Below are 453,786 nucleotides of genomic sequence, written 5' to 3' on the forward strand. Positions count from 1 at the left end.
TCTACAGCTATATTTTCATTTATATTAGGGAAATTTTGCAGCCCATAAAGGTCCCACTCTGACCTCAGACTCACCCCACACTGAACTAGGCACAAAGTGCTGCTGGCTGAATTGGACTCAGTGTTGTTTCAGAGCTGGGTGGCATCAGCCAACTGCAAATCTTTCAGACTCTGCCTCCTAATTAAAGGCTTCACTAGACTGGGAAATTTACCAGCACAGTTATAGTGGCTTAATTATAACTGTTATAATTGAGATAGAAATATAACTCTCTGCATTCATACAAGGATTATGCGTGCTTATCTCTGGTTTAGTTTGTATCACTATGAAAGCTGTGTAAGGAGAAAAAGATATCTTGACTTCATACTAAACAGATCCAAAAGGGGAGTTATATTGGGCAGGCTGATGTAATTAAAACTGATACAATTATAACCAAGCCAACGAGCATCCCCTACACACAGCCCTTCCCAGCAGACTCAGGCACAGGTTAACAGGACAAGAAAGCAGAAGGAACCTTCTGGAGTCCCACCTGACAGTCAGCTTGGTGAGGAAATGCCCTTCAGACTTACTGAGATTGTGCAGCAGGGCTGATGGCTGGGAATGCAGATGATATTGAAAATTACAGTGGGTGATGCAGGGAGCACCAGCTACAAATATTTCGAGTTGGCAAAATTATACTTGTGCAAAGTGCCAGCTTTCAATGAGAAGTGATCAAGAGCTCTACTCACTCCTCAGTGAAACAGCAGCACTGGTAAGGCTGCCCAGCACTGGCTCAGGGCACAGAAAATTGCAGCTGCCCAGTGCTCCCTGAGGAAAATCATGGGAAAATAGGAACTTATAGGGTTTGTGTAGGAAGCAGCTCTAATATTTGACTTCTTCAAATTAGGAAGCCTCTACAGTGTGAACCTGGCATCTCTAATATTTGTTTCTTTCACTAATAAGTCCCTGATGTTTCAGATCCTTATGCAATGACAGTACCTCCAGGTACAATTAGTGTTGCTCTTCATTTTGGCAGAGGTGCACAGAAACTGGAATCTTTTCGAATTCATTGAATACTGAGAAATTTATGAGACTATTCATCTTATTTTTAAAAGAAATCTTGTTTAAACTAACATTTCACTGGGCAATAGCTATTATTTTTTTTCTCAGCAGAAAAACAATTAGAAATAATTGATATACTTTTGCAAGAATTTTGAAGACTATACATTTCTCTTTACAGCAAACTGATAAAGCAAGCAGTATGCAATACCGTCTAAGACTTTCGTGATAAAGAAAAAAAAAGATACGATTTGCTGCCAAATAGTTTAAACTCTGGAGGTTTCACTGTATTCCACTGGATCAAACAGATCTCACTGGATAGAGAGCTGCATCCTACAGACAGAAAATTAGCCAGACTATGTTTTCTCAGCAGTGAGTTTTCTGAATCACTTTAACAGCTTTGTTCAAAAGCCATTTGCTTATATTTGCATGATCTCAGTTGCTCTTGATTGCTAAAATTTAAGAACTTCAACTTAGAGCAAATTAATTTCAACCAGACAGAAACCAATTCCACCTGGAACAGGGATACAGGGCCCATGGCATGGGTGAAGATAGAATGACATACTGCTAACTTTGGAAATCCAGGAAATAATCTCCTGAAAACTCAGGAAGATTTACGCCTTTCTAATCCAATCATAATTCACTTCTACAAAACATGGAATGAAATCCACAGAGAATCATCCGAGGAAATTCTTTGAGCAGACATATGGGGAAATTCCTCAGTAAAGGTAAAAGGTCATTTATTAACCTCAGACAACTGAATAAAAAAAAGAATAATGATGGTCTCCGATCCTTTTAAGAACTGTCAGTTTCTGTGAACAGTGTAGGTGAAAAATGGTGAAAACAAGGCAGCAGCACAGATACTCACAGCATTTCTTCTTGCAATTGTGTCAACCAAGAGGTTAAATTCACTGCAGTTGAAGAAGTTAGCACAGGACTGCAGATTTTAAGAACAGCCAAGAGGGTAACACATGATTCAAAACCCTACTAAAAACCCCCAAACCATAAGCTGCAGAAGCCCAGAAACTATGAAGTTCCAGTCTTTAGTGGCCACTTCAAATACCCAGTGCTTGCAGTGGATTACAGAATCAGGCCCATCTGTACTTTTATTTCCTTCTCAGATTGCTCTAAGTAGGTGTCATTGGTCCTTTCCAATCCAGCTTCCAGCAAACTCCGGAGAAACAGAAGGAAAAATAGCATTTTGTTAAAGTCAAGCCTCCAGATAAAACCAATGTCTTTTCTGTCTCTGAAACTAAAGGAAAGATGAATTGACAGATAAAACTTAGAGTACTATACTCATGGAATTCAGTTACTCTTGAATGGTCCTGCCAAGCCACTGTCAAGTAGGGCCCAAGTGCTAAAAAGCACATTATATAATGTATAAACAGGAACTGCAGCTAATTCTTCCCAACAAATCCTTGAGAAACACCAAGTGAAAGCAAAGAGAACTGGGAAACAATTCTGTCATTTGAGGCTTCTCAATAGATCTCCTTTCCTAATTCTCCCCCCAGCCCATCCATGAGACACTTCAGAGGCAGGAGGGAGGAGAGATGGGATGAAATGCAGGGAGCCTTGTTGTGCAGTGCATGGACAAGAGGGAATGCTGCCACACTCCTCAGATTCGTCAGGAGACAAGGATTTACATCCTCTGCTGCACACTGGACCAGGAGATTCAAAAGAGTTATGCTGTCACTTGAGAAGCCAGCTTGAAATATATGTGGCCCATAATATTCCCTGAATTATGGCACTCCAGTGCATAGGTACAGACTGGGTTAAGAGGGTGTAATCAGAACCAGAAAGTGAGGATGTTCTTGGATGACATGTTGCTTATCAATACCTGCATGAGGAAAATAATGCTCTTTACAGCATGACTATTTTCCAGAACTATAATGTATACAAATACATATATACACACACACCCCCTACAGCAGTGTTAAACTGATCTTTCTGCTTCTAATGGCAGCAGGCTATATGCAAACCCGAAAAAGATTCACTGAGCTCCTTTTCTTCTGCAGGATGCTAGGGTTTGGTGGTTTGTTAGGTGTTTTTGCATTGTTTTTCAAAACTCATGGAAAAAAGTAAGTAGGAATAGAAACACAAAATGGAAGGATTTAAAAGGACCTAGAGCCCTATAAGCAGAAAAGATCCATCATGATAAAACTATGGAGAAGAAACAGATGTGGAGTCCAGCAGTCTCTAAAGACTGAAACAAAGAATGATAGATCAATTTTATATCCATTTGCTTTCTCTTTTCTTCTTCATGAATACTGTGATTGTGCTTCTTCAGTGATTATTCAGCCATTAAAAAAACCCCAAACCTGATCTACTGATATGTTAAAGCATTGTCTGTTTGATAAGCGCCTGTTTTTTCATTTATATGACTTGCAAATGTCTTCCAGAAGACAGTGCTGGTAATAGAAATTTATGTTTCTAGAAGTCCAGTAACAAATGGGCCAAAAGGCTTTTGGGGAGTATTTTGCAATGTTTCACAGTTACTTAGTTATGTTAAGGCTTTAAGATTAGTTTAATACCCTCTTCTTCAGAAAGCAGACTTTTTAGGATATTGCACTTCAGCTCTTACAGGCACCATTCAAGATTTCTCTCTTAGAGAGAAAATGGGACTTCTGATAAGCATGATAAATGCACATACTTTAAGAACTATTTTTCAAATCAGGTTCTTTACTTATAGCACTGACTTTAAAATAACAGATATTTCAGGTGAAGGACTTTGTATGCTCCAGCTAAAACACACTAAAGATTTGGAAAAGATACCTGCACCTACAGTGCTGTTATTTCCATTACAAAATGGATAAGACTCTACCAGCACTTGCGAGATACAGGAGATTTTATATTTGATTTCTTATTCTGTATTGATTTAAATTATCTTCTCTCAGGACACTGCAGTTTAATAGGTTGAACATGCAGCTGATAGGTGAGATCCTTTGGAGCCAGATCGTCACCTTGCTTCCACACTGGCTGAAAGCTGAGCTCCTCAGTTTTATTTCCTGATTTGATCAATGTAGCAGTTCAGGGGCAAAGTATTTACAGCCCAGTCAGGTCAAGCACCAGACTACTCTTACTTCCTGATTGAAACACAAATGCAGAATCTCAAAGGATTCACATCCCCAGCTCTCTGCATTTTCATCTCCCAAACTATAAAAAGAGGACAATACTGTAGAAAAATTCCAGAGGAAATCTCTGTTGAATCAAGACCAAACCAAGCTCAGTGGGTAACTTGTCTTTTTGTTTTCCTGATTTCTAGAACTCACTTGGTATTGACTTTCCTCCCTGTTCCCTCGTCTTCAGCTGCTGCAGCTTTCAGTCTGTGCTCACTCTGAAACAGCAAACCTGAGCAGCTGCCTTGTCACAAACACCAGAATGCACCAAGTTGCCTTTTCTGCAAGTTAGTTCTGAGGCACTGCCTCTAAAAATGAATGGTTGTATCTTTTTTTCATAAAAACTGCTTTATACTGAAGCCATGAAAATGCTGCCCAAAAACAAAAAAATCATTTCACTCTCTAAAACATAAAAAAGCTGAATCTTGTATGCCCTCCCTCTTCATAGCTAGCTTTACCAGTAGGACTACATGAAAGGAGGAATATTTCCAAGAATGTGGCATGAATATTTCAATTGATAGCTACAACAGGACAGGGGGAAAAATGTGTCAGTCTTTGCTTTCAAGAGGCCATAATCTTTCCTCTCTATGCCTGCCACACTACAAGGCATTTTTCTTCTTGTGTGAGACTGAGGCAAAAGATGGAAAGGCAAGGGAAGCAGTAAAAAACATAGAGGGGGTTTTCCTGTTTATTTTACTCAGAGTATTTCATTTTTTTGAATTAGGGTATCCTCCACTAATCTTAAATCTGTCAGATGCTAATGAAGATAGGGTTGCTGTGTTTGGAAAGGAATGGGCAGGACAAATTTCCAGGTTTTCTGCCATGAATATCAGAACGATAAAACCTTCTTCTCTCAAGTGAAACAGTTAAGAAATTCATGGTTTATCCTAATCTGAAACAGCATTGCCTAGAGGTCCCAAATGCAGGGCTGAAAATATGCAACAATCTTGGTGTATTAGAACTTGTAGATCATTTACATGCTTGGCAAGGCAGTTTAAGATCATTGTTTACTGTTAAGAAGTTCTCAAGTGTTTATTGAAAAATATGTTAAATGTGAAACTTTTAAGTATCTTCTATTAGAAAAAAATCCTCCAAGATAGACAGATGCAAATACATAATGACTGCCATATGTCAAAAAGATTTCATGGTTAAAAACCGGACTTAAACAATGCCCCTCTGAGCTCTCATAAACCCAAGTTTTTAAAGCTTTTTTTCTTTTAAATAAAATCTGGAGGTTTTCTGCCAAGAAAACTTTTATCAGTGGAAAATAAAAATTCTTGACCTTCCTATATCTTACAAAGTATTTATCTTCCTATAGAGATCTCTGCCTATATCATTACTAGTGGACCTAAAGGATATTAACTAGATATCTCTTATTGAGTCCATACTTGTATGAATTCAAGTGTATCACATTAACTCCAGGTTTTAAGCAGAATTCAAAATATTCTTTGTTTACTGTTTCTCCAGAGGACAAATTTCCTGGGAGTTCTTGACATTCTCTGTGTTTAGACTTTGAAAGACTGAAGAAGAAAAGGCAGGAAGAATGTCTACTTTAAAGGAAAATGCCTTTCTGAAACCCACAAAGATCTGATGATGGGAAATCACAAGTCTCCATTAGAGCCTTTATGACCAGGTTTCATGTCCTGGTTTTTAAAGTCTGTTAGAGATAATAGAATTACAAATTAATTGTGGCTCTGTTTTGTTTTTGATGCTTAGAAACTAGCAATGTAAATAGATTACTTTTTTCCCTAATTATTTCACTCACATCTGTAGACATGAAACAGATGTACCTAAACAGCTTCATTAACTATAACAGATAAAAAATACTGTCAGAAACTTGGGATTATCTCTTAACTATTGCACATATCACAGTAATGTCTCAGAGGAAGCATTAGAAGATCCAGGAATGCATCTGACTGCTTCTAAATTAATTCTTCCCCCTTCCCCACACCCCAAACAACATGGGCAAATGAAAAATAATCTTTCATTTTTCCAGTTAAACCCAACTGACCAGTGCCAAATGACAAACAAAGAAAAAACCAAAACAATTCTGTATTTCCTCTTTCAGGATTCATGTGCACATTTAAATTTGTGCCCAAAGCACTCTCGATTAGCTCAGCTATCCCAGCTAGTCCCAGCTAGCTTCCCCTATTAAACATTTAGCACTCTGCCTAAGACATTTAAATAGCTGATTCAAAACACTTCTTGCTAGGAACTGAAATCTGATCTTCCCTTTCTCCTGGAAGTGAAAGACCCAACATGTTAAAGCTGCAAACTAAATCCTAACACAGTCAAACAAACCCAGCATTAACCACTTGAACTTCTAGTGTTAAGGTTCAAACTTGGCTCAGAATTGTCAAGTGTAACCTTTTCTCACAAGGCTGCTTTAAACACATATAAGTGCAGTTCAAGACCACATCTGGAATGAAAAAAACAGCTTTCCAGCTTGATCTTACAGAGGCCCTACTAGCTGTCAACTCCTTATAACCTCTTGATAAAAGAATTTGAGTAAGAGATAACCAAACTCTGCACTACTTGAATGAACCAGAGCTCAACTCTTTAAAAGCATCTTGGATTTTAAAGCACTGTGACATGACAAACTGGAAATTCAGCTTCAATTCCATTTAAAGATAACAAAGGACTTGCTATTAATAATGAAAATATCACAGGCAACACAGTTGCTTTCATGCCACTTATTTTGATGCTGCATTGATTTTTTTCAATATTATTTTGTCAATTTTGTGTGAATTACCTACAAATTTCTACACAGTCAACACACCCCATTTGCTGCCAGAAACTGTTAACAGCAGAGCAGAGCACAAATATGAGCTTTTGACACCTGGTGAGGTGTTAGAGGATAGTGTGACACAAACTCAATTACCTGGTTATTCTTGCCACAATGATGAGCAATCAAATCTGCTAAAACTGTTGAAAGGAAAATTGTCTTCTTCAGGTTTCAGCCTCTCATCACTTGGATGGCTGGATCAATCCACAGTTTGGCTGGCTACTCTTAATTAAGACACCATCAGACTCAGGAGAAAATAATTAAAAATGTCTTATGCAAGGAAAATCAATAAGTCCTTCCTAAATTAACACTGTGCTTTGAAATTCTACAAAGCATCTGCTTGGCAGAACTGTGGATTTCAAAAATAATTTGTACTGAAGTGCAAACAATAAAATAACATTTTCTTATTACCCAGAGTTACCATGGGAAGAAGGAGAAAAAAGTCTGGAAGAGCTAGAGACATATCCTTCCACTCAGAGCATCACAAGAACAGACCATGTCTTGGTATATCCAAGTTATAACATCCAATTCCAGAAACTGGGCTTGGTAAGAAACAAAACACTGAATCTTGAAGAGGACATAAATCCTCCCAAGGAATTACAGCAAGAATATTATTATATTGGAAGAAATATGATCTGAACCTACGGGCCAAAGGCTGAACACAAGAGAGAAGGAAATTGTCTTGAGACTGGATTGTGATAAACTCCAGTGAGATCTTCTGGCCTCCATGCATGGGAACCATTTCTGTCTCAGCAGACACATGGGAGCTGGACCTGTCTCAGGGAATGCACTGCTGTGCACCAGATAAATAACATGTCAGCTAAATGCACAGGGAAGGATTTGAACGAGTAAAAAAAAAAAAAAAAAAAAAGCCACATATTATTGGGAGTATCTGAGGCAGTTCAGGGAAAAGAATAATCAAATGGGAAAATTAAATAAAAATATTTTCCATGGGTGAAAGGTTTTGATGCACTCTTCCACAGAAAACTTTCCAATTGTGTCTATTTATATTAAATCTGCACGAGTTGGAATTTCTGAGGCACAGAAAGTCCCAAGATATAAAAGTCCTTGGAGGCCATAAAGAGCTCAGGAAACACATGGAAATAACTGGAGGCTTCTAGCCACAAACCTTCTGAGCCAAACTTCTATTTTGCCTTGTGAACCCAAAGGGCTGAACAGGCCAGTGCCTTGTTCTGGGGCTCCTGCTATCAGAAGAAAACTGAAAGAGTCTCTTGAAGCCATTTAGGCAATGAAACAATTACTGCTGCTTTTAATATCTTCTTGCCCTGGGCAGCCACCTGTGTCGCCGAACACACATATTGCAGAGTTGGCTCTGGCAGCAAAACACAGTGGGTCAGGCAGGCTCAGTGTCACAAAAACAATGAGAGGAGATAGCACAGCTGTGGAAACCTGCCTGAGGCTCTCTGGCTTACAGGATTTTAAAGGAGTGTTTGCAGCACTGACAGTTATGGACAGTTTTCCCACACAAAACCATCAGACAATGGTGTGTCCATGGCCAGCCCCAGCCCCCAGACAGCTTTTACGTTATCAAGATTAAAGGAAGATGAGGCAGCTGGGGCTAATAAGTTGCAAATCAATGCCATTAGCAAAGAGAGTAAAGAAGAAAAAAAATCCAAGCCCTGCAAAAGCAAAAGCTTTCAGCTCTGCCTCTTGCTGTGCAGAAGCTGATTGTACAGTTGTCCCAGTTCTCCTTGGATTTGTCCTCAGATTCAGGGAGATAAAAGATACAGAAGACGTCTGAATTTCCTGTTTATTAAAAATGTATGTAGCTTACACATATACAGCTGTATATATACACATGCACACACACTTGTTTTGCTATTTACTGCAATGGACTTTGCATCAGACCTTGCGCAATAATTTTAGGATTTAAGAGGAATAGCATCTCAGATTAGTGAGATAATGTAATTAAATTCCATAACCTTCTGTGACCTGCCACAGGTTATGGTATGACAGCACAGAGCCACTCCACAGCATGATATCTTCACACCTCCAGAGCTAAAAACGCAGAGCAGCAAACTCAAAGGCAGTCAGGAACATTCCTCTGCATTAGCATGAGATCAGCTTTTCTGGGAATGTTTCAACCAGCCCCTGTCAGAGAGCTGTCCCTGGAACTCACAACCATCATTTCTGTGCTCAGACCAGGCTGTTCCTGTCACAGCCATTCCCTCTGGACAAGAGACTCACTGGTGTCACACACACCTCAGAGTCACTTGGCCTCGAGTCCATGTGTCCTGACTGCATTCACACTGCAGCAGAAAGTTCTAAAGATACAAAATTAAAAAGATGGCTTCAACAGCAGAGAAATGGCAACTCATAAAAATGTTTTTACACTTAGCAATTGACTTTGATGACTCTGTTTCACTTGTTTGTGTATACCAATGCATTCTGCCTTCATGACTTTGTCTTAGTGTGTGAAAATGAAGTCACATTTTCTGAGCAATATTCATTTGTATATCCCATATTTTAATCTCCATCTCAATATTAATTCAGACTGACATATCTCTTGTAACTCTCCAGCTCCTTTCCAATTACAAAGCTGCCTGCCCCTTTCCAGAATTAACTATGAATTATTATTACACATTTTCGTCTAGCTTTTGTAGAAATAAACTTTCTCCATTAATGTATTTCCTTTTTGTAAGCAATGATGATTAACACATCAGACAGTTGTATGCATAGCTTTTCAACAGCTCTAATGAGAAAAATGCTTTTTTCCACTTTCTACTAACATGGAAAATCACCTGTATTGTATTGGCAATAAACATTAAATAGCATTACAAAAGAACAAGCATCAGACATACAAGAGAATTATGAGGCTGCAATGTTGTGAATTCTGGGAACTCGGAGAATCAGACACTAAAACACTTTATTTATAAAGTATTAACATTAATTTTTGAGAGAATGATGAAGGGTAAGGACAAATAGAGCTCAGAGAAAAACCAAGCAAAGAATGGCAGGGTATCTGTGTCAGCCCAAGTGCAGAAAATGTCTTGAGTTTCCAAATTTGCTTAGCAAACAGAGCATGTCACTAGGACAACAGTTTGACTGAATGTCAGCTGGAAAATTATTCCCTAGTGAGTGATTTTGAGACCAACAAGCAAAACCAGAGAAGTCTGTAGGAAAACACTCCAAAAAAAAAATAAAGAAGAGGTGAGGAACAGAAAACTGTGAGTCCAGACAAAGACCTGTATGGGTTCAGAATCAGAGGAATTACCAGTGCATTTGAACCCATTAAAGCACTGAAGTGGAAATTTTATTTTACTCATTCTTCCTCTTACAAGCTGGACAGTATTCCTTAAAACAAAGCCCTAGTGGCCTAGCTCCCTATTCCCGACCAAGACACACAGCAAATCTGCTTAGCCTTTATCCAAGGCTGAAAAAAACTTACACCCAAGCAGGAAACTGCACCCACCACCAGATTCAGACCAGTAGAATTTTATTTTGCATTTAATGTATTATACTGTTAGGTGGACATGTTATCTTTTGATAGCATTATATTTTGTTTAAGTAGATTAACTGAGACCACCATAGTTCAGAGATCAAGATCTTCAGCAAACCTATCCACAGCAGGGACTTTGCAGCCCATTGCAAAAGGAATATATTCATCTTTGTGATCTCATTTCCCTCACAAAGGAGAATGCAAAGTCTGGAATAAAACCACACTGGTCTAGATCTGTGCCTGCTGACAGGGACACTCAGTGAAAACCAAAAATGGGTTCTGCTGACACTGATGTGTTGCAAGTCAAACCTTCTCTGTTTCTGAGTTCCCTCATAAAGCGCTTCTCCTGTCTGACATGAGATCTGGAGAGCGGAACACCAACAAACAGTGTCACTCTTCTGTTCCACACATCTTGCTACTCCTTTGGATGAAAAGTGTTTCATGTTGCCATCTGCAACCAAAGCAACCAATTTGATCTAATGCTTGCCCAAGTCAGAACCAAGGTTTTACTAAGGCTTTGACTCACTGTCTAATGCAGATAAGATGTTTTATAGCTATTCCCAGAAAGCAAACCTTCACTATAATTCAGTACCACATATTACCTGCTCAGCTTCATTCACACACAGGTGTTTCCTTGTTTATAAAAGCTATTCTGCCTTATTGTAAAGGCCAACTCCACATTTTCTTTGAATCTTTTCAGAAAGAGGCTAAAAGCATAATAAAATATCATCCATTTACTTTATTTTCTTCCCATCATTCATTATTTGAACAAATATAGTAGCATACTTAAAATACACTCTGAAACTGTGATTTTAATATACTTTATTGAAAAAAGTACACAGTTTAAATTGTTTTCAATGGGACAAAGCAATGGTCACCTCTATCTACCAAGTCCTTTTTTGATGAATCATGACTACCATATGCCAAATTCACATCTGCATGACTTGCAAAGTAAAAAGATAAATCTTTTTTCAACATATCTTTAAGAATTTATATCACCAACAGTTTAAAATCATGAAATGCTGATGCTCTGACTATATTTCATGTCCTCTATGTTGCACCATTTCCCAGTTCACAGTTTATCCATGTTTTAGCATGCCAGTTGAACATTTCAGTCAATGTCACCTGGAGAAAATCATCAATAGCAGAGGAAGAAGAACAAGAGAAGGTTTAGCAGTAAGGCCTGAGACACCTCCACATTCTCTTGCATTTTCCTAAAGAAAATAAAACAACAACAAAGGAAGATAAATACAAGCCATTACACTCAATTAGGACACATGATAATTCAGCAGACATAGGCATTATAACAGTGGTGCAAGCAACAAAGCCCATGAACTGAATAGACTCAGGAAGTAGCACAGGTAAAGGGATTGATCTGAACAAGTTGAGGTTGTAGAGTGGGTAAGAATGATCAACAAGCACTGCACCATCCCTTCTTTATCCACTTTATACTTCAGGTCTTATTTTACACTGCATTGCACCACCAGAGGCATGAAATAAAGTTACAAGAGAGGAAAGAGGATGTCTGTGAACATATGATGTACAAACCACTGCAATCACCTTCCAGTCTCTATCAGATCTCCTTGGCACTGTGCAAAAGGGTTATGCAGAACACAGAGCAGTAAATACATGTAGAGAAGGAGTCTCTATCTCTCCCAAGCAATATTATGTGTACACATAGTGACTACAGCATGATAATTGTGATACTGAAGCTAATTACTGAAACAATCATTAACAGCACAAAGTTCCCAACCATTTCTAACAGGGAATCCTGTGGTCAGTGCTTGAGCCAGTGTGAATTTTCAGATATTCCTGGCTGCCAGCTGGTGCTCACATCCTACCATGTTCCCTTGCATGACACAAACAGTCTGCAAAAGCAGCAACTCAAGACATCGTCCACATAAGTACAACAAAAGTCTTGTAGCACTTAAAATATCACTCACTTCCCTTATTACTGAGTCTTCTTAATACTTCCCAACATATCATCTTGGAAGATAGTTTTCCTGTTTATTATTTTTCAAGCAATAAAACATTTACCAGAGCCCAAAAGAAAGGCAAAGTAGATAGAAACTTACTTCAGGGTGAAATCCATGACAAGATTCTGGGCGTCTTCTTATCTTCTGTGATTTTAGCCGTTCACACTTCAGGGATTCATTATGTACGAGGCAGTTAAGGAGAGACCTTCTGAGCATTGCATGTGCATGGGAGTGTTTTGAAATGAGTACAGAGAGAATCTTTCAGCTCCATTCTTCCTCTCCATCAAAACCCCAAGCTGATATGTGTGGTCACCATCAGAAAAAGAAAGTGATTCTAGTGCTTTCCTCTCCGTGTTCTGTATTTTCAACAGCATATTGCACTTTCACTGCTGACCTGTCTTTCCATAAGTCTGCAATAAAAGCACACTGCAGGCTGCTTTTGACAAATTCCAACTTATGGGAAAAGACTAATCTTGAACTACCTGAACTAAAGGGCAGCTAAATAAAATGGAAGTGGGGCAGCTAAAAATCAAGTGATATATTTATTTTGCTACATTTTTTATGTTTTTGGAAAGCAGGATTCTGAAACATTTTCAATGCTCCAGTCCAGCTCTACAACAAAGAGATCTCCATATTTCAAGGAGTTTTATAAGTTCCAATATCATGAGGTCCATTCTTATAAGAAAATTACATAGCTAGTGCCTAATTTGAAAGATATTCAGCTATCTAAAGATGACCATGACCTTATGCTACTTAAAGATCCACATAAGCTTGTTTGCTTAATTCATATTGGCTGCTCAAAAGAAAAACCAAAAACAAAGTGAACTCTCATTGGAAAAATAGTAAGAACACATTCCCAGCTGGCTTAATTTCAAACAGCACTTAGAATGGGTGATGATGTCACACAATGCAGTTTTTAAATTACAAGAAATTTTTCTACATTTGCATTTTGGATCTCTTTCTGACCATTTTGTAAATAAAAGGATATACCTTATTTCTATAGGTGCCATGGTAATTGGTGGGATAGAATCACAGAAGCATTCATTATCTACTACCACCATGAAGAGGTTGCTACTTGGAATCTGCTGGATAACAAAAGACCTGAAAATTAAAAAGAAAACAAAAAATGGTTATTTTATCAGCATTTCTATGCCACTGGTTCTTGTTGGGAATTTATCAGATTTTTCCTTTTCAGACTTTAGTACTGAATTCTGCTCCATTCTGACTGCCCAGCTCAGTATTTATCATCTGGAATGAAACAGATCCTCAGCACTGATGGAGGTTCTCCTGCAGCCACACACTGATAGCTCACAGTCCCAAACTTGAGCCTCTACCCTCATATTAGGGTCTTGAAGCAACAGCAGCTACTGATCCCAGCTTCCATCTGTCCTCTTGAGAGCCATTCTATTACTGAGCCAACAAAACAGAGATTCAACCTCAAAATCTTCCTAAGAGAAGAGATTTATTTTAGAATAATAAAGACTATCTGGGACAAATATGGTGATAATTCAGCACCACATTCAAATGAAGACAAAATAGGCAACTCAAAGGGAGAGAAAAAATTAAGACTTTTTTCTGAGAAGGAAAGCACCCAGGGGAGACCAGGGAAGGATGCTGTGGGCACCAGTCAGTGATGCACAGAGTTTCAAGGAGCTGAACTATAAGCACACACCAAAGAGAAAAGGGGCAGAAGGCAGAGCCAAATAGGCACCATTTAGCTTTTTCTTTGAAATTCAGGACACAATACAAAGAATGGCTTTAAGGCTCAGACCCAATTCTTAATGAAATTTTAAAACAATCTGTTAGAATTTTTATATCCTATCAGCAGAGTATTGGCCATATCGAATCTCACTGAAATCTGGCAATTCCAAGAATTAGGTGTTTTTCAGCATGGTTTGCTGGTAAATGTACAGAACGTTAAGTGAGGGTTTGAGCACCAAGAAGATGTGGAGAGAAACATATTTTTCCTCAGACATCTTTCTTTAAAATACATATTATCTTACTATAATAACTCCCTGCTTTTTCCAAAGATCACAGAAGATGAAATAGCAGAGAGGGCAGGGAATATTTAAACCTAGCCTAAGAAAAAAAATTTGGAAAACTTACTATAAAAATGTTGCCAACGGAAAGATTAAATGCTTTTCAGTATTTTTTAAACTTACTGAACCTCCATTAAAATTACACTTAGAGTGATCTGCAATATGTTAACTTTATGTTTATACATGAAATATACATTTATGGCATAATGTAAAAGGCTGAACTTTATAAATGTACCTACCAAACAGCTGGAGCATGTAGCAAGACTGACATCATTGTAATGGAGCATCTGTGGCTTTGTGGATTTGTGTGTGGGAGAAATGGGGCCAATAAAAGGAAAGGAGGGAAAATCTTTAGCAGGCAATAGCACCGAAATTGTACTGCATTAATTTCTCAAAACAGCTATGAATAAATCAAACAGTAAAGGATAGAAAAAACATTATTTTTATTCCCAGAAATTGGCACAATTTGGATTTTGTGCTGTCTAAAACTTATATTTATTTTACCTTTAAAACTAGCTGAGAAAATACCCTGATCATAAAGTGCTGTAACAATTAATTGGATGCTAAATGATCAATTTCTTTTTGCTGAGAAGGGAGTAATTATTCTTGTTTTACCTATGGTGTGCCCAACTTCAAACCCTTGTGTGACACCCATTTTTGTGACCCCCAGGTGAACGCTGAAGCCTGTGGAAAGCAGGTAGCATAGAGCCAAGCTTAAAGGTGCTCCTGAAAGCTGGGCACATTTCCCATTTTTGTTCTTCACCCACTTCTTTGAGGTGCCATGAGGGCTGTGCAGTACAAGGTTATTCCTTCCTCAAACTAGAAAAGGAAAAAGTTCCTATCACTTCACCTAGCTGGGATGGAAAGGGAAAGCACTTGACTGAGCAGAATGTTTCAGCTACAGAACTAGGATGCTGAATAAAGTATTACACAGCCACACTACAAAGTCTAGCAAAATTTTCTGTATCACTTTATTACTCTAAGCCTTTATAGTTTTTGACTTCATCAGTTTGGGAAATGCAGTACATGCACTGATTGGTGGAAATTATGAATTAAAGGAAGTTCAAGGAGCAATGTATTAGTTCAATGAAAAACCCTCTTTGCTACCCTAGGAATTATATCATAGGTATCAACTAATTACACTGACTCTGTTTACCAAACAGTGAATATTTTTACAAATCCACACTCTGTTTAACTAGTGCAGAAGTTTGTGAAGTGTCTAACTGTATGGTGGCTGTAACAGAACATGGGATTACTATTAAGAACTCTAAAACAATAAAATGTTTGGCTCACTGCAGCAATTTTTTCCATAGTGCACCATAATAACTAGTATCTTGCAAAGTGAAACTCCCAGTAGAAGTGAATTAAAATGTTCTCTTCCATCAAGCAGTATATGGATGTTCTCCCTTGCACAATTCTCAAACATAATCTGGAAATGAAGTTGTAAAGCCCACATATCACCAAGTAAAGACAGAGGACTGAAGACCGAGATTGAGCTGAGCAAATAAATAAGGGCAAAAAATGTCCATTTTAGCTTTCTTTTCTATTAATAGCTTGCACAAACAAATCATACTTCTTTCAGCTGCTGTAATTTAATATCATTTCACAGTCATGAGATACTCTTACCCTCACCAGCTCAGTGGCAAAGCAGTTTGTGGCAGTCGTGACCACCACAGCTGCTGTGACTATTCAGACCATTCCCATGGCACTGCTTCCATGCCCAAACTGGATAAAGCACACAATCATCCCAGCAGCAGCTCTGCTGCTTGAGATCAGCCTGCAGTTCCCATGGTGACATGCATATGCATCTTTGAAATTCATTTTGAGCCTTCATGCCAGTAAGTCCCAGGAACCAAACATTCAGAGGAAACAAAAGGTGCATGAACACAGTCAGACCAAAGCCTTTCAGAAAGTGAGACATTCCACCAAAATACCTCACTGTGCTCGCCAAGGCTCGGTTGCAAGGGAGAAAAAACTCCAGCAAAGAGCTTCCATGGCTGCAGTGAGAAATAAAGTTGCTGACAAAGTAAGGAAAATGGTCTTATCTTCTTGTGAGATCCACTGTGAGTCTCTAAAGTTTCTCTCACAATAACCATTTCTGAACACCTGCTGGCTTAAGCTGGCATTTGTGTCCCTGGCAATATGGAAACCAACTCTCAAGGACTGAGTAAAGGCTTTGGCTGAACTTCATTGGTGTTTTAACAATCAAAAGAAAGTCTATGTTTAATCGCCTCAGTATCATGGAGAATGTTCCACATTTAAAGGGTAAAGCCCTTTTTGTGTTAAGTACTGTAAATCTATTGATTTGAATCCTTTTCCTTTGCAGCAGCATCATCACTGGTGGTCATTTGCTGGGCCAGCACAGAAATAGGTTTGCATATATCTCCAAATATAAAACCACAATAAACTGTTGGGGTTCCTGTTGAAGCCGCTTTGAGTCAATAAGACGCTTATTAATAATTTCCCCTCCATCTTTCATCCACTGAGGAACTGGCTTGGTTTATTTGATGTGCAGGTTCAGAGGCTTAAAGCAGACCTGAAAACAAACTGTTTCTTGACTTTGTGGGGAAGGTGAGGAAGGAAGAAATTTAATACTTGAAAGGCGTAGACAGAGAGGGGGAAAAAAATCCAGTTATGCCAAACTATTTTGTTAGTGAATAAAAAATAACAACAGAGAGTAAGTCTGCAAGGAAATCTGTAGTTTAAGTCACAGCATTAAAAATATTTTGTCACATTGCACACACAGTATCTGTTTCTTTTTAACCTGTTTTGGTATTAGTCCATATAAAAATATCTGCACAAATAAAATACAAATTGATTTGGGGAAAAAAAAAAACCAGCTTCATGTTTTAATTGAAAATAGTAAATATTTGCTCAAAATGCAATTCTTATTGATCTGCTCCCTGAAAATTAATTTTTCATTGTGGAATTAAATAGGAAGAGACTTGGAACTCAAGTACTGCTGCATTCATAATTATGTTTTGTAGTCATGCTTCTAAAGGCATGAAAGAAAGTACACCTTTAATGTGTGTCTGGTGGTAAAATGACTCTTCCCACAAATAATCAGTTCTTTCTAACTCCTTCAGATAACCTATAACTTGAAAAGCATCATAACATCACTGCAGTGCAAATGCTGGAGTGCAATCACAGCAGCTGAACTCAGGTTATTGCATTAGAAGGGTGATCACCTCCAGCTCTGGACATGCAGAGACACAGAGAATTCAAGAATAATTCAGGGCAGGAGCTTGGCTCTGGGCATCTGAGTCATCCTCTGCAGGAGGGTCCTTCTCTCTAATGGATGAACAGTGATTCTTCAGAGAAATACACTCTGAACAGGATGAAACACGAGACCTAAACAAAGTGTGGGCTACAACATCTGTTCTAAGAGAGCCAGAACACCACATTCAAGTCTGGTTGGTTGGGGGCTTTTTTGGTTTGTTTGTTGGTTGTTGGGGTTTTTTTTAATTTTAATTTGGAATCTCTCCCTTTTATTTGTGTATGTAAAAGTTTTTAAAGAGTTATAATATATATTCTGTTGTTATGATAACTTTTTCCTCACACTATGTTTAAGTAAAACCAATCAAACAAACAGAAACCCCCAACCTAATTCCTGAAATGTCACTTCTTTTTCATACTATAAGAATCACTTTTTACTGTGAGGAGAAATAATTAGAATATACACAGTATAGGAGCAGGGACTGAGCTGACACTACCCTTGCTGCACTGCCTGTGCTCCTGTCTCTTCCTTTCATCTTTCCCTCTCCAAACCTCTGGGGTGGCAAACTATTAGTGAGGCACCTGGGAGAGGGACAAACCTGTCTGGAAAAGGAGGGAGATGTTCCAAGGGGGAGGAAAGGACAGGGGTGACAGGACAAGCAGTGCCCTGTGGGACAGGGATCCAGGGCAACTGGTTAGCAGCTGCTGCAGGAGGCTTTGCCATGAGGCCTCTGTCTCCTTTGAGATTTTGGAGCATTTCTTATCTTGATGGAAACAGGCACAGCAGGAACAAGGCAGAGCTCTGCCCTTTTTCCCTCCTTACTGCTGTATCTCTGGAGCACCCAGCCCAGCTTGCTGGCCAATGTGAAGATCACACAGTTCTGTAAGTCACTGCTTTCCCTTCTTAATGCAGCTCATTGCTTCACTACAAACACCTCAATCACAAGGTGCAAAATGTATATCTGGTAGGCTTAACACCTTGTCTCTGAAATGCCGTTGGCTTCACCTCTCCTTTCCTGGCATAGCTGGATCAATAACAGGCAAAGCTAAGGGAATTCTATTTCAGACACACCAGAGATGTCTCTTGTCCAGCTAAGCAAACCTAACCTTTAAGCTGTTTACTCTCCACTATTTGACTACAGCATCTGCCATTAAAGGAAATCGATATTACTGTTAAGCAGCTTAGTCTCTGTATTTCCGTGCAGGAGAGCTAATCCATTGCCTTGTCCACTGGTGTTAAATTTTGGAGAGGATATAAACTGAACACAGATGGGAGGTTTCCCTGCTAGTAAGCAGCCACTTACACAGCCCCAGACTCAGTGAATCTTAAGGAAACTTGTTCAGCACAGCATATTTGTATGGGCTGAGGGTGGCCAGGCAGCTGTAAGAGAGGACAGAGTCATTTTGGGTTGCTCAGGCCGAGGATCCCAAACATCATTTCTTGGAACTATTTTCCTTTTCCTGGCTTGCAGCCCTGCTGCCATTAGCTGGTGACTCCTGACACTGCTTCAAGACTTGTTCCAGCAGCAAAGAATGGCAGGGAACCTCCTGAGAGCATGCAGAAATCTCTGATTGTCAGACCCGGGGTTCCCTGTTTCCTTCAAACAGCTGCAAAGGCTGGAAAGTGTTAGAGGGAACAGAACTAATGTCAAGCAGCATGGAACTCAGAAGAAACTTACAGGATAAAACTATGCTTGTGGAAAAAAACATTTAGAGAAAAGATCTGCTCATTATACTGAAGAATGGAAGATATTTCTTTGTAATTTGGGGAGGATTTGAACTCAGCAACAAGATTAAAAGCAATTTAACTTGTTGAAAAACAATGCTGTGTGTTTCTTGTTAAAAAGTAATTCTTGTTTTCTCACAGAAATAGTTCATTATTGCCCTTTGCTTTAAAAGAACCTTGTTCATAAGTAATAATTGCTGATCTACATGCTGTATTTTACAATCAATATTCCCTTTAAACTTACAAAAATACCCTGCTGCTATATCTGTGCTCATAACGACAGATTCTCTGCAGTAGAGTATGTGGTCTCGACAAACACACGGCTTAGGCAGGATTTTAGTCATATAAATATTTAAATGACTGTTTGGATTCACTTTTAATTCCATGCTCAGGAGCTTTAGCAGCCTGATTTAAGGGCAAAAAAATCCATATATGTTTTTTCCATTTGTTTCCTGAATGACCATAGGAACACTATTACTGTAGTTTAATGCCACAGTGATGACTGTAGGACTTAAAATCAAATTATGAGTAGAATATCAGAGCATTGTGTTAGCATGTGTCATTCCTGCACATACATAACCATATCAACCATTTTTAGGTGACAGTAGAAAAGATCTTTTAAACACCACTTGTTTAGCTCAGGCAGAGAAATCCTACAAAGCATGGAAGAATTTCACTGTGAGTAGTTTGAACTGAAATAAATGTAGGGAAATATTTTCAAATTGGCAACGTAACCACATGCACAAAGATGGGAGAAAGTAGTCTGAATTTCCATGGTGCTCAGATAGCCCTCACTGGCCACTCTGCGTCTTGAGCATCACTGTAAACTCAGCCATTTCCCTCTGGGCCTTTCAGTGGATTTTTTGCATGCATAGTTAATGAACTTGGAGTATTTTGGATTAAGATGAGTTGTAACTTTGGGATTACATTTCATATCTGTCAAATGTGATCTTTCCTATTTTTTAGAGGAAAAAAAAATCCTACCAGCAGCAGGGTAGAGTAAATGGAAAATATTGTGCACACTGCACTCAAATATGTGTTACTCACATAACTGTTGGTTGCAAATGTTAAGCCCTAATGGTCTGGAACAAACTTTAAGCATTCAACTGAAATGCAGATATCCACTTTGCCGTTTCCCAACTCCTATCATGTGCTTTCCAGGCTGCTGGCCGCAATTCCAACCCACATTTCTCTCACTTATCACATTTTTGCAATGAATGAATGAAATGTTTATATCACAGTCAAGTTGGGCTACTTGTTTTTTGTTTTCTCGGGTTTTTTTTTCCCCCAAATAAACGATGATAGAGAATGAAATATCTTCAATGCAATTTATAAAAACAACATATATGCCAATAACAACATTTCTGAGAGCTAGAGCAGTACATAAAAAATCAGCTAGTGGTTCTCTCACATGAAGAGAGGCAGATAAACTCCCAGCCTCAGGCTTGTAATCGGACCCTGACCTCATGCTAGCAAAATATTGCCTCCACATCCAGCCTGACTAACTGTAGGACAATTTGGTATCAGTGCAAACAGGCTCAGAGCAAAGTTTAGAGCTGAGGATTTAGGTGAGCAGCGTCATCCTCGCCATTCCTGTGCCTGCTGAATGCTCAGAGCCCCACAGAGCTGAGCCATGGCTGGAAACCCCTGGGCTTCAGGCAGGATCTCCCAGAAGTGTCCATCCTCTCCCAGTGCCCACCAGGAGATGCTCAGACAAGAGTAGCTGACCAACAGCATGTGAGGAATGCTGCAAACATCCCAAAACTGAGAGTGTACAGCCTTTAGGATGAAAAAAATCCTTTGTGTAATGAGGAAGTGGACTGTTTGTAACTTTTTAGTGCTGCCACCCTTCTGTATGAGGATGTAGGATAATGGAGAGTTTCAGACCTCCAGGTTTAAAATACTGACAATTTTTTTTCAAAGAAAACAAAACCAGAAATTCCACAAATTTTATATAAGAGCCAACATTCATACCCCTGAACAAACCCAAGCTGAGTGTGGCACAAGTGGGTCTCTGCAAGCAGAGTGGGTATCTGGTTCTGTGCTCACTATGACCAACAGAGGAGATACTGTAATTGGCACAAAGCAAATCATCTCAGAGGTCTCTTATAGACTTTGTCTTTTGACAGTGACACCTGGTTAACAGGACAACAGAAAAGTCAGAGAAGTTATCCAGGCTGAAAAATGCATTTCTACTACAGCATTCAAGCAAATATGTGTTTTTTAGCAGAGTTCTTTAGTCTACTCACGTAGTTGTGGTTTGTATCAAGAGACATCTCAGATCATGTTTTTTTAAAATGCTATATGATTTCTAAGCTGGGTTCTAAATATAATTTAAATATTAAAAAACCAGTTGATATACTCTGGTTTAAGAAGGCTCACAGATGTCATATGACATTGTAAAAGTAACTTGTGAATTGCAAGAATTAGTAAGTATTCTTTTCCACAACTTCAGGTCAAGTTTCATCTACAATATGATTCTAGCAAGGAGCTGCACAACAGAAACTGAAGTACAAAAAGCAGAAACAACCAGGAGATTCACATTAAAACTGTAATAAATCCTAGAACTAAACTGCTCATTGGACATGTCCACAGTGTTTTGCAAGGGTGTTGTTAATTTATTTCTGTTAACATAACTTTAGCATTGGTTCAGAAGGCCACATCTGAAAGAACTAGGCACACTAAATGCCATCTTTCCCATAGCCAGCTAAAGCTATATATTTAATGTAATATACAAATGTTCCTTGCATGGCTCTCAAATCTTAAGATTCATGTTGTTTTTTCTAAGTTAAAGGCTTTTTGATATCCATTTAGCTCTCTCAAACTCTTTAAAAAGGAAAGTTCTCCATGTACAGATGTCTAAGCCATGTTTGCATTGTTTTTCATCTATGATATAATATGAATATATTAGAAACTAAAATTAATGTTCTAGTATTAACAATTCTTCACAAGCATGCCTGGCTTTAAAAATTCATTGCATAATTTCTCAATTTCAATATTTTTTTCTATTCCATTGTTAATAAAATAATATATATTGCTACTGAGCTCAATATATTAGGGCATTCACACAACTTTTTAAATCCCCTGTCATTAAAAAGCATCCTTTCATTGCATCAGCTACTATCTATCATTTGGTTAATATTTATCGATGCTTGTTCAAAATGGGAAATTAAGCTAACTTTAAAGTAGATTATTATTTACATTTTAATGGAGTACTGATTTTAACTGAGAACAGTGAATGGGTGCAGATCATCACCTTCCCACACAGAGGTTTTATTGGAGGTGGGGAGCTAAGAGAAAAAGTGTACAACTCATCCTACTCATGAGAAAAATCTAAAATGCTCCAGAATTCACGAAGCATAGCAAAATAATTCTGATACAAAAAAAAAAGCCACACCCAAAACCCAACCAAACAAAAAAAAACTAAAAAAAGGCAAAGGAAAAAAAAAGCAGTATTGAAAATCTTTGTCTAAAAACCCCAAGCAGAAAGCAGACAGAAATTCCCCAGCCTTGAAAACTGCCCAAGGGATTGTTAAACTAATGACTGGCAGGCACAGACCTGCCTGGTAACTTAGATATGTCTAGCCCTATTATTTTATATACCTTTTTTCTTAAATGAAAATAGTAATTTACAGTGTTTCCTGAACTGGTCATTCAAAATATACATTATCAAAGGGTAAAGTTAAATTGCCCATACAGTGACTTTAAATTGCACCTGCATGACAAACATTATAATCACTTGTGCCTTTGAAGTGAAGAGAAAGTTACTCAGCCTGCAAGTGGAGTAGAGTGGGTAACACACAATATAACATTTTAAGCTAAGTATAAAGACCTTTAATAAACAATTCTAGCAGTTTAAATGGCATAATTTGATACTTTTTACAAGGAAAGAACAGGGAAAAAATATTTTTGGATCTTCTAGAGCTTTGGGGTTTTGGCTACAGTAAGTTTCTAGAAATACCGCTGTTGCCTCAAATTTAAAGACATTTTAACAGCCATAAGTATTCTGCAAGTCTGGAAGATCTGCTTTTCAAAACAGAGGTGCAAGATAATTCTATATACTTAGATTGGGATCCTTGAGGCTTCAAAAATGAACCACTGAGGCACGCAAAATGCAGTTTCTGCTGAAGATATTCCCTTCCTTCCATGCACATCTAAGGAAATGAAGGTCTGCTCAGCACTGTAAAAGCAGTCCTGAGCAGTGTGAGTGCAGCACACCTGTGACCCAACAGGGCAAGGGGCAAAATCCTCCTTGTGCTCATTGTCCCACTTGGCATGGCTGCTGGGAAAGCCAAACAGGCTAAACAAAGGATGCTGAAATGGGGAGAGCACTTCCTTCAGGATCATAAAAGGCAGATACAGCAAAAAAAATACAAAAATATAGAAGACTGACTATAATTTACTTCCCTAACAGCTCCAGGACGTAGACAGGGACATTGTGATACACATCGAGAGAGCTCCAAGGGAGAAGAAATTGGCTCTTGATGCTTTGGCTGTTTTATGTGGCAAGCTGATTTGTTTAGAAGTAAACTAACTACATCTGAAAAGGCAAATGATTATTTATTTCATGGGAAATTGAACTGTGTATTTATTTACACATTTTAAACGTGATCAAGTACAGCAGTTTGGCAAGCTTCTACTGCGAATGAAATGCGGAAATATTTTAGCAAATGGTGGTATGTCTCCAGATTAAGTGGGTTTTAAAAACCATTACCATTTTAATGTCTGCAGATTGCACTATTCCTGACACTAATACACTCATGCCCTGAACAATCTGCATCTAATTTGTGTTGCTATTTATCCGTTACTGCCAAATCTGTGCATTTAGTGGACAAGTCTGAAATTTGCCATTATAAATCCAAGCGAAGGGTTCAGTATCATCCTGAACTACACTTCCATTGCCATTTACCTCTTTTATTGACAATAAACAGCACTCAATGCCCAGTCTATGAGAAAGCAAGAGAAGCAATTTGGTTTATTGATGTTTTTCTGTCCTTTATTCCTGATTTTCCTGCTCACTAACACTCTATTGGGACAAATTCATAATACATGGGACAGTGTTTATTCGAAGAAGTTCCTATTCATTTTAACAAGCAATTTACATGTGATACCCAACAAGGTAAACACATTCATCTTTCATATCTTGCATAATTAAACACACATAAATCTTTCCCAGGGTTAGGATGATTGTACCTACATACTTCCTTGCATGCCCAGTGGGAATATGGCTTTCTTATATTTACTTTTCTCTTTATTTTGTGTCTCAAATCATGAACAAAGAATCAACTGGAAACAAAACAGTTTCTTTGGGGTTTTGGTATTGACCTTGTGGACCCATGAGTGCTGCAATTAAAAGAGAAGGGGGATTTTTTGGAAGTAAGGCCAGATTTTTGATCTTCATCCAAGTCCAATATGTCATCACACATGAACAGGAGAGGTTAAGAGGGCAGATTTTTAAGCATTTGACTGTGCAACTGCTGCCTGGTCTGGATAGCCACAGTTCTTGCAGTGAACACACAAATTTGGCAACTGTGCACTCAACTGGCTCCTTGCAACTTCGAAATTTTAACATATATGCTTAAAGTATAAATAGTCAGATGACTAAATTGCTATACTCACATTCATAGCAACCTGTGTTATAGTTGAAATTAACGATATTTTTCTAAATGAAGCTTAATGAAAACATTTGAATTTTCATGCATATATGAGATTTGCAATTAGACAAACCAGTTTTTTTTTTGTTTGTTTCTACAAAGAGAGGATATACTGAAAAGATTGGCAAACAATTTCTGGTGCAATATCATAACATCCATCATCTTTTCTAATTTATAACAGCTTTGACATTCTAAGGATGCTTTCCTCAGATGCTTTTAGTGCAATTAAAATTTGTTATGATGAGATCACCAGAGGGCAGAAACTGGTGATGTACCCAGCGAGCACTGCTGAAGAGCATTGGTTGGCAAACTTATATTTAAAAGTGGCTAAAATGTCGGGGCAATGCCTCATAAAACTACAAGCAGCATTGAGATGTTTATTTAGCCTAAAAGTTCAAACTTGATGTCTAATCAAAAACTCACCTCTGAGTAGCAAAACACCTTAAAAGCACATACCAAGTACATTTTCCATTAGTGGAGTTCCGACTCCACAGAAAGAGTGCCAGTTGAGATTGAAAAAGAAAAAAATATTTCTCTTTACCGATTAATTACTTCCAACATTGAAGCTGTGATAGAACAGTCTATCATATGAGTTTTCAGAAGTAATGGGGTTTAATTTTTTTAGGGTTTTTTTTTCCTATAAAAGGGAACAGCTTACTGGAAAATATGAAACCATTTCAGATTTTTTAAAAAATCCCAGTTTTTCTCTCTTGTTGACAGTGCTTAGAAAATGTGGGTTGACTTGTTTTTGATTGCTGTTTAAATAACAGATTAATTTAATAATCATTGGGATATTGAATAACAAAAAATTATGGGGTGGGACAGCCAAACCCTGACCCTAATGACATTCTTATGTTAATTCTTATTTTCTTTTAGGCTCCTGCTTTCTTAATAAAACCTATATTTTTGAAAATCGTTCTTAAACATTGCAATTTATCTCAAAGTAGCATTTATTTTTTGCTAGTGGAAGATAACTTTACATATAGGGAGTGCATTTTATATGTCTGTATATATTTAGTGCCTGACTCAAAGCCTGTTTAAGTAGAAAGGTGTCCTTCCAGTGACTGAGTTCCCAGAGATGGCAGAAGGCAGGAGCCAGCTATTAAAAAAGTGATTAGCAGCTAGTCCTTGCTACTGCGTGATTTATTTGAGGAAATTTCAACTTCAATCCAAGCACCCATGGTTAAATTTATGATTGGAAATGTTTGTGAATTTTCATTATTGTAGTTGGTAACTGGCACAGAGCATTTCTGTAAGATCACTAAGAGCACATCCAGGACAGAATAAAGCTGAGCCTTTGCCTCTCACTGTGACCTTGCTGACTCTGACTCTGTTAGCAAAAAACACAGTATTTGTGCCTCAAAATGTCTTATCTAAGTAATGTTATATGGTTTCAATTAACATCAGTCATCATTTTAACTTCACCAAGAGACTTTTTAGTCTCCTTTTCCAGACAAGGGCTCTATGGTAGTGCCTGACACTGTAGGAACAAAAGTCAGTGACTTGAGTAACTTTTGACACAAACTTGCTTAAAGCAGAGTATTTGCACAACTTTTGTTTGCAAATCTGTTTACAATATACTGTTTTTTTGAGAGTCTTTCAAATAGGTTTTAAATATTCCACAGGGTGCACAATCAGGCAAATATTTACAAGTACCTTTTTCTACTTGCAATAAATATTTGCAGTTACATATCACAGATTAATCTATAACATAATCCAGGGAGGACACAGAAAATAATCCCACTGGCTCAAAGTGATGCTGCACAGGTTAAGCACTAGACACAGTGTCAGTTCCAGACTGGCTGTATAAAACATTGAATCTAAATTCTGACTGACTGAGCCCATCATTCTTAAATTACAAATATTAAGCAATACACTTGCTTGTAAAAATATTTATTGGTACTGAGGCCATGAAACAGAAAACTGGGTCAGAAGATGTAGGTCTACAAAGGACTTTGGGTCAAATTCCTTAGCTGTTCTGCGGGAAAGTGTCCTGGGTTATAACAAAAACATTTGGAATCCAATGCAGTCTGCAATCTTCGATGCAATTTGTAGATTGTTAATGACAGTGGGTAAACGGTATAACGAACAGCTTTCCCATGAGAATCTAATAGTTCTTCTGGATTATTTCTTTAGGTTTTGCCGTTGCTTGTGGAGAAAAATAATGGGTGCCTTGAGATCAGTTTGCAACTTACAGGGTTTTCTTTTATTTTTTTTTCCACTGTGGAACACAAAATGTTTTTCTATGAAAAAGATCTTAGTGCATTATTTTTGAAATACTATAATTTTCACTAAACTCAGTTTCCAACTTGGTGCTTTCCAAGTATTGCAGAATTGTATTATTTTTGAAACTTATTTCCTTTGACCCGAAGTTACCTAGGAACACAGTCTAAAATCTGCATTCCTCTGAGAAAACCTAGTCCTGTTAAATTAATCTTCTTTTCATGGAATCATGTCTGTTTGCAGTATTTAAACAGTCATACAATGGTTAGGGTTTGAAGGGATCTTAAAGACCATCTGGTCCTACCATGGCAGGGACACCTTCCACTAGATCAGGGTGCTGAAATCCCCGTCCAACCTGGCCTGGAACACCTCCAGGGATGCAGGATAATTTGTTACACAACTTCTCAGTAACCTTCTGTAAAATTATCTCAAAATAAGGCTGCTTAAATTCTACAATGCTGGCACAAAGCACTCACAGCAGTGTAACCTTCATTGTATTTGATATGTCAAGCAGAAAAATCACGGCTTGATTTTGTTGAGTTTGTACTTTTCAGGCAGTGGGACCTATTGTTGCACTGAAAGGGTTCCAGAGCATCAATTTACAAAGCACTCTCATACTTCTATTCCACAAAGCCATATAAAACCAATTATTCATACTAGACATTAACAATTTCCTTCTACTCAAAAGTTGGTCAGTGGCAAATGAAACGTGAATATTAGCACTTAAAATTTATCTCCAGTGTACTTCCTCCCATTTCCTGTTTTAAAGTAATGAAAATATCAAGGAGAAAATTTAGGAGTAAGTCCAGAAGCACACCTATTGACTTCAGACTGAGGTTTTCACCTTTATTTGCTAATTGCATATTGATTTAGCCCTAGAAAGGAAGAGCTGTAACAATTTTTGTTTAACTTATAAATTCTTCCTGACATTTATATTGATAGACAAATTATTGCAGTAAATACTAGTCTCCCTGGTGATGACAACCTCTCAGCATAAAGGAAATCCAATTAAGAGACTTATCAAAGTACAGAAATTTGCATAAACAATACCTATGCAATTCCACAGTTAAATTGTACCAGAACTACAGTCAAAATGTCACAGCACATGGGCACCAAATGCAGAGAAAATACATTTTCAGTGTGAAAGAGGAAAGCTAAACTGAAGTCTTCCTCTTCTTTTAGCTCTATAAGGGACAATTTTACAGCAGCACTGGTAGAACTGACATTACAGCACTGTCATGTGAGATTTGTTATTATTAACTCAGCTTCCCAGCACTGAAAGTTTGGAGAATAGATTTAATCCTCTCCCACTCTTTCAGACTAACAATTCTAAGAAGGAAACTCTGTTTGGCATTCCAGTAAAACAACCAGATCTCACTGTACCACAAGGGAATTCCTAACCTATCCAGCAGGGTTTCACTCCTGCACAGGAGACTGAACAGCACTTACCTTTTGGAATCTAAATCCTACAGACTATGCCTGCATTTAGGAAAAGAATTAAAACATTCACTATTTGAAATTAATGTAAACCTCTAAATCTTTTACATTTTTGGGTAGAAAATAACAGGCACAGCTTTAATTTAAGAGCATCAAACTTTTAAGCAGCCCCTGTAACAGGAGAATTGACACCCTGACAGAGGTCAGCACATAGGATAAAACACAACAGACTCGTCCGTTCTTCAACACAGCCTTGAATAATTCAGTTTTATTGCTTTGTCACTAACAGTTGTATAAAAAAAAAAATTGAAAGGGCTTACTTGAAACAGTCATCGCAAGCAATATTCCCCGTGGTCTCCTTTATAGTGCGCTCGGAAACAAAGGCTGGATATTCAGTGTCACAGGGCTCTAGGGTTTGTTTCAGCCTCTGCGCTATAGGCACAGCAAAAAACATCTTGATGTTAACATGGGAAGAACAGCACACAAAATTGTGAACAACATGAGATGCTGTATTACAGAGCTCGCAGAGAATGGAAATGTTACTCAGCTTCTGCCACCCTGTGAGATTTCCTAGGCAGTGCATAACGCTATTTTTTCAATTAAATAAAAAAAAAAGGAAAAGTTTATCCGTGGAATGTAATTTTGCAAGACGCCACTGTTAAAGTAGTTATTAATGGTTTTGCCATTGCTAACCTACTTTAAATTTATGCTCGAGTTTTTATTCTCACTGTGTAGATTGAAGCTGGATTTACTGTAATTTTTATCTCAGTGGTGCTATGCATCACTAACCTTTATCCATAGGCGTTTACATTTATTTGATATGTAAATTGTGGTAGATTTTACTGAAGCCAAAACGTCTATTTTGTATTACAGCTTAGGAATCCTTGGATGGTTTCATCAGTTAAAATAAGTCTGTGGGTGGGAGAGGCAGAAGAGTTACTTTACCCAAGGGCAAAGCTTGTTATCTGCTTCCCAAAATAGCAATTATTAAGACTCCATAACACCTTTAATATGAAGTCCTTGCAGCACAAGGAAAAAGAGTCACTCTTTCCATTTTAAAGACTGGGAAACAGAGGTACCAGGAAGCAGTGAGGCTGCTTCAAGGTCAAACTTCAGGAGAACAAAAAGCTGGGAACTGAATGCAGCTCTTCTGACTCTCACACCAAAGTATCTGTCAGACAATGACTCTCCCTCATTCCCTTTCTTTTTCCTCCCCAGCCCTTCATTGTTCCCCAACACAGAGATATACTTTGCACATCAGCACAAATGTTAACCCTATCTGAAACTAATTGCTAAGTGAGAAAACAAGATGAGGTATGACAGAAATAGATTACACTGAACAGGCATGTGGGCTTGACAGATCTTCCACTGGAGATGATCTGTCTCAGAGTGAGTGGTGCATCCACTGAGCAGTGCCAGGGGAATGACCACATCTGCATTTGCAATCACACACCAGGACATGCATTTCTGAACTGTTCCCAGTTTTTGTATATAATAAAAAAAAATTATTCCACCAAATGTGCAGATCTCAGAAGAGGTACTAAATTTGGTCCAAAAAGTTTTGTTATTTCTGATGTTTTCACTAATGTCTTGACATATTTAATAATCCAATATTTTTCAGAAAATTGTCTGATAAGCTCTACGGCACCACTTCTCTTTCTCTTCTGTTCTCCTTATCTGTTGTCAAGAATGACTGGAATTTATCACCTGTGTTTTGAGTCTACCCTCACTTGTATCAGCACATGGCTTGTGTAACAAAGAGACTGACAGAGATCCATTGGTCTCAGATTTCCTACACCTCGCTAGAGTCCAGAAGACGATCGGGTTGTCCAAGGTTTAGGGTTTCTTCTCTTTCATTTACAAATGTGACTGAGATTACAAGATCTTGTGCAGAAATATTGTCCATGGTAGGGTAAAAGGGCAGGTGTGTGTGGACCCTCCAGCATGTTCAGAGTATGTCATGTTCTATTCATGCCACAATTGGAATGGAAAGCAATTTCCCTGCTGGAGGAACTGATTTTTTTTCTGAGTTTTATTAAGCACTGGTAAATAAAAATATGCAAGTTTATTAATTTTAATTTCACTAAATGCCATCATAAATATTACAACTCTTACTGATAAAACAACATCTACAGAAGTATAAATCTAAGTATGTGCTTTTCTTTACTTCTCTCTTGTGAAATATCTCCTGCTTTTGCTTCCTAAAACATGCTGGTTCCAAAAAGCCAACCCTTGCTACCTAACCAAACATGAGCTGGGCAAGCACTACTGTAAGACATGACATTCCAAAGAGCATGGTGAGGGAGTACTTCCAGAGTTCTTAACTCATGAAAGAAATGGAGCAAGTGACTTGTGTAATTAAAACTTCACTGTCAACTAAAACATGAATGGAAATTCCTCTATCACTCTTGCCCAAAGTGCCGCACTAATAATTTTGTTTTTAAGAAAAAGAAGTTTACAAGCTATTATTGCCACTCCTACAGTTAGAGCATGCTTAAAATACAAAACAGACATTCATTTTCATGAGGTGAATTGGGATGTTGTGTTTGAAAGATATTTTCTCTAACATATAATACAAGTGCCATTGGATGTTTTGTGTCAGGTTATATTAAGGCATATTTGTACAGTATACTTGAAAAAAAATTCTTTATTTCCTACACTGGCTGCTTTGGCTGCTCTGCAAACACCAAGGACTCAGACTGGCACACCTGCAAGTCCTCAAAGAGCACTTTTACATTTTCTGGGTCTAGCAGAACAAACTTGACTGTTCCTCACAGCCTCAGAGACTTTTCATGCTTAGGGAAATCACGGGACAGTTGGTTTTTAGGAGCCTGACTAATTCTTTACCTTCAGACAAGATATTTTGGCACAAAGACAGCCTAGTACCCAGGCAATGCAAATATCAACTGAAGCCTAAACCAGCGATTTTATCCCCTGCTTTGCTAAGGAATATGCAAATGTGAAGATGAAGAATTCAGTTTCAATCCTTACACCAGTCAATGACTCACAGCACAATTTGCCTATTAAATTGTCACTTGAAGAGCACTGCTCTTGTAAAACCTCCCCTTACTTTTGAGCAACACTTCTGAAAAAACCATAAAAAGTCTGATAAAATATAAACAGACAGCTTACACTAAAATCTTCCTGTTCTTAGTGGAGCCATTAAAAATTTCCATTATTTCAAATGAAGCTTTCACATTTTAAAAAAATATTTTGAGTAAATTGGATTTTAATTAATTTAAATCTCAATTTTGAATGGAATGATAAAACAAAATCAGGTTTTAATCAGCCTTGTTTAGCATAAAATCAATCTTAAGCTTTAAAAATTATTTTTGTATGAAATTATATTGAGATGGTCGTATTTCTGTACTTTTTTTTTTAAATTACATTTTCCAGCACAATAATCCCACTACATTTTATAGCAGCTCTAGGAAAAAAAAAGTTGTACAACAGGAAAAGGTCGGTGCAATTGCTTTATTCCCAAAGATTGTATTGGAATGAAGGGAAATGTTTTTAAAAAACATATTTTATTATTATCTACTATTTTAACTTTTTCAATTTAGTAGTACACTGTGTTCCTAGAGTACACACAAGCATTTTGTGGTTATTCATAGAAGATCTTAATTCTCCTGTGTTTTAGGAAACATTAACAAAGAAAAGGATGCTTACATGGCAGGAAAACTATTATCAGATGTTTATTATTTAATCTAAAACAGTGTACACACATCTGAATTTCAAAAGTCCAATTTACTCTAGACATTTCTGCCATTATGCCAGGAAAAAAAATTACACTTACCTTTAGCTGTTAGATCAGAGTGCCACCAACTGCATAGATTAAATTCCACAAGGAACCTAGAGAAATTATTAAAGTTTTTGAAAACCCCACAGAATGTTTTCAAAACACAAACCTGGCAGTGGCTTGATTATGTTAATCCCATTTTAAATAAAAGCTAACATAGAACTAAAATTCAAGTTACTGGCATAACTCTAGGATTAGAAACTACTGCTATTCTCATATTTTCATGGGGTTTTTCTACTTCTGAACACTTATCCTGAAATTAACCCCATCAAGAAATCATAGATTTACCTATTTCTAATTTAAAATATTGATTGTATTTGAAGTATCCATTAAAATTCTCTATTTTTGCTGTTGAACATTATCTCTTCTTTATGTGGGTATTTCAACCCTAGTAAAATGCAATGGGATTATAGTTGTCCTCGCTACAATACAGGACATAAAATACTTCCTTTCATTAATTCTCAAACTGAAATAATAAAGACAGTTTATTCCCAAGAGCAGAAAAGATAAACCACTGTCTAATCTCTAACTAAATTGTAAAGAAGACATTTTCCCACTAAAATACACCTTGATTTACTTGGAAGAATGGACTGAAAAGTGTCAGTTGTTTTAAGTGTAAAGAATGTGAAATGTTCATTGTATGCCCATGAATCTACAACTTATAAATACAGAAGGTTTCTTGACATTTTCAAAACTGTTATATGTAGTATAAGTCTCATTTTAACACAATTTCTTTTCCTTGTATTCACTTTGAAAGCTGCATTTCAGATCAGTCTCTGCCCTCTGGCAGTAACCGTTCTGTTAATTCTCCTTAACTCTAATTCTGAACTCTGAAAAAAGTTCATACGATTTACAAATAAACAAAATGACTAAAAGAAAAAAATCAATTCTATGTCAGGAAAGATAAAATTCACTTAAATCTGCAGCCCTGCTTTCTGATAAGAATGATAATAAAAAAGCATGTATGTTAATAACACACATTTTAAGAGCTTTCTCATCTCCACATGATATTCTTATTTCTTAGGCACCTTCTCTTAAAGGTAACGATCATTGTGAATGAACTGGGAATTTTAGAAGAATTAATGAAGACAGAAAAATTCAGCAACATCCAGAATACACCTTATCTGGCATGTACTGTAAAAGGTCCATTTTACAGAATTTTATGAAGTGACAAACAATACAGTGAGTCAGAGTGAGAAGTTTCTCTGCTGACAGTAGCCCACCCAAGCAGCATCACAAACAGCCAGCCATGAATCCAAAATTTAACAGTAACCAGGAAAAGAAATTTAGGTTGTATATTGTGATCTGCTAAACAAAGACATGCAGATATAAGTGAAGACCATGAATGACACAATAAAAGTGAAACTGCATTTATACAGCCAAAATTTGCTCCGATTTTAACAATTCAATATTGGAAAAAAAATTACAAATTTTACTATATTTTAAATCATGTACTAAAATCAGCACAATGCATGTAAAATGCAAAAGGTGCAAATATTAATATTCAAAAGTACAAATATTCAGTACTTCATAGAAATACTCATTAAATTCTTGATAAAAATCTACTTACAAGACAAGTTCAGTCATAATCCACTTTACTGCAGCAAAGAAGGCATTATAAGGCTGAAGAGAAGCAACTCATTTAATAAAAAGGCAAAACATGCAGCATTTATATCTTAACTGAATTCTTCACATAAAAACAATGCTATGGATATTCAAATGCATGGGGAGCATGAAAAAAGACCTTTTTTATGAACAAGAAATATTATACTGATTATTAAAATGCATAGTAACGAAATTTCCTTTTTATCATACTTGGTCACATACACAGATAATCAGTGGGAAAAGGAAAGTTTTTGCAAATGATTCTTAAATTTTTAACCTCTAGGGGTTCCTATTTCCCAGGCTATTGCTGGAGGAGCAGCTTGTACATCATATGAGCTTTTCTTAGGCTGCAATTCACAGGCTTGCCTCTCTATAATGCAAATCTCTATTCATTACCTCAGCCTCATTAGGCACAGAAAAGCCTCTGAAGTCTGAATTTACCTAAATGTTTATCTGTGTCATTTGACAGTCCAGTTATAAGCCCTTTAAGTAGTTTTTTTCCCTCCTCCCTCTGTTTTTCTGGATCATAACAAATATAGCAAATCCTTTGAAAATCCTCTGTTTACAGTACTTCTAATACATTCTGAATATTTCATTTTTGAAAAGACTATTAATAGGATTAATCTTTTATGAAAGGAAGTTGGGCAGAAAAGTCAGTTTCCAGAAATTTTCAATTTCTCCTCATCTCCCTCATCTTTGTTAGGATGCCCCAGTTGCATATAATTCTGCAGACTCTTTTAGATGCAAGCAGAGTATTTTAACACATAGAAGTCATACTGACAGAACTCCTCAGATATCTAAACCCATGCTTAACCACCCCAAATCAGCACTCACTGAAGCAGTAATTGTACATTTAAAATGTTCAGGGTCCACAGAGAAAGTTTCTGAGCAGGGCTGAGAACTCTCAGACCCAAAGAACTCAGTCAGTGCCATGGAAGGCACCATCCTTTGGCTGCTGTGGCACAAACACGAGAGCTGCAGACATTCCAAATCCAAATAACAGGCTTGCAATGGCCATGAGATATTTGCAACGATTTTCTTTGATGATTGCATGGAAAGGAGTTGATAAAATGTGCTGTACTTACGTCCAGTAAGCTATGGGCACTGTCGCTACTCTCTTTGTTTGTCCTACACATGGCCTGGTAGTCATAAAGTGTAATTCTACAGGGAAGAACAGAAAACTGCTTGACTAAAAGAAGAAAACACAGTGGAATAAGAATGGTGATATGGAACAGTGTGCTCACAAAGTGGACAGGAAAATAAAAATTGTAACAGCAGGAGGGGGAGAGGGAATGGGACCATTAAAATATAGGTTACATGAAAGAGTATAAGAAATACTGGGAAAACTTTGTAAGAATTTCAGCAGACTACAGAACAAAACAAAAGCATAACTGGAGGAACCAGGGAAGATACACACAGAGTGAACACACAATGGCATAAACAGTGTGAGGAGGAGAATACACACCCAACACAATGCTTAAACAATTGGTTCTGGACTAAGATAGGCACAGTCAGCCCCAGAAAGTGAAAGAGCCTATGCATTTGAGAGGCTTCTCACAACAGACCACTCAAACTTGAGTAAAACAGAAACACATTTTTACAGTCCCAGCATGTCTGTGCACACCTCATTTGTGATATGGCATTGCTTCTGGAGGAGAGAGAGGTGGCATTTCAGTGCATTGACAGTACTCATAATTGAAGAGAGATGGGTTTACCTTTGCTTCTTTTCATGAAGGCAAAATATTCCAGATACCTGCTGTAATCAACTTATGCTAGAAGCCTCTTCAGATGCATAATAAATGTGGAAATTTACTTATGCTTGCAATTTTACTCATCATTGAAACACTTCAGAGATCTAAATATAAAATCCAGAACTCACAGCTAGTTGATATGGAATTATTGTGATTATTTCTCTAAATCTGTCTGTCCATAGAACAATCAATCAACTATATCCATCCACATAAAAAACCCACATTTAAAATCAATAGCAGATGTAAAGAATCATTAGCTGATAATTTGCAAGAAGTGTAAATATATAAAAGTCCTTAGTGTTATTTGAACATTTCCATTTGACTTTTGCACCGTCAGAAGGACAAAGGAACCCAACTGGACAGAGATGGTTAATAGAGGTGTGAGACGGGACTTCAATGTTTTTCAAAGTGTGCCTTGCTTCTAAGTGAAGAGGAAAGGAGAGCACACAAATTCAGCTATGGAAGGATGCTCCAGAAGCTGCCAAAACCAGGTCATGAAATGCATTCAGCATCACCACGAGGCATTCTGCACTGCATGCCATGAAATCTTGCCACCTGAATCAATGAAATGCTGTATTCCATTGTGGTAGAAACTATATTTTTTTAATCTAATTTTGTAAAAACAATCATCACTAAAAACTTCTTTATTGGGTATACTTTGTTTCTGGCTTACAGGCAAAATCCCTACTACACTGGATGTCGCAGCTTCACCTAAACATTTAGCTCAAGGTCATACTGCTTACATCACTGTTTTCCTCTTGTATTGAGAATAGCAATGCCTAGGAAGCCATTGTTTTGTGGACTGGCAGAGAGAGGCACATGGGAGACAAACGCATAACTAGAGAGCTAAACAAGGTGTGAGTGGAGCACTGACCATCCTCGGCAGATTGCCGCCCACAGCCCGATCCGCGCACCCACATCTGCCAAGACAAACAGAGCAGTACATGGTGTAAGCCGTGCTGCCTCTGTGCCATGCACTAACACACCACTTCCCCTAGCTCCTTCTGTTCCTTCTTTCTCAGCCTTTAACCATGGGTCAGAATCCAGCCCCTGGGAAGGAATCTCTAGAGCTCAGCCTTTCCAGCTTCGACTCTTGTATTCCTCAGGATCCAAGCAGGGTGTTGTGTGTGCATTTGGACCACCAGTGATGGAGGCAAGAGAGAAATGCACAGACAAGGGCATTTCTTTCATTTTTGCACATTTATAGATTGCACATTTACAGATGTTAACATGCTCCCTGCAGAGTATCAAGAAATTCTATATGGATGAAAGAGTCATATCCTGCTTCATTTAATATCTAGAGTTAGAATACATTGTTTTGCCTGTATTCATTGTTAATGTTCTTTTCAATATCAAGTTTGGTGACTGTTTTGTGTTTGAAAGTGTAATCAATGTCTAAGTTTTCAGTTTCATACAGCAGAACTTCCTGGTCAATCAGTGGACTTCCTTATTCTGCTAAGCAGTCTTAATCAAATACTATTATAATATTGTTATATATATATTATATATATGCTATTATACTATACTATATTTGACATTATATACTATTATAATGTCATGTAAAAGATCCATTATAATTTGAACGTAATTTTAAATATTGATCAAAACCTTTTCCCCCGTCAGGATTTGGATTCATATTGCATTCCTTATGTAATTATTGCATTCTAAAAGGTTCAATAGTTTCTTTAAATGCTCTAAGATAAGAATGTATTAAAACACTGAAATATGTACTCACACAAATAATCAGAAATATAATTAATATTGCACCCCAACATGCTAAGTCATATCTTTGGAAGATTATCTTATTTTATTGTAGGGAGTATACAGCAATCTAAGATTGTATTATGATTAAGAGAAACAAAGCCAATAAATGTATGTAGTTAAAACACCCTTCCTTTAACAGGGAAAGGAATATTAAACTTTGGAGTGATGGCAAAAGGGAAGAGTTTTAACAAACAACCTCAAAATCACGTACAGAACTGTTATTTGGAAGGGCTTGGATATCATCCTTAGGAAGGTATATAGCAGACAAATTTCTGTACAATAGTCTGGTGTGAGTTTTGGGTTTAGAACAATGTATTGCCATCTCAGTAACTTTCAAAGTGGGCAATTCAACACCTAGCTCAAATTTTATAAAGATGATTCAAAGAATTATAACACAGGATGTGCAAAATATATCAGTGAAAGGATTTACTGCAGAATGATCTTAAAAGACCTGATTGCTACAAACAAATAGGAATTTTGTAACACACTTCAAAGATCAGTGGATGAAGCTGATAACCACACTGAAATCTGAACACTGCAACATATTGAACCAATTCTTTTTACTCTGTCATTATGAATGCTATTGTATGGGTTCCAAGGCATTCACAATTTCAAATCCAGTCGTTTTGGTTCTATTCTTATAAATGTAATAGGAAAGCAAAAGCCTTCCAGCCCTATTCCTTATACAAGGCACTAGAGCATTTGCAGTCAAAGCAGTGGCCTAAGACACTGTAGTGCTTCTGTGCTCAGGTGTCATTTCCAGAGTGTTGTTTTATTGCTAAAGTCCTTCTGAGATTTTAGGAAACAGGCTTTCTTCTCTCTAGGAAAGACTTAACTCAGTGTTGCAGAAGAAAGGCTTCCATTTCCCCCTTTCTGAAGGGATTGCATTTCAGCTTTTAGTAGCAGTTTGCAGCTGAGCATCTCCTGTCCGACTGAGCAACCAGGGAACACAACCTCCTCAGCCCAGTGAGATGCCCAAGCCCATGCTCTGCATTACAGCACCTCCCAGGGGAGCTTTGTTCTTGCTACAGATGATATTCCTGAGGCTTTCTGACACTACCATGCTGTCAGCTTTTATGCCTGAGTTCCACAGAGCAACTGTGTTCAGCATCAGCTGTGGGACAAACTCCATGAGCAATCACCTCAAACGGATGGAAAACAACTTAGCACCATGAAAATGTGCATTGTCAGTTTATGTAACTTCAGGGGCCAAACACATCTTACTGAAAACCCTTTTATTGTCAATTTCCTGATACAGTAAATTCCACTCTCCTACTTTTGCAATGTACTTACAATTGAGTATGAAACTGGTTCAAGAAAATTAAACATCCAAGACCTACCAGCAGCACAGGATATATTGGCAATGTACTCTATTGTTTTCAGCCAAGTTTTCATCACACCCATGGATTTCTACTTGGTAGAATAAAATACCATCACTGACAATTGTAGCTGCTGAAAGATCTTCAATGCATAAAATTTCAAACGTTTTGTCACCAGTTCAAGATTTGGTGGTTTTCAAATAATGTGTAGGAATAATAATCTTTTCACCATAGAAGTAAACATCGAGTCTATAGGAAAAGAAGAAATGCTCTAAAGAGCTGATCAAAGGAAGTCAATAACACAGAAGTCCTAATTATTGACACTATGCTTTACTCACTAGTCTGTGTAAAAATCAGTGGTGACCACAGCTGGCTTGAGGTGGAAAGGTGTTCATTAACTCAGCCATGGGATGTGCAGCTGCCTGGAATTCCCAAAGGAGGGCAAAGAGGGACAGGGTTGAATGGCATGGAGAGCAAATGAGTTTCTGGGTCTAGAGAGGTTCCTATGGGGAGGTAGCAGGACACTGTAAGAAACATTGTAGGAAAGAAATAACCTATCTGTCAGTGTATCTGCACTGACAGGTAGGTTATTAGTGTCCAGAAGCTGCCAGGATAATACCTTTCAGCAAAATCAATGGAAAGAATAAAAAAATTATGGGATTTTGACAAAACAAACTTGTCATCACATATTTTTGCTTTTTTTTTTGCTCGGGTATTCCCAATTGCCAAGGTTCTCAAGGAATTAGATGTATAAAAACTAAAACTCAACCAGTACTTACAGAATATGAAATGAGAACTCATTGATATAGCAGACATGCCTGTGTTTCTCCTTAAGTGTACAAACTGATTCTGTATATTAATACACTGAATTAAAGTTAAAATTTACAGAGACATAAACTCTAACAATGCCCAAAACTCAGACTTAAGACATTCATTTTAGATATCACATGAACAAAATATGAGAAAAAAACATACCCCACAGCAAAGTGGGAATTTCAGTGTGCAGGTACCAGATGCACATCTGGTAAATGCAAAAAAAAAAAAAAACAAATCTTGATCATAATGATAATTTGTCCAATACCAAGTCCAATAACTGCAGTTTTGGAACGTTCCTTCAGTCTGTCACTGATCTTCTCCAAAGCATATATCTACAATTTGCCTAGTCAATAAGCAGCCCAATCAGTGACCGAAAATCCACATGAAAACAAACAAAAATTTTAAATCTAAGTGTCCATTTAGCACCAAAAAAAACCCCAAAAAACCCAAAAAAAACCCCAACCAAACAAAAAAAACCCTAATAAAATGCTTAAATAAGACTGGCCAAAATAGAAAAATATCCTTCATTTGGAGGCTGTGCTGCCTCAGTGAAAACTGTGTCCTGTTGCTGAGCAGCTACTTACTGCCCTTGGGATTTTGCTTTAAGAATATTCTGCTCCTTGCAAGCTGCTTAGCAATTAGTGATTTTTTTGTTATACTCTTATAACCTTGCTAGGCTTTGCTCACAAAGCAAATCAAGACAGAGAGATGAAAGTCTGCCTCTGTGTGGACGTGGAGAGCACAGGTGAAGGATCTGCACTGCAAGAAAAATTGAGAAACAAGAGAAGATCTCAGAGCAACAAGAACTTGACAGAACGAGCCTGAGCACCTGGGAAAGGTGGATTTCAGAGTGTGCCACTGCAGTCATACACCCTGAAAACGTGATCAAGCACCAATATTGCTAAACATCAAAACTACAGAATTACTAAATACCAAGTAGCAATGCATAGGCTCTTCTATGCAAGAGGAGGCCTGGTGGAAAGAGAACTGTAAGAGGAAATGATGCTGCTTCCATATTTGTCATACAGAATTGCTTCGTTTTCCTTCTACTGGAAGGAGTGAAAGTGTTTTGAAGTCAAGAGATGTTTCATTTTCTCTTACAGATTTACTATGTTTATTTCTTTAGGGATCTCATTGCTTTGATAGCCCTTAATTTTCCTGACGTTAGTGTTGGTTTTTTAGATTTTCATGGTTTGAGCTGTTGATTTTTTTTTCAGTGTTTTTATATAAACAAAGTGCTGAGAAAACCATAAAGGAACTTTTCAAAGTCATGTGAAGCAGATACTTTTCCATAAGCACATCCTAATTTATTTAATAATGCATTTAAATTATATTTAAATTATTTAACTGTGTGCAATACTTAAGGTATAGGATAAACATAATTTTGCTAAATGAAATCATAGAGCATGTCACGTTGCAGTGCAGGCACTGATATAATTTTTCTCCCTAATTATAAACCCCATAAACTAAGAAAATATACATGCATACATATGCACACATTATTCAAAAGAAGTACTGAGTTTAAAGAAATTGAGGAGGGAAGGAGGTATTTAAGTTCACTTTAAAAAATAAACAGCCAACACAAAAATTTAATTTCATCCTGCTGCAGGTTGAAAAGAAATATGGTCAGCAGCAAACAACCCCCTTTTGTTTAGCACTTCCATCTCAATCCCACAACGCACTTCTATATCACTCCAAATTTGTGGTAGTTGGGGGAACAGACAAAGGGTTATTTCATTCCTTTTGTGGATGCAGAGCCTCAAAGCTGGCAGGAATCATGAGGTGAAAGCCCAGATTGCCACTCAGATCATCGGGGCCAAAGCAAGAGGGAATTTCCATCCCCACAGCTACAAGAGCTGTCAGCAAACTCTTCTGCAGGGAAGATCAGACACCACAGAACCTTCTAAACTCACCCAAAAGTGAGCACAACCAGCTCAGACAGGGCAGGACTGTAAAATTCACCTGCAGGACAGGACAAGCCATGTAAGAAGCAAACTGCAAAAAAAATTGTCCTGGATTTTATCACAATGAAATGCAATGAACAGAGCTTGCTCTCTGCTTTTGTCTCCATGTTAAGAGCAGCAAAGACAAATATAATCTATGCAATGCCCATATTGTGCTCTCAGGGAAATGGTGCTAGTGACAGAACTTGCCACCACAGCAAGCACTCTTTTTCTTTTCTTCCTATTTCACAGAAATAAATTTTGGGAAAGCAAAACACAATCCCCACCCAGAAAAATTAATAATCTTAAAAATATGGTAAATGCATCTGTTTTTCATGAGAACCAGCAAAGATTTTTTATTCATATTGCTGGCATAACTTATTGAAAGGCCTCTTCAAAGACAGGGCTTTTGCTGCTGGTCTCTGCTGTACATCATCTTGCTCACTTAGTGCAATTATTCCACTTTGATTCTCTCCCATCTTTAACTGATTGGCGATGACCAATTTATTATGTTTGAATAATCGGCTCATTGTGTTTGCATTTTCCTTAGTATGCAGCTCAGTTGCACTGAGCTTATGGCTTCATTATCTCTAACAATGAAGTCCAAGACCAGCAAAATCCCAGCCTATGAACCACTCCAAAGAGCCACCCACTGCATTTTAGATGGAACTCTCAAGCCCTGCCTGTTTCCTCAGTGGTGGTGCCCAGCACCACTAATCATTGAGCAGATGTTCTGTTTGAAATGCTTTCCTGGGCAGGACAAAACAAACTGGGACAAATTAAAGCATTATCCCTTAATTTTGACAGTATGTTTTCCTTTGCATTAAATAAAATACCTCATCTCTCGTACAAACAGATTTTCCATTGTCAAACCCAGTCTAAAAACAGGTATTACTTCACTTCCTTCTACAGCATATGCTAAAAATGTGGTGCTAAACAAAAACAAGTTGCCACCCTCATACTGGTAATGCACAGGAAAATAGAAAGTATAAAATATATTATCAGCACTCTCCTTGTGCTGTAGGAGGACAAAGGGGAACAGAACAGTTCTTAGACCACATTAAAACCATGAGGACTCCAGTGGAGAGTTACAGGTTAAAGGGAAAAGGTTTTTTGTAATTCCCCAGAATGCATAAGTTATTTCAAAGGACAACACATAAAATCACTGTTAGTTTTTAATGTCATCATGATAGTAAGACCAGGCCAATAGTCACAACCATGTTCAAAGGTAAGCTGGCATGTGAATGAAGATGGATTACTGGCAGAACACACTTTACAGCAGGGCGTTTTGCACTAGCTTGAGCAATCACCAACTTTTCACAGGTCAAAATGATAATGTGGCATCAATGATTTGCTGTAGAGCTGTTTAAAACTGCTCAGAGAGGATAAAGCCCAATCCCTTTTCCATCTGAGCCCAGTAGGAAGAGGAGAGGGATGCAGTTTTGGCACTGCAGTCAAATAAACTTAATAAGAAACTCACTGTAGGCTGACTCCAGTACTCTCAATATTTGATGTGCATGGCATCAAGTTATGGTCAGATTATGCAGAAAAGAGGTGTAGATGAAAATCCAGCCACACCACCTGTCTTGGCTTTCTTTTATATGACTTTGATTTTTTTTTTTTGTTAAAGCATTTTTTAACAGATAAAAAGTTAGTTCTTACCTCTTAAAAGAGCCCATTGTTAGTAACTTGTTCATCACAGCCCCTTCAACCTCCCCAAAAAAGTAACCAGTCTGTAAGGAGAAAATGCAAGGAATTACCAGAAGTGCAGATAAATGCAAAACAACACTGGATGCAATTTAAACTGGCATATTCTAGGATCTGACAGGAGTGGCTTTGACAGATACATAGACAGGTTTTCAGGACTGCTGCTGTATAAAATCTGAAGAGGACTTCCCAGTCAGGGCAAGTGGCTGGGATTATATTATTACCCCTGAGCAGATGTGAGAGCTTAAACAATATATTGACGTACATTATATAACATCTAATATCAGAAATAAAAGCCATCCAAACCTAAAGCTTGCAAAGAAAACACAGTAATCTGATCACAAACTCTTGTGATTAAAATGTTACTCAAAAAAGATATAAACAGGTTGTGAGAGGATTTCATAAACAGTCATTAAAAAGCATTGTTTATAATTCCTGCATGACCTGTTTAAGGAGCTGGAACAGCACATTTCATCAATCCTATAAATTTTAACTCCATTCAGAGTCATTTCATACTTAAAACCACTCAGCCTGATGAATTACTCATTTTGTCCCTATTCAGTACTTGTGGACTAATAAAAATAAATCTCTGTTGAGAAAACAAACATTCATGTCATGAATTTGGTACGCAGGGTGGAAGTGGCTCCGTCATCTGCAGCATTCATGTGACAGTGGAAAATCTTGCATGTGCAGCATTTTCCTACCTTGGGAAGACCTGTTTTATTTTAGAGGCTCGACTCCCAGAGGGATTGGATATTTCTCTTCATTGTTTAAAGGGAGAAATCCCACAATTTATGAGGGGGAAAGGGCACTACACTCTCAAATTGCATGGATTCCATAGGTTTTGTATGAACTAAACCCCAATTCCATTACAAGGAACTTAGCTGACCTCAAGTATGCACCTGGGAGTTTGCAGGCAGAAAAGTTACAGCCCTAGCTAAAAAAAGACATTCCTCCACCTAAAAGGCAAGTACTGCTTCTTTTTTTTTTTTTTTAAACCCAGGGGAATCTTGGAACATTTTCCAAAACATATGGGTATGTAAAGTCTCCTAGAAACACAAGGAACATGACTAAAAATACCAGCTCCAATAGCTCTGGCTGACTGATGAAGAATGATTACCCTAACTATTGGAGAGGCAGGCAATATCAAGAAACTCCAAACCATAAATGCCTCATATAACCTTAGATAGTAATAAACCTGATTTATCAAGCTGTGCACCAGTCTTATGAAGACATTTCAGTGACAGTTCCCCCCACAAAAGCTCCCTTTGTGAATCCTAGTTCTCCCCCAAAGCAGTCACACCCAGGTTATCATTATTTCTTTAATACATTAGGATTTAGTTGCAATTCAGAAGAATTGCTCTGATTCTTGGAGCAGTTCAGGTCATGTTTGGAAAGCCCATAGAAAACAGTGCTGAAACAACCCCATACAGGTGAGTAATTGATAATTCCCAATCCCGTTTCCCTACCCCTTTTTCTATCCACAACAAAGTATATACACACTACATATATAAAATAAACATATACTATTGTTATCTTATTATAGCTTTATATAAACATAGAGACACCTCTGATGTCCTCCCTAGAATCATTTAACTAAAAAAACAGGTCAGAACACACTTCTAGCCTAGTTCTGGTACAACACTTGTACAAACTGTTAGATATTCACAGGAATACGTAATGGCTTTTATCAGGTGACTACCAAAGAAAATATCTTTTCTTAATAGTTATTTGCCATAGCCAGTTCTAAACTCTAAAATCACTGACACAAGTCACAGCTGGGCACCTGTAAATAGTAACAACAACAAAAGGGGAAATTATGAGACAAACATGTTTTAAGTGTATCAAGATTATTCCATAATGAGTGTATTTCTTAGATACTGGTAAACAACAAATTTGATTCACCTGAGGGCTAAGTGGAAGTGTGGCTATTCCTATTCACAATCACAACACAAAACCAATTTAACTTCAGACAATTCTGGCATTACCCCAGAGCTGTTCAGGCCAAAGTTCATGAGAATGGTGATAGTTCCTTCATAAGGTTTGTAGGACTAAGCAAAACATTCTATGATTCTGTGATAATCATATTTCTTTTCCTCTCTGTTGTGATGCTGAGTGATTAGTTTTAATCCTCCAATGACTGTAATCCACTTCAGAAAACAAACTCCTCAGCCAACAGCTCTGTAAAATCTCATTATCTCAAGTTTGAATGCAAAATCTCTGTGTCCTCCCTTCCTCCCTTCCCGGCCTTTCCATGTGACAAAAATGGCACAGAGAATTTTCTCTTTTTTTCTTGGAATAAAAACCTTTCACAGAAGACAAAAACTTCTGCATCAAGAAGGTCTTTAAGAGAGCCTTTATGAGTTTAAGAACAGACCCTGCTGCAATGGAGACAGAAACTGAGCTCCTGTGAGAAACAAATTACATTCTTTGGAGAAGGAATTTTCTTAATTTTATGTTACTAATTCCTTACCATTTTCAGATGGTGGCCAATTTAAAAAAAAAAAAAAAAGGAATTAAGGATATATTACATGAGAAGTCTCAAGAAAAATCTTATACTTACCTGTTGATAGTCTTCAGATACTAAAATAAATCCATTGTTATCTATTAGGTAACAGTTGATTGTCTGAAAAATAATAAAATACTATTTTAAATTTTGATTTTAGGATACAGCAATAAGTTAATTATATATGTTACTTCTAAGTCAATTCTAAATGGATAAAACCTTCAGGTTGTTACAGGGTTTTACATAAATTCCAACTGAGTGCAGTCTCGACTTATGGGATATTATACAACTTCATTTTTATGCATTTTTTCATGCAAAATAAAACAAAAATGTGTACAGAATAGGAGGATATAAGATAATTACAAACATAAAAAACAAAAGTCTGTGTTTTTATAATCTATTCTTAAAAGTTTTCCTTATAACCAAGTTTGCAAAGGCACAGAACTTTGGTTCTCCTGATGGCTTCTCCTGTGTTTGGAGAAAAACATCAGCACAATGTCATTACCCTAACGATGTATTAATGAAAACACAGTGTCAGCCTGCAGAGCCAACAGGGGACCAGGTAATATTTTTTAATTTGTTCATTGGGGGATGGGACCAGAAACTTCTGTAAAAGAGGCCCCACAGGTCTCCTAAAGCTTTTCAAATTGTATTTTTAATTGGGAACTGGATTTAGAGGTAGGACTGTGAGCTTTTCGTAGGTCAGATGTCTGAACTGTATAAAACAAGGTAAAGTCAAATCAGTGCTTCCCTCCACACACACATGCACCATTTTAACCTCACAGAATTACTTGCTACAGGCAAAGTTTTAATTACTGCACTTCAGAGTTTAAACATAAGGTTCAACTCAAAACCTGATACAACTCAGTTTCTTGTCAGTATTTCCAAATACCTAGCTCAGTGTTAAATCTTTATTGTATTTCTATTGTTGATTTAAATCAGCAAACATTTTTATCCTTGCTTATCAAATTTTCTGTGAAATTTGTGTAAAAGGGAAAAATAAGCAGAATGGCTTTCAATATAGGAATCCCCTCGGCTTTGTTTTTAATGCAAAAGCTTTCCTGCCCCAAATGGGCTGTACAGAAATATGACAAAATATGCTTTTTGCTACACTGTGCACATCCAGCAAAATGTCTGTGCTGTTTTAGGGAGGGATGCAGCAGTAGCTGGGCAAGATGTGACAATGCAGTCTGATATTTCCAAAGATGCTTAGCTGTGCCTGATTCTCATTCTGGCCACATATTAGTACTGTTCTGTAGGGCCAAAGAACAGGAGAGATTTGCAGAAATGCTGGCTTGAAGTAGAGTTTTTTAAAAAAACAAAAGCTGAAATCAGGCAAAAGTTCAGAATGAACATCATTCCCTAATGCAAGTGCAGGATATTCATTCCAACAGGAGAACCCAAGCTACAGGCACCCCCAGCAACAGAAAACCTGTCAAAAAGGAAGTTGAAACAACTCATTTTCAACCTTTGATCTGCTAGAAAGCCCAAAGTTGGCAATTTCACAGTGAAAAGCTGATGATGCTGGCAAAGGACTGAGCAGAACTGATGCATTCAGAAGAGGCAAATCCTTAACCTCAATGGTGTGTGAAGGATGGAATTTCAGAAGTGGCTCTAACACCACAACACTGCTCTCCCCAAAGTCAACCAGAAACCTCCCACTCACTGCGTGAGGAGAGGAACTAAGTCAACACAGAGATCTTGTGAGGATACATATCTGTGGTGCTCATGCATGAAAGATTAATCTAAAGATACTCCTTTAGAAACAATATTTCTCCACAGTATAGAAAATAAATAAAAGAAGTCATGCTGGACAAGAAAAAGTGGAGGCTTAATTTCATAGTTTATGGCTTGTGTGCTGCTGGGAAAATACTGGCTCAATTCAAGAATTAGTGGCCACATCTCAAATCTCCAAGATTTAGTCCTTCACCAGATCTGTTCAGAACTTTAAAAGATACTAAGTTTTTTGTACTGTTGCTGGAAACAGGCATAATGCATTAAATTGAATCTATATATTTTTTGTGGAAAGTGAAGATAAAAGGGTTTCTATTTCAATCCATTTTAGAAATATTAATTAGGAAAAGAAAATATTCATTCAGGACCATTCATTCACCACTTGCCAGCAAGATAAATAACTGTCAGTATTCATCACTGTGTTAAAGAAACAGCTTGTAATTTAACTTTAGCACTGACAAAGGGCAGCAGGGTGCATTTACTCATTATTAGCAAATCTCAAACAGATTTCTGATACAAGATTAATGCATGGGACAACAGCATTTGCATAGACTGGAGTTGTCTGAAAGAGGTTTAATTCACAGAGTTTCACAGGTATTGGAAGTGAAATATGCTCAGCTTTGCCCAAAGGTTCAAGTTCAGTGAATTTCTGATTTCAAGGGGAACGTTCCATAGGTGGAGAGTCCCTGAGCTTGTAAAACCATAGGCATGAAGTCCAGAATAAACACAGCAAGAATGTTAACTGAGGGCTGAGAACACATCTGAATTACAGCAACTTTGATCCAGTTCAAGTCCTCTATGTATTTTTCACAGCTCCAGTATACAATAACAGTAATGGAATGTAATGTGGGTTAAAAAACCAAAAATGAAAAAGAAAGAAAATAGAACACTAAAATAAAATGTGAGGCATCAGGAAAACAAGAATAAATGGGCAAATTTAAAGCTCTCAAGGAAAAAAAAAGTATTTGTAATTAATAGGTTGTCTGTCATTTAGGCTCAAAGGTATCACACACTCATCAGTTAAGTCCCTTTATTTTTAATTAACTATATTTACAATCAATAGTCATTTTTGTTGACTATTTTGCCATTCAATTTGTATTAATGTCTTTGTGTTTACTTTTAAATGCTTTATCTCATACCACAAAATGTGCAGCACATATTTTCTTGCCATTGAGAGAAGTTGAGAAAGTTGACAGACTCACCAGAGGAGCGGTGAGATTTTTTTGAGTCCTATCAACAGTACATTTTGTCATTAATGAAAAGTTTGGATTCCCTAAATCAGCAAGGTTCACACTACTACTAAATTTCTATGTATGTTTATATAGCTCCTGCTGATGTCCAGCTGAAAAGACTTTAAACTGCTAGTGTTTTTTGGTTTTTTTAATTAACAATTAAATAGTAAACAAATGCCTTAGCACTGCTTCAAATTATTTCCCAAACTGGATTCACAAAGCAGGAATTATTGCAACACATTTGAGGTACTGGAGTCAATCTAGTAATTCCGTGGGTATCAATCTGTAAGCAGGCAGAAGAAAACTCTCGCTGTCTAAATAGTGTAACATTTACAAGATTATTCCAAATTACACCAAAAGATCATAATGTACAATGATATGTTCAAATTAAATTCATCAGCTTTATCTTTTACTGCAGTAAGGTATACATGGAAAAAAACAAATCTCTTGAATACTTACTTCATCATCACAACTTATAGCACATCTGCCATCGAGAGATGCACACTAAAGATGATATCAAAAAAATCAATAAAATATTTTCATTTCTCATTTGATGATTACAAAATAAAACATTTTATAAATTCTGAAACAACATCAACTGCTTTGAACACCAAAATCTCCTCCATATTCTAGAATCTTTGAGGCCATTCATGGGTGAGAGATGATTTTCTGACAGGGGTGAGGTCAGGGTTTATTTTCTGTACCAGCACAGTTCCAGTCAATCCTCAAACTCGGGATGGCATCTCCTAATCTTTAGAAAGTACCTGATTATCCTCTTCAGAGAGAACAGATTCTATCCCTGAATGGGTTAGGTAAAGTTTATTGAAGACTACGAATGCCAACCCTGATTTAGTAATGCAGTTTATTCACAGAGAAAACCTAAGTGAAAAGTCATGATTCTGTAATCACTGGAAACAAATATCATGATTTGTTTACTGTTCATACTTTTTCTGAGGAGAAAAACCAAATGCCAACAAAGTAACTCATTATGTATTGGGGCATAAAATTAATAAACTTTCTAACTTCCAAAAATATGGGATCAAGCAATTGTTGTTCACCACTGAATTCTCCTTTTCTGTAATGATGAACCCAAATGTAAAACCAGAAGAACAAGTCTTCAAATATATTGTTTCTTTACCATAATTTGCTTGTGACAGTATTATCACTATCATAGTTAAAAAGCTGTTGTGGATTCAATGACAAAGCAAACTTCAATGTAAAATATACCTGTCTGCTTGCAGTCCAAAATTTCCGCTGGAAAAACTCAAGTTTCATCTGGATACCCACAGCTGGGAAAGACAAAAAAAAGTAAATAAGTACACGCAGCATACTTAATGATGATTTCAAATTACTCAGAAAGAAAAAGTCTTATAATGAGAAGAGAAAGTAAACCCTAAAAAAACCCCCACAAGTAATTAAGTTGAAGAGACCACACAGTCACCCTTTAACCCATTTACAGTTTGAACAGAAAGATGCTATTGTATAATGTGAATACATATGGCAAAGGAAAAAAAAATCATTCAAATTGCATGTCTCCATAATTAACATCAAAGAACCACAAGCTGAGCATATTAATGTTCACACCAATCTCATTTATATTTTACTGTACCAATATAACAGCTGTAGATAACCCACACAATGGGTTTTCTGCTGAAACCCATGAACATTTGCTGAAACAACATGAAAATGTTGGTTAACCTTTCAAGTGATGATTTGTTTTGAGGTCATTTAATCCATAAACTATCAGTGGAGCAAAATAAGCATTAAAAATGAATTTGAAAAAATTGAAGTTAAGGGTATTATGTGCAATTCTGTTAAAGGGAAATGTTACTGGGTATGAAATTTTTTTTAAAAGGATATTAATGATAATGGATTGCAATTCTTTAAAATAATTATCCATGATAATGCTGGTTTAAGTTATATATTTCTCATAATCTCAGGTGGGATTATGTGTTTCCAAATATCAGTGAATGTTTCTTCCAGCCTAGTCTGATGTTCCTATCGTAATTCCTATTGAAGAGCAATAGAAACAATGCACTGAGCTTTGCACAAGCTCCAAAGGCATTTGATTCTTCTGGTTTCACTTGCCTAAACTGAGATAATTCAAAAAAGCTTCAGTTTTAAAGCTTTCAAACTCTGAAGATTTAATTCCCAGCAAATTCATTGCTACAATGTTTTGTTTAAAAACAAAGCCTCCAAAAAAGAAGTTGTTTTGGAAAACCAAATAAAATTTCATTTATTCATTCCTCCTCTAGGGTCTACAGCAGGAACCATTTAAAAACATATTTACATTTAGATTATTGGTACTTGCTTTTGCAAATGCACACACACTGATGTCATGCATATCTTTTATTTTGTGTTAGCAGGTAGGGAAAAGTATGTGAAATGAAATCTGTAATGAACTGATACAATGCAATGTGAAATTATAGAAGGAATTTTCCTATCAGAGCAGGTTATAAATATTTTTCTTCAATCTGTAACTCAGTAAGTAGAGAAATCCCATTCTCCTTTTGAATAAACACCAGAGGAAACTCTCTCCAGCTCCATTTTATAACCTAGGAATTTCTGTTATGGTCCACCAGAAGATGCTCTCTGACAGCACACGTTTGCTACATCCATTGCTTGCCTTTAGCTTCATTCCTAGCACATCCTGCCTGCTTTTTCTTCCACTCACTTCCAGGAACTTTCCATAAGGAAATCACATCCCTTCTGGATGGATACCACCACCCAGAAAACTACTGCTCTTGAAAACTATTAATGAAAGGTAATGAAAGCATAATAAATTTTAATTAAAAAGTTAAAGCTATTGTTCTCCCCTATTGAAGTTATATGTATACACAAATTTGAGCAGGATTTTGGACTAGATGAGCTCAGGAGATCCCTCCCACTCTTAATTATCTTATGATTCTGATTTACATGTAAATGTTTTGTAGAAAAGTGGTAACTTTTATAGCTCAGAACAGCTCAGTCCCTTACAGAAGAAAGTCAATATGCATTGAAAGTTTTCAGTGTCCTGTACAAAACACACCACACATCAGAATCTGAAACAGTAAAAAGATAATTACAGCAAAGCTCATCTGTAAAAGATTCCATGTGCATGTTTCACTGAGTTGCACAATGGAATGCTGCAGCCTAACAACAATTGAAATACTGGGATTAACTCCCATGAAATGCAGAGCGTCCCTCTTCAGGAGGATGAGAAGAGGCAGCTGCAGGCTTGGTTACATAGCACCAGCTCTAACATTTTGATACTTTCTTGGACAGACAGTGAGGGAAAATAGAAGACAGTGAGGGATATTGGGCTTGCTCCCACTAGAGCAGATTCCACAATTTCTCCAGTAGTGTAATTTGTGCAGAAACTGAAGGTCCAGGCATTATCAATGTAGTTATTGCCTGCCTTCAAAAAAAAAATCAGTTTATTTTCTCTACCTACCTTTGAAAAGAGCTGTATCATTAATCTCTGAGGAACAGAGATTGTTCAATGCCATTGAAGAAGATAAAACAGAAACTGTCTACTCTGGTCAAGACAATAAAACATTAACAGCAACATTTTCACATATTCCTGTTGTGAATCAATTCCTCAATTAGTTTTGAAATCCTTTTACTTGGTATTAAATAATGAACAGCTACATGATGTCAGCTACAGGATGGCTGGACTTGATTTACAGTTGGGCTCGATGATCTGAAGGGTCTTTTCCCATCTAAATGATTCTCTGATCTGTATCTGTGCTCTCAGGATAGGAGAGAACACATCTCATAAACATGGCACACTGAAAGCAGCATTAAGCAGGTTTTTTGAGAGGTGCACCTTAAAATGAGATTTTAATCTCACAGCTTTTTTCTTATTTACACATTGCTCCTTGCACAATTCCACACAGGAACCTCCCTGTCACAGAATGAGTAGCTTCTAATTATTCTATATCATACATAATATATAATAAATGAAAATTAATAATAGTTCCTAAAATTCAGTTTAAAAATATTTTAATATCTCTAGGTTTGAAAGAATTAACAGTGTTAATGTATAGGAATATTTTTTTTCAACCCCTCATATGGTACTAAAGCACTTCTGCAGGCTTTTCCCTCCTGAGCTTTTCAAGAACTTTGTGACTAGAAGATGACATTTTTTCTTGTTTGGTCATTTAATGCCATAAGAGCCATTCAAATATACTTCAAAATGTTTAAGAGCCAGTACATTCTCCTGAGAAATCCTTAATCCTTCAGCCCTTGAGAACTTCAGAATAAAATATCCGTGCTCCAAGCCACACAATATTTAAATCTATGTTTTACAAACTGGCTACTTGTGGGGGAAAAAAGGAAACAGGCAAACTTCAAAATTATATCTCCCGTGTCACTAATTCCTAGTTTAGCCTTCTGGGTGTAACAGCTACCACAGAGATTTAGATTAAAAAGCTGTAATTGCACTGAAATTTTTCTAAATATTGTTCAGGAAGATACCCAGATAACTGCCACAAATAACAAAAACTCTAACTGACCTTTGTGTGGAATATACATTTTTAAGTATTCTTCCACGTTTTCAGGCTTGGTTCAACCAAAATGGCCAAAGGATAAAAATTGTTTTTCTTCAGCCAGGAAAAAATGAGTTTTGTGTTCACTGTTGCATTTTTCTATAATGTCTATAATAGAGGAGGGTAGGCTGGAACTGCAGGGGGAGAGCAACTGATGGGAGCTGATGGAGAAATATTATGTGTTATGTAACACAAAATGTATCATCTTAAATGAATATTGGAAATCCAATTTTTTGTTTTAACCACATTATCAAATTTACTTAGGTGATTCAAATAAATACCTTTGATTCTGCCTAGAGAAAACAGTTAACTCCCTGAGATTTCTTCCCTCTCTTTAATAAGGAGGCTGTTATTTTTGTAGTGCAGATCCTATGAAATAACAGATGGTTGAGATTGAAAAAGTTAAGTTCTTGGCTCAGTGATAATTACTGTTAAATAAGTGATTTCCTTATGCATCGATTCCATGGCTGAGGGTAATATTTCACTCTTTTAGTGGTTGTTTTCAGGATGGAAGTACTGGGAAATGCTCAAATGCTGCACAGCTCAGGGCTGCTCAGTATCACAGCAAACGTGGAGGAAAACAAATAACTACTCAGAATATATCAGTATTGCTCGTGTTCTTTTCAATCTCCATGGTTAAGCAAATAGACAGAAAGATAAGAAAATCCTTCCTCGACAAATTACTTCTGTGCAAAGAATTAGAATCCTTCTTAGGTTCTGAGTAAAAAGAATAATTTCCTACTTAAAATAAGAGAGGAAAATAGATTAGACTGATTTATTTCAGGCAAGAGAGGAGCTGAGGCTCCCTATAAACCTGACAAATGGATTCCAAGTACACAATTATAGGAAAAAGCAATAAAAGCTAAAGGGATTTCCATTCTCTGAAATACCTATACACTATTACACTGTATATAAGCACTAGATCAGAAAGGTTACAAAAATATCTCAAGGTCTCCATTCCTTTTCCCACAGAATACAGTAGAGATTAATACCCTTTCTCATACATAAAAGATGTCTAAAATCTTCAGGATATTTTGGCCTCCTATTTCCAATGGAATAATCTTAAATGAGGTTTAACTTGGCTTCAAAATAAGAAATCTTGGATACAGACTTGTAGCAGGATTATTTTTCAATCTGTATCACCTTTGTGTATTGAGCTTAGACTCTTTAAGATGCTCTTTCTCCCTACTAGTATTAACTCCGATTATCATCTTTTAAAATATCTAATAACTACATATGATATATTCCAGAACACACTTAAATACCTACAAAAAAAGTTGATTGTACTTCTATTTATACTCTAAATCTGTTTCAGTTCAAAATCTGTCTTCAGTATTTAGCTCAGGCAAAGGAGGAGACACTGATTCTCCAGCCCAACACACAGTCCTGAGAAATAAACACCATAACTGTCAAGAAGAACAGCCAGTACAGATTAATAGAGGACTCCCACCACTAAAGATGATTAAAAAACTTATAAAACATGGGTATTTTATGTAGAATAATTAAAATAAAATCTAGATATTTTTCTCCCCTCAATTCCAACAAGTCTTAACTAAGAAATTAGAGGTATTCCAACAGGAACTCTCTGAAAATAGTAGAGTTGTGTAATAAGTAACAGAGTTCCACTCCAGTATCATCCACCATCAGCCATTCTAAATAAGATGCAGGATATATAAAAATGCAAACAAGCACTTGTGAATTTTTCCTTCTCAGGGATCTTTCCCTTTTAACCTATACCTTTCTCTTCTCACCCCTGCTCTTTTTTTCTTTTTTCTGTTCCTTTTCTTCAAAGAGAAGATACTCAGAATTTTATTTTAACATGAAAAAAGTATTAGTTTTATTACCCGGAATGACTGACCGTGATGAAAAAAACAAAAAAAGGAAGAAAAAAAAAGTCAGCCTAACAGTTTAAGGTTTAAGTGTGGCTATTTTTTATTATATTGAAAATATAAGCTTATGCTTGAAAGCATCAGGCAGACTCAATCCTGGGTGTTCATACCAGCCATCCTCATTATGAACTGTCATGGGCAGCCTGTGATAGAAAAACAAAATTGACAAAAAATGGGCCAAACTATTGAGTAGTTCTGCACTGTCTTCTGTTTTTCTTATGATAAAGCACAGTTTCTACCCCAGCAAAAATAAGGTATCTGTTATGCATTTAGATAAGATGTTATTATTTTCAGAAACTGTCCTCTGCCACGTGTTGCTTTGTTGAGCTGTGGTTTTCTTATAGTTTATTATTTAACTCAGAGACAATTTCTAATGGTCTTACAACTTCCTTTGTTGTTTCTCTGACATGGAACCTTCTTGCTTAACTCCTCAATATGTCTATTACATATTTAAGTACTCTTAAATTATTTTAATATTTTACAAATATTTTATTATTAAATCCTTTGAAATCCATGCAAATGTGCAACTACCTTTTCCACCTCATCTTGAGATACAGAGCCTGATATAATGTAAAATACAAAATATCTCAAAGTGCAAACCATCACTTAGTTTTGGATTCTAAACAATAAGGAGGGAAAAATCTTTTATTATTTATGATATCTTACCTTTATCTTTTTGTCACCAAATAAGTGGAATGACTGCACATACACAGACATTTTGAAGTCCAATTTAATTATCAGTTTGCTATGGGAGACAGTTTGCACACGTCATAAATTTTAACAACGCACAGACTACTTCCTTCATCAGAGCTGTTGTGATGCAGTAAGTAAATGAGTGAATTCTCCTTGAATGGGTAGTGGAAAATTCAAGTTCTGCCTCTTTTCTCCTGATCCTCAAACCTACTTTTTTCTTCCTGATTTTAGAATCAGTGGTGGAAGTTGCTGTGTGCATGGAAACTCTCAAGACAGAGGGAAGGCAGCAGCAAATGGTGTTTCCTGGAGGCCAAGCTGGAGCAGAAAGGGAGGAGATGCTGGCAAGTTGATGTGAGGCCAAGCTGAAAGGGGAGCAGGATGATGATTGCTGCGAGGCCAAGGTTCATCCAAACTCAAACCACCAGGGAAAGCTGCAGGGCTTGGTTTGCAGCCAAGCCCTGACAAACCCAACTGTGGAGGGCAGGCTGGGAACATCATCACAAACCAGACTCCCTCGGACTCCCTGACACACATCTTCCTCCTGGACACTAATGAAGTAGCAGCAGGAGCAGGAGGAAACACAGAAAGGATATATATTGAGTGAAATCATAAAAAAATATAGACACTGGTGACTGAAAGTCCATTGCCTTTTCAGGAGTGTTCAGTGGGGAGCTTGGAGGGAAGCAGGTTATCTGTGAATGATCATTCAGAGGGCTCTCCTGTATCCCTAAGGCTGCAGGACAGCAGCTGAGGTGCTGCCAGCACTGACAGAGAGCTCCCACAGAAATCTGCTCATTCACCCCACGATAAACTTTGTGTACCAGGAGCACAGCTTGAGGGAGGGACTTGAGAATGTATCTGTAACTTAAAAACAAAACACCAAAACCCCTGAAACAAACATCCTATGAGCCTGGAGGAAGGTAACCACTGGGCATGCAAAATTACACCAAGGGCACTCTGCTGGAAAGATAGGTGCCTTGTTCTTGAGAAACACAAGGAGATCATTGATAGCATGAAGGAGTGGCTGAAGAGGGTGAGGCAGGGCAAAGCCAAGCCCTGTCTGCTGTCTGGAGAATCCTCCCTGTGACTTTTACAAAATACCTGACACCTACTGACACCTGGATCATTCCCTTACCAAAGGAAAAAAAAAAAAGGGAAGAAAAAAAAAAAAGAGAAGAAAGTCGAGTAGTACTTCTTTTAGCCTCAGGAAGCTTCAGCAGCCTGCAGAGAGAAGGAAAGAACCATCACAGAGGAAACTGTGCTGGTGGCAGAGCTTTTATGAATTCCTGTGAGCCTTCAGCTTTCTTCCAGCATCTCCTAGCGTGGCCACTACTCTGACAAATAATTCTGAATTCCAATGGTATAGGAAGCATGTGAAGATTGAAATCTGACCACAGTAATGGTAAAATAATGAAGTAGTGAGAGTATTTTTATAACTCCCTAACCATTTTTTAGTTTTATAGGGTTTTCTTGCTATTCAAGTATAACCCATGACTGAAACGAAAAATAGGAACAGTATGTATTTGTAAGCACTTTTATAAACCTTAAGGGAAGATCTAGGACTTGTCAAGTTCTCAGAAAAAGCTTTACTTCTCACAGCTGAGGTCCTGGTTTAGAGCAGCACAGCCAGAGTACCTTTCCATCTCAGCCAAAAGGCTGTGGTTTCAAGTTGGCAATTAAGGAACACTAAGAGGCTCAAAGTCCAGACAAACAGCTAGAAATTAGGATATTTATCTGAACTCCTAGAGACTTTGACCAGATTCTCTTAGGATCTATAAGACTTTCTGCTTCCACTTGTAACTAAAACACAACACATCCAAGCCTTGATTGTATTTTCTTTTCAGACTTGATTCTGGCTACTACCTAAGCATTCTAACAAAAAAAAAATCTGTTTCTACATTTCCCAGCATTGTGAGAAAAGCTGATCTCAGACATGGGCAAAGCTTCTATCATTTCTTCCAAAGTGGTTTACCCCTCCCAAACTGAAATCCTGCCATAGCACAATGGGTAAAAGTTGTCCTACAGCCAGACACAGAATACTTTGGACAAGACATTAAAGATAAACACTATGGCATCCACTGCAAAATGAACTCATGAGTGAGTTCTCTGTCCAGTTTGTCTCCTGACAGTTCAGTGCCTCCTGCCCCAACTCTGGGGCCCAAGAGTTGTAGATTCTGCTGGCTTCAGTCCTTGCAGGGAGAGGGAAGCATTTCCTGCCTACAGAACACCCTGAGCACCAACCCCTGCCTCTCTCCTGCTGTCACTTGTGTCAAGAAAAGATCTATGAATGTATGAAACCTCATCAGTCAAACCAGACTTGGGACACCAAAGGAGGAAACACTGACATCTTATCAAATCACATCGTTTGGAAATAAGTCTTGGATCTATTATTTACTGAGTTACAATAATAATAGTGACAATCTCTACAAACTGTTTGTGATATACTGTGATTAACAAATTATTTTGAATTACTGAAAATATGAGTCATGCTACTTGAAGTCAAATAATACATCAGAAGGACCTCATAATGACTAAAAGTCTCCAGCCTTTCAACACCATATCTATTGGATGATTCATAAGTCAAATGTTTACTGGAATGCTCCAGAATAGATCTCATGTTTTTATTTTTCTAAGATCACTACATTATTTGACCATGTTTTTGCTCTTTAATCACATGGTGGTAATCAACAGTTTTAGAAAAGTATAAAAAAAATTACGTATCCAGAAGACTCAGTGCACACATTTTTGTGTGTTTGAAATTGAGTATTACCACAATGATCTGCAGTTGCAAGTACAAAGAAAATAGCACTGGTGGATTTGTTACATGATTTATGTTTGTGTTTTACTAAACAATTTTAAAAAACTAATAGCACATCTATAATGGAAGCAAATATTATCATCTCCATTCTCTCACAGTACAGGGCTGATATGCCCTACCTTAAGGGAAAAGCCCTCCTTAAAATTAAGTTTTATTTAAAATAAAAGGAAATCAGAACCCCTCACTAGCGATACAGTAAACTATAACAAACTCAAAAAAAGTATATTTAAACAGATTTAGTTTATTTTCTTATATCAATTTTTGCATTAAAATGGCACAAATGGCCACAGAAGGCAAAAAGAGAAGTCTCACACAAAATTCCCTGCTTTATTCTGTTTTAATGTGAAGTTATAAAGCATCTATGAGGATTGAAGACTCTGACTCTTGGAGGCACAGAGATACTTTCATACTGTGTTGCCTTCATAACTAAGACTCATTTTCATTTAATTCAATGAATTTAGATTGTAGTACTGATTACCCTCATACCCAAATCAGAATTTTAACTGAGTTTCCATGGAAACACTATATGTCCCTGTTTCCTTTTCAGACAAGGCTATGCCTGTTTAACAAGTTTGCCGAGGACAACATGTTTTGTTTAAGTTACATTTACTGGAGCCAATACTTCCTAATTACATTACCAGAAGAAACATTTACAGCAATGCTTTTGCCATGGGAAACCTTCCATTGTTAGACCCATCTCTGAAAAACACGAAATATCAGCATTGCCATTGCTTAAAATGTGTTAACTGGTCTTCTATATATAAAATGATCTATTTTATAAAATGACAACATTGCTGATGTTTTATAATATTCCTATATAAGGAAATTATCCCATTGAACCTGGACTCCTGTGACACTTCCATCAGAGAACATCTGCCCATGAACACAAGGTGGGTCCAGGGGCTGAAACACTGAAGGCTTAGGGCTCTTCCTGGTCTGAAGACATGCTATAAATAGCAACTAAAATCAAACAGCTATTCTTCTTCAGAATATTGTTCTGTTGGGTTTTTTTCCTACAAGTTTAGCCTAAGAAGAATTCTAGAGACCCAAATCTGACAGGTGCCATCATCTGTCCAAAAAGGTGTAAAGAGTTTTGAATCTCTGAGGGGTCTATTTTTATTTTGCTCACTAATATTCAGAACAGCAGAAAGGATGAGCTGCATTCCCCCTTGCAGTGCAAATCCTGTGTTGATAAAAGGGTGATACATTTCCCTAAGATTTTAGGGGAAGAACCAGGCCCAAAGTCCTGATCAGGAATATTTAAAGCTGCAAGAGATGCCTTAGCAAGAGTGCTGTGACAGTACAAAGAAGAGGACTGGAGATAAACAGGGCTTTTTACTTTTTGAGTTTAAATCTGCACTGTACTGTGATGCAACTGAAATGTTGTTCTACACAACTGATTTTACCCAAGTTCCATTTAGGCAAAGTATTAAAGAAAATCAAGCATTAGGTAACTCCTTTCTCAAAACTTCTTCAGGTTTTCAATGTAAGAAAGTCTGCAGAAGTTCTAAAATAGATATCCCTTAACCCCAAAGCTAGGAAAGCAGCAATGTGTCCAAGTATGACCAGCGGATGGCATATAGAAAAGTAGAGAGAGCATTTAGCTTCCAAGGAAAAGCCTCTACTACAATTGCTTGAAATACAAATGTTCACTGAAGTGCCTATGTTTGACCACTACATCTCCAAATCATCACAAATTACAGAGTGTTCTGTTCTCTCTTTTTAACAGGCTTATAGAAAAGAAGCTTGTAGCAGTAACTAATGAAAACCATTTAACATCTTAATGACACCAAAAAAAAAAAACTAGAGGTATGGAAATTATTGTTTCCCTAAAGTAGGCACATGATGCAGAACTTGTAAAAGCAGTGAACCCATTTCTCCCAAAGAGCACTTTGAGGAGAGAGAAATCAGTAGTGCTGTTCTTTGAACTCATCTATTCTAACTCTGCAGGAGCACAGAGATGGAGAGAAAATGGACACTGTCATTTTGAAAAGGGAAAGGGATAAAAAGTCTCAGCCAAAACATGAGTAACCAAGACCAGCCCTGCCATTATGTTCCAAAATAACAGACTGCAGAAAGAAATAAAAGCAAATAAAGATGAAAACACACCCTTTTTGCTGAAGACAGTGAGCTTTATGAACAGAGAAAGCTCAGCTAGGTTGGGTACTTTTGAGATCCTGTCATAAATTAAAGAATAGTAGAATAGAAGTGCTTTTGGATAAAAAGGCATTGTATTAAATGATAATATTTATTACCTCTATAATTCAGCATCACCCAGTGCTGATACAGAAATCAGATATAAACATCAAAAAGATGAGATCAACATTTAAATTAATTTTAGGGTTTTCATAGCTACAATTCTGAAGGTTGTTATTTTTTTTCTTCCTTTTTTTCCTTTTTCTTCTTTTTTTTTTGTTATTTGAATGCCTGTTGTTTAACTCTTGTACACATTTCCTCCCAGGGTGTCTGAAATCTGTAATCATCATCCCAGTGTTTCTCTCCCACATTACACATTTAGAATCAAGTTCCACGACTTTTAAGAGTTATGTTTACGTCAGAGGGATCAAGAGGTTTAAATTTCAGTACCTATTAAACGAATTTAATTATCCAACCAGTTCCATTTGGATACACTGTTACTGTTCTTCACTAATCTGTAACAGACTTTCCTGTATTGTAATTCCCATTAATAAAATGCCCTCTGAAAGAGTATTTTTTTTATTTTTTAAACAAAAGTTCTCTCAGTGGCCTATTTTGCAAATTCTAAACAGAAGCATCATTATCCTGCATACTAGCTAAGTTTCCCAGGGATTTATCATGTCTGAAAACAGCAGAACTAACTCAACTTAGGGGATGAGAAGTCTATCTATATACATGACTTATCCTGTTACTTCATTTAAAACAGTCTGTGGAGAAAAAAGGTATTTTAAAAACATCCTTGGTGTTTAAAACCTGCTGACAGATTAAAAAGTGGAGGGGGAGAAAAGGATAACACCACTGAGATCCTTTCAGGAGTTACAGTTACTTTGTCTCTTGTAGCCAAACATCATTGAGGGAAATGTTTCCTCACAGCTTGAATCCAAAGTTCCCAAGCACGTCAGTTTTGATCCAGCAGAATACTTACATTTCTACTGATTAAATACACCAAAATTATGAATTTAGTATTTATCAGCTGCATCATTTTAATGTCAGGTTATTTACTACCTTGCTAAATTAATGGAAAAAAAAAAAAACCAACAAAGCCTCCTGTGACTGTTTCCAAAGTGATAAGGAATCACAGAGGTTTAAGCATTTGACTTTTTCCTGCAGCCAATGTCATCCCTGCTTCTGCAAGTTTCTGTGTTCAAGGGACTGCTAGGGCAAAGAGAGAGTCCTTTTGAGCCCATAAACACAGGAGTTCCCCACATTTAACAGTGAGTTTTACTGAACTACTACAGTTTGCCTTAGAAGCACAAAAGGAATCAATGAAGTATGAGCTCCATTTTGTAGCACAATTGGTGAGCAGCAGTTTAAGAAACATTTACTGCACTTTAAAATCTTTCTTCATACACTGTGAACATTTCAAAGACCTTTTACAGATGTTGTTCAAAAAAATCCTTCCAATTCTTACAAGAACTGCCCTAGTAAATCAACCACTCAGAATACACAGGAGATTTATATTCTGGTCTTAAGTTTGAGTCCAGGGTGAGCTGTGACCATGAACAGAAATTCTCATTAAATATAAAAAAGGAAACAAAATCACTAAGTGAAAGCTTAGAAAATCTTTGATGAAGACTAAGCTATCTAGACAAATAGTGAGTGATCTCAATTTTAACATGTTTAAGAGCGGAAAAAAGCATCTAAAATGTCAAAATAAAACAAGGTGTACACCTGTCCTTATTTTTACAAGTGTTTTTTCTCGCCTGCTTTATTTCTTTCATTGCTCTTAGCTTGATGTCAAGCACTACCTTTTTCTATTTGCAATAATGGCAAAATGAGTTCATTAATTTACTGGAGATACATTCTATCTATGGATGCTCAGCATGTATAACAGGTGGTTGACATTAGTCAGGAAATGATTGAAAATTGAATCTGCACCCCCTGCTGCTATTTGTGATGGAACAAATACTCTGCTGACACTTAATCTGCCCCTTGCTGCAACTTCATCTAACTTGCAATTAAGGCAAAGAGGCCCAGCATCTTTATTCCCTGTGCTTCCCCTCATTCTGAAGGCCTTGCATCCCTCCTGGTAATTTTTCTACCTACAAAAGCACACTGCAAAGCTGATGTTTCACCATTTTCCACCCTTCTCACCTTCATATATTTCTTCTCATTTAGTTATGGGGAAAAGAGTACAAGCCAAACTAACGACAACAAATTGCTGACTGATCTACCTGGTGGATTGAAAGATTAGTGACGGAGATTAAAAAAAAAAAAAAAGAAAACAAAGAAAAAAAAAAAGAAAAAAACTGCAGACAAAGGACTGGCCCTAACAGCTGTTTACAGATTATGAACACAGACCTGGTGAGCAAAGACCTGGACATCAATAATGAGAGAATTTTCCAGTCCTGATCAGAGAGAGGTGTGGGGAAGAACAGAATTTTGACCTAAACAGAGAAGGTGCCCAATCTGGCTGTCCTGTGTTTTCAGGACACAGCAGCAGCTTCCAGCCACAGCCAGGCTGCCCAGCCACCCCTTCCCCCTCTGCAAATCCCACCTGGAATGCAGCATGTTCCAGTTCATCTCGTCCACTATTACATCTCATACTCTGGCCTCCTCTAGAGGTGTCAGAGGAAGGTGTAAAAGTCCTCATAAATAATAATTATGGAAAAAAACTGCCCACGGGGAAAGGTTTTTCTCCATAAGTTGTATCATTAGTGGTTGATTAAAGCCCTTAAGACTGAAAGTTTATATCCTTTCTAAATTTTTTTTTTTTTTTGCCCCATGAGGTAACTATGGCTCCAGATTATATATGAATCCTACTAATCTTCTGGCCCAAGGATAACATCTAACAATGCATTTCATAGATTAATTACACACTGTATAAACAAGTACCAGATGTATCTAAGTCAGGCAAAACAAGCCACTGGAAAGAAGAAAACTGGGTTCTTCCCCTGTATAAAATCACAACTCTCTGCTTGGTTCCTCATTCGTAGAGTTGCACAACATTACTTCCCACCTGAAAGGGACACCATCAAATAATTCATAACAACTCAGACACAAAGAAATTTATGGAAATCATGGTGTCTCCTCATGCTGTGTCATAATCAGTAGTCAATATTAAGAAATTCTAGCTGATATTACTCCCCTCTTATCCTATATTAACAAAGGATATCTGAAGAAATCCATAAGCCCACCTCTCTGGAAAATGTCCCCAGCTTTTTAAGGTATAAATTTTCCTCAAGCCAAATTATTTTAATCCATTGTCTTGACTTGTGAAGCAGGCAGAAGGAGGATCCAGGGCCTTCCTCTAACTTTGAAATTTGAATTTTGAAAACCTAGGACCCTGCCAGGAAAAGGCTGAGAGAGTCCTGAGCTCTCAGAGCACAAGGACTGCTCTTGAAGAAAGGAAAGCATGAGGGAATTCCAGGTTCCTTTAGTCCTGTCACCTAAATTCTGACTCGTGGGAAAGGGCCAAACCTTTCTCCGTGATGCACTACTGTATTTTTTTTAAGTGCCAGATAAAGGGGAAGAATTTTAACAGTAGAGGTATGGGCTTTTTCACCAACAAATATGTTTTATCTTTGTCCTGAACCAAAATGAAGAGGAGTTTGCATTGCTCAAAGTTTTATTTAGGGTCTTGAGCAAGAGCTTAGCTGTTTTACCAATCTGGAGACATATATTAGTAAAGAGAAAGCACATGCCATTTGCCTGAAAGTATCTCAGTTTTAATTCCTTCCCACTCAAAAGCATAAGGAAAATAAATCTAATAAAGAGTATGTATAGGAATTGTCTGCTGTGGTCTTGGGAACATTTTTTAATGTAATCAAGTCTGCCTGGACTCGATATACAATGCAGTGGAATCCAAATCCTGTAGCTTTTAAATATTTGAAACATTTAAATTGCTTCCTTTCTGCTAGAGTTTAATTAACATAATTTTCTTCTGCAAAAGAGATGATTCTTACACATACAACTCCCTTAAAGCAGCTGGCAGTAATTGCTGCCACAAAGAGTTTGCTGGCAAAGCAGAGACAGAGCTGCCCTCCCAGCCAACAGGGATCAGATATTAGCTCATGGGGCTCTCCTGCTATTTGCAATGGGAAACATACCTTGCTACAAGGAGGCACAAGCTAATTTCAGAGGCTGCAATAACAGTTGCTGCACCACATCAGACAACTGAAAAGGATCCTGCTGCTGGTTCAAAAGGCCAGAAGCAGAGTAGGTTTCATGGTTATCCTGTTTCTGGCAAATCTCTACCTGTGACACAGCTATAATTTTCACCACATCAGACTTCTCTGTCACAACCAAAGTATTATTCCTAATAAATGGGAATAGGACGTGGATTATAGGTTGGGGAAACTTCTGTTTACAAAACATGTGCATTCAGAGCTCTCAGTATAAGGGAAAAATAGCCACATTTACATGAAAAGCAAATCGACAGATTTAATCATATGTTTCCAAATCTGAACGCAGCACGAAGATTTTGTAAAAAGTAATAACTTCTTATACCATGATTGCAAGTAAATAAAACAACCTCTGCATTATTGCTGAAACTGAACCTCCCACAGTGCTTAACTTTCTGTGACCTTGTCCTGTGAACATCTCTGTAATATGGTGCATACTAAAAATAATACAATTATAGTTACAAAGACTTACCTAAAATAGGAAAGGCTTTCTTTAATCCCACTATTAGGTGAAATAAACTGCAGTGGGAGCTTTTATACCCATCTGATCAGCAAATATTAGTTAAGATGGAAAAATAACTTAAAAAAGAAACCCTTTGAATTCATAAGTCAAAATAAAATTTTAGATACTCAAGAGAATTTAAAAGTGTGAGTGTTATCACTCAATAATAATGTAATAGCTATTACCTCCTGCAATATAATCAAAAGTCATGAAAAGCACTGTCACTGATACAAGGGATGAGTTATTGAAAGGAGACAGGGATGTCATCTCAAGCGACAAGTACCTGACCTAACTTTATTCTTTGAAAGAGTATTCATAGCTAACAGGGCCACAGCTTCTGAGGATGATGCTATTTTATAACAGCCCTTTGTACATTTAGTTCTGCTTTCACTAAAATGATTCACAGGTATTATTTAAGGTGAGTTGTAGAAATAGCTAATAACTGTATGACACTACAAGAGTTAGAAAAGCTTTTTGCATGAACCTGACATTAATTTAAAGTACAGCAAAGCTGATCTTTAAGCTTCTCTCCCCTTGTTTGTAAGGCTGGGGTTAACCAGGATGACTGTGGTACCAGGTTATCGATATCTTCTGTATTCCTCTAGACTAAATCCCAGGCTTTACCCCATATCAGGACAATGTGTCATCCATCAAGAATGTCAAAGATAGTAAGGTTTGCCACTCACAGATGTAAGCCTGGGACCCTCAAGATGAACAATCAGATTTACTTTACAGAATGACAATTTTCCTGCATTCTCCTGCACTGTTCACAAGAATTCACTGTTCCTTTGGGTATCTTGACTGGTGTCAGAAAGAACTGAGCAAAGCACACTATACTGACAGGCACAGCTCTCCCCTGTGAGGAAGGGGGGCAGGAGCTCAGCACAGCCTTTGGGTGACCAAAAGGTGCCTGTGGAGAAGATGGGGTCACTTTCTTCACAAGGGTTCATAATGACAGGACAAGAGGTGAGGAATGCAAGCTGCTCCAAGGAAAACTTGAACTGGATGCGAGAAAACATTATTGATTCTGAGGACAGTGACACAATGGAGAAGGTTGCCCCAGAGAAGTGATGGAATCCCTGTTACTGGAAATACCCAAGTCTCAACAGGACCCTGGATAACCTCTGGTAAAGACTCTGCTTCAACAGCAGTTAGACCTTATGATCTGAATTTTCTAGTACTCCTTTGAGAGCATCACCTCTAGCATATAAATTTTGACCTAGAAAGTGAGCATTGCCTCCAGCATGTAAATTTTGACTACTGAGCTTTACTTGATCTTTTCAAAGGTACCTAAAAACAGAATTTGTACCCAAGATTATAGGGTACAAAGGTGTTATAGGTCTGAAAGGTTTTGATTGCACAACTTCTGTCTCCATAGGGCAGCTCACAGATGGAGTGATCACATGGCCTGGAAAGACAATTATCTACCAGATCTCTCATTCCTTTCAACACCTTTGAGTTCCTTCACCGTCACAAGTCATTAATCCTTTAATTGGTGTAGATGGCACAGTATGAACTACACTGAAGAAATAACAAAAACACAAGTCAAGGCACCACACAAACACAGGAAGTACAATTTTAGCATCATCTGCTACATCTTTCCAACAGCTTTGGAAATAAATTGATTTGTTCAATATTCATGGTGACTACACCAGGATGTGTGCCATTTTTATGGAAGGAGCCACTAGTCCTGTGTTCCCATGCAATAAAATCCTGTCAGCACAACTAATGGATGTCAGATAAATAAGCTTAAAAGAGCAAACCAGGGCACTGTCAAAACCATGTCATCAACCAACAGGACTATTTGTAGTGATATTATACACTCCACTGCCTCCAGTCACAGCCCAGGATATTTAAAATCCACATTCAGATCTTGCAAAAATTGACACAGCCTGGCTAATAATCCACCAGAATTCAGAAACCATACTGGATATTAAAAAGGCAGCTTTATTTTTGTGCTTTGCTTTTGATGGAGATTAAATAAATTGAAGAGGCAAGGCTATCAGGTCATTATTTGTACGTTACAGCTGTCCAGTCAGAGTTGGACAGACACTGCTTGCATGGCTTGTTGACTGATTAAGAGGCAGAGTAAGTCTCTGTCTCATAAAGGAGGCAGAGAGGAGAAGATTGTGATTAAGAAAAAAACAAATGCTGATAAGAGTCACTGAGTAGAAACAGTCACTCTTCTACACAAGTCACAGATACCACCTAAAAATCCTCAGAAAAGGAAACAGGATGAGCACGTTACAGATTTGAAGTGGGAATCAAACAGTGTCTGCTACTGTTCTACATCAGAGAGATCTGGACTGAATCTTCTGCCAGGGGAAGAACAAGCATAGCAGAATGAAAGGTGAGGTACTGAAGCATTCAGATTAATAATGCAATTTTTCTGTTTGTGAACCATTTCCTTGCCAAGCAAGAGTTTATTTTACCTCCATGCTGGAAGCTGTTCTGAGTTTCTGAAGCCAACTGTTGCAGAACAGCATAATGGACTGAGAGTGTTGCTTACCTTGCTTGCAGGAATGCTGGATTCTTTCAAGTGAATTCTATGATGCAGAATTCAGTATTGCAGAAAATTATGTATAAATTTAATATAAATATTTAATTTCTGAGTGAAAATTATTGAATAGCTTGTAGTAGTCAAACTGTAGTCTCATAATACAACTTTCATTTATACATTTATCATATTTCATATTATAATCATACATTATTCCATTAATATGGTATTCCCTGTTAGCAATTCACATTTGATCTCTGTAAGTCAATAGACAGCAAGTACTTTATTTTCCAAAGGTTTCAAGTAACAATGAACTAAACTGTTTTGTATTTTGAAATAACAAATAATAAAAATTATTTGAGGCATCTCAAAAACAATGTTACAAAAGGATTCATCACTCTGAGTTTCACTAGTCAAAGAAAATCTAATTATTCAACACCCGATTTTTTTAAAATTTCATTATATGCATATAAGCATAGCTTTAAGTGATACCTTCTTTTCAAATTTAATATAATTTGTAAAATATAAAAGGTAAAAACTATTATTTTTTTTTCAGTTAAAACCACCAGAATATCAGGGAGCAACAGATAAGTATAAATAATAAATATTGCTAAGTACACCATGTCAACTAATTTATATTTTTAGAAACTTACTAGCAAATGTCTGTTGCTTGTGTAGAAACCTGTACCTATGGGAAGTACAGCTGGCATTCAGAGAAGGGAATTAAAGAAAAAGCATAAACAGATATTTTAAAGAAGAAACTTAGAGAATCTAGATTGCTGAAAAAGTACTGCTAATAGCTTTTATAGCTATGGCTTTGAGGCTTGTTATTTTTTTGATGCTACATTGATTCAATTTTTCTAGGCAGTAATATTAGTAAAACCAATGAAAAATAGAAGTTCTGCTTGTAATTCTTCTGACACAAGATGTCTTAAAGTTGTTAATATCACAGAGAGAGAGAGATATTTCAATTTAATAATTTTAGAAACTGTTACATTCCCTTCAAACATCACTGCTCTGCTGATGGCAAATCCTCCTGAAAACCATTTGTACTTAAGATAAAGCCACGGGAAGTACTCCATTTTAAGACCATGGTAGCATTATCTTCATTCTACATTACAGAAATACTTCAACACCATCTGTGATTTACTAATGTATCATAGAAGAAACACACTCTGGTACCTATATTAATGTTTATCATGGAACTGTACACCTTCTGGCTGTGTTTATGGCCTGTATGTTGCAAAAATACAAACATTTTAAACTAATTTTCAATCTTTCACTCGTGATGCAGGTAACTGGCTTTTGGTTTGGAGTGTCATCTCGTTAGCACACACAGCTCGTGGCTGCCCTGAAAAATGCCTCTGCAACACTGCTTCAAAGACTGCAGACTGCAAGAACAGAGGATTCACTGAAATCCCTGCCCGTTTGCCTCCTGAAATTCAGATACTACTGCTGCAGAATAACCGGATCTGGAGAATCAACCCAAACGCATTCACTGCAACTCCGTTACTCAAAATCTTAGACTTGTCTAATAATTCTCTCTCAAGTGTGGCACCTGGTGCTTTCCAAAAACTGCGGTATCTACAGGTTTTAAACCTAACCAGAAATATGATTCATTTTATAGAAAACAAGACTTTCAGTTTCCTCCCACACCTAAAAGAACTGGACTTGTCATCCAACAGCATCATTCGTTTGCCTGAGACATTTGGGAACAGCACAGGGAATATAACATTGCTTTCTGTGAAGCACAACAAACTTCAGAAAATGGAAAGAATTCTGCTGGAGTCACTCCCAAACCTGAAAGTGGTTCTCTTCAAAGATAATCCCTGGCAATGCAATTGTAATATCTTTGGCCTGAAACTGTGGCTGGAGAGTTTTCTATACAGAGGTAACTAATTTTTCTCATTGCATAGAGTGTACATTTAACATTTAATCAGAATCTTACTGATCTTCACTTCTATGGCTTAAAAATTCACCCCATACCATAGGTCACTTCCTCAAATAAACACACAACTATATGCTTATGCATAGGTCAGAATATAAATGCTTTTATAAACACAGGTGGCAAACTAAAATCAGACAGGGACCTCATAGTGAGCATAGAGAAAGAGCAAGGATGCACACACAACCATAGAGCAGCACAGCTGTGTTCTGTGGGCTGTGAATGCACACAGAGCCATTCCTATGTATAAAACAAGTACACTTGTGCACGTACACTTGTTTTAATTCTACCAATATAGTTTTGCTGGAAACCAACCCACCGTTGAAAAGCTTTTTACCTGTTGCATGATGGCAAACATTAGGACATATCAATACCAAGCAAACTTTAGAGAACTCAGGGTTCTACTTTTTCTATCAATTGTCTCTTAGGAGTTCTCTAATATTTTAAGAATGCCTAGTATCACTTTCTAATTCTGGTTGTCAACCAGAAGAGGTACCCAATTCATTGGCAATTTCCCGTCAGAAATATGTAATGGCATCACACAGGGAAAAGGGAAGTTTGTAGATAGTAGTCTCAGTATTTTGGTCACACCTGCTTTTAAATATATTCATGAGTTATGCTGTGAAAAAGAGAACATTATTTAATTCTAAAGGAATTAAGTATAAAAAGAAATTAATTTATTTCTCCCAGGAGGTATGTTCAGGCTGAGAATTCAGAACAGCAGGGCAATTTTCTTTTTTTCTAAATCAGGCTTTGATGCTTGCATGTGACCAAACTCCTGATTACCTGTCTCTGTATAAAAGTGGTGTGGAGCCTGTTCCAGGATCTGTGGAGGTGTTCCATGTGGCCTCTGACTGATGGCAGATGGACTTTTGCAGGGATCAGGACTCTGGAGGCCAGCTGGAAAACCACACTGGCCATGCAGGGACACAATCAGAACTAGAGTGATCTTTGGGTGAGGTAAATTCACTCCTATTAGCAACATTTTAGAAAAGACAAAAGGCTAAACTCGATTCAGTGTTAAAATCTCAATATCTTGCATAGGTAAAATATTAGTTTGTCACAGAGCTTTAGTTCTATTATGCTGGAAGTTCAGCAGGGGTTGACTTCTCTGTGCAGAAGAATGTAATGATCCAAGATAAACATATCAGATAATCTTAATTAGTCTGTATTGTCATTTATTTCAAAAAACAATGTTGTCTAGAAGTTCAGTGATGCCCTTCCATCTTTCTGAAAACTTTACAGATTAATTAAATGAAGTGACATGGAACTTACAAATTCATTTTAGCAACAAGCTTTAAAGGAAGCCCAAGCACTATGTTCTCATCTCTGTTTGTAATTCCCTAAAATTACTTGTCTGAATCACATGAAGAAAAATTAGTCACGTTGCACATTGATATTTCCCACTACTTATGTGACACACATATAATGAAACTTTACAGTGGCACTACAGATATTTCTTGCGTGTCATAACAAAGCAGCGTAAGTCCAAAATATTTGAGTATTTTTAGCTGAATGAATCACAGACAATGACGATTTCATGGGGTATTTCAATCAAGTGGGAAATATTTTTTAAATACATTGTTTCCTTTTCTCTCTATAAAAATTTGCAGTGGTAGGAATTTGAATGAACTCAATTTGCTGTCGACAATACCTCTTTGTTTGTTTACGACAGTTCTTATTTTTCTTTGGTTTTTTACTCCTACATCCATCAAAAGATAGATAACCTAATTCCTGATGAAGTACTTCTTGAAAATGCTCTCTTATGTGAGATTTGAAGTGTAATAATCTCACCACTGACCTAACCGAACAAAAGCCTTTAAAACACAGTTATAAATCTTTCAAAGCATGAAGTTGAAATAGCTGATAAATTTACTCCAGGTTTATGTTAGTTTTACAGCAAGGTGATGCCTGACAATTTTTTGCCTTTTCTTTTTATATACCCTTTTATACATTTTTATACCCTCTTTATATTGTCTGTACCCTTTATACATTCTTTGTACCCTTAACCAACATACTTGTAAATTTTGTAGTCTGATATTCTACCTTAATTTTGGAGTTCTGCAAGGCAGAAAGACATTCACAGTAAAAAGCCAGAGCACTCTATACTATCTCAAAATTCAAGGTTTCAACCTTGGTTGAAACATTCCCTCTGGAACGTATTTTGTACACTAGACTCCAGCCTCATTTAGGAAAGAAATTCTTAAAATAAGAAAACATTGCTTCATTTATTAAGTTTGTTATTGGGGGATTTTAGATAGATATACTAATTTGCAAGGTCCATAAAATTACATACGCATTATATGTGTGAGCATCTCAGCGCATTCCACCTTTGAACAGCTGTGCACCTCAGATCCTATAAAAATACCAGAGTAAAACCCTTTTACCCCTTTAACCATGTCTGCTTCATAACTCTAAGACCAGCCAAAAGGCAACAAGGTAATTTGGGAACTATCAAATATTGAGAACATTTTTTTCCCCAGGAGGAATAAGCGACGGCATCATCTGCTCGGCGCCAGGCATTCGGAAGGGGAAGGACCTCCTCAAGGTTCCCTACGAGCTCTTTGGGGCTTGTCCCCTGAGAACAGCTCACAGTCACCTGGCCAGCAGCCACCACCACGGCTGGGAGCCCCGCAGCTCCCCGAAGCACCAGGCTCCCCACGGCGAGCTGGGGGACAGCGGCCGCACCAGCTGCGAGCCCAAGGCCAAGGCCAGGCCGGTCAGCCTGCGCCACGCCATCGCCACCGTGGTCATCACCGGCGTCGTCTGTGGCATCGTGTGCCTGATGATGCTGGCGGCTGCTGTCTACGGCTGTGCCTATGCTGCAATCACGGCTAAATACCACAAGGAACACCTGGCCCCGGGCAGGCAGCATGGGATTCCCGAGGAGAAAGAGCCGTTTGATACCTCCTTGGCTTGAGCTGTCTTTGGCTTCTTGAAAATAAAGCCCTCACTTCAGCTGAAAAGCCTGGATTCTAAATAGGTTTGTTTTAATGCAAATAATTGGGGTTCTTTTGTCTTTTTTTTTTTTTCATACTTTTTAAAAATGTAAATATATACATTGTTTGGAATATCTACTAAGATTTCATGCAGAACAATGTAAGTTTATTTATGTTTTGTGTATGTATATTCTGAAGCCACTACTTCGGACCGAGTGTTTGAGATCATGAAATCTTGATGCAGCCACTTTAAAGCATTTTACCATCCTTTACTAACTCTTGATGCAGTGTTAGACCAAGATATGACCTATAGTGCAGCTACAGTCAGCGGCTGGCAGGAATGATGTTCTGCAAAGGAAAATAGTAAATAGCTATCCAAATTAGTTTAATTAGTTAAATTTTTACTATCTTAAATTAGAGAGCACAAATTACTATCTAATTCAAGATGTATACAATTCACAAGCAGTACGTGCAGTATGTGCAATTTCAAACCAGCCAGTCTATGCACTGCCACTGGCAACATAAGTGTGTTAAAAGCATTTCCAAAAATGTGTTTTCAACCTTCCAATCTGCCCCAGGAAGCAGCAATTAAACATCACATCCATTTCCTAACTTAGTAAATAGGAAGCACCTTGTTAACTATTACATATAATTTTTTTAATTACTTAGTAGGGAAGAAAGAAGAGAGCTGAGAAAATGCAGAAAGAAGAAATGCTGCACTGCTTTGGATCCAAGCCCTGAAAGGAGCACACAGAGCATATCTGAAGACACTACCTGATATCCTGCTGGCTTACAGGCTTTGCTACAGACTTTTCTGAAGCCACTTATTCCCAAACCCTCACACAAGTGCTCCATTTTGCAAATGCCATGGCTGCAGAGCAGCTCCATCACAGAGCTGCCCTTCAGCAGGAGGATAATGCAGGTCCATGTTTACACATCCACCCTCACAGAGGGAACATTCAGCTGCATTCACTCAAGGGTCCATCCTTACTCTGTGCAGGGCTGTTTTGCAATCAGAGGAAATCAGAGCCAAAACCATGTGAGTATCATAAGTTCAGAATTCAAAGAGTATTTTGAATATGCAGAGGTAATTATTTTAATGGTTCTTAGAAATTATTTTAAGGCAACCAACAGAGATCAGCACTCCATTCACCTTTCCCTAGACTAGATAAAATACATTTTAAGCTATTTCTGACAGACATCTCCTGTGTCTCCTGTCTCCAGCAACAAGGATAAAGACCTGCCTAGGTAGCCAAGGCAGAAATCCCCAGTGTTTATAGTCTCGAGGGAAAAGGTCATGGAACAATCTGCAGTCAGGGCAAGGGGAAGCTTTGTCAGGGCATTCAAACCCCTGCACTCTCCTTCCAACAGAGGATTCCAAGATCAAGCTCTGTAGCTGTCCTAACAACAGCCTCAACTGAGTAATGGGCTCTGTGGCAGGAGCCATGTAACCCTTGCTCTTATCTACTTAGTAATAATTGCAACCTAAATATTTAAGCTCATTCCTGCATCTGCAGTCACTTTCATGTCCAGAGAAAATTAAGCATCTCTGTCTTAATCTTAATCTAGCAGACATTGAAAACAATCAATTACTGTCTGTTCTTTTTTTTTAATTTTTTTTTTTAACTACTAAGTACTTCATATCATTATTAGGCTCTGTTCATTCTTCTCTGTCCTGAACTAAATAAACCAAGCTGTTTCAAATTTTTCCTGCAAGACCACATTCTCCAAACTTTTTTTCCTCCTGCATTCCCTGGACACTTTTCAGTTCTTTTACATTTTGTTTAAAATGTGGCATCCTAGACTGGGCACATTGCTTCAGCTGAAACATCATCAGCACAACACATTTAGAATATTTATATTTTTTACAATATCACAATATGTAGAATATTGGTATTCAGGCTCTTTAATTGGATCCCTTGATGTTTACTCTTTTTTTCTTTTAAATATTTGGTAAATCTTTATGAATAATCTAATCTACTTTCAGAGCTAAGTCATCTAAATATGTAAATCTACAGTTTTTACTCTTTTATCCATTTATTGCCATAACATTTTGCTGAGCAAAACATAGTTTTTCAGATACAGAAGACTGAAGTAAGACAGGATTGGATCTTATTGCCCATGGGCCCATAATGAGTTTGGGGCCATGCCAAATCATTGCTTTTCTACAGTGACAGCCTAAAATGAGCACAGTTGTACTCAAAGTGTAGATCCTGAGATGAAAACTAATAAACCTCTGACCTCCAGAGAGATTTCACCCACAGTGAGAGATTTCTAACAGATTCAGACACAGCAGTGCAGCGTCCGTCACAAATCGCTTCACACCTCTGATATTTTCAAGCAAAAGAAAAACAAGAATTGACTTGATATTTCCTAGTCAGGAATAACCCAGAACATCTTTCTAGTCCATAAAACACAGTCCTATCACCAAAATCATTTCAGACTTTCCTTATTGTATGACCATTCATAAAAAAAAAAAAAAAAAAGTGAAAAAATAAAAGGTGAGGAAGAGTCAATGAAGGGCACAACAACTTTTAAAGAAACTCATTCAGAGTCACGTTGGAGATGCTTTGGGGGTTTTTATGCACACACAAGGCTGTAAATTGGTATGGAGTTCTGCCAGAAAGCAAAGTATTTAATATTTCCATTAGTTCCCTCTGCTATGGGAATAGAGTGAGCTAATCCATGCAAAATCTGATTCTATACTTTCTAACCTGCTGTTTGCTAAAGCAAAAAAAACCAACAAAAACCCCCCCAAAATTCCAGGAAGGTTTTTCATTTAAGGTTTATAAAACTGTATATCATATTTACAAAAGTGTTTGCAATTAACAAATTCCAGTCATTTCTGATGCTATAGCAATAACGGAACATGATCAGAGAAAAGTATTGATTCAATTGCTTCAATTAATAAAGGTAAATAATTTATTTTTCAGTAGAGGAAACAGAATTTTCAACTACTGATAAAGAAAGATATAAGGCAAAATTTGTCGTCTATAAAATTTATTGACTACAACAAGCAGAAGACTGAATATATGGATTCCCCACAGAACTGCCCTTAATTTAAAAAAGCGTAGCAATGGACATCTGCCACTGAAATGATTTGTCTGCACAGACTTATTTTTCACATAACAGTTCCCGAGAAAGCTTTGTTTTCCTTCCAGCAATCTCATGAGAGTATTATAGTAAGCACAGTATTTTTTTCTAATCTCTGCGAAAAACACTCTTCCCCCTCAAAGTCAACAAAATATCAGGACCTGCTACTCTGCAAGGCATTTGCAAAGGCAGGGAAAGCACATATACTGTTGTATTCCTGCCTTTCATATAAAGGCTCACTATATTGCTTTTTTTGCAGAAAAACTTTCCAAAATTTCATTGTAGAACAAATTGAAAATTACAATGCACCAATGTTCTTTACAAAAAATGACCAATAGCATCTCTATTGAAAGACACAAAGTTTAAACTGAAACACAACTGCTTGCTGTGTTGTCTTTCCATTGATATCTTACAAAAAGTCAATCAAAATTCAGCTTCATTATCCTTTAGTAATACATCATCCAAACAAAATCTGGATCCCTCTTCTTGAATATCAGAGTAGCACATTTAGTGACACTACACATAACTTATCTATCACTAGCAATTAACAGGAAAATACCAACAGCTACCTAATAACAGTGTACCTTTGCTGCCCAGGAGACAAGAATGCACAGGCTTTAGTCAAGCACCCACAAAGGATGCCTAAGTTTATAGCTCAGATCTGTGAACTTGGCCAAAAGTGGCACAGCAATAACAATCTTCAGAGGGTGTTGGTGTGTCCTGAGTTTCTGTCACCTGAAATGTGGCTGTGTGTTCCCCTTATCAGGGGGGATACAGGCAGCAGCAGCAGTTACAGTGAGACACAGCAGGGGAGAAGGTGTAGGAATCAGAAGCCCATAATAAACAAACCAGCTACAAACCTCACACCTCTCCACAGTGGAAGCTGTGGTTGCTCTCTCTGACTGATTGCAGAGGGATCCCTCAGTGTTTTAGAGCTATGTACACTATGTGCTCAACTTTCTCTGCAAAGGCTGTCATTCTTATTTCAAGATATAACACGTGAGAAAAAACTGGTAATATTTGGAAATACAGTCTACTGGAGGGAAAATAAATTAGTCTGTCTAATTTAAACCTTAGTACTTATAAGAAGAGCAATGTATTCACATATATATATATACATACACATGATTGTAGCTTCAACCCTGCACAGCATTATTTGAAGATTTCCAAAGGATCTGACAGTTCATCTGCTGCCTTGTTCTGCAGTCAGGGATTTTTTTCTTTCGGTGGCAGCAGAATTCTTTAGCAAAATGCCCCTAGAATCTGATTGCTATTAGATCACAAGGATCTTCCTCCTCCACAAATTAGGCAGTACTAATACCCAACCGACCAACCAAAAAACCCCAGCAGCACTGCAGAAGTGCAGAAGCAAAGAGCAGGTGCTCTATGCCATTAACTATACATATTAGCACTAAATATGTTGCAATACTGTTTTAATTAATCTTTTAAAGCCTTGGATTCTCGAAGAACAAGTGGTGAGGAAAGTCCAAGAATTAGACAAATAGAGGTTAAATTCTCAAGTTAAGACCAGCAGGGAATGCCAAAAAAACAAAAACACCATTCTGCTATTCCACACACTGATCCTGTATGGTGAAATGAATTGAGAACAAATGGAAATGAACATAAATAACTGAATTGTGAATATCTAACTTCAGCTTCCCTGTTCAGCCAATGGAAAGGGGCAGGACTTCCCCATGCGCTGCAAAGCATCCTGTGGAGGAGTTTAACTCTCTCCTCACTTTCCTGCAAAACATCTTTCCCAAGCAATGGTTCCAAACATGTGACCTGCTTAATGTTAGACTGTACAAATAGACATCTCAGCTTTCCTAAGGCTGAAAACATTGGCCTGTATACCAATATGAGATTTATGAATACGAAAACAATATTCAAAGTGAACAAGAAACTCTGGAAAAACATAAAATCATGGTTTCCTACCAAAGCATGAAAAACATTTTGAGTGATTTGCTAAACCCTACTGCTGAATATAATATTCTGTGGCTTATAATGGGGAGTAAAGATTAAGTAAATCACTGTCTTGCCTGACAAGGAAAACGTCTATTTTAGAAAGCCTCAAAAATTTGGTTGGTGTGTCATTATGATGAGATACTCATTTTCTCTTAGGCCTTCATATTAAAATGCAATTTTACAGATGGCATCATAAATTTTAACAACTCTATGTGGCATTGACATTTGTCTGAATGTTCTTAAAAATAATAATAATAATAATAATACAAAAGCAATACATGTGAGAAAAAATAGAAAAAAAGGTCCAAGAAATACAGAGCAGATGTATTTGCTCTATGTACTACTGTAACATCAGCAGACTTCAGTATTTGTGAAACACATTTTTGCAATTCTATATCTTCAATAGTTCATGGCAACAGTAATAGAACCTCAACTGTTTTTCTATCTATTTACATCTAATATAACACACACACACAGGGCATGGCCTCTCCACTTGGGACATTTAAGATCTGGCTGGACACAGTTCTGGGTATTCAGCTCTAGCTCAAGAGTCTCTCAGGATCTCGTCCACTTGGATTGAACTAGATGATCTTAAGAGATCAATTCCAGCCTCTGCAGTTCATGTGTATAACTGATCTGCACAAAAAGAGGCAAAGAAGGATTAAGGAAAATTGCACATAATTTCAGCTTTTCTAAGCAGCCTTGTATTAAACAAAAGTGGACCATTTCTCCTCATCTCCTTCAAATTCTAAATTTCCAATGGCTGTGAGACTAAAGACTTTGCCTGTGTGTGATTTAATCCTTCATTCTTCTAAGTGTCCAGAGCTCTTTAGTAAGCCCTGCTATGACCTTTTCCAGTGAGGCCTGAAATCCAGATTCTGCTTGTTCAATGAAGAAAAGTTAAGGGGACTTGACAATTTTCATCAGACATGTTCTTCAGCATTCTTTAATAAATGTTTTTCCCTAAGAAGATTATGTCAGTACTGTTACATTTAATTAAACATACCAAGGGGCTAATTTTCATGTTTTCTGTGAGCAGCAATGGCCTCTCTCAACAAGAAGGGCTTTTCAGGTCCTATATTGTACTGCAGCTTTTGAACTAAAATGCCTCTGCAGGGAAGTGCATTTATGAGGGTTCACAGATTTTGTCAACACTCTCAAAACCCCAAGGGAGAGCAATCTTTCAATTTTCAGACCCTGCTTTGCTCCATGATGACTCTTGTTTGCTGTCTTTCATCGCCATATCTTGTTCAGAACTGCCTAGGTGGGCAGTACCTTTAATAATTTCTTTTGTACAAAATCATTCTGATGAAACCATCACGTATTGCCAAGAAATGGAAATAAATATGTACACAGTACATACAAATCCTATGCTGCACTTATCCAGATACCCATATGTTTACTACTTGCAAGTCAACATCCAAAGGATCTGAAATAATTTAAGTCACCACACAATATCAAAGAATACAAGATCAGAAAGCTGTAATCTACCAACATTTAGCAGAAATGTACTGCCCTTCCCATGAGCATCATGAGACAGTTCCACTTTAACTTGCCTCAATTTTAATAGCTAGATCCCTGTCTAAATTCAGACATCCTCTATTAGCTTCATCTTTGTCACCAAGAGAGATACTGAGCTTCCCTCCAGGAATCTCATGAAATTTCAAGACTGGGGTCTGGGATCCTAGTTTTAGATCTTGTTGCAAAAAAAAGAAAAAAAAAAAAAAAAAAAAAGAAAAAAAGCCCACCACCTTTTACTCTTTTCTTTGTAGAAAGGGCAGTTTGAAGATGCTCAACATTTCAATGTAATCTTGATATAGAAGACATGGCCACAGAAAACACTCAGCTAAAGTAATTTTGAACATAAATGTGTTCTATTCGAAAGAAGCCCCTACCTTCAATACTACTGTCACTTCCTTCCTGCAACCAAATTGAACTCTGTATACAGTTATAAATATGATGCTACTACATTTATTTATCTACAGACTTCCTACAGAAATTTGTATTCGAGTAAAATAAAAAAAAATCACAATCTCAATTGCAAGAAGCAGGAGAGAAACAAATTTTAGAAACAAATTACATGGGCTTTTTGCCAAGAAGCAAACACATTGTGACAGGGAACTGGTATTAGAAGGTACAGATGGTGAAACAGCAGCAACACTCAATTCCTCTGTAGTCTGCAGACTCACTGATTTCAGGATATTCTCCCTATTTTATACAGTTGAATCTTCATTACTTGCAATAAGCCTTAGACTTTCATATGAAGTCTGTTATAATGATGGGTTTAAAAAAAATCAACAAAAAACCCCAACAACAACAAATAAACAAATCCCACCACAAACAAACAAACAACAACACAACCCTGAAAAGAAACAAAAAACCAAAACCCAATCTATGGATTTTGCAGTAAGAGTTTTGCTCCTTTTTTTCCCCTCTTGTAGCAGGAATAACTCAGGTTTCCATTTTATAACAATGTTCTAGTTTCTTTCTGCCAGATTTAAACTCTTGTAGTGATCTGTAATAAACAACATTCTGGCACGGCTTAATTTTCAGTCAAATCCCTCTAGGGAACAGAGTGATTTAACGTGAAATGTGTATCCCGTCCTGCTGCTTTCTGTAATCTACTCAGACCAAATGGGGATAAGGAATACTTACTTCACACAAATTAGAATGAGATGTTTTGGCCAAATTTGAACTCCAATGGAGGTATTTGAAAACGTTACTCATAATCTTACTTTAGTCTCCCAAGTCTGGCTAATAAAAACTTCAAACTTCTCCCATTTATCACTGCTCCAGTTTCTGCCTCCAAATCCATTTTGCTTAACACAGAATATTGTCAGCCTTATAATAAAACCCAAAATATGAACTAGATGCTGGGTACTTTCTTGAAAGTTTTCTGAGAGAAAGTAGGACTGGCAAGTCACATTCATGATCTTCAACTCAAGGAGGACAAGAAGAATGCATATATATTTTTTTCTCTGAGTGGCTGTAGCTGGCTGAGTGATACTTTGATGGAATAAGGTTTGTACAGACCCAAAGAGGCTTCCCCCCAGAAAGAAAACCACCTGAAAGCATGCAACCATATAAGAGAGAAAGGAGAAAATATTCAGAACAAACTCTTAACAATGCTTTGTGCTGTAAACAAAATATCTACCTCGTAGTTTTTAGATTTTACAGAAAAGGAAATAAAAAACCAGTGATGTTCTTCAGAATGTAGGAACACTCCTCTTATGTTTCATGTTGTTATGGTTTTACAGATACCATGGAAATCTTCTACATACTTTGGCATTAAAAACCTTCAAGACCCTGTGTTTATTTCAGATAGAAAGTATGGGACCCAGGCAATTTTAAATATTCAATACTAAACAGATTTAATGGAGGAATGGAAGCAACGCCTGCTTTTCTCTTTAACAATTACCAAAGAACAACCAACCCCAAAACTTGCTGACAGGGAATTAGAAGTGATCATGTGTGATACCTTCTCAAGTCAAAACCAAATTGCACATATTGGCGAGAAAAAAATAAGTATCAGGGTGTCAATTAACTTTAAACATTTTAGAGATGATAGAGAACTGCATTAAGAATCTTTTGCCAACTCCAAACAATGGAGCATTCTAGAAATAACATGTCAACTTTCTTTGTTGTACAGTGAAAACTCCCAATCATATCTTCAGCAACTTGCAGTTATCTGCACTGACATTAGCTTATAAATACTGTTTTATGCTTTATCAGGAGTATGAAGTTAAAAATAAGATTGCATGGCACATTATAGAAGAGTTCAAGAATTTCTGAAGTATCTTGTGGATTGGAGACAGAAAGCTGCTTTCCTAATGACCTTCTAAAATCTTTTCTTATCAGTGGAAATATTCTGCGTTTGAGGAAACAGATTTGAGATTTCCTATTTTTCTGGCACATTCTTGCTCTTTTAGTATTGTATTCACTAATTCTTTTTTAAATAGTATTTTAAATACAAGAAAAATAGGGTATTTCTTGATTTTTGTGGTAGGTATCTAATTTTTCCTGAGATAAGAGAGCTTGGTTTCTGGCATAACAAATCATAAGACTTATCAAAATTCTTTCCTTCTTCAAAGTCAGTAACCATTGGGGACTAGAGAAATACTGGTCAGATAAGCATCTGAACTTGCGTGAGGAACATCCAACAATTTCAAAATTAATTACTCTCATTTTTAAATCTATGTGTTTTATTTCTATTCTGCAGTTGTCACACTTCACCTTTCAGTCTTTAGGTACTGTTATACTCTTGGCTGACAGACAGTAGAGCTTTGTTATTCAATTTCTATGTTCTGAACAAATCACATCTCTGATAACCTAGACAAAATGACCACATTGTACCCTGTTAAAAAACAATCCTGTTATAGCACAGGATTTTTAAACTTGAAGCCTGGGTGGAACATTTACACGCCAGATAGTCCTTTCTTATATTTCCTTTTCCTTATCATAATATAATCTGATTTATGATGATATAGAATTGTGTCTACCAAAAATGCTTTCCTGATAATGTTTTTTTCCATAAAGTCAAACTCAATAGCTCACAGGGAGGTTTGAGAGCCAATTAATAAAGGATCAAGTTCTTGAGGAGGGGAAGCATTAAATGCTCTCCACACTCAGTCATCCAATTATATCTTATAGGTGCAACTGCATCCTTGCCTCTTTCTTCTTAAAAGATTGGATATCTATATTAAATACCTGCTAACCCAAAAGAGAAAGCGAAGAATTGATAAACTGATTAAAAAATTGACAAAAGAAATAAACTGCAATGATTTTACCTGCAACCACTGGAGATTTCCTGTCATCCAGGAGCTGAATAGCAGTACTGGCTGTCACCACATTGCTCTTGTTGGCAGTTTCTGCAGGGTGTATTAAGGGGGAAAAAATTGAAGCAATATATTGCAAAATGAGGAAATTGAGGGTTTTTCCCCCCTGGTTTGAAATAACAGTGTGTGTGGATACAGTGCTCAGAAAATAAAACAGCAAAAATCATGTTCTCTGTGTATGCACAGAACATACTGGCAGTGCCATTTTAAATTCCCCAGCATCCCAACAAGTTTAAAACACTGAAATGAGTCAGGTTTTGCCACCTCTGCTAAAAGTGGCAGCAAAGGTGACAGCTGAGAGAGATTCTCAATAATGTGGATATTTACTCTGTTGGACTTGTCCTGCTTAAAATACTTGTTAAAATGCAGTTCTACCTGTGCAAATATTAATGAAAAATATTACAATGTTTTGGGGGTTCACTTGCAGCCCCATAAAAGATGCACTTGGTCAAAGGGCCAGTGAAGGAGCTGCAAATTTCATAGCATATTTCAGATTAACATTTGAGAACAGAGCCCACTCAGTACTGACACACTTGGAATCCTTTCAGCATCATGAATGACTCAGAATTTAGGGAATGAAAAAATCATAGACCTGTGCTGAATGGGATTGAGTAGACAAAGCTCCCAGGTATTTGTTCAGCAGCTCTTCTGTACCAGAGTGGAAAATGGTCAGCATTAAAAATGTTCTCCTTATCTTCAGCTGTCAGGAAGTCTCTTGAGAAAAAAAGAGAAAGAAAACAATTGTTGGTTGTTGCATGGCACACAATAGTTTCTAGCTTTGAAAGACAAGAAAAACAAAATGCAATCTTTTACAAAAGAAAATGGTTTGGGACAATTTTTCTAATACCATTTGCTCAACAAAAGGAGTTAAATTTAGTCACTAATAATTATCTGTGACACACAATAACTTTTGTTGTGAAAGAAGTTAAAAGTACTAAAAAAAAGTAGCTCCAAGTACCACTAAAATTGGTTTTACTGACATGTACAAATAAAATTGCTTAGTCTAAAAAGCCTTTTTCTTTCAGCACAATATAAGAACTGTGAACTGTAAAAGGTGGAAAAGCTACTGGATTTGGTAGTCTCTTGTCAATGGCATTCACTCTTAACTAGTGAAAAAAGAAGGTAATTTTATAGCCTACCTTTAAAATATTATGGGGGGTGGTAGTGGACAACTAAATACTCCATTCCTCAATAATTTCAGGGAATGCTGACAGAGGAAAATTTATGTCATGAGTGTCCTCACTATTGTTCTGGTTTGCTGTCTGCCAGTAACAAACTGTAGTGCTGTTGATGTCACCTACTTGTACACCAATATTGGTCCTCAGATAAGCACCACAGAACTTTATATTCAATAAACTTAGTTAATCATAAAAACCCACAGATTTTCTTTTACACGCATGATACCTCCTCTAGATCACATGCTCTCCAAGCAAAATGGGAAACTCTTATGTGGTGATTTCTCCTGATTACTCTTTCACCCAATCCAATTCTTGGATTTTGTCACTTGGCTTTATTTCAACACCAAAAATATTTTCCACAACAATGCTGTGAAATCCCTGAAAAAGCCTATGGGTGTTTGTTTTCAGATGGTATAGGAAAGTTGTAGCATATTCATAATTCTCTGAAGAATGAGGGAATTCTCTTAGAATGCTCTGAAGAAGGAGATGTGAGGCTGGGAGCATGTGTGCAGGGAAAGCAAATCTATGGGCTACAGGTGTAATAGTGCATTGTTCCAAAACCTCCAGTCTAAGAAAGAATCTAAGGGATCCTAGGAAATCTTTCTAACTTGCCTGTGTGAAGAAAGAGTAGATGGGCTTCATAAAAATAACCCTTTTTCCATTCTTTTCTTATCTGTCTGCCAGACCCAGTTTGTCACTTACTGGTTGGTCAGCTGCTCTGGGCCCACAAAGAGGTTGATTCGAGACAGTCCTGTCCGTGTCCCAAGGAAGGCAACTTCCACCCCCTTGTCAGAGTTCCTGAAACAGTGCAGAACACAAGCACAGATAATGCTTCAGACAGTAAACTGATAAAGCTGTATCACTGACACAGAAAGGACAAGTGCACACATTTTTGAGAAAGATTATTTGAGGGATAGTTGCCTTATTTATTGATTTACTTTTAAGTGCTGGTTTTTAAGTCATCTGGGGTTTGAATAATGTGCAATGTAGAAATCTTGTTTAGACCTAGAATCCCTAAAAAGACAAACAAAATAAATTTTATGGGATTTATAGGAGGGATTACATGGAGGCCATAGAATAAAAAGGTGTGGCACAGCTATGTAACCAACTATTTAATAACCACTGACACACAGTGATTCTGAGATGGGCAGGAATTCCAGATCTTGCTCCCAGTCTGTTCACCATTTCTGTGGTATACTTGTGCTTCAAGTCATAGGTGTGACTATTGCTCAAGTAAACAGATTTAAAATAGGTAGCTGAGAGTCAACCTTAGCTGCCATCAGGATAGGCTTTAGCCTCCTGAATTTGGGGAAAAACGTGGCAGATATCTCAGAATGAACTCTGCTGCTATCAATACCAAGCTATATTAAAACAGTTTGTGTATGGCTGCAAGAACTTCAGTGCCATTACTACAAAACCAGGGACCAGAGGCCTTTTATTGTTTCACATTAATGACACAGAATGAAACACAGTCAGAAACCAAAAGGGCATCAGAAGTCTCCCACTGGCATCATTCCACAGCTGCCCCTGTGTTTACTGGATCTGGTACTTCATTGTTCTGGAGGATTCAAAGATACTTTACACCTCTTGGTGTCCACAGTACAATCGCATGCAACAATTTTTTAATCTTTATGTTCTCAGAGAAGATTGGATAACTGATGAATCAGACCTTATCACATTGCTTTTACTCATTCAGTATGAGTGTATGCTGTACAGCAACATATTTTTTCATTCAACTCTTATAAAATGGTTGAAATTTGGCAAAATTTAATTAGGATAATCTCCAGAATTGCCTTTCAACCGCAATATTTCATGCAAACTGCTAAGTTTAACACCTGTTTACTCTAATATGGATAAAAACTTGTTACTTAACACCTTTGTAGTTCATAACATAGAGAGATTAAGCAAAACATATAAACTCTGTAAAGGACTGGCTATTATACATAAAGATGGACACAAAGACCACTTACTCTGATTTATTCAGTGCTAGGCTGGTCCAATAAGCTTCAATTGGTGCACTCACTACTGCATCAAACAAAACTTCCTGGATCAATTCTTTATCACCTATTACAATATCATAAAATCAGTATTTGCATGTGCATAAAAAGATTCTTTTTTTAAGATGACTAAACAATAGGGTTTTCTTACACTTACTATATTTTATGTGGGATGAGCTTTCAAACACTTTACATTTTGAAGCATTTACTGTGTAATATTACAAGGTATTTTACCACAATGCAGTTTTCACATACAATTTCATTGCATTAGCAAAAATTTTAGGTTAAATACCAAACAGTAATACTCCATGTCACTCATTCATGTCTATATTATCTAATGTTCACATCTGAATGTGCCAATAAGGTTACAACAATTATTTCTGCAAATAGAGAGAACATGCACCTATCTATCTGAAATTTTAATTCTGCTTTGCAATTCAGAAGTGCAAATTACATACACATACCCTCTAAAATACTCCTGAAATACCTGGTATGTTCTTTAGAGGTGTGATCTAAAGATTGATTCAGATCAGTCCTGTTTAATTTATAAAACCAGATGGAGTGATAATTGTGCAGAGTATCTGAACCATCTGAACAGAAACTTGAATGTTTGGTACAGGCACATAGTTTACTGTAAAATTCAGAAATTTGTATCATCAATATCTCTATTGATACCCTGGAAAAAGCTCAGAACCAAATGAAATTGCAAAGTAACATCAGCTAAGCAAAATCCTCTCTCAAATTATCACTGGTTAAACTAAGTAGCTTAGCATTCTGTAGAAAGCTAAGTACAACACTTTCTAGCTGGGACAAAGCCTGCAAATCCATGTTGAATGAAATACTTGCATTGCAGCAGTGGCTCTTTCCCTGTGAGGTAGCGTTTAATTGCCTCTAACTGAGTCATCTGCCGGTGCTCAGGGTGTAAGTCAGTGTTGCAGTAGGACCTGTGAACACGTGGCCAAAACAATAAAATGTTATATGTACAAGCAGGATCCCCCTTTGTCTTTCAGTGTAAAGATTGGGCTCTGCAAGCACCAGCAGAGTGAAACCAAGGAGGTAACAGACACTAATTTCATGCTTTATTTAAGGCTTACCATTCGTCTGCTAAAGATACATCAGGGTGTTCTAAATCATGTAAACCTGTAACAGGAATAATAATGGGTTATTTAGGGAGATGTCTGGGTAACAGATGGTTATTTGCATACACTCCATAATATAAACCCTTCTTGGAAAGTGCATTATTACCATAACGAAATAAATCACAGCAAACTATCTTCAAATACACTTTGGGGTTTAACAAACTGGCAAAACTAGTTAAAAGAGATCTAAAACTGAAAAGGTAGGAAAAAAAAATTTGTGCTGATATGTTTAACTCATATGAATTCCTCACATAATATATTTAAAGTTTAGGAGAAAATTTGAGCAAAGACAAATGCAAAATGATAACAGACTCCTGTTCATACTCCCTCATTCTCTTTGGCCAGTAAAATTCTTTATGCCAAAATACACACTTCTCATTTCATGTGAGTTGTTCTCTTTCTCTTATAATGAAAAGAATCGTTAAGAACAATTCCCTCAAAACCTAAGCACACAGCCCATGAACACAAACAGCAATTTATGAGATCATTCAGAAAAGGTTTTTTGTACAAACAGGTCACACAAATGCTTGTAAATAAGAACTATATCATTAGTTATATAGCACAGTAAAAATGTACTTGGCAATTTTAAAAACCCTTAAAACACTTATCAATAGACAATAAGCAGACAGGATTCAGAAGGCAGCATCCGGGTTTAACCCCCCAGAGCACATAATAAACAATGACAGAGCAACACTGACTAAGGAAGGCAGGGAAGCCCAAACTGGGGCTAGAACTGTGTCCCTGGGGAGGGCAGTGAGGGGAAGGGATGGGCAATCAGTGAAGGTGAGAGTGGGAGAGAAGGAACTGTCAGCTATGGTTGTGCTAACATTTCTGGGGGTGCATCAGACTGGCTGAGGTGTGTGGCTGGGTTAAAGAACATCGGTGAGGTGTTGGGAACAGTCTGGAGAGTGAGTGGCTCCAGGTGTCCAGCTGTGCCTTCTTTGTCACTGCTGTGCAAGTACTCAAACCTCAAGGCACTTCTTGTATCTCTCCTGAGTACAAGAACATATTCATGTGGCAAAATACAGCCAAGGAACAAAGACCTGAAGAAATTAACTGTCTTGTTTAACATAACTGACAAAACAAGGAGAACTGGAAATAGAGAAAGCATTCCTGTATTGAAACATTTTTTGCTCAGCAACTTGTAAAATTTTCAACCCTCCCTTCAACCTTCTGAAGTGCCCCCACTCTTCCTTCAGCTTCAGAAACCTTGTTGCCTAATAACTTTATCACCACAAACAGTTGACTCCTCCACTCATTCAATTCGGGGTTTATCAAAAAGCAAAACCAAAGGAGAGTTCTTTCCCTGGGTACCAATATTATAATTATAAACATGTAAATCCTTGTAGATAATGTACAAAACAGTTAAAGCTGTGAAAGATTTCACAATGTACAGTCTGAGGACAAAGGCAATAACCATTACAGTGCTCTTGGTGTTTACTTCATCCAGAAAAACCACAAAAAATTAACATTGGGCCCTGAGTGGCTCTCTGGAACATTGAGAGGGGAGGATAGAAGATGCTTCCATCTAAAGAAGATGCACCGTTTGACTATGCTTAATACAAAAGAGGGCAAAAATCCTGTGAAGTAAAAATCTTTTAAGGAAAAAAACCCCTGATTTCCTTATGAAATCTGCAGACAAATGTACAAGCTTTAGGAACTACCAAATCAACAATAAAACTATTGTGTAAGTAACATGAGAAGGTGGGTATCTTACCTTCTTCTACTGTTACATTCCCTCTGAAGAAGTATTTTCCATGTCCTCTAGAGAGAGCCACACCTAAACTGTGCAGAGAAATAAAGCAGACCTTGCAATCCGTGAGACAAATAATAGCAGACATTCAGACCTATTTTCATTTTTAACATTTCCAGCTCGTGGACTATGATTAACTTGAAACTGTTTCCAAACCCTCACCAATTATATTTATTGTTCAATTAGCTGCTTCAATGATGTCTCAGTTCTGATCTGCCTGCAACAATTGGCTGTATTTATGTGTGCTTAGAGGTGCAGTAAACCATTATTCCCTGGCAAACTAATAAATGAGCCCTTCTAAGCTCGCTGCTGCTCACCCAGCAGGAGATGTCTTCAGCCAAGCCCTGAACATGCCCATGGCCTGACAATGAAGGAGACAATTTTTTGTAAATCAGACTAAGCTGTTGAGAAACTACAGAAGTGTGGGAATTGATGGAGCTACTGAGAGGAAAAGAATTTCAAATGCGACAACAGCATCATGACTCCTCCTGGACTAATTTTTCTGTGTTTCATATTTTTATCTAGTGTAGCTCTTTCGTATTGACTTCAGCTTCACAAATTCCACACAGTTGTACACTGTGTTTTGGTCTGGTGTTCAGCGTCCCATTTAAAATATCCAAGTTTAATGAAGAGGCTGGAGGATCCCATGCCTCTTGCTATTGAACACAAACACAGAATATCTTCTGGCATTCACTCATTCATTCATTGAAGGGGATTACCTTGGGCTAGGAATCTGTCAGTAACCATCAAGGCTGACAATACATGGGCATCAAATCCAAGAGCACACAAGCTGCAATCAACAGCTCAGTCTGGCAAAGGGCTGAACACTAAACATCTTTGACATTATAGTGTATATTTTAATAAATGCTGCCCTGCAGTTGTCCCAAATCTATACTACAGCCCATCAAAACTAGAGACAAACCATGTTGAAAAAGCAGGACAGTTTTCCTACTGTATTTCTGTCCTTAGCACCATAACTCATGCTACATGCATGTATGTAGCCCCATTTCGGTTTACTTAATAGAGCAAGAGTGGCAGTGCCAAAGAAAAGTAAACAAATAAAAAAAGAAAAACAAACAGCAACCACAAAAAACTCCACAAAAGAAAAACCAAACAAAAAACCCACTGAGCATTACCACCCATGAGTAAATTTTAACATGCATTAGAGGTCAGAGAAATGTGCCTATAGTTTCTCTGTGTGGTAATGTAGCTCAGGTTATGTGAAATTGTTCCATTGAAGAAAATTTCAGTTGAGTATCAGAACTGCCAAACTCCTTTCTTAAGTGGAAGGTATGGTTACTGCTCTTTTGTTAGTGGATTATTTCTAGTTCAAATATGAGGATTTTTAAAGTGACTACCTGTTTTTCTTTTCCTTTCTTTTTTTTTTTTCTTCAAAAAGGCATGCCAAAATTACCGACTTACTCGGTTTTCGTTATAGAAATACACTGAAGGTAGTGCAGAGAAAGAAAACATCCAAACCTCAAATTGGAAGTGAAATACTATCTCATTTCACATTACATTCTTGTTGTGGAAAAAAAAAAAAATAAAATGGGGCTCAAGATGTAGTTACTTAAATGGATTATAGTATTTATAGCTCTCCAAGTAATTGCGAAAGCCTTTCATTCAATGTAAACCTCAACTGAATATTTTTTCAATGAAACGTAAGCCATGACAAACACTGCGAGTTTGCCTGTGTGAGCTTGCACAAACTTTCCATCCCTGGAAAAGCTGGAAGGAATGCTGGTAGGCTCTTTTTCCTTGCTATTTTCAGCATTGTCCAGGGATATCTCATTGTCAGCTTTTGCTGATGAGCTTTTAATGAGTTCACAAGCTCTGTATAAGCACAAATCCAATGAGTCGGGTGAAATGTCCATTTATTACGGCCGGCTCTACCTGAATGGAGTACCCTTGATGTCTGTATAATAGTAGTCATTTGTCATCACCAGCACCCGCTTCTAGATTCAGAACAAGAAAGTCAAGAGAGAGGGGAAGAAGTTAGCTTGCTATAAGAAATGTATAAAAGATCAAGTGGTTAGTCACTGAAAAAATTAGTAGCAATGTTTACATTTAGTGAGAGAAAAAATAACATGCTGCAGGGAACCATATTTATAGTAACCTTAAAAATTGTTGAAAAAATTATCTGCTTGCTTTATATTTAGTTGGAATAATATTTTAGACATTGTACCCCTTTGTCCACTGTCTTCTTCACTTCCATTGAGAATTTTCCCGTTTTCCGGTTCACCATCGCATTTCGGAGCTGAAAGGAAGGAAATGTGTGTCAATTCCTTTATTTGCATTTTCTGTAATCCTTTTAATTCTGAACCCTCCAGTACACTCATTTGGCCTAACCAGTACTCAGTTTTCTTAATTTCTTCATTTTCAATAATTAAGAACCCACTTACAGATTTTATTATTGACAGGATGGGCCAACGCTCCTGCCATACAATTTTAGGCACATTGTTAAGGCACATAATAGATTTTTGTGTAGTAATCTGAATTTTATTTGAGATGAACAAGTAAGTGACTCCTATTCTGCAGTTACTGCATGGGAAGGCAAGGACTAGATTCCCATCTGGATTTAGCTGTTAGCCTAGGGGCCAGTGTTTAAATACATTAACAATGATACAGATAATAAGAAAGCAAAAAAAGAGAAAACCCTACTTACCTTACACTACTTATTTTGCTTAAGAATCTACATTGGGCTGCATCCTTAACTAGCACCAGAAACTTCATCCTAACTGCATCAAAAATTAACACTAGCCCACAAAAACCAGAATGACAGCCCATTTGATCAGTAATATAATTCAGTGGGAACACATAACTCCAGTGCTCTGCAATTCCCTCTGCTTGTCCATTGATGTGCAGGCACAACTTGCAAGGTAACAAATTTTAGCTCCATGATGGAAACCCTAGGTCAGTCACAGCTTTAACAATTGGCCTGGACCTTTCCCTCTCAAAGCCTTCCAAAAGACACTTTAAATCCCCTTCAAAAATATGTTTCATTGCTTTCTAAGCCAAAAATTCAGAGAAGCTAGGGAAAACAGAAAACAAATGGAAAAGGGTTTATACACAATGATTTCCCTGCTGCTCTGCAAATTAAATCTGTTACTTTTTAGATCACAACAAATGCTGTTTACCCATGACTTTTGCCTCTACATGAGCTGCAGGCTCACAGACCTGGAAGCTGCAATGTCCCTGGCCCATCATCTCTGAAAACCTCCCCTGAGCACACCTTGTTGCTCCCTAGGGAAGGAGAGCCATCCTCCCCAAGGACACACAACCTCTCTCTCAGGTGAACGTGCCATGATGATGGAAGGAGTGAGAAAACGAATAATCACCCCGAGGTCTAAAGCCAAAATGACCAGCAGTGTCCCTATGGATGAGGAAAGGCCACCCTGGCACAGCTGCTCTGAGGGAAGGGGCTCTGGGCTGAAATTGGAGAAAGACAAGACATGTTTTTTGAGAAATCCTTAGCCTCAGGGTTTTGAATTTGCGCATTTGTCAGTTTAGCACTTTAGGGAAAAAATAAAAAAGTTTCTGTTTACCAGTTACACAATCCATAAATGGAGATATTTCACATGAACACTCTTAGATTTGCTGATGGAAAAAGTGAGTTATTTTGTTTGTTGTGGGGAAAAAGCACCTATAGATCTTTGCAGCTATAATTTTCATTAAAATTTGAAAATTCCACTATCACTAATCAATGTGGCATTTAAAATGCAGGAAAATATTGACAAAATGAACATTTTTATGCCTCTTCTAGTGCTTATCTATCTGACCACAGTTTTGGACACCATGTTCTTGCTGAATAAATATCTCCTGTTCAACAGTACCTCATGCCAGACTGAGCAATTCAGTCGAAATTTAATGAGAAATTGTGAAGACAGACATATCAATGCACTCTGCAGACTTTCTGAGTTAGTATGGAGGGAAAAAAGAATGACCAAACTTGCCAGTGAAATATCTGCTTTTATTCTCACGAACAAGTTGAACATGGCTGACCTATCAAAAACTGCAAACTTTGCAGCTCTTTAAATTTAATTCTAGGGCATTTAGATTTGAATTAACAGTCTTACTCTTCTGTCAGTGAGTGTAAAAGAATAATTTTTAGCTGGAGGCACATATAAAATAAAGCATATATTTTACTGTAGATTTTTTTTTTTAACAATACATAATAGGCAATTCTGGAAATAGTTTCCTATTTTAAGTTTTGTGGTTTTGGACTTGGAGAGCTGGTCTTAATTAACCATCTACTTTCTAACATTTACAGAACAGTTCCATTTATCTTTAACATGGTTTTCATTTTTCTCCTATTGGTGCCTGCAGTTGTCTAAGACCCATTCCTCCCACAAGCCTCAGGCAAGTCATAGATTTACTAGAAGGATCTCCAAACTCTCAGTAGTGTTTAAGATCAAGTCTGCATGTGGGATTTAGAGTTTTACTCTTCTTTTTTTTTTTTTTTTTTGCTTGCTGTGATTGCATTTCTTGGCTTTGTAATCCGGTTTCTCAGCTCTTCTGCAGTTTCATCTCCCTCCTTAAATGCATAAAATAAGTACTGCTTCAGTTGGCTTCAAGCCCCAAAACATTCATTCATGGTCTTTTTTTATTTGGAAAAAAAAATTTCATTCAACTAGAAATTATAACAGAAGAATTTTAAGTGAGTTAATGAGAAAAAGGTTTCTATCCAAATTGAAACTTCTTCTCTTTGGTACTGAGTATTTGCAAACCTTGCTGGAAGACACTGTTAACTTAATAAGCTCATGCCAAAATTTCTGTTTCTAATAAAATACACTAACAGCAAGATAGCAGGTATTGTTAACCTGGAAAATGAGCTGATATATTTATGACAACACTATTTCATGGTGAAAAAAATTCTAACCTGTTTGGCCACTTTTTTCTTATTGGATCACTGCAGAAAACCCATGTCTTCACCTTCCAGAGTAATAAGCATTATTACTCCTTCAACAAAATATCTTTCAATCAATTCCTTACAACTGAGTTTCCCTGCTGTAGTATGAGATCATTCTATATTCTTGGAAAACTATGTAACCATTAAATTAATGTGGCAAAAAGTGAGAAAATGTCTTAATCAGCTTCCACATAAGTGTTTCATGGGAGAAAAATATACCAGTAGTAGTCTATGTTATTAAAAGCAGCTATATGAATACATTAATTCTTTCCCTCTGCAGTTGAATAAACAATGCTTTACTACCCAAGCTTGGAAAAAATCAAGAACATCAAATCCAAAGCCTTGGGTGAAGCAGAGCCACATGTAGCTTGTTTCTGTGTTACAATTAAAAATTCATTTTTAAGAAATATATTTTATAGGTGAAAGGCAAAGATTCAGATGAAATGTATGTATGTAATTTTCATCAAAATTAAAAATTAAAATTTCGCAACGTTCGTACAGAAAAAACTCAATTTTTGTTAAGAATTTTCAGAAAAAGTGGTGGAGCTTAGGGGTCTCAATCAAAGGTAATAATTAGAGAGAGGTGAATCTGGACTTTCATGCGTATTCAGATAAAATCTCAATTATAAATAAAATTTGTTTTTCAATGTCACAGAAAATAGCCCAATATTCCATTATCTGAACCAGTCAACTTTTACTAAGATATGATTAAAAAAGAGGGATCAAAACTGTGAAAATTAAGCAGAAGAAGTCATGCAAGAAATAAAGAGTAAAAAAGAAAATGAACCAAAGAGAAAAAGACAAATAGCAAGAAGAAAAATCACGGAGGCTTAAAGAACAATCACAAAGGTTTAAAATCTGTGCATAACTACAGCAATAACATTTGTAAGGACAGAGGAAATTTTAAAAGGTCATTAGCAGAGAAATTGGTTGAGTAATAAAAAAATTGGTTGATCAAAGATAAGAGAAAAAGCAGGGTGTAAAACATGAAGCCAATGAGATCACTAACGTTGCAGAAGGCAGGTACAATATATGAAAATCTTATGAGGAAACCTCGAATGGTGTGTGCATCAAAAATGACACAAAGCTATAAAAACGTTGAAAAAGGTTGTGTGTGCACTCCAGCACAAAACTTGAACTTAGGAAGTAAAATGGCCTCTGAGGAGAGGCTGAGGACAATCGATCACCTGGTGGAACAGACATTGCTTAAAACATAGATGAACTGTTTCACTATTCACCAAGGGGGTGGAGAGAGCGAGGAATGCAAGATATATATTTTGTAAGGGAGAGAGAAAATATAGACTTATGTCAGAACAGGGATCAAGAAATTAGGACATCTGAAGACTGACAAGACTCCAGGGGCTGCTGTACGTGATCCATCCCAGATTTCGGAAGGACATGACGAGGTAAATGTGGGAACCTTCAGTGGATATATTCAAACCTCTCTGGAAAAGTCGAGGTAAGAGGGACTTGGGGAAGCTAACACAGCACTGATATTTGAGAAGGGACCGAGGAGACATCTATGAAAAATACAGACATGCAGTCGTGACTTTGGCAGGAGAGACCTTCTGGGAAAAACTAAATTACAGGACAGAAAGGCGAACACCTGGAAAGTTACGATTTAATTAAGGACAGTCAGTACAGATTCACACAAAACGAATCGTGCCTAACAAATCAGATTTATTGAGGAAGTGACAGAAAGACCAGGCAAAGGTTAAGCCATGGACATAAGGAAAGCTTTTGATACAGTACTGCAGAAAAGGCTAAGCCTGAAAGGTAAGAAAGAATAAGATGAAGAGTGAACTACAGAGTAGATGGAGCACTGAAAAATGAGGTTAATGGAAAGCATTGTGCGAGAGACACAGCACTCATGCTCCTGCAGCTACCCATGTGTCTGAAATTAGAGTTTGGAGTAAAACTCTGCTCTACACATAGGTCAAAGAATCCAATTTTGTTTATTCATCTGATTTTTTAAATCTTGTACATTAAGTAAAACAGCTCTCACTACTTCCATTACGGAAGGAAGGCTCTCATGGAAAGGAGTTCAACTCGTTTCTGAGTTTCAGCAGTTGTCTGGGCCAGCCCTAAGGAGACATTCTATTCCTGTTTCTGGGGCTATATTTGCTGTCCAGCAAAAATATACAATAGGATGCATGGAGACTGCAAGGGTGATGAGTTTTACCAAAAATACAAAGAGTCTGTTTGTGGTATATGCACATGTAAGAAAGAAACAACACAAAACAGTTATAAAATTCTGACTGAAATAAAAGGGTCTATTGTCCTTCCCTTCCTGAGAGCAGTCAGGTGGCCTCTCTAATGACTACTTAAGCAGTTTCCAGGTACAGTGGAGGGATGCAACAATGTATTCTGACAGGGTTTTAAAAACATCACTTACCACATCATCTCTGTCTTCCCACTCCACCTCAGAAAGATCCACGCTGCTGTAGTTGGGCTTTCTTCGTTTCTTCCCCTCTTCATACTGGGATGAAAAATGGTGAAATATTTAGCACATCCTGTTTTATTTTCACAATGATTTTTGTACCAGAAGATTTAAGAAATTTGCTGACTGCATGCAATATACTTAGCAGTAGGCAGCTTAATTCATACAAAGTGCACCAGATTGCTGCATAAATGTTCCCTGCAAATTAAAAATCTACATCTCATGATTATATGATCTCTTGCCATGATGCTGAGCTTTTCTTGATGGACACACAGGGAGGTCAAACTCAGCAGTTGTACCTTCTTCTCCCCATATGGAAAATACATGAGACCTTGGATCTTGGAGTTTATGTTAAATATCTCCAACTGGCTCTTTCAGCTGTACAGGAAGTTATATTTACTGTAATCTTATCAACAAAATGTTTACCCATTTCACTTTAAACAAGATAAGATGCGAGTCTTGGGAAGTATGGTGTTAACATTTGCTGATACTTCATTTTATCTACAACTTGGTGGGGAAAAGTAATATACTAATAATGATAATGTAGGGGGTTTATCACTACTCACTGTTATGCTGTAAATCGCACATTTAAAATAAACATTCTTGTGACAAATTAATTTGACATCGAGGTGTTTATAACATGGGAAATTCTGCCCTCTGCTGAACATTCCAAACCAGCCTACTATTAAGAGTAACCACACAAACCGGGCTCAGTGGAAGAAAGAAGAATTTAGGAAGACCTGTGAATAAAGAACCTGACTGCTGCATAAATAAAACTAGGAGACTAAATTTGAAAAAAAAAAAAATCAGTTTGGGAGAGGATTGGAATAATCTGAAATCTGGTCTTTTATCTTTTAAGAGAAACCACAAATCTTTTTAATAGAGGATGACAGGAGACATTGGGATGCTGTGAAATATCCCCAAATTGCTTTTGTGACTCCTCAGCAGCATCACAGAAGGATACAAAAGGTACCTGTAAGGCAGCATATATGGCTGATTCTCCTCCCTCAGGCAACCAACTACACCATAAACCAAACCTGTCAGTGTTTGAGACAAGCAATTCATCACCACAGCCAGTGGTGCAGGGACTTTCAATCACCTTCTGCACATTACAGAAACACCAAGGGAAAGCCTTGCTCTCTGAGCATTAAGAAGGTTATTCCCATCCTGTCTTTTTCCTCTCTGAATTAAAATTTCTCATATAAATCCCACAGTTGCTTTCCTAGAGCACAATACTTAAAAAAGGGAAAACAAAAGCTTCCTGAACAGCAAACTTTTAAAACTATTGACTACAACATCATAATCACAAAGATTTTGATATACTGGTAGCACTGTAAACTTTCTCCTAGCACAGGCTTCACTTACCTTCCTTAATTTTTGCTCATTAAAAATTGGATACTCCGATTTTTTCCACAGACAGTACTTTTGGAAAATTCTGTGGGATAAAACCCTGAGTCAATTCTCATTCTTTTGAATAAAAAATCCCAGCAATTCTGTTCTAAGAAGTGATGCAGATGCAATTGGAAAGTATTTTCCTGTGCTTTTCTTGCCCTCTGCTAAAATCCACTATTCTTGCCCTCTGCTAAAATCCACTATTCTTGTAACAAGGTTGTCTTCTCATCTACTGCTACTCAACAGATGGGTAGAGAGATGTAAAGAACTTCTGCTTGCAGCACGTGTCATCCACCAGACTTTGAATTCAGGCAGTTCAGTTCTACAATTAATTCTTGCTACATGACAGCTCTGATAGCCAGAGAGATAACTATACCCAAATACTGAAGTACAAAATTTGCAGCCAATATTATTAAATCTCACAAGAATAACATATGAGAGGATAACATCCCATTTATTACCAGGGCTTGGTTTTTGTAGCTGTGTTTTGCAAGCCTTTCATTATGGCTGCAGCTACATCAATATTATCTTTAATCTTTACAGGGAGTAACTACATCTATTCTCTGTGGCTGCACCAATTAACTGAATAAATCTTTGATCTGATTTAGTCATTCTAGTATAGCAATGGTTACAGTCAAGCTCTCAAATACTGAGAGCTGAACAGTGTTACAGAGACACTAGCTGGGATCATTTGAGTTGAGCAAGCAGCTCCTGTACTGATTCCAATGTTTAATTACATCCTCCCTCACAGATGTTGAAGAGCTTCTGGGCTATACTGCATGCTCAGATATGTGCAAATCTGTACTTAGGCCAAGAGAAGTTGATCTTGTGCGTCTGACAGCAGAAGTAAGCTTCAAACCTAAGGCAAACCATTTGCATTGTACTGATTATGGGATTTGTATTTATTTAATCATATAGTTTCCACACCTTGCACTCAGAGGGCAAAAACCGAAAGCAAACAATTTAGGATCTGGACAAAACATCCAAAGCTCTTCAGAAAAGAATCAGAAGCATTCATGTCTTAAAAGTTCATATAAGAAGATACAAAGAGTGCAATGGTCTAGGAAGAGTTCAGCTCTATAAGCATTCAAAGGAACTGAAAGTGCACTAAAATGCATTTAGGACAGGAACTAATAGGGTACTGAGATGTGTAACCCCTTATTCAGCAATTACACTTTAGGGGCTACTGTTTAATTGCCTACAGAGGAATTCAATAAGTAAAGAATAGATTTATGTTATACTTCAGAAAAGGACAGCAGAGAAAACAAAACCAACTTGCAGGAAGGATGGGATACAAAATTTATTCCTATATAATCTTCATGAAGATATCACCTTATTCCCAGCAGTAAATTTACATTATGCTTATGTAACCAGGGCATCAAACATCAATACAAGCAGATCAGATGTAAAATACTTCGTAATATTGATGTTGAAATGCCCATTCTTCTCTAGCTTCTTTCTAGTTTTATTGCTTAACTAATTTCTTACTAAAAGTTATTCATGGACACTGAAGCAAGTTTCCAGTTTTTAAAAATATCATTCATCTATATCTTCTTCTCTGGTAGCAAACCTAATCTAACCTTTTATCTCTGAGGCTCCTGGGTAAAGTATAAAATACTGATTGAAGCCTGAAGCCAAACCCATCTGCAAGATTACTATAAAGCATTGAAAAATATCATTAAGGGACCCATTGGGAAAGATAGAAACTAGGAATTCTACCAAATTACTCTGATTTAAAAGTACAGGAGAAAAAGAGCTCAATTTAAAATGCATGCTGTTAATCTTTGGCTAGTATAAAATATGTGATGATGTTATATACCAGTTAACCCCTGGGAGGGAAAAAAAATGATACTGAAAAGTGTTAAATATCTGGACCTCAAAAGAGGAAATTTTTGGTACACTCAAAACTACAGGATGGTTCTAACATATTGTTGTTTGTAAGAAAAACACATTATTTGGTTTTTTCATCAAAATGAGATTTATCTTACCCAGTATCTTTCGTCTGAGACTGGGCCAAACTCTTAAAGCATTGGGTGATTCAAACAACGTGTGACGTGTGTTGCCTAAAGACTGAACCACATTTTTTCACCACCCTGTACACAACCATTTACATGTGCCATTATTAAACCCTTTGCTTTGATTTTTTTTTTTTTTAACACAAGCAGTCCCAAACCATCTGCATCGAATATGAGCAGCCACGTGTTTATAGAGTCAGAGTGGAGCAATCTGATCAAGGACAGAGCGAGCTGCCTCTTAACAGCTGCAATCTTGGGTCTAAGGTGCTTGGAATTTCTCAGGCGTGCTCCATCTGCACCACGGGGAGGTAGGAGAGGGGAAGTTGCTGTGATAGCAGCCTTGGAGACATCTCTAGATTTTAGTGAACTTTCCTAGACACAACGTGGAACTATCTGAGAAAATATTATAGTAAGAAAGTACCTGCAAAAACCAGCCAAAACCTAGAGAGGTAAAATAATTTCCAGGGATAGTTCTTTGATGAACGACTAATGTGTTTAAAAGTAAGGAATGAGGTACTGAAAATGCTCCTCAAATTTTAAAACATGGCATCATTCCATGAAGTTTGATCTCTTTGAATTAGTACTTCAAAATTTGGATAATGTGCTCATCTTATCAGGCTTTAAGAATAACCCTTTTTTCTTTTGTTTAGAGGTGACAAATGAACATATGCAAATATGTTTTGCTGAGCTTGAATTCTACATAATAAAATACACAATATAATTGTACCTATAACTGTAACTGGTATTAAGCCATCCTGCAAAGGTATTCTTATTCCAAAGTCTGATAGGAAATCTTGAATGAACAAATGTCAGAGAAGAAGCATAATTAACTAATAATTAACAGCACATTCCCTTCTCTAAGGCTGTGCACACTAAATTTACCACTTATTTATTCTCTGGGGTAAATTTGTCATGCAAAGCCTGCAGCTCTTGGGGTGGAAACTGCATTGGACTTGACTTCCCATGGCCAATGCAGCATGCAAGACCTTCAGCAGCCCTACCAGCACAAGCTGCTGCTCTGTCCCACTGCAGGGACTGTGCAAGGAGAAAGTGGGATTTAAAACAAAAAGAAAACCACACCACCCCCCCCCAAAACAACAAACAAACCAACCAACAATAATAGTGAAAAATCCCCTTCACTGCTTCACCCGCTTATAACCAGATAATATGACATCACCCTCAGTGTCTGAGCTTTCATTCACCTCATGCTACTTAGCCCCAAACCATTCTGCCCAGGGATACATGTGAAGCAGCATCTTAATCTAAATCACTACTGCTTGGCCTTTAAGCGCTTTATTTCATTTGGAATGCTTTTTTTCCCACTCACATGATCCTGGTTTGTTATTTGTGATATTTTATTTCATGGTTTGCATCTAGTTTGCAACCTCAAATGATCTCTTATTGATTTGCACTTAGCCTTGAATGTGAAGAACACTAATAGGTGTGCAGTCAAAAACCAAAGTTTCTTTCTATAGAAACCTCCTTAGTTTAACATTAAAAAAGGTAATACCTTGATTCTCTCAGGAGAAACAGGAAAAACAACTTCCCTCTCCAAAGACAGATTTGCATGACCTTATTTAAGATGTTAATCCAGAAGTTCCTAGGTTATGGTTGGTAGTAAAAACCAATTATTTTGGGTTGATTCTCCATGCCAGATGGCAGTGAAAATTTGCCACACTATAACGTTTGCAGAAATACTGCAGAGGAAAGCTGACAACAGGAGCCACCATGTCATTTGCTAGGGAAAAAAGATAATAATGCAATTTTAAGTTTCCAGGCAGAGAAGGAATAGGAGTCATGTGCCATGTCATGTACACAGGAGAACCCTCTAGCAAAACAATAAAAGAAAATAGTTCTTGTGTCACATGTATTTAACTAACTCAGTCTACTTACCCTACTAATGTGTGCTTGCTTTTCAAATGGTGCAGTAATCCTTAAAATGATAAAGCAATATGGAAATATACAGGGTGAAGTAGAAGTCAACACAAAAAAACAGCTTTAAGTGCCACACCTTGAGCCTGGCCAAGGAGTTCATGGGCTGAGCTCACGTTCTCAGGTGGATTGCAGTCAATTATCACAGCAACATGGATGTGATTTACTCACTGAAGAAAACAACCCCTCTATTTGGGATTTTATTTGCATTCTCGGGATTTATCATTTGGGATTATGTAAAACTGGCAGCTGCTTATAATTATTTGGGGTTTGAGTAGAAATAATTAAAAACATCTGCCTTTATCTTAATACTACCAGACTTAAACCCATGAGCTCAGTTATACCTAACTTCAAAGCTGAAAGCAAAGAATAAAAGAAAGCTTCACATATTGCTAACAAATTTTCAGTGATTCATTTATATGTACAACCAGTTATTCAACAGCCTTCAAACCTTTAATTATCTTTTAAATATATGTAATTTTGCACTTCTAATTAGATAGCAATTTAATGCTCTCGCAGGGATTCAGATGGGCTGTCTTTTTTGAAATGTAAACTCCAATAGGAATAATCATTGGCATTCAAGTGATTGAATTCTTCAGTTATTTAAATGAACGTGAGGCATTTACACTGTTCAAATCATTTAAATATTCTGCTGTCAGCTACAGCTGTAGAGTTTTATGGAGTCAATGAATAAAGCAAGGGTAAGTGTAGGTTATCTTACGTTCCAGGCGGGACTCCCCAGAGAGGAATGAGATTTGCTGCTTCTGAAAGGCTAACACTGCTTAAGTGGGGCATTAATGTTTCCCCTGACACTTGGATTTCTCTGGTTTTCTATATTAGGAGAAACAAATTTTCCCAGAATTTACAGCCACAAATACTTAATACTGATGTAGGATCTTCAAACGCTCCAGGTCCTTTAGCCTTGTACAACACGTGGTGACAGTCCACATTCTAAGGCTGAAATGGTAACTAACTCAAGCCCCTAAACCACCTATTTTGGTGAGGGCATTGCAATATTATACACAGGCTTTGATACATAGGTGCAACTTTTTCAATCAAGACTGATCAAAGTAAAGCTGTGCATCCTTGTGTAGACAGCAATGCATCAATTCAATCAATTTGCAATGATAAGAGCATTCACAAATAGCCATTCATAAACCCCCATTACAAGCCTTCCAGAGCTTGCAATGGGAGTAAGAATAAATGTCTCAATCTTCTCAGAGACAGAGGATTTTGAATTAAACCCAGAAATATGACCAAATCTTTAGTAATCAGGGATGTTACTAGATTAATTAATAAATCAGAACATATTTTTAAACCTAGATTTATTTTAAAATGTTAGAATGTGAATAAAATAAGACATTTTATTCAAGAACATATGCATTTCTCTTTAAATGTATATTTTCTTTAATTAAGAAACTCAGGCTCCTTGTTCAGGAACTTTGAGTATTCTACCCTAAATTAACCTAGTAATTACTGAGAAAAAACCCAACCCAGTTCCACTCCCCGAACAAAAATACAAATCCTGTTGCTAACTATGAATCAAAAAAGCCATGTACTTCACAAAAACTGGTAGTAATCTTGCTATTATTCATTGAAAACCACAAAACATTAGGGCCGAGAGGCCAGAGCACAAATCCCAAACTCCAGGTAAGGTTCACAACGGTGTTGATCTGTGCCAGTGGCAGACACTCATCTTCCAGTGACATTCCTAATTTCCCTGTGATCCCACTGCAGTTCCCTAGGAAAGCAGTTTTCCTCTGGCACCAACCTGGAACAGACTGCACAGTGACAGTGGCACTAATGAGCAATCAGCCACAATTAATGTGGTGGTTGTTTTCAAGGGCAGAGAAAAGGTACCTATCACTCGTTTCTTATTCTTCCTTTACATTCAGTAAAGTTTTTGGTTTGGTTTTTTTTTTTGGGTTTTCTTTTGGCAAACTGTAACATCACCATCATGACCTATTTCCATTTTAGAATTCAACGATGTAACACCTGGCACAGCACAAGGGTTAAGAGGCTCCTGAAAAGCTGGAGATTAAACCCACCATGATCACAGCTGAAGAAAACTGTCCTCATGTCCACATTTCAACATGGGTAAGGAGCTTCAGAAACCAAGTTAAGAGTTATCTCGCAATTCATTTTTGAACTCCCAAACAATTTATTTTTTTTTACTAACAGTAGGTCGTGGTTTTCAATGGAAGACAAAAGTCAAAACTACATCATACACCTGAAAATATTTTCAGGTGGAAAATAAAATACATTCTGTATTAATATTGACTTTTAGTCAAATTCAGCGTATAGGAACATTCTGACCCAGAAGTACTTTTTAAAAACTATTTAAATACAAAAGTATTTTTGCCCTCAGCGCCTCTCCCCTCGGGCCCTGGCGGAGCTGCGGCGCCACCTGCTGGGCACGGCGGGGCAGTGCAGCCCCGGCACACCTGAGGGAGCAGAGCGACGCCTGCTGGCCGAGAGTAATTCCCCAGCGATCAATCATTCCTAAAGGCTTTTAGGGATCGCAACCAAAAGGGTCTTTCTGGTCGCTCTGTGGGACACTGACTGCTCCCAGCCAGCCTGGGGTCTGGGGGCTGTTCCAGCAGCAAACACAAGCCCTGTGAGCCCTCTGAGGGCTTAGGGAGCTCCTCCTCTCCTGCTGCAAGCTGTGAGCACCCAGCCTGTCATCTTCGCCAAAAACCGAGTTGATTCACAAAACCAGCAGAAGGAACAAGAGGCTAAGTCTCCAAGAAAAGCATTTTTAACGATGAACCCAACAGAATAATCAGCACAAGACTGTGGCCAGCACGATGATTGCACACACTGCTCAGTGTTAGATAAAAATCTGGTGCAGCAGGAAGCATTGTGGCCTGTTTGCTATCTGCCTCTCTGCTCTGTGATTGTCCCACAAGACAATGCCTTAAAAAGCACTACAGCAGCTTCAGAACTAATAGACATGGGGTTAGGAACTCGGGAATTCAGTAATATTCTAGTTTTACGTCACTGCCAGAAAATATAATAACAGGATAAACCAGTGAGGATCAAGTCAGTAATCAATGAAACTCACATGTAACTCTAAGACAGAAATCATTTTAGATAGTATCTTTAGTGAATTATCTAATTCCACATCTACAGGCCTACATTCACATAGTTATTGTCACAAATTTCATGGAATGTTACACTGGTATCAGGATTTAGATATTAAACTGCAATATTAAACTGAGGGCCCTGGCCAGCAATCACTTCACTCTCAAAAACTCCACTGAAGTCAACACAAGACTCTCATTACCCACCTCTGACAGAACCCAGAGGTAAAAATGACTCTTCCAAAAAACCAAAATGAGCAGACCATGAATACATCACAATGAGTTCCCCTAGCTGACAGCTTATGGGCTACTGCCCAATATTTTGATTTTAAAGAGAGAGTCTGTTGTATAAGGCAATGAAGAAAGTGCCTTCAGGATGTACATTTGGAGAGGCATAGTAACAGCAAACCACCTTCTGCCTCACTGAAGCAGAACATCAGAAATTAGGAAGAGGGTAACATCCTCTGCCAGCCTAACTTAAAGCTACCCACTGTTCCTTCGTTATCTTCTGTTTTTTTGAAATGTCTATTATATAATGAATAAATACTAATAGTTTTGAAATAAGTAATTTTTGAGAAGAGAAGGGGATACTACAGCAGGGACATGAGTTATCAAACTCATTTAATGCAGAGAGAGAACTTGCAAATATAATCCTATGGCTTGCAAACCTGGGATATCAGATTCACCCATTGAAGCACCCTTGTTGCACATTTCATAAACTCTACCCCAGTTAAAAACTAAATGGGGAAGCAGCAAGTACAAATACAAATTTTAATTTAGTGTGTAATTCCTTGCCCAAATCTTAGAAAGACAAACTCTTTTGCTGGATGAACACTTCAGATATGCTAATGACTTCATAAACCATGCTTGTCAATAATTTAATTTTCAAATTAAATTATCCACCCAGTTAATATTACTCTTTTCTACAGAAATACTGGTGAAATGGGACATTGCCTGAATGGAGTGCCTGCATGAGAACCACATGTGGCAGCCATGTGGATACAGCAGTGGAAATATTAATGCCAATGCTCTGCTAGGAGTCAGCAGTGATGGAACACTTGGAAGGGCTGTTCCTAAACAATGATGCAACCAGGAATGTCCCAGCCCTCTGGGGTGCTAACTTGATAAACATTTGCGGAACAGTAACTTTATTTTTCTTGCTGTGATTAATGCAAACAAGATGATAAGGGAAACTAAAGGTAAAATTTGCTGCTATTTCTCTTTTAGTACAGAAAATCCCTAGTGTTCCTGTTTTGCTTAAAAATATGCTTTATTGAAATTTCTGCACATATATTAAATTAACTTTAACACTTTAGCATGACAAATAGGGGTTATTACACAGCACTAGAGCATTCCAACATTCCATTTCAATGTAAAATGAACATAATTACAGCAATTTTTGGCTTTGCTATTTTGCAGTAATGGAGGTCTGCATCTTTTGCAGAAGCAACTTGTACATTTATATTCCTTGGGGTTTTTTCATGCTAAGTGTTGCTTCCAGAGGTAAATTTACCAAGGACTATGATGTGTTATGAAGCAATATAAAGTAATGGGTCTATTTTATTTAATTTTTTAATGAACAATATTAGCACTAAGAAAAAAGCAAATGCAACACATATAGATAAATAAAATAGATCAAAACATAGCATTCTTACCAAAGGCCTAAGTTCTGGGTGAGTCAAAATATATCCATTGTTTGTAATTGCAAAAGCATATCCATGGATACCCAACTGTAAATGTAAATGAGAAAGAAATAGTAATTAGCATGGTCTCCAGTAAATCCTTACACAAAAAATCAGGCAAGAATTTGGCTATCCAGGGCAGCTGGCATTCATAGCCCTTATCCACACAGTGTTTAGTTACGACATAGGCAAAGATCCTTCACATTTTGTGCAAATGAGAACCTGTCATTGTGATGAATTCAGCACACAGCACGATTTTAAACTCTCCCACAACTCTGCTGTCCAGGGCACTTGTTCCTCTATATGCTTGAGTGAATTATATAGATGTATTATATACCTATATTTGAGATGCCATAGTGTGTGGCATACACAGAACATGTGGCAGGGCAAAAAGACCCTGGAATTTCATAAATTCCTCTATTCCCATGAGTGCACAGCTTACTTCACGTGTTGTTAAAGAACCACTTAAAGATAAAGAATGCACAGCCACAGTGAGCAACAGTGACCTGTCATATGTGATATTTACATCTTCCCATCCTAAAGGCTCTCTATTAATTCCAGTTCAGCTGGAGCCACAGAAGGCAGCAATTTCTGCTAAAGAAATTCTTCTGAGTTTACATCTTTGTACCGAATGGAACTGTGGGAGATTCCTTGAGAGCAATGAAATGCTTGATGAGGCCTAACAGTGTCCAAATTTAGCATTGTACTTATTTAAATAAAAATACTGGTCTGTATAACAATATGCCTATTACACAGCTGATTGCATCCACTGAATGCAATAAATGCACCTTTAAATCACTCATGTGGTCATTCAAACATCCCTTCTTAGCATGAACTTGCTGCTAATGTAGACTTTTTCTACAGGTTTACTATGTATCTTATACCTTGCAGAGCACAGCTTCCTATCCTTCCTCACCCATTTTTTTCAATTCTGAAGAAAGATAATATAATATCTTATGTATTTTTATTTAAGCATCTCAGTACACTAAGGTATTAAATACCAAACAAAAAAAAATCAAACTTGAAAGTCTAACACTATCTTACTTTGATATTTACAGTTTTCACTACTAAATCTTTTTATTTTACTGGAGCGCATTTTTAAAGGCTTTGCTTAAATGGGTCTTTAGGAATTTGTCTGACACGAAGCAACTTGAGCAAGGCTGAAAAGTCAAAATCCTTTGTAAGAGGCAAAAAGAAGAGCACGCTTATCAGCTTCTGTAATTTTCTGCAAGTATAAACCAGGGTATGATATTATGGCAAGGTCACAGGTAAAAAATTCCAGGTGAATTTATAGCGTCTCCATATGAATGATTGTATATGGGCAACTGTATCTGCCACATAGAAGATGGTTTCATAAATTAGTGGTTTTCCTAAAGCAATAAACCTCAGTGAGAGCAATAGAAGGTGATATGTTCTTGGCATCTCTTCATAAAGGAGGGATAACCAAAATAATAACAGTGGACATATTTTAACTATTATAGCATGACAAGGGAACAAGCTGTTGGCTAAATATCAGGTCTCAAGTATAATTGTCTGTGTTGATAAGTGCGGAATGACATCCAGGCAATGGAAGTCAGGTAAAGAAACAAATGTGGGTGGTATATTTCCCAGGAAAAAAGCATTTGCCTATTTGAGGCCTGCACAGGATCCAAGGGTAGTATTTTATTGTGTTCTCTGCTATGTGTGAAACTGCGCAGTCCCTGCAGTATCTGAGAGATGCTACCACTTACAGCAGTATTGCCATTTTAAACCTTGAATTCTGTCTCTAAATCACAGATTCAGAAACAGAAAAACCTTTTTCTAACTGTTGTAAAACGTCTCGTGGAAGTCAAGTATTACAAAATCCAACCCCACCTTAGTCAGGAGAAACTGCCACTGACATCTGGGGAAGTTTAGTCAAGACAACAACTGCTGAAAATAGCTTATTGCTATTATTCATCTTCCTCAGCATAAAATCTGCTTCATCCAGGCTGAGAGGATTCCAGGCCAGCAGGATTCTATTTCCAACCAATCATTTTATATCCCTGTGTGAATATTTTGTCATGTGCTGCCTCTGCAGGAATGGGTCCCAGGGGTGATTATGCTCTTGCAATTGCACAGTCTTTGTTTATGGCATAAGGGACTGGAAGTTATAACTCAAGTGATCTCACTAACCCAACTGCATTGCATGATATTGGTGCCTCCTGCAATAATCCTCTCTTGCAGTACATCCTGCAATATAAAATATACCTTCAAATAAAAAGTCCAAGATTCAGCAAGAGGATCATATATTATTTGCACAGAAAACTAATTCTTAAAAAAACTTCTTTTCTGAATCAGTCTCACTCTGTTGCAGTACCTGTAATTCAGGCCTCCCACTCTCTCTAGGTTCTTATATTCAGACTTTATCCAAATCTTACAGATTACTTAGGAATAAAATCACTCTGAGATGGCTTTTCCTATCCAGCCATGCATAGCCAAGCTTTCATTTCTGCAGGTACCACAGCATTGTTCTTCCTCCTCAATACCAGTGAAACTTGCTCTCCCCACAGCTCCTTACAGGCAGCTCCAAAGACTGTTTCCATTGCTCCAAATTTTGCAAAGGAGCAACTCTTACTGTTTTGTCTTCTACCTTCTACTGATTGAGTGCACTGGGAGTGTTCCCTGTTATCTATCCTGAGCTGCAATGTCTCTGTCACTGTGTTCTGATATCTGTGTGCAATCACCTGCTTCCTCTTCTCATCATCTGCAGCTTTTTTCCACCTGGGACAGTCCTGGATTTCCTCAGCACCTGGCCTAGTGGGATCCAGGTCACAGGACATGACTCCAATACACCTTATCAACATTGTTGTCATGCTTTTATGCATTATTTTTATCAAATTCTTGTTTAATTTAAAGTTTCAAGTTACTGTATATTGATCTAGAAAATAATTTGGTAAAACTTAATGTATTCAAATTAGAATTAAAATTGATAGGAGGAATTTTTTATGAGAGAATATTGGAAGGCACTCGCAAGTCAGCTTTTTCCTCCACCCACTTAGAAATCAGTAAATAAGAGCATGGCAGACAATTAAGAGAAAAGTATGATATACAAATTTCTGCTCAGTACAGGTGCTGTCAAAATGTAGCTATTCCAAGGGCTGGCCTCTTTAGCAAAGGCTGTCTACAATATTGAGTTACAAGTTTGTTTGTCATTAAAAAAAAAATCCACCGGTAATTAAATAGAAAATAGTAATTTTCATTTGTAAATTAAACAGTAGTATAGTAAAACATTGGAATTTTATTGTAGAGTTGCCACCGACTTTGGAAAACTAAGTAGAGGAAAATATCAAGCAAATACTGGGTAGCAGAGAAGGAACCACTAGTCTGTTAGGCAGGTTTAAGTTCCTGCAATGTGCCACTTGCTTTAATTCCAGAAGGCACAGAACTGGGACAGGAAGAATCAGACATACACAGGAACCCTAAAGCCTTTTCATGCAATGTCATGCAATTTTTCAGTATGATTTTTTTCTTGTCATTTTGCCTCATATTCTGACTATATTTCATGCTTTGATAACTTCACTGATTTTATAATTACATTGATTTTAATATGGACAGCATTTAATATTATCCTCTAGATCACACTGATTGAAAAAATGTGAAGATCAACCATATTTTAACATAGGTTTTAAAAATGGCACTTGATCTCAGACACTACAGAGCTAAAATTCCTGAGAAAAATGTATGAAATAATGGAGCTGTGTAAGTATAAACAATAACAACATATTAAATTAGTTATGGTATATTTTAGGCATTATACTGAATATAAATTTTATATATACATGTACACCGTTTGTGTATTACCTTGTATTTTGGAATAGTTTTTAAAAGCTCTTTAACTGGAACGTCTGTGCCAACTACTCCCAGGAGAATTCCTTTAGACCTCTGAAAATAACAATAAGAGATGCACTCAGAACCACAACATTAATAAACATTCTCACCACTTATTTCACCTTGCAGCTACACTGCAGAAGTGAATAGATAACAGACAAATAATTTAAAAAGTGGGGAAGGCAGACACTGGTACAACTCAGCTGATCAAGCAGTAATTTAATCAATAATATTGCTCCTTTCTGCTTTATTTACAATTCACATAGAAAAGGCATGCAAGGTTTTGATAGCTGGCGAGTCCCTCTACAGAAATTTTTCACATGCAAATAGGTTTTAAATTAAAAACTACTGTTCAAAACATATTACTCCCTTCTTTCCCAATTTCTCCTGCCATTTGTAAACAAAAGAAAAAGATGAAGCTTTAAGGGGAATGTACACTTAACTTTCTTTAATAATCTGTTAAATTATTAAAGATAAACAGATATATACATAATATTCATTAAAGTGACTAAATTCTGAGTTATATGAGTGCAAAAAGTAAAATTATATAGATTATTTGCTATGAAAAAGTAACACAGAAGTAAGAAAGCCCTAAGGCCTAAGTGTCATCTGAGATTTTCTCTTAGACATAGGGTTTCATCATTTTACCCTGGTTTCTAGAGTGTGGGAATTTGGGATTATTTGTCCACATTTTTGTGCTAATAAAGGGATACTAACTACAGATAAAATAAGAAGAAAAGAAAAAATGTTAGAGTTGGCTAAAATCTTATTAGATCTCTGAAAGCAACTTCATATCAGTCACACCATTATCACATGACAGAAATAATCTGAGTACTTACAGTCTCATTTTGCTTACTAAATACTGGCATGGCAACAGTTGTCATCAACACCAATCCCTGATCATCAGCAAGCTATATTTGAAAAAGAAATACTGTCTCTGAGAACGAAGGATCAATTACAGACACACGATTGCATTTGCCAATTACATTACTTCCATTTTCAGTGAGGCAAGGCACTTTATCCAAATGACACTGATGTGGTTGGACCTGCAGTCAGTGCAGCCCAGCCCAGCCCCATCCCAGCACCTCCAGTGCCAGGAAAGGTGCCTCATCCTCATTCCTTCTGTCATGGGAGGGAGAAGGGGCTGAGATGTGGTTGGGGAAGCAGCATGGGCAGCAGCAAAGCAGCCGCAGCTCTGCTGTGCATCCCTCCAGCTCAGCTCTGCCAAAATTGCCTCGGGCTGTTTTCTCCCAGGAAAGAGGTCATGGGCTGTATGTGCTTTGTTCTGATCCAGAATGAGATCTCCTCAGCTCACACAGTGGCACAAAGGGTGACAGCCAGGAAGGACCCCAGGAGCACCTTTGCTCCAGCTGGTTTCAGTTTGCTGGACAAAGAGGTGGCAGGAAGCATTAGTTGATTCTGCATGTTAGGTCTCAATGCATTTTTTCAATTTAGGCAGAAAACAGATCTCATGACATCAGTTCCATTCTAGAGAAGCATGTAGGATGCTCATCACTAGCAAGGACAGCAGAATGCTCAGACTGTGTCTCCTCCCTGCTCACAGCCTCTGGCCAGGCTGACCCTCTGCCCTGAGGCAGACACCGATGGGCTCCAGACCAGCACTGCTCTGTGCCTGCAGATCTACACCAGTAACGTGTGAAGGACAACTCAAGCAGGGGGTGGAGAGTTACTGTTCAACTCTTCCTGTCCCCAGGGATAGATGTTTAAAGCTGAAGAGGTTTATCCAGCATTTAAAAGTGTGACACAGACAGTTATGACCTCAAGTGGAGATTTTGTAGAACACAAATTCTGCTTTGCTGCGCCTGTGTTCAGCCAAATGGATACAGCAATTGGGATGATCTTCCTGAGCAATACTGCAGGTGACAGTCATGCCCAGCTGGGACTGTGACAGTCTCCTACCACTCTTCCTCTCAGTATTATGTTTTCTGCACTCAGATAGAACTTCTAATATTTTTTTTTTTCTTTTTAGAATTTTTGCAATTTATTTTTTGTTTGGTTTGTGTTTACAAAGGCTTTATTATAATGAAGCAATAGCAACTGGCTCCCTGCATTTTCAGAAAACAATTCTTACGTTATGATAAAGATACTTTATGAAGCATATTTCACATTAACAAATCAGACAAAATCTAGGAAATTACATGTCTTGCAGCTCTCAATCTGCTTCAGGAAGATTTCAGTTTCCCAAACAGGTTTATCTTCTGAGGCATGGCACTATCTCATGGTGAGAAGGAATGTTTGCAGACATTAGGCAGGACCACAGATGGGGTTTAGAGTCAAGAAGGTTTACATCTGATAAGGAATCACTAAGCATATGAGGCAGAACAAACTTATGATCATATTTCCTTTTTTTTGTTTGTTTTCCTTGTTAGCTAGAAGAGATAATTTTAACCCCAATATAATCCTTGATTTATCAAGAAATAGTAAGTCATTAAACAAACAAGGGGAAAAAAAAAATTGGCAAAATTTATGGGTTCAAAGATTACACCTGAAACTCAAATGCAGCCAAATTAATGTAGGGATTTCCTCTCCTTGGCCAGAGTAGTACAGTCAAGCACACTGCCATGATTTGTGTGGAGGGGAGCCCAGGAAGTGCAAAAGCATTCTGCTGATTACAAGGTGACATTTTGGAGCACTTAGAGATTTTGTGTGATTGCCCAGGGCGGTTGTTCTCTGACATCCTGTTTTTGTCAAGTACCAGGACAGTATTACTTTACGAGTCTACTCGTTCTCAAGATATTACTAAAAACAATTTAATGGATAGGGTGAAGCCAAGGGACTGTCAGTAGAGTTTTAGGGTGTTTGAAATTCTTTACATGGAGAAAAAAGCCATGGTCTGGAGTTCCTGGGAAATTCTGAAATAACTGTTCATTAACTCTCAGGCCGAGTACTGGAGCAGGCAAGAGTGATTGCCCTGTAATTTTGTTATCTACGAGTACCAACTGGAGCTGGCAGCTGCAATCATTTCTATAGAATTGCAACCCTGTAATCCAGCCTGTTTGATTTTTTATTTGGTTGGCAGATGAACAGGTTGTTGGCCACTTCCATAACTGGAGTCAGCAAATAACTGCATGAGCAGGAACTCATATTTGCAATGTTTTACTGAGTCACTGCTCATCATACTGTAGTTTCTATCTAGTCTAAAATGATGAATGAAGGAGACAGCATCAGTGATTTGCCCCAGAAGGTTCTTCTGTTGGAAAGCCATGGGGGGGTAAAAGTTTTAGGTGAGAAACTGTCCAAGGGCTATGGACATTCAATTTGAGAAAATGCTTAGCCAATAATAACAAACCTTTTAAAAAAAATATCTCAAGACTGAGGAAAAAATGCATTTCCAGGCTAAATGTCTCTTGGCTGCTCAGAATAAAGAAACAGAACTTGCTCACTGAGAAATGTACAGATCTCTTATAATTGGAGAAAAAGGCCTTTTAGAAATAGATTCAACTACAACAGTTTTCCCTTTAATTCCTTGCTGTACACGATTATCCCCTACAGAACAACTCCAAGCAGATCTTCACAAAGAAGAAATAAAAACCATCCTTTCAGAGTTAAGCCACTTAGAGTTTAGCCTCCCATCCAGCACTAGCATCCAACTCCAGGGCAAAGACTAAGGCAGGCTCCAGAATTGAACCAGACACACATATACAGGGAAGAATAGAGCTTTTCTTAGGTGTTTCCATTATGGAAAGAGGAATTTGAGAAACATCTATGCAATATTTTCCTTGGGACTGTATAGTCAAGAAGAGTTCCAGTGGGTTGTCCAGAATTTCTGACACACCTGCCCAACCCACCCTCCTTTCTCCTTTCCCCACTCTATTGATTTGCTTCACAAGAAGTTGTCTTCTGTGACCACTGCACTTTTCTGTGCTGGTCAGAGTCATGAGGCAGGCTGGAAGCATCAAAGAATTGGAATCTGTGCTTTTTATGGACTAAAAGAATAAGAAATAGCTGTTATTTTGGCATAGATTGAAATTATGGTCTGGGACAATATAGGAATTTGTGTGTCTTAAGTTAAAGAGACATTTCTGTGTTTAGCACATGGATAGTAAATGAAAAAAAAAAGCCCTTATATTGTAAAATAGTTACTTGGAGTTTGTAAATTGCTGATTCAAAAATGTTATTAAAAGTCAGTTAGCTTGTTGAGGAATGTGAGAGAGAAATTTGGAAACTACGTTTAAGATTGCAATTAGCACGTAAGTGAAAATTTTAATGTGGTTTTCTGAATGGAAACCAAATATAGATTACAAAACTGGAAGATAATAGTATCTCATCAGGAGGAAATAGAGCCAAAGAAATGCTAAATCAAGCTGTTTATGATTATTTTGTACTCCATTAGATCCAGCTTAACTACTATAATTTAATAAAAGTGGTAAAATCTCTAGTCATGCACCTCAGTGACACAGCAGCTTGGCAAATTTTCTGTTTTCTATTCCCAGTGAGAGCTAATTCAGCTCTTAAAAGTATAAGGTAACTGATGCAGGGAATGATAAACGATGCTCCCAAAAGGCTGAAAGGTGATAGCATCAAGATATAAGGAGGGCACAGCACTACTTACATAAGTTAAGGATAACACAGAAAGAGAGAAGAAAGCTGTTCAGGAACTTTTGAGCAACAAATATCATCAAACCATTTCTATATGGAGGAGGTATGGTTCCATTCGCAAGAGAATCATTAAAAGAAAAATCTTAAATGTTCCTAAACACAACTCTCTGCTTCTGGTTTGTGTGCCTAATTTATTCACTTCTACCTCTTCATTCAAGCTAAGTAGAACAAAACATCACAGCAGGAGGAGGGCAAAAGCTTTTGAGTCCTGCTGTGTTCACTCAAGAAGGCAAGTAAAGCTTTCCTACTAGGAAACAAAACACCTTTTTGAACTATTAAGGAAAAATGGCTTTTGCTCTTCAATGCATACAAAAAGCTGTTTTACATAACTGTTTCAAAGATAAAGGTCATTTTGGAAATCAAATAAGCAAATTTGAAAAGTGGTAAACTTGAGTTATTGTTTTATCTTACTGCTATTCTCACAGCCCTGTGGGATGGCTACCTAAAAACATGCATAAGAGAAACATAGAGGACAAGTAAAATTCATATGAATTTGTTTCATTTGTCTGGTAATAGTTCTTCCTTTTAGACACATTACCTCTTCCTAAGCATATTTTGTTCTGAAAGTAACATCACCATATTAAATCAATGTCTCTGTTGCCTGAAATTATGGTGAGTTTTTTGTTTGGGTTTTTTTTTTTTGGGGGGGGTGGTTTGATATGGTTTTGTGGTATTTTCTATTTTAAATATAGGGTGTATCACAAAGACCTTTTCAAGACAAATATAATGGTGTAACAGACCATATCCACCTTAAACTCAGCATTCTTCACTTCACCTGCTCTCCAGGTCTGAATTTGAAACCGTTTGACTAAGAGCAGATGGTGTAACAGTAATGAGTTTAATTGTTATTTAACTGCTGTAGACAGTTGAAAACCTACAGATCTTCAAAATCAATACCTAATCACCACAGAACACTGCCTAAATACTGAAAAGTCTGAAGCCAAAGTGTTCCACATATAAGAGAAAACACATTTCATCAAGATGGTGAACTATTTATAATAGATATGAAATAGTAAAGGTAAACTTGAAATGCCACATTTTTCTTTCAGATCACTCGGAGATTAAAGTGAGCATGTTTAGAGAGACATGACTGTTTGAAATGTTTATAGAGAAAACATTTGCAAGATGATACATAGATTCCAACAAAAATACAGTGCAAGTTCAGACACCATATGGCAAAACAGTGACTAAAGGCATGCACCAGCCCAGTGCTGCTTCCCCTCACCTTGCAGAGAGCAAGAGAGATTCTCTTGGTTTGTTCATAAGCTGTCAGGCCATGCTTATTAAAATGCTTATTAAAAGGCATTTTTCTTGTCTGAAGTTATCAAAAGCCCTGGAAGATTACCTATACCTGTCCTGCTTCCAAACCCACTCCTTTGTTCCCACTCCTCTCCTCTTTGCACAAAAGTAGTGCACAGTCAACCAGACTCTAGTCAGTTACGAATGCATAAAAAATATGTGGCTTTAGCTCTGCATTTGTTTGATCAAGGGGCAAACACACCAAAAATTGGCAATTTCGACCATTTATGGAAATTGTGTTATTTTTCACTAACCTCAAACTTGAGTAAATTGTACCAGAATATTATTTAACAGCTCAGAATTCTGGCCTCCAGAGCAGGTAATACAGTACCACATGGCACAATGTGACAAACAGCCTGACCAGTTGTACTTTCTGCCCCAGCACATCACAGTCTGACTCTCTCTTCTCTCTGCAAAGTGTTAAGAAAAGCATTTGGCACAAACGTTTGGACAAGCAGGTGAGTATGAAAAAGGCAAAGTTAGCTAGTCTAGCCGCTCTTTTGGTCCTTCTACTTTTCCAGAAAGCTGTACACAAAATATTTCTTGAAACCATCTATTTCAAGAAGAAAAAAAGCAAAACAAAACAAACCAATACCAACATCTTTTGGTACCATGTTCTGCAACTATCAAAGCAAGATTAAACTACAGACCTAGTCCAGTGTTATAAAATAGCATATGACCTGCAGGTTTGAAATGGAATTTTCTGAGCTCTACGAGCAAGGGATCTTCAAGTATTTGTTGTATCATAAAAATAAAACCTCCCATAGTCATATTTGTTACTTTTTAAACTAAAAAGTGGCTGAGATACATTAGTTAAGTTCTAAGTTCTGTGGATGCCCTCACCATTCTTCAACAGCTATTAAATGAAAGATCACTTCACTAATAGCTTTCATTAGAAACTGAATTTTTGTCATCATCCATGAATGTTAATAACAGTGATGTCAAACTGACTAATAGCTGTGACATTTCTTATTGAAGGTGCTTTACCAAGAACAGTAAGAACAACTCGGACAAGTGAGGGTTACAATTTCCCAGCATATTCTATTCCTCTTTTCATTTTAATACTTTTTTACCAAAAGCACAAACCAGCATGTATATTTTCTAGTTTCTGGAAGCTTTGATTATATTTGTGAAATATATAAGGACAGTGCAACAGGCATCAAGCAATCCTTAAGTTTGCCCCGATGGCTGTGCTGTCCTGGCGTGCAGTGCTGACTCTGGTAACACCATATCGATGCAGAAGTGGTTTAAAGGCAAGAGCAAGTTATATGAAAAGTATGCAACCTGTTAGAGAAGTCAGATGCTGAATGTTCAGGGGTGTGTTGGTAGATACAGTGGGGAGCAGTGAAAGGGTAGCAGCTCTGCCCTGGCTTTTGCAATCTCTGCAACAGATCCAGAAATGTTTCACATGGAGCTATAAAGTGGGGGTTTTTTGGTTTTTTTTTAAACCCTACTATTATTTCAAATTGCTGACAAAATAGCCTCCCTGTTGTTTCCAAGCTGCAGGCTGCTCCATGCCTGGCATGTTAAAATAGCTGATTTGTTTGCAAAGCTGCTCTCAGCAGGTCCCTCAATTCAGGGACCTTCCTGGGCTCAGCTCAGAGCCTCTGTGACAGTGAAGTGTTCCACTGATCACCAACTGTACCGTACTCACACCACCATGGAAACGTGAAGCACTGGTGACTACTTGGAATGGCTAGGATTTGAGTAAAATATTTTACCTTTTGTGCCTGAGGGAGCTGGAAAACAACAAAACAGAACAAGCAATTATACATTAAATTAATTTGAACAGCCACTGTAGCTGCTGTATTAATAAAAGCATAAGCATAGTATAAAACAAAATATAAAGGAAGGAAACTAGAGGAACTAGGTTTACATTGCCAATTGATTCAACTTATCGAGGGCTTAGTCACTGACTTTATGATTGGACAGATTCTCTACTAGGAACCACAAAAGGACCATGCAATTTGTTAAATACCACCACACCAAGAGAGGGATTGTTTTCTCATCAGATATGGTATCACACCTGAACTGTGAAGTAGTTCCATCTTCCTGTACACAAATATAATTCAACATAAAGACAATTTTAGTTTTAAATGAAACTGACATTAGGAGAAGATTATCTTATTAAAGTAGAAGGTTGTGTCCTCCATGACAGAGGAAAGAAAAACAAAATGGGAATAGAAAGTTAGTAACTGCTTATGCAAACATTAAAATACATGCATAGTATACATTAAGATATGCATAGAACAATACATTTCTGTGCTGTAAACACAAGTATGATTACATGTGCATATATGCAAATCAAATACAAGTGCTGATGCATATATGCATATTTGTACCACAGAGATGTTCTCAGACAAGATCAGCCATACCTGGTTGTGTGCACAGTATTTACTGTGAGCAACAACTCACGTATAAAGGCACTGAGAGCAGGCAGCAGACTCCATCACACAGAAAAGACCTTATTTATCAAGAGTTGAAAGATGGGTTCTGTTTTCACTTTAGAAAAAAGAAAACCCATTGTAGGGGAGGAAGTCAGAAAACCAAACTGTTATAGGCACAATACAGTTTTCCCTTTTTCTGAATTCTTCTCCTCCTACTCCATACTTGGGGAGAAATTCACTCACAATGCAGTTTAGCCTTGTGCTAAGTCCACCTCCTCAGAAAATTTGTTTCTCCAACACAAATTTTTTCTTTAAAGGCATCAGCTGAACACAGAAACAGACAAGTGAATCAATGCCAAATGCAAAAAGACCTTCAGGATCTCTAGTGAGCTTCTGACTGACCTTTTTCCCTTCCTCTGAACAAAACCAAACAAAAAAAGAAAAAGCAACTTGCACACAGCTCTCTGCTAAGAGCTAATAGCCACATGGCATATTTCATGAAAAAGAATTGTCACATGATCTCTAATTCACAAATACTGGGAGCAAACAGCCACAATTCCTCCATTTCCACCATAAAAAATATAACAAAATTCATGGCAGGAAGAATTGCTGCAAGTAAAATTCTTTCATCCTAAAACTTGAATGTTTCATATCAAAATACAAACCATGATCAGATTAAAGTATGACCTATACATGTTTCTAAAAATGCCCGAGTTTTTTAAATAATTTATTATATTGAACACTATAAAGGTGTTGCTGCAGAAATTGCAGATACCTTTGAACACTAAATACATGACCAAAATCCTGTATAACAGGTTAGAGCAGTTAAAGCCCTTCTGAAAGTTTAACTACTCGTTAGTCTTTGACTTGGTTAATTACTTTGACTTTGAGAAGTGGAAACTTTTTCTTTTTTACATTCAAACAAGAGGAGAAAGTTGTAGTATATTTGGTTGGTTTTTTTAAATTTCCCAAATACAATCAGGTGCCTGTAAATTTGGTTATATTTTGCCAAGTAAGGGATTTATAGTCAGATTGAAGTGACAATTTTCTATTAACTACACACAAACTAGATGCTTCACACTTTGTCTATAAAGTGATCTATATTGCTTTTACTCAAATTATTTTCAAGACCATATTAATAAGCATTTACAAACCAGAGTTCTGTATTATCTGTTGCTGAATTCAGTTAGTCCATCCAATTTATAGCCTTTTATAGAATCAAGAATATTTCCATTCTCTGAAATATTAGTAGTCACAAACTTTATTAAGAATAATAAGGCCAGCAGATGGGATCTACATTCCATCATGCTTTTTCCTGAGCTGGAATTATTGACACCTTTCACCTCAGCTTAAAAATCAAGGTCTTTACTCAAAAGAGAAAAAGAAAAAAAAATCTGTCTTTGTTTCCCTGAGATAAATCTTCATCCTGTTGCTGATTTGAACCTTGGCTGTTACAAGGCCCTATATGTCAGCAATTCAGTTTAATATTTGCTACAAATTCCTTTGAAATAAACTGTGAAGTTTTGTCTGACATTACCCCTTCTGGGAGGCCATAGGAAACAAATAATTTTCCTAACAATAACAGTAATAGTCCTCTGGTCTGCCCCTGTATTGAGCAGTGTAAGAAGTGCCTGTCTGTGTGCAAAAGCCAGCAGGTGCCTCTGATTCCTGTGGTTTGCCTCACTCCCTGCCAAGAGGCAGCTTTGCAGTCAACTCTGTGATCTTCTCCTGGCCCTCCAGCACTGCAGGTATTTCTGTTCTACTTACAAACTGTGCCCTTTTGGTGGTTTTATTCAGCTCCAGCCACACCAAAGTCCCTCCCGTTCCTATCAAGTGCTTGTCTCTAAACACACCTGATAGTGCAGAGATTTGCTTGATTTATTCCTAGTTTGCCATCTGGGTAAAGCAGTTTTTTGTTCAAATTATCGTGGCTGAGGTGCGGGGAGGATGCCTGGCCATTGCTGGCTCCTGCTTAATCCAGCTTGGGTCAGGAGGAGCTCTCTGAAGGAAATTGGACTTTGCTCCACGGAACTGCTTAGGAAGACCTTGGCAGTAATGCCAGGTACAGCAGGGACAGGAGCCTGCAGGCTCCAGGGGGATTCTCTAAGAGGATTTTCTGATGCAGAAAAGCAGACTTGGGCATCTTGATGGAACAATGCAGATTTTGCTGCATCCTAAAACACCTGATAGATTAAAGTGCAAGATTAAAGCATAGAGCCTTGCAAGAACACAGTGAAAAAAAAGTAGCAGGATTTGTATTCAAACTTCTTTTCTTTTAACCAGAAAACAAAAAAATAAATTCTTTACTAAACTTATTTTCTTATCCTATCTTGTATTGTTAAAAATTAGTCTCAGAAACTGCAAGCCCCCTGAGGTACACAATATGCTTGATGCCAGTAAGACTTGTTGAGAATTCCACTTCTAAATTCAGGTCAGCCTGGGGTCCTGTTACACAATATAACACAGAATAAATAACTGCAGGAGGTTTTTCAATACTGTTGTTGCACTCAGTGTCATGCTTTCCACATTTGTAAGTAGTCTAGTATTGTTTTGAGCCCTTCATGGAAATATGTTTGGTATTACCAGAAAAATAAAAATTAGACACTACTGAAGTGGTAAAAAACCCCAAGAAAGGCAAAGGGATCCAACGTCAAGGATTTTGCACCATTTTTTAGATCACATACCTGTGAGACCAACATGATTGAACCAAACAAAACCCCAGAGGTCTGAAATAGTATCTTCAGAAGCAGAAGGAATAAGTTATAGGGCCAGTAGTTCTGATAAGTACCTCATAAAAGTCTATCTCCTTTCACCCTTATCAAAATAAGTTTGTAAAGACTGATTTTGTAAATGATTTCATGATAATTGAAAAGAAAAAGGTCATGCAGTGTTAAAATATTTTATACCTGTTTCAACAATTTATTCAAAACATTATGTAGCTGTATATCCTAGATTTCCAAGAAACCAGGTCTAGAAGTTTTAAAGGAAAACACACTAGAATTATAGACTTATTGTTCTGTTGGATCAGAATTCAACCTGATGTTTGTTTGAAGAATAGCAAAAAAAAAATCTTCTCCAAGACCAAATTATATGCAACAGTTTTTATTGTATAAAAAAGCATGGCTTCTTTTACTAAAGAAATAAAAATAGCACATACCATTATGATATTAACTTTACATTTCTATTTTTCTAATGATTTCATGGAGTTATTGTTATTTTAAAGAGTATACTGTTGTAATTTACTTAAGTTAAAACATTTAAATAATAAAGAAAAACTCTTATTTTACATTCACTGACCTAATTTCCACAGTCCTATTCTCCTGCCAAGCTTTTAAAAGTCACCAATCACAGAAAAACAGCTCTAGTGGCTCGATTGTTCCAAAATCAGATATAATACAAATCAATAGAAAGTAACTCCAAACATGTCAGTAAATAATCAGCAAGTCTGGATATGGTTTTGATAGTAGAGATATTTCTAGAAATACTTTCTGAGCTGCACTAAATTTAAACTTAATGCACTGTTACATTTATGGTGTATCTAATGTTCACACTCATTTCACCCATGTCACATACTGACTCTTTATTTGGCACTGGATGTATGGTTTAGAACTTTTGCTTTTTGAAAATACATTTTCAGGAAAGATATGAAATACTGTTGCAAATGTAGAAAATGTAAATAATTTCATACATTGATTCCACAATTTCATACACAGGTTTCCACAGTTCTTCCCATAAAGAGTAAAAACTTGGGAAAGAATAGAAAGATTATTTAAATTCTCAGTTTTGAGCAGAAAATGTAAACATTCTGCTTTACTGTCTACTTACTCAGTTGCTATAAGATACAGCATTTAAATATTATGATTTTGGCCATTTTTCTTATGCACTTTTTCCCACCATCTAAGTAGAACAGGCATCATAGAAAATTATATGCACACACGGAGGAAGAAATAAAACTCAGCCTCCTACTGGGATGTTCCTGATGTTAAGATTTCAGCATAAATATTAAATGAGTGACATTAACCTGCAGCTTACTAGGCTGACATCTCTAAGGAAATGCTCTTGATTTTTCAAGGGATTTAACAGCAAATCCTTCATTGTTCACATAATTGTTTTACTGTGCTATCACATATTTTTCAGTAACTACAGCATTTTAGTCAAGGATAGATTGTGCTCTGCATGCAAAGTACACCCATCAGAGGAAATTTAAATGTTGCTATGGAGAAGAGAGTCATAAAACATAGATGAAAACTACAATTCTAGTTCTCTCTTTAAAAAGAATTCCTATAGATGACAGGAAGGAAAGAAGTTAGATTCTGTGAAATATGAAAAAGAGAACACACAGGAGCTGTAAAGGCATTGGGTTGGAATTAAGAAATAGCAAAATAAAAAATTACATAAGAACTTTGTGCTAAAACAGATCTGCTCTTTGAAGCTTTGACACATGTTCTAAAATACATTAACTGCTTATTAATGTTTATGACTGAAGAATTCTTAAAGCAGTCTAGCAATCTTGTTTTTAAAATGAAAATCAGCACAAAAAAGATTTAAATATTCTCAGCTTTAAAACATTTATTTAAGTCTTATCTGTCTGCATCTGGTCTCTGAACTTTGTGTGGAAGTTAACAGAAAAGAAATCCGTACTCATATATTCTGTGAGTCTATGCCTGTGCTTTTTTATTTGTATAAACTGTTCTCTCTTTCTAATGAATACAAAATATTTACAGAAAAGATTATATTTAAATTACCTAAGTGATTACTTTAAATGCAAAGTTTGGCTAGAAACTTTATTCATAAATATTTTTTTAAGAATTATGCTAATTGTACAAATAAGCCACATGACTACAAATCAAAGTAGCAGAACCAATTAATGAATCAGAAACTCCATGAGCATTCCACATGCCATGATCAACATTTGGGCCTCATGCTTGTGTGTTTAAAAAGAGTGAGCCCTATTTTCATTATTACACCAATAAATAAATACTTCTAAGTGTAAAATATATGTCCAGAGTTAGTTCTCCTTATATGTGCAAACATACGTATAAAATTTACTATATTTATATTTCCCTATAGAAATTATTGATACAATTATTCTCTTATCTACTATACAGTGGATAATTCCTTCCTGATAAAAAAGCCTGGCAAACATTCATGCATGGAACTGGAATATTTTTCTACGTATAAACAACTCCAAACAAACCTAATGGTTTTAAGATACACATCATGTAATACTAAGTGACACAATTTATGTTAATATTTGTATATCTAGTCTTTTGTCTCTTATAAAAAAGGGAAGGCAGAAAAAGAAGGAAGGAAAACCAGAATCATCCTCAGAAGACACACACACATTTATACATTTGTTCCCCTAATCTCAAATAAATGCCCTTCCACATTTGGGAAAAGGGCAGGTCCTCTGATGGTCCTTCTAGAAAGAAAAAAAAAAAGTTATTTCTTGGTCATAAATCCTCTTAGGAGCCAGACACACATTCTCTTTCTCCCCCAGTAAAATCGACTCTGCCCTCAAAGGCAGCCCAAACAAGAGCCTCACACAAAACCTGTCAGAGTCAATGAGGATGCTGCAGTGAGTTTAGTGGGGTTTTGATCTTGCACTACATTAAATCTTACTTGCTCTACATATCAATGTAAGACCAACATCTGAAGATAACTGCTTTCTGAAGAGAGATGAAAGTGTATTTGATCTAATGAATGTGTAAAGCAAGACAGAATATCTTCTAAAAATCAGATTTCCTAATTGTGCTTGTGATTTTAAACATGTTGCTCTGATTGTACTAAATGAGATTATACTTCTGAAAGAGATGTGTTGTCCTGTAGTCTGTTTTGCAGTCATACAACACAGTCTAAAAAGAGAATGGCTGTAAGAACATGGGGAGTTGAATTATCCCAAACTATGTTTTTTTCACAGAGAGCCATCTCTTCTCTTGAGTGTGCCCCAAGCCCTGCTCAGCCAGAAGCAGTAGGTGTATCAAGGCTCACCTTCCATTCCACTGCTCTGTCCCTCACAATCCATGCATTTTAGGGCTCCAACCTAAAAACCTGAGATCATTTCTCCCTTATTATAGTGGGTGTTCATAGTCTCACACAACTGAAGGTTTCTACTATAACAAAAATATTTTTTATGACTTAACTTTGAAATTTGAATTAAGCACAATTCATGTCAGACATTCAGTTTAACCTTGTGGATCTTACATGTAATAAAAGAATCTTTTGCTGACATTCACGTGGAAATAGCAGCATTTCAAGTTCACAGCATTTTGGATTATGACCACAAAACATGCAGTGCAGAAACAGACAGGAAGTTGCTTTATGTCAAGCAGTTTCCTGAAGAAGCAAACATTGTCTGATTTGCAGGGGATACTATTTACAGGTGTGAAGACAAAACAGACCCATTATAAAGTTTACACATCATTTTGTGCCAAGGATTTAGGGCTAATGATAAAAATATTTGTATTCTGTAAAAAAACTGTCCTGACATCAGTGGACTGACAGAACTTATTTACAATATTTAATTCAATATGATTTTGCTGTCCATTATCTTTGTTTAAGCTTCTTATTGTGGCAGTTCATTTTTTTTTTGACTTTATGATGAAATCAATAAACTTGTAATTGAAAAATGAAAGCTTTAGCTAATGCCAAGATAAAACAAGGCACCTTCAAAACTACTGTGAATAGTTTAGCACATAACATGTGGGGAAAAATAGAAAAATAATTGATTCAAATATCTGAAATTCAGCATACAAGAACAAGACCGGAAAAATCAGGCATAAGGAAAAAAAAGATGACTGTGAATCTCATCCCTAAGACTGTGTATACAATTAAATTATCTATCTGCTTTTGATAACTTGAGAATTAAATTTATCTTGTAAAACCATGAATATGTGCTGCAAAAGATTCTAGGATCTGGGAATATCAAACCATAGGAAAATGGAGCTGGGTTTGGAGCAGTGGAGGTTGTAATTAATGGGACTCTTTCTCTTATTTCCTTCAAAACAAGTCCTTACAAAAATATTTTGAAATTAATGAGTTGATTCTAGAAGTTTGTTGCAAAGACTGGAACCAGTGCAGGGCTCCAAATGCTGGAACCAATTAGCTTTTAGAATTAAAATAGTGGATGTTTTTAGAGAGAACAGTCTGCTTAGTTGCCTAACAAATACATTCAGAATTTTTTTTTATTGGTTTTTTTTTCTCCCCCATTAATCGCCCCTGAATGAGCAGAACTTTTGTACAGATTTGGTATTTAGCTAGCACAAAACACCTTGAAGGCAATGTCAGTAAGCAATGGTCCAGAACTGCTCTGTGAGGAGCAGGAGGCTGGAGGGCACAAGAAGATAGACACCATACGCTCAGAAGATCATTTGAGCTGATAAACAACAGGAGATGGTTTCAAAGGAAGAAAGGCTGCACAAAAGTGTTAGGATCATTTCATTTGCTGAGAAGAAGAAATCCGCAGATCAAGGGCAGCAGAAACCAGCAGGAAAGCCAGTTTATGTACAATAATTAAATGAAAATCTTCAAACCTTTCAAAAAGCGTCATTTTCTTTCAAAGACAATCACCTTTTTTCTTGTTTATCAATTTGCCTCTGAAAGGGCAAAACTGATGAGTCCATCTCAAGGCATATCTGAAAAAGTTCAGATGAAGCAGAAAGAAAAAGAAGGAACAAATTATGTGCAAAAATAGTGCATAAAAATGCTACACAAAGCCCAGGCTTTGAGCTCAGGTAGATGTTTGAAAGTGCTTTGTCAGGGTGGGAGGGATACTCCCTGAAACCAGAACAAATCTGCATAAAAATTTCGTCCAAGCTTTGTATAAAAATTTGAGAACCAAATGCCCAGTGTGTGTTTTGGAAATAAATTAACATTATGCTACAATATTACACTCCAGTAGCCAGGTGATCACCATGTGGTTTCCAAATTAGGAACATGTGGTTTCAGGTTCACACTCCTAAGCAAAGCAAGTGATTTTATTAGCTAACAGAGATGTACAAGATCAGAAGGCAGGTTTAATGATTTCCCTAGAACTAGCAAATGCAAATATTTAGGCTGAATGTATTTTTGCTCCTCCCCAAAAAACTGACATCAGTGCAGGTGAAATGGCTGTTATGAATTCCAAAGAAAATACTTGGAAGAGTTCTAAACTTTCTCCTGCTGGTACTGATGTTGCTGGAGATCATGCATTCACCAACTGGTTAGATCATCTTTCAATTAATCTCTAGGGGAAATGCCTGCTTGGGAAGATCTGATCTGACAAAAATACAATGGTGTGCTTTTGTCAAGCTGCAAGAACATCAGTAAGAAACATCCAGTTATTCCTTGTAGGAGAGAGCATATTCCTGAATGCTTTCTCTGCAAATTACTAACTTCAAAGAAAATATTAGTAATAATGACTGTGATAAATATGAACTTTAACATTCATACTTATTGTGTACATGACTGAGTTGTATGTGAAAACTCCTGATTATACAAAAAGAAGAGCTATAAATAACTAAAGCCTTCCATATCTGCAGAACAATAGACAAAAGAGAAGATTATTTCCTTTTATTCTTTGTTCTTCTCCTTTTTTTGCACTGAATTCTGCCACTGCAGCAAAGCTCAAATAGCACCAATAATTTAATAAGACTTTCTTATTATTGCAGGTTTTTACTCCAGCAGTGCAGATAAATTACATTTCATCTTCACTGCCCTCTTTCTTCCAGAAAGTCAAGGAATGATAAATATGAGATCAAAGAATAGGATTTAGTACATTATACTAAATTCATTGCTTTCCTACATTATCATTTACCCTAAAATAAAAAAAAAAATCTGTTATGTGAAAACTAAAGACAAATACTGAAAAAAGGTAATATATTTGACCAAACACCTATAATTTGCTGATAATGAACTCAGTTTCACTCAGAGTAGAGGCACTAAGATAAAAGATGGACAGTTATCAGTTGTAAATGTCTTTAAGTAGTTATTTTCACTCAGAATAGACATGTCCTCCCAAATGCTGGATTCACCATAGCATGTAGGGATGTAGAAACAAATTTTTCTCTAGTTAGTGACTTGTCACCTTTTGATCTTATTTCTATGTCCCAACAAAACCAGAAAATTCCCCATGAAACAAGGTGGAAATGCAAAGCGTTTTCTGTCCTCTGAGTCAAAGGCACTGCAAGTCATTGGCAGATCCCAGCTGGAAATGGTGCCAAGCTGCTCTATCTCTACTGTGCAGGTGTCTGCAAATGAGACCAATACCATTTTGGCATGAATATGCCTGTTAATCAAATTCAACAGCAGAGCAATTCTTTGTAATTTGTACATAGTAACTGGTGGGAGAACATCCAGCAGGTGAAACCTACTGACATTTGTAATTCTGTGGATTCTTTTTCAAATACATCCGAACAGTTTTCATATCAGAAACCAATCTCAATCATTTCTCAGCAGTCCTGGCCAACCAGGGAGGAGCAAGCTGACTGCAGGTTACAAAACCTGCCACCTGTCTGCCACAAGGGTGGGAGGGAGGATGTAGGAAGCACAGACACCTCGGTGCTGGGGGAGGTTGTGGCTCAGTTCATCTTTAGTGCCATCACCCCATGTGTGCAGGACAAGCAGGGCAGCACACATGGGGTGAGGACAGGCAGGTCCTGCTTGACTAAGCTGACCTCTTTTTAAGACAAGGTGACCTGCTTTGTGAATGAGGGGAGCCTCTGACACTGCTTCCCACAGCCTCCTCCTGGAGAAGTGGCTGCTCATGGCTTGGACAGGTGCACTGTTTGCTGGAGCACAGAGCTGGGGAAGGGGCTGGAGCACAAGTCTGATGAGACAGAGCTGGGGGTGTTTAGCCTGGAGAAAAGGAGGCTCAGAGGAACCTTGTCATTCTAAAACACCTGAAAGGAGATTGTAGCCAGGTGGGGTCAGTTTCTCCTCCCAAGTAAAAAGCAACAGGAAAAGAGGAAACAGCCTCAAGTTGTACCAGGGGAGGTTTAGATTGGATATTAAGGAAAAATCCTCCCTAATAGAATTTCATGAAATTAAGTTTAACCAAACACAAGCAAAAACTTCATGATTCTTGAGACCTAGACACTTATGTGGGAAATCTGTATAAGTGGACACTACTGTTTGAAAGAGCAATAATCACTTATTGCATTGACCTACCGTATCTTACTGTGTCCTTTCACTCTCTGCCCTTTCTAAGCAACTGGTGATTCTTACCTATTACTTTAAGTATAAATTATATGAGGAAGGAATTGCTATTTAATCCTGTAATCATCCATCATCTACTATTTATTAAAATTGGCAGGTCGTGATAATACCAGCAATGGTCAGTGGCAAAATTGGAGTTGAAGTCAGTGATATCAAGGAGAAAATCCACATTAAAATGATCAGTACAAACTAAAAAAAAGAGTGACCTTAGAAAAACAGTAAAAGTGTGGATAGTCTCAGCATTCTGCAGGACAGGAAGTGGAAAGAGAAGATAATTACATTGTACAAGAACAATGAAACTGGGAAACTGGGTTATTTTTTGAAAAAAATAATGATCAAAGGTGACAATTTCTTCAACAATGATTTAGTTTCAGAACATGTCTAAATGAAGATGTAGAATATTGTTAGACAGGTGTCAAAGCACTTGAACATGGTAAAACTTCATTGTTCTCATTGGAAATATTATTTAAAATAAAACACTAAATAGTAAAATATTCCTTTGTCTATCAAATACTGAGAATATTTCAAAAAGACATGAGATTTTACTTTATTTAAAGCAATATTTCTGGAGGAACTAATCTAATTCAATATGAGATATTTAATCTCTCTTTCATCCAGTGATAAAAGATGAACAGAGACCAAGGTCAAACTGTAGTCACCCTATCATATAAAATAATAAAATACTAGAAAAGAGAATCTTTTGGCAATATATAGCTAAAACTCCAGATGTAACACTCCTCTGATTTCCCTTCGATGGTTTAACCTAATGCTTGTCTTATTTGCACCACAGTGGGAGCAGAGCTGCTTAAGACCAGCTTTGCTGTGGCATTACAGCTGCTTGCTGATGTCGCAGGAAGAAGATAAAAATAAGTTCCAGATAAAAGCTTCCAAGTGCAAAGAACTGTAAAATGCATTTAAAGACATCAACTGCATATCTCAAAGTTTGAAGAAGAACAATTTGCATCCTGCATTTCTCATGTAAATGTACACTGTGAAAAATAATTATCATAGTAATCCGATTCAATGGAAATAAAGTAGTGTAATATTTATAGTCTGTGCCAGAGTTATAATGAGTGTGGGGCGAGAAGTGAAGTGTCTCAGCATGTTCCACATGTTTTTAACACTGTTTCTAAAGGCTCTGGAGGCTATTAAATTTAATGAACCCATCTGCTATGAAATAGAGGTCCAAACATAATCAGTTTTCTCAGTGCCATATAATGCAGATGGCATTCCATGTTCCACATCCCCAGCAGGAAATTTTATGTTCCTCTTTAAGTGCAGGACTTTTGTTTTTCGTTTTGATGTTTTAAACATCTTTTTGATGTATCACATATAGCATTTTATAGTGTAAACACCATATAGAGCAATGCACATGAAAAGTGTTAATTCATTAAACTAAGTATTGCTATTTCCTTACACAGTTTTTCTAGTGACTTAGACAACTAGCAATTAGCTCTCTGTAGTAATATTATTTGTTTAATGCAATCACTGAAAATTGCCCAAATACTGGAAGTTCCAGCATTAGCAGTGGAGTAACACAAACATGTAATTAATCAAATGAAGCAGTTTCCTTCAAAAGCTGCAAAATGCACATTCTTGCCTACATACACATGCATAGGTGTTCCCTGTGAGGAAGCCTTATTTGCACATACTGTGACTGCACGGAACAATGCACTAATCATTCTTATTTTAAGTATCCAAATCCCCACTAGGTCCTTATGGACTTTATTTTCCTGTGCATGCCCCAATTCTGATTTCAGGGGTCCCAATTTGTGTGTTTTATTGGGACACTCTACACCCAGACTCCTGTCTTGGTGTGTGAACATGGGCTCTGAGCACAAATATCAATGGCACAAGGTTCCCTGCACTGATGAGCACCCTGCTGCTGAGCAGGAATAAATCAGATGTGCCTTTTCTAACATAAAACATCTACATTTAAACATCTAACATAAAATTCTAACATTTCTAACATAAACATCGTTTTGAGCTGCATCTGAAAGACAATGAGAGCGCATGAATTCTATTCAATTTAGAGGTTCATTCATTTCCTATCTCCAGCACTCATTATGTTTTGACAGTTGACACAGATCTTACTGAATTTGAAACAGCTCATGTGTTTAATGATAATTCATTTATTCTAGATCCAGCAGTAAAACAAACAGAACTGTTTGGGAGAAAATGAGAGTACTTAATTACGGCAACGGAAAATTTTGGGCCACAGAACTCAGAAAAGCCTTGGCTCAAATGCTTTCTCTTTTATTAGCCTGTCAGTGAAGATTTCCACAGCCAGGGCACTAATCATCAGCAGGAAGGGATGCTACGCCTCCCTATAAATATGTGCCTAACCTGTTCTTGCTGTGAGCACTGAGCAGCAGTCAGTGTCTCCAGCACTGTCCCAGATCTACAAGGTGACACTGCAGACACATCAGACTGAAACTGCTGCCACTCCCAGCTGCCTTTGTGCTCCCAGGGAAGCTTCAAGATGAAATGGACAGAACTGCTGTGCTCTTCCAGGAAAATTAATCCAGACTGGAGTGCTGATAAGAAGGCATTCCCTGGGCTACTTTCTGCTTTTCTCCCATATCAGAGCTTTCAAAAGACCACTGAGAACTGTAGGAGACAAAGCAGAGCTTGGAGAACCTTGTTTTATGAACAAGCTTTCCTGATGGAAGACCTGATATCCAAGCATGGGATTTCTCTTCCCTAAACCAATTCACACAAATGTCAAAGCAAAAAAAGGAAATTCCCATGGAAACCTCAGAGGCAGTTGAAGGTGATGACATTCTCTGATAAAGAGTTGTAAATTCTTAGAGATTAAGAGATGCTGGACACAAAGGGAAGGTTAGAGCATGTAACCAAATCCAAAGTGGGACTGGGAAAGAAGCAGCACAGATTTCTAATTCTTAGGGAATAAAAAAAAAAAGTTTAAAATTTACTGTGTGTAAATTTTCTTATCTCAGCTGCTGATTAATGACACTTCCTGACACTCAGTTCTGCAGTGATTACCAATATTTGCTTTCTTCAGATGTATGTGAACATTCTGAACACATTGATGCATTTTCATGCCTATGCATGCTACAATCTAGAAGTTACTTTTATGAAATAGAGGCCCAGGGAACCTTTTGCTGTGATAGAAATGCTAAATATACCCACTTATTATAATAGCACAATTAACTTGTGCCACCAAAATTATTTGAAGATATCTCTGGGAATATAAGCTGGTGGAAATGAGATACTATTTTATTTTTGTTACTTCATGAAAGCTCTTCTGTGCATTGAACACAAGGAGAACTGTGTGCATGGAAGAAGCACTAAACAGCATTTTAATACCTCACCAGAAAGTTCTGGATAGAAAAATATGCCAGCATATCAGCTTTTAGTCTGGAGGACTTTCTGTTACAACCCTGTACATTATATATGAATATATAAAATATATATTGTCTTTGTGGAACTGGTTCATAGTTCTCCTTTGTCAGAAGAACTGTATCCCAGAATTTAAATTTTCATACACAAAACATTTGGATTCTGATGTGACAGCTATTTGGGAGGCATGAGCTTCCTATAATTTCTGTTGCATTTCTGCAAAGAACCTGGATTAGAGTAAAAGGTATGCCTACATAGTACTTAATTTCTTTTTTATAGATGAAGATGAATAAATTGATTTTTTTATCGTATGTGTAATAATGAAATTGTACTACCCATTTTAAGTATTTCAGAAAGAGTTATTAAAGGCTTTACTTCAGTGAAACTATCTGCCCCTTAAGAAGAAATAAGGTTCTTGGACAGATTGCCTCCCTAGGACAGCATCAGTCTCTTGATCAGGAAATACTTCCAAAAAAAAATACCTCCTTCAAAAAAGGAAAATGAGGGGGTGGGGGTGGGGGGGGAAGAAAGTAATAATAATAAAAAAATATATATATATATACATAAATACAACAACAACTGTAGAATTAAACTAGAATGGAACTAAACTCCATAATGGAATGTAAGTCTATGACCATGTGGGGATAATGCAAATGAAGAATCAACATATGGTACTCTAACACTACAGAAAATTACAAAGAGCAAAAGCACTCACCATTCATATTATGACGAATCATGGCCTGTAATGACTCAGAACACTGCTGTTTTAAATGAACTCTTAAATTCTGGCATACCAGACAGTCATCTCAAAATATTCAGTGAAACAATAATTTGCTCTTTTTAAGCAAAGAGCTCCTCTGATTGGAAACTGAACAGAGCCAACGTGGTAATGTTTGCCTGAATCTGCTCACAGCTTGAGACCAACAGCCTGGAGGAGATGAACTCAACAGTACATTAGATCCAGAGAATATATTCAGGTAAGTTATGAGGAACAAATTTTACCAGGAAGAGTCACAAAGGTCCTAGTAGGTCAAATTGTACACCCCAATAAACAAATTCCCCATCACAAGCTTCTAAACAGTGGGAACTCAGGGGCCAGACCTGTCTTTTTAAATTTCCTCCAGGAAAAAGATGTAGTGTTTCATCACATTCCAAATGGGACCACAAGAGTGAGTTAAAGGCTTCTGTGGTCTACAGATGATTATCCACAATACCAAGAGATGACCTCCATGCAATGCTGCACTTGAATATTCTGATGCCCAGGCCAAATTCCTTTTCCTTCCAAAACATTCACTGTTATTGACTGGCTGTAGATGCATACATGCTACAAAGAAATCATTGACTATTTTAAAAATGTCCCCTCCCTAAAATATTCTATGATCATTTTAGAAATCCTTTCTGCTCACATTTGAAAGTTATCACTTAGAAATCCCTTTTTTTTAAAAACACCCTTGAGGTTATTTTATTTTCCGAACCATGACACATTTGTGGGTCTCAGCAATGTTGAAGGAGTGATATCAGATACAAATGGGAGCTATTTTTTAGCAGAAAAGTTATATTGAGGCTGTTCTGTTGGGGTGATGTCCAGACCTTACTGTCTAGGGCCCACATATCCCATCTGCAGCCTTGGGGGAATGCCTAAACCAAGTACAATCAGTCCAGTTCCCCACAGACCTAAATTCAAATGATTTCAGAAATCTGTTGTTTCTCTGAGAGCCAGTGACAGTTCTTAAGATTCTCTCACTCCTATGTCAAAAGTCCTGGTTTTAAAAGAAACCAGGAGGTTTTACGCACTGATAATAACCTTCCCAATACGAAATCCTGAGTTTAAAGGAAATGAACACAAAGATCTTTCTAATGAAGTGTAATTAAAAATGACCATAGGAGCTGACCAGTTACCTCTTCAGAAAGACAGGAAACACTGAGGAGAGAAGAAAAAGTCTAGGGACAGGAAAAAGGGAAGAAAGGAGTCACCAGAGAGACCTTGTCTCAGTGGCTTTACCTCAACTCTCAATCCTGACAGTGCCAAAGGACACTCAGCCCTGGCACACACACAGGTTGTTCCATGGCATGCTTTCTGCTTTTGATATTTTGCCAGAGATTTCCACTGCTATGAAGGTCATGTTTTTTCTAATCGTTTGTGAAGCTCCTCAGAAGTGCCAAAGCCATGCTGAAGAGACAGCTGTATGAACATTTTGCAGACATCCTCTAACAGGAAAGGTGAACAGACATAGGAATTAGATGCCTTGTTTTAGTAGCAAAATTCCACTGGGAGTATTCCTAAATGGTATCAAACACTTAAACAAACTAACTTCTGGCTTTCACAGATGACTTTGTCCTGCACAAATACTGGATGAGACCAGCCTGTGGTAGCAGGGGAAATGTTTTGTGTCCTAAGATTATTACCATCCAGCTTCCTTCTGTCTGAACCCAGTATGTTCCAGCCTAATGCTGCTTGCTTAGAAACAGCCCAGCTTGCCAATTAGCTCTGCTGTTTGGTGAGAAGGGAACAGGGAAGTGTGTTCCATGCTGCTAGGGCACAGTGACACTGAGTGCAACCATGTAAATACAGCCCTGTGAGTCTAACCTCGGCTGCTCGCACACCGCCGGCTGATAAGGACATCTCATCTCTCTGGAAATGCACTAATACTTCTAACCAGGAAAGATCTAAGCAGCAGCCACAGAGGAGCAGGGACACAAACTGTCTGTGAAAATCAACAGGTGATGGGATGGAGAGGATTATTTTACCAGCACATCCAATGTCAAAGCACTAGAGATGGCCAGGGAATCTGTCTCTGAAAATAGCACTCAGGCAGCTTTAGCTGAAGCAAACCTGGTTTTGGTAAAAGGTTCCCTTCATTCTTATTTTCAAGTTTTGTATGTGACTACTGTATTTTATTCTGTTCCTTTGCCTATTTTGGGGGGGTTTTGGGTTTTTTTTTTTGTGGGTAGAATGATGGAGGAGAGAGTAAAAACATAGTTTTCAACTAAGCAGATCACAGTAGTTTATTTTTCAATCTTTTCTTATACAATCCAACCCATTAGGGTCCTGAATAGAGCTTCCACACCCTTAAAGTATGTGTATGCATGTGAGTGTATACACGAGTGCATGTGTGTATATATACATATGTGTGTGTGTGCACAGTGACACTGATTAGTTTAGTCAAGAGTAAGAAAACAAGACAAGATAAAGAGAATAGCCTGGAAGTATTTTGACTGCAGCAAAAGACTTTTAGTCTGGATTTAAGCCGTTCTATATTGAAGATTGCAACTGCTCCATTGTCTTTTATTTTCCTATTTTCTCCAGATTCCCTCTCCACACTCCCTCTAGTGTTCTTAAATTCACTTGCATTTACTCACCCCTGCTGAATTCACTTAGTATTTCACACAACATTAAGTTGTTAATTTTCCTTAGCCCTTCCATAACCTACAGGAGAGTCACTGAAAGTTTGACTAACTTTTATGAGTATTTTTCTCCCTGCAAGGATAGAGGAAATACAGATTAACAGGCAAAAGAAAGAGTAAAATGTCAGATTAATTCCGAGACAGCAATTTGAACTTTGTTGGTGGGTAAAGGGGACAGCTTGGCGTTGAGAAAGGAGGAAGATATTGTTTGAAATAATGAACGATTCATAGGCTAAGGAAGAGACTTGCACTAAGACTCCACTTACCTGAGTCTCTTCCTGCTACTGTCTCTAGAAAATACACAAACTCCCTTCAACACACACACACTGATTACTTCAAGTGTTTTAAAAAAAAAAGTGAATGAGAACAAGATCCTCCTGGTCATCTCCCCATTTCATGGAATGCCCTGAAGGCACAGTAATAACACATATTTTCTCTTCATCTCATGTTTCAATAAAAGAAAGAGAATAAAGGGGAGACTGGATTAATATATTATTTTAATAAAAGAAAGAGAGATACATTAATTCCCTCTAAAGCACTTAACTTTTTGTTTCTCCTTTATAACTGCAGTTTAAGTATTTATTTTACATTACCCATGGCCACAACTGAAGAATAGAAAAGGCCTAAACAATTGTGAAAATGAAATAAAAGCTCTATTCCCAGGATAGTTTTGTATGGATATAAGACTGAACCATCTAGAAACAGCACAGACTCAAGACAAGCAAAACCCACCAAATATCAGAGTGAAGCTGGTGAGATTCTCCCACCTTGCCCATCAAGTAAAAATTTAAAACAGAAAGAAAGAAACATCATCGTTATGAGTAATTTGTGATCTTCTATCCATTACATTGAATACTTGGCACCTCTGTATTAAATGGCAGACATTTCTACACACTCTTACTCTATGGATAATATACTAACCAAAATATTTTAATCTGAACAAAGGAAATATAATAAGAAAAAGAGAATAGATAAAACTCTATTTCAGACCAATCCATGAAAATGAACGACCTTTACCTGTAAATCTGATGATTTACCACAAATGCTACAGAAGTATCACAAGACATCAGTCACTGTATAATAGAAAGTTGTGCTTTAACTCTAATATTTCACAAGAATGTCAAGTTAAAACTGAATATTTATGACAATTATTTTAACATACCACCCATTCAATACAATTTAAAAGGCAGAATCTTCTCAGTATTCTTCCCCAAGATATCACAGTTGACCCCTGGATGTTGACCCACCTTGCTACACTAAAAATATTGATTCTTGTCAGTCTATGTGTTTATACCCACAAATTCATTGACATGTTTTAAGACATGTAGAAAAAATGGTTAGTCAATATAGCCAAATTCGGTTCAATGCTCATTTTTGATTAATAAATGTAGGTGTGAAGATCATAAACTTTAAAATTATTCTGTAACTTATGCTATTTTCTATGTAATTACAATGTATAAATATCCACTAAAGTTCAGAAATGTTGAATTATTTGCTTGTAGCCTAAAGACATCAAGTCCCAATTCTTACATTAATTAGCCCATTCCAGCAACAGATAGCAGGTTCATCAGGAGTGTTTCTACCACAATATTTTTGCTTTATCATGCAGACTTACAGTGCTGTCAATGTATGCTTCAGTCCACACCACATCGTGCTCCTGGTCAATAACCTTTGGTCGGCTGAGAACATGGAGATATTCCATGACGTTCTCTTGCACATCAGCTAAGGTGGAGATCTGAGTGAAAAACCCTGGGAAAACACACAGTTCCAAGTTACAAACCAGAGAGAACAAATTAAGGAAGTTTTCAAGAAGGAGCATTATGAGGTTTATGTCGGTCATGTTTTCTGCTTATTTCCAAAGAAAAAATGCAAAAGATGAACATTTCATCAGAAGCAGCCTCAAACTAATAATTGGTGAAAACAGACACCTGTGAAACCTTTGGCCACCCTTCAAGAACAGGGTTTCCAACACTGCTATGACCCACTGCACTGTCTGTACTAAACTTCTGTTTCCAGACCACATTTTTTTTTTAATGGTTTGAGCTTTTTTCTTCTAATGCTGCCTACTTTAAAGTCTAGAACTGCTATTATCTTTGTCCAACTATACCTCATCCACTTTGTCCAGTTCCAAGAAACATGATGGTGTAGAACTACAGCAACAGAATTGTAGTTGCATATGCTCTGAAACAAACTTACAGAATGTGAATGAAAAAAATAAAAGCAGTATGTTATTTACAAATATGGCAGGTCTCAGAAAATGCAGACTACAGCTAGAATTCATTGGCTAGGTGATCACAGCCTTGTTGATCCTTTAAAGCATCTCCCTCCTCCAACCTGACAGCACTGAGAACATCAGCTATTTGAGATGTCACCACTCCCTTTTCAGTGCTTAGATGTCAAGTATCTTTATACATCCCAAACTTGGCATCTGGAGCCCACATCACGCAAGAGTGATGAAGGACTGACAAATTTCAAGGCTACAATTTCATCAGGCCTCATTTAAATGCATCCCTTGCCATCATTTACTTCCCGTTAATGAGAAAAGACCAACATGAAAGAGGCCTCACTGCAATTTTAATCATTTGACAAGATCACAACTTCTGTCAGCCTGGAATACTGAGCTTTCTTAAGCTCCAGCAGAAAACAAGGCATCTGCAAAGAACTTCTGAGCTGTGTTTTTGCAGGAGCCAGTTTGAGCAAGATTGTAAAGGTGCTCTGTAATCTGAATCTAGAACTTTCTGAATCTGTACACAGACCCATAATCCCAGCACTACACACGTTTCATCTTGGTGTGAATGAAGGCACAGTGAAAGAACAGACATTACAGCAGACAGCTATATGATGAAACAACTCATAGCAGTAGCTTAATGCACATCTTCAACTTAATAATAAAAAGCATGAGTGAAAATAACTTTTGATCTTCTAATGGGATAACTCTACCAAAAGTTACTATATTAGAGCTAGGTAGGAACAACATTGAGTAATATGCTTTTAGTTATTTTTTATCTCATATTTAGGTTTTCTGACAGTTCGTGTGTTTCCAGCTACATATAACTCAAAAGACTTACCTTCCTACACTGCTAAATTTTACATCTCTTATCTAGAGATCAGAGATGCCCATGGAATTAAAACCCACCCTTACTGTTCCTATACCAAGGTTTAATCACCAGATAAAGACTTGCTCTGAAGTTCTTGAGAGCAGCTGCTGAGGCCATGTCAGCAATAGCAGCAAACCCATGCTTCAATTTTTGCATTCCAGCACCTGCTTCTCAGCTCCCTGGTGTGTGAGTTATGCCACCTCAGAGTCCCCTCACAGTCAGCAATACCTTTTTTTCCTCCCCAGCAGGAAAAAACTCATGAAGGAAATGGGTAAGATTTGGTAATGACAAGCATGAGAGATGTATAATAATGTGGTAAAAGACAGACACTTATGCTCTGCATGTGGGCTGCCTTTCCCCATTACACAGGCGCTGCAATGTTTTTTGGATGGCTTGTTTTTCTCTAAAATGTCCACCATTAGAGCGATAACTTCACAAAATGCCTCCAATTGATTTTTACATGGAGTGCAGTACTTTTCGTTTCCTGGGCACTATGCAAAAGAGATGCAATTCTCTTGCAACTAATACAATAGCAGAATTAAAAAATCCTCTGGGTAGGGACTAAGGAGTGAATTCATTGTTTCAGTGCAGCTGTAAAACTCCCAGGGAGGTTTCCCCCTTTCCCCCCCAGCTCTGGAGCAGGTGAAGAGCCTCCATCCCTGGCTGCCTGCCACCCCCAGAGCCCCCAGTGCAGGAGGGGCTGAGGTCGTGCTAATAATGGGAATGGATGTGATGGGGGCTTCCTGCACGGAGCTCTCTGCTAACACAATAGTCCATAAACTGCTCCAGCTGGGGCACAACCTGCCTCGGGGCTGATCTGTCCTCTGCCTGAGCTGGAGCTGCTAGCAGCTCTCTGATACGTGAAGCATTTTTCTCTACGTTGCTTTCTCAGCCTCTGCTCCTTTGTACTGATGAATCCAATCCTTTGTTCATTTTATAATATGCTAACCCACCGTGATGACCCTTAACAAAATGTTTAAAAACCCAAATAAGTAACACATAGGCTGTCCAATTACTAATGTAATAGTGAATTTTACTGGGAAAAAAATAATTTATCCCAGCTGCTTTGTTAGCAAGTAATGCATTAACTCCCATCTTTATGTCTGCAGCTTTCTGCTGGAAGTGATGCTGAGGGAAAGGTAGTGTCACCTCTAAATTCTGGATGTTACTGATGACATCTGGAACATGCACTCTAAGCACTAGGAAATCGTCACCTTTGTTCACCCAGAATCTTAGTAAATCTCATTTTCCTTAGCATGCACTTGCTTATGATACAGAAGAGTAAATCACTGCAAATTTCACAAACCGCTCTAGAGGGATTTTGGGGATCTTGAATGTTTTAATGTCTTTAAAATGGTTTGGTGTTTTGCTTCATTAAGCAAACTCCCTCTAGATATGCCCTACTTATACAGAAAAATGTAACAGAAAAACATGCTTGGGGTTTTTCAAGGCTTCACCGTCAGAACCCAGAAGCCAATGAAGTTTTGCAAGGTGGGGTGAATTTCCCCTGTGACCCATTTTGAAGGAAAGGGCTGCTGTCCACAGTCCAGTCAGCTGGAAAGCCTGCAAACAGCCTTCATCTAGGTTGTGCTTCCAAGGGGAAAATCACTGCAAGGAAAATTGATTTTAGGGTCATTCACCCTCAGTGACAACAACATATTTTGGCCCACCCATGCAAGGAGTAAACTGCAGTCCTGCTATTCAGCTGATTTTAGACCAGCTTTACTACACTCCTCTTCTGTTGGGCTGTAATCCCTCATCTCACTGGAATAAAATGGACAAGCTGTAACTGAAAACTGCAAGAAAAAATCTAAATCTGTGCTGTCTGACTACGTCATGCTGTTTCCAATTGTGATTTTCAAAGCTAAAAAATAATTAATTACTGATTAGAGGTAGAAGATTTTTATGTTATAAGCTATCAGAGAGCAGGTATTGTAACTATTAAACTGAGAGGGAAATAAATTTATAGAAGCAACAGTCATTAAGCTGTTCAGTTGATTCATATGAGAAAGACTGACTCAAAGCAACATGGCTCTGAAAAGAACAAAGTAGTGCTGAAGAATGACAAAGGTGACCACTTTTCCCCTCTGGGAATAAGCAAGACGTGGACCAGATGATCTCCTAAGGCAGCCTCCATTGCCTGGTCCTAATTTCTGAGTTGCTGTACTTAGATCTTTATGAATTTGTGGAGCTGGGCTAAAAAGTTAAAAGATTTTGTTGATTAAATTGTCTTCAAAAAAGATGCTTCAAAGGATTCTTATACTATTATTTAAACTAAATTATGGTGTAATATTAGCTGATTAAGACAAGACTTCAAACTGAGTAATTTCCATCAGCTGGACATAACAGTAGTTAAAGAAATAATGACTAAATGGATAGCACCTGATGCAATTCATCATAATGTAATGTGGCACAATGGAAAAAAAGAACTCTTATTTTTTTTCCAAGAGGAAAGAAAAAGGAAAACCTGAAGATTAATTGGGGTTTGGGGCTGGTTTTTTTCCTGAATCATTCTTACTTATACTAGTCAATCCTTTTACTGCAGCATCTCAGCATCTTAAATGTTTTAATGCTCTTTTCCTTAAAGGATATAAACCAGTTTTTTTCAATTAAACTGTCAGTTCCTCAAGGGACAGGATGTCTGGTGTTTTACATACCATGCCTAACTCAACAGGACTTTTACCCAATGTCCTTAGAAACCAAACTCACTCTGAGTAATAACAGCTATAAGAGAACAAATGCTTTGCAATTGGTTTGTTTTCTGAACAAAAATTTAGGACCACATAGTTTAAAAGATTCATACATATTTTAAGGAAGAAAATTCAAAATTGGGTGCTTTTCCTCTTTAAATTGTATGTTACAAGATAATTGAGTCTTTTCATTTTCTGGGCAAAAGAAAACAACCCATTCTCTGTGATTAGTTGTGAGCAGCACCATATCTGTGGAATGGTCAGATGTGCAGGAAAGCTCAGCAATGGGGTTTTGAAAACAAGGCTTTCACAAAAGGAGGTTAACAAACCTTTGTTAGCACAGGCCATCCACTTCAGGTTATCAGCAAATGCAGCTTCTCTTCCAATCAGATAGGTAAAAATACGGACCTGAAAGTAGAATGCAAAAGATTTATCAATTAATACTGCATTAAAAACATATCCAGTGGAACTGCAGATACAGATGTGTAATTCACATGAATAAAGGCTTTCTAAGAAAGTTTTTTTGGCTAAGCAGCACAGTAGGTTAAAAAAATCTCTGCCCATAATGTCTTCTTGTTAAAAATGTGGCTTTTGTTCTGGGTAATGGAATGGCTGATCTTTTTGAATGTGTTTAATATCTGACCTTTAACTAAAGTTATGGTTAATGTGTAATTGAGAATAAACTAAAGCCACTGGAGTACAAAATGGCATGTTTCAGACAGATCTGTTCTGCACTTCTGAATTCAGAAAATTGCTATGATGTGGGGGAAGAGGCACTTAATTAGAAAATACTTCTGTAGATAAAGAATGTGCAACAGCAGGCAAGCAAATTTTTCAAGGTTTTCAAGGTTCGTATGACACAATATCATTGTCAATGCAGAGACAGGTACCCACAAGTGGCACTTTAATATAATTTAATTCATTTTTAAATGAAAAAAATTCTCACCGTTTTTCCCATTAACTTTTTTTCCTCATTCACAAATGACATTATTTATGGAATAAACCAACTTTATACTAAGTTCCCATAGGGTCTTTTTTTCCCACCGAAGTAGTTTTAAAATACCCTGAAAGTCTCCCACTTTACTGTCAGTAGTGACACAATATTCTCTCCCTGCCCTTTTATCAATTTTCCTAATGGCCACATCCTGTTTCCAAGCATACACAGTGTTTTGTGTTATCATCATGCCTAGAGACCAGATTTCAATCACAAAACTTTTCCCAGTCTCTCAAACATAAAATACACACTGAACTGAATCATAATTTATATGGTTTAAAAAGTCTCCATACTGATGGTGTAGTGTTGCAAGTTTGAATTCAACAGTCTGCATAATCCCACTCTAAAACTCTAAAGAGCACAACATTAAACAAAAGAATGGTGCTTTTATATTTTGTGGATGACTATGAAAAGCATTAATAAAGAAAACCTTTATTCTATAAAGGCACATGAAAGTGCACAGTGAGATTTACACTCTCAAAATACAGCATAAATCACTGTCACATTTTATCTTCCTGCAAATGATGCTCGAAAATAGCCTATGATGGGACTGAATACTGAGAGATTTATATTTAATGATCTGCTTTAATCTATAAAGAATCAAACTAGACTATGTTCCTAATAAAAGGAGACCAGCCTTATCTAAACAGATGAGCAGTAAGCATGAGAACAGGCACAGGCAGCAAAACAACCTACAAAAAATAAAATTTCAACAAACTGGTAACATGGATCATCATGAGGAATGGGCTGTCTCCATGATACTGTTGCAAGGATTTTAATGACTTTTCTGTAAATATATTTTCTACATCTAGTTTACTTAGTATATAGCAGTTTTGCTGGAAAATATTTTAAGCATGATAAAAATACTGTTAATTATCATTACTTGAAAAAATAAAGGAATTTATAAAATAGATTGCTTAAAGATAAGTGATCCAAATTTATGAAGTGTTGTTTCCTTCCCTGTCCCAAGGCATTTTGTATTTTTCTCTACACACTTTCCATGGCACACGTTATACAAGCGATGTTTGCCACTCTCAGCATGAAGAAAAAGTCTTTCATAGAGTGAAATATAAGTTACATTATAATTCTAAAATACCATTTCTATAGTCCTGATTACTTAATAGAATAAACTATTATTCATAGTAGTTTTATAAGAAATAACCATGACAGGATCACAGGAAGGTATTTTAGTTAAAAGTAAAGCCACTGATACTTTAATGTTTTCCTTCTACATTGACCTTAGACACATTAATAGGTATTGCAAATATTGTTTCATACTTCATTCACAATAGTGAGAAAAATCCTCATGATGGGTTCTGATAGAAAAGAATTGTGATTATTTCTGTACTTCTGTAAGTTTCATTTCATCAGTTCATTGAACCCATTACCATGAACTCAATTCCCTGTGAGCTTGCAGTGAAAACCATTAGCCATACACTGCAGAAGTATCACAGAATCACACACAGTCATAGAATTAACTAGCCTGGAAAAGACTTTTGAGATCATTGAGTCCCACCTATGACCCAACACCACCATGTCACCACACCATGGCACTGAGTGCCACAGCCAGCCTTTCCTTGAACACCTCCAGGGACAGTGACTCCACCAGCTCCCTGGGCAACCCATTCTTATAAAACAAAGATTCAGCATGTTGTTATCTGCTTTCAGAGACCACAGCAGAGACTTAGGTAATATTTTAACTTGCATGAATAAGTCCACATTCTAAATCCTGTTTTTCAAAACCAACTTTGTTCTACACCCCTTTTATACTATTTTTACTCTTCTGGATAGCTGTTCTATGTGATAATTCTAGATGTATAATACAAATAAACAGAAAAGTTACTGTAGCTATAGATATGTTTACTGCAGATACATAAAAATATAAGACAGTATTACAGAACTACTGTATTAATTTGGCAAGATAAGTTCAAACTACTTGAACTGCTATCCATGGATGAGACCTGTGCAGTGCTAGGCTATGTATGGTGCAAAATAGGACACACAGCAACTGAATGGAAAGTGTTTCAAATCAGTTCTGCTCTGCAAAATGATTGCATGAAAATGTTTATTCTACTCAAACAATCCACATAAAGCACTAATATTGTGTAGTTTGCTGATAAATATATATATAGTATTGAGCCATATGATTGAAATATCTGTAATTAATAATAGATGAGGAAGTGTAAGGTGTGTCTGTCTCATTCTGTTGTTTGTACTGGACCTTGAAAAAATAACAAAATAGAAAGTATGAGCTTTAATAGGTATATACATTGTATAGACACACACTGATGCACCTATATTGGTATCATATGGTAGAGCATAATATTAGGACACTAAAAATTCTTTTGAATCCATATGGAGAGAATGTTTCAGTCAAGGCAGACTGAATAAATTCAAAGTTGTTATGGGCCAATCCCAGAAGATCCAGTAACAACATTTACATAGTCTCCATATGCTCTGGCTAACTGAGTATAAGCCAAATGAGAAAAACACCTTTGAATATCCAAGTGCTGTGACTGAATCAAGAGACCACTTCCATCTGAGAAGGAATCTGCATCAGAGGGTGCAAGTGCCTCTCTGGCAAAAACCATATGACACAAAGAGAGCCCTTCAGTTCTGGATAATTTTGAAACCTTTACAAGATACTTGAAAGAGACACCTGAATCCAAATATTTTCTGTGTCTGACCTGCAAAGTATTATATATCAACTATATTAAGGCTTATCATTAACTGTTAGGTGTGGAGAAAGAAAATATTCTCAGACAGATGCACCAGCCTTGAATTTTTATATCCTATCTGCAAAACTGAAAATTGTAGATGTCAGATTCACTGAAAACAAAACAAAACTTACTCCAAGATCAAAAACTTTAATATTTTCAATTATACTTGCTGTTTCTGCACAGTAGGTGCCACAGACTGCTATTTTTAAGGCAGTGTTCACAGAAAATGGAGTGAGAGCTCCACAGTAATATTAAAGAAACTGAAAGGACAATGGAACTAGAAATGTTAATAGAACTTGTGACTTTCTCACTTCATATTTTTCTAAAGCAAGTGTTGAACAGCAAAGAGCACCCTTTGAGATTGATGTATTTTAATTATCTTTAAAACAGCAGCTGTGGAAACCTCCCATATGTCACCCTGTTATTATGTCTCATTCCTGACCTGGAAGGGTCACTTCCTGGAAAGAGACTCCATTCAGTTCCTCTTCTTACTAAAAGATTGCTGCATAAGCTCAGATGGCTCCAAACTGTGGAATCAAATTCATAGTATGCAACCAACTAATTTCAGCAGTGCATTTTCTGCTGGTCAGCTCCTGTGTGCAGGGCAGTGCACTCTGCTCCAGGAGTCCACAGTAAATTACTGAGAAGCACAATTTGACAGCAGTTGTCACAAGCTGTGGTGGAAACTGCTCCCATCTACACAGCAGAGTTAACCAATATTAAGGCATTGGATCTCCAAGCTCAGTAGTTCAGACAAAACCAGACACATATCTTATGTGGAGTAAAACACTTAAATCAAAAGCAAATATATACTGCATACATTATCAGTATTGTTATCTTGCTTTCTCTCTGGTTTTCCAGTGCCTGTTTTTTCACATTCTTGTTGCCTTGCCTAGGCACAGATCATGGTTTGGTCTACACAAGTAGTCTCTACTCTCTGTTGCAGCCCCTCAAATTCTGAGAAATAAGAGAGCATTGTAAGTAAGTTTTTTGCTTTTACAGGGAATATTCTGAAGTTTGAACCTTTAAAATCTGGACAGAAGGTTTATGTAAAATCTCAGAGATGCATACACTCAGCCATTAGTGAGGAAACCTAAGAATGATGACTTAAATGACAGCTATTTCAGCGCTAACCACTTCATCTGAAATATCCACTTAACGGTTCCATCCATTATGTGTGGGCTAATCTGCAGTCCCTGAACTGTCCTCACCTCAAAACTTCATTAAACTGGGAGCACAGGGAGGAGAACAGGGACCTTCTTCTGTCTGTTAAGCAAGACAAGTCAATCTGCAAGATTCTACACGCTGGAACTGTGAATTCATATCTCCATGCCAAACAGCTGGTAAAATAGTATTTCCAGAAATTTTAAATACCGTGTGGGAGGGGAAATGGGACTTCTGCTTGCAGCTGACAGTTCAGACCTCTGTTTGCAGCTGCAAACTATTTCATGGACATCTTCAGCAAAATAGTCTTTCCTTTCTGGCTCAGCAAGAAATAAAAATAGTCCTGTGGCAAGAGGTATGGAATTTAAGTGAGATATAGGGACAAAATTCAAGTTCCCATAGCTATAATCTGTGGTGGTCCAGAAACACCTCAGCTATTCTCAGCATAGAGGAGCAAATGGACTGACTGGGAGCAATGGATCAATGTGGGACTCAGTGATTGTCTGAGCTCCTCAGCAGCCTCACAAAAATAATTGATTTAACTGCTACAAGGGCTCTCAAGGTGAGAGCTCTCAAGACAACTTTTCCTAGGCACCTCATGCTTCCCTCCCAACATTACATTGTGCTTGTCACCACTTCCAGATTAGTCTTCACTATCACTCTTCTTCACACAATCCCATCCCCTAGTAGCCTCTTTCCAGCATCCTTTGGCACACCTCACCTCAGAAGACACCAGTGGGAAAAGGGGGGATTGATGCTGCAGGTGGTCCCTGTGTTAAGCAGATGGCACAACCCCACATTTTCCTGTGATGAACAGTCTGGTTGCAGCCATAAAGGATTTTGAGTCATAATGGGTTCACTCACCACAACCAGTAGGATTTACAACAAAAAAATCTGAACAGGCTCCAGCCCTGTGCACAAGAAATCTTTCCAAATGTGAAAAGGGAAAGATGTCAAACTGGTAAGATGTATTGCAGGTTCTAACCAATACACACACAAATCAATCCAAAAATAAACATGAATTCCAAGTGTATTCAGTGCATGTAGTTGTTGCAAAGGGCATAATGTGCAGGGCAATGAACAGGCATGGGAAAGAAGAAATAGAAATATATAGTCACTCTTGAAACTTCAATTTATCTCTGTCCTCATAGTTTTTTTCTTTAGTTCATTATTTATTAGGAAGTAGAAACAAACAACTTGAGGATCTATTTGCATTGATAACAGGAAATTCCATGAAGACAATGATCTAAAAGAGCACACAAAATTCTGCTGAGGGGGGCTGCAGAGCCCTGTGATGCAACTTTAGACAGTACTATCTCAATATCTTCTGTCCTAGTAGAGACCTTTGCCCTGGGAGGTGCTGAAAGCCTCAACTTACAGTGCACTCAGTGCAAGGAAGGCATGAAATTGAAGACATTACCTCATGAAATTGAATCCTTAAATGTTAAGTTACTCAGTAAAAGGTTTTTTTCATTGTTAATTTTTCTCCTGTAGTATTCAAAATACTCTCTTTTGGGAAAGTTTACATTTATGCATTTTCTCATGTTTTTTTTCCTTCCTGCACACTGTACCCTGACAATTTTATAACATTGTCTTCTCTTGTAGTGATATGGAAACTCCATGCATTGTACCCTAAGAACTGATGGGAGAGTTAGCAAAAACAAACCCCAAATAATTAATACATCAACTTCACTGGAAAACAAGACATTGTAAGCAAAAGCTGCAACAAAGAAAAAAAACTTCATCAAGAAGCCGAGCCCTGCTTCCCCAAACATCCACATCCCCAACAGCTCTTAGCATAGACCTGCCTCAGAAAATTCGTGCAGGAGAAGAGGAAATGGACATGCAGTTAATCCCTTGTGGTCAGGGGACAGCAGCATTGTGTCACACTCAGCTGTGGGGAGCTTTTCTACATCTGCTCTCTAGGTCTAGGCCCGCTGAGAGTTACTTTTGCAAAATTCAAACAAGCCACATGTTTTGCATGAGACATCAAGTGAGAGTATTTTTTTCTAGCCCTGAAAATGTGCTGACATACTTAGCTGATTTACAGAAAATTATAATGCAACTCAGGATTTACAAAAAATAATTTCCCACTGTGAAAATTCACTCAATACATAAGAAATATTGCTAGCAGGGAAAGATTGGATTATGCTGTTTTACACTGTGCAAGGACAGAGCAGGGGATGAGAAAGTGTCCAACTCAAGGCTTGTTAACATATTATCATTTCCCTAAAAGAGTTTGATGGTTGGCATGGATGTGAAAAAAAAAAAAAAAAAGTTTTTAACATGGGGCATCAGCTTTAGCCATTTTACACATCCTGGATTTTTGGTCACACAGCACTGAGTAAGATCAGTTCCTTCACAGGCAGCACAGCAGGAGCTCAACAATAAACAATATATAAAGATGTAGCAGAGCAAATAGGTTGTATCAAAGAACCATTTAAGAGATGGTATTTAAAATCAAAACTAAAAACCTTATTATGTCTAATAAGCATCCAGTCCTTTCTAACTCTTTCCTGCTTAGTGTGCAGCACATGCTAATGATGTCAAATAGGCAACCAGCAATGTACCAAGTGTGGCACAACAGTGCAGCTTGAATGCACTAAATTCTCAGCAGTTCAACAAGTTGATTCAGCAAAGACAATTTTCACAGTTTTTGAGAATATTAAACTTTTTGGCTGAGCCCATGCCTAGGAAATGACATCCCAAAGACTAGTCTTCACAAAAACTTGAGATTACCCAAACCAACTGGTTGCCTTCAATGTGCCTTCCTTTCAGCACAAATTATAACTGCAACAAATTACTTTGAGCCCAATGGGTTGGGTTGTAAATATTTCAGACATATAGAGAGAGTGGGAATAAAATCTTTATACAGCATCTCCAAATACTGTGTAAATTCTATGCATTATTACTGAAAGCTATTTTAGAAGTATTTTCCTGAGTTTAAAAAAATTTAATTATTCTACTTTTTATATCATTCCACTGTAAATCCAACCATTGTACAACAAATTCAACTACATGGGATATAAAGGGAGAGGGCAATTTTATATCAAGTTTATTTTATTAACTTTCAAAAACTGCCTGACATCACTTTTGTATCATAAACCATGTTACTATTTCAAAGTAAAATAAAATAGATTTATTGGAGCTAGGAACAAATTCTATGCTATCATCTGAAAAGCAAAGGAAATTTTTAATTCCATTCCTGATATGCAAGATTCCAGGTCAGTCATTACAAACCTTTTACAAGCCAAGCCTACAGGAACTACTGAAGCATAATTCAACTACACCTAATATTGACGTTCTTCAAAATCCTGGAGGATTTGCTGAAATGTAGAACATACATTTTCTTCCTGAAATGCAAAATAGCAGCCTAAACAAATTAATTTTTCTGAATGTAGAGAAGGGGAAGGGATTAGAGCAGAAGCCATGACATAACCAACTTTCTTGGATCCAACTGAAGCTCCTGTGGAAAAAGCAGCTTCATACAATTTCTGCTACTACTCTACTCAACTTTCTTGTATATCAACTAATTTTATTTTTTTTTGCAAGAATCCATGAGAAAAGATCAAAATCAGACTAAATTCTAAGTAACCAAACACTGCCAATGTCTCCACTTGTGCTATTGCACAGTTCCAGGATGTAACGTAGAACAATGGTGACTCATTTCCAGTGCACTTCACTGTGCATGGTGCAGACACAGACTAGAGGATGACATAATGGATAAAGCACTGGCCTTTCACCCTTGGGATTTTGTCCAGCCTGCAGTCCTATCAGATAATGGGTTTGGCAATCTCCACTGGTCTCTTCTGGACACTAATCCCCACTACAGAGTCTCTATAATTCATCATATAATTTAATACACCTGGCAACTTCACCACCAGTTCATTCTTTTGTTACATAATGGCCCAAAGTGAAGTCAAGGGTGGTTAATGCTCTGACAACTGGCTATTATCTCCCATAACAGCTGATTTTGAGGGGATTATTGCAGTCATAAACCATTTTATAAAAATTGGCAACTGGGAAAGCAGTGTAAGAAAATAAGGTGATATTTAGAAGTTTTATCACTGATTTTCTACCAATCTGTAATGGAGTTTTCTAGCATCCAAAAAATGCTGGAGAGGAAACTTGAGATTAAAGCTACAGATCATGAGCCAAGAATCTGAGGCCTGAACAAGCTGATAGTCAGAAAGGTTTGATTATTTTGAGGTTACAGAAGCCTTTTGTCTTTCTTTTTTTTTTTTTTTTCCTCCGTCAAATGTACAGTACATTTCTTCTTTATTTTGTCTCAATTGTTTGCTCACCTCTTCACTTTATCAGGATTCTTTCCTTTTCAATTTGAAGTATTTCACCACCTTTGGTACTCTGGTTTTAGACCCACAGCCTTGCTCACAAATGAACAAGGGACTCCACTGCTAAGTGACCCTTCAGGCAGGACAAACGGGAGGTGCACTCAGTTTATGGGACAAGAAATCAGCTCACTGGAACTGTGGGAAAGGTGGGGAAGGTGAGCAGTTGAGGGTCCAGTCTGAACTACAATGGCAAACAGACAGCAGTACCAAGGAACTCATAGCCAGGGGAATTAGCACACAGCATTCCCCACAGGCTGCAGATAAGCCTGGCTTCTGCAAAGTTATAAAAAGGCATCAAAAATTTCACCAGATCAAAGTTAACAGAATGTAATCGTTGTGTGGTAGATGTCAAACTGTAGAAGGCTAATTAAAAAAGGTGTGAGGTCCTTCTGGGCTCTCTGGTACATCACAGCCACATCTGTGCAATGTCATTTTGTATCATTGAATGCAGCAGTAGTTGGATGCTCTATATTGAATCAACAAAATTGCCTCATGGAATAAATTTCACACAAAGAAAAAAAAAATCATTAAAATAAACCCAGAAAAATTCAAACCATAGCCAACTCTTGCTCTGACCAAGAGGCATGTCCAATTTAATAAAATATGATCCGTTGTGTAGAAGCTTTACAGAATTGTGTTGAACTGAGCTTCTGTATTTCATGGCTCAGGATATCTGTCTTTTTTCATGCAGGCTTGAACTGAGCAAGCTTTCCTTCACTCCAAGGAGTTGTAAATCCCCCTGGCCTGTGCTTCAAACCAACCGTTTTAGGTGAAAGTCAATGCAGTGCTGAGCTCTCTCTGTAAGCCTATGTTTGGTTCTGTACAACTGAATTTGATGATAGGTTTTATACTAAGTTCAGTGGCAAAAGGTTCAGGTTCTAAAAGTCCAACAACAGGAAGATTTTCATAATGCAGCACAGAAAAATGTAGTGAGGACTGCTCAGAGAATGCAAAGAACTTTGAGAATTGTAGGTATAAAAGAATCCCAGAATATGAGTTGGAAGGAATCCACAAGGATTATCAGAGTCCTGCCCAGGACAGCCCCAAGGATCACACCTTGTGCCTGAGAATAAAACTGAAGACTTACAAGACCAGGAAAAAGTTTGTGCATGGAGTTTTAAGATTACTTTACTTGTTCCTTGAAACACAAAATCAGCCAAAGCAGAAAGAAGAAGCTGTAAATGCAGATGCTGCTCTGATGGAACAGCAGTCCCACTGTTTGAAAAACTCTGGTAGGAATGTGTGTTTATTGTTGGACTTCCTGTGAGTAGAAACACTACAACTTCCTTAAGAAAATCTCTCTCAAAATGCTGAGTTACTAGATAGGAAAATAAATGAGATTTTACATAAAAACTGTCTGCTATGCCTAAAAACATTTAATCCTTCAAACACTATGTATATACACCATGAATTGTTTGAACCTTCAAAGTGCTACAGCAAGGACATAAAATAGACATGAAATTCCTTTATCTTGACATTTTAACCAACTGAAGGCAATTGCTGCTCAGACTGTCATAATATACCAGTCAGTATTAAAATTGCTATGCCTTTAAGTTTATCTTTGATTAAAAATTAAATGTACCTCTACTTTATAATTTTTGTAGCCCTACAGCATCCATGTGGTCTCACTGTTAAGCGAAGTCAAACTAAATATTTAATACACCATTCTAATTAGCTACAAACTATTACCTGATTTAAGTCTGTAAATGAATGTGAAAAGACTCTGGAGGCCTTATGTTAACCTTCATCCACTCCAGTTGTATGAGAGAAATTACAGGCTCTAATTAGACTCTTTAAACTGCAAAGAAATAGAATTTTCATAACCAGCTTATTAAAAAACGAAGACCCCCTTGGGACAGGGCAAATTGCTTCTACCCTGATCCGCTTATCCTTGTACAACACCATACAGAAGATTCATGTTGTCTGACTTGCAGCTCATATTTTTCCCAAATTAATGAGCACTCAAATTATTCCAGCTGCCCCCTTGGCACAGGGAAAAATTGAAAATCCATGGCTGCCAAGTGACGTGTATAACCCAGCTGCTAAATAAAATGTGCTTAAGGGGACACAGCTGTCGAGGTGACTATTTACATTAAAATAAGTCCATGGATACAGAACAAATGTCTAAAGACAGAAACAGTGTACAGCACTTTGTTTAACCCTTGAATTTAACCAGGTCATGAAAATTCGCAACATCATTTATAGGCTAAAGGTAAGTGCATGGTGTTTTCACCTTATGATTTATTTCTTCCAATTTGTCTAGTCTTGGAAAAATTCTGATTTTCTTCTGCAAAATGGGCAAACTCAGAGGAATCACATTAAAGAGTAGAGTTCACATGTCAGAAAGGACAGCTGATTTTTCAAAACAACTCTACTTGAGGAAAACACAGAAAATTTAACTCCATTTCCTGCACTCCAAACATGTGCAGTGTGATGATAAGCACAATCTTTGATGCAGCAGAACTGAAAATATTACTTGCAGAGAATTCACAGACTTGGAGAGTCAAAGAGAGATTTTTACATTTTTTTGCCTTAACCTACACAGGTTGCCAACTCCCTTCCACATGAAGCTGAGGATACCAGGTGTTACCTTTAAAACACTAAATAGTGTAAGAGCTCTGTTCTGTAAGAGTTAACTGTATTCTAAAATACTTTAGGATGCTGCAATTCATAGGCCACATTTTAAAATGTTTTATAAACCATGACCATAACCCAGCTGACTTGAAAAGCACCATGCCAGCTGCACTCATACCTTGGAATAACAGGGGCCAATGCAAGGTTTCTCCTTACTAATCAGGAATACTAGGCCAGAGGACACCTTGGATCTAGCACCATAATCTAGATTCACATTTTTACAGTCAGAAACATTTACTTTGTTCAGCAAGTACGTGTGAGGCCCAAGCTGTAAGAAAAGGTGTGTGCAAGCAAACCCTACCAAGAATTGTGCAGAACCCAACAGATATGTGGAGAAGGTTCAGTTAGTCAAAGGTTTTTTTTTTAGCCTTTACCAGACAGTTTAATTTGAGTAGTTACTATGACACAAGCATTTTTAACTATTAGGATTAAGAGCTGAGGATATATTTGGGAAAAAAAAAAAGGTAGATAAATAATATGTTTTTAAATCAATGGAGCTTGATAAGATTTCCCATGAAATGTTCAAGAAACTAATCAACTTAATCTTTAAAATGTTAGTGAATATTTTTTAAGATCTGTGGGCAGCAGAGGAAATGCTAAGGACATGAAAAGGAAAACTTATTTTCAAATACTTTCAAAACCAAGGAAAAAAAATCTGTAGAATTACTACCTAGATTTTACTACCCCAAAGGACACTAGCAAAAGTGATCAAACAATTAATTCACAATCATATGCAACACAATAACATGGAAAGGAACATCCAACATGAGTGATTCTGTTTAACCAATCCTATTTCCTCTAATAACAAATGCCTTTTGTACTACACAGGTGAAAAGAGGAGGAGAAAGATATCCTGATGAAATTCTCTAGGTATTTTTAGGAGCAGCATGGCCATCCTCACCAATATGGGACTCACAGGCAGCAATACCATCCATGAGAGCTTCCAACTGGGCCTGACAAAAATAAACCACTGCATATTGTGTGCTCAGTGATGTTGTCTCCCTCTGAGGACTCCAAGCCTAATGAAATGAACATAAGGTGAATGAACTTCCAGACAGCTGTTCTCTCACAGTGGATTTATTATTGTCATGTTAGGAAGAGAATTTGGTAGAGGGGGAAAGATCTGGTCAGTATCAAGTGCAATTTAATAATTTGATTCAGAATTTATAGGACTGACTAAAGAGAACACTTAAAAATTTGTCAAATGACAGGAAGCTGGAAGTCCTTCCAGGCACCTTGGAATACAGAATTAGAATTCAAAATACTATTTGGGAGCAAGAGAAACAGTCTGAAATTAACAGGATTAAATTTGTTTCAAATAAGTATATCATTAGGAGGAAGAGATCTAATGCATGGATGAAAGATGAGGAAGAACTTAGTAGAGTCCCAGAAAAAGATCTAGATTTCAGAAAGAGTCACAAATTCACTGTGGGTCAAAAATGGCAAACTACTGCAATCAAAGCAAATATCAAATGCTTTATGTGGCTGAAAGAAATGGCAATACATTCTGGACATGAATGCAAGATAAAGGAGGTTGTTATTCAGCTCTGCCTGTGAAAAGGAAAAATGGGAAAAAGCTTTAGCTAGACTGGGTATGTACTGCAGGGCCTGAGAAAGTTGGAAAGGTCTGGGATAAAGCAGGAGCCCAGCATGGACATGAGAACTGGGGTTTTTACCTGCATTAGCTATCCTAGGTGATTGTAAAGCACACTAACTGAGAATGTCACTCAACAGCAAAAAACACATTTTACATGAGCCTATATTCATTGTAACATAATGGTCATCTTAGTTAAATATAAAAACCAGGTTTGCTTCATCAAAATTGTTATTTCTCTCACTGCATCCTGAATTACTCATTTAAGTATTGTACTTCTGGGTGCCTCCAGGTACTGTGGTTAACCTCTTAGAATGTTGACAAAACACTGGGGGGTTTTACCTGTCAATTTGAATTCATCCATTTCCAATATTTGCTCAACATCAGCAACAGCAGCTGAGGTGTTTGTAAAGAAATACTTTGACTTTTTTAAACTAGAGAGAACAAAGAATGAAGACCTGAAGTACTGTGGACACTAAATATGAAAAACTGCCTAGAGAGGTCTATCCTTTAGTTCAGAACTAAGCTAGCTTTTTTCTCTAACGTGACTCAAGCTATGCTCTAAGTCCTGTAGTTAATTACAAAAACATGCTCTGTTTGCTCTCTCCATTTTCACTGCTGGTTTTGCATTGTCCAAACCATATAAAAGTATGCAGTGATGTCACCATATGTATCATGGACAAGAAAAAACCAGATGAATACTCTATAAACACTCTTCGTTCTTGAAACATGTAGCCTAAACAAAGGACTTCCTCCTCCTTCCTTCGGAGAAACATGGGAAGAAGGAGAACTAAGAACTAAAATGAGGGCATTGAGTATCAGCACACTTCCACTGGACTTTGACATTAGGAAACACAGAATTTTAAGTCAGTGGTGAAAAAATGGAGAACTCCAGTTTTAAAGGATAACAATAATTCATTTTGCAGAATGATTTTTTACACTAAACAACTTATTTCTTAAAAAAACTTCCTGACATGCTACATAACTATCTTCATTTTTCCTTACAGCAATATTTTCTGGAGAATAAGTGAATCTATTAGAAAAGCACCTTTTTCTGGCTTTATACTACCACCATCACTATGTCCACCACAAGATCTAAAATAAAATCAGTGATTCCAAACTCTAGAACATTCTAACACGTGGAGTAATTTTAAATATCTAAAAACTCCCCAATTATTCTGTACCTTTTTAATTCAGTTGCTTAATGCTGCAGAAAAAGAGATTTTTGGGGACAGATGTAAAGACAAAAGAACAAGATAAAACCTTTAGTGTTAAGAAGACAAGAGAAAGAATGAAAGTTGGAAGATGAGAAAAAGGTTTAAAAAATGTAGTAGGTTACAGCAGAAGGAAGACAGTGCTTTTGAGAACTGTAAAGGGCAGAGTCGTAAAAACTGCAAACTGCACTGAAAATGAGACATTGAGAGCTCTTAGTGTGATGCAAAGAATAAACATCATTAATGTAATGTCAGGCAACACAAGGACACAGTGCCCAACTGAGAAGCAACCAAAATTTAATAATAGTAATGATTAGGAAGTCAAGATATGAACCTACAGTGAGATCCTATTAGCTGTGTTATACATATATATGACATCATATATATATCTACACATGACTTCATGTTAAATGAGAGCAACAAGCAAACACAAAAACACAGAAGAGAGAACAGAGCATGGGCATGCAAGCTTTCTCTGAAGAGTCTGCCTCAGGAAAGGGAAAACTAGTGTGCAGCAAATTAAGAGAGATTTTATTCAACCTTTTAATGAGACAGTCAAAAAAGAAAAAGGAGTTATTCAATCAAAGGTAGAATTAGGTTAATTAAGCCAGACAACATTGAGCACATGGAATGAAATCTCTGCCGGGTGAACCTGAGGGCTCAGCAGTGCCAAGGGACACTGGCAGGACGGCAGGACAGCTGGCACAGAGGGAGGGTGGATTCCCCAGCATGATCCCTCGCCCTGGCCCGGGGAGACAGGAAATGCAGGTGGTACCAGAGGAAAAGGAATGGCCAGCTGGGGGCAATGAAACTCCAGGAATCCTGGCTGATGCCAGAGCAAGAAAACAAATGTAGCTCCACTAAAACTGCTTGCCAATCTGTCCATCATCCCCTTCCTATTCTTGTGTCCAACTCCACAATTCCTTTGGGTTGGCCACTGCCTTCCCCACCACAGGAAAAACATTTGGTGTCTGTGCTGTTCCCTCTCAGCATCACACACAGCATTCAAGGACTGCTATATTTAAACAGTGAGCCGAAATAAAGATGTCTGAACTGAAAACAACAGCTATTCTCGAATAAACCCATACATGGAAACTTCAGAGTACAAATGCTGATCTTATCAGTTAAATCTCCTTGGAATGTATGAGGATGAGGATACCTGCATGTGAAATTCCAAAAAACTCATTCAAATTCTTATTAATAGACACATCTCAATATTGCCACACTTAGGCTGTGGTGCTCTCTGTGCTACAAACACATGAGATATATTTGTAAATCTCCGATATGTTCCCTGGAAGAAAGGAAGGAAGATGAGGCCCTGAATAGAAAAGCACCTTTATTATTTAGTCTTTGTAACATTTATTGTGATGTCAGCCATACAATTGAAGTGAGGCACGCAATTACAGTCACTGAAATTAAAATTTGTTTTCTCAGATTCTTGTAGACAATTACCTTGTATTTATTTGAAGTTAAAAAAAAGTTTACTTGAAGGTTGTTCAGTTTAATAAAACTTCATCTCTCTTTAGGCTACCTGCAAGAGCTCCACCATGCTGAAATCCTATAAATGAGACTGAAAAATGGTGTTTTTCAGAACCGGAACATGTATAAAGCTCGCTCAAGTACAGGAATTTCACAGCAGAATAAATACAACTTTCAAATATCAGTGCATTCATCTGAGACAAATAGCACAGAGACACCATCATCCCTCAGTTTATAGCTGCCAACTCTGACACTTCAAGTTTCATTTTCAGATCAACCCAGTGGCCCCATAGATGCAGTTTAGAGTGCACATGAAGCACCCACCCTGTTCAGGTAATACCTACTGCAAACACAAACCACACACCAATCTGCAAGCCCTTTCCAAAACCCTTTTTTCCTGGAAATCTATTGAAGAGCTTTTACTGCCAAATGCCTTCTCCTACATGTTCCTGTTCCTAATCCTTAACTTCATATTTCAGTGTTACATGATGTATCTTTTATTCACAGTCAGACATTTTCTAAAATGAGGTATGTTCCTAGAATTCTGTAATTTCACATCATAGCAAATTTCCTCAGGTAATGCTTTTCTGAAAGCATCACTAGAAATAGATTTAGTATATAAGTGTAAAACAAAAGTCAATGCCTTCCTCAGACAGGAGATGTACAAGAGGTCTCCAAACATCCTGAAGATGTTAGTACTGCAGGGGAGCTGCACATGGACTACTAAAGCACTTTCTTTTATTTGTTGTGATTGTGCACATCGAGCCATTAGTCTCAGTCAGTTGTCTCAGCTCTCTCCTCATCCAGCCAGTGCTGTTGATTATCTGGGCCACTGTCAGAGGGACATCAGAACTAGTCTGACAATTCACAGGCTGATGTTGAATAAGGACAAAACTCAAATGATGCCAGTGCACTTCAAGGGAGAAGTCAGTTTGTGTACTGAAAAGGATCTCTTCCCTTTTTATGCAGCACGAATTCCTACATTTGTTATACACATTACTGACACAGGAGCTGCACCAGCTCTGCCCTGGGACCTGCAGCTGAGCCCAAGAAAGCTTTGCACATGGGCAACTAGCCAGGGAATTGCAACCATTGATTTCAGACGTTACCCTTTCTGCCATTGCTCATTTTCTCAAAACCCGGTTATGGCAACATATTCCACACAGAAAAGTGTCTTGACTCAGTTCAAAAGCACAGGACATTACAGAATATAATCTTTACATTAAGTTCAAAATGAAGGTTGAATCTTTCAATCCCAAATAATTTGAACAATGTCTATTTGAGAGTCTCATCAGGATTACTCCACTTGTGAAAGTGTTGAAGCTGCCCTGACCTTAACTCAAAAGAGGTTTGCAACAGAGCATTTTCCATTAGAAATTCTTGTTCCACCATCTGCCTGAAATTGTCCAGAACCAATGACCTTCATAAAAATATAATAGAAGAGCCATCTTATTATGGAGACTTTGAGCAAAACGAGTCCCTCAAACACACAGACAGGAAAAGAGTTTGCTGTTCTGCTGGCAACTTAATATTAGTTTAGCTATTTTATGCAAGGATGCCCAAGGCATTTTGCTATTACCAATATAATAAAAATGTAATAACAAATTCATAGTAGGCCAAATAATTGGATAGGTGAATTCATTGACATTTTGCCTCAGGAGATACTGGTTGAATTTTACACCACTCAGAAAACTGACACCCAGACGATAAAGAATAATGCAGGGATCTGGGATTCAAAGGGCTCAAATCTGTTCCTTTTTCTGCTGGTAATGTACAGAAAGTGTCTGCACAGGTCTGTCTAATATCCTGTTCACAGTAACTGCCGTAAATGAAGAGCAAATTTTCCCATTTGGGGCTGTCTTTTCATATGAATGCACATCATTACTAAACATCACAGAAACAAAGAATGGTATGAAAAAGCAGAATTTGTTTGTGTCTACCAGGAACATTTGTGAGTATCAGAGCAGCATGTGGCTGTGAACATAAAGCAGTGTGACACTACAAGAGAGAAATATGTGTTGAGCACTTGGTGCTATTTCTGGCTTACTCAAAGCTAACGTAGATCCACTTTCATTCATGCTAAAAATAAAAACAATAACTAATGGGTTTTTAAAATAACCATTACTTTAAAATTAGGATGCTAACATTCTTCACAGAACAATTAAAGAACACAGTTCACTGGAAAGGATTTAAGCAAATGAAGACAGAGAAAGAGAAATGTACTTTAGTGTTTGAATTTTAGCCTGAGTTATGTCTAGATACTAGTATTCAGTACTGACTAGTGAACCTATATGTGAATTTGCTATATTTTTTTCCACTGAAGTAACTCTCCGTTGGCATTCATGAAATTTCTGCCCTTGAGTACTCAGTAGAATTATTTATCTGCTTAACTGCTTGCTCTGTTGACCTGGATGGCACAACAAAAAACTTCACAAAAACCAAACTTCTAAATAGGAAAATCAGCACAGTCCAATACATCTCACATTAGAAAACTACTCAAATGTTCTAAGGTCTTTTAAGAATAAAATTCAGAGTCACACTTACAATTCTCAAAAAAAAAAAAAACAACAAAGTTTCCAAATGATAACCCAAAGCAAGATAATCAAATTTTAAATTATACTGATAGCATAAAGCAAAACAAGACATATTTTTTCAAGTGTATATTTTCATGTCAATTTACTTTATTTCTTCAGGATTAAAATCATGACTACTAGTCCATACTTCTTCCATCAAGCAAACCATGCATTATTTCCATATAAAAATATCCATTGGTCAAAACTTCAAATTGCCAACATGCTTTAATTTACTAACTCCAGAGCCATTTTACAAACAAAATGGGTAACAGCTGATTTTTAGTCCAGGCTTACTGTTTGATAAAACTACTGAAACATGTTAATTGTTTATCTCTAAGGCCTGGAGGAAATACTGTATCTACTCTTGGTTTTTCCTTTGTCAGTGTCCACCTCTTTCTTTAAATAAGAAACCCTTTTTAACCTTTGATTTTGTTTAGGAGTTTGGGAATCAGAATGGTAAAACTGTATTCCTAGCTAAGATTACAACTCCACCATGACATTTCATCAAGATTTATTTATTCTATTAAAAGGATTCCAAATGCATTTGAAAAATCAAACTTAAACTGTGTCTGATCTGATCCTGAAAGAAAAGCTGCATCACCACATTTCCTTACAGTCTCTAATTAGCAGGGGAGAAAGAATTTGAAACACTCAACCAATTCAAAAGCTACATGGTTGAAAATAAATGAATTGCTGACGACCTGGGAGAGTCTGTTCTAATGCTGATTCCCCACCAAGAACTCACCAGCTGGATAAAGCTTCAGAATCTCCTGTGATTAAAATGTTTAGGTTATGTCTTAACTTACAAACATGCATTTTAAAGCACCCTGCCCTAAAAGATTTAATTGATCTGTCCCTTGTCCAAACAGCAGTCCCCACTTTCTTGCGTACTTTGGCATAGGTTGGGGGTGTTAAACAGTACCTTTCATGCTCCTCTCCTCAATCAACACATAACCTATTAAAAACATCTCAAAGTCCAGCCTGGCACCTCTCCCAAATGCTCTAATCAAAGAGATTTTGTTCAGGTTTATCCATTCAGTGTCAGCTTTATTTTTGTTAGTTTTTTATGGTGATTTTTGTCTCTAGTAGCTGTAGAGACCTCAGAATCAAATGGGCCACTAATCTAAACTCTCCAGCCAACTATTTATGCAGTTCCATATCTTATTAAAACCTGTATGCAAAACTTTGGCTACATTCCACAGCCTGCATGTACCATTTCATTTGCAACAGGTCAGACATCCCAAATACTTCCCATTCAAGTGGGGTACAAAGAAGTTAAATAAAATGAACCTATGCAGACAGAATTGCAAAAAATGTGCCAATTTGGTGGGTTTATTCATCCCTCCATTTAAAAAAAAAACAAGGTATGTAAAAGCTCAAAGGCTCTAAGGAATCTGTTGCCCTGAAAACAAGGCAATAATAGAATTCAGAATATCTCATTTCTAAGCCATGATCTTCAATACCTTTTATTTGTTCAAATATTCTGTTCTTTAAGCATGGAGCAGATTTCATGTATGCAGTGTTTGCAATCCACAGAATTTAGAAAAGACAACATTTGAGTGAAGCCAAGGAGCAGAACACATAAAGTGAATGGTGAGAAGTTTTTCATGAACAAAGTTCCTCAACACAAACTCCCCTGACAAATTTTTATTCATCTTTGCAAGGTAGATCACAGTCACCATGTATCACAGTGGAACTTGCATGAGAAATTGCTCTAAAAAATATACAGGTTGTGGTTCCAGGCTCCTGAATAAAGCTTAGGAAAATGTGTATATAGATCTCCACAGGATCTTTGGCAGGAAACAGATCATCAAAAGACAACACTGAGAAACTTTCTGCAAAGCAGAAACTCCTTTTCGGCTTGGAAACTACATATATCAAATAATTATTCCAAATATCGACCAACAGTGCTGCTTGCTTCAGACACAGCGGGACAAGGTCTTTATGCCAGAATTCGTAAACTCAGATCCTGAGGTTTTGCACAGATATAGAACAAATATTTAATCTCCTGGAATTTTTTGACAAATACACTTCACAAGGCCAAATTCTCCACCTAGTACTTCCATGTCTGTTCATCCAGGAATTTTTTTGGCACAGTTTAAGGCCACTGGACCCTGCTATGTACCTGGTTTCTCACCCTCTTTCAAAAAGTTATACAGAAACATCACGTGTTCTTTCTGATTTTGTTTTTCCCTGCAAATAACAAGCAGAGAAAGGCCTTGAGCTGGCCTCAGATACTCCACGTGCTGGGCAGCTGGTGAAGCAGAAAAAGATCCCAGACCTTTCATCACTTTCTGCTGCAATCCCTGCATCCTGAGGGGATACAGCTTCCAGTGCCTCCATCCCATCAGGAGGTCACACTGCTAAGTGATACATGAGCTAATGAGAAATTCAGTCTCCTGACACACAATCTTGTCCTAAAGGTTTGTTAATGTCACAATATTATTAAAAAAATATTTAATGTGGAGGATTCAAATGGTTTCCCCCATCACTACCCTTCCACTATGAGTATGTGGTGGCAGATTTGATTTCTAGACACTCTGAGCTCAAATCAAATTTAGGCAGCTCGTGAGGGCAATAAGGTTAAAAGGTGTCAGGACTTAGTGAAATTACTTATGGAAGTGGCAAACCCAAATACAAGTAAACAGAAAAGGTCACAAATTAATATGCTTTTCACAGAAGACTCTCAGAGTATTCCCAGCACATAAAGCTAAGTACATACTTAAGCCTTTTCAGGATCACAGCTGCATCCTGACATAAAACAGAAACAATGTCAAAAGATAAATAAAAAGGAAGTTAAAACTGCAGCTATTGCACTTTGGTTTGTATTTAATATATGCTTCATAATGGTTGTTCATCATCATGAGCAATTAATGAACAGTAATTGCATTTCTCTCCAAATTACTTACTAATTAATTGAATTTACAGTGGACATTAATATGTGAACATTGGTTAATCTTCCATTGCAGCAGTGTAGTAGTATCTTTTAAGATATATCTTCACCTCATTTTGGATTAGTGAGCCATGATTTTTTAATAACATCTACTATAAAGGGTTCTTAATTTCTGAATAGTGCCTTTTAAGCAAAAAACATATGTAAATATTTAATAACTAAAGTACAACCTGTAATTAATATAAATAAAAAAGTGTAAAAACTAAATATGTAAAAGTCACATGAAAGATAAAGAATCACTACTTTTCCTTTTTTTTAAGTCTACAGAAGAACAATTTTGAAGTATAAAAAAATAAAGAAAAAGAAACATAATTTGAAGGCTGAGTAAAGGCTTAGTACATACTAGCACGAATCAAACCCACAAACTGAAAATTACCTGCCTTTACAGCCTACAACACTTCTCTGCAAAGCCCCTTCACTTCTTTGTCCCACATTCTCAATGTGACAAAACAGTTTGTGTCATTGAAAGTATTTACCTGGTGACCAATTTACAGATTAAAAAATTAGCCAAAACTACTTCGCATTCAAACACAAGAACATTTTGTTTGATAAAATCTCTTACTAACTATTATTTTACTATCACATAAACCTTTGAAGCAGGCTTCTGTTCATGTACTTCATAATGAAGAATGCAGTTCCCCCTCAACCCTTTCCAGGCAAAGTTCTTGTAGAATAAGGCTTCCCATCAACAACTGATAATTACTAACCCAGGCACTTCCTTCTGCCCTCTTACTCCTTCAAAATGTCAAACGTGCAATGTAAAACTTGAGCTCTACATTTACATACCAGGGGGAAAAATTCTGACCTATTATATGCAGCTTGGGCTATTTGCTTTTCCTCTGCCCTGTGCAAGTTTGCATTTTCATCTGTTATCAAGGGAGCAATGACCCCTATCAATTTTTCACTTACTGTGATAGCATCACTGCCATGCACCATCTATGGACTTTCTAGATTACAGGCATTTTCAAAGCTTTTCTCCATCAAAATAGAAACAAACTGTCCAAGGGGGCAGCAGACCATAAAATCCCAATCTGGACTATGCGCAGTTTTCTAAATGGCAGCAGAAAAACAGAAGCTGGAAATTACAATATCCCAGCACTTACAGTAGCCAGTGGAAACCATCCAACCAATATCCTGGCAGCTGAACACGCTCAAGGCTGCTGAGGGAACACAAGGTACTGCCTAGAGAGCATTACAAGGTGTTCTGAGCTGATCATCAAATGCCTGACAGTGTTCTCACAAGCCTGGCTTGCCTGAGTTTATTCTGTTCACCCACACAGGCTCAGACTGGCTGAGGCAATGCAGAGGAACAGGTGATAAATCAGCTGCAGAGAGCAGCAGCGTGGGGCTGTGGCAGGGAAAACTCTAGTGCCACACTCCATGCTAAAGGGCTGAGACATGTGCCTGCTCTGGGCTCCTCCGTTACTGCTATAAAGTAATGAAATACATAAACCCTCAAAATCCTATTTTATTTAAACAATTAAATAAAAATAAATGGAACTTTGAGGAAAATTCAAAATACTGAAAATGCACAGGAATGCACTCTTAAAGCCTCTGGGCTCAACCAGAAAGTGTGGCTGGGTTTTGAGCAGAAGTAAACAGAAAGTCACCTGTCCCTGTGTCATCGACCTACTACAGCTGCCGTCTTCTCCACTCAAAAGCCAATCTAGAAGTCAAGAAAGGGCCAGAGGACATTTCTGCTTCAGGGAGAGTAGAAGGAGTTGCACATTAATAGAAATCCTCCAGCACTTTTTAGTCTAGCAAGGGCAAAACACAAATGCAGAGCAGCTGTCAGAGTCAACCCCAGGATCTTCACCAACTCTTCAACATCTGATGCAACACTGAGTTCTGCCAGGGCAGGAGGCTTTCAACCTGCCCTGTCCTGCCTGTCTGCAGCACTGCCATCGCTTGAACCCTCAGAAAGCACCCCCAGGCTCTCTCCTAAACTTCCAACATGTCATGGCACACCAAAAGGATTTGGAGTGGCATCATTGCCACAGCAGGGAAGCAAGAGCTGAAGTGAAGGATTTGAGCTGTGGCTGAGCAGGCAGTGCCATGCAATCTCAGGGCTGAGAGGAGCTCTCTCAGGCAGGAGAGCTGTCAGCAGGATTCCCCTTAACCTCAGCTATCCCTAGGGAATGCCACCCCTCCCGAGAGCTCTCTCTGCTCTCTACTGTAGCTGCAGCCCCCAGGGAATCCCCTTTGTGTTTGTGTCTGATCCCTCGAGACTGCAGAGGGACTCCAGTGTTCGTGGGATCCATTGGGCTGCAGGGCTCAGCAGAGTTTAACACCAAAGCCATCTAAGCACAAACAGTTACTAGAACTTACTTAGGAGCAATGCAATTACTTAAACATGTATACTGTCAGCTGTGGAGTTTTCTTGGCTCTCTAACCCAAGCTGTAGCACTGTTGGTTACCTTTATTATTACTAATACCTTTATAATTACTGTGTACTCATTACAAATGAAATGTGATCCTGGCTACATTGCCACTTCATGAATTTTAAACATCATGAATTTCTAACCCTCTGCAATGCATTTTCTCTATCCATAAGCCAGAAATAAAAAAAAAAAAAAGTATTTTGAGGACTTTGGACTTCAGATACAAGCATTCCATAAAAGTGATCTGTCATTCATTATTATCATCACTATGATCTGGCCAACTGTGAAAATTTCAATGGCAATCAAAATGTAGAAGATATTTTTGAACATTTAGAAGATATATTTTATTAATTTAATCATAAAAGCCTAGAGAAAAAAGTTTCTAATAAAAATGTATAATATGCACAAACTTAAGTTGTACAAAGAATATAATTTTTAACTGAAGAATTCCAGTCCTCTTTTTAAAAAGAAAATTTTCTATGTGACATTCAGAAACAGAGCATTTAATCTGAGTTTTAATTTTGACATCCCTATTAAAATTTGAAGCATTTGATTTTTACCATCAGAGTAAATATGTTTCTCTTTTTAAGACTGCATGTATATCAAACAGACAAAATCAGAAACATGAGAAAGAATGATTGTAAGCCAAACAAAACATGTGTTTCTCTGGACTATATTTGTAACATTATAAACTAATGAAGAACAAATACAAATTGAAAAAGTCTTTGACACTGAGCAGTGCTCCAAGTGTTTTAGAAAACAGTGGAATTTTGCATCCATAGGCAATGAGCAGCCTGTCCTTTCAGCTCTGAGCACCTCACTCATAAAGCTCAGTAAATCTGGGCTAATCCAGGAACAGCTCCATTGTGACACTTCAAATCAGGCTACTGACAAGAATATGCTATTTTTGGATGGTGGTAAACCTAGTATTCTTTTGCTGTATATGACAATAAAACAAAATCTACCAAAAGAATTAAAAACATTATTTTAACTTAGGAACAAGGCAAAAGTATTAGAGAAATATCAAATGAGTGATTTTTGCCTACTGTAGACAACTAGAAAAGGTTTGCATTTTCTAAATTTAAAAAAAAAATCTATAGCTTCAAAATTTTATATCTATATTCAATTTTTTTGTGTATATTAAAAATAACAAGCAGAATCCTCAAAAAATTGCTAGTAGGATTGGGGATTCTTAACAAACTTTTAACTAGCAAATATGGAAACAAAGTGAGTAGAAACATTATGAAAACAGATAAATTCTGCTGCATTCTATTCTTTTTGTAAGAAAGCCATTCCCTTCAATATCCTCAGCTTGCCTTTGAGGATATTCTAAAGTACGTAGAGTGGGGAAGCTGCAGAAACTCAACATTTGCAGTTAAAAATGCATCAGCATCATAATTCTATGATATAAAAAAGGAGGTTTTTTTCATTTGACATACAAGAGAAAGATGCAAGAGTAAGATTTCCCACTCTGAATTAAGTCCTGCTTTTCAAAGGTAGCTAAAGGTACTCATAAGTGACATTGTGACTCTCAAAAACAGCAACCACTGCGTAGAACTCCTGAGAACTTTTAAAAATGTCACTAAATGCACACAAAATGACTAATTAGGCACTGTGCAGAACAGTGAACATGTTAAGCATTTGTAATTCCTAACCAGCAGCACAAGTGTTGTGCACAGCACAGCTGGGAAAGACTGTCCATGGTAATGCCAGCCCAGGGTCAGTGAGGAACATTCCCCTCACCAGCAGCCCTTGAGAGGCAGCAGAGGGAAGAGAGTTTGTCAGGGAAAGGGAACAGGGCAAGTCAACACTGTGTCACAGCCTTATCTGGTGCACTTTTGGCTTCTGATTCCTAAACAGACACAGAGATGCCCAAACCATTTTGAAAAGCTGATCAAAACTTTAGGCAGTAAGGTGCAGCTGTTGGTATCTTCATTATATTACAGTGAGATCACACAGAATGGAGTGAAGCTCTGCATACTCAACAAAAAATATCCCCAAATTATATTCACTTTCTTTCAAGACATTCCTTGCACATTGGGAACACACTTTATGGTTACGTCTGTGCTCCATATTCAAAACCCAGCCATGCACAGTAGAAATCAGTTCAAAATATAAGATTAGATGACACACTAAGAGCCAGCAGCCTGTCATCTCATTCCCACACTCAACCTGTACTGCATGGAAGTGCTCAAAGCCATGGTTGAGATTCTCACACTGCACAGTGGCACTTCAGCCTGCTGACATCCACCAGTGTCACCACTTCTGTCTGCACCCTCAGGTCCAAAACTTGAGGGAAATGGAAAGCGTTTGAGGACTTTCCTATTTAGGCATTTCTTCATAAGTCTTACAGGTGGAAGAGAAAAGATAATGCTCTTAGTGAAGAGATCTGATCTAAGTAGGATGCTGTACTCAGGTGTGTTATTTCACAGCCAATGTCATGTGTTTGAAGGGCCTGGCATTGGTTCCTCCTTTATTCTGTTTTGTGACTGCAGTTAGTCCCAGTGTTAAATGTCTGTTTCTTGCAGAAGATGCAATCCAAAAGAAATTGGAGCCAAATCACTGTTTTATAACAAAAACTGACTAAGGTGCAAGGTTTATTCTGTGCATAAAACTTTCCCTAAACTTGTACGAGATGAGAAGTTACCACTCAAAAAGAGAAGTATCAACAGAATGCTCTGAGAGTCTTGCTCTCTACAGAGTGCAATGACTTCACAAATGCCCACCTGAGCTAACAACTAAAAAGATGGCAAATCTCCACCTGCATTTAATGTGAAGTAATCCAATAATGCTTCCAACTTATTCAGATGTGGGAGGACAAATGGCAGAACTTGCACTTCTGCTATTACAGACACTTTTACATTCTTGAGAGGAACTGCCTTAGCTGCATCCCTGGGGATTTTCACCTGGGTCCCAAGGGAAGCATTAGCCATTTAAATGTCACTGAAAAGAAAGGCTAATGAAGTTTACTCACTAGCATGACCTTCTAATGTACATAATGCCTTATTTATTGCTCAGTTTGATTTTTCACTTTACCATGCATCGCTCTTAATCATCATGAAGGTTTATAAATGAAAAGCAAATAAAACTCATGTGAAAATAAAGTCTGAAACCAAAGTGTTTCAGAAACATGCAAGAGGACAGATGTAAAAAACCACACTGACAGTATTCCTGTATAGGTAACAAGAGCAATTTTACTTCTATTAATTAAGCTAATGCTTTAATTAAATAATGGTGACATAGTCAGACATAGTCATGCAGACATATTCATCTCCTTCAACCAATTAAAAAAAAAGCTTTATGAGTGTTAACAACAGAAAATCAAATCAAATATGAATATTAACATCTTAATGTGCATGTAAAGTAATTTATTAATAGATTAAAATTTTAAAAAGCTGTTCTAATTAGATGCAGCAGTAAGCCCTCTGATATGCAAGCAGTGCATTTGCCTTAGTGTATTAACTTCTATTAATGTTATTTTAATGTATGCTTTGAACCAGAGATTATGAGCATCAGTTCTGCAGAAAGTTTGCTTTCAGGAATATTCTAATGGTAATCACCAAGGAAGCTTTTCTAGCTGAATACCACAGTACAACACATGCATCATCTTCCTTTTTATTCCAGGCATCTTTGTAGAATTGCTCTACTGACCCAACAAACCCTTCACCTCTCTGGGGCCATATTCAAAGGACAGCTCAGAGAATATTTGGCCAGTGAGAAATGGGAGACAAAGGACTTGGATACTTTCAGAAATTTGCTAAAGTAGAGTAGTAGGATGGAAAACTAAAGCAGCAGAGTACCCCATCTTCCCCAACGAGCAAGCAGAACACAGAAAACACCCACAAACAGATGGGAACTGGCATAAAGGAAGCTAAAGCCTCCTACCTGTAACATCTTACTCAGTTGTTGATAACTTGTAATACTAAGGGATTTGTTTAATGTTCCAGGAATTTAGAGATTTTTCAGCATGTTTTAAAAATTTATCTTGGGATAATAGGATTTTTAAAAGTCATAAGGCATCTCTTTGACTTGTCAGAATATTTAAAAGCAATTAAAAAAATCAGGCACTAAAAAGGGAAAAAATATCCCAAACAATATAAATCCCACATCAGAGAAATTATAGTAGTAGCATTATATACTAATACTTAAGGATTTGGAAGTATTCCACAGCCCAAACTCAATTTACAAATTTAATGGAACATTTCTGCATTCCAAGGCTGCCAAATTTACATGCATCTCAAGGATTCTATATGCTTTCATCACAGAGCACATCATAGGAGATAGCATAGAAACTTCATATTTTCTCTACCCTAGAAGAAGTAGAGGCAAATAAATTTAGCTTTTTTGCAAGCAAATACAATTTATTGAACTGTAAGCAGAGCAAATAATTTCGTTATCATGCTATTTAAATGGGGAAAGGGAGAAATATTTTTAGGTAGCCAATATTTCAAATTATTCATAATTTCATTTTAGCTTAATTGTAATTACTGCTTTACCTAATACTAATTTTCCTGCCAGCTGGAAAGTAAAATTGATTGATGCTACTGGGTTTTTTTTTAGATGTCTTAAGTACTCCAGAATGTAAAGAACATCACAAATCTATACCAAAAAGAGTTCTGAACACAGAAAATTCTCCAAGATCTAATATGATTAACCCAATACCCTCAAACTTGTGTTATATCAGTACATGTTTGAGTTGCAGTTTTCAACAGAGTATTTGTTGCTAGGGGAAGGAATACTGACATCCTGATCTCCTGAAGATGAGTGGAATGGTTTTCCTGCCAGCAGGCACTTTAAATAAGTTATACAATAATACACTGCTGTTGTCAAAACCTTTGCATTCATTTCCAAACATTCTTACAGTGAGAGTTTTGTTAGACATCTACTTTCTATCTTGGAATAAATACTGCTAATAAAGACCCACTTAAACCAATCCATACTTAAAACAACTGAAATATTAAGACTAACATTTCATAACAGAGATTAGTAAGGCATAAACCTCTTTCAGAAGGTCATCTTGTACAAATCCTACTCATTTAAAGAGAAATACTACCTTTGAACTGAAAAACAATTTGGCTTGAGTAACCAGTATACACTCCAGTTAGTATGGAAATTTAGTCCACCATTTACTGCTCATGTCCGCCATGGTTTGAGGAATGTTACCAAGCAGAAACAGCTCAGAAAAATCAGGTTTGAGTGTCTCATTAGCCCAACACCTGAGTGCACCACACTCACATTTGTTCTTGAATGCACCTGGGTGTCTCCAGGGATATATCTCAAGTATTTCTTCCAAGGGATAAAAGTGGCTATACCTGGTTTAGGATGAGAGACTGTCAATTGGAAACACCCTGGGCAGAAACTGGTCACAACAGCAGATAATCGAAATTCAGTGAGTCTCCCACATCACTTTGATGGATTCCTGCAAACACTTTCAGCTTTGGCTAATTCTACCCTATCCTTTCTCAGTTACTTCACCAAGAAATTCCCAAACTCTTCTTTTAACATAGCTGAAAATATATCTCTTGGTAACAAATAATTGATTCTCTATTTACTTTCAGCTCTTACAGCACAAACCAGCTTAATGCAACAGCCACACCTAACATTTCCTTAAGCCACACATGGACATTATTAACTTCACCAGCAGACAATTTTTCCTTTCAAAACCATAGACTGCCATGAGTAACAACATATTAAAGATAAGGGATGTCCATTATACCTTAGATTCCCAAAGTATTCTGCATTATTTGTACTTTTGTGTGTGGTATCACATATAATAGTGGCACCATAATCTTTGATTGGTTTTAGCTGCTAATGGAATGGTAGATAAAGAGTCACAGGCATGTGGCAAAACCCTCTAAACATAAAAAGCATAGAGTTTAAACTGTAAAATCTTCAGAAGTCAAATTCATTCTTGCTACATCATACCAGAGAATGCAAAATATGTTCACCTCTGATGCAAGACCAGTGATTGTAGGAGACAAATCAGTTGAGTCAGATCTATGCTGATTATAAGATACAGTATGTGATGAAGAAAAGTATGAAAAGAAGTGCTTCGATTTGAAATACTTGCTGGGACAGTAAAATTTAAAAGCTCTAATTAAAAATGTCTTTCTCTAAGGCACCAGACCATAATTTTTTTTAAAGAAAAGCATTTCTCCCTCAGAATTGGAGTCAACAAATGCCAATACTTCGGTGAAAGCCAGAAAATATGTAAACCAAAGGAATTGATGCAACACTGATTTTATGTACTTTCTTTGAGCCTTCCTTTCAACTTTGAAAGTGAAAGGAGTAAGAAAAAGAACAACAGAATTTACAAAGAAACTTCCTAACCATCACAGCTGCTGAAACAAGCAGCACCAATTCCATACATTTCACGCAGGACAGCACATTAGCACTTAGTGGATAAAAACACCTGAATGTAAGGAAAAACAGATTGAAATGATGCTGTACTACAAAAGGTAGCATGGATATCAGCAACCAAAATTGTTGTTTTGACACAGAAAACTGCAAAAGTATTTTTGCTGCATTTCACAGATGCTGGCAAGGTATTGAAATTTTGTAGTGACTCCCATCACAAAACAGACAAAATAAAAGCCACAGATAAATATCTGTCAAGACTGCAGTTGAAAGCTATAATCTTTTAACTTGTCAGTTTTGATGTATGGAAAGAAAAGGGGAAAAAAAAAAAGGACAGAACAGGAAAAGCATACAAAAAAACTAGGATTTGTACATTTCATTATAGTTCTTAAAGAGCAAGAAAGTTTCCTGGAGCTTTTAAATGCTTGTATCAATTGGGAAAATTTGTATGCCGCTACTAAAAAGGAACTTCAGCACTTAATTTCCCTCTGTCCTGCAAAAAAATTTGTTTTGGAATAAATTTGAATAAATCTGAATACAGATATGATTGTTGGAGGTCTTTGGGGAACAGAAAAACAAACAACAAAGCAACAGATTTTTAGCCAAAAAAAAAAAAAAAAGAATGATGGCCTGAGTTAGAAAAGACTTCCCACACAGACACAGTATGAGGAGAAGCAGCCCCAACAGTGTTAATAATCAGAGAAAAGACAAAAATGAGAGCAATATGCTTTAAACTAGAGATGCTGGGGGATACTGTTTAATGTTGAGCTGTGGAAAACCAGAATAGGGAAGATGGTCCACGAAGGACCCTGGAAAAAACATTGCTGATATATATCCAAGTTCTGTGCTGCAAGGACTTTATTATCAGGTGAATAGTATAAAAACAGTGTCAGAGCCAAGCACTGATGATTTCAGAGCAGGTGGAAAGATCTCCTGCTCAACACTGCCAAAGGCTACACAGAAGGCTCACTGGACCCACTGGCCAATCTGAGATGACATATCCTGCATTTCTTCCATATGTTCCCAAAGCAGAGGGAACCTGGTGTGTCAATTCATTTATAACTAGTCTACAGCATATTTTGCCAACTTTTGCTCTTTCAAGGCAGTACATTTTCAGAAATTAAAAAAAAAAAAACTTTACTGTGAGAAACTTTAATAATAGCACTTCACCGGCTGATTGAGCTGATCAAATCAATTCCTGTGCAATAACCAAGCAACAGCTCTCCAAATAAGCTGCAGAAATCAGTGAAGGCAGCTTGTGATGCAAGAGCACACAGACTCGGTAGAAGGGCGGGTTGAGTCTTGGCAGCACGGCTAATAAATGTAATTATAATGATAAAAGCTCACAAATGGCTTCATTCTCCACTGTCACTCACAGCACAACCTGCTATCGCTCACTCCTGCTGCACACAATGACCTTTGTCATGCTTGAGAAAACAGCTTCCCACTGTGATTTGACTCTTACTGAGTGGCCAGATGGGGCAGTTTTGCTTCATTATTTGTGTCTGTGAAGTGGAAATGCCAACAGAAAGATTCATTACTGTCAAGATCATCTCTGCAAAGCTCCCTTGATTTATTAGGGCATAAACTGCTGTACTGGCTGTAATGAGACATAAATGTTCTGTAAAGCCTATGAACTCAAGAAGGAAATACACTGCCATCAAGAGGCTCTGGGCCTAATTTATTAACAGCTCCTGTCATACAAGCAGCACTGACTGTGGCAGTAATAGGAAAAAAACCCCAAGAGATTTGCCAATGGCATGTTTACATAAAAGAATTTCTTCCATTTTTTCCTGAAATTTGCACAGTGCTGGCAGGTGAAATGCAACGGAATTGATGACTATGATAAAATATTAGCATCTCTCAGATTCTAGTTAATGTTGAGATTATGATCCAGATTTATAAATCATAGGATAAGGAAACTTAGGACTCAAGTTATCTTGAAGTGAGACAATTCCCTGTCCAACTTCAGAGTGTTCTAGATTTTTTTAAACCCCACCTTTTGCTAGACAGTCCAGATTCTCTTACATTTATATTTCTATCATGGGCCTTGCCTATTTCTGTAGTTGGTGCAGTACAACACTCCTAAAATATTACTACTGTTTATGACAACAAAGTGTCAAAGAAACACTAGAAACACTTTCACTGTTCATCCCTTAGGATTCTGTGTTTCTATCATTTACAGATTCCTCAGATAGTTAAATCAATGAAGCAAACAAGAACCAAAGCAAAAAAATTCTAACAATAAAAAAAACCAAAATAACAAAAACATGGCACAGCTAACAACTGGGGCCAAATCTGCACCCATAGTAAAGTCTCTTCTGCACATTCAGAAAGAATGTAACACATTATATTTACACTCAATCAACGAATTAGAGAATAAATTAAAACATCCAGTTCTAAAATTACACTTTTGTACAAAAGTTCCTTCTAAAATCTTCTTAATTTTTCATGTATCTCTTTTAAAGCTTAGAGATATGCATGCACAATATAGACTAATTTTTAAAAATCTCTTTTCAGAGTGTTGTTCCAAGAAACTTTTTGCAAGAAGCTATGCCACAAAAGAAACTTCCCTAGTGGGAATTATATCACAATCTGAGCAGTCCTACACAAGACAATTAAACCCACGTAGAACTTTTTACTGTTAAATCAGCAAAAGTAACCAAGGAAAATAAAAGCACGAAGATACCTGCTTGTGATGGCATGGTAATCTTGCCTGTGCTTCTGATTTCATAATCCAGCCTCACTCAGAGGGCAAGCACACTTTGTACTGGCACAGCTCCTGTGAGTAGCTCTGGATCATGTAGTTACTGTAGTGCTGTTAACACTTGATTAAATATTAATGTGGGAGTGAACACCAGGTTCTTTTGCCACTCAACAACCCATTAATAAGTCACTTTGGAGAAAGGAGGAAAAGACGTGTCTTTTGTTGAGCCACTTTCTTTTGTTAAGGCTAAATCTGTACATTAGTAGAAAAACCAAAGTTCATTAGTAGTGTTTGTACCATACCTATATGGCTTGCTTTACATTAATATTCCCTTATAGCTATTGAATGTTCCAACATGTAAAAAGCAGCAAAATAAACCATAACTAAACCAGGTGTTTATTTATCTATTTCTCACTAAATGATGGGAAGTTACCTAATGAAAAATGAAGCTTTAAAAATCCATGGGAAATGGCAACATTACCACCTCTTAGACCTGAGCTCAAGTTCAACTTTTTTTTCCCCCTTCTCAGCAAAAGCAGCTGTGGTAATTTACACAACATGAGCACTTTTCTGCTTGATTCCTCTCCTTTTTCCGAGAGCCCCTGGTGGTTTACATTGTGTACAGATCCTGTCTACCTCTGCTGAGCAGTTATCCTTACAGGTAACACTCAGAGAAGGGAGTCCCTACAAGAGCACATTTAACGTTGCTCTGGCGCAGAGTGGCACAACACTGACCAGAGTTCCCTAGATGGATCTGGGAGCTCGATGGAGGGATTCAAGAAAGGAATTTGCTAATTCCTTTAAAGGTTCAATATTTGTCAACTGAGAAGTATGTTCTGACTGGTTGCCAATGATTAATGACTGTCATCTGCTTGCCTGGGAGAAGAGGCACCATTTGGAGCTACTTTTGTGAAGGGGCAGAGGGATGAAAAGACATTCCATACATCCTTGCTGCTGTGTGACCAAAATTGGCCTGATGTCAGTCTAGCCATGTCTACTAACTTGGGGAAGGTATGTGAGGGTTTTGTAATTAACCAAATTATGATTTTGAAAACTCTATTTATATTTCCTTTTGCCAATGCAAGCAGAGCACAATCAAATGCTTCGTTTTGATATCCACTTTTGCATACAACTGAATATTGCATGTAAAACTGTTAAAACCATAGGGAAGCACCCACCAATCATATTGATCCAGTGGTTTATTAATTATCGCTTGCTGCACACAAATTCAGAGCCAAGTGCATTTTTCTGTCTGAAATGGCACAAACATGACGTACCATCAAGGCATCCTCAGATGTCTGGCTCATCTCTAGTTCCATACATGGCCTTTTAAGGAGAATTTAGGTCAGCTTAAATAAAACAGTTTGTTTCAAAATGGGGTGCCATATGTCAAAATGTACTTAGTCAGCCAGTATAAATTTTAGCCAAAAATTCAGTATTATCAGATATGGTGCTAAAATCTCTGTACTCTCAGTTTGCTCATGCTGTTTGTATACACATTTAAATATTTTCTACAAATGTGGGCTTGGTTGCTTAAATGCACCAAAACATTTTTTAAAAATTACTATCAAAGTTAATAGAATTATACTGGTATAATTTTGAGTTAAAATCATTTGCAAGAAATACCGCTAAGTTTCTACTATAGACTAAGTTCTGTCACCCTTTTCAAAAATATTCTAAACAGTTCAATTTGCTTTATAAATATTGTGGGTACTACTCACCATGAAATCCATGATAAGTCAGGGACATAGCCCCAGAATAGAACATCACTCCCATTTTGACAGGATGATGCTGAATAACACACAAGACAGTGCTATAAACTACCTCCAGCACAGAAAATGAAAACTTATTTCACAAGGCAGCTAGCAGGTTCTTTTGTCTTGGCAAATATTGCCCCCTGTGTAGGAGACAAAGCGAAAAGAAAACTACTATTGATCTCTACTTAGAGCTATTTTCCAAAGAAATTCCTCCAGGAGAGCTGAGCAGCCAGTATTGATGTATTGATCCCATCTCAGGCAGTGTGTGCTCACTGCCCAGGACAGCACAGCTGAGAGCACAGCTCTGCTGGTGCAGCCAGGTGCCCCAGCTCAGATCCTGGGTGTCCCAAATCTGGGCTCAGCAGAGACAGAAACACTGAATTAAAGCACTCTGAACACCTCTGGAGAGCAGAACCCACCAAAGCCATGAGGAGACAGGTTTACATCCTCATGGTTCCCTGCCTGAAGCACGAGGTGTGCTCCTGCTGCTGCCTCTGCTCCCAACACGGCACAGAGCAGCTGTGAGCAGGGCTGACAGCAAAGCACAGAACAGAGCTGCTGGGAGCATGAGGAGAAATGAACTTGGTCTCAGTAAAAGCCCAGAATGATTTCTGAAAGGTGGGCTGCTGATACCTTTCCAGCACAGTACAAGCCATAAGATCAGACTCAAATTCTGCTCTAGAAAACAGCAGGAATCTCAGACTAACCATATTCACTAGACATATTTTCTGGTTCCCACTCAAAACTACCAGCACTGCAACTGCAGAAAGGTTACACTGGTGCTACTCCCCCAAACTGGGCACTGATGAGGCACTGTTGTTCAATAGCAAGTGGCAAGAAATGGATGGACAGAAGGACAATCTAACCAGAGTCACTTTTGCACACAGGATGAAAAATTGATCTTCCATGAACTTCTGTGCCTATAAAACTTGATAGCATGAATATTTATTGAAAACTCACCCCCTAAATGTGATGCAAACTTAGCCAAAGCAAATGTTTACAGTTTTCACCCATTCCTACCACAGGTGTTTCAGTATTTAGACAAAACTCTCATTTTGTAAAAAATTCAGCCATTTCTTTTTCGCAGTAAGAGCAACCTCAATAAATGTACACTCAGTTAATTTCACTCTTAGAGATTAAGTTAATAGAGTAGACAAACTGTCTTAGAACATTTTTTTAGCAACAGTTAAGGATTGAGACTGAAATATGATTCATTGAAAGGCCAGTATTGTTCTATCTTTTGCTTCTTATACTTAGGAAACTTTCTTCATGGTTGCACTATTATCTTGCATTATTAAATCAACTAAAAAGCACAGAAACAGGCAATATCTGATACTACCTTAGACAATACAAAAATCCAAAGAATTTTCCATCAGAGGGTGAAATACTGAACCATTTGATTGACAAATTTTAGAAAAATTACTTTATTTTACAACTCCATCATATTTTATTCTTGCCAAGAGGACTGCCCAGGAGCTTGCCTAGCAGATTTTTCTGTTGTCTCCTTTCATGCAAACTTCCAAATTTTCCTTTAGGCATCATGACAACAGAGAGTAGTCATCTTTAAAGGGTGTTTGTGGCAATGTTTTTCCTCATACAGGGATAACTTGTTTCTACTTATTTTTAAAATGGGTGGTATAAACTTAAAAATATTACCATAAGCTGCTGAATATTTCCAGATCCTACTGATGCCTACTAGCTAAGGAACTTGACTGTACAATTTGAGAGAGAAACAATTTTCCAGAAAAACAAACCCTAAGAGGCTTTTGTATTGAATTGTCCAGGCTTGGTAGGTGTTCTATTTTATGAACCTCCATATAACACATATTTCAAAATGTTTTATAAATATTTATAGCTGCTCCTATTTTCATAATAACATGCTGAACAGCAGTCATTGGCACATACACTTTACTACTACAATGGATTTTAAAGCCTTCTTCAATAACAAGTCCTGGGTGATTCAAAATCCTGCATGTTTTTTCAAGATATTCCTAATGACATAAGATGGCAGAATAAAGACTTCTGTCTTCTAATAATGCCCTAAACTCAGCTTCAGTGTTAAAATCCAGTAAAAAGCTTTCAAGAACTCGTAAGGGGAAACCTCTGCGACTGAACTGAAATCTTAACAGAAGTCAGTGCAGAAATGATATCCCACAGAAAGAGAACATTTTTATTTAGATGTGCAAATCCCATTCTGTCAGTTCTGCACACAGACAATTATGGTAAGGGTAGTGGAGAGGATTATGGGATGATGGAATTTAGAACCTCATAGAAAAGAATGGGTTTTTATCAGTTTTGCAGCAGATGTCTGCACATGGGAACAGAACACAAAAGTTAAGTCTACAGAGGCTGCCATGTTTTGCAGAAGTCTCAGAATGCAGTTAATGCTGTTATGCCAGTTTAGAAAAAGTAGGTATAAAACCAGCGAGATAAACAAACAGAGCTCTCTAAATGGGTATTCTATAAAATGCATAACCACTAACAAAGTTAAAGACTCAACCACTCAGAAAGAATCAGCAGACCCACAACAGAGTTCTAAAGATGGGATTGTTTGGATAACTTGTTTAGTCCTTAATTCAGTAAAGCGCTTTAATGTATGCCTGGATCCATTGCTTTGGTTAGCAGGGATGTAATAACTCACATATGTAAGCGTTTCACTGAAATGAATACTCAACTAGACATCCATGAGCCCCTGCATGGAATGAATCTTTCCTACTGCCTCGATCTGTGCATGCATTGAGGGATTGTTCTACAGCCAGACACCACGAAGGATAACAGAGGTACTCTGGGAAAATGGTATATATGAATAATAATTTCATCTAAACAACGTCTGTTGTACTTCCAAACCAGCAGAATTTGGCCTCTCAGAGCAAAATGAGCAAGAAATACCATTTGCTGTATGTAATGGGATGCCAGCAAGAGAATACTATACCAAACATTTAACTTCCTCTCTTTGTAACGTTCCCTTTCCAAACATCTCCTGAGATTTGATATTTAAACATGCAATTTACCAACCTTCTCAACTTAATGTAAATATCCAACAGAAGTTAAAGTTTCCCTGTGTAATGAAACAACACACTATGGCTTATTTTAATACGGTGAGAGTTATATAAAATAGGAGTCTATGAAGATTTCATTATGGGAAAAATGATACAGGAATGAACTAAGAGTGAATCATACAAACTAGGTAGAAATAAAGTTCAGAACTCAGATGAAAATGTCTGAAAACAGTTATTTTTTGTGGTGGTCCATAGTTTTCCAGGGTACTTGCCAATTGCTTCCAGGCTTTTGGAATTGCCATACCTCACCAGAACTTGCAATGAGTCTATGGGTTGGGAAAAGATGCAATAACCCCTTTTCCTGTTTAGGCTCACAATTGCACTGTCTCCTCTACCTGTACTTCTGCAACAAACCAAGGCCATTCCTCTTAGTCATAAAAAAAAATTGTAATCCTATTGAAGTGCTTATCCATTACCCAATACTTATTTTGATTCCAGCTTAATCTTACATTAAAAAAATAAGGTTATAACAAGCCTAAAATATCATAAGCACAGTTTTTTCCAACTTACTGCAAAATATGTACGAATTTTTCACTCTTCACTGTTTGTAAAGCAGGCAAAATGCTTTCACTTAGTCACTTGTGCTCTACAGATCACAAAGTACCTATGAAGCAAGTTTGTAGATCTATTATATCATCATTTCAGGCTATTGGTGGAGGAAGCAGAGATCAGTGAACCCTAGTTTTTTCTCTTGCACCAACTCAGTTTTTGCCATGACTCTTGGCTGTAATGTAACATTTAATTTAAATTCACCTCCTTCCAAAAGGCAGACTTTAAACAGGAAATTTAAGACATTCAATCCAACATAAACTTTTTTTTTCTATCTATACCTTTTTCAAAAATTATATTAATCCACAATAATTGTTTGGAGTGCTGTGTTATCTCTTTGCTGTTAAATGCAATGAAATGGGTTTTATATATGCAGCTATGGTCACTTTTGGGTGTGGATCACTCACAATTAACAATACATTCCTGATATTTTACAGAGACTGTTGGTACTCATCTAAAATAGAACAGCTCTGACAGCCTTCAACATCTCTTTTCTGTCTGTAGTGTTTAAGAAGATGCATACATTATAAAGAGAATTAAAAACAGTCTATAAACTGAATCCTGGCTTTTAGGATAACTGCAGCATTGCTCAGTTTAAACCCTGCAAACTAAAATACAGCTTTTATTATGCTGCTGAAGAATTTCAAGAAATAAATGATCTCACCATTTCCTTAAGCAGATGACATAATTCTTCACAAAAAACATTACCTCAAGAATAGACATAGTCCACAGAACAAAATAGGCATATTTGTGCAATTACTATGCCTACTTTAACTGTCTTGCTTCTGGCATCATAATTTCACTGTTAAAAACTAAGAATTTACAGCACATAAAATATCAGGATAAGGTTTGGTTGTTTGGAGCTTTTTAGTAAGCAGAATACATAATATATCAGCTTCTTATTATGATATTTACTTAACAAGAGATATTTTGGTCTCTCTTGTTACTAATGGCCACTAGCCATATATTTCAGTGACAAGTTGTTTTATGCCAGATGCAAATAGTGATTACTTGTAGTCATCTAGGCACGTTTTATGGACACCTATTTTATCTCAAATTTTGGATCTTTCTCTGTCTACATACTACATAAAAGTTAACTTCTTTTTTAACAAGGAAGAGGAAGGATTTTTGTGTTACTGATACTCATGAGTTCCCAGAGAGTACTTTGGACAATCTATTTCAGATTGTGGCTTATTCTCCATTTTGACTGCCCTTTGTTTATAAGGTGTTTTGTATGACTCATGGCTAATTTACTTCTGTGTCTATTTCTGATTATATGACAAACATTAGCAGGGTAAGGGCACTTTGAATGTGCATTTACATTGTGTATAAATTATCATTCAATCTAAAATTCTTCAAACATTCAGAAAACATTAGCCCCTCCATGATTCTAGCCAGGCAAATGACTGTATACAAGAGGCAGTAATCCTTCCTCTGGCAGCCCACATATACCCTGAGGAAAATATTTAATTACTCTTATCTTCACAAAAACATCTCTTCTTTTTTTCAGCTTAAACACTGCAGGATAAGTTTTCATGGCAAATTAAATTGACATTGGACTGACAAAGAGGTCTTAACTACTTTGTGTGTCATATTAAAGAACTCAAGTAAAAATACTAGTGACAAATTTGTAGAAACCATTATGGTAGTTTCGACCTAAGAAAATATTCACTGAAACAGGAACCTACCAGCCTATTTTTCTCAGAGGAGAAGTAAGAATGCAAAATAAAACCTTTTTTACACTTGTTTTTTTTAAATAAAATCGCACTTAGGGCAGGCTGTGAGGAGTTATTTCTCTTTATCCTGAAATCAAAAACTCCTGTTTGATCTCATACACCATCTTTCGTCATGCTACAGGAGAGCCTAAAAAGATAAGTAATTAATGGAAGTTATGTCATAGCTTGAAAGGCCTATAAAGTGTGTGGGCCTTCTTTTGTTCTTGAGATAGCCAATAAAAAAGCATAAGCTTTGTGCAGCAGTAATAACATCCTCCTCTAAAGTACGTCAGACTTTTCAGGGGAAAAAAAAAAAATCGATTTAATAACATCCAGACAGGGCTGCACACAAGACATTCAATTTGCTGTGTGAATGCTCTGTGCTGCCAACATCACCACGTTCCTAAGCTACAGACTGGGGTAAAAGTTTGCAGAAAGGTTTGTGACCCTGTGCATGGCAGACATGAAGAGAAAGATGATTTTCCACCCCTGCAATGCCCAAAGCAGCCACCCATTGCCTGGCAGCCTGTTTGCACAGCAGCCACTGATTCCTTTAGGAGAGTTTTCAGACAAAGGAAATGGAAACATGCCACGTTTTCATCTTCCTTTGCTAGAGGAGAGTAAAGGAAGCCTCCTTTCCTGTCCTATGGCAGAATCTAAATATTTGGGGAATTTAACATATACCCACAGCTCACACATTCATTTCATATATACAGCAGTTGAAACCAATAGGTTGTGGATCAGTAAATTAACTCATTAAATAGGTTTCTAGTTGGAAAAAAAAAACCAAAACAAAAAACCCAAGACAAACAGACAAACAGAACCATTAAAGGCAAATATTTCATACGTCTCTAATGTAAATGAGGGGATTGAAATCAAGATCTTTAGTGACCAGTTCTCACAAAGTATGACCAAGTATTTTCTTAAATATTTAAGAAAGCCATATATTACTAAATGTACTATAAACATTGATCCTGTAAAAGCATTTATGAAAGTCCCATATAACTAAGGAGCTTTCAACTGATTATTATTTTCTGCAAATAGAGTACTCTATTATGAAATCAAATCTAAATCCAGCAAATTTTGAGGTGCTGCTCTCTGGATTCAATTATAATTTTAAATACTGTATATAGATCCAGAGACGTGCCAGACTGAAATTTTTCCTATAAAGCAGATGTAAGAGCAGGTATAAACACTTAAAAGTCATGGAACTATTTACATTATAATTTCAAGAGTTCCATTCAGACACAGGCAGCATTAGCTGTTGGATCTTTCTACATCATAATCATTTAGCAGTTGGAATAAAGATGTTATTGCACTTATGCTTCATATTTGCCCAACTTGAAGTCTTCGCAGTGATAGAAACCATCTTAAATCTCTGCCTTGTTGTACTGCTTCATAAGCATAAAAAAAAAATTCTGTGCCATACAAAATTAATTCTACCCAGAGTGCTCAGAATAATGGGAGACAGACAGATGAAGTTCTATTCCCTGTTACTTGCCCAGAAAAAGAAAGGCTGCAGAATAACTAACAAGGTAACTGGATACAAAGATATTTTTATCCCAGATTTGATTCTAGAAAATGAGGAAACTTTAGGTGGGATTTTGGTTTCCATTTGACTTGACTTAGTGAGGAATTAGTGCTTCTGGTTTTGCACATTTCTACCATAGCATTTAGCCATTTCAGATAATTATGAGAGCAAATGCTTTTCAGACTCCAAGACACACCCAAAGGGAAGGATAAAGTTCAAATGATTCAACCACTCTTTTGCCTTCTTTTCCAGATTTGAAATGTGGTGCAAAATCATGAAGCAGAGACCTCTTGTGCAAGGTCACAAAGCTGACATCTTCCTTGTCCACTTGAGTGCTGCATTAACCCCATGAGAAAAAAATACTAAAACTCTTCATCCAACTGAAATACTGATTTCCCCTTTAGACTCTGCTCTGAATCTTGGTTATGGAAGAAATGCTTTTGGGCTACTCCAAAACAATGAGCAGACAGGTTTTATAGAAGTATGGAACTTGACAGCCAAATAAAAACAGTGGGGAAATGGAGCAGAGTAAAAGACCCTCAATATATGCAGGCACTGGGTCATTTTAGCCAGTGGAGAAAGATCATGAGACTTCACGAGTTGCCAGTAACAAGGTTTAAAATTGTTTCCTCATACATCCATACAAAAGGATTTACTGCATTATTTTCCTTTGCAATATCACAACATACTGAGAAGGGTGTTGATATATTTAAAATGACAGAATATGTTAAATGCATTAAGTAGATACTTTCTGTTCCAAGTTTACTAATTTTCAATTAGTGACTAAAATGGCTTTCAGCTGAGAACCTGACAAAGCTTGAAGCTCTGTTAATATCTCTAATCTCATCATAATTTCATTTTTTTGATGTGCTAGACCATTCTAGCAACATTTACAAGATTAAGCTTCATGGACTTTTCTGTTAGTTATTGTTGGAATTTTCCACTAGAAAGGAAGTAGGACAGTTTTATTTAAGAAAAGACCATTAGTGGAACTCCTTTCAGGGAGCAGACCTGGAGTCTTATCTGTTCATGTAGTCACATCTATCTGTGTTTGCCTCCCCTACCCATGGCTTTTCATCCTTTTAAATCAGAATGAGCAACACATGAGTGCAGTATTTTGCTTGGTTTCTAATAATGTGCTTGGATCTCAGAGCAGGAGCAACAACAAAGAGTAAAAGCACGAGTCTGGTACAAATGACATCAAAAAGATATTTAAAAGGCTTTCTCCTGAAATATGATGCTTTAAAAAATACAATTATTGCAACTATATTATAGCTGTCATTTTAAACAAACACTTCCTTGGTACTATTCATTTTAAATACTTATTTCTGCTACGTGATGAAAATCTGGGCTTTTATATGACAGTGTAGATATATTTACTCTTGTGGATTAATTGTTCCCTTTTTGGTACTCCACGTGGCAGAATTGCCACGAATGAATTACTTGAAAGTACTGAATGTAAGTTTCATGAATGAGAAAAATTATGTATAGAGCACAATCTCATTTCTAATGCGTGAGAATCAGCTCCTTAAGGTGCAAGATTGCACGTATGGCCTCACAAAAAAAGGGAAATAGATGTTAACAACTATCATATAAATAAAATATAGTGCATTACAAAAATAGCATCTACTAGATTTACATTTGAAGTAGCACAAGATACTAAGTAAACATGGGGAAATGGTTTGGTTTGGATTTTTTTTTTTTTTTCTGCTGAGAGAGATAGAGACACATAAAAAACCCAGTAAAATGAAAGCATTCCTTCTTTCAAGGAAACAGCCCAGAAGATAATTTTTAATCGTCTTTTGATGGTTGTAATTTTCTAGTTCATACAAAAAGTTAGGCTGATTTCCACCAAAAAACTCAATTGCTTAATTTAAGATATTTTGGGGATTTAACTGGAGTAATTTTATTTCATTTCCTAATCAATACAGCACAAATTTATTTTAATGTATTATCAGAAGGAAGATGACTTTTAATCAGTTGTTAGGCAGTATATATCTACAACAATATGTAATGAATTGCACTTATCCCTGTTTATGTAGTTTTAGGGTTTTTTTAGATTATCTTTTAGAAATATATAAATGGTTTGGAAAAAGGAAGAAAATAGGAATTGTTATTTACATTCTGTTGGTTTGTATTCATTCTCCACTTCTAGAGATTATCACTGACAAACTTTTAAATTCATCACAGTTGTATGAAGAAATTTTTTCCTTTCTACAAGAGAACAAGATCCTTCTGTTGCAACTAATTATAAACTGTTTATTATCTAACATTAGATCAACTATAACTGAAATTGGTATTTTGCTGACCAGGTAATTGAGTTAAACAGAAACTTTAGAATTTACCTCAGAGCAATTACCTTTTCTATCACTGTCCACCCAGTATCAAAATGCAGGAAAAACTAATTATAAGAAAGATGGCAAGGCAATACATTGATAATAGGGAACAAAGATGCATGTGAAAAAAACTATCAAGCAAACATAAAAAACAGCTTCGGAGAGAATAGAGATGGTGTAATGCAAAGGCAGTGAATTTCAAGTGCATGGCATGCATAATTTCTAGGCACACTGACTCTGCAAATATGTAAGATATTGCATTTTCAAAGAGTCTTCCTTTCTAGAATAACAAATCCAACAAAGACATTCAAACCTCTGATGCCTTAAAGAGTACATATGGAAATCTTTTACATTTTTCATACTGAAACATTTCAGGCTGAAAAGAGCAAAAGCTGGCTAGATTTTTTCCCCTACATGTTTTCTAATATACAATTTTCAAGGTGTATTAATTATTTCTTAAATGTTTTTAGAAGAGTTGAGTAGAATATTGCATATTAACTAAAAGCTACTTCCCAGACACGCTGTCCTTGCTAAACAAGACAGAACTCTTCATGCCAGGCCTTTGCAGAAGAATTCCCAATAGAAAGCTGTCCTGCTGCCCTTTGCAGCAGCTGTGCTGAGTATTGTTATCTCACAGAGAGCTGTGGATTTGCACATGAAAGATATACAACACGTGTTTTTGTCAAAATACTTAGCTGACTCTTTCAGAAAATTCTTTCCTTACTGATTTCTTATGATAAGAGTTTCCCCATGGTCTCTTCTGCTTCTTAAGAGAGGAACTAATACCAAAGGGTAAGAAAATGCAGCACATCAGAGGCACATCCTTCTTGGAGATTCTGTGAGCCTCCTTAGACACCAGTTTTTGCTAGATAAAGTAAAATGTTCACACAGAATACTTGAGGACCTAACTTCAACTAGGTGGTATCCCATTGAATAAGAGAGGAAGGACTGGCCACAAAACTTAGCTTTTGGGCCTTCTGTCAGTGGAACGATATTGTGTTTGCATAAAGAAGAGTTAACAAAGTCACTCAGAAAATAAAAAGAATTTTATAGTAGAAAAAGGTGACTAAAAGCTACAAATTAAAACAACTACTTTTTTCCACAGAACCCCATGCAGCACAGTCATATTGATGAATTTCTTGCTCAACTTGCACTTCAAAAAGTGTGGTTGTTGCTTCCACAGGCATATAACATGGCAAAGAACTACAAAAACATCTTAAAATAGTCCCAGAACTTGCTTTAGCAAAAGATAAAGTGTAGAAGAAAATTATTTCCCATTCAGACACGAGACACACTGAGCTTCCTCATCAGGAAAACTCAAGGCATTTCTGTCCTACTGTGAAACTTCCATGTGTTATATAATAAGGTAATTTCACTGTGGGCAAATTTCTTATACAGATCAATAGAGCCAAATACATTTTTAATAGAATCTTACCAACTGCCAGCTCTATCCCTCATTCTGCCAAATGAAGAAATTAAAAATCCTGAGTACTACATCTGCCCTTTCTTCAGTCATAGTAAGCCATTCACTGCCCATAGTACATACCCACCTTTAGCTTGAAAAAGCATTAAATTATTAACGTATATCCTGGGAGAAAGAAGAACACTTGTTTCATGTTTAATGGCATATCTCAGGGGAAGGATTATATAATGCTCAAAAATGTAACCTGGAGGGACACAGTGCCTTTATATCTTACTGACCTAAGTTCATTACTACAGTAAAAGGCCATCTCTGTCCTTGGGCAACACCACATAAGCATCATTATTTTTTCATTAATGATCCAAAACCATTTTTAGATCATTAGAAAGATTGCTACTGATTTTTCAATAGACATAGGCTTTATATTGGATATGAAGCTTTGGGTTTTCCATTCAATAAAGGTGATAACATACTTACTTTTCTGTCTGGCCAATTATATTTTGCAAATATTGTATCATAGGTGTCCACAGCTCCATCAGTAATCAACATTATGGCTTGGCTGCAAATGCTTCCTTGTCCTGTGTGATTGAACTGCAAAAGGAAACAATCATCAGGCACAGCACATTCCTGTTAAATGAGGATAGATAGGATCACACTGGATAAACATGGATTTTTGTCAAATTTCTAGCACCCTTGCAAAAAGTTGAAAATACTCAGGCTGAAAACATTTTATCATAGATATTAGGTTTCTAGTGAATTGAAAAATAAGAAATGTAAAAAAATCCAGCACTACCCAAAATTAAAGCTGTATTCCCTTGGTTTTGATAGGTGATAAGTATTGATGCATCTGTAGGGTTTGCTTTGATTTAAATACCATTTTAAAAGAACAAGTTACACAAAAGGAAGTGATGAATGATTATTTTTCTGTGAAATACAGAAGATACACAACTCATAGAGAGCCATATGACTATTCATATGGCATTCATTCATATTCACTCAGGATTACATTCCATATGTTATTTTCCTTAAAATATTTATCTGGGAGAACCAAGTTCATATTTATATATTCTGAGATTCTCCTATTACTCAAAATGAATAGATATAAGCAATTCAGGCTGCTGAAGAGCAGTACTTAAGTCCATGTACTCAGCCAGCAATCAGCAATCCTTTGGCATATGCAAAGGAAGCTTCATCATTATACAAATGGGATTTCCTCCTGTCAAAGAGCAAACACGTTGGACTGAGTCACAACATGAGCTTTGATCAGACAGAGTTGGTGCTCTGATTTTGAATCCATATGTCTCCATTTGCTTTGGTTTCACAATAGGTTCTTATTTGTCTGTGTATTACCTTATATACTCAAGGAACTTTGGTGAAACATCCATCTTTAGCAAAAAAAAAATCAAAGTTGTATAATTATTTGATTTTTATTTGCTCTGTATGAACACACAAAAAAGAGTCTATGAATACATTAATAAACTGGGGTAGTACAATTATTTTCTACGTAGTTTTCCTGAATATTATGGAATTCGAGGTCAGGCAAGATATCATCCTATCCCTTTTCTCTTGATGCTGAGAAAGCCAAGCAGGTATTACCTGATTCCACCTCACAGCCTTGCTGTGCCCCACAATAGGGTGGCCCCAATTCAAAAGCAGTGCCTGTGTTCACAGGTGAATTACTTGGCAGGGACTCTGACTGCTTCTGCCTTCATCAAAAATTATTCAGAGTATTCTGGTTTGATTTGGACCAGCAACAGCTCTCTCTTTAGAGCTTTCTGCAGTCCACTCACCCTTACATATCCATGGTTTTTCCAAAACTCTAAACCCCACTGTTTCGAAAAAAGTTCTCCTAAAAATTTCATCTCTGTAGCAATGCCTGCAGCACGTAAGGGTGGATGGTGGGCTCCAGAAGTCCTCTGTCTCTTCTGCCTCACATTTCTGTATCTGAGTAATCAAACCCACATTCAACAGCCTTTGCTATCATCTGCATCTCTCCTCGAGACCAGCTTCTTTTTCAGCAAACAGGAACCTCAGCAAACCCTGATAGAAGCACTCTGCCTAAAGGGCAACCAGTGTGGATTTACAGAGTTAACTGTGCTGTGATCACTGCTTGGGTGAAAACTCTTCTCTGCATAATTTGCAAGGCAGTCAATCTTTAATAATTCTGGTTCTGGTTAAGAATTAAAAACCTGTGATGACTGGAGAGTTTTAAGATGGGATTCCTTCATGATCTTAGAGCCAGTATTTGTTCATAACGGTGAAGCTAATTTTTCTAGGGATATCTTCCTCACATGGACAATATCTTTTGAGAGTGGGAAGGTATCTTAAAAGAGAAATTAATGAAGGGGAAATGCCTTTGTATGTTTATTTTAAAACACTACTCTGTATGCGTCTGCATTATTCTACACAGTTATCTGAATATTTTGAAGAATGAGATTGAATTCAAATACTTTGATGAGTAATATCTTCTCATATTTGTCTAAAACTTTTAATTTTATTGAATAGCAAGAGTGATGAAAGTGTTTTCCATAATAATAACAATGACAAGGGGCTTATGATGAACTACAATTAACTCAGTGATTCATCAGTTAGCAGCAAAAATTTCAATGCATCCTGACATTTACAGCATTTGGTTGTGATTAACAGTCTTTGAAATGTCACAGAATTTTATTTAATTGGCTACGATTTTTTTAAAGGTAATCACTGCAAAGAGCACATTTGTCACCAAAAGAGATAATTGCAGTTGTCACATGACACAGTAGGTGCCTAACTACTGTACCAAGCTCTTCTGTATTCTCACCCTGTATAATGTACACTGTATAAATTGATGATTGGAAAGAATTTGGAAGTGGATTTTTAAACACGCTTTTCAAAGATATCAGTATCAACCATCTTCGAGTCTTGACAACCATAGCAAATACTGAAAGGTAATTGCAAGGCAAAATTGACTGAGTTTAATTAGTGTAACCCCTGAACCATTCTAAAATCCAACCAGAATCTTAATAGATTATTTGTGTAACATGAAGATCTCTCTTTTTTTCTTTTTAGCTTTCCGACATCCCCTATTCCTTCCCCCTCCCCATTCACCCACTTGTTTTTTTTGTTTTTTTTTTTTTTAATGTAGGTAAGACATCCTTTGTTAACCTGTAATTCAAAGACTAGACTTCTGGCACAGAAAGGTCACATCCTGTAGACAAAGTGTAAAATGGTTTGTTGTACTCCAAGAGATTTAGTAGCTTTTTCTCTGTCCTAGGCTGCTTAATTGAAGCTCCCAGAGACTTTGCAGTTGTGTCTGTATGAAATGGAAAAGATTTTTATGCTGAATTTCTGGAAATTTCCATGCAAGAAGGATTGAACCTGTTATACTTCCTAAAAATATAAATAGAAGCAATCAAAGCAGTACCTTGAATAGAGCTGAATATGCATGGAACAGAATCCATCATGATCCTACAGATCTCTCACCATGGATACGATTCAGCACATGGGAGGTCACATCCCTTCATTCTCAAAACTATCAGTTTATCTAATGAGATTTTTATACCACAATCATCATTATAACTTCAGTTGCCTCACAGATTTTAAATCGAAACTACACAGATCTTGTTTCAGGTCTTCTCGTTCACTTCCTGCAGTGTGGGCTTTTCCCAGTTTACATAGATTTGGAGGACTAGCACAGAACATCTCTTGCACTGAGGCATTCATACTGTGTTTCTGGTTCCCAAGGCTCTATTTGGTGCCCACAATTCCTAATAAAACCTCTACAAACCACCTACAGAGTCCTTTCCTGCATGCACCTTTCTCCATTGTCATTTTTGGCATGCACCACACGAAGGCATTAGTTCCACACTGTCTAACTGAACACATGAGCAGTGGGGGGAAGAAGATACTCCTTTTTTCATTTTAGGATTTTATGCCTGGAAAAGAATCAATCAATATTGCCCTTCAAGATGAATGGGAAGGAATTAGAACCATTAATTAATCTATGATCACACAGTATAAAGGCAGGCACACTTGTCAAGTCAAACTTGTTGGAGAATATGTTGGTTTGAGCTCTTACTTCCAAGGTACATCCTTCAATCAAAAAGCATGTTGCTTCTTAGTTTAAATAAGATTTTTTTTGTGTTCCAGCAGACTTAACACACTTTAATATTTTTTCCCCAAAATAAATGATTAGACTTAAGGAAACACTTTGAAACATTTTCACGAATATAAACTCAGCTGGAAAAAGGGAAAACAAGAAAGAGTTGAAAATGAAAAAGGATCTGAAAAGCATGAACTTACTTCATTGAGCATGTTGAAAGCTTCATTCAAAGCAATGTCCAGCATTCCAATTCCTTTTGCAAAAAGCTTGTCAAGGTGTTCCCGGAAATGCTGAAATGAACAAGCTTTTATTTGTCACTATGTAGTTACAATGGATACATTGAAGTCAATAATTAAGGATTTCTGAATACTTTAGACCTACTTCTTAGACTTAAATGACCATATATGCTAATTAACAAACCAAAGTAATTCACAGTTAATCCTTAGACTCTTTAGGCAACACTAAAACAAGATGTTTTAGAACAATAATATGGCAAAGTCATCACAAGATACATTTCTGGCTACCTATTCAATCCAATAATTACACTTTGCTTTTTTGCTTGTTTCTATTTAGAGATATTCATATTTTCTTTTCACTTTGTATAGTAATTTTATATTATTTTTAACTATTTTTCCTCTAGTTTTTTAGAGTCTGATATGTAATAAAAATAATTCTTTCTGAAAATCATCTTTGAGATTACCATCTCTAAAAGATGGTAGACTCTAATCCTTAGGTCATTGCAGTATAAATGCAGTCTATCAGTGTCATTGATAGACTGATATCTATGTCTATCAATGTTTAATAAATCATAGATGACACTAGATTTATTAAACAACTACTCTACACAAGAAGACAGGACTATTAATTTGTAAGAAGAAAATGAAGACACGTAGTGGGAAACAGCAGGGGAGGCAATGCTTTTGCAAAGTGTTGTCTCAGTCTTCACAACTGGCTAAAAAGTACAAAAGCACTGCAAAACAGAAAAGGATATTTCAACCCAACTAACAGAGAAACAATGTCAGGGCAAGACATTTACCACTGAAACACCAGTTTAAAGAAAAAGAATACATAATTTCAGAATGAGATAAAAAACACTTAATTCCACTTTCAATAACTTTCAGACACCAAACAGACCCCAAAAAGCAGGAGACCCCGGCTCTTATTGAGTCAAAAAACATACTTTAACTTGAAGCTAAAGAGCTCTTTTTAGTAACAAGCTGGTTTATCTCAGTTTCTTTTTGCTATCATTAGAGCCCTTGTAGACTAATATTTGAATTTCACAGGGTTTGGCTTGGATATCTGTCCAACAGTGTGCACAAATATTCCCAGGCAACTGTATGCTTAATTTCCATCTGCAAATACCAAAATGTGCAGTATCTAACTGTAGACTCATATACCTAATTGACATGCATAATCTTGGTAATTCTGAATGCAAATCAGGCACACAATTATGACAATCAGACATTGATGTCTGATTACAAAATTGCAGGGTCAGAGCTGCACAGAAGTTGTGAGGAAGCACAGACGTGTTCAGCTGGGTTGGTGCCTTTGATCATCCAAAGTGTCTGAGAGACATGAGCTGAAGAGAATGAGGATAAAAATCCACTTGTGCAGGTAAGTCAGGATAAGATCTTTCACAATTTAAATGAGACAGGATGGGTTTTAATGTCCTTCGTATTCTTTCTGTCATGGGACAGTGACACAGAATGTTAAAATCACACCACTGTTCCATTGCCTTTGGAGTAACTGAACAAGAGGATAAATTTACAACCAATTATCATTATTGAAGTTGGAATTTCTCTTACAATGAGGTTGTTGAAAGCATTTTTGGTACACCTTGGTGTATTCCCCTTTTCTAGCCTCACAGTTTAATGAACAATTGTAGGGATTGGGGATCATACTTGGTTAGATTATTGCATTAAGTTTTCATACCTCAAGGATTTGGTGCAATTGTCTCTCAAAATATGATAGGAACTTGCATTTTTGATACTTCTTTTCTCAGTTGCCTGATTGATTGCCTTATTGTTAACATGCTACACAGGAGACCCAGTACCCTGTACAAAAATTTTATTAGAGCCAATTTATGTTTACCAAAAATAAGGTACCACTTATGATGGGTAGGAATACCCGAATGAGATGGGGTACAGGACCATGGATTCAAGCCAAGGAAGAAAGCATTTTCCACTGATTTCAAAAGTGGGACAGTTCACAACTGCTATATACAGCAGAGATTATACAGTTACACTGGAAAAGTGTGATATTTGCTACTAATTATCTGACAAGGTTGAGCTTCCTACAGAAAAGCATCATTAATAGGTTCAACATTCCTCCAGGTTTCCATGTCAGCTTTACTGCAAGTCTTTGCTACTCCTAGAGTTAGCTCCCATGCTCATCCACACATGCTGTAACTCCAAATGGTCCTGGGACATACCTGGGAAAGATTTATCAGATTGGTGAAGATGGACTAGATCAGCATATAAACCAGGAAAGAAAAAGTAATAATCAGAAGGCCTGTGAGAGGTAGGAGGGGGATGTTCACCTGTGTGCCACAGGGAGGTTTACCCAAATGCTCTGACAGATAAATGTGCATCACCTCTGTCAGGTGCATTTGAGCATCACCCATTGCTAGTCATCACCAGGGCAATCACAGGTTAGCTTGCTGCTGATGCTTATCCAGCCATCCAGCCCCTTCTGTTTCCTAACATGATGTGTTGGAAAGGAAAGGGGGTTTCTTTGGAAAAAAATCATCATAAAAACAATGCCGAACGAAAAGCTTAAGATTCAATATAGTCAGATTAAAACCAAATTCTACTTAAGTTAATTAGTTACTGCAATAGAAAACAACAGACCAAATTTCAGCGGCCAGGCACTTACTGAAAGTTTTGAGAGTCTATAAAAGCTAGACAGTTTTAAAATAAGAGTAGACTTCAGTGACACTTGACTATTTGGGGGGTTTTTGCAGCTAAGCAATGCAGTTGAATTTTTTAACAGAGATGGATAGATAAATATGCAAAAGTCATTTGCTTAAATAAAATTCAATATGCAAAATTTGTATTTACCAACCTCTTATTGGCAATTTCACTCAGCTTCTTTGCTGAATCAGTCTTCTGGTTATTTAATTTCTGGTAATTACATAGAGAAAGAAAAGCTTTTTGGAAGTTATACACTACATCTGTCTATTTCTGTCATTCGAATTTACACTGGGGTAAGTTCTTGATTTAGTTTGGAGTTGCTGTGCCTATCTGTGCATCTAGAAGATGATATATTTCATCTGGAAACGTTTACAGAGAAATGTCCTCAACCCATATATAGTACATTAAAAAAACATATAAAAGAGGAATGTATATTGTAATATTGTTACTTTAAATCTGGAGTTACATTAAATCAGATTGTCATCCGATTCCTTTGGGGTAGGTAAATTGTAACATGGAGTTTCTCAAAGATGAAAACCTCTTGGCCCAAGAAAACTAGTATTAAAATAGGCAGTTCCACATGTTTGTAATTTGTGGAGAAAGTGCAGACGGTGACAGAATAGTGTCTGAACTATTTCCCACTCTTTTTTAAATTTGTGTATAGCAAATTGATACACTTCAAGGTAGCAGCTGTTTAACACTAATGCCAAATTATAAAATAGTCTGGTAAAATTCAAATATACCTAGCATATTTGATGTTACTAAACCACATTTAGGATCACAGATAAATTTCAACCTCAGTTATGTTACCCAATGTAATTACAGATTTAATTTTTGTGATAAACAACACTTAAAGCAAGTTCTGCAAATTAGGGATGACTTACAATATCCACATATCTAAACTGAACTTCACTTCAGGTATGTGCCTACACAAAAATTTATGACAATTGCTAGGCTGTAAAAACTTTTACAAATAAATGGAGACACTGTGACACCTGCCATATCACCTGACACTATAATTATTCTTAAAACAAATTACTGTATTTTCCTATTGTCAAATGAAAGCCGAAACACTATATCACGGAAGAAATCTAGTACTGGGATGCCTACTGTGTATCTTAGTAAAACTGGCAGCACATATATTAACAGCACTCACATCACTGTCATATTTGAAGTCGTAACCTTGTCTTTTTACAAATACATTGAGAAAACTTCATTCAATAAGACTTCTGAAAAGCAGAATGCTTTCTGAAATTGTACCTGACAGAAATTCAAAGTTCAATTAGACTCTTGCTGCTCTGAAAGCAACACACTTTCAGAGCACTTGCAGAACCAACAGTTTTGCAGAAATTTAATAGAACAACTTGATCAGAACCTGTGGAAATTTCTAACCATATCATACTAATTATACTAGCATCTCCTCCTTGTAGGTTGTTGCTAGCATTAAAAAAAAAAAAAAAAAAAAGTTAAATGAAGAATTACAATTCAAGACTGCATTACTAGGCTGTTCTGTAAGCTGTCAAGGAAGAGGTCTAGATGCTTAGAACCATTACTTCGTTCAGTGTATCTTCTCACTTTCTTGTGGAAAATCACTTTACATGCTGGAGATTCAGAGCTGAGAACCTGTTTTCTCCAACCTTCACTCCTTTCCCATCACAAATATGAATGAATGTGTTAAATCTTAAAATGCATAATTGTACAAAATGTATTTGATGTCCCTCCAAAATCTACTGTAATACGCCAGACATTTATTAGTGCTTTAACAAAGGTCTTGATCAAGTAATCCCTCATAGGTATGATGAGGCTTGTTCCACAAAATTCCTGCCTTTGCTATGCTAATCACTATGAAATCTGTAGCAGTTTTCAAAACATGCATTTAGCAAAGCTGAACATTGCAAAGGTAAAAGTACTCATGCTGTGTTTTCTCTGCTGACTGCTCTCTTTTCTTAAGAAAATGATGCAGGATCAAGAATCTTTGGCTAACTTGAACTCCATTACCACACAAATTTACAAGACTAACTTTTCACCCTTTACTAATATAGCTGCAAGAAAGAGTTCAGTTCAGAGATTCCAGCTGAATCTTAACTTTTAATTTAAGTGAAGATGCAAATGGAATAAAGATTGCACATTCTAGAGGAAAATAATGCAGCTTCATCAATAATAACTGGGATGTTATTCAAAGAGAAATGCAACTTCCTTCCTCTGTATGCACTTTGTACAGATTTATTCTAATTTCAGGTATACGTTCTTATCTGAAAGACAGAGAAAAATGAAATGGGGGGTGGAACAGAAGTGGGCTTTGTCATATCTTTCCTGATGCTTGCAACAGAAAACTAAGATACATTACTCAAGCAAGAGTGTCAGCACAGAGTGGATATAAGAGAGCTACAGTGCTTTAAATGCTTTTTCATGCTTTAATGAGAGTGGTTTTTTTCTTTTAGGTAAGTTGTTCCCACACTGTGGTCCAGAAAATAATGGTAAGTGCACTAGAGGCAATGTGTGGAATTAACACTGTTTACAATACTGTTTCTGTCCCAAAAAGAGAAGAGGTGGGGAGGAGTTCAAGAGTGACAGTGTTTCACTGAGAAAATTCATAAACCAGACAGTTTTTTCTTTAAGGCTAATTGAATTTTCTGAAAGTCTGGCTCTGTGGCAGCCTGTTACATTGCCTGCACATTGTGGATAAGAGTTCCTGCAACACATCCCTCAATGTGAAGGAGCATGTTCTTTGCTACCCGTAATCCCACTCAATATTCAGCACCATCACCACTATGAAACACTCATTTCCCAGGCTGCTATAAGCCCTAAGGCTGAAGCTGTTTCCTGTAGCCTACAAAAAAAAAATCCTTGTGTACCATTCCCTGAAGATGCTCCCAGGTTTCATTTTACCTCCACAGGCTGTGCATGGAACAGAGCAGGCTCTGGCTCCAGCCCAGCTGCCTGAGGGTGGCAAACTCAGGATTCACTCCTGCCTGAGCCCCAAAAAGCCAAGGCTGTGGCTGGGCAAGGGCTCAGGAGGAGCAGGGCAGCCTGTGCTGGCACCACAGAACTCTGCAGGAGCAAACATCCCATTCTCCTCTCCCTAAAAAAGAGCACCTGGTGTCTCCCCACACCCAGCCCTGGCTCAGCTGCCCCAAGTTAGGATAATTTAACCCTATTTATTCTGCTGAGAAGCTGGTTTGCCCTTTAGCTCACTAAAAATGAAGTGCAAGTGATAAGAATAGCTAATCTTCTAGATTCTCTGTTTCTTTGTTTTGCTAACGTTTAGAGATTAAACGCAATTCAAAGAACAGACATTCAGCATATTGAAGTGACATCCTCAGAGTGGAAAGATTCCATCTGAAAACATCTGAGCCTTAGAGAAAGACAGCAAAGTAGTTCTTCAATAAATACTTTCAAGACAAATAGAGACTGGGGTACTGATCCTTCAAGAGCAATTTTTATTTGGAGTTATTGAGACAGCTGCTTTCCTCATGAGATTAAAAGCTCCAAACATCTCAAAGTAATTTCTGTTCTCTGCTTCTAAGAACTGTCTTTATTTGGTACAAGTAATGTTAGATGAACCTAGCAAGATGCAGTTAGCAAGAACTGGGGTGTGCATCCATGTATGCCATGGGGGGATTTTTTTGTTAAGGGTCATTTAACGGGCATTTTTTATATTGACACTCATATATTTTGATTTAAAAAAAAAGAGATAAATATGCTAAAATGGTAGAAATTAATGTTTGATAAAACTGGTTCCACGCATGTTTCCAGCCACAATGCTGCATTAAGTGATACGTGTCTTAAGAAAGGTCAGGATTATGAATAACATAAAAGAGTGGTGGAGTGAATTGGTAAAAATTCAGTCCCTGCAATCAGCAGCACCACACATCTCCTCTTTCCACATAAAGAGAACTATAGCAATATGTAATATCATTACAGCAATTTTTAATTGTTTCTATTTAAAGTTATCATTTGGGAATAATTATTTGCCAGCTAAAGAAAAAGTGTTGTAACTTTTAAAAATGCTTGTATTTGTTTTGTTGCTAATAAAGCTTATGGTGTTGGTAACAGATGTGGTCATCCTTCACCCATTCAGCTGAGGAGAATATTCAACATGAAAGGGAAGGGCAGAAAGTTCTGAACCAAATACATAGCTACATTTTCAGACCTGTGTTGGAATTCCAAAAAATCAGGCATATGTAGACATATGTGAATGGAACCAATAGATTATATCAAAGCATTGCCTGTCAATCTCCTTCTCTACTTGGCCAATACAGAAACAGAGTCACATGCTGGTAATGACTGCTTGGAAAAGCTACATAACAGTGTGTGTCCTGAGATTTTTCTTGAGGTTTTGATCACTTAATAAATGAAAGAAGAGTTATTATTACTACTGAACATGCAAAGGAGAATTTATCTTGTAAGACTGGTTGAGAAAGTGTAATTTTATCTACTTTTTGTTCTGATATCACAATGGATCCATGGCAATTACACAGGAAAAATACACTACAGGAGAAGTCTGGTGTATCTGTGACACAGAAATAAAAGTTATACCCCAAATGGCTGAATACTTATGACGAGTTCTAAAACACAGCTAAATATTCTGGTAGCTCTAGATCAGTTTTGGAATGTGCACATGAACATTTGAAGACATCTTTTTTCTAAGGGCCTGACCAAAAAATTATGAACTAAAGTGAAACTTTCCCAGTTAATTCAGTGAAATCTCTATGAGGCCCCCTGGTAAATTTGCTGTGTGAGTACAGTCATATCAGACAGTATGAGATCTTACAGCAGTATCAGCTATTTCAGACAGCTGTTTGTAACTGAATTCAGGAGCAGGAAAACTGAATTACTTGTGTAGGGTTAGGTGGTTATCCACTCCTTGGACAATCTTTACTCTGTACTCTGAGCTATACTCCAGACAACGGAACTTTTGTGCCTTCTAGTGTTTAGGCAAATCAATTTTTAACTTCATTACAGTATCTAGAAAAATTATATAAGGACATATAAGCTCACATATAAGAAAGAAATGAAGATTGGCAATATACATTAGTATATACAAATGCACACAACTATTGTATGCTACCTATCTCAGGTTTTTTCTCTAGTTCTGGCCTTTCAAGGAAAGAACATTAACTAGCTCACTAATATGAATAACCAGAAAAACAGTCATATTTAATTATTCCCCCAAACCTTGGATATACTATTCAATTTATAGACAAAGCACAAAGTTATTCTGTAAATAAATAAAAAAATAAATAAAATAATTTAGCTAACTAGAAATTATATCAAAGCTTACTCTGAAAAAACAAGAAATGAAATTTTACTTCATTATTTTGAAAATTTGAGCACTGTTCATTAAATCTGAGCATTATCTGGGTGGCAGAAAAACTTTTTGATCAATTAAATTAAAATGAATCTGACATTAAGTAACATATGGGTGTGGGGTAATTGGCATTTTGATAATTTGCAGGATGATGGAAAGGTTATCTGTAGGACTGATTCCAGACAGGACATCTGGGCAATACATTTGAATCTTCAGGTCTCCATCTAGAACTTGCACAAATTTCATGTGGCTCATTACATGCACCCACAATAAAGTGTTCATTTCAAAAACTGCATCACAAATCACACATAAGGGGCTTCAACACCAAATTATTAGAAACAATTCATGCCCACATAACAACCAAATGATATTTAGATGCCTACAGTGGTAAATATCAAGTATTTTCAAATACCAAAGAAGCAGCTCATAAAAATATTTTTTGTAGAGCATAGATAAAATGCAAAGAACTCTTGTAAGTAATACAGTGGAGTAAAGACTAGCATAACCACATCAAATGTCTTGATAGACATAAAGAGACCCAGCACTGACACACTCCAAAGTGTGTTTTCAGAGCTGTGATTTCTACTTCCTGTAATAGATCATTGACAATTTGAGCAAAAGTGAAATACCACACTGGGAGTTAAGCAGAATTTGGTGTTGAGCTGAAACTCTTCTGATTTGCCTTTAGTAAAGAAAGAGAGCTACTTGAAGTAAGATGTGTGACTGCTGCCCTCTCCAGCCATAGGCAAACCATGGGAAGAAGAGAGGAAGCCTTAGAAAGGAAGAAGTTCTATAATTGCAAAAGCAGCTATTTTATTTATATTATTGATTTTAACAGGCATTTCCCTCTACAAGGATTGAATGGCTTTTCATCACCTTATTTCATGATTCCACATGGCACAAACAATCTTGCCTTACCTCCTAAAGGGTGTTAGGGTAATGCCTGCACAGAACAACTGCATCAGACTGTCAGGCAATAAACTGAACTTCAAGCTGCAGGTTCATATTGCAATTTCTCTTCAAATAAAATTTGCACTGTAAGCACTGTAATGTTTCCCCCCTGAAAAATTCCACCAGGATGTAACTACTCTGAACATTTCCACAGAACATTCTTGAATGAGTACATTATTACATTGACAGACCTGTTTGTAATGTTAAGTTCTTTTATTTTATAGTATTAACTTTTATTTGTAGATTTTGCTTCAATTTTAGTGTTACTTTGAGTTAAGAATGCAATCTCTTCCTCAGTAATTTCTGTTAACAGAATGATAGTTCAATTTAAAGTGGCTGAAATATTTTACTTAAAATAATTACCAAACTTCATTAACAGTATATTTTCAGTGACTTCTGCAATTTTCCATTAAGTTTATTCAACCAAATTGACTAAGAGGTTATTTCTTCCTTTCTATTGAGTCACATAAAACTCCTTTGAAACAGCATGAGTAGAATAATTAATAAATTTTAATAATGGAATGTATTGTACTAGGAAAAGATCATTACAGCACATTGTTACCCACTGCATCCCAGCTCTCCACTGTTTTGTTACTTCCATTCCTTACCTCTTTGTTGGCTCTGTCTGCTTGAACTAATGTTCCATTCAGACACGGCTCTACATAGTGGAGCTCTTCATTATACTATAGAGAGAAATACAGGGCATGATGAAAAATTTAATTAAAAGCTTGGAAGATACAAGTCAATTTAATGACTTAGAACTACAGTGAATGAAACATGTACAGAAAGCAAGAAGAAAAGGATTTTGTTCATTTTTAAAAACTGGTTGTGGTATTTCTTTCCCTTTTACATGATTCTTAATTTTTCAGAGGTTTACCCTTCTAAAGGAGCATTGAATGGATGCCAAAACTCAGGTGGAATTAAGGGCACTATATACAATTAGCTGGCAAACATATGCCTCCAGTTGAAATCTGGAGAGTGTTAAGAGGTCATGTTTGATACATTACAAACAAAACTCCCAATTCTTTGCTACATATTAGGAAAGTCCTGACAAATGTCTGTGGCACTGTCTAACATTTTAAAAGGTTAATACTGGAACTACACCAAAAATCTCTAAGTTGAATCAATCTTGTAAATGACTGACAATTTTCAAAATTTCAGCCAAGAAGAGTGGATTTTTATAGAAAAAGTTATGAAGATGAAGAAAAGTGACAGATCCTGAAGGAATGATCTGTTTTCCTTGCAAGGTGTAAGTTAGCTCAGTCCTACATTCAGAAGCATCCTAAGCATTAAAAAATACAAAGCCTCATCTGCAGTCAGTAGAACTTGAACACTAATGGATGATGGATTGAAATTTGGACTTGTTTAAATCTTTTAAGCCTTTCAACACAGATCAAATTTATACAGCAGGACCTTCAACAAATAATTGTCTAGATAGAGTCCTAACTTAATTCCTCCTCCCACTAATTTAATCTGCTGTAGAAGTAGATAACTTTACAAGATATCACAGATCAAGCTGTAAGGCCTTTGCATCTGGGCTTCAAGTGGTTTCACCATTGCATAAGGCATTAAGTGAATCAGCACATCCACCGTAAACACAAAAACAACCAGGGAAAACATTTCATTAGATTAATGCATGCATTTCCTTCCTTCTTCTTCCACCTCAGGGGGAATAAAAAAAGCCTTACAATGAATGAGTTGTTACACAAAGCTGCTTGCACAGGGGTCTGTGTCACTGTGAATTCTCACAGTCTCTCCCTGCCTGTAGCTCCAAATTTGCTCTACTCCCTTCAATTTTACACCACTCCTCTCTCTGCAGCACAGAGCCCTGCAACCTGAGCCCCTTGGACACCTGTTGTCACCATTCATCCGAGCTGTGCACTGCTCACCACATTCATCACCACATCATTACTCTTGCACAGGGAAGAGTATTTAATTTGAACTGCATGGAGTTATTCTTGAGGCACTGTGCCAGACTCAGTCCTCAGCTACAAGGGAATATAAACCCTGAGTAACTTACTATTGCTGAATATACAGATGATCTATAGCAGCATCAACATAGTAACTTGTCATATAGAAAAAAGGAAAAATGCTTGAAAGATATTTACACAATTTCTGCAGCAGATTTGCATGCTTCCTTAATTGTTTTATTGCCACCAATGTTATTTGAATATATGAGAGCATGTGGACTTATCTATTGTTCCAAAGGTAATACAAAATACAAGGCAAAGGCTTCTAGAACACTTTAGAGTCACCAAGAGTGTCCTGTGTGCATCTCAGTCATAACAGTTTATTGATCTGATAAATGATGTACTTTTCCCTGCAGTTTCTCTCCTCACACTGCTTTCCAATCTATCTCCTGAGAGTCATTGCAAAATAATCATGCCAAATCTACACATCTCTTATTATGGTCCAAAGTCAAGACCATCCTCCATTCTATTGTAAAAAAAAAAACAAACCCAAAAACCTGAAAATCTATAACAGATTCTGGTACACCCACCCCTACTCCCAAGCCTTTTCCTGTTCATACACAGGTTTTTCTCAGTACATTCTTTAATCTAGATACTTTCCAGTTACACTTGTTCTTAGTTTGATTTCTGTAGCTGTCATTAGAAACTGCATGAACATACTTATCTTTATATCATACCAAGCACATACACTTTCCAACTTTTTTTTAATTGCAAATATAAAGACATGGAAAAATTCACTGGATAGAATTTTTTCCATTCCTAATGGAATTCCCAAAAGAGCATCTGCCTAAGTCCACGAAAACTGGAATTCTGATGTAACATGTGAAGATATTCAAGCAGTGTTTGCTACTTAAACTTGCATATCCACTTGATAAGATCCTTAGCACATCTGTCACCTTCTAGTAAAACACCTAACTTGTGCTTCACAGCATATATTAGATTTCTTTGCCCTTGTCATGGTGTGTTTTACAGTGATATTGGGGATGCCTTTCTTTTAATTGTCCCAAATCTTGAAAGCATGAAAACTGAAGGAATTCTCCACTCCTCCCCTTCCCGACTACCACCTCAGTAATTTGGACTTAGTCCTGCAGTTTTTTTTCTCTGCATTTAAAATTTCATATTGAGTGAAATAACTTCCTGATCTGACTAACAACTGCTGATTTCACCAGCAATGCACAGTATAGGTACCTTGTTAATTTACCTCAGTGTAACAAAGCCTGCAGTTACCTTTCCACAAGTTCTTGCATCACACTGTTTTCTCACATTTCCTAGTGTTACACAGTCCCATTCCTCCATACCCTGGCATTTGACATCTTTGCTTGTGATAGCTGTGACAGCAAATACCTGTACAATATCTGGGAATAGTCTGTGTTTTGCTGAGGGTGGGGAGGCAAAAAATAATTACCTTCCTTTCTGAGCACTTTGAGAACCCAGTCTGTTCTTGTAATTTAAACATGTAATTACATTGATATTTTTTATTTTATTTACATAGTTATGGTTATCTCTTTTATTAGTTCACACTATTTTTTCCCTCTGCCTATTTCTTTGTACAACAGGCATAAAAATGTAAGTGGGCTAAAATGTGAACTAAGGGAAACCAGATAGTTATTTAGAGCTGCTGGCCTACATTCTATAATAAGATACTATTCACATTCTGAAAATGAAATATATATGGTTTTAGCACACCTACACAAGTAGTATACCTTTTCCTTAGCATTTTCTATATTTATTCTTTGTTATATTTAAGCTGCCTGGAGCAAAGTCCACAGAAATAAATTAAATTCACATTTTGTTGTGCAACAATACACAGATAAAAGATGTCACACTATATTAAGCACACTCAGATATCCAATTCAGCCCAACCTAAGAAGCCAATCCAGAAAAGGAGCCAAAGGAATTGGTGTTTCCATGGTTTACCATGCCCTACAAGTGACACACAAACACTGCTTGCAGACTTCATATGGATGTTCATTTTGGGTGCCTCTCTTTGTCAACCTGCTCACACATCAGCTCTACAGAATCTGATTATTCAGGCAGGCTGAAAAGTAAATTTATCCATGCTCTATTCTGTAGGAATCAAAAAAAAAAAAAAAGACTATTATATTGGAAAATTATACATATTAATAAAGGGAGTTATACTACTGTGCTTTGAATTAACAAATACTTTTCTTCTAATCGATTTTGCTAAAAGGGTGTGTCTAAAGCAGTAAAATGGGTTTCACATTCTTGGTTTGGTTAATATTTTGCTAATTCAATGTGGAGTTTTTACAAAAGCGTTTTAAAATTTTCAGCATTCAACAAAATTAGTACTCATTTTATGATAATATTCTTAATTTAATGCTTGACTTGGAATTATACTTCAAAGTGAATTGGGAAAATATGCCTCTTCTCTTGTTATTGTAGATATCTCTGTTCATGCGCCAGTGAACTGACCTTAAATTTTAACATAGGCAGCACAAAATCGTTCTTGAATTTCAATTTTTTTTTTTTTTTGCAATTCAATCATCTAGCCCATCAATTTCAGATGGATATTGCAACAACCTACCCATGAAAGCTAAAACGATCTTAACATTATCCTTTTATGTTTAGTCTCTGAAAAGACCTGCACTGAATTCTGCTTTCTGCTATATATATGTGTATATATATATGTGTGTGTATACATATATATACTCACACATGCATGCAGAAATACATACAAGTATTTGTTCCATTAATCACTGTGGATAATAAAGCCATCCTGACAGGCACAGTCACTCAGGCTCAAAACCTTGTTTCATCTAATAAGGACATTGTTTGTCCAGATTTCCCACGCTAATAACATTCTTATTCCACCTCCAGTTTTGGTCTGGGCAGAGAGGGAGGTATTTGACCATTTGTCTGAGACTTCCAGATGCCCAGGAGTCCTCATGGAGCAGCAATTTGGGCTGGCCTTTCAGAGCTGGCCTGAGCCCGGATCAGCCCTGTGCTGGGTGAGGGTTCAGTTTCCACCACCATCTGGGCACAGCAGATCTGTTTTAGCACAGCTGGGCAGCTCTGGAGACAGAGGTTTGTGTGAGCACAGATCTGCATTAAAAGGGGATTTCTTAGACTGACATCTATCTTACCTGCAAATGAACCTGCTGGCACATCAGCAGGCTGGGCCTGAATTACAGAGAGTGAGATACAATCTCACTCAGACATTTGTCTACAGATAAAAGCTGTATGGGATTTCCAGTGCTTTCACACCAAGCAGCCTCTTGTGTGGGCTTTGTCTTTTGTTTTGATCACTGAAACATCTTCTCCAGTCCTGACAAATTTCAGTGGCTCTGCTGGCACTTGGTCAAAGCAATGCTTTGGAAGCAATTTCTGCAGGTAACGTAGATGACAGTGATGGCTTTGCTGTGTGCCCTTGCTATGCCTTTAACACACCACCTTGTGAAAGCAGCTCATGGCTCTGCCTCAGCCCATCTGGGTCATTCCTCACTGAAAGCTCCACTCCTTCACAGCACAGGTCTCTCTTGCTAGTTTGCTATATTTTCAAGCAAACAAAATTTTGTTTCTTTACATTGTTATTTTAATTTTTTTTTAACCTTTTAAGACAGCAAGAGGAAGCTGAGTCAGGGGAGGTTTAGGTTGAATATCAGGAAAAGGTTTTTCACCCGGAGGGTGGCTGAGCACTGGAACAGACTCCCCAGGGCAGTGATCACAGCACTGAGCCTGTCTGAGCTCAAGAAGCCTCTGGACAATGCTCTCAGGCACGGGATGGGATTTTGGAGCTGTGCTGTGCAGGGCCAGGAGCTGCAATCCATGATGCTCATGGATCCCTTCTAACTCAGCATAGTCTGTGATTCCATGGCTTAGTACAAACCAACTCCCTACAAACTCTTCCTGCAGGAGAACTTCAAGGTAACAGGACAGAGCTTTACCTCCTCACTGCCACTCCTGTCCTGCTCTCCTTGTTCCCCCACATTCCTGTGGTACCTCTTCCAATGCAATGAACACCTTCAGGTTCATATTTGCACATTAATATCCTAATGAATTTAGAGATCTGAGCTGGTAAACAGAAAAACACATTCTCCATTGCTATTTCTACTTATTTAAACAAGCACACAAAAATCCTAAAAGAAAAACACAAAAAAAACCCAAAAAAACAAACACAAAACAAAAATCAGAATTGCTGACAGTAGTAGGGCTGCACTGTGGGAGAAGGTCACAAAGTGCCCTGTGCCCTCACAGCCATTTCACAGCAGCATCAGCTCCAACTGGAGAAACTGAGGTGCCCAAATGGAGCCACAATGAGCTCAGGTGGCTGTGGTGCCCCACACATATGTTTTTACATTTTTTTGTTGTAGATGAGCCTTTTGATTTTCCCAAAGTAAAAAACTTTCACTTAAAAACCAACTTTTTTCTTCCTACATAATTCACAGTAACTGTTACAACTACTGATAAACAGATATTATGCACCAAAAATGGCTGGTCAGACATTTTAGTAATTACTTAGTTGAAACACTCTTTCAACTTACAGAAGTTATTTAGATTACAGTTAATCATATTTTTTTAAGGACAGTAAATCTTTTTTTGATACAGTATGTAATTATATCTTTATACAACATGAGTTTCTGCTAATTATGCAATTATCATGCAAGGAGATTAATATGAAAGATAGTCTGAACTGCTTGCAATCCGTTAAAAATACAGTATGTGTACATATACTTCTTGCACATATACCTCATTCTCTACACAATCTCAATGATTTGCACTGGTCTCACTGGGGTCATTTCATTTAGTACACAAAGGACATTTCCTTTGTAGAAAAAAAAAAAAAGGGCCAAAATCTTCCTTATATTCAAGAGGTTGAAGACATTCGCGCACTGGAAAAAACCTTTATTTATAAAGCATTAGCAAGAGAATATCAGCAAAGAAAATTTTACATAGCAACCAATTCCTCCTCCCTTTCCTCCCCTGCAAATCACAGTTCTGATGCCAGTATTGGACTTGTTGAAGTTGAATCCTTACCCACAAGATTAATCCCATTACTCTTAAGTATAGTAAAATCAGCCTCTTGTCATTGCTTTAAAACTTGAACCTCTACCAGGGAAAATTCACCACCATACACAAGAGGAGCTACTGGAGATGTGACTTCTCACTGCTAGTAAACACCAGCAACCCCTCTACACAACCTGCACATTTCAGATCCCCCTAAGGTGAACATTGAGGAGTTAGGTTGGCATTTTGTTATGCCATGCAACCCTCAGCAAAAGCTAAAATCTGAATTTATTAATTCTTACCTATTAAGCATTTTGCAATTGGCACTGTATGGCAGAAGCTGAGGGGGAGGAGGGGGAAGGCAGGGGAGAAGGCAGACACACCCCACAGCTAAAAGTTAAGGTAAGAAAGAAAGTTCAAGCAAACTCAGACTGGAGACTACCTGTGCAAGGGGTTTCAAATTGCAAATCATAGACAAACATGAAATCTCTGACACTTGAAGAACCTTGCACTGAAAAACATTGTCTGTCCAGTGGGTTCAGATGTCATCCAATCCATCACCTGTCTACACCATTTTTCAAGTGGCTGGTGGGAAGTAAAACATGACAAATAGCAAGAAATGATGGAAGAAAAATAACAAAAGAAGAAAAATCCTGAGACACTCACAGCAATTATATTGAAGAAGTCATCATCTCCAAGGGTATCCAAAATAGATGAAACTGTCTGCTTTGCAATAGTCAAGCGAAGCCCTTTCATACTGCCACTGACATCCACTAAAATTACCACATCTTTTGGAGAAGTTGCTGCCTGGATGTACCTGAGACAAAAGACAAAACAACTTCTTTTAAATACTGAACATTTTATCTTTTCAAATTTCTTAAACGCTGGTAGTTCTCTGTTGCCTACCACTTTCTGTTTCTGCAGTCAAATGCAATGACTCCATTCTCATCAGGTTCCCATTTAATTCCTGTTAAAAAAAAAAGAAAATAAAAATATTAAATTACATTTTCATAGTACCTGCTCAAAATATATCTATGACATTGGGGCCAAGTAGCAGTTAATAGAGTTTCATACTTTAATAGGCAGTGCCATTATAACATAGGAAATACTCGAGGGAAATACAGTTAAGGGAATAGGACAACCAGAAATTATTTTCTTTTCTTCACTCCTTTTCAGACTACTGTAAGGTGAAAACCTCTTCAGGCCTACCCTGTCCAGTGCACTATTTTCACAAACCTCCTGTCATCCTTGGTCTGGGGCTGGCAAGTTTTATTACATCTTGCCAAGTCCCTTCCAGACCTTGAGCACTTCATACCCAGGGCTGATCCCAGCAGCTCCCATTCCACTGACTGCTTCACCCAGAGGTCATACCCGAATTTTCACTCACTTCAATAGGAAGAGGTAATATCTCCTGGATGTGGGTCAGAAGAAATATGACAGAAATATCCCCAAGAAAAAAAAGTTGGCAGGGGAATTTTTTCTGCTTTTTGTACTCATTTTCTAGCACAAACAAGAAATAGCCTTAAAAACAAGGATGAATCCTTGAAATATCATGGAGCTTGGGAAATGAAATATAATCTAAAACTAACACGGAGCAGCCATTACTTTCAGATACTTTCAGACATACAAGCTTATAGTAAACTTGCTTAAACTCAAGCCTTAGAAAAACATGGGTTGCTAACACATCAGCCAAAGGAGCAATACCCACTATGAACCTGATACAAAATTACAGAATCCAAGAATCAGTTTATTTAAATTTATAGTTTAATATTATGTGGTAAATTGGTGTAGGATTAAACATAAAATTTAATGGGCAGCAATATATGTTTTAACCTATTCCTACAGAAATAATACAAGCGGTGTGATTGCATTTATTACAACTGATGTGAAAATAAACTTTAAAACAAGTTTTTAAATCTATAAATGTAAATATGCCAGGTTAAGTGGACGTTTAAGAGAATAACAAATTACAATGAGGTCTTACTGTGTGCATTGATAGAGCACATTATTTAGGATCAGTACTATACAAAGGGTCTAATCCTTTTGCCCTCCTTCTTCACAGTCTGTTTAGAAGTTATTTTTCACATTTGTGTGTCTATCCGAATAGAATTTTTCATGAGTCCATGAGTTATTGTGAGGGCTTCACCTCCAAATGGAATTCTGTAGAAAAACCTCAAAATTTTCATAATGTTGATTAGAAATCTCTCTGAAAACTAGATGAAGTAAAACCAAACTGCAAGTGTCTGTGGCAGTCAGAATTTGTGACAATACTCAATGCACCCATAGCATTCTTTACTGTATTTTAAGAACTTCTGTTCTTCTTACCTGGATATTGCCTGAAAAATCCTTTTGCACTTCCAAAGTACTGCCAGATGAGAGAAGGGTCACGATCAAAGTTATCAACAAAAACCTTATTTAAAGATTCTGACCAATAAACTCCATTTACAATGGCTGGATCTGGAAAAAAATAAAGAACACACACATAATGAAAGGTGATTTTTTCTAAGTAGAATCCCATGAACTCCATCATCTTCAGCTTATTCACTACCCAAAAATCTACTGACTGAAAACTCTTGTAGGTTTTAAGTTTCCTTTGTCAAATAAGTGATCTGAAATCAATGATTCCCTTAAATAACAGAAGTATGGCTAAAATAGAGCAGAGACACCTGGCACAATTTTTTATATAAGTTAAATTTGCCCTTCAGAGCATCTGTCCTGATTTTGTTGCTTGTTCTGGAGAACATAAATAAGTCAATTGAATTTAGATTATTTACTCAATGTACCTTCCCTAAATGCATGGAATGTCTCGTGGCAACACTTTATTTTTTTTTAGACATTAAACTTGGTAAGATCATTCTCACTATGTCTGAAAGTTTTCATGTTGGAACAGAAAGTGGAATACCTTGTATTTCACACTTGAATTATGATATGCATAAAACCACAACATCTCATGACAAATACCACTAGTTGTTATTTGGAAAACATTGAACCCACATTCCACAACTATTACTCAATTAGTTTTTATTCCCACAGGAAGAGAACCACAAAGCAAATCCTTGACGTTGAAACTGTTCTGTTTAAGACATCCCCATCTATCAACTGCTAAAACCCCAGGCTGCCCAAGTATGTTTTTGAGCTGCCGATTTGGTTCAATAGTGGGAAATGAGAAATCAATGAACATGTCTTATGAAGTTACTGGATTTCAAACCGTGAATTTTGAAAGATGAGAAACAATTAAGATACAGGATATTCCCCTTTCAATCTGATGTGAAGTCAGCAGAATAGAAAGGAAAAAACAGAACCAGAATCACAGATGTATTATTTAATTTGCAAAAGTGTGCATACATGAATACACAGTAACATTTGCTCAAGCATTTGAAATAAGGCACCCATTAGCTTGCAAAATAATGTCACTGTACTGATTTCAGAAGACTGCTTCAAATGTGATTTTAATGGAGTGGAAAAAAGGCAAATTGTTATCTTCCCTTGCATTCATCAAGAAAAACAGCAGAAAAGGGAAAATGTCTCAGCTACACAACTTTGCATGTTGCTTTCACCTAAATATTTAGGTTTGTAGAGATGAAATGCTGAAAAAGCAAGGTCAACAAAACAGATGTTGCTTTTAAAATGTGTTGAGGGTAGTTACTTGTTTCTCTGGAAGATGAAATATACACTTAAAATCTGCCCAATCAGACTCATATCAACCAAACCAAAGTCACTGGTCCAAGGGCTCTGCTCCAGTCCTGCCTAGCTGTCAAAACCCAATATCCAGCTGTTTCCCAGTCTGTGGTGACCCAATAACCAGCTGTGACCAAAACATCACAAATCAAGTGTCAAGACTGAGACCTATCATCAGTCTGTAAAACTATGCTCCTATTTCAGCACTCCAAAATATCAATCCAATCTTCAGCATTTAGACATAACCTGAGAGTGAAGCACTAAAATGAGAATTCTGTTCCTCAGCTCACTGCAACTTCCCAGTAGCAGTTCAACCATTGGTATTCTGATCCTGCTCCTATACTTAATTTCTCATGGAGTATCTAAATCACTATTGCAAAAAAATTGCAGTGGCACTGTTAACTCAACATCACAATACTGAGATAAAGTGATCAGTTCGATTCATCTTTGAAAAGAGCAACAAAGTTCAGAGGATTGGGTTTGGGTTTTGTTCTTGTTCTTTTCCCTGGTGTTGCTAGAGAAGTCAGTTTAGAGGAAAAGAGAAAGAACCATTCCTCAAACCTCTGGAGGACTATCAGCTCTTTATATGCCCTTCAGTCATCAGGATTAGTGAAAAGCCAAACAAACCAAACAGAATAATTCCATATTAATTTATATTTAAAATAAACTGCAGTGGCTCTTAGCAACTTACATTTTGATCTCATTCCAAGGCTGCACATTGTATCTTAGTATTTTACAGTTTTATCAGATGTCTCCTGTCCTGGATTCCTCACAGCCTAATTTTTAATGTCCTTCCCCAATGAATCTGTTGCATAATACCACTCATACAAGCAGAGCCCTCACTCTGCCTTCCAACCAACCAATAACAATTTTCTTTGAATTCTATATACATTCCAGTTCCATAAGGTCAAGGAACAACTTTAGTCATTCACCTCTTAAGTTCTGAACTGAATTTGAAGTCTTTCCAGGGACATATAAAAATTACATTTATGTGTAAAAATTACAAATATAAATCACTCTAAAAAATAATACGAAAATATCAATGGATATTTTGTGTTACTTTTTTTAGACCATCTGTGAAGAGCCACTTAAGATGTTTCTATATCTGTATTACAGATCAGAGAACTCCATGGAATTAAAGTCAGGAAATTTTCCCTGAGCAAGACTGGTGCAGTCTATATTCTGCATTAGGTTGACAACACTAATCATCCAAATGCTGATTACTCTAAACATTAATTCATTGACTCTGAAAGTAATAGTTGATTTTGGGTTATTTTAGCTGAAAGGAGCATAAAGCAGGCATCTTAAGTAAGAGGGCACAAGTAGAATGTGACCTGTGCTCACTGGGTTCCTTCAAAATGAAAGCTGGTGACAATTCTCTACCTTCCCACATCCTGCAGGTCTGTTATGCTGGCTGCTCTTTCCAAAATATTTCCAGTTCCATTTTACACATCAACCACTTTAATCAAAAAAGGCAAATAGGGCTACAATTAGTTTAAACCGTGGAATACTAGGAAAAGTAGAGTGGAGAAAACATAGAGCCACAGAACAGAACAGCAGATGTGGAAATCATGGGTCTTTACTGGATACTGTACCTGCAAGGCAGAAGGATTTCTAACTGGAGCTCTTTGTTCTAAGCTTTATAATGCTGCTATGTGGGTTCCTCTCTGTCCACATGCACCATCCCAAATACAACTGTCTGACCACGTGTCCTTATTAAAATTTTATACTTTCATCATCTAATAACCTGTATGCTAAACCTGTTGTTCTGGGCAATTTCCAATTTTAATAATTACACTAAATCATTCAAATTCCCCCAGTACTTCATTTAGAAACAGTATTCTTAAGTTTTTCAATTACTGCTGAACGTCATCTGCGTCCCCAAGATAGATATATGTCAATAGTGGTAGATTAATCCTTGTGAATATTCAGAAATTTGGTGAGAGAGAAAAAAAAAAATGTAAAGCCTAATAAAAATGCAAAATTATTAATGTGATGTTATGAAGCTCAAAGATAATAAATGCAAATAGTTTTCACCACAGTTCTTGAAATACCACTTCTACTTTTGCTTCCTGGCAATGAAATAGAATTAAAATATTCCCTTTCTCTTGCCTTTTAGATGAGCTGGCTTGCAATTATATGGGATTTTGCTCCACCATTGTTTGTGTAGATGTTACCTGTTTCTACTGACATTTAATATAAAATCAACCCACAGGAAAATAGGTACAGTGACATGGAACTGAAACAAGATTGCCAAAGAACAGCACAGATGCATGTAGCAATTAAGTTGCTGTCATGGATCCTGCTGACCCAGAAAGGTCTGAAGTCTCAACAAAGGCAAGGAAGGTGCTCAGACTGAAAGATGTGCAACAGACAAAGGGAATGGTCTTTCTTTTTTTTGTATTCAGAGAATCTGTAAAAGCATCTAGAGTATGATAAGTCTATGGAACGAACTAATATGTACACAACCCACTTTGCATTTTAATTATTTCAGCAAGTTTTACAGAAAATAAGGAAAACTGCTGAAGAGCTCAGTAACTATCAGGTGTGGAATACTTCTTCTTGCCATACTCTGCTTTATTATCAAGATGAGTTACTAATGATCCTTAGTCTTTTCTCCCTATTTATTACTTTTGCAATATAATCACTATTTTTTCCTGGAAAGCTGTCAAAGATGCTGGCACTGAAAATGATCTTCCCTCCTGTAGTATCTCACAACCTCGAGGGCAGCCCTAAATTGCAGAGCAGTTCTGTCATACAATGAAGCAGTCTGAGCAAAGGCCCAGGCACTGGAAAAGGAATGCAAAATCCAGCACTCTCCTGGCTCAGAGATAGCAACAATATTAGCTTAGTTTTTATGACACTGACAACATATTTAGTCTGGTCATATTTTAAAGAATAACAATCACATACTTTGCTGGGACATATACCAACAAGCCAATAATTACACTACTCAACACTAATATGAATGCTTTTCAGGGTGGTCCAGCATATTCAAGAGCTGGGGCTGGATGCCAGTTTTGGCAACTGCCTTCACTTTTTTCTCTCTCTTCCCCTCTCTCTGACTCCAGGGTAATGTGGATGCATCAGCTCACAGATCAAAGCATCTGGCCATCTGTAGACATAAAAGAAGGTGTTTGTCCATTTTGCTTCATGTGCTGGGAACTGTTCACCAATGTCAGGAATCACATTCCCCCCTTGCCAGGATATGGGATGGTAAAGGCTTCACGGACGTGACTGTATAAAGGCAGAGTAGCAGGCATTAGTGCCTTCATCTTCCAACATTTCCCTAATAACTCTACCCTTCTGCTTTGAAGTGGCAGCAGAAGAACAGGAGTATGGCCAGATGTGTTTATGCTGAGTTTCATGAGTGCATTTGTGCGATGCTTTGGATTATTTTATGGTGGGAGGGCGAGTGTTCTTCTTTGGTTTGGGTTTTTTTGGTTTTGGAGGTTTTTTTGGTTTTGTTGGTTTTTGGGGGGTTTTTTGTATTTTTTTTTTTTTTTTGGATGAACAAGATGGACTGAGATTCAACTTTAGTTCATTTGAAAGCCAGAATTACAGCTGCAAACTCCTCACTAACAGCATTCTGGGACAGAGATTCATGTCTGTCTCCCAAGGGCTTGCCATCACATAGGTTATAGAAATGTCCTGCAGCAAATCTGTGAAGATTTGAGCACACTTCACCCATTTGGTACTGGCCTGGCTGGACCTTGCTTAATTTCTGAGATGCATCAACAAAAAGCAAACAGCATGTGGGCTGAGCAGTGGGCAGGTTAGAGCAAAGCTCTGGAAACAACATATAGGCCATCTATGAACACAGAACATTATCTTTGGTTTTAAATTAAAGGAGAAACTCAGAGCACAAGTCAAGGGTATCCCAGAAAGAACTAGAAAGATGTTGCTTTAACAGAGCTGCTGTCCCAGGATCCAGGCATTTGGGGCAGTTAGACCTAACTCTAACACGCTCTAAACAGATGGGATTGCCTGCCCAGCAACTGCCTTGAGCTGAGGAGAGCTAAAGTCAAAACCCAGTAATCCTGACAGATAAATTAATTCATGTTACTGCAGATAGCAAGATTTTTCTGTATTTTCAGTAAACATACTCATTTACACACTTTTGCGTGATACAAATTGAGGACTGTGAAACACGAAATAATAGCAAAAAATACCACACCACAGAACTCTAAGATGCCAGGGTGTGACAGAGAGAAAGGGTGAACATGAAAAACCACCAATATAAATGGTTTTCCAAGTGGAAAAGAGAAAAAAAATTCTGAGAACATAGGAATTACACAAATTTAGCAGAGGCCTTATATCCACTACATTTTCATCACAGAAGCAAAATTAGTCATGAATACTGCAAATAAAAGGAGCCAGTTGTGACACGTGGCAAGGAGAAATTTCTGCACAGTCTGATGGAAGAGAAACTATCAGCAGCCAGGAAATTCAAACCACTGGCAAGTGGCAGAGCAGGAAAAGTGTCACAACAAGCAATAGAGGAAGCCTGTGCAACACACTGCAAATTAGGGGAAAAGAAAGCAAATGTGACTGCTGCTAAAACAAGCCAACTGTGCTGTAAAATATTTAATGCACAACATACCAAAAGGGACAATTTTATCAGAGCTGTTGTCAAAGTGATGTATGACATAGGCAAGGCACAGCCTTGGAAATATAAGACACCTTTACAGAAATTTCTCAGGGACAGATCTGTCCACCAATCTTAACAAAAGCCATTTGAAACACAAGGCCATGCAAACCCGTTAACTAGAACTTCACAATCAATGTCTAATTCCTATTGCACAGACATTCAGACACACAGTGCAATTGGGGCCAACAAATAATGCTTTGAAGGAGATTCTAAAGTCATCCTGTGTTTCTCAACTCATCGTGCTTCTTGCATGCAGCAAATGAAGGCATGAGAACCTTTAGAGAGAAGTGTTTTAGCAGGTAAAATGCATCACAGTTGTACTGGGCTATAATAAATGAAACCTCTCCTGCCCCATTCCTGGGAGCATCAACACCGTGTGAATGTGCAAGTATTGGATATAAGAGCACACTTATCTACTACCATGGCAAGTCATCATCTCTTATCCTCCCAAATCAACAGGCTCTTACTTCTCTAGTGCTTTCATAATCCTTGTGTAGCACTTCCTTGCACAAAAGACCACTTGCACAATTTGAGTAAAATGGAAGTTTTATGCATACAAGATATGAAAATGTTCAGCTGGTTCTAAACCCTCTGAAGATAGTTTTAAAAACACTGAGCAGATGTACAAATGTATCTCGGGATGAGTACATTCCAGAATCTGTTATGTATTCTTAAACACTATTTGCTTCTTCAGGAATGTGCCAAATAAAAGCTGCAGGACACCTAAATAAACAAAGTATAGTGTAAAAATGTCTTTGTAAGTTTTTAGCCAAACAATATTTTGAAACAGTTTATGTTCTCGCCAAGCATACTAATGCTTAACCAGAAGAGCAAATTGCCTTTTCTCCTCTTCACACAATACATACCCAAGAAAAATCAAAGGGTCTGGCTGTTAGCAGCATGGATAAACAAATTATTACAGTATCCTAAAACAGTAGAAAAAATATATATGTATCTTTAGAAAACTGCTATTATTCTTTGTAAAATGTTCATCTTCTCCCCTACCTAGTAAAGAAAAGTTACAGATTTTACTTTGCCAGACAACCATTCAATTACTGCATATTCACTCCTAAAGGTTTTCAGAAACTGAGGATTATTGTCAATTTCTTGTCCTTAAAAGCAACAAATAAGTAGGAGTGACATCATGACTGACAGAGGTGCATCAGGTCAAAAAGCCTCTTCATATTGTAGCTGAGATAACACACGTATATTTGTTCAGTAACAGACATTCCCTGGCTCAATTTGTCAAAAGGCAAAGCCCAGCTCTGAGTAACCAAGCAACAGCTGCTGAATGAGTGGGAGAGAGTGGAGCTTTCTAGAGGAAATACTTCACGTTTCCATGCAGCCTGTATCTGCCATCTCGTTGCCATGGTGATGAGGATGTATTAGAAACACACAGATTAGATCCACAGCCAGAGACAGACTAGAACACGGGGAAGATAAAGCACAGTCCACATCTTGAGTGGAGATGCCAACATTTCCAAAAGGCTTGCTGTTAAAGACAGAGGCTTGAGAGGGGAAAAAAAAAAAAAATCTGTGAAGCTAAAGCCCTGTTCAAGAACAAAGCAACAGCCTGAGTAAACTCTGGGAATCAGATTTGAGGCAGAATTTAAGCAAAACCAGATGGAAGAAGCAGAGAAGTCTGTGCATCTTTGTCCAACAGGCAACAAGAGTTAAAACAAAGAAATATGGGAAGAGAGGACGTTCTCTGCAACCTTGACTAAATCAGTTAGACTAAGAAAGATCCTTTTGAATTAAACCATGCCCAGTGTTAGGAAGCCCTGGAGTTCATAAAATGGGAGGACAAACAATCCAGGGGAAGGGTTTCCAAATATAAATATAGTGGTCCAGGAGAGTATGTGACCATGAGTTATTTAAATAACAACTCCAGGATGTTGAATTTTCAGAAGCAAAGTCCATAAAATCACATACGACAGTGACAGACAAGATTTTATTTCTTAATTTCACACCTTACAGGAAAATAGTTTTGCATATGTGCTAGCTGCAGATTATAATCTTTTGGCATCACTTGAGAAATGATTTTTTTTGGTTCTAATATTCTAGAAAATAGGTAATCTCAATTTTGGCAGCCAGTTGGAAAGCATTGATAGGAAAGTATGACTGAATGATATTCATAGCTCTTTTTAAGTATCAAATTGAAAAACCTTACTTAATCAAAAAATGGTTGTGGTTCATCACATTTCAATATCTTTTAGAGAAGGCTCTATTACATGCAGCAGATTTTTTTTCCTATGCAAGCAAAACTTTTGATTAGAGTCTGCATTTATTGACTTGTAGAGTATAAACTCATCTTTTAACATGCAGTGAGCATCATGCAATGGAAATGCCATTTGACACAGGTAATATTCTTTACCAGTCTCTAAACTGTTCAAGCAAAACTTAAAGAATATTTGTGAAGTTTAAGTCCAAGATCTCCTTTTGCAATGTTTTCAGCATTCAAGAAGTAAATATAGTAAGCAGAAACACACAGGCTAGATCTGATGGTTTTTGTACTAAAGACATTGAGTTCAGAATTATTTCAAGCTGTATTCCATTCACATTGTTTACAAATAATTTCTAAAAGTATTGGTGATTATAAAGGCAGAAAGAGAGGAAGGATGGAAACAATTGCAAGAAAATACCTTGCCATAGAACAAGAGATAAAGGTTTTAAACCAAAAGATGGTAGGTTCAGACTAGCTATAAGGAAGATGTTTTTTACAGTGAAGTTGGTGAGGCACAGGAACAGGATACCCAGAGCTGGATGATGTCCCCTCCCTGGAATCACTCCAGGTCAGGCTCTGAGCACCATGATCCTGGTGAAGATGTCTCTGCCCATTGCAGGGGAATTAGAGCAGATGACCTTTCAAGGTCCCTTTCAACCCAAACTACTCCACAATCTGCAATCCACAAAACAATAAAAGAGCACACAAATAATTGATTGTCAACCTTCCACAGCAGTAATAACAATAATCATAGTGGAAAGCTTTTAAACAAAGGTTTAAGTCACATGATAAAATCTCTACTTTCAACAGCCAGTGAAATGATAGATGACAGAGACAGAGAGGCACAAAAGGCAGTGGACATGTGCTGCAAAGAATTGTGCCATGAGCAAAGCTGTGAGACAAAGAGATAAAGCCTCTTCCTGCAAAACAGTATTGCAACCTTGTGGAAAAACCCCATGGAAAGGAATCAAATTGTGAAAATGAGAGCAATAATTAGAATTGAATTTAAATCCATAGGAAAATAGTTATAGCTGTCTTGTCTTTGAAATGAGTGAAGTCCAAATATACCTTAAGAGGTGTAAGATGCTTTTTAATAACTTTTTTATAAATCCATATTTACTCAGAGTGTTTGTGGTTGCAGACTCAAAAAGATTGTTAATTTTTGAAAGTATTTCAGATCCACTGACATGGACTTAGTGTGGTATTAACTTAAGAAAAAATGAATTTAGACTATTATTAATGAAGACTTTATCTTCTCACCTATTATTGAACTTTAAATTGTACTTTACAATCAAGAACCAGTTTTTAAAACCATGGATTTTTACAGCTTGATTTACACAGTTTGAGACTCTCAGCAACATATTGTGTGCCTTATGTTTGTTAGTTGAGTTGACATAAACCATATCTCCTGTTGACAGAAATGCTTGAAAATATTCATGGAGCTCAGCATCCATCACTGAAAAACTGTGCAGTTATGGAAAGCACTGATAAAATTGCTTCCTGTACTTCAAAAACACCAGAACAGCAGCTCTATCACAGGATCAGGATGAGAAGAACAGATGGAAGACAGTTAAGACTGAACTTCTCTGAGTATAAAATTTATATTATTGCTTTTATTTTTCAAAACACATTAACTTCAGATTGTATAATTGATCATCGAATTTTATTTTCTGTCTTGATTCTGTCTGCTCTGTCAGTAAAAAGCAACATTTTGCACTAAGGCTACTATTTCATTATCTAAATATACCTGGATAGACACCTGACAATCTGTAATCCAGTGGAATAGTTTTCTTTCTGATTTTTCCTTTTTTTTTAAAGGAAAAAGTCAGTCAAAGAAAGGATTTAGAGAAAATTATTTTTCACCTGACCATGCACAAATTGCTCTCCAGCTGCCTTAAAAATAGATCTTTCCTGTAACATACATGTATTTCCTAACTTACCAGAGAACCAGGCCTGATGATGTAAAAACGTAAAAGCAATTTACTGTGGCACCTGGCAGTTTATGATAGCAGAGATTTTATAAACTAACCAACCACTGGGCTTCTGATAGGTATTTGCCAAAGGCCAGCCAATCTGATCAGAAAAGTCCTCCCAAGTTCCAAAACAGCAACAGGCAAGAATGCACAAATCACAGCCTAATGTCTGGGGTAGGAAAGAGGGAACTGTTATTAAGGAGAGGTTTTTGAAGTCAATTATGATTATATTTAAACCATATTGTTCAGTTGCTTTCCTCTCAAACACTTTATAGTAGAAAATGAAGACTTAATTATAAAATTCACAAAAAGATGACTGTGAACTCAAAATATAATTCCAAATCACATGGCAGCAATATGAAATATAACTTGCTAGATGTAAGAAAGGATGTGAAAATTCACTCCTTTGCAGTGGGAGACACGATGAAATGTCAGAAAAAGTTGCAGGTAGAGGCTGAGAAATGTATTCAGTATAAGTCATGTCAACATTAAAAAGAAATCAATATAAGTACTGTGCTAAAAGTTCCTGTGACTTCCTGATATTAGAATGTATTCATATAACGGAAAAATTGAAACATTTTTCATTACTATAAGCCCCACTCTCCATTATAATGAAAGCTGGAGAGTAACTTCTCAGACCAAATGCTTTAGGGGAAATGTTATGCTTTATTTCAGCATATCATTGTGAGATTTGTTAATTGATTCTAACACATTTTCTTCTCCCTGCAGAGAGCACACATTCTCCCTGAAGCAGAGTCTAATACCTCTTAGGTGAGGCAATTATCAACATCAAGTTTCTAAAAAATGATAATTAAAGAAAATGGCAAATGCTCATGAATAACCCTCTGCACCTGCCCAGACATTGGTATTTCAGTGGGAAACTCCTGAGCAACATATGGGACAGCAGGAAGGCACTCAGAAAGCCATGTATGGAGGATAGTTATTATTGTAGATATAACTGCACATAGACAAATTTATGTAGTCCTTTTGTGCATTGCCCACTGCATCCCACTTTTCTACACCCCAATCAACATTTCACCTTGGGCACTTCAAAGACAGTAATGAATTCCTTTCACAAAGTTCCATGGCAGGAGAAGATATTTCCATGTTCAAACTAATTTGAGCAAACATCATTGTAAATAAACCCAGAAAGAAAAATTTCCAAAATTACGCCTGTTTGGAACAAATCTACTCATTTGTACCAGCATGGGGCTGCAGTGTGTGCACCTCTGCCTGGCATTTAAGGGTTTTTGTGACATTCATCCCAGGGCTTCACTAGGAGGAAAGGACAGAAAGCCCAACCAAAAAGATGCAGATGTCAGTTCCACAGAAGTCTGAAAGCCAGGCTGCAGTCTCCACTCACAGAGCACAGTAGTTCAGCACGTGTTGAATTTCAGGACTGTGAGAATGTGACTGTGTGTGTGACAGTGGCACTCGGGCTGTGCTGGAGAGACCAGACTGCTGAGCCAGCTCTGAACACTTCAATAGCCACAGACCTTCAAGTGAGAAACTCTGCCTGGGGCTGTACAATGGAATCTCACGGGGAACAAACCATGGGAAAGCAGGCAAGCTCTAAAATACTGGTTACAATATAATCCTGGCTCTCAGCAGTGATCTGCTGTGTGCTGTACAAACTGAAGGCAGTGCAGAGCTGTGGTCTATCTCTGCATGGAGGGGAAAGTAGAGACACTAACCTTGTGCTACAGCTTAAATTAAATTTCTTCTGTTGCAGGACATGACAACTTAGTTGCAGAACTGTGGTCACAAAAATATCTCGTGTCCATAATATTTCCTGCAATCTTTCAGTGACTCATATATATGTCAACATCCTTTAGTGTGAGAACAGACTGCACCACTCTCCACCACACAGGAGATATAAATATATATATGTACACACACATATAAATATAAATATGTAATACTTTCATATATGTCTATATGCATATGTCTTTTCCTCAGACATTCACTAGTGATGAAAACAAAAATTCACTTAAGATGACTAAGAGTATTTAAAATTTAAAAACGTGGGGGTTTTATCTAGCAGTTAAGTTTGGGATCTTTGCTCAATGACTTTTAAGCAGTGTAAAAAATTTCAGGGGACAACTCAGTCTGGCAAAGCTGTAGAATGCACTTAATTGCATTGTCAGCTGTGTTAATGGGATGAAGGTTTATCCTCTAGGAAATATTTCTCCATTATAAAACTCAGCAAGTAAAACAAGATTATATATTCAGTAAACTAGAAATGACAACAAAGGAAAAACCTCCCATTACTTTAAATCAACTTACATAAGCCTACTTCCCTTCTATTGCCAAGATAAATTATTTTACTTAGTCCTTTCTTTTTTCTTTTTTTTTTTTTAAGGCAAAACCGAACATACCTCTCAAGCTGCATCTGATCTGATCCAAACAAAGAAATTATCCTTTCTCCAATCTACCTCTATTGGCACAGGTCTACCTCCTCCACCACATCTCAGAGATACTGCCCAGGGTTGCTAGATAGATTCACATATGGTCACCCTTAGCCCACTTCTGTCAAAATAGCCAAGAAGGAAAGGAAAACTTGGCTTATTCTAGAAGGCATTTTTATTTTTCAAGAACATTTAGGAAGGTTGTCTTTGGGTGTGTAATATTATAGTCCAAATCTCAATCTTAGACCAAATATGGAGGCAGAGCTACAGCAAAGATTTTGTGAAACATAAGGGGTTTAGAAATAAATAATAATTTCATACATGAAAAGGTTCTCAGGCACCGAAGTCTCTCCTTAGTTCTAAATTTTTTACTGTGAAGAAACCATAACACTGAGAAAGACAGTTTGAGAGGCAAGAATTGCTTGTATCCTGATGTTTTTGAATCATTGAAAAGAAGAGCACCTGGGCTGTTCCCTTTTCTAAAACCTACAAATGTAAAGTCTACCTTGCCACATCAACAAAGACTAACTGCAAAAGCTCAAATCCAGGAGCTGTTAATATTGAGACAAGGAATTTTCTCATTTGTTTCCTAGACTTTGTGCAAAGCTCCCATCAGTGGATGAGACCCTGCTGTGTCACCTCTGCTATTGTATGATGCTCTGCTTCCCTTTCCAGCAGGTGCCATAACTGAGAGCTGTCTGAGCATGTGTCACCAAGACACACTGAGCAAACCCTGGCTTTGGTTTTCAGCCACATTCCTCTGAAAACCACATTTATCCAAGTGTTCGCAGGCTTCTTCCATGGAAAAACTGCTGAGTGAAAACTCAATAGCACAAACTATGTCATTGCTGTCCACAAGTAGGGGTAAATATGAGGTGACAGATTTAGGGAAAAAAACCCAAAATACTGGAGTAGGTTCTTCATCTCAGATACAGCACATACTTTGGACAAAGAATGTAGGATCTTGGTTACCTATATTCTCACACTAACAAAAGGTAAAATGCTACTCTATTTTTCTTTTGCTTTTATATGCTGTCAACATCTGCAAAATCAGTTTTGAGTGTTCTTTTATCATCTCCTGGTTTACATAAATCCATTACAGAATCCTACTCTCCCCAGTGGCAATCTTACTGCCATGCTGCCCATAGATGGTTGCCAGAAAGCCTAGACAACATTCCAACTGCCACTTCTTAATTATATGTCACATTCCTAGATTCTTCTAAATATACTACTGGCATCTCAGAAAGCAATAAATCAAATGTTGAAACCATGTAAACTTTACATTGTTAATAATTTTTCATTATTACTAATCTATTCCACAATAGCTGTTTCAAATATCCTGATTGATATGTGGAAAGTTACATCTGAGTGTCTCAGGAATGTGTAGCTATGGAAGTATATCTGCAAGCAGCATGTCCCACATCATTTACATTATAAATTACTAGGAAGACATAAAAAATAAGAGCTATGAGAATTTGCTTTGTGCCTCTATATAACCCATGTATGTTTTTTTTAATAAAAGAGCACAGCATTTGAGCAAGATGGTGCCTTATATACACCTAACTTCTGCCTTGGTACTGCACTGCCCAAACTGGGTTCAGATTGGTTCTGTACAAAAATTAAACTTTCCTTCCAACATGAAAAACCTACCTTACTTCTTCTCTTCTTTTTTCATTTATGAATATTTGTATATGACTAATTCACTAAGAACCTTTTTCCTGTTTTCTGTCAGAAATCTGTACACAGTTGATAATTTCCAAATTTGGGGATGGACAAGTATGGTTATCACAGAACATCTTACTTAAATAATGGGAATTATTTAATCCTGTTGTTACCATCAATATTTTTAAGCTTTTCCATGAAGAGGCTTAATGAGCCCAAAGATATATAAAGAATAGCAATATGTTTAACAGCCAAAGTTTTTAAGCCAATCTCATTTAGAGCCCAGTTAGGCACTGAGAACTTCAGTGACTCCACAGCTGGGCAGAATCACTGTGGCCATAGAAGTTCATCAGGCCAAAGCTTTTCCCAAAGCTTAACTGAGCCCACAGTTGTGCAATTTGCAAAAAAACAGAACCTGATTTCAGCCATTGGATTTTCACCATCTTTGGCAACCAGATTATAGAGCCTGGTATTAGTAATTAACTACAGAACAACTAATTAAACCTTTAATCATCTCTTGAATAAGCTAAATGAACTGAGCTCCTGTGGTCTCAGTCCATGGCACATTTGTCGATTCTTTGATGAGTTCTGTGACTCTTCCCTGAACCCACTGCAAATTATCAATAGCTGAACAAATAAAAAAACAAAAAACAAAATTGAGGGAAAAGTTTAGAATTAGCTTACAAATAGGGTTCATTTTTTCCTATGTTGACTCAAGAGTCCTGTTTTTAACTATTCAGTGATCACACTTTTCTGTTTTCAACTGTGAATTTGGGCTGTGGTTCTCCCTAGTAATTCAATAAAATAAAACATAACCCTGAAATGAACAGCAGGCCCTTTATAGTGAAATGGTATTGTGCAGACACTTGGTTGTAAACCTATCAATATCTACTGCCTGTACCCTCAGGTTAGGATTTAATTAACTTGTTATCACCCCTCTGCGTTACAGAGCTGGGCAACAAAAATTTAAGTATATAGTTCTCTTCTTGGCAAGAACAACATTTCCAGACATTGACAGGCTCCAAACAAAGATTATTATGTCCATGTGCAAGGAAAATTCCAGCGACAAACCAGATTTTTGCAGTTGGAATACATTTAAACGATTAAAAATTGCTTTTTTTCTGCAGCTGCATAAAGGGACAATTTTGGATGGTCTGAATTAGACAAAGTAGAAACAGGAATCATCACAGAGCTCTATCCTCCCCCTGTCTATAGAAAATCCCTGGTTGAGAGGCCAAACTAAGATGTAGCAAGCCCCTTGACTTTGGCCTTTAACTGCAAATAATCAGAATATAAAGTGGATTCTACACTGAGCAGTAGCACATAGATACCTGAAGGTTCTTTAGTTGCACTGCTCTCACTAACTACTCAGGATCATTCCCTTCTCCAGAAAAGCACAGTTGCCTGACCTCTATATTCCTTCACAAACCTTTTCTTCTTTCTCCTTAGCAATTCTGGAATGAATTAATTTATAGACAGGCTTGATTAAATAAATATTAGCACTTGCACAAAAGAAGTGGTTTGGTATCTTTAGAAGCTTTAAGCATTTTCCAAGTCTTTTCAAAATATCCTGCTTTAATCATTTCACAACCTTTCAAGTACTCTCTAGGAAGCTTTATTTCTTTCATCCCTAGTTTAAGACTTTATTGTAGGAGCTTTGGCTTCTCAGGATTCTCAAGTCAGGATCCTAACTTTGAAAAGAAGCTGTCACATCCACTGCTTCTCTTACCAGAGCAACTTAGCTGAATTAATTCGCCTTCCATTTGTGATTACACAATATCCTTCCATGAATTACCAAAATTGCTAGTCTGGAATATATTAAGAGGAAAGCATTTACTGTCCTTTTAGATGTCTTTTAGTATAGTTAAAACACAGAAGAGGAAGCAGATAATCAGATTAGGCAGATTTCTACCGACCAATGACAAATATACATTGTTAGGAAACTTTGGTGCTTTTGTTCCTAATTTTTCTTTTATTACTGGCTTGAGAAAAATAAATAGGTGCTGCATAAGCAATGCAAAAGTACAAGTTTATGCTGTCTGATTAAAGGGAAGTGGCAAAAGGAAAATGAGGAAAAAGTATATCTGAGTTTAGCCTGCATTCCCAATTTTTAGACCTAAGTTCATCACTTCTAATAACTGATGTTGCTGTTTTCTAGTGCTATGGGCTATCCAGCTCCTAGGGGAAATAGGGGAATAGAAATTATTGCTTCTAAATATTACCTTAAAACTCACAGCAGGTGTGTATAGAGCAAGAATAGAACATATACAGCTAAAAATATTCCCAAAAGTTTGAAAGCATAAATCTAATAAAGCATTCTCCTCTACCTATCCTGTATCTTTGACAGACAATCCTAGATGTCAGCAAAGATAGAATACAACTGGTAAGTGGCAATGTAAGCTCTGTTCAAATGATCTGAAAATTCTGGAAAATAATTCATTAGAAGAAACATATTCTGCCATACTCCATGGCAGAACTCCTGCAAGCCTAACATGCAAATCATGAACCTCACTGAAGTGCTAAACTGCCACAGAACAAAAGATATTACAGAACTGTCATACTTAAAACATTCTTCCACAGAAATTCAGTGTCTTTGCCAACTGGAAAACACAGATAATACACAGTTAATCAACAACTTCATTTTTTAAGCAAGGATGTGCTTTTGTTTGGGCAGTGGAGTGATGAAATAAAGCAGCTCTTTTCTTACCCTTATTGTACATATTGGTTGGTACTTGGACATCACTCAGACTGATGTTCACAGGCAAGTTATTGAAGTGGTCATTTGGCACCAGAATGAACTCCTTCCCCAGCTCCAGGTAGTTTCCTTCTTCATCTCGTTCATTGATGAGCACAGCATTGAAGTATTCATACTGCAACAGAAACCCACATTCTCTACTCAGAATACACATTCAGCATCAGGACATGAGGTTTGAATGGTTTAACTCATCTATCAATCCAGTGATTAACATGTCTAGCTAGATGAGCAGGACAAGAGGGTTTTATCCTCTCTCAGATCCCCTCTGTACTCCTAGTACAGGTGCATTTATGAAAACAGATGTATCAATACATCTTGAAAAACCCCATGTTGCTTCTGTTCTCTGGATGCCCCTAAAATATTAAGGGCAGTCCAAGAAAAGCTCTAATCATAAACAATATATGCACTATTTTTAACACAAAGCTTTCTAGATTTAAATATTTTTCTGGATGATTACTTAATTATGATCTCTCTGTTTAGCTTATTTCCACCAGATCAAGAACTTCTATCAGTGCTGAACTTGGGCCTTGACAAACTAATAGTGTTTTTACTTCACAGGAGTATTAACTACAGCTGTAGATGCTTACTCAATGTGTACTGACTGACATTGCCTAAAATTATTTACTTTATACTGAATTTTAGAAATGCACATTATAGTTGGTCTTGTAAATTATGCATACTTTTAGATGGAGATATAAACTTAGCAGTGACTTACTCTGAACAAGAAATTACTGTCTGCCTGTTAAAGATTCCTGAAGACTATTTGGCCTATTTTGTACAGAACTATAACCAGATAAGCAAAAGCAATTTAGATAAAGTTATTGATTTCTTTATGACCTAGTTTAACCAGAAATTCTACCAAGCTCTAAAAGCAACAAACAGTACAGACTACTTTTTAACCTCTCAAATACCCTTAACCCTTGGCAACAGCTTGTGATGTGTTTCCTAATTGAAAGAGACCAAAGTCTTTGAAGAGTCACATTAATTTAAATATGAGTCCCTGCCCTAACTATCTATGCATATAACATTTAAACATAAATCTGTGGTTTTGCAGATAATATATATTTACACAACACGTACAAGGATAAATATACTGTTTGCAAAGCTAAAACAGACCAGCAAGTGCAAAAACTTACAAGGCTTTTCACAAGCACTCTTAGTGTGATATGCAACTCATTCTACTAAACAAGAACCAGTTAAAATGTTACAATCAATACACTTCCACTAAAAGGATTAATTATTCAAACAGTACCTTCAACAGAAGCTTATTTATAGAGCAGCTTTCCTTATCCTGCACTTTTAGCTTTTGGATTTTCAAAATGAACAACCCATAATTTGGGTTTTAAATGAAAGTAGAACAAAAACGACCTCAGTGTATGTTAGGTTTTGAGGAACTTCTGTGTATAACCAAAATATTCAGACAAACTCAGTATTCCCCACACCATTAATCATATATAAGAAAAAATCAGTCAGGTCGGTATTTGAATGCCAGTTAAACAGAAATTAATCTGACATGATTAAAAAAAGTTGTACTCAAGTATACTACTTTAGGTAAAAAATGATTACATTTTAGGATAAAATGTTCTGTACTAGAACATGCAGCAATATACTCTTCTTCTGAGACTGAACTTAAGGTACATATAATGGAATAATTTCTACAGTTATTCACATACCGACAGTGATCTCAAAGATGTAAATTTTAATTGCCCATGGTTTTTATAATGCTTTGTAAATGGAAGGAAAAAATTGACAAATTTCACATAAGGATGTCAGAATATACTTGAAATCAACTCTAAAAAGCATTATTTCATTTCATTCAGTGGGTTATTTCCTTTTCCAAAGAAGTTAGTTAGTAGGCAACCTTTTTCATCAAGTTCTGTAAGCAGCAAGGCTAGCCAAGTACTAAAATCAGCTATGTTAAAAAAAAAATTTAAAAAAAGGAAAAAAAGAAACCACTTATTTTAAAATTAATGATATTTAGGACTGATTGTTTCTGCAGCTGATTTACTCTTCATTGATTTATTGGTTTGAGTCAGTATTTATCTTCTCAATTCTACCAGTGTATATACAATATTATGATTTTTTTAGTTTTTTTTTTAAAGTAAATTGTAGCATAAAGTAGTCCTTATGCTATTGCAGATAATTAATATTTTCCTGTTTAATTTGGGTTTTTTTCTGTTTAAGCTGTGGGGGTGGGGGGTGGCTTTGGTTTGTTGAGGGTTTTTTTGCAAGTGAGAAGCCTACAAAAATAGCATATTCAAGACAGTCCTGAAAGTTCTAAGGATTAAACATCAGGTAATATACGAGGCTCAAAAATACTCCTGAAAAAGATCAGCATTTAAGCAGAGCTGTTATACAATGGTTTCCTTTGGGCTCTTCCTAGCCAAAGAAATTATTGAGTGTGACAGCTGAAAGGTGATAGAAAGAATATTAAAAACTGGAGAAAAAATATTAAAGCAAATCCATCTGGCATTCTGACACTGCATTTGAGATAAAGCCCAAGGGAAAGAGGATAAAATCCTGTTTGCTGACAACACAAATACTCTACCTAAGCTCTTAGAGAAAATGACTTCGCTTTAATCTTGTCAATGAAGGTCAGTCTTTGATATAACCTTAACTAGGTGAGTTCTGAGTGCACACAATATAAGACAGCAGAGAGGTATTAGTGTAATAAATAACAAGATAATTATCCAGGTCAGGAGCAGACTCAGCTCTACTGTGACTTGTCCAACAGATGAGTTTATTCCAACCTTACACAGAGACCTGCAGGTGAACAAGGAAATCTCATGTCAGCTGTTGTGTGAATCTTCAGAACTAAACATCAAATTTTATATTTTTGCACATTAAGATTTGTTTGAGTAAATATATTGGGGTTTTTGCTTTCCATTCCTTGTCAGTATCTGCATCATTCTGCATCTTTGGTCTGCCACTTTGAAAGCCCACACTTTATCATAATAATGAGACAATAAGACAAATAGGAATCTCAGATTTCATTTTTACTCTTGCAAAGAAGTTCTTCCTAGTGCAAGCCAATATAAATGGGTCAGTGCCCAGCAGAACGAGCACTGGACCATTCTGCCCCAGCAAGGAGCTGACCATAATTGAGACACCCCAAAAAATCTATTCCTGACACTCAGCAGAACCCTGGGCTGCTCTGCCATCCCTGTGATCACAGGAGACAGAGACTTATGGGGCTCTGACAGAATTGATCACAAAATTGCTTTACAGCATCATTCACCCTGACAGGCAAAGGCAAGTTTGTTTTAAGACAAAAGATATCTTCAGCCACAAAAAACCAGCTTGTGCTGTATGATCGCTTAGGATGACTGTCAAAGGCACATGTTAATTAAGATTAAAATTAATTTGTTCAAAATGCACATTAGAAAAACTGAGGAACTGCAAAGTTTGCGGCCTGCAATGAGAGCTGCAGGGGTAGGTTGGAGGCGAGAACTGATCTGCAAGGTAAGAAGGAAACTTCAAAGTTCTCCATTCCAGCTTAGCCACTTATTTTGGCATAATGGTTCAGCTAAACAAGCACCTTGATCACCATGCATACTGGTCTAAAACAGAACTTCAGTAATTTAGATGTAATACTGAAAAGTACTGCACACATCTTGCATAATTGCAGTGTTGTACAAACTGTGGTACATGAGTGATGTTCTTCTACACTGCCTTTTACATTTATCTTCAATAGATATCTAGTGATGCCTGAATATTTTATCAAGTATTTGTTAACACTGTAAACAGCATATTTATTTAAACATAAATGTTTATTATTCAACTTAAAAGATACATTGTAATGCAAATTTCCTTTGCAACTTAGAGAGTACTTGGCACATTATAGTAAACAGGTGTCAGATCATTTCACTGCATTTTAAAATGAATTATTTTTGGTTTTTTAACATAATGAAAGAATGCAAGCCACAATTTTGATTTGATTTTTTTTCCTAAACTATAGATATTATTTTTACCATACAGCAAAAAAAAAAGTCTCATTCACAGAGTTATGAGGCCCAGGAATGTGTAAATGGGAATGATTTGCACTAATGGGCCAGCACTAGAGCAATATTGGGTTACACTGATGATTCTTAACTGCTCAAGAACCATTTCCACAGTATTCCTCTAACTTTGCAGCTCTAAAGAGAAAAGTTAAATGTATCTGAAAGATATTAAATTAAGGAAAGTTTATGGCATTTGCATTGTGCCTCAAAATGCTGGAGCAGCAGAGAGAAAATGAAGTAGCAGCAAATAACATGGAAAATTAAGGGGAAAGCAAAATCTAGAATGAAATACCACTGACAGCTAGAAATGCACAGTATTTGAAACATCTACAACAGTTTCATCAAAATAGCTATTATCATCAGAGTTTAGAAAAGAAGAAAGGTTTATTTTCTCAAGACTGACAAATAGGACACAACTCTAGGGAGAACAGAAAGGTTCATGATATGTGAAAATCAAAATGAGGAAAGTTCCCCATTCTGGGGGAGGCTGTCCTGCTAAGAACACATTGGAGGCAAAGGTCCCCATTCTGGTACTCGTGTCAAAAAAGAGGCAAATGACTGAATGCATATCTGTTTCTAAGGCTCAAAAAAAAAAAAAAAATCCCTGCTGACAGTTGTCCAGTAAGGAAAATCTGTATTTCGAAGCATATGATTAAAGCTCTTGTATTCAATAACTTGGTCTGTTTAGCAAGTATAAAAGGTCATAAAAGCAAACTGCCTCATTCAATAAAAACTTTTGAATTTTAAAAAGCTTTTATGTTTGAGAAAACAGCATCTCTTGTTGGAAGATACAATCTTTATAATTTCTAATTATTCTCTGAAGGTTCCTCCTTGCTCCTCTATAGGAACATCCAGCACTTGTTTTTCCCTCTTTTTTATGTCTTTATTCAGCAGCAAGGCTCAAAAAGCACCTGGGATTTGAAAAGTTGTCATCAGCCCCTCTTTAATTATGGAAGTAGTACAGAAACATTACTTGCATCCTTGAAAAAACAACTGAACTGTTTTCTACACAATGAAATTAAGATGACCTTTCCCCAGGCTATACATTCCTTCCCAATATGATTACCCTATTAAAATTGCTGTAGAAGGGGATAAATAAATAATACTTTATTAGAGTATAAAATCTATTATAGCAGTAAATTGATAACACATCAAGGTCTCAGAGGATTTTTAAGGATTAACTGATTCACTGAACATGGAAAGTAAGTAATTATGATGGCTATTTTAAATCACCCATTAAAGTTAAAAAACATCACTTTAGATGGCATGTTTTAGATGAAGCCTGTTTTTCCTTTACAGATAAATAACTTAAAAAATATTTACTTTCACATGCAAAAACTCTTGAGAGTCTCTTCTTTGTCACAAGACTGGACAAAAACTCTGTGCTCACTTCCAAATTTAGCAAATACAAGGAAGGAGAAAAAAATCTCTGCAACAGGCTTTTAGTTTAACATTTTGGACCAATTGACAAGACTTACTGGATATCTAACAATTTTGCTGGGCCTAGAAGTGCAAATATTCAGTGTGTTCATTTTCATACACTTAAGAAACCTCTAAGGAATACTTTCTGCTAAAGAACAAATCAAATCCTTACTCTGGTGACATCACAATTTTTCACTTCTCCCAATGGGAGTAGGTTAAAAAGATTCCAGTTGCACGGATGAGTGAGTCCAGAGCCAGGGATCATGCTTCTAGAGATGCAGCAAACCATGGAAGCAACTTACTGAACATTTCTAGAGCAACTTAAACAAGACTTTCATGACTTAAGTGAATCATCTTGCAACCAGAACACAGTAATTGTACAGTCTTGGGAAGGTTGAGTATTTCAAACACACAAAATTACCCTGAATCACAGAAAGCCTGCAGCCTGCTCAATGAACAGTTACACTCCAACACTGGGAAAGAGTGAAAAGGCAAAAACCCCCAACCTGCAAAATCTAGCAGTATGTCAGTGTGGCCCTTTGATAAGGCTTATCAGCTCTTGCACATGTGGCAGTGTGAGCATGGCAGGAACATTTCTGGGGCCAGGGCAGCTCCTTCTCAGCCCCATCTGAAATGCTCCCTCAGCTCCTCTGCTTTGGCCTCAGCACAGGCTGAGCTCTCTCAGCTCTTCAGCTGAGGATGCTTCTGCCCAACCCATTCCTGATGGATACAGAACAGAGCTCTACACTCAATGCTTCCAATTCAGAAATATGCTAATAGAAGTGGTTCTGTTTTCTTACTAATAAACATGAGAGGTTAGTTGGTCTTTGGTTAAACAATACTTTGGAAGCAGCAGCAGTTAGCCTAAGACTTTTCACACCAAAAGGACAAACACTGTGCAAGATCAAAGAAAACAAGGGAAGACTAATAGGTGCTTCTGAAGGCTTGAGGATGCTAAACATTTTTGAACGCACTTGTATCAAATTTGCAATTACTTCCATCCTGCTGTAGGGTTGATCCTCCCTTTCCAAACCAGGAAAACCAAGACATTAAGCTATTCATAATATTTTCAGAGCATTAAAGACCTTCACTATCTCTCATTTTAATTTTAGGTTAGAAGTAGTATCCCACTGATATAGGTGTCACCAAATCACAGATGCAGAATACTTAGAGCAAAGCACATGCCAACAGGTTGTCAGGATATCTTCCTTCTAAATTTCACTAAATCAAATATTCCCCAAACCAGTTTTATAGGGCTGACCTTTTTAAACAAATTATACCATATGCATATCATTACAGATAAAAAACAGTGTGCAATATTTTAATTCATTTTAATACCATTTTTATTACTAGCTAGAACCACAGGATTTCTTAATTTTGTTGAAAGCCCTATGGCTAATACCAAGCTAGTGAACAAGCAGGAACAACTCTTACAAAATAATTCTGTAAAAGAGAAGAGCAAAATGGCAGAATTCCTTCAAAATCAATGCACTTATATATTCTGATGGTTTTCATTTTGTCACAAGGTAACCAGTGAATGGTGTTCAACACAGAACATTAAAAAACGCACAATTCATTCCGTTTAAAATGTGCTACACATATAGAAAAGCAAACTATTTCACAAACAGATAAGATGAAAACTTTTAAAGTGAAGTCAGCATCGTTCTGTGCGTGTTCAGCTCATCTGACACATTCAGGTTGATGACAACCTCAAGGCTGCTTCTGATTATCAGTGGAGACGTTATGTGACTTCTCTGTGCCTTTTTCCAGTCGTATGCCCTAAGTGCCTCGTTCCTCCTTCCAGGCAGGAAGAAAAAAATAATTCTTGAGCTCTTCATCTTCTCTGTCTCCCATGAAAAGCAACTTTAACCCAGACTCAGTCTAAAGCACGCATCTAATGCTGCTCTGTGCTCAGCAAGGGCTGTGCAGCCTCCCCAGCATGACACACTCAGGGATAGGACACAGCCTATCTATTTTTGGGATGTAATCATATATTATTATTGGGATAACTATTTATGAGAGGAATTACTAACCCCCATCTTGTGCTGGGCTGAGGGTTAGCAACTGTTCCCAAAAATACAGAAAGTAGCAAGCAGTTTGTATCCAGCAGTCAAAATCTGAACACTAACCATGGCTCTGAATGATGAATTAAACATGTACTTTACCAGATTTATTTTTTTCAGACCAACAGGGGATAATCAAAATAATTAAATAGTGAAGAATCATTTCATGGTGCTCACTACAATCCCATCTTTGTTTTGTTACTCCCAACCACCCACCAACACACAGGAGGTTAAATTAATATTATTGACTACAAAAAGGAAAGCAAAAGAACATGTGCAACATTATTGAATTTATTTGAGAGTAAAGTGAGAGATGAGATGTTGAGTAACTGAACATATACAAATCCTCTTCAAATGATTAATGACTCTCTCAAGCAATATAGAAATTTGGTCAGCTAAGCCCACAGTTGAAATAACAAAACCATGATGATGAGTTAATTTAATAAAAGAAACACATGTCTCTAGAGTATGGGAGGGGAAGGACAATGGCATCTATTCTATTCATAAAATAAATTTGAAGTGTTTAAAAGCATCTCTGAAAGAGAGGGTGCATGTACACTTCTCCAATTCTTTACAATTTTGCTTTGTACTGATTGTATGAATAAAGTTTTTAAAAAGACACAAAGAAAATACTTTTTCATGCCACTCACTAAGTTTGTTCTTGACTCCATTAAGCAAGCAGGAGTCCTAGATACAGAAACTCAGAATCCACATAAACCAGCTGAGGCAGGTTTACATCAAATATGAGGTTTTATTCGCCCTGGGAGAGAGCTGGGAGACAAGGGAGGGTGGAAAGGGGGGCAAAGTTAAGGACTTGGATATTGCAAAATATCTATGTAGGTAAAATGAACATCTGCACACTATTCCCATCCTGAATTTGTGCGAATAAGTGAGTGGTAGAGCCCAAGAGTTAACTTTATGAAATACAAAAATAGTCTCTTTTATGTTTTCAACTTCTAACCATTTTCACATCAAGCAAAAATGGGCCAACAATGATAAATGTAACAGCAGCAAGAGAAGAACACATTACATTAACTGACCTTGTCAGAGCAACATCATGAAACTATCTGGAGTCTGGACAACGATTTCTTCACGATATTAAATTCTCAGATACTCACAGAACAATTTACTGGGACACTCACTGAGCTGTAGACTGTGTTGCTATTGGAATCCAACACACAGCTCCAGCATTCTGGTCAAACCTGAGCATAGTCTGAGACTCTGTGAATGCAACTGAAGAAACTACTTAGATTTTCAGAAACATTACCACCATTGCCATGTTCCAGCTCTAGTTTGTGGGGCAGTTTTATCTGTTCTAAATTAAATCAGATAAACACTTTTAGGAAATCTGATCAGGCAAATTAAGGCAACCAGAGGCAAAATTCCAGTTTGAAACCCATCAGGGGGATGGGATAACTGATAGTTTTATAAATCATCTACCCCACAACCCAGTGTGCTGCTCTGCTTTGTTTACAAGCATTAGAAGTTTAGGTTAAAGAAGCAAGAGAGATAACATCTCCCAAAGACTCTGAAGAATCCAAGAAACATTCCTAGGAAGGGCTTTGCGTGAAGCATCTGCTGAGAGCTCAGGAAGTCCCCAGCAGACAGTGGCAGCCCAGACTGGGTACATCTTGTGTTTGTGCATTTCCCTCTGCTCAGCAGGAAAGATCACACACACAGGGCCTCTCAGCCATCTAAACAGTTTAAAAAACATTCTGTAGCTCTCTTTAGTTACTCTCTCTAAACATCCTAATTTCCTATTTCACTGCTCCCTTCATGTCTCTCTGGAAAAGAATAAATTGAGAATAACAAGGGAGAATACAGTATCATTCAGTCACAAATGAGTCTAAAATGCTCATCTGACAAAAAACATGAAGAACCCTTCATTCCTACCAGATGTTTATCTAAGATCCTGCATCTTTTGTTACAAGAACATCATCTGAAGAATGACATTTTTAAGGGCAAACAGTAGTTTTTCTTAATTTTTACTATCTTCTTAATACAAAACATGAGGTACAGATATATAAATCCCACTGCATTTTTCTGCACTGAAGGAGAAGAGCTGAATGTAAAAAATATTACATAAATTTGTTAATTATGATTGGCAGGAAAATCCTCCATTGCCTTTAAACATTTATTGTAGAAATAAAGATTAGTGCTAATATAATATACTCCCTTATAAAAAATATTTATCAGTTTTGAATATGCTACCACAGCTGCTGAGAGCTCAGCTAAAACAATGTTCATAAAAATATAAACATATTTACTGTTTGTAATGGTTCTTTTCATGGATAATTACTACATTTAATGTCTTTTACTTCCACGCTTGCTTCATTTTAAATCTGTGACAAAAGGTACCTGTATTGCCAATAGCCTTTTCCAGGCCATAAGCCATCTATAACCACTGCAATTCAGTGTCATCTTGAACAAAAGGCTTAACCAACAGGAAAAGGTATTTGGAATAATGAGAAATTCGTGAAGCTGACCCAGAGGTTATTAATTCAGGCTTCCTGGACATAAGTTTGCTGCACAGATGACTTACTCTGTGGAGATTCCAAGGGAGAAATTACAGTAGATATTGTTACAAAAGTCTCCAACTGCCAGAAGAAGGATCCTCCCTCCTAAATAAGGTGCCATGAAAGCACTTCATTAAGCAATAGCTTGTCATTAGCTATTTCAATGAAATAATATATGGCATGACTAGACCACACAGGGATCTGAACAATGCACACAACACATCATGGAGAAACCCTGAAATGTAACACACATCTCAGCCATTTACTGATCTGTAGTTTAAACAAACATAGAGACCTAAAACAGACTTATAAACTTTAATGACAAAAATATTTCCAAAGACAGAAGGGCTTATGCTAATGGATACCATTCAAAATGCCTAATGTAACACACATCATCCTAAACCAGAAATATGCCATGGATAAATCCTCAGCAAACATTCAGGTTACTTGGAGCACAAATATGAGCTTAGTTTTACCTGAGCTATATGCTGACACTGAAAATTTGCAGGGTTTGTTTATAGTAAAGCTGATTGGAAATAATGAAATGTCATCCCTGAAATATCTCTAATTCCCATTTGGAATATTACTGTATTTAGAAAGAATTTTACAACAGGAAGACTTATTATTAATACAAGATTATTTTCTAATCAGAAGAATGTCTCTACTTATATATATCCTGTACTTTAACTGCTTTACAAATGACTTGCATATTTGTCAGCATCTTGGGTTCAGTTAGACAGTGACAAGCCATAAATACTTGAAGGAAATGAGACATATTCAATTTTAAAAAGCTTTTCATCTCTGTTACAGCTCTGCAGAGACTTTGATGTGAATGGTGGGTGCTGCAGCTGAAAACAATAGCTGTCCCTTTATCTTGGAGCATAGACATGACAAAGAAGTTATTCTGATACAATACCACTTTTACATACAGAAGAATTAGGAGGGTTTGCATCTGCACATTTTAATACCCACTCCCCAAATCCTGTGTATGACTGTGCCTGAGAACGTGAAATAAGAGGTTTTTAGTGCTTCTCCACAGCAGTTCTGGCAGAGCTCAGCTCCCAGGCACTCCCATGGCCAAAGAGCAAATCACCTGCCTGGTCTGCACTGAGGATGTTCAGAAAGGGAACAGAGAGTTCATGACCCACATATCCATTTGCTTGTGCTCCCAGCTCAGAGCATCAATGCACAACGCTGGCATCATCCAGACAGTTCAAATATCACTTTGGGGTTTCTCCTACCTGAGCCTCACAGTAATTACTGTGGGGCAAATCTCTGTCAGGCAAATATTAACAAATAGCAAAAGAGAAAACAGCCCTCAAAACTCAACCAGCCCTTTACAGTTCTCCAAATACTACTTCACCAATGCTTTTCCTGATTAGCTCTGATATTCATGTTTCTCCAGCCTTCAGAGTATTTCCAAAGACAGCTTTTGTACACCCCATCACACTGGGCAGAACTACTGAAATACTGCAAGATGACAGGCGAAGAGCTTCACCCTTTCTTACATCTTATTCTATTCATTCTTTGTTTCTTCCTATTTTTCTTAAATCTAGTTTATAAGAATGCAGAAAAACTGAAGCAACAAACATATCACCAAGCTGCTAGAAGTAAATAACTGAGCAAATCAGGTAAAAATGAGAAACTCCTTACTTTACACCAACCTCACCGGAATCTTGCTAATTAAGTCCCTGCTATTAACTGCAATTTAATAGGTTAATGAAGTTGGGAAATTTGAATCTTGCTTCTGAAATTCAGAATCTTTCCTCCCACCTCAATTTTTTCTCCCCACAAAAGGAAATTCTTTTACTTCAAATCAGAAAGTCAAGTAGATCTACATATTTCTACTACAAAATCAAAATCTTGCTGAAACTTAATTCAATTTTTCAATAGAAACTGTCTTACTCCAGGCAAGAGCAACACTAGCGACACAAAGAATTTAACTCTTTCTCAGATTTACCTCCTGAAATAATTTCACCACTGTAGTCAGGCCATGCTTCCATTTTTAGCAGCAAGAAAATAAATACCTGCCTGTCTCTCAAAGCCTGGAGAAAACTCTTTGATTGATCTAATGGTTGCAGGCAAGATAATCAGGTCATCGTCAATCCAGAATGATTAGCCAGTTTCCTAAAATGCAGTTAGTATGTATGAATATGTCCCACTTGTGTGGATCCAGACCTTTCAGCATCCTAGAATAGCTAAAAAACCCCAACCTTACACTTTACATTTTCTATCAAACCCACAGCTGAAGCATCACCATGAGTCACAGAGGTTGAGTAGCTGGGGACAATCATGTGTTGAAATTATAAACGTCAAAAGGCTGTGATTCACTGAAATCAAGCGCCTGTGTTTAATTTATTTATATTAAGCTCCCACATTTCTGAGACATGGTTTCACCCAACTGCTTCCCTAGAAGTGTAAATCACCATCAAAGTACAGAAGAGTAAATCTGCAGGACATAACTGGGTTTGAATATGACGCACAGCAAACAGTTGCAAAAGCACATATAGGGATTCATTGTCAGGGCTGCTCCAGTCTTGGAAACATCTCCACATTTTTCCACAGTTTATGCAGGAATTCAGAATGTTGCAAGTATATAATTAGTATTAGATGTGATTAATTCATAGTGTGGGAAAATACAGAAAGAACTGAAATAGAGCTGTGTGAATCTCCTTTCTCTCCACCCAAACTGCAATCAAGCATATGCCTATTCGTCTCTCTGAAGATACTGCCAGAACTCAATTTTGGGAGCTGGCATTTTTCTCCTCTGGCTGCAATACTGAATGTTTCATTTTTCAATGTCACACTATTTACCATGCACATATTTTAGTCATATCATTTCACAGTGTGTTTCTGGGGCTGGCTGGCTCACAGCTTCTTCGTACCTATTTTCCTTCATTCTCTCTCATTTCTTTCTCACAAGAATGTTTGCCAACCCTTATCTGTCTATATTTGTAAAATAAGAACGAGCTATTATCGGTCCTTTGAAAGACACATAGTACAGACTTCTAGGAAGAAAATCTGCAGGTTTCATCTGCATGGTTTGAGAAGAATTGGTTTTGATTTCTACTCTGGCTCACTCTGGATCTTGCACCGAGTTATGCGTCAGGATCACAGCTTCCAAGTTTACTTGTAATGCTGAAAACATGAAACCAAAACCATTTTAGAGTTTGATACAGAACAATAAATCAATCCTTAGAGTACCTCCATGAGGCTCAAATTTTCTTGAAGAGTTCTGTGAACCTTAGCAAAAATCTCATGGAAATTTAGCTTTTATCGATAGCTGAAGTCCCTCAATGCTTGGCATGGTTCCACAAGTTCTAACATGAGATTTGAAAAGTGCTGGCAAGAACATGCCTTCACTGGTGTTTACCTACCTGCAACAGCAAAAATAATACATTCCTAACCTATACTCAGTTTCTGAATTTGGTGTGTCTTTCACCATACTAAAATTAAAATTAAGTGAAAGCAAGATGACAGAGAAAAAAGTGATATAGGGAAGAAAACACGGGATAAGGAATTATGACTTTGGTCCTTCTCTGCCCTAAAATTCTATATGCCTCCTGAAAAGATAGTGGAATGGAAAAAGTAAATGCCTGGGTGACTTAACTATTTAATTCTCATTCTCAAATCTTACATTTGGCTTTAAATTTGGTGTGACCTCTACTGTGTATAAGTATGCTGTACAGCACAGCCCAGGGCAGAAACTCTCTTAATTCAGAGACTGAAACAAGTGAGGTGGAAGCTGTATTACCTTGCCTACACAGTATTGTGTCTGAGGTAATTAGAATTATTCTGAGGACAGTCTATGACCTCAGAGGCAGCCTTATCCTCCACAGATCATCTGCTATCAAAACCCCAACCAACAGCTTCCTCATGGGCCCGTGGCTAACCACACACACCAGCATCCTACAGAAAACCCAACTCGGGTTTCTCTGATCATTTTACCTAACAGTAAGTTACAAGGCTCCCATTAAACTGTTCTGAGTTACCCATTTCTTCTGCAGTTTGCTGCTCTGTGCTTCCCTAAAAAGAAGCATTCTTCTTGAAAACAGAAAAAAACATGAATACACAAATTATATTATAAAGGATATATAACACTAAAAGTTCTTGTAACACATTCTTAATTCTAATCACTACCTCTTACTCTGATAAGAAGTATAATTGTTTTGATTTTAATATAAATTCTCCCTAAACCTTTTCTATCAAGGTTATTATTTGTGGCAGGTAAAAAACATATAGATCATTGGTTATACCCATAAGCTCAACAATTATTGTATAGTTGTCATTCTGTAGTAACTGTTTTTAATGAGGTTCAACATATGATGGGTTCAACATATGAGGTTCAACATATGATAAAAACTCTGATGATAAAATCTGTCCCTTAACCAAACTTGATGATATTTTTAGTCCATATTTATCGGCTACTAATTGTCCTCCAAGTTATATACCTGTACTAATGGGGAATAAACCTCCTTGTCCCAGTATTCACTCAAAAAACCCCATTCGGCCATGTACTCTCCCTTCTCTTAAATTCAGTGCTTTGTACTATATTCAGCTTTATTTATAAAAGGCTATGCTTACTGCAAATTCTGTCTCGGAACAGACTTTATTAGATTAAAACTAATTTCCTTCAAAATGTCTGCCCTTCTACATCTGAGGAAAACATCCTGACTTAATATTGGAAGAGAGGGAAAAACCCTAGTTAATTAGGGAAAAAAAACATGCAGAGAGCCCCCACTATGACAGCAGCCATCCTTTCATCCTTGGATGGCACATTGTCCTGCCCTGGTGCTCCACACAAGCTGTGCCCAAGGTTTCCCCCCAGGAACACCCCAGTGCTGGCAAACCCAGGGCAGCATCACCTGCCAGCCCTGCACTGCAGGCAGCTCAGCCTGCTCCAGGCCCAGGCTGTGCCTCCTGAACTTCTCCAGACTGCAGAGCATGTTGCAGGAGTTGGGATGCCATTAAAGCATTGGAAGCCCCAAACCAGAGCCTGCCCCTTCTCCTCTGTGGTTACTCCAAAGGTGGAATAAGCAAGGTCATTTATTGCCAGGCAAGGAGTTCCTGACATTGGCAACTTGCCCACATCAGGGTGAGGGGACATCACCTGAAGATCACCAGAGAGAGGAAAACTGTACTGGATACTCACACTTCTGTTTTAGTGACAACAGCAACCATGAGAGATTTCAAACTGCAGTCCAAGCCCTTTTGGGGCAGTGGGGATTGCTGCAAGCAGAGCAGGAGCACTCAGGGGAGCTCCTTCCCACTCCCAGGGGTGCTGCTGGGAGAGGAGGGATGGACCCTGCAGGGAGCAGGGCTCACCTGGGAGATGAACACTTGTCAGGAAGCACAGGGGTGAGATGGATGTGGCACTGTGGGATGACAGTGTGTGCACAGCCTGGGAGCTGCTGCTCCTGCAAATGGTGGCTCTTGAGCAAAGCTGTCATCTGCAAACCCTTGACACTGAGCTCTCCAAGCCAGGGCACAGAATTACTCTTGACAAAAGGAACAGCCAGCCATTACCCTTTGGGGAGAAGGAAACTCAGTGCTTCCTCCCATTTCTGTGAGCCAATACAGCTCCCTAAGGCGTTTCCATTCCCCAGGTACCCCACAGGAGGATGTGCTTCAGAAAAGGTGGCACAAAGACTCTCTTTTCACCACCACCACTTAAATATTCATAGGAAAGGGAAGCAATGGGGAGCTTATTGGGGAGGGATTAACAACAGAAAGATCTGATAGCAGAGGAGAACGGAACTAGAGTGGCCTTAATAACTGCTATGGTCCCAAGTGAGTTAATAAAATTACAGACTAATTTAACCACATCCCTAAACTTGGCCTTCAACTATTGCATGGTCAAGACATTGTATACAAACAGAGAGGTCAGCCTTTGCTAATGACCACAAAGAGCTTCCTCAGAGCAGCAGTGCAGACAGGCTGCAGTTACAGACTCAGGCGCTGAGTCACGGACTGTACCCTTCCCTACATGTGTAAGGCATTAAGTGTTCATCACAGAAACTTAAATAAATTAAATCATTCCATTGCAAATGACAAAAATGCAACTTTCAAGTTGCACAGTTATTATTCAGAGATATGGAAGCAATAAAGTTAAGGTTCCACATGCAATCTCAGCTCTGGACTTTGGTCTGCATGTAGTGCGCTTGTTAATTCCATAAACCTCTTATGGCTTTGGGCTTTTTCTTAAAAATAACAGAATAATAGTTTTTATTTGTATACAGTCCATAAACTCTCAATAAAGGTAGCTCTGTTTAAATAATCCAATCTCTTTTTTACTGACACATTTTTATGCACCAACACATTTTCCTTCTATTTTCACATTTTGATATTCCAAAATCACATTTCTCTCCATGGAGCCCCAACAATCCTCACCTCTAAGAAACTAAGCAGGGTACAAAGGGCTTTCTCAGAGGTATCCCTCTGCATTTTTCTATTAATTCACAGCATTCCACATGTGCAAGAAAATACTCAGATAAATCTAAATCTAACTTAATTGAATGTGCAGGAAATCTTTATATGCCTAAAATCTTTCATTGTTACCCAGTCATGTTATTCACAAGCTCTTTCAGGTTACTTACAATATATATACTATCTTTTAAGCAAGTGACTTCATCAACTCTGGCTGCCATAAAAGTACTTTACAGTAGATAGAAGGTGTCTCATATATACATTTAAAACTGAAAAATTAAAATTGATTCTGGAAAACAGTATTTAAATTACAGTCTATATCAAATTCGCACAAACAAAAGAACAGTTTCAGTTTTACCAACAAAGGAAATTTAAGTTTACTATTGTGCAGATGGAACACTACAATTTTGTTATGTTGAAGGTTGTATCTTGTTGGTGTTAATTACTTAACTTTTCCTGTATTGTCTTGCATAACCTAAAGACTTTTACACTTATTCTTCATCTACTACCTGGCTAATAATATCCTGAAAATTGGGGAATAGACATCTACAGACAGGCAACTCGCATGGAAATGCCATGACAAATGTAGAAAAGAGGTCATCAGTGGCAAAATCTGAATACACAAGAAGTTTAAGAGCTTCCTCCTGTATCTGGTATAGAAAAAAAAATGCAAAGATGAAGTTCTTTGAAGAAGTTTTTTTTTTTGTAAAATTAGATTTAGAGCTTCTCACAGCATAAGTGGCTGTGAAATCAATCAGAAACACAGATGAATACTTATGTCAGAAGTTTGTGAATTCCACCCAAAAAGAAAAATGAGGCATAGCACAACACAGCTATGCAAAAGTCCAGCAACAAAAATATTGTCTAGGGATAGCTTTGAAATATTTATAAACAAGTGTAGCATTGTAGGGAAGGAAAACTATAAACAATAGGGTCATACTGTAACTTTAATTAAAAAAAAAAAAAAGGCAAAATATCTGAAATACCAAACGAACATCTTTAAAGGGACTTTGAGGGTGGGAAGGCACGGTTGGGTTTTTTAAACAACCATAAATGCTCTCAGACTTGTACTGGGATGAGACAAGAGTGGCATCTAGTGGCTCCCAAGGTTACAGTGCTTGTTCCCACTGAAGAGCTGGGATGTGTCCCAGACCTGATTTGTGCCGTGTTCACCCCAACCCTCTGGGCTGGGATTGACTATCCTTCATAGCAAAACTGGGGACTGGGGAGCTTAACACGTAAAGGAATCAAGTAAAGAGATTTTATTCTCGATTTATCGACGCTTTGTTAGCAACTTACCTTAGAGGCAAGTAGATGGGATTTTTGTTTTAATCTGGCAGGAATAAACTGTATTCTGTTTAAGAAAACATTTAGTAAAGATATAGGACTAATAGTGGATTGTTCTTCATGGGTGCATGTTTACTGCCCCCGACTTCCAACTATGAAGCACATTAACAGAGCACTTCATACATCATATACACGCTTGGCCAGATATTCCAAAATTTATTTAATACTCTTATGAGTTACATGTTTCTAACACGAAAATATTGAAAAGAAGTTCCCCAATTGAAAGTTCTGAAAACTCCTTCTGAGAGCAGACAATGTATTTGCAAGAACATATTTCCAGAGAGTCATTCAGATCCCCTGGGGGAGGATCACTTGCCTAGGAATAGGGTACAGTATTATGGCATTAGGGAGACTTGATGAGTTTTTGATCCAGGTTCCATTTTAATTACGTATTATTAATCATTTTGCAGTTGGAAAAATCTACCATTGTCTATGTATAACTAATTAGGAACTCATGTTTCTTAAATTAAAGAAATGTGTAGAGGTTTCTTTTGCAAATGTGGGATTGAGCTGAGAATACATTGCACTAGAGCATAAATTTTCCTTCACAGTCCAAAAACTGTTCCCCTACAACACAAATACACAGGAAATTAAATTGTGTATTATATTCCAAAACTGCTGTGAGATACTACAAACATTCAAATATCACCACTGAAAAGGCCATTTAAGTAATCTAATCTGCTTTGCACTTGCAGTTCTTATCTCTTTGAAATGGTTTTCTGCTAGTAAAAATAATTTCTCTATTAATCTCTGCACACAGTAACCACACAAGCATAAGTACATATTAATTGATATTACTGTTTATGACTTGGATGGCAATGACTGAACATTACAAATGCTGCTATTACTGTCAGCAGTACAGATAGCATGCAAGGAGGATTTGAATTGTAATCAGTGTCACAAAGCCATTAAACTAATATTTAACCTATATTTAACAGAATTCAAGTGCTGAATGTTAATACATATATATACAGGGTAATTTAAAACATTACAAAATGTAGGTAACAGGGAATAAACCACAAAATCTGTGTGTGGTGGCAGTCACTGCATTTGGGTTTAATTTACCAAACTATTTACTTCAGAAGTGACCTTTTTTTGAGTTTTCAGAATTTAAAATGAAATTTAAAGCTAAAATTTCCTTTTTAAAACTGAAATACAAAATTATTGTAGATTTTTAGAAAGTGCTTTGATTCTGACATTGACTTTCTCCAAGTCCAAACAGCAGGTTTTTGGCTTTTTTTTTCCCCCTGAACTTTGGTTAAGAAATGTCACACTGCCTTAATATGGTAAATGCTATGTGAAAGCTTAGATTTAAATTCCTGGAAAACAAAGGATTTTGATAATATAGCTTCTGACTTGCAATACAGTAAATGAGATTTGTTGGCACAACTTGCCAGAATTGCAAGCTTGAAGTACCATTGTCTTTTCAGTAAGGAAAGTTAAAAATCGAGGCAAAAGCAAAGCCTCAGTCAATATTTTGTCTGACTACACTGTGTTTCTATCCAGTGTTTTGAACATACATCACCAATTTTACACCATTATAATCTTCTAGCTATTTAGTTTCCATATTCTGTGATTATTGAAGCTCTGTGGCATTTTTCAACACCTGCAAAATGCAACATTGCTTTTCAAAAGTTGTTTTTCCCACACAGGCCAGCTCTGTGTGCTGGATCACCCAACAGAGCTTCTCTGTCGTCCTTCTTTCACAGGTTCACAGGGTCCTGTGTCCAAGGGTTACAGCCCAGCTAAGTGACAACTATGATTGCACTATTTATTCGTGTGAGCAAAGAGCAGGCAGAGTGTGTCATACACAGGATGTGTTCACAGCCCTTACAAGGGCAAACACCATCATATGAAGGTGTGCAAAGTCATCCCTGCTCTCCAGTTTTCCATCTAAGCACAAGGGAGGAGATTTATACAGTCAGGGGACATCCATAAATAATTGGGTAATACCAATGAGGAAGATAAGCAACACTTTGAGACCATTATTTTCACCCTTAAGGGTTTGTGGTGTGGGAGCAGGAGGGAGCAGCAGTGGATCACTTGTTGAAAAAGGACAATCAAAAAGAGAAGAATGCAATTAGCAAAGCACTGGAAATGTAAGAACAGCCAAGTCCCATCTGTAATCACCCACGAAAGGCAGAGGCTGTGATTGCTGTGCTCCCCAGCAGTGCTGTCCTGTGCCAGCTGCAAGGGAGCTGAAGAACTGATCATCTGCAGAGATTTGTACAATTCCTGCCCTGGACATGGGAAAAGCCACTCTTGGTGAAGAAGGGAAGACATGGTTTTAGTTAATGCAGGACATTTCAACTGGTAAAATGTCACTAAATCAATTGTATATCGATAGATGTTCTGGTATCACAGCAGTTACAGTTCAGCATGTAGGGTAACAATAATGGAAAACAGAACTTGCCATTATGTATCATTAAAGTATAATCAATTACAGGAATCTGTTAGTGCTTTCCTTCAGAGACTCAATCACGAGGAAACACAATCTACTTAAATGTGCAGATAAAAAACGGAAATGATTTTTAAAACAAGGTGACTGGGTTGAAAACATTTTTAAAGATAAACTTTAACAGATTTCCTGACCTCATTTTATTAATGCAAAAGTCAAAATAGACCAAAATGCTGCCTTTCTATTCCAAGAATGGAATATGAAAGTCCCTATTAAATCTGGGCCTGGAGCATGTATTTTCCAGCCAACATGCAAGATTGCATTTGCTGTATTCATCATTATATATTTGTGTGTATATACAATGATGTCACTGTTTATGGCCCTGTAAAGTCCAAATCAGAATACACAATTTTGATGCTGTCCCTCTCGAGTTCTCTTACACTGGATTTGTCACTGCAGAAATGATTTATTAGTGAAAGGAGGAGCTGAGCTGCAGTCTGCAGAGTAAGGGCAAGGCAGCAAAGGAGGCAGTTTTGTATCCCTTATCCTTAGCATCTCATCCTGTCTTTCTCTGGATCTACCTGACACACCAGAGGCTCTCCTGCTTCACACAAGTGCCACAGGTGAGTCACACAGCTCAAATAAAACTGAATCCACTCAGACACTTCAGCCTTGACAACAATCCCACATCTCAGTTTAGTCTTCTCACACACGGAGGGAAAGCAGGAAGGTGAGGTGAAAATCTGCGTGGGGAGAGGATGGATGGGAGGAGCAATGCTGAAATATTGTGGGTCCAGGGCAGCAGGCTGTGCTGCAGGGAGGGAGTGAGGATGAGTTAGGGTGGCACCTTCCCAGAGCAGGGCTCCAGCCTGCCTCCCCCAGCCCTCTGCTGCTGCCATTGGGGCAGAATTGGAACTAGGAGAGGGGAAATGGAGTCAGGCAGCCTGGTGAGGAGGTGGGGAGTGGGACTGAAGGGAGAGAAGACCATGCAGAGCAGTTCAGAACTGTGCAAGGGCAGCAAGGCCACTGGACTGGGTAGAAAGGCTCAGAAAGACCTCACAGCCTCCAAAACCTCCCACAGCTTTTCATAACCTCAGATGACCTCTGTCCAGAACATCTTTCCTCATCACAATTCCATACACATTGTCCACAAAAATAAAAATCACAAATCCATCACAAGCTTCCACAAGCCCCAAAAACGTTACCAAATCTCCTCACCTTGCTGTCAACCAGCTGGGCCTTTGCCAGCCCTGTACCCAAAATTTCCTTGATGTCTTCCAACATAGCACATCCCTTCTACTTGTATCTTCTTTGATGTAAAATTCTGGTTTGCCTATGATGCTGAAAGCTCTTGAGCTGACTTTGTCAGCAGGAGCTTCACACAGCACAGAATATCCACTAAACCTTCCCCTAGTATCTCTGATTGGCACCTTTTGGATGCACAGCAATATTGCTCTGAACACATGCTCCTCATTTCAAAAAGCTAACTGGACACAGAATAAGATTTCAAATCCTCCTTTTTTTTTTTTTTTTTTTACATCTCAATTGAATAGTCCAAAAGCTTTAGTTAAACAGCTGATGGTTTAAATCTGAAATACAAAATGCGCAAAAAGTAACATTAAATAAAATTACTGTTGTTTAAATGTTGCCCTTTTTCAATTGCAGAACTTTGAACAAAATCATTAAAGCATGAATATTAAACTATACATGCATTTAATTATGCATATTTATTTCACACTATCAATCATGGCCATAAGTCTATGTGGAGTACAGCTCAGAAGGCTGCATTTCTAAGTCTTTGCACATCATAGATTGGTCAAATTTTAAAATCTTTATTTTTTATATTAAAAAGACCTGAAAGTCATTAACTGTGGCCTTGACATTGATCTATCTGTGGTGCTTTGTGCTGTCAGCTATTATTCATGTAAAAATAATTGTTTTTGTTTCTCCAAATAGTTTTTTAAAAATCTGAGTCTAAAACTCACCAGTGACTATTTCACAAGGAGAAGCTTCCAACTACCCATTAAATATGCAAGTGTATTTTTATGATTTAAAAAACCCCATAGTTCACTGAATCCAGACATATCCTGTATATTATGAATTGACAAACCACAACTGATGAAATGATGCATGAAAATAGAGCCAGAGGCAAAATAACCTACTTGAACCCAGAAAATTTTCAGACAATAATCATTACCAGGTTTAATTAACTTTAACACAAAAGTGGGGGCTCCTTCTGTTTCAAGTTAATGAAGCTCAACACATGGACACTACAATTAGAGACAAAAGAATAAGTCTAAAGCAAGTTATATTTTAGGATTGAAATAATGAGCTTGGTATTTTAATTTCATAGTCAGCAATTACATGAGATCCAGAAACAAAGAAACAATACATGCAATGGCAACGTTAAGGTAGAAATGCAGCTGGTTTTCACTCAATATCTTTCTCATAAGCCAAAAGCAAGAAAATATTTTTTTTCCTACAATAAGCAGTATGTACAATACCCTGGAAACATTTCGACTATGATCATCTAAGATTTACTCACTTTCATACTACACAAGTCAGAAATGTGACCTCATCTAAAGCCCTGAACCGCTTAGTGACTCCTATCGTGCCTTTCTCATATATATTCATTAAATCTTTATCTATAATACTGTTATTTCCATTTAAAATTATTGTTATGTAGCAAAAAAAAGCTGCTCTCCCACAAAAATGAATAAGCCTAGATCACTTCCACCCTTTTCAATAATTTGCCTATTCCTAAATACTAGGCTGGAAGAATATATGACCCTTAGCTTAATCTCATCACCAAGCACCTCCAAAGGAAAAAAAAAAAAAGGCACAAAAAGAGAAAAGATGGTCTGCCATTTATGTCTCCCATTTATAGTTTATTAAACCTAGAGATAATAGGAAAAAGGTGGAAAAAAGCAGAGAATGTCTGGGCTGTAGTATCAGATATCACTGCTTATTACTGGCTATCTGCCTAGTAATCATAAATCCATTGGGTAATATTCTCAAATCTTTTGCTTTTCAGGTAGGTGTGAGCCAAAAAGAAAAAAGTTTAATTTTCTATGAAGAGCAGAAAACAGCAAGCACAGCACAACTGGGTACCAGGATGCATAAATATTCCTGATTACGAAGCCTTGCACATAAAGCAAACAGGAAGAGTTTGAAGTTAACAGTGTGTACATCATGCAAAAGGTATCTCTGTCCCAAAAGATAGATATCACATAGACTATGAATGAACTGCTCCAATAAATTATATTATTCCTCAGAGGGGAGAGGAGAGCAATGTTATAAACAGTGACTTCAGAAAAGTGAGAACAATAGGGCATTGAATTTTGTAAGAGTGAATTAAGGATCTTTTTTTTCCTGGAGGAGAGCTCAGTATCATTGACCAATGAGCCTTATAAATAAAAGCATTAACTCCAGCACTGCCTGCTCCCCTAAGCACCTCAGCATCTTGCACTTCCAGCATTCTGTACCTACACTAGTTTCTGATATAAGTACAAGTACATACAGAATTAAATAGAGGTTTCAAATAGATTTTTTAGAAGTATACTTTGCAGAGAGCTCAGCAGCTCACACACAGATCTCAGACACTCAGCTCTGATGGCAGACTGTGCGCCTTTGTAGAAGACTTAACAAATCAGAAAACAACAATCCCTGTACATCACGTCCTCCTTGTGCTGTCTGATACCTACTGAATATCCATGGATAAAGGAAAGCTAAGCCAGAACAGCATTTCGCAAAACGAATCCTGATAGGATCAAACTCCTCAGATCTGTCACTTGCCTTTGGCATCACTTAAACCAAGGAGAGTCATTTTGTTAAAATGTTCTCCGAGATCTTGACAGGCCTGGGAATGTAGGAGTAAATCTGAACCAGTGTGAACCCTGCTCAGCTCTGAGGGCAGGGCAAAGGCACAGGGCTCAGAGCTCTGCCGACCTTGTCTGCAGCAGAAAGCTGAAAGCTAATTAAAAAGCATTTTCAGAAGGTGACAAGCTTTCTTACTTTTCTTTTTTTTGTGAGAGGGGGGTGTTCACTACTTTAGAGGCCACAAGTCTGAACAAAAATGTCAAACTGCCTACTATGAAATGAATTTCAATGTCAAACTCCTCTCTGTGATCACCAATATGCCAAACATTATGCACTGGCAACCTCTAACTTCTTCTTGTACGTCATTTCTCTTGCTCTTTAGCTGCTTTCTTGGTTAGTTACAACTGGAAATTGATAGGCCCATAAACATCTAGGAGAGACACATTATTAAACCCATCATCTCTGTCTGCTCGGACAACCTGAAGCCAAGTTGTCTAAGGTTTACAGCACTCCCAAGGAGTGTATGTTTTTCAATAATATTGTGATCTTTTATCCTCATCTGCGCAGCATTTCTCCCTCACTCTCTGTGCATGCTTGCTTTGCCTGACTTCTCTGAAACCTGTTTAGAAATGGTATTTGAACGTTACCTACTCTTCTGCTCTCTCCAAAGGTTTTTTTTTAAGAAGCTGGAAATGGTTTCTCCATTTTAGCCTCACTATGAGCAAAGGTAATGGCTCTTAGAGAGACTTGCAAAAAGATTACTGTCAGTACTCTGGAAACACTAAGATATTAACACTTAACAGCTTTGCCTTAACACATTATTTAGGTATTTCTCCTTCTCCAGCCTTCTTCCCTGCACTTTACAGTCTTCTGACATCTAACCTTTTTCTGCATTATTGCTACTTTCTTCTGCATCCTCTATATCCTTCCTTGCACAAAACAAAGTTTGCCCCATTTAACCTGTTCTGCCTACTGGTACATCCCTGCCCAGGGCAGGGGACTGAGGGAACTCCTCTTCCCAAAGGACAATCTGCTTTGAAATGCAAGGAAAGCCTCCACCTGCCCAATTATAAACCATGGCATGCATGGCACACACAGGATTCTGACTGGCTGGAAAGGCAACCACACTGGCAGAAGCTATTCTGGTTTGGGCAATCTTGGAAGGAATGCTGGGCATTTGGAAAGAGTAAATTGTTTTGGAGTCTCAAAGTTCTTGCAAGCTTACACTTACTCCCAGTTCGTTACGACAAATTTCAATCTAATTTTAAGATTGCATTAAGTATTGTTATTGATTTTCTGCTAAATATTCATTTCATACTGTCTTTGTCCTTTTTTCTTTTTCTTCCTTTCACCTGCTTGAAAAGGAATATATATGTATTCATGTGACTGATTTCTTCTGATACATCATTATCCCCATAGCTGAACAATGCTTGTTTATTCCTCTCTGTTTTGTTGGAATAAGTTGAAAAATTGCCTTGCAAAAACAATAAATGAAAGAATTCCATGTTTCAAACAATCAATTGTTTTATCACTATTCTAAATAAAACTTCTGTTTTACTTATAACCTTAACCCGTGAGTTTGTTTGAATATACAAGAATCTAAGCTTTTAGTGCTTTTAAACATGTCTCTGATTCTTATAAGGTGAATACAAAGAGCAATAAAAAAACAACCTGGAAATACTTAACGATTTGAGAATGAGAAAGGAAAAACTATATAGTTACTATCTGTATGTAAATACTTTCTGTTCCATGCTGTTGGTGCTGTTAGACGAGACCTGTTAATCTTCTTCGTTTTGGAAAACACATTTCTTTTTCGCAGAATTGTGCCAGAGAGGAAGAGATTTATACTGCAGTTCAAAACTATCCTCCGAATCAAGTAGGAGAGACGCTCAGACTAGAGCCTCTGAGATCCAAAACAACTGCCCCATCCATCAGGCTTTTCTGAGATGAGTGTCTCACTAACTCTTCTGCTGAATTATTTCACATAACACAAATAATTTAATATTCACTAGAGAAGCAACTTGAACAGGTTTCTCATATCCTGAGAGCCCCACCTATGTGATTACGAGTTGTTCCGAAGCAGAGGTTTCTCTTGCTCAGGAAAACCTTTGGGATATCTCAGTGTTTAATCAGAGAACTCGAAATTTTGAAAACACTCATGGGATGAGAAAGTTATTTCCTTCTCATTTCTGGTAGCAAGCAAACATAATAAAGAGCCAAATAAATATAAAGGGTAAAGTCTCAGGAAAACAACATTATCAGCCCAGTCATACCATTCTTTGACAATTCCAGGTTTCAGATTTCTGCAATTATTTACAGCAGGTCTCACCAGGCAAAAAGCCTTGTGTCCATATTTGAGGGGTAGAGCTGAATTTATAGAGTGTTCCTCATCACACACCTCACACACTTCAGACACAGACTGCTGCTATGGGAGAGGCTGGCAAGAACAAATCCAGAAATGTCTGGAAACTACTTCTGGCTTAAGGGCACCAACAGGACAAATGCTGTAACTGCAGTGAGAAGAATCAATCCCCAGAAATCTGTGCCAAACTTCCTCAGAAGCAGAGCACGTTACTTGCAGTAACAATTTCAGACCTGAGCTGCCAGGTCCTCTGCTGTCAAGCCCCATGTAGACAGGACAGCTATTGAACCAGACAGGCAGAGAATTACTGTTCTTTTTGGATGGGTCCTTTATATAAGGCAGAACAGTACCAAAATTACAAAACTGCTGAAAAATTATCTCCTGTATCTCTGCTTCCCAGACAGCGAGTTAAACTCTGCTTTTCTGTGCTCAAACAGAAAACAACAGAAGTTAGGAACAAACAAAAATAAAACCACCCTAGTTATTTACATTTGATTTGTTTGTAGTAAGAGAACATAGTTCTTAGAATGATGAATGTGTGGAAAGAGGAAAAGTAATAGCAATTATCCACTGATCATAATTGTCTTAAAACATCAAAAATATTCCCTCAATGTTCAAAAAACCCCCAAATGACAAAACTCCAAAGTGCAATAAAAAATAAAGAAAAGAAGTTATTCATCAATGGAATATGAACTAAAATATTGTTAGTCTGGCTTCACAGAACCTTGATTCTCTTTTTCTCTTCACTTGCCACAGAGGCAGAAAACATGAAATCTTCGAAATTAAAATAACCAAAAAGGTGCATGGCCCCTCTTTCTCTATACTCTTTCTGATACTTAATCCCTGCAATGCATGCAGAGTGAAAGCCAAGTGGAAGTCTTCCTCTGAAGATCACCTTACTCGTGCATTAATTCTGCTGCATTCTTTAATACAGTTACATCTGAATTCACTGATGTCATAGTCACTTCAGTTTTGTCTTGCCAACCTCAACAAATAAATAGGAAAAAACAGACAAGCTAAAATGTTCTCCACTGAAAGGGCTAAAAATTTTAAAATCGATTTGTTGCAGTATTAGAGCAGTTGGGAAGTCCTTAATTTGAGCTCCAGAAATCAATAAGAATAATACAAAACTAAGAACTGTAAAGACGAACCTTTTATCTCTTTCAGAAAAAAAATTCAAGTATTTTTGAAAGAATCCCAAAGGTAAAACAAACACCAAATAAAAACTCCAACAGATGCTTTTATGATTTAAATGTGGCCTGCTGTGCCTTGTAGCTCATTAGCTCACTAGACACTCATGTTTCTGTGCACTTTTTCCTTCCTTTTAGCCCCCAAACTGCACCGTAATTCTGGAGAGTTTCAACCTTTGGTGTTGCAGCCAGTTCTTAGGCCATTCTGAATTCTGTGCTCACTGTCTTTCCTTGATCTCCCTTATCTTTTGATTGGTACCAGAAAGTTCAAGCTATTCAGAAAACTTGCTAAGAGCCACACCTCTGCAGGTCCTGGCAGCATTTCTGCATCACAGCTGGATCCAGAGGATGCCTGCAGCTGGATGAACAGACCCACAAAGGCTGGTATTTTAAATGCACTTTTCAAAAAGTCATTTCGATCATTGGTTACAAGTTCTTGAAGTCCAACAGGCTGCCCATTCCCATTGTGGATGTTCAGGACCGTTCAAGAGCTGAGTTCAGACCTGTGGACATTGTTCCAACAGCCAGAAAAATATTAACAGACTGTGAATCTAGTTATTGTGTGCCTCATGCAACATTAGTGAGATAATAAATACGGAAAGAGACTCATCTGAAATACTAACATACAAGTAATGCATGTTAGAGACATGAACAATAGAACAGGAGTTTAATAAGATTACATGGAATAGTCATTCTCAATTATCTTTTGTCCTTGTATTTTCCAGTACCTGATGTCAGTGTAATTACCATCTATTTGTTTAAATTTTGATTAAATCCCTAAGCATTTCATAATCCATCATTATAATTTTTTGCCAGGTATCATTATACTAAATAAATGTTTAGGTTTTTTTTTTTTTTTTTTGAAGTAGCAGCAATTAAAGTTATGATTTTATATCCGTATTTAAGCTCTATATCTAAGAGCTACATTTCACACATAGTAAGTCAGGTAGCTCCCCTTGAACAATAAACTGTTGAGTAAAATTAACAGTTGGAGGATTAGACCCAGAAGCTCTAAAGCACATGAGCTGGTCTAATTGTGACCCTCAGACCTCTTTTACTATTTGTGCTTTCTCCTAAACATCTGAAATCTTACTTTTTGTAGATTTTCAAAATATGTATAAAAAAGTACATGGTTCACATGTGTAAACCACTGGAAACCCTGTAACTCTCCATCTGCTGATTTCACAAGATTTTTTGTACAACCAACACACATAGTCTGAGAGTAAGGATGTGATTTTTCAAGGACACAAAATGCAATTTGGAGTTAACAGACAGCAAAATCTGGCAGACAGGTACCTAACTCTGGTATAGTTTTGCAAATATTTTCCTTAAGGCACAGCCATATGTTATAGATCTTAGAAAAATGAATAATGAAAAACAGCCTTACACCAGTATTCCTTTTTTTTATCCTACTAAATTAACTTTAAGAGTATTCATAATGGAAACTAATCTTTTCCTAAAAACTATTTGATTAATCCTCTTCTAGTCTTCGGACATAAAGCTGAAATAAGGTCAACCATCTTAACACATTGGCACTTGAACCTCTCCCATCTTATGCAGGAAGTAAAACAACAACAACCAGAAAAAATAAAATCTGGTAATTCCTGAGCATCAACTGTGCACCAGCTTTGATTCTATTAGAAAGAAATAACCTTGCTTTTTTTATCATCACATCACACACACACAGAGAAAACTCAGCAGGAATGTAAAGCAAATGAACTAATGAACTTAATTAACACACAGAAAATAAAAGAACTACCCTGCAGATGTGTATTTGTAGTGAAATCAGTCAGCAAATGAACAAGTAGTCATGACAAAATTTTATATGACTTCCTCCTGTCACTGGGGTCAGAAGTACAAAACCTGGATAGGCACTAAATTTTAAAACTAATGTATTTTTTTAAAGTGTGTAAGAAACAAAGCCCAAGTTATTTTTCCTGCTGCACTGAGGACTCCAGCATCATCCCCACTGTTGAGCATCCACCTCCTGAGATTATGGAAACCCAGAAACAGCCCAGCCGTGGGACAGAGATGCCTCCCTGCCTCTGTCCAGGTGCTACCAGCACAGCTTTGTGGCACACAGCTCAGTGCCAGCCCCAGGGATGGCACAGTAAAAGGTCACAAGGCCAAATTTCAGTTAACAACTATTACAAATCGGATTTTTTTAAATTTTTTTTTTAAATAGATGATCTCCTAACAGAAGACGTTACTTTCTTTTTTATCCTTGTCCAAAACTTTTTCACTGGTAAAAAGCTAAGCCAAGAAAACTACAGGATGGTTGTAGAATCACTTCAAAACCTGCAACATCCATTGCTCTTCCTGGGCAGGAGTTTGGCAGCTGACCTCTGTGCTGGGGGTTTGTTCATCATGGTAAAGGCACAAAAGCAGAGGAGGGGCTTCATTTTAAACAAAGGTGAGCACAGAGACAGGAAAGCCCCATGTAAAGGAGGAGGAGAAACCCTTTACACCTGTGAACGGATTGTGACAGGGCAAGTTGCTGTAGCAATGCTAATGGCAACTTATTTTACAAATACATCAGGCATGACTAAAAAAATTCCACTTATAGACTTGAAAATAATATTTAATAAGACAGAATAACTTGCACCCTTACCCATGGGGTAAGAAAATCCTGTACTGAGACTCAAATATAAGCAGCATTTAGATGATTATTTCCTCATAACCTTGCATCCCTAACAGAGAAAAAAAAAAATAGAATCTCCCGAACCCCAAATATTGCAGGGTAAATCTTTAAAGTCTGCTTTCACTGATTCATAGTTTGGCCATTACTCAAACATGCAGTGCATAATGCTGATGAGTTAAACATCACATCACCCATTTTGATTTATTCCTTTCAATTCTTTGGGAATTTTATTTATGTTTATAACTACAAGGTTGGTGGTGCCAATAGATTCAGTCCAGGGATAGATTGTTGAGTGCTTAGACCATTACACAGAATTACATATATTGATTAGAATACCTATGGAATAACTAAGGACAAAACTAATAATGTTACTAAGAAAAATGCCCAGAAGGGATCAGGTCTAGTCTAACCAAGTAATGCAGTCTCAGCATTGCTGAAGAGAATACCAGCAGTCTAAAAGGTGAACTTTTACAGTTCTCTAAGTTGTTTTTCTACAGTCAATAAAAATATTAATATAATTTTATTTCTCCCTTTTATCATTTTTATGTACTAACACAATATTATCTATGCTGTCCTCAAGACACAGAAGGTAATGCTGGACAAATAAAAAGCAAAAAAGCACTTTCTTTATGTGCTTTCCGAATTTCCAGAATATCTGAGCACAAGGAGCACAGGCTGGTGCTGTATCACATATCACTAATTCAAAGCATTTAATCCTGTCTTCCACACGTCAGCCAAAGCAATACAAATGCCAAAAAATTCCTCTTTGAGAGCAGAATTATATACACTGTGCATTACATAAGCCTTCTGTCCCCCTCCACTTGAATGTACACTATCAAATCATCCTGGCCATTACTTTCTGTTGAGCAGATGGTATTATGAGATTTTTGATAAAGAACAACAATCACCCAGCAAGGGTTGCAAAGGGGTCGCTGAAACCAAGATTAACAATTGATTAGCTTTAATGGAGCGTGACAGTAATAAACAACAGAGCTCCACACAAAGATCTGATTGTCCTGTTAATGCTGCTGACACAAATGGCTTTTAACTGCCTTCCTCAAAGTGTTAATATCGCCAGAGCCTCGGCAAATGAAGGACTTTGTCAAAGTGAGAACTATCCTGCAGTGATGAAGCATTTACTGCAGCTCTCTAAAACATCTTCTGTAAAGTGTGTTTCTGATTTATTCAGACAATAGTTCCTATTTCTCCAAGGCTTAAAGTTCAACAGAATGAAGCGCAGCACACCTCTGCAAGGCTGGAGTGTAACAGAAATCTAAAGCTTTTGAACACAGAACCCAGCACTCATGGAATATACAACAATATTGTGAATTATCATTGTCAGTTTGCTTATTTTATCGTAACTCCAACCTGGCCTGACAGATCTCAGTATCACAGCCTTCTAAACTCAGGTTTTTTAATGCTTGGCTCTGGTAAATTGACTACTTTCTTCCTTTCTACACAGAAATCAGTAATTTGCATCATATTTTAGAATTTGCATCATATTTTCATTAAAGTAAAATGTTTTGTGATTGCTGGAAGTAACCATGGCAAAATCTGAACACAGAGCTTAACAGATCTGTTTATTTCTTAGATACACATATGGGGGAAAGTCTATGGAAAAAGTCTCTGTTTCCTTTAATTCTCTAAGCCCAAAATTTAAATAGACTTATGGCAAATATTCACAGCAGGTTTTAAAATTAAAACTAGATAGAAGCAAAGCAGACAAAACTCCACCTAACTTGGCATTCAAGAAACCACGGATATAGGAATTCAATTAAAGGTAGGGAGGTATTTTACTCATCTAAGCATTGAGTAACATTTTCTGTTAAACTTTCAATGTCAGGTTAAATTACTTGGTTTCTAAAATAACTTTTCTATTTTAAATTATGTGTCTTATTTAGGCAAAGGCTTTTCTTTTAAGCATTTTTAACCGTGAGCTGCCAAGGTGCTGCTCCCTCCCATGTTATTCCAGCACACAACCCTGGTGCAGCTCTAAGGCTCCCAGGAAAGAGAAAAACCAGCTCTAGACACATCTCCAAGCACCAACCACCTGCACAAATCAAGGTCAGGCTAATCCCATCCCTGTGGCTCTCACCCCATCTGCAAACTGGGCTCTCTGCAGAGCAATTCCTCCCCAGCTCACTGCAGAGACAGAACATGAGGCTAATTGCTGTGTTTGAAAATGTGACCTACACTGATATGCAAGGGCCTTTAAATGAAATCTCTGAAAGAATAAATCCACCTGCTTGGTGTCCCAACACACAAAGTACATAACCTGGCAAAATACTGAGCCAGCCTTCATTAATTACATTTCCTCTAATTAGCATCCTTCTACTGCTCAAATGCTTGGCTTTCTACAGCAGCTCTTCAAGAAATCTATTGTATAAACTATTACGTATAGTCTGATGATAAACATTCAAGAAAGTAATTATTTACTACCTGTAAGTCAGCATCAAATTCATGTTTCAGGTAAGCATCTTCTGCAGCTTCAACAAGACGCTGAAAAAGAAAAAAAAAAAGTGTGTTTCTGAAATAATGGATAACAATTTTATAAGCTGGTATAAAAACAGAGATTGAGCGCTGTGTAATTTATCTGCTCTCACACTTCATTGAATAGAAATAAATGATCCAGATTTAAAAAAAAAAAAGGGACCAAGTATTTTAAACCCTCAGTACCCACTGTTGGTGATACAAAACTCTCAAAACAGCTCAACTATTAATAAATGAACAAATAGCTCACTTTTTCCACTAGTCCTCAGCTTCCTGCAGCTCTCATTCTGAAATTATTTTTGAGAGAAAAAAAATAAAGTTGATTTCACACTGGACTTTATTTTGCTCATAGGAGTCCTTTTCAAGTCATCCTTAACGTTAAAATAGGAGGCATTTCCTATAGCATGCATTTGCTTTCAAGAAACTGACATACAAAGGAATTTCTAAATTACACATCAACCATAAACCATTAGAAAAATAGAGACTAGGTTTGTTTACCTAGCAGATTGAAATACTACCTTAACATGGTACATATCACAGGATTTTTCTGCAATTACAGAAGTAACATGTACTGAATGACAGCAATTCAGCAGTATTTTTGTCCTCTTAACAATATCCAGAACTCCCTGTAATAGTTATTGTTCCTTACCGTTAACATCTGACAGGAAAAAAACCCACAGTTGCACCAAAACACAGCTACCTGAGCCATTAAATTCACAGAGGGGTTTGCTGCAGATATTCTAATGGGAAACAACATTACATCCTTTCTAAGGTTTTACTCAGGGTTCTTTATAATTCAGAGTACTTTAACCATGGAAGAAACTCCTTCTAGTTTTCATTTAATCTACCTGAACCTTCATACATGTACAACCCAAAATCAAAGAATACTCTGCATATGACTTTTATTTTCTTTGCTCTATCAGACACTGGTACACATAGATATTTTCAAATGTTTTACATCACAAAGCGAGGTCCAGACTCTCATTAACAATACAGAGTGGGCAGCCACACACACATTTTTTCTCCCTTTCCATAACAGTTTGCACATTTATCAAGTCTTTGGATATAAATCAAAATGAAATCGGAATTCATATTGATTGCTATACAGTTTGAGCCATAATGGAAACTGAACCAAGAAAAATATTTCTGGTTGCCAATGCAGAACAAATGGTTCAGCAGAATGCTGACAGTTTAAGCAGAGCTGCGGTGGCTGCAGGGAGGGTTTGTGCTCACTGAGGTCTGCTGAGCAGCACAGTCCCAGCCTCCCCTCCCTGCTCCATCCCATCCTTCCCTCCCTGCTCCATCCCATCTCCCACTCACCCACAGAGAGCATGAGCCCCAAAATCCCTGTGGCCTCTGCTGGGCTCCTTCTCCCTCCCGGCACACTCCATGGGAAGCCTCTCCAGAGCTTTTCTTTGGTGCAGAATTACAATCTCACACACACCATTAAAAACTGGGAGTTCTCCTGACACAGAGAAGCAAAAGGCCACATTCCCAGCACCCTGTGCTGGGAGTACATCCCTGACATTGGACTGGTCCCAGCTTTAAACACCTTGTCCTGGTCAGGTCACAGCAAACCCTCTTGAGCCAAGCTGGAATTGAACTGAATTGGTTCCAACGTTGGGCAAATCAAACCAGAACTGAACTGGCCAAATGCTCACCTTCCCACATACAGGGCAAGAGAACCCAACAATAACAGCTCATCCCAACCACCTGCAGGAGGTAGATCCATGGAAAACATTTCAAATGAAACACTGAACTTCTGTGCAGCTCTTCCCACCATTTCAGCACTATTTGAATAGTACCCAAAACAGACGTTGCAATGTGAAACATTAATGAATGTTCATTTGAGCCACAAAAGTTCTGGTGTTTAGAATCTAGAAAGGGAAGTAACACAAATTTTCTCCTCTGAGGGGCAAGCCTTACAGCAACTGAAACAGATCTGTACACATTTAAACCTCCTCAGAATCCCATCTTTATTTAGCATGCTAGTGACCTGCTGAAAGGATTTTACAAATATAACCCTCATTTTTCAACTGTGAAAAAGGCATTTTACGTAAAATAACTACTCTTATTCAATGCATTCCTAAAGATGTATTTTCCTTTATCTTAAAACCATAGGTGAATTACTAATCTGTGCTCACCTAATACCAAAGTTCATGACTGATGAGTTTGAGAGAAAAAAGTGAAAGAAGGATCAAAAAAATTCTTCATACAGAAAAGAATACAAGGAAAAGGATAAAAAGTTTTTCTTTCTGTGCTGAAATATTTACTTACTCATCAAAAGAAAAATTATTATAGGATTTCATGAGATACCAGTGATATTAGATATTAGTACCTAGCGGGCTAGAAAAATAATTCATGGCTTCTTATATAGTTTGTATTGATCCCAATGTGTTTCAATTACATTTTTGCCTCAGTGAAATAAATTTAAACTAAGATTTATCCCCACATGTAAGAAATAACTAGAGAAGCATAAGATGGGTCACAGTAGAAACATCTGGTAACAAGGCCAGCTCAGAAATGAAAAGTATTGCTTGGTATTTTATTGAATTATTCATTAATATTTTAGTTGTTACCTTTTTTTTTTCAATGTACATTTCAGCAATATTCTCTACAAGAAATTCAATGACAAAAAAAGTGAAGTTCTACTGATAGGATTTTTCCTTGAAGCTGTAGAAGCAAATATGTAGGCACACTTTGTGCATTGCCCTCACAAAGCTAAATTAAAAATTACAATTTTGGTACATGAAATGAAAACAATACAAGCACATGCTGCGTTTTCTATATATCGATCCTTAACCACAGTTTGCCTTAAGTGTCTCAACACCATTATGAAGTAGACCAGGAGAAATCTGGGAGAGCTACAGAAAAGGGAAGCCAATAATAAGCCCAACTCCACAAAACGACATATTAGTGGATATACACAAATTATATTGGAATGAAGAAATTGAAGGCAAATGTTTCATGGGGTTTTGTTGTGTTTTGGGGGATTTTTTGGTTGGATTTTTTTTACAAAGTCCCCAAAGGGATGAAGCATGATGGAAGAAATTCCTTAACACTCTCCAGGCAAAAATATAAAAACCACATGTAATACTGCAACATTTCTATATGGAGTCAGAAAAATCCCTTTTAAAATATTTTAATGACTGAGCAGTTATCTAGCAATGATTCTCAACATTAGCATGATTAGCAATTTTAGCTTAATAGTTTATAATGACACTCCTTATACAAATGCCAATATATTTTCATTTGAGTAACCATGCTCTCAAATCCTGGCTGCAACAAGAAAATGCTTCCCAAGCTGAGGTTATCCTGAAGGGAATTGTGAGTTGTTTGCATGCATTTACATGGAATGAATTATGAACACAGAGTGAGAATTGGTGCAGCTACACCATTCAAGGGTGTTTTTAGAATAATTTAGCCCTACATGTGGAGAAGTGTCTGTGTGCACATGAACAGGCAGGGCCAGGGCAGCACATCATCTTCAGATAAAACAATAATTAATGTTCTAAGGCACAGCTCAGTTGAGGCTCTCCCAGTTAAGGAACTAATCCTTAGAACATTCCCAATACACATAAATATGAGAAAGATGAACTGCCTGACCCAGAATATCACAATGCAACATGGATAAAACCAGGGCATGAAGCACAAGATGAACAAATAACATATCCATAAAAAACCTCAAAATGGTCCCCAAAGCATGATGTCAATGTTCAGGATATTCAGTGGCACTGATATCACAAATAACATAGAAAAGGCTGAGAGATGAAAAATTAACGTTTGTTATCTCATAGTATTCTTCATTTTAAGAAATCACTCAGCTATCTCTGAACAGAGTAATTTTCTTGACAAATGATATTATAATTTCAGTGAACTGATTTTCCCAGATAAATTCTCTTTCAAGTTAGATTGTTATAGAGAGAGCAAAGGAAAGGTGAAACAGAATGGATGAGGGGGAAAAAGAATCCAACAAAAAGTAAGGGGGAAAAGGAACAGAAATGGACGGAAAGTTGAAAATAAAAAAAAAAAGCAAATAACAATTTCAAGAAACCTCACACAAGCATCCAGAGGATAGGGTTGTTATTTTAGCTTCTGAGATCTTTTTCCATGTACTTTTTAAGGGTTTTGGATTACTTTTCAATGATTCTCCTTCATTAGAATCCCATTTTGAAGTGAGATGAAATAAATTCATAAGCATAACCAAATCTGAAACAGTTTCTGAACTCCTGAACTGTGCAGTGTTGCTAATCTTTATCCATAAATGCTGACTGAAGTTATGCCCTTTGCTCTCTTCAGCTTTCAAATCTTAACAAAACATTCCTCTTTCATTGTTTCCTCTCTATTTTTCCAGGGTAAACCAACTACAACACATAAAACCAGAAATGCTTCTCGAAACTGCTCTCCTCCAACCCAAACTGCTACAAATCACAAACTGGATAGAAGACTGCTCTAATTTCATTATAACTAGTATCAGCTAGGTACTGGTACCATCTCAGTCCATAAAAATTAACAGTTTGTATTCCATAATATCAATATAATAATATTTCATTTCAAAAAAGTCACTGGGATATCACAGTGACTAAAGTGTAGATAAACCTGCAGGCTGCTCTTATATTTCAGCATCCAGTGTATTCAACCAACAGCAAAAAATAGACCTGAACCCTAACAAACTTTCTCATTATTTCCCATAGCTTCAGATCTGTTTGAGGTTCCTTAAAAAAATTCAACTTGAATATAACTTTGAGGTTGATTTGAGATGTGTTTTGGAAGAAAAAATGTAATAATAATAATCTGTATAACTTTACCAGGTCTGTCTCTCTGACTCCTATGTATGGAATTGTAACTAAGATTTCTATCTTAATTAAATATAATGAACTTCAAGAAAAACAGCAGATAACAAGAAAAGGTCTTAAATACAGGGATAGGTTTTCCTATTTCTTTCATATTTTGTAGCAAGGTTTCTGGTACATTATCAGCCAAAAATCAGAAGCATTCTGGATACTGAAACATCAGTTTTCTGTACACAGAAAATATTTACAATAACCACTAGTTACCCTTCTTCAGGTGAAATATTCAGTGCTACTTTAATAACCTTACTATTGATTTGAATGTCTAATTTCCAATCAAAATTTGCAGCAATTAAGTTGTGAATATGCCAAAAATATTTCCTAAAGTGCTGCCAGATAACTATTTAAACATAGTTCAGCAGTTGAAAGTATTCCTGGGAGAGAAATGAGATTGTGTTTCAATCATCAGAGCAATTTTCCTCACTGGCTGCTCCGTGAGAAGCTTACACCGTGCATGTGGGAACACTCAGCAATAGAGCACTAAACTTGAAAAACACTACCCAGGTACCTTCCTGTGACTTCCCCACTTCGGGGTTCATTTCAGAAGTGAAAAAGGCCTTTCCTCTCCAGAAAATCTGTAAAGCTGCAGGTGCTTTGAAAACTTCTGAAAAGCTCGGGGTGTTTTGAGCAAGAGCAAGATTTATTAGCATTAAGTGAGCTTAGGTAATATCCTGGCACGGTGCTAATTCTGCTGCAGGTCCTCCTCATTTCCCTCAGAGCTCTGGGGTTTGCTCCTTTCTCAGCTCATTCAGTGGAGAAGGCAAAGAAGCCAAGGGAGAGCATTTGATGTTGTTCCTGTCTCACTGTTAGTTCCATGCCCAAACCCAGAGTCACATCAGGCAGCAGTGAGTTGTGCAAAGAGGCTTCCCAGTCTGGGGGTTGAACACAAAAAGCTCTGCACGTGTTTGCCACAACCAGTGAAGAAACATCAGACACTGATGCTGACCTTGGAGGAGTGTTTGCTCCTCTCAGGAACACACGTGGCTTTTGACAGGGCAGTGACACCAGACTGGCATCTTGGGGGACACAAAAAAGCACAGAAAATTTCCTCTTTTCAGAAAGCCCGGCAGTATATATTATACCCTGGTTTGTTCTCCTCAGCTGTGACGTATTTTCCAGGAAATTTTATCACTAAAATTACTGTTGCTGTGACTAAGATGCACCAAAACTTATTTATTTTTTCAAAATTATTTCCTGTTATCTTGATATTAACCTTCCTAGCTCCTTAAGCTTGTGGTTTAAGATAGATCTTAAACTCACAACTAATGCCATAAAAAACTGACTGCTCTCTGACTACTCTCAAATTCCACTGCAACCCAACCAGACAATGCTCAGCCACACTAAGTGCTGCAAAGCACAATCAAAGCAGAAATTATAAATAAAGGATAAAAATAAATTAAAAGCTTAGCATATGCAATTATGGCAAATAACTTCAATTATCCACTTATATTCATTCAAAACTGGCAGATATTCAGGTTGATTGTTGTTAGAGTGCTAGCTGGTTTTTTGAAGCAAGAAGAGTTCAGCTTGGCACAACACTGGACAAACAGCAATGAAACTGTAAATGTATTAAAGTACACGAAATTCACACGTTGCAAAACAGTGGCTAAGACAATCCTGGAGTAATTAGATGCATTTCTACTTAACTAGGCCAACACTGTATTTAATTATGGCATCTGGAGATTGCCAGGGCATGGAAGGAAGACTCCATATGAAGAAGATAACACATTTGCCTTGTACCAAGTTCTTCAGTGCTCAAAAGGCTGCACAAAGCCAATATATCAGATATAAAATATGCAGATTATCAAATCTCCTCCTACCATGTTATTATGTCTAGCACAGAGCAGAATGAGGTGCTAAATAGGATTTTATTCCATACTTTTAATTCCTTATGTCCCAGACATCAAGGAACCAGCTCAGCTGCAGACACAACTTCGAGCTGTTCCAGGGATATTTAAGCTGTGATTTGCCTGGCTGGGGTACAGCAACCACCAGCTCCTTCAGCCACCTTTCCTGCCTCAGGGCCAAGAGGAAGATTCTTCAGCATTTGGCACCAACCAAGTATCCACCCAGAGGCTGTGTAATTCTCTGGCAATACCTTTATGCATCTTTTTAATTTTACTCACAACATGGCAATACAATTCGTAAAGTTTGGCTTTTAATTAATTATTCATAACCTGTGCATTGTTTTCTTTGACATAAACCAAAAAAATCTAATCAAAGTGTTACTTCATGAAACACCTTCCAAAAGCAAGGAAAACAGGCCTGTGGATGAATAAAAGGACCCACCTGTTTGGACACACCTTTAAGTATATTGTCAACACTAACCTGTAAGTGCCATTGGGATCCTTTTTCCTCTCCCCTACACTGAAATCACTAGATTGAAACATCTGATTTATTAACCTTTTTCACACATTTAAGGTGCCATAGGTCATACTCTTTACCTGACTCTCACAACCACTCTGCTGTTTGGATAATGCCAGACTGTCTCTTCTGCAGCTGAGCACAATGAGGATGTGCATGGCTGAACAAAAATAACTTTCCCCTCAGCTCTGACAGCTCTCAGCACCACTGCTGGATGCTTGACAGATCTGGTTTGAGAAAGATTTGGAGTAACTCTTTTCACGCAAATTCTTTCAATGCAAAATTCCCGTTGGTAGGATTTTTCTCACCTAACCTCATCTATTTCAAAGTTAATCATCACTCCACTGAAGTTATCTAAACATCCTTCATACATAGAGACAGAAAGCTCCAAAGGTACTGCATGTCCCACTCCAAAATAGCTCATAAGATACAGGAAGACCTTTGGAACTTTTCCTTTACTCTTTTCTTCACTAGATGTTTAACTCGACATGACTGAAATGAAGGGAGATGACTCCCACACCATATGTGCAACACAAATGAGCTAAAGAGAAATGGAAATATTCCCATGCTCACTCAGTCAGGGAAAGGACACTTAGAGCAACACTTTGCCCTGACAGCAATCCTGGCATAGTCAAGGTATTTCTGTTCTGTTTACATTTAGAAGCACCAAGTGAAATCAATTGTCTTTGCTTTGTTCCCTCACTCAGCTTTTTCCTCATCTCTGCACTAAGGTTCAATCCCCCCAGGTTAATTCAAATTCAGCTTGCAATTTGTGGTCTAGTTCAACCAAAACCATCATGATATACTGTCCTCCTTTCAGTTTCCAACCAGATTACTGTCACACAACAGCAGAAAAAAATCCCTCAAGATTTATTACTCAAAACAAAGGTCAGTTCCAGAGCTTGCAGAGACTTCCATTGTCTAGTCCAGCATTCTATCACAAGCCACAGAGCCAAACCAAGACATGCAATGCTCATTGGACTGTTTTTTAACTCACACAGGGTCAGGATTTCAGTTGCCAATAGATTAACTGAAAGGGAAAATTTTTAAAAAATTGAAAGGAAAATGAAACTCTGAGTTTTTTACTAAAACCTTCCCAACTTCCTCTTGCACGTAGAATTCTTGCAAGATGGATACATAGATATTGAGGCAAATAGAGCATTCTTGTGAAGATGTGAAGAAAGCAGTTGATATCCATTTCTAAATGCATCAGGAGTGGATTTTGCAAGCATTCACCCGAGACTTAGATATCCAGTGTTACATCTCAGGGTAAACAGGTGTGGATTCAAGATTAAAATGTACCAAATTCTGCCTTAAAATATTGCCTGGCTTAGTCCGACTGAGCACAGCCCTAAGACCTACTCCTGTTTCTTTCCTGCTCCTCTCTCCATATCCTGAGCTCATTAAGGTCACACTAGGTGTCACAACATCCACTGTCAAAGTTTTTCATACTGTTCTCTGCTTTTCCTTTAGTGCCTACCAATTACTCTTTTATCTTCACCATAACAGCTTTGGTGTTTGCACTTTCAAGCATGTTCATGACCAGTCTTTTCTAGGTCCCTACCAATTCCCCACTCTGCCAAAGTCCATTTCCAATCTTCCCTATTCCCTCTTCAATCTCATTAAGCCCATCTAGAATATCTTGCACTAGCACAGTCCAGTTCTGTTCCCTTTGTCTCTTAGACCATCTCATTGTTCTCCACTCTCTGCTCTCCTCATGACAGCACCTTCCTCAGCCTCTCCTAAAGCCACCAACAGGCCCCTGGGCTGCTGACCTTCCCTTTCCCAGCACTCTGACATGAGCACAGAGAGATGGAAACCCTCTCCTGGCTCCAGAAGGCACATGGATGCACGGACAGTGCCTCAGGAAAGAAAGACTCTGTTTCCCCTGCCTGCTGCTGGCTCAAGCAGTAAGAAAGTAATGATCCAGCTGGGGGAAAGTCTCGTTCAACCCCATACTGAAAATTCACAGTGCAAAGAACTTTCAGAGATTTCACTTGCAGACAGTCTTGCTGTGATACATTTCTAATGGCCATATGCCTCTATGTGCAGAGTTTCCAAATGCTAAAAACTTGATCCAGCTGGAACAGAATTTCAAAGAAAACTTTGTGTCAAGGCCCCAGCCCTGCCAATTTCAAGAGCTGGTTCCCAAGCATGGAAGTGCTAGAGAGTCTTAATGAAAAGTACATCAGTATTATGTTTAAAAGAGTAAACCAATGCATTTTGCCTGGTTTCTCCCTTGTAAAAAGATTAAGTTCAAAGATAAAATTCCAAGCTTCTTTGGTCTCCTGAACCATACTTTATAGTTCTGGAGACTTGGTTGCTGAGAATGCTGGAATTGATTACAAAATCAACTTTCAGACTAAGTGATAATTTAGTCTTTTCATAGTTTTGTATATTCTGGCCAGTCTGGTAAAAAAAAAAAAAAAAAAAAAAAAGGGAAAAAAAAGAAAGAAGACTACATTGAAACTCTCTGGTTTTGGACATTTTGGAAAAAACTCTTTGATGTGGACATCTGTCCAGACTCAGTATCTGTACATCAGTTCCATGTACCTAGAAGCTTTTGCTGGTACCCTATGGATTAATGCTGAAGTCCCAGATGGTTAAGGGGTTTCACTTTGCCAAAGTCATGCTTAAATACAGACTCCATCCCATCAATTCATTTATTATTTCTTTAAATAAGTATTTTTCTAATAATAGTATTTTTCAATCTATCTTAAGAACAATATTAAACTGTCCTTGTAATTAATGGAAAACTGCAAATTCCCAAACCAAAAGGAAAGGCTGCATTGCATAGTGAAAACCTTATCTGCTTTGCTTTGTAAAGGTAATGAGTTCAAATCCAGTGGGTGTTTTGTTCCTTATTAAGAAGAGTCTTGTAACCTGTATTCTCCTAGTGACTAAAAGATTGCTATACTTTCACCTCTTAATTAGTTTTTATCAACTGAAACATTCACCATTTAATTATTGCATGCAGATTTATTTGGAAAACTAAATAAAATATGCAACACAGCACATCATTTCCATTAAGTCTGACACACCTCTAGGTTTTGGTATGACCTAGGGAACTCATTTCATAGAATACTCCCATTTTTCTTATTAACTTGTGTTTTCTTGACTCTCAAAGTGCTTCTAAACTGCACCTGGGGAACAATAAGAGTCTTCACAGAGCTAACCAGCACCTGCAGGTTCAAAAAGTAACAACCAATGACTACATCCAAGCCAACATAAACTATTAACTTAAATTTGCAGAGGCAGTGAGTAAACTGTAACAATAGTTTTCCATTTATCTTGGATTATAGGAGAATTGTGAACTACCCCACACTGCTGGCAAGGCTTCCTCTACTGGCTGAAATCCCTCACTCACCACCACAGGTCCTCCCACCGTCTATTTATCTACAACCAGCAAATGTGCTCCAACCTGCAAAGTCCTAACAAGGAAAAAACAAACCACTGAGGTCATTACTGTTGCTACAAGAAATTTTAAGTCTCAGTCAACTCTGATCCTGAGAAACATGTAAAACACTTCTTTTCCATGAACAAACCATGAAGCCATAAAGATCTGTAGCTGTTGATGCTTCTTAATTTCTCTGGTTGTTCAATCTAAAACTGACACACGAATGAAGGAGAATCACAGAAATATTAGAGAATGGAAAGATCTAAGCTAATTCTGCGGTTCCATATGAGGGTAGGCTTCTCTTTTATTAAATCCTTATTCCATGAAACTGCATTCACTTTGCAGGCTGGAGGCTCTGTGAACACCTTGACTTTGTACACTCCAATAAATCTGTGCTTGGCATGGCAACAGCACAGCCAAAGGCAGGGATGAGAATGGCTGATGACTCCTCCAGCCCAGGGTTTGTGCTGTGATCACAGGACACTGCTCATGCAGACACTCAGAGCCAGCCTTAGACCATATCTTCATCAAACTCACTGGTACCACTGAAAGGGGCTTATGACACACCTGGTGTATTTGTGCAGTGGTAGACTGTAAAATTCATCATCTCTTGGTTATTCAATCTGTTGGGCAACTTCTCAAAGACTTATATATTAGATTTAGCTTTTAAATAGGGTCTGTCTTGCCCTTTTAGCAGTTACAATTCATTCCAAAGTAATGAAATCAATGAAGTAATTTGCAATATCTGTCATGAAAAATATGTCATGCTCAAGTGCCCACAGGGGCTACAGGAGAACTGGAGAAGGATTTTGTGCAAAGGCATGTAGTGATAGGACAAGGGGTAATGCCTGAAACTGAAAGACAGCAGGTTGAGAGAGATAGCAAGAAGAAATTCTTCACTGTGAGAGTGGTGAGGCACTGACAGAGGTTGCCCAGAGAAGCTGTGGCTGCTCCATCCCTGGAAATTCAAGACCAGGTTGGATGGGGCTTGGAGGAACCTGGGATAGTGGAAGGTGTCCCTGCCCATGGCATGGGGTAGAATAAGAGGATCTTTCATGTCCCTTCCAACCTAAACCATTCTATGATTCTACTGCAGAGAAGATGAAATTAAATGTATTTTTTATGACCAAACAATTACAATTATTGTTTTCAGTACATCAGGATATGAAGATGAATCAAACATGCTCAGTAATTAGGCTTTCATCATAAGCCCTTGAAGAAATAAAGGACAAATTGAAATGGAGAACACTTCTGTGTAACACTGAAATGGTTCTAGATGAGTTCTCACCAAATGGATTTTTTTTTAGTTTCTGATATCTCACACAATCCATATAAACTGTATAAGACCTCAATAATGAATGTACCAATAGTCATAAAAATTTTTAAAAGACAGAGCAATGACTTCTTTCATCTCAAAATGTCTTAGTGGTCTACTGTTGACAGAAGATCTGAGATAACCATTGACTGAAAAACCTTATGAGAAAGATTGAGAAAATTTGACCAAGAATATACAGAGATATTGTGTCTATAATAAACACAAGCTGCAGCTCAGTTTACATGTTTCCATGCTCTTCAACTGCTGACAAGAAATTTGCCTGCCCCACTTTTGAATTTAAAGTATAACAGTGCTAAATTCTCTTCAAGTGTCTTAGTTTCCCTCACTTTTAGCTCAATAATATAACAGATATTACTAACTTTCCCAAGCTTTCTGGACTACTCATATATTTCCTCAGCCTTTGCCTTACTCCAGGTCTGACAGAGCTCTGCCCAAAGCCCATCCTCTCTGCACAGCCTGAGCACTCTGCAGGCACCTCTTCAGCATTTCACTCTGTAAGGAGCTTCCAGTAAAACACACCAGAATACAGAGGGTTTTCCCAGGGTTTGCTCTTCCTGTCTGAGTAATTAAAGGCATTTTATATTGGCAGTGCCCACCTGTGGTCACTGCCAGGGATGGAAATATGTGCTCTCAGCTGTGACAGTGACACAAATATGGTGTGTGCACTTGTTTCTCACAGCACTGCCCTGAGCTCTCCCCAGAAACAGGATGCAAGTTTTACCTGTAACCATCAAGACAAGAAGAGCTGCATGCAAATTTTTGGTTGCTTTCTACTCAATGATTTAGTGTCATATCACAGTTTTTAAAATGTCTGCATACATATGAATAAAGGTGATTAAATATGGATGCAAGGTTCACATCTTTTTTAAATTAAAAAAAATATTTTTTCTTTGTACGCTTACTATAAAAAGAAAAAAGCAAAACAAACAAAACCACAAGAACAAAACCAAAAGAACTAGTATTTAAAACACAAAATACATAGCCAAATTTTTGCACATCTTTTACAAGGCTATCATTTATCAACAATTGCATTTTTTAGGCTAATTTGTAAGAAACCAATTTGTGTTTTGCTGGGATCTAACTGAATCACTAGTAAAGAAAAAAATCAACAACTTTAACACAAATTTTAATGGAAGTGGATTGCTATTCATTTCATCAGGTTGATTGATGAGCACAGCAACCTACTGATCTAAAGCATCAGATCCTAACAGCTTCTCCAAGAGCTGAAGTACTTCAGGCACAAACCGAATCTGAGACCTAAGGAGTTCTTGCTCATTAGCAGTCTACTTGTGAAGTGCTCTTTCCCCATCACTGCTCTCTTCCAAGCTTTGTTATTTAACATTCCACTGTCAAAATAAAATACAACTATAGCTATGTCACCCTTAAACTTCCCAATATAGGAGGTTTTACCCTCTATGTCTACTTAAAAAGTGATTTTTATTATGCGGTGTAGCTAGGAATAAATTATGTTCACCATACATAATATTTCCTAGTGAGCACGGGATTTTGGGGACAAAGACTGCCACCTTTTGGCAATAGTCTGTAACAAAAAAGCCCCAGTTTTCTTGTATAAATTATGCTATTCTAGTGAACATCTTTATTCTATCGTTTTAGGTTCCTATATCCAGCAAAGTGATGAACAAAATATTGAGTTCAACTGAAGCCAACCTGAAAAGATTCCTACCTTTAGGATCGTTGCATTAAAAGTTTCTTAGCATGGAATTGGAGAAATCAGAACTAGGTTTTTTGTTGTTTTTTTTCCTGGGGGGCACTCTGAGTAGATAGCCCTGGCACACAAAGTTAAATATCACATAGGAAAATGCATTTGTTTAAAAATAATTTTTTTAATGCACTATTTTTCCCCATGCAGCACTGATTTAAATTTTGAGTAAGCCTGCTCTATTCATTAGGTCAGAAAGCCTAAAGAAAAATTCTTAAATAATTAAAAATTGGATCAGATTATAAGTGATCACCTGCTAGCCTTAACTGGCATTTTCTACTTTTTCAATTCTTGACCTTGAAAACAAGTATTTTTCACTCAAGATGTTTTGAGTGTTTGGGCTTTTTTAGTAACAGAAATAAAAAGGGGTGAAAACCAGATTCCCTCATACAGCACAAGGGATCCACTCTGAGGGATTCAACAGAAAGACTTTTACATGAGGCACTGTGCCTGATGACACAAACCATCAGGGATGCTGGAATCACCAACCTGCAGTGCCTCCCAACCACCACCCTGAGAGAGCAAGGCAAAAGAATTACTGGGAGAAATAAATTAACAGAATGAGTGGAAGGTTTGGATTCCATCTGAGAAATGCAAAAGCATAAAGATAGAATTCTCTTAAAACATGGACAGAAACTCTCGGGGAATAATTCAAGGATGGTTTGAGGCTTTAGAAAAGTCCTTAGAGGTTCCAGAAAATCTTCATAGCAAATGAAACTTGCCACGAGTATGAAATATGCTGAGATCCAAAAGCAATCAGTGATACAGAGCACAAAGGAAGGGCCAAAACAGGACAACAGAGGGCCTGAGAAAAGCTTGTGAATCAGCAGCATGGGGAAAAAAAAATTATCCGAGTTTTTATTTTCACCAGCTAATGTAAGAGCCAGAACTCACACAGAACAGCTGAGAAGATGAACGAAGATAACACTAATAGAGCAAGATTAATTTGCAACTTCAGTACGTGAAGAAATCAAAGTTAAAGAATGAACACAGAAATGCAGATATATTTTTGTTAAAACAATTATGGAAAGATCAAAAGAGTAGTTTACTGAGCTTCTCAGTGCTGAAATTCACAAAAGCAATCGGCCTTTTTCCAGACAGCTGAGCCATTTGTAGAAGAATGAAATTGTGAAGAGCTTCAAGAGGCAATCAGAATACTGAGGAGAAACAAAAGCACCAGGTGTGAGTAATCTTGGCACTGAATTATCAAGAACAAGTGGGGGGGAAAGGAAGTAAAACACTTTATAGAACCATTTGGTTGGTTTAAGTTTAGGGAAATTTTTCAAACATTAAAAAAGACATATATGCTCTATTAAAAAAAAAATCTACTAATTTCACAGAAAACTAGCCTTATATTGGAGAAAAGAATTTTGAAACTTTAGCTTAAAATGTTGTTTTCAAAATTAGTTACATTACACCAGCATGTTAAAAACATATTTATCTTCTACAAATATTAGAGAGGGTGGTTTGTTTTCTTGTTTGTTTTTTGTTGTTGGAGGATTTTTAATCATATTAAACACACACAATCTATTAAAACCAGGAACTTGAACGGCACTCTACTCCCGATTTTAAGAGCCTAAATGTCTTCAAAATTAACAGCTCACCCCCTTCAAAGACTGCATTGAAAACAAGTGACTAACCCCATGCCATATGGAATTCCATTGATTTAACTGAATTTCAGCAGTATAATTCTGCTTTTACTAGTGGGAGTCATGAAAGCAGATGAAGGGTAGCAGAGCACAGCAGAGTCTACTACCTGTCTGGCACCACAGCCACCCTGCACAGATGGAGCAGGGATAGGGGAAGGCTTGCAGGCTTTCACAGCACACCATTCACAGCTCTTTGGAGCAGGGTAGCACTACATGCTGCTTAAAAACTCTTTTGCTGCTGTCAGCAGGACTTCCATATGGGGACTGCCATGTTCCCACTGCACATATTACATGGCTTGCTGAGGAATGTGCCTTTTGCAGTCTTTTCAAAATCATACCCTGGTGGTCAGGCTTAATGGCTGCAATACCCTTGGCCTTAATAGTTTTCAACTGATGGAGGAAGCAAAGAAATATTTTTTAGAACTCCTAGGTATAAAGGCTGGGCTTAGGGGTGTGTCATCTTGGCAGCCTCAACTCTGAATTCCTTTTGGTGTTGAATTTAGGGAGATTTTTTGGGGGGTGGAGGGAGGCAGAGATTATCGCTGCTTTGGGATTTGGAGGGGTTATTTTGCACATGGTGCTTACTCTGCTTAAGTCAAGTCTTTTTCCAATAGGTGTTTGAACTGTCTGCCAAATGATAGTCAAATAAAAATGTGTGAGATGTTTCCCATGAATCTTTAAGAAGTATGAATGATGGCTAAGTCGTACACTAATAAAACTTGCAAGGTCAATTTTATCACACAAATGTGTAACAGACCGTGCAAATGGCAATTAAATCCTCAATTTTTGAAAGTTGGGATATTGCTTTCTTCTTCATTCAGCAGGGATTTCCAAAAGCAGGCATTGAACCCCAGGGATCTCCACTGATATATCTGGGAAAATATTTCAGTTCCTCATTAAGAGAAACAGCAAAACAACAAAGGCTAAGCCTTGCAGAGCAATCAAACAGTACAGGAGCTGGAAGTACCACAGTGGAACACTCCCATGTGCAAATATGGGTGTTGATTAATTCAGATCCCATTTGGATACAAAGGCTGCACTGACCACCAGCACTCTGAACTCTCTGCTGAGACAAGGCAAGTGGAAGAATAACACAAATGTCCTAATTTTACTGTTTTTTATATGTGTTGTATATATGAACTTTTAACATCTGCAGAGAAACAGGGAAAACTGCAACTCCAGCCCTGCCCTGTTTGCTCCAGCACCACAGACAGGGTGACCTCCAAAGGAAGAAAGTTATCATCCCTTAGTATTTCACCAGGCAGCTACTTCATCTTTAGACTTACTGCTGAATCAATGGAACAAACCCCTCTGAAATAATGATTTGAAGATGATAGCTAGGTTAGAAGCTAATAGAAAGTCCCAATATTATAATTTCTGACCATGTTCTGTCCCACCCTTATAAGGAGTTTCACAGATAACACTTTCATTTATTCAGACTGTGCTGGCTTGGGCTCCTTTCCCAAATCATTTACATTGTGATACAAGTTTGCACTGCTCTTAAAACAATTTTATCTCCATTTTAAAAGAAGACTGCAGAAAAAGTAAAGACAAATTTACCACTCTAAGTGAGCCAACATAGTAACAATATTGTTTTGTTTATGAGTCCCTTCTCTGTTTTGGTTTATGTTTATATTTTTCCTGATGCCATGGAAGTATCAAAGGATATGCTAATGATAAGCCATAGTGGCAGTGCCAGATAACACTTGAAAGGTGAAATGCATAATTCTCTAATAACCTTGGTAGGATAGTCACCTTCCCTGAAACACACAGTGCAAAGCCTCTCTTTTTCTGTCACATTTCTCAGCCTCAGAAATTAAGAAATAAACCTCAGGTCTGGGCTGTTGGGGGTTTGGGTTTTTTCTCTTTTGGGTTTAAGACATCTAGAGCTAAAATTTATTTGGAAGTATCACTTCTTTGAAATGGACAGTGTTTTATTTCAGGTTCAACAGATAAAAGGATTAAAAAAGAGGTCTTAGCACTGTGAGACAGCTAATTGTTTGCTGCAGGTATTCTGGTAACGCTGCACAAAAATAGCTGTACAGCCACGTTACATTGCAGTACTTAATTCTTGAGTTCTGTGTGGCAATTGCTATATTCAAATATTGTTTATGTATGAAGATCAAACCTTGAAAAATTATGTGGTTTGCTCTGCTAAGATGTCTAACTATTTATATCCCCAAAGTAGCTTGGAGTCATTTAGTTCTCAGCTCATTTAACAGATTTTACACAGATTTCTTCCACTTCAATTAATATTGTCTAAAACATTATAACTTTTGAATTTCTTCCATGTTAAAGGCAAATCAAATATTTGAAACATTTCCAACTAACCTGCATCTAACAATTATCACATTTATATTATGAAACACCACAGACTCTGCACATCAATTCCCATTTTGCAATCGGAAAGCAAACTTTATTCAGTCTACTTTGTCTTTGCACATTATTGTGAGGCAATTGTTTTAAAAAGCTTTACCCTGAAAATTCAAATGCAAAGGAACCCAGCATTTTCAAGCCATATATTAATATTATTATAGCACAGATTTTTTAACAACTGTAAGAATGAGAATTTTACATCTACTAACTAATTTGTGTTTAAAAAAAATAAAAACTACAAGAGATGTCAATCAGTAACAAGCTATCTCATTTTCTAGTATGGATAGGCTTGAAGTGAACATGTCAAGCCTGACTCAGGATATTTTACCACCCTGAGAGCATTCAGGAGTGTCAGCAGTGCACCAATCTCCAACTTGTCACAAATAAACCCTTTTCCTTGTCCCAAAAGATGATAAACATGCACTGCTGCTTTTTAATTTTAGTCATGCTACTTGAGATTTTCAGTCATTCATATGCTTTTTTAATCCTACATATTAGCATTGCATACAGTGGAGAGAGCAAGAAAGAAGGAATGTGCTTTGTATTTGGAGTGGCCAGAAGGAAAACGTGAGGCTATTTGCCATGCATTCCTGCTAGAATAACTTCTGCTCCTGTGGAAGGTAAACCTGCCTCCCACAGGTGTCACTGGGGAAGTTCCACTGCAGCACAGAAATGAAGCCATTGACAATGCTTCTCACAGTGGAATCTCACATTCACTCACATCCACTTGCAAGTCTCCAACAGCAACTTGAAAGCTGTTTTTTCCAGGGTCCCCAGCTATGGAATTCAGTCAGAGATCTCAGGAATGGTATTCAGCAGAACTCAGATTTTGCCATCCCAGAGTTTAGAGGGCAAGTACAAAGTGATATCAGCTACAACACATGCTCATTCAACAAATTCAAATGCATGTTTTGGCAAATCAGGATTTGGAAGTTTGGGACCACCAGGTAAAACACCACCAAGAATCCCCTAGCTCTGGGATCAAGAGAATGAGTCTCTTCCCATTATTCATATTGCCCACTGATTAAAAGCTCACTCAAGAAAGCCTAACTTAATACCACTTTCTCAAAAATTATTACAAATCTTTGGTTTTTACAAGTTCCCAACTTATGTAGGGTTAGAGGGAAGGAATTTGCCTGATGTTCAGCAGACAGTTCTGTACCACCAGGGCTGGGCAGCTCCTGGCACAAGGGAGTCACAGACACTGCTGGTAAATTTGGAGAATTCAGTGGTAACAGGCAAATAAATACTCGTAGATTTCAGAGTAGTTTCCAAGAGATACCAGGACTCAATCATCATCTGCACAGATGCTTGAACAGCAGTGAGAGAAGCCAGTTCCATCAGAGACATGGAAATCATTCCAATTTCAATTTCACGTCAAGTGCTAACAGAGGATCTCAGAGCAGGCACCTGACCCAGCCAGTGCTGCTCTGCTTCCAGAGTGATTTGGCTGCCACAGAAGCTCCCTTTCACAGTCACTCATTGCAAATCTCTTCTTCAGAAACACAGATTTGGAAACTTCAAAGCCAATTAATTCTGTCCTTCAGTCCGAGACAAAAACCACAAAGTGTATTTTGTCTACAGCCTGACTGTGGAGAGAGGAAAACAAAATCAAACAAGCTGCTCCTTCAGGTGGCAGAGAAAGTGCACTGGGGAGGAGGAAGCTTCAGGAATTGTATGCCTCGCTTATTAAAATGCAGGAAGATTAATATCCCAGGTACATCTCTGTATTTGCATTCATGGAATTATCAGGAACTAGCCAGAGAGAGAGTGCAAAGATCTGCAGATCCTTCCTGGGTATCCGAGGGCTAAACCAGCCAGAAATGGGAGACCTCTGCTCACAAGCCTCCCTGCACAGGAGGCTGCTGGGGAAATGGGCATGGCTGTGGGGGGAGTGCTAATTCTGGGCTGCTTTATTGTCTGCTGGAAGTAATGAAATGAGACAGAGTGGCATTTCATCCTTGAGGTTTAAAGTTTATTTTCAAATCCAAAGAAAATGAATCTCAGGGATATGGTGAACTCAGATTGACAGATTTCACACAGCTTACCCCAAAATTAATAAATGCCTTGGTGGTGTTCCTTTCTTTCTTTTTTAATTAAGTGACTTCCAGATAGAGTAGACAGAAGTATTAAAATTAAAGGATACACCAAATCCTATTACTAGTTTTGCTGTTCCACAATTCCAGTGAGAATTTTACCATTTCCAGAAGCTCTCTACATGTCTGCCTAGTTTTTGTCTTGTTCTGAGGCAAATTTGATGCCAATTGCAGAAGATGGAGAAAGTGCCATACAGAATTAATTTCAGCTGCAATTCCTATTTCAAAGTATCTCTTTGAAGGTAGCACATGAGCAGATTTGATATTCTCAGAACATATGCATTCACTGCATATCTACTTTGCCTGACAGTTTAAGTGAGACATTTAAATATTCTCTCTCGATTGCAGTGTTCCACATTTCACCTACGTCCCACAAAATCCTCTGCTCTCAACCTTTTCCTTTTATATCATTCAGTACTTATCATGACATATTCTGAATTGTGAGGAGCATCCACAGAGCAGAAATACTAGGTATGCCCTATGGCAAAATTCAGATTAATTGCTAAAATGAGAAAGAGATCCAAAACACTGCTTGGGGACCACTTTGCAACAGTGTCTCTTGCCAAAGGCAAGTTTCTGAGGAAGAAAAAATAGTCCTTTATGAACCCTCAAAAATATCAGTAGAGGAGCTGCACATATATCAAGACCAAGGAAAATTAAATGGCCCTCAGGTTTAGAAATAGAGCTTGATTTCAAATAGAAACAAAGAGCGCAAAGCTGTCTTTCAAAAATTAGCTAGATTAAAAACTTGTCAGGTTTCTGTGTGTGTGTGCAAGGAGAGGAGGCCACGTCTGGTACAAGTGAGAGAGAGCTCTGGATATATGACAGCCAAATACCTGGTAACTGCATTCACATCCTCTTATTTGGATAGATGGAGTCTAGATCTGAGCTGACCTTTAAAAACACCCTGCCTGCAACAGAAATTGGTGAGCTTGAACTGAATTTTTCTTACCTCAGTTTAGTTTAATTAGCTTTCTACACAGAAATCTGTCTCCTTGCTCAGAAGCTGCTGAGTCTGTCCTTTTCAGGCTCTAACTACTCCAGAGCTGGACTGGAATTCCCTGCCTACCCCTGAGAGCAGGAGGTGCATTCAGACCACAGAGCCCACCTAGACCAGAATTCAGCCTCAGAAGTGGCCAAGAGAAGAAATCCATGGAAACACAAACAATGCAGTTTATATGATAATGCTGCAGGGGTGCAGTGCCAAACTTCCAGTCTGCAGCTCTGGGACTTGACAAGACCTGAGCAGCCTCCTTAGGCATTGCACTGCAAAACAGAGCAGCTGCTTGCACTCCAGTCCTCCCTACCCTTTATGATGCTACTGATCCAATCCTCACTTCCCTCTTTTTCAAGAACGAGGAATTCACAAGTATGGAATTCACTTGCAACAAAGACATTCAAACCTGCAATGGATTTGGATGAAGAAAAAGGCTTTGCTTCTGTTCCCTGAGCTTTTCAAGGGCATTATTGCTTTCCTGAGACCTGAACCCTGCAGTGCTGAAGCTGCAGCTGTGCTGTGAATTACAGCACTGGCAAACAGCTCACCCAGAAACGAGAGAGGTCACTGGGGGTTTATCACACCCAGAAGCACGAGGTGAGAAACCTCAGCAGAAAGCTGAACTCAGGCAAAGCACAAGGGAGGCTTTGGGGTCTCCAAAAATCGGGCTGTGATGGACCCTGAGGGGTGAACACCGAGCCAGGGCTGCTCCTGCTGCAACACCTGCCTGGCCCAGGAGAACTTGGTCACCAGCAAGGGAAAGCTTAGGACATCTCCCAGTCACCACATCACAGTATCTTTTGCACTCAACCACTAGAAACATACACATGTTTTCTGAGGAAAAAAAAAATAATCTGTGCTCTAGGGTTGCAAATGTCTTCTCTGAGTTTCTACTTATATAAAAAATGGGATTTTTTCACCATTTTCCACATTTTAAAAACATACATAACTATTATCTATCAATTCAGAACCCCAGCTTCTTCATATTTTTCTTTTTCTCTTCTGTGCTATCTATTTTGAGATGAAAAGGAATTAGAACAGAAATGCTGAAAGTTCCATCTAGCATTGCTGGGCAAGGAGGAGAAGCAGCTACAGGAGAAAGCACTGGATAAGACACCTGAAGCACTGAAAGGACTTCCCAAACCCCATAAAAGGAATGGAGAACTCTCCCAATCTACATTAATTTACTAAAAGTTAAGACATGGAAGTGAGCTCCTTTTCAGTTGTTGCACAGAGGACATTTGAATCTCTCTAGTCTCTTCTTCTAAAAAATAATTGCACAGATTGAAAACTCTGAGGTTTATACCAAGCCTTGAGATCTTTAGGGATGATGAGATGGAGAAGAATGGTTTTATGGTTTTAGCAGAACATTACAAAAGATGAGAAACATAAAATATTAGATCACCTTTACTAACAATATCATCATATTAAATTTACAAAGTTTAAATCTAATATAAATTTTATTTTGAAGGGGGTTTTTTGCCTTTATTTTTATTATTATTTTAAAAATCACAAAACTGTATATCATTAAATTGCTGGGAAAGACCAAATTATCTCTGCTGGAATTTGATAGGACAGTGGAGCACCTACTCCGAGACTGCCAAGTTATGATTCACTAAGCAGAGTCAAGGTTAGACCCAGATGCCAATAAAGATTCATTAAGTATGAAATACAATATCAGCAGTGTCTTTGTAATGACCTGAACGCTAATTTTGGCTCAGAGTACTCGAATTCCCCAATGAAGGAAAGGGAAAGGGGAACAATTTCACAGCTTTTAACCATAACTGTGATAATATGTAAAACATTTGAAAAGATAGTGGGAGCTATGTAAAAGTGAGAGTAGGCAAGTGAAATACAAACTTTCAAATTAAAAGAGCTCACTTTGCTTTTTCTTTTTTATTCTAGTTCAAATAATTATTCATTCTCCTAGTTATTTTACTATGATAATTGCATCAAAAATAGATTAAAATTATTTTATCATGTAATTCATATGTAATGTAATACCAGAAGACTAATAAAACAGTTGACTAACACTACAGCACTTAGAGAAAAGAATAAAAGTCATGCTTAATTCTTCCATCCTCAACTCTTCATAAGTAACATAAAATTAGCTACTAGAAAACGAAGGCTGTATTTTCAAAAGAAACAGAATTGTATAGGAGGAAATATTGAGTTTGAAATGCCTTTTTAAAAGGAAAAATAGAAATAAATACAACCAAAAATTTAAATCTTACCCCAATAATAAGGTATATTAACTTCTGTTTTTATTACATTTTATAGGTTGTTTTCATACCAGTAGGTTATACTTGTTTGTCTCCCAAAAAACATTATAGAGAATTAATACTGAAAGCAGACTGACTGAAATTTCATCCAGGATTTAATTTTATGTTCTTTTGCTTTGGTCTGAAATTAAACATTCAGCCACTTTGGATTGCAATGCAATTAATTTCTGGAGTAATAATCACCATAACACTTACTCATTTCACTTTTTAAAGCATTAGTGCTTCGTAACACAAATAAGGGGAAACAAATAGCAGCCATTTATAACATAATGAAGACATTTTTCCTGCAAAACACTTCCTTAAATTCAGTCCCATTAGCCATAATTCAAATTTGCCATTGCAGGCTGCTCCAAGCCCTCTGTGATATCAGTTGCTGGTACTAATAATTTCTATCTGACAAAGGTCCATGTTGCAATCAGGATAGCTCAGTCAATATGTTAACTGTGACAGACTGAATGCAGAGGACTAAGTAGGTTTTGAAACTAAATTATTCTTGTCACCACACATGTAGATTGAAAGGAAAAGTAGCCAAATTTACTGTCCAAGATGCTTTCCTTCATACCAGCAGCAATGATAACACAAAAAAGCCTTTTATGAGCTATAAAGAGAAAAAGCCACCTAATTTCTTTTATTCTTTTTTAATCTGAATAAATTTTATATCTGTGGCATCACAAGTTTTTTTACATCAGAGCTTTAAACTTCTACAAGGTTGCAATCATTAATATCTGTGAGTTTATCTTGCCCGGTAACTGCCTTGGAAGACTTCAACAAATTAAAATTAACCAGAAAACAAGTGTACCATCCACATCAGCACCCACAAGGGTCCCAGCCTTGTCAGATTTGCATGAACAGCGTGGATTTATCTTGCACAGGAGCACAGCAAATGTGGGGTTACACCAATGGAGCTTCTGCCCAGGACAGGCACTAAATTGCCCTGGAAGGAATGCAGTGGTTATGCTTACTTATAACCACCAAGGCTCTGAATTCTGAAGCAAAATTATATTTACACCTGAAATGCTGAGCATCCTGCTGATTCCTGCTCTACAGCATGATCAGAATAACGCAAGCTGAATTTGTCTCCATGGCAGAAGAGCTACATTACACCACAATTCTCATCTGCTCTGCTGCCGAGCGAAGCTACTTAAGACTTCATTCATTCATACATAATATATGAAAGGCTTCTGAGGTTGTCTGAGCTCTGCCATTTTAGATGAAACATTTTAGTTATGTCATTTTAAAAAACCTAGAGTTTGTGTTCACCCTATGTCCCTTTCACATGGGGAATCCTCAGCAGGAGCAGCTGGACTTTCACCATCTCACAATTACAGAAGATGATGTTTCTCCTTTACCTGCCATCCTCTAATGAGCTACTAACTATAAAAACACAGATCCCTCCAGATTGCCACAATAAGGTGTGCCATAAAAATGTTTTAAGAATGTGTAATATAAAAGCCATTGTTTTGTACTACCTTACTTTTTAATCCTTTTTAAAGTATGCTGTATTTCTCTGCTGATACTGTAATAAAACCACATCCTTTTCTGTGCCATCACCTGTACCACCAGGGATTATGATGACACAGCTTCATTCTCTCACCTGTTCCATTCATATTCCATGAATATGAATGGAACAGGTGAGAGAATAAAGATGAATCTTGCAAAACTCAGTCTGGGCTACACCTGCATGACAAAAACTGACTTCAAATCTAGTCATTAGAAAATTAATCTTTTCAGATATTCTAATAGACCCATCTATTCTTCCTTCAGTTCCTACAGCACAATAATTCTTAATATTTCCTCATAATAAGTGACTTGCTTCACCAAAGCTTTTCAGATGTGGTGGTGCAACCACTAACTAACTGTTTAAAACATGTATCGATAAACTCAGAGTGCAGGAAGAAATTAAAGTAACCTGGTTCTGGACATGGGGAGTGGCTGGAACAAATGCAAATTTCATAGTGACTCGCTAAGGAAATGGACTAAATACAAAAGTTAATTCTACCAAACTAAACCAAACTACTACTGTGCCTTCATCTTGAGTATCTTGTAGAAGAAATACCGAAAATCCAATTAGTTTTAGCTACAATTGATTAATTTAGCTGATTTCATTTTAATTGCCATTTCTAGCATTCTGAAAGAAGTCTTATTTTCAAACCCTTACCTTCAAAATAAAGACCTCATTTACACCCACAATGCATCTTGTGACCTTTTATCTCTTTCATTGTTATTGACAGCAGTAAATTTCCCTTTGCCTTTGTTCTTGCCAAGGAAAGGTCCCTGTCCTGGAAGCAGTGAGCACCACAAGGGCTCATAGCCATTGGCTCTTTAGCTAACAGCACACTCAGACAAGAGAAATGAAACATTTTCCCAGAATTTCACCTCAGGGTAATCACAAAATAATCACTTTGTGTTTTCCTCTTATGCTCACAATGAACATGTAAGTCTAATAAGCTATGTTGCATTGATTAATGTACAGTTGAAAGGTGAAATCAGGTCAATGCTGATTTCATTAGATTTCCAATGGCAAAGACAAATAATTTATTTAATTATGAGTGAATGGGGAAAAAACCAAAACACCACCATAGTTTTTAAATATCTAAGGAGGAAGGCAGTGGGTAACCAGAGTAGAATGCAAGACGAAGCACCACATGATGAGTAACCAGCAGAGCAAAGTAAACTTAATTATGATTAAGGAAACATGACTTACAAAGGAGTGAATATACAGAGGGAAGAAAAATCAAGAAGCAAAATTAAAATATCCAATAAAATACTAGTAAAGCAGGAGAAATTAGTAAAAAAGTAGCAAATGTTGGCAAGGAGACAGCCAGACCACACAGGATATGGGAACAAAGTGTCAGACAGTATCGATGAAGCACAGAACAAGTAAATTAATTGCCTCAGAGTTCAGTATAAAAGATACAAAGCAGTGATCAGGAATTTTATAGTATTTTTTAATGAGAACATATGCTTAAAAAAAAAAAAAAAAAGGAAGAACCAAGGTAATTAAATAATTTCAGTTAAACTCCAAAAGCAAGAGTTTCAATAGCTTCTGGCTTCAAAAACTCTATCAAGGCACTGATAATCCCTCTGGTGCAGACTGTCACTTGGAATTGCCTAAAATAATTAACTAATCTCCATTGCTGCAGCTTCCCAGACACACAGGCCTTCTCCTTAGCCAGGAAAACTGGCAAGTTGGAGTGTTTATTTGATATATTGCATTATGGTCACCAGGAGAGAAATGAGGCAATAAAACGTATTTCTCCCAATTAATCGTGTCCTCCAATGGAGGACGAGCTACTGGGAAAAGTTCAAAAGTGCCACCTGCAGCCAGGGACAGAGGGCAGGATAGTGTCTGTATTCCCACAGAGATGGAGTTCTGCTTGAAAGAGGTCAACAATATTGATTGTTACTGCAGTAAAATAAACCTCTTTTCTTTCTGCTCACAACCATAAACATTCATGTGTAACAAAGTTGTTTCAACCTCCAAAGGGAAGACAGAAAAAAAACCCTGAAGATCTCAGACTATTTTAAACCCAAGGCATCTCTCTGGGTTTATGTTCACATTTTTAATATTTTGTGGTTGTGTTGATCTGGTTCTGAGGGACTTTTGCTTCACTTTAATCATGCATGGCCTGAGCTTCTCCTGAACATTATTTTAGGTCTGCACAGCCCAAATCCAAAGCAGCCCAGCCTGTGCCACCTGCTGGGGTCACTCTTGGAGCTCAGAAAACGAGGTGATGGATGAAGAGAAGAAAAATCCATAAACATGCAGCACTATTTTAAATAAAAGATCCTCTTTAAAATAAGAATATAGCAATACCCAAAGAACTGTATCATAAGCTCAAACTACATGCTCTTTCCAAAACATCCAATCTAATCACTAATCTAATCTAATATAATCTAATCCATCTAATAACTCTTTAAATTCAACCTCTTGAGTTGTTAACAGATTCACAGCAGTGAGTGTCAGCAGAGAGACACAGCAAAGCTCCCAAACTCTCCCCAGCAGTGCCTGCTGGAGAAAAGAAATTGAGAAACAGGACAAAAGCCTTTGGCTGTTTTCTCAGTAAACGATTTCAGCTTATGGCAATCAGTGTTTTATGGGCTTCCTGATTTAAAGGTTGTCTATTAGTATATTAATTAGCCACCTATGGACTCATCTTTTATGAATTTATCCAATTCCTTATTGAACTTCAGTCAAAAATAAAGATCAAGAGGTTAGGGATTTAATTGCTACATTATGAGCATGGAATTATCTAAAAGCAAAAGGAAAATAACTATTCCCATTTCTAAAATGATTCAGTGACATTTAAACGAAAATTGCTTAATTCACAAATCAAGGCAAAATTTCCATTTTTATATGTCAAAAATATTTGCATTAAAATAAGATAATTTAGTTTTCTAAAACCCATCTCAAAAATAACACTATAGTAATATTTTTCAAGTGTAAAAAAGTAAAACTCCATAAATAGCTATAAAAGTAACACAATTAAGATAAATGCAAAATTAATGACTCAAGAATTACTAATTTACTGGCACATTTACAATGTGCTAAATTACAATCTCACCACAAGTTATAGGAAATTAATAATAAAAGTATGATTTCACTGACAAAACTCAGTTTTCAATATAATGAAAAATTAAAATATAAACCAATCTTTTTTAATTACAGATGTTATTCTAGCCTGCTCAGTGTGTTCAGAAGGACAAAATCCCTGTGTTGTGCTAGCCCCAAGGGGTATCAAAACCACAAACTGCACTGATGAAAGAAACTGAGGTATTAACCAGCAAATAACCATATTTACCAGGGTTCTCCTTTCACATGCTCCTTACCTGTGCCAAACTTCACCAGTTATAGTGGTACTAAACAATGCCTTATCCTCAAATTTAAGAACTGAAGAATTAACCTCAGATTTTTTTTTCTGATGCTTAGAAAGTTGTCCTGTAATCCTTCTGGGGAGGCTGCAGGGTACAGTCCATGTTATGATACACCAGGCAAGGGTGATGTGAAGCTACATGAAACCTCTAAATGCTCCCTAACTCCTTTTCTGCACACAGTTGTGCCTTTTCCTGCAGCATACCTTGCTTCTCCAGTTCCAGCTATTTAAAACACAGACCCATGGGTACAGAGCAGTTTTTTCCTTTTTGCTTGCACATACTATTTCCATTGCTCTTAAACAACCCATTGAAAATACAGGGCACGAGATTTTTCTATAATGTAGCATTTCTGTAGTGCTTTGTGCCACGATGATTGCTGTAATTTAAGCTTTATAATAAAAAAAAAAAGCCCCAAACAGGCTAATCAATAAAATTTCAATTTATAGTATTAGTTTGGAACTGTTTATTTCTTACATGAAACACCTTTTTTGTTATTTACTCAAACAATTTGTCCTCCTGGAGTATTTGCACAGAACAGCCAGAAGCAATCATCCAAAATACACTGTGCTGGCTTAAATGACAGAGACATGAATTTGGGCCAAGAATTCATGGCTGTGTATCTCTACGGAGGTAAAAGAAATTAAAATGTATTCTCTGTAATTTATTATTTGTTCTCTTCACCGCAACTAATTTCAAAACACATACCAAAGGTAGTGTGGCATAATTACAAGGCATTGCAATTGAGGTGCTCCTGAAATAAAGTGACTATCTCTGTTCTTACCATGGCCCCAGCACCAAAGAGCACCAAATGACACAGAGATCAGGAGAATGGGAGATAGACAATATTCTTCCTTCCAAACTTAAAATATCACAAGATCAAAGCTCACACTTCAGCTCCCCCCACCCAGCGATTTTTAACTTTGTGTCTCTCAAAAACAGCAAGGCAAGCTCCAGCCCAGGTGTGAAGCTCTGCATCTGCTCTCACCCAAGGGTGCTGCAGCTCTTGCCAGAGCTCTGGGCCTCAGCTGTTCCTGCCACAAATCCTAAATCCACAACAGAAATGCATTAAGATGCTTTTGGCTGTGTGCATGGAAAGCATTGCCTAGACATTTTTGTGAAACCTGACATTCAGAGCCCATCTTTGCAAGTAATTTGAAATCCATTCACATTTTAATTTTAAGCCTGATTTGATCAGTTAATAAAATCGATCAACAGCAAGACTGCTGTTTCAGGAAGAGTCTTCCCACCCCTCCTATCAGCCCTAAAGCTGGTTGATCTCCAGTGTCACAGACTAAAGCACCACCAGAATTTGAGCACTATGAGACTCAGGGGGCAGTGGGTTTAGATTGTTCCTAGGATGTTGCCCTTTTGCCCAGCAAAAGTCTCCCATCTATCAATCAATATGTGCCATGTGTGAGTTGCCTTATTCCTCAGAAAATGAAAGTTTAAGTCTTATTTATATTTCTTTGAAGCTCTAGAGACTCAGGTCATTAATTTGAAGCATTTTTGCTCAGACACATACAGTTTGAGCTAGGAGCTCAGCTTTCTGCAGCTCCCATACATAAGGAACTGATTTCCTACAAACAGGGGAGGAGATCTTCACCCTCTAGTACAGCATGAGACAGCAAAGCACATTTAGCCCAGTAACACACCACAATATCAGACCTGAAATGACTTACAAGTTATTAGACAACTTCCCTAAACAGCTGCAGTCACCAGAGTTTAAAAATCATCCAAATGGGAAGATGGTGCAATGGAGACATCATCACCATTCCCATTCCCATGAGAAAATAAAAACCAGCAGTGTCCACCATCAGATCTAAATCATTCCTGTCTCCCATCTCCTTCCTGGGCCCAACTGCTCCACACATTTTTCATTTCATGCAATGAAAAAGATGAGAAATCATCGCAGGGAAAGAAAGCCTGACTTAGCTTTTTGTTTTGGGCTTTCTGCACTGGGTAATTAATTCTCTGGTCTCAAAATTCTCAGACTATTCTGCACAGCTTTGCCACAGCTCAGTGGAGCAACAGTGAAGGAGAGGTGAGCAAGAACCTGTGGAAGCCAGAAGGGAAACTTCTTTTGCAAGAGCCATTGCCAACTTGGAAACACATTAAAGTACAGGCCAGGACAATCCAGAAGTCTAACGCTAGCAAATAAAACTTGAGCCTTTTTATTGGTATTCACCAAAAGCAAGATTAGTTTTAAACATCTGAAATTCTAGTTGCAGAATCAAATCTGATGTTTTATTGCAGTTCTATTTCAGACAGCTGTTAAAATACAGTTCAAAACAACATTCACTAAATGTTCGCTTAACTCACTCTCAAAATAAGACCCTGCTTTTCTAGAGAAAAGAAAAATGAAGCATCTTATCTCTCTGTTGGTCTGCTTTTGTCTCCCAAAAGAGTTTCACATACCACCAGTAGTGATAATCCTCATGTTCTGACTTAACTCCAGCAGAAATTGTGACCACCTGAAATTCAGTGCTGCTGGGAAGTTTCTTTGTCCCCACCCTTGCCAGCATCTCCCTGGAGAGATCAGAGAGCCCATGAGCTGAAAATGCATCCTGCTGGATTCTGTGCAATTCTGCAGCTCTAAAGAAACTGTTCAACTGGGAGAAGGAGCATGGTGGACTCATTGTATAAACCTATAAAGTACAATTATATTCAAATTAGAAGATAAAAGAAACTGCAGTGTTCAGAGAAAATTAGATGAGGAAGAATAACTTCTGAATGAGTAGTTGTTAAAAATCCAGAAGGTGAGAGAGGAAGGAGATGTTCTGACCAGTGCTAGGAATGCTTGGAATACATTATCAGCTGTTAGAGACATAACAAATTAACTAAGCTGGAAGTATTTTAGATTAAGCAGGAATCTTCCTACCTAATTACACTGAAGTCAAACTCAAGAAAGGTGGGAGTGAAGAGGATAAATGGGTCATTTGCCCTCAGTTCCCTGTGGAGGAGGCTCTTCTCTTACAATGGTGCTCCAGGGGAAGGTCAGGCTGAGCCAACACCACTGACCCAGCACAGTCCCTGCTGGAAGCTCCATCACAGAGCAGAGGGAAGAGTTAATGCTCATAAAAAAACAGTAATGAATTCTCCTTACACCTCTTTTCACTGAAATGCTTCTAAGCACTTCAAAATGAAGAATCACACAGAGATGATAGTCTCTCTCCTACTCAAAATATTGACAAATGACCATTCATTAAATCCCTCCAAGAAAGCCATTAACAGGCTCCTCCTCACTGCTGCTCCTGGTGCTCCACGGAAAAAGGAGGCAGCAGCCTGGAAAGCTGCTCTGCATGGATGCAGGCTGAGCATTCTCTAAAGGAAGAGACCTAGCTCGTTATCTAAGCACTAAATCAAATGAGCACAAGGTTTCAGAAAGCAGGCTAATGTTACATGAACAGCAAATAAGTTATAGTGCATCTTCTCAAGAGAGTATTTATGATCAATTTTAAATAAGTATCAATAAACCCTCAAAGTGAGGTGACACTGAATATCTGTCATTTCTATGTGACATTAAAGTACCAGTATTTATTTTTATCATGCCAAAAATAGATTAAATGATACATATTTGCAATATTAAACCAGAATTATAATTGAAAATTGAGACGACAACTGTTGTTCAAGTGAAATTAAGTTTTAATTAAAACATCACTATTTGAAGTGGCTAGTTTAAATCCCACATTGAACAGAAAGCTGGACAATAAAACTAATTTTATTAAAATAATTAATGTTAATGTAAAATACTAAAATATGCTAATACTCTAAAACACTGATAAGAAAGAAGAATAAATGAGACTAATTTATCCTACTTCATTCTTCAAAAACTACTTTACTGTTTTCTTCCTGCTGTCTGCAAAACTATTTTATGTTGATTGCAAAGACTGACTGTTATGTACTTTAGCAATGAAGTCTAACACAAGAACTAATCTGTGAAGTGGCTGGATTTCCTCACTGTATTTTCAGATAAATGCTCTATAGTTGAATTCACTATCTTTAAATACTTTGTATTTCTTTTCTTGGCACTGGAGATGAGACCATCATAATTGTCTCCAGCAGCAAATGCTTTGAAGTTTTCTCTACAAATCTTAATTTTCCTCCTTTTTATCTCATGAGTACTTTTCTAAATTTGAACTTAAATTCAGTGAATTTCATGAGACTGACTACACCGTGGATTTATTTTTTTAACATACAAACATACCAAGGTTTTAAAGACAGAAAAAAAACCGAAGATGGTTCAAGTTGCTTTACTTTTTGTAGATATGAATTTCAAACTGTCCCAAGACAGTGAAAGCTCCCCATTTGCAGAGCCATAGCAGTGTTTGCTACAGCAGGGATGCAGCTGGGAGCAGCAATTCTTGGATACTTCACATCCTGTACACGATTCCCTGGAAATCCTGACAAATACATATCCCCTGAAACATCTCCCTAAAGTTTTCACTGTTTTTTTTTTCCATTCTCTCCCTCTGAGTTTTCCACATTTCACCTCTTCCCCCTTAGCAGTACCTTTTTAAAGAGCAGCTTTCTGACAACTCAGCTCACCTGGATTTTAAGACATATAAGAGTTAATATTTAATCAATGCATCTAATGAATGCACTCAGGCTCCCTGCTATGATTCAGAGAGGTCTACAGACAGAAAAACATCTAACTTCTATTAAACATGTCTAGTCCATATTTATTCCATTACACATATAGGGTAGGCATGAGAAACTGATTGTACCTTTTCCATTCATTCCTCTTGTTTACCAGCAAATCACCTGAGCACAGTCTGAGCTCCCACACCACACCATGGGATGGGAATGAAGGTTAGGAATAAAAGGAGCCCACCTGCATTCCAACAAAAATAGACTTTCCACCCCCCTTTCAGAATTCATAGCACTATCTGTTTATAAATCACAGATTTCTTGGTAAGCTCAGAGAACTAAAAAGCAAAGCAGCAATGTGGGATTTAGTTGATCTCCACTAGAATAGGTTTGCCAATCCTTTATTTGTTGAACATCCTAAATTCTACACATTTACCAAAAGCAATCCTTAAGCCCAAGAGCAATAAAGAAAAATATTTCTGTGCCTTTAAATATTCTCCAAGTTATGACTATCAAGGTTATATATTCTGCTATTGAATATTTCACTGTCAGGGGATTGCTAACTATATTTTCATTTTCCAATGTATTCTAATTTGCAAAAAACTAAAAATAAAGCTCTTAATTCTTTCAAGAACACAAATGTTAGTGACACACGAAGGAGACGAGTAAAACTATGAGCAAGTTTAAATGACACCAAAATTAACTAGCTACAATTACAGTTAAAATACTAAATGTGAATACAAAAATATTGCTGAAAACCTTTAATTTGTTAGCACTAATTAACACAACTGTAGCCATTTTTCCTTTATTCATTATGTCTTTATTCTGTCAGTTGAAACTATTTATAGTGATACTGGGTTGATTCACCATAATTTTCCTCCACCCACAACCATTTATAATTTTTTCCCTCAGTAATTTTATAAACTTAATGCTGAGGAGTTTTGGGTTTGGTTTTTTTTTTCTTTTTTTAATTTCCATCTGCTGATGATAAAAAAAATACTTACTATATTTATAAAAAAGAAAAATCAGGGGTCAGTACAGCCCCCATTGAGCTGCAATTGTAAAGAGTGCACATTGACATTCATTGTCCTTCTAATTCTGCAGATGCAAATTAGCTCAATGAAGGAACTTATTTTATTCTATCTTTGAAAGAGTGAGCCTAGAAAAATAATAAGTTTTGACATTAAAGATCTATTTCTCTTATATTATATGAATACAAAATAAGAATGATTGTTTGCTTCTCTTCTCAAGAATGCCATTCCCGATCTCTCCTTGTTTAAACTGATAGAAAAGCAGAATGAAAATACAATGCAATAAAATACACAGTGGGCATTCAAGCCAGTGCACATTTAAAACAGTCTCCAAGGAAATAATCAGTTCAAAATTCACCTGGAATACTCCTCATTGTTGCCTCATATAGGGAGGAACTTCACACTAAGTTACTCACTAAAAATGAGTTAAATACCAAGTACACTCAAGGAAAGAGTAAAGTACTTGAAGGGTGTCTAAATAAAAGCTACTGTTATTGACTACAGTATTTAGTATGATTTTTTTACTGAGCTTTCATAAACTTTATGGGAATATTTTGTAGTGCTCTCAACAAAGAAAATCCTTCCCTTTAGGAGGGATTTGAATTACTTGCCATGATCTCTGTGTTCATCGAACCAAGTTCCTTTTGCACTCACCAACACATCACTTTAAATAAAAATTAATTGATTGACCAGGACACCAATTTACCAGTATTTGCTTGGAAGTATCTGCAGTACATGTTGTTTAATATTTTGCTTACGAATCTATTACCTGTATATGCAGAAAAACAATAGCAAATTGCATCTGCTGATATTGCACATGTAAACCTCGAAATGCACATCTAAAGATCTGCAGCCACACAAATATCCATCTGCATACCAAAATGTGCACACCACATAGGCATATGACTAAGCACAAACATCTCAAACACATACATTACTTTAACTGTGCATAAACAGTATCATCCTAATAGTATCTGGAAAAGGCTTAAAGACTGATGTAAAAACCATCAGTGGAAAAAAAGCCCATTTCTCTTCCTTGCAAATGTTTGTTAAATGTAAATGCTGATATTCTACTCCTTGGAAGAACATTTGTCTGCATGTGAAATTTTGTGATAAAAAGCTTTAGAGTCCCAGGTTTCTCTAGATAAACCCCACTGGTTTACTGATGCATGAATGCACTGAAATTGAATTACTGTACAACAGCAATTACTTTTCACAGTACAGTTATAATGAGAATCAGCTTCACAATGAACACCAGGTAGCTATAGTAGGAAAAGTTAATAAAAAGAAGCCTCTTATTTGCATTTTCCACTGCAGCAAGGGTAGCTGAGTTAAAGCTACCTTAACACTTGGTGTGCCATCTTACCAGTGAGTCAACAATCACTTTTACAGGATCTCTTTATTTCCAAAGCAATATTAATGAAAATCAAAATTTTAGTGCACAGCTAAAGTAATAATAATAGCTTTTTGAAAATTCCCTAAAAACTTAGTTACCTTTCATTTTGCTTTCTTTTTTACTTCCCTCCAGCCTTCTTCAATTTTTTCTCATTATGCCAATAACAAGGAAAAGTAAAAGCACCAAATGAACAATTTTAACTCCACCTCTTTTCCACTATCAAGTTAGTTATGGAGCATTATGCCAAATTGCTTCATTCCTGCTCATTGGCAAATTAGTAGAGTCACTAAAGTATCATAAAATCTTCTAAAAATTATATTTTAAAAAATGCAGGTAAATTTAAGACTGATCAAACAAACTTCCTATGACTGAAATCACTAAAAGTCCAAGAAAAACAACAGCAGCAATACCACGAGTGACAGCAGACTAGACAAGGGTCTCAAAGGGATTATTTGTGTTTGGCTGCAAAATTAAAACAACTGCTGAATAGTGCAGGAAACATTTCCATGTCTGTCACCCTGTGGGCAGGAAGATTTTTCCCATCTCAAGTCTCACAATCTTAAAAGTAAATGGATACATTTACCTTTGTCACAGACAGAAAAAAAACATCAGTAGCATTGAATCAAAACCATTGCTTGGTGATTTTAACTTAATACACATCACAAACACCTCAAAATAAAATATGAAGTTGCCTGCCTGAAATTCTATCAAGTAGGGCAGCATTAGGAAGGAAATGGTTAAAAGGAATATCCTGAACTGACATAAACCCAAGGTAAATAGTGAACACTGGGGAGAAGAAGGGGGGAAAAAATGTTGCTTGCAAGGGTTTCCATCAGTAAGTAGATGACAAAAGGTTACATAATTGGTTTAGTACTTTCAGTTTTCCATTTATCTTATGTATCTGACAGAACAAAAATAGGACATTGTGATAGGATAATTGCATACTGAAGGGTAATTCAAACAGAGGATGAATATGATAAAAATCACACTGAACCAACTAATCAGTATGAAAAGTGATGAGACAGAAAGATAAAAATTCATCCAGAATATTAAGGGGAAGGAGGGAAAAGAGAGTTCAAATGTGATTAGTAGCTTCAAACAAGTTCATGTGTTTGAAAGCATCAAGCAAAACCACAACAACAACAACAACAAAAAATTAAAAAAAAAAAAAAAAAGGAAGAAAAGAGATAAAACCTGAGGCCTCTCCAAGCCATCCTGTTTGTATATTTCCAGGTCTTTCTTCTTGGCCTTTTCTACAAATTAAACATTTTCTATGCTATGAATTTCTGAAAATTTTTCACAGAGTGCTACCTGTGCTAGAACATGAAGAAGCACTTTTAATCCAAAATGCTTTTGGGTAAAACATTTTTACCAACTATGGATTTTGATGTCTGCTTGAAGCTAATTCACTGACTGGTGTAGAGTAACAATTTGGGCTAACTTTGAAACACATTTTCTGAGCCTTTGGATTTGCACCCTCACACACATGTCCCCATTATTTCTAAGGCTAAGAGATATTGTGGAAATTATTCTTCATTTAGTACTTCCACAACATCACCACCAACTTATCTGCCATACTATTCTGAATTCTAGGTTTCAGTGCTCTCGAACAAGTTTCCATCAAAAGCTTACATCAATATTCTATTATTACAGAGACAAGATGAGCCAGTATCAGGATGGAACAGAGATCTTAAGCCCATAGGAGTTTTGTAACTCCCATCTCAAATCTCCAGACATGAGGACAAAATTTGTTGTGATTTACCAAGGATGAAACTTAAGAAAAACCTGCATTGTACCAAAAGATTTTGGACTTCTCAGGATGAAAATAACTAAGCACTACTTACCACCAGAGCAGAACGGGTCACTCATTGCCTCTGCTGCACCAAGAAGGACCAATTTACATAATTATGCAAAAATTGGTAACTTCATTGGAAAGTATGCTAACCAGATCATTTCTTAAAAGAAGTGACCCCGTCCAAACCACTCTTTTAGCTTCCTTCCCAAGGATGGAAACCTTCCAAAAAAGGCTCTGGATTTCAGTCACTTTTTCCAGCACTAAAATCCATTCAACTCAATATTACACGCATGGTTTAACTTCACAGACTTTGGGCTCACTTTTACTCAGAGCATGGTGGTCTATATTGATCCCATATTATTTTCCTCCTTAGATCAAAACACCACCTGTATGAAGAGACCAAACCTGTTCTAAACATTTGTCATGAAGCTCTAATTGAGACACAAACAGCTTTTCCCCAGCAGCACTCCTCACTGATGGAATTCTATTCCCTCACCAGCAGCGTGCAGCTTGCTGGTCACTTCTCCCTCTAAACGAGTGCTGATCCAAGAATGTTTTGTTCACATCATGGTCTCAGGGGAGCTGTTTCCTCTGCTAAGAAACAAGGGAAAGAGTCCTCCTCCTTCTCCAAGTCAATATTCTTCATGCTTCTGAAAGCTGTTGCACACATATTAAAGCGTAGTTTTTCCTCTGACAAACACACTGTAAAAATAGCATTGCGGGGTTCCATGTTTATTGTCTTTCTCTGCTTCCCTGCCAAGTGTGCTCAGTTTTACAAGCTGAAATATGTTTTACTTCACTGCCAGCCCAGAGAATTCTACCTCTAAAACACAGCCAAATTCTTTCCTCCCTTTTGCACCACAACACAGGGCTGAAGGCGGAATTGTATCCTCAGCTACTCCAGTGGGATCCCTGTTCCTAGGGTGATTCCTCCAGCTCTAGTGGAGACATGAAGATTTCAATTCAATGGAGCAGACAAGTCTGGCTAAAAGAGGGCAGATGATAGCAAAAACATCAGCTTTTCACCTGATGTTCTAGGTAAAACAGCATCATCATAATGTCCCGTGGGTTTGCTGATAGAGGTGATGCCACAGGCAGTGACCTCTCTTTCTAGCGAAGAGTAATGGGAAAGGAAAACTACAACAGGCAGCTCTGTTGTTCTTTAAAACACACGTGTTACAACAAACTCCTACTTGATGTAGTAAAACATAAAAGTCTGAACTTTTTCTTCATTTTATGGAGAGAAAACAACCACAAAACCTTACAGAGCTGTCTAGTTACTTAATGATCATTAATAAGCCACCTGTAGATTGATGCAGTACTTACCACAATTAAAGGAATTTTAGATTTAGTCCCATTTGAAGCATTTGCATCCTTTTCTGAACTAAAGGACAGTTATTGAACTTAGACATTTCCCTGCAATACCATTTTTATAATAGTGAGCAGTGAAATTAAGTCTGCCTTGGTTGGATATTTTGAAATCTAACGTTTTAACTCACAACCATACGTAGTTAGGTTTTACTGCACACAACTGATAGTTTACAAACTCATATTAGAAATTGGTAGTTCAAATCTTGTTTCACACTCTCACATTTGTCTATTGATGGTATAAATAATTTAAATCTATTCTCTTGAACACTGATCCTAAAATACTTCTGAATGCTTCAGCATTTCCACTTCAGCACCTTAAATTGCTAGTACAGCCTTCAGAGCAGAGCCTGAATTATATACTTAGTTTTACATCATTGAAGGAAATAACAGATTGATCTGCTGCTTACCCGTACAGCTTCAGACTTCTTATGAAACATTTCTTCCATATTCTTTGCTAACTTTTTCACAAGCTGAAGGCCATCAATTTCTTCTATTGCAACATCCTTCTCATATTCTTTGTATTTCTGGAAGAAGAAAAAAAAAAAATAGGGAAAAGTTACTCACAGGGAACCAGCTGATATTTTGACAACTAATTGTTCGTTTTATATTACACTTTTGCTGACATTCTTCATTTATTTGATGTTTATTTGTGTGACAGCAGGCTGCTCTGTGCCAAGATGCTGTCATGGGGAGAGAACAACTGGATTAGAACCAGAACTCTATTTAAAAAATAATAAAAATATTTATCGCATGCACTGTAGGAAAACGATAACTCCCCTTAACAATGTTTAAATTACTCCTCCCCACAACTAAACAAGAGCCAAAAAAAGCAGCAAAAAATCCTCATATCTCCTCCAAAAATCATAGAAAAGCAGTGACATGATTGGCAACCCACTGTGCCTTAGCAACCTAGAATCTTCCTCCTCCTCCTCCTCAGCTGAACTTGCTGTATATGGCTATTTCACCAGCTTTAGACAATGCTTACATTATGAATACTTATCCTACAAGCTTATCTAGACATGCCTAACTTTTCATGCAAAGAAAAGCCTGAGCAAAGCACATGAACACAAGAATTCATCCGGACACAAGCATCAAAGCATCCTTTATCCTCTGTGTGTGAGCATTACCTCACAGCCTTGTTTCACAACGTGAATCTCTCTCAGAATGCCTAAGCAGTAAAAATGTGTTCACAACAATTTTTATCCTCTATTTTCTGCATATCAATACCTTTTTCCTTATCAGTGTTTACAGGGAAGCTTACAAGAATAAATAATTTAAAAAAAAATAAAACATTTAATGCTGAGAACATTCTTCTTCCCCACATCATTCCACTGCAGTTTGTACTCTGAGAAACGTTGGCTTTCACTCTGGTCAGTGTTTGCTTCTCTCCACCACATCTACAGCTGTGTTGAGCTCCTCACTGCCATCCCCAAACCCTTCACCTTCCCCCAAACTGCACCTCCATGGCACTGTGAGGGAGCAGAAAGGCTCATCTGCCTCCTGCCACCTTTAGCCCTCTGGGCCCAAAACATCTTGCAAACCTCTCCAGCAGATTCTTGGGACAACCCACAGGATTTGAGTCAATAAGATGAAATGGTATTATTAAAGAGATTTATCATTTAAATTTTCCTGCAGAATGATGGTTCTTATATAACTCTGCAGAGAGAATGAAGAATAAGGTGATCAAAACCAGTGGTTAAATGCACCTGGATGACATTTAAATGTTCAAAATAGCAAATAAGTCAGAACCAGTTGTGTTCTGGCTCGTGATGCAAGAAAGGACTCCCTTGTTAAGAGAATCCCTGCACAGGTTGTACTCATTTCCCCCAACAAAACTAATTTTCAAGGCAGAATGACACTTTGGACTTCTTCTAGAATTTAACCTCTCTAAAAATTTGTGTGAATTCTTTGATAATAAAACAAAATTTGATAAAAGATAATTTGCAGACAATTTCAAAATAAACTTAGAAATACATGGTTTTCAGAAAATATTTAGGGTAATTTTTTTTTTTTACTATTATGTAATTTCAGTAATAATTTCATTTTTCCACACTATTTCCTGTTGTAAGTCTCCAGTCTGACTCTAGTTGCTACAATAGCAATGAAGCAACCAAAGAAAACTCCAACAGACCCCTTGCATTTTGCTCCCTCGAGGCAGGAGGGGAGATTTGATTTTTCCCCCTCTTTGAGCTGCACTTAGATACCATCTACAGAGTTCTGATTTCAACTCTTGAAATCCATTTACATCATTACTAGAGATAAAATTGATTTTTCTAAAACAGAAAAACACCTTTTTTTTTTTTTATTTACTGGAGAAAATATAAGAACATGGTAGACAAGAGAGGTAAATGTTATTGTAAAAAATGCTGCAATAAAATGCAGTAAATGAACAGTAAATTGACAACACTGCAAGTTAATTAATGATGTCAAAGTCTGTCCACATCCCATGGGATTTGAAGCTTTGGAGAATTTAAAACAAATCAAGCACAAATGGGAATCACTTATTTCCAGCTGCACAGTTCATGTTCAACATATCACTTTCCAATCAAAATGTTTCCTTCAGACTTGACCTTTGAGTTCTTAGAAAGTATTCTAAAATGCATCACTTGAAGAGACTGCTTTCAGGTCATCAGATCTATTGATTTAAGCTTTGCCATCAAGTGAAGAAAACCAGGCAATTATTCACTGCATTTACCTGAAAACTGAATGGTACTGTTGAAATCCACAACATTTTCTAGGCACACAGAATCCCACCACCTGGTCCATTAGGCTCTTGTGAAAGCATATTAAAAAGCCCCACTTCTCAATTTTGAGTAACTGGCGCTTTTGAAAATCAAAAATAACTTGCACTCAAAATCTATGTGAATCATTTCTTTACCCGTAATTTATGATTTTGTACTTACGCTACTTCATAGCAAGTAAAACTCCTTTTTTTGTAATTCAAATGCCAGGGTTCCAACACAAAATAATAAATGGGATGAAGCAGAAGGTATTATCTAAGATCTATTTGAAAAGACACCACATCTTGCATGGTGCATGTCTACTCCATTGCTGGAAACCCTCAAGAACATTTGTAACAAAACTAGGAGAGCTTATTTGTTCTGCAAGACCCTGGCAACCAAGAGGTTTATGTAATATATATTTTCTATTCGCTATTTCATTGCCATAAAAAGCACTCCTATCATTTTTTCAGCCATCATTGGAAGGTTCCAAAACAGGAAAAACTCTGTGGGTGGAATGAGCTGGCTGTGCTCTCCTTGTGCCCAGAGGGGAGAGGGGCCAGACTGACCTGGGTGAGTCTGAGCTCTTGGTTTTGGTGCTGGGGATTTACATTCCATCTAGAAATCAGCTGGTTTTATAACAACTATCAATGCAAGAAACCTGAATCACACAAGGCAGTGAAAGAAAAACGCAAAACCACAGTAAAACCATAACAAAGGCTGTCATCAATAATGGATTCTCTTCCTTTCACTGCAGAGGCTGTCTGACCTCCAGGCCCTCATCGTTTCCCCACCACTAAATTTTTATGTATTAAATTTGGGTTTAATTTAAATAAATTAAAGAAGCAAAGATATAGTCCCTTTGAAATAAATTTGAATTTGCTTTTAAATGAAATTGCTTTATTTTAATATCATCCTGAGAAAGCAGCATGACACTATGGTTCCCGTTAAGCAAAAGGCAAAGTGGTGAAAAACCAAGCTTTTGGGCCAGGCTGGTTTTTATTCTCCACACCTGCAAACTACCTTGTAGTGCTGCTACTATGAAGGTGCTCTTACCAGAAACTCCCTAAACTGCCATTTCCCTTCCCTGTAAAAATGATGAAGCTAATGATAACGTTTTTGTTTTATTAAAAAAAAAAAACTTGGGTTTTTTTTTTTCAATATTCCATAATTTTACTCCATTAAGACATACTGATAATTCTCATCATCTGTAACATCAGCAATAATGCATGTGTATTGTTATTAAAATGAGAAAAAACAACTGTAACTTTGCTAAAAACAACTTACCTGCATAAAAAGTATTAAATACTAGAGTCATAGTAGGATTTTTTTTTAAATTGAATTTCCAGTTGTCTAGAAGATGAAGCAGATACAATTTCTGATTTGCTGTATTATAAAAAAAATAACTTGAAATGCTGATTCTGTCTGCCTGCAAAAATCAGCATTTGGTAAGAAATTCTCTAGAAAGACAAGAACATTTATCATTTGAGAAAGCCCACAAAAAATACATTATTTCTTCAGTATCTGTTTTGCCAGATCATTTCACATAAGCACTGGGGAAAGACAGACAGTATTTCACTGTCAGAACTCTTAATGCTTTTCACTGGTTTAGGTGTGGGGGTTTTTTCCTTAGTAAATGATCAGCAAGAAATAACAAACCAAAAAGGAATCTGTACAAAACTCAACTCAGAACTATTTAATGCAACTCAAACATTTGGCACTGAAACAACAAACACAAACACACACAAACAAAAAAGCGCTAACAAAAAATTACCAAAGAGCCCCCCAAACAAACAAAACAAAAACAAAGCTAAACCACACCAAAACCCACAGAGTTGGAGTGACCAAGGCAGGAAAAGCAGTTGACTCTCAAAGGAAGACTGACAGCTACAGCTTCAATTGTTTCTCCTTGTTTTTATTCTAAAGAGAAACATGGTTTTGTGTTCCTATTTGTATCTACTTCTATCAATACTTATCAAAATCAAGATATCCACCCTTCTGCTGTATACAAAAGCATTTCAAGTTACTCACAAGTGTGCACACAGTCCTCAGTCTGTCTTTCAACAAGGCTCTGCTTGCTTTGTACATCTGCAGAACACTACACTCGGTTATGATGAAAATTCTTCCCACTCCCTGGGATTTTCAGAGCCAGTAAATACCACTACCATCCTGATTAAAGAAAGGAATTCAGCAGGAATCTTGTAATAATAGTTTAAAAGTGATCTTTCTGTGCTGCATATTTGGAGCTGTTATATGCCTCTGAGGTGCATTCAGAGCTATATTGCACACACTCCACAAATGTTGCTGGTTGAGAGGTTTTGTGACATGCATGTTCAAACGATATGTGCATATATACATTTTATATTTTATAATGAAAAAGCAGAACCAGCATGTAAATGACAGATCAAATATCCAATCTATCCATTGTTTCCATTAAAAAAAAAAGTATGTTTACTCCATGCCGTTTCCAAAAAACCACTTTCAGATGTTTAAGTCCCAACATTGTAAATGTAAACTCAGATTGCAGAAACATACACTTTTGATTAAATCACCAACTTTTGATTTCAATTAATATCTCTGGCCCATGGAAAGGCTGAGCTATGCAGTGGCTGAACTGTTCAGCCTTGCTTCACTCCCTCTGTCCTGCAAGTCCTAACAGTGGCTCCCTTCAGAGAGGAAGTGCTGGACTGGAGGGCCACAGGAGTTAATAAACTTATCAGCACTATTTTGAATCTATATTTGGGATGCCATCAATGAATGGGATGTCAAGGCTGCAAAAAGCTAACAGCTGATACAATTCCCAGCTCTTACAGCAGTTTCTTCAGTTAGAGAGTCAAAGGTTCTGCCACAGTTCTGACTTAATTCTTTACCGCTAAACCCATTATTTTATCACTCAGGTTGACTTGCCCAACTGAAGTTGACTTGAATTTTTATGTCAAGTTCTTTTAGACTATAGGGATCAGGAGGTTGATAACAAACTACTTTTCTATGCATAAATAAATTCTTTTTCTTTCAATTCTCTAGTCTTCATCACAATCTAACATCAAGCCCATTCATTTTTCCTTGCTCTTCTTAGTGTATAATGATTTTATGTGTATTTTTTAGCACAATTGCACAAGTGTTTTTTTAAATGTCATTTATTCAAGGTGTTTTAAAAACACCTATTCCTCTTTACACTTTATACAGGTTTTGGTTTTGTGGGCTTTTCAAATTATAAAATCCAAAACCTGCAATATACATGGAGCAAACAATGTGTTTTCTCATCAGTTGCTGTCTTACCCCATTAACAGTTCTGCTGAAATTAAAGATGTGCAGAGCAGGGACTATAGCAAAACATGGCTTTGGGCTTTTAAATTAAAACAAAGAGTATCAATTACTCTTGATGTGGAAAATCCATCACAGCATTTTACAAGAAAACATCCATGTTCAAGTTGATAGGAAATAAACAGTGACAGTTCAAACCTCACATGGCATGAGCTCTTGCAGTGCTCTACCACGCCAGCACACATCCCTCCTGCATGTGGGACATGACACAGCAATTCCCAGGAGAAGATTTGAATTTACACAGCACAGCCTTGGAATGCTTCATTAGAGGTGAGGGGTCACTGGCCATGTAGGCACTGCTGGCATAAACCCAACTGGAAGCCAAATAAAAGCCTTCTCCAGCATCACATGTGCATGTGGGTGGGAGTCTGAGCTGTTCCACCGAGCAGAAGGGAGCTCAGATGGCACTGCCACAGCAGAGACAGCAAATACAGATGGTGCACTCCTCCAATAGACTCATCTGTGAATCTCTTATTCGTAAGAGATTTTGTATTTTCCCATTTTCACACTGACCCTGTAGTGGGGTGGTTTTACTAGAGAGCCACTATTGTGCTGTTTGTTATCTGGTCCTCCTGACTCCAAAATACACTTATTCAGTGGAGCAACTTCAAAGGCCTTAAAAAAATAAACTGTGAGTTTTTTTAAATTTTGTTCTTGAGCAATATTGTTTTAGTTCAGATCTGGTATAAAATGTTTCATCCACAGAGCTTCAAAGACTTGATAAAGTACATATCTATCAAAATCTCCCTGTAGAAGAGGTTATTGGGGTTATACCTAAATTCAGTGACATGCTGAATGTCACCCAACAGTTCAGAACTACACAAAGAACAAACTCTCTTGGTTATCCTTCCAATGCCCTGCTCAATAAACCACAGCCAGCTTGGTTAACTTCCTCTTGATCTGCATGGCAAGATGAGTCACAACAGCACACTCCTCCTCACCTTGACATTAGAGAACTCCTTAGTAATTGAGAGTTTGTGTTACACCACATTACACACTCCTATTAACCTTTCCTGAACCTCTTTGTGTTGATGAAATCCATCAGCAATGCCCAGTGTGATGGCACACTCATTTTCTGCAGGCAAATTCTCACTCACTTCATCAAACAGCTCCGAGGAGCTCTGGATTAGCCTGTCACATTTGGCTCTTGCACACACTGGTGTCCGAGGAATTTCTGTCGCCTCAAAGTCCAGTTTAGTTACCTTACACAATACATTGAAAAGGCAAACTGCTGGAATATTTTTTGCATATTACTTTACTGTGATTAGCTACTCAGTGCTGTACCTGGTAAAATATAGCCAAAGATCAGCTATCCTGGGAAATTTGTTATCATCAGCAGAGATGACAAGGATAGTTACTGCTTTCCTTGCAAAATCATTTACACATTGAAACTGCAAGGGCACTATACCCCCAGCATATTTAATCTTTACAAAGATATTTACTTCTGACCTATTTTTACCTCATGGCTATACGTAAATACTACAAAACCAAATCCATTAAAGCATTAAGCTGAACGATAATCAAAACCAAACAACCCAACTCCTGATTTAGCAATATTCCTCTGGCCTGTCTGTGAAATGAAAAACAAGGTATCTCCTTGAACCTTTCACAGCTAGATGTGTTTGTATCTATCTATATTTATATATAACTTCTATATAAGCAGATATTCCATGTAAACAGCATTAATGGGAAGAGTCTTCAATGCAGACATGGTTAAAACAGCCAGGCTAGTGGGGGCAGAAAAAAGCTATTCTTCAACAGAGTACTTCTCATCACAAATAATTTTTTTTAAAAAGCAGCCACATCGGTGATGTATAAATGATAATATCTAATAAACAAAAAGATAAGAAACACACTTCAGAAGGTTCAAAGACTTGCTCCCTAAGATTAATTCAGTATTGTAACTTTTACTCAAATTAGCTAATTTAAAAAAAAAAAAATCACCACAAATGGGAGATCCAATAACTAGTTAAGCAATCTAATTCCAAGCAAACAGAACAAGAGAATATATTTCCACCTTCCCCTTTAACAGAGATGCTTTGGTCAGGGCTAACCAGAGTAACAAGTATTTGGGAAGGTTTACCTGGCTGCTGCCTCCAGAAGCCAAGGGCACTTGGGACTTGTTTTACAGGAGGTCATCATACCAGCTTTCCCAAATACAAACTTAATCATTATTGAAAATAGCTGAAAAAGTAAACTGTTGTCTTGCAAATTCTTTTAGACATCTGAAGCATCTCCACAGGCCAGCAAGGTTGTTTTAAGAGCCAGTTAACAAAGGCTATTAAAAGCTGCTTTGGAAATAGCTTCTGTGAAATATATCTATATGTCGCTGTTGAGCAGCTAGCAGAGTAATGAATGCATCGGTTCTCAGTGGCAAGAAGGAATGACCTTTATTGTTTTGATTTCATCACATTTATAGAGTTCTCAAAAGTCACCCAGATTGGTCAGTCAGAAGCCTTCCCCCAGGCCTGATTGGCCAGGCCTGCACTGCCCAAGTTCTGGGACACTGTTCCAACAACATCCAAACTTTATCTTTATTTACAAAACACAAGAAAACTTCCCATGGGAAAAACTGTGCTAGCCACATCTATACAATTACACACACCTTTGCTTCTATTTTAGAAAAGAATACAAAGCCCTTATTTAAACCGAAAAAAGAACATTCTGGAACTGCCCTGGAGACTCCTTTTTCCATAAGGCTGTTCTTGATACTCTTGAAAACTCACTACAGTATTTCACATGATCTTCTTTACATGAGGAACAGAACATCTATGAGTATAAATCTGCGGAATTAAACATGACCCAGAGGACATGTTCATCCAAGGCAAAGCCATCACTAGATTTGCAGGTGAAAGCAAGTCTATTAAAAGCATGTACAACTAACCTGCTCCCCCAAAACACTGAAGCAGTCTGAGAATCCTTTTGCCCTGGACAAGGACTCTAAGCCACTGAAGATTCAGAAGTAGGGAATCTGACAACTTGCTACCATCACCAATTCTCAGCAGGGATGAGATAATACTACACTTTCTTTTGCACAGAAAACTGTATTAGTCTTCTCCAAAGCCTCTATGGTTACTGGAAGCAAGAACAGCCAACAGAGACAGCTTGCTTTGTGCTGTAAGATCACAGGATACAACCACAAACTTATTTTTTCAGTCAGACATTCTGATAATGTTTTTTTTCTTTATATTCCTCTTATCACTGCATGTGTCTTTCTGTCCTTATTGTTCCCCCTCAACCTATGCCTGCCTTATACCCAGCTCTTGTTCTGGATTTCACTATTTCTATATAAAACTTATTTTCCATCTAAGAAAAATTACACAACTGTCTTCCCACCCTTCATGGTTTCCCCTAAATGAGCAATAAAATAAAATGAGCAGCCAAGAAAACTTGAAACCAAGTGGAATGTATGCGAAAAAAAAAAAAATAAAAAAGGAAGAACTGCATTCCAAGACAAACCTTTGCTTAGCAATTTCTATGCCTTGTGAGAAAGTCCAAAAGCACTGTTTTTGCGAATAGCTAATGGGTTTTGTTCCTCAGAAAAAGAAACACAATCTCCTCAGGACACAAATTATATTTTGCAATGTTCTCTATCACGAGCATTTGCCTGCTTGGATACTACCACTTAACCTTTACCCTTTGTGTTGTGTGGTACCTTCAACATTAACTCTTAAATGAGTTTTCTATTTCATTGTCTGTCACTCTGAAGGACATGGCATTGATCCCTGCTGCTCTGTCTCATCAATGCACTTTTATGTGTGTACCTGATAAAAGTACTAGTATTGATTTAAGGTTCCAGACAGATGTCAGAACACTGCATATCAAGTAATAACAGGAAAAAGCACAACATCTGAATATCTGAACTTGGGCACCTAAATTTAGGCTCCCAGTTCTTCACGCCATCACTGAAGACGAAAAATTATTTTGTTTTCAAAAGTCTAAACTCCCCTCAGTCGCATCAAAGCCAGCAACCTGAGAATGTTCTCAGCATCTCTGAAAATCAGACATCTGAGTGCAGATGTCTTGAGAAGAATTCAGGAAGTTAATCATAAAGAAAAAAAATTGGAAACCAAACTATAGCATTTGGCACTGCCTGGAAGTGTGAAAACATATTTGTGGTTTTGCCACACAAGCTAGTGCTTTTCACTTCCACATGTGATTCTCAGTCACTCCTAAAACTTCACAAGAAAGAGCACAGGATAGCCAACCTTCCTGTACACTTATGGAGAGCAGTGTATTCATCATGATTTCCTTCAAAGCTTCACAAAACTAACTGGTGAACAGACGGAAAAACAAAGGTTAAAGTTCAACTGCCAAGCCACTCTTAATCCAAAATTTAATAACTGCCGTTGAAAGACTGTAACATGAAGTAAACTAATGCCCTGTACAGGAGAACTACAGATCCTTTTCTCTTTGGACCATTTAGCTATGATGTACATAGTCTTACATTGGCATCTGAAATACTGCCTTGCTGGCTCTCAATAGGTTTTTCCCCACAAAAGAGTTTTTTCTCTCTCACTCTTCTAAAAACAAAGCTTGAAACTTGCTTAAGGAAAAGTACTGTGCATCAAAATGCCAACTAGAGTGCTGTTTGTATCTCTTGCTTTGGCTTGTTTTTTCTTTTTTTGGTTTTGTTTGTTTTGGTTTTCTAATGAAAATTGGGTGAATAATCTACAGAACAGGAGCCTTTGTACAATGTCATACCCACATAAATAAATGTAAATAAATGCTGAGCAATTTAAAATCTTGCAGAAAGGAGGGAAGTACAGCAGCCTCAGTCTATCCTTATTTCCTCCGAAGCTGAAAACATAAGACATTTTTATTACGTGTATATAGCTGCCAAATGATATCACCTTCATCAAAACCTATCACCACAAATGAACCACATTCAGACCCTCTGCTCAGAAATTTACATAGTCTCATGCCTGTACCACACACCTGTTTCATTTCCAGTCTCAAAAATCCCAAAAAACTAAAAAATAAAATAAGTTGGCTACCAAGATAGAGTAGATTTATTTTTGTGTGCTTACATGTCAGTATCTGATCAGATTGGAAATATTTCAACAAACAATCATTTAGTGCCTTTTTGGAAAACTTAAAGAGATTTGCACAAATTAAATCTGAATCAAACCTATTTCAAGTTAAAATGCAGGGCACATTCTTTTTTCTATTACTTAGAGAGTTTTCTATGTTTAGTTAGCTGTAAAATATGTACACAAATACAGACATGCTTATTCAGCTTTTTTATGATTCTCAAAAGGACCAGAAAGGATTTTTTGTAATTTAGGAATTCATTACATTACCAACAGAGTTCATCGCACCAAAGAAAAAGTGTATTACCTATGGAACCACAACAGATCATCACCACAGTGTATAAAAATAAACCATCTAACTCCAGAGTCTGTAATACACTGCACAAACTAATACATTTATCAGAAAAATTCCAGAGCTTTGGCACTAGAAAGGACCCAACAACAGCTTTGTTTTGCTTGGTCAATAAACCACTATTAATGATAATGCATCTATGAATTAAAGATGCATCAATCTGCATAGCAGAGAATAGAAGCCATGAATAACAGCCAAATCAATACTATGAAGTTGTAAAGAATACAGTGTGCTCTCCTTCAGGCTAATGGTAATTAATTTACTTTTGCTCCCTTCACACATGAGAGGAAGCAAGTCGAAGAACACTGTAATCACACAGAAATTGTTAATTAGAATTGTTAAATATAATACTGTTATCTCCTTACTCTATCTTTTCTGTTCATATGTTTAGAGAACTTTAGAAAAATATTACTTTATTTGCACATATTCAGAGAAAACAGCTTGTGTTTTTGGGAGCATATGCACACAGCGGCTGATATATTTATGTATTGCAGTTTGAAAGTCTGCTTCTTAAACAAAAGATCTTGTTCTGGTTGGGTTGTTAGTTAGTATAAATGTCCAGTGCCTGAAATTCCATTTCTGCAGCACAAATACTCTCCTAGTGAATGCACCTGTAGGAATATTCTAAGCCTTGTGTGGTTCAATGAACCATAATGGAGAGCCTTATCACTGAAAACTACATTTGCTTATGCTGTGGCTTAGGGTTTTTTTATTCAGCTCCCCTAGTTAATGAAATAATTCCCTTTCTTTGCAATTAAAAAAAGATGATGTTTAAGTGATAGGCATGTGACAGAGGAATCCCCTTCTTAGGAAATAAAAAATATTTGGAGGTCCTGTTAATCTGATGGACTGTCTCTGGACCAGCAAGGTTCTAGGAGAGGAAAGAATTTACTGGTTCTCTGGTCTTAAAGAGAGTGCTGTTGCTTTCTAAAGAACAGAATTTTAATATGCATTGTGCTAAAGTTCTTCTAAGTACTATTTTTGTACAAAGTAAACCTTAAGCTGCTATAATTAACAATGCATTTCCACAGACATGGAAATTGAAGTTCCCGTGTTTAAAATATATTCTTTGTGACAACGCTCAGCAAACTGCCATCAGCAGACTGCTGCTATTTCATTGCTTAATAACAATACACAACTTCACTAAACCTCAGAACACCAAACAAAGGCACCAAAATCACAGGTCACTGCGAGGCAACCTATTGATAAACTCTGTGAGCAGCACAGAGCAGTGACCTTGGTGAACTGCATTCAGGCCTCTAAGTAGGGTAATTAACATATACTGCAGTTAAAATCACGAGTGGTGCTATTGGAGCAGGCAGAGCAAGTCAGCACATAAGGTAACTAGATGTGAATTCGGGGCTCAGTGGTCATTTCACATCCTTCGGTGGTTTTGCCAAACTGCTGCCCTCAAACACGGAGAAGCTGAGTTCTGATTCTGAGCTAGCCTTGGGCTTTTCACCCTGTAAAGCACTCCAAGGAGGGTCACATCTCCATCCCGTGAGCTTGCCCAAAGTTTTGCAGTGAAACACCATAATGCAAATAACCAAAGGAAGGATACTCTCCGTTTCCAGCACCGAGTTTTGTCACGTTAACCTACTGAAAGTTAAAATAATTATTTAGATCCTTTTCAAACGCTACCCTGTATTATAAACATCCTTAAATTTGCTTTCCTTTTTTCACAAAAACATGATTTGTCCCTTATTAAAACAAAGAATAGCATACCCAATAAAATACCACTGTGGCAAGTGGACATGGTGTTTGCATTGGGAGGCTCAGCAGAGCCTGTGCTGCATGCACAGCACTGCCAGGGGCTCACATCTGTTTGTGCAGTTCTACTCCAGTAGTTTAAGGAATGAAGTATCACCTCATTACAGAACTGCCATGTATGAGTGAATTTGTGGAGCTTGCCCTCCTCACAGTCAGACAGTTCTAATCTCCTTGCAAAGCGCAGTGGCAGCACAGAGATGGAGTGTTAAGCTTATCAGGCCTCATCTGTACCATCACCTACTTAGTTAAACCCAGGCCATCCATTTCTCTGTCATTTCTTTGTTCCTGAGGTGCCTGAATGCATAATAGCCACTGGCAAAAGATGCAAGATATCTTTAAAGACTTCAATAGAGCACCATCTAGGATTTTTTTTTAAACACAGACTGAAAACAATTCACAAGCACCATTTTAATCATGGGTTGTACTGCATGAATTTTCTTGCTCTAGAAGTCTAACTTGTACCATCACCACATAACCTGTTATAAACAGCCATTCTTTTATTTATATTAACTTTCTGTGTTTGCATAGAAATTCCTAACCCTAAAAAAGCTTGTTTTCCTATCACAGTGTCACAATTAGGAATGGTTCTGATAATTGAAAATCCTATGGCATAACAAAACCAGTTTTGTATTCAACCGCTTTTTTTGGGCATCATCAAGCAAACCAGTTTCATTTTGGTCACTTCACTAACTCATCTACAGAGCCTGTCTGATTCCTGGGCATTATTTATGCTTTAATGGTGCCACCTTACATCTCTAGATGTCTCTAAAACACTCTAATCAGATGGATGCTGAACAATGCCTTAGCCAAAAAGGGAATGTTTTCTAGCCATTAAGATAAACAAAAAACTGCACTGTTCATAATTTGCTTTTGGCTCCTGCTTCAAAGTTTTCCTGTTCCAACAGGTGATTAAAAGTCAAACCACAAGAATACTGCCAACACTTCCTCAGTAGCTCCTTACACGTCAGAAAAATAAAATTAGACATTTATAGGAAATAGTGAAAGGGAGTATTTATTGCAGTGAATTAGAAAATATTGCAACAGTTTACATTAAAGAATGATATTTTGACTCCTGTCAGTTTTACAGCATTTCTGTCAACACTGCATTTGAAAAAAAAAGTCAAGAAATAAGCACGCTAATATTCCAATCATACCCCAGCCCTTTTATATTCTTGGTTCAAATGAAGAGTGTTTGGTGATCACTTTAGAAGAGATTTGTAGATGGCAGAAACTTATTCCCAAAACAACAAATAGAAAAATCTCACAAAACCACTTGGTTAAGTAACTATCTAAAAATCAGGATTTGGGTGCCTCAAGGTGTGAGATAGGATAAACTAAAAATATAGCCACTAGAAGTCCCAACAAGACAATATTGCTAGATAAAAAAAGTCAAGCATAAATCGAGAAACACAGAATATATAGAGAATATGCTAAGAATATCTGAACTCTGGTACTCAGTACTAGAAATGAAAACATTCTTCAGCAAACTAAACTTTTATCATACTATCATGCTTTCCAATAAAAAGTAACTATCAGTTACCAGATTTAGAACTCTTTGATGATACTGATAGCTGAGAAAACATCTCTTCTCTACCTTGAGCTCTCCTGCCAGAGCACACTGAGGATACTCAAATTGCCATGATGTATTCTTCAAGAGTGAATCACTTCACCATAAACAGTTTCTCTCACAATTAGTGGTTAAAGAAATCCCCATCCTCTATCACTTTTGGTGAACCATTGACATCCCACTAAGAATACCTGCACTAGGTCATTTTCTTCTCCCCATCTGGTTCTGCTGACCCAGCGGGTAGGATTTCTCCTGGAAAAGAAAAGCCACATGGACAGAAGGAGGAGCATTTCTGTGAGGCTCTGGTAAAAGTCTCTGGTTACTGTGGGATGACAAGAGAAGTGCCAAAGCACACAAAGAGCACGGCTGACAGGAAGATAATGTCCCAGTGCAACTGCTCCTGGATATTTTACTGTTATTGCTTCTGTAATCCTCATCCCTTTGTTCCATTAATTGGCATGCAGTGGCTATAATCCTGCCCAGAAAAAGTCTTTGTTCCTAGATACTCATTTCACTAACAAGCAGAAACATTTTACAAATTTATAACAACAAATGAGTGAAGGTCATAATCAGCTGGTCACTTCTGGCTTTCCTTGGAATTTTTCAGTAATCCAAATTCTAAATAATGTCCCTTAACAGCATATGAAAGGATCAATAAACTTAGAAAATATATACAACTCCACGACTATTAGAGCCTCACTTCTGTGTATTTCCCATGAAATGTAATGGTATAAGAAGGTAGAGGTGGGTTTAAAGGTTATATATCTGGACCAGGAGAAAGGATAAATAGGTCCTCTTTTTGCACAGTACACTGAATCAGAACAAAGCACTTGCTAAATGACAATTGGGAAGACAACACAAATCTCCTGAGCACTGCAGCTGGCTTCCCTGCACTGCAGCAGCCTTCTGGTGGAATTATTTTTACTTTTCTCTGTCTTCATTTCTTCATTCATAAAAAAAATTAAATTTGTATTGCAGGAATAGTTTGAGGCCAAAATTGTTATCATTCTTCAATATCCTTGTATAGACAAGATGTATAAAGATTCAAAATATAGTATTTGTTCATTCACTAAAATACTTACGAGATCTTCTCAATTAGTTTAAGATTCCCAGATATTAGCACATAGCACAGAGCAAACTGAATAAAAATGAATAAATATCAAAAATACCATTACATTTATTTCTACTCCAGTTGGCATCTTAACAAACCAGATCATTGAAGCTGTATCCAAAAACTGAGTTCCTTTGAAAATACTTTGGCAAATAAAAGGCTGTTTTCCTAAATCAGCACCCACATTAGACATACAATACTTCAGATTTCTTCTATTTCTTTCCCAATAATTTATAGCACCCATGATTACACTCCTAATTGTTTGTTGTTCTCCCAGTTACTGGGCCTGGCTTTTCACCCTTTTTCAGGGCTGAAGTGTAAAACAATTCCCATAGAATTCTAGATGGAGTTTCACAAGGTGCATTGGAAGAAATCATCATTTTGCTCTATGATAAAGCATCTTGGGGACGGGCAGCATATATTCATGCTTCATTTCTTTGTCTTGAATACTATACTTTTAATTCTTTAAAGTGAGATCCACAATACAAATCAAGTGTGATGTCAATTGTCCCTCTACAGCAGCTTTAAATTTTAGAACATTGAGCTGTCACTTTATTATTAATTCCTTCAGAATTCAGCTTCCATTTTATAAATATATATTGAGAGAGAAGAAATATAACAAAACTATCCCTTGGTAATTCAAATATTGCTGATATAGACACAGTCTGCCTAGTTTCCAGCAAAAGTTACAGGAAATAATAATAAAATGATCTATAACATTAGGTGGCAGAGGAAAGAAAAACTCACAGAAAGCACAAGAAGTCTGACTATTTAAGCTTACACCTATCTTCAAATATCAATTATTTTACCCATAAATACATCTTAATAATAGTCAGGCTGTGCAGCAGCAGTTTTTAAGTCCCTTGTTACTTGAGAGTAACTACAGAAAATTTAAGTCAAAGGGATTTTGGTTTTGCAGTAAAATTAGCATAAGTGAAATTTTGGGTTAAAACGAAAGCTACATTCTTAGAGGAATAACGGTCTGGTGGTTGAGATATTAACCTTGGACTTGAAAGAGCTGGGCAAAGTCCCAGCTTTGCCACAGAGTTTTGCATAACCTTGAATTAGTCACTTAATTACGTGGTGCTTCTCTTCTCAAGGTATTAAACAAGGATAATAATATTTCCATGGTCAGCTTCACCTTGTTCTCTGGCTTAGTCTTGCAAATCAGGAAGAAAACAAAACTCTGTGAAAGGCCCCAGTAGTTTAACCCCAAGAACAACTTGTTTCAGGACTAAGAATTAGTTTCTGTTCTGAAGCCTTGGCATCAGTCTCAGTTTGCATTGTGGGATCCCAAACACCAAAAATCCTAGGAATTACAGTAATAAAAGAATCAATAATAATAGCATTGGAGAAATAATATTTGTGTCATCTATACTGTAGCTGCACAAAAGGCAAAGGCTTACTATATTGATTGCTAAAAAAAAAAACCAAAAACCACTAGCTAACTTCAAACCCAATATAAAAAGTATTTGGGTTTTTTAATATATTACTATCATTTCAGCACATACACGCTGTGTGTATACAAGTGTGTAAAAAATGGAGAGAATACAGAATTTTGAGTAAAAATTCAGTCTGATGAAATAAAAAGTACTTTTCATAATTCACATGGCAAGAGAGACATACACAGAATAAGAAGCAACACTCTTCTTGTCCCAAGAGCACACAGTACCTGTGATTCTGAAGAACTGATACATAAAAAAACCCAAAACCTTTGTGTTTACCTGCAATGAAACACTTATGCACAGAATCTGTAACTCATTTTGTAAAAAGCGTTATCCTCTTTCCAGCCTATGAAAACTATATTTCATAAAGCATCACAAGTATTTTATATCACTTAAAAACAATTTTCTATACAAATCCCCTCCTTTTTATATTCCCCAAAGAACTCTCAAGAAATGCATTGCGTGAAACTTTTTTCCAAACAATTATTTAAAAGCTGCACAACTCCACAAGAAATTAACTACAATTAGGATCACCACACTCTTATTTTCTCTTTCAATTCCATAAAATCATGCACATATCAAGCTAGGAAGTTTTATCAAACACAAGGTCATAGAATTTTAGCCTGACTGATGAGGAACTTTGGACATTTAAACAAGAGAACAATAAAACCATTCCAAGCATATCTGAGGTGCCAGTTTCCAGTAGTTTGAAAATCAAAGGTATTCCTGCTCCTATCCATATACTTGCAAGAAAGAGGGAACATGCTGAGAGCACGATAGATGTCATGATAGAAAGATGTGGGGACAGAATACTTAAAATGGTGAAGAAAATGGGTTCACGTGTTGAACAAGAAAAAAAAGATCACATGAATTTGGAATTAAGGACCTTGAACAGGAATTAATTCTTCTAAGCTCCAGTGATGGAGCACTAGAAAACACCCAAGCTTCAAGTTTGAAGTTTATGTCATGCTCAGAAATCCTCAGTGGAATTATGGGTCTCTAATTCACAGTTGTCACTATTTATTCTATGCATTATGGTTCCCTGAATTTCATTTTCCCAAACCGTGCACTGACACACTCATTAACCCGGCCCATTATGTGCTGCATAAATCATCATTTCTTTTGTTCTAAAGCTGAGTGTGTAATCCCTCCCAATGGAGAAACAACAAAATCTAACTGCATAAGCAATTTTCTTGTATGTCAGATTTCTCTAGTCCAAAAACAATACAGAGAGTTACACGCAAACTATTTGCTTCTCCTTCAATTTCCCATTCAGAAATACAAAATGTCTATACTCAGTTTCTTGGAAGTTGCAATAAGCAAAGCAAAAGGGGACAAAATATTCACATTGTCTACAAATCAAGCCACAATATTAACAGACCAAACTTCTTAATTAACCACAGAAAAAACCTCTGTGAAAATGAGGTACCACAGTAAAGTTAGTGCTATTAAACAGCTTGAAAGAAACCATGACTTGGCTAACCTTTTTCATAATGCTAATGTAGGAGGAGAGGGGAAGGGACCTGAAAAAATGCATTTAATTAGCCAAAAAAACCTTCTGGTAGGAGTGGATGAATCTTTTTTTAGGGTTTTTTCCTCCCCCACAAAATTGAGGGGACTTGCTTAATGCATTGTGTGCAAGTGTTCTAAATAATTTTAAACTAAATGAAATTTGCATACAGTTCATAATACATTCCTGCAAACCATCCCTCACCTACTTGATCCAACTGACATTGGTGCAGCTCCTACCTGTGCAAACAGTAATCACAGGAGCAGCAGCTGCCAGGAAAAGATCTTACACTTTACAGTATATGTGGACAGCATGAAATAAAAAGTCCATAATACTGTAAAACTAATATGAAATATAATAATCTGTAATTCAAGCAGCAGCAAGAATCAGACTTCTATATAATCCAAACGCAATATAATAATAATGCAAAATGCTACAACCAAATAAATGCTGAGTGATCTACATGAAGCCCCAAACCTGCAGAGGAACTGCAGCAAACAGTATTTCATAGCACTTCACTGAGGGATAAAAGGAATGTTTAATATTACTTTTGTTTGCTAAACATTTATAATTTAATTGACCCCATCTGAAGTTTTTATTTACTGCAGCTTATGAAAAAAGTGAGAGGTTTCAAAACATGGTTTTCCTATAAAATCCTATAACCAGAGAACAGTAATTTGACTTAAGTGCTGTCATCAATTTCTATTAATCTAAAAATACGTTACTGGAAGAATCTGTAATTGCATTATGTATTTCCGATTTGTGTTCTATTTAATCAAAACATTAAAATCAGTTTTATTGCTATTTCAAGAATTCATCCAACAATTACAAATCCCTAGTGAAAAAACATATTCCTTTTTGGGAGCTGATGCTCTGTACTTCCAATTGCTGCTGTGGCTCCAGTCCTCTCACTTGCAATTTTGTTTAAGGGCTACAAGTCTGAAAGTGCACCAAACCCATCTTCTCCTTGAAAAGCCACTGAAAATAGAGAATCTTTAAATTCTAGCTTGAAATTTCAGTCACCTCTACACAGAAATTAATCTGTATTATTTACTATATGGAGTATTGATCCAGATCCAGTGACCATACTTTACCATGACCATTTACCATGCCTGCTCCATAAATCTGCCACTGAAAGATTTTTGTTGGAAACAAATTTACACATAGGCATGATGGCTGCTTTTCAAACCACAACGACCAGATTCATTTCCACATACAGTTTTATATATATTTCCCCATACTTCCAGTGTAAATTGTCTATTTCATGCACTAAATCTTTATGTTCTCCCACAAAAAAAGGAGAAATGGTAAAGTCTCAGTTTTGAACTATTTTTAAAACTACAAACACATAATGCAGTATATATATACACACACACTAGAACCTGCTGCACCATTATTTTCAGGTCTGACACCAAGTCCATGAAAAATTAAATATTTTCAACTTATACAGAGCAGAACACTAGATTATATGCATTACCTTCAGCTATCCACATACAAATCAATTGAATTCAAGAATATTCAACGGTAAACTGAATCAGGAGAATAAAAATAAAAACATATAAAATCTCAGTGTACTTCTGTCGCACAGAGCATTCTATCCAGACTCTCAGAGCTGCCGACTGGGCTCCACTTCACTGTAATGCACCTGTGGCCATTCTGCCTGCATGGGTTCATCCCACAGCCCAAGGAAGCCCTGCCAGCACTCCAAGGTCTGCTGGGGAGCTCTTGTGGTGGCAAGAGCACTGACAGCTTTGTCCCTGCTGTCTGGGCGGGTCACAGCAAGGCCAGGAGCTCTCATCCCTGGTCAGAGTGTGCAGAGCAGAGCAGAACCAGGCTGCTCACTCCTGGCCCTTCTGCCCAGCAGCTCCCTCCTGCTCCCGAGGTGTTTCACAATCTATTAGCTCTCACTCAGGAAATCCAACCAGGAATTTTCTAGCCCAAAGCTGAGGGTGTGTCCTGAGTGCTGTGGGCAGGCAGGAGCTGAGGTGGTGCCTTGGAGGGGCTCTGTCTGAGCCCAGTGCACACAGAATAACCACAGCCCCAGCTGGGATCCTGCAGCACACAATCCAGGGTCCACAGTCCATCTCAGAGACAGCCAAGGACAAAGCCCTGGGACAAAACAGGGAGCAAAACAAATTCCTGCTGTGGACAGACCAAATGCCAGAAGAACACTCCAGTGTACATTCGATTTTACAGTCCTAACATGCCCAAGTACTTTCAGCAAGTGTTCCACCTTTTCTGATTTTCAAAATTAAGTCACTTCGGCTTTACTCCCCAAATGCATGGAGAAAGAGGGATGAAAAAAAAAGTAATTCCTACTTATAGACTAAGCTTTAGGCAGACAATTGTCAGCTGACAGGGGGTATTTTGTGACCATGTCAAATGAATAACCAGTACCTGTGAGAGACAGATTTAGGACCGTTGACTCAAGCGAATGAAAGCAGAATTTTTATCCATTTTTCTCACAAGTTTTAATCACACAATGCATTATGTGTGCCTACATTTATATTATCCAGGATTAAAATATAAATAAGGAAAGGAATAAGAATTTTTGAAAGCTAGCATACATATCCAGGCATATGAGTTTTTCAGAAAAAAAGTGATTTCCAGTTCTGAAACAGACAAACTTAATCCTCAAATCTGCTAATCCGATCAAAGCATTCATATACTGAGCACTTGCTACTTCAAATGTGTCTGTTGGGAATGGAGACAAATTTCTGGTTTTAAAGGCAGCATTTGGTTCAGTTTCAGTAGCACGCTCCAGTTCAGAACTGTACCAGATCCAGAGTGTCAATAGCCACAAACCTCCCTCTGCCCAAGTATTTCCCCCTCAGATTTATTCAGCTCTGTGTTTTCCTTTATAGCTGCTTCCTTCCTTTATTGTTTTTAAGCAACCTTCCCCAAGTAAGAACTTTCTTATGCAAGAAGGGTGTATTTCTTTTTTTCTTCTTTCTTCAAATCATCAAAATGCTTTGGTGAGTACAGAAATAAAACAACCTCTCACAATTTCAGGTTCATGTAATATTTTCATTCTTATAATGTTAAGCAGATAAATACATAGCCTTCACTATAGAGCAGACATGAAAATTTAGCAAATAAAAATAAGAATCAATGACTAGTTAAGCCTACAAAATGTTGGGAGATTTATCACATGAAAGTTTGCATAAGTATTTTCCTGGCAGTAGTTACATTAGCACTAGCAACAAATTATAACAATTTTTATATAGCAAACCACATCAAATAAATTGAAGTTTTAATACTTTAATACTTTTTAATTTTTTTTTTCTTTTAAAAATCAGGATGAAGGTAAATATGTTTGCCTGCCAAGACTTAAAAAAACAGCAAATTTTGGGGTTTTATCTAAATTTGGGTTGATTTTAGTTTTTGAAGAAGAAATAACCAGTTTTTGTTAGAACTGTACATATCAATGTTTAGGCATAAAATAATACAATTTTTTGTTTTTAAAAGAACACCAAGAAAACCTCTCCATGCATCAACTGCTCCACACACACACACACCAGCACAAAACCTTACACAAAAGAGAAACCTGAATTAGCAAACTAGCTGTGGAGCACAAGACCCACCAAAAGTGAGTGTCTCCGAGAAGTTCAACAAGGAATCTCCTTTCTGCCATTCAGAAATGGAAAACATTACTTGAAATTCAAGCAGGCTGATTATGTTCTCTGCCCAGAAAATGTTTGGCTCAGGTGAAGCTGTCCAGACTGAAGCTAAGTGGCTTTTCTCTCCAGCTGTGGGGCAGCAGCAGCACACTTCAGGGTGCCTGGTTCTCCCTACCTGCTATTCTGCCCTTCAACACTCCCTTCTTTCATCTCTGAAAGCAAGCTGTGCACTCTGATTGTCTTTTTCTTCTTTGTATTGCTGAAATTTCTATCCTACAAGAAACTAAACTTGTAAACATCTATCAAGCAAGCAAGCTTTTGAATTTCTTCCCCTTGCAATTTAATAAAACAAGCTCAAAAATCAATACATGTAGAAACAATCTTAAAACTCTAAGTGACTGAGGGTGTATTATGTTTGATACCCGAGATAAAATAAAACTTGAGTGATCACATATCACGCACCATAATAGCAATAAAGCAGACAGGATTATGGTAATTAAGAAGTAGGCAAATCAATAAAATATCTGTTATATTTTGGAAAGTCAGCAAGTAGCAGTTCTTTGAGTTTCTGACCTAAAGAAGTGTCTGATACATTTCTGTTGTTCTGGCATGATCTGTCTACAGCAAAGAGCTTTGTTGTGTGTTTAGCCTAGGGATGAATTACAGACAAATGCTAGATTTCAGTGAGTTCATTGCAAAAAACAATTTCAAGAAACAAGTCAAAGCTCAACAAAAAAATAACAAGCTTCAAAAAAAGTTTGGTGTTTAGGGGGAAGGTGTCTTCTTTTTTCTTTTTAATTTGTTGAAGTACGACCTCAGTTGATTAATTTGTGTGCAAACTTGTGTGCATTTTTGACAGATATATAAATGTGAATTCCATAAGAAAATTTAAAAAAAAAATCAATTGCAATTCAAAAGTTTTGTCTCAAGATATATTTGAAAGAGTAAGTTCCCTGCTGACTGCTGAAGCACAGATACATGAGAAAAAGAAAGCACAAAGCTAAATTTTCCTGACAAGTTTTTTGTATTTGCTAGAGTTGAGGCACAACTGGCCCTGGGCTTCCTTCATTTGTGTTTGATTCATGCCTCCATCCTGGAAATACAATTTGAAATTCAGATGACAGCATAAACTTCAACTGGTTCAGCAGAAAGCAAACAAACATCCAAAGAATTTAAAACAAAAAAAAAAAAAAAAAAACTTCTCAATTAGCACAGGGCAAATTTTCAGCCAAATGTTTCATTAAAAAATTGAAATTTTTTTCTCTTATTTTATACAACTCAAAATATTTCTTTCTTTCCATATAGGAAAGTAGATTTAAACAAACCCCTTTTTTCCACTTCTAAATAATACTTGACTCTTTGGTGTTGCTGATGCACATTACTAACTCCTAAATGGCCCAAGGTGAGGCCAAAGTGGTTCAGCAACACACAAGCTCTGGGATGTTTGCTGAGACAACACTGAGATGATCAGTGAGATGATTTTGGTGGACAATCCATTAGACAAGCACTCTATGTCACTGAGCCACTGCTCAGCACTAAAGCATGAGGCCAGGCTGGACTGTGCTTGGGACAGCCTGCTCTGCTGGGAGGTGTCTCTGCCCAGAGCAGGGGGCTTGGGACTGGATGGGCTTTAAGGCTCCTTCCAGCCCAAACCACTCTGTGATGCTCTAAGACACAACAGAAATGTGAAACACAAGACATAGGTGAGGCATGGTGTCAGTGTGATAAAAGCTGTCCAACCCTTGGTTTTGGCCCACAAGCAAAGGTTTGCCTCTTAAGTGATATTCTTGGAAAACAAACCATCTGTAAATCTGCTTAGGCTACTAAAAACTCGATGGTAGTGGTAATCATCCATCACTGGGTGATTCCCTGTGAAGATCACAAGAAAGTTGTAACACAAACAGAATTAACAAGTCCCTTCAGAAGCAAACGCCTCCTCAGCACCATCACTTTACACACAAGGTATCTTTAAAGCCCTGAAACTGCCATCAGAAAAAACCACCATGGTCAGCCAGATAAGCAGTATTTAAGAAGATCTACAGTCTCCTGTGCTGATGAGAGAACAGTGGCTTCAGGACATGACCCTTGTTTTTTCCAATAAGAGATAGGAGCCTTTATATTTATGAAAATAAATCAGGGACTCTATGCTGGGCTCTCACTCTTGCAAGAAAGTTATTCTCAGCTGTTCACAATAGAAGTATTAACATCATCCTCATAAACATTTAAGTCTGACAGTCTTAGAATGGTAGATTGAGAAATGTACATTGATTTCCACAGTTATTTCTGTGTTGTCCATATTCAAGCCACTCTACTTATAGCCAGCTATGAATTTATTTTGTTAGAATTTACACAGATGCAGTAAAATTGCACATGCATGGGTGCACACACACCATGCCAGTTGGCAATAAACAACCCTTGCCTTTCCTTTGAGAGAGAAAAGCTTATACAAAAAAAGACAAAAATGACAGAGCAGAATAAGATAAAGTTAAAAATCTTTACATTCAAGTATTTTAATATAATGAATATTCTTTTAAGAAGCCTAAAGATGAAAGTTAACATCCTCAAAGCAGAAATACAAAAGGGTAAGGGCAACACAATGTTGGGAACTGCACTAATAACTGTCATTTCATTATCATAATAAGTGAATTACTTACTTTCCATTAATTAATAAGCCATTTGTCCAACCAACCGTCAATAGACCATAGTGATGTGGCAGAGTACATCTATGTTTATGTTCCTATATATTTTCTCTCCCTGAATGTAGTCTCTATTATTCCACCAAGGCAATTTGAAGGTAACATTTTCAGTATAAGTATCCATTAAAAAAATACACTAATAATGATGCAATATTTCACATAAAAAAAAAAAACCCACACCAAAAAAAAAAATCAACCAGCTTTTCAAACATCTTTTCTGCTATATTTTTATATACAGGGATTTTGAATTTCCTTGCCTCAGTGCCACTCCTGTATTTTAAAACCTTTCAATAGCTTGGATGATAAAGCCTATTTATCTCTTACCAAGATATGCAATTCCATCCTCAAAAACTTGAAAGAACATGAACTTTCTCAGAGCCCTTGAGCCACAAATTCCTTTGAATATTCTTTAAAAGGGTGAAAGAACTGATCTTGCACGGAAAAGACAAAGACCAAGAAAGCCACACCTAACATGGCACCGGAGCTGTACTGTTCCTGGGCTACACACAGCAACAAATTACTCTCTCAAAAGAAGAATGCAGGTCTTACATGAAGTGGAACAATTAATTTCACGCTTGTCAGCCCAGTCTCAATAGTGTGTTGATTTGAATCCGATATTTGTGGCGCACTACTGCGTGCAGCGGACAGTCCTGATGCCTCCTGAGCAGACATATTGCAATGATGACTATCATTGTAAAACAATCCATCAATAAGAGTAATTACAGTATTGATCAAAATGGCTCCTTGTTTCGTATCAGAATCAATTCTCAGGAGTTGCCAGAAACAGAAATATCTAATGGACTATTCCATCACTGCAGCAACTGAAACAGCTAATATTCTGGAAAGCTCTTAATAATTACTCATTGACTCTAAATTTCTGCTTCAGTGGTTAACTATACCCTGCTTACTGTTGCTTGAAAGTCAGTCGTAGTGGTTGAAATAAGATTCCAATGCAAATTTATAAAGTGCTAACATCTGCAAAAAAAATTCAAAACCACCTTATATAATTTCACTGTGTTCTGCTAATCACAGAATCTAATTATTTTTCTTATTACATTGTTTCTGGGTGAGAAGCTGCATTTTGGATGCCGACAGCTTGTTTTACAGTGGCTGCTCTTACAGTACTCTACAATAGGCAGGGTGGAATTCATTATGGCCCAGATTGTAAACAATAGAAGGTATAATACCATTAATGGCATATTTTTGTGTAAATGTCACTGAATTACAGATGGTGCTTTGTGATACCAAAAGCTCTTAACGCTGCACTATAAACCCTAGAAGACAGACAATCATAGAATAGCTGAGGTTGGAAAATACCTTTAATGTCATCAAGCCCAACCATTAACCCAGCACTGCCCACGTCCCTCAGTGTCATATCTACACATCTTTTAAACACCTCCAGGGATGGGCTCCACCTTTTCCCTGGGCAGCCTGCTCCAGTGCTTTGCGGCCCTTTTGATGAAGAAGTTTTTCCTAATGTGCCATCTAAACCTCCCATGGCACAACTTGAAGCCATTTCCTCTCATCCTGCCACTTGTTCCGTGAGAGAAGATAAAATAACCCCCAGCTGGCTGCAGCCTCCTGCCAGGTACTTGTAGAGAGCCATGAGGTCCCTCTGAGTTCCCTTTCCTTCAGGCTAAACACCCCCAGCTCCCTCATGACACTTGTGCTCCAGACCTTCACCAGATCCCTCAGCAGAGCCTTCCTGCCCTCCAGCAAATCAACATTCCCACCCATGCTGGAGCCATCTGCAATTGACTGAGGCACCCTCAACCCCCTCTTTAGATCACTCATAAAGACATTAAACAGGGCTGGCCCCACTACACATCCCAGGAGTCTGCCCTCTACAAGTGTAAGATAGCAGATTTTCTTCCAATCTCTTCATACATGTTTCTGTTTCATTTCAGATTTGTCTGTCCTCACACCTAAACTGTCCCGCAAGGGAACTGCATGTAATTAAGACTATATTAAAATGCATTTGCATGCTGATATAATCTTAAATTGCCAATAAAAACATGTTTAAATTAATAAACTGCCACATTACACAGGCACTGCAAGACACAGCATTATACCATTTCTAATAAAATACTTTTATATAAGACATTAGCATTATCATCAATTGGAAATCGCTAATATTTCCTCTGATGTTTGCTGAAGTAGCATTAATTACACTCACTTTCTTTTGGTATTCATGTACCATCAATGTAATTAATTTGGAGTTTACTGAAGTGTGAAATGTTCTGCCTGATAATAGATTTCCCAGAACCTGATACAGCAGTCGACCTTAAACATTCCACTTTTGCTCTGGCTAAACACAGGCTGAGTTCAATACTACACACCCTCAGTGGGAAACCAGCAGCATAGGAAATAACAACGATCTAGGAGATTTTTTAAAAATATTTTCCCAATAAATTTATCATAAATATTTGGGTATGTCAGATGAAAATGCAACCTGAAACATGAAAACAGAATGGTTGAGTTCTGACTGCAGAGTGAAGTTGCTTCAATTTAGTTTTAATTGCTAAGAGTATCTTTTGCAAATCCTTGAAGGTCTTAGAACCAGACTTAATATTATGGAACATTTTGAAGCAAGGATGCTTAGGGCAAAAGAAATGAAATTTTTCAGAGTAACAACAAGGAACAATTACTATATTAAATAACAGCCCATATTTAGTCTGTCATTGATAGTAATGAAGAAACTCCAGAAGCTTATATATGACCTGTTTAACACCCCACTGAAGTTGAGAAAATATTTCTTTTATACCCCTGTATGTTTAGGATCAAGGCTTATAATCCAGAGCTCTCCATTAACACCAACAGAGTGAGAACATCAAATAATTTAAGTCTTTAGATAGCTAAACATTTTTTCTCTATATTGTCTATTTATACCCTCTAAGCTGTGCACTACATAATTCCATGTCACTAATACTGCCATGGTTTTTTTCCTCAAGGGGATTACATTTCCACACTAATGATATCATCAGAAAGTTTATCTACGCTCATCCAAGATGCTTTAATCTTTTCCTGGCTTAACAGCTGGCAAAGTCTGTCAAATGCACTATCTTAAAACTCTAGAAATCTTAGTGCATGAGCCACCTGACACTGCGGCTTTGACAGTTTTGTAAGTTTAATGACAAAAGAACTGCAGCAGCCAGATATTAGCAAACCACTTCTGACAAATACTGACTTTTTAATGTGCACCAATGTATTTTAACCCCACCATCACAAGGATGAACAACCAGCAGTTTGTACTGTTACTGCACATCTTGCTTCCTTCCGAAAAGGAAAGCTTGGGAAGAGTTTCTCCAAATAGTGTGTCCAATATTTACAAAATCAAGATAAAAAGCTACCACCAGAAACCCAGAAAACAAAACCAGACAAAGCAGATTGCACACCTTGAGAGAAGAGGTGGTTCTCTTCCATCTTCTTGATACAAACATATTTATTCTGTGCAAAGAGCACAGAGAATAGCAGGACCAGCTACTACAAGCCCAGGCTCCAGACACAGGAATAAAAGCAGCCAAAACAGAATTATTTATTCTGAAAATGCAAGTAAATTTTTATGACAATATGTCTTCAATATACTACAGTAAAGCATATTTGTGAGATAACTATAAATTATAGGTCACTTAGAACCTGCAAGAAAGCTCCCACAGAGGCAGATCTCCTTTCAATCTAATGCATGGTCTGCACTCAGGGTATACATCCTTATGTCTTCATAATTTATAATTTTAATTCATCATAATATTATCTGGTTTAGAAACCTTCCTTGAGCAAGAGCTATGCACAGCTGGTGAATGAAATGTCATAAAACCCTTGCCCTCTGAAAAGAGCTGACAGAGTGAAATAGCTGATGACGCCTGAGGTGCCTATGTGCCACATTAACACTGAACTGGTCCATTCTACTTCAACAAACCATGCTTTTAAAAAAGAAATTCTAAAATTCCAGCAAGATAGTTTGCTTGATATACAACAGGAAAAAAAGAAAGCACATCTCACTCCTCTGCATTGTTTATATCATTATCATTTAAAACTTCATATTAACATCATTAAAACGTTGACAGTGAAATTTATTATTGATAAAGACAGAAAATGTTATTAAGCAAGGAGAGAGAGAGTTTTAGTAATTTGCAATTATCACAACATTTTACTACGAGCATAAGCCACCTTCACTAAATAGTGTCAAAGGAATTCAGTCTGTTCCAAGAGATTTGAAGCGATTCTTTCTGCCATGGTGTTTTCAGTTTGGGCTCATTTCAAAAGACCAGGAAGCTTTGTAGGTAGTTGATGTTTGGAGACAATTTCCTAGTGTTAAAAGCTCCTGCTGGCCTGCAGTTCAGCAGAGCCAGCTTACACCAAGGTCTGTAAGCAGGTTACAAACCACCTATTTACATTTTCCTACCTGAAGATTTTGCCAACAGAGCAATCGACAGCAACAGAAACTACCGAGCTCCTTCAAGCCTCCTGTAACACATCAAAGGATTTGCTCTGACAAACTGCCACCTGCAGTCTGGGCACTGATATGCAGCATTTGTGACAAATGGCCAGAAAAATATTTAAGAATCCTTAGATATTTTGGACAGAATATTATTGCAATTTATTGTCTTAGTTCTATGGATCTCATTTTATAGATTCAGTTTCATATTATTGCTTTGGACAAGACAGACAATTTCAATTTTCTCTTCCCACAATATTTTGTTGATTTAGCCTTTGTTTAATGGCACAGTTCCTGTGGAGACATGCACACTTACACTGACTGCTGATTTGGATCTCGTGCTGACTAAACAACAGCTTATCACACACAGAAGAAAATCCACATCACTGCATGAATGCAGTTGGTAAAAACTGCTTCCTTGAGGTTTGAGACACACAACACAACTCTGTGTTGTAACAAACACATCGTGTTGTTACAGCAAGACAGGATGTGTGACACATCTATGCTCAGCCATGGCACAAACAACTTTCAAAAGTGAGAAATTTGCTGGCACTACAGCCGCAAGCGCTGCGAGACCCAACAGCTCTCTGACAACAAGCAGAGCAAAATTAACCTCTTGTAAAATGGGCATAAAAAACCACTTAAGGGAGATCTAAGTTGTGGTAAAAGGTTAAACACTTGGCACAGCAGATATAACACTGCTACATCAGGGTAAAAATACCTTCCCTGGTCTTGTTTCACATGTCCAGCTATACCAGAGAGGGACAAAGAGGCAAGAGAGTTTGAATGGATGATCAATATTCCAAGAAACCAGGAAATAAATGCCTGAATATTAAAAACTAATATATTATTTAAACATACACAAATACTAAAATGCAATGCCACTAGCTTTTTACAGTAGCAACATTAAAGTCAGCAAAATGCACTGTATTTAAACTGTGCGTTTTTACACAAACATTTACTGTTGCACGTATTACTCTTTCTCTCCATCAGAAACACAGAGATCAAAGGCTGAGCAGCTACTCTGTGTGTAAGTAACACATAGAACACACACAGAAACCTACTTATAATTGCATTTGAAATAAAAAACTATCTCTTAACCATTTGCAAGAGCTGAGGCTGCACACCTAATCAGCCAATTATTGGAACCAGCATTAAGTTCTGTAGCATCTATGCTCCTGCCAGGCTGTTTGATGCAGTTTTGGCAGACTTAATAGAGATTTTAATACACTTTTTTTTTTTTTCAAGTATATTTATATTAGCAAGTGCAAAGAAAGTTATATTGTTAAGAATTACTTGGTTTTTAAGGACTCTTACAGGTGCATGGAGCAAAGCTTGTTGGAAAAACCTGCTGAATGGAGGAGATAGGAATATTTTTACCCTACCCATATGAAAATTACATAGAAGTGCATGCAGTGAATACAGTTGTCATGTATTGATCAAAGTTACAAGAGACTGAAACCTATTAAAAGTTTTTATGCAGAAAAATGAAGAAGTTGTATAAGATTTTATTCTGCCCTAAAACATGTTAAACACCATCTTCTAGTTTCCCATTTCACAACAATTATTTTTAGGTTTTCAATACAAGAATTACTATAAAACACATTTTCCTCTTCCTAAACTGCCTGCTGAGATGATGTGTTTCCTCATCTGTCAAGAATCTGATAAAAATGACAGCCTCAATTCATACAATTTCATTGGAACTACTGAAGTTTTGTATAAAATTTGGGCAAACCTGCTCATTCCATAAATTACTCTCCAGTTATTAAGGCAGTTTATGTTTATGAATAAGGGGATCATAAAATCCAATTTAAGCAGAAAGATTCCAAGACATAACTTTAAAGTTTGTTTATATAAATACAAATTACTATTCAAGCCCCTTGTTCTACTGCTAAATGTCAATACAGTTTCAGTTTGGAAGTTTCACCTCTTCAGTGTACCTGCAATTTCAAAGCCATTTATACATTTCTGTCTAAGTTATATAATATTTCCCTCCTGTTTATAGTGCATTTGCAGTTTCAGAATGGTCCAGCTTTTTATGCAAGCATTAACATTTCTTTTAATGCAAATATAAACCTGTGAGTCTAAGCAAAAATGCAGAATTACTGTTTTGCAAAAAAGGGCAACATACTTTTTTTCCTCCAATTGTTCTCAAATGTCACAGCATTTTGAAATTCATTTAAAAATACACAGGAGCAAATCCAATGAAGTTAAAATAGAAAATGTCTGCAAGTTTACAGTAATAGATTTATCTTCATTCATTTTCTTACCACAATCAGCACAAAAATTTTAGAATTCAGGATAGCAGTAACTTATCAGTCATAGCCTGATATTCCACATTAACATTAATGGCTTTTTTTTGAAACTTGTGAAATGTATTTGGAATTAAACAGGTTAGTCTCCAAAGTCAGCCACATCATGAGATATCTGTGTCCATCAAGGCTTTGTGCTTTATCATGATGTTCTTACTTTGCTCCTTTTGGTTAAAGGAGAGGTACATAAGGAAGCTGCAGTTCTCTGGAACTCAGACTTCACTGGGACCTGCAGTCCTGCTTGCTTTGACTTACAAGAGGAAAATAACAAGGAAAATAACAGTCTTCAGTAGAAATAGCTTGCAGCAGTTAACTGCTCTGCTTTTTATCCCTACAGTCACATGAAGCCTTTACAATTTTTAGTTTGAGAGAGGCTAACATTGTAATTCAGGATATATGTTGTGAATACTCGTGATAATGTCTTACACTTTTCCCTTTACGATATTAGAATAAACATATAACCTATTAACATCTATAAAATAATTTTCAATGCTCATTTTTAAGGCACCATAACTTATCTGAAGAAATTCAAGAGTTAGTTTGAGGCTGAATTACCTTGTCCTAAAACTGCTGTTGTTGGGGGTTCTTTTTAAGAAAAAGTACATTCCATTCGTCTTCTAATATGCACTTGCCACAAAGTAATTTTTCTTGTACATTGAATCAGAGTTGTTTGAAAGGAAAGAAATTAATATTTCTTTAAGACTGTGTATGCAACACTATTTGCAGCCATGTGAGATGTGTCTGTGCTTCCAGAAGACTACAAGACTTGCTCATCCAAATGCCTCACTACACATGCAATCATACTATTTAAGGCATTTTACTCATTAAAGTCATTGCACTACCAAACTAATAGTAAATAAATTACATGCTTTAAGTTAAACACTAACAGGAATAGTTAGCCAGTGTACCTGGTGCTATGCTCTGGATGTACAAGTCTTATTCATCTTCTATACAAAATTGCCTCTGTGAAGAGAAAACTAATAATTGCTCACCATGACACAAAAGACATAGCTCTGCAGTGCCTTTAACTCTGATTACATATGGATGTTTGCAGATCAAACAGGGGAGAGAGAGAATTAGACTAATTCAGTACTAAATTTAGCCTTCATCTGACATAGACAAATATGCTTTTTTCCCAGCATCATAGTATAGGACATGCCCAACAAAAGAACCTGTAAGCACTGCAAACTGAACCATGAATGGCAACAAAGCTTTGTCTGCAAAGTATTTTTAATCCTTCCATACCCAGAGCTTTATGTCATATAAGCTGTTCCCTCACATTTACTGTAAATCTCTCCAATTCCAGTTTTTCCCACATGTGCTACTATGAAGCATGCAAAAATGCAGATTAACTCAACTAGTTCAAAGACCATCACTTCTAAAGACATGCAAACAGTTTTGTTTGTTGTCATCCTCTTATCTTCAGAGTGTTCTCAGCCACACTGCCAAGATACATTCGCTTGTCGTTTCAGCCATTTATGATTTATCACTCTGACAAGTAAGAAATTCACTTGCAAGCCTCAGGACTGTAAACCAGAGAAGCTAAACTCAGGAATACCTGATCCAGGTGAAACTTTGCCTCACGTTGGTGAGGCAGCTGGTGTGCTGTGCCCACCCCTTATTACAGCCATCACAGTTATTTCATTCCTTCCTAGAGCTGCTGCAGTGTCCAGCTGTTCTTGCTCATGCTGTATTTAGACTGCAGATTTCTGGGGCTGCAATTGTCTTTTCGTGGCCCAGATGTAACCATACACAATTGACCTCTGAGATGTTCTAAAACAAAGATGTAAAATTTACTCAATAAAACACACAGAGTACAAGAAGTTTGATTTGCATTCACTTTCAAATTTGCTGCCAGTATTGTTATTTATATTACAGAAGTTATAAAAACAATAGACTACTCAGTCCTAAATAAATTACTTTAGCTTGAGTCAAGAGGAGCTATCCCCTTCTTCTCCTTTCATTTTCAAAGGGAAATACAGATGTCAGTTGGGAAACAGAAGTGGAGTCTGGAGACAGTTCACAGTTTGAATTTTGACTTTTAAAAAATTCTGAAAATGCAAGAATTAAATGCTTTGCACTTTTAGGACACTATACCATTACTGAACTAATAATCTCCTGGGTATAAAGAGAAAACAAAATCCAAGTCCGAGTAGGGGAAAAAGACAGCAACCCCTGAGTTTAGCTTGATCTTTCATATTAGAACTTCTACTGTTTGCTGCCAAAGCTGCTGATATTCTCAAAGGACAAGAAATCAAATCTCAATCAATCTCAAAGGACAATGTGCTAGTTTTCATTGAGATACTTCATGTTGATAACATGGGAAGAGCTTCTCCTTTCACTTCCTTGAATTATCAGAAGTGTTTTACTTTGTTACCTTCCCAAAATCCACCCTGGATGATGAACACTGCAGAACTCTCAGGCAGTGGCTCTGAGATCACCAAGAGCACCACTGCAGAGGGGTTGGGAGCACCTGGCGGGGAGCAGAGCAGCTGAAGAAGGGCAGGCAGACACCAGCTTGGCCCAGCAGGAGCAGCACAGCAGCTTTAATGCCCAGGTGAATTCCCACCCATCTGTTTCTCGAGGCTAATCACCTTCTCAAGCCACCCCATCCACCCAAAGATGAAATGCTCACAACCACACAGCATCCAGATCCACCCATCCCCAAGGATGATCACAACTGGAAACACAAGGATCTGTGTGAGGCTTTATCTCCAAAAGGGAGCAAACAAAAACCCTCAGGGAAATAACAAGTGAACAAGTTACGCTAAGAAAAACAATTTATCTGACAAACTGGAGCACTTGTAAACTAAGAGAAACTCGATTTACAGTTTCAAGAGCAAAAGCTTTTTAACTTGCATATACAAACACTTCATGATGTAAACTTAACTTTTTTCATGAGATCAGTGACTTCAGTGCACAGGATAGTCTCTCAGTCTCACAAATTAAGGTTTCAAATGGGCAATTTTGCAATTGTGATGATGCTTTTTATGCAAAATTATTATATTTAATTGCTATTTTATTTCTATTCAGTTCTAATGTTTTACATCAAGGAAACATTTCTATGGATGCAGCAATATTTTATAACTCCAGATGTAGATCTGAATCATTAACTGAACCTCAGAACACCAGACACTAATTCCAACAGCTGAAAACTTAGTGTGAATAAAAGCAAAAAGCTGCATCCTAGGCATTCCTATAAACCTCTTAAGAAAATACACCCCTAAAAAGACTTGCCTTTGCATCTTTGGCTTGAAAAAGAAATGCTTAGTGTTTTGATTCTACTCACTGAGATCATCTCCCACAATTAATTGTGACTTTCACCAAAAGGCCCTTCTACAACCTGTGTAGGTAATTGGGTTGGACCTTCAGTTTGAAACGACAACACACACAAGTAATCCAAGAATACAACTGGCAAAAAAAGGCTCTGTGCTCTTCAAATTCAACACTTAAGGCGCAACCTGACAGGGATCTGCTTTCTGGGTGTTGTCTGCCAGCTATGTCAAAGAGCTTTGTGCTGATAGGACTGCAGAAAATGCAACCTGCATTTCTGTTATACTTGCACAATACCTCAGGAAACGTCAACAAAGTGTCTTTGGCAAGTATTGATGCTCTCGAGGTACTTTTGTAGGAAGTAGAGGTTTGGAGATTTCCATCCCACTGACAAAGTGACAGAGAAAACCAGCTTCAGCGATTTTATTATTTAAACTGAAGCAGAAATCTCTGTGTTAATGAGATACATTTGGGAACTCAGGGTCAAACCCTATGATGGTTAACACAGTGAAAAGATATGAAACATCACAAAGCACTTGAGGGGAGTTCCTCACAACATTAATTTTTAGCCTGGCAGAATAATACTCATTATAAGATCCCACAGATGAAAACTAATGTACTGTGAATTTTATACCACTTCATTATAATTCAAATGACTTTTTCTCCCTTCTTACATTTTCATTGTTTGATAAACTAAAATACCTCTGCTCCTTTTATAAAACATAGGAATAGTGGCAAATGTTCATCAAATAGCATATCAAATAAGTAATATTCCTCAGCTAGATCTGGCTGAATATTACTGAACTATGCTATATCACAAAATTGTCATTTCATATCAAAATATGGCTTAAACAGAAAGGCAAAGAAAAAAATCAAAAGGCAAGTGTTAAGGGGAAGTAAAATCAAATCTTTTGTGTTAGTCATGCTGTTTTAAAAATGGTATGGGTTGGGAGGGGCCTGGAAGACCTCCTCATTCCATCCCTCTACCATGGGCAGGAACACCTCACACCATCCAAGCCCCAATGTCCAGCCTGGACTGGAGCACTGCCAGCTATGGGGAAGCCACAGCTGCTCTGGGCAACCTGTGCCAGAGCCTCACTGCCCTCACAGGGAAGGATTCTTTCCCATTAAAAACTGATTTTTCAGAAAAGCATTTCACAGATATTCTCCAATTTTTGAGATTTGAAAATAATGTTGTCTTACCTGTGAAATCAGTAGATTAAATACACGATGTCACACCTATGATTTTTGTAAGCCATTGGTAAATAATTAGCCCAATGCATTTTAAACAAAGTCACAGACCAATGTAATGGATCAAGCACTTTTGGATACCCAATAGTTTTTCACCACCTCCCTTATCTTCACAATAAAAAGTCAGTTACACTGCTGTTCACAAACTAAAGAGATATTTTAAATATTAGTGTCTTTTCTCTTGAGACCCTAGTCCCAATGTAGGCTGCAGGCTATCACAAAACTATTTTCATAATTACGATAATCATAAAATTGGGTTGACAAATTATTTTCCAGTGCTAATTTGCACAACCTCAGCATTTCAGCCTCACGATGTTTTCTCTGAAGAATTTAAAATGTACTAAGTTTCCTCCAGTGCTACTGTAACAGAAAATGTTTTATTATGAACAAAACTATTACTATTTCTGTATCACAGCATAGAATAGCTATTTTCTTTAATCTCTCAGTTTAAAATCCTTCATAGGCTATTACGTCCTGCTTATTGGAAGCTCTGGGATTTTCTGTACAAAAATAATGTCTTTCATACCTCTTCAGCTACACACAGTAAGTTTTTCCCTTGCTTTTTCAGAAAGTGGCTTGGAGCCATAAATACAAAACAAATTTACCAATGAAACAAAATATAACATCCCACAACTATGTGTTTGTTTTCACAAAGATTTTAAGTGGGTCAAAGCCTTGTAAGTGGCCACTGGCAACCGCTTTCCTTGAGGGAAATCAGAGAGAAAATTATAAAAAGAAAATCAAATTATCAGAATACATCAGAGCCCATCATAACAACCTAGATTAAGAATATTTTGGTGAATTCAGAAGACTGATTTCAGCGTGTCAATGTTACTGGGAGCTGGGGGTCAAACACTCTTTAAAGGCAGTTGATGCCCCTGTTCTGGCTCACATATTTGAGGGAAGGAGGACATTTGCCTCAGATCTCTGGATGAAAATAAGGGGCAGGACATGCAATCGAGAGGAAAGGCACTCTGCAAACACAGCCAGAGAGGGTCTGGGGCAGGAACCATCCGGGAGGAGGAGCTAAAGCCCAGGCAGAGGAAAGCAGAGAGGATGGAAGAGAGCAGAGGAATGAGGCAATGCCAAACCCCTCAGCAGGTGCCTGCCCTGCCTGCCTGCACTGCAAACACCTCAGCCATCTCCACCCAGGTGTATCTAAGGCTCCTCCTTCCCACAGCTGACTAGAAATGCACTTGCCCTAGAAACAGTGCATGATCACTGCTTCTTCCTTAACGGTCTCTGCTGGTGGGGGACAAAAAACAACTCATGGAGAAAAAGTGTAAGCTCCAGTGCCTGAGTGCTGAAATGTCCAGGGGCAAAGCTCTGCCCAGCTGCCAGCACTCCCTGCACTGCTGCAGCTTCAGTCAGAAACAAGCAGCAAAGGGACACTTCTGAAAGCATCACCTTCGATAAACTCCCTTTTCCAGAACTTCATTTTCCTGCAAATTCTTGAAAATGGCTTTGTTCCAATGGAAACGCCTGTCAGTGACACAAAACCCTTTAAAATATGCTGACCGTGTCATGATCTTCATTTGCATATTAATAGATCTCTCCCTCTCTCTCTCTCTCTCTCAAGGGATTAATTGCCTTCCCAACAGAATCCTGCAATCCCATTTATGCAGGTTTATTCTGGCTCTGGGATGGGGGTGGGGATGGACACTGCATTGACTGCAATTCTATTGTTTCACAATTTGGGATTTCTCGGCATTTACCTTTCCTAAAACACTTTTCCATAATCATGGGCAGTACAAAATAGAGCTTTTAAACCAAGCTTATCCAATTCAACACTGGTTTATATTCTGCAATTATTCAATTTATGATTTTTAAACAGGATGGCAAATTAAATCATTTGACTGCAGAATTCTACAAAGTGGATAAATAGCACATTAAAAAGTAATTGATATACAATATTATAACTGTGAAAACTAGAAATTGAGTGCAGTGATAATCTAGAACTCCTTCCTTTAGCAAAAAAGAAATTCTACTGAGACAATACAATGCCAGGTTATTCTCACACAGGCTTTTTTCAACACATGCTTAATGAGGCCAAATGTCTGTAGTCTCTTCTATGGTCAGTAAGAAAAATATTTTAAAGCACCCTCACAATATACTGTGACTGGATTTACCTAAATATACAATAAAATTCATTTCTATCAGATATCTGGCAATCATGGAACTTAAACATGGCTTAAACTAAAAAAAATCTAACATGCTCAGCATTCATGTAACTAGAGCTCAACAGTGGCTATGACACAGGGTACAGGGAATTTCTAATTTATTGCAGTGACCTGCAATATGAGAATGCACTTCACAGATTCCAGATTCAAAAAACCTCTCCCAGTGATTATCTATTTAACTTTTCCCCTAAAATGGATAAATAGGTGAGTGGGACAGACTAGAGCCCTATTTCAGAGCAGACACCAAAACCTTTCCTTATCTGAACTATTTCAATAATCTTGCAGAAACAAAATTCAAAACAAAATTCTTTGGAAAAATGTGTATTCATTTTTGTTTGCAATCTTTTTTTCCCCAAAGTATTTTCCCCACTCACTCTTCTGGTTCATCCTTTCTGTAAATAGATTTAATACAAGTTGAAACACTTTTCAAAAGGCACAGGAGCAATCTCTTGAACACTGTACTTGGCACAGCTGGGAATACACTGCCTTTAATGACATTCATCTCCGTGCTTTTTGGGCCCAAGGATATGCAGAAAATAATAGCAGAAAGCAGTTTTATAAAACAGCACCACTGTAATTACCATCTCTTTTCCTTGCACTGCTGCTGTTGCAAAGCCTCTGTCTCTGCTACGTAGTGCATTTCAGAGGAGGCAGATAGTTATAATGAACTCTCTACTTTTGCCAGTCATTACCAATTATCAACTTTGATAGACATAATAACAAAAACCTAAGATTTTAATCAGCTAATAAGAAAAGCTCAGTTTTGATGAACTTTGTGTTTTTCTCAGATAAAACAGGGTAAAAATATTTAAGGGGATAAGAGAAATAAATATATAAAGAGAACATTTTTCAAGATTCTACACAGAATTCCACCAGGCTCCATGAAAATCTGTGCAGGACTCACTGTTTAGACCAAGGTTGTCCTACATGCATGAAGGGCCAAAGATACCTTCATAACATTTCAGGGAAAGAATGTTTGTTTTTCCCTTGTGGGGAAAATCAGGTCAAGTCAGATCTTAAACATAATCCTCTTTGTGAGCAAAAAGGTGCAAAATGCTTTCTTTAAACACTAACGACTGCTAATCCTTGCTTTAAAAAAAACCTATTTTCTACACCAAGCAAACTGTGTAAATAGGAATGTGTTGAGGCCAAGTTATATAACCATGTGGTTAGGATAGTTCTGCATCATATTGAGAGCATATTTGTGCTAATATATCTATATAACAATTACAAGTTTATGTAGTGTGCAAATCTCATCAGGATGGTTAATTATTTGCCTTCTTTCCAAATTGGTCCAACTGCATTCGATTGGATTGAGGGGAGGAGTCTGGATGTGGTCCAGTCAGCTGGGGTGAAAGGGGACTGTGTGCTCACACCAGATTAAGTGGATTTAAACAAAGGTAATGGTTAAAGAAAATATTTGGCTAACACTTCATTATGTGTGATACAACATCAAATGCTCTAAACAGGGTCCAGTTTTGATGTGCTAGCCCTAGAAATGAATTTTATATACTGATTAATCTCTAAACTGTTCATAAATAAAAAGGAAGGAATATATATTCCTCTCTAAGGAAATAAGACATAAATATATAGAAAATGCGTTAACTATAAACACTAGAAAAAACCACTTATTTACAACAAGTGTGACCCATACTAGAAATAGCATGTAGGGATATTTCCCTTGGTAGGAATGTATGTAAATTGCATCAAGAGACTGCAAGCTGAATTCATACAAGCCTTTTGGCTTTACCACAATTATAGCTTTAGTGAAGCTCCAGAAAGGCTTGAAGCTTCTGATCAAAAAAAGGATTGTAAATCCTATTAAAATGGATTAAGGAAAACACTGCACATGGCTAAAAATATCAAGCATAATTTAAAAAGATCCTCACATGTTACCATTGCATCACACTGATAATATTTAAGCAAAAATGCAAGTTTAAAAAAAAAAAAGCCAATTGTGTTTCTATTTGAACACGTATTTTACGTGGACATGATAGCATTTCTCATTCATCCTACTGTCCTACAAACCCCTCCTTGCAGGTTGTGTTTTATCACCAGCAGCTTCTTTTTGCAGGTTTCAACCTGTTCCACAACAACACTTCAAAGAGTTGTCAGATGGTTAAGGTGCAGCAGTGCCCACTGGCACAGGGACTCAGCTCTGCCTGGCACTGACTGCCACTGCAGGTGCAGCCAATGTCACACAGGAGCCACTGAGCACACTGAGGAAATCTGGGAAGACTGGGATGGATCTTCCTAAAAAGATTTGTGTTTTATATTTTTTTCTCTTTTCCATTATCATATTTAGACAGAAATTAAAAGACACAATTGATAAAGCCTAAAGGCCATTCTGTAATAGGTTTATTTTGTTGAAAGAAATTCAGGATATAGTAGAAAAGCTCTTGTCTCTTTTTATTTCATGTTCCTGTTCCTTATGATAGGCTGTGCATGTTTTCCACATATATTCTCATCTGTTTTAAACTACAGGGCACCTGACATGTCTTTCCACTATAGCACAAACACTTTTTTTCAGATGTCTTAGATTTTTAGAGTTTAGGTAATTCACAACTTGTTTAATACTGTAATTGGTTCAGATTCCCTGAACAAAGATGCTTTTCTAGAGCTGACAATGCTTGCCACTACGTTTTTTGGGACCAAGTACAGAGCATTGCAGTGGTTGTAGCCTTCCAGTTACATCAGTCAGCTCTTAATTAGTTTAGTCACTTTAAACATTTCTGCTGAGGCCAATGGGACTGTTTATGTTCAGAAAACTGTGCATTTCCAGGACTGTTTATGAAACACAATATAATATACAGCAGTCCCAATTTTCCTCTCATTGAAGAGAGGAAGCATTCCAAATACTCCAGAGATGTGTTTACACTGGAACTTTGACCTACTAAATTTAATTAATCAAGATGATAGAATATATGATACATGTGATTATTTCATTAACATATATTTTATAGTCTGATAGAGTCAAAAAACAAATCAAGCTCTTAAAAACAGCCAAAGGCAGGCATTCTCACCCTACAAAAATACTCTGGGAGCAGCTAAAAGATGAAAGTCATGAAACAGTGAGTTAGCAGAGTCACAGCCAGGCTGCCCTCAGTTCCACTGGGTTCTCAAGTTCTGCACAAGAAACACCCTTCTTGATGCCAATTCCAAACTTATGCCTGAATATCAGACAGGGAAAAACTCAGTATTTGCTACAGCTAAATAGTGTCCACTGTCCAGTAACACTCGCTTAAAAAGTTGAGGCATTAAGGACTCAGAGAAATAAAAAGTTCAGAGCAATTTTTCCCTGCAACAGCCAGCAGAAGCCACTACTCAGAAGCAGAGCTCTATGTCTAACTCCTCTGCTGCTTAAACACCTTTCCTACCTAACACAGGAAAGGCAGAAGAAAGTGATTTGTCTCCCAAAGAGGAACCCCATACGACAAGGAAAAGGTTTTGCCACATGGACTGCAAGGGAAGTAGGAAGCTCATTCCTTTCTCAGGAAATGATGAGTGGAGCGCGAGGGAGACAAAGAGCTGCTGCTGCTGCCTGTGCTTCCAGCAGCCCTCATCATCCTCCTGCACAGCAGTGGGTACCACACCTGGAGTCAGCAGAGGGATAGCTGGGATTTGGGGACACTGTAGGTTGTTATCTGCCTGAACCAGCCTCCTGTAGGCAGGTGGAAATCACCACATTAGGAAAACCATTAAATATCTAACAAAATCATTCGGCTTTTTCATAAAATTAATTTTATGCTGCTCTACATGCAAAACACCCTTGGAAAAGTGGGGATTTTTTGAAACTACCTGGTTCCATTCATCTCCTAATCATTTCTGTGCTAACACTGCTACAACAGGATGCTTCTAAAGCCATTCTTTCCCTAGGATTTGGGGAACACTGAGAGCTAAATCTTAATTCCTGCAGTCAGCTCGTGGAATAACAGCTGGATTGGGTGAGAGCTGCTGCTCAGCTCCAGGAGCACATCCCAGGCAGCTCCTGGATTCGGCTGAGACTCCTTGAGCTGTGAGTAAACAAACCCAGCCGTGATTATGGCCACAGGAACAGGAAAAGTCTGTTATCGCCTGCAGACAGACCCTTATCAACACTCCCATTAAAGCACAGTAAACGGCTACCAATGATAAAATTACCAGTAATGAATTTTAAATGTGTTATTGATGTACTCCTGGGGGGGCTGGGGGTGCAAAGATGTTAACCCTTTGAGGGGGTAAGTGCCAATACCAAGTAAATGCTATTCCACGACACTATGATCATTTTTCCATTAAAAATACTTGTTATTTCATTGCTAGCCATTGATGGCTGTGTTTCCAAACACACACCATGCTGGGTGCCTGCAACATCTTTTTAAATATAAGAAACTTGAGAATAACCAGCATCTCGTGAGTGATCCTCAATATCTCACTACACACAGTTCCAGGGTTTTGGTCTTTTGGGGCTGTTAATTGGTTAATTTGGGTTTGTTTTATTTTGGGTGTTGTTTTTTTAACATGTGGTGGGTTTGTTTGTTTGTTTCAAGCTAGAGACAAGCTAACCAACTTCTTGCAGACATTTCTGATATTTTCAGCCTCAAAAATTTCACTGGTCCTATTTCAAACAAATGGCACAAGTAGTAGCATTTTGTCTTGGCAACTGGGCTTCTGTCAAAGCACAAGTTCATAATGTACAATAAATCACCATTAGTCTGAACCTGTAAATACTGATGGCTGTTTAGTTTACAAACCTCAATCTAAGTATTCCTTGGTGGTGTTTTGAATTATCATGCCCTCTGGGTCCATTGCTTCACCATTTAGTTTTAAAATAATTTTCCACGTAATGTACCTTCTGAACATTTGAGATTTTCCTCTAAATAAATCATTACACTAATTGTTTATCAGAAAACTGCAGGCTGCCAACGGATTAGGAGAAAACAGAGAGGCCATATTTAATTCCACTTGATAGAACTCAAAGGGAAAAACATTTTTACGAAAAGTTACACTTAACTTTTCTTCATAGGATCAAAATTCAGACAGAATGAATTGGGACATTTACCAAAATAATTTTTATGACAAAATACAAATTCTAATATTCAAACAGTGAAATGTAACTAATTTTCTTAAAATACAGTATGGATTCCAAATTGACTTATATTCAGAATATTTAATTTATAACAAAAATTCTCAGCTTTTTCCTACAGCTAACTGCAGAGTGAAAATCTAGAAAGCATTTGAATTCATAGATTTATTATGGAACTACCAATGAAATTATAAAGACAGTGATTTTTTTTCTGGGATTTTTACAGGATGCACAAAACTGTTGTTTGAGGAAGTAAGGCCACAAACCAAGCAAAAAGCAAAAATTTTTTTAATTTGTTTTTAGTAAATTAAGAACACTTGGCATGAAATTCAGAGATATTTGGGGCAATAGTATCCAACTACATTTTTTATATTGTAGCAACTTTTTAATATGCCTTCTTCAGAGGTCATCATTGGAAAAACTTCTAAAGCTGACACTTATTTCACTAACCTTGCTCCACCAAGCCCCCCAATTACATCTACCTTGAAAGCAGAAATCAAGAAATTGCATGTAAAACCAGGCACAGAATCGTTAGACTTTGATACCTGAACAAGCAGTGTCAGTGATGATAAATAGGCCATTGCATCATTTGAAACTGAAATCCAGTGCTCTAGCCATTACAATGAATTCCTTTTTTTTACTAACTCTAATTACTACTTCACTAGCAGCAACTTTTAACCCTGGGTGGCTAAATTTGCTTTTCAGGGTTGATGTGAGATTTTTCTATAGCTTTGCAGGTATTTTGTTCTCTATTGTATATTAGCTCAGGGTTTATAGGTATTCTTTTTAATCACATCTGAAACTCAAGCTAGCCAAGTTGCTGCATTTATGAAAAGATCACAGGGAATGAAAAAATTGGAATAGGTCAAGTGATGTGAATATGCATGGACAAATCATCATCTCTTCTTCTCCTATTCCTTTGGTAAATGGGTAGAGGAGAAACATAAATCATTGCTCAGCATGTATTCAACCAGCTCCTCTCAACCCACTCTAATCAAACAGCACTCTGAAGAAATTTGCAGGCAGGTTAAGGCCAAACCACATTGGGGCTGCTTCCTTTGCCTTGCCAGTTTATAGGGGGAAGAATCCAACAGAAGGACTTTGGACCTATGTAGAAATTTATCTTAAAGTTGAATTAATTTAAATTAAAGTTGCTGTTTTCCATTTTTCCTCACAGATTTAAGTGCTAAGCATTTAGCACCTCACCCTTTTAATGAAATAAATTTCATATATTAATATTACTTACAAAAGAGTTCCTGAAACAAGTGTATAGCTTAGATCTGGGCCTGAATTTTCCATTCTCCTTTTACAGATAAAGACGTTTTCCAGAAAAAAAAAAGAACAAAACAGCCAAAGAACAGTTCTATAAAACTTTATAGAGGAAAATGAAACAATTTTAAAAAATACTCATCAGTAAAAGGTTACACAAAAGAGTATTTCATTTTTCTTGCTGAATCCAAAAGAGAAGAGAAAGTTAACCAACTGGAAGTATAAACAGTAACAGCTTTCCAAAATATCCTATCTGACAAGAAAATTGTCTCATTCTTAATTTGATAAGAAAGACTGATCAGGAACACCTGATGGAAGAAGTGCATTATCCATAACATTTCCCAACCAAACTTTCTCCACCTTCCACAAGTTCACTGTTTTCTCTTCCAGACTCAGACACATGGTGAGTGGGAGCTTTGCACACATCACAGGACAGTCTGGAATCTGTTTATAGTATTTCTCCATTCACATCTCTCAGCTCAACAAGGTATTTCATAAGGCACACACAAAGCATGGAGAAAACCTTCCTGGAATTAATTCTCCCAAAACCACACATCATCTCCACATCTAAGAAATGTTTTGCAGCAGATTCAAATGAGATGCCCAAACAACTACAAACTAGTGAGCTTTGCTATCCCAACTGAGTGAAAAAATAATAGCAAAAATGTATCAAAATAAATATTAATTGCTCCAAAGGTGCTTCAGTTTGAATAAATAAGTGGGCATTGTCTCTGTGAAAAATGCAGGATGAGACTTTAACACATAATTGCTACCACAGCTTTAAAACTGGTGCAGAAGTACTCTCACAGCATGGGAAATATATTTTGCATGCTAAATAAAAACTGACAAAAGATGTATATGCCCACATTGTCAGCATGCTCCTTGCTGCCAAAAGCCAGTCTGCTGTCAAATAGATTATGTTCATTTGGCCTTTGGGAATGGCGGCATCTTAGAATTTCAATTTCAAAATATAATTAGAAAAAGCAAAAAGAATTTCACAAACATTAAAATGGCCAGAGGAGGAATTCCTTGTATAGAATACTTAATTCAGGTTCAGATTTTTTATTTGGTGTTTTACTGGAAACCAACAAAGCAGTTAGAGATTGGAACATACAAAATATTACATCATTACTGCACAGACCTGCTTTCCTCAGAAACTCAAATATTTCAATAGAAAAGAGGATAATCATTGTGCAAGTCAGGGCACAAGTTAAACACCCAATTTTAGCCACAAATCCACTCAATTGAGAATAGTCACATATCCATGGGACACATTTCCACTCATGTGTTATGGAAATACTAGAAAGTGAAGCGTGATGGTTAAAAAAAAATGTAATAATGATTAAAAAAATTTGCCTACAGCACTCTGCTTTTCAGTTTCTCCATCTAGGTGACAACAGGACTACAAGGAATGTTATCTGATAATGTACTAATTTTTTACCTTAGAAAGCAGAGATAAATGTTGAAATATATTTGAAAAAAAAACCAAACAAAAAACAACAGATGGCTTTAAGTGAATAACAGATTCACTTAACCAAACATTTTATTTCCTGTATCTTGAATAATTAACAAAAAAATTGTTTACCAACAATTATATAACAGCTTTTATAGTAACACAAGGAGGAGAAAAACATTTAGCACTGAGTCTCATAAATAATTCAAAAGGTCTAATTTACCATAATCATGTCTGGCATTTATCTTCAGTAAATAATGTATTAGGCATATACTGTGCACTCTCTCCTACAGTAACTACTAGAGAGCATTAGGAACAAACCCATCTGTGTTTAGCATTCTGTAAATCAGGCCAGCTCTTGCATGCATAAAATGATTGCTGATGAAGCCATTTACCTATGCAATGGATAGAAATGACATCTTTTAATGTAAAATTAAATAAAAATTATAGAAACTGCAACACAGATGAGGGTTTTTTGTATACCATAAATATTCATATCTTCCCAACTGAGAAAGCATACCTCTGAAACCATAGGAACCACTCTAGGAAAAGAAGTTGGGTCTTCCACATTCACTGTGCCATTGACAGGTTAATTTGCATAGGAGCAAATTAACATCTCAAAAGCTTTCTCCTAGCTAACATTTTCAAGAAATCACCCACCACTATACTGAAACCACTGCAGCTACCTTGGCACAACAGAAGTGTGAGTTTTAGTGTTGTCCAGGCTTTGGGTGTTTTTGTTTGTTTAAAGCACCACTGTCCCAGCTCCTTCCTCCCAGTGCCCAATAAATGGCAGCATACACACAGGTAAGAATGGTTTTCCTCTAAGCTTCCAATGATTTCCTGTTCTATCCTGTTAAACCTGCAATTTAATTAAACTCTTTTGAAACTTGCACATTTTCCAATAACACAGAATTTGAATTTGTCACAAATATGTGTCCCCAGAAATTAAGGAACACTTTAATGCAACTACACCTCAAACTGATCAGCCACATCTGTAGTTTGTGCCTTACCTGTCAGTAAGTATACAGAATATAGCATACAATCTGTGCATAAAACAAGGATTACTGTTTTTACAGCTGTTTTACAGCTCACTACCCTGCTTTTTGGGTTTTTTTTTTTCAACTTTTTGCCATGTGTTTAACACATACTCAAGATAACATAAGCAGAATCTTTCAAAACGTTGAGTACCTTGTCTTATGTTTTTTTTTGTGTTGGACACACTCAGGACTTTGCAACACAATTCTCACATTCTAGAACACATCCACTCAAATATAAAATTTTATATTAATGATTGATGTGACAGCAGGATCATACCTTCTCACAGAAATCAAGAACACTAGGCTGCTAAATTAAGTGATCTAAAGAAACTTCATGCACCTTAACAAGTTCTATCCTTGAGATCTCCAAGCAGCTTACATTAAGCACACCATGGAGCACATTCAGTAGGATTTTCTATCATTTTCAAGCACATTTATGTTAACTTGTTTAGATTATCTTCCCTCCCTGTGCAGGTATAATAAACAGCAATACACATCACAGCCACATATTTGTTGACTCACCGCCTAGGATTATTTCATCCTTTCACCATTCAAAAGAAAGGGTTTTGGTTGCAAAAAGTAGTTAGAATGTATCACTTCAATTACAGCATATCTTCCTGTGTGATCCTTTTGTTAGGCTCATGTTCCAAATAGTGGCACCTTCCATATCTCCTATGAAATGAGACAACCTACAAGAACTATTTCAAGAACTGCTGCTTCTTTCACATTACATCACTAGACCAACCATCTAAATTAGCTTTAAAAAAGCAGCCAGGACTAATTGTCAAAATAACTTTTTCTTTTCTATTTTCCTGTATATTGAAACACCATGAGAGAGTGCAATACCTGTGCTTTCCAACTGTCTCTGAGTTTCTTCAAGGCTTAGGTGGAAAAAGGTCACTTTAACATGACTCAGACTGCAAAGAATGGGGCACCAGAATGTTGCTGAGCAAATCCCCCAATGACACATATCAGCAACTCAACAGAAGGCAAAGCCTCAAAGGCAGCTCAGCAGGATGGAGAAGACCTTCTCTGCACAACCTGTTCCAATTACAAAAGGGATGCATGAACAGAGATGGCCTGCTAATTATCCTGAAATTCCCTGTCCCTATTTTTCCTGCTGTTCAACACTGTAAATTGTCCTTTTGACATCAAGGTAATAAAGTTTTGTAGGGCCAAAGCCAGTGTCTCCAGTGGGCTAAGGACCCAGGTTCAAGGAGAACTGAATTCAGCCTAGTTAAATATCAAAACAGGAACATTGGCATGGAATAACCACCACCACATGGTGAAAAAAGCCTCCCACCAGCAGGAAAACCACTGTTTTAATTGCAAAGAAATTCTAATTATACTTCTGTAAGCAAGTCTTTAAGCCTCCATAAAGAAACCACAGAAGGATATCTTTAAAATGGAAATATGTGTCTCCAGCAGTAGAATAGATAAAGCAAATTATGTGAACCTTCTGTATCTCGTCTGTAATCATGCCTGCATCAAACACCATGCTTGGAGAGCTGCACCCCCATTATGAAAGAAGGGCCCTTGAGAACAGACAGCACCACATAAATACAGATGCTCCAAAGACTCACAGAGCAAAGAGCATTAAGGTAATTTATAGAGCTACTGTTGAAGGCAATGCTGCTCAGCTGACACTGTGTAATTTAATCACACATAATGCCATAATAAGGCTTTCATCGAAACATCTTTCAGTCATGAATCCCAACCAGCACAAAAATCCCAGGTAGTTCTAAGTGATTCCTTAACACTCCCTTATTTGATTTCCCTTAATTGTCAATGCCAATTAAGAAGCTGCATCTGAAGTTCAACTGCTAAATATCCACAGTGCAGAAAACACTTCCAGTAATGCATATATTTCATCTGAAGCCACTGTGTAGGAACCAAAGAAAACTGCCAACACCTAAGTTACTACATGGGAAACAATACAAATTGTATTTTTCCATCATGGCATTCTCTCAAGTCAAAGGCTTATATCCAACTTCAGCCTCCTGATCAAGAAAGAAATCACTTTCCTGGTAGAAATGCCTTCTGTCAGTTTGTCTAGTCCAGATAAAACCTAATTTCATATGGCTTTACACCTTACATGGAAACCATATGCACATATCCAGGTATACTCCTTGGGACTAGAAAGGAAATACATAGAAATATTATTACTATATTAAACCTATTGTTTATTCATCATCATAACATTACTGACTTTAGTTTAAACTGTGGTGTTGTGTAACAACAGCTGGTCATAAATAAATGTGGTCTTAACTGAGAGTAGAGAGAGTTTACATCTGAACATAAAACATTTTAAAATGTCATTTTAGCAATTATCACAATATGCTTCCATGCATCTGCAAAGGCTGCTGGAAATTAAGCACATTAACAATTCAGTCAGTAAAATATTTTGTTCATATAACCAGAACTCATCACCAAACAGCTCTGCAGACCAGCACTGCAAAAAGGACTATACATTCTAAATGAGATTGTTTGAGTGCTCCTTTTATCATGACATCCAATTTTATCTTTGTCTCATTTAATAAAAAGTTTTTGACAAATATTGTCAACATTTATTGCATGGGTGAAATACAAAAAAACCCCCAACTCTGCCTTCTTAGCAAAGACAGAGCAGTAAATGAACTTACAGAACTGACGCAACAGTTTTTAGTTGATATTTTGTGTTAAATGACAGCCTCACACATGCTGCCTGGTTGTTTTAGGAAAGACAACATTTAAATCAGACTGTATTAACAAATCTAATATATGCAAAAAGCATAATCAAAACTAGCAACTTCAGCATGACAAGGGGAGCAACAAGGATTCAGTAGTGACATGCTACTAGATTTCTCAAAAAGGATGAGATACTAAGGAAAACAATTTCTAAATTAAATGTTCATGAAATACACACAGAAACACTTTTTAATTTGGTACATAACTTTCATTGTCTTTGTCATTCTGATGTAGCTAAGTTTTCTGAAATGTTTGACAGTAAATTAGCTTTAATAAATACTCTGTTATAACCCTGAACTCCCAGAATTTCCATAGCAGAACAGTGTCTGCTAAATTTCCTTATTCATGATTGCAAATCTCAAGCTGTTTGATGCCTTTTTAAAGGCTTATTTTCTGGGGGAAGAGTTATTACATATAAATTGAATTCTGATGAAAAAGTATCTATACCAATTTCATCATTTTCAAGTAAATTCTGAAAGTTTGTCAACTTGAAGATTAAAAACTAATGGAGCACGTAGATGGAATGTGCTGGTTCTCCCTGCAGTATTCAAGCCCATCTCTTTTAAGGGGAACAATTTTTGATGGCTTAGGACTGCCAAAAAGGACACATTTCCTTCCTGCTTAGTCAACAGCCTAGAAGCAGATGAAATGCACAGGACACCAGGATCAGTCACACGGGCAAGGAACTCACATGTGGGTTTTGCCTTTCTCACTGAGCATTTTGAAGCTGCAATTCCTCTTCCTGTTTTGTCAAATAAAGTAAATATTTCCCTTCTAAAAATCTCTTGATATTTAGGGGTAAACTTACTGTTTCCCCTGCATTCCTAAACACAATATTAATTTATTTGGACTCACAAGGTGGAGATCTTCCATTTAAGTTATTGTTTTCTTTTATGACAGTTCTTCAGATAGCTTACCATAGGATAAGAAAAATAAAACATAAAAGCCCTTCAGGATTTAATTAATAATTTAACTGATAATTCTTCTCTTCCTTTGGTAACATTATTGCCATATGGTGGTTTTAAAATATCTATTTCACTTCAAAGTCTCTCATTAAATAAACCACTATTTTATTTAGCAATTCATAAAATGGCACAGAAAAGACTCTATCCTAGTTTGCACTTTTCCCCCAAAAGCAAGAGTAAATGCAGTTGGGACTGGAACAGATGCTGTGGTCTAGTCGCATTCAGTGCAGCTGTAATTATATAATTTTAGCAATTAATTCTGATTGAATGTTCTGTGATGATTGTACAGAAAGTGGCCTCGTGTGATTCGTTTCCTCTCTGCAGTGAAACACTGAGATGGCAACATTTGCTCTGAGCAGCCAGAAAAAAGCACAAGAAATCCTGAAAACTCTTTAGGATTCAAGGGATAATTCCAAAAGCCCTAGCAAAGCAGCAGACAGGGTTTCCACTGAAATCCTGTTAAGGAAAGAGAGAATGGAAGAGTTCTCTCATGCATCAGGGTAAAAATGAATTTTAGATTTCTGCCACAGCTCAGAGTTATCTAAGAAAGTGCAAGAGAAGGATGAAGCAGAAGAACTGAAGAGCTTAAATCTCAGTATTTAGTTTATGTCACCAATCATCCAAATAAGTATATCTGGTTAGTGTTCAAAACAGCTGAAATGAATCAGAATTATTCCAGAGATGGGAATTAACAAAAAAGAATGACTTTCAAAAGTTAACATTGGAGCAAAAAATGTAGGGTTAAAAGAAATACTATTGAGGAGACTCAATAATTTCATTAAGAGCTTTCAAATACATATAGTGTCAAAACCACTCTGTACAGCTTCTCCTCCATAGGAAAGTCTCTATTTTCCACAAAAATTAATGATTTCTGAAAAATGTTCAATTGGACTGTGAATGACTATTTGCAGCCTCAAGCGGAGCATCCACTGTTCCTGTTACACATAATTTCAACAATAGATGCTGCCTTGCAGTGGTGCTATGCAGCACTAAACTACTTTGAGATCCACTGCCTCTACAGTTTTGGGCTTTTTTTTCACTTGCACCAAATTCATGAAGCCACTTTTATTTCAGACAGAAAGCCTCAGGAATTACAGAAAGTAGGAATAAGACCCCAAAAAAGTGCCTGCCACAGAACTACTTACAGAAACTTAAATGAAAAACTGTAAATCAGGATGATGTCTGCCATCCAAGGAAACAATTTTTTAGATATTTAAAATAGATATAGATATTCATTACATAAACATGCAAAGACTTCTCCTCCTATCAGTGGGAACACACTCTTTACATTCACACACCATTCCTGTCATTTGTAAATGTATCCTTTTCATGTTCTCATACAATGAGAAACTTTTCAACTCCGAAGACAGTCATCTTAAGGTTGAACACGAGAACTCCCTCTGTAAAATAGCATCCAAGCTCTCACAGAGGAGAGTGAGAGGCAGCGACCGTCAGGGTGATTCATGTGTTCCCAGAGCATGCGTGGCAAGAGCATTCCTCATCTATCATACTTTCTGTTATAAGTGTTTCTAAGTTAACTTGGCAACATTCACCTCTAGCTGTCATCTCATCAAAGGAGTGTTTAAGATTATAAAGCCCACAAAATGGTACATATGAGTGTGAGCACATGTGCATTTCCTCCCCACAGAGGTTTAAGTTCACAGTCCCCAGTCTATGTCAACTTTGGTCATAATGATTAATAGCACCACAATAATTGGTGTCCAGTGTCTATTCATCACAGGGGTTCCATTTCTTCATGGAATTCCTCTTTATGTAATGAATGTGGGACTTGCCCATTGTACCTGACATTTTGATTAATGATGCTACAGTTAGCTTCTCACACAATAAGCACGGAGTAAGTATTGCAGGTGTCACTTCAGCCCAATTTCTAGTCGATTTACTGCTCTTCACCATTAACAAAGGGTAAAAGAGGTGAGAAAGAGGTGTACAAATTGTAAAGTGTTTTTTTCAAATTAATTTTAGCTGTGCCCATTGCTGCTATTTTAGCTATAAAGGCAAAACACAAAGCTACTGATACCTAATCAGTTGAACACTTTATTTAGAGCAACACACTACAAACCATGCTGACTATGTATCAAAGATTTACTATGACAGGCTACGTTTCTAATTTTCTTTTTAGCTGTTTTACAAGAAAGAAATAATTGAAACAATAAATAAGAAGGAACTGAAGTGAAATGGCACAAGAGCAAACATTCAGCCACGGAACTCCTAACTCATGAAGCCTTTCTCATGCTTCAGCATTCATAACTAAAAAGTGCAAGTTCATCGTAGAAGGACACTCCTGCATTGAGTTTAAATCTAATAGCATATCCAGTTCTGTCAGTGAATCAGGCACTTAATGGTGTCTTCAAACAGTTTTTCTGATGCAAATTGATTACTCTGGGCTAAGTAATTTTAATTGACCTTTCTAAATAGTCACACTAACAAATTATTTTATCAAGGAATTTAAAAGTAATTGAACAAACAAATGTAATCTACAATGACACGGCAAATTACATGAGGAATCAGCGGTGAGAAACAGTTTGGTGTAGTTGATATTGCTGTCAACTACCTGTTCTATTGTCTCCCTTTTAGGTGTCCTAAAGATGTCACATCCAGTTCAAGAGATAAGCACTGTAAATAAATCATTCCTTTAGCCTGGTGTGCAGAGATCAAAGATTACTTCTACCAGAGTGCTACCCAAACTTACAATACTGAGCTGAAGTCACACACTGTATTCAACCAGGAAATAACACACAAAACACAGCTATAATGGAAATCAGAACAGCCAGGCTGTACACAAGAGCTCCAATGACACACTGAAATGGTTTCTGTGCAGCACAGCAAGTTATGCCTAAACTTCATCACCCTGAAGCCACCACAATTTATGCTGTCACCCATAATTAGCATAAATGAACAAGGTACGTTTTATGTAGCCTACAATAATCATTATAGACACAAGAACAGTCACGTTGGGTGAACACAATATTCACTGCTGCAGTGTCCAGCAGCAGATGCTTAAATGCTATAAAGAGGAAAGGAGTAGGTGTTAATATGCTCCACAAATATTCTCCCAGGCATTAAAAATCTGTGATGTAAGAACTTCAAGATAAAAGTAGCATCTGCATCCATTTAATTTTTAATGCTCTTTGGTAAACCTTTCCTCTGTGCACTTGCTTAATTGCTTTTTGAACTTATTTATACTTTGGCATTTATAATATCCCACGACAGTGAATTGCATAGATTAACTATGTCTAATGAAAACTGCATCTCTTTTGTATCAAAACTTGTAAGTGAATTTCACATGATGTTCTTCAACTCCTTTGTTAAAAGAAACTGTGAACTTCTTGATGACTTCTTTCCTGTCATCAGTGATTTTACACAGCTTTCAAATTATCCTTTCTCTGATTTTCATTCCTTTTGTATGCTGGTTTTAATTTCACCCTGCAAAGCTGTCTTGTACATTTCAGCATATTAAAGATTTGCCTCTACCTTTTCTCATCCTACTGAAACCTTTTTGGGATGGAAAATCAGCAGTGCATATTTTATTCGAGGTTTGAGTCCAACATGCATTAACAGCCTGGCATAATAATTGGTTTCATTCTGTTCCATTCCCAGCAATTCTTACTGTCCTTTTTATCAATTTTGACTTCCACTCTGCACAAAGCACGATTCTACTGGACACAGCTGCACCACCAAACTCACTGTTCTGCTGTAAAATAGATATGCTTTCCATAAGAATGCAGAGATCAAGACTAACCACGTCATTTGTTAAACTGAGCAGTGTTTGTATCACAAAGCCTGCAAGACTCAGCTCAGTGTTAGAAAGCAAACACTGAGATTTAGCCAAACACAACTGCAATGTAGCACTCCACTATTCTGGTTTTTCATCAAACTCCTGGATTCTAAGTCTAAGAAACTGTAGATACATGAACCAGGTCATACTGAATGTATTAGGATATATTGGTGGATTGCAAAGTTTCTGTATTATTCTCCTTTCCAATTGTAAGGCATGTAACCAACTGCACATTTAAATTTGCTCCTGGTCACATGAATATTATCCATTTAGCTATATTCCTTGAAGGAGTTATTGCTTTCAAGAGTAATCTTAAGCTCACAAAAGAAAACCATTCGCCTTTTAAATCTTTCAAATTTAAGAATCCACTAAAATATGCCATCCCAAGAAAGAGTCCTGTTTCAATTCAATTTTTAAATATGAAATATGACAGATTTCAAAAATTAGAAGGGACAAAGTAATAGGAAGAGATATTTTTAAGCTCATCTGAAATTCTTTCATCTTTTCATTCACTTACTCATGCAGCTGATGGAACTCAGTCCACAATACAACTCAGTTGCTAGGCCTTATTTCCATTTCTATAGAGGCATATCTTGAATCCAGAAAAAATAGCAAAGGATTTAAAATATTACATAAAATAAGCCTGATTCTTTTCTGCACATGGTCAACATCCAAATGGATCTCACTTCTGGAGCAGACAAAGAAGAAATAAGATCAACTGATAATATGAAGCTGGGACCAGAACAGGACAAAAGCACCATGATTGTGACTGAATACAGAATGTCTGATTTGTGCTAGCAGTGTTGTATTTCCACTCCAGTTCAACAGCTGATACAGCAAAAGATGGAAGTGTGAAAACAGCCAGAAGCTCTGGGTAAGTGCTGCTTTAAGCTGTACTGCTGTCCCAGTAGCATGGACACTTCCCTGCTCTTTGCCAGAGATTGCATGCTAAAACTTAAGAAAAAAAATAAAAACACTAACTCAAGAGACTGGGAAAAGGGAAAAGCAACACACTTTCTTTTTTAAATGAAAACAGTTTGGTTTGAGTTTTACTAAGATGGGCAAAAACACAGTAACAAGTGATTGTCCTCAGAACTGTTGAAATGGTATGAGGCTTCTCCAAGAGTCAACCTGATGGCCTGGTAAGAGTCCTCTGGTGTTTCAGCTGCAACATTCTCTTTACACACACCTTTAAATGTTTAAAAAGCTTCTGCCCTAGCAAAGATATGCTCCTTTTAATAAAACACTGCAAACTATATCAGTTTCTGACACACAACACAAAGAACAAAAATATGATAAGGTGGTGTAACTACATTTTAGAGAAGAATAACCTTTTGGGGAAATTCCCAATTGATGCAAGATAAGTTTTAAGAAGTGCTATTAAAGACGTGCCTTTAAAGCTCTTTCCATCTTGAACAGAAACCACAGAAATATCACTTTGAAAACTTATCCCTGGCAGAGTTATCTGTACCATAAAAAAAGGCTGCTTGCATTAAATTTTCCCCAATGCTACCTGTGATTATTACGATGTTGTCCTCAGGTGTCCAAACTATTTAAGTTGTTTTAACAGCTTAGCTCAATCATTCTATCACACGCCTTACTTAGAAATATATAAATATTTTCAGAAAGAATAGTTTTCAAATTAAAAACACGGACAAACAGGATAATCCAAATGGACTTTCATGGAAAGTAGGAATCCTGAAGGGTAAAGCTTTTCTGAGCAATAATAGTTTCCTTGCAGCAGAAGCCACTTTATAGCAAACCCTTAACTCTCACCAGAATGGGGTGGTGGTGGTGACTACTAGAAATCCCAACCCTTTGCTTCAAAGTTAGTTTTCTTCCCATAAGAGTCTACATAAAATATTCTCTGGATTTAGTCCCACTGTTTCTTAAAAAAAAGTAAAACACTAACTTGATCAATCATGCACACAACACTAGGCCTAGAGCACACCCAAAGCTTCTTTCCAAAGGGGGCAAAACAGCAATAACTCCCAGGTCAGCTCAGGAGACTTCTCACCATCAGGCTTTTCTGTGGGGAAGGAATGTATTCAGAAACAAAACCAAAAAAATTGCTTTTGAGAAATGGAATTGTGTCCATTAGATACAACTTTTCAGGAGAATGACTTTTTGCACAAAGTTGGAGTTTAGCTATTAGTGATGACAGACTCTTCTGAAATATGAAATAGACTGTCAGCTCTCTATGGTGAAAGCAAACCTTCTGGTCCAGTACAAAAGACAGCAAACACATATGGCTAAGCCTGGCTCTGCAAACACAACTGATTTGCAAAGCCTCTCCCCAGTTCCGAGCCATGTGAATGAGCTGAAACCCTGTGCCACTTTCCCAGAACTGATCCTACCAGGCTGCTTTTAAGTTTAATCCCTTTTGAAGACTATGGCAGAGAACAGGAGAAAGGCTCTGCTTTATGCTTTTCAAACACCTTCCCTCGATTTTCAGAAAGTACTTTATGAACATTAATGTGCCCATATCCAGATAAGGAAAAAATTTAATAAGCCTAAATAAATAACTTTTACAAAATCCTTCCAGCTGAAGCTGGTGTCCACTAACTGCAATCACTGCCATAACACCAGCCAAGAGATTTTCTATTTTTCTGTCTCAAGACAGAATACATAATGACAAGAAATAGCTGAGAAAGTGCATTCTCATGAGGGGAGAAAAATAATGGATGTGGGTGTGGGATGTAGCACCATACTTGAACCTCTTGTATCTCATCTCATTTCCTACTCCTCCAAAATAAAGACACAAAACAAAACCCTCCTGCCCTTCAAACATTACTTTTTTCCTCACATATTGATAAACTGACTGTAAACTCAGAGTTACTATTCCATTATGCAGTTATTCCAGTGGAGTTATGTACCCTGTAACCGAAAGACTCACACGTTCATGAGTTTGAGAACTCATGAATTTAAATTACGTGAAAGACATTACACAGTTTGACAGAAATTAAACTGCAAATAGAGAAAACACAAGACCTGTTAAATTCAAAATTTTCTTTTAAAAGGAAAATATTCATAACTCCAAATTTAAAGTTTGTTTTTAAAAAGCAATTTCTATATTTAAATAAAAACCTCAGAAAAGGCTAGTTTGAAAAGATTGAAGTGTAAAATAATTAAACATATACAAAGTAAAACGCTTCTTTTACTGCAAAGCCCATCTTGTTTGAGGAGTTCTCCTTTTCAATAATCAGCCATATTAAGAAATCAATTAATTTATCAGAATGCCCCATCATGCTTTGAATCAAAAGGCATGTCAGGTGCATATAACCTTATTCTTTCTTCAGAAAATTTTAAGGTTGATAATGATGATGCTAAATTCTTCCTGTGCCCACAACTAAAACACACATAAAATTCTTTTCTTAGCAGCCTGATGAATTCAGAAAACATTTAATTTCCAGAATCCAAGCCCCAATACTATGATAAACAAAGAGAATGGTGAGTGTGTGGGGGTGTCCCCTTGCTAATTAAAACCTAAAGTACCTTGGTGTATTTGAGGATGAGGGAAAAAACAGTGAGGAAGATAATTCTTCAAGCTCCCAAAGCATATAATATTACAATTTATTTTGTTTACTACAGGATAGGTGATATAAACCAACACTAAGTGGCATTGTCTCCTTTTTGTTGTTAATGACAATTACTGAATCTAGGCACTGCATTTTCAAGAAATAACACTTGGCATCAGGATACTTTTTGGTTTTTATTCACTGGTTTTCAAGGTTAACAGCTAATAACCCAGAATAAGTTAAATTATGCACTTAAGATTAATGGTATTGAGGGGAAAGTATAACAATTTAGTGCTGCAATCCCTCCTGGGATAGATGGGTGAATGAACACAATAAAAGCATCCTGCCAGTGATCCTTGGGACACACAGACACACATGGTACCAAGAAGTGACTTTTCCAACCTTGGGCTTTCCCTGAGGAATAAAAGATGGTCAGAACAGACTATATTCATGCACAGAACTTGCATTCACCTCTACACTTCAGACCATTTATCCAGTAGTTATCAGAGATGGCAATCCAGTGCTACTGCCCTCAACAGCACAGCAAGGACCTATTGCAGCTTTTTTTTATGACTAGCTGAGCATGCTGTTTCAGTAATTCAAACCAAATAACATTTTGCTCAAACAAATTTTGAGTTTGACAGAAAATTCAAAAGCCTGACGCAAAGAAGTCACATGATTTTTACTCACTTTACTCCTTGAAATCCATAAATACTTCAAAAATGCTGTCACACCAAAAGAGCATGATAAAGTTCCATATTCAGCCACCCATGAGCTTGCCTCCCCTATTAAGTTTATCTTATCTATTGAATGTATTAAGCCAGAACCACGTCAAAGCAGACATTTCAAGAACTCTGCATCATGAATTTCCCCAGTTCTCTCTGAGGAGTGAGAAGCTACACAAACCCAAAGAAGCCAGCCAATTAACATTCCATTTAGGATGATCTTGCTCTGTTTTGCAACTGTGATGTATTTGAGCTATTTATATCAAGCAGCTCATTCACTAGCGTATCCATTACTAGCAGATACTTGTTTTCCTTCTTGTTTCATTACTATTTTGCAGTGAGATTGCTGGTAGCAGCACACTGTGATCCTGCTGAGAACACCCACATGCTCGCTGTTCTATACAGTTGCTTCTGTAAAAGACGTAGACTTGCCTAAAATTCAGCTCAGGAAATAAATGTTAACAAGTTGTCATTCCTAATTCTTGCCTTCAAGGGGATCTTAGAACATGGACTTGACAGCTCACTAGTTATGCTGCACTGAGATCCCTTTATGTAATATCACTTATTACTATTAGAACCTTTAACCAAAAAAGACAAAATAAGCATAATTTCTCATTCCTGGGATATTGAGAACAAATCTCCTTATGCTCATACTTCTTTCAAATATGCAGAAATAGCTCTGTAAAAAGAGGCCAATAAGAAGATTTGTGTATGTATTTTTATCATTGCATAATAAGTTTCACTCTACAAAGTCATTTTTAGTGAAGGAGCTGATATAGAATAACTAGAGAATTTAGAAGTCACTCTCTGGCTGAATCCACACTTCATGTAGAACTACCTGGAGAATGACCAAAAGCTCTTCACTCTATTTCTGCTCATGATGCCATCACAGGAATGGGATGAGCTCCCCAGCTGAGCTGGGTGAACTGCAACGGTGTGATTTGCTGCTGGCTGTGATCTACAAGGAAAACTAATGAACATAATGAAACCACACGTATTCCCTGCTATTCACTGCATAAGGAATGGAAGTAATTACTTTCAATTTCTGGTCACTGCTAGCACAACATACAGGTCCTTGAAGATTGCAGACTCATTCTTATGCTGCATCAGCCTCACAGAGGAACGTGGGCACATTATCATTTGAAGAGGCCTAACAATGGTCGGGGGATATATTCAACTGCTACTTGTATATCTAATAGGCACATTGTACAGCATCAATAGATGAAATTGTTCACATGCTTTTCTGTGAATACAAATACACTACTAGCGAGAATGTCAAACAAATTAGAGCTGAAATAACACTCGATACACAGAAAAATGAATAGGAAGGACATGAACCACTCACAGAATAAAATGGACAAAGTAATAGAATTTGTAAATGTAAATCTGCATAGTGAGCATTATACTTAAAGCCTCTAAAATTACTGGCAGCTGGGAGCACTACAGCATAAGTTTGCTTAGCTCCCCAGCAGTAGCAGAAAAGCACTACACTGCTGTTCATGAATTCTCCTGTAGACTCAGAACCAGCACCAATGGCATCTGGAGGGATAATGCAGAGCCCTCTTCAGCTGAAGGGTGTCTTGGTTTGATGCAGGAATGGAGTAGAATTCTTTGGAGCTTTCAAAAGGGCCCAAAATTCCTGAAAGGAAAGCGACTAATAAACACCACAGAAGTGATCAAAGACATTGTTGGCTTTGTGGTTGACTTAGCATTATGTGAAAGGATCTGACAACTCTAAGTGGTTTATAGCAGAATTATCTGCAGTGGCAAATTAAGATCCAATACGAAAGAAGTCTGCAGGGAAAGAGAGATCCCATAGTCAGAATCACACCAAGTAGTGCATCAGCACATGTACCACCCCACCTCAGAAGAAGACTAACTTCCCCCTCCATAGATTCCCTGTTTCAATTGACAATGCCCTATAATAACAATTCTTGTTCCTAGAGAAAAAAAAATTAAATCAGTAGATCTCCACCTCTTCCCTCTCACTATTGTGTATTTACTACTAATATCTATAAATTGTATAAATATGATGGCTAATGCTAGATTTCAGACTGGAATGTCTTGCTGTGGGTTCATCTGAACCCAAACTGCTCTCTCTACCCAAGCCATAAACCTCCAAGGCTCAGCACTTGGTCATGGAGATACATCCTGGGATCTTTGTACTGAAGTAATCTATTGAAAGACGGTGAAAAATTCAGTCTAACATGCAGAGTGTTCAGTAACAAAAGATGTTCTTCAAATCTCTAAAATTTGGAACAAGTGTTGAAAGTCTTAATCTTCAGTTGTAAAATTCTTAAATACAACAGCAGAGCAGGACAAAAAATTATCAGAGAATATAATACAGGAGAAACTAAGGATGTAAAACTTGAAGAGTTTAGATTTGAGTAATGAAAGTAAAATGTAAAAGCATTAGGTCATTAATAGAAGTTGGTTTTTCTCCATTTGTAGTCTACCTTTTTAAGCAAACAGTTTTGAGGATAAAGACAATGGGTGGCAAAAAAACTCAATCCATAATTTTGTACCAATCAGAATACATATACATATTTAAGAACCACTTAATCTGAAAAACAGGTACTTTTCCTGATGAGATTTTTAGACACAACCACTGCACTTGACAAGAGGATATCTAGTGGTAGTAGCAGCTGTCTTGCAAAACTAATCATTTTGTGAGAGATCTTCCCCAGGATCTGGTTAAACCAATGATCAAATAACTCATTTTAAAAATTAGTTAGCCTACCACGTTCTACAAGCTAAACTGCATCAGGGTTTAGAGATCCAGACATTTGGTTCAGCTTCAGGTATATGTTATATGAAATGCTCTGACAAGCCAAAAGTTTGTAGTCTGGTAGCAAAAAGGAAAAAAAATGTCCAAGTCCTATACAAGCATGCTAAAAATGAAGCTTGGATTCTAATCTGGAAAATAAGAGACCAACATATAAAAGTTAACACTATTGAAAAAGCCTGATCTGAATGGAAACTTTGTGTTTCAAATGAGAACCTTATCCACTTCCTCCCTTCGCTATCCAGATCCTAAGATGATGCACTAGCATGGCAAACTTAGTTAATCAGGCTTTAGGATGTAAAATCCTAGCTGACCCCTCCCTTCGAAGGACAACACATCTAACCCTGCACAAATCTTTAAAAAAGACTCCCTACTCTACCTTCTTAGGGTCTTACTCATGCTGCCATCCTGTGACAAAAAACAGTAAACGCAAGAAAAAAGTTCCCCAGAAAAATTGCAGACCATTATCAAAACACTTCTGAAATTCTTTCCCATTTTTTGAGCTTGGAAGAAAGTCTTGCATTAAACATAAAACTTCAAAATACAATGCCTTAAAGGGCTGTGTAATTGCTTCACCATTTTCACAGTGATAAACTGACACTTCTCCTAATCTCTATTACAGAAATTGTCACAAAAAGGAAGAAAAACTACTAAATAGGTCAAGCTAATAAAAGCTTATTATGGCTCCAGTGTGACTTTATTTTTGTCTGCTGTAACAGTGGAACAGGTAACATTTCCTTGAAACACCTTGCCTTGTGGCAGAGTGTCAGGAGATTAAAATGCTCCTCCAGACTTGATGAAATAAAGTACCATAAAACACGAAATGAGATGGAACTGGAAAATCCCCATGTTAGGCTGAGCACTCCTGAAGACAGAAGCACACAAAGAGTTACTGCAAGTCAAAGCTTAACTGAATATTCTCAAGGTGTTTTAATTATTCCTAATAGTAATAAATCCCAGAAAGAGAGTTTCATGAGATTTGGGTTGCTTTTTTTCTGTGTTGACCAAGTTTATTGTGTGAAACAGGACAAGAAATTTTTTTAATAGTGTATATCATAGATGCAAGACGTTTAGGCTACTTCAGAAATTATGAAGGGTTTGTTTATAAAAGCTGATACAAGCTAGAACCACTAAAAAATTCTGCCTTGAACATGGCACTGGTTAAAGAGAACCTCCTGAAGGGTGAAACCATTTGCCTGAAAATTTGCATCCTCTTAGGAGGAGGCAGAGGAAGGCAAATTATCCTGAGCAACCCAAGCAGATTAATAAAATGGTAGAAAATGAAATATTGATCAGTCTGTACAAGGAGGTATTTTGCCTGTTTGCAATTATTCTAATTTGCTTGTTAATATCTACTGCTTATTATTCCACCCAGGTGAGAAAGGCTCAGTAGAGAGATATGTAAGAGAGAGGAATCTGAACACAGGAACTTTTCAAGCAGCTCACCCAGAAAGAAGCAGGGCTGAAGTGGGTGGGAGGAGGAGGGGTTTGTCATTAATTTGATTCCAGGTATGAAGGCTTAAACTTAGTGAATTCCAGGTAAGGATCTGCTCATACATCAAGTGTGGCCTGATTGAAAGCTGTACCCCAGTGATTCCTTGCTGGGATTATTAGCCAGTAAAACCAAGATTCCCAGTGTGACTTCATACCCTCTGGCACTTCTGCAGTTTATCTTTTACTATCAGACAACTAACTAAAAGATAGCTGTATACAAGAGGGGTACATTTTCCATTGGAAAGAGGTAAAAAAAGAAAAGGGACTGAACTATGCCTACACAAAGCAGTAAATACTACTGTTGTCTTACTGCCATTCCCAGTTCCAGAATAGGAAAGCTGAGGAAATGAGCACCCAAGCTACACTAATCCTCAGAAACACGTTTGTCTACATGTCTGACACAAAACAGGCAGCATACATCAAAAAAGATGGGATATGTCATTAAAAAATCTCCCTCTGATTAAAGCTTTAATCTTAGTTTTATTAAAGTTTTAATCAAAAATTACTTCCCTTTGAGAAGTCGCTTTATATTCTGTTTCAAAAGCATTTGCAGCAAAGACTCGTCAGAAGGCAGCTCAGCAGAGTCAGGGCAAGGCATGATCACCCATGTTCATGGTTGGCTCCCAGGCCAACCTACAAACTCCATTTCCAGCTCTTTTCCACTCTTTTCCCTCTGAGGTGAGCTACACCTGAAACCTTAGCAATAACATGTTTCCACAAGTCAAGTTATCAACAATTTTCCGTTTTACTTGGAATTTGTTTAAACTGCACCAAATAAAGTGAGAGCTTTTTATACCTACACCCCATAAAAACACACTGGGAATTGTTTTAACATCTAGATTTTTTTCTATTTTTTTGCTCTTTATTCCTGAACACCTGACACAGCAACAGCTCTGGGATATGTAGTTCCCTAGACAGTAGCCAAGAACTACTAAAATTCCACTTCTACATGGGACTTGAACATCGTTTAAGTACCAAATTGCTACTTTGTCTAATTGCTTATAAAATTTTGGTTAAAAACAAAAATAAACCTCAAACAAAAGAAACACACACCAAAAAATAACTAGGTAATGCTAAAATGTCAGTCACAGTACGGTCTGGGCAAATCAGATGTCCTTGGGGGTGTTGCTTATTTTTTAACTTCATTCTTTTTAATTTTCAAGTATGCAACAACTTTATGGTAAGGAAGTTGCAAAGGATACTTTTATAGGCAAAGGATCTTTTTCTTTCAAAGGTCAAGAAAGAATCCAGAAGATATCCTACCCAAAAGAAAATAAATAAATAAATCCTACTCTTGGAACATCAGACAAGAGATGGCTTGTTTAGGACAATGAACAATGGTATCCAACTACACCTACTGCCTTCCTGCTGTATGCCTCTGTTTCATAATGCACAGCTATTAATACTTATATAGCACAACACAGTAAACCTCTCTTCATAATTTCTCCACATTTCAAAAAGCCAGAGTAAGGAGGGTTTTTTCATGCCTGGACAAACACCACCTGCAATACAACTTGCTGCAGTGCTTAGGTATTTTTATCTCTGCACAGGTAGAGCAATCCCTGAATGTATAATGAATACATTGGGAGGGGGGAATCTGTACAGGTTTGTTGTTTTTTTTTTTCTTATCAGCCTTCTTCTTGTTCTCCTGGTTAACATGGTCATCCAGGCTACAAAAATAAAAAAAAAAAATTTACCCTGTAAACCTGATCCAGACTTGGATTCTTATCACAATTATACATTATGATTTCTAAGGGCTATTTACACAGAGTGAACAAGGAGTAGACAACACAGTAGGTAACTCATTAGTGATGAATTTCAACATCTCAGACAATAAGGTGTATTAAAATGGTTCTGTATCTCTTTTATCTAACCTCATAATGCTTCATACAGTTACACAATACAGTTACATGTAATGCAAGTTTTTTCTGAGATTTTGGGGAGTTTTGTTTTTTAAGGACGGCATATGTTTATATATATACACTACACATCTCGTAAAATCTATCAACAGCAATGAAAGAAAAGTTAAGATGGAACAGGTAAATAGTCCCAAAAAATGGAGTTTTAAACATGCAATCAAAAAGTCATAAAACTACACAAGTGCTGCTGTTCCCCCTTTCTAGCACAGTAGTTAGCCTGCAGCTGTAAAATCCTATAAGTAAATGAAGGCAGTTGCCATTAAAAAACAGCCAACTGGATCAGTTTCTTTTTGCAACTGTAGCAAATCATGACCTTGAGCTGTTTCATGCACTATGAACAAGCAGAGAATAATTTACACTTTCCAAACAAAATCACATTCTACAAGCAAGGAGAAGTTCTAGACTAACAGCAGTCAAAGCCAGAGGGCATTTCAGAGGCTGAATGACACCAGCACAGAGAGAGGTCCATGTTAACAAGTGATGGGCAAAAGGAAACAGCCTCAAGTTGCACCACAAGAGGTTTAGAGTGGATATTTGGAAAAATTTCTTCACTAGAAGGGTGGTCAAGCATTGGCACAGGCTGCCTAGAGAAGTAGGGGAGTCACCATCCCTGTAAGGATTGGGAAACCATGTGCCATGGCTAGCTTTTATATTTTTCACAGGTAGGTATTGGGATATTTCTAAGACCTGGGAAGGTATTAACAGCTTTATTATACATGTATGTATACTAAAAATTTTAAGTTAATACATAGGAGTCAATCTGAAAACAGGATTAAACAAACTGTATTATAAAAAAGCTAATTATCAAATAATATCAGAAGTCTGAAGCAAGGACAGAGCATTGGGGGAGTAGGGGGGAAGGAAATTAAATGTATCAGAGAATAAAAATAAACGCTTAAGGCAAAAGAGATGTTGTATATCAAGCCACTCATTAAAAAGAGAAAAAAGCAATTCCCTGTACGTGACACAAGGACAGAGAAGAGTTAGTGTCACAGAAGGGTTGCCAGCTCCTGTGGGAGGCAATGAACAGAAGAATTAAGTGCATATTTTGAAATCAGTAGGTGAGAGAATCTTATTTTTTGTTCCCCTACAAGAAATGGGATTCTATTCCAGTCACTTTTCCTTTTAGGCAATTAAAGAAGGAAACAAAAGCCATCTTTCAATTGTAACCTCCTACCCACCACAGAGAAAAAGTAGAAATCGGCGAAGTACATACACCTTTGCAGTAAAATAAATTACAGCTTGACTTAATGTGAAGCCATCAAGAAGATTTATAATTACTCTTCATATTTAAACCATAACATTTTTCTAGTCAAAAGAACATTGCCCCCTCAAACATTCTCCATCTCTTTTCCAAGAGAATATGGTTTCATTACAGATAACAGTCTCATTACTGTGTATGACTATTGTGAATTTAAAAGAAAACTACCAGATTGCAGATCCAATCTTTTTGTAGTTTATACAATAGTCAGCATTCCAAGAACTGGTTTAAAGGCTTGCAAGGCAGCACACAGTCACAGCAGATACAGACCTGCTCATATATCCTAAATATATGTGGATTTCTTTTTTTTTAACCTTAACTACCTGCCAGTCAACAGCAATTCTTTTCTTCTTTACATCATTTCTCATCAGCAGAGATGATTTTAGCCCTACACTCCCAACACAGAATCTGCTATTCTTTGACAAAAATTGAGCTACACAACACTTCAAGCAAGTACTTTTCATCAAAGGCTACCAAAAAACAACCTTACTTCAGGCATAAGGCTACTGCAGAGGTGCCACTCACATCACCAAGTGAAGTGACTCCCATCTGCACTCACCTTAATCAACCCTGAACTGTTGTGCATTCAAATGTTATGGTAATTAGTTTACTTTCAAATGAGATTGAAATAACAACAATCCTGCAGCCACCTTGTTTTCATTCAAGCTCCTAAGCCTTTGGAAACAGAAGCTATAAATGCCACATAGATGGTTCTTTCTCTTGACAGCATTGCTATATATGCAAAATTACAGATAATTGACCTGTTCAGTCAACTAGATCAATCACTCATCCATGCCTCCTTGTGATATTTGACCCCATTGAAAAAATAACAATCCTACAAAGCAAAGAGGACCACATCTATTAAAACACACCCCACATAAGCAAATTTTGCACACAAGTTGCCATCAAAACTTTTTTAAGCTGCAGATAGAAAACAGAACTTTCCACATCCTTATACACATGGAAGAAGACATATCAGAAATGAATTGCTTAAAGGTTAATCACCAGGTCAGGGTGAAACTAGAACTGCAGGATTTTTGAAGGCTTTGAAAGCAGGAGAATCATTTAATTCAGTTTAATGGCTGCACTAGACAATGAACATATCAACATTTCAGCTAAGATGGGAAAGAATCATCTCTGCCAGCTTACAGTTATTCTATAATGTTGAAAAATTTGCTGTGAGTGAGGATGTTCAAGCAAAGCAAGCCACAGTAGAGTCTGCCTGGATTTGTTGTCCTTTCAGTCACATCAGAAAACCTTGGGCTTTTACTAGACTCTGGAGAGGAAGATACCCAACAGGCAGAGGATTTATGGGAAGAATGGGAATTCTGTACTTTTCAAGACATTATTATCGAGGTTGTGCATTTTACTGAAGATTCTTGAGAAGAGCTGAGTTAGCAGCTGGTTTTGTCTGACAAATTATGTTCAGAATAATTAGAGCTTTCAGTAATTCGACTCCTGTATATTTATAAACCAAGATAAATAAGCAGCATGCAATGAGATAAATATGGTCTACATGAATAATACTATACACTAACACTTGAATTATTCCAACACAAGTATAGGTCCCAATCCCTCATACCATGCTGTGTTCTGCCATCGTTTTTCAGACAAAATTCCCCAGACATCTTGCAATGCTGAGGAGTTCTACTGAACAAATATATATCTACATTAATAACGTGCTTAAGGTGGACTGGACAGGAGTAGTGCCAATTTATGAAGGTAGATGAACTATATTCCTGTTACACTGGGGTTGTACAGAATACAGGACTTTGGCAAAGCAAGCTACAATTTTTTTTAATGTTTAATCATTCCAATTTTAGGCATCTGAGAAGCAAAATACAGAAGTCAGAATTATGTCATTACTAAACTTAGTTTAATTTCAGATGCCTTTCCTGGACTGAAGTTTCCATTGATTAGCATATAATTTCAGCTTAATTTACGTCTTGGCAAAAGTTTTAAATCATTTGGTACACATGCACTCCAAAAATACTAAGCTTGACCTTCTATACCTTATATATTTTTAATATGAATGTTATTCATTTAATAGATTTGTCAAAAATAATCACCAGAACACACATATTGCCTGAATTTCCTACAAATGTATTTATTCTCCAAGTGTATTAAGCTGCAGCGAAAAAAAAATAACATTCTTCATTCTGCTGCTTTGCTCCCAATGTATTCCATTCCTCTTCATTTTACTATCTTTATGTGTCCCTGATCTCACCTTTAGCTGGGTTTTGAGCCTGCAGGAGCTTCCTGATGCTGACTCCTGTCTGCAAAACTTGCCTCCCCCTCCCTGACAGAATTTCTCTTTGGTTTTCAGGGAATTCTGTCCCTCCCACCCCATTTGCTGCACATGCCATCCAAGGTACAACCCAGAATATTGGCTGTCACTGGGGAAACAACCACCCTCTCCTTCCAATAATGTTCACAATGTATAAAGTGCACCAGCAGGTCCTAATCTATTTATTCTTCCTTTCAAGGGTTAATACACCATACATTAATGAAAATATTTTAACAGCAGCTGTATTTGCATAGCCTTCCCCCATTCTTAGGTATAAAAGTATTACTGAGCTACTACTCATTTCATTTCTGCATAATTTTCTCAGGTAACCAGATCCTTACTGCAGCATTATGATTACAGCTGCTAAAGGTACAGAAAAATTACATTAATGGTAAAAATTTCCAAAGGAAAAAAGCAATGACTGTAAAGAAGTGGGAGTAAAGAGAAGGATAGAATGACAAAGAATGCATGAAAATAAATTTCTATGGTAATTGAAATATAGACAGAAGTAATCAGATATTCATTAAACAATTAATAAAATTGATTCTCAATTTAGCTGGATTTAAAAGTTGTGAACTTTACTCTTTCCAGAGTCTTATTGGCTGGATCATATTTGGAAGAAAAGCAGAAGAGATCAGAAAAGGTCTGAAGGATCTAGACAGGCAAAAATAGTGCAGAGCTGTAGTTATGTGGGAAATGGATAATAAGAAAGATGTACCAGCATGGAAAAAAATTATAAGGGAAAGAAGAAAAGGTTTGCAAATTTGCAAATTAGTTTCTGATATTAGCAGAGCATATCACCTTGTATTCAAAGCACAGGAGGGATTCATTCTCTGACAAGAAATGGTTCAATTTCACTTGCCAGCACAAAGCCATATGGAGATTTATTGCCAGCTACAGGCACCAAGTATCAGCAACAAGAATAAGTGAGTTTCTATCAATTTTGTGTTTATTCAGGACTGTTACAGGAAACCATTTATCCTTTCAGTAGTGCAAGAAGTTATATTTAAACAGTGTGTGAAAATTAATGCTTTGTAGCTCTCAGAGCTGCTCCATTCCATTCCACTTCCCTTTATTTCCACATCCATATGCTAAGGGTGTTCTTCACCAGCCAATTCCCTCTGTATGCTAAACACTCCACAAAGAAGCATTGCCCCTAATTCCAACTCATCTCAGAGTTTTAAAATTTAAGGATTTACTCGGCCCATTTTACATAGAAAATTAGGAAAAGATGCCTCCAGCTGGGGAGAGGGGGCAGTTCTGCTTGCAGTTTTATTTTTCAATTTAAGGTTTCTGGCATCCTGCATTAAATCAATCCTACCACCACTGCATGCACCAGGTTTGTCTGTGTGACACTACAGGTTAAATTAGCATTGTGCTTAAGTGCATTGAGTTCTGGCCACCAAGCAGGCAGGACCTATGTAGAGCATCAAGAAATAGTTATCACTGTCCTAGGATAAAAAACAGACATATCTGTACATATAAAATTAGAGTTGACCAGCAGGAATTCTCCAGTTTTTTTTCATTCACACACCACTCCCTCCCCAAGATTTTAATGGAAAATTTCAGGGCAATGTCAGAATTCATCCCTACTTTTACTGCAAAACTGCACTGCAGTTTGTAATGAGAGTGGAAGTATGAAATATGAAGTTAAGTACCCAGATTTTTTTTGGTTCATGCCATCTATAATATCATCTTTCTTGTTGTACTTTGATGAAGAAATGGCAGAAAACATTATAAAAGGCACAGTGTGCATAGGGAGTAATAAATCTGCTGGATGCAGATAGTCAATGGCTGCAAGTCATAATCTAAAGCTTTGCTCTTAGCCTCCTACCAGTTTTCATTATCAGTGAAAATTGCTATTAATGTAACACGATAGCATCATGTCCAAACAGCTCGGCACTCATACATTTCATGCAGCTGTCAGAAGATGATAGACATTTAGCTTCAAGGTAAAGCCAAAGTTTGAATGTTCCTGCCTTTTATCTTTGAAGCTTTGTTACTTTAGAAGATAATTATCTAATTTTGTGACCAATGATGTGTTCCCAACACATCAAATTTTAATACCCATAATACAGATTTTTTTTTTATAATGTTTTGGAAGTTAGCAATTTTAGATAGCTTGACACAAAATATTCAAAGTATATTGAATAGCCAAGCATTAAAATGGGACCTGGAGGAACAATAGGAACACAGCATGCTGGGGCCCTGACCAGAGTTTTCATAATGCATTCCAAATAGCATTTTCACAGTGCTTGTACCTAACAGGCTACAGATATTATGACTGCATAATTTTGATTCCTGCTTTTTAGGAAAGCAAGTCAAATCCTTGTTTGTGTATAAAAGCACAAAGAAATCCCTTGACAGCTACTGTAGAATAAAGTGAAAACAGACAATAAGATATAAAACCTTCTGCCAGCTGACAGATTATTTCTGTACAACACTAAGTTCACTTAAGATACTGGGGGTGATAAAGATAGTAAAAGAAATGGCTAATAAAGCAACTGGGAGCTAAATGGCTTGTCTTAGCCCTCGATTAGAAAATAAATTCCTGTGTTACCATGACAAATTAAAAAGTCTTCTCCTATTCATGCAATCAACTAAGTGGAAACTACTCTTGAGACTTCATAATTATAAGAAGAGTTACATATTGCTATTGTGAGTGATAAAAAGCCTACCTGAATATCAAGCAGTAGAGAGCTCTGTTTAAGACTCTATAAAGCTACTGAGAACTATTCTAAAACAATAGGTCGCAAAAAGCATTGAGACCTGATGAAGCAAGTTAAAAATGCCAGAACATTGTCTATGACCAGGGCCCCAGAGATGCCTGTCATGACAAAGTGCTGTGCCTTCCCATGCCTTCCAGGAGATCATGAAGATGATGAACCAATGATATTTATGGAGGTAGAAGTCACACACAGCAGTCAAATCAAAATGGGAATTTCCAGCTCAAGTAACTTCTTGTCCAGGCTGGAGAAAAGCATGGGAACCAAAGAGGTTGTGGTACAGCTGTCCTTGAAGGTTTTGAAGATCACACTCAAAGACCAAAGGAATCTGCACTGATTTTAGCTTTGATCCCACTTTGAACAGGAATCAGAGTTAAAGATCTTCTAAATCCTGCTCCAGATTTAATTATTCCATGATTCCAGAAATTATGACAGAATTCCACAGTGGAAGACAGCAAGACTTCGTATTAAGTGGATGATGAGGGTTGCTTTCCCGAATCAGTTTTGCCAAGTCATTAGTGTCAAACACAAAAGTCTCAGTGCTTAGGGTACAATCAGAATTTTTTAATTCCGTACCACTATATTCAGAAAACATTAATCAGAGGAGATCTACTCAGCTCACATGTTGTAGAGGAATGGTGTCAACAGGACATGTAATTCATCACCTGCACAACATTCAGGGAATCCTGTTAAACCCACATTTTGAGTGCAGCAAGGGAAAACGTTTTATGAAACTATTAGAAGCTCAAAAGCAACTTCCATCCTTTTCTAAAAACAAAGAGGAATGCTTCATTACTGTCAGTCAGACATATGAGAAACTTAGCAAATCAACAGTCAACAGGATCCACACATGAAACCCTGACATTCTGAATCAATTATACACACACACTTCTCACATTAGATCCCAAATCTTATGATCCAGATTAAGCCACCTTATAGTTTGATTTGTTAATGGACCTGAAAACAACTCTTTCCTTCTTTTTACTTTCTTAACGTTGGTGCTCTAAGACCTCAGTCTAGTTTGAAGGATAATTAGTAACAACTATCTCTAAGTACCTCCTGTACTACATAATTATTTATGCAAAACATTTGGCATAAGGATCAGAAGAAAACATTTCTCTATAGAAAATATACTCATTTAAAAACAAAAAAGATTAAAATAAAAGATAAATAAGGGGGGGTTCAGAAGGAGACAGGGAGAGAAACAAAGACAGAAACAAAACATGCCAAGTTAAAAAAAGTAAAAGCAAGACAAAGGAGTAAGAACAAATACTTTGACAAAGAAAACACCTTCTAAAATTTTATAAATTTTTTATCACATCAGGTAAATGTATTGGTTGAGGTCATGACGGTTCTTTCAAGAATCTTGACAGAAAAAATGGTTGGAAGAAGTCACCTGTCAAACTTTCTTTTGATGAAGAATCCCTACCAGAACCTATATGCTCTGAAGACTCTATCCAACCAACCAAACAGGCTCTACCTAAAGTAGTGCAAGTAATGCTTCAGCAAAAGGGTTCTTGAGAATAGCAACAGCTAGGAACAAATTTTATCAAGTATCAACAGTTGTTGATAACAAAGCACTGGAACTTGTGGCAGGAACATAAGGAATAAACTAGGAGTTTACATCTAATTATTTCCTTCTTGTTCACTGGGACATCCCAGTGTCTTACAAGCCCCATGAGGTCCCATTATGAACTTCACAGTAACATTTCACATAAGAACACATTGGAACACCTTGAAAACCTTACCCTGCTGATATCTTGTGGTTGTTGGACCTGAAGTCCAACAGGAGATGATGTGAGCAGCCTGCATCTTTTTCCAACAAGTTCAGTCTATTATAATTGATATACTTTTTCCTCTATAGTAAAATGATCTTTTAATAGGATCATTTGACTGTGTGCTTATAAGAGGAGGGGGAAACCAGCAAGTCTTCATGCAGCCTGGCTACCCTGTACAGCACTGGCAACTGTGCTTTATAACCTGTCTCTGCTCTGGAACTTGAAGGACCCCCCAGCTGTGCCTTAAGGAGATACAAGACACAAAGATGAATACAGACATCAAAGAAATACAATTACCGTTATTGCTGATGGTGCAAAGTAAAAGATGTAGCTCATTTTCCTAACATAAGACAGTTCAAACATCCACGTCATGGCCAGTAATGCTCTGAACAGCCAACATGCAAGAGTTCTGCACTATTCCAGGGTTTTCTCTCACTAAAATAAAAATTTTAAAATCAAATTGATATTGGGAAAAGGTTAGTTCTTGTGTTTAAAGACCAGTTCTTGTTCACCTGCCATGGATCTAGAAAATAAATTTCTATTGCCATATTTTTGATAAGCTGGATGCAGCACTGTACACTCCTGTGTGAATGATTGTCTTGAGCAACCAAAATCCCCTCATGTCTTATACTGTTGTCTTTAAAACCACTGTACTGCTTATCATTTATTACATGGGTAACTTTACCTGGAAATTCCTGGGAGACCTGAGGGCAGGATACCTTCAGAAATTCTCTGTCTCTGGAATTCATCACTTCTGGAAAGGCTGCCAAGACCCTTATCAACTTCTTTCCAACTATGACTTTAAAATAAAAGTGTTCTTGCAAAGACTTCTATTTTAAATACAAATCTTTCAATCGTTTGATCATACACTCTAAAAAAGTGCTTCAGCCTTACACAAATTAACTGAGCAGATGTTAAACAGGATCATAAAAACATCCGTGTAATTTTGCAAAAAACATTATATATAAAAAAAGCAAAATGAAACTTCACAAGAACAACATATTAATCATTGTATTTCATTAAAACCTGTCAGTGAAGCTTCTACACAAACTAAAATACCATGTACCCTATCAATATATAATTTGTGTTGTACAAAGTGTTAGCACTTATCAGCAACAAAAAACTGTCCCCTACAGAACAGTAATGACATTTGAAAGTGTGGAGTATTGATTAGCAGTTGCTTAAAAGTGAATCACCACTACAATACACCATCTACTCATGGTCTACATACCTTCACTGTCAAGATAATTTGCATGGAGAGCAGCTCCTCTAACCTTGAAACGCAAGCATTTTCCAATAGAGGATGTGAAAACAAACAACCATAAATGCATTAAGCAAGGGAATTAGCATTCCCTTCCTTTCAAGATCTGATGTTTTCCAGTTGGATTGATGTCTTTTAATATGAAAATTGAGCCATTACTGAAAGTGTAATGCATGTATCATGAACTTACTGAGGACATCTCACATTTCTATGGCATGCTGACAGTAGATCATTTTCACTTTCAGTAATACAAGTAAGAGGATCACACACTTTTTGCAAAATCCAGAAAGACACAGAAGATGCTGCAAAATTGAGTGCTGGTGGAAGCAGAGTGTGGATTCAGCATGGCTTTCCTGTTAGACCAAGTGAAATCTAACACCTGATGATTGATGTTCAAGCAGATTTGACTACATTTTAAAAACTTATCAAAACCAAAAGAATTGTTACTCTCCTGCCATAACATTCAAACAGGAGAGGAGAGTACAAATCACAGATAATTCAAGGTACAGTTCTAGCTTCAGTGAAGAGAAAGAAAATATTCCAATACCTCCAGAAAAGTCAGAACCTTATTACAAAAAAGAAAGCCAAGTTCTCTTTTGTTATGGAGTAAGAGAGAAGTATTCAAAGTTTGATAAGACTGATCTTTTCCTCTACAGATCAACATACTATCTGAAAATTAGCATGGAACCCAGCAGGTTTTCCCACCAAATACATTAGTAGAGTATCAATGTGTTTGATTTTTTTAGATTTTAACTTTATTCAAGAATAATCTTCTACCCAGAAGAATTTACATCTTCATGTCTGCAGGTAACATTAAATACTTCAAAACACATTGAAATGCTCTGTACCTAGTTTGGCATAGGGAATAACTTTGTCATTCATGTAGCCCAAACATCTGTGGAAGTAAGAGGGATGGAGATTCAAGCTCTGCAAGTTCCAAAACATCATTTGCATTAATCATCAAAATTACACTGGTTTAAGATTCTCAGGTGTATATTTATTATATTTGCTAAGGTTTGATTTTAAGTCAGTGCTAGGAGATATTTTAAATAAATCAGATGCCAGGAGTTCAAATTCAAGTGAATTAACTGAATGCAGTTTTTGGTAAGCTCTACACCATTTACCTGGCTGGTCAGGTTTTAAATTTGGGTTGTGGATTAGGTGTCAGGTTTGGTCAGTGGGGAGCAGTGGGTTGTTGCTGTTGGTTTGGATTTTTTTGCAGGGGGTAGTGGTGTTTCTTTTGATGGGATTTCTTGTATTTTTTGATTCAAAGTCATATATTGACAAATTCTACTGATAATTTTTCCCTGTCTCTGATACGAAAAAGAAAACAGTATTAGCTTTTCAGTTTTAGATTTATCAGCTGGCAAAAGTTTAAATTGATACCCAAAAAGTCAGTCCATGCCTATCCTTTAAACTGCAGGTCTCAATCCTACTTGACCCTTCCTTCAAAGCAGTAGTTGCAGTGTCTCAAGAGAAGAAACAGCCTACAAAAACCAAAACCAACATAAGGCTGAATAAAAGAAAGGCAATTAATGTCAAGATGATTGGACTAAACTTGTCTGAGCATTTAAGTCACTATTATACAATTTCAACTAAAGATAGATGTTCTGTATGAATCAGATTCACCAGCTGACTGCTAATTGATCTAAATCACCCTGTATATTCTCTTGGCACTGACATTTCCACAGTTGCAAGAAACCACCAAGATCCAGCACAGCCCATCCTCATCAGGGAGATAAAACACAATCCTGCACCTTTAAAAGCAGGAAGGCTCTCCTGACTGAAAAACCTGCTCTGAGTAAAAACACTGATTTGAGAGCTCCCAACACAATGAAGGATGTGTTGAAAGGAGCAGGCAGAGGCAAACTCCAAACTGCTTCAGAGCAAGGCAGGCAGAGCTTACATAACACCGAGGGCTCCGGCAGACAACTTACATAAGGAAAATCGGAGGGAGCCTTCAACAGCCTCTCGTCAGGAAGAAACCTTTATGGAAGGACCAAGAAATTAAGGGCATTTGCACCCAGAAACCATTCCTATATTTGCAATAAAACAATGTTGACTATGCAGGAGCAAATGAAGGATTACCAAAGCTCAGAGTATTTTTTAAAAAGAGTAGTCTTGTCAAAAGAAACCTGAGAAAGCAAGGACCATGCTGCATTTTCAGACAGACACTGCACTGATTTAAGAAGAGCTTTACAGTATAACAGCATTCCCCAAAGTCTGTTTTTCCAAAACTCTAATTGCAGCAGCTGAAGTGAATATGTTCCTGGCACCTAACCCTTGCTTTGCATCCCATATTTGAAGCCTGGCTTTGCCAGGGGGCTACACTCTCATATTTAGTACAGGAGCATCTAAATACAGAGTGTGTGCAAAAAAAAATCCTAAGTGTCAACATTCAAATGAGGCAGATGTCTTTTGACAGTCTAAGGAAGAAAAAACACCACCTAAGAGAATTAAAATCTGAGTCAATTCTTAGGCCCCAGTAGTATTTGCTAAGTAGGTGAAGAGCATGAATATCTCTACAGCATCAAGAAGTTTCTCCAAATCTATATGACAACCATAAAGCCTCCAGAAGTCAGCAACTTAGGAATAATACTGGCCTGTTTGCTTCTGGATGATTTTTTGTACACTTAATCATCTTCCATCTCTTTGAAAACAATGAGTAGAACATTTTAAAGCGCTAATTTTGCTTAAAAGCTCATCATAATTTCTGAGTATATTTACCAAACTATGATTTCCCAAGAAATTTGCAGCATCCGTTTTCACCTAACGTCAATGTTGAGGAAAGTCATATATCCCAGATACTTCCAGGAGGCACAACAGTATACATGGGTAAGATTATTATAATGAAATAAAATCATAAAACATTCAATTAAGGGAAGCAGTGAGTTTTTTAAAAAATACTTTCGAAAAGCAACAGAAATATTCTTTTGCATCTTTTACAAACTCAAGAGGACACCAGTGCTGGTCACCCATTTGATGTTTGCAGTACATCAAGACTTTAATAATTGCAATAACTCCATCCATGTTCACAACTATAACCTGGCAAAAATTTTCTTTACTGATTATCTCAAATTAACCTGCTCACCGAAATTTCAGTGTGGGTAAAATGACTCTTAATGTGCAAAACATTTGGGCAGTAGAGACTGTCAATCACGCCTCGATGGTGAGCACATCCCTTTGAAAGCAGCGCTTGCTGGGTGTGCTGACAAAATGAATCAAGTAACCTTTACATTAATTCTTCATTTAGCAAGACTGTATTAAGCTAAATGGCACTCCAAAGCAGTTGACAACTGAGGAATCCATACTATCCAGATCCATAACCATACACACATTTTATATCTTCACTCATTTACGGGTGCTTAATTCATAATCAGGAAATGTGGGTTCCTCCGGTAATATCAGAAATCTCACTGCTTCTAAAAGTGGAATCTTGACTTTAAAATGACACGGACTCTGATCACCCAGAGCTCACAGTAAATACCAAATATATTCTTGATGCCTGGCTAGTGGGGAGGGAGAGAGGGGGTGGGAAAAAAGGCATTTGTATTTAGAGCCCTCCTGTGCTGTCACCTCCTTAACTGTTGTGACAACCTCTGTCACTGACTTTGCATGTTGAAAATACTTTCAAACCTAGAAGTTTGGGATGTTTCTATTCACACAAGCTTACAGAAGAAATATACTTTGTAACAATACAAAAAAAAAAACATGCTAAAGTCATCTGTCATCCAGGCTCATTTGCACAATCAACAGCAGGAAATAGCAAGCTTAAATGGACAGAGACATTTGGAATTCAAAATAAAAGAAAAAGCAACAGATATCTTGTAAAAACTACTGTAACCAGAAGGAAAAAAAAATAGACTACATGACAGAGGAATAAGAATGCTCTAAATACCTGTCAAACCTGCGTTTTGTCTTTTCTCTTTCATTCAATAATGAAATACCATAATATAAGCAAGAAAGAAAAACAAAATAGCTCAGAAAGAATATAAACTGTCCACCTTCAAAAACAGGAGCACAGACTGCTTAGTGAAACAGAAAGGATGCTGATGAAAAGGTAAAATGAATAGCTTCCAATTACCTACAATTATAACAACCAATAGGAAGCAATCTTGCTACTTCAGAGGGAAAAAATACATTACAGAAGGGATGACAGCAGCATCTACTATGAGGAAGAGAAGGAGGATTAAGGATTCCATCCTGATTCTTTGTGGATTTTAGCCCAATTGCCAAACACGGTACAGTCCATATTCCTCTGCCTACCGTTGGGATCAGTACTGGGTAGGTTTCATTTCTAAAGCCATTTTTGCGCAAAAATGGCTGCACATGGAGCAGCTCCAAAGTTAAATAAAGATACTTGTTTGTTAAGGCCCAATAAAAAAATATTTTTAATAATACTTGGTCATAAACTAATCAAAACTGAAAGCTCCATCTGCTTTATAAATTTAAGGTGTTCATACAAAAGAGTGACAGTGTAAGACTACACAGACTTTAAAGAATATGAGCTGGAAGTATAATAAATATTGAGTCTCCAGATTTTCAGAATAAAATGAAAGTTTGCCCAACATATTGAAGTGAAGCCATTTAAAGGCCTTGAAAGGCAGTAAGAGACCGCAAATATTTTTGTTCTTAATAGCTCTGTATTTTCGCTTAGTGGAATTCATGGTTTACAGTCCTGGGTATACAAATCTGAGAAAACAGAACCTGCTAAAGAACTCATATGTCTTTAGCAATTACTGAAGCCAGTTGCTTTCATTTTAAAGGGTAGCACAAGCTTTTTATTTCAGCTGCTACACGTACTGTTATATAATTTCACACATATATATAAGCCTTTTGAAATAAATGCTACAAGCTCAAGGAATAATTTCCTTCACAATCAGACAAAAAATAAAATTAGTGTTACTCAGAACTATAAAACCGTGTCTATGAAAATCAGCAGAAATTTAATATATGGGTTGAATGAGTGTTTTTAATCAGTGAACGTCTCAATGTTTTTCCATTTACATATTGCATTTTGAGAATCACATGTTAAATGCCTCAAAATAGCAGTCTCAATCTAACATACTCATCTTAGTCTCTCATAATTTTTTTTGCAACTGTTGTAAACACAAATTGTCTGCAACACAGAAGTTTACTATAGGTTGCATATTTAAATGAAACACAGTCCTTGATAGATACCTAATTCTCAAATCTGCTTTTTCATTACCCTCTGCCCCAATTATGCAGACTTATACCAATTTCTCAAGTTTTTGCTATACTTCACTCCCTTATTACCCAGCTGTGCAGCTGAGCAAGAAGATAACCACATTCATTCCTCTTATCTGTAATGATGTAATACATCTCAGCACTGGGTTGAGATGATTGGGGGAATAATGGGATTGTAAAAACTGCAGAGATGACAAACAACAGTGCAGCCGCCTTCTCCTGATACAGTGAATTGTGTACACACAGCCCAGGGTGAAAACAATACAATATGCACTAATTCTGCTGCTTGAATGAAGTTAACATTTTTCACAAGAAACAGCTGTTTCTGCACAGAACCATCATTATCACAATGCAGCAACCAGACTAAACACCCGCAACCTGGGCTGAAGCCTAGGCTTTGAGAAATAAGTGTTGGAGTTTACTTTCCAATGATAAAAAAAAGTCATCCAAACAGAAAAATATCAGGTTAAGCAAGGACTCTACAAATAGTGCAGTGCAATGCAAAGAGTCATCAGGGACTAGGATGCAATACAAAAATAGATCTTGGACAAAAGCACGTACAGCACTGCTTTCCTGTTCATTTAAAAAATTAAATCTGCCTCCATTTTCTCTGTTAAAACCTTCCTTATTACAACCGAAGAAATCCTTACCTTCTGAAGGAGCTGGGAACCTGAGTATTTGGCTGCAATAGATTTGATCTCTCCACCAAATGCTGAGGCCCAGAGCTTTACACTGGGAAGAAAAAAAAAAAAAAAAAAGAGACAGGAAGAAATGTAATACACATGTCATAGCAAGCAACAGAGACTGTAACAGCTTCAGCTGCACTCCAAAGGATCCAAGCAATTTTGCATTAGAGAGCTCACTAAGGAACCTAAGTGCAGCAAAAAGATCAGTGAAGCTGTACAAGTATAAGCACAAACTAGACCCTGTGCTAAGGTAAGGCCTCTGATATCAAACTACCAACCTGCACCACTGAAATTTAAGGAATTAACTTGTACAGAAACATGCTCTGGCACAACATAACACATATCCATTGAAAGAAAGGCAGCAGATAAAATGGCAAAAACAGTTCTGAACGATGAAATCCCACATGAGAAAGAGTTAACAGCATCAATTTCAGTAAACACAAGCACTTAAAACTCAGTGGCCACACACTCCACCAACACAACGCTCCTACAATAAAATCAAAGTAGTGCCAAGCTCCTTGGAGACAAGCACTTTAAACACAGCTGACAGAGGAGGAAAGGTGCCCTGGAACAGTCAAATATCTGCAATACAAAAACAGGAGAACTTGAGCAGCTGAGTTCTCATCCTTGAGCATGGTCCTGAGAGGAATAGCATGAAAGCACTTACACAGACAAGGGGATCTGCTGCTCCGATCCAACCACATCCACTAAGGCTGTGTTAAAAGCTGTCCAGAAGATAAAGAAAATACCCCCAGAAGCCCGAAGAAGATTCAGGTTCTCTGGCATTGTGCCTCTCTGTGCCTGGAAAGGTTTGGGGAAATTCAAGTGAAGACGAGTTCAGCAGCAGTGGGGTTTTGCTTCTAAAAGCCTCTTTTCTCCCTCTCACCCCCTTCCACTAGAACAACACTGGAAAAGAAAAATTCACAGCTCCATCCTCATTCCTCCAAAGAATGACCCTCCCTGTATAATGGAAGGACCGGACCAGAAGCGAAGCTCTAATGACTTGAAAACTATTGTGTCCCTGGTAACAGCAAAGCGTTTTCCAGCACTACTGCAGCCACTTGCATGTAGTTCTTTACAACTCCGCAGTCAGCAGTGTGCTGAAGTTACTTCAGTGACCTACTGCTGCTCCAAAGTGCCCTTAGCAGCAAGAAAGCAGACTATTGATTCCAACTGGGAAGGCTGTCTTCTTGCAATTACTGCTCACTTTGCAAATGGAAAGCTGCCTAGAGCTCTCCTTTCCCTCGCCGATAACCTGCAGCCTTCATCCCAGATCAAGCCAGCCAGTGCATTGGTTCAGCAGAGCAGGAGCAGCAGCCTTTTAACGGGATAGCGCCGAGACAGGGAGGCAGGCACAGGAGGAGCTGGACCAGAGGGAGGGCACGGCAAAAGCAGAGAAAGTCTGGAGGAGCCGAAAGTGTAGTTGAGCCCTTCCAGGAAGGCGAGAAGAGAGCGCTGCACATTGCCGGGGGCTGAGCTTGGGAGCGCTCGGCAGGGCTGGCAGGGGCGGGGGCGTGGGGCCGCGCACACCCACCGGAGAGCGATTCAGGCAGGGCAGCGCTGCATGACAAGCGTCTGTCTGTCACACAGCCCGGAGAGGCGAAGCACGGCCGGAGCGGAGCGCTGCGCGGTGCCCGGAGCATCCCGGCCGCGGCGCCGCACCGGGGCGGGCGGAGGGAAGGAGGAGAGCGGCGCTGCCTGCCTGCCCAGCCAGCATCGCCCGGCGGCTTCCCGGAGCGAGCCCCGGCTCTAGGTCAGCCTCGCACATTTAATTGAGTCATAGAGAGCACGTCCGTGTGCATAAAGGCGCGTTTGCTGCTTCCTCCCACGCCGGAGCACTGCAGCGAGTCACTCTCCGAGAGCTCGGGACCAGCAAAGGCTTATGAATGAAAAGAAATGCAGCATAAGTAAATCAATGCGGGCTGACTCCAGCCTATGAATAAATTATTAATTTGTGCTCATAGAAGGATCCTCTTGATATAGCAAATATAGGATTACAAGCTCCTCCACTGAGAGAGCAGCGTGCGGAGCAGGAGGGATTGGTCCAGGTATTTTTGTTGTTGTTGCATTTTAAAATCTACCCTCCCTCCTTTTGCTTTTATTCGTCTCCTTCTGCTTTTTTCTCACCTTCTTCTCTACTAAACGCACAGACTTAAAATAGCAACTGAACTTTAATGTAAATAAGTATGGCAAGACCATGATCCGAGCATGGGCTGAGTCATCCTAGCATCCTACAATATAGCTCCAGTGTCCGCTCTAGAATTCTAGTTTTTTCCCTCTGTAGTTAGAATTAACACCTCAAAATATTCATTCTGCCTTTGTATACTGCTCTTGTCTTGTTTGACATTTTCTGTCTCAGCACTCGAGATGTAGTACCTGTATTTCTTTCCACATTAACATCTCTAAGGGCACTGAACAGTTTGCTTTAAATATCAAAACCTCTATTCAATACCTGGCTGACAAAAGCTGCTTCTGCTTTCTCAGAAGAAACGAGAAGTTTAAAGATAGAAAGACTAACAGGGGAACTGCGTAGAACAGAGTAGCACAGCACCCTGCAACTTTCACCACCCACCAGCCATCCCCACCAGGAACAGTAAATAGATCACATTTCTCTCTGTATTATTACCTTCATACGAGGGCAATAAGGGAAAATTTCTTAAAAGGAACATTTATTTTGTGTATTACTCAACCATTTTGAAAGTCCTGATATCTGTGCTGTTACTGTGGAATTCCTAAGCAGCGTTTCAAACATGCTGCCATGTCACCAGGTGTTCAGCTTACCTACAGGCAGAAATGTAAAAATGCACATGGCTGACTAACAGTATATAATCAATTATGTGCTCCTTTGAACATATTACATAAACAACAGTATCTTTTCAAAGCTAGGAATGAAACAGAAATGGTTGATTGTCTCAATACTTGTGCTGTTTACTTCTTTTTACATGCTAAACACTGTCAGGAAGTAAATTCATAAGCTCATTTTGTGAGACTCAATCTGTTCTTATGTTAAGATCCTTATCTGCTTCAAGCAGACACAGTGCACTGATGACAAGTAACAGCTACTTTCATTTTTCAAAGCATTGCTGGGAGCCCTAGAAACTTTTTGAAAGCAAACACAATGTGCCTGTGTTCAAGAGGCCAGCAAAATTTAACAGGTATTTAACCCACCATTCATTATTGGCAAGAAAAGGTGATAAAGTCACTCAGACCTTGACTTTGGCTACATTTATCATACATTCAATACTACATCAGACCTACAGTTTATGCACCTGGTGCGTGCATAACCAGACACTCACATTTGTTTAATACAGAAATTATGTTTGTACTATTGCTAGTCTAAGAAATCCACTTGGAGAAGAAATTTTTGCTTGACAGAACAAGCTCCTTTAGTGTTAACAAATCCTTGTGTTATACTATACCACATAGTGCTTTCAGCATCTTTCATTAATGCACCCTGGGTATGTCTGTGCAGGAAATCAGCTCCTCCTGACCATTCCGTGAATGGAGAGCAAGTCTGAACCATAACACACACAAAGCACTGTGAGTGACACCACAGCCTGGCTGCAGCTCTGTCCTGGCCTGACCACTACTGACCATTCCTGGTATGCAGATCACTGCAGTCTTGACAGCAGATTCAAAATTCTTGTTAGCATTTCACCCATATTGTTCCCATAAAGATGCAGAAACTTTCCTCAAGTGAGTTTACAGAAGGAAGGACCAAGGAAAACACAAGGAAGGACCAAGGAAAAAAAAAGTGGTAAGCTCTCCTGAAGGGTTTCAGTCCTGTACACTGAGGATAGAGCAACGTGTTTTGTTATTTGGTACAGCCTTGTAATGTCCTGGAGTAAAGGCAGAAGAAAGCCAAGTTTCAAAGCAGCACAGTAATGAATTTATCTTTTGGAAGTAATGTGGCATTCCTATCAAGTCCTTATGCTGTTATAGACAACTGCTGAATCTGGAATAATTTCTGGTCCCACTAGAAAAGTGTATGCACAGATAACTGACCAGAGAAGGAAAACATTTACACACATAGCAAATAAATGTTTTGAAACCAAAGTGCATCTCAGCAGAAAGTGCAAGTGAGCTACTTACATGCCACTGGTCTCAGAAGTAGAGCTCCCCATACAAGTGCATTAAGTTGCATCTCCCTGCTCCTGGCCTCCCATTTTTAAGGGATAAAAAATGGCAACTAATTTTCTGCTGTGTCCTTGATCACCAAGCACAATGGTGCATTTCAGTATCTCACAGAAAATGAAAGAAGCTATTTTCCCCATGAAAGCAGAAATAAAACTTGGATGTGTGAATCAAATGTTGGAAGAGAAAGTCACAGAGGCAGAGAAACTTGATGAATCCCCACAGGTTTTTCAGGGGACCACATTCAAGAAAATCACCAAGGGATTGGAGGAAAAACAAAAAATAATCAAACCAAACCACAAATAAACAAACAAAAAATCCAGGTCAAGGGCAAAGGGTAATATGAGATTTGACACAAAGACTGAAGCAGAGACTACAGACTAAGGCAAAGACTCAATTATAAACACACATAATAATTACCTGAAGAATTAATCCCATTGTTCTTTTCTTCTACTTCCAGATATATTTACACTTATGAAAGGGTGCTGAAATAGGGTCACATTTGCATCAGGAGAGCATTGAGGCCTCTGATTAGATACATATCAAACCCTAATAAAAGTCAATAGATAGACATACAGAGAAGAGAACATATGGTGCAGGGGAGAAGGGTAGGAGGAAATGATATAATTAACACAAATGTTTATTGTATTTCATTTTACAGAAACTTATCTACAATGACTTCTAAACAGAAGTAATAAATGCAGAAGGCTGAAGTACTAAAAGCATCACTGAAGATGTAAGCCACCTCCACTGGAAATTAATATTTAAAAAAGAATACAAGAAAGGAAATAGATCAGTTTATCTATATTCCACGTATATTAGAAGATTCAGATACTGCAAAAATAGAAAAGTCCTAACTGCTCTCTATGATGTGGTGTTAATACTTGCTTTGTGCTATATTTGTCTGCAATTCTAAATACTATGATTATAATCCTCAGATGTTTTCTCCAAAGTGAATTTTTTTAATAGACTGAATTGTCCATTCTCCCCATTGTTTGAAATATTTTGTTTAAAAAATTCTCCCTTAAATAAAGGCAGTGGGAGGATAAAAAGGGAAAAAGTGAAAGGATATGGAGCCACCTCATATAATAAACAATTTAATATCATGTCCCAAGGTGAAACTCCTTCCAGCCTTTAACAACTCCATGCAACTTTCCCTTACTTCTGTGCAAGAATTATGTTTCACATACACTTACATGTGCAAAATAGAAACAGGAGAAGTAGGGGGATAACAAAAGTTATCTCAGCTTTGCAAAGCTTGAGATTGTCAGATAAAAGGCAAAATCTGAAGGTTCTGAATTTATTATTTGGAAACAACCCCGTGGTGGAAGCACTCAGCAAGCAGTGTTTGCATGCTGTGAGAACACAGGCTCACTAGTTTGAAGCAATCTGTACATCTGAGGAGGGGAAGAGTTTGCACATGAGGCCTGTTCTGCAGAGACTGAACATGTGTACTGTATTCCTACAATTGTATGGAGGTCTCGTGCATAAACCTAAGGGTTCCACTGGTGTGGGAATGCCAAGTTATTGACAGATTCCAACCCACTGACAACAAAGATGGAGGTCAAACAGCATTACTCGCTGGCTTAAATCAACAATTTCACATAATGGGCATGAGATAGTGTTTTGGAGAAATAAATATGCTGCAGAAATTCTAAACCACATCAGTATTTTAGACTCAACTTTCAAATATGATCATCTTGGTTTTGTATACTGTTCAGGTCGACTCAAACAGCAGTATTTAATCTATGAGAGTATTAAGGGCACACACAGCCTATATTTACATACAATCAATCCTTTACATGGCTAGAAATACAAATTTCTAAAGGTTTTTAAAAACACTAATATACAACCATAATTAGTATGTCGGGAGTGCAGCATTTTAGGTTACTGTCACGTTATCTTCAGCACACTTCAACACCCAATAAAGCTCACAGTTTGCCATAACCCCCCAAGGAACACGTGGTTAATTTAGCTTCCACAAAGCCTAAGATCAGCTGGCTTTTGAATCTCCACAAGGAGTTAAAATGCAAAAGAGCAAAGCATTATCACATCGCAGCCTATGAGAGCTCACACTGCATGGCAAGCTAGAATGCTTTAAGCTAATTATGTTTATAGCTAACCAAATCCAATTTCAGCAGTCCACTGTAGCTCTAGTCTGTTACTGCCATTTTACATAAGCTTCATTTATTTTGAATTTTCAACTATTAAGACAAAGTCTGCCTTCGGTTTCTTTCAAGTGTTTCATGCTGGGAAATGAACTCTTCTCTAAGCAAATAAACTATTTTTTTACTCCCAAAGCTAGTGCTAGGTTGTAAATGTTAATGCTTTCAATACATTCAAAATACCTGCAAACCAAAGATAGGGCTTAAAAATGAGAAACTGTAATTAAGAGCTCTGATATAATGGACAGAATAGTAAGGAAACAAACCTATCTAGCATTCTTTCTCTGACAATTAAAAAAAAAAATACTAGAGGTATTTAAATGTGAATCTATTACTGTTTACACTCTCAAGTAAAACCCTAGTCATAATGGCCAGTGAATGTTCTCCCAAACCTTAAAAATTCTTCAGAGCCACTTGAAGGGACCCTTGCTGCAGCCCTAAGGACAAACTTCAAGGGTTAGGAAATACATTGTCTTTACTTCAGACCTTGGTGGGATTGGTGACAGAAACACTGAGTGCCAAAAATGATGCATTCAAGGGGGAAGGAAGGAAGGAAGGAAGGAAGGAGCAATGGTCCTGAGCAGCCACCAAAGGAGCTCCTTCTGCAGCAAGGGATGAAGTGACATCTATGGACACACTGTGGGCAGTGAGGCCAAGTTTCCAACCACTCAGCTGACAGCAACCTGCAAACTTTGGACCAGCAAGCAATTATTTTCAAGATAAAAATATGCCAAGCTAAAAACATCACGTGGCTTTTGATCCAAGAAACAGTACCATGTCAAGCAATTACATAAAGCTATAAGTACTTCAGAGGCCCATAATTCTGTCACTCTCCAATTAATTCCTGCATCACAAGTGTGAAATTTTGTGGTGGGAATGTGGCTTTTATGAAGTCTTGACTAAACTGCCAGTTTCTTCATCTGATATTCACCACAGTGCTGCTTCTTGATCTTACAGAAAATGAATTTTGTATAATTCCATGGCAGCAGTTGCTAACCTGTGATCCACCTCTGCTCTATCACTTTGTTGAGTCTTTTTCATTTATTGTGAACATTGACTGAACCTAAAAAATCCGTTATCTCAAAAGGACTTATGTATTAAAAGGTAACACACTGTGGTAATGAATTCCATTAAATTATTGCATAAAGAAAAAACATACAATCAACAGAATATAGAGTCCTCTGAGGTTATTAGACTTACATATCTGATCACAATTGCAGAGAAAGGCCAGCAGGAATTACCAAAAGGCAAAAAGTTGGAAATAAGGTCTAAAATAACATCAGGAAGCACTAAGTAAATGTCTTAACTTTTCAGAGTTTGAAATTGATTTATCTTCAAGAAGAGCGTAAGCAAGTCATTATTTGTCTTAAGGTCACAATAGCAGCCTGATAAAACCTATTTAAAAGAGTTGCTGGTTTATGCAAATCAAGACTCACTTCTTAAGTGGTTACTGTCACCTTGAGTAAGAACCAAATTTAAGATTGCATTTTTTCCCCACCAGTGCAAGTGCCTACTTGTTCTGGTGAGTAATAATTGAAACCTGGCTGCTGTAGGCAGATGAAACAATTATTAGGGCAGTGCTATAATACTCTAAGTCACTGTAAAAGCAGACTTGGGCATAATGAATTATTCCAGCATCACACAAAATACCCTATCACAGGGAAAAATACCAAAACAACAAGATAGTCTCTTACTCCAGAGTTTCAAATTTTGGCTTGTGTATAATGCTCAAACTGTATTTCTACTTTAATAATATAACTTGACATTACATATCATGGAAAGTTCACAGATTCACCTGCAGAAGAACAGCAGATTTATTGGGTTGTGGTTTTTTAAAATATATTAAAGCATGAGTATGCTTAAAAGATGCAAAGTAAAAGTGAAATTGAAACCCATAAATATACTAATAAGTGTTAGGTAAAATATTTGCCAGAGCATGCATTTCTATTTTACAGACTGCTAATCCATCATAGTGTCACTAACATTGCAACAGACACACTCAGACTGCTGTGCTTATTACTTTTTAATGCATCACTCCATTTTAAACATTAATACTAACAAGTTCAGGCCATAATATAGTCATCCTTTCCATCCATATAAAGGAAAAAATCATCACCCACAAATACCAGTTTATACTAAAATTTTACTTATAAGCACACAACACTAGATAGATTTAAGAAAAATACAGAGAAAAAAAAAAAGAAGTTCTGACTCAAACTTATCATGTGTTTTCCCACCCCAATATTTTGTGTGTTGGAGGGCTGAGGCTTTGAGGGGGTTGGTTTGGTTTAGGGGGTTTTTATGCCATGGAAACACTTTTGCTTGATCTTCGATTGGATCCAATAAACTAGATTTAGATAATGGACTCAATGCAGTGTTTGAGCAAAGGCCAGTGACACCAAAAAAATGTTAAGACATAGACCCCAAGAGCTGCCCCGAGCATTACACAACCTGATACTTAATTTGGTACTTGTAAAAGAAGGCTTCCTATTTTTCCTCCAATACAATTTATTCTCCCATCAGTTTGTTTTCCATTGCTGTGTGTCTCTGTTTTCAGTTCTCACCTTTATTTATTGCAAGTCCTGCTTTTTCAAACCACAGAGAGGTGTTGCCCATTTTCTCACAAAAACACATCAAACTCCCTCAACAGTTTTCCAACTACTTTGATCCCTCAATTCCATGCTTCCGTCCTCTGGAAATGTAATGAAGGCTATTTCATCCTAGATACCCTTCTGATTCCTACAGACTGCTGGAGAAGAGAAAGCCATCAAATCACAGCATTTGCTCAGTTCTCTCTCAAATTACCATAAATTTGAATCGCAGAAGCCATTCAGTCTCCAGAACTCCAGGAAAAGCCTCCTTTCAGTGATGCCCTGTGCTCTAGAGACATTTACCTCATAATCAAGTGGTACAGCCACAAGCCCCTGAGGGCACCATTGCCATCCATCACCCACTGAGCCCCCTGACCCCCTCAGCAGTGCACTGTTGATTCCCTGGGCTACTCCTCCTCACCAGGGAATCTCCACCTGAGGTACCCTCTACTCACACTGCTTAAAATCCTCCTCCCAAGCAGCTGTCCTAGGAAAATCCTTACTTTCCTTCAAGCTTTAAAATCTAAAGTCAGACCTTTTTTTAATTGCCAAAGTAAAGCAATACTATGGCATTTTTGTCATCAAGGAAAACTACAACACATCAATGGCACCTCTTTCCAACAGTTTTGTCCCAGCAGTCAGGAGTCTGGTAGGTTTGCTAAACCAATTACTCCCAGGCAAACCAAGATAGTCACAACACACAGCTGAGAAAATGCAGATCTCTGAAGAGATAAGCTCACCCAAATCAACTAAATAAAAAAAGTTTCATTTTCCCAAGACAGTATTTAGTTATTCTGGATACAACCAGGACATGCCCAGTCTTTAACCTACAGATACACAGTGTCAACTACAGCCCTTTAGCCAAGTGAACTCTTTCACACCACCCTGGGTAACATCTGATCCCACAGCCTGTTGGCAGCAAGAGGCAGATCTGACAACAGCCAACACTTCAAGGAGCACTTTTTAGAGCAGCAGTTACATATTTCTTGAAGCTGTAAGAGCAGGGAACTGCAGTAGTTGAAGACAACACATGTCATCTTTCTGGGCATCTTGCCTTTCCTGTACTACCCAGAGAGCTGGTGTTATGCATTCTGAAGAAGTGTAGATGAAGTGACTAGGGATTTATTTTAAAAAACTGAGTGTCCTAATTGCCCTTATTTACCACAACTGGCACAATATGCACCCCTCAGCATCCTGCCACCCCCATCCTGAGACTGAAATACAGTAGAGCACACGCTGCTCAAGAATACAAATTGCCAACGGGGAAAAGTAATAATCTCAAGGCTTGCATCATTTCACAGTCGAGTTGTTTGAAGACAGGCTAGCCATTACATAGAGCAGCTGTGTTATCTGGCTTTTCCTTTCATTCATTTACAGACTTGAGCTGCTTTTCTAACTCTATTGAAACTATTTTCCTCATTAGCGGTTTTTGTTCAGTATGCAGGGAACTCAGCTAGAGCAGAAACACACAAAGGTTTCCGTTCTGTATACGTCGATATTTTAGGGACATTGTTAGATTGGAAGCCTGTCAGGGACCTCCAGATATGTTACAGTATTGGCTGGAATTCACCAGGACATGACAGAAAGATCTGTCTTCACAAACTTGTGCCACCTTTTTTCACAGAGCTGACTGACATGACTGCATCTTGGTGGCATCAGTCAATGTGAGGATCAAAGACTCTTCCATTTGCAAAACAGAATGGCCCAACAGAAATAAAATTCAATATTTTCAGACATTCAGTTTTTCGTGCCCAGAAACAAGGGGCATTCTACATTCTTCCAAGTAGAAAAGCTTCATTAAAAAAACCAAAACACTGCAACCTGAGGAATAAGAGTTGCCAGTTCTTTTTTTCATTTGACTGGGTTTTTTTCTACATTCCAGAATGCAAAACTTAGGCAGAAAGCTGCAGTTAAATACAAGATGGGATTTAAAACCATACTATCAGGAAAAAATATCAGGTTAACAGGGATATCTCTTAGTTCTTTAATATTTCACTCTTAATGATCCTTCACCAACAGATCTGTTCCAATTTTCACACTGGAATGCTCTCCCATTATTATATTGAAATATTTGTTGTTATCTCTGTACCAGTAGTAACATACACACATACAGGGAGAGAAATACTTAAAATAAATCCTATAAATTCAGGATTTACAAAGAGGCTTCCTATGTTTTAGACCTCTTTCCAATACTACCACAAACAACTGTGCTTTAAACCTCAATTTTTCCTCTTCTCCATCATATTCTCTTAACCCTCCTATCTCTTTCCCTTTGTTTAGGGGAGTAGGTTTCCTTTCTTTTAAATTCCACTCTTGCTCATCTTCTATGATGTAGATGCTTAACAAATAGAAAAATAACAATACAGTTATCACACCAAATAGCCTTTCACCTTTCAGTAAAAATGTTTGTATTTTGAAGGATTTTTCTCTTCAAGTTAGACCAAGTTATAACAAAACATTGCAGGTTTAGAAGTCTTCTTCCCAATGGACACTGTTCCCTCATTTTAAAAAACAGCATTCTACATAGGAGAAAAATATTCTGCAAAATCCATTAGTACTCCATAAAAGTCTCATACAGAGGTATTTACATAATGAACTGCAATTACTCACATTATATTTACCTAGTGAAAAATGAAGCCATTGTGTGCAGCGAGACGCGTCTGTTCTGCACTAATACACGCACAGAGGAAGTTACCTGGTGAAATAACACATCAATCACGGGTTAACACCAAGCCTGCACCCGTGTAATGCCATTTCCAGTTCATTAAAGGAAACCAGCTGCAGAATCTGCCATTGTGCCAGCCTGTCAGGCCTCAGCAAGAGGTGAGGAAGGGATGTGCAGTGAGCTTGAGAGTGGTTTGTGGTGGGCAGGGAAACCCTTTGTGCTGAAAGTGCTGTGACTGTGATCATCATCAGCTTCACAGATTTCACACACACTAAGTCTGCCTACACTGGAGCAGAGCCCTCAGCTCCTGGCTAATCAGTATTGTGTTATATAAACAACACCAGAGGGAGGGCTGGAGTAGCAATCTACCAGCACAGGTACTGAAGTCCTGGAGTCTCAGAATGGGTCAGGTTAGGAGGGACCACAGTGGTCCAGCCTACCTGATCAAGCAGGGTTATTCTAGAGCACAAAGTCCTGAAGCTGAATCCTGCCAGGAGAAATTATTTTCTTTGCTGACACCACAAACCCGCATATGTATTTTAAAATTTAATGAAAACTTGATAGAGGAAACATCTGCTCTACTTACTGAGTTCAGAGTTCACAGGCTACGTGAGGCTGGCTGAGCCTTCTGTTAGTAAGCATGCAATGTTCAAAAATGCCTACAATATCAGCCAGCAAACTGGGTGGTGATTTCTGGATTAGAAGGAATTTGATAGATTTTTGCACACATCTGAACATTGTCAGTTTTGGGCAAGCACATTTTTACTATATCTTGGACTTTTATTGACACATTCGTACATGAAGTATCATTCACTAGGGAGCACCTGCAGATCAGATGTAGTTTCCTCTGTACCACACTTTTGAGCCTTTCTTCTCAAAATTAAATATTGGGAAACTACATAACAACTTCATCTGATTTATCAGAATGAGGCTGTTCTGAAGTGCTCTGATAGAACAGTAATCTACCCTTGTTAGACTGAAAAGTAAAACGCAGCTATGTTTAGACCTTTTGTAACAGTTCTTAATTCTACTTTTCAATATTAGCCAAATCAATCATTTAGGACTATTTTCCTTTCTGATGTTGTTCTAAAATGACATGATCTTTGCCTGGTAGCTGTGTGAGTGCAGCAGGTCTCCACAGCATATAAAGACTCCTGCTGTGCTACAGCAATAGTTCCTCAGCTTACATATCCTTTAACAACTATATTCAACAGCTGCTACAGCATGTCACAGTCCTCTTCAGAGGCATGTGGGATGGAGGAGAGGATAAGAATCAGATAGAGAAGTGGAGTTCAAGTAGCTGCAACCAGGGACTTTAAAACACAGAAACTTATGCTGTTAGTTCTGTGCACACATGCATCATCTAAAATTAAAATAGAAAAGGATTACTGCAGCAACAATTTCAAAAAATTAAAATACATCAGAATCACCTTCTCAAAGCCCCTGCTAACATAAGATAAACAGCTTCAACTCAGTCTTCTCCTCCTTTCCTTAGCTGCTCCTTTTTCAGGGATTAAGATAGCTTTAAAATTTAACTTACAGATAAGCACTTGTCTACCAAAATAAAAGCTCATTTTTGATCTTAATACCTTCAGTTAAAACAAACAAAAAAAAATAAAAAACATTTTTCTCACCAAAAAACCAACAAAGTAAATTACAATTTTGCATGAGAAAAGAAAAATTAAGCTCATGACGCATTTTTTAGTCAGTGACATTTTTCACTTTCATAAGTACACAAAGAATAATATAAGCAACTTCAACATCCCTGCTAAATAAACTCACCTTTCTGCACAGGAAGGCCATCTAAGTGAGATACTACTGCATTTGATGAAGGGTTTTGTACTGTGCCAGTCAGAGGTCTTGACTCAATTTTGTACCTTAAGCCACAAAACAAGCATTTCTGAGATAATGCAGAAGAAAAGTCCAAATACTTTTCTTACTGTAAATTAGTGAAAAAGGCAGCTAGAGGAAGAACAATGAAGAACAATCAAGAGGAATTATATTCTACAAGAACAGAATTTTGTCACAGTCATGGGAAATAAGAGCCAGGATGGGAAAACAACAAATGGGCTGCCCCACAGGGCTGGAGCACAGCACCTGAGACAGGCAAAGATATGTGCCCCAACACCCACAAGAGAACACAGAGAGAGATCAGTTATTCTCTTAGGAGCAAAAAAAAAATTTGGGACATTTGCAACTCAGAGTAAAAACACACAGTGAAAAGAAAGGTATATAAACATAAAATTCTCAGTTATATTGATGGCAGCCACTTGAATCAGATGAGCTCAAGAAATGCTCCTATGACAGGGACAACATAGCATTCAGTTAAGACTGACCAGAGAAACTAATCATAAATTGAAATTAAATATTTTTAAAATCCCACTGAACCCAAGAAGCACATCTTGTTCCAGCTACTACTTGTTTCCATAGTTATAAAGGTGAAGGATAAGATTGTGGCTGAAACCAGCAGATGCAAAATTTACAGAGCTGCCTGTCAAACCTGAGGAGATGCTACTGTAGAAATAAATTAATAGTGCTAATAGCTTAGCTGTTTTTTCCACCTTAAGTGGTATTAGTTCTGTTTCAGCAGTTTAAGCCAGTGCTTGACACATTCAAGTCTATCCTAATTGTCCCTCCCCAAGTCCCAAACCATGCCTTTAGTGGAGGGTAATGTGAAAAGCAGACTTTCAGTAACTCAAACTTGTAAAGTGTTCCCTCCTTCTGCACAGTCCCCCCCAGAATCACTCGAACACCATTTGTGTCCAGGTTGACACAATGTAACTCCAGCACTTATTTCAATGAACTGTGCAAGGAGAGTAACCCAAACACAAGGCTTTAAACCAAAACAATCCACTGCTAAACATGTCCTAAAAAGAGGGGAGTGTAAGTGCATCCTGACTCTCAGTGCAGCTGGCAGGCCTGCCAGCATCAATCAGAAAAGGGAAAACTATTTCCAGCAAAAGAGATTCTTTTACCACCCCTGAGATGCTGATCACCAGGGTCAGGTTGTACACAAGTCCTCTGCAACAAGGACAGCAAGAGCCAGACAAATGAAGTTCAACCACATTGTGTCACACACAAGCCCAGGAGTTTATACCTTTACTGACACATTAAATTTTTGAGACAGTATGATGCATTTTATAAAAGTGTTAGGAATAGCTTATTTGAAGTCTGAAGTTTAACTATGCATGGAACTAGTACACAATGGGGAGAACAAGAACTAAGTTGGGTCCTTTTGTTTGTTTTTAACTACCAGAATTACTCTTTGGAGTTGGACTAGAGCTTAAGTGAAATTACTGCACACAGGAGTAAGAGCTAGAACAAATTCATTATTATGGATCTAAAGTAACACTGTGGCAAAGCATACAAGAAGTTATTAATTGCATGTATACAGAATGACATAAAAACTTTGCATGAAATGAAACTGCAGGCAGATATGTACTCTCAGCATCAGCAGGTGGCATTAGTAGAGCATATTTTACGTGTTTCTTAGCTGAAGCCTTAGGCTACTTTAAAAAAATACTTGGCAACTGTGAGTTAATTAAATTGTAAAGTGGCAAACAGTGGTACTAGTAAGAGTTATATGCCCACAGGAGACGAATCAATTGTGTCAGTCTCTAAGGAGCAGGCTGGTAAACCTTCAAATCAAGAAAAGCCTATTACTTACTTACTAGTCAAAAAGACACTGTACTTTCCAGTTTCAACAGCTGAGTACCTTCAGAATGGAATTATTCTAGAATGAGACCCTAGAAGACATAGAATAACCTCTCAGTTCATGTTAAATATGTAAACCAGGAGTAATGCCAGATAAATACATAGCTAGTTAGGGTAAACACATTATGGAGTTGCCATATCAATAAAAAGGAAATTTTGTTTAAAACTTGCAGGACTTTGAAGCCACCAATTGAAAAGATCTTCACTGCTGGAAACCTTGCCATTACAAGGTAAAAATCCAAGCAAAACAGCACACTATAATAAAAGCTATTTGATTCTTTTCATGGATTTCAGCTTTTATTCTGTGCCCTGTCATTATACCTGTTCTGTAATTGAGATATTAGTACAGTTACCCAGGACTTGACTAGAAAGACAAGTTATTCTTTCCTGACATTACCTGTGATTTATTTCAAACTTTTGGGACTGAAGACTCAGAAAGAAATTGCATGCCTTGTAGATGCTTTCACACCTATTCTGGGACTGAGTAAGAAAAAGAAAATGCTGTACAATGCAGGACAGTCCTGTTGAACCCAGGGACAGCACAGTGCACATCCATGTTCCAGCCAGCACCCATCCTACTGCACAGTCAATCTAGCAATGGTTCAAGAGAAGAGCAGCACACAGGCCTCAGGGAGTCACCACACTGGCTCCCTGACCATCCCCCCACCACTCAGCAGGGGAAAAAAAAAAAAAAAAAAATTACACCATATGAACCCTTTGGGAAAGGGCATTCAAGTCTCCAGGATACGAATTCGCCCGTTAAACATCGCTGCCTCCATGCCAAGTGCCCATCTGTGCTACAGGCTGGTTTGGAGAGCTGTGTCTGGCTTTTGTTCATGAAAATCTCTTTTCTCATGGTGTATACCGGGCAGATTAAGAAATATTTACTAGACTGGTTCCCCAGCAAAAAATCCCCAACACTGAGCACTGTAGACAAACACAGTTCAACCCTTCCCAGCAAATTCCTCATGCATGGAGAACCCAAACTGTCAGGATGGAGGTAAATGAATTGACACACAGAGAACAGCAGTTCTCAAGATCCAGCAACAGCTAAACTTCACTTCAATGCTTTCTGCCAGGGTAAGTCCACATCAGCATCTGCCTCAGCACACTGCACAAGACATGCTCCAAGTCTTGGCTTTGACTAAACCAACTACACCATTCCGACCAGATTTCCTACTTCTCAGACCTTGGATTGTTTCATTAACCCTTGGATACCTCACTCATCTTTTGCTGCAAGATTCTTCTCTGCTTTTCCCATGTGCAGTTTAACTTCTTACCAAATAATCTGCCCTTTACCTATGCTTTTGTTCACTTTTTCCTGCTGTACATTCTGTTTTTCCTTTTTCTGCTAAGATAAGGAGTTTAGAGAATACACCAGTATTTTGCAAAAGCTTTTATTGTTATTTTCATGCTCCTCCCATTTCAGTCTCAGTTCTTCTCTGTTTACAACACCTACCAAAAAAACCCAAAAAAAACCAAACAAAAAAACCCCAAAAAACAAAACCCCAGCCCACAAACCACCACCCAACACACACACTGACCTCCTTACAGGTTATTTAACTACCTAGCTGTTAGTTTCACATACTATATTGGGAAAATTCTTTCTAAAATATAAAACACAAAATCCATTATATACTTTCAACAACCTGTATTTCAACCACCTGTAAAGATTGTCTCATTCACTGTAAGTCTTGCAAACAGTGACAAGAATAAAATATTACACTGCAAGACCTTTAGAAATCAGCTGGTTATAGGCATAGCTTGTAAATCAGATTCTTCCTACATAATGAGCAAGCCAAAGGGGAGGAGTACCTCAGCTTTCTGTGGTTTTAAGGATATATAACCAATTTAGGTTTTACTGGGTTATATACATACTTTTCCACATATAACGTTCATTCTAAAACTTGACATTTTGTGGACTCTGATTTTGCTTTATTAAACTATATAATGACAGAATTTCTATTAAAAAATACCCCCAAGCTAGAACTATAAACTGTGGCTCCATGTTATTGGAAGCTGCTGAACAAAGGATGCTCAAAAGGACCTCCATCTACTGTAACCATAACCCATTTTTTTAATTTATGAAATCTGCCTCAACATTCTCCTTGCTTTATTAGAAGTAAAGGTAGAGAAAAGCCCTAGTCTCATGCTAGATGAGGCAAGCTTTTGTACAAGACAGTAAATATTTATTGAAAACACTTTTAACAGATCTAAATGACTTTTCCTTTTCCCAAACTCCCACATTTTCACAGAACCAAAACACAGTTGAATCATTAAACTGTCTCCACAGCAAAGCACTCAAGCAATGCAGTGCTTCAAACACTACAGAGAAACCCAGAAGAAATTGAAAACAAAACACAAGAATCTCTGCTACTTTTAATAAAAATTCCTTTGCAGTTAAGAAAAGAGTTCTAGAGTCCTTTAAACCTTGATACCACAAACCTGTGTGTAACTCAGTCATTAACTCTTCATTTCTGCTCAAGAACAACCTGCTAAACGGAAAACAGTTCAGCTAGCCAATTTGCCTTAGTTTCGCCTATGCCTTTTCCAAACCACACAAATAACTCCACTCTTTTGGAGCAAGGCATCAAATTTCTTGCCATGCAAGTGTGCACCAGATTTGCAGGAGACTGGGGGAAAATAGCAGACAGGGGTATCACTAGAAGTGTGCTTTGATGGCAACCTGGTAAGGGCAGCACAGCAGCAAGCAGAGCTCAGGCTGTTCCTGCACTCTCTCAAGACAAGTTGCACTGATTCAGACTTTACTCCCCACAGGTAAACCACTTATTCCACTAAGCACAGGAAGGCCAGGTGGCAGCACATGTGAATGGCCAACAGAATTAGTGGGGTAGAATTAAACAACAAGTGAATGGTGTGGGGCCAAGACAATGGCAACACATTCTTAACAGCATCTCACCTAAAGGCCTCATTCCCCCACAGAGACTCAATTGATCTGTCTGGATAAACAGATAATTATTCTCTCATCAAAAGGGTTTAAAAAAAATAATTACTGTAGTACAGACGTCACTGAGGACCCAAAGATTTGAGCCCCCAACAGAAAGGTGAGCAGCAGCTTCAGGACTTTCTCTTGGGTTACCAAGCTCACTGCTTCAACCCCACCCCCATGCTTTCTTCTGGCTTTTTCTTCTGGGGAACAATGGCCAAGGTTGCTTGGCAGAGTGTTCTGGAGAGTGTCATCCAAAACATCAATCAATGTCCTCATAAAGGTCAGAGTCACCACATGCCAAGGCCCAGAAATTTTCCATTTCACTGATAAGTCTCCTTTCACATCCCAAAAGAAGTTTCATCAAAAGAAACAGAGAGAATATATCTGACAAAACAGCTTCCCAAATTATTCTGCAAGTACTTGCTCAGTTATTTCTTACCACTTTCTGTGTGAATTCAAGTAAAAAACATCTCTGCACCAGAACAGCAACCATCACCACTTCACAGCAGTCACCTAACAACTCTTAGTCCCCAAACATAACCAAGAACATCTATGGGAAGATCAAGTTCAGAAATTATTTTGAGAAACTTTCAACAGGAGAACAGAAAAGAAAGTAAAAAGGCTTAAGGCTTACAACTTCAATTTTAAATACTCACTACATTATATTTACCTTGTGGGTGCTTGGCACTTGTACCCTCATTGCAGAACTTCTGTTCAAACCTCTGCTAACCAAAACACAGAAAGGGGACAGACTCACAACTCTTGTCTCATGGCCAGTGGCAGAGCCCAAGGGAATAGCCTGAAGTAGTGTCAAGGGAGATTTAGGTTGGATATTGGAAAATGTTTCAAAACCCAGATAGTGTTTGGGCACTGGAACAGCTCCCCAAGGCAGTGGTCACAGCACCAAGGCTGACAGAGCTCAGGCAGAATTGGGCAAATGCTCTCAGGCTCTTGAGGATGGTTCTGTGCAGGGCCAGGAGTTGGACTCAACAACCCATGTGGGTTCCTTCCAACTCAGCATAGCCTGTAATTCTCTAAGAAGCTCTTTCTGGTCCTGGAAAAGACCACTAGAGAAGATTAGACATTCTATCTGAAGTTTCCAGCATATTAAGAAAACCTAGATTGAAGCATATTTGGATTAAATTTTAAAACCAAGTCCAGATAAGCATTTCTGACTATATCCTAATTATTTTCTCTTGCAGAAAAAAGAAAGCAAAAAGCCTCACAGGAGGCTCATGGAAAGTGCTGACAATAGAAGAAAATTGTCTGAGGCTTTAAGGTTGACACTCCTATCATGATGAAAATAAAGACCTACTTTTTACTAAAGAAGGTACACACAGCCTAGACAGGCAACATGCAGAAGGAGCCAGGGCTGTTGATGGGGGCACCAAAGGTAAAAACTACAGTAAAATCAGAAATCACTTTTATGAGTGTTTATAGCCCATCGACACCATGAGAAAGGACCTTGATTACTATTTCAGTGAACTGTGTCTGGTGATCTCACAAATAAAATATCCTGCAAGTCTTGCAAAGCATTCACAGAAAATACATTAATAAAACAGATAATCTGTGTACCTGAATTTACCATGACAATCCTGGTGCTATCTACAGGGGGCTTTTAGCTTTTTCAGACCAGATTCCAATATGTTGTTCAAGAACCTAAAAATAGAGTTAGACATCTGCTAGAGTTTTCAAAGGCATCTAGCACTTCAGATGCCTGACTTGGTGAGAACTGGCTACAATTGCTTTCCTCTCAAAACCAGCAGCCAGCATTTCCAACCCTACAGAGTAATAATTCGTATTCAATTCCTCTTAAGTGTTACACAAAAACAGTAACAGGCTGTAAAGTCAATATCCATTTCCAAAACAATTCTCTGGCATCAAGGATAGTGCTTTGTGTGTTCAAAACACATCTGAACAGCCACAAACTGTACCAGCCCACGCTTACAGGCCTGCATGTCCTGTACATCCTGTACCCACATAATGCAGAAAAATGCATTTATTCAGTCTCACGTCTTTTAGACATGTAACTGAGTCAGCATGTGAGATGTTCCCAGAGCATGTAATGACAGAACATTACCTTATTTACAGTGAGTCAAACTTGTATGTTACCAGGACCAACCTCTGCAAAAGTGCTAAAGATTTAATTCTTCGTCTTATACTCCAATTTTGATTGCCAGATGTACCAATTATGCATTAGTTTTAGCTAAATATTAACTGGATTGTAAAAAAAAAAGTTTACCATAATCCAGGAAACAGTTATTTCACAAAATTTATTATTTTAACTTTTTTATCAATATTTTATTGTTTGGCATGAGAACACATCTTTGCTACTTGACCCCCTAGGGTCTTCTTTTGTTTCCTACCACACCATCATATACACTAGAAATGTTCTCCAAATGCAAAAGCTATTCTATAAATTCCCACTATAGCCTCTTTTCCAAAACAGCTGCCACTGATCACTATCACATGTAGGTAGTGGAGCAGAAGAAGCTCTGCTCCCCTCAGAGATGACAATTTCTAGGTCAGCATTTTCACCAAAGGGAGTAAGTAAAATGAGATTGAAATACCAGACAGCAGCTGCTTATACTTTACACCAACCTGTACAGAAGTAGTGCATCCAACTTAATTATTTATTACAGCCCTACAATAAAGATGACAAGAAAGCAATTGTGCCTAGAGTTGACTACACATTAAAAATAATTTTGCACTGCTGTTTCTTTCTTTAAAAGCATTTGCTACTATTCTCTTTCCCCCCCTTTTCTATCATCTTTATGGAAGACTAAAAAGAAGGTTAGAAAAAACAAAGTCTCAAAATAGAAAAAGCAGACCTTGAATGCTCTAGTATTACTTGGAAAAATGGAGTGTTGTATTCTGCTACAGGAGATAGCACTTCAAATTTGAAAGGTCAGCTGCAAAGCTTGGCTTCAAAAGCAACTCACAATCACAACATCAGAGAACAGAAATAACTCTTCCTGGACCAGGAACAAGTACAGAATCCTGGAGATGATTGTTTTCAGGCAAAACCGATGACAGAGCCAAATATCTCCTGATGCAGCCCTGCCCATCTTTAGTGAGACAGTATAGAGTCCCATTTCCCTGAAGACAGCACGAACAGAGCAACAGGAAGCATTTTCCCTGCTGGCTGCCAGTGGCTCTTTCGCCAGAGCTCTGAGCATTCTCCCCCTGCACTGACACCTCTCCCGTGGCAGCTGCCAGCTCCTGACACCACTCAGCACCGAGGGGTTCCTCTCCCAACCCATTCATGTTGTTATCCTTCCTGCAAACCATCCCTCCTCAAAGTCCTCAATTGCTTCATGCATATCAAAAATGGCAAATACAGGATCTAAAACACCAGCCAGATGTTCAAGTTCAATTCCTCTTCCCCCCACATTTGTTCTCAGTTAGCCTTAGCTCAAATTTGGTTGCAGATATGGAAATTGCAGCATTTTTCTTCAATGAAACTCAGACTGGAGGTCTGTTAGATTTTTTTCCTTCCCCGGTAGGAACTATGCATAAAATATTCACAGCATATTTAGACAAATATGTTTCTGTTTACCTAATACAATGTTTGTTTACACTGGAAATAAGCCTTGCATAGTAGTCCTTATTCTTTGGAGAGTAATGCTGCATCTACATCCAGTCACCTAGTGTTGGTTAGGTAACTATTGTTGATTTATTAACATTCTACCTCCCAAATTAAATGCAGAGGAAATTGGTAGCCCTACAGAGACTGAAAATTCTTTTGTATTATGATAGAGTCTGCTGAAGCCAATAAACATCTTCAGTGGTACTTGCTGATAGCATGACATTACTCTGCAAAGCTACACATTTCCCTCCCCCTTCCTTTTTCATGTTGTTTCATTTGATGGAAGGATCAAAGCCATCAAGTCATTTCTTCACCCCAACTCAATCAGGCAAGTAACTCTTTGAAGAAATATTTTTTATTCCTTTTATTTTTTTCTCTTCATTAGGAAGAATCTTTCCAAAAACAATCTGACATTCTGAAGTTTCAGAATGTTAATTCTACAACAGGTGTGACATGTCTCCAAAAGCAATGCTCTGATGGTTTATTTATGGGCTTTACTCTTTCTTTCCACTTAAGAAAAGACCTTGAATATGTTTTCATATGTCCAACATATATTTAGAAACTCTAAAGGCAGCATCCATTCATCAAGAACATGAAAACTAAAGACAAGAGTTCAAATAAATCTGAAAAGCATTTGTGGCTGCAGCTTAAGGCTGTCATGGAAAGAAGTATATCAAAATACCCCATTAATGACTGCCTTGCAAGCTCTGGGAAGTTGAAAGCCTGTTACTAACGTTCTTTTCTCTAATGGGAATTCAAACTACTGTGCAAGAGAAGGTGAATAAGAAGAGAAGGAGAAAAAATAAATTCAAAATGATTTAATTTCAGAAGTCAAGAAACATGGCACTTTGTTCAGCAACACAAAAGAAACACCACAATTTTCTCCTGACCCTTGATAACACAAAGAAGGAATTGTCAAAAGCAGCAGGAGCCAGAAAATTCAGTAATCATTGACAATCTGTACCATTAGAAAAAGCTTAGTGATTCACTGTATTGTTAACATGTGCTTGTCACTGGGGCTTTTTTAACATATTTCAGCACTCTCATCACAAAGAGCATTAAGAGATGTAAACAAAACTCAGTACTTCCCATTTGTAGTCTCATCATATTTTGAAAGTTTTTTCTTCATTTAAGTAGAACTACTAAAACAAGAAGCTACTAGAAGTCACTAAACTGAGAAGTAGTGCCTGCTGGCCAGATGACACACCAGTAAAAGACAGGGGCAAAGTTAAACAAGGGAGCAGGGAAAGACAGTAACAGGCAGCAGAAATCACATCCCTTTACACCTCAATAATATCTGAAACAGCACATGCTTCTCATTACAGAGTAACTGCATAACACAACATCCTTCACATCCCCATCAAATGGTGGCTTAGTGTCCTCTTCTTGGGCAAGGGAGGTGGTTGAGATTTATCCTGCATTGTTCCCTGCAGCTGATACCACTGAAGAAACAAACAAGCATCTTCTGCCATCATTCTAAAGGACATTGGAGCTATTGAGTTTTCAAAACAAACTTTAATTGAAAATGCAACCTAATTTATTTTAATCGCCCTAATTATACTCCCATAACACTTGGAGAGGGGAAAATATCACAGATATCTTATTCAAGCAGAAACTTTTACCACCAACTTGAAGACTTCAAAACTGAAGTCTACAATTTGTGCAAAATGGGAAACAGGGTATAAGAGCAAGGACTTGAGAGCACAAGAAATACAGTCAGTGCTCTTATCTCCAAACACAAACCCACACTTCATTTCCTGCCATTTTCACTTATTCACACCAAAAAGACCCTACAAGTTTGGAGTGGAATTACTAATTCAAGAGCAGTTAGCTCTGAGTTCAAGTTAAAGACAGCAGTGATAAAAATTACCAGGTACATTCATTTTTGAACAGCAGTTGTCTCAGCAGCAAAAGCAATCCCTATTGAAAAATCAGAACCATTTCATCTGGGGAGAATCTCTACAGAGTACAGAACAAAGGCAGGGATAAGAGAAACTCAGAACTGCTGCCAGACAAAAAAACAGGTAAGCCACCAAGTCCCTTGGCTTCACTATCTGTGAAAGTAATGGACAAAACATGTCACTTAGCTAGCCTTGACCCCACAGCTCTTACACTGGGTTTGAGTTAGTTTAGTTTTTTCTTAGATTGCCACCATGCAGATGCAGGAATGTAAAAGCAGTTTTTCAACATCAGTGTTATTCCTCTCTATTTCTGCAAGGCAGATACAGAGTGTTGTGACCCATTGCCTCCAGCTCCAAGTCTGACACTAATGGCATATCTATTTCATTTAAACTGTTAATTCAGCTGCATAAGGGAGGTCACAAGGTGCCAGCTCTTGTTTTAATATTGCCTCACGTATTTACCATAGAAATCAGTGATGCATTTCAGGATGTCATTCAGCTTCCCTTAAAGCTTTGCTGTAGACCTCAAATGAACTGGCAAAGTTTGGAACAGCACCTATTCCAGTCAAAGAACAAATAGCTATTTATAGAGCACGTGTTCTATAAGCAACACAGCTAATATACAGCATTTTTATATAGAACATAAGAGTATATGCAAAGGAGAAAATTAATAGACAACATTAGTTGTGTTGTTATTTTTGAGAGTTATAGCCATACAAGAACTTGAAAGCATAGGCAAGCTTCAAGAAGTCAGCCATGAGCAAGTGATAACTCCAGAAGCTGTTAGTTTTTAAATGGGTAACTTATATCAAGCAGTTAAACAAAAAAGCCACCCAGCAGAAGATCTGCATGATGCCACTCAGTTATAATAAATGAAAATATCCAGTGTGGATCAAAGATATTTTATCCTTTGGCCCTTAAAGACAAATTATACTGTTTAATTGCACTCAAAACAAAACATATATTAAAAAAAATATGGTTGGCTGAAAGGAGAGTCTTTAATTTCTTTGTCTTTTTGGATTTAAGAAATAATAGTTCAACATATGAACAAGTAACATGCTGAACCAAAGAACAGAACCCATGCAAATTAGAATCATCTTTCAGAATGACAAGGGGCTTTCTGCTCTGCTGTAAAATTTCAAGCAGTATTAATGCATTGATATCAATGGAATGAAAAATTTGTGGGTACTGCAGGAAAGTGAGGGTTGCGTTTGGTAATAACTCACCATAATACAAATTATAATTGTAATTATTAATATGCAAGTCATTTGCACACAGAAAGACTAAAAATATTGTTTCATTGTGACAATGCCATAATAGAGAGACATTTTCAGCATCTGTTATTGCATTTGAATCAAATGAACAGTCCACTTCACACATGGTACTTATAAACAAAAACCTCCTCATGTCTAGTTGCATTGCTCAATATTTGTTCTTTCTATTTCAGTGCCATCTGCAAACTCTGTTTTCAATCATTAGTTCCAAGGAGTTAGCATAGAATACTACTACATTTGTTATTTAGGGGCTTTTGTTTTATACTGGCCATTTGTAGTTTAGATCTGTCTTTATAAATTACCAGGAGTCTTGCAAAATTCAGCTTCTACCAACTCAGCTCTTGGTATAAGATTGTAGTTTCCACAAATTAATGAATTACATAATTTATGTGCTACTGCCAAAATGAAATAGCCTCACAGGTTCTTTTTGTGAAGAGACACAGACCTGTTATCACCTACCACACCATACAGTATGCAGACTATAAACAGCAATATTGAGTAGAGGGTATTAATAATATAACTTTTACAAATTCTGTTATGTACACAGCATTATATCAATAACAGCAGCCATGGGACTTTTGAAATCATATATAATAGTTATTAGCCATTGCTCTCCTCCCTGCATTAAGAGCCATTTCAAGTACTCATGACATTTAACTGCATGGGAATCACACCTATGCTGATCCTGTCAGGTGCAAGAGCACAGAGCTTTACAAAAGGCACTATTTATTGTAAGTGATCTTCCCATACAAGTCTTGAGAAATCCCCAAAGACATTTGAAGACATGCCATAATTCTTTTTGCCAGCCTTCTTTGTCTTCATTCTTTTTTCACAATTCCTTGTTAAGCAAGTAAACCCCCATTTTTATTCACAAAATCCTAACAAGTAGAAATTTCTCTCGAGTACTGTAGAGCAGAGATATTTACCACCACCAAAGTGTGTCATGCCTGTGTGCATCTCCCAGGTCTATATTAAAGCTAAGCAGGCTACTGGCACTGCAGAGGACACCTTTATTTAAAAATTATGCACAAAAATAAAAATGAATGTGCAAGGTTGCCAAGATGTTAATTATGACCCAGAAAAAATTCTGCAAAGCCTAGACAAATTGATAATGCTGTTTGCCAAACTAAAACATGATTTTTCACATAACTCCCAGTAACAGCTTAGCTTTTATGAGTGAAAAAAAAAAGCATACTGTAACCTTTTTAACCTACTTCCTTTTCAAAGAAAATTACAGCCCACAACACTTTTTCCCCTCTTGCACTTAAAGAAAAAATTCAGCTCCTGTTAATAGACCACCACTTATTAAAAAAGAAAAAAAGATTGAAGAGCATTTTCTGGGTAGCAGAAAATTGGAAGCAATGGAATAAAACTAGCTAGTCATTTCAGCACCTGGGAAAGCATTATCCTGCTCCACAAAATGTGATGTTTCATGAAAAGGCCAGCTAATGGTTCCACCATGACAGGGCTTGCTGCTGTGTTAGTTTTAAATATAAAGGTTCAATCACCAAAGTTTCACTGCATTTATCAATATTTCCTGCTCTCTTTTCAAGCAATCAAAAAGTTCCTTCAACAAAAAGCTCACCATACTTTCAGCATGCACACAACTATCCAAGCCCTGAAGTAGAACAAAAGTATTTTACTACTTCATAATTGAAAAGTGGGAATACCTGTGGTTCACACATTTCCAGAATCACAAGGACTGAAGATCAACCTTACAAAAAGGGGACTAGATAAGTTCTCCAATACAGTCATCCAAGAAAATCTGTAGGTTTGAAGCATATTATTAAATCTAATTCTTGGAATTGCTGGTTGTGCTCCAGGTGGGCTTTTATCTACTATTTTAGACATGTACAATGTCACTGTTGATTTCTGAGTAGTAGAGGGTCAATAAAAAAAGGAGATGACATTTCAAAGAAGGCATGAAAAACCCCTAAATTTGATAAATAGTGCACATGCATCTGGTGCTCCTACAGGTGAGCATCACCTTTGTGCTTTACTGATCACTGTGAAGAGTGTTTTTCTTTCATTAAACTCCATTGTTTTATGCTTTGTTCTTCTGAACTCCATTGGAACTGAGGACAGAATTCCAGTATAATAGAAATGCATCACCAAATGACTTGGAGAATGCAGAAAACCCAAACACATGCAACAGACAGGAATTACTGATTTTTAAATGAAGACTGAAATCATTTATCAGCAGAGATTGTCTAACCAGCAAGGAAAAGGGAAAGCTCCAAGTAGGACAGGAGTCAGTGTACCAAAGAGTTGGTGTCATTCAAAATGCATACAGCTTTCAAAGTATTCCAATTACAGAGTCCAAAAGAGGCTCTAGATTGAAATTATTAGACATTTTACTACAAGCTACTACTAACAAAGAAATGACACACTACTGAATCATTTAAAAGAATAGTGAACAAAGATTTGAGGAATATACAGCCAGATACACCAGAGATAAAACTAAGTATTTGAACAGATGTTCTTTTTATGCAACATCTACAAAGACATCAAATTGAAAAACATATTAATTTGTCATTTTTGATGAAAATACTACAGTGATGACAAAGGGTAGAAATAAATATTAAGACTAAACCCTGATTTTCACTATCATTAATGCATATTTCTGCACTACCAAAAGGCTTCTTTAAACCACCGCTCTTTGTGAAGAAATCTTCCATTTCTAAAAAATTAAATTTCATCTATACATAGTTTAAAGATCTATCTTCAATCATTTTTCTCTATAGTTCACAGAAAACGCAAAAATAATTAAGGTAAGTTAGAAAGGAAAAAAACTGATGTTTCACCAAAAAAAAAAAAAATCAGAAAGTTATTCTCTGATTCTATGATGAATACATACTAGAGTCCCACAGGTAGTTCCACCTTACATATGCTGAAGCTCTTCTTCCCCCAAACTGCCTGTGATATGGAATGATGAGATTTATGAAAAAAGAGCAAGTCATATTATGAAATTCTATTTTACTAGCACAGGCATATAAAAGCACTTGTACATAGTGGACATGAAGTTCATGCACTTGAAGGGCGTTGAAGATGATTTTTCACCAGTAACTTCCTAATTGAACAGAACTGGACAGTTTCACTAGCAAATTAAAAATATTTTTACACTTATTTCTATTCTTAAAATTAGGCACATGGTACAGTCTTCTCTATGCTATACATTACTCTCCTGGCAGTACATGGCATTTGCTTTGTTGATGTTAAGGCAGTGACATATGTTTGCATGAACTCCTAAAGAAATTGCCATAAGTTAAGAAATCATACATTTCCTCTTTGCCTCCCCCACCATCCCCCCAACTCATTCTTTCATATAACAGAAAATTAAAGAAAATAAAAGGGCAAGGGAAAACAACATAAAATCTGCATCACTTTATTAGGTGAATAAACCTGTATATGGGTGCATTTATCTGACACACTAAAAGCAGATATGTGTGAACTCAGCCACCACCACTATCATCTGCCCACAGCATTTTAAGTTTGCATAAGGCAGGAAGAGCACAAGCACGTCTGCAAACTCACTGCTCTTGGCTCGCTGGCCACTGCTGAGTTCTGCAGCTGTCAGCTGCAGCAATCTCACTGAGGCTGCAGCAAGCAGATTGTAATTTGGGCCCCAAGAGAACTGGGCAAGGGATGCCAAAGGTAACTCATATTTATCTAAGGACTGGAGTCAAACACCAGGCATAAGCAAGGTATTATTAATTTTTTTTTTTCAAATCCTTTTCTTTGTCCACTCTGTATTGCTCAGTAAATGAGTCACAGCTTTACAGCTTTGTTCTGAAGAACCTTTAACATCTATTTAACATCACATTCCTTACAACAACCCAAAGTAAACTCTTGTAGGTACCAAAGTGACTAAACCACCTGATCACAAGCAAAGACACTCCTAGATGAGCTGGGGTGAATCAGCAGCACAAAAAGTGAGAGGATAATAACTGAACAGAACAATGCAGCAACCCAGGCTGAATTGCCACATCAGTAGAACCCAAACTAGAAAAGGAGACATAATTAGCATGGGGAAGGGGAGAGAAAATAGCTTCTGCACTAACTAAATTGCATAGCTTATCAAGAACTTGAAATTGTTATACCACTGACATTTTCTAACACTTGGAATTCAGATATGTCCACATCCAACTGCAAACTTACTAAACATCACAAAAGGGAGTGAAAAACACTGATACTGACACAAGAGAGATTCCTGTAAACAACCAAGGCTTAACTTCAGTTCTTAAATCTTGACTGATGTATTCCAGCAAGATGCCACTGTGCAAAAGTCGTTACTACTAACTGCAAGACAAGCTTTTCACACCAGAACTCCAAGGGAATACCCACACAACCACCTGGATGGGTACTTAGACCTCCAGAGCAAACCTGCCATACAACAGCTCTGGAAAGGAGGAACAAAAATCCCTCAACTGATTTTGGAGACCAGAAGGGCATTGGCTGCTCAGTCAGAAAATCAGCACTTACATGATTCAGCAGGAATGTTACAGGCAGGAGAAGAAGAAAGATCCTCTTGGGGATTCTGATCCAAGCCAAACAGCCCACAAAGGTTACAAAGAAGTTACAGAGGAAGTTCACACAGGTGCATTATTGTTTAGATCAGTCATTTTAAGCTGTTTCTGACTAGACTGCCCATATGGCAAATACAACTTTACTGGCAATAGCCAGTTCTTGCACCCTTTAAAGCACCCCATTGCTTCTGAACATCACCAGTCTACAGGCAATTCTGGAGAAGCCTAGGGGGTAACACCTGACTTGTGGCTAAAGCCAGAAGACTCCATTTCTATGTATTCATGAAAACTCAGAATATCTTCCCATGCTTGGCCTTGTCCCTAGCTTAAAGCTCTGTGCTGCAAAATGGCAAAACCTTGTCATTATATGCAGCAACAATGGATTACTAGAGATTTCTGACAGCACACAGCAACATACATTCTGTTCAATTTGAAGATTGTAAAGAACATGAGGGCACATGTGAGAAAAGAAAATAAAATCTAAGAAAAGCTGTTTTACTAGGAAAAAAAAGAAAACAAAAAACAACCCAAAAAAAAAAAAATAAAAAAAAAGAAAGAAAACACAAAGCCAGGATGAACAGAAGTCAGGCAGGCTGACAGCACACGAGGATAGAAATATTTACTTACCCAACACACAGGCCCCACGTCTCTTCCTTCATAATATCACACCTTTCTTGAGATAAGAAGATTGAACATGAGGAAGGCCAACAACTCCTGTGTTTTGCACTCCACATTCTCTCTTCTCCAACTCTTTCTTTACTGCCAACCTCATCTCTTACACCCTGGGCTGCTGGTCCCAAAGCACCTGAATCTCATGTACTGATTGGTTCCAGCTGGGAACAATAATGATAACTCAATGAGGACCAGGTGTGTGGGGTGGTTTTTAAACTACATAAAATCAGTTAAAAGATGTACTAGTTTATACTTATCTAGAGTTATTTACTATAAATTTCACCTCTGCAGTTTTTTCTGTAAGATGAACTTTATTTAAGTTTCTCCATAGTAAGTGAATGTGTTACTGTAAGTGCTTAAACCTTCAGGACTTACTGGATCCATGATCTACACTGAAGAATTGTTATTGTTTGAAAAAAACCTTTTTGTTGTTACTATTTCTTTAGGTGATGATTTTGTTTGTAATAGTTCTTTACTTTATGACTCTAGAGAAGTGTAATTTGACTGTCCAGCAGAATTAGATCATTCCTATTTCTTTACTAAGAAAAATATTAATGTCTAACAGAAGAGAGAGATGAGGTGCTTTGGGGGCAGAGACAGACAACTGGTATGTGTGACAAAATATCAAAACACAATATCTCTACCACTATCCCTGATTTGTGTTGGTCCCTAGGCACTTCTGTCATGGACATGAATAATCTGAGCTCAAAATATGGATTATCTCAACATGTGATGGTGATAATAAGGTGTGCTAAAAATGCATATGAGATATAAATTGGGTCCAAATAAACTGAGTAAACTGTTATTATTTTTCAGTTGCAGGTGTTTTAACTAAAATATCTGAAGCCATTATTGCTGTATGCCAGCACTGAAGCCCATGTCCAAACACACAAAACACAGGTGTTAATATTTCAGCAGTATTCAGGTCTCCTGGCTTGAAGAAGAAGCCCTGCTGTGCAACATGTGCACATTAAGCAACTTTACAAGTTGCCTAAGGACAAGTTTTTGCGGGAGTCTTCCCCTAAATCCAGCACAATTCTCTCCTTAGTACTACTGAATCCAAACAAGCTCCTCTTTTCGTGCTAGTGAATGCTGGTCACCTTACAGAATAAAAGTTTCATTTTATTCTGAGGCTTATTGTAAAGGAAATGCAGGAGTTAACTACTTTATTTAGATGTAGAAAGATGCATGTCTGTGAGGAAAAGGTCAGAGAACAAGCACCTGCCCAGAGCCACTGCTATGACCCTTAACAAGGCTCAGTCTTCCATATGCAACTGCCAGAACCATTAAAGCAAGACCTTAAACATCAAAAAGTATTTACATCTATCAACCTATTCTCCTGAACGGTGCCCCTGCCCATGGACTAGATGATCTTTAAAGGTCCATTCCAATATAAACTATTCTATGATTCTGTTATACACTTGAATATTTCAGCTGCCAAGAGGCATTTGGAGTTATTCAAGCCTGAGCCTCTTTGCTTCTTCTTTATTGTCCTTTCATTCCTCAACCAACCAAATAAAATTCAAAATTATGTCAACTTTCATAGTAGTAATGGCCATCTTGTAATGAGTATATATTACTATTTACAGCTTAGTCCTTGGTAAGACCCAGAAGAAAAATAAGTATGTTTACTCAATGCAATGCCAGAACAAAGAGCTAACTAGTGCCTTTATAATTCCACATCACTTAAAATACATCCAGAAAAATAATTCCATGGAGAAAACTAAGCATATAAGGCATGTTAGTGAAATCACCTGGATATGTAGTCTGAAATCTCATCCTTGAAATCTGCCCCACATAAGTAGCACGATTAAGAAACTAATTCTGTGAACAAATAAAAGTGTAAAAACACTAAAAAAGGTCAGAGGAACTTTCATTAATGAAAAGTCAGTTAACCAGAAATGAAACATATCTCCGGCTGTCTGGTTTTAGAACAACATATATTTGCATTAAAGATTCTTTGGGGTTTTTTTCAAAAATTTTGCCATGGGTTTTTGAAAATAACTATCCCACATTAAAGGACTTTCAATGGAGTTTAAATATTAAAAATGACTGTACAAAAATACTGTTCATCTATTGAACAGATCTATAGATGAAATGTTTTTGTAAGGTTCTGACTCAAAAAAAAATTGTTGCCTATAAAGTGAAGAGGTCCAATCCAGCCTTGATTTAAATTCAGGAATCCTTGGTCTTGCAGCTGCCTTGCTGCCTGCCCCATGCTGTCTAGTCTTCATATATTAACTTATATCTTTACTTTTTATTGAGCTTTAATTAATTACCATGTAGGGCACATATAATTGCAACATACCTTGGAGGTAACAGACATTTACCCACTTTTTTTTTAAAATTAGAAGTTAATTTCTAAGAACCTAATCAGCCTTCAGCAACTGAAAAACACCTTTGGCATTTCAGGGATTTTATAGCCTTGCAAATTCCTCGTGAATCAAGATATTCAGAGGAACAAGTGTAAAACAGTGCTCAGTGCAAGTGAGTCAATTGGAAACCACATTGTGCAAGTAACAAGTATATGAGATTGGAAACAGGATTGAGCCTTTTATCTGGAGCAGGATGTGAGAGGAAGGAATTGGAGGTTACAGTGGCTTTCTTGTTTCTCTCAAGATACTCAAGTACAGATATTTTAGCTGTTGAGCTGGCTGGGTCCATGACAGCATAAGGAATCTTCATTTAACCACCTCTGACTTATTTTACTCTTTGCTCAACTCACGGAGCACATGCTAATGCATTTGACATAAAAACAAAACGACAATTAAAGCTACTAAAACCAAATTTCAAATTCTTTGTTAACAGCCTTACTTTTCAAAAGTACTGAGGCTTTCACTGTTCAGCTCTGGGATTCCAACTGGTTATGAACAAGGTATTTGTCTTTTTTAAATGTGTTCAAGCATTTGATCTGCTTTGCTGTTTCAGTTTATGGCTTCTGTGTGTGCTTTCAAGGCACAAAGATAAGTAAAATTAATTCACATTATCCAAAAAAAAGGATTGTCTATTCAAGGGAAAGAAATATTAGTGTTCATTGTTATAAATCAGGTAGTATTGAAAATCTCGCTCTCCCACATGGTTAAAATATTAAGAAGGAACTACAAACATGCTGGTTTAATACTACTTTAGTGATCCCAAATCAACTGCACTCAACACAGTTGTGTGTATTTTTCCCAAATGTGTTTACTATATATTGGAACAAGCATCGGGAGGATTATTTATGATGTGACCAGAATACAAATCACTAAACTGTGCTGTACTGTTCAAATGTGTACTAGGTTTCCTGCTAAATTCCCTAAGGCAAAAAGAAAAGATGCACAGATGGGAAATATCTCTGTGCAAACTGATGCATTAGGAAAGAAAGAGCCGATTAAATCACAGTTGGTCTCACCCACTTCATGAAACATAAGAGACCTATAATATCAGTGACCATAATTTAAACCCACCCCTGGAAAATATTTGTAAAAATATTATATTCAGGTACTTTGATATAAACACTGATAAAATGCTTGACCAAAGAAGAGAAAGACATGCTCGGGGATGAGTGAGAGATTGATCTGAGCCAGATGAAAGAGGTGCATGTGCTACTCTAGTCCACTCTCAGTTTCTTACACAAGGTTATGCAGTGCTTGCTTCCTCAGGAGGTATTGCAGACTGCAGTGTTAGAAGGCTACACCTACCATGTGTCAGAGGAGAGAAGGCAGAGACAGAAGTTACTGAAGAATTAAATCTCCCACATTATTGCTCCTCTTTTTGTCCAGTAAAGCCTTTTGGGGGGAAGATCTTGGAATCCTTCATTCTTTAAAATGAGTTTTAATTTCAGTTTGCCTTCTGCATGTAGTCAGGCCTAGAAGCAGGGGCATTTCCATTTGTATCCAAAATCTAAATCCTTGAGGGATAAACAATAACATAAATGAGAATGAATTCAACCAGATCTTAAGAGTCATTTCAGCTTTTATTTCATAATTTCTACAGACTCTAGACTTGGAAGATATGCCAAAGGAACACCAGATGAATGGTGCAAAGCAACAAGCAATGTTTGTTAAATATATAGTAGAAGTATATCTCATACTCATTTCTCTTCTTTTTCACACATATCTAAACCTAAATGGACATTAGTATGTTTTACCACTCATCTCCTGTGCTGTTGCAAACCAAGATTCTATTGGTAAAGTTATAGGGCATTGTCTCCACTGAAGTAATGAATCAAAATCCAATTGCTTTGGTGGTCTTTATGGAGCTGAGGGCTGTGGTGAATTCAGCACAGATGCCTCCAGCTGCTTAGCAAACACAGTAGGTAAGAGGGGCCAGCTTGGAGAAAGAAGGTTTTTGTACTCTGAGAAAAACTCTCAACTCTCTAAGCACAAACAAGTGGCAGAGAAGTTTCCCTGATGAGCACAAGCATTATTCTTATGAACCTCCTAAACTAAAGGAATCCCTGTGAGGTTTATGCACTAAGGTGTCCAAAGACAAACACTTTCCTCTTTGTTATATAAAAGCCCCAAAGCCCCTCTTTTGCTTATAAAGTTTACCTCTGTTTGCAAGGAAACACTGTTTGAAAGAAAACACAGACACTGCAGTCTTACATTCTTTACTGTGGGATCCATTTCTTGTCATCAAATTAGGCAAAACAGGGATTTGTGTCTACTTCCTCACATTAATATTGTGATTTAATCCCTGGATTGTCCAAGACAAACCCACATATCCAAAGCTTTCTGAGCACCTGGCAGGCAGAAAAACAACTGCCAGTTAAAAGTACCATCTGAGATCTCTCCTAGTTCTTTCAAGCAGCTCTACTGACATGCTGCAAGGTAGTTGATCTTGACAAGGAGTTCAGATTATTATGTATGGATGCTAAACCTTGGCTCTGTCCTGCTCCATGAAGAGTTATCAGCCTGGATGGCATTCACTGCATTATACTCTGCTGCTCAGGGTAGACATATATTTAGCCTCATATCAATATGTGTTTTTGAAATTTCTTGGGAGCACAATCCTTTGACAGTGCAAAATACTTATTTCATCTTTATATTACAATAAAAAACAAATGCAGTAACAGCATTAAGCTTTTATACAAGCTCAAAGAGAGTGAGGGAGTGACCCAGGAGCAAACACAGGTGGAAACTATTGTGTAAAGGTCTGCATTTAAAAGCCTGAACACCTGTGACAGAATTCAGTTAAGTGCTGCATCAGTGGATTTCAGGTTCAGCCCAAACACCTGAAAGTGTTTGAATGTAACAGCCACTGGAGCTAGTCATGCAAAACCAGCTTGGGAACTGAGAACAGCTATTGACAGGGTTCCTTTTGATCAAGTTCCTCTAGTACTTACTACAGGTTCCAGCCACAAAAACCCATAACTGGGATCTGTATGTGTTCTTCATTATGTGCTTTCTCCCACTGGTTGATCTTCTATTTCACTGTAAAACATTCATTATATCACTGAAGTGGTTTCAGATTTGCACATAGCTTCACTTAAGTACTTTAGAGATATTTCAAGTGGCATTAAATTGAGATATTTGACCTTGACAGATCCTTTCATTATAGTTTTGTTAGACTGTCCACCTTTCTTACTGCTAATTTCTCAATATAGCACACATTTCTAATTTTAGACTTGCAGAGATATTTGACTTCCCCTGAAAACAATGTATGTGAATTCCTTCCACCACCCAGTTTCTTTCCTTTCCCCTTCTCCACTGTCCTTGAGCATTTTGACTAGCATAAGATATTCTTTATTCAAATTGACCTTGTTCCATTGTATTGAAAATAGCCAAGTTTTATCAGTGTCATTCATTGCTTAGCAGCAGACAGAAAGATTTCCATCCCTCAAAAGAAAGAGGAAAAAAAGCAAGGAAAAGAACATGCAAAACAACGTCACTGTAATTCTAAGGTTTGAACAAAACAGTAAATTAGTTTCTAACATGCAGAACTAATCTGTTTGCAGAGAATTAGACTGAAGTCTTTGGCATCTTAAACACAAGAATTCACATCAGCTCAAGACAGCCTTCTAATTTTTTCACTAAAACAAAATAATTACCTTTGTCTAGATCATAGAATCATACCTGGGTCTAAGTGCAACTGATATTGTATGTAGAAGTGCATATAAATAGTACTCATATTCCTATTAAAAAGCTGAGCTTGGGTCTACACCTCCAACTTGCAATATTAGTGGATGATAACCAAAGATAATGAGAACAGAGTTACTTGTGTACTCTCACACGTATGAAGCTTCATATGGATATTTAGGGAATGGCCCTCCAAGAATATTTTTGTTAAAGCCACAAAGAAAATAAAGCAAATGTTTATTAAATATTAATTACCTTTCTTAACCTGGATTTTTACTTCTATGGAGCTTTTGTTGTGATGATCTGTCATAACATTTGACTTTTAATTACCTATGTTTTTTAGGCTAAAGTTGCAAATGTAGCTACACCTGCTATATAACTTCATACATCCATATGTAGTTACAAGGCTAATCTTTATATGATTTGCTGAAACCAAATATTGTGAAATCTGGGAAGTCTCATCATCTCTCTGGAATTAAGTATCAGGAAGATGTACTGCAGCAGCTGAGCTTATATTTATTGGTAGCAGCCTGTCCCTGAATTCACAACCACATCTGCATCGCAATTCCCAGTCAAGGAGAGTTGTGAGACTGACTTACTGCTCCCAAGGCAAGACACATTTAAGGTTCATCATTTCTGCCTTTGAGTCTTCACCACCCAGGCCCCTTTAGTGTTGTCTTTACTTATTCTCTGCTAGCAATAGAATGCTGCTGCATGTCAAAGTGGTCTCTGTGTGTAGCACAAACTTGCAAAAGAAATCCCAAGGTCAGAACAGTTCTAGCTACAAGCTTCCAAGGAATACTGGATGCCATTTATCCCAGCTTTCTCAAAACGGCCCTAGACAGAATCCTTTTCACCCCATACAGAGCCACCTATTCATGAACTGTAGGTGTTTCATCATCCTAGGACTTCAAGAAAAGTCATGGTTACCCAGGCAACTTCATGTATTTCCCTATGGATACAAAACACACACTTAAAAGGAAAATGACTATATCAATATGAAAAATTCATCAGTTCTTTCTAAATTAAACATTCAAGATAGTCAGAATAAAGCAGGTATACTGTTCAAAAGATCTAATAAGTTATTCACACATATTTCAGATGCTACCCTGGGTACCAGAGAGGGTGCAAGTGCAGAGGTGAACATGAACACATGCACTCCTATGGATATCAACTGCATCCCCAGGAAAGTGGAATTCCACCTGAGTTATTGAAACAACACAGCCTTAAGGTAGCTGGATAAATAACTAACTGAATATAGGCAACAGGCAACATTGTGACAGCAATTCACTCTCTCCATTTTGAGTATTTTGAAAAACTGAGAAACCAAAATGGATAAATTAACACACACAGAACACAGACGTGAATTGCTGTTAAATTAGATTTACAATTAATTAGAGGATGTAACTATTCAGCAAAAATTTTTGAAGTACCTAAATTTTAAGATTTGTTTTAGTCATCTTTTTATTTCTGGTGTATTAGATAACTGTAAAATAAAATTCCACTCTTAAGGGGAATATCATCTAATCTTCACAACTAGAACATAAGTATTTTCAGCAGAGCCTGCTTTCCTTCACTAGCCATTCATGTGTGTCATTTTGGTCATTTGCACACAGCCATTCTGTCACTCCTCACTTGCAACTCCAATTTTACAGAGGCACAAACAAGAACAAGTGGAACAAGATTTAGCCTGACCTGTTTGTAAGCTTAGGGGTGACCATAAACCCCAAGTAACTGAATGCAGGCCAAATTCCAGCCCACAGGATCACATGTTCCCATTCAATTCCCAATACCCTCAACTTTCATAAAGCATTTGGGGGAATAAATAGCTACATTGTTTTCTTCTGCAAATTGTTTCCAATGATTTTGACATATGAGCTATGCCTTTTTTTGCTTTTCCCAAACTTTTTAATGTTCTATGTAAATCCCAGTAGCACTTATATACCAATTGATGTCTTTTCCTACTCTCAATGGCTGCATTTCAAACTTGTGTTTTACTTCAATCTGCTATACAGCATTTCCACTCTCAGTATTTATTCTTTGCTTTTGAGTGTATTTCAAATTGTTTGCTTTGCAGGCATATTACCTTCCAGAGGCAGAAAGTGCATTATCACTAATGTCAGCTCTCTTCTTAGTTTTCCAGAGTTATTATTCACCATAGCTGCTTCCTGTAATGCTCTCTCCTTAATGGATGAGGGAACAAGGGGCTGCAGTTCATTTAATTGTTGCAAACTTTCTTCTCATTACCTGCCTCTTCACTGGGAGTAGAAACAGCAAGTGCATTTCACAGGAACAGGCCTCCAAGCACCTTTCACACACTGAAAATGGTGTTGTAGATGAGTCTGTGAATGAGTGAACATGAAATGCTTCATTTTCCTGAAACATGGCAAATGGTAACTTTTATTTTCTTGCTTTTCCTTTTTGTCCCTAAGCAAGGGAAAAGTACATCAATTCACCTATCAACATTTATTCTTTCTCACCTTATTTCATCTCTTATGCTGAAAGTTGTGTCTGAATGAAAAGAAACTCAGTTTTGGAAACCCACCCAATTTTAAAATAAGTCAAAACCTCCAGGGGCTATATGTCTGAACTATACCACTCATTCATCCATTTGGAGCAAAACTAGTACCAAGCAGCTACATCTCCCTTCTAGAAAAGAGAATATTCAGAGATATTAATGAGAAATAACTGGCTTCCCACAGTCAAAATTAGTCAGATTGATTAGGTCAATAAGAGACACAGGACAGATATTTTGGTGATGGATTTGGCTACAAACTATTGCCACAGAGATCAGAGTGAAGATGGAGCTCTGTCATGATCATCAAATGATGCAGCCAGGTGATTTTGCAAAGGATTCCATGACCTAAACATTTACAGTTACACAGGGACAGATGGTTTATTAACAATGATTTGAATGACAATCTTTGATTGCACTAAGGCAAAACACTCATTTAATGCATGCTACAGAAAACCTACCCCTCTGGATTCCTGCTGAAACACAGGCAAGTGAAAGGCTTCATAAATGTACCTTTATCTCACCTCTTGCATTTTTTCCTACAGCTTGACTTACTCATACCAAATGCCTCCTTTATGTTATTCCTAATGTTGAATATGTAAGATTAAGAAAAGCAAATACTACTAAAACTACCAGGGAATTCAAAATTGTTCTACCATTTTTGTCATCCCACAGACGAATTTTAAGAAATCTGTCACTTTGTGATTTTCACTGAGGTGTTTGAAATTGGAATGCTTGATATAAAGGCAAATCAGAGAGCCATTTTCATGACTTGCACTAATTACTTACATTTTTAAATAGTGTTTGTGTCTGCAGACCAACAGACTGGCAGCTACTGTGACAAGACATACAGGAAGTGTCCTGCTCTGTTCTTAAAAATGAGTCCAGATGAACGGGAGCTGCTATTAGAACTTATCTTCTGCTGATTTTTCCAAAGACACTTGAAAAAGGACAAGTTTCTTATTTTCTGGCTGGACATAAAAGTTGGCACAAACAGACATGATAAAAGTATTAACCTCAGAATTAGACAATTAGCTTCTTGATGGCACTTTGGTGAAAGACAAGAGGTTGGCCATGCTTCTTCCTCCCTAGAGAAACTTTGACCTATTGGATTTGAGAGAGCTGTAAATGTGAAGATCTTAATTTATCTGGGACTGCCACACACTCTCATATAAGATTTCACCAGTAGATGAGGGACTTGAATAACATCCACTTCCACAGGGCAAACAGCTGAAAACTCAAATATTTCTGCAGACTGCACCTAATGCAAGTCCTGCCACAGCCTTTCTTTTGTCTGAAGCCTCAGCAGTGGAAAAGAATTCCTGGCTGACAGCCCACTCATCAGGGTTATCCATCATGCATAAAGATATCATGCTGTATGATCCAAAAATCATTTCCTTCCAATCTTTTTCCATGTAAACCATTTCTGTTGCCACAAGTGCTCCAAGTGCAAGTGATGGTGGAAATATTGCAAGGCTGACCTCTCCAGCTGGGGCTGATTCACTCAGCCAGCTTCTGAAACACTTAACACAGAAGAAAATTACATACAGCCTTCATTCCCTTTTTGTAAGTAGTTTTAATTTAGAGCTTTTACACCTCTAAATCCATTCTCAGATGTCATAATTACTTCTTGAGAGCACAAAATTATGCCACTACAAAAAAGGGAAAAAAAAAGAAGGAAATGCAGGCGACATTTTGCATCACTTAGGGGGTTTTTTGAACATTTGGATGCTACAGAAACTCTCATGTCAAAGAACATCAGACAACTTTTTGTCCAAAAACTGTTGGATGACTGATTGACAGACCCTACGAGGATTTTTATGTGACTTGTGAATATTATTTGTTGATAATATGAATACAGTTATAGATCTTACGTCCCAATTATTTCTTTAAATGACATAATATTGTTGATTAACTTCATAAAGCATTTATATATTACACTGAATTAATTAGCCTGAGAATTTTCCGCTCCGAAAATGATGACTATGTATAACAAGTGCAAGATGAAGACAAAGAACAAAAAAGGAAAAGGTCACTCCTATCTCCCTCCTCTGACTCACCACTCCTTTTCTCATGCAGTCAGCCTGTTTTTCCCTAACGTATATAAAATGCCACATCTACAAATTTTCACCAAGGTGTATCAGGTTTCAGCACCACAAAAGAATTCATCTTGGATGATGTGAATATTTTAGGTGACTGCATTATTTTTAGACTGATTATTTCTAATCTAAAAAGCTTGCCACAAAAGATGAGTGATAATTACAGTAATAGGTTAACTAATGAAAAGGCAAAGAAAAATGAATAATATATTGCAGATTTACAGAGGATGTAGCCTCTCATACACTTTTAATTAATTATATATTCATCTTCATATGTTACTTATGTAAAGAACCTTCATTTTCTAACAACCTCCCTATGCTGTTTGGCAAGGTTTCATTGCATGTGACTGTTTCACAACTGCAAGGAGAAAAATGCAGTCAAATACTGAAGAGATAATTAATAATATATGCATTCAAGTATTTTAAAACTTGCACAGAAAAAGACTCTTTTTTTTGGGGGAGGGGGTAAGTTAAATCTCCATATTTTGTACTCACAGTATTTTAAATCTCTATATATTTTCAATATTTATATTTTTCTACAGCCTCCTAAACTTACACAGAGTTGCCTGCATATGCCCAAAAGATACATCACATTAGCATATTTCCACCTTACATGAATTTCTGGAGAAGGAGCTATTAAAGGGTAAAACAATAACATCATTTTCCATTGCTGTGCAGTTATTCATTCATTGGAGACAATGCAAAAGGAACAAGGCATTCACAGTCTGGTCCTAAGTCATGGATCCTCAGCTTCTAAAACCTTCTTGAGCTGGGGTTCAGAAACTCACTATGAATTCTGTAATAATCAGATAAGCAGAGAAAATTTTCCATAAAAAGATATAATTACCACATCAGTTGTCATCTTTTTAATGGCTATCACTCCATGAATACTCACAGAACCTTCATTAACCTCTCAAAGCTTCCTTTCAAGAGCCATCAAAGTTAAAATTCAGACAGGATTCTCTATGTATCATCTTTTCTTTGCTCCCAGAATCTTGCTAAGAAAACCTTAGAAAAGAGCCTAGATGCAAACAGAAGGATACAAACTAATGCAGTATTGCAAATTTTATGTTTTGCAATAAAATATGGAACCACAACAGTGACTAACATTTTAAGTGTTTGCACAGTAGCAATAATAACATTAAATCACTGAATTATGGTGTATCATTTCATTATTACATGTATTCCAGTCAACAAGGCAAGTCCAGTCCTCATTACTCTTCCCTGTCACGATTCTCTCTCTGTACCTGGTGCAGACATTAGAAATGATCTGACCCAGGGCTTGTCAGAGCAGCTCACCATGCTCACAAATGCAGCCCCACCACTGTCAGTGCTCCTGCAAGGGCAACAGGGGCAATATAGCAACAGATACAAGTCCCGGATGGGGTCAGTCTCCACCTCTGTGACAAATCCAACAGAGGAAAACAGACTACAGCAAAAGTTCTCATTAAACACCCAGACTCAACAATGAAGTGTTTTCCAACAGAACAGGAGTATATGAGACCATTCCTGTCCAGGTTTACTTGCGTGTTAACCCAGACTGACATTTATTCCAATCAGCTCAATCTACGTCTTGAGAAGCTGAAAAATATTCACTATAGTGGTACTTACAGAGCACGTGGATTTAAACACCTGGTCATCTGAAAAATGAATTTCAGTTACACAATCCAAAAGTGCATAAAAAGTTCCTTAACAACTTCTCATTCACAACAATTAACAATGCTCAATAGAAAAATTTAGATGTGACAGAAAAGATTTATTGTATATATTTTAGAATTTAAAGCCCAAAGTCCAAGTTTTCCACACTGATATCTAAAACCAGACTCTAGTATCTATCCCTAGGGAATAGTTTCCATTGCTCCAGTATGACTGACTGATACTCAACCTTTTGAAAATCAGGCCAGTTATATTTAGGCACCAACCTATGGACTTGAAACCCGACTTCAGACTTCTGAATTTAAATTTACCTCAATACTCACAGATGTCCACCCAATAGTCTTGCCATCTAATAAAATTACTAAAGAAATTCAAAATTTCAGTCACCACAGACTTTTAATATCCTAAGAACATAATTCCCTACCCTTGTCTTACAGCATACTCTGCTTTCTGAGAGACTCCTGTCTCTTCCTGCTGTGCCTGTGACAGAGCTCACCTACACCTCCCAAATTCCATGTGTGCCTTTATCCATGTCACTAGCTAAGAAGTATTAAGTAACTAACCTAACGCATTTCTCACAGCAGGAAGGATTTCTTTAAACAAGATTTTGGGAATGGAAAGTAATTTGCAGAGGACAGCAAGGAGGAAGAAAGGACTTGCCATCAATTTCACGAAAAAATATGCTTCACTGCTATCTGTGCAAATAAGGTTGAAGTCTTCATTAAATATATTATTGTTTCTGAGATACACAAGCCTAGGAAATAGTTAAAAGCCTCCATGCTCTATAAACTCTCAAAGATTTTAGAGAGAGTTTGTTTTATTTATATCCACACCATCAGCAACAAGTAATGCTGCTTTTGTCCACTTCACACTGAGTCTAGAGAAAAGCAGGTTACAATTCCTCTATCAACAAGAAAATGGGGTAAGGATATACTTGAACTGGAGGACAGATGAACTTCCAAAAGAGTTCTTTTCCAAAATAAACTCTTTTATTCAAAATATTTTTAATATTACTAACAGAAGCATTTAAAGGAATTGTGGTACCCTCCCTGACGGCAACCCTGCTTCCTTTGTGAAGCATCATTCTCCATCTTTGATAGAAGAGTAGTGGAATCATAGACTACATGAAGGAAAATAGCTTAAAAGCTGTAAAAGGAGCAAGAAGAAAGAGAAAAATGCTACACACTCATGTAGAGATATAAAGCTGCAATAAAAGCTGTCAATAACTTGAATGAAACAGAAAAAACCCTTTATCATCAGTTCTTCCACTATACCACATTTGCTCTGTGCCTTTGATGTGGGAAAGGAAAAAACCCTGTCTATGAAAATCTTAGCATTTTTTGTATCACTGCAAATACTTAGTATTTTAAAAACATTTAAATCATTTCATTGAAGACTAATGCATATTATATATGTTTACTCCTTTATGACTAATTTCTTTTGATTGCCAAATTTAGAAGTGATGCACAGTTTCCCATCCTACCACAAAATCCAGATGAAGGATACTTTCAATTCCATTAATATTTGGAATTAATCATAAAGACTTTTGATTCACAACAATATATAATTAACACCTCCTTAAATATGTCCAGTACAAAAGGGACTAGGAAACACAGAGAACCTGCCATTGTTTGTTATTTTGGATCTCATCATCAATGTTGATGATCAGAATTTTACTAATACTTTGTCTCCTTTTTTCAAATTCTAGACAATAAAAAACAGCTGACAAACAGGAAAAAGAATGCAAACAAAGTTTTTGGGCCGAGCATTTTTTCAAATAAAAAGGCTCAGTCATGAAGCTTGATAATAAAACCTAGTGTATTATTCAGCACTGAAATTTCTAAAATTATGATGAGATGGTTCATGAACATTCTCATTATGTTAATCCAGGTTCCTTCAGGAATATCCAAGATAAAAGCTGAATCTGACAGAAACCATTTGTGGCTAAGCAACAGTTTCTGCACTCTCATATCTGAAGTTCATGTTAGTTCTACAAAAATGCTTTGTTCGTAATCTTCTGAGCTGTTCTTCATTAGACATGCAAAGCTCATTCTTGTGTAACTTGGCTGAGTTAGAAAGGTAAAACAGAAAAAGTTTATAATCTATACAATGATAACAGGAAATATGTATCTGAAATTCCATTCAGATGATCAAGCAAGTGAAGCCAATGTTTGGGGCTTTTTGCAGAAATTCTGACACAGTTTTAAATGCACTGTGGTTAGCACAGGTATTATTTCTTAAACAAAATCAACACATACATATTTTCTGATCCAAAGAAGTATGCTTTACTTCTGCCAGAATTTGAAGACCTTTCTTACTGTGATTTTCAAAGGGACAACATTGATACTTATTTTGTAACGTTTCACTAATTATTCAAATATTGAAGACTTAAAGGAATTATTCCAGCCTTAAAAAATTTTCTGTGCTATCAGAACCTCATGTTCCTTAGTATTATAGCATTTGTAAACCTTAAAGTGGGCATTAAAGATGCCTCTTTTAAGCTAAAAGCAGAGTCTTTGTGCAGTTAGCAACATTTCCACTCACATATGTAAATATTTCTTAAAACTCTAGCCAGCTTTTCTCCCTTCCACAAAATTATGTGAACATCTCAGGGAAAAACATATTTATATTTTTAATCTCTTGACTAGAAATATAATATGTTTGTGCTTAAGAAATACAAACACGCTTTCAAGGAGGAAAAAAAAGCCATGAAAGAATCCATAAGTAAACCTGAAAATTCAGGTTTATGTGAAAAACTTCCTGGCTTTCTTTGAGTGTGCCTGATTTACCTTACTCAAAACCATGTGGCATATAAGGGATGGGCTACAGCACTGATTAGAACTCTAAAATGTGGAATCTGGAGCAAAGTTCTCTCAAGCCAGTTTTGCCTAATGACTTTTAGGAACCTATGCAGCTCAGCGTTCCCTATCCAAATAGCACTAAAAATGAGGTAAATTTGTCTACCTACCCTGGTTATGATTTTTTGTCTAACCCTCAAGTTCAAGAACTTCAAGGATACTTATTGTCAAGTCATGGATGGTGTTGATTGTTACGTAGTGTTCTGTATGTAACTATGGCTACTCAATTTAGAGTAGGTTTGAAAGTGCTGTAGAAATTACAGTGCAGAGATAATACAGCAGCTAGCAGCTTATCTTTTATTCAACATGAGACATAAATAATGCCTCCTTTGGTCATTTGTTATATTGTATTAGCTATTGATTTAATCCTCATGTCCTATTCTCCAAAACATGGCACAGCCAGAATCTCATAAACACCATTTCAGAACAATTTGTTCTCATCAACAGCTTCTCAGAGATTATGAGGAAGAAAAAAAAAAAGCAAGAGCAGCAAAGACTAACACTTAATTTTGCAAGTTATTAGCAGTCAGAAAGAAGAATAGTGACTAAGGATTAAGAGTATCATTTTAGAATTCTAGTAGTATTCAGATTCAGTGACACACAGGCCTGATCAGTTACAGAGAAAAGCTTTCCTACACAGCTTCGCTGGAAAGTAAGACGACATGTCTTATCCTTTTCCACAAAAGAACATTCCTGGATCAAGGCAGACAAAAATCTGTATTACTCATGCTAATCCTTGCACTTTTTGATGAGCTACTGGCAAGGGTTTTAAAAGTTAAATGTGGAAGTTATTATGACACAAAGCACATGAACACAGGCATCACCTTGCACTGAATAGCCCCACATTTTTCAAATGTAAATAACTTTCTGTTTCTGGTATACATTTGAACCAATGAACTATAAGATTAAATATAATAAAAATAAACTAACATTAAATAAAGGGTATGAATTCTTCTCCTTGGACCACTCTAATCAGTAGTTTTGTTTATCTAGTGTTATTCAGTGATCACACCTTTTGGTCAACTTCCACTCTGTGTAAGCCAACGCTTTTATCCAAAACAGCTTAATAAAATGTGGTCAGTAAGTTCTTTAGTATGTAGCTGCATGCTTCAAAAACAACTCTTTGTTGTGGCATTAACAACAGCCTGCAGTTATCAACCATTCACAGTTACAAGGACTGACAGTGCTATTAATTGCAATGCAGCTTTTAGTGAAAAATTTCACTGGCCAATTTATGAGGTCAACTACTTGTTTTGAACAGGGAAAATAAATACATTTTGTTATAAACATCATTTTCAGTAATGGGATGGATAAGTCCAAAAAAAAAAAAATAGATGAGTATATTTGAAACAAGTCTAAAGAAAAAAAAAGCACAGATATGTCTGCAGCCATTGTGATTATTTTTAAACAAGTCTTAGAACTAAATTTAATATTAAATCTAGCTCATAGCTCTTAAGCAGATGGAAGATTAAGAGTGTGCTAATAGCTACCAGTCCTTATTTTTAAATTACAGTAACAATATATCAGGACTCCTTTAAGAAAATATGGTCTCCACATCCATTCCTATTTTAAGCTGAGGGTTTCAAAAGTCAGTATGGTGGGACAGTAAGCTAACATTAACAAAATTCTCAGTCATTTGCTGTGTCTGAAAGCAAGTGACATTTCTGATAGGATTTGGTGAACATAAATTGAACTGACCTTGGAAGAAACCTTAATGTCCTCATGTGCATAAAGCAGTAGGAGCTATCTATATGCAGTTTCACACCTCATGAACTTTTACACATTATTCATCTGAATCGGAGATCCAGATACAAAATCTGGCACTTGGGACGTTATGTGGATTTCTGATATTCCGTGGCAAATGTGGAGCTCTGAAACAAATGGCTATATTTAAATGATTTACAGACGTAGGGGCAGGATAGTGGGGGAGAGGGTATTGTCATTATTTTATTCCAGATGCACACCTAAAGTATAGATAATCATTGTTCTGCCTAAGTGGTGTTTCAAAACACCACATTTGAGAGAGCACAGCGGCTTGGAGACTGATTATACAGAACATCAGTGGAGACTGCAGAATTTCCTGGCATCTGGCACCCTCGTTTAAATGAAGAGCTTGTCATCTGCTGGCTTTTCAGCTGTGGCATGTCACCTCGAGTCTGCAGTGCTACAGCATGGGTGAAACAACACAGCTGATGTGCCAGGATGTGACATACCTTTAATTTCACATGCCATGCATGGCTGCATCCCCCACTGTGAAATGTTGCAGGGGCACATTTTTCAGGTGATGTTACCTTGTTTTGCTGGACTATTTGCTCCACTTTAAAGTCCAATTAGCATTTGAGATGAGAGAGGAAATGTTAGCCAAGCTGTTTGAATGGGACACTTGCACTGGAGACTGTTTTTAATCCCCTCATAATGCTGAGCCCCATTGCTGGCATCATTTATTTTATGTCCAGCAGATAAATGGTATTTCTGGACTGGACTATCAATAGCATGGTAAACACGTGAGAGAAACCTCTACATAACTATTTTTGGCAGAAGTCAAAACCAAAATAAAATGGCAAGATGTGCTATATGTTCTTTATACAGAAATCAGCAAAATATATGGCTTAACACATCTTATCAAAACTTCCAGTAATATGTGAAGATTTCCTACAGAAATGGCAAAACATACAGAACAAGACTGCTTAAAAAACTTATGACAATGGCAGAAATGCCAAAGGGATACAGTGCCGTGACTGCAATCACAGAAATAATCTTTCCCATTGGGACACTCAAATTTTAAAATTTCAAAATATGGTCACAAGAATATAGTTTAAACAGAGAGTTCTGAAACAAAACTTTTGACAGGAAACTTCATAAAAAGACAAAAGAAAGATCTATGTCACTTAAGTTTGAAACTTTACGTGCCATGGTATGTAAATAATATAGGCTATTCTCAGCCCCCTCTTTATGAACTTTCTTCTTTAAATGTCCTGATACTTCATCTATTTAAATTCTACAACACATAAAGGATGTACATAGCCTTTTACACAGGTAATAGCCCTAATAATTTTGCACACTTCTATTATAAAAAGTCACAAAGGGATTCTTAACTATAGTTCCCTTATGGTAATGAATTTTTTTTCAAAATCTATTGGAGGAACTATGCATTTATTGCCAGGATTTGCATATTTTTTAAAAAGGGAGAAGAAAGAAAGAAAAAAACATGAAAAAAAGTCATTACTACCTTCTCAGAGAAGGACAATCAGTATTGAATCATCAATAAATGCAGTGTGAACAGTCTGCCAAATTTACACCCAGAGAGAGAAAATAATTTTGAAATATAAAAAGAGCTCTGAAAACTGGATACAAGAATGTAAACAAGAGCTATTCTTTTTATTCTGAATTACCCACCTGACTCAATGCCATAATTTTCTAGGTAGGAGGATGAGAAAGAAAAGAGAAAAGCTTAAATATCATCCCCCTTTACTCTCTAAGTGAAGAGATGGCTGAAGAAAACATAAGAATCTGAAAGGGCACATTTTCTACTGTGATTGCAAAAGTTGGGATGTGTGGTACCTTTCAGCTGTGTTCAAATTTGTGATGTTATTTTTAAAAAGGAATAATTTATGAAAAAATTATAATAATAAAATGCTTCCCACAAACTCCCCTAACAATTTCATGCAAATATCTTAACTGCACATCCCTTGTTCTTCACCTCCTATTAAGCCTTTCCAGTGGAACGAGGAGCTCTTTACACTGGGTTGTTTGTAAGCCTAAGCATGAAGTTAAATTCACAGACTGGGGAATTTCTATCACAATGATAATTATGCAGCAAAAAACCCAGAAATACATTGACTAAATTATTTGTCTTAGAGTCTTAACTGCAACGACCATGTCTTTAAAAACACAGCATAGATTGGAGGTACACTAAAGCTGCAAACCAGTCCATGAACACTCGAGTTCACTGTGAACACTTCTCCTCACGCCCTGGCTGCACATTTATTGGTGTAGTCTTTTCACATAAATCATAGCTGTCCAAAGTCTAATCGGATTTTCTCTGGCTGCCAATGTTCCCAAAGGCTTCTGCACCATCAGCTTGGCAGCTCCCTGAGCGTGGCCCAACCACACTCTGTGGAGCCTCCAGGGAGGCTCCTTCTGTTGTGCACATCCCTCCATGGCCAATTAAACTGGCTCCAGAGTCACCTTGTGCTCTGGATGGTGCAAAGAGCCTGCAGTGCAGTCAGGACCAGGGCCAAGGTGTTGTCAGATCAGATCCTAAGGTTGGGGAACGCTCTCGCAGAGAAATTTCAGAGTTACTTCCACAGCTCATTGCGGAAGCACCACACAAATAACCTTCTCATGAAATAAAACCCTTCCCTGTGATAAAAGCTGGAAATGAAAGCATTCTCACCTCAGCACAGAGCAGCTTCATACCCAGCAAAGCAGAACTGCAAAACAGCGTTATGGTTGTTGACCACGGAAACTTCTAAAAGAAGCCTCTGAAAATATTATGCATTATCTTTTCGAGGTATAACAGATGAAAAGATATTTAGAAAGATCCCTATTTTAGGAATCATTTTAAGGTTTATGTTGCTTGCAAAAATTGGAAGTTTGTTAAATATATATGGCACTATTCTGTACAGCATTTTTACTGCCGTACTATACAATGACAATCACCTAAAAAATGCTGACTAACCAGCAGCAGCTGTTGAAGAACTTGCTGGAGTTATGAACCAACCTTCCTCAGGAGTTTGAGCTACAAGCTGAGAAAGCTGAAATATTAAGGAAAGAATAAATTGAAATAATGAATAAAAACTGGCAGCTGACTGCACAGTGCTTTCAGAAGCTGAAGATTCAAGATCTAACATGACAGATACCTGTAACCTCAAAAACTTTATGAGAACATCACAAAAATGTGGAGGTACACTAAAAAGACTTGAGGAAGCAACTGTTTGAATACTAACACAAGCATTTCACACTAATTAATAGTGAAATACAAACAAGAATTATTTAAGGAAGAATACTTTTTTATTAATGTATACATATAGCCATGTTTGTGTATGCAAATATATATATATTTGTGCACTAAGCCTTTTTTCTAAGGTCCCTTTTTCAAGTGAAGCAAAGCTATTTGCACCACAGAGCATAGATGGCTGTATTCCATATTTCTTGTGTTTGTGCACATATATGCCACAGCTGACCTTGGCTTTAGTAAGAATGTACTCTGTGTTGACTAATTAGTTATAACCAGGAAGCTGTGTGAATCTCTACTATGAATATAATTGAATCAAAATGCAGTAATTCTCTTTAAAGTATATTTTTAACACTTGTTGCACAGCAGTGCTTCATGTTGTGGTACACATCTTAATACCAACACATTCCCTTGGGTCACTGGTTTTTTGAAATGTTAGAACTATGCTTTACTCATTAATGCCAATTTCAGAATTGGACAAAGATTTTTCATTGCCTCTTATTTTATAATTTTTGCATCAAAACACAGCCTCGCTTACATTAAAAATTACTTGGTGCACTTATTGAAACTAAAACTAATTTCTCTAACATACTACATGTTGGTACCATTTCTTCATTGCACAATCAGTTTTTGGCATGTACTTATCGTAAGAAGAGGCAAAGTCATATGCAGAGAATATCAAAAGCGGACTAATACCAAAAGTGGATGAATTCAAGAAGCTTAATAGCACCAGGGTGTGGAATTCAAACCCAAATCATCTATTTGCCTGGAGGAGAAAGTGAACACCAAAAGGCAGACAAGTCTTGACATGTCCATGTTTACTCTCAATAATGTCCTTCCCTGAATGGAAATGGACAGTATTTCTTTATAGCAGTGAACTTCTAGGGATCAATGTCTCAAACCTAAATAGTCCAGGCAAGGGACCTATCGACAGGATGATTTATGATTGCCACAGTGCAGTCACAGAAATGAATGCTAATGAGCCAAGATGCCCAGCAGAGCAGGGTGGATTCCTCTCAAAACAATGTGCCTCAGAAAAGAGATTCCAGCTCCCAAGAGGTTGTCTTCCAACACAAGCACCATGGATTCCTTTGGCACACTCATTTCATTCATTTGAACATTTCCCAAAATATACCACTTAGACACAGACACACCAAAATTAATTTTTCTCTCCCTTTCTAGTACTCCAAATAGTATGCAGAATAAGGTAACAGGGACATAAAAAAAAGAAAGAAAAATGAGCATTTCTTTGTCTTAATCCAGGTATTGTTTTCTGTAGCTGAATTAGTTTGGTTGATACAGTTTCATTTGCTCAGTACCAGGAAAATACATTCCATCCAATTAAAAAATTAATTTTTATTTACTATATAATAACACTTGGGAAACACAAGAAAAAGACTTGTGGTCCTACTATGATGAACCACCAACAGATCAAAAAGTTTTTTACTCACTGTGTCTCCCTCTATTGTGCTCTAAGGCTCTCAGCAGAGGGAATGGGAATTTGGGATTTTGTATGATGTCAAGATTAAAATCAGTGCTGGGTAGAAATAATACATTTGTAACTTCATGGACAATAAAAAATAATTTTAAAATGTAATTTTTTAAAAAAAATTCAAACAAGGAAAGAACTCAGTCATTGAGGATTGAGTAACTTACAATCATTTGTATTCCTTACAGGGTTCTCTATTAGGAGAAATATTTTCTATTTACAGAAACATAGCACAAAATAAAATCTTGATTCCCTTGTATTTCAAATAGGACATGATATGGATCAGTAATGAATACTAAAGTAGGATTCGAAGAGCCCAGACTTCAGGTTATTTCTAGCTCGACAGCAGCCTTTTTGTGGACCCTGAGTGAATCTTTCTGGGTTTATGCTTCAGCTTTCCTATCTGAAAAAATGGGAATTAAAAATATATTCTTTAGATGTATTTCCACATTTTTAGAAAATACCAGGCATGTGAAATATCATAATGTGTTCTTGGTGAAATAACAAAATTATACACTAATAAACACAGCCCTATTAAAACTCTTAAGTACAACTAACATTAGTTTTTGCATTTAAGTTGTCTTGGGGGACACCCAACTGAATATGGGCAGAAAAGTATCTGCAAAAAAAAAAAAAAAATGTTTCAAATAATTCCGGTGTAGTCAAATAAGAGAGTCAGAAAATATAAGTAAATGATGGGACTAATGGCAAGATTTTTTTCCTTTTTGATTCATTCACAGAGACAAGGAATGACAGCATCCATCATCTGTAAAAATCAAGCTGGGAGCATGCAGCTGCAGAGCTGTGCAGAAGCAGGCATGGTGTACCCACTAAGTGTTGTGCCCTGTAGACCACAACTCACTATAAATCCATCTATCCAGCAATTAGACGCTGCAGCCTGAACCCTCTGTTCAAAAGGGCACTGCTACAGATTGCACTGAAACTAATAATTATTCTCACCCAGGCCAATTCACAGCACACAGAGGAAAGAAGGTCTCAGAAACCAATCATTAAAGGCTTCCCAATGGTACACAACTGTACCACCAACTGCATCTGTCTGAATATTTCTAATAAATGTATTCCAAGGTTTCATGTGGAAAAGGAATAACCATGCTTCGATGAAAATTACTTTTTTCTTACAGGAATATTCATGAAAAACAAGAGAAATTGGTTTGGTATGAACATTGCTGAAACACATGGAGAAATGTTTTGATATGAACAAGCATATTTTCTTCCATGTTCTCTCTCTCCTCATCGATTAAGTTCACCAAAGGAAACAAAACTGCTTGCTGGCCTGCATGGCAAAAGCAGCAAGAAAGTAACCAAATCAATAGGGAAGTGATTTTGAGCTGAGCAAAGTGATTTATAAGCTGTATTTTACTATCCTTGCAAAAGTATATAATGAAAAACACATGAGGTGCACTTGTAAGAGAGAGAATTGAACATTTCTTAACACAAACTCTGTTGCAACTTCCACTGGACTGCAGGAGCACCTCTATGCATGAGTCACTTACCTGTATCAGAGAGGGGAAAAGCTGGCAGACCCTGAAGGGAAGTTAATACATAGTAGATTGTCTCTCTGTTAGAAAAAAGACTGATGAAAAGTGGTCAACAAGGGATGAGGAAAACACCTACATCAGAAATCTAGTGTTCTTCTTATGGGGATTCATGTTAGAATTCAGGTATAACATTCATCTTCTTGTAGAAGTTTTTTTAAACATGAAAATCCACACAAAAACTATGAATGAAGTCTTGCAGAACTGAAGGATTCCGTTGCTCCATATTAGTAGTTCAAAATGTTCCGAATCCACTCCAGGGTTCACTGGTTTACCAGATCTAAGACAGACTTTCTCAGAAGCAAAACCAAAAGTGCTACCCAGCTCTGCCCCTACACCTATGAGCTGCTTGGCAGGTAGGTAAATGAATTTTAAAAATTGAAATAACTACAAAGCCAGTTCAAAAACGTTTCACTTTAAGAAATAAACCTCTAGTTTTATCTTTTTTTTCATCTCAATGATTAAATGAGTTGTGGATTTCTTTGCACTGCTCTCACTTGTTTGTACATCACTGTCAGGATGTACAGTGCCACTGTTACAGCAGTTTACCTTTAACATTACTACAAGGCAATAAGGTTATAGGACAGCAGATTCTATTCTCCACTCTCACCTATGACCCACTTTGGCACATTCATTTCATTGCAGGAACAGCCTGGGAAACACTTTGAAATATTTAACACTTATATTTTTCCATTGTATATTTATAGCAAGTGGGAGTGAAAGCACAGAAACTGTCGAGTCTATGTTGTCAAGAACTGAATATAGATTCTTAGACTACCACACACATGGTCTATAACTGTATCATAACCCATGGATTTTGATCCACTTAGCTCTTTAATGAGCTCTAAGTATAGCTTAAAAAAACAAAAATTAATTAAAACAGCTTTAAAAGCATCCAGAATTCACATGAAGACATTGAGACATGGAAAGATTTACTTGCCTCAGATGTGTTTGTCAGATGCTTCTTAACCAGGCTGATGTCTTGCATGGGCTGTTTTGCCCAGAAAGTCTTGGGATTAGCACCGCCTGCAGAGGCCTTCCAGGACCCAGTTTCCCCTTTCATCACAGGGCTGGAGTGACTCCCAGGTGCAAAATGTTTCACTGACTGAAATGCATTAGAACAGTAACCCAGCTGACACCAGAGTCACACCTACCTGTAAGGGCTGTAAGAACAAATGTGTTCTTGAGTTTGGTAACTAGGATGAAATGATACCTCTTCTGATGCTCAGAATTACTGATTACCCAAAAGACAAACTGGAGTACAACAGGCAACCTGCCTGCCACACCCATGCACTTTGGTTTCATCACATCCTGGAAGTGGTAATACCAACCTTTTGGGATCCCAAACAAAAAGATAAAGTGGATGAATAACCTGGTGGTTCTGCACCTCCCTGTAGCCAGGATGCTTTAAGTCCTGATGGTGCTGATTCCAAGAAAAACAAAGTCCTCAGAGTGTCTCTGCCATGGAATTCTAGAGAATACTCTGAAGCAATGCAGGTGTGGCCATCAGGACTGCAGTTAAGTGTGGCTCAGCACTCACACCTGGGAGAAATGGGCTCCAGGGATTGCATGGGGGTTACTTTCAAAGCCATCAGTCATTGTCACTGTACCAGGAAGTAGGAATGACTGTCTGTAGCCAACGGTGAAACAGGTTTAGGAAGCACAAGCAAATTCAGAAGAGGGGTCTGGACCAGCATTCTGTACATTCTGTAACTAATGCATAGAGGATTTAAAGAAATATTTTTTTTTAAAAAAAAGAGGAAGAGAGCAGGATTTGGGAATTTCTCTTCCCACCATCCCCATCAACTTTGATACTCCACCGGGGCAGGAATTCCCTGGTGTCAGGTCAGCACAGAAGGAATAATTATCACCACGCATTTCTAAACCCTCGGGAGAGCGGCAGAAAGGTCAGCTGCCACTCAAAGGTTGAGCTCTAGAAGCGAGGGCTCGTTCACAGACTCCACTCCCATGATTTGCCGCGGATCTTCATTCCCAAAGCCTCTCCTCACCGTTCCCGGCGCTCCGGCCGAGCGGCGCTTCCCGCGTAGTGTGGCGCCCCCCGGTGGCGCTGGGCGCGCAGCGCAGGGAGGGCGCTCCGGGATCCGAGCTCAGCGTTCCCTCCTGACTGCGAAACTCATCTTCACAATCAAAACCCGCAATAAACGACTCTTTTTAATATTCCCCGCAGAGATTTCTTCTTTGAGATTTCTTTTTTTGCTGTGATTTGGAAGGGATTGAAGATTATATAAAACTACAGGAAAGTTAAACCCCATAATTTTCTTTTTTAATAATCAGAAAAGTCTCCACAAAATGTTTTAGTTTTATACTTTGAATAAAGATTTTATTTTGTATTCTGTTTCCTCCTACGAATTTATCTTCCTTTCCTTAAAATGTACTGTAAGTGCAGAAATGGGAAGCAATTTAACAGGAAACATATTCATGCTACTTACTGGGGTGACCCCGTGAGAAGGGCGCTTCACTATCTGCTCTTCTGTGTAAATCCAAAACAATAAATTTCCTCTTTTGGACAAACATTTTTCTTAACGTGAGTACTCCTCTAATGTACTTCTTGTGACTAATGAGATCCTCACAAAGCTTTGTCAATGTAGCAGGGGAAATAGTTTAAAAGACTTCGTTTCACATCATTCTAATACATTTTGGAATTGTTTTTAGGGGATAACCATTATATTTTTTAGAGGATAACCATGGTAGAGTCCAAATTCTTCTTCCATTATGCTATCTCCTGAAAATTTTCATCTGACTAGTGCAGCAGGTGAAAGACAAGGAAATTATTACAGCTCCACGATTCTGCAGGCAGGCCAACACCAACCTAATGTCCCACAACACATGTTTTTCATAAGAAATTACACATCAGCTGGATTAATGGATCAAAATGTTGTCTCTCTTCTGATGTCAGAGAGGCAGAAGTGTTTGGTGCAGAAGCCAGCTCTGTGTGCTTTATTCCAGCTGAGAGCTTTCCATCAACAGAACAATTCTCTGCTGATTAATTACAGGCAGCATCTGGCTCCTTTATATCACCTGAACAGCAAAAAGTGTCAGATCAGTATGGAGATATCTGTCCTTTCATGTAGCACTTAGTGAAACCCACACTACAGCATGTAGTAGTTAATTATTACATACTATCTGTGTAATTCTTGGAATAAATTAATGGTATGAATCACAGCATTAAGTGCCACTAGAAATGATTGATAGAGAGGAATAGCAAATTACTATAGAATAAAACAAACAAAAAGGGATGACAGAGTTTCTCATTTCGCTTCATATTTTCTGTTCATTTTGGACCTTTAAGGATCTTAATTTTATTTGACAGATTTACTTAAAATGAATAAGGTCGACGTGAGAACTCTTTTAATAAAATTCTTTTTCAAAACGAATTTGTTAAAAATGGATAGAGTTTTCATCAAAACTACTATTTTCTAAAGCCACTTGGAATATTTGAGTGTAAACCCTCAACTGACAATTTTAGAGAACCAACAAGAATATTTCTGAGATTTCTTTTTTTTCTTCTGAATAACAATAGCCCATTTAGAGATCACTGTAGAATTATATTAGGATTTCCTCTTCTTATTACCTGGTACTATGAAAAAATTATTATTATATTACTGCATCATACAGTAGTATAAGATCCTTCTCGAGCTCTCTGCAGTTGAATTCAGTTTTCATTGTTTAAGATCATTGAGGAAACAAAATTTGTTGTTGATAATACTATTTACTTTTTTAATTAATAATTTATGCATATATAGAACATATAAACCAGCACAAGTACACAAACAGTTCCTTGAGGACCTCATGAGTAAATTCATATAAATATGCATAATTTATTCCTCATCTCCCTTTAAAAAAATTTCAAATACTATTCTAACCATTTCTGAACTGCAGCAATGATCCTTTTTCAATGATCCTTTAAATGTATGTACTTTTGGATAAGCAGACATAAATCTTGTTACATATGGTTTTCTTTTTGACAATTTGATGGGAAAAGACATGAAGGTAACAGGAGTATTTAACTACAATTCCTTTAAATACAGGTCTTGTCTCTTTCAATAAGCACAGGCAATCACATATTCAGTAAATGTTTAAAATAGCCATTCACTACAAAATCATTTTAAGAGAAATATGCAAAAATCTTACACTGTATGACTCAAACTCAACAGATTGCACTAGCAGTGCAGCTTTACAGCTGGATCTCTAGACACCCATTACATTTTGTGAGCTGTTTGTACTGTAGCTTTTGATATTCTTAAAGGATTGACGGCATCCATTTCCTTTCAAATAGGGTCGTTTTCAATTTAGCAGCATTCAGCAACCTGCAAATCTGAGTCTGCAAGGCGCTCTTAAGAATATCACTTTCAGACGATGGACGTTTTCCAGGTGGTTTTGCAGAGAACCATGAAATGCAGCTGCTACGAAAGCTTTGATGAGACATAAGTAGAACAACATCAAAAGTGTGCTTCTTTTTGAGCAAATACATGAAAGCACAAAACTAGCTGACAGTATCACATCACGGAATTCATTTGAACTTGCAGACAGAAACCAAGAGGAGAGACAATTACTGTGGCCACTGCTTGGAGCGTGGGCTATACTGGATGAAAACACAGAAATGGATTTTTAACTCCATCATTATAGAATCAGCCACAAAGCAGGAATTAAATATTTTGAATAGAAGCAGATACACACAAAGGCACACATACATATTTCAGTGCAAGAGCAAGGTGTATAAGCCAGACTGACAGCCTCACATGGCCTCTGAGGAGGTCCAGCAGCTGGGAAGGACAGCACTGCCCATGAGCCCACGGCGAGCACACAACACTTACACTCACTTACCTCATTTGTTAACAACAAGCTCAGCCTAAAGCATTTCATCAAATATTGATAAAAAAGAACACTGGCTGCTATAGAAAAGGTCACTTCTCTAGGCAGAAATCATTGATTCTGGTGTTATTATATGTTTAAGTTCCTTATGCTTAAGGCATATATTTCTTTATATCTTTTAAAATCTTGTGCAGAAGATGAAAATTTCAGATAACAAAGCCACCTCTCTGAGTTTTCTGTGCCTCAGGAAAGGGACTTACACACCTGATCTACAGAGACTTTCTTTTGCTTGTTGTCCTGACACAAACATGATTCTGTAGCACAAAATAAAGATATCAAACTGTTAACACAAGCTATGATCAGGAAAAATATTTTTTTAAAATCTAAAATGTGATTTAACTGTATATTTAGTAATATTTTCTGGTCAAACTTATTAATTTCAGCTTCTTCCCCTCACAGTTCTTAGAGAGCAGCCACAAGAGCAAGAGGGCCCTTGGCCTAAGTTTGGCATGCACTGCCCTTCACTCTCATCTAAGGGGACTGGTTTTACTCCTACTATCCTGTCTGGAATTTCTAAATTATTTGGAGAGTTTGGGCTTTGTTTTTAATTTTGTCCTAATTTTTAAGAACCTCCATCACAGTGATACTTCAATGCACAAGACATATAGCTAGTAATTTATATGGTTTAATAAAGTCTTGCATCTGTGGCAACTTTTCCATCTGAGTAACTTTCCCAAGCTGGTCCTACTCACACTCATATATACAAGGAAATCAGTTGAGCTTGCATATCTGCTACTGTAATTGGCATTTACAAGGAACTTGTAAATTTTTGTGCATTTTACCCAAATTTTTTGCAAGTGTTCCATTTACAGTGCTAAGAAATTACAAAAGGCAGTGAAGAGGAAATCACCTTTACAAAAGAGCTGAATAGTAGCATGGAAGCACAGCAATGGGTCCCAGAATGCCATCCAGAAGGATGACTTTATTATTGTCATTCTGTATCTATCTATTGTCAGCACCAGAAGTGTTCAGCCTGGCTCCAGAAAACCTTATACAAAGCACTTGCTGATGAGTACAGAAGGGTTTTTTCCTTGTTGCTATAGGATATTTACTCTTGCAGGAATGCCTGAATTGGGAGCAGCGCTTAAAATACTCCAGCAGTATTTCTTTGACATCTGTCACACACATTTCAGCACAGCCCCTTCCAACAACGTATTCTCATGAATCATCTACTTCAAATCTACCTCATGTGCCAAAGACATGGTGATAATGGAAACCTGACAGTTTTTTGGATTTGCTGCTCCAATGAAACCAGGCAATATGCTGAGACAAGTCCAAGCACCTATAGGGAAGGAGGTGGAATGACACAGTTGAATCCCATCTGTGTTACAATTCCTTAGCTTTTCTACATAATAAAGCAAATTATTCACATTACTTTACATTCCATACCAGGGTGGTAACTCAGCCACCACTGACCACCTTAAAGACAGGGGAACATCAGTTTAAATCAGGTAGCCTAAGCTTGCTGGTAGACCCCTAGAGGGCACAGCCTCCAGGGAGAGAGCAACAAAGGGATTTAGGTTCAAGAAGATACAAACATATTTACCCTCAGTTTGCAGACTATCACCAACTCCCCTTTATCCACTAAGTGCTGAAGCACCCCTAAGACTTTTGAAAAAGACTTTGCTGCTAAAAAACTTTAATTTTTCTACTGAAAAATCCTTAAAGGATTTTAAGAACTTACTTATAAGATCTCTGCATTGAGCCAGCCAGCCAATTCAGTGCTCCAGCTCCAACAGATACCAAGAGTGAATGTAAAGGGAAAAAAAAAATTAAAAATAACTTGGAATGATAACACTAAAGCATATTCTCACAACCTCCACCAGCTTGCAGCTCAGACTTCTTGACCCAGAGTTGACATATTTGTGCTTCCCTATCCTTCAAGAGTTTTACTTTCACAAATTTGCATAGCCACTTTCTGAATTCGCATTGAATCTACAACACAGTAGAAGGGTTCACAGCCTAATTCCATGGTGAGAACCACATACAGCTTTGCAGCTCTTCTGTGCCAAAAACCTGAAACTGATTGGAGTTCCTTCTGCACTGCATGTTATAATGGAACTATTACAGCATGTACCACCCACAAATTATCGATCAGTAATTTGGAGATGATCCCTGCAATGAAAACCTGTTGTACAGAATCTGCCAGGACTTGGTTCAGTGATGCCACAGCCGACCTGCACATTTAGCACATAACTGGATCCCTGTCCTTGAGATTATGAACTGCACCTGCCAAAGCAGGGAATGCACATGCATTAACCACAGCCTGAAATACAGACATGTGCAAGCTGCCAATCCTTTTAGCAAAGACACTGATGAGAGTAGGATAGTGTGAAAGGTCATTTCAGTGACGATGAGAAAGGATATTCATGTTTGTAATGTATATCCAGCACCCATAAGTGCCTCACATTACATCTAAATGCTCCCATGAAAGAAGACCATTACAACAGGCCTGTTCAAATAACACCAAGGGCTGAGGATTTTGCCTTACTGACCATTCTGCAATTTTTCTGTAATTGTTATTCTGCATTACAGCCCACAAGTAGCAGGATCTTCTGTAAATGTAATCTTGAAGTTCAGTATTATTTACACAAACACATACTTTGCCTTTTAACACTGTGGGATTTGTTTGCTTGGATCTTTTGACAGTTTTGAAATCACTTCTGTCATGGACTTTGCAAGGATACACTGAGAACATGGCAATTAAATTTTGTTGCTCTGCAAAATTCTGAAATCCCAAGGTGCAAACCAAAGTCTATTATCTGTAATGATACCTTCTGGAAACACATGCTAGACAAGACATGCTATAGGAGAATTTTCCATTACTGCATGAAAAAATCTATTTCTTCTTTGGAAAATCAACAAACTATCACAAGGTGTACTTGATTTGTTTCATGCTACCCCACTCTTGCTAATTTGCTGGAAACCTATTGTAGATTCTGCACTGACAACACTGTGTTTTATGCTTGAAACTATCTAATCAATAATGAATTTGCTTTGCAAAGGAGATTAACTTGGTGGAAAATGTCAAATATGGATCATCCATAAGGGCCTGAAAAATCTCAATTTTTCAGAATTCTTTTTCTCAAGATTTTCACAAAAAGGCACATGGAAAGGTGACCTGGAAAAACACTTGTGGTTTTCACATAAGAATATGTACTAGTATTAAAAAGAGAGGCAGAAAGGTAGTTATTTTCTGTTCTCATAATCACCATAATTTTGTATTCATGATGACAGCTTAGTGGTAATTATGTGTTAGCTATCTATACATATACACTGATATTTATACTGTCCTTGCATGCCATTTACTGAATGCAGGTTTTACATGATGTGGTCACTTAGCTCCAAATACCCCAATATATTTGATACCAAAGTCAAAATGCAGTTCAATGTGTTACCAATTGCTGTGAACTAAGCAAATTCCCTAAGAAGAGATAGTCTTCCCCATGAAGGGTCAGTGCACATAATTTGGACTTTATATTTCTTTCATTCCCTTTTATAGCAGATATTTTATTTTACTTGTTAATTTGAAACACTGAGCATTTTATGCTGCTTATAAAGTACTCCACCTTCATTTAAATACAGGCATCAGGAAGAATTCCTTAGATTCTATATTACAAATACTGAATGCAACACTACTAAGAATAATAGCTTAAAAGGCTTCATCTAGTAACATAATGCATGCACATTTTTGTGTAGTCATCTCATTACAATAATCTCTTAACCTTGAAATACAGTTTTTAAGTTTGCAAGATTTTCATCTGAAAGGTTTGAAAAATTCATCCTGGGAATTATTTTCACTAGTCTGGGACCTAACATTTCTTATCCTCCAATAGCTCTGTGTTCTCTGAGGAACTACTGAGCTCATCAGATATGGAAAAAATACATACACAAAATTTGGATATTTTTTACATGAGTCTACATGAAATAACACCTAAAACTCTTGGGATCCCTCTTACTTCCCTGAATTGGTTTAATGTGCCACAAGTCCTTTGGAATGCAGTCAAATCAGGCTGCTACCTCTTTATCTTGGAGGGATACATTATGAAACGATTCCCCTATTTTCATTCATAAACAAATCCCATGGTACCTTCACACAAGTCTTTCCTTCCTCTCAGGTGAGGATTTCACAGGGTCCCTTACTTAGAGAAGTATCTTCTCACCTCCCACCTGCCCCTACATTACTCCTGACAGGCACGTGCCATAATAAAAGTCTGAGGTTCCAGTTATTTCCCACAGAAAAAGCAAATCCTCTGGGGAGCAGTGCAAGAGCAATACACACCTAAGATCTCTGATTAACAAGCACAAATTTCCCCAAGTAGCTGGAAAAGCAAATCTCCAAAAGAATATTCACTGTGTTTTATCATTTTAAAAATAGAAAAGAATAATCTGTATTTGAGGAAATGCAAAGGATTGAAGTGCAGATATACCTTCTCTGCCCAAAAATATAATTTGTGTGGGATTTTGCACAGAACAGGTCCAATTTGCTCACAAGGAAGTGGACTAGGTCATTAAAAGGAAATTTTCCTAAGCTTTGTATATTCTTAATCCAAATTCTTTTAAAAAGTTTGGAAATGTCCAAGAAGTAAGAAATTGTCCTCCAGTCCACCTTCCCTCTAAAAACATAAAACACTAAGAGAATCAATTGGGAAGCAATTTTTAGAAGTACTTGGCTACAGAAAAAAACAGGTAATGTCTTATACACTTTGAAATCATTAACTAATGAAGTGAAGGTCATCACAAATTAAACACTAAAACTCAAATGTACATTAGACACTACCTATTGTCAAGGGTATGGATCAGACTGTGCAATACGGAATCCGTGGAATCCATCTGGTTAGTGCACAAGAAAAACTCTATCTTCCTTGGTACTTACCAAGTCAGATGATTCTACAGTAGTGTGAGTTCCCTCTGTTTATTTCAAGATTTAAAGTGCTGCTGACATATGCTTTCAAAGGCTACTGAGACAAAAAAAATTAACCATTTTGGAACTGAAGGGCTATTAGAGCTAATTCAGGGCTGAAATATCAGGGTTGAAATTGAAGAAGTTAATTTCTATCTACAGCCACAACCATTTCTCCAATTTTTTTTCTAGAAAATGATGGAGCTAGAAAAGAGTTAATTGACACAACATGGCTCCTGCTGTACACAAGGGAGATGGAATCCACTACATTCTTCCCCATTCTTTCTATAGGAGCAGAGTTGTATACATTTAATTCTGACCTTTCAGGTCAAATTGCAAAGCTTAGTGAGTTATTTTGAAAACTACAAGAACCCAGAGGAAAAAAATAATCAAGGAAGTGGTTGGAAGCAGGCATAATTATGGAGATGTAGCTGTTCATATAGATTGATACATAAAAATACAGCATTGCCTCTTCCAGAAAGAGATCCAACTGCTTTCTGCACTTCAGAGAAGGTTACACATCTTTAAAAAGTAGTGACAAAAGAAAAAATAAATGTTTTCACAGCCACTTAACACTCTGTCAAGAACCCCTCTTGTATTTATTGTGGTACAAATCTCACTTAGGGAGGTCAAAACTTTATTCTGTGAAGTTTCCTTAATTCAGTGATTGTTCCTAGGTACACAAGGCCTTGGACAACTACATGCTTTTCTACACATGGAACAGTGTCCCATAAGTTGGGAATGTATTGTAATTTTCGTGGAACTGAGTTCACAGATCAATTTCCACACTGGTTTCTAACAGACTTTCACATATCATGGGGGGTGAACCCAATATGTTTGCAATTTAATATCTGACTGCTTTTAAAACTCTCCCAGGTGAAGTAACATGAACATTTGAAGAGCATGTCTGAAAACCACTAGCAGATGTGTGTGCCTACTCAATGCTTTCCTGGGAATTTTTTCAGACATAGACCCACATGAGTGTATTTTCTCTTCACTTTAAGCTCAAGGCTAAGGACTGATTCTCCTAAGATCAAATACCCACAAATTATAAAATAAGAATTTATTTCAGACATTTTTCTTACCCTTGTTCTGACATGTAAACAATAAGAGCAGTGACAGACTCGTATCTGTAATTAAAAAAGAAATTTTTTTTACTTATTTTGATACAGTAAGTTTCTAGCACACAGATACTGTTATATGTGATATTAAATCACCTCATTGTTTCAAATATATGAGGGATATCTGACAAAGACTAGACTGCTACCTGAAGAACTGTTTCTGTGGTTCATGTGGGTTCATGGCTGTGTAACTGACACCAGAACCTTTTCTCAAGTCTCTGCAGGATAAATTTCATTTTTCATTCCGATCATTGGGACTCTTTTAAACACAGTTCAATTTTCCAAACTCAACCAATTTTATATGCAGTTTGTGCCACTATATAAGTTATTTCTAAAAACCATTTCACTGGTGTCTAGACCTAGAACCCACTGCGGACTCATCTTCAGGCACCCCTTGTAGCAGTCTCCAGCCAATCCCAGCAGTGCTCACTGGAAAATCCAGCATAGCTTGATGGATCTTTTGAATACAAAGAACTGCTTGAGAATTACCTGGTAATTCCTCTGAACTACACTGCATCATGTCCTTTATAGGACCTATGAACAACTCCAGTTTTCTCTTACTCTAGGCAGCTGTGAAGGTTCCCTAACAGAGCATCCATCAAGATATACACATACAAGTGCCTAAACACCAATAGGTTTGCAGACTATGGGTACAAAGACACTTTCTATCATGCCACTGGGAGTTTCAAGTGGCTAAGGGACATAGGACTGAATTTTTACCCTTATTAGTCCAATGCAATTCTTAACACATGAACACTGAATAATATCTTGAGAACTAGAGAAGCATTAATATATTCTTGATTCAAGTGAATGCTAAGCATTAGTAACTTCCCTAAATAAGGTAAATGCACTATGGAGAACATGATGACAGTGTTAAAGTTAACGACCCAGTGCAACAGTATTTAAAACAGAGTTGGCGCTAGCTTAATCACATTAATTGCTACATTGGACAGAGTGGAGAACAATGAATACATTGTCCCTGAAAGTCCTGAAGCAGCATCTTGTCCATTATGTTAAGGATTCAGTGACATTCATGATCTCCAGGTAACTGGAACTTTCAGTGTACTTTGTTTGTCCTGCTACATCAGCTAACTATGAATTATTAATCTAAGCAGTCCTCAAAGTACTTTTTTCCTACTCTGTGAAGTACCTTTAACAAGGCAATCTGTCTCTTTACTTAATCACAGCAATGGTTGTCAAAGACTATTACCGGTTTGAGGATAAAATGGTGAGAAGAGGAGAGAGAATGTCATCTGCTGCTTACTGCCCTAAGATGATTGGCACTCAGCTTTAAGTATCTGTACTCTTCCCTTTCTTAAAAAAATTCACCAGGAAGGAACTGGAAAAGCACCAGCAGCCATTTCCCCAAAAGTAACCTGAGGTCTGCCATGGTCAGGAGTCTGGGAAGTTGACAGAGCCTTTTTTAATGTGAAGTTTCAATTAAGAGTATTAATTAAAGAGGATTAAGAGTAGCTGCACTGTGGTGCTGGAGCAGTCTGAGTACCACTGCAGAGTCATGCTGCTCACAGCCACCCAAACAGACTGTGTTGTTTGGGGGGAGCTCCTTTCCCTACAGTCTCAGTACATCAATGAATTCATTGATCCTCAGACACTCCTCCCTCATAAACTGTATAGCAATGCATAAGAGTTCCCATAATTCCTCCAGAGGTCCAGAAACAAAGAATGAGTAGACTAAATAAATAAATAAATAAAAAGCACTGCTGCACTCTTTTCTTCACTTCTGTGCAATCAACAGAAAAGACAGACATGACAAGAAAGACATGAACTAAGTCAGAATACTACAAAACACATCATGGCTCATGGCACATAGGTCTGATTTGGTAAAAAAATAAAATAAAGATATGTAAAACAAAATAAAGATATATGTTACAAAAATCAGAATTCGCATAACCTCACTGCAATCACAGACATCAGATATTTAAAATAGGATCATTGACAAAAGAAAAAGATAAATAATTGGAATGGGATTTCACATGGTACAATGAATACAGTCAGATTAATATGTTCTATTTTCATTCAAAAATGTCTAAGGACTATACTGACTAGTGAAATAGATAATAAAATTAATCAGATAACCTTGCACAATAAAGGCAATACTCATACATTTTTTTTAGAGAAAAGTTTTCAGGGAAAATAAATAAACCCAAAAACCTGATTTTCTTTTTACCTTAGTAGATTTGCTCCATTAGATGGAACTAACATAAAAAAGAAAGATTCTGTATTTGGTCAGATCTCAGAGAGGTCAATTTTTAATAAAAATTTCTTTAAAAAAAAATCCATATAGTTACCTTTCATTTCAAGCTCCTGGACTAGATCATTTTTCCTCTTTCATAAAATCAGTCAGGTTTGTATATAGGACTATCTACACATTGCTTGAGCAACAAAGCTAAGAAGTCTTTTAATTACAGCCAAGGTCATGGAATGAAAGTGGACAGACTTCCAGATTTTTTTCTGCTTACACTATCATATTTTATTTTTTTTTTGCAAGCAGTATCACTTAAAGGAAAGAATGTGCTGTCAGCAACTGCAATACTTTCTGCTAAGTCATTCCACCACCTTGCAAAGACATTTGAAAACATAAAAGTGATTTACAACAACATTTTACAACAAAACGCTGCACTCGTTATATGAGAGATGAGCACAGTGTATCAATATGCAAAGAATAGGAAAGCTCCTGCAAAAAAAATTAGCAACAATCTGTAGGAATTTTGCAGAGTCACTTCAGGCCTAGGACCTCAAAGACCCTGATGATTTCAAATAAAATGAATTCTGACAAAGGAGTGATCAAAGACCCTGCATGACCCAGGGGATGGCAGTTTCAGGGAGGGCAGCAAGAGGGAGGGGAAAAACAACAACCAAACTTACAGAAAGAAATAAGTGCATTTTACATTGATGTACTGAGGTGATTATGGATCCCCACAACAACATTAATACTAATTCTCTAGGACAAAAATCACACTAAAGAATTAAAGTCCTTTTGTTCTCGCAGTTAAGATCTATCGAGTCTATTCTGAAGCAGTTTTGTTTTCAGTGCACCAGGTGCACAGAGGGAAAGTTTGTGTAATGAAATGGAGAGGGCTGCAATCCCTGTTCTGTCCCTTTTAATTCTGGCTTTTCAAATGACATGAGGAACCCAGGTGGAAAGAATCATTCTGCATGCCTGGCCATGTGGCAGAAAGGAAAATGTAATTGATTATTCTTATTAAGGAAACTGGTTTTGCCAGAAGTATCAAGTTTATTCAGTTTCATGCTTAAAATGAAATATGCAGTGAAGTTAAATATTCTGTCTTTATTTTATACATAGCTTGAGCTGACTATAGGTATTTCAGTGATAGCAGTAATGCAAATTGCAATGTAAACCTAATTAGAAAGTTAATGGAAAGGGAGTGAAGAATGCTGTGATTGAAAACTCAGATCTTTAAATGAGTGTTCATCTTTAAATGAGTGTTCATCTTTAAATCTATACTGTCCATGCTTCTGTCTGTAAAAATTCTGAGAGTTATCAAGACCATTAAAAAAAAAAAGTGCAGAAAAAGACAGAGATATTAAGACAAAGAGATTCAAATAATGACTTCAGAAATGAGCAAGCTGTCTTCCAGTCTTTTTTCTTTTATATAAGTTTAATAATAAATTACTCTTCTGTACTTAATCACTTTGCAGAGACATTACTTTCCAGATACCCAAACACTGGATATATTCACACACTAGGTATGTTATCACTGCAGCATTTGTAAATAGACCAGAAACTGCTGAAGCAAACGTTCAAGAAGATGCAGAACCATAGGAGCAATTTACCTATTGGAAGAGAACCCCACATTTTATATTGTTGGTAAGAAAACACTCAGAAATTACCACTACATCTGTGTTCCCAAAGGACATCTGCTTTTCAGTGGTCTATCAAGAGTCTAGTGACTTCTATGCAAATTAGGTTAACACTATCCAATTATGCCTTTTCCATGCAAAACCATAGATTGAATAAGCTACTATTAAATTTTTATTTTAAAAAATTATTAGTGTAGTCAGATGTCATCTGAAAAAGAGGTTTAGAAAACAAGCTTTGAGGGGAAAGAAAAAAAAAATCTCAAAATCAACACATGATGCTGTCAAGCAATGAAAAAAAGCTGAAATTTGAAGTCATCAGTATTCAGTTTTCCATGCATGGAATGCTAGTAACCCAAAGTAGCAGAAGAAACTTTAGGCTGTTAATGAAGTTTCTGTGTCTTCAACACAGCTGTAATTGATAAAAGAAAGCAACCTGACAAAGTACAGCTCATGGTTCCAGAACTTGGATTCTGCCTCTCAGCATTAAACAAGTGAACTCTGATGGGATCAGTCACATTGCAGCAGAAAAGCAAGTGATGGCCAAAACTACTCTCTATTGATTTTTTTTTTCAGCGTGCTCTCAGGAGCATGTTTTGAACAGCTTCAAGAGGGGAACCTAGAAACAAGCACTTTCTAAAGTCTATTAGCCTAATAAAGCATTGTAATCTACTGTGAGTTGAATTCTCTGGAAGCTTCCTTCACAGCATTTTAGTTGTCATTTCTTTGATTAAGGCTACAGTGATTCATGTACCTGGCTAACAGCCTAGAAGAAAGTCTTGTAACATAAAGGATTATGTTACAGGGTCAAAGTACCAGCCTGGAGAAACAATCTTTACCCTTTCTGTCTCCTTAATGACTTAAAACTATGAAAAGTTTAAAGGCTACAGAAAGGGTCTTTGAGCTAAGGAAATACCCAAGAAAATACAGAACTTCGTCACTAACTGTCTCCTGATTACCTTGCTGCCACACACCTGCAGATTTTCTGCACAACAAACAAAAGCAGTTGCCTCAAGCCTGGCATCCTTGTCCTTGTCCTCTAGAGCCACATGAACAGTTGGATACTGAGCCCTTCTCCCTTGCTACGTCAGGGAATGTGTGTGCTGGGCTGGGTGAGCAGCAAATCCCAGCTGACAGGGTCATGGTGCAGGTGGGCAATGTTCAGGAGCACCTTCTCCATGAGTCACACCCACCCTAAAGCATTACACAAATGACATCCAACAGCATTTAGAGAGCTTTAGCAGATAAATGCTGTCGGAGCAACTGAACTGCAGTAGGTTCCACTGAGCTGTATCCTTCATAAGGAAAGCAGCCATGAGACCTGCTTGTTAAAATCCTTCTGTTTTCATGCTGGTGCCTGACTTCATCCTCACAATTAACTGGCACTCACTGGTTCTCTGCAAGGCCATGTCACAAGGTGGGACAGTGAAGGACGGGATTATCTTGCCTTAGAAACGAGTTAGACAAATGCTCTGAGACAGACTGTGGAAACCTCTGGTAATGATGACAGACATGAAGCTATAATGCAAATAGAGTGAGTGAAGCAAATCCTGCAGCCCAATGACTGCTTCTAACATCCATAAGAAAGGCTGCAGATCCACAGCAGTAAGGTAAGCAGGAGGTACCAATGATGACTGGAAAGCCTCTGAGAAGAGTTCAGGCATCAAATGCTTTGCTATAGCTCTTTCCAGTACCTGCTGTCAAACACTTCAAAGAAAAGTACAAAGAGATACCAGTTGAGATAAATATGAGAATAAGCTACTTAGTCAAATATCTCGGCTTAATTCCTATGGCTTGGAGACTTGGAGGTGATTGCTTATATCCCTAACTGATTTTAAAGCACAAATTTAAACACATTTCTTAGTCAAAAGCAAACAGCTCATTTTGATTCCCACAGTTTTTCGGGGGTTTTTAGTCAAAGGGCAAGAAGTCTGAAGGAACCCAATACCTAAGGAAAAAATGTCTCCCCTTAAACTCACCTCTCCATCTTCCAAAAAGAAATTTGACAGCAGCCTAGAATGTGAAAATCCTATAATGAAAGCATAAAATCTAAAATGCTTCATTGCAAATTCTTTCTCAAGTAACACAATCTTCAAATGCAAATTTTGATGGGGTGGAGTTTTTTTGTGGAAAGAATAACCTCCTTCCACATGGAAGCATTTTTCTGTCAAGGCACCAGAGACCTATCTGTTCTCACCCATTAATTTTGCACTATCATAAAATGATTACATGACTAAAGAAACGGAAAAACTTTCCACTGCATAATCCCTTTACATGTTTATATATTTCAGCTCTCTCATAATTCAATTTTTCAGACACTACCCACAGATTCCTGACTTTCTTTCTGGAAGAAATACACTTTTACAACCTATCAATACTCCTACAATATCTTTTTTTTTAAATGAAGTACACAAAATTCAATATACAATTCTGTGGAAGAACTCAACAAGACATTTAATGATGTCATTACTTAGTGCGGCCTGCATTCTTTTCTCTACACCAGAAGCCCAGCTTTGCCACGATCTCGTCAATCAATCCAAGATGTTCCGACACAGGCAACCTCCAGTCTCTGACAGCAGCCTGCCGTGATGGATGCCCTTGCAATGGCTTGTCCAGTGCCAGTGTCCCTGCAGCTGTAGGCTCCACAGCTCTCTGCAGCCCAAGCCCAGCCCACAGGGCAGCTCGTGGCTGGGCCAAGGTGCTCACCCCTGTGGGGGTTCCACATCAGAAAGGTGTGGGAGCAGCAAGCTTGGCGCCTTGCCGCATTTGCCTTGGCAGGCCCTTTGCAGCACCAGTGCTCCTGCAGCTCCAGGCCCTTTGGATTTCTCAACCCTAACCCTAGGTGTAACCCTAACCCTAACCCTAGTTAATTACCCCAGCACACTACCTGGGTTTCCCAGCTCAGAAAGAGGCAGGAGCAGCAATGTCAGGGCCCTGCTGCGATGGCCCCGGCAGGCCCTTTGCAGCCCCACTGTGCCTGCAGCTCCAGATCTTTGGATCTCTCCAGCCTAACCCCACTCCCTGACAGCAGCTTGGCTTGAGAACCTTAATTTTTACCATAGTTATAGATGAGTAAACTGAGGATTTCTGAATTCTTTACAGGAAGGCTTTTCTGCTTCCTTGAGCGTTAAACACATGATAATTCAATTTCAATTAGTTTTCAACAGAAAGAAGTACCTGGGAATTATTCTGAATTTGTTCCTTCTGAATTTAAAATCCATTTAAGTCAGGCAGAAAAGGAAGAGTATTTAAAATCATGATAATATGACTGTAAAGAACTGAAGCCATGGTTTTGCCATCCGGTCTGATGAAAATAAACAATACTATTCGAGTTTATATTCTATTTCTTACTGAGGGCTAGTTCTGCCTCGAATGGTACTGAATCCATGTACATTATCTTATAGATTATGAGGTATAATGCAGTGGATTGCATTAAATGAGGGGGGAAAAAGCAAAATGCACTAAATGGGATAATAAAAAGCTTCAACTGCATTTGAAAATCAGAAATTTTAGGGTCCTCTATCAGGTAATAATAACAGAAGCAAATGTGATTTTCACATAAAAGCTAAACCTGGGGGGAGGTATATGTTCCCCAACCAGATATTACATAATACTTCTCCAATTAACTCTTTTTAGTGGGCTAGGCATCAAGCACCCACCAAAGCTGCTTTATCATTCCCCTTCACAACTGGACAGGGGAGACAAAAATAAAATGAAAGGGTCATGGGCTGAGATAAGGTCCAGGAGAGAGATCACTCACCAAGTACTATCACAGGCAAAACGGACTCAAATTGGGGATATTAATTGAATATTTTACTTACAAAATCAGAGTACGATAATGAGAAGTAAAATAAATTTTAAAACTGCATTCCTCCCACTCTTCCCTCCTTCCCAAGCTCTGTTTCCCCAGCAGCACAGGGAGACAGGATGGGGCTTATGGTCAGTTCATCACAGATTGTTTCTGCCACTGCTCAGGAAGAACAATCTTTTCCCTCCTCCAGCCTGGGGTCCCTCACATGGGATATAGTCCTGCACCAATTTTTCCAGTGTGAGTCCAGCCCACTTTCAACAACCATGTGCTTTTTAAATACCTACACTGCTTGCACCTATTCGAAGGTGTTTTGATTGCACAAACGTATTCCATTAAAGTAATACATTTTCAGAAGACAAAAAAAATTAATACACCAACAGAACAATAAAAGCTCTTCAGAACAATGTTCCAGTTATCACATCACCATTTTATTCACCAAATAGGTTATGGAATTGGCTTCATCCACCTACTTCTGCCAAGTTAGATGTTAATTTTACCTTGGCTGCTAAGTCTGAAGCAGTTAAAGAAAGATTAACAGTTAAAAGGGTATTTTGAGTATCAGAGAAGCATCTACTAACAGCTAGAGCCTTGTTCAACTTGTCACCTTACTTGCATTGCCCTTTCCAATGCAGTAAGGGACATTCTCAAAATTTATGTTAATCTTGTCATATACAGTTTTATACAGTTTCCAGTGACAAGGAAACTGCTGGTTATTAGGAAATTGCTGGCCATTACTGCTGCAAAGAGAGGAATAAACAAGGTTTCATTTGCTGAAATCTGTTGATTCTAGAAGTGCTTATCCACGTGACATCTTTGCCAGCTGCCAGTCCTCAGTGTGCACAGCACATGAACAGGGAGCTGATCGTGCTGTGCCCGTGCTGCAAGAGAGCTCCAGCTGCTATGCAATCTCAGCCTTGGTTCATCAGGAGAAATCCACTCCTGGCACAGCAATGGCACATTCAAGTGTCTATTAAAAGGCTCCAAATGAAGAGACAGAGCTCCAAACACACAGAAAAGCAAATATGCATCAAGAAGAAGCACTTCTACTCGCACAGTCATCAGTGTAGATGCAACCCATGCACATCCAGCAGGAAACAGCATTAGGATATTCCAGGTGCACATAGTTTTAGGGATATCACATCAGTGAGGCCAGAGGATTCCATTACATATTATGTGTTGTACTCGTATCAGACACAAAAATAAAGCTAAATGACAAACAGTAGCACCTTGCTGGAATGCAAGTCTTCCCAGCTTCCCTTCCTACTTTTCACACCAGAGTTTCCTCAGTCATCCAGCTCAAACCTCTCCTAGCAGGTGGCTGATAAGAATGTTCCAGTTGTCTACAAGCAGCTCCACAGCATCAGTGAGCTAAAGCTTTTTTCCCTCTTTTGAGTTTATTCACAAGCAAGCTATCACCAAACACAGACAGTCTAATGTATGCCAAACAATTAAGACAGCTTTTACAGATAACAGAAACACACTATATGCCCTAACAGGCTCCAGAGAACACATTCAATGCAAAACCTTTTGAAGGAGACCAGGTTTACTTAGATATGATAATGTCTGGCATTTAAACCACTCTGCAGCATTCTGAGATGCCATTTTCCCCTTCAAATGTTTATCTTTTCTGTCTTTAGAGCATCTCTCCCTGATTTGCTAGTACCACCATGCTAAACAAATCAGTACAAGCAAATTTTTTTACATACAGATAAGACCAAAATCCCAGTGGAAGACTGTGACATCAGTTTAACTACATGGTCACCTGCAGACACCAGTTTAACCACATGTACTGCCCTGGTCTGTGGGCTAAATAGTCTGCTAGACTAAAGGCAACATTCAGATCACACAACCTGTCTTAACAAATCTATTTCCCTGGTTAATCATTCCTTTTACTTTCTAAAGATACCACAACAGCATAATGACATCATTGCTGGTATCAAAGTAAAATCTGAGAGGTGGAAACAGCCGTGTGACATCTGTAGGTGTGGTTACAAGCTACCTCTACAAAGAGGATTTTAAAATATAGGAACAGTAGTGAAAAATGATAATCCCTAATGTGAACATTTATTCTCCAAATTTCACTGTATTAAATTTTACTTTTCCTTACACAGAAAGCCAAATATTTGTAAAGAATTCAGAAAAAAAAGAAGGAAAACATGCAAAAGTAGGCACTGTGTGTGCATGCATTCACAATCCAGACTCACCAGGTACATGACAAATCAAATTCTCATGGATTAGCAGAAAGCATACAAGGCAAAGGACAGTTGCCTTAAACCAAAACACTGACAGAATCTGAGATTGTGTTTGCTTCCTTATACTTGGGAGATGCAAGTATATCCTCAAGAAATTACATAAGTATGAGAGTAAGCAGGGCACTTCTATTTCAGTCTTTGCCACTAATTTACTGCATAGGTTTGAGGACTTGATTTTTATTTTCAGTTGACCCATGTCATGATCATTATTTTTCCTACCTGCTATATTTCAAAAGGTCATTATTACATTCACTTATGTTTCCCTTTATACCAAAAAAATATATATATCCAAAAAAATGCCAATGGTTCCACTAACAAAATAGGAAGCCTGCTATTCCACTAACTACAGGAAGAATGCAGGGATGGAGGGGAAAAAAAAAAAAAAAAATAAGCCAACAAACCCTAACCAACAAACCCCCCAATCACTCCCATCAATAAAATAATGATATGTAAACATACAAGGATTTCTCCAGCTTTACCCAAAACTCTGCCAGTATGAAACTTCTAACAAATTCCTGAATCTGTGTAGTCAACAGCGGTCCTTAACCCAGAAAGAATTTGCCATTTGTGCATTACCAAGTGTCAAGCGGCAGCAGAGTAAGGCTTTTGCTCTAAAGGAGAATGCCAAAACGCTCTGCCGAAGGCAGCAGAACATTTGCAGTGCGGTTAAAGAAGGCAGGTCGCGTTCTTTCACACTTGCGCTGCCACCCGATGGACATTCCAAGCATCCCCATTCCCCAAACGCAAGGATTTCCTCACTCAGCTCAGACACTCTCACCAAGTGTGAGTGTCTGTGCTTTCTCTGCCAGAGCATTAAATGCAGCACTATTCACTCTGCATAGAGTGCAAAAGTTTCTTTCTAGACTCTCATACAGCTTTAATTTGAGGGCCACCAATTTCCTTCTACTGAGGGATAAAGTCTTTGTTGTTGAGAAGGATATGTGATACAGACAGTTAAGGCTTTCTGTATATAAGGATATGCTGTTATCTAAAGAAATGTAAAAGCACAAAGCAGTCCTTTGGCATTCCTCCAGCACATATTTACTTTCAAACTCTTAACTGTAATAATTTTGAACTAAAGCCTCTTCATGTCTGTTATTCAGGTCTCAAGAAAGTGTATAAACAAACAATTTGCAGACAAATGCTGTTAGTAGAACATCTAATCTCTGTCCCAACCAGGGGTAAAAATAGTTCACAGCATTATGTGCTTATGTACTTGACCTGATTTTATGCCAGGATCAGAGCTGCTGATTTTGCAAAATGTATCTTCCAGTTGAAATCTGCACAAGATATATTCATGTATTACGGCCTCTGAGTTAAAGATATGTCTGTCTGGAGCACCAAAGAAAAAAAAAATTAGGTCTTCAATCAATTATTCAAAATTGAAGAAGCTACCTGAACAGGTAAATTCTGTTTAAAATTCTGACATTAAATCAACGCAATTTAGTTCCAAGAAGTGTCAGCTCTTCCACAAACAGAAGGTTATTTAAATTTTTCTTCAAAAACCTGTTAAAAAAATAAAATCCTGTGAAATATCCTTTGAATTTTATGTTTATGTTGCAATAAATATTCTACATTTGTAATGTGGAGTTTAGAAAGTCTTCTCACTCTAAGACATACAGTATTAATTTTGTTTGCATAAAACAAATACTACACAACAATCAGCTCTTTTATGAATAATTCAAGTCCAGATTAAGTTTTGAATGTTTCCATTTTAATTGTGTGCTGGTGCAACATGATAATCACTATGTGAAATAACTATAGGCCAGCAACAAAAAAAGACAGTGCCTTTTCTATTTCCACTATTAAATGTGATCAATATATTGCAAATCCCCTTCTGGGCAGGACTAAGTTTCCCTTGTTTAGCTTCCAATTCAGAATCATTTTCTGTTAAAAACTCTATAGTGACACGTAGCA

At 37.4% G+C, this 453,786-nt stretch overlaps 2 protein-coding genes and 1 long non-coding RNA gene across 10 annotated transcripts; 1 reads left to right on the forward strand and 2 right to left on the reverse strand.

Moving 5' to 3' along the window:
• Positions 1 to 11,201: 11,201 nt before the first annotated feature.
• Positions 11,202 to 407,948, reverse strand: CACNA2D3 (calcium voltage-gated channel auxiliary subunit alpha2delta 3). 7 transcript variants are annotated; one of them, XM_085072721.1, is made up of 40 exons: positions 407,816 to 407,948; positions 378,566 to 379,558; positions 378,347 to 378,480; positions 377,644 to 377,725; positions 297,528 to 297,644; positions 258,948 to 259,007; positions 226,276 to 226,438; positions 209,298 to 209,429; positions 207,879 to 207,939; positions 207,639 to 207,789; positions 200,646 to 200,720; positions 191,064 to 191,153; positions 187,260 to 187,373; positions 141,623 to 141,701; positions 137,121 to 137,254; positions 117,878 to 117,895; positions 111,077 to 111,148; positions 110,211 to 110,291; positions 106,362 to 106,436; positions 96,240 to 96,323; positions 91,121 to 91,192; positions 90,829 to 90,890; positions 88,900 to 88,967; positions 87,138 to 87,183; positions 86,890 to 86,987; positions 86,017 to 86,110; positions 84,749 to 84,844; positions 83,461 to 83,582; positions 82,821 to 82,901; positions 50,071 to 50,132; positions 49,303 to 49,347; positions 45,935 to 45,997; positions 43,327 to 43,397; positions 35,157 to 35,232; positions 34,037 to 34,089; positions 32,464 to 32,519; positions 28,988 to 29,099; positions 13,358 to 13,473; positions 12,472 to 12,551; positions 11,202 to 11,610 (listed from the first exon to the last, which is right to left on the reverse strand). In XM_085072721.1, the coding sequence occupies exons 3-40, from the start codon at positions 378,463 to 378,465 to the stop codon at positions 11,518 to 11,520; spliced, it is 3,273 nt and encodes a 1,090-aa protein (XP_084928847.1). In that variant the 5' UTR covers positions 378,466 to 378,480; positions 378,566 to 379,558; positions 407,816 to 407,948; the 3' UTR covers positions 11,202 to 11,517. The 7 variants fall into 7 exon arrangements, 6 of the variants coding, with proteins under 6 accessions (XP_084928847.1, XP_084928846.1, XP_084928848.1 ...); XM_085072720.1 differs by adding an exon at positions 389,180 to 389,264 and having other exon boundaries at positions 378,347 to 379,558; positions 407,816 to 407,928; XM_085072722.1 differs by lacking the exon at positions 378,566 to 379,558 and having other exon boundaries at positions 407,816 to 407,922.
• On the forward strand, positions 64,982 to 72,956 carry LRTM1 (leucine rich repeat transmembrane protein 1). Its single transcript, XM_085072164.1, has 3 exons — positions 64,982 to 65,126; positions 69,386 to 69,982; positions 72,520 to 72,956. The coding sequence occupies exons 1-3, from the start codon at positions 64,982 to 64,984 to the stop codon at positions 72,954 to 72,956; spliced, it is 1,179 nt and encodes a 392-aa protein (XP_084928290.1).
• A 26,811-nt stretch (positions 407,949 to 434,759) lies between the features above and the next one.
• Positions 434,760 to 438,136, reverse strand: LOC146431737 (uncharacterized). Of its 2 annotated transcripts, XR_014854639.1 has the most exons (3): positions 437,627 to 438,136; positions 437,127 to 437,224; positions 436,163 to 436,196 (listed from the first exon to the last, which is right to left on the reverse strand). It is a non-coding gene; the product is annotated as an uncharacterized LOC146431737 (long non-coding RNA). The 2 variants fall into 2 exon arrangements; XR_014854638.1 differs by having other exon boundaries at positions 434,760 to 437,224.
• Between the last annotated feature and the right edge of the window lie 15,650 nt (positions 438,137 to 453,786).

This window comes from Lichenostomus cassidix, chromosome 12 (assembly GCF_008360975.1).
Source record: "Lichenostomus cassidix isolate B80296 chromosome 12, HeHo_3.0, whole genome shotgun sequence".
Taxonomy (NCBI): domain Eukaryota; kingdom Metazoa; phylum Chordata; class Aves; order Passeriformes; family Meliphagidae; genus Lichenostomus; species Lichenostomus cassidix.

Bases quoted from the DNA above. Each gene is read 5' to 3' on its own strand.
- CACNA2D3 (XM_085072721.1), bottom strand. From the start codon at position 378,465: ATGCCAGAGAACCTGAATCTTCTTCGGGCTTCTGGGGGTATTTTCTTT. The intron at 137,255-141,622 runs GTTTGTTAACCT...GTGTTTTCCCAG, and splicing joins GATGGCCTGTGCTAACAAAG to GGTTTTTCACTCAGATCTCC. The intron at 90,891-91,120 runs GTACAATGTCTA...TTCTGAATCTAG, and splicing joins AGAAGACAGTGGACAAAGGG to AAGCGGGTGCTGGTGATGAC.
- LRTM1 (XM_085072164.1), top strand. From the start codon at position 64,982: ATGGGGCTCTCCTGCTATTTGCAATGGGAAACATACCTTGCTACAAGG. The intron at 65,127-69,385 runs GTAGGTTTCATG...CTCGTGATGCAG, and splicing joins TTCAAAAGGCCAGAAGCAGA to GTAACTGGCTTTTGGTTTGG. The intron at 69,983-72,519 runs GTAACTAATTTT...TTTTTTCCCCAG, and splicing joins GGAGAGTTTTCTATACAGAG to GAGGAATAAGCGACGGCATC.